The following is a 576,716-nucleotide window of genomic DNA, read 5'->3' as shown; positions in this document are numbered from 1 at the left end:
TCAGGTATTACCCAGCAGGAATAGCCATCACTGGGGTGCCTGTTCAAAGGAAATCCAGACTCCATCTACACAAATTCCATTTAACTTGGACATCTAACATCTAACTGTGCATTATTGCTGGTAAAGCCTTCATCAGAACTCCAAGTGCCTACATGTCCCCCATAGCCTAGGTGGAATAGTCAGAGAGGTATCTGCACTGCACATTTAAATATAGCTTACATGGAGAGTGGCAGAAATCTGTGAAACATCAGATCATTTCACAGCAGCACAGACAGTCCATGAGCATTTCCTTGGTCTCCTGGAGACTGCTTTACCATAATTGCATAGCTTTCATTTTGAGATAGCCACAATCTAGAAGTGCAGTTGTGAAATGTTTCTGTGAAATAGATTTTAACTAAATAAAAGCTATGATGACTTTTCTGCACTTAATTTTTTTTTTGTCTGCATACTGAAATGCAAGGATATAAGAAATAAAAATTGGGATATTGATAAAATAAATCCAAAATGTTGGATTTATTTAATTATCAAAAACCTAGTAGTAGGAAAAGTGTTTTACCTTCTGAAAAGTATAGTTTCTAAAGAAAACTAACAGGTTCATAAAGTCTACCAGAATTGAAGAATCTTCAAGTTTTTTCTTAACTTATTGGAACTTCAGAGGGGAGCATTACAGCTGTATCAGTACAGCACAGTGCCCAGCCTAATTAGTCCCAGCAGCTGCTTCTATAATATTAAGCTGAGAAGAGTAAAGGAACAATACTGAGCACATGTACCCAGCTGTGCAGCACGCAGTCCCTTGTATGGTTTTGGCATGGGGCCAGCTAGCTTCTTTCAGATAAACCCCAAAACATATACAAGGTTCTGCATACGTGAGTGTATGGGAACTGTTGAGTCACAGCCTGAAACACTGATTGAGCACCTGGGGAAAGGATCCAGTCAGCCCTGGGAACAAAGATGAAGGCAATTCAGCTGCATGACCAGAAGTGGTGAAGCCTGGCCGCACCTCTCCTAGACCCCATTTAAGGGCTGAATGCTAATGGGGAAGATTCTCTCTTTGCAGATCCCTCTTCTATGGAGCCTTTCCTGCAAACCTAGATCTTTGGATAGAGGTGAGCATTCCTTCCCTGTTTGCTTCTTTTCCCATTTTCACTGGGATGATGTTTCTAACAGTGAGGGAATATTCTTAACAAGCATTTTGTCATGTTAATGTGTTCTGGTAAATAGGAGAGTCTAGCTGTACAGCTGCTGTGTATTATTTAGCCCACAAGCTAGATAATGGGAAAGAAAACAGTCCAGAACCATCATAGAAATAGATAGTGAGTCTCTGCTATGGCTGTATTGCCTTTAAGGGCCAAACCAGTATCTCTTTCCCATGCAATATGGTTCTGCTTCTCCACTCCTTCAGGTTTGTTTTCTTTAGTCTACACTGTACTATCTAGACCTAGGATGAGTTGTCTAAATTCTTTCTGGCTATTCATCTCTCTCTGTCTGTTTCAGTTTCTTATGCACAAACTGTACACTATAGCCACTCTATGCTCCCACTCTTACTTTTAACTATCGAGTTATTATCTCAGTTTTTTGAGTGAAACTTATCTGCTAAAAAGATGTAGTTAATTATGTGCCAATCTGATACCTTTTAGAAGCTAGCAGCATGCAGGATGAAATGGGGTCCCTTAGTTCCTTAAGGAAAGCACAGGCAAGTATTTGTATTGTTTTTTTCATAAATTTATTAAGCTGAAAATTACTGTAAGCTTGTATGTGTCCTCACTGCTCCAAGGGGAAGATTACTCCAGAACTTTGCTCTGCGACCATCAGAACATTCTGATGCAAAGTGAGAATTTCACTAGTCTGTTTGCTCATGTGCTACTGGTATTTGTTATGTTAGCTTGTATAGTTCCCTGTTTCCCATTTGGTATTTACTGACTGCTGTAGTTTTAAAGTCAAGCTCTGTGAGGCCTTACACTTTGTTGCTTAAAGACACTGAACTGTACATTTACTCAGTCTGTGTGTGAATAAATTCCATTGGTTGTTGATTTATTATTTTCTAATTATATTTATTCATATTTATCATCAGTTTGTTCCACTATAGGCTTGCGCTGGGTCTGCTCTTCAGCTTGCTTTTCTGCTTCATGAGCTACATCCCTACATCCTTGAGCTGTGTGTAAATGCGGAATGGAAGTGTCTGAAGGCTCAAGATGGATAGTGCAGGAAGCTGCATAGTATATGAGGTAAAAGGAATCATAGTATTAGCAAAGCGTGATCTCTTATCATCTGATGTCAGAATAACAGAAATGAGATTACTGCTGGTTTGAAAGTGTAGAAAGGAGTGGATCTGGAATGCAAAAGCAGATATGAGACCTGGGATGCAAGATAAAAATTGCATTGATTATGCTTCAATTATTTTCCCAGTAGTTGTTTACAATTATTGTAACATTCTTTTAGATTTTAAGCATTTGTGTTGCTTCATATGTTTTTCATTTCTAAATTGTAGCTTAATTTCCAACAAACAGATTTCTGTTTCTCTACTAAATAATGCATGGCAGAACTAGCTGAACATTTGCCTTCATTCCCCAACAAATCTGAGAATACTACCATCTGGTCTTTTCTAATGGGGGAAAAAAAAACCAAACAGATAACTTTGCATTTAGGGTTCATTAAATGTTCCATTATTTTTTCATAAGAAAATTACCAAGAGTTCTTATCATCCTACTTTTGGAAATAGTGTACCATATGCAGAATAAGGCGTAACATTTTCCTTTTTCCTGTTTGCTGCTCCACAAGCAATTTTAGAAATACATATTTTGTAATGTAGTTCTCTTCAGTAATGACATTTCCATGTTATCCAGTGAAAGCCTAGGATAACCTCTTTTCTTTAATAACAGATTTAACCAAGTAAAAAAATATGATAGCAAATATAGAAGAAAACAGCTCCTCACAGTAAATTACTCCTCTACCCCTTATTTTTAGCAGTTTATTAGAATGGAATAAAGAAAGCAGACCCCTGTAAATAAAGTTACCACAAATAGAAATATCTATAGAGTACAATGCAGTGTTTCATAGATATAAGAGAAAGGTACCAACTCTTTTGCTGTAGTAGTGGGGGTACTATGGTTACCCGTATTGGAAATACATAGCATTTCATTCCCAGGCACATAAGTTAGGTCCTTGGGATGAGAAAAACAAACAAATCAGGCAGGAGAGAAGAACCTGCACCAAAATTTATACTCTGCATGTAATAAGAACGTTAGCGCACGTCGTGTGCTTGAGAATTAGGCTTTGCCCATGCTGAGTACAAGAACACAGAGCACACACATTTTATTGCTTTGCACAGACCAAGAAGGCTGCTTTCTGTATCTGATTTGCCATCCCTATATTTTGTCATGCAGATCTGTCTGCAGTCATGGATATCACCTGGGCTCCAAAAACTTTTCCAAGGGAAACTAGGCAGAGTGATGCAGTTAACTCCCATGCTGAGTATGACTACATGTACTGTGCACAGCATCAGGAAATTAGAGAAAGAATAATTCTTTGTCTGGGATAAAAGAGCATAGAAGGAACAACTAAATCATCATGTAGCAGAAGAAAATGCTAGTAAAATACATTCTGGTTAGTTATCATCTACCTAGCTGGCTGTCCAGTTGGTACTGCTAATAGCTAAAGGATAAACCATGACAGATATTTTCCCTGTTGCATGTGTTCTGCCTTTCTAAATGGCTTTTTCATGGTCAGTTTAAAAAAAAAAAAAAAAAAAAAAAAGGCATTTAGGGTATACTAACAAGGATTGAGGTGCACAACTGTCACAGGCTTTATTTGCTAGCCAAAACGACAGTGAAGTATGCTGCTTTAGTCAAAAGAGATGTTGCTTTAATTAGAAATTGGTGCCATGCTAAGTCAATGAAAATATAACTACACTTGATGTTGCATAAGAGTGGCTATCTGCATTTTCTTGTTTGGCATGTAGGCAGAACGTGCTTGTGATTTTAATGTGAATTCCTCTTTCTCCATCAAGGCTTGGTCTGGGCAGACTGTACTATAGCATGACCTAGTATTCAGAAAATAAGTTGTTGGAAGAGAATTCTAGGGATAAAACTGAACTATTGATATTGGTATTGAAATTGTCTATTTTAGCATATGGTTATGAGAATTCTCCAGAATATTGCCACAAAGCAAATAGGGACTTCAGTGATGCAGGTGGGGAAGATTTTTGAGTATTTAGAAGATCTGCAACTTAAACATTTTTTGATTTGACAAAGAGGTGAAAATAAGTGACAGTTGGCCATAAATGTATTAAGAAATATTTGGTAATAACTACATGGTAACTTATACTGCTTTTCATCTGTAGATCTCAAAGTTTGCAAAAGAAGGTCATGACAACATCAAAGATATTTGGAGATTATTCAAATGTCATCGAATGCAAGATTTGTCACCTTTATGTTCTACAAAGTGACTTCTGAAGTACTGTAGAGGATTGCACGTATGAGAATTGCCTTGTGAATAAAATAATACAGCAGACAAAGAACCCTCACAAAAATATTGCAAATAGTTTATGTAAAGTTGTTACTTACAGACTTTATGTAGGTTTTTTTTATATGGCATAGAATTCTTGATTAAATATTGTTACTTTCTAAGACATTAAACTCTTGAAATATAAATTAAAATAGTCTTTCCCCATGTTGGACACACTTGGTTCCAGCTGACTTCAATGACCCCACCTTAGGGCATGGCTGGGCCTTGTAGCCAAGATGGAAGCGCCTTCGGAAAAATGCACTTAAGAAAGGGTAAAAATGCTTCACAGACAGGGAAGAAGGGAAGAGAAAGTGAGAAACAGCAAGCAACAAGGTCATAGAAGAAGGGAGAAAATATTGTTTTAATATTTTTAATTGTTTCTAATACCCTAATCTTGTCAATAAATTTTGTCCAAATTCAGACAGTTTTATCCACAATAGTAACTTGTAAACTCTCCATGTCTTCTCTTAAACTATGTGAGTTTAATGCTATTTTGTCCCCACTGTTCTGCTGATAATAAGAAGTGGGTGAGCAGCTGGGTGGGCTAAGCTATTGTTAGTGTCAGTGTTTCTAGATACCAAGTAGGGTAAGGAGAAGTTAACTTCACCTGAGATTATGTATTATGTAATAGATGTAAAGCCTGACTTTACACAGTCTTCCCATACAGTCAAAAAAAAAAAAGACAGAAAATCAACCCTGCAGCTGCTCTTATTGCTCTGTTGAACAGACCAGATCAGGCTTACATGCACTTAAGTATGGAATGCAGGCAACATTCCACCTATAGCTTTGTTTTAGTCTGCACAACTTATCTTGTCCAAGAGGATTTGGCACATGTTCTGGTCTTGAGTCATTCCAGCTGGTGCATCTGCCCCAGATGAAGACATAAATCCTAACAGATAAATTGTGTTAGAGTTGGAGACCATATGCTTCTAATCTCTGTGCTACAAGGGAGGACTTGGTGAACTGAATTAGGGTCCTGGGTCTGGGGAAATTTGTCCAGAGTCCAGAGCAGACTCTTTTAGAATCTTAGCTCAGATTTTCTGGGGATTTGCCGAGCTGAGAGTGTTTCTGTCAAAGCAGTTCCTACAGCTTTAGTGAATGACATTCATACAAAAAGGGAGTGAAATGGTTTCACATCCTCTGAAGTACTAAAGTATCTTCCAGACATTCAGGCTGCTTGTCATTTTTTTTTCCCTGCAGTATATACCTACAACTGCAAAAAAAAAAATAAATCTTTTTCAACAGAAGTCTGCACAGAAACAAAGTGCAGAATTGTAAGGCCTCAATGTAACAAAAAGTATTTGACAGTAATAAAGACTCAAGAGTAAATAGAATTGTTAGCAATAGATTAATTTATTTAGCATATATTTATATTAATTTATTTATAATTGAGCTTTCTATTCAGCAACTTTCAGCAATCTTTCTTATCACTTGCAAATGTGCTTGACAGTTAGTTAACTACAATTTTACTACAGTGAAAACCCAACTGGTTCATGGACCAAGACATGTACTTTTTCAATTATAGCTGTTATGCAAGTTATTTTCTACTAACTTATTCTGATGATAGGTGAAATAAGATCTATAAACATTCTGTATCAGAATAGCATACAAAAAATGGGGCATTTTTGTAAGGGACTAAAGGCTAATTCAAACCTGACGACTGAGAGATGCTGCCAGTTAGTATTTAACACAGGGATTTCTGGATTATTTCCTTTTTTTTTTTTTTTTTTATGCTTGTCAAGTCATTTCTTCCTATGCAAAGCATTCCAGCACACATATGCTCTAATTCAGAAGGACAAAACCAGTTTGCATACTAGAGTGGTTCTTGCCCTGTGTACCTTTAATTTTTTTAGTGCAAGCCTTCTAATGCTGCTTTTCTAAAAGCCAGACTCACCATTTTTTTTCCTCCCCTACCATGCACATTGTAGAATAAAATGGAAAGTTGAAGTAGCCTCAGATGGAGCTGCACTTCACTTCCCTTGGTCAGCTCATGTAAGTCACTTTATTGCGTGAGGCAAGATACTCTCATTGAAAACCAATCTCCTCATTCTGATTCTCTGTGAAATCTCAGCGTGATTTTGTTTGTTAATTTAGTTGCATTAGCTGTTCTGCTGGGTGCTTCCCAAACATGAAAAAATATTCTGTAGTCTGTTCCATGAAGTTCTGTAATCAGTTCTTGCTATGCGGGACATGAAGGATGCTCCAGTCTTTGCTGAATGTATGGAGAACTGAGTTTACTTTATAAAGATTACATCAAAAGGCAGCTGAAATTCAAACCCTATATTAGGGGAAGTGGGTATTACCCTTAGTACTTGGTTTCTAAAATCTTCATGTTAGTATCTCAGTCTTTCATATGCACACAGCAGTTTGTCTGCTGTTGATTTGTATACAGCTGAAGTTGTAGGTCTTCAAACATTGGTGTTTATTGCTTTTTTTTTAGGTTTTCTTTTTAAATCTTATATTAAAGGACAAGCATTGAATTAAAACGTATCTCAAACTTAAGGCAGCAAGTCCTAAGTTTGTGAGGTCAGAGGATTTCTGGAAAACAAGTCATGTTATTTTCCTGAATGTTCTTTGTTTTGGAATTCTTAGAATATCATACCTTTGATAGTATTTAGACAGAGATATATTGCATAAATATTTTTTTGTTTTGATTATATTCAGTAGCACAAGAAAGTCAGTAATGCTGAACTAGTATTGAAATTATAAGCAAAGAAAATCTCAGGTTATTGAACTATTTGATTTATAGTTTAGTAGTACAGAACATCATACCTATACAGCAGTTGCCATGGGAAAAATATGAATATTGATATAAAAATTGAGTTATTCATTAGTTTGTCTACTATACAATAGTGTTAATCATATAATGGAACTTTTAGATGAAATACTACTGTGCAAAATAGAGGAAAAACTAAGAAAGACCAGAAAAGATTATTTTTCATTGACTTTCTCTGCTGATACTTGGACATCCATACAATTCCTAACTTGGCCAGTCAAATCCACTGAAGTAATAGAAACCTTTACATTGGACTCAGTTATTTTTTGGCTCATGGTAAGTCATTAGCCTGGACTGTGCCCATTGTGTGTACGCAACTGGACAAAATGCAGATTTTTTTATGCCAAACTTTTGCTAAGATTTAAGTGTATACTTCACTGCTTTCCTAACAAAGAAGGTCTTGCTGTTAGTGATTTTTCTCTGACAAATCCTATGACCCTTTGGTATTATCTGTCTTTGATAGTTTTAATGTTTAGGGGTTGGTTGGTTGGAAATCTCAATTTTGAGTCTTACAGAGAAAACTGCTGTAACATCTAACTCCTTATGTACTAAGATGATTTCTATGTGCTCCTTACTAATACAATTCTCCTCTGGTCTGTTTTTCAGATTAATTTGCATTCTTTGACTTTATATGTTGCCTGGTACTATTTGTATTTAATATTTACTAGCTTGATATGAATTTGCAGACAGCTGAAATCTGCTTTTGATTGTTTCCCTGTAGAAAATGCCTTCAGGGCTTTTTCCAACTTCTGTTGCATTACTAGGTATTTCAAACCTTGTGGCACTTGCAAAGTGTTTGTTTTTCACAGCTGTCATAATATGCATTTGGTTCCTGGTACTCAGTTTCTTCCACTAATCTTTTGACTAAAAAGTATCTTTTTTCTAATTTTGCCTATCTCAAATTTCTAAATGTTAACCCTCTGCTTTATGTTCTTTAACCAATTTTCCTAATCAGCTAGAACAGTCAGGTAACTATAAGACCATTACTCTGTGTATGTGTCCAGCCCTCACAGCACCACTAGCCCTGACTATCCCTGGTACACCAGGGCTCATTCCATACTGCTTTTGACCCAGAGCCTCATGTCAGCTCTGAGGTCACCAACAGGGTTGGTGTGCAGCTTCCCACAGCCTTCCCCTACCCAGCCATGGGCCCTACCAAGCCAGATCCACATGCAAGCCCAAGACCTAGCCTGACTTGGCCTGTTCTCATCCCTATTGGAATGCCTGGGGCTGCCCCAGTGCCCCCAGCTGCCTTGCTCCTTGTAGGGCAGTGGGATGAGGCCTGGTGCTGTGACAGCCATGGGAGACCCCTCTCCACATCTTGAGACCTGTGTTGCACCCTGAGGGACTGCTCATTCTCTTCAAAGCAGCTTAAATCTTTGCTGAGGCAATAACCAAATCTACAACGCTGTCTCAGAATCTTACAGAAGAGAGGTCTGCAAGATTTTAGGATCTGAATTTTAAATCTAATTGTTAGCTCCCAACACCTTCAAAGAGTAAAATAAATGACATGTACTTGACCTATTTATAACTGTGTGTCAGTATGTCATCCCTGATCTTTAGTTATCTGTCTGGAATTAGTACCAGAACTCTCACATTTCTTAGTTCCTTCCCAACTAATAAAAAGCAAACTATCAGCCATCTTGTGACGAGTGCTTGTTTTGTGACATAAAACATAATTTTGGATTAAGGGGTTGCTGAGCTGAACAGGGAGTACTGACTCAAACTATAGTGCTGCAGAGATTAGAAGCTGTTAGATGTCCATATCAACAAAAAGATTCAAAATACTAAAGGAAACAAATACTCGTCTTTCAGAGAGAAAGAAAAAAAAATTACTAAAAAAAATATTCAGCAGAAGATGTATGTGTCTTGCTCTCTGTTTTCACGTAGTGTTCCTGTAACTAACAGGACTGAACAGGGCAGAAGCCTCCTTGGGAGGTAGGGTTGCTCTTTCCTTTCACAGCTTCTCAAGGACAGAAGGTCACAAGCAATCAAAGAGGCATAGCAGGGAGGTAGGGATTTGCACTTAATACAGACACTGACAAATTACTAGAAAGGGATGGAAATGTTTCAGGTAGAGGGGATCAGAGAAGATTGTGAAGATTTTGCTGCACTTTGGAAGACCTTGGAGTTAGTCAGGTGAAGTCAACTCTGCAAGTAGACATCCACAAGAGAAGGATGCATTAACCAAAAGGCAGCATGGTATAAAATCACAAAGTATTCAGATTTTAACTGATACAATTCCTTTGAGTATTTTTTTTTTTACATAATAGTGAAGCATGGTTGTTTTTATTATTAAAAAAACAAAACAAAAGATCTCACAAAAAACAAAACTGGAACAACAGCAACAAAAACCACCAAGTTGTCTTTTCTGAATATAAAAGCCACTCAAATTTTCCAGAATATCAAGAAACAGGCCCTGCTGAGCTGCCTCAAACCTACGGACAGAGACAGGGACAGCTGAAGTCATTCAGGGACATCCTGGAGTGCTGAGCTGAGGATAGTGTTCAACCTGACAAAAGCCAAGTCAGCTCTTTCAGGAGGACCCACAGACATTTGGTCTGCATATCAGTGGAAGAATGTCAATGATTATCATTCTCTTGAAAGACAGGAAGAGAGCTGTGCAGGCACTGAAACAAACCGAAGAAAGGTGGGCAATATGGTAACCTTAAACTGAATTTTATAACACTTAACAAGATCAAATGGCTGACTAACATAAGAATCACAAAATCATAGAATTGTAGGGTTGTAAGGGAACTCTAGGGATCATGGAGGCCAACCCCCTTTTAAAGCAGGTTCCCTACAGAAGGTTGCACAGACAAGAATCTGGATGGGTCTTGAATATCTCAGGAAGCTCTGCAACCACTCTAAGAAACCTGTTCCAGTGGTCTGTCACTCTAACAGGAAAGTTCTTCCTTGCATTAGTATGGAACTTCACATGTTCCAGTTTCTGCCTGTTGCACCTTGTTCTATTGTTGCACACCATCGAAAAGAGTCCACCCCCATCAACTTGATTCCTGCACTTGAGACATGTACAAACAGTTACGAGATCCCCTCTTAGCCTTATCTTCTCCAAACTGAGGAATTCTATGTCTCTCAGCTTTTCCTTCTACAGAAGATAGTCCAGGCTCCTAATCATCTTTGTGGACTCTTTCTAGAAGATTTTTGAACTGAGGAGCCCACAGCTGGACACAATATTCCAGATGTGGCATCACCCAGGACATGAGTTTGAAAGCCATGTTATTAATTGCAATTACCTCCTTAAAAGTGTCTTGTAAAATATATTGTCATAAATTATTTCCTCTTGCTATTTTCCCAAGAGAATATAGAACCAAGCCATAAAGACTAGTTGAGAATGCCTGTATTAAGCATCTACCAAATTAATTTTATAGTACACTATCCCTGTGGTTGAAAGAGATCACTGGAGAATGTGTAGTCCAACACTCCCTGCTCAGGTTTGGCTACAGTAGAGTATATTCCATTGGATCAGATCTAGCCAACATGTGTTCATGAAGGGCAGGTCCCACTTGACCAACCAATATAAAATAACCACAATATAAAATTAAAACAAAGGTAAAAAGAAAAACAATAACACAACACCAACTTATCTTTTTTGAATATAAAATCATTCTGGTCTTCTACGATATCACTGCAATAAACAGAACCTGTGTATTTTAGAATTATTTTTGAAGTGAAAAGAATTAGCATAATTAAGCAATTATAGAATCATAGACTCGCAAGGTTGAAAAGGACGTACAAGATCATCTAGTCCAGCTGTTCTCCCATCACCGTTGCTACCACGAGCCACTAAACTGTATCTCATAGATATAGCCCCTTGAACACTGCCAGGGACGGCGACACCACCACCTCCCTGGGCAGCCATTCCAGTGCCTGACCACTCTCTGAGAGAAAAAGTTGTTCCTAATATCTAATCTAAATCTCCTGTGGTACAACTTGCGGCCATTTCCTCAGGTCCTGTTTGTTGCCTGGGAGAAGAGGCCAAATCCCTCCTTATCGCAACCTCCTTTCAGGAAGTTGTAGAGTAATTTAATAATACTAATAATTAATTTATCTTTGGTATTATTTTGTCTGCAGAGGAAACATCTTGTTTTTATTGAAAAAAAATTGTTGCATTTTATATGCTAGATTATTTCAGTTTACAGTATAAAATATTGCTTCAGGTGGACTCAGTAGGTTTTTGTAGGCTATTGCAACTTAAAATTAGTTCTTAAAGACCTAATAACACTTATTACTTTAATTAAACCTAATAAGATTAGGCTATTTCAGTGAAATTTTATTTTAAGTATATTAGTTGTTTATCCACAGCTGACAAAGATAAACGAGTTCTGCTCAGGGCGCTGTTTCAACTGCATTGATCCACACTAAAAAGACTAATATAAGTTATACCAGAGTATGCTGTGGGCTGAAACCTGGAAGTAAATATAAGATTAGAAGGTTAGCTAAGAACTTTAACAATTTCTATAGACTTTTCTTTTGAAGTTGTGAGCAACGTGAACAAATACTAATGATTCTTTGCTTACATCGTAACAAAGGTTATATTTTTCTCCAGTAAATGTGATTCTGTAACACACATGATTCACATGCTAAAATGTCAGTAGCCAGTTGAGATGGAGAGGTAACAAGCAAAAAGTATAAATTAATTTTGCTTCCTTACGTCTGGCAGGAGCAAGGAGAAACATTAGGAATAATTGATAGTGATGGGATGAGAGAGATAAAAAGAGATGGACTGGGAAATATTTAATGACTCTTTGTGGTATTACATCTGTCACACTTTTTGTGCTACATTAAAGTTTCATTATTTTCATATTTCTTGTGTTCATATTTTCCCATCCCCTTCTTTCTGCTAAATTTACCAAGTAATGCAATGTAGATAATAAGAGCTATTGCTGCAAATGTCATTGAATCTGTTACTGGAACTGAACAAAGTACCTCAGCCATGCATTCCTTTTCATAATACATTTTCAATTAGTGGCTCTAGAATTCCATACAATACAGAATTTTTTTTTCTTAATAATGATGTACAACGCAGTGCACTCTTAAAAGAAATGGGAAGCCGTTCACTATGCAACTATTAATAACCTGAATCAATTTCATTTGTCCAAAGAAAAGGATTGCATAAGTCTGTTTGCTGAAGTTTATTTCTCTAAGGGCTTGTCTTCTACAGACTTTTAAAACAAATGGGTTAACATTGCTCAATTGAGAGATAACAAATTTATGTAACTGGTGGGATTTATTTTTCCCTTGTTTCAGGCTTCTATCTTTCACTTCTATTTTTTTTACTGTTTACACCCTACACATGCAGCTCAATGTTTTAATCATTCCGAAGAACATAACCTCTCTTCTAAGACTCTTTAAAACTTATGTGTTCCTGGATTTGCAAGATACTCTTCTCCTCTGATTCTTCAGTCAATCCAGATAGTTCAGCACCAGTGCCAAAAGCCCATTTGTATCTCCACGACCCTAAAATTGTGGGGAATTTTGGGCCTCTCACAAGAGACATGTTCCCACCAGTCAACGTTATGAGTAATTCACCTGTGAACCATAGCTAGCTGGATCTTGCCCCAAACCACTCCAGCGACAGCAGTAAGTACCTCTTCTGTATGTTTGAGCGTACAAGTGTATTCAGGATATTGCAATCTGTGAGGCCTATGCTTGATGAGATTAGTTGAGCTAAGTTTCCTTCAAACACCTTTATCCATTTTACCAATGTCATTTACCTGCACTTCAGCAAGGCTTTTGACATGGTCCCCTACCACATCCTTATCTCCAAATTGGCAGGATGTGGTTTTGATGGGTGGACCACTCGATGGATAAGAAACTGGTTGAAAGGCCGCAGACAGAGGATGGTCATCAATGGCTCTATGTCCAGGTGGAGGCTGGTAAGGAGTGGTGTCCCCCAGGGGTCTGTCTTGGGACTGGTGCTCTTTAACATCTTTATCAATGACATCAATGACGGCATTGAGTGCACTCTCAGCAAGTTTGTTGACAACACCAAGCTGAGTGGTGCGGTCGACACGGTTGAAGGAAGGGATGCCATTCAGAGGGACCTCGACAGGTGAGAAAGGTGTGCCCAGGTGAACCTGGTGAGGTTCAACACAGCAAAGTGCAAAGTTTTGCACTTGAGCCAGAGGAATCCCACACATGCACACAGACTGGAAGGGGCGGTCCTCGAGAGCAGCCCTGCAGAGAAGGACCTGGGGGTCTTGAGAGATGAAAAGTTTAACATGAGCCAGCAGTGTGCCCTTGTGGCTTGGAAAGCAAATGATATCCTGGGCTCCATCAAAAGAGGGGTGGCCAGCAGGGACAGGGAGGAGATTGCCCCCTCTACTCTGCTCTTGTGAGGCCCCATCTGGAGTACTGTGTCCAGGTCTGGAGTCCCCAGTACAAGAAAGACTGGGAGCTGTTGAAGAGGGCCTGAGGAGAGACATGAAGATGATCAGGAGACTGGAGCACCTCCCCTACAAAGACAGGCTGAGGGAGCTGGGCTTGTTCAGCCTGGAGAAAAGAGGTGGGGTGACCTCATTGCAGCCTTTCAATACCTAAAGGTATTGAAAACAAACAGGAGAGGAATCAACTCTTTGAAAGGGTTGACAACTGCAGGACAAGGTGAAATGATTTGAAGTTGAGGAAAGGAAGATTTAGATTGGATGTGAGGAGGCAGTTCTTTAGAGAGAGTGGTGAGGTGCTGGAACAGGCTGCCCAGAGAGGCTGTGGATGCCCCGTCCCTGGAGGTGTTCAAGACCAGACTGGATGGGGCCCTGTGCAGCCTGGTCATGTATTAAATGTGGAGGTTGGTGGCCCTGCATGTGGCAGGGGGGTTGGAGCTTCATGATCCTTGAGGTCCCTTCCAACCCTGCTATTCTGTGATTCTGTGATTCTGTGATTCTGTGATTCTGTGATCCTCTACCTGGCCAAAGGAAGGACAGGGTATCCTCATTGTAAGGAGATGATTTTACAGAACTGACTAAAGAGTTGTTTATTAGGTGATCTTGAAGTGTGGAGTGGCTCAGAGCTTTCTTTGACGATTTCTTCGTTCTTCAGTTGCTCCTTGATCTGTCATCTCTGTCTTTGGCTTGTGCTGTTGGCTTGATAGTTGGATTTTCATGTCACTTTTCCATTTCTTCCCTTCTTGGAGTAATCTTCAAAATTTCCCTCACCCTTTGCAGTGAGTTTTCAACTCTTTTGAGCTTGAACTTCAAGTGTTCTAGTATTTCTGAGAAGTGTTGCAATCTCAAATGCAGTTTTTGCTCTTCTTATCAGCATAACATGCATTTTCATACATTCTCGGATGGGATTTTGTTGACCAGTGAAATTTCAAGTTCTGATACTGGATGTGTCATTCTTTTTCTAGTCCTGTAAAAATTATGGCTATCCACAGTCCTTACACAGATCTTTAAAAACTTCTGGCTTTTAAAGCAGTATAACTGCTTTAGTAGCGATGGATCTTATTTTTAATTCTGCAGCTTGAAACAAGTCTGTGTTTATTAACCTTTAAGGATTACTAAAACATATGCAGATTTTTGCCAGAAGATGTCATTGTGAAGAATTTATAGAACTTGGTCTGTGGGGTACATCTGTGCTCATTAGCATTTCTCAATATGTTACATTTCACTGTTATCTATGCTATCCACGTGCTTTCAGTTTTAATGATAGGCAGACATTCATAAAAAAAATTATGCTTCATTTCAGACAGCACATGCCAAGATTTGTGGCATCTTGGTTCTGCTGGTAGCATTCTCTTTTGAAATTATGCTTGTTTTCCTAAGATTTTAAAATTTCTGATGAAAAAGTCTACACTTTCTAATAACATTTCTCTTAACATCTTCTAATTGTGGCAGGATTTTTGAGACCCTAATGGGCTTCTATTTATTATTGGAGTTATTGGTTAGATTTCAATCTGTGAAAGGAAAAACTTATTTATTGCATAAATAACACTGTATATATATTATATATTCATCAGGACTTGTAGTGAAACTGGAACGCATATTAAGTAAGTGCAGTTAATAAATGGAACAGTACACTTCACTGCCAACAGGATCTAAAATAATGGTCAGAATTCTTCTCTCAGCTGAGATAAATTGAAGGCAGAATGAGATAATAGCATTGGAGGCAGAAATCCAGATTGGTACTCCCAGATAATGCTTTTTCCTCCTCATCTTCTTCTTCCCCCCTGCCCCCAGACAAAGCAAAAAGAAGAAAGGCTCTTTTCTTGTTGATAATTATGAAGTATGACTCTTTCAGTGATCAGCTGAGACAGCTTGCTATTATCTCAAATATTTAATCTGGAGATGCTCTGAAATGTGAAAATACATCCTACATGTAAGTGCCTTTTTGACAGAGAAGAGAAAGCAGCACCCAGAACTCATGAAAACTGTACTAGTCATGTTCAGCCATAGAAGCCGTACAGTTACTGACACATATTCAGGTCATAGCGTTTTTTACAATTGGAATAGCTCAGTTGGTGGGGACTTATAAAGATCATCAAGTCAACTGCTTGACCAATTTAGGACTAACCAAAAGTTAGTGAGAGCATTATCCAAAAGCCTACTGAATCAGAACAAAAAGAGGGAAAAACATTCTCTTTTGCATAATAGTTAACATTTTTTATTTCAATGTAAGTGAAGTACATTCAAGTTTTAAAAATGTCCAAATTTGGACAATAATATTTTGTAGTTTTCATAGATAAAGAAGTGCTTCTGCACTGTTATTCACAGACGTGTCTGTTGACGTGCTTATTTTGTTTGGGGATTATGATTTCTAAATGGTGGGGTGGTTTTTTGAAAATAAGAGAACAAATCAAGTGTTGCCATTGTAATTTACAGTAGGCCTGGCTATAGAAACTCTTCTGTTCATAAGAGAGATGTGTAGCAAACCTGTCTTTAGAAATCCATCTTTTCTCTTGGCATTTGAATATTCTACTATTTTATTTTTCTGTTGATGCTTGCCATATGCGTTCACCTGTTCTGCGAGACAGATGCTGAGGATGGTGGATGCAGAGAAAGACTTCTGTAGCAAAGGTGATTCTACAGACTGGATATAGAGCTTTGTGCCTGCACAGCAGATGGAGGCACTGATTCCTTACAGTCACAAACTGGTATATAATGTATAAAAGTTTTTCATATTAATTTTTTTTTTTTTTTTTACCCCTGAAGATTAACCTTCTTTATTTTTCTTATTCTTGTCTCCACAGTTCATCTCAGGTCAGACTGAAAATTCAAAACTTCTCTACACAGACCGAAGAGCTCCCCCAGAGTAATTTCATTTCTCTCAGAAATCATTTTTAGTTAGCCTATTTTAAACTACTACAGATGGAAATAAAATGGATCTGAAGAAGAGGCATTCATTAGCAAGTAAGTATTCAAATATTAGAAAAGTCTGTCTGATTCGCAAAGCAGAAATGGCACTTAGTATCAAAGTTTCCTTCCAGACAAAATCACCAAAGGCTGCAGTGAAGTCTAAGCCTGCTGGTTGCAAAATTGGAAATTGGTTTCCTGGGGCTCTCTGTAAACTCTTCATTACTTTACTCAATCATGGTTCATTAGCAAGTTAACAGACAGAAGACCAGCACACATTGGGATATGTTCAGAGCCAGCTCTTCCATCTCCTTGAACATCACTTAAAACTTGAATGTCACAGCAAATTAGATATTGTGTCAAACTGCATCTTCTAGTCAGCTGTGGTACGGACAGTGCACAGATCATAGCCACTTAACCTCTTGATTTTGTCAGGTGCTTTTTATCATGCATTTGAAAGAGTATCACATGGTTTTTAACTCAAAGTGACTCTGATGGGACAAACAAAAGATTTCAAAAGGCACATGAGAAAGGAACAAGTTAAAAACCAAGTTAATGTTTTCATGTAAAATGGATTTAATGTCTTTTATTAACTGAAACCTAATTTGCTAGAAGAAAACATGTATGGATGACATAATTGCAGTTAAATGGAAAGCTAGAAAAAGTTGTTAGGCTTCTGGGAAACGTTCACATTTTAGCTACAATATAATTTTGAATTACAGCTGAGTGCCAATTAACTAGAACCCTACCTGAATGCCTGAGTCTCTGTTTCCTATTAACTACAGTTGTGTTTTTCTGTTGTGTTTCTCTATAGTTTAACCTGAGTTTCTAGAAAAATATTTGCTTTCATTAGTTGAAGTCACTGAAATTAACTGTATAAAAGCTGTTGGAGAATTAAAATGCTTCTGTGCAGCCGTTACTTGAATAATCTTTTCAAGTTATAATTTTTGTGAGCTGTCATGGAATTGGGAAAAGAAATGCAAAATGGGTACAAATTGAAGAAAACTGCTGGAAATTGCCTACAGAGTTTATAATCTCTTTAATACAATCCATTTATAGTTTGCAGGGTTTGTGGGAACAACTAGCAACACTTGATTTTGTCCCATTGCAACAGGTGCAGATAATTTCAGCAGCCTGTATTCAAGCTTTCTAATGATGATGCCCTGACTCATGATTCAAATCATTTGCTAACTAGAGGTGCCAGATCCTAATTCCCTGTAGTAAAGGGAAGACAGTCCTTGCAATGCCCAAAATAGGAAGAACAGTAGCTATAAGCACCTAATGGGAATGCTGTGACTACTTGATGTTGACTCAACAGGAAGACTTAATAGCATCATTACTCATTGCTTTTCTGAATGTCAGTGTTTTTGCATCTCATTTGCTGCATTAGGTCATGTCAGTATGGTTACAAAGCTGAATTTTTATTTGTTTCTTAGCTAGCAGTTATGACAAATGGTTGACGTACTCCTGGCAAGGACCAATTACTTCTAGTGTCTCTCTGTGAGTGAGTTCAGCTTTCTTTTTCTGGAGCTACCCAATGGAGCGCTGCTTTTTGCTTTCAGGTAGTACAGTTCAGTGGACTAATGGGCTTATGTCTGGGAGTTACGTTGGCTCTGTCTGTGTAATAATAGATGGTGTACTTCTAGGAGACTGAGCTTTGGGTTAGAGTCTGAATGGGTGCTATGATACACTGTAAAATTGTGATCTTTCAGTCATTTGTATGGAGTCCTGACCAGGACATGCTATAGTTCCCTTTGAAACTTGGAGCTTGGATCCTCCTATTCTAAGAATTAGAGCAGAGGACAGTTGTGTATTTCTGTATTTCCATTAATCTCTGGGGTGCATGAAGGGATGTTTGAAAGTTGTTATCTTCAGCTGATCCTTGACTCCTGGTAGTAGTGGGCTGGGGGTCAGCCTCTTGTCTTGTGTAACTGGTGATAGAACTAGAGAGAATGGCTTCAAGCTGCGCCAAGGGAGATTTAGGCTGGACATTAGGAAATATTACTTTTCTGAAAGAGTGGTCAGGCACTGGGAATGGGCTGCCTGGGGAGGTGGTGGAGTCACTGGCCCTGGAGGTGTTCAAAGAACGTTTGCATTTTGTGTTGAGGGACATGATTTAGTGAGAGCTATTGGTGATAAGTGGATGGTTGGACTGGATGATCTTGAAGGTCTTTTCCAACGTTGGTGATTCTGTGATTCTTTCTTGCCTTTTCTTTGGCAGATCCTACTACTATCACATTTAGTGAACATATCGTGGTTCTATTGCCAATGGCAATATGCCACTATTTTATATACCACTTCCACATGACTATTACTTATCACACAGATTTGTTAAAATATGGCAAACTGCAGTTCAGAAAATACATTATGTACCTGTTGCCTAAGGGAAAAACAAAACATTCTCATGCCGTCATCTGTGTGATTTTCACATAATGAATTTGTTGGTGCACACACATGCTCATCTCTTTATGGGGTTCTGACATCTGTTTGAAGGATTATTACCCAATTTACTCTGAAGACAATTGACAAGCTGAGGGTTGGCCTTTTGTTATAAATATTAAGAAAATAATCACTAATGTATTGTCAAGGCTTCAGTTCCTCGCAAATCTGACACAAGGAAGTTTCAAATATTGTAATACGTGTAAATTAAAGATAAGTTAAAATAAAACATGATGGAGAGATGTATTAATACAGCATTGCATGGGAATCAGGTGCATAGTGACCCAGCTGAACACTTGAATATCTTTCCTCTCCCATTGCCAGGTCTGATAGCTATTAGCATACTTTCATGAATATACACCTTAACAACACATGTTATCAGATAACCCATATAAACTCAGGAAAAGAGATAAGTGGGTGAGGGCCATATCAGATAGTGGAGAGTCAGATTGTAGGGAGTTCCCTGGCAGAGATGCAGTAGTCAAGAAAGATGTTACAGGAACTAATGGGACAAATGGTAGAGGGGGATGGAATACACATCTTAGGGCTGAATTTAAAAGTTTATACTATCTAATCTATAATATATAATGTATGTGCTATGTGCTGGGAAATCTCCTCTTACATAAGTTCACTGATTAATTTTCAGTTCAGGTCTGTATTTTGATTAGTACTTTATTCCCTAATGTAATTTCTGAGCAATATTTTGGAAAATGCTTGATTTAAGAATTATGAATATGCATGCATAAATAAGAATTTACATATGGAGTTCTGAAAATCATAGCTTTGTTCCTTCTCCATTGAAATTTGATTTTCTGACTATTGCACTGCTTTTGCTAGTCTTGCATTACAGTAGAATGAAAGAGGTATTTTTTCTTTACTGTGAATTAACCTCAATTAGACAAAAACTCATATGGCAAGATATCTACACTGAGTTCATTTTAGTATTGGATTAAGCTTAGAAATCCTATATAGGTCTCTCCTAAATTACTGTATAAGCATTTATTAGGTTCCTGACAAAAAATTCATTTCGAACTATATACATAGATATTAGACAGAAATCCAACAACTTCTCAGCTCTCAGGAGTATGGAATACAGTAACTCGAGAAGACTATGTGTCTCATCATTAAGGTGATGCTACATCAGTCTCATTAAGAGGTTTTATTTTGGACTGTATTTATTCTAGCTGCCTTGACTAGATGTACTTATGAATGTGGTTTTAAATTGCCCAAAGCATGAATACCAGCTTGGACTATTATGTTTTCCACCTTCAGGAGGCAATTAAGTACATTTGTTGTGCACCTAGAGCAGAAGCTTCCAAAGCAAATGTTGTCTGTGAGCATCAAGTGAACCTATTAATGCATTAAGTGTGGGTAGTGAGTGGTAAATGAATGCTTCAATTCAGATTCTACTATTGCTTGCGGCCTTTACAGTACAGTAAGCTCTGATAGACATGGATTGCTCTCTTATTTTCTGTATCATTTTCAATGTTTTGAAAAATTCTGTGTCATAAAAACTAGCCAGAAATTTTCCTGAATCCATGGTTTTCTACCTGAGCATCTCCTAGCATTAACAGTACTAGGAGATTCTAGAATCATTGCTTGTAGAAAACAAGATAATAACTAGAAGTTTCAGCCTGCATGTCCATTATTAGTGTGAAACTGAGAAAAATTACAGTTGGCATAGACTCTTGGATAAGCATTAAGCTGAGGATAAATTTGCATAAGATGTTAGAGATCCTTTAGCTCTTAAAATAAAATCCCATATGCTCTGACCCCTTGTCCTTGTGGCCAATGTTCTGTAATTTAGCTAACACAAACACAAATTAATCCATGTTACTAAAAGTGTTGTTGGATGTAGAGGAGACATCAGCTGATGAGTGATTACTGTCACTGCACTATGGGTATGTGGTGTAATTTATTCCTCTGGGAAGCACTCCTGCAATAAAACATAAAAATATTAAAGCCTGCTTGAGTAAGTGTTGTCCTGGCACAGAGCAATGATTCTCCATACTGGTCACTTTCCCCATTGTAGCAGTAGCCTCAGCTTGGTAACAGACAAATTGTTTGCTGAATCTGAAAGAACTTATTTATATTATGAAGTCTTAGATCTCAAGACCAGGTTTTAGAATTCAGTATTAGCACAAATGGTCAATAATTTCTGAGCTTTTTATTTCATAATTCACTAGCTTATGTCTTGAACAAATGAACAATTAAAGTCCTAATGGAAAATTCCATTTCCATCCCTGTATTACTTAAAGCAATCAGTTACCCTGCAGCTCGTTGCTTTTGCAAATGAAGGTGCCAAGCATGAAAACAGGTGATAAAATAAAAATAAATCTTCTGCTGTATTAGAGAAAATACGGTGAACTTGTAGCTGAAATTTGATATACGGAATGTGAAAAGAAGAGTAGCCCAAAGAGGAACACTCGCATAGTGCTGCTCACAAAGTAACGTTCTCTGCTATGTAGTTCAATTTCTGTTAGAGACCAACCCAGAAGGAGATCAAAAGCACACTATGGAAAAGAAAAAAAAAAAAAAAAAAAAAAAGTCTCCTTAAACATATTCTGTATCTTAGCAGAAATTATCTTAATTTACAAACCAAGATTGAATGTTACAATGATAGCTCCTCTCTTGAGAACTGCTTAATGTTTACATTTACAGAAGTATTTACAGCCATAACTATCACCAAAGCAACATAATGGAGATCCTTTAGAATAAAAGTTATTCTAAGTTCACTTCCGAGTAGGTTCTTGATGGCTGTTATAACAGGATTAATCAAGTGCTGTGGTTTATCATATCTCAGAGTGAGGCTACTCAGAAGGCTGCTGAGTTTTTTGGTTGCATTGTATGTACACGTGGTCAGATGATTTCCTCTGCTGTGCCAGGAGATCAGCAAGAGCATGGTGAAGGTGAATGGCAAGGGTGACAGCTTTTTTGTAGTGGGAAATCTCACTTTAGTGAATGACATTTCCTTTGGCCTGAAGTTCAGTCCTTCAATTTAGTTTTGAAAGTAAATAGTCCTTCAGTATCATCTACTGTAGCTGAAACATTAAATAGAAAATAGTAGTTGATATTTATGTTACTATATAACAGCTCACATCTTAGACAAAACTGTATAGTTTTCATCTTATAATAACCAATTTGTCCTTTTGAGAATAATTTAAATATTAATTTACTGCAAATGCCATTATAGCAGGCAAATAGTTTCTGCTCATTTTTAACAGTTGACTTTTTAACTGCTGTCTACTTTTTGTTAATTTGAGGAGCAAATTTTGAAGGGATTATAGAAAAATTCTGTACTCATGCTGAAGACACTTTGTTATTAGATGAAAGGAAATGTGGCATAAATACAAACTAAAAAAAAAGGAGAAGGCTAGAAATCCCTTTGCTTGAAAAAGAGCATTTGTATGTGAAAAAAGTATGCAACCAAGCTTTGAAGTATATTATGTAACTGGAACTTATGTCTTATGTAACGTTACTTCATGAAGTTAAACACATAGCTGCCACAGTGGAAGTTTCTTATGTATTACTCCTCTGTGATGCTCTGTTTCCTGAGAGAATCTGTAAGGCAAATCTGTTCTAAAGAGATGTTAAACCAGCAGCTCTGTTTACATAAGCATCTGCTGGGTCTGTTCATGCTGCAGACTGCTTCCAGGACGACTTGTTGTTGTGCGTTGAAAACACACCGTATTCCCTGATACTTGACGGATAGGAATAAATCATCGTCTCTCTTGAGTCACATGTTCTGTACAAAGACTTGGAATTTGTATTTGATGTATAATAACATTGTGTAAAATACTCATAAAAAAATCTAAAATAGTTATAAATTAGCAGATTTTAGCTATCAGGACAAGTCTGCTCACTCAGCTGAAAGGTCTGGCAAATTTAGTACTTTCCTGAATTCAGGCAAAACAGGACATATGTTAATAAGGCTCAAGCAGGTTTGATCACAAGCCTCAAAGCAAATCATATGAAATGCTGTCCCACGTAAAATAAAATGATTCCTTACTTTTAGTGTACGCTTGTACATCTTGATTTTTCTGAATGCATGTGTTCAGATTTTAAGTAGTAAAAGTTCACAGACACAGTCAGGTCATTGAATAATTTAATTTTTAAGGGAAGGGAAAAAAATATTGTTCTTATGGAGGAAATGCAAATGTAATTGTATAAAGCATTTTTAAATAAATTAGGATCTTATCGTAAGTGTCCTTGGCATTGCTCTATACAGACTGCCATATGAAAATAATGTATGTAAGCTTTACTGCTGGAAGATAATACCATACGAAAGTTTACTGGATTCTTTGGTTTTGTGATTGATCTTCTATAAGCTGTAATGCAGTGGTACACTGAGAGAAGTCACAACCAACGCTGCATAATAAAAAGGTGTGGAAACAGGAATGCTAATGAACTAAATATCTGAGACAGCAATCTGAAGTTCTTCTGAAGGAATCTGAAGAAAGAATTATGGATCATTGTAGATATCTGTGGCTAGGTATTTTGTAGCTCAGTTCTTCAGCATGCTTTACGTGAGAACAGCAGATGAAAACTGATGATGTGCAGCTTGTAAAAGTCCTGAGAACTTCTTTCTGTATCACCACTGGTTCAAATGTTAGTCTCTATGGAATTGCATCACAGACTGATGTGAACTATTGAGCATATGCTCATGAAAGTGTGTAAGTACTGGATTCAATAGGATACTATTTTTAATTGCTAGCCATAGATTGATATTCCTGTGAAAGGACCCCAGTGTGTCTGTGGAAGACATAGACGTTTATTCTGTTGTTCTACCTTAGGACAGAACCCTTGCTAAAGTTGGGAATGTAGTGCTATATTTATGAAATCTTTGCCATTGCTCTTGTTATTTGCAATCTGCCTTTGCCCAAAGTAATAGCAAAAGTTAAGAGAGAACAGTAAATAAAATTGGACTAGTTATATTTGTATCCCAAGCCGGTGAGTAATGAAAGATGAAATAACATCCCCTGGAGCTTTTCTCTGTTTATCATAGGACAAAATATATGACAAATCTCAAGATGTTGCTTTTGAAACTACCCATAGCAGTCTTTAAGTTCTGTTACTCTGTAGATCTCAGAGATAGCATAACATCCTGATCTGTAGTCTCTATAGTGATATTTGGTAAAATAGTGCATGGGAACTGATGAGTCATGACCTGAAACACTGGTTGAACAACTGAACGAAGAGACCCAGTCTGCCCCAGGAGAACAGGTGAAGGCAATTCACCTGTGTGAGTGAAAGGTGTGGTGCCTGGCTGCACCTCTCTTGAGCTTCATTTAAGGCTGACTGCCACTGGGCAGGGATTTCTTGCTGGAGATCTCTCCTCTGTGGAGTTTTTCTGTAAGCCTAGATCCTCAGAGATAGGTGAGTATTCTTCTTTTTGTGATGTTTTCTTACTGTGCTGGATCTGCTGCCATTACAACTACCTTCTGAAATCTATAAGCTTTCTGTTGAACAGGATATGGAAGACCTTACTGTGCTTTCACCTAGGAAGTGTCAATGCTATATTTTTTTTCCCCCAATATTCTATGGGATCTAAGTTTTCTGTTAAAGAGAATGTTTGTAAAATAACACCTAAGAAATATTAGTGATTAACTATGGTATTTTTATGAATTTAAGTTGAAATTATAAAAACTATTTGCTACTAATTGTTTTTAAAATGAAACTGTGTTTTGTGTCTGAAAACATAAAATGTGATTGAAATATTTTGACATGAATATCATTTATTTCCTTTAGACTACTCCCATAATGAATATTAACGCAATTTATATTAATGTCATTGTTTGTCCACAGAGAGTAAAGTAAAAGATGCATTTGAATGTGCAGAAAAGTCACCTTCTTCACATCACAGACAGTACAAATTGCAGAAAATATTTCACTGATTTAACTACTGCTAATTAATGTGTCTTGATATAAACAAAACCTAGGATGTTTTCAGAGTCTGAAGTCTCATTAAATAGAATGCATATCGTATTCAGATTTGAGGTAATTGGGAGGAAGTTGGTCTTCAGCAGGAGTGACAGCCATTCATAAAAGAACAATTATGGAATAAATCTGGCATGATTTTATAGGTATGAGTGGAAATAATCAGACTTACTGCAAAGAAAGCGTAGGTGCTTGCTAAAAATCATTATACTGAACAACTATGTGTGAGACTGACAAGAAAATACTCTTTTCTTTCTGTGGTGGACTTGCAGAAGATTCTAATCTGGCAGCACTTTGAGTCAAAACTCACTGAAGTAACAAAGGATTGCAGACTCAATTACTACTCTTCGAGAAGCCTCTTCCCAAATTTAAAATACTTCCCCACATGATCATCGCATACAGTTTTTCTTTATACCAATCATAATCAAACCTTGGTCTACCCCCAACTCTTTGCTATGTGTAGTCTGAGTAAAGTTATCTTTAATGAGAGATAAAATTAAAATCCAACCAAAAGAACGAAGGCTGTACAATCTTCTTCTAAAAATACAGTCCTGTGCTCTTAAGTTGAAAAGTGGAAAAGTATTGGTCAATTCCTACTTTAGGTATTTTTAGCAGTGGAGGCGAGAAAGTAGAGTAAAACCACCACCTGATCAAGTTTTAGCAGATAATAACAATAGTTGTTTTATCATAATTAGTGCCTACAAAAGAGTGGCTTGATAATCAAAGAAAACTAAACTGGAGTTGAAGGCACTTTAAATGTCATTTTTCTACAACTAAGTAGTATCAGCAAACATTCTCTAACTAGACATAGAATCAAGTCTCAAATTAAGTTTTGGGTAGAGATAGGAACGTATTGAAGTCCTACACCATGCACAAAGACTGAAGTTACAGATGGGTGAGGTACTGTTGCCAGTGGAATAAAGAGTGACTCTTCAGCAGGCGAATTTGACAATAAATCTATTATACTTTATTATACTTGTATATACTTATATAAAATTACACTTGATGTACCTATATGCTTGACTCTGTTATACTTGACATGTCTCAGAGAGAAAGACTGAAAGGGACTTTCTGCTTTTGACAGAGGGAAGCATAGAGCGGTCAGTAATTCAAACTCATTCTTCAGTCGTGGCAAGGCAATAAATGCCAGTGTGGATGGCTTGAAACCAGGGCAAGTGGGTGCAAAGAACTAGGAGAAATGATATCAGTTTTCTATACCCGATCCTATTAGTCATGGGGGTATTTATATTTTAGATATGGTTTCATGTTTAGCATTATTTAAATGGGGGGGGGGGGGGGGAGGGAAGTGTTCTCTGCAGTTTTGTGGGACTGTCTCTTTCTCAGTAAGAATGCTTCAAGAGTGCTTTCACTAGTGGGTCAGTGTTGTTCAGATGAGATTTGATTAGAACTTTTGCCTTGGAGGGATCAGGAAATTAGTTGCTTTTTTCTTAACCAAAATTACAGGACAAACTGGGCTCTGTGGAAGCTGTCTGGTATCCAGAAATGAGAAAGAAGCCAGAGAGATGGAAGAAGGATGAGAATAGTTCTTTACTTCAGCCCAAGAATTGATGATTCTTAGGGGATGAATTTATGATAAGGGAGACAAAATTTTTTTTTTTTTAAAAAACCTTACAGGTAGGCTTTGATTGTGGTAGATTAATTTATGTTAATTCACACCAACTAGGCGGTAACCAGAATCTGTGCAGCACAGAGAAAAATCACATAGGAGAAACACAAGGGGGTCTTTCTGGGAGAGGGTTAGAAGAAATGTGGATTGGGGAGGAGAGCTGCAAGAAAAAAAACTCCAAACAATGCGGCCAAGTGAAAAGAGTAACTTTTAGGCAAAGCAAACAGGATAGATCTGAGGAGAAAAGAAGAACGCAAGGTGGATGAGAGTGGTGAAGGGGGAAAATTTTGATTTATAACAGATTTATAACAGATACCTCCAAGATAGAGTTTATAAGATATACGGTATCTATAAATAAGAAAAATGAAAAGAATAGAGGTACGTTTGTGTAGACAGATGTAGCTTAATGCATGGCCTTAGTGATATCTCAGGAATTGTTGCTCGACACAATACTTAAAACAGCAATGTGTTTTTATAACCCAGAGTATCTTTTCAGGTCAGAGTCTGTTTTAAGTGCAGTTCCATAAATAAATGTCAAGGTTACTTCTTTAAAAGAAAAAAAAAAAAAGTGAGAATCCACAGCACATCTGTGTTCTCTTTTTGAACGAAAAAGAAAACTAGAAATGTTCACAAAACATAGCATTACATTGGAACATTTGTTTGGTTCTTTTTAATACTGGCCAGCAGTTCCTCTTAAAGGAAACTAATGTGCATACGTATTTTTTTCTGCATTTTGGCTAAAAGCTAGTTGTTATTTAAGTATCTGAGCTATTCCCTACAATATGGTAGAAAACGTGCTGCTTTAAAGGACAGATGGACTTGACGATCTGCTAGGATTTTCTCCTTGCCAGCTAAAATAATCCACTGAAAAATATTTTTACAAATATTTTTATGGCAATTTCAGTTAATGAATGACAATGATTTTAGGTTTAATGTTAGAAAGTCACAGACTGAGATGAAATTTCTACTAGGTTTCTTGTGGTGGTGGTGTGTTTTAATTTCTCTGGAGCTGCATCAGATACATGCTTTTCTGCTGCTTTCAAATTGCCAACTGCTGATGTGTTTTTATTTATTTTTTTTTTTTTTTGAGTATCTGCTCGCAGGATTCTGCCCACTCTAATGTAAACGTAAGAATTATTTATGATATTTTAAACATTAATAGCTTTCTGAAGTTATTATTTCAATTTGAGAGCATGTTCTGCATTTCCTGGAATCCACTTTTATGTGAGCTGTTTTATCTCTGTAGGAATTTGCCTGTAAAATAGTTGAAAGAAATATAAAAGTATGAATAAGTTTTATTTTCATTAACAAAAGATGAAACAGCATCTTCAGGGGAACTGGATGCCCCCAGGGTTTGCTAAATGATACAGTGCCTGAATTAAGCTGTTAGAGATGAGAAGCTGTTACTGCTTAGCAATCTGAAGCGATGATGTTGATGTGCTACTTCAAGATGTGGTGTATCTGTCTGGCAGAGAGTAGGGCTAATGTAATCTGGAGTAGGGTGAGCTGGGTGTCAGACATCAAGAAATTTACAAGAGACTCTCTGCAGTTTGGCAGTAGACAGCTGAAGCAGTACAGAGGTTGCTCCACCGTAGATCCACAGTATGTGGGGTTGCTGTGGCTCCTGTGCCCTCAGCTAGTGGCTCAGCCAGTAGCAAGGCTGAGTGCATGTTCCTGATAGTTGTGCACAGGTACCACATACAGACATCCACACAGGTCAGCACAGAGAGAAAATAGCACTTCATCAGCATGCATGTAAACAGAGCTCCTGTGCAAAAATAATGTAGATTGCCTGATCCTGTCCTCCTCCTTCATCTGGGAGGACAGAAGTCTGCTAGTGGAATATATACGCGTGTGTACGTTTACATATAAACACCTCTCCTGTTTTTTATCTTAGCCACTTGATCTATTTGGCAGCTTCAGATCTCTGGTGCCCAGTGACTGTCCCATAGTCAGATGAATGCCCCTAGTAAGAAAGTAGGAAAGATTGCAGTGAATGGGTGCAGAGTTTGAGCAGACAAGCACATAGACTAGTAACCTGTTTATATTCAACTAACTCTTTTAATTCCCTTTTCCTTCTCATTTGACTTAAATCCTTCCCTGTCTCCTTTTTTGGCTGCTTTTCATAGGCATCTCAGAGTTAGTTTTATACAATCTGCAAAGTTTTCTCTTATCTATACTAGATTCCCCTTCATTCCACCAGAAGTCACGTGTCCCATTAGGAAACAATCCCATGGTGTTCCTAGGAGAAAGACTTTTCTGGGAGAAGATCCCACCAGACTTCTCTCAGTGAGTTTCCTACCTAGGGTTAATCCCTCTCTGACAGCTGCAGGTACAGCTGACCCAGTGCGCCTCAGTTTGCACCGCTCAAGTAACTAGCTTTCACTGCTTGTTCTTTGCCAGGCCATTGCATTTTAGTGGGTATGCTTTAATAATGTAACCTACCAGTGACCAGAAGTTTTGTGCTCATCATCTATCCAGTTCACATCTCTTCTGTTCATACACAACTACTGTAGCAGTGATTTCATTTAACTGGGGAAACCCCAAAATAAAATCTGCACTAAAATAATTACCACAAAGCAGTAATACCATGACTGCATTATAAAGCCTGTGTGAGCTCACTTTTCAGGCTCATTCAAGCTCAGTGTAGAGATATCTCTGTTGCAGTTTAGACTTTGTCTATACAGAAAGTTCAAAAGCATGAATTTTACCAGGAGCATTTCCATTTAGATATGGTCATATGAATATTTTTTTTGGATAATACAAGTACAGCTAGACAAGCATGAGAAGAAGGAGTTGAAAACTCTCAAACATTCACCGCACATAATTTCCTTGCACTGTGAAGTACACAGGCATCTACATTTCCCATTGTCATGGTTTTATGATTTTTGGTCATCAGTATTCCACACCATAACATCATGTAATGCACTGGGGGTGGGGTTTGATATCTGCCGAATGTTCGTCCGACGGAGAAGAACTGCATTTCCCCAGGAGGCTTTGCGGTCAGCAAGGGGATATAACTCCATGCAAGGTCACCTGATCCTTCTTCTTCGCCTGCGCTTCGCTGCCTGCGCTTCGCTATCTGCGCTTCGCTGCCTGCGCTTCGCCATCTGCACTTTGCCGTCTGTACTTCAGTCACTCAACTGGACTGCACTTCTCACCCCAGCATTGTGGTGAGGTCTATACAATTCAAACAGATTCTCTCTCTCTCTCTCATTGTATTTTACTAATACTATATTTAGTAAAATCATTTGTTCCACCTCAGATTAGTGCTGTTGTTTTCAAGTATTTTGGGGTCCCCTGCTTCCCCTTTCCCAGAGGCGCGGATCCGCAGATCCCTCCGCCCTGCTGGTCACGGAACTGGGCCGGACCAGCCCATAAACCGTTGACATTTTTGGTGGAGAATGCGGGCAACAGTTGCTTTCTAGCTGTTTAGACTCTCTGCTCTCGGAGAGTTCCGTTGGGAAAGCTTATCTGTTTTACCACTACTCTCTGAAAACGTGACCTTGAGAACTCCAGGCGGACTGCCAGTATCGTAGGATATTTGTAAACTCTGAGCTTTACTATCTTGCCTCTGTAAAAAAAGAAAAAAAAAAAAAAAAAAAAAAAAATGCTTTCTGTAGTGAAACTGACTCTTAAAGGGCTGCACGCTGCTGCCTCTTCTTTCCTAATGCTCAAAACATACTGGGCATTAATTAAGCTGGCCACCTTGCTCTATGGAGCAATCGGCATATACAATCAATTGAAAACATGGGTGGAAATATGGACCTGGCACGTTCGTACAATGTGGCTTACAATTCCGGAGACAGCTGTCAATTTTACAGGACTGGGATTTTTTAAGGTTTCCAGTCTCACCTTTCAGCCTGTAATGCAGTTTTTGAATGAACACCTAGTCGCATTACTAATCTCCCTGAATGTATTGCTCATCATTTCGCTCAGTATTAGTATTTATTATATTTTGAGCATGTCCTCCCCAAAACCAGAGAATACTGAGTGGCAGGGAGTGTGGAGAGGTCTGGGAAAGACTTTAGACAGATGGAAATCTTCAGTCTCATGGAACTTTACTCCAGAACACCTGAAAGACCCCGAGAGTCTAAACAGCTATTTAAGGCAGGAATGTTGCGGCTTGGGCAGTTCTGAGGAGGCACATATGATTTGGGGCCTGGCTAATGCTTATCGGGCCTTATTCAATACTATCCTGGAGAGAGAGAGAGCTTCTGAAATTGAAAGGGAGAGTCTCAGGGAAAAAGTTCAAAATGAGCGAGAGAGTCTCCTGCTCCAGAGGAAAAACCTCCGATCTGAGAGAGATGCCCTCCGAATTGAGAGAGACTCCCTGCAATCCAAGCTCGACAATCTTCAATCTCAACAACACACCCTCCAATCTGAGCTAGATACTGTCATAATCGAACGAAACAAGCTCCAAGCTGAACTGGAGGATGAGAGCATTGGAACTGACCAACCTGATCAACCACAGGAGGCACCACAATCGATGTCAGTTGCCCCTGTAAGAGGACGGAAAACAAAGCGAATCTCGACTCAGTTAGAAGAGAAAAAAGAGGAGGAAAGAGGTCCAGAGGAGTGGCTCCGAGGGCCAAGAGAAGCACCTCTGAGTCCAGGGGAGGGGCCCTCAGTAAGACCACGGTCACCAACACCTACAAGGGCAAGAAGTCCTGGAAGAGCAAGAGGTGAGCAAGATATTGTTACCTTTGTTGATCGATCTCTGAAAATGAATGAAATTCGAAGTCTGAGAAAAGACTTCTCACGCCACCCAAATGAGCCTATTGCTACTTGGTTACTTCGATGCTGGGACAATGGGGCCAACAGTGTGTGGCTAGATAGTAGAGAAGCTCGCCAACTGGGTGGCATTGCTAGGGACTCAGCCATTGACAGAGGTATTAGTACATGCCAGAACCAGGCCTTCACCCTCTGGAAGCGGATGTTGTTAGCTGTAAAAGAAAGATACCCCTTCAAAGACGATCTGATGCCTGAGAAGAAGAAATGGGCTGATATGGAAGAAGGCATCCGTTATTTGAGAGAATGTGCTGTGGTGGAAACACTACATAGCCCCGATTTCATTCCTGATGAGCCAGACCAAGAGCATGATCCCGAGAGAGCCAGGTGTACACCAAACATGTGGCGTACATTCACAAAGACTGCACCAGAAAGGTACGCCAGTACATTTGCAGCTATGTATGGCAGAGGGGAAAGAAGACCCCTTATAAATGAGTTGCTTAATAAACTTCAAGACTTTGAGTTACATTTAAGCCCTCTACGAGCTTGTGTTTCAGCCATTGAAAAAGTAGCTGAAAAGCTGGACAGAATGGAGAACAAACAAGAAGATATAATAGGTAAACTATCAATCGTGCCTGATGCCGATGAATACATGGTGGTAACAGATACATCCAATGAGGAACAGAATTCCCAAAACAGCCTACTTGAGGGGCTAATCAACTTGATTTCCTCCCAGTCAGTGTCATCCAACGTCTCAGCTATCAAAAGAAGACGTCCTCCTGCTCGAACAAGTGACAACAGTAAGACCACGTCACGTTTTGCCTTGTGGCATTACCTACGCAACCATGGAGAAGATATGAAGAAGTGGCATAAGCAACCTACTCCAGCACTTCAAGCACGGGTAAAAGAATTACAAGACAAATCAACCACCAAGGTGAACTTCTCCAGAAAGGTGATTGCTCCAGTTGCTGCAGACAACGGAGGTAACAAATAGAGGGGCCCTGCCCCCAGCCAGGGGGGGGAAAGGGATAATAGAGTTTATTGGACTGTGTGGATTAGATGGCCTGGCACATCAGAATCACTAAAATATAGGGCCCTGGTGGATACTGGTGCACAGTGCACTCTAATGCCCTCGAGTCACCAAGGGACAGAATCAATTTATATTCATGGGGTGACAGGAGGTTCCCAAGAACTGACTATGTTGGAGGCCGAAATCAGCCTCACTGGTAGAGACTGGCAAAAGCACCCTATTGTGACTGGCCCAGAGGCTCCATGTATACTTGGTATTGATTACCTCAGAAGGGGATATTTTAAGGATCCCAAAGGGTATCAATGGGCCTTTGGAATAGCTGCTGTAGACACAGGTGTTAAGCAGTTATCTGTTTTGCCTGGCCTATCAGAAGATCCATCTGTTGTGGGGTTGCTACAAGTGGAAGAGCAACAGGTACCGATAGCTACAAAAACGGTGCACAGACGGCAGTATCGCACCAACAGGGATTCCTTGCTCCCCATTCAGAAGTTAATTCATCAATTAGAGAATCAGGGAGTGATCAGCAAAACTCACTCGCCTTTTAACAGCCCCATATGGCCAGTGCGTAAAGCCAGTGGAGAATGGAGGCTGACGGTGGACTACCGTGGCCTGAATGAAGTTACACCCTCATTGAGTGCTGCTGTGCCGGATATGTTAGAACTCCAATACGAACTGGAGTCAAAAGCAGCTAAGTGGTATGCCACCATCGACATTGCTAACGCCTTTTTCTCCATTCCTTTGGCCAAAGAATGTAGGCCACAGTTTGCTTTCACATGGAGGGGCATTCAGTATACCTGGAACCGTTTGCCCCAGGGGTGGAAACATAGTCCAACCATTTGCCATGGGTTGATCCAAGCTGCACTGGAACAGGGAGGTGCTCCTGAGCACTTACAGTACATTGATGACATCATTGTGTGGGGCAACACAGCAAAGGAAGTTTTTGAGAAAGGAGAGCAAATAATCCAGATCCTTCTCCGTGCTGGTTTTGCTATTAAGCGAAGCAAAGTGAAAGGACCTGCCCAGGAGATTCAGTTCCTAGGCATAAAGTGGCAAGATGGCCGTCGTCACATCCCGACAGATGTGATCAACAAAATCACTGCCATGTCTCCCCCCACTAATAAGAAAGAGACACAATCGTTTCTGGGTGTAGTGGGTTTTTGGAGAATGCATGTTCCAAACTACAGCCTCATTGTAAGCCCACTTTATCAGGTGACACGGAAGAAGAATGATTTTGTGTGGGGTCCTGAGCAGCAGCAGGCTTTTGAGCAGATTAAACAAGAGATAGCCCGTGCTGTGGCCCTGGGGCCAGTACGGATGGAACAGGATGTGAAGAACATCCTCTACACTGCTGCTGGAGAGAAAGGCCCCACTTGGAGTTTGTGGCAAAGAGCCTTAGGAGAGACCCGAGGCCGACCCTTGGGATTCTGGAGTCGAGCCTACAGGGGGTCGGAGGAGGGCTACACTCCAACTGAAAAGGAGATCTTAGCTGCGTATGAAGGGGTTCGGGCTGCTTCCGAAGTAGTCGGTACTGAAACACAGCTCCTTCTGGCACCTCGACTGCCAGTGCTGAACTGGATGTTCAAGGGAAAGGTTCCTTCCACCCATCATGCTACTGATGCCACTTGGAGTAAGTGGGTTGCACTGATTACACAACGAGCACGGATGGGGAACCTCAGCCGTCCAGGAATCCTAGAAGTCATCATGGACTGGCCTGAAGGTAAAAAGTTTGGAACACCACCAGCAGAAGATGTATCTCGTGCTAAAGAAGCCCCACCATACAATGAATTACCAGAGAATGAAAAGAAATATGCCCTGTTCACAGATGGATCGTGTCGTATTGTGGGAAAGCATCGCAGATGGAAATCTGCTGTGTGGAGCCCCACACGACAAGTTGCAGAGGCCACCGAAGGGAAAGGAGAATCAAGCCAATTTGCAGAGGTAAAGGCTGTCCAACTGGCCTTAGATGTCGCTGAACGGGAGAGGTGGCCAATGCTCTATCTCTACACTGATTCATGGATGGTAGCAAATGCCTTATGGGGGTGGTTACAGCAGTGGGAGCAAAATAATTGGCAAAGAAAGGGCAAGCCTATTTGGGCTGCTGACCTATGGAAAGATATTGCTACCCGAACAAAAAATATGGTTATAAAGGTGCGTCATGTAGATGCTCATGTGCCCAAGAGTAGAGCTACAGAAGATCAGCGAAATAACCATCAGGTAGACCAAGCTGCCAGAATTGAGGTGGCTCAAATAGACCTGGACTGGCAGAACAAGGGTGAGTTATTTTTAGCTCGGTGGGCCCATGAGACCTCAGGTCATCAAGGGAGAGACGCAACATACAAATGGGCCAGAGACCGAGGGGTGGACTTAACTATGGATGCCATTGTACAAATCATTCATGACTGTGATACATGCGCCACAATTAAACAAGCTAAGAGGATGAAACCTCTCTGGGAGGAAGGGCGATGGCAAAAGTACAAATATGGGGAGGCATGGCAGGTTGATTATATCACTTTGCCACGATCTCGCAATGGTAAGCATTATGTGCTCACCATGGTGGAGGCAACAACCGGGTGGCTCGAAACATATGCAGTACCCCATGCTACCGCCCGAAACACCATATTAGGTCTGGAGAGGCAAATCCTGTGGCGACATGGCACCCCGGAAAGAATTGAGTCAGATAATGGGACTCATTTTAAAAATTCACTTGTGGATACTTGGGCCAGAGAACATGGCATCGAGTGGATTTATCATATCCCCTATCATGCACCAGCCTCTGGTAAGATCGAACGCTACAACGGGTTGTTAAAAACCATGTTGAAAGCAATGGGTGGCGGAACATTTAAACACTGGGAGAAGCATTTGGCAGAAGCCACCTGGCTGGTTAACACCAGAGGATCAATCAGTCGAGATGGTCCTACCCAATCCAGCTCCCTACATATTGTAGAGGGAGATAAGGTCCCTGTAGTACATGTAAAGAACATGTTAGGAAAAGCAGTTTGGGTTTTTCCTGCTTCTGGGAAGGGCAAACCTCTTCGCGGAACTGTCTTTGCCCAGGGACCTGGGTCCACCTGGTGGGTGATGCAGAAAAACGGGGATGTTCAGTGTGTACCACAAGGGAATTTGATGTTGGGGGAGTGCAGTCTGTAATCCCATGTGTTAAGCATGATGTAGTGATGTAGAATAAGGGGTGGAATGTCATGGTTTTATGATTTTTGGTCATCAGTATTCCACACCATAACATCATGTAATGCACTGGGGGTGGGGTTTGATATCTGCCGAATGTTCGTCCGACGGAGAAGAACTGCATTTCCCCAGGAGGCTTTGCGGTCAGCAAGGGGATATAACTCCATGCAAGGTCACCTGATCCTTCTTCTTCGCCTGCGCTTCGCTGTCTGCGCTTCGCTATCTGCGCTTCGCTGCCTGCGCTTCGCCATCTGCACTTTGCCGTCTGTACTTCAGTCACTCAACTGGACTGCACTTCTCACCCCAGCATTGTGGTGAGGTCTATACAATTCAAACAGATTCTCTCTCTCTCTCTCATTGTATTTTACTAATACTATATTTAGTAAAATCATTTGTTCCACCTCAGATTAGTGCTGTTGTTTTCAAGTATTTTGGGGTCCCCTGCTTCCCCTTTCCCAGAGGCGCGGATCCGCAGATCCCTCCGCCCTGCTGGTCACGGAACTGGGCCGGACCAGCCCATAAACCGTTGACACCCATCTTTCACAGAACTGTAATCCTGATAATCTGCCGAAAAACCCTCTTCAAACACAGAACAGAATCTTGCTAAAGTGTTGTGAAGCAATATTCTAGAAAGCTGAAATAGGGGGAAAAAAATTTATAAACACGAGCCTATTATTTAGAATAGAGTAGAAGAGTAGAATAGTATCTCATATTCAGCACAGTGCCTGCAGGTCTAGTTTCACAACCAACATAACTGAATTATGTTTCAAATATTAGAAATCCCTATTCTTTCAATGCCATTTCTACTCATAATTCTTGCTCGCATTGTAAAATATACTTGGCTTGTTTCTTGTTTGGATATTCTAGATTTTAATTCTCAGAAGCATAGTAAAATCTTTTTGGATTTACATTAGTGTTTCACAGAAATGTAAGGAGAATTCTAGTAAGTAATAAACTTGAACTGGCAGCTTGATTTGAGCAATATGTTGTGTATTATGCTATCAGTCTGTCAACCTATATATTCTTTGTTTCACTGTAAAATGGATGTCACCTCAGTAAATTGGATTAAGGCAGCATATGATTGATAAGAAAGGAATCAACTGTTTAGTTGTTAGTTGTCTTTCATGTTTTAGACAAAAAATACTGAAATAATGTATACTAACCAGGCCCAATTGGTTATTCTTCAGCAAACAATTTACCAGATAATTTCCTTTCACAACTTTCTTTCCTTTCATGTAAAACAATTTTAGTACATCTATAAAGGTTAAGGTGAACCAATAAAAAAATGACAAAAGAAAGGCCTTTAAATGAAAAGCATGTTGCTCCTACACTTGATTCAGACTGAAGTATCAAAATTTCTTCTGTTTGGTTTGGAGGCTTTAATGCTCCTGTGTTTGTGTGAATTTTACTTCAACTACCTAGGCACTGATTTAATAAAAATACTGTAAATTATAGGAACAAAATCAAATGTTTCTCCTGTTGACTTACACATACAATAATAACATTTTCACATTATATTTCAGCTGGGTGTTAGGGCATATGATATACGCCTACTGACATGGATTTGCAAAATCTCACTTGTTTTGCAGACATACTTAATCAAATAAATGCCTTTGTTTTCATTTTTTCCAGTGTACAAGCTGAATTTATTTAGCTTTCACAAGAACGAGACACTAATGCTATCAAACTGTGGGCTATTTTAGTTTACTATTCCTCAAAGAGTTATATTGGATTTCGCCCATTAAATTTGCAAGAGTGAGATTGAATTATGAGTGAATATGATTGCTACGTGTAAAGGATATCATAGAACTCTTCATAGCTTTTAAATCAATTGGATTAATTGGAATAAGTGAAGTAATTGCATCTTCCTTCTCAGCTTGTTCTAGCTCCTATTTGTTTTCCATTTCCTTACCTGTTTTCTCAATCTCTGTTTTACTGATCATTGCTTTCTAGTCCTCACTCTCTTTTATTTGCCTCCTTTTACTTTTTTTATTCCATAATTTTCTCGTTCTCATTATTCTGTTGTTGCTTGTTGGCTTTTTCTCCCTTTTTATTTCTCCGCATGAGTTGATTATGTTGATTATGATTACTAACAGCGTAGTGTTTTTGTTTTGGTTTCTTTGTTTAAGAAAGATGGCAGTCAAAGTGGAAAGAGATTCTCTAGGGACCCTGATGTGGGTCTAAAGCAGTGGCTACAAAAGCATGCAGTTTCATTGATTTATCTCATCCATTTTGGATAGCTTTTCTGACTTCCCAGATTAGTAGACACTTTGTTTTCTGAGTATGATGAGGAGAACTCCATCTATCTCTCAATATCTAGGTAACAACCTGGGCGCAGTATTGGGGCACAAAGACACTCTGTGCTGCCAGTCTTGCTATGAGAACATACATTTAAGCCAGCAGTGCTGTCAGTTACTTACTGTACTATGAATTCAGTGGAAAAAGTATGTTTTGTGCACCAGAGTATACTTAAGTGAAGACTTCTGTAAAGGTAACTTGAGATGTTGTTATGGAAGAAAGTGCCATCATCTGTTCGTAATACTTACCTACATCTTTTACTCATTCTGATAAAAGAACACAATCCCTCTTAGTTGTACTTAAGATGTGTCTGTGGAGACTCTCTCCCAGAGGGAAAAAGCTGGAAAGGATATAGATGACCATGCATGTGTTTGAAGGTTCATTATAGACGTTCATATGCAATTGTCACTCATCTGGGACATTCAGCCAATCAAAACAGGAGAAATATGTTGATTTGTGCTCAAACTACTAATTTAACTTCCTTTTCTTTGCTAGAGACTTGAGCCATCTTGAATAGGCTCATTGTTTCCTTGACTGAAACTCGTTATACCTTGAGATGTGTTTGGAAGATCTATTCCTTCAGTTCAAGGAGTGTGACCAGATTAGGATTTATTTATTTTTGTCAGGATTTAAGGTACCTTTATAGCCCTCTTACATATTTTCATTTTCCAATTGCTTTTTAAAGCTGATGGGTTGTGTTTAAGGCTAAAACTTACCTGGGCATTTATACTCACTTTGTGCATGAGATAGCTCTGTATGAAAAACTATAATGTTTACCATCCCCATGATTACTTAGTAGTAAAGTTTGTGTGATTCTGTATTGCATTGCAGGGAAGAATGAAAAAACAGAGACTGATTATTTTGTGTATGTAGGTGTCTATGCATCTTCGTGCAACAGATCAGTGCCTCTGACTATTTCTATTATAAGATCTTGCTTTCATTTTCTTTTCTTTCCTGAATTTCAGCTATTTAGCCTGAATTTTGCCAGGTATGGACTTCCCAATTCAAAATTTTTCTCTTCTAGAAAAACTTACTACATCATTTAAATCAACATATTTAATTTTGCATTGAGGAAGACTAGGTTCACACATTTTGGAACAAGCATATGACCTGGGGAGACATGGTGTTTAAACTCTCGTAGAATTAATATGTAGTCTTGGTTTATGGAATAGGTTCCTTACCTTTGTTCCTTACCAAGGGCTCCTGAAGTGGGTAAATGGAACAGCTGCTTCTGAAATAATCAGTGAACAGAATTCTCTCTCCTGGAAACACTGAAGATAATAGGTGAAATTTGTGTTGATCCTTTCTTCTATTTACTTGTTCTTGTCATCAATACAAAGCTTGCTGTGCAGGCAGTTCCAAGAACATTTGTCATGGATGAAATCTTAAAAGATGTTTTAGAAGATGCCACTTTCAGCAGTAGTAGAAAATTTCATTACAAGTCAAAATTGAGCTGCTCTAGATAAGTCGATTTTTTGCTATAGCAGGGTAGATTTCCCACTACTACAGAAAATAACATAATTAAAAAAGGATTTTTTTAAAGGTTAGTTAAGATAAACCACTGTAAGTCTCCTAAAGGCCATTGAAATTATTATTATTATTATTTTTTTAACTTCAACCTGAAAAAATTATTTGATAAGAATCGAGTAAAAAGATGCTTAGGCTCACTAGATGATAAACATAAAGCAGTCCTGAAAGTGAACAGGATTACTGCAGGTTTGGTAAATATAAGCCTTTGACAAATGAAACATATCTACAAAGTAGCTGTCTTGGTATTGTGTATAAAGGAATAAATTGATCTAAGAAATGAACTTCAGCAGGGAGGTTGGACAAGATAACCTCCAGAGGTCCCTTCCAACCACAGCCATTCTCTGATTCTGTGGTATAGAAGCAGATTTGAATTAGCAGTGCTGCTGTATGCACTGAAGAATTAAGAATAAAGGAGTGGTTTTTCATCCATATATTGATGTGAGGTAAACTGCAAGAAGAAAAATGGTTTCTAAACTTCTGAATCTGTGCAGTGGAAAGTTGTTTTCCAGTTTAAGTCTTCTCTATGCTAATTCCAGGTTGGAAAACTGAAATTACGGAAGAAACATCTGTTGAGACTGTTGGTTGTCAGACCAATAAGCCAAGGACTACTTTTTTTCATGTGAAAGAATTCTAGAAGGAAACTAAACCACTTTTCTTGTTTGTTTATGTTTTCCAGCTTTAATTAAAACAATTATTTATATGAGTTGCTGATATTTCCCTCACATCTGTTTTGAAGACTTTTTTTGTGTATTTGAGCTGTCTCACTGGAGTTTGTTCAGCATCCTTATCCTTACCAAGGAAGAAACTGGCGGTATAATCTTAATAATGTTTGTTTCAGTCTTACATTATTGTGACATCTCTATACATGAGCTTTTTAAAGAAAGCAGAGAAGTTGAAAATAGCTTTCAGTGAGCTACATTGCTTTGATAAGCAAGTAGCAAGCAAACTCATTAAAAGGAAGCTATCCATACAAGCAGAGAGCTCTAATTGCCTCTGCAGAATAAACACTGCAGTCTAGCATAGCATTTACATTGCTTCCAATACCTGAGCTATCTCATTTAAAATGAGGTCAAGTTATTCTAACATTATGTTGCAACCTAGAGTGAAAACATATGTCTTTATCTATATCAAAATGTAACGCACATTTTGCTGTCTGGGCAACTTTTTCACAATGAATATCTCTCTGGGCTTTCTGAGACTTAAGCTGCTGAATAGCTTTTCTGCTACCCCTGCAGTTTCAGCTCTTTCACAGATAATATTGTTGAACATCAGTAAATTTTCTAGGCAGGTTCCAACTACTTGTTGCATCATGTCATCAAGTTTTGGTGGGATGTCTTATGCCATTTTTTAAATGACCATACTGTATAGCATGTCATTCCTCTAAAGTCTTATTTAAATAATATGTGTACAAATTGATAACATTAGTCATGCCAGGGCCCATGAATTAGTTTATAGGTTCTGACACATCCCTCACTCTAATCACTAATTCTTATCTTTCCATCCTCTTTCCAGTCTCTTTATAATTCAAACACTGTTGAATCAACAACAGTTTGTCAACTCAGTATCTCCAGTCTCTAGAGATCCTAGATTGATATATTCTCCACAGTACAGTAAATTTAATATATTTTTTCTCTGCTGCTTTCTCTGTGATGTCTACAGCATCATTATGCAATTCCTTAGAATTTACCCAAGAATTTTATGATGTCTGCTCCTTTGTAGTTGCTGTAGAAGTTATGAGACTGTTTCTGGGTCATTATGTATTTATTTAATATTTCCAGTTAAACAAAATCCCATGTAGCCCTAGTCTATCCAATCCTCACAACTTTCAGTGGGTAGAATGACCTTCTTGCAGTATAGAAAGCAATCAGTCTGCTAAGCCTTTGTCATTCAGACAGGAAAAAAAATCCAAGCCATAATGCAACTGATATTTTTCATTATAACAAGAAGATATTCTGCTGGGTAGTAGGTTTTTCATAACATTTATGGCAGCACAATTTATTTTTATTTGGCAAGCCGGACTCTGGGGGACTGTCATAGGACTTATATGGTTCTGCTAAGAAATAAGTGATTCAAAAAGCTTCCATTTTTAAAGTAATGAAGGTGCAAGACTAAAACAAGCAAATTAATTTTAGAACTACAGAGCCTGCAGCACAAGGACAAAGGTGGTGGTGGACAGGCGTACAGAAAAGATGTGTAAAGAACTGCTGCAGACTTAGCAGTTCCCTGTACTTCAGTGGACTTTGGAATGGTAAGACTGGCAGAGCACATAGGTATATTTATTCTCATCTTTCTTGTGCATAGTTTAAGGTCCTAGTATTTTGCAGGGGAAAAGAATGGCCAGGTATTTTCGTTGTTGCTTACTGCTTGGACCAAACACAGTCAGTCTGGGGTCTGAACATGCACTGCTGGAGCAAGTCCCTGGCAATGAAGGTGTGATGGATAATTAGGGAAGCATGTTCTCCACAGCAGAGGAGCAAACTTCCCTGTGCTGTGAAGTATACCCTTAGAGATGTGGTTGTCTTGGGAAGTCACTGGGATCAGACCATTGTGGTTGCTTGTCCAGAACTCATTATTGTTTGCTGTTACTTTGGAAAATGCCAAAATGTACCTGAAAGCAATGCTGCAGGGAAAAGCTCATCCTGCAGAAGTCCAGTAAGCAGTAGGGAAATTCTGTATTTTGATTTGTCTCACCCAGAAGATTGATGTTTTTCCTTTCTGAGAGTAGCCTTGTTTTAATTTGCCATTTGATGTTTAACACAACCTAGCTTTAAAACAGGAAGTTGGGTTGACAGGCCTGTAATAAGGGCTGCGAAATGCTGAAATAGAAGACTATGTAATATGGAACATATCAGTGTGTGAGCTGAATATATTTATTATTTTTACTACTTTGCTAATGGGATGTAGAACTATGGAAAGCTGAAGGACAGACATTGTTTTAACGACAAACAAAAGAAACCAAAGTCAAATTTTCTACGTGTTACTGTCTTTGCTATTTTTTGAGGATGTGTGATACTGTGATTTTAAGCAGGTGGTTTTACTTTCATGGCTTAAATAAACAAAATGTTATTGGAGACTAATGATCAGTGTGCAGGGAAGAAATTTTGAATAAGGTAACTACTGAAGTAAATTACAGAAAAATGAAAATGTATTACAAATTTAAAACAGAGAAGGATAATTGGTGGCCTAGATCTTGGCATGCTAGGCCTTTGCATGCAAGGGAGATGTATCTGTCCAAAATATTCAAGAGGACAAGCAAAACATCAGCTACACAGATGTGTGTAGGCATAGAAAAGGAAAGATGAGGACATTTCAGTGTTGTAGAGCCAGACCAAGTCCTTTACAATTTATTGAGCTGGATGCAGTGTCCTGTGTGGCCTTTTGAACATTTGGCATCCATCTGGGAATGGATGTTGCTCCACAACCTGAAGAAGATGGACATATCTGTTTGCAAAAATAGATTAAGACCCTGTAAATGCTGCTAATTTTGAGTAGCTATTAATATATGATTTATTATTTAGATATGAGTTGCAGAAGTTCAAGGTTTTAATGTTAAATTGTAAGTATTATAACTTTTAGGGTGTCTCAGTAAATACTTTCCATGATTGAATTATAAAAGGTTTTTGTCCAAGTTTTGAAATGCTTATTGAAATCAACTGATTAAAAACATATAATATCTGTATCTAGAGAAAAATATATCACCAGGGTGCCTACAGTCTAAGACAGTTAATAGTGTTCATCATTGATCCTTTTTTTTTTTTTTTCATTAGAAAAATAAAACAATGAAAAGCCATTTCATGCATAAAGTTTTTTTTTTTTTAAATGACAAAACTAATCTACTGCTACTGCTTTCTGTAGACTGTTCAACTGAAATTCCAGCTATGAGCGAAATGAATGTGTACTTGAGAAAGTTTTCTGTTTAAAAAATGAATAATGACCATGTGAGCTTGGCCTACACTGGAACTTGTCAGCAAAGATGAGCTAGGCTTTAGACCATTTTGCTTTTAAAGAATGCTTATGAATGTTGTTAGTTATTCCATACGTTGAATTCAGTGACTGAACGTATCCATTTTCATAGCGATAAATGGATGTCATTTCATAATTACTTTATGGAAAAGAACCCCCACAAACTGGTTCAGAAGGCAGAGATCTACTTGTGCTGACTCTACATCAGAAAATATGAACATGAGAGCAGTTTCCATGCATTCTCATACTCAGATCTTCTCTGCTAGATTTTTTTCTACGTTTATTATTGGCATTCCCTTTTCATGCATCTTTAATGTTAATCTTTATTTTTAATAACTTTTTAAAGGACAGAATACAAAATCAGAGTTGTTTTGAATAGACAAGGAAGGTGAATGTGTATTAATTCCTTCTGCTTGAATGCATTGGCCATCTGTTGTCTGGTATGAATTGATTCTGTCTAGTGGAGAATTCAAACTATGGTGTAACTACAGCAAATTTTCAAGTCTGCAACCCTAGTAATTCTGATCCATATTTTAGAGAAATTCTCAAGGCAAATAATCATAGGAGAAAAAAATAGAAGTAGAATTCAGATAAAACATGAATGAAATTATATACTGTATTTAAAGTCCTTTATTGTTTTTACATTTGTTTGTACTACATTTGAAAATGAACTTGATCTTGTGCACAAATTTCTCATTCGTAGAGCAGGAAGTGCTTTTCCAATGATGTTAACTATGGGCCGTATGCCAAAGATCCTTGATGAAGTGAGCCAGAAGGACATTCTCTATGGCTGCCTCTTGAAAGCAATGTAAATGCAGACTGACTAACGGACTGTTTTTCAGAAATGCAGATCCTGTTTGTAGCCTGCTTGTAGGTGCCTGAGGTACCGCTCTCAATTAAGAAACAACATTCAAGAATCCAGGTCTACCAGTAGTGTTTCTACTACTCTCTGTATGATCTCTCTGAAAGTGTCTGCTTGTATATACTCAAGCAGACAGGTGACAACTTATTTTCGGGTCAGATGCTGTGTATTTGTATCAGTTTGAACCTCCTCTGTGAGACGGATATATGAATTCTCTTAATTCTGCTAGACTTTCAGGTCACTCTACAGGACAGAATTTTCTTTCCCCCTATTGAGTTTTGTTTTTCTTTGTATCTAGAATTCAGATTTGAACTCGGCTTTCTTAAGCATCTTCAGCCCCAGTTAAATACAGACATGCTGTAGTACGTTAATGGAAGGACACAATTAACTGCATAGAACTGTGGACTGGGAAAGTCTAGTTAGACTGTGTCTTTTGTGGAACATGAGTAGAAGGCATAATTTTGAGTCTTTTTGAACCTGGACTCTATGAAATCAACACTGCCTTTTATCACTCACTTTAAAGAAAATGAGGTTGCTGATTTCATGTGTTCTCTTCCTCTCAGTGCAGTAATTACGTCCCAAAGTAACTGGGATTATTAGAAGCTTTGTAATATTAAATATTATCATTGCTTTGATTAATGGTTAGTTTTGCCAGGGAGGAGGTCTATTCATTAGGTTAATTTCTATGCATAGTTTTGTTTTTACCTTGTTATACAAATAATTACTATTAGCTAACCTCTTTATTCTTTCTGGGGAATGTTCTGAAGCCTATAGTCTCTGCTACTTTGTGTTAAAGCATCTATTAACTGCAAAGATTTCAAATCTGATATCTGATTTCTTTAATTGTCACTGTAATTGATTTTACCTTTGACTTGGCATAGTGATTACTTTGTAATTTTTTGATGATTAATGACTGTCCTCTGGTTATCCTACTTGGCCACACCAAGCATAAGCTCGGGTGACTGGTTTGCTTTGACTCTGACTTGTCCTAAAATACATCAAAAACTATTTAGTTCAAATTTATCACATTAAAAAAAAAAAATCAGACTCAGCATGTTGATAGCATCTTCAGCAGCTAGGTGACTGCATTCTGCTTTCTTAAACTTTTATTTTTTTAAGAAAGTTGTCTGGAAATTAACTTCATGTGCTTCTAGGGTGTCCCATGTCATTAATTTTGCCATAGCTTTTGGTAAGATTGAAACAAAAATTTTACTGACAAGCCACAGGCAAAATTTATACCCTTTTGAAACTTATACTGAATGCTGCTTGTTTTTTCCAGATGTCAAAGTTGTTGGTGTAAGACCTGAAGCAAATCTTGAGACTGAATTGAGATCTAGCTCAATATTACTGAGAATTATTTTGTTGGTTTTTAGGTCACTACTGTAAGTAGAGAGGTGGACTTGTACGGGAGTACTAAGGTTGCACGTGATGAATGTGCTCCTAGGTGTTTCAGGAGACTTGCTATCAGACTCTGATATTCTGGGTTTTGTACTGATATTTTTGAGCCATGAGTATAACATTTATGGTGTTGAAAAGTGGATGTTGCTGTTTTTTGTTTTCGAAATCGCTGCAATGGCCTAATAGAAGAATTAAAATTTCCTCTGTGTTTGGAAGAAGCTTGTGTTTGTCACCAGCTGCCCTGATTTCAATATTTTCTTTTCCTCCACTCCTCATTTCAGTTTGAAAAAAATGATGTGCATCCTACTTCACACCTTCAGTTGTAAGCTTAGATCATGTTGATAAATTTCAATGCTAACTCTTTAATGACAGCTATTAAAAAAAAAAAAAAAAGCTGATTCCTCTCAGACACAGATCATAACTGTAGTGCACAATTCTGGAACAGTTAGTAGAAGCTATGCTCAAGTCAGTTGAGATCTTTATCTGTTTATTGAGGTAGGAGGGGAAAGATATGCCGATGTCCCTGTGAAGGGATTCCAGGGTTTTACCACTTTGACGTGCAGTTGGGTTTAACGTTTTGCAACTTGGTTTGCCAAGATCTTTCTCTTCTGTCTTCCTTCCTTCTGAATTCACTGCTAATGAAGGCAAGTATGGTGCAGGTGCATGTGGATTTACCTGGAAGGAATCCCAGTTGTTTTGTTAAACTGGCAGCAAAATACACAGTGAAGCCTTACAAATAGAATCCATCAGAGAGCTTTGCAGAAACAAGGAACCACAGTTAAAAAACAGTGTCTGTTTAAAACACCTGCTTGATTTATACCAGCAGCAACCCAAAGGCAATGTCTAAAACACTGACTACATACTAATTAGAACACTGATAGATTTTTATTTCTAAATTATTTTGAAAAATTAAACAATTCCACTGCAGAAATATTTGCATTTTTCCTCAAGAAATATCCTGAGTTCAGTTATGAGAACTGTAATATGTAACAATCAAGATCACTGAAACCTTTGCAGCTGATTCTTAGATGTCCAATATAAGCCTGGTGTAAAGTCTTCCCATAGCAGCCCGTAATTCAACTGCAGGTGTGGCTTCTGAGCACAGGCATGCAAACATAAAATATATCCCTTCTATCCCTTCACAGTTTCTTCACAGCTTGACATGAAGCTGTTTTCATACAAAACAGTCACAGCAGAGATGAAGTTCTCTGGGGCTGCCTTTTGGGCTAAGGAGCATCAAGGAGCACCTTCGTCTGCCTCCATCACAAAATATAACTTGTGCTTTTCATTGCATTTAATTGGAAGATCTGGTCTGTAATTGGTGGGACAGGGAGAAAAGGATGCAACCTTACAGACATTTGCAATCATATATAGGCAACTGGACCTAGTTTTGTGTTTGGTTACTCCAAATTACACGAGTAATTCCAACAAAGCAATTGAAATATGTTAATATAAAATCTCTGCAAATGGTGACTCATCCTATGGCTTACATTTAGAAAGCTAGTATACCAAATTCCTCATAAAACAAGAAAATCAGCACCTCTCAAGATCTGGAAATTTTTTTTAACCCATGTTCTAACAGTATTGAACTTTGTAATGCCAAATGCAATATCTGCAAAAGTGGTAAATTTCAAAACTGTAAGAGAAAGTGAAGGGACATTTCATTTTGAAATGATGTAGAATATGACCTTCAAGCCTTCATAATTTCAGAAAAATGCAAAACTAACTAATTAGACTTAAAAATGACAGATAAGGGTTAATTATAATTCCTTTTGACTAGACAAAATGAAGTTTATAAATAAATGCTTTAGAGTGGTGAAAAAGCTTTGGTACTGCTAGAAGCAGGATTGGCAATTTCTGATTTAAAAAAGTATTTTCTGCTGTGCCTACCCACCCAGAAATTATCCGTTATACCTTCAAAAAAGTTGGTGCAGTTTAAGTCCAAGACTATGCTCTAACAAACACTGTAATGAGAAAAATTAATCTTCCTAACTTTTCATTTCTCAGTTAAAAATTTGTAGGAATATGTGTGTCTATGTCGTTGTTATTAAATCTAAGTTAATATAGTCAAATTCCAAGTCTGAGATGCCTACTTTTCACAGAACATTATTTTCAAAAGATAATTCCTTAAAAACTATTAGGTTAATCTACACCTCTGAAGATAGCTGAGCAATCATTTTCTAAGCCTATTCTCTGTGAATAAGGAGTCTCTTGACTTTATCACGTAGAAGGATCTTGTGTCCCGAAATGTACTTGTTAAATTCAGATTACTGCACTTTCAGTTTGAATCAAGCAAAAATGCAAACTCTAAAAAAAGGTGATCCGAAAAGAAAGAAAACTTTATAAGCTGTTACATTTATGGAGGCATATGAAATGCATAGAAAAGCAGTAAATTTAAATTATATGGTCCTTTAATTTTACCGTTTTGTAAAATATTCTGGGGCAAGCAATATTCTCAAAATATTAGACTTCTTTGTCAAGTCAGCAATTTTTTTTTCTCCTTTCTTGGCTTACCACCATGAAATCCTGCGATGAGAATACTTGTCTATGCTTTTCATTAACAAAACAGAGGTTTGTTAAATAGCAGACCATAAAATTAGCTGTGTGTGGTATGCCGTTTGTTTTTAACTTGTGTTAATAAGTGTTCATTTTCTGAAAAATGTATCAACAGTTAGTATCCACAATATACAACGTTTGAATACATCTCTACTTGTGAAATAGATGCAGGAGTGACGACCTAATTAGCAGGCTAACTTGAGCCTTAAAGGAAAGATTGAAGGATATATTCTTCAGAAGACTGCATGGCTTCTTCTGTATTCTAAGAAAGATGAATAGGAAAATCTGCTTGATAGTGATAAACAGAGATACCATCTCTGCTTGAAAAAGCACAGCTGAGTTGACAGGATGTGGTTGCAGAAACTGCAGCTATAGTCTCTGGGGGGAAAAAAAAAATAATAAATCTGTCACCTACCTGATAGGAATCTGTTATTTAGCTTTTTCAGGTATGAAGTACTAAAACTGTAAAGAAATATAAGCCCATATTCCTCCTCCAGTGTGTCGTGACAAAGAGCAGAAGGAAGGAAAACCTGAATGAGGAAGTACAGTATAACTCAACTATGCACATAGATTACAATTATTTAAAAATTCTGTAGCAACATAAACCCATCAACTCATAACCTGTTACTGTCATTTCTGATGAAGTTTTCTGTTACATACAAACTAATTTCAAAGATATCACCTTAGATTTCTGTATATTTTTTAGTATTCTCCTTGTTCCTATTAGACTTTCCTGCTTGGCCCTTGCAGGAAAGCATTTCCCTTTATGTTCACATTTCTTTCCTTTCTTCTTCCTTTCGTCCAAATCTGTGTATGTGACATACTATTTCCAACTTCTAATTTATTCCCATGGCACCAAGTTTTTGTGTAGAAAAGCCCTCTCTGGAAACCCCTGAGGCTGATACTCACTTGTAGCATGCAGAGCTCACTAACTATACCTACACTGTCAAACAGTTTACTTAACCATTAACCTTTTCCTTAGCCGTTTTGTGATTGTCACATTTTCCAACAGAGAGCTCTTCTCTGATCAAAAGTCCCCAGGGCATGAACCACTCACACTCAGTTGTACACTGTGGGAACTCCATTTTGGTGACCTGGAAAATTTACGTTAAAAGACTTGAAATTCTTTCAAATTTAAAAACACACACAAAAAAGCGATTATTAAAAAATTGGGAAAGGAGACATAACTGATGTGCTTCTTAAAGAGAGTCTGTACAAGTTAGCCTTTGGTGGGGATCATTTGTTGAGGAAGTGCCTATATCTGTCTACAGTCAGCATGAACTATTGGAGCCGTGAGGTAGAAAGTTTTCTTCATATCATTATCATCCTATTTTCATGCTATGCTTGTTACTCACTAATTACTATGTTCTCCATATTTTGCCATATAGCTTTGTCTATAGTATCTACAGTTATGCTATAATGAAGTACAGTACCTAGTTAGAATTAACTAAATTCCTCTACGTATGCAAAATTTTGGAAAAAAGTGAATGTTAAATAGTAAGCTTTAATCAAATGTCCTTTGGACTAATCCATTTGGTTTTCTTTTTCAATTAAATAATTCATTTTGCCATTACTTTGAAAGAAGTAAAGGGAAAATGAGAACCAACCAAACAAAAACAAAGCACAACCACACCAACTCCCAAAAACATTCGAAGATAGAAATAAATTTATGCATATTATCATATTTTACCTGTGAAAGCAAAATGTTTTGTATCTTAGGGACATTTCTACAATAAACTCAAGAATGTTTTATGGATAGAAGCTCATCTGAAATATACAAAAATATGTAATGCTGATGATTTTTCACTAAGAGTGGAAGGAAAGCTCCTAATTTTTCATACAGAATAAATATTCTAGTGTTTTCATACAGGGAATTGCAAGAGTTTTATGCTGTAAGTCACACAAAAAAAAGACAAAAAGGAAGAAGTTTAAGATGAGTGAGCAAAATGAGATCCCCATGACAGAACAAATAACAGAGCAATTCTTCTGAAAATTGCAGGAAATGGACAGAAAGGAATGCAATACTGGGAGAGTGATGAGCTAGATATGAATGGAATGGAAAGAACCCATGAGCCATCTTAACTACCAACAGAGAAACCTTAAATGAGAACTGCAGTTGGATGGGTCCTGCAAAATGCAGCAAATTGTACACAGTGGAAAAGACTTACACCTGGTCTGAGTTATTATGTAAAATTGTTATATAACCTGCATGTCTAAATATAGAAAGCATGTCAGGTTCAAAAAAAGCCCTCCCCTGAGACAGCACTCAGGGGAGTAATGTGTGTTCTGTGTTCACACTTTTCCACCCAGATACCCCAACAGCTAGTGCTGGAGAAGGGCTTCTGGGATAGCTGAGGCGTTAGACAACAATAAGCCCCTTGTTCATTCAAGTGTTGTAATTTATGGAAATGCAGATTGTGAAGTTATCATTTGTTGGAACAGGTACTTACCTCTCCACAGGGAAAAGGGTATGCAGCTATAAAGCCCCTCTACATCAGTGTAACTGCACTGAGACTGAGGATATGGCAATAGTGTTTTTAAAATACCACTGGAAGTTTATTCTGTTAGCAGTCTGGTTTTAGACCTGCACACTAAATCGTTTCTGAAAGCAGTAAATTAAACAGGAAATGTTACTTGTGATGTGTCACGAATAACCACTTTCACAGGTCCCTAATCCCACCCACCTCAATTCCTCCTCTTGCATGTCAATTAAATCACCTGTACTCTCCCCACAGGCACTATTTATCACCTTTGATGGGCATCTACAATCACTAGAGAAGCAGTAGAGAGCACTTAACAACAAAAATGATAATGAGTGGTTTTTTGAGACTAACAAAAGCCAAGACTGTGCAATTTACTCCAGTCTTGTACTTTTCTTGGCTTTTGATGTCTATAAGCCACAGTATACCTACCTTTAATCTCTACACATGTAGCTTTAGCAGCACTTAGAGGAACATAAATTGAAAGGGGAGAAGTGCAGTACAGGGGGAAAAAAAAAAAAAAAAAAAAAAAAAAAAAGATATCTGGTTTACAGGCTCTCAGAAGCCTAGGACTGCTAAACAGGTTGTTTTACGTGGTGCGTGGCGCAGTGAGTCCATTATGGGGAAATTCAAGATAAGAGTTACAATGCGGGTGGTAGCTTGTTTTTCCAGTGTGGTGAAGTGGTTCTGCCAAGCATTGAGCAGTGAGCAACATCACCTTCTCTTAGTGCCTCTGTCAGCTTAGCATACAACATTACTGTAACAGTGAGCAGGCAGGCCACAAGTACACTGAGTTGAATACAGCTTCGACATAAATGCTGTCCTTCAGCAGCAGGTTGCTGTTAGCCCTCTGCTTGCGTTGCAGATGATTTTTTAACAGCACTGATACAACCTCTGCAGTAACAGCCAACACGTATCAAGTGCTACATCAAAGTGGACTAGAATTCTTGTCCTTTAAAACTGCTAGTGTTCCACAATTTGCCATGCAATGATTTGTTAAGACCCCACACAAGGGAATACGTAGAATGGGTTGGGTTGGAAGGGACCCTTAAAATCATCTAGTTCCAACTCCCCCTGCAGGAATGGCTCCCTCTAGACCAGGTTGCTCGAAGTCCAGACTGGCCTTGAATGCTTCCAGGGAGGAGGCATACACAGCCTCATGGGCAATCTGCTCCAGTGTCTCACCACCCTCATGGTAAAGATTTCTTCCTAAGATCTAGCCTAAATCTACTCTCTTCCAGTTTAAAGCCATTTCCTCTTGCACTGTTACTACCTGCCATTATGAAAAGTTCCTCCTTAGCCTTTTGGGAGGCCCCCTTCAAGTACTAGGAGGCCACTATAAGCTCCCCTGGTTTAGTTTTGCCAGGTACGTCTGTCCTCCTGCTTAGAGGTAGTTTTGTTCTGAGTAGTGCTGAAGGATAGTATGCCTGTGATGGTGTGCCTGTACAGGTTTCAGCAACGTCCTGAGTGAGAAAATTGTGTGCAGTGGCACAGCATGTGTGTTTCTATCTCAGATAGCACCTATCTAATTGCCCTAAACTTTATTAGTAAATGCAATCCTTTGTAGAAATAGTAAAACTGTTTGTAATACCAGTGGCTTCTGATTTTCCCCAAGCATCTCTCCACCAGAGCTGGGATGATGAAACTTAGTTACTGGAGAAGTAATTTGCCATTTGTCTAAACTCTGACTACTTGCAGCCATGTGCCTAATGCAGGTAGGAAAGAAACAACCTCTTCCTGATGTCATAATTTCTGGGGAATTCTGGTTCTATGATTTCGTGACCATTTCCAGTCACTTAAGTGGCTGTTCTGATATAGTTGGAAAACTACACGTGTGGTGTTATAGGTTTGGGGATGAGTGGCTGGAGGAGTGTGAAGAAGAGAAGGACCTGGGGGTGTTGATTGATGCTTGGCTGAACATGAGCCGACAGTGTGCCCAGGTGGCCAAGAGGGCCAACGGCACCCTGGCCTGCATTAGAAATAGCATGGCCAGCAGGAGCAGGGAGGTGATCATCCCTCTGTACTCAGCACTGGTGAGGCCGCACCTTGAGTACTGTGTTCAATTTTGGGCCCCTCACTACAGGAAAGATGTTGAGGTCCTGGACTGTGTCCAGAGAAGGGCAACGAATCTGGTGAGGGGTCTGGAGCACAAGTCTTATGAGGAGCGGCTGAGGGAGCTGGGATTGTTCAGTCTGGAGAAGAGGAGGCTTAGGGGAGACCTCATTGCACTCTACAACTTCCTGAAGGGAGGTTGTGGCGAGGAGGGATTTGGCTTCTTCTCCCAGGCAACGAGCAGGCCGCAAGTTGTATCAGAGGAGGTTTAGGTTGGACATAAGGAAGAACTATTTCTGTCAGAGAGTGGTCAGGCACTGGAATGGCTGCCCAGAGAGGTGGTGGAGTCGCCATCCCTGGCAGTGTTCAAGAGGCGTCTGGACGACGTGCTGCGTGATGTGTTTTAGTGCTTGTGGTGGCAATGGTGATGAGGAGTTGGTTGGACTGGATGATCTTATAGGCTGTTTCCAACCTTCTGATTCTATGATTCAACCACAGGGAAATCTTTTTTTAAAAAAATATGTTAACGTTTGCTGTGTTTCAGTGTTGTCTTCCACCCTTTGTTCTGTTCAGTGGTGATGAAATCATTCTGCATTCTAAAGCTGAAATTTGTTGAAAGAATATTCAGCGCAAAGGCGTTACAGGGTTTTATTGCAAAGTAGTTGATTTTCAAATAACTATTTTTTTTTTTGTTTAATCCTATTTTATGTTTTAGGAGGAAGACATTGATGAAATTAGGAAATTATTGGAGGGCATCTTCAAATCATATTTATGAGTAGTTTGCCCTTCATAAACAACCTTATGGAGCGTGTTAGTTTGCAATGATACAAAGGCTTCAGGGAATTACTTCTCTGTAGAATAGTTTTGATTGCATTATTATGCTGTCAACAATATAAGCTTGAATGCCAAACTTGCTATTTTTATGATTTTGAGTGGGTGTATCAATGTATATAACTTATTGCAACTGAACTGTCAGTCACTGGTCCTCTGTTAAAAAGCTTTCCTTTAATGGATGGCTCTGATAATATTAACTTAGGGGATAAGAAACGTTTGTTTGTTTCTCCAGCTCCTCTCCGATGCTTAGAAAGATTTAGTGGTGTTAATGTTTCTTGTTGGGCAAGGACAAGTAGGAAATATCACTTAAAGGATGTAAATTATGTTCATTGCAGTATGGAAGCGATAGTGCAGCCTCAAAGAGATTCAAGTGACGCCTTTTCTTCAAACAGTATGTATTTGATTGCTTAATAACTAAGTTACAAGACATGTCTAATAGCTAAGCTATTAGTAAGACTCTAAAATGGTCAAAAATCCTTAGCATGAGGTCTTAAACTTTCAAATTAGGTTAAAAAAAACCTCTTTGTGACTGCCTTAAATTACTTAAGCCAAATCTTCCAAGGTACTAACATCTTGACGGGTGTATCTTGTAGAATTCCACTGAGGCACAAATCTCAGTAGCTGTTCAAACTCCTGATTTCCAAATATTCATGGGGAATAGCATCCATATTTTAGAAAATAATGTAATCCATTATAGCCCATTATATTTTACTACAGAGGCAGTGTCTAGCTCACTCATGGTTTGAAAAAGAAGGGCATAAGACTTTGTTGTGTTCTGCCTCTGCTGCTTTTCTAAGCAATAAATATTCCCAAAGCTGGTTTCATTCTTGTTGACTTACACGGATGGCTGAGCAGATGAAAGACAGACTGAGGGTAATCAGGTTTAATTTTTGAATCTGCTGCTGGCTGGACTTCCACTTTCCTTATAGAGAATTATTTCTGGAATAAATATACACATATAACTGTATGTGTTAATTAACTATTGTGATATTCTGCCAATTGAGGTACCACAATGCTCATGAGTGATAACAACTACTCAGGAATGACTGTTATCTTCCCTTGGCATTACTGGATTGTGTGGTTGTGCATTTTTGACATGAATTCATTTCTGCAGAAGAAGTGGGCAGTTCTGGGATCCTTCTGCTCCTCACCATAAAGCTCACAGCTCTTCCTCTCTTTCCCAGGGGCTTCTGGGCTACTCTAAGTTATTGGCAGCAGGGAGGAGTTACTACAGTCTATGCATCACCATGGAAACTGGTGAGGATAGTATGAAACTGAATTATATTTTCTTCACTGTCTTGACTGTTGAGGCAGTGCAGAAATGTCCCTTGGCAAACCTTTAAGTCAGAGTGCTGGGAGACCCCTGTGCATAATTTGACGTCTTCCTCCTACTGCTTGGAGCTCTCATTCTGGCAGGAGATCTGTGTTTGTGATTGAGCAGGATTCTCCTTCCAGATCAAGTTTCTGTATAGAGATAAAGCTGATGATTACATCCAGTGGAAACATGTAAGACAGATTGCTCTTCCAAGAGTAACTCAAGTGAGACTTTTTAAGCTGAATTGTATTCAAATGCTGGCAAGTAGAAGTTATAGGGAAAACTATGATTTTTTAAAATATATTTAATTTCTTCAGAAGGTGTGACACGAGCAATCATGCTGTGGGACATTGAAAGAGCTACAAAATTAAATTGCACTGTAATATTCACCCTCTGTTCTAACTGTTTATCAAGTTGTCCAATAGCCAAGTCTCTCTATATCATTTCTCACTGTTGTTGATTCATGAACATTGAAAATTTACTATGGAAATTAGTAAAAAGTCTAATTTTTTCTATATTCTTAGCCTCAGAATTTGAAAATTAACATGAATTTGTGATACAAAGAAATCAGTCATGAATGCCCATGTTCATAATTCACTCAATTCTACTTGAAGATACTTTTTGTAATATTACTTTGTATTAATTCGTATGGGAGCAAGAGGAAAAACAGTGAAAACAGGAAGTACTTGCTTCTTTATATATGTTGTATCTGTTAAACTCTAATAGAATTTTTGCCTTTGAAGCTGTACTTAGTGGATGCATTTAGCAGAAAGCTAAAGGACTTCAAAATACATAGATCAAACACTATAGAAGTACACTTTTCTCCTCAGCAAGTTAGGTCCTCCAAAATATATTTCAAATGGATGTAAGAATGCTGGGAAAATCACACCGATTTTATTTCCTATTCTACTAAATTGTGAGTGTTGTATTAACTGATTTTTACTGTATTAACAGTATTGAACTGTTAAGATAGAGAATTTAGACTTGAAATTAGATCTAGACTTAATTTTCTAGTTCTTAATTTTTTTATTTTGAGAATATACTCCCTCATTCATACACAATATTATAGAACCATAGGATCATAGGATAATTCAGACATGGAGAGACCTTGGGAGGCTTCTAGACCAACTTTCTACTCAAAGCAGGGCCAGATGTAGTTGAAACCAGGTTTCTCAGGAATTTATACAATTAGTTCTAGAAGACCTCCAAGAACAGGGACTGTAAAGCAGACTGGGCAACCTGCTTCACTGCTGAGCTGTCCTCATGTGGAAAACAATTCTTCTCATAGCTAGTCTGAACTTTTTCAACTTGTTCCTGCTGTCCCTTATCCTCCTGCCATGCACCATTGCTAGCGGCCTGGCTCCACCTCCTCCTTTGGGGTGCCCCCAGTGGTGTCATCTTCTCATCTGCAGGTGTGATTAGAGCAGTCTACTTCTTAACTCAGTGATCACCACCATATGAACACAGGCGCTGAACAAGTTTTTTTGCTCACATAGTCATCAGACCATGGTTGGTTACTGTCTCGCTCCAATTTATAGGAGGTAGAGGAGGTTCTTTTAGTATCTGTATACCTGGCATGAGATTAAGAAACAACGGTTCAGATGTTGGTCTGACCAGTTTATTACAAATCTTAATTAGGGAAATGGGGAAGGGGAGGACGGATGCTATTATGAATTAGGGTAATGGAGAAGGGAAGGAGGGCGATAGAAAAGACAGGAAAGAAAAAGCAAGGAGTCTTTGTAGGCAGCAAGAGAGAGATAGTCACCACCATGGATCCAGTGTAGTTCAGTCATTAGTCTTCATTAGTGGGGGGTTGTCGGGCATTGTTCTGTTGATGACGGCAACAGTGACCATGGCAATGATGGCCCCTTTTCAATGCTTTCAACGTGGTTGGGTCAGCTGTCTCTGGAGTGACAGCTCAAATCCAAAGTGGTTGAGTCAGCTCTCCTTGGAGTGGCAGCTGCTGGCTCTGGGATCTCAGCAGAAACTCCTTTGTTCCCATCTTCTGGGCATTGCCAGTAGATAAGAGGGAGCGGGGATGCCCATCTGCATCCTGTTTTTCACAGGACACAATGGTATCATTCTCCAGTTTTCCCATACCTAGCTGGAGCTGTTTAGACACAGGCCAGATCTGCCAGTAAACACTCCTGAGCACTCTCTTCCGAAGTCAAGCAGCTCTGGAGGAAGGGGCTTTTAAATGTTCCCAAAGTGATGTCGATTGTCACATGGTAGCACCCCTCACTTGCCTCCTCAACAAATCAATCTGAGTCTTATCATAAGAAATACCTCAGGAAGCAAGCTTTGAGCCAAAAAAAACAAAGAAAGATTCTCACAGTTACATGAGGCATTATGGGTGGCAGAGTTAAATCCTTGCTGAAATTGACACAAAAGTAAAGAGAAGTTGTACAAAGTATTAGTGGTCTGATCAAATTCCAGACTTTGAGTCCCTTAAACTGAAGTTTGTTTTCCTTAGAAGAAGGATAGGTTGTGCCATCACTGCAGAAGCAGTTTATTGCAATGAGTTTTGCTTTTCCTATTGATTGTATTGTATTCACATTCCTGATATTTTTGGATCATCATCTCCATGAGCGATCATGTTGTTCTTTATCAAGCCTCATTCCTGAATCATCAATGTTTTTCAGTCTTCTATGGTATACTTGAGTTTTCACCACAAATGCAACTCACTGGATGTCAGTGTGTACCAGCTACCACTTTCACAGGAGAAGGTTTAGTGTATTACATTTAAAAATAGAATTTGTGTTGTCTAGAACAGCACATGATTTTGCTACTTTCCACGCTGCTTTTCTAAATGCTAAATTACACTGCAAGTAGTTCATGAATGCCTTCATAAAGTCAGTGAAAGTAATGAATACTTTAAACCCTATTCTCATTTTAGTCCTTGGTCAACTAAATGTGAATGCATCTAAACAGTGCCAGATCTGAAACTGTACTTTCCAGCTTTCTTTCTAACTAGTCTGAATCTGTTAGAAGTTTCATTCTTCATCTTTTTTTTTTTTGTCTCCAGAAACTGACAAAGATTTATATCTGTCGTCCTTTCCTGAATTAGGTAGGTAGCCTTATAGGTTGATACGCTGCTCTGTTTTGCCAGTCACCTCTGCACAAAAGCTTAAAATATTGTACTTCTGACACTTGCTCACACTTGTCCTTCTAGCTATTTACAGCTCAGCAGTTATGCTCTCTGCACCATCAGCTCTCCTCTTCTGAACTAAATCACTGTTCCTTCTGTCACCTTTTTCTGCTGGCAGTGTAGTGCTCACATTCCTTCTGGCTTGAAAGCAGCCCCATCCTTCCATAGAGTCTGGACTGCTTGGATCAGCATAGTCAGCAGGGATCAGCACTTTGTCGAAATGTTCTTTCTTCCTTCCATTCTGCTGGCTTTTCTTTGGCATTTGTTGTTCCTATGCAGTTAGCTTTTTTTTTTTTTTTCCCTGAAAGACCGTACCCTTGCCTTGACTGTTTCTAAAATTTATCTTTATGAATCCCTTTTTTCCTTCCTTTCCTCCTCCCCTTTACTGTTTTCTCTCTCTTTCTTTTTTTTGTCCCAGTTTGTTTGTTTCATTATCTGTCCTATTTTTATCTTCCATGAAGTGACTGAATCTTTACCATATTCTATGATTCTATGATTCTATGATATTGTTTCCTCAAATATTTCTTCTTATTTCTGGAGTGGTTTCTGTAAAGATGATGCAAATCATCATCTGTGTGCCCCTCTTACTGGACTGTTCTCAAGCTATTTGTCAGAATCAGATTAACCTCTTGTTACATTCATATTTTTATTGAATTTTAATCTGAAAGTAGTGTTTTTCCATATGTAACACACAATCTTACAGCAATATTAACTAATGCTGTTGGCACTGATATCTGTTAACACCTCTGCCACTGGCAGGGCCTTGCCTGGGTTTTGGTTAGCTCATCTGGTGAATTTTTCAAGATGACCAATAATCTCACAGCAGTTTCTTAAGTTTACCAGCTATTATTTCCATGACTGGCTGTAATGTTCACATTTTCACACTTAGGCAGGCAATTAGACAATTTCCAGGTTTTGGACACAGTCTTGAATCTTAAGTTTCTTTGATGATGATTTTCACATCTAAATAGGCGTTGGAGTAATCTGATTGAAATTCCTTGCAGTGATGCCTTGTGGAGGAGAGGGCATACCCTAGATAGAGCTAATGCAAGCAGCCTGCAAACAGAGAATGTTTCTGTGTACACCAGTCTTTTAGAAAATGAGATGGAATTATATGCTATCAGACAGGATGAAATGTTATTTTGTGATGAAATGCAGCACAGGCAATGTTAATAATTAGGAGTGAATGGAACAAAATTGGCCCTTTTAATGAATCCATTTATGTTCCCATAAAGAGTCAGTCTTCTGATTTTTTTTTTATTTTTTTTATTTTTTTTAATGCCAGGGAGAACAGAAAGGAATATGTTCAATATGCTTCAAGTGGGATACTGTAAAATAATGAAATAACACTGTTGTTGATAGGAACCAGGGCTACGGGGGCTTTCCCATTTGCAGACTGCATGTGATGAGACTTGATCATCTTCAAGAAAATGGGAAAATAGAGAACTGAAACAGCATTTGCTTTCTTTCATCAGGTGTGGACGTTTGAAGTCTCAGTCTCACTCATTATCAAGCCATTCTTTATATCCACAAGAGACGTGCTGTGATCAGAGAGGGCTTTTAGAAATATCCTTCTCACTTAAGTTGTCTTGACTTCTTGCCAGCTGTCACTGTCTCCCTGTCCAGTTCCATAAAGGATTTCTTGCTATTTCCTGACATCTCATGCTCCTTATAGCTTACTGTAATCTATAAGAAGACAAATTTGTTCTAAGGACAAGGAGATGTTGAAAGCCAGCTGTGTCTGCCGTGTTTCCTCTTTTTATCCCTTAAACTGGATAAATGACCTTAATGTTTACGTTCTGTCTACAGAGCAACTCTTCCCCACGTACTACTGTTTCAGCATCTAAGACAGTTTTTGAAATAAAGTCAGTATTCACTGATAGCATTATTGTCTGTATTCAACACCAATAGAGAATTTCAGCTGAAATATTGCCTTTTTTTGGTACATTCAATATTTCTGTGGCCAGTGAAAGAAGGATTTGAAGTATGTGAAGCCTTTCACTGGAAGAATCCTGTTTTCAAAGACTGATAAATATAATAACTGAACATGATCTCTCAGTCATGAATGCAAATAGTGTCACTGAGATGAGTAAATTACAGTTAATATTTGTGCATAAAATTTATATGAAAACAATAGTTAATATGCATAAAGTAACTTTCACCAGTGAATATGTTCAAAAATAAAAATGTACAAAAAGTTCTTTAACATAGAAACATTTCCATATTGAATAATTCATTTTCACTTAAAACCAGAATGACATCTTTAAATACCAGCAAGGCAGTCTGGTAAGTGAATCTGCAGTCTTTTACCTTCAAGCTACTTTGTGGGTTTTATTTATTTTTAAAATCTGGTCAACTATTTACTGCATAGGTTTTTCTAGAAACATCCAGAAGGTCTGAAATACTTCAAGTTAAACTGCTGATAGGAACATCTGCATTTTGAGGAATAGTTTACTTTTCCCACACTGGCTTCTCTGTTGCAAGATAGATTTACACTAGCTTTATTATTTGCATGTGTTCTGCTTCTATGAATCTTTTATGTTTTCATTCACTGCTGTATTAAGTTTCTGTGTTGATAACTAGAAATCATTCTTGGTGATGCTTCATCATATCTGTGTGTATTTTCCTCTTTGCAAATATATTTTCCTTCTTCCCTCTTTTTTTTTTTTTTTTTTTTTTTTTCCCTTTCTTTTCATTCCTTCTGTTTTTGCAAGATCCTAACTTGCAGCTCAAATTATATAGTATTGCAAGTATTTTGCTTTGAAATACTGCTTTTAAATAATCATCATATCCGAATGCACCTACAGCATTTTTTTCCATGGTCAAGTGTAAGACAGTTAAGGTTTTGGGGTGCAGTAGTGATGATCCTCATAAAAGGAGAGCAGTCAGTTTAAACTCAATACTAAAAAATTATTAGAACAACTTATTAAACAATCAATTTGAAAGCACTTGGAGAATAATAAGGTGATAAGAGACAGCTAATATGGATTTGCTAGGAGCAAATAATGACAAACCAGCCTAATTTCCTTCTTTGACAGAATAACTGGCTTGGAGGACAAAAGGAGAATCAGAAGATATGACAGTTCTTGACTTGAGTAAGGCTTTTGATTATATCCCCTATGACACTCTCAGGGAAATCTGAAGAAATTACAGATGATGAAATTACAGTAATGTTGTTGAACAAGTGGCTGAAAAACTGTATTAATATAGTAGTTAACAGTTGCTGCCTGTCAAACTCTAAGGTTTTATCAAATACGATATAATAAATTTCTAGTCTGAGTTCATTTTAAGTCAATATTTTTGCTAATATTAGGGTATTGGAATAAAGAGAAACCATTTATTTTCAGCATCTTGAAGGGTCTTACAAATACATTTGAATGTATGATTAGAAATTAACTAGTTTTCATGGTATGAATGTTATGTTCTCCTCCTCTCCATCTTCCTCTGACGTTCTCTGTTACTCAGCATTTGTGGTAATGGATATTGAAAAGGAAGTTGTTCATCTAATGCTATTTTCAGCTTTCATATTCCTCAAGAAATAAGGGTCACTAGTTATGTATATTTGAACCTATTTCAGCCTTTATTTAGAAGCACATCTGGAACAATCTTCCCTTTGCCATTGCTTTGCTTTTGCTTTATATTAAACTGGGAGTCAAATTGAATTCAGAAAGATGAAATACAATTGCCAAAATACAATGTGGGCTTACAAATTAAGTAAATAAACTGGGAAGATTCTGCTAACAACGAGGTTGGGGTTCTTTGTCACAATAAATCAGAAAGTGAAAACTAGACAAAAAACATGATACTTTCCCAAATGGCATTCATATAATATTCCACAGTATGCTAATAGAAGCATCATCTGCAGGGAAGAAAATTCTGTTTCAGCAGTGACAGGCATGCTGAGTAAATAATTTGCAATGTATAGTATTCAATTAGTAAAATAGAAATCCTTTATGAATTATATTAGAAATAAATCCGTCACTGTTATTGTTTCACATACACTGGCATCCAGTCACATTGTGGTCTCACATAATGTTCTGTGCTGATCACATACATCACATTTTGAGAAAAGTGTATGCAAGTTGGAAAGAGTTGAGAGAACAGCTAAATTACATATATAATAATAATATAAAAATACATGTTAAAAACTTTCAAGGAAGGGAAAATATTGGGTTTGATTAGGCTAGTACAAAAAAAGACTTTGTGTGGAAGATATATATGATCATGGGTAAAATATTCATTATAAAAAGACTGCATATTTGGTCTTCGCATCTGCTGAGATGGGGAACAAGAAGTCATTGGGTTTAATTTGCATTAAAGAGAATTTCCATTGGCAACTTTTCTCAAATAAGCTCTCTAATCTTTTACAAAATGTAGAAAAGTTGAGAAATAAAAGGCTATATAGATTTAAGTGCACACACAGCACTGTGCTGTGTGACTGCAGCTACAGTTTCTATACTGGTTTTTTACGCAGTCTCTGAGCCTCTTTTGTTCACTCTTCACTGGTGTCTGCAGGTAATTTTAACAAATATGCAAACTGTTACCATTTCTGATGTATTCTCTCTTGTATTTCCATTCCAAAAAGAAAAAGAAAGATCATTAGAAAGATTTTTGGTGTTCACTGGAATGTTGGTAATACAAGGAGAGATGCACTAAGTGTTTTATTTATATTCATAAAATTTGTGATGAGTATAAGGTGTTTAATACCATTTCTTTTCTACATTAGAAGATATAAATGATCCAAAGATATAAATGATCCTAATAGATAAAATATTTTAAATTAGAAACCATTTGTAGATAGGTGAAATAGGGAAAAGGGAGAAGGAAAAGACTGGAAGAGAATGTTTTTTGTGATGAAAAAAACCAAACGCATATCATATTGACTTTATTTGGCAACAGAGCTTTTCTCATTCATTTCAGTATTGTTATTCACAGGTGATTAAAGGTCTTGAAAACGTTTGAAAAATTAAGATTCTTATGAGAGGTGATTAGCCTGGTAATAATGTTTATTGTATAGCTTGGATGAAAATAGATAAATCATGAGTTCATATGGTTTGACAAAACTGATGAACACATTTTAATGCTGTTGTCCTTGTTTACACTAGGGTCTCATGCTACTTTAATGAGAATGGCAAAATTAAACCACTGTAATTTCCTAAATTAGATTAGGTATTTATAGTTCTTCTTTTGTTTCCTGTTCTGCCTTTTAATGCTCATGCTAGAGAAGTATATATGAAGCTATTACAGTAATGACAGAGAGAGAGAGATAGGGAGAGAGAGGAATTATAAGCACTCTGAAAGCATTTATGAACTGAGCTTTTAAAGAGCAAAATTAGTTTAAACTCATAGAATATGTGCACACTGCTAAGTGTCAGCTGCTCTGTAGTAACTGCATGCACATATTCAGCCACCAGCTAATGGGTAGCAACTCAAGCCATGTTAGCTTACTTTAGCTGTTCACATTTGCTGTGGGTGATGTAACAGTTACCACTGACTACTGAACATGCAATTAGTCGCACAGCACGGGCTGCATGGGGCTTCCACATGGATTTGATGTGTATGACCATTAGTTCTCCAGCATAATTTTCAGAACAGAGAAGTGTTCTTTCCTTGGTCTTTATCTGTAGCTCTTGGAGTTAACAGGCGCTATACCAGAGGCATGCATTACTCATTTTGGAAACAAAAAAAATAAATGCATGATAGTAGGATTTCTTGCTCTTCAAATACCAGAAACAGATATTCAGAACTGCTTGGTTAATACATTACAGTTCAGTTCTGAGAGGAGCAATGATTAAACAAAAGTATTCAAAAAGCGTCTATAGTAACAGTCTAGTTCTTTTTTTTTTTTTCTCTTTTTAGATCTCTCTGAAGATTTTTAGTATTTTTTGTTTGTTTGTTTTGTGCCAAAGTATGCAATCATTGCTCAACATGACCTGTTAAAACTATACTCAGATGTTCACTTATGTATTTATTATGGAATTATGTAGGAATTATGATTAAACTTTGGTCAAATCCTTTTAATGAAAAAATTTCTTAAATGATTTCCCATAACTGTTCAATCTCTTTCACAGAGGAAATATAAAGTTTTTTGAGCGTTTTACAGGTCAAACTCTTGTTTTGCATTTATATTGGGCAGCTACACTCCTACCTGACTGAAGGAAGGTAGTTTGAAGTCAGTGTATAAATGCTTTATTTTGCAGGTAGGTGCATGTGAAATAATGATGCATAAAATGTCCTGATGTAGCTATCATTCATCAAAAGCATGCAGTATTATAATGCTACCACTGCTCTGTGGAACAGAAATCTATTTAGGTGGTATCTACTAGAAGGGATTTGTATGAACTCTGAGAATTTACTTTTTTCTCTCTCTGGCAATGTAATTACAAGTTTGAAAGACACGGAATTATCTTGTAAAACTTTTTTCTAGTGGAACAAGAAAAGACATCTGAGAACCTGTGAGCTGCACTATAACTACACAGTGTAATTATTGTCTCCTGTCATCAGTAAGTCTAGTGTTAGAGTATAAATGGCTACTGGGAGATGCTGCCTTTGTCCAAAGGACAAAGGATTTCCTGAGCTCTGTAACCTAATGAATTCCAGGAGTGGTTAATGTTGTGAGCGCTGCTGCTTGGTAAGTGTCCTGAGGGACAGAGAAGATATACTTCATCTGAAGAAAAAGAGTCATAAACACAAAGACAGGTTGAAAGAACTTCAATGAGGATGAAAATTACTGTAGTCTATAATAACAAGAGGGGGAAAGGTCATAATGCTGCTAAAGAAATGTATGGCATAACAGAGCATGGTAACAACCTGATCAAGCTCAATAGCTGACCAGTATAAAACAAAGAAATGACTTAACTGGGAGTAACTGTCCTAGGAGAATGAGAAATAACTAATAATACCCATGTACAAGTAAAAGAGAATACCTAGTCAATTTGGCTGCCTACAAAATTGGTCAAATGTCTTGAGAGTAGTAAAAGAAAAGGTCAGTTCTCTTCTTATGTGATAATATTAGAGAGCCACTGCACTCCTATGATTTGTGCTAACTTCAAAGCAGGAAGCTAAAGGTCCTGCACACAACATTGTTCACTGCAGACTCACCGTGAACATGTCGAGATGGCAGGTACTGGAATTTGTTTTTCAGATCAAAGAAAACCCTTCAATGGACAAGTGAGTGCTTGGCATGCTTGAGATGATCAGTTGCCACCCAGTCCAGTCCCCTTGTCCCTCCTCTTGTAATGACTCTGAGGGATACTCATAATGAAAATCAAAAAGAGCTGGTTACTCTGCTGCTCAACCTCAACAATGTAATTGGACAGGAAAATAGGAATTTGTAGCTAAGTTTGTGCAAACAGACATTTTTAGATACTGAGAAATGTCATACAGTATTTCATAAATATCACAGGTGATAATTATGGAAATCATCCTGACTTGATTTTTGAAAGTTATTTCTGTGGTATTGTCAGGAGTTAACAGTGTCAGGGAGCACTTTTGATCTGCTTTAAGCAAGAGTCTAGTTAAGATTAGAATCATTTATTTTTACTTTACACTAACTCCTCTACTTAGAAAGCTTCTAGTTTTCAGAAAGTCACTTTCATGATCCTTAACTTCTGCCCATCTATGTGATTGCCTAACTGTCTACTTATCTTAACAATTAAGTTGATAGACACATTTTTGGTGTAAATATATATATATATATATTTTTATAGATGTTTTCCAAAGTTACCATTTCCCTGTTTCAACTTTCTGGGGATCTGCAGGATGTGTGTGCTCCTTTTATCTGTTACGGCAGTCCTTCTCCAGAGCATGAACTTCTGTACAGCAATAACATTGCTATGTGCCTAAGCCAAAATAGACATAAACAGAAGAGATTTTTGTAACCCTACAAGCTAATCTACTGTTTTTGTAATATTTTACTTGCTTACTTGCGTGCCAAATTTGACAACCCTAGCTTCACACTGTGTGGAGTTCCTGGGGCTGACTGCCCAAGTGGTTGCAGGTTCCATATAACACCCAGAGGCTTTGGTGGATCCAGGAGCAGAAACTGGGAAAGAGAGAAGAAATGCTCCGAAAGTCATAAGACTAGTAACGCATCTGTCCTGGACAGTCTTCAGCTTACAGAGTTTTAATGTTTACATTTATATATGCTTATATAGTATACAAAACATATGTATACATTTTATACTGTATCAAAGTACATACTGTAGACATTTGCAAGTCACAGTTTTCCTTACAGTACACATACAGTATGGTGGCAACTATGAGTGACTATTATGTGTCTGGGGTCATGGTTGTGAAGAGTTAAGTACTGAAGACATGGGTGTCTGTTAGCTTTATTAACACCCTTGCTGCTGAAATGAATAGACTGCAGGAGAAAGTCCTGCTTTACAGGACCTTGGTTATTACATAGCATGGTAAAATAAGTTTTATGTAGAAAACTGCAGTTGTGAGCAAATTGTAAGCTCATATTCAGAAAATTTTAATAGCTACTAATGATTTCCTCTGATTTCACAGAAAATGATATTGATATGTTCATATAGGAAAGGTTTTTCCTTATCATTCCAGCTATACAGTGTTTAAAGGAGAATCATATAAGATCTCCTTGATGATTATGATGCCAGTGTGTGGTACATTACCTGTTTCTTCATAGTCAAGTCAAGACTAAATAAACGAAATGACAAAAGGTTTTGGTTGTACTGATATTTTAACTGCTTATCTGAAAATAATAGACTTCAGTACAGACATACTCAAAGCTAAGCTCTGTCTAAAGCAAGTGGTTAGAGAACACTTAGATTATTTACCCATTCATCCATAAAACAAGAGTTCTTACAGACATAGATTATTATGAAAAAGTGTGATTTATAATAGGTTACTTAGAAATGCAGTGCATTGCGTAGCTATTCCTTGAACCTTGTCTGTTAACTATTTAACTGCATCAACCAGTTTGATATACTATATCCCTTGGTATGTATTTATCTACTGTCTGACTAATTCCATGTTCTATGCCTGTGGGTACACTCATCATTCTCTGACCAATTCTTTGCCTTATAGGTTTCAGAAATCAATGTTCTGAACACCATTATAATCCTCCTACTCAAGACAAAATTATTTTCAGGAAATCTTTCAAACATCAAGGTATAACTCAAGTTAGATGGGAAGTAGGGAAGGATGAGCTGAGAGAGGATTAGTTCCACACCAAATATCTGCAAGAACAGGCTGAAAAACAAAAACAAATTATAGTAGGCAAAATCACAACACACTACACACATAAATAAAACAACAGACATATTCTGAAGTAATACATCAGGGAATTTAGTTGAGCTCACAGTCTATAGATACGTTTTTCCAATTACTTGTCAGTCTTTTTACTAAGAGATTATTCTGACCTTTATTTTTTCGTTCGATCATTTATACCACAGAGATTTTCAAAACCACAGCATCTTAAGTGGTGGTGTTGATTTCATTTTGTTTGCATTGTAGATATACTGGGAATAAACAGAAGGAAGAAAGGGAAAAGAATAGTTTGGAAGCATTCTGGGAAGGAGCAATGAGCTGCAGATTAGATTTTTTTTATTGGAACTTCTACTATTTAACAGCTTTATTTGAGTATCAGGTAGGGTCTCTGGATGACAAATGTATTACTTCTTAGTTAAATTTCCATATCTATCCTGTGTAACTAGTTTATAGATGTCTGTTTGGACTCATCTCTCAGTCATTTCTCAGGACTTTTTCTGCATTTGGATATACTGGCTTACCTAGGAGATTCTGTCCATTCCTAGGGGATTTCTCTAATCTGTCCCGTCTAGATCATTTGTCCTTGTGTTGCAACAGAGCCTGGTGTGAGATGAATAATTCAACCCTCATTCTCACCCTAGCCCCAAGGAAAAAATGAAACCATAATCTTTCTGAAAGTTGCAGCAAGCATCTTCAGCAGTAGTCTTCCTCCCACTGTTACTTCTGAGGTTTGGAACCTCTTTCCAGATGCTCAGACCACTGCCAACATGTGCTGTTGTATCTCTCACATATTCCAAGAACGTGCACAGCATGAGAACCCAGTTTATTTTAATGCCACCCTTTTAGTGCATGCTGGTCTTACACCAGTCTATTTTAACATTATTATTTTTTTTTTTTTGGTGACAAGTAGGTCACACAGACACTTCCTAACTGGTATGTCTATATCTCTCCAGCTGGTAGTTTGTGAAGATACATGTTCGTGAAGTTTAACACCTACTTGGTTCTCTTTCATTTCATTTCATTTCCATTTAAATTTCTATAAAAATTTCAATGTTTTTATGCATCTGGGGGGCTTGCTGTCTGACTGGGTGCTCTAAGTTGGTCGATCATTGAAATTATGAGAACCATAGCTGGGGAATGAGGATCCTGTGCATTAGCTAATCTCTATTGGTTATCTACTGGACAGCAGAATTTGACTGTACTGACAAGATTTATTAAAATATTGGTGATATGTGTTTTTTTTTTTTTTTTTTTTGATGTAAATACATGACAGCAACTTGAAAATTGTTCTCTACTTATTATTTTTTTTCTCTTGTGCTTTCTCACATTTAAAACACGGTTATTTATTATTTGCGCATATTTGTATTTCTCTCTCCTAAACTCCTTCTTAAAAAAGCAGACTTCTGTCATATGAGGAGGTGGCTGGCTTCTGTCTAGGTAAGACCCCAGGTCCCCAGAAGTCTATCTATTCAATTATTTAACCTTGATAAAGACAAAAGGTTGATATAGTTAAGGTTAATGATCCAATTATTTGAGAATACCAGCAATCAAAGCACTCTATTCTAGTTAACTATGTACATTCATTAAAGTCATCCCAGTCTTTTCTTTTAATATGGTTCTTTTCAATAAGCCATTATCAATAGGAGACCTAATTGTTCAAGAATGAAAGTATCTCTCAGCACCTAAAAAATATGAAATGTGAATTAGTTTAGACTAAGTATTCTTTTTTTCTTCCAATTACTTTGTGTCAGCTAAGTAATTATGATCCCTTCAAGCAGATGGTTCCTCAAGCAGAGGAAAAAAAATAGACAGTAAAAGAGGAACACACTCAATTTCTCCGTAAAATTGGCTTTGTGAATGACTTTTCATCTCATGTCAGTCTGGCTGCTATTGACATCTCACAGCTCTCCCTTCATTCTGTCTCTCTCATATTCTTAGGTCTAAGCACTCCCTCCTACCTCTTCACAGATTGCAGATTATGTGCATGCTAATTGTACAGTTAGTGAATGTGAAATGGTCAGACAGATCTTCTTTCTGGGCTATGATGTGGACCAAAGAAGAAATGGCAAGAAGGCCTCTGTTTTTCACTTGGCTGCTTATTATGGGACTTTTAGGAACATCATGTGAAATTTCTATTTCTCTGTCACGTTCACTTGGAATTGGCTTCATGTTTAGAAATAAATGAGAAATTGACAAAATGATGTGTCTAAAAATATGTATATGAATATGGGATTATATATAAATGTGATTGTGTAAGCATCCCATTAGAAGAAATGCCACGGATGAAGTCTTTATGTTGCTGTAGAGCAAACGTAACCTAGAAAGGTTACATTTCCCCTTAATACAAACTGTATCTATCATGTTTCAGGTGTAAATAGATGGCAGGGCTCTATGTCTTTACACGCTTCCAGAGTCTCTGCATGAAGCACCTCTGTAAAGTCTAAAATGAGAAATAACTAACAGCAGAGATAATTGAACAGAAAATAATGAGTAAAAAGAGAGAGAATTTTCAAGGAGATGAGCTTTGTCGTGGCATACAAAGCACATCAGAGGACTCAGGAAGAAATGTGATGGCTGAGCCTGTGTTTTATACTCACGTATAAAGTGAATGAATTCTTGGACAGTGAGAAAATCCATTTTTCTGCAGAAGCACATCTCAGACTTGCTGCAAGCTAAAGAATATCAGTACAGAGGCAGGTGTCAATTTTTCAAACTCAAGTTTATTCTAGTCTTACAAATTCATCACAAAACAAAACATGAAGTGCAGGAAAAAGTGAAGTCTATAGGAGCTTGCCCTCAGTGAAATGGAAAATGCAAATCAGTTGTAAAGTTTTAAATTCTGTTAAATGTCAATAGTTATATTAGTATTTTTTTTACAAGCCACAAAATTTTAGTTCATTCTGTAAAGGTTACTAGTTTTTGCTATCCCAGATTTTTTTAAAAATGAAAGTGACCCCATGAATGTATTTTGAACTTCTAAATTGTGCAAGTATTAGTCTCTAGTGATTCAAGCCACAAATGGAATAGCTAAAATAAAAATTCCTATTTATCCCATGTTTGTTTACTTCACAGAAATGAAAATACCAGGCTAGACAAATTCAAAGGGACTTTTGTACAAATAGCTTTATTGATTGCCAAAAACAAATAAACTGGAGAGCAGAATTCCCTCCACCAAATGACAAATGTGTTATAAATCACAAAGACATTCTTCAGCTTGAAAGACTGCATTGTACCTCCTAGAGAATATAAGAGAACATTTTCTGGACTATTTTTTCCAATAGTATACTATTTAGCAACAAGAAGATTCTCATCCATAATGTTTTTAAAACAAACTTAAAAATTCCTTTATTGTGATTTCAATAATATCTTTTCTTCTTTCCCCCTGATTAGAATTATTATTGTTTCATGAAGATTACTGCGTCACTGTCTTACAGCTTTGTTGCTATTAGTTTAAAATATTCATTATGTTAGTTTTTGCTTCAGAAATTTTTAAGTGTTATCATACCATTACACTGAAAAATGCTACATTCTAATTATATACTAATGACAAATGTATTGGCAGAAAGACTTTGTAGAAAATATGAAACCAGAATGAAATTGAAAACAGAATGAGAATTCTTAAATATAAATATTACACACCACCAACTTTTAAAATAGATTTAAAAAAAATAAAACAACTTTGCTTACTATAGCAGATTCAAATGACCCCAGTCACTGGACTGCCTGCAGAGAACAGCTATTTTGTTCTGTCTCTGCTGGAACCATTTCTAGTCTTCTAATGCTTTAAAATGCAATATTATGCAAGATTTCTCACAGCTGATGTCGAGATGACTTTTCAAAAGCAGATGTAAGAGAAGTAAAGAATCTCACTGCAGTGTTCTTGCCTTGCTGTGCTTACTATCTTATTGTTTTTCATAGACAAAAAAAAAGGGGTCTTAAGAACGAGTCAGCTGGTCATTCTTTTTGCTTTCTAACAGTCTTTGAGAGACATACACATGAACGTGGGAATGCCTTTGCTGACTTTAAATTTTTACGCTCTATGTCTGATCATACGAATCTCAGCTGCCTGTGTAGCTATACTTACCATGTATTGAAATTAAACTTTTCACTTCTTTGCTCAAATATCTATTTCTCCAAATGTCAAATAGATTTACTTCACAAATTCAAGCCTGATGCATTTCTTCATGAGTCTAAAGTACATGTTTTTATTTAATTCAGCATCTTCTGAGAAACTGTCTTTTCAAAGTATGTCCCAGTCTCACAACCAAAAATTGAAGTATGTGCATTGAAGGAATGATTCACCATTTTATGCGTGCTTTCAATAAGATAGGATGTGGATTTCCACTTGCATGTCAAGATCTAAACATTATACTTTATACATAAAATTAATAAGAGATTGCTTATGAGCGAAGTGGGAATAAGTAGAAATTTAATTGAATTTGGAGCCGTTGACTGGCAAGGTAAACAGATATCTTTCCTAAAATGACAGAAAAGTTAATTTGCTATTTCCTATGTACATTTCTTATGTGCCGTTCTTGTTTCCAGATATTTTCCATCTCTCCGCCCTTAACTGTAGACTTGTCTTGATTCCCAGGCCTAGAATCCCAGAACAAAGAAAGAGAAGTCCTGCAATTACTTGAACTTTCTTCAATCTATGATCTGAATTGTTCTCCATAACTAGGAATACTATTTCCCCCCATTGCAGAGCACCCTGAAATGTTTGAGAAATTTATGTATATGGCAGGAGTATGTGGTAAAGAAGAGGATTTACTTTTACATTACATTTATTTACTTCCATTCTAATATGTGAGTCATTCATGAGTTCACTGCCTACAATGGAGTGAGAGCATCACTTGTTCTTATGCTTGGTTAGGGTGAATGGAATAGCCCAAATTGTGAGAATGTTATTTTTCTCGTCCTACAAGACAGATCAAGCAGTTACTACTAACGTAAGATATCTGTCACAGTTCAGCAGCTCACTTTTTAGCAGAAAACATCAAGGCTTCCACTACATTTGTCAATATTTTTTCCTTCCCGGTTAGTGAAGACATAGCCAAATTTAAATTTACGTTTGAGTCATTTTCAATATGAATTAATTTCTCTTAGAAGCAGGCATTGGTTTTCCAGCTATGTTGATATCATCTGAAATTTCATTTATGACCCAGTAAAAAGAGGGAAACATATATAAAGATAACTCCTGTGTAGAAATGACTTTTAAATTCTGATGAACTTCTGAATTTCTTACTCAGCTACGCAAGCTGTGCAGAATTACAAGTTGACCTTGTTATGGACTATTTACTGTCATTCTGTTTATGAAGAACTTTTGAGACTGAGTGAGGATTTTACTTTTCTGTAGAAGTAGAAAATTGCAGAAGTTTCCTACCAGCAACTTTCCAGTCACATCACATACGGACAGGTTGCAAAGAAGCAAGGTAGTGTTCTCTCTGCCTGTTAGTGGTTGCTAAAAACACATATGTGAGATGGCTTTATACAGCTCTATTTACACAGCAGTAAAATCTTTACAGCAGATATTACATTCTTCAAGGTCAAGCACTATCCCCTTAAAAACTAGGTCAGAAGTTAGACTTGCCTGCCTAGATATTAAGTGCAATTTTAGATGCCCTGGGAGATTAGGATGTGTCTGCTTTAAAAAAAAAGACAACAGTTTCTTGTAGACCTTGATTTCTGTCTTTAAATCCCATGCCATTCTCATGGATACTCCATGCACATGTTGCCTCGAGTCACTATTACACAAGATGCATACATAAAAAATCACTGTAGGAAGAAAGAAAAACACAAGGAATTATATCCCTTGATGTACCTATGAATACATCTATAAACTGTGCTCACTTTTTTCCCCTCATATCCTGACCTTTCTCAGTCCCCCGATCTGTATTTTTTTATAGTAGTGCAGAGCTTTATGAAGAGTGTTTTTGTGGCACTGTAGATAATGTTGAGCTTGACTACACCAGCACAGAAGAAACATCAAGTTACTAAAACAGAATTCAGTTTTCTGTCTTACTTGTTTTCCGTCATTTCCTCACATATTTCACTCTTTGCACACTTTCTTTTGTGTCATTGTTACAGAAGTCTCTCTGTCTCTGGGAGGAGACAGTCCTACCTTTCTATTCTTTTAGCTCTGAGCTATGTATATGCTTATCTGCATCATATTAAATATTTTTTTCTGCATATTATTCGATTAGCTTTGCTTTTATTTTGTCTTATATTTTCTTCCCCTTTATACCTATCCTTTTCATTTAATTTCTTTACTTTAGCATAGTGTGTCATCCAACCTTTATTTCTCCTTTCTGCAGCCTAGTTTTTTCCTTAGCACATTGTACTATTTTCCCTCATCCTCCTTTTCTCCCCCCGAGGATTTTTATGTTGTCCTTTGTCTGCCTTTTTCTGTCACATTATCCTGATTCTGCTCTTCTTTTTCTCTAGAGTGTCATTTTGGTATAAAAGAAATTGTACTGCGTGTTATTTATTCTCTACATTTTTGGGTGAATGGACCTGCCTGTATGAATAGACACATTTACACGTAGTATCTTTCAATTACTTCCAAATTGACACTATAATTTCAAGAGTACACTATATATATAGTTGTTGAATTCTCCTATGGTTAATGTAGTATAAACATTTCACCCTTATTTATTCACGATCAGTCATAAAGAGAAGGTTTGAATTTACTATCTTTAATGCAGTAAAATTATATTCTCAACTGATTCTTTTTATTTTCCACCTGATAATTCATATTAGGCTAACTGGCTTAAAACACCTTACTCTGTTTTCTCCCTTTCCGTCCTCTTGCCTTCTGTCTTTCACTTGTCATACTGAAATTATCAAGATAATTGCTATATACCTGAGATTTCTTTTACTACCTTTATCCTCAGATGAAGTTTAGTTTGATTTTTATGGTTGAGATTATTTTAAAGCATTTAAATGCTCCTCGTGGTTTATAAACTATTTCCTTCATGTTCTAGGTTCATTAGTATAATACTATTTCATTGGGTATATCAGGTGTGACAAAGATTTTGTGGTCACTGTTACAAGAATCAACCACCACAGGAGAGGTTTTGATAGCACATCACTCTTGCACAATGTTGGTAAGAGGCATTATACTTTGTTTCCTTGAACGATCTTCACCTGATGATTTGAGAAGGTTTGAAGTATGCTTTAGGTAAATTTGAGATCTTCAGGGCTCCTTTTACACAGGACTGTAACAACCAGAAAGATCAACACAATGGAAAGGTGATACAAATAGTGTAATGACAAAGGGACTAATGCAATAGAAAGGCATAACTAAGGAAAGGAAAAAAGGACTGCTCAGCTGTCTCTGAAGATCTAGGCTCACAGGGGAAAACTCCACAAAGGAGAGATCTCCAGAAAGAGATCCTTTCACAGTGGCAGTCAGCCCTTAAATGAAGTCTTAAATTGCTTTCACCTGTGCTCCCAGGACCGACCGGGTCCTTTCCCCAGGTGCTCAATCAGTGGTTCAGGCTGTGACTCAACAATTACCATCCAGGGACATTTGCCAGTTAATCTGTTCTTCTGTAGCATCAGAGACTTTTTTTTTTTGCCACTTTTGCCATCACACTTAGTTACAAGACCTGTGTCAGGAACTGCCACAGATATTCTATTTGTAGCTAGTTTAAGGCATTAGATAACCATGTATCTCAAAAATATATAGTTGTTATACATAACTAAATTCTGTACATCGCCCAAAGATACTTAGTTATTTAATGACTTAGATACACATATATTTCAGAGAGGCCTACATATGAATTTGTATATATTTAAATCATAAATATGTATCTGCATGTCAGAATTGTGTATCTCTGAGGGAACTGATTCGTGTATGCATCTATTTGTAGGTGGGCTACTACATTGTCAAGTTCTTAAAAATCAGCATCACAATGGAGTTAACCTTGCAATTCATTTATTTGGTACTCCAACCATGTAGATATTGCTTGGGAAGACATCTTTTAAAACATATTTTAAAAAGCATATAGTCATGGTCCACTCATGTAACAGCATTTCTTCACTTTGTCAAAGAGGTGCTAAACCACTTTGACTCCCTGATCACTTCATTATTTGAAGTCTAATATCCTGGTATGAAATCTATTTAATCTACTCTTCCAATGGATATAGTGAAAGGTTATTTCAAGATTATGAAGTTTGAGTCTAAGTCTACCAAAGAAGAAACGTTATGCATTGCTTAGGGTTTTAAATCAAGCCATTTTCCTCTACGAATTTCTTAGACTGAAAGAAACTGTATTATCTCACTTTCTTTAGGATATAGTGTTGACTTTTGAGAAATCAACTTCTATTTGTTTATTTATCTACCAGCAATTTTCAACTGAGCACACAAGCCAGTAAGTTGACAGCTTATACACAAATTGGAATAAATTAAAAATAAATGCATGATTTTTGTCACTGGGAATATTTGCAAAAACTATTTTGCAATGATGAAGCAGCAGCATCTTGTCATTTCTTCTGTTAGGAGTAAGCCTTGGTGATAATGATACCTGATGTTGAATACAAACAGCATTTTTTCAAGCAGCTGCATTCTAGATTTTTTTTTTTTTTTTTAATTAGAAATTTAATGGTAAGGAGAACAAAGTAGATATTCCATTGAAAACAAGTTAAAAGCAAGCCAGTAATCTCTGACAAAACTGTTTTACAAGTTACATATTTTTAAAATTCTGCTCCTTCTTTGAGCAGTTTATATTCATTTTCAGTAAATACTATTTTGAACAGGAGTCCTTGACCAGATGACTTCCAGAAGTCCTTTCCAAACTCATCCATGCTGCAAATCTTTTACTAAGACTTTGTGCTAGCTTACAGTTTGCAGTAGCCTCAGGTGAGTGTCGTAATGTACTTGTTTTCAAATGCCTTGCAAGCCTTGTGGCACATCACATTACCAGACATTCTAAATAGCTGAATTTTTGATCGAGCAGCTGTTATTTTCTTTTGTTCACTTGAATGTGATCTTACTACAGTTTTGTGGAAATGTGTATCTGTTCTTTGAAGCCTGACATTCAAAATCATGTTATTTCATTTAATGTAAGGTCTTGCATTTAAATTTGGAAAAATTTTCAGAGTTGAAATATTTGCATTCAAGTTACCTCCTTTGTATTACAATCACTATGAAATACATTCCTTTGTGCAGAAATGAGACTGCATTCAGTGTGAAGCAACATGGAAGAATATTAAATGAAAAGATGAAAACAGGAAGCCATTCAATCTAGTTTTGTTTATTTCATCTTCTTACTTCTGGTACTTTGGGAGAAATGGAAAGGAACTCATTAAAGAGACTTACAGGCTCTTAGAAATCTGGATTATCAAATCAGATGTGTTACCTTAACAGGTATAGTTCAAAGACTCACACAGCAAGGGCAAGCATACTGCATGAGCCTATTAATATATTTCAGTTCCTTTGTGGGTTGCCGATCTTCTTGCATACTTGTTTATGTGTGCATTTCTTTTCTGTCCTTTCATGTTACTTTAGACTGATAATATCTTCCTGATTCTCATTTCAAACTTATGCAAATATTTTTCTTTTTTAAAGATATGATATGTAGCCAGAGGAGCAGCTATGGCTACATAAAATACATTACAGATTTAATCATAAAGATTTTAGCCTTTATGCACAATAAATGCTGAACAAAATATTACTATTTACTGTACCCCCCCCCCCCCAAAAAAAAAAAACCCAAAAAAAACCAAAAGAATCAGTTTGTGAGCACATATGATAGCCAATATTTGTCCATCTTATTTACAGTGCAATTAACCCTTATGCCAACATTTACAGGACAAAACACATAATCCCATGGTTGCACAAGGTTTTGAGGCCTCTATAAGACAGGTTTTTTGTGAATTGAAAGAGACTGACATTGGTACAGCAAAGTACAGATGTCATAGTGAGCTTATAACTGTGTTGTGGTTTAACCCAGCAACAGCTCAGCACCACATATCTGTTTGCTCACTTCTCCTGAAGAGGGATGAGGAAGGTACTTAGAGACAAAATAGATCTCATGGGTTGAGATAAAAATCTATTTACTAAGACAGACACTAAGAACAGAAATATATGATAGCTGTATAGATATATACTCACCACATGCTCATCAAAGCCTGGCTAACTATGCAATGATCCAGCAGGTGACAGCCAACACCTAGACAGTCCCCAAGCAGCAGCTGGTCCTGTTCACTCTCCACAGCTTTATGGCCTTCCATATGATATCAGGTGATACAGAATAATCCCATGCCTAATCCCAGAGGTCCTGATTTGACTTTACCCCTTTCTGCTGCACCGTCATGGAAGCCCAGCTTTCCCCTGCTGAGTAGCCTGGTCCTGGGTACACTTCCATCACTTAGTAACAACCAAAAAATTGATGTGCTATTAATGTCATCTCAGCTGAAGCCAAGACAGACTAATATCTTCACCTGAACTATTACAAAGAAACCTTTATAAGATCTTTATAGTGGGTAATTCATTACATCATAGGACAAAGGCAACAAAGCCCATGAAGAGCTAAAAGAAAAATAAGTTGAATGCTACATTTAACTAAAATAAATAAATAAATAACCAAAGAACTACAAATTCATCGCATCAATTTTTTTTTTTATTCAAGGTAGACCAGAAATAATTTAAACATTTCATTGACTAAATTTCCATTTGGTTAAAAGAGGAATCAAGGATTAAGATATGAGCTCACTAAATCAAAACATTTAGGAGGGTGAATTTCTTGTACAGGTACAGCAGCACCAGGGAGAACTGAAAGACCATAATCTTAAAGCTACCTGGAGAAACAATGATTTGTGTTTTTTTTTTTTTTTTTCCCCCCCTTCTTTGTTTCCTCATTTTACAAATTCCCACTTTAATCATCAAGCCAAATATATCTTGAGCCTTTTTTCTTATAGTGTGATGTTCTCTTTACATGAATGCACTAAATTCATGTTTTTCTCCTGCATGTATTATATGACTCTGTATTGTTTTTTTAATGAGGTTGACAATAATAACTGGGAATACATAAAAGTCTGATGATAATCTATTGAGATAAACACTGCAGAAGGACCGGGAAATAGCAGTCAATGCAGATTTTAAGGAAATTTTAGGGCTATGAACTGACAACATCTATCTAGCTTCCCCTTCCTCAAACTATATTCTTTGACAAGAGAAGAGATGAATAATGATAATAATGACCATTTTTTTTTTCCTTCATTTTTATAATTGTGATTTCAAGGTCCTTTTCAAAGAAGGAAAAAAACAACCTTGCTGCTCTATGCAGGCTCCCAAAATGACATTCGTGTTCAATCTTTGGTTTTTTTTTTTTGTTTTTTTTTTTTCCCCCTTTCTTATGACTGAAGTGGGGAGATCACCATCTCCATTTTAGTACATTTGCTACATTAGTACAATTGTTGTACTGCTCTTCAAAAATAAAGACACCTCACTGTAATTGTTTCATGTTTCATCAGCTCTGCTTTCCTAGTTAAAGGGTATTCTGCTTCCTCAAAAGTGTTTTTTGAGGCAAAATTGTAGACTTGTTACCAGCAACTATTTGTGTTTTCCTTTAAAAAAAAGCATTGGGAAAGGAATGATTTTTTGCCCGATACCACTTCCTGTTTTCATGAGCTAATACACTAAAATAAGTCATCTGTATTGCTTATACCAGTCTCACATGAGACTCTCATAATGGCATCTACTTAGCTCCAACTGTAATTTTAATGCTGTTATTTAGTTCAGTTGTTAGACAACAGACTTCAGTAGCTATTAGATAGAGAGGAAAATCATGTCCAAACATAGACTGATAGGTCTGGAAAGATTCAGAGCCAATTTTCCACAGTTCCCAGCACCCAACAGACAGATCAGCTCATGCTGAGACTAAACTCCAGTACATTGTTCTTTGACAGTATTTCCTGTTTTATTTTTACAGAATGTATGCAACTGAAGAATGCCCTTGACTGCATAAGAAAGTGTTTAATTTAAACTATTGGAGCTTCATCAAATTCTTTACTCAGTACACGAGCTCCTAAGTAGGTTCCAAAAAGGATAAAAAGGAAACTTGAGTATTAGAAAAGAAACTTCTGTCATTTGTTTTACGCAATTGTTTTGTACTATGGGACAAGATAGAAGCAGGCTGATAGAGAAGATAATAATTGAAGTAACTTTTTCACATATCTTACATTTAAATAATGTAAAGTAGTTTTGTAAGTTACATCAACAGAGCTCTGTAAATCCATAGTTTTTCCCTGCAATTGGTATGAAGTTTGACGTGGTAATACACTTCATCTGCAGATGAAAAGTAATTCCAAAAAAAAAAATCATGTGTCTTTTTCAATGAGAAGACCAGTTTTAAGTCAAAGCTTCTTTTCTCCAAATCTCTGTAATTGCAAGCAGTTCCCTTACCAACAACTGGAAATGATTTTCTATTCAATGGAAGTAGAGGTTATGTTTTTCAACTAGTATTTAATTTATTTATCTAATTGCTTTGTTATAAACAAGATACAAGAGCTTTTGCTGCCCAGAACTCCTAACAATTACTATTTTACATTAAATAGAAGTTTTGGAAGGAAATAATGCATCTGCAGATAGTGCCGAATTGCATGAAATTAATTACTACATGTGCAAATTCTCAGTAATTAATCCCTTTGAGACCTCTGAAATCCATTGTGAGCTGAATTACATGCTTTTTAGTCTTTCCTTTTCTACCTGAAAATTGCTGTATTATTTTTTTTTAAGCCAAATTAAAAGGTGACAAGGAAAATACATTAAGAGCATCCAAGAAAATGTATTAGATTTTCTTCATCATGATTACTGTATAGAGAAGTCAAGAACTTACTGATCATGTGCTACTGCAATGACCAATCACTTTTAAGTTTTTCCTTCTAGGAAGCAATTGTCTGTTATTGATGTGCTGAACACTCAAACTTGTCAGGATCAGCATTCTGTTCCTATACAGGTTTTAAGATAATAAACACAAATTTACACACTTCAGTACTTGTAACAAACATGAAAAGTCTTTTCTGTCATAATAGGGACAAGTCTTGTAATTTCTGTAAGGTGTTCAGGCATAGCTGCTCAACTGATGAGTTTAGGATATGAAGCTACCTGAAGTTCAGGTCTTGCATTTGGGTAAGCTAGAAAGAACAAGGATGTTTACAGAGCATATACATGCTAGATTTGATGCTAAAGACAGGAGTCCTTAGACTGTGAATCCTGACAATACACAGATAAAAGCCAGTTAGTTAAGTGGCCAAATCAGAAATGGACCTTACACATATACAGAGAAGACTATGGAAATATATAGCTTTAGAGGAAATTTGGGGGTTTAAAAGGGATTTTTAAGGATGAAAGTCTTGGAAGGAGATGCCTAACCTCTCACCTACTGTAGTAAGGGAGCTATAGATGACATGCAGAAATTCCAACAGTAAAGGACTTAGCACAGGAAGAGCAGCCATCTGTATTTCTTTTTACATGACAAGGTTTTGGCAATATGGACTACAGGACTGGTCTCTGTGAGCAGAGACCAACAACTTCCCACACTCGTTCTTGAATAACTGCAGCCTATAGGAAGCCCACATGGGTTCAGATGGGGAAGCTGCAGACAGCATCCCATGGGAGGGATGCCATGTAGAGCAAGGGGCAGAGAGTGACCATGAAGGAGCAGCAGAGATGAAGAATTGTGGAATGACTGCAGCCCCCATTCCCTGTTGCTCTGTACTACTGGAGGAGGTGATACAGTAGAGAATGTACACATGCGTGCACGCATGGGGGGAGGGGGAAATTAATTTTACCTTATTGCTGCTGTGGTCTGTTATCACAATAGGCAACAAGCTACATTAATCTCCCTGCACTTTTCTGCCCTTGACAGTAACTTGTGAGCAATCTCCCTACCCTTATCTCAACTCTTGAGCTTTTTCTCATTGTTTTTCCCCCCCCCACCTGTTCCTTTGAGTAGGGTGAATGAGAAAGGAGTTATAGTGGAGTTTAGCTGCCCATTAGAGTGAAATCACCACAGCACCAAAAAGAAAAAGGGAAAAAAGTTTGAAGATTCCACAAGTTACATCTGCCTGTTAGTCAGAGTGGTCTGGAAGGAGTAACTATAAAGTCAATAAAAGGTATGGCTTTGTAAAGCCTCTGAAGTTAATGTTGCTCTAGTGTTTCCAATTGGCTATTTAGTCTGAGTTCAGTATCATGAATGACAACCTTCAGTGCATGTCAGACATAGCTACATGGGATCAGGCCAAGTCAGCATGGGCTTATGAAACGCAAGTCCCGCTTGATCAACCCAGTCTTCTATGATTGAGTAGCCCTCGCGGTGGATGAGGAAAAGGCTGTTGATGGCCACCTAGACTTCAACAAAACATTTGACACTGTCTTCCACAGTAGTGCTACGGCTTGGGTAGGTATGCCCTACAGCTGAATAGCTGTAATAGAACGATGATGGCAGGATGACAAAGTCTCTTGCTACAGCAAATGAGAACAAGCCCAAACACAAAAACCACAGACACAGAAATGAAGGAAAAACTGCTTACCTTTGAAAGGCCTCAGATAAGCAAGGATCTCCAGCAAGAGATACCCTCAGTTCTACACTTCCAACCCTTAAATGAGGTCTGGGAAGGGGTGGATCCTGGCTCCACCCCTTCCAGTCACTCAGGTGCATTGCTTGCACATGGGCTCCCCTGGGTTGGTCCTGCCTTCCCACCAGGTGCTCAATCATTGTCTCAGGCCATGACTCAGCATTCCCACTACAGTGGCTGGACCCAGAAAGTGGGGTGAATAGAGTTAAATTCAGCTGGCAACAAGTCATGAATGGTGTTCCTAGGGATTGAAATTGGGGCCTGTCTTGTTCAATATTGGTATTGAATACCTGGATGAGGGGACTGAGTGCATTAAGTTTGCAGATGACACCAAATTGGGAGTAAGTTTCAATCTCCTTGCGGGTTGGAAAGTCCTACAGAGGGATCTGGATGGGCCGTATCATTGGGCTGAGGCCAATGGGATGAAGTTCACAAGACCAAGTGCTAAGTCCTGCACTTTGGCCACAACAACCCCAGGCAAATCTACAGACTTGGAGCAGAGTGACTGGAAGACTGTGTGGATGAAATGGATCTGGGGGAGTTGATTGATGGTTGGATGAATGTAAGCTAGCAGTGTGCCAGGTGACCAAGCCAACAGCATTCCTGGCTTATATCAGAGATAACATTGCCAGCAGGAGCAGGGAGGTGATTCTGTGATTCATATTAGCTTTTTGCTCTTGCTCTCAAGCAAGGTCTATGCAGCTAAAATAATTTGTCTACATCATATGTAGTAGCTGAAATAATTCACCATAAGATGATTTGAGTGCAACATCATAGGTTCTACAGTCTATCAAGAAGATATACACTAATGTGCATACTTTTTGGCACTAGTTTGAACCTTTAGACTTACAATTTTTTTTTCCTCTGACTGAAATAGAAGACTTCCATGGACTCTATTTTTTAAAAGCAACAGTGTAGAAGAACCCTATTTCAAAGTGAACAATAACATCTTCAGCACATTTGTTATGTTATTGTTTGTTGTATTATTTAATCAGGGAAGTTGCTGTAAATCAGAACATTTTAGATTAATATATGGCTAAAGAATAGATGGTCTTATTGAAAAAACAATAAGCTAAACAATTATCTTTATCAGCTTGAATTGAATTTTAGCTCTCATCTCAGCCTTTATTCCCTTCTAAATTTTAGGAAAAAAACAAATGGGAAGGGTGGAGGGATGGGCTAAGTTCCAAAGTGGCAGTTCTGATAAAATATGTAAGAAATAGATCTACACTTCACTCAAGAACCTGAACAAAAAATGAATAAAACTGTCTTTTTCCAAAGTCAGTAATATGAAGGTGATGCCTTAAGTCCAGCTGTCCCTTAGAAGACTGAAGGTGGAAAGAAACCTAGAGAAGAGAACAGCATTTTCTCTGCTTCAGGCAGGAAAGGATACATGACTCACTGGCCTTTCCACTTTTTGCAGAATGAGGGTTTGTGGTTCTGCAACCTTTCAGTCCAGATAACAACTGGATAAATGCCTAGGAAAGCATGATCTGCTTTCTAAATCATAAGACAGGCTAGTTCATGAACTAGACCAGTCAGAAACAGAAAGCATTTTTTCCTGCTAAAACCCCTGTATGGTTCTTGCAGTAACAGACGTTATATTGTTTCAAGTTTGGGATTTTTCTCTGTATATCACCTATAAATCATACTGAAGTTTTATTGCTATCATGAAACGAGCAAATTATCACCCTATTTCTAGTATTTCAGTAACTGACACAAAATACATTTTGAATACGTGGACTTCACAAAGTCTTTTGGCACTAAATTTAAAATGACTCAGAACGTCATAAGGAATGTGTTCTTAACACAAAGCAAGTGCTTTAACAGTTATGTATATTGGTGGTTATATCATGAAAGACACCTATGAATTACTGATACCCTATGGGCTCCTTAGCTGTGACTCCCAGACAACTCTCTGGTGTTCATTCTACACTCGTTAAGAAATTGTAATAGAGCAAGCATGTTACCCCAAATAGCTTTATGGTTACTGAATCCCTTTTGGAACTTCAGGATAGGGGTTGGCTTGTATCTACCTGACTTGGTGCTCCAGAGAGATGCGATGTGACGGTTCCAGTTTCATAGAATCATAGGATATTAGGAGTTGGAAGGGACCTACAAGAATCTTTGAGTCCAACTCCTGGCTACACACAGAGCCACCCAAAATTCAAATCCTCAGTCAGAAAGCACTGTCCAAATGGAACTCTGGCAGCTTGGGGTTGTGTCCACTGCTATGGGCAGCCTGTTCCAGTGTCTCTGGTGAAGAACCTTCTCCTAATACTCAACATGTCCTTTCCCTGACAGCCCCATGCCATTCCCTCGGGCCCTGTCACTGTCACACAGAGCAGAGCTCAGTGCTGCCCCTCTGCTCCCTGTGAGGAACTGCAGCTGCCATGAGGCCTCCCCTCAGCTCCTCTGCTCTGAACAAACTAAGGAACCTCAGTCACTGCTCATATGTCTTGCCCTCCAGACTCTTCAACATTTTTGTAACCCTCTTTTGGACACTTTGATAGTTTTATGCCCTTATACCATGGCACCCAAACAGGCACCCAGTGCAGAGCAGAGGAGGATGACTACAGACCTCTTCCCGCTCCCATGGCATTGCTGGACCTGATGCACACTAGGGTGCGCTTGGCACTTTGGGTTTCCAGGGCATGCCGCTGGCTCATGTTCAATTTTCCATCAAATAGGACTCCCTAATCCCTTTCTGCAGAGCTGTCCTCTAGTCTCTCGTCTCTCTGTCTGTACTTAAAACCAGGGTGCACCATCTCACATGTAGAATCAAGCTCTTACTCTTGTTAAGCTTCATGAGGTTGGTGATTGTCAGCCCTCTGATTTCTCATTCTCTTTCTGCAAGGCTTCTCTACTCTCAGTCAACAGATTTCCATAATTTAATGTAATCTGCAAACATAGAATGTCTCAAACTTTGCTGAAGGATGCCATAAACTGTGTAACTCAGGACTATTCTGATAGCACAGTATACAAAGTAGACCCTGTTTGAGTTTAGTTGAATCTGTCCACAGTATGGACATAAACATCTATTGCACACAGGCTGCATTTGCTAGTGATGATGAAGATCATGCTGGAACTAAGATTGTGATGTTAGCTTCTTAATTGCTTTATATATTATCCTTAATAATTAATTGCCTATATATATTATCCCTAAACACATGTGCTTAAGCAATGCTTTTGTAAAAATTTTTAAAAAGTAATTTTACAAGCTGATATACTTTCAGATTTTTTTTCCCCAAGTATTTAGTGATTTAAATAACAATTGTTTGCATGCTTGTTTTAATTAAAATGCCAAAATAGACACTGCAGTACAGATAATTTTACAATTGGAAAAATTCCATTTCCAATTGTTCAGAACTAAAAATGACATAAATTTAAAATAAGCTCTTATTTATTTATTTATTTATTTATTTATTTATTTATTTATTTAAATCTTCCTTCCTTAGTCTTCTTGTTTACAGTCTGGGCAAATCATCTAAGTGTCTTATGTTTTTCTTTTCTCATTGAGAAAATACGGATAATTGTACTTATCTGGATGACTTATTTATTTTAATTAAAGTGTATTTATTATCATTGAAAAACTATTTTGAGTTCCATGGATGGAAACTATAATATAAGTGCAGTGCTTTATGTTTTATCTAACTAGTCTATTTTATCAGAATTAAAAAGATGCAAGAGAGAGAGATGGATGGATGCATGTTTGTATAAAAGCTATTCCAGCCTTCTGGGAGCAAGTTAACTTTTTTTTTCCCTGAGAGGACTGATCTGTTCAGAGATTAGATAATGACACATTATACCAGCAAGGTGTTTTAAAGGAGAACCTTGACTAAAAATAAAGATGCTCTGTGGCCAGCCTGAAACCATCAGCATGACATGTGAAAGGCCATGATAAAATGAGAATTAAAAATAATTGCACTTAAAAAAGGAGGGTGTGACTTCAATGAATCATATTTTGCTCAGTTATACTGATAGAAAGCCAGAAGAGCTCTATTTTAAACAAAAATATTTAGGATAATAGGACTTTCAGCTTCATTAAAAAGTTCATTTCCTAGAAGACGTTTGTGGTTTTACACCTCAAAAACTTGAAAACAGAATCTAAGCGAGATACAGAATCTCTTGAACACTCTGAATTCTCTCCATATAGAGATAGAGATAGCAAGAAGATAGCTACAGCTGCTTCCCCCCCACCCCTTTTAAAAATTCAGGATGGGAATTATGGGATCCCCTTACAAGACATGACAAACAAACACATAATTGTAAGGAGAACTGAGATATAGTGGGGCAGCTCATGGTTGAAGATCTGTGACAGACAGCTTCAATCTCTTCAGAGGAGATGGATAAGGAATATTAAGGCTAGGGAGAGGGAAGTGTTTTCTTCACAATATAGCAACTCAGATCTAGGGAGCTCTTGCACAGGTTACACAAGAACTTGTGGATAGGAGCTTGTGGGTCTGGATCAGAGTAAAGTCCAGAAGTTAGCAGTGAGGTTGGATTACATGGTGGGAGACCCTGTGACTTGGATGGATAAGAGAAAAAGCCTTTTTTAAAGAACTCTAGGAAGTTTCTTAAATACTAAAGGACAGGGCCACCATTCAGGGGGATCCAAACAGTCTGGAGCAGTGGTCTGACAGGGACATCAGATAATTAAACAAAACCAGAAAAGACTGCACGTGCTACAGGCTGGAGATGCATGAAAAGCTCTGCAGAAAAGGACTGAGAGCTGTTAGTTGGAAGTGCACCGCTCATGAACCTGCCACGTGTCCTCACAGAAAAGATGGCCAACAATGTTATGGGCTGTATTAAGAGAACCGTGGCCAGTAGTCAGAGGGAATGGATTATCCTCCTCCATTCTTTGGTGACTTTCAAGACTGAACAAGATAAAACCCTGAGCAAACTGATGTTCTTTCTTGAATGGCCTTGCTTTGAGCAGAACTTTGAACTGGAAACCTGCTTGGATTCTTTCATATCCTAGGAATCTATGATTCTCATAGAGAACTATTAGTGAGAATGACGATTTTTGAAGATTTGGATAATTTCATTTAATCTCTGTATTTTTTTTTCTATTGTGCCTGTCACTCTGAAAAGCTTTAGAGTGACTTGAACTAGGGTCATGCAGACATTATCTCCAGTGATTCAAATGCCTAATTTCCACTGCTTTCCAAGGATCTCAGGCACTTGGATATATATGAAGAATTTGGGCTAAGAATCCTCCTTTTCTTTTTCCCCCTATATATGCAGTCCATTCCTTTACTGCTTTTTCTTCCGCAGGCAAAGCAATAAAATAATTTGTGAGGAATAATAGTTTTCTTCTTGTTATAAATATTAACAGGAGTAACTTAAAATATACCTGCCACCTCATGGGAGACTAATGAAAAGAAGAGCAACAGGAAAACTGTAAGACAGCCCTGCAATGGCAGAGTTTACTTTCTAGCTATTGCTGCACAATTACACAAGATACATTTTATTAAGAGCCTGGCAAGTACTCTGGCAAGCTCAAAGAACATCATAAATGAAATGAAAGAAAATGTATTTTGTGTCCTGCAAGCAGCTTGGGAACTTACACTTTAAAAATATTGCTTAAATCTTTGTTTCTTGTTATTATCCATGGATTAAATATGATTAAAAATTGTGGAGAAGGGCATGGAGAAAATGGCATAGAAGGGTTTAAACATGGCTACATTTTTCTAGAAGACAGTATAAAGCTCCATATTAGAATGCAGATAAATGGCATGACTGAACATGAAGATGAATACTGACAGGTGCAGGAGGAGGATTTTGTTTTTCTCCTTTGGGCAGGATGCAATAGAAGAGATTTATCTAGAAGAATTTTAAGAGGGGGTCTGAAGGACACATTCTGTCTTAATACTACAATATGGCCCTGAGGAAAAAAAAACAAAAACAAAACTAAAAGCATGGTGATTATACTGACTGAAAGGGCTGTAACTTATATTTTTCTCTGGAAGCTTATTCTTGCATTTAGAGACTTACAGCATTCTTGATAAAAGCAGCAGAATGCATCAAATAAATCAAAATGAATCAACTACTAACTTTTGCTTCTAATTGCCTTGTTGTGAACATGCAGGTCAAAAAGGTTAATTAACATTGCTGCTCCCCTACTTTAGTAAAATGACATAGGTGTAGAAATTTTTGTTCACTGCATGCAGTATGATCAGGCACTGCTAAGCTCCATTCAGACAGTGAATTAACTTGCTCCTTGGCATATCTGAGAACAGAGCTCTAGCTTGTTTAACTTGCCTTGAATGACGGAGGACAGAAAGATGGACAAGATAAGGCAAATCTTAGTGTCTTGAAGTATGCAGCATTCTACAAAACTGGAATCCAAGGATGAATCTGGAACATTTCACTCAGACAAAAAATAACTCCCACATCTGTAACTATCAATCTGTAGATCTTCAAAGTCATGCATTCATTTCCTGAGCTAACAGCTAATTGCATGAAGGAAGGAGTTTTCCCACACTCTTAGTGAGAAGTATAGGGATTCCCACAAGAAAATACCTTTAAAAAGTTTGTATTTGCTGTGAGGGACATTTGTCCCTGTGAAAGACAAAACTGTTTTTGTTTCAACGCTTGCTTTGTGAGGCCTTTCTGGTGAGAAGACTCTGACAACTGCAAATTATCTAGGGCGATGAGTGGTGGGTGTCACTGTGCCACAGTACCTCTGCTCATGATTGTAAACATAGCAGAAGTAGGACAAGCAGTCTTTTTTCAAGAGGCTGGCTTGCAGGAGCTGACCACTGCAAAAAGCGATAGTGCTTGAGCATGGAAACGAAAGCACCACCCCCTGCTGGCATATCTGTTGGGCCAGCTATGTCACACTTACAGAGAGAAAAGAAGGAAAAAACCCAGAGAAGTGGAGGATAAAAGGCCCTCACTAAACTAAGGATTTTGGAGAAGAACTCCCAAAGAAACATTTGATGAAGAATTCCTTGAGGGGAAAACCTTTTTTGGAAGAAGCCCCTCCCTTCCCCCCAGGCACAAAGCTTCCTGGCTTCCTCCCATCCCCCGCGGTGAACAGACAAGTTCCTGAGAACAAGGACCTGCTATGAGCCTCGCTGGACCCACGGTTGTGACCATCTCTCTTGCTTTCTGTGAAGACTCCTTTCTTTTTATTTCCTCTTTTCTATCGCCCACCTCCCCTTCCCCATATCCCTAAGCAACTAGGATTTGTAATAAATTGGTTGGGCTAACATTTGACCCATTCTGTCTTAATCTCGCCATCAGGTATACATATATTAAAAGAATCTCTTTTTCCTTCTATAAATTGGAGAGAGACAGTCCCCCTTCTAGACTGTATGTTCTGTCAGCACTTACTATTACACAGAAACGAAAAAAAATTGAAGGACAGTGATGTGACAAATAGCTGCTTTTAGCAGAGAACGGCTTGAATGCTGTGCCACAGTGTAAAGAAAATAAATATATGAGTGACTTTACTAAAGGACTTCAGTGTGACTTTATGTAAAAATACTGGCACCTGGTATCACATTTTCAATAAGAATTTTTATCTCAGCTAATGTTTCTTTATTTCAGATTGTCTAAAGTTTTTCTGAAGTTTAAACAGAAGTATTTTGCTCTGAAATATTTTAGAATAAAAACTGGTACAGATAATCAGTATCAGCAGAATATTTCTCAAGATTTATGTTTAGAAATGACCTTTGCATTCCAGAAGTATTGCTCTGAAACATTCCTGGTTTTTATTTTACAAAGCAGCTATGTTATAGTAGCAGAATCACAGAAGCATAGAGTTTGAAGGGATCCACGAGCACCATCCAAATATCAAACCCTAAGGCTCAGTGCTGCCCAAACACTCCTTGAACTCCAGCAGCTTGAGGCCATGAGAGCCCTGGGGAGCCTGTTCCTGTTTGAGGCCACCCTCCCTTTGAAAAAACAGTGTTCTTGCTGTAGCATGGATTTTAAAAAAAAAAAAGGCTACCTTTCTGTATGCCCTTAACAATTCTTCCTCAAATGTGTGTGTGGCCTTAGCAATTCTTCCACAATATATGTGAATTAAGGGCTCATTCTTGCGAAGAGGGAAAATAGAAATTCTCAGAGGGGTAAAAGTTTTACAGAGATGAAAGTTCACAATTACCATACATCTTTCATATGCTTCCTTGCCTTCTTTAGTATTGTAATTTTCTGGTCTGAGAAATGAAAACATGAAAACATGTTTTTCTCATTCTCATTGTCTTATACAGATGTTATTCAGTAGATAATGTATTCACATGGATAAATTTCAGGTCTACTCAAAGAGATAACTTTATTTTTTAATATTGCTACTTGAAGACAGATCTGGTGATACTTTGTACACTACAGAAATCATACATTTACCACTGAGGCGCAAGTTGCATGTTTGCTTCCATGTTTTTCACAGATGAAGCAAGTATTCAGCCTACCTACACTTTAAGTGAATTTGTTTACAAATCAACTTTTATGCTGGTATTTGATACTACTGATCTGCAGTGCTATGCATTGCATATACTGGAGTGCTTATGAAAATGTACTGGCTTAAACCATAGATATGTAAACACATGAAGGAGCAACAAGGACGTTTTGAGTTCAGATTAAGTTCATAGTCTTTTTTCTACATTAAATTATGAACAAGCCTCTATATCACTGGCACTGACTGAAAGCTTAAAATGAAGAAAGGGGTCATAGTACTGTATGGACAACTGTAGTATTCAGAGACCATATGCAAACTGTCACTTGGACAGATGCATTCCTCTGGTCTGTTATAATGATAATATAATTGAGATTGTAAAGATCCCACATTTAGTTCCCAGTTGACTTTCCAAATTTCTACAGTGTGACTAAGAAATACATATAGAGTAGCTTCTTCTGATTCTGTATTTACAGTTATTAGAACTTTTTCTTAAAACTGGGAACATTCTCTCTCTGATGTTTTCACTCATTCGGCTGGCTATCGCCATGACTGAAAGCAACGTAGGCTGAATGTCATTTGCTCCTGAGCTTAACCAGTGAAACCCTTATGAAAAGCCAAGTCTGTGCCTCATCTAGTTATCTGAACTATAACATGAAGTAAGATCAATGCAGAAGTAAAAGAAAATAAAAAAATGTCTGTGAAGTCTGTATCTCTAGAGTTATTGATGTGCCTGAGGTTTGAGGACTCCTACATAACATTTGGATTTTCTTTACTTCGTTCCTTTCTTTCCCCAGGAGTCAATATCAACACAGTCACTTCAACTTCCAAATGTATTTTTGAAGGACCATAGTCAGGAGTGAAAACTGGTACCAACCTTTCTAAATGTGGGATACAATAGAAGAAGTTAACAGTTGAATTTCACTGTGTAACTACTACATCCAACATCTCAACTACTACTGTCTAATTCATTTCTATTTGGAAATAGCATTCCCAATATGCTTTTCCATGTCTTCATAGGCCCATCTATCACAACTGAAAATTGCTTCTGAGAGGAATTCCCTCTTAAATGCCAGAAGATGTAGATTTTTAAGACAAAATGACAGGAACTGATCAAATAAATAATTAAGCCTATCATAATAATTTTCCAAATCTGGGGAAATACATGCGTGTCTTAAAGCTGCCTTTTTTCCCAACTATTCCTTTTTTTTTTTTTTTTTTTTTTCTTTGTTAATGAAGTGGAATACTTTCCCAGAAATCCTTGCTTCTCCTGAGTTTATTACTGTACTGACAACTGAAAACAAAATAATTTTTGGTTTCTTTCTCTGTTGTATTGTATTAGATGCATCTTGACCAAAAGAAAAAAAAGAAAATAATTGCTTTCCTTTCAGAATAAAATCATCTGTTTACTTTCAGAAGAAAATAATGTGTCCATTTCCTTCCAATTCCAGTTTTTCATTTTGTTCTGCTTTTTTTTGGAGTATATGATATGTTCTGAGAAAAACTGACTTAGCCTCAATCTAGAGGTAAATTCATCTTAACAAAGGCCACATGTGCAATGTAATAATAACTTTTTTTAACATTGTGGAATGTATGTAATAATCTTTGAAAAGATCACTATTTCAATTGTTGTTTATCCTGGGAGAAAGTTGGGGGAAATGGAAAAGCAGGTTGTACTGACGGAGTATTCTTAAAACCAGTTGGAATAGAAGATGAGACTAAAAGGAACAAATATTCTTAAATAATTTTGGGGGAGGTGAGAGCTTAATAGGCAAAGCAAAAAACTTTGCATGCAAAAAGAACATACTAAAGAATTTGTTCACTGTTTTCCATAGATGGGCAGACGTACAGCCATTTCCAGGAAAGCAGGGCTCATCAGAGGTAACAATTACTTGGGAAGAAAAAAGCCATCATTCCAAATGTGTGTTTCTCCTCTCCCTCTTTTTTTCTCCCAGAATAACATCATATGGTATGGAATTTCCCTTTGGCCAGCTAGGTCGGCTGTCCTGGTTCTGCTCCTTATGCATTCTCAGCTCCCAGCTGGCAAGGCAGTGTGAGAAGCTAAAATATCTATGACACTGTGAAAACACTGCTCAACAACAAAACATCAGTGTGTTATCATGATTATTTGGTCACAGAACCAGAACACAGTGCAATGTAAGAGACTATGAAAAAAATTAACACTGTCCCATCCAAGACCTATTTTTACAGTTGTGAACACCTTTTTGGTCTTTCATTAGGCAAGATTTGCCTTTCAAAAGTGATCACCTGTATCATTAGAGTCTTAGACTCGATGGATGTGATGAAAGCCTCAAATCCTCAAAATTCAAGCTTCAAATCTTTACAACAGCATATTTGAAAAATAATAGAATCGCAGAAGCACAGAATCACAGAATGGCTTAGGTGGGAAGGGAACATAAATTTCCAGCCTGCCCAGGATACCATTCAACCTGGCCTTGAACACCTCCAGGAATGGGGCAAGCACAGCTTCTCTGGGTCACAGAGAAGGGACTGTTTCATTGTCACACCACCTTCTAAGGAAAGAATTTCCTTTTCATATCTAACATAAATTGACCCTCTTTAAGTTTAAAATCATTCCCTTTTTATTATCACAATTAGATTCATAAAAGTCAGTCTCCCTCCTGTTTATAAGCTTCCCTAAAGTACTGGAAGGCTACAGTGAACCCGGAACCCAACAGAAGAAGTCCAACTCCCTCAACCTCTCTTCACAGAAGAGGGGCTCCCACCCTTTGATCATCTTCACAGCCCTCCTTTGGATCTGCTGCAACAATTGCTTTGTTGTACAATCAAACTATTCATCAGCACAATTGATACCTTGGAATGATAATTACACACTAGATTTACAGATATAGTAAAAGGAATCTTTGGTTGGATCTTGTGCCAGTGATAATTTCTCTAATTATTTTCAAGGTGAGAGCACTGTTTTCTATAAATGATTTTACCAATTTCCAGCTGAGAACCTAATACTTTTTTTTTTCTCATCTGTCTTTAACCGAAGAAAATACACCATGCATATTTTTATTTTGTTCCCTTATCTTAAAGTCTGATTCTGAAATGATGATCAAGTGGTATATCATCTGTTAAGCATCAAATATTAATCTTGCCTGAATTTTTGTAATATAGTTGTTTCAATTACGCTTCTGGGTATTTAGTGCGTACCATCTGTCTGGAAGAACAATCACATATAAAGCAATGAGCTTTTTTTTTTTTTTTTTTTTCCTGCTTCATCCTATGAAATAATTGGATGATACTGCAGTTTTAAAAAATAAGACAACTAGATACACATAATAAATCCTTTTTTACCCCCCAAAAAGGTACAGTAATGAAATAGAGGACTCATTTTAAAGAGAACTTAACATTTGCTACATGTTCTTAGAAAAAAAAGCATTCACTCTCATTCAGTAATTTAAATAGTTTACATGGGTATATTTTTTCTTATGTACTTGAGATGCTGTGGACTCATTTCAAATTATTTGAGGCAGATTATGAGCTCCTTCTTATATACTCTAGTTTCAGCTATTTGCATTCTGAAGCTAGAAGATGAATATATTCAAGTGGTACAATCATCTAGTTGATGATGTACAGTAAAGGTGACGCTACGGGATTTTTCTCCACATATTTTGTTACAGTGTCGCATAAATGGCCTTGTTTTAAATCAGAACCATTGATTTTCTTAAAAAAAAATAGAAGATTGTGTTCTGTAAATCTTGCATTAGTCTTGTAACTTGATGATGATTTTGCTAAGCACACAAAATGTTAAGGATCGTGAGTCCTCTTGCTAAATCATAGACAAAGAAAAAAAAAGGTGGAAAAAATGAGCCCGTTTTAGAATTCTTGTTCCATGACAACGTAACATCTTATTTATTAATAAGAAAGCATTTAGATGAATGGTACAGTCTGAAGCCAGTGAAATGTTTGAAACACAGAGATAGTTTACAGATATAAAAAATTATCCTTGCTCAGTAGGAACAAACTCTCAGCCATTCCTTAAGTGAGGGATTTGGATGCAGAAAGAACAAAGAGTCTCTGGACAGAAAGACAAAATATATAAATTAAATGGGGTACAAATGGAGTACATTGTGGGTAAAGTAATTAATATGAATGATCTTGGAAGTGAGCTTCTTATAAACAGTATATTTCAGTGAGTTGAAAAAATACTTTTCAATGACTCAAACAGAGAAATGTAGTTAATATTAATCTGATTAAAATGCTTTTAAAGAGCTCTTAAATATACATGTATTACTTCACAGATATCCCATCACTTTTACTGTAAAAAAAAAAAAAAAAAAAAAAAAAAGCAAGCTTGGAAAATACTTAGGAGCTCAGGTACAAGAAGGCTGCGGGGTGACCTCATTGCAGCCTTTCAGTACATAAAGGGAGCCTACAAACAGGAGGGGAATCAACTCTTTGAAAGGGTAGATAATGGCAGGACAAGGGGAAATGGTTTTAAGTTGAGGGAGGGAAGATTTAGGTTGGATGTCAGGGGGAAGTTCTTCATAGAGAGAGTGGTGAGGTGCTGGAACAGGCTGCCCACAGAGGTTGTGGATGCCCTGTCCCTGGAGGTGTTCAAGGCCAGATTGGATGGGGCCCTGGGCAGCCTGGTCCAGTGTTAAATGGAGAGGTTGGTGGCCCTGCATGAGGCAGGGGGGTTGGAGATTCATGATGCTTGAGGTCCCTTCCAACCCTGGCCATTCTGTGATTCTGTGATACCTTTTTCAGTGGAATTTTTAAGAGGTGCAAAAATATGATCTGTTAGCTCCTTTGTTTAGAAAGGCAACATTGGCTGTTTTTTGTCTTTGATAATACAGTTACTCTGATGTTAATTCACTTTTAATAGACATAATCTATAATATATATATATGCATATACAGACACATACATATTATGATAATTAGACTTCTGTTGTTCCTCTTCAAACTTTCTTTAGTTATCTAATGACCTCTTCAGCTCTTTCCAATGCTCATGGAAATCTCATCATTATCAGAATTCTTCATGAGAATACCCCTAGAATCTGTTGGAAAAAATGTTGTCCACTAGAAATCAAAAGAAACTGGAGAGTGGTCATTTTAAATCTACTGCCACTTTCCTGTAACGTCTCTTGTGACCATACAAGATTTTTTTCTGATTATTTTCAATCTACCATGCATGCTGTTAGCTTGCAAAAAGTTCGTAATTTCAAAATAAAAAGAGGTTAGCAGGAGACCAAAAGATCTCACAGGTTAAATCCAAACTTCCATTTACATGCTGATCCACACGCTGCTTTGCAGAAGAGCTTTCTTTGGCTGCTGCAGTGTGAGCACTCTGTCTGCCTTCTAGGACACTTTGCCTTTTTGAGTATGCAGGCAACATTTTCCTGTTCTTCAGAAGAATGAAGTAAAACTGATTAGATTTGTTCTCAGTCTGGGAGCAGGAAATTAACTTTGAAAATGATTTAAATGTCTTGCCTGGGGAGGGACTTTTGCCACTCTGAGTTCAATAGTTCAATTTGACAGAACTCTGCACCAGATTTCTAATGCATAATAGTTAGGTGTAAGGGATGGAAATCAGGTGGAATTTATAGATTATATTAGGTGAATTCATATATTGAGGTTGCTGCATGTTGTTCTGCTGTTATCAGGAAAACCTGGTCTGATGGGAAAGTATGGAAAATGGTTATGCCTACTTTAGGAGCTGTATAGAAGATATGAAAAGCAAGAAATAGATGGAAACCTGATTTTTCCAGGCGTGTCTTAGAGATTTTCATTTTAGACTAGTTATAGTCTGGTCCTACAGACTGAAGGCCTTAATTATGTCCAAAGAGATTATTTTCTGGCTTAGTTCCATCTGAATGAAATCCAAGACTAAGAGGCAGTAAGTGAGAACAATTAGGCTGTTTAGTCCCTAACTGAGATATGTCATGGCTGCAGGCAGACCTGACATAGACTTACCCTAACGCACTTCTTACCTAAAGCTGATACTTTAAGGATACAGCCTGGAGTTCTTGAAGTTCCTGTTCATAGATTCATGGAATCACCATGATTGGAAAAGAACTCATCCAGTCCAATCACCCACCTACCACCAAAAATTTCCAACTAAACCGTGTCCCTAAGCACAACATCTTTGAACACCTCAAGGGATGGTGTCTCCAACAACCCAATGGCACCCCATTCCAGTGCCTGACCACTCTTTCAGAGAATAAATTTTTCCTAATGTCCAACCTGTTGTAGTTCCAGGAAAAAACCGAGTCAACATGGAAAGGGAAGGAAAACACTTTGTTGCAGTGCTTGTACTGAAGATGATCAGAAATCGGAAATACAAACTGCAGGATATTTTAAATTAATTACATTTATTCTAAGAGTATTCTGAAGTGGGGAAAAGTGAAAGACCACCACAGTACAAGAATTTCACAACTTTTTTCAGTCGGATTATCACTAGATATCCTCTATATCCCTTTCCAAATGTTTCTATATAGGCTGATAGTCTAGCATCCAGATTTACTTCATTTGAGTTTGGACACAGAAATTTTGAGTTTATTCATCCTTATTACCTACGTTCCCAGGCAACGTGTCAGCTTCAAAAAACAGGAAGTATCCAAACAAAAAGAAAACATCCAAGGAAAGCAAAAGTATAATGGGAAAAGAAAACAAATCTCTTCTAAATTATATTTAATTAGCAGAAAATAGATAAAATGCCAGTGGATACTGTGCAAGAACAGGTAACCTGTCATGGGAATTTGTATGTATATCTGTATTTGAGTGTATGACAATGTCCTCCTTTCTATCAGCTGTTAATGTGAAGATGTTATCTAGAATAACATGTTGTCATTTTTTCTGGGCTTGGTCAGGAAGATAACAATCTCTGATAGTTTTGATCAATGAACAAGATAGTTCATCTTTCCACATCCCAAAATTCACTGCAGTTTCATAGAAATGAATAATTTTCTTTTTTTTCTTTTTCCTTTCAAAACATTGTCTTCTAAAATACAAATATATGGAAATTTGAAGATGTGATTATGAATGTATCCTGAGGTGAAGAAAACATATGCTCCATTTGAAGTTTTCTGTGTGCAGTCTCCAGAGGGGAATGAGATGTGAAAAAACACATTTCCTCAATATTCCTTCTTTAAGTGGAGATGGCTTCATACATGTTTGAGCTGCCACTCTTTGACTTCTAATTCTCCAGGCATGTTGTAGAGAATAGATGTCTAACAATGAGTGGAATTTGACCAGACTCATAATGTCTGAGGCTAATGTCCTTTTTTAGAATAGTCATGTCCCATGATGGACGTAGCTGTGAGTGCCAGAATATAGAAAGCAACAAATAATTTCTTGATTCTCTCATCACTGAAATCATCATTGCATTTAACATTTATTTCATTTAATTCTGCAGTCCCTTACAGTCAGATTGGGGCGTAGCAGTTTGGATCAAGTGCCAGTGACTTATTTACAAACTAATCTAAGACCATATTGTTTTATGTATCAAAACTAACAGAGCAGTTGAAGTGAGAAAGGTGAGAGGCCAAGCTAAACAGCAGCAGCAACAAGCCAAATCCTGTTATGATAAAGCCCTGTGAAATTCAAATAGGACAGTTGAATGCACTGCTTTCTACTAACAACAGATGCAAGAGAAATAACAGGAGATGAATTTTATAACTGGGGTAGCTATAGCAGAAGTGTGAGAGGTAAAAGGGAGAAGGCAGTGTCAGAGAGGTGTTCTGTAATTATGGGGAAGAGGATGGTGGCAGGGAAGAGCCTTTATTCACATATTAGACTCGACTTATGAGGATCCCACACAAGAGCAGGTTGAGATTCCCTGAAAGAAACATGAACCAACAACAAATGGCATAATAAGGTAGCTTATTTACCATGGCAGAATACGAAGAGGAATCTAGTTAGCAAGTAGATATTGCCTCTTGGATGCTGACACCCCACTTTTAAGAGGCATCTGAAGTGCTGCGGATGGATTTCCCCGTGGCACTGGACAGATGTTGCCCATTGACATAAGTTCATTCTGGTAAATGGAGTGGGTGAAAATGTTCTAATATTTATTCTTATTTCTCAGTATTCAAAACTAATTTACTTGTCAGTAAATGTAATCAATTTTCCCCAAGTCAAGTCTGTTTTTCAGGTGACAGTAACTGCTAAATGATGTCCCTTCCTCCTGTGAAGGGTGAAGTGGGGACTGAAGAAATGAATGGATGGGAAAATCACTGAAGGAAAGGTAACTGGGACCCACACTGCACATCTCTGCCAGGGGTCCTAGATACTAGTCATTATCTTCTCCCCTGGTTGGAGGTCCCAGATACAAGGGACACAGTATGCCACCCTATCAGTGCCCAGAAGAGCAAATCAGTGGCTTATTCCTGACCTGGAGATTCTGAGGATGAAGGGCACAGCAAACCTCTCACCTCATCAATGCCTGAAGATGCAAAAATTTTCTCGTATCTGGTCACTGGGGCATGGCAGGAATGTGTCATGGTTTCACAAGGGCTGTGAGCTGGAGACAGCTCTATCTCTGTTGCCTAATAAAGCCCAGGATGAATAGTCTAGATATAGACTAGATCATATTACCTGAAATTAGATTAGACGAACCCAATGTGCACTCAGTTCAATATACTTATTTGCAGTTTCATTCCATTGACTTGCTAGCACCTGATGGAAAAAGGGTAAGAGATAAAATTGGAGTTAAAGTCTAAAAAACCAACCCCATCTGAAATGTCTAAGCTTTGGAAGGAAAGTTGTTTTCTTACATAATAACTTAGCTTCAAGGCAGGGGAAAAGATCAGTTAGTCATAATGAAACTGCTTGTGAAGCTGCACAGTCATGTAGCTTGTACTGAGACAACTACTCTGTTACCATTTCCAGAGCAATTTGATTTGAAATAAAGTATTTATTTCCAAAACTGCCCTTTGACACAGCTAATACTGTGATACCACAGATCTGGCACCTAGAATTTTACTTTTTTAATACAATTACTTTGCTCATCATAATTCTCATAATCTAACCAGTAACATTTATTTAGTTGATTTCTGATTAAAGAGATCTGCCTTGTATTCTCACTGTGCTTTTATCAAGGGACAACCAAGAGAGAAGCAAGGCTAATGCTGACACACTGTGTCAGCAGTTCCCCTATATTCAGCTTGTTCCCCTATATTCAGCACTCGTCAGGCCGCACCTCGAGTACTGTGTCCAGTTTTGGGCCCCTCACTGCAAGAAAGATATTGAGGCCCTGGAGCGTGTTCAAAGAAGGGCAACGAAGCTGGTGAGGGGTCTGGAGCACAGGCCATATGAGGAGAGGCTGAAGGAGCTGGGAATGTTCAGCCTGGAGAAGAGGAGGCTCAGGGGAGACCTTATTGCTCTCTATAACTTCCTGAAGGGAGGTTGTAGTGAGCTGGGGGTCAGCCTCTTCTCTCGTGTCATTAGTGATAGGACCAGGGGGAATGGTTTCAAGCTACGCCAGGGGAAATTCAGGCTGGACATGAGGAAGTATTACTTTTCAGAAAGGGTGGTCAGGCACTGGAATGGACTGCCCAGGGAGGTGGTGGAATCACCGACCCTGGGGGTGTTCAAGGAAAGACTGGATGTTGCGTTGAGGGACATGGTTTAGTAGGAGCTATTGGGAATAGGTGAACGGTTGGACTGGGTGATCTTTTAGGTCTTTTCCAACCTTAGTGATTCTATGATTCTATGATTCTATGATTCACTTGGGATGTGACTTTACAAATCAGACCAAAATGCATAAAAGACAAGGGTAGCAATTGGGGGAAGGTCTGAGTCTGTCCAGAGTCACAAAAGCAATGAATTGTTTTTAGAGTACCTCTGCACTGCTGTGAAATCACTGGGCCAGGGACTGACAGACCAAGGGAGGTTGAAATGGGGTCTGAACTGAAATGCAGCACCCTGTGTGCTATGCTCATATCGACTCTTTGGAGTGGATTCATCAACAAGCATTGATAAATGTCAATATATATATTTTTTTCCCCAAATGGAGGAATTCAATCACTTTTCATATATGCACTTCCAATTAAGACACCACATTGTCAGACTGTCCCACTGCTGCCATCTGGCACAAAGCAACAGGATGAAACAGAACATTGTTGGGAAGGTTCAGCCTCTGCAGCCGTACACAAACAACCACTCTGATGCTGTGGATCAAAATAAAATAGGAGGCATTACTTTTGGAGCAGATCTTGTATTTTATACAGTACCTTAGAGGGATGTAGTACTCTCAGTGTTTGTTCTCTGAATGTTTCTAGGTGCAAAAGTGCTTACATTTTCTTACTGTCAATGGAGAAGAGCCAATGCCAAACACTGAAAATGAACTTTATTGAGATTTGAAGAAATCTTCATAGAGCTGTATTTAGAAGCACTTCTCTTGACATTAAATTGCGTGATAATCCTAATAAGATTTATATAACTATGTGGTCAATAATGTAATAAATTGTGAAATGGGGTTTAATGCTAAGTACTGCTTCTAAAATTTAGCTAGTCCAGTTAACAAGTTATCAAATACTATGTGCACTGTGAAATAGGAGCTTAATGTGAATTCATCTTTGGTGCAGAACTCTTTGATAAAGCTGTTCTGGTGCCCAACTTGGAAAATCATCGTTCTATGACAGAAATGGCAGTGATATAACCAGATAGGTTCATCACTTTCCCATCATATTCCTACACCTGAGGCTTTAGACTAAGTCAAAGGGGGGACTGAGCAATGAGCAAGCTAAAGTTCTGTGTCAGTATTTAGAAAGGAACGCTTTATCTGAAATCAGTCTTTTAAATCCATAAATGTTCCAACTTGCTTTCCTACAAAAGCTATACAGCAGAAATCGCTATTTGAAGAGGTAATTTCTCGTTTAATTCAGCAATCCCTTATCCCTTTGTCTCACTGGGTCTTCTGTGGATTGTTCTGTCTCTGTATCACTTATTAATTTTCAGTATGCTTATACTTATTTTGCAAATCTACAATAAAGTATACTTTGTTATATACAAATCCCACAACTTTGCATTTTCCAGCTTTGAGCAATGCTTATGATATGGACAAAGGCACTTCACAGAACTTTCTGGGTTATATTGCAGCAAAGACACTTTTACCATCAATAGGGATGAGACTGTAAGTTACACTCTTTCATGTTTAAAAATTTAATATCCGAGCAAAGATGCAGAAGTATACAAGGTATAAAGGCAGAAAGCATATATATTGTGATGTTTCCTTTCAGAGGAGACATGGAGAATAATAAAACTCTGCTGTTCCTATTAGAAGGGAGGAAAGATGGATGATTTTATTCCCTCCTGTATATATGGGATACACTTACAGTGCTATTGCACAGCTAGAAGATTTTCTTTGTACTTAGAGGATAAAAATGCCCAGGCAGGATTTTGTTCTGAAGAAGGAACTTTAACAAAATATACAGACTGGAAGAAGGGGGATGTATTAAAGTCAACATAAGGGAATAAACTAATTATGTCTGACTGGGTCTTGAATATTTATAATGCTGCCAGTAGCAGCTCCCTTTGGGCCACTTGTTTACAAAGCCTGTTGAATTTATATGCCCTGACAGGACACACAGCTCTGAAAGCAGCTATGTGCAGAAAATCAGATATGGCTGGAATATTTTCAGACAGAAAGACTTCAGCCACTAGAGCTGTGTCTTTCTCAAAAGAGATGACTTCGGGGTACCTTTCCAGCTCAATATGTTTAGGACAGACAACAAAAAAGCAAGGTGCAGGAAGCTGAAAAATGCGTCCCAATGTTTAGACAGAAATGTTGACCTTTCCTCTCCAGATTATGCCAGGGTTTGTTCTGGAGCCAATTTCTGTAAGCAAGACACTAATCCTGACAGTCTGTCAGACTCCCTCTCACATGACCATCACTTCTTCTGTTCACTGGAACACGATGCAGAAAGAAGAATTTTGCTTTTGTGGGCCATTTCAGAAGTAGGGTTTACATCAGTCATAATGATGGAAATGGACAGAAATGAGACTGCCTCAGTGTTGGATCAAGCATCACAGGTCTGTGACTAGGACTTATGAATGACTATTCATCAGCTAGCAAGTGATAACTTTTTCTTATGCCACTGCTATCTATAAAGGAAATTGCAAAAAAATCTTCCTGCGTGACCTCTTAAAAGCTGGGAAATCAAGCAGGAAAAATATTAAAATTGCCCTTGAAAAAATGGAACTTTGAGAAACATGGTTATAGCACAGTAGCACAACAGATTCAACTGATAGGAGATTATTCGGCCAGAAAGTACTATCAACCATGGTTTGCAAAAGATCAGCCAGGCCAAATGCTAAGCAGGGAGGGAGTTGTATGGTCTGAAAGGGAGATAGTAGCACTTGCATATAATTTCACTAACAGCCTGTAGTTGGTCTAAGCTTCTTGCAAAAGGAATAATATTCTGAAGAACTGGCCTAATGAAAGAGTGGAGGTCCTTGCAAATTTAGGTAGTCAACTCAAGATGTGCAGAGGCAGGCAGATACAGTAACTGGTAGTAGGCGCAGAGAGACAGTAAAAGAGCAGCTGTCTTAGAGCAAAGTGAGAGTGATGAGGAGAGTGATGAGGGGGCATAGGGGACAATCAGCCTTGTGGTTTGCTTTTAGGGTGCTGAGATATCAGGCCACTGCCAATCACATACATATAGAACCCCAGAGCTGCATAGGTGACAGAATCAGGGACTGACTTCTGCACAGGATGTGTTTTTACTACTCTTTTACAAGCACACACCATGTTTACATACCATTTTTATACATATGCCCTTGAAAATGTTAAGATTTTTTCATAACAGCCTCCAGAGAAAGTGCTATGTCAGTCAGGACTTCCACAGTTTTGCTGTCAATTGCAGAAAGCCCTCCAGCAGAAGAAAACAGAACTCTGTCCTTTGCTGGACTAAAAAGTGGACAGTCATAAAATTTTATACTAATTTTATTTTTATGAAGTTTAAAAAGAGGACAAAATTGCAAAATTTGTCATAAACAAATCTTTGATTCATTCTAGATGTAGCATTCAAGTTCTAGTTAATGGAAGAAGGTTCATGAAAGTTATTTATAAAGAAGGAAATAATTCATCATTCATAGTGTTAAAAGGTCTGCTTATTCCTTTTCTGATTCATCAAGATAGTGCAATAAACAAGGCCACTTCAATAGCCTAAGACTCAGGTCCACCTAAACTTAGAGCACCAAAGACTCATATGAACAGTGGAGAAAAAAAATCCAAACCAAAAAAAGAATAGTCATTTTAAAAAGTGATTTTTGACAGACCAGAATAGGTACCCAACACAGATACGGCCTGAAGAAATTGGTGTTTGCATTTTTTCCTTTACATCTTATTTATGTTACATCACTTTTAAATTCTACAAAGTGCAGAATGTAAATTGGTTTATGTCAATACAAATTTAGGCCAAAATAGAGAATCATGCTGGATGAGGAAATGATCCCAAACCTCCTTGTTTTATGCTTATGCTGACAATTGAACATCTCCATTGGACTGCTGCAAGACTGAGGATGAATCTGGGTGATCATATAAGTTAACTAATTAGAAATAATCACATAGATAGTTCAGTACATTTCTGGCTTTTACATTCTTTGTAGGATCCAGATGCAAAGGAGAGGTGAAAAAGCAGAGTCAGTCATTATTTACAGTATTTATTTGGGGAGGTACAAGGGGTAAAAAAAAAAAAAAGCACATCTGAATGTGAGAAGCAGAAGCAGCAAACACAACTATCTCAGTTACCTGCACAGTACAATGTGCCAACAGAAAAAGACCTCACTGCATTTTGCTGCAAGTAGGAGATTAGCATTTTTCCCCTCGCTGTGTGGGGAATCCCAGTCATACAGAAGCTAGTGTTTGTTCCCCCAAAATATGCTTTCTTGGTACAGAACAGTGTGCTATAAATCACTTAAGGTAGAAGGCATTTCAGATGATAATGAGTCGACGGTATCTAGTTTAGAGGCAGATGCTTAAGTGGGCTGGGTGGTTACCATCTGAATCCTCAGCTCTGTGTGCAGAAGCAAGATCCCAATTTGCAATATTAGTAGAAGCCCCAACTAATGTACAAGAATACAGCCCACAGATTCATTCAAGAAGGTCAGGCATTTGCACATTTGCAAGAGAAAACTGGTATCATTTTCTTATTCTGGTTGTTTTGTCAGCCTTATTCTCCAAAATTTCCAGTCTGTCACCTCTGCATGAAAGTCACAAGGGTACTTATTTATTCCAGCCATGCATTTCAAATAATACTGCATCTTGGCTGCTGGCATTAAAACAAGAAATTTGTTATTCTACTCAAGATCTGTCCCTTCCCGAAGAGAAGAATGACATTATATTTCTCCAGCTACTCCAGCAGCAGAAATCAGGCAGTACACGTGGAACCGTTAGGCTTTCTGAAATGTGTTGACTGTAGTTGCATTCTGGATTATATTTCACAAACTACATAAGCAAACTCCTGTATGCTCTTTAGAGAAAAGAAGGCAGAGAATCGCTTGCTCCTGAACCATAAAGCATGAATGCAGTACTTATTTTCTCTCTTATTCTGCATCCTGGGGTAAAAGGAAGCTCTTCCATTCATTGTTGAATTGTGCAAGATATTTGTTTACTTCAGTAGATGAAAAGGTGGTATTTCAAAAGCCTGTACTCACACAGTCCATTTTCTTAGAGTTTCAGATGCTGGAAGAATATGCTTTATTTTGAAAGATAAAGCAAATCTTTTGGTTTCTGCTTAGCTATTTATCACTTATATTCAACCTCTTGTTAGAATTCCTTGAACCAATTAAGTGTTTATAACTAAGTTTAAAACTGCTTTTCAGAGTCTTAGTATAGCAGAGAAATGTCACAGCAATGACTACTAATACATTAGTACTTGAATTTTACTATGGGATCAGCATTTTAAATATGCATTTTCTTTCATCTTCTTCCACTATGTCAGTATTAATATCCAGCTTATTTTCTAGGGAGTATTATATAACCAACTGAAATAAGACTTGCACTAAGTTAATTGCCAATCTAAATGCAATACACTTAAAAATCCATTTCAATGTTTTCATATGGAAAAAATAAGAGAGGCTTGGTACAGCTGTGATGAAACTAATTTTCTTCATAGCAACTCATGTTCTGTGTTTTAGATTCACTGAACAGTGTTCGCACAGTCTCAAGGACTCACCTGTTTTTCACCCCAAGAAGGGGACCTGGGTTGGGCAAGAGGTTGCCAAGGGACATAGCCAAGACAGTATACCCAAAGTGACTAAGGGATATTCCATACATTATAACATCGTACTCAGCAACAAAATTGAGGAGGAAAGAAGGTGGAAAGGTGAACATTTGCAGCAATGCTGTTTGCCTTCCCAAATAAGCAGTCACATGTGATGAACCCTGCATTCCTGGAAATGGCCTGCTGATAGCAAACAGTGAATTTCTTGTTTTGCTTTGCTTGTAACTACCGCTTTTTCTTTATCTAGTAAACCATCTTTATCTCAAACTACAAGTTTTCTTGCTTACACTCTTCCAATTCTCTTCTCATCCCATTGTGCTAAGCTGCTTACCAGTATCAACCTACAGCTCTTAGAAATGCCAGACATTTTTAAAAATGTAAAGCTTCATTTATAAATTTTGAAGAACCTCCATAAATGTAGACACAAAGTATCTGTCTGAGAGACTGAACTGCAGAATTGTCATATACTTTATTTCACTTAACAACTTAGGATATAACGACACCCAGATACATAAGGAGGATGAAATTATCTGTGTAACGAACACAAGAAACTGTGGCAATGTTTCAAAGTCAAGTGTATCATACTTTGTAAATCTACCATACTTTTAAAAAAAGCTATGCTTTTGTCTTTTGCATTTTCACCTCAGTGTGTTCTTATTATATCATAGAGCACTTGAATACTCACATGATTGGAGTTTAAGACAATTATGAAGACAATCAGAGAGTAGATGCCTTCTGCCCAATGAGGTAAAGTCAGATGCTTACCAAATTAGCTTTAATTAAAAGCAAAGCAGAACACGTACAGCACACTAATTTATAGCTGGAACCCCAAGCTTCTCACAGATGCTCATAAGAAAGACACTTCTTTCTTCATTCCCATGTTTTCAGCATGTGAAATATCATCAAATGAACATGTCAGAGAACAAGAGGTGAGTTATCACTTGGTATCATACAGGAGCTGCAGCTAGTAAATAACTTCATTCTCTCCTGAGAGTTATAGTATCTACTCAGACACATGGTTAGATTGGTTGTCATAGCCCTAAACATCCCCTCCTCATCAGTATGCCGCGTTGCTAACATTGCCTGGATTGACTTTTGTTTAGCTGTTTAAACATCAAGTTTAGGTACACTGCATTCTTTCCATTCAGTTGCATGCAGTCCCATACTAGGAAAAGTCTTATGGCGAATCATGGGGAAATCAGAGGAGGAGATCTCAAAAACACTCTTGCCTTTTCAGTTTGAATGTCAAGATGTTTCAGTAGAAATTCCTAAAGTATGAATGTGCTATTATTTTCCCAAAGGCCTGCACTGCTTTGACAGTCGAGGCTATAACTGAGCTGTGAGGGATTTTTCTGTTGGTAATATTTGAGAACTTTTTAAAATGTTTTTGACCCTTGTGCACCTCCTTCTATGACAGTGTAAATATACACTCAAATGGTAACAAGAACACAAGATAAGCATCTGGTAAGAATATTTATGTATTTTCTGTCTAATCAAGCTTTGCTGGTTCAAAGCAATTGACCAGAAAAGATGCAGGTCCATAAGACTGACCAATTAGTTCAGCCCAAAAGTGTGCCTCTGATAGTAGCAGATGCATAGGAGCACCCAAAAAATTACAGGCACAGAAGGAGTTTTCCATTAGTTCATTGCTTATGACAAAGTGAAGAATACATCTGTACCCTCAAAAGAGGTCTGTTTGATGAGATCAAGGTAAAGGATCTTTCTGATGTTTACATCTAAATTCTGATCACTGGACCAGGAGCACATACAGGAGTGAATAGCAGAGATTCTCCTCACTACCAGAGCTATGGTTCAGCACAGCAACACTTACCCAAACATAAAGCATTTGCTGCTCTTCTCATCTACGGATGGCAGTCAGAATCAAGTGAAATTAATAATTGGAATGCTTCACTATTATTCTACTGATATTAAAGAAGGTACTGAATTTTCAAGGCTAGAGCTGTGATAGAAAATCCTATGTACAGATCTCTTACTTGTTCTTCAGAAACTAACTGAATTACACATCTTCTAGGACCCTTCTTCAGGGTTTTATTCAGTGTGTACTGTTGGCATCAAAGTGGCTTTAATATAGAGAAAAGCTTTAAAGATTTTTCTGCCTTTTTAAAAAAACAAACAAACAAAAAAAAAAAACAAAACTGAAACAGAATCCAGCAGTTCTTTGTGAGGATAATTACATAGAGCAGGTCTGTCTGAACTGTATTTCAGAGAAATAAAATACTCCTTAGATAACATTTTGTCTACAGTTTCGGGCACTTTTAGTTTCTCTAAGTAAAATGCTTTAATCAGAAATAGGAGTATGTAAAGTAAGCACTTAACAGCTCCAAATTTTAATACATAAAAATAAATTGCTTTGTTTAAGATCACCAGCCAATCTAAGCATTACCTGAAGAAGTAGCCTTAGTGACCTTCCCTCCCCCCCCCTTCTCTCTCTCTTTTTTTTTTTTTTTTTTTTTTTACTGAGCATTCTAATAAAATTTCACTGATCCATGGAAAATAGAACTTTAAAGGAGCAGAGAAGCCACTGATGCCATCATTAGTCACTTTTTTTTGCTTGGAGTAAAAACTAAGATGAAACAAAATTGCGTCTTTTTATTATATCCATGTTATCAGAATATCACTTAGCTACAGTGATAAAGAAGAGGCCAGTAGAAGACAGTTGCTCAAAACAAAACATACATTTTTTTCCTTAAAAGCAGAAGTATTTAAGTAATGTCATCAAACCACTGCTAACAATACTGCTTTTTACATAGAAAAAATATAAATGAATACTAAACAAAAAACACTGCCACGATATGGAGTTTCATAAATTAAAGGAAAAAAAAATTTTCTTTATTTTTCTCTTTTGGTATGGCCTGTGATATTTGATGTCCTGGTATGCTTACTAAGACCATGAAATTGAGATTTAATGAAAATTATGTTCATAGGAATGGAAGAAAACGCCTTTTTTTTTTTTTCCCCCCCCCCCCCCAGGGAGAGACAGACAATTTAATTTTATTTTTCTTCTTGTGACATGTAGTAAAAGCCTTCTCAATTGTGGTAAAATACTCTGCTTGTTATTCTGGACATCCAAATGATTAAAAGATAGAAATACAAGAAATTTTACCCTTGAAAGCAATTTATGCAGCAAGATCAAAATGATACTGTATCTGTCTCCACCCTTCTGCTGACTTGCCATAGTCCACTGATTAAAAACTGCTACAGTTTTAAATGTAATTTGAAAATACTGCTAGGGTCACTCTAAATGATGAAGATAATGAATGATGCTGAAACGCTCCCTCTGGTAATTCAAACTAGATTGGGCCTTTTGTGTTGGTCTTGGTGATTGAGATTGAATTTTGACTTGCAGCTTCTGCAGACAATTCTCCCATTTACCACAGTATTTCTATACAAAAATTTAATTGGTGTGTGCTGATGTTAATAAGACTCCGTAATGCGAACAGTGGTTTAGATACAATATGAAGTGGAAAGAGCAACCAGAAAGTGTCTGATTTTTTCTGTATCATATCTACTGTATCCTTCTCTGTCCTTGTTATACTACCTGAGAACAGTGCTGGGTAATGCAAGGCTAGTATTTTCCAGCCAATGCACAGAGACATTCCATTGGTAAACTGTGGAGGGCTCTGGTTGTGTGACAGTGCTCAGCCCCTTTTATGGGGGCTGGAAATAACTGTTAACAGTACTCATAAAATTTACTTACTGTTGTGCTGAGCTATATACAAAATCTACGTGAGTGATTATTTTTGTCCATGATATTTTTAAAAGAAGGTATTTTTAAGCAAATACGACCACCTCATTAGATAGTCGTATCTCCTGAAGCAGCAGACTTAGTTAAATAAAACTGAGTTTAGTGCCATGTTCTCAATCACCAGGAATAACATTCCTATTTCAGTTTTTGTGATAATTGCAGTTCAGGACAGAGGATCTAGAAGTACTGATTCATGTGTTCACCAACTTCTTCCACACCCAGCACAGAGTGCACAACTAGAATATCAGAAATGGGACAAAGTTTAAACTGAAAAACAGAAAACTTGAGCACTAAAAATGTGAGAGTTGGGCAGCTTATTACTTCTTAATAAACAAGCCATAAAAAAAAACAAAAACAAAAACAAAACTAGAAGAGGGAATGTAATATATGAAAAATTCTCTGAGGGACACTAACTCAAATTTTTAAAGTTTTAAATGAAAGACTTATTATTGTTAACCTACAGTATTTATAAAATTTATACACACAGTAAGGAACTTGGAATAATCTAGAAGTGTCATATGGAGACACTTCTAGATTATGGAAGCAGCTGGACTCTAATTGTGTTCTTCTCTCACCTCCTTTTTATTTGCCATTATAGAAATAGGGCTAAGCACACTTGAGTGAGCTTGGGCTATTGCCACTCTTAGTGGCAAACCTACACTTCTCCCCATGACAGATTGCTTTCCTCAGCATCTTCTGTTTTGCTAATAGGAGAGTACAGAGACCCACTCCTCTGCTGCGTTCCTCACTTTGGACATCATCCTGTGCTGCCTGCTGAACAACCAGAAGCCAGAGCCACTAATCCCCCTGCTAGCTAGTGTCCAGGTAAGTGGCAATAAAGAAAATAGGTTTCATTGCAGAGAAAAAAAATTATCTGTGTTACAGCTTGATGATGGAACAAACCAGGAGATATATGAGGATGGGGACTCAAAGTTCAGGTCTTCAGTGACAAGACACTAAGAAAAAAAACCACAGCAAGAGATTGCTGATGCTAGTCTTTCTTGTGAACCGAACTACTTTCTATTTATTGGTAGAAATTGCAATATCTTAGACTAGGTGAGCTAAGAAAGCATTCACAAAATCATTTTTTCCTAGCTAAATCTTCTGGTACTTGAAATAGCAAAAGGGCAGGTATAGCTTATCTCACAAAGCTGCTACATCTTAGGCAGGCAGCAAAGAAATATGAGGAGATTTAAAGTAACTAACAGGAATTCAACTGCTAGGGACTAGATTATAATAGGCACATCAAGCATGTTCTTTGTTGCCTAATTCAATGCCTGAGGAGTAGATACAAATAGAGATGCAAGGTAACTTCTTCAGCACTCTGCATGGCTCAAGCCATTGTACATGTTGTGAGACCAGTGTGGGATATAATCCTAGAATCCCATTAAGGGCTGGTGGCTGACCTGATGACAAGGACACTCACACCTTCCTAGCTACCTTTGGTCATAGACCTCTATGACCTGTGGAAAAAAGCTGTCTCTTCATGTACTCATACAGTCCTGTCAATCAGAGTTTGAGCATGACAATCATTAGATTTGATTCTCAGCCATCACCTGCCCACTCATATTTTTGTCCTATTACAGATGCTGGCTCATAGGCTGTCCACTGGCAGTGTGCTGATCAAGGCCCATGCGTTGGGAGTGTCATTATTGCATGCTCACAATGTGGGACAAAAATGCTGTGAGCTGCACTTGCAGTCAATGGGAAAGTTGGGGGAAGGAAGAAATCCTTCTAGCAAGCCTATCTATTTGTGCTGCAGCCTAAAGGGACAGGTAGTCTTCCAGCAGAAGATATGTGCATTCATTGTCCTGCTATACAAATGGATGCAGTACTCTTTTCTACGCTTGAGAAGAAAAAAATTTTACTGGCTTTCATGATGTACATGTAAATACTCACACCACAGATTTTGGCTGTGCCAAGAGCCTCGATTCCCTGGAATCCTAAACACACACACAAACCCAGAGACTTATGAGTCATAAAAAGAATAAACTGGCCCAGGATGTGGCCTGGAGCACTACCTTGTAACCATCTGTTATGTTAAATGGTTGGTGTGATCCCTGGGCCCGGACAATTGCCATCCTGCTAACCACGTCCCCTACCATAGTGACTACCTCAGCAACATCTCCATGGGCAAAGTCCTTTGTGTTAGATTAGTGGTTAAGAGTAGTCCTGAAAGGAAGCTGCAGATAGTCAAAGGAGCTTTCAGCAAGTAGATTACCTTGGCTCATTCATTTCTATATGGATAATTTGTCCTTATACTCCTAATGACAGCACAGTACCTTGCTATATTCTTTTCTTTGCAAGAATGCTATATTTAGAAATTAAATGTGCAGCTCAAACTGAAAGCCCACACTGCCATAGTCTAATTTCAGGAGAAGGATTTAGCCTTTGTGCTTCTACATCCTCCTGTCTTTTTCAGTTCTACCTAACGAGAATGCTTTCGTAGCTAAAGGCAGGAAGAAATCAGTCACGTATGCAGATCTCCCCTTTGCATGCCTTCTCGCTCTTTGTCCTGCACTCTTTCCTTTAATTGAGCTAGAGAGAAAACATTTAGCAATCTCTCCCCCTCTTCCCTCTCATTAGGCAAATGATGACATATTCTTTTTCCAGAGTGCCTTTAGAAGCATACCATAGCAGCCACTGCTCATTATCAGCACTGGGGAAAGAAAAAGCTTGTAACTTGATATTGAATTTATGTAGATGCATGTAAATGAGAAGACAGTTCCTTGAAATCAGATGTAATACAGTAGTGAAAAATCAATGGTGAAAGACCAGAATCCAGCTCAGCAATTGTTTTGAGCTTCTGTAACTGTGCATGCAATCTTATACCTCTATCATTTCTAAGGGAAGTAAACCTCAGGACAATGATACGAGCAGATTCAGTCAGGCACATTACATTAATTTTGAATATCATAAGATATATTTCACCTAACTTTGAGGGTCTATTTTCAGATTTGTTTATCTCACTTTTGCCTACTATAGTGCAAAGGAAAGCACAACAATCACAGAGAAGCAAAGCCCTTGGCTGTGCTTACTCAAATACAACAGTGATCAGCACAGGAACAAAAGAAGGAATCTGCTTACCTTCAGAAGATCTCACATAGGGATCTCCAGCGAAATCCCCTGGCCTCCATTGTCAACTCTTGAATGAGGTTTGGGAAGAGGTGGATCCTGACTCTACTCCTTCTGTTCACTCAGTTGCATTGCATGCACCTGAGCTCCCCTGGGTTGGCCCTGCCTTCCCTCCAGGTGCTCAATCACTAGTTCATGCTGTGACTTAGCATTTCTGCTACATTTACTGACATTTCCTTATGCAACAAATTCTTTTCCATACATGTGAAACTGCAATAGTTCTTTAAAAAAAAAATTCCTGATCTTTCTACTTTTTTCTATCATTCTTTTTTCCTTTGTTTCTTCTTTCCTTCCTTTCTTTCCTTCTTTCTCTTTTTCCCTGTCATCCTTCTCTGAAAAATTGTGCTAATGAGCTCTAATAATCTCTATATACTTTAGTTACTGCTATTAAATACAATCAAACTTATCACACATTTTTTACTTCTTTTTATTACCACAACAATGTTCTCAAATCTTACAGTCACATTATTGACCTACATTGCATTTCTCTAGAGCTAAAAAAAGAGATAATTAACCCACAAATAATATAGGTTTCTGTATACCAAAGAAAAATTAGTTTTAAGCACTAATTTGAACAATCCAGGCTGAGAGGAATAAAAACCTTAATATTCAACAGAGTGAATGGAAAGATGGCTAAATGCAAAAAGGATGCATGCAATAGTAACTGCCTACAATTCAAATGCACTGTAAAGAAAGCAGTGTTCCTATAAAAGTGAAGCCTGAGTTTTAATGTGTCTACTGACTTCCATCAAACCTGTTAAAATTCTTCACTGCATTCTTTAATTAGCAACACCTAACTATACCTGAGACTGAGACAAACATTGTGACCCTCATATGAAAGAATAAACTGAGGCATGGAGGACTAAAGTGGCCAGTAGAAGTCCACCAACCCACAGTTCCATCTAAAATAAACTAAAATAGATAAAACCCTGAGTGAAATGGAGCCCCGAGTGGATAATATGTGACTGCAGCAGCCACAGTCTTTGGTTCCATCTGCTTTGGTCCTGTTTCCTCACAAGCATAAGTCCCCGGTCTCTTACGTTGGCCAAATTTGGAGGGCAGGTTTCAGTGCCCACTATGTATGGGGGCATCACTTCAAGGTGTACGCCATGGCAGTGTGCATGCACATAGAATTTACAGGCAAATATAATCAGGACCTGAAGTATGTGCAAAACTCAGGATGATACCAGAGAAGGAAGAGCTGAGCCCAGTATCCCTCACCAGCAGAGCTTGCAAGACAGCCTCTATGCTGATTCAATCACTGGCCTCTCTGCTGAGGTTGTCATCAAAGGTGCCAATTAGTGCCATTTCTAATGATGATTTTTGTGATGTCAACACCTGTCCACTATGAACTGGACTATGAGCACAGTCACATTTCCCATCAGATGCAGAATAGCTGTCAGGTGGTAGCAAGGCTGAATGATATATTAACTTCTGTGCACATTAGTAAATCAGACAGGCTGTATTGTCTCTAAAATGCCTTTCATGTCAAATTATTTTCTCTCTTTAATAATGCAACTGACTTTGTTCCCTTGATTTTGATGTGTTTTCTAGCTTATAGATGATTTATTCATATAATATCAAGTAGCACTGTGTGACAAAATAAACTTAAATGCAAGTATAACCAGATTTTAAGCCAAGCTGTGTAATAATAAGCCCATCTGACTTCCTGCACAATTCCAGCTTGATGGACAGAGTCATGTACAAAGGAGTGTTTGCAATAGACGTGCAGATTTTGAATGTGGGTACATTTGAATACAGTGTATCGCTATGGAGCACAAAAGGATGCAGACGTAAAACAGGGATGTATGCATATATGTGCAGTGATCCAGACCTGAAGACCATCAAACATGGAGGAATTAGTGATCCACATAGCAATTTCCCTCTGCAGAGGCAGATCTGCACTATATTCCACACTGAGAACAACCTTCAAGTCTGTGCTATGGGTGGTGCATACGCTCTTTGCAGGACAGACCTCACCAGATAACAAAGCAGCCTATGGGCAGCTCCCACTTGGTACTGTCAATTGCATCACCTGCTTGTCCTTGCCTTTATGTGAAATAGCAGTTACAAATTCCCACACACATATCTTTTTAGTTTGACAGTAGAAATGGTAAGCAGAATTATTTTCTTTTAGAAAAGCCCTCGAAGTACTCAAAAGACTAGAATACTGGGTAATTTTTCTATGCAGAAGTTCTACACAGGATGCTGTGCCCTACTTGGAGGCCCATCATGAAGTTCCCAGTATCCAAAGGAACAAACGGCTACATGTAATGCACTCATTTTCTGTACAGTATCAGCTGCAGTAAATTGTATTTTAACTAATACTTCATGATACTTTTCTTAGAGGGATTACAATAAACCAGCTCCTCCTGGTGCAAAGCCATCTGTGTGGGAATGTGTGTGCTGCACATGGTCAGCTGTGTTTTGACTTCTCTCTTTTAGGATCTTACTTCAATATGAAACATTTTCCATCAGCTGAATTATTATTTTCAATCTGCCATTAATTTAAGGAATATCCCTTGCTTTGAGATGTGACTCATGGTTTCACAGGTCCAACATTTTACATTCAGATTTTATTCTTAACGTCCTTCCTTCATTAGTGAAAGATTTCACAGCAATGCCCAATCATAATCTGATTTATTGAAGGTAAATGAGGGAAGTAGGTACCTCTTGAAAGTTCACTGCAAACTGGTATATTGGTTCACAAGGTACAGCTGATTATTTTGGTAATTTTTCAAAACAGAATTACTGTGATCACCTACTGGAAAAAATCTATTTCATGAAATAACTAAATAAAGCTGCCTAATGTATTCGAGGTAGTTCCCACGTTAAATAGTATGTGACATGGTAACAGCATTTTGCATAATCAGGAGAAAACTGAAAAAAAGTGTAAGAAATGCCACTGGCTTCTACAGATATTTGGTACTCTCTCTCTAAGAACTGTTGGAGTTGTTTGTGCCATTACATGCTGAGACTCCCCTCAGTACCCTGGGTTCTCTACTCAGTCATTCTATAACTGATTTTTTAAAATTGGGTAACAACAGCATGTATTTTATTTCTTAATAGCAGAATTATATATGGCCCAATTTCTTTGTAATTCACGTGGTAAAAATCCATGGATCTGAACTGTGAATAATAATTCACTGAAAAACAGTTTTGCTTATTGTTTTCTGGAGGCTTCATAATCTGTTCATATTTCTGGTTTGGAAGCAAAAAAGAGCTACTTGTCATTTTAGTTTCAGGAGCTATTAACTAAATCACAATGAACTCTTTATAAACTTTAAATGTTATTCAGTGGATTTCTTCTAGACACATGGAAAACATTCATTTCATAAATGCCTATGAAAATTAGCACCCTTTAGGGATCTTCTTTTCTGTAGTTTTGCAAAACTTCTGAAGTTTTGAAACTGGTCGCACATTACCAATGCATTCAAAAAGCTATTCTGCATTTCAGTTGCAAAACAAGGGACGTATCTACAGTTTCCAGTGGAAAATAAGACCACCTAAGAAAACAAAAACAAAAAACATTTTTTTTCACTCAAGGCTTGGAAAACATATTTGGGCCATGTTCATCTTCTCTCACTTGCCCGGAGCAGAATGGGTTTTCTCAGCAAGGTACTGCACGTGAAGTACCACGGAGATATTTTTTCAGATATATTCTCTAGATGGTGAAGAAAAAAGAGGTTCCATATGATTTCTACTTATGAGTTCTTCTTCAAAGCCATGTATATCTACTTCAGCCAGCTATACTTGAAGATGTCTACCTTTTGGAATCATATAATTTGTTTTTCTTTAATAATCATGAATGCTTTTATTATATAACTTGTTATGCCCTTATGTAACAGCAGATTTCTCATGTCTCATGTGGAATGAATACAAGTGCATGTCATAATAATAAAGGTGCATGTTGTATATCCATGTTTTGATTTTTAAGCACAGCATTTTTTCGACTGTAATAATAAGATTTAACACGAGGGCCAATTTAACAAGATTTAAGACAACAAATTGTGACAGTTCCATATCTTAATTGAATTGCTAACAATCAATGGGATATAGTGCAAATTCCTTTGCCTTCAAACAGTTCCACATTGTCAGGGACTCGCCAGAGCAGAATACATACAATGCATTGTGTGTTGGAATTAATTCTTTGTGTTATGCAGTCTTTCAAAAGGAAGCTGAAAAATTTACATTTTAAGCCGTTTTGATGCAGAGCATTATCTGTTGCAGTTCAATGCTCTACTTCTTGAAATTAGATGCATTACATACCTTCTGTTAGCAACTATTCCTATTTTTAAATCTAGAAAATATTGATGGAAACTGGGTCATGTAATTAGGAAAACGTATGGTAAAAGTCTTCTGCTCCACGTGGATATACCTGAAAAAAATAACATATATTTTGTCTCTTTAATTAGCTTAGATGTTTGAAATCTAGGCAAGATCCCCAGCCTGAACATTAAAGCAGGATGAGATTTATTCTATACAATTTCATCATCTTGTTACAATCTTTGTCAAAAGACAGAAAGAGGGAACCTTGTGCCATTTTCAGTTCTTGTTTAATATCTTCTTCACAGGAAAATGCTGTCAGGATATTAAACTCATCTGTTCTTTTGGATAATAAGGATGTAATGTACCATTTTGACCTTTCCAAATGCTGTATTTCAAATTGCTGCTCATTAGATTTTTTTTTCTTGATTAAAGGTCTGCTAACCTGTAGAAACAGAATAGAAAAAAAACCTGTCAAGACACAGCGTATCAAGCACGATCAAGACAGAACCACAAATTTTTATAGCTTAAAGGCTATAGCAGACGTTTACACTTTTTATTGATGTACTCAGTCATAACACAGAAGCTAAAATCATGTTTATTTAATTTTTCCTCATGACAATTCAGAGTCTTGAGCTGAACAGTCTCTATTTGGTTCAAGGCTTAATTATTATGATGAAATACTCTACTTTGGGAAGCTGTGGAAAAGTTTCAGAGTATGAGAACTGTAATTAAATGATAATAAATATAATAAATATGAGTAGGACAAAGGTTCTTCTTGGTTGATTTATAAATTCTTAAATTTAAAAATTGATATTAATTGTAATATTGTACGCTATTTTCAAGTCTAATCTCCTGCATGGCATGGCCACAATTTCACTTTCAGCCGCTCTAGCTTCAGTAAGAGATGTAGTATATTATAGCTTTCAGAAGGATAAAAATTGCTCCAACTGTTAAAAACTCTCATTGTTAACTTTTGTTGTTGCGGGGAGGGGATGGAAATGACAGATAGAATGGAATTCTTGACTCCAGCTAGTTATACTTTCCTTCTTCCTAAATTAGATAGCTCTTAATTGTCAGAAATACCTGCCTGTAGGTACGTGCAGCCTTCTCAGTCTACAGAGTCAATAGCTAGAGCTTCTCTTGTGTCTTGCTCTTGATGTATTTTCACTAACTTTTTTGTTTGTTTCAGAACTCTTTTTACATCCATCTTTCTTATTTTTAACATCCTTTTCAACATGACATATTGACACATGACTTTCCAGTAAAGTCATAAAAATATGAACAAACAGTTCTTCCTCAATTCCTGGTGACTGTTTAAGTCTCCCAAGGGTTACATTTATCTTCAAATAGCATCCCACTCCTCAGCTTATTGTCTACAGTGACACTGTGTCCTTCTCAAAATTACAGCTTTTCTGGCTAATTCAGGAGAAAATCAGACTAAAAGTAAAGGAAACTATTAATTAAAATAAAAATATATTTTTTAAAAAATACAGTAAAATGACATAATCTGTCCTTCTGCATGCCATTTAAGAAAAAGTCAGTGTACTGCTCATTTACATTCACAGTTTGGTTTTGCTATGTGTAAGGAATTTTATTACTGGGATTTCCAGCTGGGACTTTAAGACAGACTGGTTTCCTCTTTGTTTTCAACAGCCTATGAGCATAACAGTGAAGTGGTTTTTGCCTATTATTAACCTCTGACCTGGAGAACCTCCCAGCTTGGGACTGGTGTTGCAGAATTAAACACACACTCAGCGATAAAATTACTGTTAACGATGCCCTGGAGAGAGAATACCTCAACCTTGGTGTTGATGTTATGATTGTCTCCTAAGGGACTGTGCTGTCTATTAGAGCAATTTGTTAACTGTTGTTTACTCTATTGTGTCTCTATAGATCAGTAAGCATTGTAAAATCACTAGGAAATAATCTTTGTCTTAGCACTTGCCAAACCAAAATGTGCAGCAGCAGAACTGCACTGATGGAACACAGGAAACAGTCTAGTCTGGGCAGTGAAAGACACAGTTAATCTCTTTTAGGTGGTTTGTATCACACCCACAAGTATTAAGAGATGAACATTGGGATGCTGTGACAGGTAACAATTCACTTGGCTCTCTGTAGGAAAACAGATTAGTATCACTAAGAAGAGCAATAGCTTAAAGTTCTGAGTATAATACACTATCTTAGACACATTTTTTTTTTACCTGAGACTGAACATTAGTATTAATGAAAACCATATTTCCCTAGAAAAGAAACAGATCTCCAAGGAACAGTTTTAGCTGCAGGTTATGCCAATTGGTTTGCGATATAATGCTGAGTCTGGGGAGAAGGCAAGTCATCAATCAGGAAGAGGTTACAGTGAAACTAGATACTGTATTTACTATTTTTCTGACTTTCAATCGCTATATGCAGCTCAGTACCTAAAGGAAAGAGCAAAGCCGAAGCAAATAATTCACTTTTCAAAAATCTAGTATTCATGTATGTCCACAAGTAGGTACCCAGACCTGCACGTGAAATCGCATTTATGACTGAAACATGAACTTGCAATCTTTTCTAGTTTCTATATATTTGAAATAGCAGTAATGCACAGCATTATACAATATCCTGTTCTGTCATGTGGATGCCTTCCAAAAAAAAAAATACATTTGTGTAGTGTTTTTAATTGGAGGAACTAGAGACTGTAGCTACGAACTAATTACTGTTTCATTACAGTAATCAGTAAGTATGCAAAACGTAAGAAGTGCCTGTCCTTTCCAAATCCCAAGAGATTCTGAGATTACAGATTCTGTGAATCTATAAATTTATTCAAGGAAAAATGCACTGGACATGGCTACTTTGACCTCTACATGAGTAATCCAAATCTGTTTGAAGATAATAAATGTTTTGTTTGGAGGTATTATAAAATCAGCTATCCATAAAATTGAGCCATATGGCTCTTCTAAGAATGAGATTGCTGTCACCTACTCTACTTTAAAAGTGCTTCATGGAAAACTACGTAAATACATCCTACAGATGGCAGGGCTGGGAACCTTTTTTTTTTTCTTTCGCTAAACATCAAGCCTACATAAACTTCAGTATCACTGATTTTATGTTTTGTTTTTGAGGGATGGATAAAAGTGGGCTTGGAGAATAAAAAATGCACAAATACCAAAATGAGAGTAAAATCTAATTAAATAAACAGTTGAGGTATCATCATCGTACAATCATAGAATGGTATGGGTTGGAAGGGACCTTCAAGATCCAACCAGTTCCTAGTTCCAACCCCCCTGCTTCCAGAGATGGGGCATCCACAACCTGCTGAGCAACCTGTTCCGGTGTCTCACTACCCTTACAGTATCTTCCTGGTATCTAGTCTAAATCTACCCTCTTCCAGCTTAAAGCCATTTCCTCTTGTTCTGTTGCTACACGCCATTCTAAAATGCCCCTCCCCAGATGTCCTGTAGGCCCCCTTCAGGTGCTGAAAGGCCATTACAAGGTCCCCCTGGACTCTTCTCCAGGCTGAAGAGACCCAGCTCTCTTCCCCCTACTCATAGGACAGGTGGTCCAGCCCTCTAATAATCTTTGTGGCCCTCCTCTAGACCTGCTCCAACAGGTTCCAACAGTCCCATGTTCTTGTGTTGGGACATTCACTCCAGGTGGGATCTCACAAGTGTAGAGTGTAGAGGAGCAGAATGACCTTTGTCAACACACTGGCCATACCTGTCTTGATGCAACCCAGGATACAGTTGACACTCTGGGCTGCAAGCGCAGCCTCTTCATGTTGAGTCTTTCATCAACTGACACCCCCAAATCCTTCTTCTCAGGGCTGCTCTCAAAACATTCTTTGCCCAACCTGTAATTACGCTTGGGATTGCCTTGACCCAGCTGCAGGGCCTTGCACTTGGCTTTTCTGAACTTCATGAGGTTGGCATGGGTCCACCTCTCAAGCCTATCCAGGTCCTTCTGCATCGCATCCCTTTCTTCTAGCATGCTAACCGCACCACTCAGCTTGGTGTCATCTGCAAACTTGCTGAGGGTGCATTCAATCCCACTTTCCATGTCGCCTACGATGATATTAAACAACACCAGTCCCAGCACTGATCTCTGAGGAACACCACTCTCCATTTGGACACTGAGCCACTGACCGCAACTGGATGTGCAACCACTGAGTGCGAACATCCAGCCAGCTCCTTATCCAGCAAGTGGTCCACATAGCAAATCCATTTTTCTCCAATTTGGCAACCAGGATGTCATGTGGGACAGTGTCAAACACTTTGCACAAGTCCAGGTAGATGATGTCAGTTGCTGTTCCTTTATCCACTGACACTGTAACTGTATCATAAAAGGCCACCAAGTCTCTCAGGCATTACTTGTCCTCAGTGAACCTATATTGGTTACCACCAATCACCTTATCTTTATTTTCCATGTGCCTTAGTAGCCTTCAGGAGGATCTGCTCTGTGATCTTGCCAGGCACAGATCTGAGACTGTCTGGCCTGTAGTTCTCTGGATCTTCTTTTTTTTCCTTCTTGAAAATGGGGGTTATGTTTCCCTTTTTCCAGTCAGTGGGAATTTCACCAAACTGTTTCTTGACAGAAATAGCAGGTGACATTTAACTTTTCAGGGGATCCTGGCTTTTACTTAGTAAAATACAATTTAAGTAGGAAACTCAGATTTCTGTCAGGCCCCTGAAGAAAGGACAGAGATTTTACGTGACAGGAGATAAAAAAATATGACGGTGTACATGAAATATTTTTACATGCTTCCAAATATTTTACCAGTAAGCCAAACTTTAGAAAATTAATTTAAATTTATGGATGGATTTCTTCTTTTTCTTGTTTTCCTTATTTTTTTCTTCCTATCATTTCTTCTGAGCTATGTACGTATCATTGTAGCAATCAGCTTCCCTGATAACTAGATAGACTGGATTACCCAGGAGGAATTTTCCATACTAATTTTTGCTCTTTAAAACTAGATTTCAAAACTGATTCTCTAAATATTACTTTAGGCTTATCTCCAAATTCAGTTTTGTTAAGACATTAAATCCTTATGTTTACATTTATTTCATTCCAATTTCCTTTACTTCCTGTAGGCAACATAACAGTTACTGACTTTAAAAACCAATCCAAACAAAACAAAAACACGTCATTTAATTCCTGTAGAATCTTTCTTCCATTGCAGTAGATGTCAAAGTGGCGTGCAGGTGCACCACGTGGATATGGAGAGAAGAATTGCATAGTGATGATGAAGTACACTTGGCAACTTAAAATAAAGATGATTAATTTGAATTCCCAGTCCCATGAGACTTTATTAGTCAGAAGCAAAAATATAAACAACAAACAACATTTTTCAACATCTTTATCAACGACAAAGACAATGGCATTGAGTGTACCCTCAGCATGTTTGCAGATGACACCAAGCTGAGCGGTGCAGTCGATACATTGGAGGGAAGGGAAACCATCCAGAGGAAACTGGACAGGCTGGATAAATGGGCCCACATGAACCTTACAAGGTTCAACAAGGCCAAGTGCAAGGTGTTGCACTTGGGCCAGGGCAATCCCAGGTATTTATACAAACTGGGGGAAGCAGCCCTGTGGAGAAGGACCTGGGGGTCCTGGTAGATGAGAAGCTGGACATGAGTCAGCAGTGTGCGCTTGGCATTGCAGCCAGAAGGCTAACTGTGTTCTGGGCTGCATTAAAAAAGTGGTGGCCAGCAGGGAAATGGAGGTGATTGTGCCCCTCTACTTAGCTCTTGTGAGGCCCCATCTGGCCTGGGGTCCAGTACAAGAAAGACGCAGAGCTCTTGGTCCAGAGGAGGACCACTAAGATGACCAGAGGGCTGGAGCACCTCTCCTAGGAAGAAAGATTGAGGGAACGGGACATGTTTAGCTTGGAGAAGAGAAGACTGCGGGGAGACCTCATTGCGGCTTTCCAATATTTGAAGGAAGCGTATAAACAGGAGGAGGAGTGGATGTTTACATGGGTTGATAGTATAGGACAAGGGCAATGGTTTTAAACTAAGACAGGAGAGGTTTAGGTTAGATATTAGGAGGAAGTTTTTCACACAGAGGTGGTGACACACTAGAACAGGTTGCCCAAGAAGGTTGTGGATGCCCCATCCCTGGAGGCATTCAGGGCCAGGCTGGATGTGGCTCTGGGCAGCCTGGTCTGATGGTTGGCAGCCATGCCCATGGAAGGGGGGTTGAAACAAGATGATCATTGTGGTCCTTTTCAACCCAGACCATTTTATGATTCTATGAAAATAGGTGAAAAACCTTGAACAGATCCTACTAATGGTGCCTGTGATTGCACATATTCTGTGTTTTGAAAAATTAGTAAGAGATCTCTATTCTGTGCTTAAGGTACAAATGTTATTCTTCTACAGAAAGTAATCCAAGGTATAGGACGTTCTTTGCAAATATTATTGGTGGTAGAAAGCATTTTTCAGATATGAAATCAAAAGTTTTTTTTTTTTTTTTTTAGCTGATGTTTATGTTTTGCTTGCAGATTGTGTACAGATTTATGGACATGCAGATACCTGTAGCCTGCAGAGCAATAGTTGCAGCTCTTACATCCTTTTCATGGATATAATTAAAGAGGATCAGTTCTTAATTTTTGAGTCTTTCTTCAAGTGAACAAGTAACTGACTATGACAAAATCTGGAAGGATATGAATTATTTAGCAGAAGAATAATAAAATCATGGATCAAATGTACTGCTGCACAAACTGTAAATCCAAATGCCCTGTACCATGTCAAATCTAGAGTCAAGGCTGCAGCCATAGTAAAATATGATTTTTTATTGTTTACTAAGACCTTTTTGGTACGAATAAGCTTGCAGAAAAACTAGATTTCCCTTGAATGATTTCAATATACAGATTATTTCACATTATGAACGTTAAAAGTTGTAACTACTGGAAATAGCTTATTCTCCTGATAGAGGTACAGAATTGATCTCCAACAGATGAAATCTACACAGCATGTTATTTAACATGGCATGAGCCTTTATGTCTGCGTTACAGTGATGTCTGCTGAAATTATATTGTATTCTGAAAAGAGAAATAGGTGCATGTTGACACGAGGATTCAGAGCTTGTTTTTTATACTGACTAGAATATTGGATTTCTTAAGGCAGGGTAGAGATGAAAACAAGGCCTACATATTTTCATAGACAAAAGTTAATGACTTTGACAACTTTTAAGTAAATCAAAATCTAGACAGATCTATAGTTCAACACCTCACCTACCCTGGCTAAACATACAGATGGGGTGATGAGACATTGGATAGCAGCCCCACTGAAGGGCATTTGAGGATCTTGGTCAACAACAAGTTGATCATGAGTCTACAGTATGCTCAGGCAGCCAGTATGGCTAACTATATCCTGGGGTGCATCAAACATAGCACTGCCAGCTGGGCAAGGAAAGGGATTGTACCACTCTACCCCCCACTGGTGTGGCTTCATTCGAGTACAACTTTGGGTGCCACTGTACAAAAAGGATATAAAACTATTAGAGAATGTTCAAAGGAGGACTACAAAGATGCTGAAGGATTAGAAATGGAAAAATGTACGAGGAGCAGCTGAGGTCCTTTGGTTTCTTCAGCCCAGGGTAGAGGAGAATGAAGGGAGGCCTCATCACAACCCACAGCTCCTCATGACGGAAGAAGAGGGGCAGTGCTGATCTCCTGTCTCTGGTAACCAACAACAGAAAAGGTGGGAATGGCATGGAGCTGCATCAAGAGAGGTCCAAGTTGAATACCAAGAAAAGATTCTTTACCCAAGGGTGGTTGGGCACCGAAATGGGCTGCCCAGGGCAGTAGACATGCTCCTGAGCTAGCTGGAGTACAAGGAGTGCTTGGTCAACACTCTTAGTCATATGATCTTATTTTTGGGTGGTCTGTGTGGAGCCAGGAGCTGGACTCAATGATCCTTGTGGGTCCCTTCCACCTCAGGATGCTCTATGATTCTATCCTTTGCACTTTATTAAACAACGCATTTGAAAAATTTCCTTTCTTCTTACAGTGTAAAATAAAAACCAGTGTCATTAAAAATTGCAGAAACATGGAAATAAGACAATATAAGAAGTTTGTTAAAAAGATTAAAATTTCAAGTAGGAGTAACTACTCATTTTAATTTTCATTATTTTGTTGCATTTTTGAAGTATCAGTCCTCCAAATGTGGACGGCCAGTCTCCTTTGAAACTCACTTAGAATTAGAATGACAATGAGAATAGCCAACGTATTTGTGGAATCAAATCAATCAATCAATCAAATAAATAAACTGCATGAACTCTGAGTAGGTTTGATGAATATGCTGTGAGAGCTAGGGAGAACTCCAGTGTAAAAGTGACTGTTTAACTACCTTCTTGCTGAAGGCAATCCCAGGGACCACATCAGGCTTCAAAGTGTTTGTGATTTAGGGAGGTCACTGCCAAATATAGTTTGTAGTTGCCAATCTATTACTTTTAGGATCAGAATGTGCAGGAAGGCTGACCTGGAGCACTTGGTTGCTTGTCCTGCTGTGGGGCTGAAGGAAAGCCATTCCAGAACACCTTGTATGAGGCTAGGAACAGTGGCTGGAGCTGGTCTTGTCAAGAAGTCCCCAATAAAGACTTGATTATGGGTTCACCTTCTGGGATCCATAAGGTCTGAAAAACAGCACAAAACAGAAGGAAAGATAACCTCCTTTGCCCTAGGTAATTAGCACCACCAGCTGCAGTCTAACACACCTCTACAGTTTCTGTATTGAATCCCCCCAAAACAAAACAAAACCAACCAAATCAAATATCACAATCCTGTCCAAAAAATAAACTGTGCTGGTGAAAGATTTCAAACTTTTTTCCTTCAGCATCAGAGTTTAAGCAATTTGCTCGTAATCACAGCTTTAGTTTGCACAGTGGATTATTCTGTAAGATCATAATCTGATTATTCTGTCTGCAGTCTCTATTCCTTACCTATGCACTTCAGATATGAAAGGCAGCAGTTTCAGGCACGTGCTAAAAACCCAAAGATTATTGAGCATTTAGTCTCTGATGCAGTAGAATGCTAAAACTTTATGTATGTAAAAATAAAAAAGATTTCAATAATAGTACACATATGCTTAAGTTTCATATCTTCTCAACTTTTTCCTGTACCAGAGCAAACTACTTCTTTAAAGAGATAAAATATCTTTTTATTTTCATGATTCTTCAGTGTCAAATCTTAGATGCTTCATACTGCATCATATATAATACTGAATCGAAGGCTTGATTTTAAAACTCATGTAAGTCATTGAGCCTCAGCGAAGGTGTGGATTAGCCTGAATTTTATCACCTCTGCCCTTTGTAGTTTCTACAGCAAATAGCCATGCTGATTTTCTAGTGCAGGATAAAACATGTCAGTCATGCATACAACACTGAAAATGAAAAAATATGCATTCAGAAGTCAACAACAAAAAATGAGGCTTTCCATTTTTTGTTAATCCAAACATTTGTGTTTCTGACTTAGGGATTATGGCTCAGCAGGTGCCAATTGTTTATATTTCAGAAAACATGTGTGTATGTAGGGTTCATCCTGAGGTGAGTCTGCCCAATCTTTACCACTATTTGGAGGTGATGGCTACTTTAATAGAATTAGTAAAAATAATGGAGATTTTTACTGTTACACAGACTATACCCCAGAGAACACCGTTGAAATGACTTGAAGTAGTCCTTCTAATAAACTATTTTCTGTAATATTCCATTTTGCACAGTATATTTTTAGACAGATTTGATGTCCTTTATTCCTACAATTTGACCCACTGAGTTGAACAGAATTTGTCATTACTTTAATAAGGTATATTTGTTATTTTTTATTTTTTTAATTAATCTGACACTTCAAACTTTCTTACAGGTGGAGTTCTATGTAGTTATTCAGAGTATGGGAAGAGGCAGGAGCATCTTGGAAACCATAAATAATAACTGATAAATGCTGATAATTTAATGACATCTTTTATAGCTTATGGAAAGTGTCAGCCCTTTGTAGTTTTCAGTAAAAGGACTAAATGAGTTCTTACATTCTTTTTCAGGGTTTTTACTTTTGTTGCATTTAATTTTCCTCTGCTTGGATCACTATCATTCAAATCTTTTAGACTTTATGTCTAAATACATTCCTGTTTACTCTTGTGTCCTCTTGTGTACTCTTGTGATAAATTAGTTTTTTTTTGTCCTTTTTCCAGGTTCTCAGAGAGAATTAGCTGTGCAAACATCTATCTATATGATAGAAATACCTTTTGCTGATAGGACAGCCATATGCCAAATTCTGCCAATGTATGTGAACCTCTGAAACATATGCATCATTGTCTTTTAATTGAATTGTCTGCCACAGTGTTGTAGTATTAGAGTTCATTCTGCCATTGAACTGGCAGATACTGAGATGAGCTGAACGTTTGTCTACAGATACAATAACTGGTTTTCATTAAAAAATATGTTTTTCAGTATGTGAAAAATATTGTATCTTTAAAAACAAATGGCACAAAGAGGTTAAAGCAGAGGAGAAAGAGACCTGAAGCATGTGAACAGTAGATATAGATAACACTTTTCTATCTAATTCAGAATACTTTTTCTATTGTCATGATACAAAGTATTTGAAGAGGCTGCAAATGTCTCCCAGTCCTTGTATCCCATTCTGTGATGCTGTGCGGAGGCAGACTTTCTGATTTTTGTAGACAAACAGTACAGTATCTAAGAAGCTACAAATTAAACAACTGCTCATTATGAGAAATCTTGCTCTCTGTACTACTCAAAAATCTCTCTGGACAAAGATCGCCTGTGAGAGGATAAGAAGCTGATGAGGTTCTGATAATGAGCCAGAGGAATTGTTAAGGCATATTAGAAGATTAATATTGCAACACCTTGGTACACATATCAAGATTGAGGTTAAATACACTTTAATTAAAATATTAGAATATGGTTGAAAGTGAAAAGTGAAAACAGGAAGAACACAAAAGCATAAATACGATAGATTTGAAAAGACAGTTAAGAAATTTCAGAGACACTGTTAAAGCAGGTACTTCAGAAGTCCGGGCACTGATATGCATTTCTTGCCCCTGTATTTATTGTATTAATGGAAAATGCCTAAAAGCAGTTGTGGCCATCCCAATAGAAACAGCTGCTCAATGCATAACAGATGTCCAAGAAACAGCAAATAGCTGAATGTGAAATATAATTAGGATATTAGGTTATTTTATAGCCCAAAGGTGTGCCAGAATCTGAACTGAATGTTCTTAAAAAATTCTATCGTCTAAAATGGAAGCTAGTGTCAGTGCCCCCTATTGATGATAATATTCCTATTCATTAATTTGGAAATCAGGAAAATCAGAAATGTTAGGAGATAGACAATCACTTTTTTTTTTTTTTTTTTTTTTTTTTTTAAATGAATTTGAAAAAAATCCCAAAGCCAAATTATTAGCAAGTACTGAGCTAAAACTGTTCTCACATATATCATAAAGATGTGTTTATGGGCAATAGGAACAGCCATATTTCTGGTGAAAGCACATCTTGTCTCCCCACCCACTAAACCCCACTTTCTTATGGAGGAACCCTGTTGCTAAGCTCTCTTTTGCACATTTAACATAAAAACATTTTAAAGCAATAAGACATTTTAAAATAATAATAATAAAATAACATATATCCTCAGAGTAAAAGTTATTCATCAAATTCCTGAGGCTGGGGAGGAACTTTCTATGTTGACACTGTTATTCCTCACAGGTACCTTATCACTTCAGAGCCAAGGTTGCAAATGTCTGATGTTCCTAAGTCTTCATACAGACCAAGTTCTGGCATTGGTTATCCAAAAGGTCACCACTTTGTGGGTATGTCTCTCCACATGGGAGAGGTTCTCTGTTTATGAATATAATTGTTTATTTCAACAAATCCATTATTACTAGAAGAGAACATGAAGTGATTGTGCACTTGTAACACATGCAGCATTTAAAACTCCATTGGCTTTAGACTTTAACCCCTGTAAGAGTATGGTTGTCATCTGGGTTATTTACATAAACATTACTAATTTACTGCCTTTTTTAATACTCCAGAAAATGATGCCTATCTTACTAGGCCCTATCTGACCACTGCTTAAAATGAAACAAACAAATAAAAAAGCTAGTTTTAGCTTGGAGGCTTTAAATTCTTGTAAGCACAGTGTTCAAGCTATACAGAGTGCAGCTTGTTGCCCTGGCAAGAAGGCTTCCTGTGTTAACATTTGCCTTTCTGCAAAGATCAAGGCACAAGAGTTTGCAGGAGTGGCTCCAACTCATCATTTTAAGTCTGCACTGTTCTCCGCTTTTGTAGCAAGTGATATTTCTAAATCAATTATGTGTAGTTTCTTTGTAGCCACTGTTAAGATCCAGACTACATCCTTGCCCTATTTTCAGTTGATCATTGTTGGCATCATAGGAGAATCATAACTTCAAATTTTTTGAAGGAAAACCATCTACTATCTTCTACACTTTTGTGTTTCCATCTTCCATCTTGATATTCCTGACCTTCTAACAGACTTTCTTAGTACAGTTATCTCAGGGATAATAAAACAATCTACTTGTACTCAGGAATCCCTGTACTAACTGAAGTCTTTCAAGTTCTAATTATTTTTTGAGAGTCTTTTACTTACAATCTATGTTCAAAAGTATTTTCTTAAAATGACAAGTGTAGAAGTACATTAAGTAAAAATACTAAAGGACATTCAGAACATGTAAATACATCTGTGGGGATGTACAACGACTGCCCTGAAAGTAATGCCTCCTACTTTATCATGTTGGGCAGTGACATCAGAGGTGGATGGTGGTGGTATGGCAGTTGAGGTTGAACCTTCCCACCAATTTTGCATTACATTTTGCTGCTCTGTGACAGATGGCAGCAGAGGGGAAGAGTATGAAGACTCTGAAGAAGGTTGTGAACGCATAAGGGAAAAGCATTTCTGGCCTGCAAGAGTATCAATATTAGTGGTAAAGCAAAAACCAAAAAATATACTACTTGATCTCCAGGCAGTGGCTGCCAGACTGGCAATTAGAAATTTATCTTTCTGCCTCGAAGAGGAATACAAACAATTCAACATCGTCAAGGGAGAAAAACTTGACAATGAAGATGCATAAAAAAAATTTAAAAATGAAGTCACATTTCAAATAATGTTGTAATTTGAAATATAACTTTTACTGTTACTTTCCAAGGCAGAGCTCAAAGAGAATCACTCCGTGTCTTCCTCAGTACCTTTTATCTTAGGCTAGCCTCATATACTCAAGTGCAAAATTACTATAATAGCAAAAGACAGGTGGTTCTTTTGATTTCCTCTGCTATTTTGAACAATAGTGACCTGCAATACCTGAATAAAAGCCACTGGTTTAGTGATTCACTAGAAAGCTTTAGAAACATCTGTTTGCTTCTACAGGAATGATAACTTCATAGAGATGCGAAATTCAGTGATCACTTCAGATGTTAAGAACAAACAAAGGCACCTCTGATGAAGCTCGTACCTATTAAAAAAAGCTACAGTAGTTAGCAATAGCATTAAACACACTATACAGAGACATGAAACATACAGCCATAGTTAGTGACTTGTGATCTCTCTTCTCCTCCTCCTCATCCATATCTCTTTATTCCTCTACATAATTCAGGTATATTCTTTTCTTCTACCAGTGCATAATCTTGTCTATGTATCTAGTCTTTTCCTTACAAGCTCAGATAATATTGACATTTTTTTTTTTTTAAGCAGCAACAAAATATATTATACATGCATGGATCAAATGAAAAGTATTATACAGAAAAGTTATGCCTGCTAATTAAAGATAAATCCGATTTATTCTCTACATCTTTGTTTCAAGCACCTCAAAAGAAGAAGTGATGCTGAAGCCATATTACACTTTTAGGATGCTGACTTCATTGGATATACTGATCTTCAACATCTGCATCAGTGGTCTGACACTGCAAAGCAAAAAATGTGCTGTTCTTTCATCACTTGCAGTACATTTCAAGGTGTCTAATAGTCATGGCAGTATATCACTGAACAAATATGAATCTCTTAGATTTATGTCGTATTTCAAGCAATGAAAATAATTTTCTAAAATGTTTCTTGTACTAAAAAGATTTTAAATTCATTATCTTGATTAGAAGACAGATACCAAATTTATTGAATAAATAACATATACACTGATATTCAATAAAAAAGTTTCATATCTCAAAGGAAGAAATTAAACCTCTTTTTTGTGAACACAGACTTTTTAAAAGACAACCACTTTATTAAATCATATCATTGCTTACTGGAAAAATTGCAAACCAATATTAACATGTTCAAAACCTAAGATTAAAACTGGCTTTCCTTTAGCTGATGAAACTCTATGAATACAGATAGGCATTTAGAAGATAAAGTTTTCTGTCTTCCAGATCCTGAGATTTGTAAAACAACCTGTAACTGAAGGAAACCAGAACACAGAGGTCAGTTACATCTATGCATCTCCAAACAAGTAAATGAAACTTGCAAAAATAGTTAGCAGAGCTGACAAATATGTGGTGTTAATCAAATACCATTGTGCTAGATTTTGCTACTCTTCCTTCAACTGGGACAAATTCTCAGATTATTCAAATTTTTATCAGTATCTTGGCACTAGTGAAACAAAACACTGATCTTAAATCTACGTGAATTTATCTGGATGGTATTGCCATCTACTAGATATCAAACTATTCTGTCAATGTCTTCTGATCCTAATATTACTTGGTGTGAGGAATTATCATAATTGAAGCATTAGGATTTGTGTTATGACCTTGGGTCATCTGTTAAAAGTAGAATTTTTCTACATATCTTCTTGTTTCCTCTGTCAAGAGGATACAAATTTTGGAACCTGCAATTGATGTTCGCTTGGAGAAGAGAAGGCTTCAGGGAGACCTCATTGTGGCCTTCCAATACATGTTGTCAACATATAAACAAGAGAGGGAATGGCTGCTTATGAGGGGGGAAAGTGGCAGGACAAGGGGGAATGGTTTTAAACTAAAACAGGGGAGGTCTAGGTTAGATATTAGGAGGAAGTTTCTCACACAGAGGGTGGTGACGCACTGGAACAGGTTGCCCAAGGAGGTTGTGGATGCCCCATCCGTAGAGGCATTCAAGGCCAGGCTGGATGTGGCTCTGGGCAGCCTGGTCTGGTGGTTGGCGACCCTGCACATAGCAAGGGTTTGAAACTACATGATCACTGTGGTCCTTCATAACCCAGGCCATTCTATGATTCTGTGTGATTCACTCAGAATCAAATCCCTGTAAAAGGATGGAAGAGAAGAAGACAGTATACTGTCTTCATACTTTTCTGCTGGTTCTTTCAAATTGCTTGCTACACTACTGGAAAATGTTTCAGCTCTATAGGAACTCAAGATGTGTGGTTCCATGGCAAGCATCTTGCATACAGTGAATCCTTGCATTTATATTTTGGAAATAAATTCAAAAGGATCTGTATTGAATTTGAAAGTTTGGTAAGAGTCACAGAGGAAGGAGGGACGAATAAGGCTATATGCCCATTGCCAGTTCAAGCAGTGTGTAACTGTGCAAGGCATTCTAAAAGCAGAAACAATACCAAAAACTACATGCAGAGTCTCTCACCTTGGGGCTTATTTAAATGCATATATATCACAGAAATCCCTAGTTAGAAAGAGTAAGTCACCAATTTCCCTGCTGAACTATGGTGTCTCTCCAGAGATTCTTATTCAATTATTAATGCATCTGCTGCTAATTTCATCATGCAGAGTGTGAATTTGCCTTTCCACATTGAGTTCTAAGGGAATTTTGTAAGAAATATAGAACTTGTCAGCACATGAGAGTCAACACATTACTGCTGTGCTGCAGCCATTTATAACAAAACTAAAATGAGCACTCACTTGTTTGGCATTAATTTAATGTCCCACTTAGCTCCTATCATACGTAAATAGCTGCTTCATCCATTTAAGCATTTCTGTTCGTGCACATAATGAAGTACTCTGTACCTGTCAAGTAAGCAGAATGCATTACTGAAATAAGAAATGGATGAAGACATTTAATGTTATTAATATTACGATTCTATAGGGGCAGCAGCATACTTTTTTCTGGCCACAGGTATCCCACTGTGAAGTTCACCTTTTATCCCATGCTACAGAGAGCACATGAAGACGTGACATGCATACACATTATTGTGCCAAAAATATTTTTGAAAGAAATATCAGTTCAACCCCTGACACAGTTTACAACAGCTGTAGTTGTCAAACATGCTCAAAACAAAATAAATTAGCTAGCCAGCCTCTTGGTATTTAAACGTTCTTTATGTTCTCTATTTTAGGAAAACAAAGTTTAATTTTAAATGGCATTCTGGCTATGATCAGCCTCTCTTGAAGAAATTTTTTATGAGAATGAATGGAAATAATGACTACTATTAGTCACTGTCATTACCACAAAACATTAAAAACTACAATATTTATAACAGGCTATGACATGACAATTAAAATACAACTTTCTATCACTTGCATATGATTCAGCCACAGCTGGTTGCTATTTTCTAAAGTTAAAATGATAGAAGTCTGGTAATGGTTTATTTAATAGCATGTTCATCATCAGATCTAATTGTTTTCCACCACAGGGTATGAAGCTTTATGTCCTCTATCAACCCAAAACAAACAGCCATGCTGCTTAATGGTTGTTCAATTAATGTTTATGGTGCTACTTTTATAACCTGAGTTACAAGACAAATAAACTCCAAGTAGCAATTTAAAAACCTTGGAAACTTAATGGGACTTCCACTGATATCAGACATTACTAAAATACCAACAGAATCCCCCATTTGAGGGTGTGAAATAAAAGACATTAGTCAGCATTAGAGAATTCATCCAGGACAATGGTATAACTGCCAAAAGAGACTTTCATGTAGGAAAAGACAGTTGTGTGACTTCAGGTTAGCTGCCTTGCAATTGCTACTCATGCTGGGTTAAAGCAGAAAAGACCTGTTCATCTCAAGTCATGTAAAGGTCAGACTCCATTGCTCAAACTGCAAAGTTATTCCCCCGAGAGTGATTTACCCTCAGTAACCTAGATGCTCTCCACCTACTCATAATTCTTTCTATTTAGCAGAACTCACGCTGATTAAAAGGAAAGAAGAGTTCAAAGACAGGTTTCTCTGTTACTGTCTTACTGCATATTAATTTGTGCCTCTCCCTTTTGCACACTGCCTGTAGAGAGCAATGTAAAACCACTATAAATGTTTTCACTGGAGAGCTGCCATTGTTCTAATTTACAAAAGCCAATGATTTCTGATTTCTGCTGTTAATTGAATATAGAAATAATATATTCATTCAGAACTTCCCATTTTAATTCAGCCTACCTGACCTCTGGCTTTAATGATGTATTGCATGCCTGTACATCCCTGAAACCTCGACAATTAATCACTGATACTCACTCTCTCAAAGTAGCCAGACAGTTAGACAGGAAAGAATCAATCCTGATGGGTGGTGGGAGTTTCTTTTCAGAGCCTATATATTTTTTCACACCATAAACCCTACTTTGTTGATGCAAAAATATTTCAATAGAACTACTGTTACCCAGCCTCTCCTCCCACCCTTCCAGTATTTCTAGTATACCAAAATGAGGGCTATCAATGGGCAAAAATGCTCTGTGAAGTCTAAAGTCTGTCAAGCCTTTTAGGCAAATTCTCTCCAAGACTGCAGGTGAGGTGAGAAATGACAAACTTATCACCTAACAGGCTGATGTTTAAAGCTGACTGCTTTTGATTATGAAGCAATGAGCCTTTCATTTTGGAGTTCATTTTGTGTTTCATAAGTATCTCTTCACTGAAATTATGCTGTTGAACGGATTTCAATTTGATTAGTTTAATGCTATGGTTTTATTATTTGTAGTGAATACAGGCCTCTCATGGTGTTACTGAACGGTTAGAAATATTCACAAAGAATCACACAGAATCACACAGAATTGTAGGGGTCGGAAGGGACCTCCAGAGATCATCGTGTCCAACCCCCCAAGGGTTGTCTGTCACCCAGGATGGTGACAGAGCTACTTTTATTTTTCACGTGCTACTATTTTACTTTTTCCTTAATCCAATAACAACATATTTGAATTAGGCTGCCTGTGTTTCTGTTAGACTTGTGCAATTGGTCCATATGTACTCAGACTGCACTTCCTCTCTGGTCCAGAGGGAAGAATAAGATGAAAGCGTTTCTGCCTACTGAAGGACAAAATGCTGAATCCTCAGCGTGTAAATTGATCTCAAGGCCAGAAGGGAAGCCAGTGTGAAAGCAACAGTTGATGGAAAACTCCTGAATTAAACCTACAGACTTTATGATTGTAATTCTCAACAGCTAGTGCTGTGGAAGAGCACAGCCACCACAGCCACATGCATAAAACACTGAATTGCTCTTTCAATGTCATACAACTTCATTAAATATAATTCAAATGTCCTGGGAAGCTTGATACACATATCTCCTTTTAGTAATATATCCTTTTACATAATTACGTTACTTCCGGTGATGTGCAGTGTGGACCTCAGTGATAAAAACCTGTTTCATGTTAGAAGAACACAACTTGTTGTGTGGTCATCCTAGACATAGTAAAGGAGAATGTATTTAACCTCATTCTAATGTTGAGTGGAGTCAGGTAGACAGGTCAAGAGATGTTAAAAGTCATAGTCAACTTTGACAGTAAGGAGAGTTCAAGGCACAACCTACAGGCTAAATTAAATCCTAACTAAGCATTTATTAACACTGTATCAGTGTTACAAGGAGTGATCACCCACTTGATTTTACTTGCTATGGAGTGGTTACAAAGGTAGCTGCAGAACTCACTAGTAAGATCTACTGTTAAACAGCAATTTGATATATTTATTATTAATATGGTCCACCATGTCTTAAATCTATTAGCTTCAAGCTGAACATTCTCCACATTTCATTCTGTCTACTTTCAGAAAAATGCATGCAGTTATACAATTCATCCTCTTATTTGCTTACCTTTTTCCATACCTTTTTCCACAGATCATCACTATACTGCACGAGAAGAGCAACATATCCCCAGTTATTTAAGGATGCTGTTAGAAAAATAAACTAGGCTCCCTTAGCTACACTTCAAGCTATTAGTGGAATATTAATCTAATACATATATCTTCAGTATTTCTCTGACCTTTATTAACATCAGCTGTCTGTAATACTAATTTCCACAATATCTATACAAAGATCCAAGAGGCTCAAGAGGTGTTCTGCATGAGGATATTGTGATATTTGTGTCACAGTGATGACACCTGCTTTTTGACATCCTGAAGTTGAGGCTAGCGAAAGCTGTAGGCTACTGAGCACTTCTGAAAACAAAGATTGGTCTTCAATGCTGAAAGGGAGATGGGAGTTTTTAATCTATAAAAAATTGTTGAGGGTAATCAACAGGATTTACTTCTCACTAAAAAAAATCCCATTTATTTAATAAACACCTCTAGAACAAAGTTACCAAAAGAAAAAAGTGGCAAAGTTCATAGAAGTTAAAATAAAAGTTTTGGGAAATTCCACAAGCCAATTTTCATTAATTGAATGCTGAGAGTGGGAAGCTTGAAGTGAAGGTCTTGAACAATCCTTTCTATCACAATAAAGCTATTGTGCATGAAGCTGTGCTCTTCTACACTTCTTGCTCCAGTAGCACTCGGCATGGAACAGGCTTACCCAAACTCTAACTCAGGATCCAAGGACAAGCATGTATGTCAGATCTTGTGTACACAACTTAATTAAAGAAATACAGTTAATATGATATAAGTAATCTGCAGCTTATAATGTAATTATCTCCCATATCTGAAATTTAAAAATTCTTTTCCTTGTAAATTTAACTATAAGAATTGGGATCAATTTACCCCCAGTTCAGTTATCCAAAAACCAGTCACTTAATCTAAGATAGTAATCTGGTCTCCTTTTCTAAACAGTGGTGTGCATTTTATTACATTTGTTTTTGACACATCTTTAAAGGTGGGCTAAATCATCCTTTATACCCAAATGTCTTTCCTGCATTGAATATAAAAGAAATCTCAAGGAGAAATTTAGATACAATGCACAACTCTGAGGCAGTTGGTTTTTAGAATCAACTCTAAGACTGTTGTTGACTGCAACTGTTGTTGCAGTTTACTATATTTTTTTAATATAATACTTACATGCTGTTTTAAGGAAAATGCATTAAAAATGACAAGGAAAATAAAAAAAAAGTCCCAAGGAACCAATGATAATTTTTCTTTTTTTTTTTTCCTATTACATTTTATTATGTATAGTAGTGTTTATCAACAATTCCTCATGATGACAGAATATTGTACAAAAATTCACCCCTGGATTGGTAAAAAAAGGTTTATATTGATTGGGTTTTTGCATCAATTCCTGTAACAAAGTATAAATTTTCATGGATTTTTTTGGTATCGATAATTACTATACCCATTGACTCATAATCCAACCATCAAAAGGTGAAATCCCAATGAAAATACAGAAAGAAATACCTACATTTATGGATCCACTTTACAAAAATCAAGGCTCACTATTCCTTGCTTCTGTTCACATTAATATTGAACAAAATAGAAACAACACAAAAGATAGGAATGAAAACACACTTGGCAAAGTAAAAATTGCTTACGTAAGTTACAAGATATGAGTAAAGTTACAAGGGCTAGACCAGATTTTGAACTAACTGTGAAAATTGGAACAAAAAATAGGAGGATACAAGAACAAAAAAATAAGACATAATTCTTCATTTATACTTGACTCATACCATGTGTCTGAAAAATGAATGTAACATTGGGAATGATGCTCATAATTACAAAATGAGTTTTGATTGAATAAAAAATATTTGAAATAAGTCGTATCCATCTGCAGACATTTTAGGGTCAAAAAGTCCTTAGAAATTGTGAAAACCTTCCAGGCCTTTTATTTACTCAGCTCCTCAATGTCTACTTTGCTCTGCATAACAAACAGAACCAGGCACACTGCTCACTGCACAGGCCTCTGGTGTCCCTGCAAGAAAATACCTCACTGAGATTGTTACAAGAAGGAATGTGGAAATTGTGTTCAGACCTTGTCTGAAAAATGTGCTTTAGTGGTGTAAAAAGGCTATAAAATGGAAAACAACATGGCATAATGGAAAGGGGAATAGAAGAAATTGAGAATGTCAGAAAACATGAAGAAAGAAATGGAGGCAGATGAACCTTGATGTTTTATGAATTCACCAATTAAAATAAAATTAACTGTGTTAATAATAAGTATTAAAGATGGAAGATTTAGGAAATGTTAGATGCATTTTTTAAGAAAAGTTATACTAGGTTCTTTGGATATGTACATGAGGACATGAGACTCCTTCCTATATTTTTCCACACAAGACCTAACTTGCAGAATCTGAGGCTGAAACAAATATTTTTATCTGTCTTCAACTTTAATAATATGGTGTAAGATTATTTGCTTTCCTACAGGTTTTCATTGTTCATCATTTGTAGTAAGAATGTTACAGTAACTGAACCTTATTAGGATTGAAAATGTATGTTCAAAACAGTTCATGAAGTTACCAAAATTTTTCAAGATAAACAAACGGAGAACAGAACAAACAAAAAAACCCCCACCTCACTAACATCCCATAATCAGCAAAATATTTTTAATGTTACCATCTGAGTGAGTTAAGTTACACCAAGAAGAGAGGATTTCTCAGAATACTTGACATTTTTTAAAGCTTCTTCTGTGTTCACTATATCACACAAATATATTTTGATTATTTTTGATTATTTTTATGTTATTTCTGTGAGAAAGATGATTGATTTTCTTTACCACAGAATGACAGCACATATGACAGATATCATATGCATCATATGCTTCTGTACATGAGCTCTCTTTCAATAGCACAGCTAGGTGAACAAGTTTAAAATAATCCTTTTATTTCAAACTGAATTACCTCAGTTTCAAGCTAAACTATCTCACTTCTAATATAGACTAAAGACAAATTGAGAAATACCACAGCTCACCTGATAGGCTGGAAGATTGCTGTGAGTCTAAATGCCAACAAATGCTGGAGAGGGTGATAGTGGTGGGTTCATAATTGATAATGCAGGGCTTTGGGAGACTCCCAATCTGAGGCTCAGTGTTTCAAATCCCACTGATTTATTTCAAGTGATGCTGAACACATTCAGTTCCTTGAGCACCATTCAAAAGGTACAGTACTTCCCTAAGAGCTCCAAAACTCTGAAAATAAAGACTGAGTTAGCCACATACTCAGTGAAGAACAAAGAATTTATCATATTAATATTAATCTTAAACTACTTACGTAGATTCACACAACATCTCTGTAATAAGAGGTTAGTCTGGATGATGGACAGCTCTAGAAAGACATGGCCTTACAAATTCTGCAAGCTACGAGATGGATTTTTGATACAGTCTCACACCACATCTAAATCATAGACATATAGGTTTGAGGGGTGGACTATTTGGTGGATAAGAAATTGGTCGGAAGGTTGTAGTCAGAGGGATGTGGTGAATGGCTCTATGTCCAGACAGAGGCCAGTAACAAGTGTTATCCCTCTTGGGTCCATCTTGGGACCAGTACTCTTTAACACCGTCATCAGTTACATAATGGGATTGAGTGCATCATCAGTCACCCTCATGACACTCTATTGAGTGGCACAACTGATAGGACAAAAGGAAAGGATGCCACCAAAGAGAACTGGACAAACATGAAAAGTAGGCCCATGTGAGCCAAGTCATGTTCAACAAGGCCAAGTGCAAGTTGCTGCATTTGGGTTGAGGAAATCCCAGATGTGTATATGGGAAAGGACTTGGGGGGGTTCTGATAGATGAAAAATACAGCATGAGATGGCAGTAAGTACTTGCAGCCTGGAAGGCCAACAATATCCTGATCTGCATCAAAAGAGTGGTGACCAGCAGGGAAAGGGAGGTGACTTTCCCCTGGTCCTCTGTCCTTGTGAGGTCCCATTTGGAGTACTGTGTTCAGGCCTGGAGCTCCCCACACAAGAAAGATGCAGAGCTGTTGGTCTGCATGTTGGTCTGCTGTTGGTCAAGAGGAGAGCCACTAGTACTATCAGAAGGCCGGAGAACCTCTCCTATGAAGATAGGTTGAAGGAACTGGGTTTGTTCAGCCTGGAAAGGAAAAAGCTCTGGGGAGACATCATTGAGGCCTTCCAGTGTTTAGAGGGAGCTTATAAACAGGAGCAAAATCTACTTTTTAGATAGGTAGAGAGTGATTGGACAAAGGGAAATGGTTATAAGTCAAAGCTGGGAAGATTTAGATTAGATGTTGGCGGAACTTCTTCATAGAAAGGGTGGTGAGGTGTTGGAACAGGCTGCCCAAAGAGGTTGTGGATGCCCCATCCCTGGAGATGTTTAAGGCCATACTGGATAGAGCCCTGGTCAAGCTGATATAGGGCGTGTGGCAGGGGAGTTGGAACTAGGTGATCACTGAGGTTCCTTTCAACCCAAGCCATTCTGTGTAATCTATAATAAAGCAATAACAGAAATTAATTTGCTATACAGTTCTGACACATTTCCTGTGCCCTGAAAGAATCATAAGTAGAATGGAAGAGCATTGATCATCTCCTTAGGGTGACTAAATTAATAAATGTGCACAATAGAGCAAAAATGAGGACAAGGAATAAAATAAATGCTGGCATTAGTTTTCAATGTATGTGATGTTATTGCATGGAAATAGTATGGTATAATTCCCTCTCACCTTTCTCATATAACTTCTTTTTACAACACAACAAATTTGTGAAATGCTACCTTCAACACTTTTTCTCCATGTTAACACCAACACTGTCTTTATGCAGCTATTGCAGAGCATTAATCATATTAATACATATCTTGAGTAAATTAATTAGGGGAGAATTGAGTTATATAAAAAAGTCTTGGTTTGCGTTTAACTTCTTGATAAGATTAACATACTCAGATCCATGAGAAACCAGCTAAAACCAGTTCCTAATAAAATCGGTGGATCAAGAGATAATTTGAATATTTAGGTGGAATAAGGCAGTATTTTTTAGATACATTAGTCTCTTCAACCACCCAATGGAGAAAATAAGGTACATGTAAAGATTGTTAGGTACTCTGATTTCTTTTCTGTAAGCAAAGATCATACCACTGAATATACTGGTACCCTAGGTGCCTATAATGGCCAAAGCTAGGTACTTGAAGCTAGTTGATGATTCTGCCTCATAGCTCCCTAGCTACCACACTAAAGTAACTTCTCATAAGAACAAAATGAATTCCAATCAGTGGGTTTGGGTAACAGAGTTATTTTAGTACATCTTGTAGGAAATTGAAAGCTGAGTTGGCAAAAGGTAACTTTTTGGATGTCTCATGATTTTCCCCCAGACAATTTTCATAAAGGCTACAAAAGCAATTTTTGGGACTCTATATTCCCTACCAAAATTAAATTCATGTTACTAATTGCAGGAACACACAACTTGGAAATTGTGTAAAACCTTCAATTAACTTTTCTATAATGGCAGGTATTAAGTAGGTAAAACCATCAGGTCAGCAAAATAAATAAAGTAAGCCACTCTGAAGTCATGTAAATACGAACTAAGGGACAGCAAAATCTCCTCTTTTTTTTTTATATATACATTTGGTGTACATTTTGTATACGTTTGGTGTAGTTTTCATCATGGATTAGGTTTTCTTTTTTTTCCCCGCTTGATTTTGTGTGTAAGAAAGCTCACTGAAAGAACAGCTATTTACTATTTCTTCTAGCCTCGTTATTCAATATGCTGTTCCCTTCTTTATGTGCTTAACTTTATTCCAGTCCTTCATCTTGAGTCAAATGGATGCATTACACATTTAAAGTTGTACATTTTGGACTCTGCGTGTAAACAGGGAGAGCTGTGAATGAGAGAGTCATCTAAATGAGTCTTTATGAAGAACCTGATATGAAAATGATGGCATATATAAAATATATAAATACATTTTGTAAATCATTAATTATATTCCTACAGTTTTGCTTCTTTTTGTTGTTGTTGTTGACTCTGTATTACTAAGATCTCTTACCTTGATCAAACTAGTTAAGAAAACTTTCAAAATAGACAAAAATACCTAATTAGCTCAAAATTATCCATAAAGTGGTCTATAATAGAACTGCTACTATTTGTAGAATTGCCTGCACTATAAAGTTTAATAATTTTAAGGGTCCATTCCTGTTGTGTTTAATGCTATATAGTGAAGGCATTGGATAGTATCCAGAGACTCAATTCCTTGTCGGTTTTATGATACATCTCTCTTGTTCATCAAACATAAAACATCAATAATTCACCATGGCAAGAGGTAATGCAGATATAGCAAAGTACAGCTATAATGGACAAAAGAGGATACTAAGAAGCTTGTTCAATTTAAGTCTGGCATGTTTATATGTGTACAGCATCACACACTAGACTAGCTGTTTCATACCATTGCCTAGAAAAACTAACTGGGATTCCAGTGATGATGGTGGTATTTCTCCACCAAGATTAGAGAGTTCAGGTCTCAAAACAGATGTCAGCTCAGAATACATCCTGTGTTTCACTTCCTGGTACATCTTCTACCCTCATCTGCTGTTTTGCCAATTACATTTTATTATAATTTATATCTTTGAGCTGCTGAGTGACTGAAACCAAATCATTCAGCTTCACTTTTTATCTAACTCTCCATTATCAAGGCAGAGGTTGAAATCATTGCTTACTTTAACGAGTATTTTAAGTTCTTCCCAGCGGTTTCTTTCAGTTCTGTAGGTGCAATTCAATCTCTATAAGAGCTATGCAGTATTGTTGGTGTTACAATCATAGATAGCCACATTCCTTTCTTTCACCTGAGCACCAGAGTCCCTTAAGAACATGGTTCACAAGGCTCTATAATCCAATGCAGTCTGTTTTGGCTTATGTCTGCAAAGAAGCTCAGCAACACTACAATTAAAGACCATGTAATGAAAAGCCTTGTGCCTCCTTCAGAAAGCTATTTGTCAGTTCTTACTCTATGAAAATAAAGTGGTAGCTGCCATAGACAGACAAGCTTAGCTTCAAATTTGAGATATGGAATCAATGACAACCCCATATAAATATCTTTAAGTATTTTTCTTGTGCATGATAAAAATAGTGCTGGTGCAAAAAAAGTTAATCTTGCTGGTGGTATTGTAACACTTCCATTCTTCTTGTGCAGCATTTTTAGCCTGGACTATATATAGAGGGCTCCTCTAACGCTGCATCTACCTGCATGGGAGTGAAAGGGGCATTCGGGACAAGTGTCTCTGACAGAGAACTGCAAACACCATTTCACAGTGTCAGCTACAATTACAAGCAGGAAAACAAAGGGGGCAAAGGTCTACCAGGTCATAGGCTTGTCAGCACTGTGGAAAAGTGCAATATCTTGAATTGCTCTTCCTGAGACAACGCTATTTCACACCACCTACTAACTAAGGCAGTGGTTGGAATAACATGATTCAGTCTTTAAATATCTCTCTTCATTTGAAAATAATTAAATGATAAAAAAATTTACTACGGATCATATTAAGAAGTTCATATTGGTATCAGCATGGATTTTTTGTGAATGAAACCTGAATAAGATCAGCGGGATTGAATTCTCTGTCATAAAGCTACTTTGCTTAACTGAAGTCTATCCTAATAGAGCATTCTTCCCATGTGTTCGTATTTCTGAATCATAAAATCTAATATATATATATATATATACTAAGAACTTGCAAAACATTCAAAATACCATACAGAATAAAGGAAAAAAAAGCCAACTGGTTTAAATGCTGTGATGATATTAAACTGAAGTTATATTAACAGAAAATATGACATTTCATTTGAATGAGATTGTCCTTAATTATCTTTTCAGCTCTGTTCTGAGAAGAAGAGGGTGGAAAAGAAGGAGAAAAGGAAAAAGAAGCTGTTTGTGAAAGACTTTTCAACTGAATTTTTCAAATGGTTCTACAGGTCTGTTATAAGTTCACGAAGAAATAAAATGAGTTACTAGCTAAGCAATGAATATGGAGTAATGAGTGAATATAGAAAATCAGTGTCTTTGGTTGGCAAGAGACATTAAAGATCACCTACTTGCAACAAATGCAAAAAAACCCAAAACAACAAAAACCCCAAAGATGCAAATTATGTGGACTTGTGTTTTATTTACTCTGCAAAGGGAAAGAAAAGAAACCCAAAATGGCATAAACAAGCAGCTCAGCACTTCATCGCTCACAAGCTCTGAGTTGGTGGTAGCATTGTGGAGGTCCTATAATGCAAGATTGTATAGCAAAGTTACTAAGTGAGTTAAGTCATGTCATCCAGTTAATGCATCCAGTATGACAAGAACAGTGCTAGACACGATATGAGCAGGTATTCTCATACATTATAATAACACTGTATGAAACGTAAGAAGAAACAATAGCTCAACTAAATTGAAACTATACAGAAGCAATAAGGAGAAATAAAAAACATCTTCAAAATTAATTCAACTCTTATTAGACCACTAAAGCATTTTCATTATCCTATTTTAACATTCATGTAAATGTTGCTAAAAGATACCAGAAAGTTTTCACCATTTCTATACAGTATCTTGAAAACTTCTTTGGGAACACACAGGATTTACAGTCAACTACACAATCCATTTCTTTCTTTTTTCCTTTTGATGTGTGAATATGTGTCCTATATTGATACAGCACTGGTGTGATCTTCCTCTTACAAAACTTTTTTCTGATACATAGGCCTGAAGCTTGAAAAATGCTTTCTCAAGAAATCTTGTTATTCTATGGTAAAATATCATAAACTTCAAAGATAAATCAATTGCTTTAGAAAAGAAAGCATTTATATATTTCAGTGAGTATTAAAGAGAGCGTCTTACTATGTTTTATATAAGCAAAAAACTCAACAACACAAAACCAACCAACAAAAAACCTGTCGAAACAAACAAACTTTGAAAGCAATACACTTTTAGCAGAAATTAAGAAATCAGCTTTTATTATGCAAAAGTTACTGGAGATTGCTTCCTACTGAGAAAGAAAACTTTATTCCAGATTTGCATTATTGAGATTCATACTAATTTTAAAATGTTCTACTGAGTTATAGAATAAATGGCATAATCAACCAGAGATCATGAAATCTCAGAAAATGTTTCTTGTAATTGTACTGGGAACCAAAGTCCAACTTTAGATTCCATTGCTTTTGAAAAAATATACAGCATACAGCAAGACTTCAATAGAAGATATGAGCACATTCTTGAGCGAAACTCATCATTTGTCTAACAACCACATAGATCAGAAAATCTATTGGGGGAATCATTTCCTTAATGTCTCCAAATGAATGTTAGCATCTTATCTACAGAAACAAAGAAAAAACTCAGAAAAAATTTAAAAAGGCTTAATGGTTTTAAAGGGCATTCAGTCAGGTCTCAATGAGCAATACTAATGACTGGAAAAATGTAATTATCTAACAACAGAGTGGCAGATGTTGATTGCCTTTGAAACAGTAATTAGTCTGAGAAAGTTACCTGTGTACCTTTTCTATCTTCATAGGACAACACAATAAGATGGGTAACATGAGATATCCTTTGTTTAACCGGGAGCTAATTAGAACTATCTGCATGGAGGTCACAAAATGCATCTATATTTTTAGTAGAACAGAAAACTTCAGAATACAGAAGTCTTATTTTTCTGTTCAGCATTCAAATATTGCTCTGTTTTTGCTGTGATTATTAGTTTACGTCTTTTTTGTACTTTGGTTAGTATACTGACAACAGAGGATTACTTGAAATAAATATTAATATAGTCTTCATTCTTTAGAAACATCTAATTTTAGACAGGTGCTGTAATTTTGGTAAACAACTTTTTTTGTTAAAAAAATTGTGATTGTGATGTGATAAATTGTGATAATTTTTTTTCCTACCTTGATAAAATGCATCTACAGATGAACTATACCATTGTGAATCCTAAGTGTTCTTTGTCATACAAGATGGAGCTATTCTAAGGTAAGACCTATATGATCTTTTCCTAAAACAACTTAATCTTCTTCCATTCTGAGGTCATTAACTGAAGTTCAATAGGATTACAAAAATTCAGGTTATATTTTTGAAGAAAATAAGTTTTTTTTTTTTTCCTCACAAAAGAAAGGAAATGTACTGAATAGGTTGTACAGATAACAATGATGTCCAGTGTTGGACCTTATTTAGTCCTTCTGCAAGTCAATACAATACAATATGAAAAGCTTTTTAAGATTTCTCTTCCATATTCTTCCTTCTCATGATATTCTCGTGATAAAATGTCAAGTCTTTTTACACAGTGCACTCATGCATGTTCATTACATTAATTTTAACAGTAAGCTGGTTCCTTTAGTAAATTCCTGAAGCTCATCTCAGTCCCTGCTACAACCAGGATCCCTAGTTGCAGGAAGATACAGACTCCTCAAGCCTGCAGTTCTTGCTGACCAGGTTTTTATATCTATTCCTTTGGAGCTATCACTGCCACTGTGATTAGTTTTACTCATATACTTTCACTGACAGTGTTACTCAGTTTTGGAAATAAATACAAGTTCAAGTACAATGGACTAGTTATTGCTGCACTGTAGACTGAATGAAGCACGTGCAGTACGGAATATGGCCACAATACCATTATTCTGAACGGAGGCTGAGGACCTCAGGGAGCTAGAATAATACTGTCTATATTTTCTGAGGTGAGGTCACATACGTAATACTTAAAAAAGGTTATTCATTTATTCATAAAAAGTTTAAAGATTTTTCAATAATGCAAGATGAGCTTCATGGTAAAAAAATAACAGAACAGATCCATGGTCCAACTTTATTTTCTAATAAAGGTTGCTACTCTAGAACATCAAAGTCTTTTGGTTAGAATGGCTCTTGAATATATGCAACAAGTCCACAAGACAAAGCAGTCCAGGAGTGCGAATTTCCTAATCTGTTACTTTACCAGGAGCCTGTCCCTTCTGGTGCATCTCTGTGGAATCAACTCCAGCGAGTGAAAATGCTCTTACTCACTCAGTGTTTCTTCTGACTCTTCCTCTATATAGCCTTGAAAATTGCTTTCCCTCTCTGGCAAGTGAAGCTGTGCCAGCATGACATAAGTGACACATACTATCACTATGCCATTCACTCCACTATCTGATCATCATTTCAGCACTGCAGACTGTCAACTATATGATGAGACTCCAGAAATCAAGAGTTTTAAAACTGGCACATGGATTCTATTCATTACAATTTTTGCAATGCGCACGCCATGCATTCATAACGCAAAAATCAACTTATTTAGGGCAGTAAGAGTTGTTACCATCTATCATTTCTTGAAAGAACTGCATTTAAAAAAACTTGACAAGTCCATTTTAAAAAGAAAACAATTAAATGAATATTTAAAAGGAAAACAATTAAATGAATATTTACCTTGACTGCAAAGAAGCACAATTATGAACAATTTAGTATAATTTTGTAAAATAATATATTTTACTGTTTTAAGTACCGAGAATTATAATGCATTCATTTATTATACAGATCAAACAGTACCACAGATGGGATCAACTTGTACAAAAAAATCACTTTTTTTTTAAAACATGGTTTTGATATTGAATGCTAATTTTTCTTCCTATTACATAGAAAACAATTTGCTATCTGAAACCATATTGGTGGGTGATTAGTGTCTTGGAATTAACTGTATCACAAATAAACTTCTTTGTCTTTTGATGTCTGTAAGTTTTCAGGACTCAGAATTATGGCTGACTTGGTGGAGCTTTTTATGTAAGACCTATACATGACTTAATTATTCTAATCAGAATCCCTTCTTACTCTGTCACAAATTAAGAAGAAGATTGACTTTTCATTAAGACAACATCATTGATTAGCTTTAAAACTTCTCCCAAAACTGATGTGAAATACACCTTGCAGTTAGCACAGAACAGCACATGTAGTCATGGATAATTTTTCACTCTAGTTTCCTGAAAGTCAATAGAACAAATATTTGCATAAGCAGCTGCTTTCACTGACTTATCTCCATTTTTTTTCTTATTAATCTTGTACAAGAATATTTTACAATGCATCATTTTACTCACATATTCTGCAATTTTTTCAATCTTCATAAATAATAGCTGTAAAAGTGGACTTTTGAGACAGTATTGCTAAAAGACAATGCCCTGGTATAAAACAGTCTGTACCGTAGTCCACCCCCAAGGAGCTTTCACTAGTTACCCTCACACAAAAACTCGGTGCACAAGTGTGAAATTCATTTTATGCATTTATTCCTGGATCTCAGGTATGGCAGCTCAGAGTTTTGTGCAATCACACATTTTAGTAAGGCATATGAGCTTTTCCTGAAATACAGCAAAACCTGTGGCATATAATAATCTATTATTTGTTATATCAGTATGAAATTGCGCGTACAATAGATGAATGTATTTTTCCTATCTATAGATATAACATACAGTGACTGAAGCACGTTTGTATAACTCTATGAAAGGCGGGTAGGTGGAAGCATTTTACTGTAGTGGCACACTCAAACTGAAACAACCGTAGCATGCAGTCACATCACCTTGGCCTGTAAAGCGGCTGTACTACGTAAATCAAACTTGTCAAGGTCTTGAGGCAGCCCACTGGAGAGGAAAATCTGTCTTGCTAGACAATGCAACCTGTGCTGATAAGTAACCACTGAATACACTTGATAGCTGAAAATGTTACATCAGCCAGACCCCAAACACAGACAAAGATGCCAGGGTGATACACGTGTTTGGTTTGTGTATTTAGTGAACACCATCTGCTTTTTTTATTAACTCTTATCTAGCTTAACAATCATGTCAGACTAAGAAAATTTGAGCATTTTGTGTTGTGATTTGGTGGACACTTCTGGGTGAAGTCAGCTTAGATGAATTCATATCCAAGCTGACTTTTTTTGTGTTTCTAACACAATTTGTCTCAACAATTTGTCTAACACATTTGTTCTCAACTGAAAATCTTACAAAAAATCTGAAGTTTGTGTGTGACACGGTTATAATAGAAACAAACACTTTAATCATTAGGTATTTGTATCAATGAAATACAGTGAATTTTGCCTTGATTCATGTCCTTGCAGTGTAAGGCTATTATGGTATCTGCCATTCTGAAGTGTAACAAAGAAATAATTACTAAGCAAAAGAAGAAATATATCTACAGCTATTTCTGTCACAGAAAGTATTTGGAGAAACAAGCAAGACAGTACTACATTTTTCTACATCTGTGACTAATTTGTTACCAAAATCTAAATACATTTTTATAGACATGATTTCTTGTTTTTAGCAGGAGCAGCTGTACCATGTTAATATTCACAATCAAAACATCTGAGTACAAGACTTCTATTTGACTGAAAGATATTTTACCTTACAGAAGCAAATGCTTTGATTACCATTATACTGTTGTGCTGTTACGTGAGGAAACGCTGCTGGAAATTATTATTTGTTGTAAAACTTGAACTGAACATGTTTCCATGTGTTAGTACAGAGAAATGCACAGATAAAACATGAAATAGGAAAAAACCCTGAGATGTGGAAGAGCTTACCTGAGCACTTCTCAGCAGATTGGCTGCTTAGCTGTCCAGAGCCCTGAAACAGTGAGACAGAATAAACTCAATGTAACCATCACATAGCCTACTGCATTCACTTTAACACATCAGGTTCAAATGACAGAACATATGCTTAGTAAACTATCCAAAAAGAGTTAGCATGCAACTCCAGCTGCAAGAGACTTTGTTCACAAACTACTTTATTCTCATCAAAAAAGTAAACCAATCACATTGACAAAAAGCCACTGTAAACAAAAAGACTATTTAAAGGATTAACAGTTTTGGCATCCCTACCATCAAGTCATCTGTTGTTTTTGTTTGTTTGTTTTGTTTTCATCAAAATTTAGGTTATATATTTGTTGTTAGCAAGAGTTGCATTACTATTATTGCTAATTTTAGTTCTGTTTATTACCTTGAGGGTTATATATTGCAGAATAATTTTGTTGTCACTAGTTAATGTTAATTAGATATTTTAATAGCCTATATACCTATTTGTTATCTTTTGGTAGGTTTACTTTTTTAACTATCAGTAACTTAATAACTGAGAATATTTAACATTACTGTTGCATACTCAAAATTACAGAGTTACTATTAGTGTTACCTGTTTAACGTTTAGTCATCCTTTGAGTCCTGCGACATATTTCCTTAATAATCATCAGCCATCAAGTCTGATAGTCTCAAAAGAAATATCAGCCCTCTAACTGCCTTCAAGGGCGGTGATATTTAGCACTGAAAATTACAAATAAAGTTTTTGAAGTTGAATACCAACAACTGGGCAGTGACACTGATGATTTGTTTATCAAGACAAATTGATATATACTACAAAAATGCAATCAACGCACTCTTCCGAGTGAAAACAAATATGTGAATCTATGCAATGCTTACATGTTGAATGGGATATTTAATGTGCGGGGAAACTCAAAGGTTGAAGAACTAGCATTTAGACAGTCTAACAGTGGTAAGTGGTAATCTTACCTCTTTAAACTCCATTACATTCTCACGAGAGACATGCTAATACAAACAAGTCAATCAGAGTTTGTGTTTAGCAAGATCAAGCTTAGAGGATAGTTTAAAATCCATTTATTGTTCTAAAGCATTTTTTTCCATTAACATGTTATACATTAGTGGATACTAACCATGATTCATGTAACAGTTTAGTTTGTTAACTTTTAAATTATTTAACAACCAGAAGTTATTAATACAACTTTTAAAGTCTTACACAAAAAAATCTTAAAACAAGCTTGGGTTCATTTTTGTAATTTTTATATAAAAAACATTTTAGGCATCTCTTGAAAAAGAAATAAAGCAGGCATTTAAAGCTAGAAAACAAGTAATTCCAAATTTAGTTTGTTACAAAAGGTTTCAGCTTTATTGACAAATTATGGCAAACATATTTGACAAAATTATGGTTTCCTATTTAGAGAAGCTTACACATGGAACTTTATGTGATTTTTTTTTTTTTAACAAATACAGGTTAAAACACTGAACAAATTCAGTTAGCTACATACATACAGTAGCTGCTTGTTTTCAACCCCATTAAAACAGCATTTAAAATTAAATTTACAAACTTAATATCGAACATCTTAATCTAAACTAACATATATTAAAAAGACAGGTTAAAACATCTTATCTACAACTTGATTATTGTATGGCTCAAATGAAAAAAGGAAAAGAAAAAAAGAATCATATTACAGTCTTTCAGCAACCCTAAACAAAAACTCAGCCTTAGCTAGTATGTAGAGAGACTCAAGATCTGTAACAGGTTCATGCTTTTAAAGTTACACACAGCAATGAATACAACCAACAGAACATTATCTTTGAATGGTTTATAGACAATGTTTGCCAAAGGTTTTTTCTTTCTGCTTTTTTTTTTTTTTTTAAGTCCGTGTTATAAAATAATACTAATGCCAATGTCACTCCAATGTTATAGGAAATACAAGCAGTACATAGGATAATAATGATCAGTAATCCCTAGGATAGAAAAGAAATTGACTATTACTTGTCTTGTTGCTGTTTATGCGGAGACCACAGGCTATTAATTGTCTTTGAGTTGAGGTCACAGATGAGGAGGACCTTCAATATCTACCATAGGGGTGTTCCCTGTAAGCACCTCGAGCTGACCTTGGAGGAGGTGCCTTTAGGCTGGAACGGGTTGTGGCCCATTCTTCTTGTGCTAAAAACAGAAAAGAAAAAACATGTTGTGTAAATATCTAAACCTGAAAGAACAAAGTGTTGTCACTACTAATGGCTGTCAAAATTCTCAAGAGTTTTGTCTGAAAGATTTAAAAAAATAAGACAACAATTGCCATCCATTTCTTTATTCTTCAAAAAACAACAACAAAGAAAACAACAACAACAACAAAAAACCCTACAGAAAATTTAACTGCTAACTTCTCAACACAGGCCCTGTGGATGTCTCAGGATGAAAAACCTCATCTTTACTCTCAGCAGAGAATGAATATCTAGTGTGGTGGCAGTAAAGACAGCTCAGAAAAACGTCACTGCACTAGTCTGCCAGCTCAAAATTTGAGTCTGTAGCATATAAACTGAAGTATCCATGTGAAAGACATTTAATGCAACTGGTACGTTGATAAAATGAAGACTGAAATAATAAAAAATAACTGAAATACATTTAATTTTTACTTCCATTTGAAACCGCGAGAAAGAAGAAAACAGTGGAAGAAAAATAATATATAGGAAGGGAGCTACAACATTACGAAAATGAGTATTTGCACTATACTTTTTGCATTTCATTATCATTAGCATACTTTTTCTTCTACTTTGCAGAAATGAAATGTGCCCCAAAAGAATAAATTAAAATCCTTAAAACATGTTCAGTTTGTGCAAAGTTTCTACAAATCTTTTTTTTTTTTTTTTTTCTTTCTCCACTTTCCACAGACCAAGCCTTCCAAAAGAACAAATAGGAAGCTACCTACAGCTCTGGTATAGCAGTTTAACCTCAAACTTGAACTATTTTCTCAAACAATTGCACCTAACCTTGACCATCTCATCAAACAATTTCTGTTTTTGCCTTCCACTGACTTCAACAGATCATACAGTCAGTGACTGAAGTAAAAAATCACAGGAATAACAGTGCATCATCTCTACTATATAGAGAGAGCATAGCATACCATTTCCGTTACAACTGATGCACAAAATCACCAGGCAGCTTCAGAATCTCCACATATTCCCCAAAAGTTATGTGATAATCTGTCCATGCTTTTGCAATAAAATACAGAAGCTGTCCAGAAATTAGTGAGGAAGATATTAATTACTGTCAATGTAGTATTATTAGTATGTTTGTATCACAAATTTGTGCACAAGATTGATGACTATAAAATATTCAAGTAAGAGCTGAGTCTTCAGATGCCAAGGCAAAAAGAACAGTTTTTAAACTGTGTAAGAAGCAGAGACTGGAAACAAAAGCTCTGAATGATTGAAAGGTGACTTGAAGCCAGTGGCAAAGGGATACCTGATGTACCTGGAGAGAAAATCCAACACTAAATATTATTATTACCATTTTCTATGGTATTAAATTCCTTCTGCTTTTAAGACGGATTGGGCTTTCACTTGTCAAGTTACTGTCAGAAAGATGATGGATCTCATACCTGTATTTTTGATTATATTGAATGTTTTATGTCACTCAAAATGCTAAAGAATTTTGTTTTTTTTTTGTTTTTTTTTTGTTTTTTTAAATAGAGTGACCTAAACAAGAAAAGAGAGTTTTCTATAAAAAATAGGATACATTGGCCACCACATCATAATATTTAAAATCAAAACTGTAATAGTCATACATTTCAAAGGAAGCTAACTACATTGCCTTAAATTTAGACTGTGTTTTGATTAATGGGACAATAGTCTTAGATAAAGTATAATAAGGAACTTTAAAGTTATCTTCATAAGAAATGTCAAAGATTTTATTTTACTAAACTTCCTTTTAAAGAAGCCAAGTTTTCATAAAAATACTATTTTGAGAAGAAGAGTACAGCAAATGTTTCACATTTTGATTACTTTTGGTTTAATTGGTATATGTAAATTACTGAAGTTCTTCAATAGTCTGTCTTTAAACAGCTTATTCATATTGTTTAATTATGAAAAACATAAAATGACAGGACTCCCCTCTGAAGTCCCATACATAGAGGACTTTGTTTCTCTGTTGTATCTTGATGAGCATGTCTACTGGAAACAAAATCAAATTCCAAATACACAACAGCAGTATTATTGCATAGTACAAACACAGAAAAAATAATATTTAAGCATCTTCACTTTGTTTGGATTTTTTTTTTCTTATGTAATTGCCCAGTTTCTAAATATTTTTTCCCAGGAATATAATGAAATACAACTGCTGCTCTGAAAGTAATGCCTCATATTATATTGTGTTGGCCCATGATGACAGAGGCAGATGGTGATGGTATGGCAGAAGAGGTTGAGCCTCACCACCAATATTCCATTACATTTGTCGCTGTGTGATAGATGGCAGCAGAGAGGCAGTCTGACAGGATGGCATCTGACATGGAAGTGGGTATGAAGCCTAGGTGTGCCACTGAATTCCTCCACATGAAAAAAAAATGACATTCATTACATTCATCGATGCTTTTTGAACATTTTTGCAGACCAAAGAGTGGATATGAGCACAATGAAGCATTCAGTGGTGCATTTCAGCAGTGGTGACACTTACAGTGGGTCACTTCTGCTGGTGCAGATTTTTTGTGAGCTCAGCATGCAGGCTTTTTTTCATTGCTGACGAAAACGAACAGCAAATGGTGATGAATGTATTGAAAATAAGTGTTTTGCAGCTGAGAATTTTCTCATCAAATAGTCCTATTGCACTCTTTGTATCAATCGTACTTTACATGGAAATAGATAGGAGGCATTATTTTTGGAGCAACTTATTAGCTGTGCCTAGAGAATAGAGTGCTGGTGTTATACTAAAATTTTACTATTCTCCTAACCTTCACAATATAATACTTTCTACTGCCATTCATAAGACACTTTTAGTCCTATTACAGGAAGGATGCAAGCAAATAAATTTGAAAAAGCGTGCTATTAACAGGAACTTTGTGGCACAGAAATCTTATTCAACAGAGATACAATCATATGCTGTCCACCCACATGGGGTACTCATTATAAAGTCACAATTTCTTTCTCTGACACAGCATACAGCCCTCATAGTTAAAGAAGGAAGAGTTCTTGCCGTGAGTGAGAAACTGAATTCTCTCTTATAGTACTGCACAGGTAGAAGAGTACAAAGATACTGATGTTCTCAGTATAGAGAAGTTCCAGCAGAATGTTTGCAATGCGTTGTATTTAAAGAGGCTACACTATTAACATAAAGATAGTAACAATTCCACTCGATTTCAGGGCAAAGTAAAATAGTTTGCTTCAAATCAGCACTGATAGTTTATTAGTGTTTCCCCTTGCCCATGAAACTGAGAGAGAATGTTTGGTTACAGGTGATTCAAAAATGATATCTGTGTTGAGATTTGGTCAGTGATTGCATCAGAGCAAATAGTCGACTGCTTATTGTAAAGAAAATCACATTCACTTGAAAAAGTCAGATGCCATGGTTTGGTATGGAATAATAAAAACTTCACTAAACATGTTACTCTGGTAATCACAAGTTGTTCTGATCAAAGAATCATAGAATTGCTTAGGCTGGAAAAGGCCTTCAAGATCATCAAATTCAACTACAACCTAATCATACTACCTCAACTCCAACAAACCTCCGCTAAATCATGTCCCTGAGCACCACATCCAAATGGCTTTTAAACACATCCAGGGGTGGTGACTCAACCACCTCCCTGGGGAGCCTATTCCAGTGCTTAACAACCCTTTCTGTAATGAAGTTTTTCCTGATTTCCAACCTAAATTTACCCTTGTGCAACTTGAGGCCATTTCCCCTCGTCCTGTCACCTGTCACCAGTGAGAAGAGACCAAACCCGCTCTCGCTGTAAGCAACTTTCAGATATTGGAAGAGAGCAATAAGGCCTCCTTTCGTCCTCCTATTCCCCAGACTAAACAGCCCCAGTTCCTTCAGTCTCTCCTCGTAGGGCATATTCTCCAAGCCCTTTACAAGCCTTGTTGTCCTGCTTTGGATCTGCTCCAGCACCACAGTGTCCTTTCTGTACTGAAAGGATGCATTAGAAGAAAGACACTAGTGACTGGAGATTGCCAATGAAGAAGCATCATTTATTTTTCCAAAATGATCATAAAGTAGAAACTTATTTTTACTGTGTAGGATTTTGTTTGGGACAGATTACTTTTTCAAGTGGATGCAGAGTGAATTTTGAGTGTAAGCAATCAGTACGGCCAGTAGGTTATGGATCAGATCCAGCTGCACATGCGCTTGTGATATCAGTACAATGCAAACATGATAAACTGTGAACAGGCTTAAATGCAAGTGGAGAGGACATCTATTTTCATCTTTTTATCTTGGTATGCTTCTCTGGGTAAAGGTGTTACTGGCCCACTAACTTCCTACTCTCCAATTCTTCACAAAAATCACATTTCCCAGAGGCAATGGGTAAATTTGCATCTCTGATCACATCACTTTGGTCAAAGAGGACTTAAAGTTTTGTGGAACAGGTTTCTCTCATGTTTTGGTTTAGGATAGTCAACCATTAGTAACACACAAGATATTCTTCCACTGTAAATGAAGTATTTAATTACCTCCTTCTTGTTCAAATTCTACTTTTAAAAAAGGGATAAAAATATTGTTAATGCTAAGAAAGAAAATTTATTTCTCCTGGCTATCCAACTCTGAAGTTTAAAAGTTGCCAGTGCATATTTAAAAAAATTTAAAATAAAGCTTAAAGACTTTTAAGACTTTGATAATTCTCCCTGAATAATACATGAAATTAATCACACATTTACATACATCATATATTCATTTTCATTTAGCAGGATAAACAACGGTATCCCCCTAAGAAAACCTGTTATTTTCTTACATAATCAGAGTATCTCATCTTGCTCCAGACCTACAGCCATAACAGATGTCCTATATTCCAAGACTCCAGGAATGAGCAGAAGTAACAGAAAAAACAGAAAAAAGTTTGGCTGAATTGAAGCTTTTAATGTAATATGTCTGCAATTTTTTAACAGGCATGCTTTTATTGCAGGTATAGCTGTGTTTTTTTGTTTTTTTTTTTTTTTTTTTTTTCTCTAATCAATCACTGCTGACTTTTGTGACCAGTAAGAAAATAATTAGCTGACTCTGGACTGAATGTTTTAAACAAGTATTAATGATAGCTTTTGAAAAAAAAAAAAATAAAGGAAGGAAAAAAAGGAAGGAAAAATAGGAAGGAAAAAAAAGGAAGGCTATGAAAACAGAAAAATGGAAATATGAAACATAAATAGACTTTAGATTCTGTAAGCTATTTCTTCTCTACAAGATACCTTCTCTGTATCTACATTTCATTATCTCCCTGCTCTGGGGTCTGAAAAGGAAGCTTGCATGGTGGAGAGGGGATATAATATCATCTGCAGATTTAAGGATGGAAGTGTACGGAACAAGAAGCACTTCTGCTGTATATTTTTGGTGCATTCAATTTATTTTCTTTTTCTTTGAAATGCTCAGAATATTTTCTTGTTGAATATGGGGGAGAGGTTTATGGTCACACAAAACTGAAGTTTACTGGGGAAAGCTACTGCCTGGAGGGCTGAAGAAGTGGCAGCCAATATGATTTAGTTCCAAATCCTCAGATCTTTCATTCCTACAGGGAATGACTTTCCATACAGTAAATTTAAAAATCCTGCCTCCGCAGTATGTTTCATTACACCCTTTAAAGATGGCATTTTGCTGTAGATGTGCTGCAGGTTCAATTACCCTTTCCTGAAGTGTCACTGAATTTCCTGAGAGGCCTTGGGGAGAAGTAAGGTTTAGATAAAAAAACAAGCACCTTTATTTATATAAATGAAAATGACTGAAGTAGAAAAATACTCACTAACTTTACAACACAAAGACAAAACAAATCTTTGCTCCCTTAGAGTTTCCTCCCCTACCTTTCAACTAAAGCACCCTCATATAAAGGAGAAATGTACAGTCTTTCTGCCAATGTTCATATATTAAAAAAACCTTAATATCACCCACTGGAAAAAAGCTGTTTTTTCTTGACTAATAGTGTTCTTGGAGAAAATTGTTACTGTGGCTGTTTGAGTTTTTGATACAGAGCTGGGATAGAAACTCTAATTTGTGATCCAAGTCCCTCATGTTCTTTATTCCAGCATTCCTATTTCCATCTTAAACAAGGAAAGATGATGGTCACAACTTATTTACATCTATTTGGTAACACTATCATCAAAATATGAAAAGAAGGTTGATGTATAATATCTCTTAACATTCTTGCATGATAGACTCTACTGCATTAACAGGTGAATTTATCATCAGTACATAAATAGAAGGTTTTGGATTAGAGCCTTCAACTGGGAAAAAACTGGTCTCTGCCACTCATGCAGTAAAGGATTATGTATTTATTTTGCGTGCACGAAGATAATATGGAACAACACCATATAGTTTCTGAACCACATGATCCCAGTGAACAACAAAATACAGCCATTTTGGTACTTAAACTGGGTTATGAGTGCTTTTTTCTTATAAAGACATACAATCAGAAATCCAAATGCTATTCCTCTGATATGCAAAAATTGCTCTTTCATATCTCAATTCCAGTATGCCATGGTAACCTTCATTCCTTCAGTATCCTGAAAAATGTGGTTTACTGAGAATGGAATGCTCTAACTTCAGGAGTGCCTGCAAGGATTAAAGCTATATAGCTGTTCACCTCAGCAGTCACACGCATATTTGGAAAGTTCTTTATCGTTCTACACAGGAAATCAGAAAGCTCCTTCAGCCAGTTTGGTTCATAATGCTTGAAAATGAGCTTCTACTTGTTTTATTTTATTGCACGCAAGATAGGCTAGCACTAGTTCCTGATTCCTAACCATGCTCATCTCCTAGACCATAGTTCTCTGACTGCTGTCTACATACTGCTTTAAATACTAACTGCATTTTCATATACAATGTAAATGAACACTTAATGTGCAGCAGAACCAGACTGAATGCCAAGATTTGTTTCTTGGTACAATACCTTTTTTTTTCAGGAGGTAGTTTTGCATTTGACATTTAGGAAGAAAATAATAGAAAATTACTTAAGTCTTTTATCAGGAGAATACATTGCACCTAGCCTTGTGGGTGTTAAATATGCATAATGATGACAGAGCATTTGTACAAGAGTAACAGTGTAGTCCTAAATGGCACAGCCAACGAAATTAGTTCAATACTTGCCATAGGTACCTGGCAATTTTCAGCCAGAAGTTATCAGTGAGACAGTGCTATTTTATGCACATTACTGTCACAATCAAGATCCTCTGCCATGGGAAACACTGTAGATTGTGCAGGTGACATGAAAAGACTGAAGTGCTAACTGTGACCATATTCAGTGTAACACAGTTTTTAAAAAATGTTGCAGTCCTACTGACACACGACTTGATCATCTAGCCCTCCATTTAAAGTTATCACTTAAATTCCTGGCCTCATATCTTTTCTCTTCTGACCCGTTCTTTTCTTATACTTCATGGGAGTATATTCTTGATTCTGCAGGAGTCATTTATTTGTATGAATGCTACTTTACGTTTTCCGCCCAGTTTTTTTTTTTTTTTTTTTTTTTTTTTTTCCTTCTTCTTCCTTCCCAACAGATAAGTTGTTTCGAAGCCTCAAGAATTACTGAATCATTGCAAAATTATGTGATATCAACCTGGAACCTCTATTACAAAGCTTGCAATGAACATGCAGAAATAGCATTTTATTTTAATACTTGACAAGTTCTGCAGACCAGGTTAAGATAACAGTTTGATATGCACAGAAGATGAAGGATATCACTTTTCAGGAATCTACACTGCCTACTTTTTCAATAGAAAATAATTTTAAACTATTTTCAGATTATTTTAAGAAAAATGAACTAATCTTCTACATATTGAAGATTTCAGTGAAAAAAAAATTGATGGAAGTGCTAGATTTCCTTAACAAGCATTAAAATTACATCAAGATGACATTGCTGTTGAATCCTGAACAAGATTTCTTCAGTATGCACTTCTGAAAGTTAGTGTTCACAAAGACTCCCTGGAGAGTCCATGGAACAGGAATGGTCCTGCCAAAAAGTGAACCCAAGTCTCATGGCCTCCTTTGGAGTGTATTTGTTTTACTGTAGCTGAAACATGAGATTACCAGAACATGAGAGATCATAGCCACTTCTTTGAAAGGAACAAGTTTCTACTCAACAGCATACATTTAGAGGTGATTCCAGCTCCAGCCTCCTGATCTAGGATGTTGATTCCAGAGATGTCACAATCTCCTTTAGGAGAGAGTACTAGTCAGGAGGGTGAGAGGGTAAATTTGCATAGCGCTCTCTATTATTTAGCAGATAAATCAATCCACTATTTACCCTGTAGGAAAAAAAAAAGTCTTAAAAATCTGGGTATGGTGTATAAAAAAATGGAATAAATCAGGAGAGCAGATCCTGGGGAACGCAAATATAGAAACACATGTGGTCAAGAAAAAAAGGTTCAAGATACGTCCCAAAGCAAACAATTTGCTGGCAGGAGCAGTGAAGTCTGGTCTTTCTTTGAGAGACTGCACCAAAATGGAAAGTAAAGAGAACGTGAACATATCTGATCTAAATAAAGTGACGTGTCAATGAAATAGAAACCGACAGTTTGAATGAAAAGAAGGTAACAGCTGTAGATTGGGAGCAAGAAAGGTAATCAGGAGAATTGCTACTGAGCATGTGAATTGTCACAACCAAGAGGTGAAGGCACACCGCAGAGAAACCATAATGTTTTAACACTGATACCTTTTTCTGTTCATTTGCTAGCAAAGAAAACCTTTGGAATCTGACCTCTCCATCCCCTCAGTCATGTCAAGCCTGCTTTCTGTACTTTTGCTCAGGAGGGCTCCTCTAATCATCTCTCTTTTTCTGCTGTCACTGCTACTATTAGTGGTCAACCTGGCCCCAAAAACATAGCAAACATGAATCAAAAAGATGAGTAAAGGGCACTAAGCATTTTTTGCCCTTACTCACAGCAACAGAAGGGTGAAAGTGTAAAGACATATTTAAAATGCCAGTTTACAATAATTAAAATTTCAAAGAAAGACACATAGAGCAAGCTATGAGAAGTGAAACTAGAGAACAGACCTAGAAAGCATGTCAGGGAACAGAGAAAACGCACTTCATTTTATTAGTAATCAAAACCAAATCCAAGCAGGTAGCTTAATTACTGAGGTTCAAGGTCTAGGTTTTCCAAGAATTTTTTGTTACCATCACAAAATGTCTTCTCTCAGATATTTTCTTCATTAAGAACTGAAAGTTATGGGTGTCATGATGGAAACATGAGAGTATATAGCTAAAGAACTTGGGTGTGCTTGGACATGAGGATTACTTTGGGTATGATGATAAATGTCATCATAGTCAATTAATTTTTCGGTGTCCACTTTTACAGGAAGTGTGAAGTCATGGGCACAGTCCTTTAATTGCACTGAGCTTTCAGTTTGCTATATGCTCCCTATGAATCAAGATTTCAGACTCATAAGTAGGAAACATCACAGGTAATCAGCACCTCTGGTTTATGATTGAAATATTCTAGCACTGCTTTTTAAAGTCAAGTGGACTCTTGGTTCCTGTGTTCCTTGAGTTATACACTAGTAGTTTCATCATCTATTATGACATCATTGATACGTTAGCTGAAACTCTTTACAAATTATCGTATGCCAAATTGCTATTAGACTCAGTTACCCAGATCATTTAATCACAGTTAAACTTCAATCTAAATTAGGTTTTATTTTCCTTACTGCATAGCCAGAGTGAAAAAAAATCCAATTTTAAGTTGTGAAATTCCTTCAATTCTGAGGTCGTTGAATGGTTTGATTACGACAGAAATACACCTGAAGTTCTTCCAATCTTACTGTTCTACCTGTGCAGTGTTGATAGAGCACATTAAAATTCACAGCAGTCCACGTACTACAAAATTCTGCCCTGAACAGTCACTGTCATCATATGTTTTACTGTCTTCTAGTTAAAGACTCCAATAAAGCACATATTTAGAGAACTCCTCTTCTGTTAGTATCCTGTGCCCTTATCAGGAAACTTGACATCACTGAATAAAACTTTAACAGACGCAAAGAACGCAATAATGCAAATAATAAAGAATGCACATGCTTTAAAATTAAAAATATATTAAAAGCATCTGATTTGCCTATGAATAAGTTATTTCCTGATAACTTTAACATTTATATTCATTGCTTATTTCCTGTAACTACAAAGACCTAATCTACGTAACTTATTTAACATCTGAATACTGCCCATACTTTCATGGCACAATTTTATTAATCTGTGGTCAATTATTTTATCTGTTTCCTGCCACCTGTCCCAAAAAGAGCTACTCTGCTTAGATAGTTAAGATGCATATAACAGCAATTAGGATAACGCTTTAATTTGATTTGCCATATAGCTTTCAATGTTATTAGAAACACAGACATTGCTTTTAATTCAAAACAAAACAGTTTCTTTTCCCGTAAGAGGAAAATTTCTCCTTATTATCTTTACAAGGTCACTGTACTGCATACATTTGGGAAAAGAATACTACGCTAGAGTACACTGCAGTGTACATGAAATTCAGGAATTGCAATTTCTAGCTCTTCTCCTTGTTTGCTCAGTGACCTTAGATAATTTTTTTGTATCATATGTATATTTTGTATGGTATGGTTTCCTCACTGTTGAAATGAGACAGGAATATCTACCTCCCTGGGGTGTTCTGCGATGTAATTAATAGCCTGAATGGTAAGAGGAAAGTACTTTAGATGTACTTAGCAGAACATCCAATGGAAATGAGATAGTTATCTTTGAAATGAGACCATTGAAAACATGAGAGAACTTCCTTGGATAATTCAAGTTGTGCTGACTTTCTACTAAACCTCAGAACTTCCTCTTCCCTGAAAGGATGGTTGGAGGCAGAGTACTAAGCAATATTTGGAAACTTTGCTCTACTCAGACTGACGCTCACTACTACTGACAAAGCCAGAATTTAACCTTGTTTATCCATTCAGAAACGACAGTGGGCCTATTCTCATATTCTGATTGGACAATATATTCTATTTTAGAAAAAAACCCACAAGATCAGGCTTTGCATTTTTTTTTTTTTTTAAATGACAGCATATACGAAGTTATTCCTAGTATTTTATCTCCTTTTACCTATGTGAAAAGACTGCAGCATACACAGAACTTTTAAAGCTTGCTGTCTACGTATTTACAGTTTCAAGCAAAGAATAACTAGAGTGGCTAGCTTTCAAATCAAAAATTGTACCTTCACTATTTGAAATCATGGAATGGCTTGCTGGAAGTGAGCTCAAGGATCATTAAATTCCAACCCCCACTTACACTATGCTAAGTATCACCTGTTTTAATACAACTAAACACTAGTCTACATATGTAGTACTAATGGCTCAAAAACTTGAAATGCCAGGAAACTCTCTGGTTTAATGCTCTATTTTGCAGACTTGGCTTAGATGTTCTAAAGACCTGCTGTTACTGTGTTTGACTCTCTTCCCTTCAGATAGGCTAGCAAACTGTATCACATGGATCCTCCAAATTTACCATGTACTGTGACTCATCCCGAATTAAACTGGTCATGAAGAAACCATGCGACTGCACTGGAGTAGATGCAATGACTACTGTGGCATAAATAACATCAGCATAATGAGCAGCAGTGTTTAGAGGATGATTTCTTAAAAGGCTTCATTCACATTTCATTCATTCCCAGGATTATATAGATGATAATCACTCCACATATACCAGGATAACACAATTTTCTGCATAGGTTCTCCAGATCTGCTGCTTCCATGATGAAAGTGGAATTATTGCAAGAAATACTACGTCTGATGGTTTTACATTATTTACTCATTCTGACATATAGAAATTATTTATAATTCAGAAGTAATTAACCAACATTGCTATAAATTAGGAGCATTCCTTTCTCGTGTTAGATGCACTTTTTTTTTGTTTGCAGTATAGCAGCAGAATTATTCAAGTCCAAAAATTTTAAAGTATGCAGCCAGTTGAAAGAATGTGACAGATTTAAATGCAGAACATTCTGAAGAATTATAACTTAATTAAAACAGTGATTTGACAAGACCGAATTAACTTCAGTCTCATCCCTACAATAGCCATCACTGCTGAATTTAAAATGTGCTTGTTTTATTGCAGACTTTCAAAATCCCATTCTTATGAAAACAATAAATCTCATCTGAGGAAATAGATACTATCTAGGAGACAGCTAAGGTTATTCCTCCAGTAAGAGAATTGATAGAAATTTGCAGGAAATTGAGGAAGTTTTTTTTGACAGTTCCTTCTGTCCCACTGAGTAGGAACTGAGGTACACAGGACCCTTGATACCCTAATTAGAATAGGAATGACTGAAACAGAAGATCAACAGAAGGCAATTTATATGGCATATATTCTGCTTGCATTCAGTGGAAGTCTTCAGTGACTCCCATTTTCAGTGGAAGAAAAGTGAAAATATGTACCAGAAGACTCAAGAGCACTTCAGAGTTCCCAGAGCTGGTTCATCCCAGAGATATGCTCACCTGTATAATGAACAGGGGAGATTAGATGCCTACATTCCTACATTGATCTGGACAGCTTGGGGGAGACTGGTATTCACACGCATGCAAATAAGAGTGATTTGCAGAGAGAAACTGCTGATGTTCACGCTGCACGTCTTGGAGAGACTCTTCCCATTTCAAACTGTCTCTAGTTTGTACTGGAATCTATGCCCACAGACAGTGTGAAAACAGCTTTTAGTTCACTTTCAAACTAAACATCTTTTACTTTGAACTCACTCATGATGGGAAGAGAAATATATGAAGATAATTGGCAAATCTGCTTGGAAAGCAGACCCTGTGTTAGTGTAGTGGCCAACAACAAGCTCTAACATGCTTTCTGGTTGCACTGTTGAGGCTCAGCAGGAAAACTCTACCACACCAAGATAATCTGACATCTGCTGCCTCTTGGCATTTCAGCTGCTGTTCAGCATCAAGGACTTATAAAAGAAAAAAAGAATAATATGATCTTACAGTTACATAGAGCTCAGCACAATCTCTAGGCCTAAAGCAGACTAAAATGGTAGGCTTTGGAGGCTAGACCACTTTTTTTTAGAGAGAATCACAAAAATCAGGTTCAGAAAAGAAGCAAGCAAGCGGTCTTGTTCTAAAACTTACCTTTGACATACCTACTCAAGGCTAAGATACTTCAAGATCTAGACAGAATATAAGTTTCCTTTGGTAAATTACCAATGATAGCACATATCAGATACCCAACATAAAAGCTCAAATTGTTTAAGTGAACAATAGCAAAGCTTTATCAGTTAGTGTTAACAAAGACCTTGCTTGTGATCACAAGCTACATAAAGCCAAACACTGTCATGAGAAGAATCAGACATTTGCTTCTTAATTTTATGTATCAGTTTCTACTTTATAGGAGATCTTGATTTCCAATGCTTGAAGGCTTAAATGTGGATATGCAAAATAAACAAATAAATAAATTAAAATTAAGAAACCCTTACCATCCTAATCTTAATGGACGTTAGGACTGTTGGTCCTAAGAAGCGCAACTGCTTCTAACAACTATTTTTTGTGATAGCAGGCAAAGTATCACTGCGGAACACCAATAATTATATGCAGGAAAAAAGCAGTCTCACGCAACTGGTGATGCGGGGGTGGAGGGAGGCATCTCTAGTTTGTAGAACACTCCTTCCCAGAAACCAGCAACCATCCAGGACATGCTCTCCCTTTGGAGGGCTGGCCCTTAAATGAGCTTAGGGAGGGGTGGACCCTAGGTCCACGTGGGTAAAAACTGCTTGCACCTGTTCTTCCTGGGTCAGCTACTCTCTTCAGCAAGTGCTCAATCATCAGTTCTGGCTCTGACATAACAATTCCCTTACAAGGAGCAAGGACCTACAATATTAATGTTATTATCAGAAATCAGGATAGAATTTGGATGTCATGGCGAATAAATTTCTTATCTTCACCTACAGAGCAATTGCTAAGAAGTGGCTTTTCAAAATTCACAAAATCCTTTTTCTGCATATACTGCAGAGCATCTAAATCTGCTTTTTTTGTCGCTTCCACGAAGTAAACAATCTAGGGTACGTTTCTTACAAGGATGGTAGTTAATTGAGCTTCTCTATGAAATGACCATGCTTAATTTCATAACTGGGTGTTATTCTTTATGTCTCATATAGTAACATGTCTTCAACTAACCTATTTTTCTATCAGAATTTCTGAAGTTTGAACCCTGCATATACTCTTCCCAAAATTTTATAACTACATAAATTAATTACTAGGTAATACACTCCTCAGAAATAAGAAACTCACAAAATTAACAAGTAAGATCATCAAAAATTAGTGGAACATCAATGTATTTTTAAAATTATTATCCCTATAAATCCGTACAAAGAATTTGTTTATAAAGTACTGTTTGTGTAGAGCATTACTTAGTAAACTAATTGTTATCACAACTGCTAAACTCTCACTGAATGACTGGCAGAGAATTATTTGTGAAATAGTCAGTTAAATCATTGTGGCAGCATTATAAAACTTAAATGGTTGGTATCTTATGTTAAAAGGAATTACACTGAACAGTTAAGCTCTCCAATTTTAATTAAAGATGGAATTATCCTAAAATTGAATACCAGTTGTTTATAAGTAAGTACTTAATGTTAAATTGAAATACAATATCCACTACAAAATGTAATTAGAGAAAATGAACACTTTAAAAAAAAATAAAAGAGAAAAAATCCTGAATAAATGACAGTAAATAAAAATGATCCAAATATAATTTTTTTTCCCAATTCCTTTACTGTATCCAGAATACCTTTGTCAGCTATCATTAAAAGAATCAGAATGTAAGGGTTATCCTAATATTGCTGAATCCTGTGGGACGTTTTACCACCCTGAAAATTGTAAAGGATACAAAATCATGTCCATGAAATGAACAGTTTCTCAAATGCAAAAATATCTCATTTTATTTTTTGTCAATGAAATATTTTTCAATTCTAGACCAAAATGACCATTCTGATTTATTTTTTTATTTATTTAGAATAAATCTAATTTGCACTTAAACTGAAAAATCAGAATGTTTTGGGTGGGGTCTTTTCCTTGATTTTTTTTTTTTTTTTAATCAGGCATCAGAATGAATTGTGAGAAAGGAATCCTGATGGTAAAGACACAGTAAAGTAACTGCATGAGAGGATCTCTACTATGTATTTTTATTCATAGAACGTACCTATTTCAGGGAGAATAGCAGGATTTTACTCAACTACCTCAGAAACGTCTTTGCTATTGTCCTGGGAGATTTTCTGGTTGAATTTGGAGGAGATCTAATTCTCAGGAACCACTATATCAGAAACTGAACAAGGAGTTCAAGGCAATTAACTCAAGGTGTGGATTGTACAGTGGGAAATAGTATGTCTTGCCTACCCTCAGACCAGTAACTTAGGCCCTTTCATTCTTGTTACACTCAGAAAGCTGAAATTTGAGAATGACATGACTTGCAGATGGGCTCTGCTCTGAAACACTAGTGTGATGTTTTCATCTTTGTACAGACATCCCATAAATCCATAAATCTGAACAACTTCTGAGAAAACCTACAATGCAGACAATCAGACTTCACCAACTTTCTAAAAGGAGCTCAGAGGAGACCATGACAAAAAATCACAACAAAATAAAACCAAGAAAAACAACACCTAATATTCCTCAGGAACCCAGATAGAAAGAAAAGTTACAGTAGACAGCTTGCACAGGAGTACCACTGTGCTTTATAACACTTAACAAAATACAGAGTAAAAAAAGATCTGCAAATGAACTGGGATGAAAGAAAGACTGATGATTTCTGTGGGATGCTGATACGTGAAAGGGTGGTTGATTTTATACAGTCTGATGGATATAGAAGCCTCACAATGAATTGCAACACAAATCCTGAAACAGAACTAGAGAACTGAGACGTACTAGGGAGTTAGGGTAATAAAAGAAAGCTATATAAGGCTGAGAAGAGGGGACACCAGAATGCTTATTTGTTGAGTAGGAGACAGTGGTAAGAAAAACATACAGAGAGAACACCAGAATTTGTTCGGAGAGAACAAGCAGCAGAAAGAACCTTCAGAATTCAAAAAATGAGAAAGTTAAGTGTAAATTCTGTAGCTGCATATATTTTGGATTACCTCCTCAGATAAAGAGTTGTAACTCTAGGTTGCAGAAAGTTCACATTCAGGTTTCCACAGCACGAGTTAACAAATTCATTAATTAATCATTAAAGTGATGCAGCAGAAGCACAAATACTCACATGTAAATCTGTTTCTGATTTTATAAAGTAGAAAAACTGCAATTTGAAATATTATTCTGCTTTTACTATGTTTACTGTAGATTACTGGTAAAACTATTCCAGAATGTTGTATCTGAACGCCAGCTCAGAATGCAGTTTACACAAAAGTGTACATTCACAGTTATCAACTATGTAATTTGAAACAAATCTAGCAAAGTAAAGCCAGACATTTTGAGTTTGTTTCAGCTGTATAATGGAAAAAAAACAAAACAAAACAAAAAAACTCCATTCAGAGCATAATTTTAGTCATGATCTGACTTCTTGAACACTTTGTAAGCCTTAGCTAATTAGTTCTCACTAAACACCTGCTGGGAAAACAAGTGATATTCTTCTAGTTTTGCAAATGAGGGATTGGAGGAAGAATGACATTACTTTAAATGGCTTGCCCAAACATACAGAGAATTAGTGTGGAGAAGCCTAGTTAAAAATCTAACAGTGGGAAATTCCTACTTCTGAGCTCAGATTGGGCTTTTCTGCACTGCCCAAAACCTTAGCAATGCATCTAGGAGGGGGGATGATGTACAGGGAATCCAGAAAAGGCTGGAAAGACATTTCACTGTAAGTACTAGAGTATATATAAGTTGCTAATAAAACAAAGGGTAACTGAAGCACAAATGTACGGATAAGTTATTATTATTATTACTTGTTTAGCACTGGAAATGTGCTTGACTGCACACTGTGTAATGCAAATCTATTACAAATACTGATTATACAAAAAAAAAGAGCTATTTCTGATTATGCATTGCAATCATTTTGACAGTATCTCAGGAATGTCTTATGATTGCTGTACAAGTACAAAGGAAACTGCGACTTTATATTATGGTGAAATTTATTCCACAGCTGCACGAATAAAATTATTTTTTCAAGCAGCAAACCTTATGTAACCTCTTAATGTAATGTCTACTTGCAGTGCCATTTCTAGCATCTCTCATTTTCATAATGCTTTGGAAGTCACTATGTAAACTTACAGTACTTTATTAGTAACGGTAAATCAAGCATGATAGTTACGTTGAATGCTCCAGGGTCAGTCTCTAAGATGACAACAGTCAGCAGTGCTCTCTTATTTCAGTGAAAATGCCACACAATTCACTGTGTCATCTGATGTTAAAAGATGCTGAAATCAATTTGATTGTAAAAGGCGGAATAGATTATTGTTAATCATCAAAACACACCATTAATGTAAGAAAACTGATCTAGAAAACGGGCACATTGGAGTGATATTATCTTTTTGTGTCATGCCTTCTGTCCCTTTGGAAAAGGCATATGGCAGTTCAGACAGTCTTAGTAGGTAGAGGTGTGAAGACCACAATGCTCCCTCTGTCACTGCTGCCTCATGCAGCCCAAGGATACGACCCCGCCTCTTGGTGCAGGGAGGGCTAACATGGGGGTACAGAACCCTCTCTTTCCCCTTTGAGAATGTCTACATTTCAAAATCTTGCAAAAATTGCTGGTTGAAGTGATGCACGTGACAGTAGTAGGTACACAGGATTACTGGCACATCAAGCAGACGGAAACCTACCACTGAAATATATTCAGGCACTGAGCAGAAACTGCACTGTTGCTGTTTAAGCTGATCTATGACTGCGATTAATTTGCTTTGTAATTTTGATCAAAAGAAATCTGTCCAATTTTCTGGTCCTACTTCAGTAAGTCAAACCTCACTTTAATATCACACAAATCCATTTAGATTTGGCCTTCGTAGAAGTAGAGAGAGAAAGAAAAGTATGTGGAAGAAATTTCTGAGTTGCCAGTGACAGATTTTTCTTTGGATTTCACACTTTTGCTAAGGACAGAAGAGACCTTACCGTAGCTGTCATAAGCCTCTTCACTTGTTCCGTGACCGTAGTCATAATATTCAGGCACACTGTAACAGATACAGACAGTCACGTTACTATTGTCATGGGTAACCAAACCCAAACAGAGTGTAGAAAATGAAAAGTATTTTAATACATGATAGCCCTGCTACTTTCAGGAATAATAACAACTTTAAAAAATGCAAAGAGAAAGGTATTAGTGACAGTAATGGCTATAACAGATGACAACACATTTCTTATCTGTTAAGCAGAAAACATAATTGTCTCTAAATATGTAAATCTAGGAGATATGACAAACAGTGTCAGAAATTCTATTTGCAAAAATAAGGTCTGAAAAATGTCTACCCACTTTACTTTTTGCAACTGTTATACTGCCAGAAAAGATGTAAATCTCATTTACCTGTTATTCCAAACATATATGCAGTATCAAATTCAGCATAGTTTGTTTTTTTCCCCAAAACAGACTCAAAATCAATCAGACTCAAAGTAGCTTGACTGTTATTATAATTTATTCTTTGCATTTGGTATTTGGTACCTGCCACCAAATTCATGAACAGAATACATCTGTTTTTGGCTACTGGGCAGACCACAAAAGGAATCAGTCTCTAACCAGAAAACCTGCAATGTTCATGATATGATATTGTATTTTTTGTTTCTGCAGGGAGCCAAACAGAAATATAGTGCACTTACATAAATATCTCAGACACAATATCTCCCTTGCCCCGTTGGCCACCCCTTTTCTGATGGAACCCAGGACACCATTGGCCTTCCATGCTGCAAGTGCACATTGCTGCTCATGTTAAGTTTTTCATTAACCAGTATCCCTAAGTCCTTCTCACCAGGGCTACTCTGAAGCAGTTCTTCATTCTGTTTATATACATATCTGGGATTACCTCAACCCAAGTCCAAAACCTTGCAAAGGAAGAATACATCTTTTATTTCTTGAACACACCTAGCATTCTGTAGCATTTTTTGCAATCATTCTAGTAGCAAGTTAGATAAAATGTACAGGACAACCAAGTGTGAACCAGCACTAGTGGTATCAGAGATAAATCTCATCATATGCACAGAACTCATAGTATTAGGTCTAAGAAAATGCTTGAAATTTTCAGAATAGACAGATGACATACCACCTAGCTCTGGTAGAAAGCAGCATAAAAAATCTCATGTAATACAACTTAAGCAATGGAATTTTGGAATGCTGTAGGCTTTTCTATGTAGAGAAGGGTGTTGGAATAGCAAACAGCGTTACTGGAGAAGAAACCCAGAACACTCATCTTCTGTTAGTAGATATTAATATTTCTTCCTGATATATTTTACAAAACAAAGTGACTGCATCGAAAGGTCGGCTCTCAAATGAATGCATTTTGGATCCAGTCCTGCAACAGCAGACCTGTTTTCATTGGTCACTGAGTAGGGCCTACAGTGTTTACCATCACCATAACATCCAGCAAAAAGTTACACGTGCAAGAGTAGGTAAAATTTCTTTGTTACATTATGGTTTTTGTATTTTTTTTATTTTTTATTTTTATTTTTTAATTAAAGAATACTGAATCATACAAACAAGAAGAATGTTAGATAAAATCCCACACAGTGATCATTTGGAACTTAAATATACTAAATACAAACCATTAAAGTAAGAAACAAGCTGTACTGAAACTGTAGAAAGGAAGTGACTGGAGTGATCTATTGTGTACTGCATTTTTGATGTTTATGAACACAATCCTTAACGTATTTATGAAAACACATAACTCATAGCACAATGTCTAAGTTCCACAACTTTATGTCCTTGCATAATACTTTCCATGGAATGAAGCTAAAATGGTGTGTCAAATTCCTTGCTAACTCATATTAAGATAGTTTTGAACAATAAATGAGACAAATCTATTCCTTAGTAAGAAATATCTGATTTCAAGTCACATTTTGTGAGCCAGACTCCTTATTCATTAGTCTGCTTTATTTTAAAGCTTTCTGAATATTAACTATAATCTATTACATGCATTTATTTGTAAACATTTTCCCCTGTATTTTTTTATTAAAAATGAACAATGAATGTTTATAAAAAGTAGATGATAGAATGTGCTTCTCCATATGTAAGGTTTTTTTCTTGATTATTAACATACAGATAAACATAATCATTTACATTATGCTCAGTTATGGAAGGAAACAATCAGCAAATGAATTCAGCATAAATAAACTTGTTTATATAATTTTAACATTCTCAGACTGTTCCTGGAAACTGTGATCATCGTGAATTCTAGAAACCTCAGGTTCTCTTGGCAGTGCTAATTAGAAACAAGACATCATTATCTGTCATTAGCATTCATTACTTTCAAGCAACATGAAGCGTAATTTACTTAAGTACAAGCACCCACCTGAAAGTCAGATGCAATAGATTTTATAAACCAAAAACAATCAACTCATAACAACTTCACAGATTTTATTCCTAAAGTTTTAAAGCATTGCACTGTACTTTAACACTGGAACTCTGAAACGTGGACCACTTGATATGTCAAGACAGGCTTTAGTAACCTTCTGTATGTACCAATTATTGAAGTGTTGATAAAATGAGACAAAGAAACTCTTTCACTTCCTCAGATAAATGCATGAGGTCTTGGTCTCTTACTGTTTATTACCCCCCTCTGTCTCTATATCATTTCTGTTAAGCAAACTGCAGTGTTTACAACATTAAATTCTGATAACTGCTACAATTAGATTCTTACTTCCTATGCTAACAGGATCCTATCTAAAACTATTGTGTTTTTTTTTTTTTTTTTTCATATGAGATTGCAATTGCAATGCTTATCCCTCATACACAAGAGAGGCAGTCAGCAGGACTTACTACACAGTTGCCCATGGAAAAAGAATTGTTTACACAAAGCAGTACGCTACTTCTTGGAAGACAGGTGAGAAAGAATTCATATGAACTGCAATATTTGCAACTTTTTAAAAACAGTATTTCATAATATTTTGTAGCAGAAAAGTGTGGATAAGTAAGTCATGTTTCTAGGGATCCGGGACTTGTCAAGTTTGAAACAGAAACTAATCCACCTTTTATTTGTCACAACTACACAGACACATGAGGATTTCTGTTCAAACAGAATCACAGAATAAAGGTTAGAAAGACCACTAAGATCATCTAGTTCAGCTATCAATCCATCACCACCATGCCCACCAACCACGTCTCTCAGTGCTGCACCTACATGGTTCTTGAACATCTGTAGGGACAGTCACTCCACCACTTTCCTGAGCAGCCTGTTCCTTTACTACCCTTCCTAAGAAGAAATATAACATCCAACCTGAACCTCCCTGAGTACAACTGTAAGTCATTACCTCGCATCCTATCACTATTACTTGGGAGAAGAGGCTGACTCCCACCTGACTATAATCTCCTTTCAGAGAGTTGTAGAGACCAAAGAAGTCTTCCCTGAGCATGCCTTTTTCCAGACTAAACAATCCCAGTTCCCTCAGTTACTCTTCCTAAGACTTGTGCTCTAGACCCTTCACAGCTTTGTTGTCATTCTTTGAACATGCTTCCAAGCTTCCAGGTCTTTCTTGTAGTCAGGAAATGCAGTACTGAAAGTGTGGCCTCATCAGTGCTGAGTACAGACCGGGTCACCTCCCTGGTCCTGCTGACTGCACTATGTCTGATAAAAGCCAGAATGCCGTTGGCTATCTTGGTCATCTGGGCATGCTGCTGGTTCATGATCAGCTGTCAAGTAATGCCCCAAGATCCTTTTTCTCTGTGCAGCTTTCTGGCCACACTGCTCCAACCCCTGATGCACAGAGTTGTTGTGACCAAAGTGAAGGACCTGCCACTTGGTCGTGTTAAAACTCACACAATAGGCCTCAGACAATTAATTCAGCCTATCCAGACCCCTCTATAGGGCCTTCCTACCCTCAGGCAGATTGACACATCCTTCCAACATGGTGCCATCTGCAAACTTACTGAGGGTGCACTCAATCTCTGTGTCCAGATCATCAATAGAGATATAAAAGAGGGCCAACCCTAATACTGATAGGTGAGGAACACCACTAGTGACCAGTCACCAGGTAGATTTAACTCCGTTCACCACCACACTCTGGGCCCAGTCCTCCAGGCAGATTTTACCCAGTACAAAGTACACCTATCCAAGCCTTGGGCTGCCAGCTTCTGCAGAATACTGTGGGAAACACAGTCAAAAGCTTTACTAACATCTAGGTAGATTACATCCATGGACTTTCCCTTGTCTAGGGTCTAGGTGGGTCAGCAGGTCATAGAAAGAGATGAAGATGGTCAAACATTCCTCCCACATGCCTTAGTATAGCTTTCAGGAGGATCTGTTCCATGATCTTCCCCAGCACAGAGGTGACATGGACAGGTGAGTAGTTCCCAGTTCCCATTCATCCTTTTCACCCTTCTTAAAAATGGATTTGATGTTGCTTTTTTTTTCCAGTCACCAGTTACTGCTGAGTACTTCCAAACGTAACATAAAACATCCGTAGACACACTATCTGCAAAGGGAATTATATGGAATTTTAGGAATCTTATCCAGTTTTAGAGGAAAAACTTTACTTTAGAGCAACTAAATTTCCATTTTGCTCATTGAATCAAGTAAATGAGAAGTGGCATTTGAAAACAGTTTCTGATGATAAATGCCGTAAGTGGATTGCTGTGAAGATACATAAAATGTCATATTCTAGGCTTCTTGGCTTGATTTATTTCAAGAAGTTGGAAATAAAATACAGGGAGATCTTTATTTATGAACAGGTGGATATAATCACAAAGCCAAAATGAAATATGACAAAGTATAAATACTTTACATTCCGCTTAAAAACTAAGAGAACACAAGTAGTAAAAAAAATAATAAAGAATATCACATTTTACAAAGAACCAATGTAACAACTCTACCTTATTGCCATTTGAATTATATTTATGAATCTCTACACTGTATAGGAATACTTTGATAGACAGGGAGAAATGATTAAATATCCAAACAAGATTTATGCATGTAATGCTGAATAAATTATTCACAGTCCTGCCTAAACATTGCTTTTAAAATAAGGACAAAAATGTCTGTATTAGCTGTGGATATTTTTCTCCAGTACTAGTCTGAAGGAACTTTTTACAATGTTGGTTGTCAAAAAAAGTGCAACTGATTGATTGAATACATTTATATGATCACTGATTTAAGCATTTATTAAAAATTATTCTATCTTCAAAGAAGATAATTGACATCTCTCCACATTTTTCTTCTGACAACTACCATAACACAAAGCTGACAACTAAAACTCCTCAGTAAGACATTAGAAAATGGAAAATGCAAATATCACTGTGAATTTCTCAAGCAGCTGTAAGCTTTTGTCTTAAGACTTTTCCATATTTACTTCAATTACTTTGATAGTCAACGAAACAGCCAAAGATCTTACTTTTATCCTGAACCTGTTGATTTTCCATAGTTTGATGGAAATCCTTCAAGAGCATTATAGCTGGGGATTCCATTGGGGGGAACATAGATATTTGGAAACTACAGGCACAGAACACTGAACTACACTGCATCTGCAAGGGATAGGTACAGAAACAACAGTGACATTGGAAAGAGATGACCAATCTGGAGGCTACTGCTATCCATCCCTCACATTCAGAGCAGAAGGTTTAAGACGTTCACCCCTGAAAAACCTTGGGAGATTTATTTACTCTTACATGCCTACACAAGTCAGAGAGAAGACTCTCAAAACAGGTTTTGTGGTGTGTTTTGTACTAACTATTGTGGCATTGTGATAAGGAGTCAGCTGCAACGTTTGGCTACAAGTAGCTCCTTAGGTAGTTTATACCTCACACCAGTAGGCCAGATCCTTCATAGTGACAAAATTAATATCTCTTCATTCTTGTGATACATTTGCATCTTACATTTTTCTCCCCTAACAAATCTTGCATCTTTGCAACAAAAGTAAGGAAACAGTTTAATGCAGAAAGTTCGTCCAGTGCTGCACTGGACTGCATTAAGAGATGTACCATAGTCTTTGGTTTATGTACATTTGTATATCTTGATGAAAATGCTCCTGTGAAAATTTAAGATCTGATATCCTTATTATTAAGATATCCTGAAGGAGTTATAGAATCATAGAATTTTTTGAGTTGGAAGGGACATTTGAAGGTCATCTAATCCAACTCCCTTGCAATGAACAGGAACACCTACAGCTAGACCAGGTTGCTCAGATTCCTGACAGACTGACTTTGCATGTCTCCAAAGATGGCGCTTCCATCACCTCTCTGGGCAACCTGTTCCAGTGCCTCATCACATTTACCGAAAAAAGCTTTTTCCTTATATCCAGTCTAAATCTCCCCTCTTCTAGTTTGAAAATATTTCCCCATGTCCTGTCACAACAGACCCTGCTAAAGCATCTGTCCCCTTCCATTTTGTAGCCCCCTTTTTAAATTGAAAGGCCATTATCAGGCCTTTATATTACTTACTACAATTAAATACAGGATGCAAAACACATGCAAGTCAGTATCCTATGAATAAATTCTTTATGCATTTAGTGTTTGAAACATCAGATTTACCTTAATTGTCCATAAAAGTATTTCTATCAGTGGAACAAGCCAAGCAAATCAACCTGGAGTTTGAAAATTGGGTACTTTTCTTATAGTTAACAAAACATCTTCCTGATCCAATTAGATTAGCCTGTGTTTTTATCTTGAAATCTAGAGATGACCTCAGAATGTCACCTAGATCACTTCATCTGCCTCTAAGCAGACAAATTTATTTATATAATTTACTGAAATTTGTCTAATCTGGTTTTAACAGGTACACTGAGGGATATTCCCAAGAACTGTTTTACTATTATTTTTTCTCCCTAATGTTTATCCTGAATTGTTACTATATTTTTTGCTGAATCAAAAACTAGCTGAGAGCTTGATAGGATCCATGAAATAACTTGTGTGCCAAGCATAATTATGTATGGCTGGTTTCAGAATTACACTTGTCTGAAAGTGTTATTTGCCTGCAGCACAGGACTTGTGAAGAAGAGATCTTTGGAATTAGATATACATATGAAGCCTTGATATCTTGTGGTCAAGCAACAGTAAACAGGATGATTTAGAGCTCAGGTCAATACACTCTGCAGATGTAAATAATTCCTGAAGATTTAGCTGGATAAAATATTCTTTGCTTTACTTCCTAAATCATTTTGCAGCATGATGAGCTCTGACTCTGACTCTGAGCATGTCTCAGGGTGAAATGACTGCATCTTAAGTCACATAAGTGACAAGGGCTGAACTGTGGTCCATGTTATATATCTGCCTATCAGATCAAGGAATATCAGATCCCTACTAGCAACCCACAGTGCAGAAAACTATAAATATAAGCTGTATAGTAGATTGCATAAATTTAATAATAGAACCAAGAATAGCCAGGAAAATAAAGTTTATTTTCAAAGTCAATAACTTGTGGTATATTCAGCCATGGAGGCTGAAGGCGCTCTTGAAATTTTCAGTAAGTCCATGTCATTACAAGAATGAGAATCAGAATTGCAGAGCCTGCTACAGGTTAAATTGGTAGGTAATTGCTATGAATATACAGTCACTGAGATGCTGCTTTATTGGTATGTTGATTGCAACTATCTGACATAGCTAAACAGACTTGGCAGGATCTATGTCCTAAAACATTTTTTTTCATTATATTTTTGTTATTAGCATTGAGAAACAGAAGTCCACATGACAACGCTGTTATAGGGATCAACCACAGATAACTGTATCTTTTGAATTAGATAAAATTCAGTTAAATGAAAGCTACGCTTGCAAATCTGAAATTACATGATGCATACTTTTCCTTTCTTCTTCTTCAATCCTTTAGGATAAATTTGTATTGGAATTTATCTAACAATGTGTATAAGACTCCAGATCAAGTAAAAAAAAAATAGAACTGATTTCAGACATAATAACAACATTTTAAGACTTAAGTCTGTAATATCATAAACTTCAGAAACGGCATTTCTACATCATTTTCTTTTTTTTCCTTTTTGCTTAGCATCTGAGTTTGCATTGTGCAGTTGACAGGCTAAAACCAAGTCATAGCCCCAGAATGATCTGTATGCCAGCATGGAACACGTGTCTAGAGGATTGCTGCCTATATTATCATATTAACAGTAAATATTTTGCCAAGAATTGTTTCAATGCCTTAAAACTGGGGTGCTATCATCAGTGAGGCTGGGTCCAGGAAGGTAAGAGAAGCGCCCCTTATATATGTCATCCTGCAGCATACAACACAGATGAAGATAAGTTATGAAAAATCCCATGTAACATTGGGGTTGGTTTGTAAGTCAGCAATGGTTTGCACTGTTTCCATCTGTCTTTCAACACTGAATTACTTATTCTACTTACGTTACAGGTTTTCTGATTTTATTTATTTATTTTTTTTTTGCTTAGGATGGAAGTCATAGACACTTCTTTCTTTATAAAGTACTCACACAGCAACTCATTTTACACCAGAACTATAATTTTGAACAAAAACCAGGCAGAACAAAAATCAGAAAAGCAAGCCAACCAGCCAGACCAGGAAGCCTTAGCCAATATCCAAACTACTTGGTCACTAAAAAAGAAATGACTGTCTGATGTCTAAGTGTTCAAGCCAGACTATGTGGAAAAGGGAAATTATATCAAATCCAAACTTTAAGCTTCAGAGGACAACTGTTAATTCCTTTCTTTTCCCTTACAGGCACCACTGTTTACACTTCATATAATGGACAGATTATGTACATGTTAAATAAAACATTAAATAAAATATACCCTTTTTGGTTCATCTTCTGACTGGCCAGTCAGTTCCAGACTTCCTCTCTATCTCTTTTAGCTGTGAGACACGGTACGTATGAAACAAAACTGATGATGCTAATAGAGACACAAAGGTCACTGGAGATGTGTTATCAGAAGGTGGGTCCGATTCACGAGCAAGTGATTCACTTCTGCAAAATCATTCTGGTCTTGGCTGAGGAATTTGGCCACAATTTGCACACAGAACAGTCTGATGCCCTATCAGACTTTAACCAAAAAGTTAGATCTTGAAGATCTCACAAAACATTTGTTCCTTTTTTCCTGGTGATCTATTGTTCTCAACCTGTGGATCATGGACAGTGGTGTTGGCTCAACAGACTTGTAAGTTCCTGTTTAGAAAATAAAAAATGCACTGTATTTTGAAAATTGACAGAATACTCTTAACATCTTCTGTGCTACAGTTGACTTGGAAAGTAATACTTTTCCCATTTTGGATTTATCATTTTAAGTTTTCTTTTATGAGTTTGCCTTTAGCCCTATAAAAATTGTATTTCTCTCTTTCAATCAATTTTTCTGTGAGAATGGAAAAGGACTGTAGCCATTGTATGTTCTAACATGTTTGAAGATAAGAAATCATTGAAGATATCAGTGTGCTATGCTGCTACTAAGAATGAAAAGGTGAGGAAGCAGCATATCTTTAGAAGCCTGCAGAATAACATTTATCTTAGCAATGAATACTGGGCAGGTGATGGTCAAAGTCAAGCCATCCCATTGGAGACAACTGAGTCTAGCTAAAACCTGTTCAGTAAGAGTACATACCAGAACTCTGTTGGACAGACAGAATGTACTCTTTACAAGTTTCCAAGTATCAAGCAAGAGGAAGGGCAAATTCAGTTGGATATTATCCAGTTGCTAAGGCGCTGTTATTTGAGAACAGCAAGCTAATTCTTTCCCTTACCTATAATCTGCTCCTCACTATTGACACAGGTTAACAGGCAAAACAGGGACGGTCATCATACTCAGAGATTTTACATCTGATTAGTATGTCTAAGTTTCATACTTCTAACTAAAATTGTTATACTAGAAGTTCAGAAGCTTGGTATATATGGGCAGGTCTTATCACTGAAATCCATCTCAAACTGAATGGAAAGGAAGGGAAAGAGATGTTCTAATGCTAACCAACTCAAACTGCTATAAAAACGTTCCCTATGGAAAGTTTATTAAAGCTGATGTCCTCTCCCACCCACCGAAATGATTGTTTCCATGTTCATTTGGTGTCAGATAACACTTTCATTCCAATTGCCTTTAAGTCTGTATCTTTGCATCAATATAAATACAGTTTTAAAAGTAGCAAGGCTTCTAAATGTTCTTGCTAAAACTCTAGTCTTTTATGGAATTTTAAATAATAATTATAGACACATTTGGGAAGCCATTATGGGACAGGAAGATGAGGAGGAAAAAAAGGTGGCTTTAGATATACAGTGTCTGTTAGTTAAAACGAGACACTCCTCATGCAATGTATGCCATAGAAATAACTGTATTTCTTATGATCTGTATTTCTTTTCAAGGGACAGGTGATACCATAGCTATGATCCTACTTTTTTCTTCAAGTTGCTTTTGTGTCCATTTCAATGGTCTCTTGAAGTATGTTTTAGCTCACTCAGCCATACAGACTTATTGTAGGTTTCACTCCAGTCTGATATCAACATTCTATCATGGTCTCTTTCACAATGACCTCATACCCCTATTATCAGTCTAAAAATCAGAGAACTGTTATGGAGGACAGAATTCTCTGTCTGGAAGAGTGGCAGCAGTAGAGTTCATTAGAGAAGAGCCTATACAAGATTTATTGCTGGGCCTGCAACTTTATCTCTGACATTCAGTACAGATCACCAGGTAAGTATACAAAAGAACACTGTTTATGCCGACTTGCATATAGATGGTCTGGGTGCTGAGTGTTTTTGGTGCTCCTGCTACATGATTCTATCTAATAGCACAGTGGTGTATGCCGACGTCATGATCATTTTCTCTGCTTTTGGCAAAACCTAGTTTATAAAAAGTCTAAATCATGCCTCTTGAGCAATGAAGGACCGAGGGCCCTCAGAAGAAGTATATGTGTGGGCAGATAGTCTCTGGTGAGAAAATATGAACTAGACATAAGGCACAGGTTACGGTCATGGCAGTAGCAGGCTATCCAAACAGTATTTTCACACAGTGCATTGAGAGCATAGGGGAAAAAGTTACCATTCACTCTGCTCTAAATCACCCAGAATTCAGTGTTCATTTCTTCTCAGTGATACATTCTTTAGTTTGAAGTGTCAACGAGAGTAAGGTTTGGTCAATGCGCTTGGTGAGGCTGATAGTCAGAGCAGAGTTTGGACCTACTCTAAGTATTTCCATATTGATTCCTTAATGAGCCATAAAAAACAAGTGGAAACTCTGTCCTTAACAGGAGCAGGAATCTTGGAGTTCTGCATTAATACACTGACTTCAATTATTTTTTGTGTCATGCTTCGAAATTTCAATCAATCCCTGCAGAGGGCAGTAATGATTTTTTTTTTTTCTCTGAGCACAGATTTTCTACAAGATTTACTTTTTTCCCCAGTAAATCACACAGTGGATGAGATGAATAAGCACTCTGAAGTGGTACAAATTATCTTTCTTGTTAGGTGCATGCGTGATATGTGTTGCTCCTATAATCAGATTTATTAAAGACATGATCAAAGATCGGAGGAAAACTTTTTTGGTATTTAAAGCAAAATAAATATTTTTGACCCATTATTCATGCATACAGTTATATTGCACTATTTCAGCTCATTATGGAGGTATTTCCGTGAGGTTGGATGAATGACCAATGAGGTACAGAAATCTATACTGTGTACCCAATGGTCCATTTGTTCTTCACATCTTTGAAATCTGAGCAGTGTGTTAATCCCCAAGTGACATCAAAAGACTTCATAAGGCCTTCAGTGACACTCAACATGGATGACTATGACTGTGTATCCTGCCGTGTATTACAAAAGGAAATTTTTTATTTGACCTTTTGTAGTAGAGTAGGTATCTTTGTTGTAGCTCACATTAATAGTGAACATACCTGACTATTTAACATAATGGCTGTTTAATTTGCCAAATTATTTGACTCTGTAAAACTTCTGTTTTGAGTCAAATTATCACAATAAGTTCTATTTCCTTTGACAATACACTATCACAGCAAAAGGCTGAATTCTTTTGAAAAAATTAAAGTACATCTGACAACAAGAATATCTACCTACTCAATGACATGACAGGTGCAGCTAGTAACGCATGATTACTTAAAAGTATGTTGTCAAAGTACCATTGAAGGTGTTCACATTCAGGTGTGACAAGTCCTTTTAAATATGTTCACTGGTTGTAAAAATACTTACAAAGTTTTTTCTGCCATCTCAAATGCCACTCACTACAGCAGTTTTAGAGCAGAACTTAATTCTTACGGGTATTTTCACCAGCAAAATGTTCAATAAAATCATGCCCCTCCCCCCCCCCCCCCCCCCAAAAAAAAAAAAAAAAAGGGTAGAACTCTATATAATAATGACTTTCTCATCCAGTGAGTTGCAAATGAACTCAAAATACATATATTTTTCTTTCAGAACTTCATTCGCCTTTCCACAATCTAACACGCATTCTTAATGACTAATAAGTGCATTTTCTGAATAATTGATTGAAACACTATTTTATCCCTCACCCTAAGCATGGAAAGAATGTCATTCACATTTGATAAACACAGTCCAACTCTGCGTGTGGTGTGTGTGCACATAAAGAGTGATCACATTTATTGCCTCTTTTTAGTGATATAAATCATAAGTGTTATGAACATGATTCTTCCATTACCTCACAGGGTAGGGACATAAAACAGGACTTCTAACCTTTGCTGCCTTTATCAGTTCTGAAAGCTGCTAAGAAAGTTAATGGCTGAAAGCAGATAGCTTTAGCATTACTTCAGGCACATGATTCCATTCCATAGTTTACCTTGACATACTTTTTTAAACAATTTCTTTCTTGCTTTGCTAAAAATTTTGTAAAAACATTAAATATGAGATGCTCTTGACAACTTTGCACTACTAAAAATAAAATAAAATTCATCAACGAAAACAGAATGACATCAGGTAGTAAAACAGTGTAGTCACTTGCCTTTTTAAAACAAAAAAAATACTCTTGCAACATTTGCAACATTTAAAAAAGTCAAACTGTCTGTATTTCTACTTCATCTGAATTATTCTGCTTATTAACTCTGAACAGTATTATTACTATTTGATAGTTACTCACAGTACTGTGAGCTACTGAAGAATTTAATGTGGAAAAATAAAGCAGGATATTTACATAAAAACCCAAGAGAAAAGACGTGTCTTTATTTGAAAAATTAATGAAAAAAGTACAAATGCTTACCTTTGTGTTTGGGTGGCATAACTGTTATCATATGTCTCATAGCTTGGATCATCATATTCACCCCCATATCCATCATCATATCCCTAAGGGAAAAACAAAACACCAAACCTTAGAAGAGTGTTAAATCAACGAATATTATCAAGCTGTAAGAGTAACCTGTATCAGCATATACATGCTATATTTGTCTAGTATTATGTAGAACATGCAGCTTCCTGACAGGAATTGTGAATTGTGAAGAACAACTTACACGGTGCAAGCATAAAGAAACCAATTACTCATCTAAGAATGAAGTTTATTCATTGACAAACTGTAGTGTATTGTCCAAACCACAGTGCTTCAGCAGGATCTATTTAGCTCGCTGATGAATGATAATGAAAACAATCATTTTCCAGCAATTGGTTATATAAATGGTTGCATAAATACGTATAGGAGAAATGAACAAATGGCAGGACAAATATACTGACCGTATGATATAATAACAGAGTAAAAAGGAGATATTCTAGGGATGATTTTTTATTTGCTTGAGACTACATTCATTCAACATTGGAACAACAGAGTAGTCAAGAAATAATATATGGAAACACTTTTTCTATACAAATTTTGGGAGCTGACACTTTTTGTTAACTAGAAAATTTTCCCATTTTGTAAAGTGCGAAAGGAATTAGGAGGCTTAAAAATCTACAACTAAATGCTAATATTTATAGCAGAAGACAATTAGGATTTTTTTTAAACAAACTATCCAAAGTTTAGTTAGGGACAGCAGGAGGTAGCTGTGAAATAACAGAAGCCCACTAAATATCCACTCCAGCTTACTATCATAACCACAAAAGTACAATGTCAGTTTGATACTTCATTCATTCTGCTAATTAAGGGGAGCTTATAAACTGGAGGGAGACCAAGTTTTCACATGCCTAAATAGTGACAGGACAAAGGGGAATGGCTTTTAACTAAAAGAGAGGAGATTTAGTTTAGATGTTATGAGGAAATGCTTTACTCAGAGGGTTGTGAGGCACAGGTTGTACAGAAGCTGTGGATGCTCCATCTCTGGAGGCAATCAAGGCCAGGTTTTGAAGGGGCCCTGGATAGCCTGATGTAGTGGATGCCATCTCTGCCCAGTGCAGAGATGGCTGCTGGAGTGGAGCTGAAACTAGTTTGACTTTAATGTCCCTTCCAACCCATGACATTCTATGACTCTACAAGTGAGCTGCACTAGAACATCCATTACAGAAAACGGGACAGCACTTCAGATGGTAATTCCACCTCTAAGACATTCACATCAGCTTGCAGAAAGGAAACATTCTCCTGGTTTGATGTGGAGCATGGCCCAAGCATGGCTGAAGAAGGAAAAGGTCATGCAAGACCAGAGAATGGGATGAGGTACAGGTCTGGTAGACATCTTCTAGTCGGTAACGAGAACTGTCCCTAGCCATGCAGGCTGGATAAGACTGTAATTATGCCTTGGTCACTGCACTTGCTTTGCCTTTGCCTAACAACCTGTGACCTAGTGCTCATGTCAAGATGTCAAGGGCCTGAGCTACGACTGGAAGTTGTCAATGAAAAGAGAAAGTACTGCTTTTGGCAGAAACATGGAGGCCATAAATCACGTGATGATTATTATATACACAATCCATCATGTTTTTGGGAACTGAAAATGAGGTCTTAAGGAACCAATAGAAGTTTCTCTGCTTATCTGCAGCCATGTGTTTTTCATACTCACGCTTATCTTAGTTTGCATACCTTCTAACTGTTTGCCTCCACCTTGCTTACCATGCCAATTCACACATAAAAGGGCTAAAAGCTAGGATGCTGGAAGACAGCTTTGGGAGCTCCTCTCAGCTGGCCTGAGAACCACCAGCTGTGGTTCACCAACAGTGATGCACACTTTGATGACACAGGTCATGTAACCTTTCCTACTCCTATATACTTTCCCCAGAATACGTAGCCTTACCCAATCTAATTTACCCTTACCTACTCTTATCTACCTCCCCCTCCCTCCACTCCCAAATACTGATTACTCATAGGCTAATACACTCTTGCTTAGAATACATGTGATAACAGATCATATGTACAACAGTTTGCTCAAAATTCATTTAATGAGTTGTTTGGGAGCACCTGAACTGTATCAGTGAAATGCACTATGTTCACTGTCTTCTTGCTGGGTGAAACAAACCAGGAAATGGAGTGAGACAGTAGAGAGATTGGGGAATAACCTCTTCCAAACTCTGAAGTCCATACAAGCCTTATTATCTTCTATTGCAGTGGAAGTGCATCATTTTTTTTGGCCTTCATTAGCATAAATTAATACCACAGCCATATAGTCAGACACATACTCCTGCACGCTACAGTGGTATATTGAATACTACGTGATTTAATATACAGGATTAAATATGTATGATTAAATATACAGCTTTTGAGGACAGGCTGAGAGCAATAATGAACCATCCAAAACAGATGTTAGTCACATCGACTAGTGTACTTCTGAATAGAATCCAGCCACTGTAAAGATGAGAATGATGCAAGTCTGTATACAAAGTGGAATAACAGCTAGAGGAATGACATTTCAGCATGCTTACCCAAGATATAAGAGAAAAGGAAAGGCAAGAAATTAGCTCTCTGAGTGCCTTGATGCCTGAGGAGGATCAACTTTTAGCACCAGCAGGGCAGAGAACTATTGTAACAGATTTTAACAGCCTCCTGAAGGGCTCAGTAGGTCAATATAGTGCAAATGTTACAAGTGAAATGGCTGAAAAACAAGGAAATTGTAAAAAGCATGTTTCTCTGATAAAGTATTTTCCAGATAACATTCTATTATTTGTGTAATTCTGTAAGACAATTATCTTGTAATACTATTGGTGAACTATTTATTAGCATTTGTTTCAGTTTAATGTGCTGCATCACCCAGAAACCCTTGTTCTAAGGTAGCCTTAGGCATCTAGAACCAAGATGCAGAACACCTTTTTTTACATCCCTAAAGTGCCTCAAACTAGCTGAGCATTTTTCTTCTGTTTAACCTTCAACTTCCAAGCACTTTAAGCTTTAATGTTTGAAAGTATTTCTTTCATACACAGTTTGAGAAACGAGACACCCAGGTTCCATCTTTCAGCAACTAGGATTTGCTCTAGTCTTACAGCAGAACATCTTGAAAAGGAGGAAAATGAACAGAAACATATGTATAATCATAAAATAGATTTGCTTGAGTTGGAAGGGACCCTTAAAGCTCATCTAGTCCCACTCCCCTGCAATGAACGTGGACATCTGCAGCTAGATCAGGTTGCTGAGAGCCCCATCCAACCTGATCTTAAATACTTCCTAGGATGGGGCATACTCCACCTCACTGGGCATCCTGTAACAGGACTTCACTACCCTTCTTCTTCCTTATATCCAGTCTAAATCTTGCCTCTTTTAGCTTGAAACCACTTCCCCTTGTGCTATCACAACAGACCTTGCTAAAGAGTCAGTCTCCTTTGTTAAAGCCCCCCTTTAGATACTGAAAGGCCACTATCAGGTCTTCCCAGAGCCTTCTCTTTACTAGGCTGAACAACCCCAAGCTCTCAGCCTGTCCTCGCAGGGGAGACATCCCACCCCTTGGATCACTTTTGTGGCCCTCCTCTGGATGCACTCCGCCAGGTCCTTGTCTCTCCTGTACTGAGGGCTCCACATCTGGACACAGTACTCCAGATGAGGTCTCATCAGTACAGAGTAGAGAGAAAGGATCTACTCCCTCTATCTGCTTGTCACTGTTCTTTTGATGCAGCCCAGAATACAGTTGGCCTTCTGGGCTGTGAGGGAATATTGCTGGCTCATATCCAGTTTGCCATCCACGAGTGCTTTTCTGCAAGGCTGTGTTCAATCCTTTCATCTCCCAGCTTGTATTGTTAGTGAGGGTTTCCACAACCTATGCGAAAATCTTACATGTGGCTTTGTTGAACCTCATGAGGCGGACCAGGGCCCACAGTTCAAGCCTAAAGCCCTCTGGATGACATCCTGTCCCTTAGGCATTTTGACTGCACCATGCAGCTTGGTGTCATCCACAAACTTGCTGAGGGTGCATTTGATCCCACTGTCATTGTAATTGATGAAAATATTAAGAAACATTGGTTGCAACACCGAATGGCACTTAGACATCAATCTCCATCTGGACACTGAGCCACTGACCACCACTCTCTAGATACGATCTCACAACCAGTTCCTTGTCCAATAAACAGTCCACCCAACAAATCCATATATTTCCAATTTGGAAGGAACGATATTATGGGGAACTATGTCAAAGACCTTACTGAATTTCAAACAGATGATGTCAGTGGCTCTTCCCTTGTCCATTGATGTAGTTACACCATCACTAGGTTGGTTATGTAAGAATTTACCTTGTTGGAACTGCAGTGGGGCTAACGATATTTACTAACACCAATGGATTTGAGGATTTTCATGTGGTTCAGAACTAAAAAAGTAATGTAAAAAAGTGAAAGTGTTGAAGAAAATTAAAACATTTTCAATCCAAGAAAAGACTAATCATTAATTAAGAATATTTAAGTATTTGCCATCACTTCCCAACAAAGTAATGACAAGAAAAACTCTTAGAAGGTTCAGAATAATACATTAAATCAGCATTGGGAACACTCACTTCAGGAGTAAATATGCAGTTTTATAATACAGAAGATGATAGTCAGGGGGAAAAAAAAGGATGTGCTAGAGAAAAAAGGAACACAAGTGGAAACAGGCTTATATTCTGCTACCTTAGGAGCAGCTAAGTATCAATCTGACTCAACATCCAAGATATATTTGGGAAAGACTTTTTTAAAAATTCAGGTTTACTCAAATCTCCAAGCTTCAGATGCTGATACAGATATTAAAAACACAAATAAAGAATAACAAGACAACAAAAACAATGCTTTCTCTTTAAATCTGAGTTTTCTATTAAATATTAAAACCCTATGTTAAACAATAACAGCTCACACTCAAATACATTGTTTAAATCACTTCTTCTCTGAAAAGCCTTACAAATAGGATTTTCACAACATGCTCTGAAAAATCGTAGTTTTCATCTCTCAGAAACAGAATCACAGAATGCCCAGAGTTGGAAGGGACCTCAAGGATCATGAATCTCCAACCCCCTGCCACATGGAGGGCCACCAACCTCCACATTTAATACTAGACCAGAAACCAAGAAGAAAAGCAAGTCACATATTTATAATGAAAACTGCCTCACTCACAATATTTTAAATTCAGTCACCTTGGAAATATATGATAAAATACACTGCACGAAAACTAACAGATTTTATTTTTCTAGAAGAGAAACCAAACTCTGTTTTTTATGAAATATACCTCAGTTAGAAAAAAAACAGTAAGTCAAAGTAAATATGTGAACATGGGAAAAAAATCCGCAAACCAGAGAGACAAGACAGCCATTTTCATTAGCTGCAGCCCCAAAAAGTAATAATGGACACAAACATTAATACTCTACTTCATAAATGGTAAATATATAAAAATTCACTTCCAATTGCAACTCCGTGTAAAATAAGTGGCTACTCAGTAAATGGCCCTCAAGTAGTTAACACTCTTTCCTCCTACTTGCTTCCATAAATCTATAAACATTTCTTCTCTCCCTTTTTTTTTTTTTTTTTTTGTGGCTGGGCCATGACATAATTCTTTCACATATCCATACCACCTTACCTCAGATGTCTATAAGGTAGCCATCTGCCTTCTAGGCAGTGGTTGATTCCCTTTATAATCCAAGGGGAGAAATAAAACATTTTTAGAGGATAATTCATGCTTTTGATATCTACTTCAGAACAAGTTGATTAGCTCTTTAAACATGAACCAACAAAAACAAAGCTCTATATTATGAATTTCATAAATGAAATACAGGAACAACAGACTACAGTGCCCAGGGTAAATCTGCTGTCCAGCAGCAAAGAGCTGACCTCAAGATTTTAGGCTTCTTGTTGAAATCAGTTTTATTTAGCATATACCACTAATAGGAAATGTCTTTATAACTGGATGGTGGAATATATATATATGGATTTATCATTGATATTTTAGTATAATCACAGTCACAGAGATTCGGCGAATTCAAAGCAATGAACTTAGATGAGCTGTTCATAGGTGAGCTATTCATATCCCCATACTTCAATAGTTTAAATAAACCTGATGTTGAACAATTTTGGCAATTAAAGCAATCAAACCAAACAAGTTTACTGCCTGTAAATTCTAGAACTGATTCTATTTCAGGTGGAAATAGGACAGTGACCACGAAAGCAAAAAAACAACTGTGGTGCCAAAGCAACTAGAGTAAAACAGAATCCCAGACGTCTCAGTAAATTGCTGTATATGCTCCAAAATGTAGGTTTCATTTCAAAAAAAATTTTTGTACTTTTCCAAATAAATACAAAATAAGTGAATATTATTTTAAATATTTTTGTATATTAAAAAAATCAGAATTTAATGAAAAAATAAATCTAATAAAAACATCACTTCTCTGCTTCCTTCTGTATTTACCATAGCATATAGTATAGTTTGCTGCTGCAATTACTACACCATCACTTTCATCAGGCTAATACTATTGCTTCTTCAAATCCATTTGTTAACTCTGATGTGCTCATGGAGTCACATTAAAACTTCTCACTAATATATAAAAGCTGTGTATAACCTGCTGCCACTAACCACAGTTTAGCTTATTGCACTTTCCCCATCCCGTCTCTTTTTCTTCCACAAACACTAAAACCTTTCCCTCTCCCATTTTAGTTGTGGCTTTTTTCCCCCCATACTGATCTCCTTATTGAATAGAATTCTAACCTCAGAATCTATCCTTTACCCAGTTCCCGTAGCAGACAAATAGTTCATAAAAACACCCTTTCTTCCAATTTCAATAAAATTACTTATTTTAGTATAAAGCAGCAAGTGGAGGTGAAAAATAATCAGAAGTATTTTCTTTGTGTTGTTGTGGCAAGTTGCATTTTCACACTTGTCTGAGATTGAGATCCCTGAAGGAAGGATTTTTTAATTGTTACTTTTATTGATAACCTGTACTGCTTTACATAGTACTTCAGTGACAATAAATTACATAGCAAGATGCATTGTTGACAATATATCACATAAATGACACTTAAATGAAAGATTTATTTTACCTGTGAAGTGAAATGAATGTAGGAGAAAGCTGTCTCCAGCTGCCAAGGAAGGATGGGCTGTACTAAACCGTGGTTGGCTTTCATTTCTTAATCATATCTAACACTTCCGCTTGCAAAACTTCACGTAAATGAAATAATGAACCAACAGATGCTGATGCTTCCTTACAGGAGTTGTATAATAAGACTGAATTGATATAAAATCTGTCCATGGAGCAGGAGGGTTTCTTGTTTAGTAGAGAAAAGCACCTATTGAAGACAGACAACTCTTCTACTTGAGCTGAGCAAACAATTGACAGCTTAACACGTTTCATAATCATTTAAGATGCTAGCCACAGTGCCTTAAAAGAGCACTGGTTCAATCTTAAATCAGCTTTCTAATAATGCAGCAAATGACATTTCCAGCCCTTAAAAACCAGACCACAGGATTTTCACTCTCAGAGTTGCAAATATGCAAGTATTTGAGAAACTAGCTCAGAACAGAAATGCTATGGTAGGTGCTTTACAAGACCCTGAATTAAATTTAATTTTAAATCAAATTTCACTCCAATGTATTATTGATGCTGGAAGTAGGCAGATTAAATATAACTTGGCCAAATGCAAGATAATGCGTACTAGTAAATATATCCTCTATCAACTGCTGATGTCTGAATTTACAGAATTCCCCCAGGAAAAGACTTTCTCGGAGTCACCATGATTAACAACTAGGAAATCTCCTCCTTTTTGGTGCAGCATTGAAACAAACAATAAAGGTAAACAAAAATATATTTCTTATATTTCCTGTTTGAAGAAAATAAATAGATTAACTCCATAGTATTTGTTTTGATTCATATATATAACCAATAAGAATTCCATGAATTAGTAATACATAACAATAAAACATCTTCACCCAGGGACAGTTCAAGTCATCCAGACCCGTTAATAACACTTAATATGTGAAAGTGTTGTATTGCATAAAGTATCAGAGAAGTTATTTTCATCTTAAAAGAAGTTTTTTTTTTTCTTATCCCCTAAAAGAGGACAAAACAGTAGTTGGGAGATGTAACCGTGACATTCTTATTTGGCACTGTTTTGAGGGATAGGGCTAAATATGATTTCATCAGTTCCACAATACCTGCCATGAACTTGCAACCTGAATAGTGTGTCTCATCAATCTGTACATTTCAAACTTTTTTTAAAGTAAACTTACATTTTAAAGGGGTGACACAGTGAAAATTATTTAAAGAAATATAGGCAGATTTAAGAAGTTTCAAAAAATAATCTAGTAAAAGCAAAACAATACATCAAGTTGATATCATTTCAAAAAAGAGGAACTCCATATATTTCTGCTTATGACAGTGATTAAACTATCAAGTACTGCTTGCAATGCTTGCAGCAATGTCTGCAGCGCTGCTAATCACATTTGAATGAAAGCATTCCTGGAAATTATTCTTGTTCTTGTGTACTGTACAGGATTAAAGAAGAAGGTGAATGTTAACTCACTGAATGTTAACTGTCATATTTCATCTTGCAACAGAGATTGTCAGTGAATGACTAGGAAACATTTTAGCATGCTGTGTAGAACACAAGGATTAGGGGTACTGTAGAATTCTCTTTGTGATTTTAAAAGATATGTAGGAAGAATGAACTTCACTAGAACAATCTCATACAGAAATTATTGCAGATAGGTCAAGTTAATTAAAGACAAGTGTAGAATGTGATGGGATTTCTCATTTGTGAATATAAAAATGAGCACAACAGTAAAATGTTTTTAATATTTATTGAGGTACTTAGAGGTAGTCTTTAAATTGTTACACTCTCAAGTTTTAGCAGACAATTAGAGAAACCAGGGATGAAAAAGAACAGATCCATTAGGAGCTCCTGTAAAATATGACTGCTCCTTTCAGTACATTTTCTAGTGTTTTCTCTAATCAAATTCCAAGTATTGTCAACAGTAGGGATTCCACCATTTCTCCTGGGAGACTGCCTGACAACCTAATAGTCCTGACACCAGGATCATCTCTGCAAACTGTATCCCATACTACTAAGTATTTCTTACTGTGAAAGTGAGATGCATTCTCCTAGATCAGTATTCTCCTACATCTGTGTTTACATTCTTCCAGTTTGTATTAAAAATAATTTATACATAATGATTCAAAGTCAAATGCAGTTTTGACACAGACAACACAACAGATAATACAGCAACAAGCCAGAGACTCCAAACCATCATCAAGACCTTACAGATCCCTATCTCCATACATCCCTTCCATTTTCCTGGGTGCAGCAAACAAAGGAAGAGGTAAGCAGTCATCTTAGTCTGTACTGCAGGAACAGTGAAAAACACTGCATGTAGCCACCAAAAGTGAAAGTCTTCTAACAGGAGTGGTTGCTGGGATGAGTGGAATAATGGGATAGATGACTTGCCTGAATTAAACCCTCAAAATCCAAAGACAGACCTCATAGCAAGGCACTCAACTTATTCAGCAAGACCCTGTGATTTATAACAGTCCAAATTTGCTGAATTTTTAAAGGTGATCAACGCAATGCAGATATGAATTGCAGTAAAAAAAAAACACCTGTATTAAACAGAGAAGCAAGATTCTATAATTACTTCTAGCACATTTCTGGATTCTGACTGTCATGCAGCAATAAGGGATGCATCAAGATCCCAGACTTTAGCTAGATACAAGGATGAAAAAACAGTAAGAATGGTTTCACTTATTGTATGCTACACTCTTCCCACCACACAGCTCTAGTTGCATTGGTTTAGTTTAGTCCTACCCTGCTAATTATGGTTGGTGGTTAAAGGGTGAAGATTTTCACTGAGAGGGTGGTGAGGTGCTTGAACAGGAGGCCCAGAGAGGCTGTGTATGTCCCATCCCTGGAAGTGTTTAAGGCCAAGTTGGGTGAGGCCCTGGGCAATGTGATGTAGTACTTGGTCTAGAGTCTCGTAACCCTGCCTGTGGCAGGGGGGTTGGAACCTGATGATCCTTGAGTTCCTTCCAACCCACGCCATCCTGTGAAAACCTCAGAAAATTGACTGGATATTAGAGACATAAAAGATACATTAACTAGGAAAAGTACTGAAAACACTATGCTAAAACTTACCTCTATGCTAATTTTTCTAATGGTCTCCAAACAGTAAAAAGGAAGAAAGCATAACAGAAGTCAAGAAAGGGTTACAGTACTTTTCATTCTGAGGCTACTCATCCATAAAACAAAAATGCAAAAGTTTAAAAAAAAAAAAAAAAAAAGCTCTGCATTCTAGAAACATCTTTGTAAGAAGCAGGTTCTTTTACCACACCTTGTAGATCAATATGATATAAAATATATATGCATAAATAACTGTTAATATATAGGCACTTATCTTGCTGCAATAACTGCAAGTAACTGCAATGCTTCAATCCCTTTCACTCAACTACATTATGAGTATACAAGATTTTGAGGCTGCTGCTAATGACAGTACTCTCTAAAATGGATGGAAAGCAGAAAGTCATATTCACTGTAACTGAACTCTCTGGTGAGATATGATTTCCATTTCCTCTTTTTAACAACTACATTAGATAAATAGTGTTAAATGTTCAGCATGACTACATTCTAAAAGAAAGTAACATGTGAAGATATTATTCTCTGGCCACAGACGTGGAAGTACAATATGGATTGCAGTGATCTTCTATTTACTGGGGTACTTGAAATCTTGTGTTGTTCACTGTGTTTTGAATGAATGCATTTTGATGTCTTTCCCTTGAAATTCTTGCTAAGTGCAGCACCCTATCAACTCCTCACATGGCATTAAAAATAACTGATTTTTTTCCCTCACCAGTTCAATTTTTAAAGCATGGGTGGCAAGTCAGATTGCATTTATCTTTTAGGTAGAAGAACCCATCTAATCCAAGGAAGCACACATAGTTGAGCAGAAATATACGCAGTCAGTTTCTGTGTGGACTGTTTCCGTTGTCTTTCTAGCTAACTGGAAGAAAAATCAATAATTTTTTTTTTTTTAAGCAGAGGAATTATTAGCAGAGATTTTTATTATGAGAAATACAGATTACAGTATATCTTCAGCAAATTTACTTCAGGAAGAGTAAATATGACTAATGGAAAAAAATAGTTTGCTAACTATTGTTTCTTTTTAAGTATAATTCCAGAACTTCACACGCTCTACCTTATTATGTTTGCAACCTGATAATACATTGCCCTGCAGGAAATCAAATTTGATTTGCAGATCTTTACTCTAAAATGAAGCAAAGGTAAAGAAAGTTTTTAAATTGAATTCTCTGAAATTCATTTCAGATCTTAGGCAGCAAGCTCAACAAGCCAAAGTTTTGGAAGTGCAGGAAGATGGAATATTGATGGCTAAATAACAAATCCGAAGCGTTCATAGTAGGAATATGTTTAAATACAAAAAGAGGAGCACATTCTTGCTCCGCTTTTTTCTTGCGCATGGATACATTCTTCTATTATCAGTTCAGAGAAGTTAGACAACAATTAGACTACGTTTGAATATTTAAACAGTTATCAGGTTATTCTCATCATACAAACTATAATGGAAGAGTTGAATATATCTTTATTCCTTAAAATCTAATTTATTATTATTATTTTTTTTTAAATAGATATATCACTCTTCTTTCCTCCATTATCTAGTCAACTAGTAGACCACTATTCCACAGGAGAAGTACTATCTCCTTATTGGCACATTTTTGTTTTGTTAATGCACTGGTGAAAATAAAGACTTTGATTTAGCTGTGATTTTAATGGTCACTGAGTCAGGAATTCACATTAGAAAGTCTCAATGATTCCCAAAGGTGGTATCAGCACTTTAAATGGTGTACTATTATAATATTCAGTGAAAGAGGGCTTTTGTTTGTCATACCCAGGACTAGGAAGTATTTTGCAATGTAGACAGTTACATAAAACATCAAAACATTAAAGAGAAGAAAATCATTTTCTTTAATTAACTCCTACATCTCAAGTTAAATAAGCTGTTCTAGTAGTTTATACAGTGCAGTGCAAAATGCTGAGAACACGGAGGGGAAAAATATACACTAAAATACACTTGTTGACTGCTCACCTAGGGGGATACAGACTGAAAGGAAGATGATTCTTGCAGTCATTGACACAAAAGAGACTTCAAGGCTAGGCAACTCTATTTTCAATACTCACGTCAGGCTCACAAAAATATTTGACACCTATGTGTCCCACCATGCTGAGTCCAAGAACTCTATTTGCAGGATGTTGGATAGAAAAGTAAATAATAGCTGGAAGTTCTGTCCTAAAATGAAGCTGTTATTTCCACAAAATCTCACTCAATGCATCTAAGATGCAAAAGAGGATAACTTAACAATTTTACAACTTAACAACGTATACAACTAGAAATAGGAAGCTCCCCTCCCAGTCACTATATTTGTATATAATAGCCAACCAAGAGGAAAGATCTCAATTTTGTGTACTGCATATTAATTTGAATATTTAGCATTAATATCAAATGGGAACTACATAATTGGGGCCAATGATATTCACTCACATGGTAAAATGTTTGGAGATTTGTGAGTAAGAAGTGCTAGGAAAATTCTGAGTGTCTCTCTGGGAAGTCTAAAACCTGATTCAGAATCACAAAACGTAATGAGAACTTTTATAGGACTAAATTGCAGATTGACAATACCTAGCTATTAGTATTCAAACAAACATTAAGAACTGCATCACTGGTAATCAAGAGTCAGCTTTCAGGTTGCGGGTATTCTTGCCGATTGAAGAAATTGGATACTGGGCTACAGCTTGATACATCCTCACTAGGTAAAGAGGAAGGGAAGGGAGGGGCAGCGGCTGCTCCCAACTCCTCATGTACTTGGAGGACTTGGAGAACCTAAGATGCTTTAATATTGAAAGAAATGAACAGCTAAACAACTGTTTACTAAGTGATGACTAATTAGTATCCAGTAAGTACAAGTTACTCACATCCAGGAATGTTTTGAGCCAGTTTGCATGCCCCAAGAATATCTAATATAATTAATCTGCACACAAAACACAGCTGATACTATTTATTTCTTTCCAAAAGAGCACAATACTGCAACACCAGTTAAATGTGAGATCTGGTTCAATAACTGTTTTAGCCTGAAGATACACTTCTAATGAGAATGGCAATTTCACCAAGCAGGCTTTAAGCAATATGTGATATTGGTACTCTTATCTAGTAGATTTATTCCAAGTTTAAAAACGAATTCATGAAAGAGAGAGTAAAGGAAAACAAGAGCATAAAACTTTCTTCTAAGAACAGAGAAAGAAGTTTTAGGTCACAATTCACGGACCAAGAAATTTTCTGAGCATTTTTTAAGAAAGGCATAAGCACCTCTTCATCCCTTAATTTTCCATCTCCAGAAGAAGATTCAGGACTGTAAATACTTAATACTTAATACTTAGCTGTAAAAATCCAACATGCTATATAACGTTTCTATAACATTGCAAACAGGATATCAACTTTACATAGAACAATTGTGAAAACAACAATCTTTAAAATTATTGATTTCTACTTTCAAATTGCCTTCAAATCTAAAAGTAATTGTTGATGTTTAAGTATATATGCAATATCTTCATAAAAGCCAAGCTTGTTTTATACATTTTTCAAATTGTTTTTCAGAATACTGATGTGACACAAAAGCAACACTTCACGTGTTAGACTAGATGATCAAGAAATCCTTATGATTCTGTGATATTTTGCTTTTTCTTTCCCTTGAAATGAGAAAGCAAAAAACACTGCATATTTCTATTCCTTGCATTTATTTACCTGCTTTTCAAGAAACTGGCCTTGATCACAGAACCGACAGCTAGAAGAGGACAAAAATATTTCTTCCTGTATGACTAATTTGTCTCCTGGATTGTTCAGACCATTTGTTAAAAATGTCATTGATATTTTTGTCTGTATATTTTTATAAGTTTATAATGTATGAGCAAAAAAATTGTCATTGAAGTATGCATAATTCCCACTTAGAAAAACTGAGAAAACTCTCATGAACTTCAGCATCACCAAAATCAAGAAAACAAATAAATGGGATTAAAAATAATCTGGTAAACTTAATTGTAGGTATTAAATCAGAAGCAGAAAAAAAGCGTGATGTGTTTTTTACTAAAATAATAAAATACAATTAATAATATAAACACATTTTTTAATGTACAAAGATGTAAACTTTCAAGCAAATCTGAGATACAACTGATCATCATATCCCTACTACAGATATTAAAAAAAACACAATTTAAAGGTGCTAAAGTAATTAATACACTCAAAATCAAAGTAGAGATCTGTGTTAGAGCAATGAATAAAGCTCAGCTTTGGATCACATCAATGCTTCCCTAAATGGTACAAGTCAGTTCTTGCTTAGATCTGCATTAACAGCAAGTTAGATATTGATGCTATCAGAAGGGATGTTTTATAAGCATTTTATGAATATATTCTTAAAAACTGTTTCACCAACTCACACTTAAAAAGATTCATGCTTAGAAATGTATGGCCAACCATAAAAGGCTCCTATCAACTTAAAATATGCAACCTATTTTTTGCAAAATGATCACACAGAAATACATTTCTATCTCAATGGGCTTGTGGGCGTGGTTTTGTTCATTATCTACTTTCATATGACATTATATCATAACAGATGATGAATTTTAAAGCTTATTCTTTAGCCTTCAAATCACGTTAAGCCAACTTGGTTGGTATTGTACTATTTTGCTTTTTCAGGGCATTTCCTCATCTGTTTCCACTGACTCATAAAAAGTGTAGGCTGCCCTCAAGATCTTCATTTAACATCCTCTGATTACATGTTATAAACAAGCACATTTAGTATATATGTAGAAATGGTTGTGTTTCTTCCCAAATTATTTAATCCAGAAGGAATGATAGTGAAAAATTCTTTGCCAATACTGTATTTATCTTCACATTTTATCGATATGGTAACTTTTAATTTAGCCTCACCTCACAAAATGTTAATTCTCTTCCATGACTGGATGACGAGAATCAAGATTAAAATTTTAATATTTCCAATTTTCATTAAAATATTAGTTTTTTGAATTTCATTTGTTCTTTAGGCTTTTGGTATTTTAAAACACCATTTATTTTAAAACAACTCTTTTTGTATTTTCAATTCATTTGCTTCTTAGAAAAGTTATCAAGAGAGTTTACAGGAATATCCATTCCTATACCTATATAGGTATATCCATTCATTCCTGATGGATGCTGACAAAAATGTAAACAAGCAGCACAAAAAAAATCTACAGAGGATACAACAAAAAAAACTGGAGCTTCCCAGAAAGTTGAAATGAATACATGATTATTTTTAGATTTAGGCAATATGTATTATTATAACAGAATTCTTAATTTCAAATTTTCCTTTCAGAAATATGAAATTTATCCCCTAAATTAAGAGCATTTTTTGAAAATGTGGCACAGATGGCCTTTAAGTGCTACTAGACACGTACACATCAAAGTTAGAACAACCTTCACAGAAATTTCCTAAAATATTTGCCAAAATTAATTTACTACCTGTGCTTACTAATATTCACAAATCAAATTATTCCTGTCAAGCTGAAAGGCACCATGACCATTTTGTTTTTCAATCTTGACATAACACAGTGAATTAGATTTAAAACATCATAGACTGCTTGGATAATACAGGCTAGACACTGAATATACTACAGAAAAATATTCCCTAATTAATATAATAGGTGCAATAGTCAAGAAAAGAAATTGAAGGTCATTAATTGTTTAGTTGCCAGATATATTAATGAGACAAAATACATTCATGGAGTCATAGAATCCTTAGAGTTGGAAGAGACCTTTAAAAGACACATGGAAGGGGACACTTAGGTCCCCTGGAAACACTGTTTTTCAAGTGACACTGTGTGGAGTACGTATACATCTGAGAGAACTGTGGCCATGAAAACTCACTCTAGGGCAGAAAAATCCCTGGAAACACACAGGGGCAGCTCCTGGACAGCACATGCTAAGGCAAAGTTATCATAAGAAGGAAGGATCGGCAGGGGAAAACAAGTTAGGGGTAAAAAAAAAAAAAAAAAAAAAAAAAAAAAAAACACAGAAGGAAACCACTAGTCACCTGGCCATCTCACCACAGGAATCAGGAAGGACTGAGAATATTAACACCTTGACAATAGTCAGAACTACATAAAGTAGGAAGAGAGGTGTTGGGCTGAAGTTGAGCCTGGAGAGGGGGAAGCAAAGATATTGCCCTAAGCATATGTTTAACTTGTTTGTGTCTTGTTTATCACTGTAGTGAGTAATTTAAAATTTAATTAGCTACTAATCGCAAAATTTGAAGTTCTGCAAGTGGAAAGAGCTTGTTTTTTAAAAAAATTTGTTTCTTCTCTACTCCATCTACTTTGCAGTGGTTCAAAAACGGAGGACTGAAGTTTTACTTTAATGAGAGTAGGATTAATACTCAGGTTATTATATATAAATGTGTTTACTCTGTCTTCTGCTTGAAGTAAAATAAATGTTGTAGCATGCACAATATAAAATAAGTTGCTTTCTTGCATGTATTTGCTACTGTAGTTTACCGAAATGTAGTAAAGGTAATAAAGTATGTCAGTTGTGATTAGGCCATTTAATTAATCACTGTGCAACATAAAACTGTCTGTCCACCCTACACAAGACCATATATCATGGACCACACCAAAGCTCCATGTTGCCTAGTATGTTATGGCAAGTATTTAGGGGAAAGTTTAAAATAGTATAGACAGCTAGACAGATACACTGCCTATAAGAAAGGAGTGACGATCTCTCAGATGTAGCCCAAGCAATGCTGGGATTTCCTGTCAGTAGAAGAAAATGTCCACCACAGTGGACATACCTTTCCAGTTATAATATTTTTTGGATCTTGTTTTTTTAACTCTTTTTTTTTTTTTTTTTTTTTTTGCCTCTGTACCATTCTGTGACAGATTCCAAATGTTATTCCCCATGCAAAACAGTGCTTTTTAAATTATTTTAAATTATAGAATCATAGAATCACAGAATAATTGAGTTTGGAAAGAGCACTAGGACCTTCTAGCTCATACATAAACTCATCACCAACAAACCACTAAACCATGACCCTCGGTGCCACATCCACACACTTCCTGAACACCTCCAGGGATGGTGACTCTACCACCACCCTGGGCCAACGCCCCACTACTCTTTCTGAGAAGAAATTTTTCCTGGTTGAAATTGGAGCTATACCATTTGAGACATGTGCAAAGTATGGAACATGTGTATCTGGCTCTCAGACACTATGATGGCTTATTACCTTTAAGAGTTTTTTTTTTTTCTTGGTGAAGAACATAATCACAGCCTTCTCAGAAATTTCAGTAAACTTTAATCCTATTTACTTTTTCACGATCTCATTCAAATAGTTTTAATATTTTTGAAAACACAATCACTATTCAGCCTATTTCTCTCTGACCTCCTCAAAACATGAACAACTTTACTCATCTTTTATATAAGCAGATGGATGTCCCTTTATACCTATTTATCCAATTATATTTTTATCCAATTATATATTTATACCTATTATATCCAATTATATTATATATTATGAAAATACTTTGGAGAAATGACTTATAACCACAATCATGAAATGCACTGTTGAACAATTCCTGCTTTTAACCAACCTTTTGGTCATACATGAAGTTGAAATATAAAATAATACTTCAACTTCCATTTTTGAAGAATTGTTAGTTATATTTGTATGCAGTTCATTTTCACACATGTTGTATGTCCCTACTCCCCAGCGTGGATCACAAGAATACCTTAGAACACAGTATCTGTGCATGATTGAATACTGTGTATCTATAGCATCAAAAATATCCCTGTTTTTTTTTTTTTTTTCCTTTCAGTAACTGCATCTTACACATTTTATGGAAATATAATGTCCTTTTGTTCTCACAGACAGCATGAGATCTAATTTAGTTAAATCATCTTGCATAACAAAACAAGACAATTTCACATGAAACTTTAATATAACTTTCTTCCTTGTTCTAAAATGCTATGCCTGTGAGCTGCAAGGAAATTCTAAATACAGAACTTTTTTCTCTAGCTAAGGTAAATTGATTAGTTCCTCAATTTAACTGAAGGTGTATTTGTTCTTAAGTGATGTGCTGGAAACAGCTTATGAAGGAGCTGTAAAAGAATCCCAATAAACAACTTCCCTCCTCACCCAAACCTCAGATGGAATAGCAAAACTGTACCTGGGGGGAGTAACAGGCCTGCTAGCCCCTGACAGATATGCTCATTACCTTAGCATGGGAGGAAGCAGGCAGGTTGCTGATTCAGTTTCAGTTCTGCATTTTCCCCTACAGTTGACTCGATGGAAGCTAAGATACCAGCAGTCCTATCTAAGGAAAACTGCAGCACAGCTAAACACAGCATTGCCTCAAGTCATTCAACTGCTAATGACTCAGGTTTTTTTTGTAGAACGTCTTTTGGAGAAGCTTCAGTTTCATACAGAGGTTAAAAAAACAAACAAAAAAAAAAAAAAAAAACTACAGCAGATTTAAATGCAAAAATGTGGCTGCAGATCACAATTCTTGAAACACAGAGATTGCAAGTTTTGAAGAGCGGCTCAATAAAAACTCAATAAACTTCCTTCAGGAATGAGAAATATTCTCTAGCAAAACGCAGGCAGCATAGGCAAGTTTCCATGGGCATAGCATGCAGTTATTCAATTTGGACAATAATTGCTTGTCATAGCCATTAGAACCATAACTGACTGCTGCTGATAACACATAAGAAGAAGATAAGAAAGCAGTTAACATAGAAAAGATGAATCTAGCAGCAAAATCTAAATCGTAAAGCTTTCAATTCTTAGCTGAGCATAGCAATGAACTAGCAGAGACCCAATGGCTCAGTCTTCAGAAGACAGGTGATCTTGCTGCCTAGAAAAATTCAGGTAAGTTCCAGGCAAAGCTTTGAAGACTGAACTTGCAGAGTATCTGGAAAGGAACCTGGATTGCATCTAGCTGTTTTACAACAGAACTAGTCTGACACACAAAAAGTGTTGTCCTACAAATTCAAGATGATTTCCTTTTTCAGTGAGAACGATTTAGAGAAAGTTTCATCTGTTTGATTAGAAAATAGCATAGTGCTATTTTTTCTTCACCAATTCACATCTGTGGTTCATGGCTAACTTACTCTTTCAAGCACATTAATTGTCTGATAATCTCATCTTAAGTCCTGCTTTATTTCAAAAGGTAGAAGTACATGGTGGTGCAAGGGAAATTGGTTCTTTTTCGGGATTCTACATTTCTCTATGCTTCCTTTGGCTTCTTAGCAGCACATTACTGATGTGTTAATGCTAAAATAACACCAAATGTTAAGTTGCAGGAAAACAACCCATTAGTATCTTTGCTATTGATCAAAGTCCCCTTTAGCATTTATAACAGATGCTTGTTCTCTCTTTTTTAAATATAAACTAAAGATTGTTGCCCCCTTGCTTCATGACGTCAATATTTTCTCCAATTCCACAGATGAATCATAATAAAAAAACCTAACCCAAATAAACACAGTAGGAAAACAAGCAATATAAAGATGCATAATCAACAAATATACAGATGCTACAATTACAAAACATACAAAGGAGTTTGGCTAAGCAGGTTACTACATTAAAAAAATAAGAATAAAAAAAAAAAAAAATATGGAGTGCTTACCCTTACCCTAGGATTGCTGTAAAACTCCAAAGCAGGGACCTCCAGAAAAAGATTCTTTCCTACTAGTAGTCAGCTCCTAAATGGGTCTAGCAGAGGTGGAGCCAGGCTCCACCCCTGCCAGCAACACAGGTGAACTGCCTTCACCTGTGCTCCCAGGGCTGACTCATTGCTCGCCTCAGGTGATCTATCAGAGGTTCAGGCCGTGATTCAGCAGTTCCCATACAAAAGGCAACAAAATTAAGCACCTTAAAACAGCAGTAGTAAGAAAACTGTATCTTTTTTGGCTGAGTGTCCTTGGTCAAATAACTTTTTAACTGCAAAAGAAGCCAAACTAAGCTTTGCATTGAGGTTGATTGTTGCACGGCTTCAGGATCTGAATTGGCCTTATAATATGTACGTGTTGTCAATGTCAAAATGTCAGTTTCCAGGTAGGAATAGATCTTGTTTCATGTGCCTGGGTTGTAGTTAAGCTTCTCAGTCTGTAGAAAAGATACCAGAGCAAAATACGAAGATATTAAGCAAGAGGGAACTGGCAAAATCAGAACTATTAACGTTCTCAGGTTTTAGGTCCATCAATCTTGCTACCTCCTATCCTCTCTGGAGATGTAAAGTAATTAGTTGAATCTGCTCCTGTCCTTCTGGCAGGCTACTTAATACAGACACGTGCACATTTGTGTGATGACATTACTCATCTGTTTCAGCTCTAGCAAACGTTTTAAACAAAGTGGTACAATTCTAATAGGAAACAAATAGATCAAAAATAGATCTGAAACGTTGGAGGGAAAGATGCGATTTCAAACCTTTCCTCCAAATGAGGCATTGTTTTGAATCTATAGTTCTCACATTGAAGTAGATATTTTCTTTCTGATTATAAAGAAGGAAGAGCTAAAAGCAGCATTTTGAGGACCTAATAATATGGTTACATGGTTACACTACTGTGGACTGTTGTGCTATACCCAGAGTTATTCCTGTTTTATCCCTAATATTTTAAATTCTGACTTCCCCTTCTGATAATTCTTTTCTTTCACATCGGTTATTTTTTTTTAATTTTTACAAAGCTCCTGTATCATCAGGTACACTTTTGACCAGTTTTATTAGGACTGTGCTTTGGGGCCAAATTTCTCAAGCATTTCTAGCTTCCAATTAATTTTAACTTTGGTACAGTTAAAAATTTATATCAAAGAGGGTAAAATTAGGTCCTTAGGAGCATGAAGACAGTTAAAACTTTACTGTAACACAAGCCAGATTGGAGCTGCACAGAAATTGCTGCAAGTATATTTTGCAAGATTAAGTACGTTTCTTATTAGCGTAACACATTTAGTATACTGCATGACTATGCTTCATCAGTGCCACATATCCATGAAATGGCATCAAATCAACACAGCAGTATCTTACATATAAAAAAAATCCCAAACTTATTTTCATGTAGTTTTATTTTTTGTTTGTTTTATTTTCCCTTCCAAACGGGAGAAAACTATGCAGTTTATGCAGATATTCAACGTTCTCTCAGTATTGCGGAACTCAGACTGATATCAACGGGAGCTCCATGGAGTCAGCAGGAGCTCAACAGCAGAGTCAAGATTTCTTGTGACTGATTTTAAAGTCTTCAAGCACCAATAATACATTATGTAAAGGAGAAGTAAGGAAGAGTGCATGAATGTGGTGTTTGTGAATAGAGAAACGTGTCTGTTGAGTTCCACATTGTAGGTACATAAACAGCCAGGCTTTTAATTAATTACAAACATTTCACTGCATATTTAATGCATTCAAGAATAATAAATTTTACAAATCAGCTTAAATTAAAATATAAGATGCCACCAGCTTCCACTCCACCACCACAGGGAGACCTGGGAACTCCACCTGAGACAAAGCCCCTGATGTGTGAGGAAGAGTTGTACAAGGAAGTGGAGGAACTGTGCTCTGTGGTCCATCACCACAACTTTGGTATGTTCATGCTGTTCTCTCCACGCTGACTGGCTCTCCTCCTGTTCAAACTGCTGATCTGCCTTTGTTAACTGAGTAAAATTGCAGGCAGTGTCAATTACTCCGGTAGGGCATTTGCACAGTAAGTTCACAGTGTAGCTTACATCAGTGCAGTTCTTGTGTGCCATATGTTCATCACTGACTACAATGAACTGATCCAACTGCATGGGAGAAGTTCAGTAATGAAGTCCACATCTGGCATAAGAAACTACATGTGGAGGAAATGAAAAATATATTTGTATTTACTACACAGGACCTTCAACTATCCACTGCAGTTTATGTTGAAAGTCAAATAATTTCTACGTGACTTGATTAAAGGAACCTTTCTTGACAAATGTATTAAATTTTACAAAAAACAAATTAAATTCCAATTAAGTATCTACCTAAATAATGCTCGGGCTTGGTATAATTTCTATTGAGGTAGTACTTAGCTCAGTGGGCGGCCTATTCAAAGAAGATTTGGACTCCAGTAACAAATTTTCTCCTTATTTTTGTTTGTAAAAAAGAAATAATGATTTAATAGCTGACATACAACCTCCAATTAGTTTTTGCTTGTATATGGTTGTGTTTGTTAAGGATCAATATTCACATAGCTAGCAAACTTCCCACTTCCACTAATCTGGTCACTGCTTTGATCTCAAAAATATACAATTTGTTTCTCATCAAGAACACTACACCAATAACTATCACCATTTGTTCATTTTAAGATATTTAGTTTCTATGAACTGATCATGCTTGAGCTGACTTTTTTAAAGTCGAGTTTATGGCTGCAAAAAATATACTTAATGTGTATATGCTAAAGACAATAGCACACCTAGTGTTAAATATTAAGTGTGAGGGAAGGTAGTAATGGCAGGACTACTTTTCCAAAAGAAAAGAAAACCAACAAAAAAAGTCAAATGTGATCTTTAAGTTATGTATTCCTGACAGTCAACAACTATTGTAAGAAGAGTAGATTTAGAACAAGAGATAAGAACGATAAAACCGCCTCTGCTGCCTGTTGACAATTTCTGCCCAAAGAACATCTTATTTCACTGAGAATTAGAAGAATGTAGTGCCAGATACTGAGGAAAGTGGAGCAGAAATCAGTCAATTCATAAGCTTTTCCTAAAAATAACTAAAAGAATTCTAAACAGTTCTGCAGATTTGTAAACTTGAGCTTACTTGAGTGAATGATTATAAAAAATTGCAGAGGGATTATAGATCTGAATTTCACACTTTCTCTTGTTCTATATCCATAACTGCATGGATATATGAACAAATAAAATTTGTGTACACTTTTACCAACAATTCTATCACAAAACCCATATTGGTATGCCAACATGCAGGAAGCATCTAAAGAAATGCGTTATATTTTGTTTTGTTTTTCATTTTGTTTTCATAAAGCTGTACTTCATGTACAGCATGATTTTTTTTTATCAACTTGACTTAATTTTATTACTATGTTAACCTTTATTTCAACCACATCACATTGTTAGTTTAATAACATGAGATTTTTAGTTTATATTTACAATCCAGGAAAAAATCAACAAAAAACCTAGATTAGGAGTCATGAGTATTGACTCATGAAATGAAATGACTTCTTTCACGCTGAGTATGACAAAGATTAGATACAAATGGAAACTGACGATGAGCAAGGCCTTTGACATGATCTTCCACCACATCCTTATCTCTAAATCGGAAAGATATGGATTTAAAAGACAGACTATTTGGTGGATAAGGAATAGGTTGGAAGGTCACAGCCAGAGGGTTGTGGTTAATGACTCTATGTCCAGATGTAGACCAGTGATGAGCGGTGTCCACCAGGGACGCATGTTGGAAACAGTACTCTTTAACAACTTTATCAGTGACACAGATGATGAGATTGAGTGTACCCTCAGCAAGTTTGCTGAGGACACCAAGCTGTGTGCTACAGTTGATACAGCAGAAGGAAGGAATGCCATCCAGAGGGACCTTGATAAACTTGAAAGATGGACCATTGTGAACCTAATGAGGTTCAACAAAGCGAAATGCAAGCTTTGCATTTGGGTTGAGGTAATTCCAGATACATATACAAACTGGGAGAACAACTCCTTGAGAGTAGCCTGTGGCAGGGGGTTGGAACTTGATAATCCTTGATGTCTCTCTCCAAACCAAGCCATTCTATATTTCTATGACCATAGCTTCTATAGATATTTTTAAACTCACAACTATTACTTGCTCGAGATCTCTGCCAAAATTGTGAATTACAAATATAAACAGCACAAACTGCTTTATGTTCAATCATTTAATTGTCTTCTTTTGTCTTCTCAGTACAGTTAATATACTTAATCAAGAGAGGGTAGTTAAACAGTTTGTGATTTATATAGCTGACTGGTAAGGAGCAAAGATATTTAATCAATTGCAGTAGATAGTGGTGCCTTTTTTACTGATTTAGGCAAATTGGATGCACAGGCTAATTTCCTCATTAACTGATTCAGCCCAGTCTAAGGCTCATGAGAGAAGATTCTGAACTAAATACCTCTTAAACATGCAAATTAATTTTTGTGAAGCTACTGACATTTAAATGTTTTTATACTTCGGAATTTGTCACACTGTATCACTGCTTTGTTGAATTAAGGCAGAGCAAAAAAGAAACAATATTTAAAATATGCAGAATATTATTTTGTCAAATATTTAATTAAAATTATACATACTCCTCTATCAGACCAGTGTATTCAAGCAACTTATGCAAATGATGTACTGGTTTATTCAGCCAACTCTGAGAGAAAAATATGATTTAATCCACTGTCCACGTAGTGACTATTTTAAAGATTATTTTAAAAAAAGGCTGTGATATGCAAAGCTGGGAAACAGATTATCAGAATGCTGTTCCAGTGCAGATCATCTACAAGATTTTCACAATATAGTTAAGGAACATTTAGATTAATTAGGGCTGTTGTGTATATGTCAACATATGTGATTATTTATTCATTTATTTATTTATAATGCCCACTTTCAGGTGTACTATTCAGTGTATCATTACATATCAGGAAGAATAACCCTGTACTGACACGGCAGTTGTCTAGAGTACAAACATTGCAGAAAATAGATTGAGTAAGAACAGTGCCATGCAGTATCAAGTAAGAACACAGGAAAAGGACCAAAAAAAAAAAAAGAAAGAAAGAAAGAAAGAAAATAAGGCAGTGCTAACATTCTTAACATTCTTAGAAGCCTACCAGAAGAGACGGCAACAAAGTCCTCTTATTAGGGTACCCTAGCATTACACCTCCAGAGCTACTATAGAACATTCTAAGCAAAAGCTCATTCCCAAACACAAAATAAAGTATGGAAAAGGAAGAGAAAATGTCAATTTTTTAATGTGTATGTAGTATGATTTTTCCTTTGTTTGGATTGTTGAATGATAGAATCCAATTGCTAAGCATATCCAGGAACTTGATTTGACTCCAGCACTGCTTTCATCTGCTGGAAGAAAAACTCTCTAACAGTCACACTATAATGCTCTTTCAAATACAATTTCTGTTCTGAAATTTCTTTGTTTATTACATATAAATGTGGAAGACTTATAAATACAAAGGCTTTGGCAACACCTACACTTCAGCAGTCAATCTATTCCTACTGGGCACATAAGCCCAAAGCATTGGCATGAGTTAGTCCATGTCACAATTATGGCAGTCTTCAGTGTCTGTTATCCATCAGCATCCCCTCAGGTGGATGTGACTCATTTCTTTGGGCTGTGCAGTGGGAAATACAGCCAACTAGAATAATGTCATGGATTTGGGGAGAAGGTCTGTCAGATAATATGCCTCTAGATATCTTACTTCGAAGGTTCCAAGAGTTACTTCTCTTGTGGATTTGATGGTTTGGTAAGCATCACTGTAACTTTCCTTTACAAATCTTTTAGAATTGCTATTTCTATTTCTGCCATATACATATTTTTTTAAGTTATGAAAACTTTAAAAAAAAATAAAAAAATCTGAGTTGATTTTCCTAGGCAAAGCAGAGATCTGAACTATCAGAGGAAATTCCAAGCTACTACATACCCAGATCCAGATGCCTTGCAGCCTCCTTATTTAAATTATCTTGCCAAGTCCAACTTTTTAAGAAAGTAAGAGAATCACAGAATCACAGAATCACAGAATTGTAGGGGTTGGAAGTGACCTCCATAGATCATCGAGTCCAACCCCCCTGCCAGAGCTAGAACCATAAATCTCTTTCCAATACAGCTAGGAGATGCTTCAGACACTAGAACTTCCATAGTGGTAAAACAGATTTTCTCATTGCTTTTAAAGCTGCCTTCTCTGACAAAGAGCCTGAGTACAGCTGATAGTGTTGACGATCCACGGCTTACACGTGCATCAAGCTTTAGAAACTCTTTTAATCAGGCAAAGATAGATAGTTCATATAGTTTGAATTTTGGTTAGTCTGGTGTAGAGATGGGGGTTAGACTTTATAGTCCTTCAGGGTCCCTTCTAATTCAGGATATTCTATAGTTCTATATAAAGAAATGGGCATCTCATTGTTTTTCTTGAAGATTTTTAAAAAATGTCATCTGTGGTTACATTAATTGACTGAGAAATCTTTCCAGTACTTGAAGGGAGCTTCTAAGTAGGAGCAGGACTGACCTTTTACATGGTCTCATAATGACTGGACAAGGAGGAATGGCTTTAAATTAAAAGAAGGGAAACTGAGGTTAGATGTTAGGAAGAAGGTATTGGGTGTTGAGGCACTGCAACAGTGTACAAAGACATTGCAGCTGCTAAATAAATCACACAGCCTGATATCGGATATTCTTGACAAAATGGTATGTCATAAAATCAGCAGAAACATCTGAGACAAACCTCGCACAATAATCTTTGTCTTGATATCATCAGATAATGAATTATGATGCATTTATAACAGTTTTTTTTGTGCATATTCTTAATTGCAATTTGTACTCAGTACTCAGCACTTGTAAAATTTGAAGTATGGCTTCACTTTTCTGTTTTGGGTTTTATAAGCATCTTTGAGTTGAAATACTTTTGTGATTCATTTCACTTGAGTAATTTCTCAAGGAGCATTTATTATATGTGAGTTATAGCAACTAGGCATTTATGACACCTGCATACGACTCAGTTCTTGAAAGTACAGCTTTGTCTTTGTTATATACCAAGAAAACTGTATGAATTTTCAGTATCACTTCCTCTAAATGTTCCTTCCATTATAATTTACCCACAGTACAAGAGGAATATTTAGATTTCTACAACAAATAGCTTGATAATGGTAAAATAACGATAGAACTAAGCTAATTTTATAAAATGGAAGTTGCATCCTTTGCAACATTATGAGCTGTTTTTTTTTTTTTTTAATAATTTCATTACCATTTTTTACTTGATCCTTTACTACATTCTTTAATCTACTTTATGGAAGTGAAGATTGTAGCTGGAATCTGGGAAAGTGAAAAAAGAAAACTACAGATTAGACTAAACAGCAAGTTATGTAGCAGTGGTTGTAAAAAATACTACTATTTTATATTTGTGGCACTAACAAATCAAGGCCCAAAAATATCTGCAAAATGTTTTGCAGTCGTATTGTGTAGACAACAGCAGGACAGACAAGATAAAACAATAGAAAATTTTTTCATGCTTGTCACAGTTTGCGTTGTGCTGCTTTTCATTAAACGTAGCACCAATTGAGGAAGAGCTATTTTAGCATTCAGAACTGTTAATGAGATGTACCACCACAATTAATTTTCTGACCAAGCGAATATTCTGAAATTTCCTTACCCTAATAAAAATATCTTTTCCATTTAAGAGAATTTAGCAGACAAAATTTCAATTGTTATCAAATGTTAAAATTTTTCCTTAAATATCTATTGTAGTCTAATATAAAAATGGCCTTTGAAGTCTAATTCTTCTTTAGAAAAACCTGATCACCAGTAGGATCCAAAACTTATGTTTTACTGATATTATACCAATGCATTTTGATAAGACTTTTGATCATCTCAAACACAATCAATGTCAATTTCAAGTGTTGGATAGATAAAGCATCAGTTTCTAAGTATTTCTTCCAACCTACAAATGCTAGATGCCGTTCTGCTTTCTTTTACTGAACATAAACTTACTGAATTTCTTACTGAAATGTTGAAGTATTTCAAGAAAAAATAATGGGGAACAGTGCAAAAATTAAAAAAAATATCACGGGAAATTGAACACACTTACATGGAACAAAAGCAAATACCAATTGCTCCTAAAGAAAAAAAGAAACAACAACACAGTAAGTCCTCTGTTTTATTATCTTCATAGGAATTCAAAAACAATTTTAAATACCTGCCAACTCTCCTTGCTTCCTGAATTGCAATTTTGCTGTTAGAAGCATCGCATTACAGAACTCCAACAGAAAGTAGGCCATGAAAATAGGAAATGATTTGTTTGTGATACATTGCTAGGTAACAAGGTGCTTGGGAGGAATCTTTTATCTGTAGTAAGGGACTCAGCACAATGCTTGTTCCATTTTATGAATACAGAAAGTACTTTGAGTCTGCAAAGAAGTACTGTAATCCTTTTAGATGAATGGTGAACATAGCATGAAATAAATAAAATGGATTAAACTACTTTTAATACGTTTAGCTTCAGATTTGTTTACTTTTCTCATGCAGCTTAACTTCCTCTTTTAAATAGAAAAAGCAGCTAGAGTCAATTAACAGATATTAGCAATAATTTGTAAATAAAAGAAACCAATTCAAGTTGTGATTTTGTACACAGGACACTGAAATCTCACCTGCTAACCTTTACATGGATTTACAACTCAGTGGTGCATAATAAGTACAGCTTCCACTTAATGAAGCCAGATCTTTATATTTTTAACACTCATTTGGAAAACCAATTAAGTCTGACTCTATTGAACAACTTGAACAGGAAATAAATCAGGTGTTAAAACATTGGTGAAGAGCCAGACTTTCTGCAATTAGAGTACTGATGTGCCCAAGGCTGTCTATGTGGTGTGCAGCGTTATGGACTGACAACTTCAACTGTCCAAAGCAATTAGGATTTTGTATGTTCCACCTGTTACATGTGTTAGCATCCGGCAGAACCCCTATATCATGTTTATCCTTCAAATTTAGGAATGAGTTATTTATGATTTGAAAGAAGTGTAACATCCGTTCTTCAGTCTTGAAAACGAAAATAGTTCTTTTTTCAAATTACTTCCAACAGGATTATTCTGCAGGTGACGTACAGTCTGTTAGGAGAGAGACAGCATAAATTTCCCAGACAATATTAACAGGTTCAGCGATCACATACAGTGCTTTCAGAGAAATTGGAATTTATTACAGAAAGTCTTACAATATATTTGCTATGAATTTCTTTGCTGTTCCATATTGATTGCATGTAAAAATGAAAACACTTCTTTCCGTTTCAGGAATCAAAATCAGTCATAGCAATTAGTATATCAGCAGATGTTTTGTATTACCTCTAGATTCTCACATTCTGGTCCTTTCCTGCCTAAAAAAATAATAATCTGGAAATAAAGTAGAACTATTCTTATCACGAATATCTGTTCCTTTGGAAACTTGCTGGTGAACACTTGGCTGGTAGTTCCTTTATCACCTCAACAGACCAATGCTTCAAATCATGGCATGTCATTCCTATGAAGTAGTGTTTGTTATAGTAAACCATCATATTAATTTCTCTGTTAACTTAGCCTATTTTGAACCCATTCAGAAATCTGGAATGAGCTTTGGGTATTACTTGCTCTCTGAACATTCAAAATCTCTTCTTTCTGACAGTTGCTTTCCAAAATGCACAAATTCTCTGCAAGTAAAGAAACAAAAAGTTCAGTGCAATCATTTTGCTAACATTACCACCGACACAAATAAAACAGATTATTTCATAGACTTTTTGTATTCATACTTGCTTAATACTTGACTTTTAAGTTCTGTTGCGGTGTTATGTTCTTATAATAAGGGACCTCTAAGGGATTTTTTTGCTTTCTTTTTTTCCCTTTATTCTTGAACTGATGACCAATTCGAAATAATAATATGGATTGCATGTTTTAATTTATCAAAAGCATGTATTTTAAAAGCATGTATTTTAAAACCATGTCTCATTTTTACACTTCAGCACAGTATCTGTTAAGAGACAGTTAAAACAATTAAAAGCTGTTCACTGTCATTTAGAGTTTCATCTCTAGAATCATACCTTGAATAAGTGCCTACATACTTCCAAGAAATAAGTGAAAATGCAACCTATTTGGTATGGCCTTAGACTTATTTCAAGCAGCAATCATTACACTTAAAATATTTTTCTTAAGACTTCAATCATGATATCATTAACTAAGGTCTCTATACTGAAAGATATGTAGGGTTTTCTATGCTTAGGTTTTAAACTTTCATTCTTGGTTACTGAAACCCACAGATTTTAGTTTCGTGTATGTGACTGAAGTGCTTTGTTTAAGAGCATTGCTGCTGCCAGTCAACTGCAAAAAATCTGCATTTTCACAGATAATTTGACCTGTGTAAGACCTGTGTTGCCCTTTGGTAGAGTTGCTAGGGAAACATGTCCGACAAAACATGGTATCTATTAATCTAAAAGATAGATTCAGAAATGCTGGAAAAATCATACTGACAAGAACAATTATTAAGAATCACTATCAAAATAGTAAGATGCACTACAAGCCATGGGGCTTTATCCTTGGTCCAGTGTTATTCAGTATTTAATACTTGGGTAAATTTATAAAATATACAGATGTATAAATGATTGCAGGATGGGACGGGAATGCAAATATGTTGGAAATACAAATTTGTAACTTGAAAGGCATCTTGATATATTGGACAGAATCACAGAATCACAGAATTGTAGGGGTTGGAAGGGTCCTCCAGAGATCATCGAGTCCAACCCCCCTGCCAAAGCAGGTTCCCTACAGCAGATCGCACAGGTAGGCATCCAGGCAGGTCTTGAACATCTCCAGAGAAGGAGACTCCACCACCTCCCTGGGCAGCCTGTTCCAGTGCTCCGTCACCTCACTGTAAAGAAGTTCTTGCACACATTTGTGAAGAACTTCCTATGCTGCAGTTTCTGGCCGTTTCCCCTTGTCCTGTCTCCAGACACTGCAAAAAAGAGTCCAGCCTCGCCACTCTGCCCCCACACCTTAGATATTTATAGACCTGGATCAGGTCCCCTCTCAGTCTTCTTTTCTCACTAATAATGTTTAAAATACTTTCTAAAACATACCTGTCCACTTCAGATTTCTGTAATAATGTCTGCTTAAATAACAGGCCACATGAATTAGTCGGTATTTTAACCAGTTCAGAATTCATTTCTCTTGGTACTTATTTATCACTTAATATTGTTACTGTAGGATATTTTACATATTATTCACTGCTGTGAATTTATTTAAAGATGAACTGCCATTTCAAAATGTTAGATATGGAGAACACCACCACAAATATTATGACTCAGAGGAAGAAAAAGAGAGAAAAGAGAAAGAAAAAAACTAATGAAAAGCACACTGTCTTGGAACACAAAAGATGCTATATAAAATGCTATGCTCTTAGACACAAAGATGAGATATTTCCAATTAATATAAAAGTACAGAGAGACAAGGAAAGGATTCAGGAAAAGGATCACACTGTTGAAGATGCTGGACTATAAGTCCATAGGATTAGCACAGAAAATTCAATTTTGTCTTGTTCAATATAGTTGAATGAATTAAAACCATGTACCAAAAAACTATCTATGAAGTCCAATGTAAAAAATGATTGATTCCTAAAATTAGGAGAAACTTACGAATTCATGTATTACACCAGATTTTGCATCTATCCTCAGTGTATGTGAAATGACTGGAACTTTGCATCATTTTCACGATTAAATATTTCTGGTGAAATGGAAGAACTGCAAAAACATACAACAAAATTCCCCTTTTGGTCTTCTCCAAAAAATGTAGGTACATGAAAAATTACAACAGAAGAGTGGAAAAGATATATAAATCTCTTTTGAAGCAATTTCAGTACTTTTAGATAGTGATGAGATTTTGCAAAAAAGTCTGTAACATACCAATCAGAAAGGCAGCAAATAAAGGAAGTATCAGTAGAAAAGAATGAACGAAGAAATTATATAGTCAGTATTTACTTTTATTCTTTAAAACTTCAGGTTTTTGTTTGAGCTATGCAGGAAAGATTAAACCTTGTAATATATAGTGCAGTATAAATTAGAGCATGACCTTCTTCCTACCCAAGAGAATGGAATTAAAAGGAACAACTTCTTGTCTTTTATATGAAACTAGATGCATGTAAGTTGAAGAACAGACAGTATTTCTTTTCTGTGAGGACTACTGGGAAACAAGTTGACGTATCAAGGTAAATAAACGAAGCATCACCACTTATTGGTACTTTAAAGAGCTAATCAGACACAGCACTTGAACTACTGAAGTAGACTGTAATATTGTCTGAAAGGTAATGTCTACGGCAAACGACTAAAAAAACCCAATAATGGTAGTCTTTTTATTTCTACAGTATGCAACCTTATCTCCTGCAAATACGTGGAGAGAATCAGCTTCTGGACAATAGCAAGTGTTTTAAGGGGTAAGGCTGGACTGGGGGAGCCATAGAACCTGCTGTCACATCAGCTCCTTGAGATCTGGGATGCAGAAGCAATATGTGTCTCTAGGTAGAAGGGCCTCTAAGGGCTTACTCTCTGTCAAGAATAGATCTGATCACAAGAGCATGCTCACAAGTCAGTTACCCTAAGCCATCTTAATGTATGCAGGGAGCTCCTGCCTACAAAAAAAAAAAGAAAGAAGGTCATCCATAAGTATGTTCATCAAAAGCACAAAGGATGTATTCACAGGGATTTTTCCAAAACTCCCACTGAAATCCTCAGTGATGTGTAACTCAAAATAAACAGGCATATCAGATATTGGCTGTGAGGTTTACATCAGAAATGAAACTATGTCATAAGCTTATGCCAATGAGGATTTCTAAAAATGTATCACCTTCTCCTTACCACAGCCTATGAAATATGCTTAGAATTACTGTTCACATTTGATAATTATATTTAATTAACAAATTATTGATAGATCTATTTCTCAAGGTTACAGCAGCACTACCGTTAACACTGCTGACACAATATTCTGTAAAATTGCCTTTGATGACCTATGACCTGTTACGAAATCGTTTTGCATTGATTTATTTTAAAGATTTCTGAATATTCAGTCTTTATATTTCCAATGGATATTTTAGAATCTAAATTAACTGCTTTTCAAAAACAATAAATTACTGTTTTCAGTAACAACAAAAATATTAAATTATTTGTGTTTTATAAGATGTGATCTCTTTGGAAAATGCAGTCAGGAGTTTTAGGCTGAAGTAATATAAATAATGCACCATAACAACTTGCCTAACAATATTTACAACTTCTCTGTCTTAGTTATGAGTGATCTGTACAATATGTCAGGACTATCAACTAAGAATAGGAAAAAAGTGGAAATAAATTGACATTAAACATCAAAATCATGAACAACCTGGAAAAAAGCTCTGATTATATTTGTTCATTTCATTAGTACTGCTATCACATACTGAAATGCATTTGAACAAATGAAAGCCTTCCCAGACTACTCAAAAGAAGGCGTCAGATGGTAGGAATTGTCTTACAGAATACAGGGAAAGTGAGGTTAAGAGGACTGTGTCTGATCCCAAGAAAACTACTTAAGGTATGGTTAACTGTAGTTTTAACTGTAGTTAAAAACACATTAGTCAGAATTGCTGTAGTTAATCCGTGTTGCCTGAGAAACAGCATAAAGGTAAAAACAAAAACAAAATTTTCTGGAAGGAAAATTTAAAAAAATCTCAAAAGGTAATGAAAATAAAGAGCTGTTAGGAAGGAGTTTCATTAAAAATATAAATGTTCTCCAGAACAGAAAAATTCTGTTTATGCTGACTGGCAATTTCCATGAGGATGCATGTGCCAGGTATTTCCTATGTCAGTGTAATACTTAGTTTATCTGAAGGACAGAAGTCATTTATGCAACTGAAGAGCCACAGCTTTCCTCTGTAATTGTTTTAATGAACAAGATTAATGTTGAATTATAATGAGCAACCAGAAAAACTGCCTTAACATCTTGACTTCACAAAATAGTCTCTAATCACAAATTAAAAAAAACAAACTGCTACTAAAAAAAAAAGTTATCAAGATAAGTGGAATATGGACAGTAGTGTTAATTATGAAATTTGTGTGATGAAGAGAAATTCTACTACAAAATACACTAGGCAGTTTATATTTGGCATGTATCCCTACAACTGCAAAGTCATGAAAATCATTACCATAGCCACCAGAGTTTAAGGGAGTATAGGTGCTGTTACAAGCAGTAATGACTGCTTCTATAGGACCAGCCAGGGAAAAGCTATTTAATATTTCACATGCAAATGTGAAATTTTAAAATCTTCTTTAAGCCTTTGAAATTAATTCTGATCAATGAAATGACACCAACACAGGTAGAGATGTCTAGAAAATCTGAAAAAACTTTTACTTGATGTTTACTTTACGTTTACTTGATTGCAAATTGCTAAACTGAGATAATTTACTTCTGGGTGTTAATATCTTGCTGTCAGCTTCTTGGTAATTTTATGAGTTAGCTAACTTTCAATCACTGTTGTTTATCTACACTGCTTAAAGACACTGGATGAAAATAAACAAATTTACAGCTTGAATGAGAAACTGTCCAGTAATGAATAAAACATTTTTAGCTCTGCATATCCTAAACCTTATGATTAACCTTTGTCTTGGGACAAAAGTATTACTCAAATGCAAACAAGACCTTTTTTATTATTTAGTAATATAAACTCACAAAGACATTTGTAGGAAGGCTCCTAATTATGTCTACTATCCATACAAAAACGTCTCCTATCATCATTCACTGTTGAAGATAATTTCATGAGTTATAGTCAGAATAGAAAACCACTAGCCAGAAAACTATTTCCAGCTACACATAAATGTATCCAATGATTAAATACATAAAAACTCAGCATATTTATTGAATAACTATCATATTAATATGTATATAAACAAATGAACAGTATAAGTTTCCAAATGGCTTGTGTTGGAAGGGACCTTAAAATCATCTAGATCATTCCAATTATAATAAATGGCACAATACCAGGGAAAGGAGAAAGAAAATTACACTCAAGGAAAAATATAATTCCCTTTGATTTTCATGGCAGTTTTCTTGCATGGCAACTGTGGAGCAAGGCTGCAGTATGGATAATTCAGAGCCTGCACACAGCTATGGAAAGCTTATGTACTATTCTTAATTACGAGAGACTTCGGAGACCTACAGGATATTTCACAAATTGGCTTTTGTATGATATATGTTAGGGTCAACTGGATATTTCCTTAAAAATGGAAATTAAGTAAGATTAAATCCTATTACATAAACCTTGCTTGCTTTGTAATGCCTTATTAAGAAGGGCGTAAATAGGATTTATGCTAATCCACAGTTTTATACCATTAATCCTATTTTACAGTGCATTTATTTCTGATTTTTTTTCTATGAAATAGTACAGTCCTTTAAACGTTTTCTGAGTTCACTAGGCATTCGTGTAATAAAATGGCAAGGATGACTGCTTGGATTAAACATCTTACCCAATTTACACAACCACAATTTGCATGGTCATTACCTGTCACTAGAATGAGTGATGAGCATTTGACAAAGACATGACAATTTGTTAGCACTGCCTGATAGCCTGAGTGACACTTTTATATTACATACAGCCTTTGTTCTGGACTCGTTTCAAAGCTTTAGTTTCTGATTAAATTCGTAGACAGGCAGTTGCTGCAGCTTCTTAAATGTTCTTTTCAAATAGCTTTGATAATGTCGTGTCATTCATATATTCTGGCACATTCTTTCTACATATTATATGCTCTATTCTTTAACTCTTACCCCTTGATTCACAAGTTATTGTCACTAATACCAGTGCACATCAATGAAAGGGCTGTTTATTTGCACAGCACATGGTTACTAATATAAGATGCAATCCAGACACAAATTAAACTACACCCTAGCATGTACTCTTCTAACATTATAGTTAAGTATTCTTATAAAGGTAGCTATTACTGAAACAAAAACTACTGCGTGGGCAAGTGCAAGACCAGACATTTTGGCTTGAAATTGCACCTATATTCTAAAAATCCCCTGATGCAACACAGCATGCCTTCACCTCAAAAAATTGTTCAGCAGTGGCATACATCCTGGAGTTTGCCCTTCTTCAAGGAATAGTAACATAGGTACTGTGAACACATATAATACACTCACTTTCTCCAAGATGCCAAGGTGACTTACGGGGTGGCTGTGGTAGGATAGTCCAGCCAAGATTGGCAATGTGCTCCGGAGTCTTCAAGTTGGTATGGGGCATGGAGTTATTGTGTTGCAAGAGTAAGGTTGTCTCCCTCTTCTCTCATTTAGTTTAATTACTGGCAACATCTGATGGCATATCTCCCAGGCCTCTACTACATCACACTATACATTATCTCAGTTAACAGATTTTGGGTTGTACTTTATTCAAATTTTAAAATATGAGCAATTTCTCCTTTAACCATAAAGTGCCTTATAAATAAAGTTAAAATTGGTCACAGTTTAACAGTTCTTTGGCCTCAGATTTCCAACAAAAGATGGTTTATACTTAAAAAAAAAAAAACAAAAACAAACAACCCCCCCCCCCCCAAGAATATCTATGACCTAAAATAACTCTATCTACTTTCATGTGTCAATTAATACATTGCCAAGACAATTCTGCTTAAAAATCTCTGTTTTTCTGAGGGAAATCTTATATTATGCTGTAGTACATAAGCATTCCCCTTCCTGAGAAGTAGGTCAGCCAACTGATAAAAGCATAAGAGAATGGTATTTTCTTGCATGTATAATAACACATAGTCAATAAAATCAGGCAGTGATTGTGAAGATCACAGAATCATAGAATCATAGAATGGCCTGGGTTGAAAAGGACCACAGTGACCATCTAGTCTCAATCCCCTTGCCATAGGTGGGGTCGCCAACCACCAGACCAGGCTGCCCAGAGCCACATCCAGCCTGGCCTTGAATGCCTCCAGGGATGGGGCATCCACGGCCTCCTTGGGCAACCTGTTCCAGTGCGTCACCACCCTCTGAGTGAAAAACTTCCTCCTAATATCTAACCTAAATTTCCTCTCTCTTGGTTCAAAACCATTCCCCCTTGTCCTGTCACTATCAACCCATGTAAACAGCCATTCTCCCTCCTGTTTATATTCTCACTTCAAGTACTGGAAGGTCACAATGAGGTCTCCCTAGACCCTTCTCTTCTCCAAGATAGGTTCTGGTTATTTGTTTTTAACTGGTATCCAAGGAACTGCATCTAGACGAGTGTTATGAAAAACATTAGGCAGTATAAGACTGTTTTCACCTCTGAAAAAGACTCAATTTATGCAAATGTCCCAAACAACATCAACTCTTTTTTGTTGTGAAAAAACAGTGCCTTCACTGGAATTACCCCACATTCACAAAAATGTGAGAATAGTCTCCAGATGTTAACTGCATTTGAAAAGAATCCCCTATCATTGTTCTACCTTATCATGTTCAGTAAAAGTCAATATAACTACAAGCAGTGAGAACAAGTAAGCAAGAATCACTACAACTGATTGGCTTCATGTATTTATGAATTGTTACAGAAGTAATATCTGGAAAGCAAGCCTGCTGCAGTGAAATGTCAAAAGGCAGCAATTTCTCTGTTAATGAGAAAATATACTACCTATGAGATCACAAAGATTTCTTTGGAAAAAAAAACCAAAAAAACCAAAACAAACAAACAAACAAAAAACAAAGCAAAACAGAGAAAGAAAATAACCTTAGTGATTAGATTAAAACCAAAATCTAACACTATCTTGCTTAGGGGAATTTAAACATCACAGCAGTACAACGTGCCATTGGGTTTCAGTGCTCCATTTGCAGTACCTGTGCATTTACATTCCCACCTGCTTTCTCCATGGATGACTAACATGTCACATCCTGGCTCCCTTCACTGGGGCTGAATTACCTAAATTTAGGGTTATGAACACTAAAATGGAGAATTGTCATAGAGAATGACCCTTGAGTCCTGGAAAGGTATGAGATTTAAAATGAGCCCCCTGTTTTAGCCTACTGATTTTCATATTGTATTCAAAAGTGCCTAGACTGAATTTCACAGAGCTAGTCGTACCTCCCTAAGGCATTTAAAAAATATCAGTAATTTTCTACTATAACAGAAATTAGAAATAATCTATGGTAGAAAAACCAATCTTTAACATTTAGCCAAAGAAACACCATTTTGTGTATGTGGACTTGGTCTTACTTGAATGAGCTGACCAGATATTCTCTTTCATACTCACCCCACACAGAGATAAGATATGTAAATTTCTTAAGACCCTCAATTACTGTGATTGTTGTACTGTGAACCAATAGGCAAAAAAATAGGAAAAAAATGTCTTGAGTTGTGCTGTAACAAACCCACAAAGCGTCTCAGCTCCAGAATTTTTCTGGGAAGATATTAAATAGGAAAAAAACCACAAATTTTAGTTACATGCTTCCACAACATGAAAAATTAAATATAGTCAACTCACATTGAATATAATGTAAGTCAGAAGCAAAAACAATAAAGAGAAGCTAATTACAAGAAGAGAAGAAATTGAAGAATCATTGTGCAGGGTTCAGGAACCCCTTGTGCACTGCAAGTAGAAGTTTGGTCTGTATGAGCTCATGGGCTCAAAATGTTATTGCTTTGTTACTTTTATATTGTTACTCTATTTTATGCAAAATAGCAATAAACCAATTTCCAATTTATGTTTTGAAAGTTCAGGGGTCTTACCTAGCGTTACTGTCTCTTCACTCATGATTGTTGGCATGGAGACATCACTGTATGATATTATTTGGTTATTTAGTTATGTATTTTTCTAGTTTTCTAGGTTAGCACTTTTAGAAAGGGCTGGAAATGCTATCTTATGCTTTAGTGTCTCACTGCAGATACAACTTCTCAGTTACAGCATGAATCATTTACAATTGCCAGCACAGAATTGCAGGCTTACTATCATAGCATTTATTAAAAAACATGTTCATTCGGAGCAGTAATGCTCTGCTACCAGGGCACAACCCTTCATAGCATCCCTCTAACAGTTTTTTTTATGAAGATAGAACTTAATTTTTCCAGAAGCTTCAAAGTGCAATGCATGAGTACCTTTCCTCATTTGTTTTTCATCATGTATCACTACCCAAAGGCAATCATTAGCTAATTTGCTGATTTATGGTTGTAGTTTATGAGCTTTAAACAATGCTAAGCCATTATGGTTCTATTCTTAGTGCTATGAGAGGAAAATAACTGTCCTTTTACTCCAAGCTGTATAAAAATGTCCCTCAATCTACATGCTCCTAGCTTTTCTGACATCTAAAACTGTTGCTAAAATGCCTTCCTTGCTAGAATTAACCCTACGCAGCCTTTAGCATGCTACTTCCTCTTAAACTGCTGAGAATCCTTAGTTTGCCATTGATCACAGTGCAAGGATACAATATACCTTGTCTACAAAACTCATTCTTGCAAAAGCTTCAGTACACACGTGCAGGTATCAGTAGAGCAAAACAGAATAATTCCATTCTGTTCATATATAATTTGTGAACAAAAATTTACAGTTGGCATCCCACAACACTGATACATGGCTTTGAGTCATGAAACTCAACTCATAGGCAGCAGTTAGATTTCTCAGTAATGTGTACCCATCTGAACAACAGATATTGTGATAAAGCCAAATGTGAGGCCTTGTGTTTAGGAAATGCCAGCTGGAAGACTTCAGCTTGTGTCCTGAATGCCCATGAAAATAATTTTCGAGTCACTATGGATATCCAGCAGAGTTTGAACTTTCTCAGTGTGGCACTGTGGCTACAGGAGTTAATGAGATTGCAGAAGAGGTATGGAAGTAAGAGCACTGAGACGAATTAGGGTGGCGATACTACATCGGTCACTGGCATTACTGAGACTGTTCCTAGACTTGCATGCTCAGTTCCAACCTCCCCTGCCACAGGCAGAGCTGCCAGCTGCTAGATCGAGTACTAGATCAAATTGCCCAGGGCCCCATCCAACCTGGCCTTAAACACCTCCAGAGATGGGGCACAACCTCTCTGGGCAAGCTGTTCCAGCTCCACGCAACTCTCTCAGTCTAAGAGGAAAGGCTTCTTAAAAATAAATATTTAAAAGTGGCTTAATAAGATAGGCAGACTTTCAGATATTTTCCTGTGATACAAAAAAGTGGAATAATCAATCAGCTTTTTTCAATTTTTTTTTCAACACTGTGAAGGTTGTTGGTGTGATTTGAAAGTATCTGTTGTTGCTTGTTTTTCCAATGTTCTTCAATATCTAAATTCAATTTCAGACTCTTTAGTAGGGAAAGCAGCTTTCAGAAACTTACTAGATTTAATGGCATTTTTTATTTATGCATTTAAACACAGTAGTATGACTATCATCTGGACAACTTCAGTTTCTGCTAGTGACCTATAAACACAAAAATAAAAAAGAAGTCTACAGGATAAAACAAAGCTAGCTTAGTAAGAGCCAAGATACGATAAGGACTGCTAACATCTTTCTCCTTTCTAAACTATTCTAGTAGCTGTGGTCACACAAAAAGCCTCAGGCAATTGAGGAAAAATAAAAAGCCCACTAGTGAAATGCTCTGAACTATTTCCAGTTTTCTTCAGTTTTTCTTCAGTTCATGTATGTGCAATTTAGCCTGTGAGCATCATTTATTTCTCCCACTAGCATCTCCCTGCTTTTCAGTTATTTACACCAGCCAGCAGTAGAAGAAGAAAATGACATTAGAGAAATATAGGTGTGCATCTATCTGCTGTTCTACTGAGCTTCATTTTGACACCTACTTGCAATAGTAAAGATTTTTTTATCAGAATTTGCAAATCGTATGTGACTGCATGTAAAATTCATGTTCTTTGAGACGTTAGATTATTCTGCATGTGAGTTATCTGAAGCCCATGACAATGTTGAAACAGAATTGCTCTTTTCCAGGATGAGCAAGCCCAGTTCCTTCAGTCTAAATTCACAGGAGAGCCCTTGGATCATCTTTGTGGCTCTCCTTTGGATTCTCCCCAAAAGCTCCACATTTGTTTATTTTCATATATAGATTTTTTTTTTTTAAATTTTTATTTATTTATTTATTTATTAATGCAGTTGATGTGCAATTGGGGAAAAACAATTTGTGGAATAACTTCAAATTTTATATTTTAGATAAAGACAATTCTAACGGAATAATCAGATGGTGAATTTAGAATCAGTGTTATATCACGACACCTAGTTTCCCTTACTAACAATTTTGAGTATAATTCAGACTGTCAGGACAACAGAAGGCTTTTGTTTAATTTAGATCTGAGACTTATAAACATTCAGGGGATAGTAAGAGTTCTTCATTTTCCTTCTTGATTTGTCTTTAATTAAAAGCCAAAGCACAATTTATAGTACAAGAAAAAATATTTGTTGGACTTTAATGAGCAAATTTCTTGAAGTTGCACTTTTTTAAAAGCTACTTCCTAAAAGACTTTTAAAAAACTTAAGTCATGTACGTAAGTTGAATTTATTGGTTTGAAGATATTTGCAACTTCTTGTCTCTTTCCTATCAACATTTCAACTAATCATCTTTACAAAATGAATTCCTTAAGGACTGGACCTTGTCGCATATCAACGGCAGTGTACTCTTGCTCTTCTCACCCTCAATGACTGGTCCATATGTTGTCTGAAAGAATGTCAAAGACTTTGCTTTAATGCATGTTTGTAGTGATTTCTAAAACTTGATTCCATAGAAATAATGCACAATAATAACACTAATTCTATGCTTTTGGATAGGTAGTCAAGAGAATGCAATATGAAAGGTCTACTTGTTGGGGTTTTTTTTAAGCTCTTCTTCTTCTCACTGTAAGCTCCTTTTATAAAAGAGCTATCTGTAGAATCTCTTAGTCTGCTGAGCAAATGCTTTCCAGCAAGAAAAATGTGCTTTTTAATACCACATTCACTATGACAGTGATGACATACTACCTCCAAACTACAACTTGCAGACACAAGCCAAGGATTCGGAAGAAACTTTTGTGTCTTGTGTTCCACGTAGATCAAAGATACCAGATGCCAGATAAGCTGAATGAGGCACCATCTATAATAGGGAGTAAAAGCTTCTGTATGAAAACAGACAGAGTGAAAAGGCAGTTGTGTTAGGGCATACAGTAATGTAACAATGTTAGAACAATACTGAAGTTTCTGTCTCATTTACAGGAAGAAATGGCTTTTTAATAAAGTCAGCAATATCAAAAATAAATCCAAGCCAAGCAGATCAAGAGGATCATCCTCCAGATAATAGCATGTTGCATGAATCAGGAATGTTAATTGGAGATAATTGGATCAAAGACTACCTTTACATTTTTGCTGTTAGAAATCCATGCTGCAGGAAATCCTCTATGGTAGCAGTAACCCTGCAGTGAGAACATGCCAAATGTGTTATCTGTCAGTTTCTGTTTTGTCTTTTCAAAAAATTAATTACAGGTACAAAATTTATCCATGTTATTTAGCCCCAAAAGAAAATCTGTGCACTTAATATAAACATATTTCTAAAATAGTCATTATGTTAACAACTTTAAGTGCAGAGTATGTGACTCACGGGTGTAGGTGTGTAGACGCAACTAGAATATAATCATAGAATCATAGAAAGATTGGAAAAGATCTCTAAGACCATATAGCCCAACTGTCCACCTACCACCAATATTAACCACTAAACCATGTCCCTAAGGGCCACAGTTACATGTTTCTTGAACATCATCAGGGATGGTGACTCAACCACCCACCTGGGCAGTCCATTCCAATGCTTGATCATTCTTTAGAAGAAAATTTACCTAATATTCAACCTGAATCTTACCCTGGTGCAACTGAAAGCCATTGCTTCTCACGCTATAGCTAGATACGTGGGAGAAGAGGCTGACCCCCACCTTGCAACGATCTCCTATCAGGGAGCTGTTGAGAGTAATAAGGTCTCCCCTGAGCTTTCTCTTCTTCAGATTAAACAACTGCAGTTTCCTCAGCCACACCTCGTAAGACTTGTATTCCATACCCCTCACCAACTTTGTAGCCTTTATCTGGACATGCTCTAGGGCTTCAATGCCTTTCTTGCAGTGAAGGGTACAAAACTGAACACAGTACTCAAGATGTGGCCTCACCAGAGCTAAGTACAAAGGGATAATTACCTCCTTGCTCCTGCTGGCAACACTATCTCTTATAAAAGCCAGGACTGGCCTTCTTAGCCACCTGTGCACACTGCTGGCTCACATTTAGCCAAACATCAACCAACACTTCCAGGTCCATTTCTTCAACACGGTCTTCCAGCTACTGTGCCCCATGCCTGTAGCACTGCCTGGGGCTGTGACCAAAGTGCAGGATGCAGCACTTGGTCTTGCTGAACTTCCACTGGCTTCAGCCCAGTGATACAACCCATCCAGATTCCTCTGTAGGGCCTTCCTACCCTCAGGCAGATTGACGCTTCCTCATAACTTGGTGTCATCTGCACGCTTACTGAGGCTGCACTCAATTCCCTCATCTAGATCATCGGTAAAGATATTAAATAGAACAAGCCCCATTACCGACCCTGGGGAACACCACTCATGACTGGCTGCCAGCTGGATTTAATTTCATTCATCACTATTCTCTGGGTTCAGCCCTCCAGTCAGTTCTTTACTCATCAAAGACTGTACTTGTCCAGCATGGGCTGCCAGCTTCTCCAGGAGACTACCATTAAAGACAGTATCAAAGGCTTTGCCTTTGTCTAGGTAGACTATGTCAACTGCCTTTCCCTCATCCACCAGATGAATCATCCAGTCATAGAAGATGAGGTTAGTCAAGCAGGACCTGATTTTTGTGAACCTATGCCAGCTGAGACCAATCTCCCAGCTGTCCTGCACATGCTGTATGATCTCACTCAAAGTGATCTGTTCTATAATTGTCCCTGGCACTGAGGTCAGGCTGACAGACCTGTAGTTCCCCAAATCCTTCTTACAACCCTTCGTGGAAATGGGAGTCATACTGGCAAGCCTCCACTGTTCTGGGATGTCTCTGGTTGAACATAAATGCTGATAGATGATGGGAAGTGGCATCTCTTGGCAACTCTGCCAACTCCCTCAGCAACTCTGGGTGGATCCCATCTCATTCCATGGACTTGTGGCAGTCCAGGTGGAGTAGTAGGTCTCTAACTTTTTCCATCTCAATTGTGGTGTTTCATTCTGCTCCTCATCTTAGACTTACAGGTTAGGAGGTAGAGTACCCCAAGGATAATTGGTCTGACTATTAACAGATGTAAAGAAAGCATTGAGAACATCAGCCTTTTCTTTATCCTCAGTGGTCACGTCTCACTCCACATCCAGTAAAGGACGGAGTTTCTCTTCAGACCTTCTCTTACCATTAATATATTTGTAAAAAGTGTTTAAATGTTTTTGTTCTCTTTTATTGCAGTGTCCAGGTTGAATTCAAGCTTTTTTTCTGTGCTTTTAATTTTCTCCCTGCATATCCTAGCAACTTCTTTGTACTGAGTTGCTTATCCTTTTCTTCACAGACTCTCTCTTCCTACTGGAGTCTCAGAAGATCCCTGTTCATCAGTGGTGGTCTTCTTTCCCACCAGCTCGTCTTACAGCACAAGGAGTCAGCCTGCTCTAAGACAGGTCCTGATTCCACATCTCCCACCAGTCCTCTGTGAACAGCAGGTGTAGCAGGGCACTTCCCCTGGTAGGGTCTCTTATCAGCTGCCTCAGGAAGTTATCTTTCATGCACTCTAGAAATCTCCTGGACTGCTTCTTCTGTGCTGTACTGTTTTTCCAGAATACATCAGGGGCTTTGAAGCCCCCTGATGAAAACAAGGGCTGGTGATCATGCAACTTCTGCCAGCTGCTCAAAGAATGCCTCATCCATCTCTTCATCCTGGTTTGGTGGTTTATAACAGAACCCCACCAGGATGTCAGCCCTGTTGGCCTTCCCCCTGATCCTTACCCATAGAGACTCAATCTTATAATTCCCACCTCAAAAATACTGAAATACCCTCTAACATACTGAGCCAAGTCACCATCCTCCTTCTTTACTTATTCCTTCTGAAGAGCTTACAGAATGGCAACTTTTCCTCTCTGAAACAGAAATTCACAGACATGAGGAGGCTTTATGCACGCTCCCTATCTGCTGAAACACTGACTCCCAGTCAGGCCAATAGATTTTTTTTTTCACCTTGGCAGACCTAACCCATGTGATGAGTGAAGGCTGGACAACCCACTGACAAGGCCAGGCTGATATGGTTTGAATGAGTGAGAATACACAGAATCTTTCAGTATTTACTGAAAGTATGTGACAGAAAAGCAACGACAAGTGCTCTGAGCTTTTACACAAGAATTCATAACCATGAACATCATTTTCTGCTGAAGAAACTTAGTCTTTTTCAAATCAACAAGCTTGGTGGACAACACAGGGGATCATCTGACAGCCTGGTTCACAACAAAGCTGAAAGAACAGCCAGACAAAAACCATCTACCATCATATCTATGAAGAGTAAATACAGTAGCACCACTGCAGTCTAGTTCCAGGAGTCTTTAAAGCAGTTGCATGGTTACTTGCAGAAAACTGGGTGGAATCAAAGTAGCACTATCTGGAATTGAGACAGTTACATTAGCAGTTAGCTTTCCAGTTGTGACTGAGTAAAGGAAGAGAACTGCATGTACAAAACTATACCTGTCTCACATTCCACAGAATTGTACAATAACCTGAGTTGGAAGGGACCACAAGGTTCATAGAGCCCAGCTCCTCACTCCACACAGGAACACCCACAAATCAAACCCTATGTTTGAGCATTGTCCAAACGCTCCTCGAACTCTGCAGTTAAGATGCTACCTGGGAAGCCTGTTCCATGCCCACCACCCTCTGGTGAAGAACCTTTTCCTGATATACATACAACCTGACCCTACTCTGACACAGCTCCTTGCTGCTCCCCTGAGTCCTGCTGCTGTCACCAGAGAACAGAGCTCAGTGCTGCCCCTCTGCTCCTTGCTAGGAGCTGAGGCCACCATGAGGCTTCCCCCCAGTCTAAACTGAACTTTCTACAAGGAGTTAAAGCTTTGCAGCATCTAGCACCAGCACACAACTAATGTCATGACTTTCATGCAGGGCTTGATATTGCTGCTGTAAATCAAAAGGTAAAGCTTGTTCCATTCCTGAGACAGAAACTCCTCAGGGATCAGCCATAGATTACACAGTGAGCTCCAACATGAAGCCATTGCAAACTTCCTCTCCTGCTCTATTACTGCAAAGAAAACTCACTGGTTTCTTGAAACATACCTAAGTTGTTTATCTATTAATTCAGATAAATTTAGTTTAAGTGGTGCTCATCTTTCAATGAGAAAAAGAAAGGACTCATGTATAAAAGAATCATCTCTTATATAAAATGCTCCTATAACGGCCTCAGTCACCATGCTGATGATATAAAGGATTTGCATTCTTCTACTGCAAACTATTACCATACATGGGAGCAATTTGAAGAATTACATACGTTTTTGTTTCACACTTGTACACTAGCTTAACTACTTTGGAATTTTGACAAACCATATAAAATCATAGCACTCAACAGCTGAAGGCAGTTAGAACTCTTTGATTCTCCATGTTTGAATTAAAAATACTGTGAATATTTTGATTAACTCACTAAATCACCTAGTTGCCATTTCACATTTCTTTTCTAAATTGCTTACGGACCTTTGACACTTCCTGTCTCTGTATTTTGAAATAGATCCAATACATTACTTTGGACTACATTAGTACTTATAATATCTTACAATATCTATCATCCACATTATAGTTTAATAGGATTGTTAGCCTTATACCTAAAGCATGACATTTTAAGTCACATCATCATTTCATTATTGAGCTAAGAAAAGGTTTTGAAATGACCATCATTGCAAGGCTGACTCAGTTATCTCTAAGGGCTGACTTTATATTTTATAGCTGTGAGAACTGACAGATTGTTATGTCATGAAATTCATGCAGGGCACGTTATTGCAGCCGTAAATCACAAGGTCAACTCATACAGTGGCCAGCAGTCTTTGGAATAATCCCTACATTCATGTTGTGTTCAATAAACCTCTCAGTAGAAAGATTATGTATGATGCTTTTTTTTTTTTTTTTTCTTCAGGACTGGTAAAGAATAGCTTCTGTGTCTTTGACTCTTTCAAGCTGCTTACTAAAATTTAAACAAGAGTTTTTGTTGGACATTTGTTTTTATTTGTCTCTCCTCAAGGACTATATAAGACAAGCAACTCTAATTCAAAGAGTCAATTTGTTTTTTTCACATTTTGTTTTAGGAGCATTTAAATCAAAACTACTAATCTAAAATCTTAGAAGTACTATATCAAATAAAATGAATCAAGCCATTACAGCTGAACGGTACTAATATTTAGGCAACCTATTACATTTCCCAGTTTGTCTGACAGATGCTTTCTGCCTGCTAACTGGGTCACTTCAAAAATCATTAGAAAAAGCAGGTTTCATCACTGTGAAAATTCCTTTCCTGGTTAGCACACACAGAAATGTTATTTTAAAATTCAGTTTCCTCTGCAGACTTGTCCTGTGCACAGCAAAAGATAACTGCATACACTCAAATTCTCCCTTGCTCTCTAGTTACCTACTAGCATAATAATTGCAAAACTTAAAAGGTTGTCTTAATTTCTTACTTAGTTTCTTGTTCACAGAATCAGAGAATCATCTAGGTTGAAAAATACCTCCAACAGCAGAAAGTCCATCTATCAGCATGAACTGTTGAGTCCCATCACTAAACCAAATCCCTTAGTGCCACCTCCATATGTCTCTAACACCTTCAGCGATGAGGACTTCACCACTTCCCTGAGTTGCCTGTTCCAATTTTTTACCACTCCCTTTATGAAGAAATTCTCTTAATATCCAATCTAAACTTTCTCTAGTGCTTCCCTGGTGCTTCTCACTTGTCAGCTGAGTAAAGAAATCAGCAAGCAACTTTCCAGCCACTCTTTCTCAAGCCTGTATTGCTGCATGGGTTAGCCATGACCCAAGTGCAGGGCTCAGCACTAAGCCTTGTAGACTGCTATGTCAGTGGACTTGGCCCACTGACCCAGCCAATCCAAAACCGTCTGCAAAGCCAAAAACAGATTAACTGCCCTGACTAACTTGGTATCATCTGCAAATTTACTAAGGGTGCACACAATTCCCTTTATCTAGATTACTGATAAAATTGTTAAACAAACAGAACAAATAGTTATAAAACTCCAGTCTAAAACTTCAGTAAATAAATAAGGAATAGGTTAATAATGCTTCGAACTTAGAAGCAAAATATATCCTTGGATTTTCCATTTTCTTTTTCTAAAAAGGTCAGAAAATTATAGGACAGTCTAAGAAGACAGACTCCAAAGATGAAAATTATAGTGTAGAATAAGCCAGTTCTTTCAGCAGAACAGAAGTGTTCTTTACAGAACAATTTATTATGTCAGAATGCATGATTTTGAGTGTACGAACACCTGTTTTATGAAGAAAGGCTGAGAAAGTTGGGGTTATTTAGCTTAGTAATCCCTAACTATATGAATTTTGATCAAGTATGGATAAGTCTGTATTTTCACATAAGAACTGTATACTTAGTTCTTCAATTCTTTTTTTCCAATACAAAAAAAAAAAAAAAAGAAAAAAAAAGAAAAGACTGTGTATTCTGTCTACATGTAGATTTAGGTCCTGAAAGAAAGCAGATATTTTAGAAGTCTTTTCTTTCAAAATTGAGTCTCATCTCAACCATTCAATCAGGAGCTATTTGCCTTCTTGGCACATTGTTGTCTGCTCTCCTCATAGGGATGTGATAGACTCTTAGGTAAGATTTTTTTAACAGTTAGAATCACCAGGTTTTTTTCCCATAAGTTTTGTACAAAATGAATGAATGACATCTAAGGAAAAATAACATCTATAATTTAGAATTTAAATCCTATTTTCATAAGTAAATCATGGGCTTGAAATACTTCTTTGATTGAAAACATCAATCATAATTTTCAGGATCCTACATAAGCAAAGAAATCACTGTAATTAATGGCATCCAAGATGGATTTACTTTCTTCTATGATGTAAAGGAAAATTTAGGTAGGTTCCTTTAGCTGTTCCCAGTTTTTCCTCAGTCTTTAGGGACTTAAAACATTCATTCCTAATGCACTCTAGACAAGTAGATACCCCAATACAACTATACATTCTGAAGGAGGAAAACAATCTAATTCCCTTTCATATTCCACTTTGCATGGAAGTAGAAATAGTACACACAGCAATCATTGATTCAGTCCCATAGTTACTCACTGTAGCTGAAAATGGTGTAGTAGCCTTGCTTGTAAGTAATTATGCTCAAGTACTACACAAAGTGATAGACATGCAAACACAAGACAAATCAGTTGAATCAGAGAGATTTCTCATTCCTTAGAAAATAAACAAGTGAAACATGAGTGAAATGGATATAAAGTAAACAAATGAAACATGAGTGAAATGAAGAAAAAAGAATGAAAAAATATACATTTGGCTCTTGTTGCTCTCTGTGCTTTATTTATCACATATAAGTTAAGTCTGCTGGTTGTTCCAAAATGGCTACTTATAATATATCCTTCAACAGAAATCTGCTAGAAGATTTCTGAGAGATAATTGATTTTTTTTGGTTTATTCGTTTAGTGAGTTTGCATGAAGGGTACACTTGAAAAAAGTGAAAGGACAGTTCAAGGAAAGTGAAAAATGACAGATGCTTGTGGCTTCTAACTCATCTGATAGATGCACTCAGAGTTAACATCAGCGTTTCAGTGCTTCTCTGCTTCTTATTTTTCCTTCTTTTTTTTCTGTCAGCTAGTGTCTACACTGAAGTTTAACCAAATTTATCTTGCAATGAAATATGGGGTCCCCCCTATTTCTCTTCTGTAGCCTGATCTGTACAATCTTGACTTTTTTTGTTTATAATCATTTTCTTTCATCAGAACTGCATATTTTAGTATTTTATTTTTATCCAGATTGCACAGACTAGAATAAAATCATTACCAGTTAAGTGAAGACTTCTTCTTACAGAAATTTTCCACATGATACTAATGTATACTTAAGATACTAAGTTTTAAGATACTAAGTTCCTAACATATTTTTAAGATAGTAAGAAATGTTTATCTATGTAATTTAACTTATCAGATGTAGTATTGTGGATGATTTCAGATGTTACACTCCATGCATTTTTATATGATATCAACAAAGCAACAGCAGCTAGTCCAAGAGTTATTAGACAACTATGAATAATGGCACTTGCAATGATTGTAACAGCTATTAAAATGCAAGCAAACATAATTTCATTGGGAAAAAAAGCAGGTCTGTTTGGAGAAAGAACATTTTTCATCTCTAGCCATACACTTTATGGTCCCAGAACCACTATAACGTATCCCTCTCCTAGTGATTTCTACACTCCCTAAGAGCCCTTCAAATCAAACTTAAGGTCTTGTGTTTCATAACAAGGCCAATTTTCTCATTTTGTTGTTCTTCAGAAAGATACAATAATTCTGCATCTTCAATAAAGTATAACAGATCCAGTAGTTTTAAAAATGAAAGTATTTGGGAATGATATTGACATGTTTATTGACAGAGGTATTCAAATGAATGCTCCAATCACTTTAATATCACCTTTTCCAAAGAAATTAAAAATGGGAAAAAATATAAGTAAATTGTACTCTATTCAGCTCATATGACTGTATAAGTGAAATTACTCATTTAAATTCATGCTTGTATCTTTTTTCTACAACTTTTCAGAGTCCCAGGATATGTTCATCACTCTGTTCAGATTATTATTTTAAGGTCTAACCATTTTACGTGACCTTATGGAAGCAGAGATAACCAATTTATTTTTGTTTAGTTTCATTTAATTATTCCTGCTTCAAATATATGATGCCAGATTATACATACTAATGAGCATAATGGGGAGATGGGTAAGAATTTATCATTCATTATTTTTTCCAAAACAATAATTGGTGAATGTTAAACACTCTTTTTTTCTGGCTGATCTGCATCAGCTTTTCAGATTCTTGCCACACAAGTTTCTAAAGACAAACCCACAATTTTTATCCTGTGGTTAGGCTGCACCAGACTGGGCTAAGGAAAGCGCAGAAGGAGAGTTCTTGACTTGCACCTGAACATTGACCCAAGGAAGACAGATGAAAAAAAATTTCTACATTACAGCTTTAAAGAGAGAGAGCAAATCAAATCAATATGTTTTACAAAAAATGCATAATTAGAAAACACATGATTTAAAAAGTGTATTTATCTGATCTTTCAGACTGGTTCCTTACTCTGTCACTCATGCACAGAATCACAGAATCACAGAATCACAGAACTGTAGGGGTTGGAAGGGACCTCCTGAGATCATCGAGTCCAACCCCCCTGCCAAAGCAGGTTCCCTACACCAGGTCGCACAGGTAGGCATCCAGGCAGGTCTTGAACATCTCCAGAGAAGGAGACTCCACCACCTCCCTGGGCAGCCTGTTCCAGTGCTCCGTCACCCTCACTGTAAAGAAGTTCTTGCGCATGTTTGTGCGGAACTTCCTATGCTCCAGTTTCCAGCCGTTTCCCCTTGTCCTGTCTCCACTCACCACTGAAAAGAGTCCGGCCTCGCCATTCTGCCCCCCACACCTTAGATATTTATAGACCTGGATCAGGTCCCCTCTCAGTCTCCTTTTCTCAAGGCTGAACAGACCCAGTTCACTCAGCCTTTCCTCATAGGGGAGATGCTCCAGGCCCTTCACCATCTTCGTGGCCCTCCGCTGGACTCTTTCCAAGAGATCCCTGTCTTTTTTGTACTGGGGAGCCCAGAACTGGACGCAGTACTCCAGATGAGGTCTTACCAGGGCAGAGTAGAGGGGGAGGATCACCTCCTTTGACCTGCTGGCCACGCTCTTTTTAATGCGCCCCAGTAAGCCATTGGCCTTTTTGGCCACAAGGGCACACTGCTGGCTCATGGCCAACCTGTCATCCACCAGGACACCCAGGTCCCTTTCCGCAGAGCTCCCCTCCAGCAGGTCATCCCCCAACCTGTACTGGTGCATGGAATTATTCCTCCCCAGATGCAAGACTCTACACTTGCTTTTGTTAAACCTCATCCGGTTTTTTTCTGCCCAGCTCTCCAGCCTATCCAGGTCTTGCTGAATGGCAACACAGCCTTCAGGCGTGTCAGCCAATCCTCCCAACTTCGTATCATTGGCAAACTTGCTGAGGGTGGCCATTATCCCCTCATCAAGGTCATTGACGAAGATGTTGAACAAGACCGGACCCAGCACAGACCCCTGAGGAACACCGCTAGTTACAGGCCTCCAACCGGACTCTGCACCACCAACAACGACCCTCTGTGCTCTGCCAGTCAGCCAGTTCTCACCTCACTGTCCACTCATCTATCCCACACTTCCTCAGCTTTGTTATAAGGACGTCATGGGGGACAGTATCAAATGCCTTGCTGAAATCAAGGTAGACTACATCCACTGCTCTCCCCCTATCCACCCAGCCAGAGACAACATCATAGAAGGCTACCAGGTTGGTCAAGCACGACCTCCCCCTTGTGAATCCGTGCTGACTACTCCTGATAACCTCCTCTTCTTCCAGTTGTCTGGAGATGACATCCAGTACAAGCTGTTCCATCACCTTTCCAGGGACAGAGGTGAGGCTGACTGGCACACTGTAGGCTACCACACAAAGTCATTATAGACAGATGTGTTGGAAGAATTGTACCATATTTTTTCTGTGCTGTAGCTATAGACATCACGTATGCATGAGTATCAGAATGTAAGCATGCATCTCTATATTCAAACAACAATTTACTGGAAATACTAAGGCAGTTGCAGAGTTATAAACCCTTCTCCCTCCAATGTTACTACATAATGGGACATTCACATTGTGCCCAAGGGAAAGAAATTGCTGACATGTACCTGCAAATGGCCTGTATTCATGGCACAGCTTGAGCCAGCCTTGTCTATACCAACATACACATGGCATATACAAATCTATGTCCATACGTGTGAAATTCTAAGGTACACATTTGATCCTTCCTTAAATACTTGAAAAGAACAGGCATACTGCTGAATAGTTTATGGATCCCAAAACAAGGGATAATTCATCTAGCACAACTAATTTATTTCTATCTGTAACTGAAATTCAGAGTTGCAAATACACCAAATATATTGAGGGAAAAAATGTTATAGGGATATTAGACTACTTTTAAGGCCTTTTATTACACCAATAGAAATCCTTCTTTCCAATTATTCTGAGTAAGCATTAAGTATGCAGATAGAAGCAAGTGGCGAAAAGGTCTATCAGGCAGAGAATGAAACAGAACTGTGCTCTGGAATGTTTGTTTTTGATTCTAAGTGTGGCTGCTAAAAAGCTATTACTGCAGTTTCACACAGATGTATTCTTTTGCAAGATGACAATATCATGGATGAGCTGAAAAGAAGAAAGCAGATGAACTGTGATGAAAGCTTCTTGAAACCATGAGTACTTTTAAAAAGTGCTCTTAAAAGTGCAGGAGAACTAGAATAACTTTTGAAACAACCTATACAAGATTCCACATAATATGGCTCCTAAGCTGTGCAGCTCATGTTTTAGCTACAAGTGAAAGTTTCTGATAAAAAAATATAAAAGCAAAATGGTAGTACGGTTAGCTACATGTGAAATCTACTGATATACAGAGCAGTTTGTTTAGGTACTGTACTGAAGAGTCATTAGTTACTAACATGTGTTTACTACAAAGGCTATGCTGGTATACATGAGAAAGACTGGTATGCTAGAGGCAAAGTTGGTGTGATAATGTTAAGTGTCATAGCATTTTGTCACCTAATGCCTTTCCCAAAACCAGAGCTACAGGCTGCTATAATTGTCTGGCACATCTGAGGTTTCTGTGCTTACCAGTCTGCAAGAAATAGCAGCATGCAGTGAGATTTTCTCATTACCACAGAATTTATGTGCGTGCTTGCCTCCTCAGGAACTCACCAGTTATGATGAACCTTGCAGTCTGAAATTATTTAGTCTGTGGTGGACTAAATTTGGGTAAGATATGCTGCGAAAAAAACCCTGGCCTTCTGTTGTTACTGAACTCACACAATAACTGAACTCTCAACAACTCTTATTAAATTGGATTTGTCCCAATTCTTTAATAGCAATCCTCTTCACTTGTATAAATTTGCACGAAATACAAGCTTATAACTTACCTTTGCAACCTGTCATAAAAAGAAAAACATGAGCAGAGATGTAGTCACACAAACAAATTTAGCCAGAAAATGCTTACAGTTTCATTTTGTACCTACCAAGACTGCTCTCTATCAGACAAATAGTCAAACGATGAACGGGGACATAGACAAATGATGGTAGACAAGTACTTCTGGCTACTGGCTCCTGAACAATCTCACTGTTTAATGATCAAATGGTGCACTGCACCAAACAGAAAAATTCTGTATCTATGGAGAATACTCCATATATTTTTAATGTAGGATCTTATGAATATAACAGCATACATTATGAATATTTAAGGCCCATATGAAAGCTGGATGATCGGTTGAGAGATGCCCTTCACTTAGATCTCCTTACAACAAATATAAATATTTATTAGGCTATAGTTGTATTAACATCATGTATAACACTAAAACACGTACAGCTGCATCAGCATTTTCTTCTATAATCTGTCTAACATGGAAAACAGTTTTGAACTGAAAACTTGATAAAGAGAGAAATATTTTTGCAAAGTAAGGAGAGCATGGAGAGGACAATACAAGAGTTTATCCTTCACAAAATAAAATATCTTTCTGGAGCATTTATAAGTAGATATAAAAGTTCATTGTATTTTATAAGTAAAGTTTAGTCCACTGCATAAATATTAGTTTTAGAATCAAATCACATCAAGACAGTCACTAGTAGAAGTCCACTTTACAGCACATTACAAATTTTGTGGCAGTTCTGAGTGCAAAAGCAGTATTCACATTTACAAAACCACTTGTTTCATATTATAAGACTTATTTCTTTAGACTATCAACTAAAAAAATATGAACCAAACTACACTTTACACATGTAACTGAAAAGCTCTAGAATTCCAGGTTCCATCAGACACTGATGGTTTAAGGCTGACTGTGATTTTTGTTCTTAAGTGAAAAAGTTGCTGCTATTTTAATTCTGTAATTAAGTTGCTGGAAGTTTTCACAATAGATATTGTTATATTATCAATGGACTAAATTCCCCAAACTCTGAATAACTAATAGAGAAATCCACTGTTTGTTCAAGAGATGACGATTCACAGAACTATTCTAAAGCCCAGCAGTGTCTTTCAGATAATATAGACATTATCCTGTTTATTGCTATTATAGTAAAAATAAAATTTGATTTTTCAAGTCACAGCAGATATAAGTTGAATATAGCTTAGCTCTTTTTCTAAGTGCCTTGGGCATATGTGGGTAATCAATCATATTTAATCAATATGTTGCTCAGCCATGTAGATTCCTGTGTCTATAATTCCAGCTTTATTCAAATGATCTTTAGCCCCAGTACATTTCTCATTGATTCTTTTTCATATGGAAGGGGCACACAAATCAATAAGTGGCACATCTTAAAAGTCACAAATACCAATTAAAAAAAAATTGCCTTTGAATATCATTCCATCCAATGTATAGACTGTTTCAAGATTTAGAACAACTCTCTTTAGTTGTCCCACTCGCATTCTCACTGAGAACATCCTGCTGGGATTATAGAAATTGACTTTCAAAGTAGCAGAATCAAGTACCAGTTGCTCATTTTAACATATTCACTGAAGGACTAATACAGGTACAAACATGTCATGAAGAAGAAGTGCAGGTCTTTACGTACAGTTTCAATTTACATTCAGAGTAGCAGATAGAATAGATTAAAAATCCCTGAGAATTTCAGTTTAAAATGTTAACCAGAGACTTCACATGCATAATTTTGGGAATTGTAGTCACATGTAAATGCCAATTATTTTTTAAAAAATGTGTAAATGTGACAAAACGTCTAGGTTGGCACTGAGTAAACATAAGCATAATTGTTTCAGTTTGTTTGAAAACTATTGAAAAATGTAAATAACCATTGGGCTTAGAATGAACAGCTGAGTGTGACATTTGCTTTCATTTTAAATAGCTTGAAATGAGAAGAAGAACAGCATGACATTAAAAGCACAATCTATCTTATTGTGTTGCTCTTTTTCAGTGACTTTGTTTGAGTGCAGCTCTTCATTCATTCCAGAAGATTACCAAAAGCTGTGTTTGGCTGGTTTGATCAATAAAGTGAGAGGCAAAAGAATATTTTTATCTAAAATTGCCCTTTATCTGGCTCTCCCACACCTAGAAGCTTCGCCAGCTTCTCAGTGTCTTGACAAGCTGGTGCATTTCTTATAAACAAATTATATATATTTATTTGTCAATACAAGAGCCTTATCTAGGTATTCATATTAAGATGAGTGCCTCTCTGTGCAGGACATTGTAGAAAATCTTGCCTATTTGATACAATACAAATTGTACAGAAATACAATATTTTACCTTGTTTGTTAGAAGTATGACGTGTTAATTTTGTGATTCAGTTGGGTGAAGCAGTTTTCATAAATGCATAGTAAAATTAATTTATATTACTATAAATATTAATGCTGTCTTGAACTGCAAGCTACTCTGTTTTCCTTTGAACCATACTCTAGCTGTTGTGTAAGTAATATTTGAAATTGGTGTGTATTTTAGTCTTTATTCTAGTTTACAATTCTTCACATCTGGCACAAGGGATTGAGTAGTAGGCCGCTTCTAGATTTCCACTGGAAGGATCTTCTTACTGAGAGATCAAAGAATGATTATTTTAAACAATATATTTTAATTTGAACATCAGCTAAGTATTTGAAATAGCCCAAATGCAAGTTAAACCTCTTAAGAAGGCCTACCATAGCTCTTAAAAATACAAAGAAAACCTCCACTGTTTTTCATTATAGCTCTTTAAGATTAAGAAGACTGAAGCTCCAGAGACAAATGACTTCCAAAGCATGACCAGAAAGTACACGCACTTTTGACTTATATTTATATAAAATAAAATATATAGTCTGAAATAATCAGTGTCTTTATTGCCTCAGTAGGACATTCCTTCCAGTAGAAGGTCTGCTCATGCACTGTCACACTACTGCGTAAATCATGAATATCAGTCTTGTCTATTATTCTTTCGCTGTCTCAAAATATGCCTACAAGAGCTTAACCTTTAAAATTGCTTACCACTGTTGAGAAAAGATTCCAGAAGCCTTCCCTCAATTTGTAATGATGATAACTGTTAATTTTCCTGACTACAAACTTCAAGTATATGAAAAAACACATGTTCAACCAACAAATCTTAACCACTGTAATGAAAAAATGGCACAAAATCAATATTTCCATTGGCCTTGTCAATAAAGGTCGTAATGAAGGGTTGAAACAATGTCTGCACCCATTTTTATTTACCATCTCCTATCTTGGTGTACTGATACAGAACCAGCATAAAATTTGGCTTGATATCAGATCTCTAACAAACAAAAGTAATGCTTCAAATCACAATTATATAAGATGTAAGTTAAAAAGAAGCAATTAAAATGCAATTCCAGTACCATTCTCTCTACTCAAAATGTCCCTGCCTAATGCAATGTAGAATATGAACCTAATTTAAAAACTTAATTTGATAAATTCCAAACAAATATTTTTTTTCACTAAAACCTGCTGGCATGGCTGGCATATCATTCACTTTTGTGTCTTCAGCATCCTTTGAGAAAAACAACAACTTGGTGGCAAATCAGTATTCCTATAATGTTCCAGACTGAGTCATTGCTGTCAACAACTAGCGGTGGCATGCGTTACTATATTTGGAAAGTAAAATTAAGCAGTAACTCAAATTAATTGGTGTACTTAATGTATGAAAGTATTCCAAGTATGATCCATAATACATTTTAATTGGGAATCACTCTGTGTGATTTCCTGTGAAAACAAAGAGTCCATGGTTTAGAAGGCTGTTATTTCTTTATTTTTAATGAAGCTTCGAGTCCTTTTCAGAGATATTTTCAGTATGGCAATGCTTCAGAAATAGTTTCTTTCGAGGAAAGTTCATAATGACCAATTCAAGCCTCTGCTCTTAACTATACTCAAGTGAACATCTCCTTAAAAAGAGCACATTGTACAAATCAGCTGCACTGAAGTAAGGTCAGTCACCTTTGCAGAGTACTCCTAGTCACCAGGTTACAAACCCAAGACAAACCCCCTGATCACAAATACTGCGTAGCTAATTCATCAAGAGCTCCATTCAAATTCAAACATGACAAACTGCTTTTAAGACATGTAAGGCAAGCAGCAACCATTATTTTCCTCTGCATTTTCTCTCTAATATCTGTATCTCTGCTTCCTGTAGGTGCTCTTCAGAAGTTCCTCACAGTCACTGTTCAAGCTACATCCAAGAAAAGCTGTGTGTCTCTTTCAAAAGCAAGGAAACAAAAGGGTGTGAGATGTGTCACTCCTCCTTTATGGAAGAGCTGCACAAGTGGACACATTCCTATCGAGCCCTCCTCTTTTCTGAACATTTTGCAAAACTATTTTCCCCTTGGTTGGGCTTTACATTCAAAATGTTGAGTACAAATACATTCATCGCAGCAACAAGACTTCATTTTTCTTTAGAAACCTTCAGTCATTTTGGTTTATGGACCCTCCAAAGGCCAATACCGGAATACAAAAATACAAAGGAGTGATCCAAACTTTTAAATGCTTATCCAAAGTATTTAAACAGTTAAATGTTGCAACATGGAAAAGTCAACAGAATCTCTGATTAATACAACTGAGAATATATACATATATATATATGTATGTATATATATATATACATTTTTTTTTTCCAGGAAAAACTGTTGAGACATTAAAAAAATCTGCTGCATCCATCCTATTATATTTCTTGAATTCACTTTGAACTTAGCATCAAAATGAGTATATTTTATTAGAGCAAAGAAAAAAAAAATGCAGTTACACAAAATCAGTGACACTGTATTCATGTGCACTGCTAATCAAACCAAAGGTGCTTGCATATCCTATGCAAAATTTGCAGTGGAGTACTGTTCTCAGAAATGAAAGTCATAAACATATAACGAAATGGTAATATCCTTGAGTTATTTGTAAGTTGCCTACAAGCAGAAAATGAGACAGAGTAAATTGGATAAATTATTCATTGTAAATTAGTTTTTCATCTCTGGGATTTATTGTGAAAGAACAACAATTACACATGACATTTGTTGCTGGTCAACAAATAAATTCACTTGGTTTTAGCATCAAGACAGATAAATAGTTCAATTGCTATTTAGAAAGAAAAATGGTGTTTATTACTACATTCAAAATTAAAAATATTTTTCCCTAAAATATTATTAACAAATTCACACTGAACTCTTCCTTCCACCTGTACACCAACAGTTTTAAATATTGTCTCAGTTCACAAGATAACAGAATGTATTTGGATTATGTTCATTAGTCTCTCCAAATTGGTAAGAGAGATTTTCATTGCAAACTGTTGGATGACGGCAAATCTGGGAAAGCCCGTATATTCTCAGCTGTGAAATACAGATGTTGAAAGGATGTAGGAGACTGAAGGATCTCCAAAACATATGATTTTGCTCTACAAGAAAAATGTTTACAGTTACTTAAATAGGTAAAATAAAAGCACAAATGTGTTTGGTTTCATTGCAGTACTCTATTATAAATTAAAATCACTTTCGTGTGTATACACTGTGTTTCTGAGAGCAAAAGCAGTGTAGGACTGCCTGAATATTTTCCTGATCTTCTGTAATCCAGCTGCCTCAATTTCTTCTTTCTTTACATTTGCCAAACAGGAAATGGCTAATAAATGTTTCCTAAAATCTGTTTAATATCTTAGGACATTTACCAGTAGTGTAGATGAAAAGAAGATTTGCTTCATTTATAATTTTAATCTTAAATTACAAAAACCCTGTTTTGAAATTGTCACTCGTGGATTAGGAAAAGAACTCTGCACAGGGCAGGAAGATTTCAGATATTATGCAAAAAACAGATATACTATATCTATCTATCTATATTATCCATAAATGAGGGATATACTTTTTTTTAATACTATTTTTTCTTTTTTCTTTTTTTTTTTTTCAAGCAGGGCTTTATACTCATTTAAAAATAGAAACTGTGTTGAGGTAAATAATAGTAAGGACTTAATTTCCCTCCTCTTTTTTTGCAGCTGTTGTTCAGTTTTGGCTTTTGGCATTGACAGAAAGTGTGCCCCTGATTTGAAATGGCCGTGATCTAACCTCTACTCTTCAAATATAGACGGTTGAGTAAAGCTTTTCCAGAAGGCCTCTAATTAAATAAAACTGAATCTTCTCAACAAAATTCTATCTTCTCAATGGTTCTCCCAGTGATAGAATTAAAGTGTGGATGGGTTGTTCATCTTTCTTACCTTTGGATTTGTTACAGCTCAGAAAAGTCAGATTTTATATATGACGGAATTTTTTCTTCTACTTGAATATCTGTTGTTATGGTGATAGTTCCAGGAGGGAACATTAACGAGGATGACTTGAAAGCTTTGATGTTTACAGCATGATTACTTGTAACACCTCATAAGAAAAGGTGACAGCTACTACTACTCCTTGCTAAATATGCATAATTGTATCAGTTTAAATGAAAAATACCTGTATTTCTATTTGTTAGGCATCTGTAACACAACTATGAATACAAGTGAAAAATCCATATATACTTATGTAATAAGAATTCAGAAGAATGAAGAAATCTTATTTTCTCAGAAGGGATATTATTTGTTATTCCTAAGAACTTCACCTACAATAAACAGTATTTTTCAACTACAGCAGTCTTCAGACTACATTTATAGCCTGAGTTGCTCTTTTGCGATATTCTGAGAGCTAACTAGCACAATCTTCTCATATCCAAAACTAAGCTGTGAAAAGCTCTGTGAACTCACATCACCCGAACCATAATTCTGCTGCCACATTATATCACCTAGACTGTGATTCACCAGCAGGAGGTACGCAGTAGAGACAAAGAGCTTATTTGACTAGATTCTTCAGCCTTAGAGGTGCTGGTAGCTCAGCACAGCAGTTTGGCTCACATCTGTTAATGGTGCATGCAATTACTTACATATCCTTCATATGCCTCATGTGCAGGTGGTGGGGGTGGTCTGTAGCCTGGTACTGCTGGGGCCCCCCTTGCTCGAGGTGTGGGAACACCTCTTGCTACAGGTGGGACGGGGAGAGCTCCACGAGTCACTGGTGCTCCTCTGGGTGCTTGGGCACCTCGTCCAGGGAGGGGCGGAGGAATCGCACCCCCACGGCCCCTGTGGGAGCAGAAAGAAGTGAATGCACTGGGGTGTATGTTAAGGGAGGACAGGCAAATGCTACCCCACTATAAAGGCTCTTGTATTTTTACTGCTATTTAAAGTGTTGTGCTACTATGGGTTTTGGCAGCTATGATGTCAAGCTCTTTTAGGCAGTATCTCATGCAGAACTTCTGTTATGGAAAGACATTATTTCTAAGCTACTCAGTGCTTTTTACATCTGATCCTTCTTCTTCACTTGTACTACTGAAATCCTGGAGCATTGTGATTCAATTTGCAGAGTTACTCTGAAGTAGTTCCAAAACAAGAAAAAAATGAAGATTTTTTTTCCATTGCTTCCAAAATACAAAAGCAGTCATCACTGTCAGTTTCATGCTTATTGGTGGATGGGAGAATTTGTCTGGCAGAAGATGATGCTGGATAGCAGAAAAGAGCAAGGCAAAGCAGGGAGTATAAAAGGAGAATAAGAACTTTCACTCCTGTTCAATTTAGTTCAGCACAAGGAAAGGATAGCGTAAGATTTGGCCTTCCCCAGTTTACAGAGAGAGCAGTGCATATAGACAAGCAGAGAAAGGTTTAGTTTAACATTCTGCTCCTTATTTACGCTATATCCAAAACACTGGTATGTCAGAAGCAGCAGCTGATCTTGGTTAAAAAGAGGTTCTGGTATCCAGATTTGCCAAACTAGAAGGAGGATATATCAGAGAAACAATCTATGATTTTCCTTTCAGTATATAATTTTATATATAAAAATAGTGTTGTAGCTGAGGATTTGCTCTACCGAACAGTTCTACAGTTCTATTATATTCTTTCTACTGTAGTAGCTTCCATGGAAATAAATAGGAGGCATTACTTTTAGAGTAACTTATTTAACTTAGATATTCCAGGTCCTTTTTTTTTTTTCTTTTTTTTTTTTCCCTTACTCCTTTTTTAACATTCTGCGATTTCTTACTGTTAAGTAAGGAAAGTATCCAACATCCTAGTTTCTGTCCTATTGCTCCAGTCAGTAGTGTTCAACAAGAATGGAAGCCAGCACTCCACTGATTATACTTACACTAATTTAAAACTGCCTGTTACAATGATGTTGTGAACATCACAATCAAGTCCCTCACAGATCTTAGTAGCAAGGAAATCTAACTTCTGAGCCTCAGAACACTTCCATTAGAAGATGGTCATGAATGTCTAGTGTATAATGTCTTGGGCACGTGTAAGATACCACAGATTAAAAAAAAAAAAATGTCAAGAACAGAGGGAAAACACTTTCCAGGAAGGAAAAAGGGGCACAAGATCAGCCAGTTCAATTACCAAAGAGCAACTTCTTTGTGAGCACAATCAAGGAAGCTCTGTATTGCATTCCCTCTAAAAGTGTTTTTCTTAGCACCACTTGCCAAGCCTATGAGTAGCCTGATAACTTAAATACCTGAGGCAACAAATTTTTAAGGGTTTACATTCAAAAATGAGCCATAAGGATTACAGGAAGATTATATACTGTCTTCATGAACATGCAGAGGTATCTGTTGACAATACACACACACACATACACAAAAAAATACTTGCAGGAATTCAGGAAACATTCATATACCAAAAGTTTTAGAAGATATCAGTGAAATTCATAAAGAAATGATAACATATACAACACATAGAATACAATTTAATATTTAGACTATAGCCTAGTATTATTCATATACTATGCCAAAAATAAGTAATGAGTTGGCAAATAAGCAGCTATCCAGACTATGTAGCCCTCTCTGTCTACAGCACAGAATGCCATTTTATTGACCTATGATTTTATGACACCAACTATTCTGCTTCTGCATCAGCATTACAATGTTTTCTCCCAGACATATCCTTCCACTAGCTTCATAATCTGTTCTGATTTGCAGTCTGTTACTTGCAACCCTCCCCTTATGACCTGTAAATTACAGATTCGAGAGCCTGGAACAATGTAGATAGCACAGATTCTCAGAAGAAAAACAGTCAGTTCGATTTACTGACTGTGATGTCTACAATTATTATTTTTAACTGCTTATTTTTTGCCATTGTTTACACTTTCTCATTCAACTATTCACATAATAGATTAGCTACTACACCTTGAAGGAGCTGCAGGTGGCACACGGATCCCTCTTCCTCGAATACCCCGTCCACGTGCTGAATCCTCGGAACCATTCAAATATGACAGCTCTCTCAGTTGCTCCTGACGAATTTCATCATTATAATCCTGAAATGCAAAAGATGAAACTTACTGAAATGTTGTATTTTGGCTGAGCTGCCAAACAACTTAAAACAGAAATTAAATTGCACAGATGCTGTTTGGATGAATTGCCTTGCATAAATTACCTGTAGGCTGCAATATTATTTTTGTTATTCATATTGTATTCATATCAAGTGATATGAAATTGATGTATTTGTGGACTGGATAAGTATCAATAATATATGGTCAGACAAATTTATGTGTATACTTAAGATGGCTAAAAACAAGATGCACACACAAAATTTAAAACAAAAGGCACACAAGGTGTAAACATGAAGTCTATCTGTAAACAAAATGCAAACAGACTTTCACATACAGAAGGTACAAATCTGAAACAGCATGAAATAAGAACAAAAAAAAACCATTTTATAAATACTTGGTATATTTTTCTGGCAGAGAGCATTGTCTACTTTTATGTACTCCAAGCACATATTTCGCATAACACTGCACTCTGGCATAGAAAATTGTTCACTGCATGCTTTTGATTGGGTGGTTTCACAAAAACATACCAATGATTATAGCATTATGAAATTAAACTCTACAGTCATATCATTTACTGAATTTTATCATCATTGATTGCTGCCTTCAGTTATTCTGTGTATCTATTAAAGAACTTTAGAAAGGAGCTCTCTTTAGGAGCAACAAGGCAATGTTTACTGTATAAAATTGTTCAATTATATATAGAATAGGCCCATTTTAAGTCTGCAGGGTATCTACAGCACTGCAAGTTTCTGCTAGCTCTATCAACAGAACATTGGATGATTGTTCTTTTCTTACTGATTCAAAACATATAATATTGGGTAATTTAAACTGATTTTACAGCCTTTGTCTTAGTCAGAATTCCCTTTTTCGTTAGTTTCTTTTGCTTTCAGCTGAACACGGTAATAAGGGCTCACTGCAGTAGCCATCTCTCTGTCAGGAGAACTCTGCAATAGTTAACTAGCGTTTCTGAACAGAAAGTATTGATTTTCAGCCCTTCAAATTCTACATCCTTCAACAGGAAACTGTCATGGACTAACATTCAAGAATCAAAAAATGCTGCAGTACCTGCTTCTTCTCCAATGGACAACTGTCTAGGTTTAGTTACAAGTAACACTTCTTTCTAGTCAAGTTAGACCAAACGAATTATGAGACAGGACTTGGATTTCACCAGTTTCTAATCCTTACCAAATTTCTGAAGTCAGCTTTCTTTGCCATCAAAATGGGCTTAAGAAATTTGCAGATAATACTAACAGTAAATAGCTGACTCACTGAAAATGATAGAATCATGGAATCATGGAATATCCTTAGCTATGTGAGGGGACTCACACAGATCTTTCGGTCCAACCCCTGGCTCCACACACAGCCATCCAAAATTCAAACCCTATGTCTGAGAGTGTTGTCCAAACGCTCCTTGACCTCTGGCAGCTCAGGGTTTTGCTCACTGCCCTGGTCAGCATGTTCCATGCGCACCACCCTCTGGTGAAGAACTTTTTCCTAACAGCCAACCTGACCCTCCCCTGATGCAGCTCCATGCCATTCCCTTGGGTCCTGCTGTTATCACCAGAGAGATCAGCACTGCTCCTCTACTCCCCTATGAGGAGCTACAGGTGGCCACAAGGGCTCCCCTCAGCCTCTTCTGCTCTGAACAAACTAAATGACTGAACAAACTAGACCTCAACCACTCCTCCTAGAACTTCTCCTCTTAGACACTTCCAGCTCTTCACAGCCATCCTTTAGACACTCTAATAGTTTTATTTCCTTCTGATACTGTAGTGCCAAAATCTACACACAGTACTCGATGTGAGGCCACACAAGCTCAGAGTAGAGCAGGATAATTCCATCCCTTCATCAATAAATAATTACAGAACTGCAATTTTGAGTGAATTTAAGAAGCTAGAAGGACCAACAGAAACTTCTTGAAGGTCAACAAGAAGTGGCGCAGAGTTCTACACATTTGTAACAATGACCAGGCCCATACAGTTTTAGAGGCTGGGAAATAACAGATCGAGTTAAAGCACTGTTGGAAGAAAGTTATTGCAAACCTTGAATAGGCTATACAGATTCAAGATTCAACTAGACAGAGACATAACTGCCTTGATTTTCTGTTTACTGTTGGCAGTAGAAATGCTTGAAGAGAAATACTGAAGAAGACCTTCAATTGACCCTTCCGATAGACATTTCCATGACCCTCTGAAGTTCTCATCTGTATCCACAGTATTGTTTTTAGATTCCCTTGTTCAAAAGGAGCCATTGTTGGAAGAGATGACTTTTGGTAAATGTGATCTGTGAAACAAAACAACTAAAGCTAGAAAACAAAATCCAACTCTTGCGTGGAGTATTGGAGAGGCTGGTGACCTGAGGGAGGTTTGAGTGATGAGGGAGAAACAGGAGAGGAAGTTTTCAAACAGTTTTTCCACTATTTTTTGTTTGATCTCAGGAATACATCCTGAAGAGATCCCAATAAAGAGCTAAGCCTCTTTTTTTTCTAAATTACTGAATCAGAAGCCTGGGCAATCTGTTTAAAGATATGATGCTGACCTTTTTGTGCTCTTAGAGAGTGTAGGCCTGGTGATAATTTTACTTCTACATTTCTAAATTTTTAGGGAGTGCAGCTGGAATAAAGTCTAATAATGCAATTCAGAAGAGTACCATATTTATACAAAACAACATGTGACATTTGCAGCAGAGTCATAATTATAAGTAAATCCCCAATTTGCTAGTAAACCAGATGATAGCTTTCAGTTCACAGCAATCGCCAAAACTTTTTGCACATTTTTTCTGTCATTTTAACATGGTAATGAGACAAAGACATCTTTATAAATAAATGTGTTCTGTAAAACACAAAGGGAAAGAAACAGATAGAATCAATCAAATCACATTTACAGCAATAAATAAATGTACAATTTCCTGTGACTGGCTTAATGTCATCTGCTATTCATTCATACTGGCTTTGCAAGGATTATAATTTCAACCTTGCTGATTGAGTTTGCCCTTCAGATTCCACAGCAGTGCTTAGAGTGAATTTCATTAATAATGCAAGTAAATTTTGTTAGAAAAAAGATGTGGGGAAAAAAAAAATAAAAAAGAAAAAAAAAAGAAAAAAATGCCTGCAAAGAACACAAATTAAAACTGTCTATGTTGCTGCTTTAATCTCTTTCCTTTGGAACATTGTTGTATAAATGAACTTGTAATAGAAACTGCCTCAAAGCCACAGTTCCTTGCTCAGATGTTAATATCATTAAAAATCTTAGCAATGACTGAAAGGAAAATCCAAATTAAATTTGTAAATACAGCAGGATCTGCAAAATTGCACAACTCCATTACACAATTCTCCTTGCTTTCCAGCTGTATTCCCTCTTAAATATGAACAAAGTATTTTGAAACAGCAAGAAAAAGACAAAGGTATATGGAGAACTGTAATTAGAATGTTGGGAAAAGTATACTGAAAGAGAAAGATTTCCATTAAATATGTAACTACGTAGATCATTTATGCTGCATGCCCTTTAAAAGGCATAATAAAAGCCACGATTACTAAATCTGAAATCTGAAATTTTCAAAAGACATTCTCACTTCAACACATTAATTAAACAGAAACAGATTTAATCTTTCATAACTACTACAGACAGAGTATCCTGCTGAATATTTAACTTTGGCTAAGTGCACAAGAGCCTAGCACTTGAGCAAAATTACGCTGATGATATTTTGTAGATATCTAGTCCCAAGTGAGAGTAGATGCGGCAAGACATGCCTGTACTAAACAAAGTATAATTAAGCAGCTATACACTATAGTAGTTTATTGTTGCAGAAAAAATACTCTTCATATTAAGCTCATGAGAAATGTACTGTATTCACAATTTTCATTTAATTTAGAAATCTTATAGCTGAAATTAACATATAATTAACAAATGCATTTTGCTCTGGTTTATATCTTAGTGGCATTATTGTCTATATACAGGTTCATTCAGTGATGTATGTACATCACAGCAGTCAAGGTTTGCAAACAATCACTATGGGTGAGCTAACCACTCACACCCATGTCTATTTACATAAATATTTATCCCGACTTTTTAGATACACCAAGGATTTACAATCTTAGCAAAGCCACTAGAAACCCAGAGCCATCAAATCACAATGTTTATCTAAGTGGCCCAAACCAAAGTACATATTTAGATAAAACATTTAGTATTCTAGGCTACATGAAGACATTTATCCCAAACTACCACAACAATGCTTATAATGGTTAATTAAGTCAGTTGCCTTGGCTGTGTTAGGAACAAAAGAAAGCTGTCAGCATCAAAATCAGACTAGAGACAGCTCATCCAGGAGCTGTTCTAGCATGGAAGTACAGCAAAGATGGAAAGCATGTAAGCTAGGAAATGTAAAAAACACTTCTGTAAAAAATAGAAACGTATCATGCAAGCTGCATAACCTGATCTGAATTAAAAAGAACATGCAGTGACAAGGAAGAAGAGTTTATAAAGAAATCAAAGGGTAAGACACAGACAGAGGCAATGGATTATATAGGAATACATATCTGTCATTATCATAACAAAGGCTCGTAGAAGTCGAGGATAAATCAATCTCTTAAGGGCTGTGATCTCCTGCCCTGATGTGTTTTGCAAGCTTAAGTTCTTTCCATGTGTATGAATGATTTGCACTGTTAATAAATATCATTATTCTTATCTGTGACAGATGAGTTTCATTCTACCTAGTTAAGGGGAAAGTAATTTAGGTTAAATGCAAACTACCTTAAGAATGCAGATTTATGCATGTCAAACCAAAAATGATAATCAGAATGCTTCACACTGACAATGTTGAAGTATGATTGGGTCTCACTTGGTCTTTTATACAGACGATGCTTTACAGCATACTTGCATTCCTTGTACAATTTACCTAGCTATGTATCATGTGAAGAGCAAACTACCCTCTACACACTCTTGATAAAACTAGAACAGAATAACAAGGTAACTTAAATTTACAGACTAGCAACTACCTATTAGTATGGATTTAAGGCATCAAACTTTCCATGATTTCAACAGAGTGAAGTTCCAAAAAATAAATGCTTTACTTGTGCTTACTATCTATATAATGCTATATACAATGCTATCTATAAAATGCTTCTCAAAGACCCCAAGGCATTAATACCTCAAATTTACAGCTGGCTTATGTAGAGAAGTTAAAAATGATACCTGTGACAGACTCTGTTTTCAAAAGAGTCAGTTATTACTGTAAAGTGACCCTCACCTCTTAAAAGTAAACATGGATAGTCAAGATGAGAAATATGGTCCAAAGGTTCTAAAATCTCAGTTTGTATTGCCTACAAACTGAACTATTACTAAGCTTGCTTTTCTCTCTCAGGCTTATAATACTCTCTGAAACTACTGCCAACAGAAAAAATCATATTCACATTCACATTAATTCCCCATTCTGGGTTCTTTTCCTGCACTCGGCGTAGCAGGTAGCAGGTAGGCAGAAGGAGATGGATTTGAACTCGCCTGGCACTTCTGCATCCTGCTCAGCTCCCAGCATCACTAAAAGAGCTTTAGAGCCCATATATGTGCACAGATTCATTGAAGCTAGCCTATCTCCCATAAATCTTGATGTAGCTATCGGGGCTATCTTCAGGCAGCCTAAGTAACAATTAGCTTGAAATTTCTATTGAGTAACTGTTTCAAGAAAACCTATAGCCAGCCAGTAGGGTACAGAAAATCCAGAGAATCAATTAGAGTAAAATGATGTGAATATAGCCCTTTTATTTTTTAATTTTTGGATAGCCACAAATTAATTTTGGACACTAGTAGAGATCTTGTCCTCAAGCTCTCCTGTACATGTGGGGAAGCATCAAGCCTGTGAAAACAGTCAGTGGTGAGGAACTCCCTGTAGTCACTGCTGCTTTGTGTTCTCTGTGGACCAGTGACAGTGAGCTGTGTTAAGATTCAGCTTCAAAGCGTGGTGAAAAACACTAACCTGGACTCATGGAGTGAGGATTTGCAGTTTGTTACTAAAGAGGCCAAGAACCCAGAAATTCTCACTTCTTAGCTGAGTGCTTTAATATCAGTGTGCTACAAAAAACGTAATTAGCACTGGCTGTTCACTATCAGAAGAGCTTGGTGAACTAAATCCAGGGCTGACATAGGTATTTTATCATTTCCTTATATTCAAAGATTTAATTCTAAGGTTCAATTGCATTCAAAACGTAAATATACTGAACGTTTTCCTATGCGTATCTACAGCCAATCCCTGTCTACTTAAGAAGCTAAGAAAATTATGTTAGGTAGATTGGACAGCCCTCTCAATCACCTAAAATTAAGGCGAGCCAGTGTCTCAGCTGGGCATGTAAATTAGGTGGATGGAAAGGCATCCTCAAATTTCATTCTTTAATAAAGAATCTTTTAATAATAAAAATTCAAAGTTCGCTGTAAAGCATAAGATTAACCTATAGCAGGCACCATACCTGATCAAGTAATTCCTGCAAGGTTCATTGGAATGATGGAAGCAGACTTTAGCCCATCCTGTGTAGGTTCTGATGGGTATGACATATGCTTTCAACAGTACATGGACGTGTTAAAACCGACAGCTGTTTTCATGTTTCTAGATAAGGCTTGTGCTCTCTGAACCCGTTTCTAATGTATATGCATGGTTTCCTGGTTACCTACAGCCAAAGCCATCTGTTAAGATGGCGTTTTGCCCATCTGCAGATTGATCTGATTATTTCACTAGAGCATAGGTGCCAGGTAATGAAAGGTTTAGATGGACAGCCTGCAGTGCACCACAAGTGATAATGCTTCTGCCACAAGTCCTCTTCTGCGATGCCAATACTGCACTAACGCCACATACCTCTTTGCATTTGCCCATATATATTGGCACTTGCATAAGGCCATTTTGTGTGCATGCAGCTCTCTGGCTGACAGTAACTTCCCAAAATGCATAAAAAAATAAGTATAATCCATCTGAGTCCAAGGAAGAAATGTGATTTTCTCTAAGCAATCAGCAACTAAGCCAGATCCATAGCTATAAACATTATGTCCTTTCACTTGTCACATATGCAAAAAAAAAAAGATTGTCTTTACCTGCTTCTGAAAAATAAACCTTAGTTGTGTGGGTCATCCTTAGAGACCAAAACAGATAAAACAGACCATATATTTCTCTCAGCAACATTCTGAATGTGTGCAGCCAATATGAGTTTCAGCTTATAAATGCCTATGGGCAGAATTCAAGCAGACATAAGCTAGAGCCACGTACACTTGCCTTTGAGGTTAGTTGACAGCTGGGGGATTTGTCAGCTTGCCACAGAGAACACTAACCCAAGTGTGGATGTCATTTTTCTCTTTGAGCATGCACAATTAAGTCTGCCTGGCAACATCATCATGGGGCACTGCGCTCTACAAGCAGTGTGGGAGGGAGAGGGGAGGACATCTTACTCCTCAGCATTGAAGAGAAGCTGCCAATACCCAGTGTACAGTGTACAGTGTGCATAGACAACTGCAGTGAAACTTTGATCCAGACATTTTAACCTTTGCTAGAACAGAGCAAAATAAGCAGCATGCAGTTGTGTATTCAATGTATTGTGTTTGGGCTTTTTTTTTTTTTTTTTCTTCTCCAAATGAAAGAGGGCCTGGAACAGAAGATTATTCCAGTTTATGTGGAATTAGTGTTAGCCACAAAGATGTTGAGTGCATGCTGTTTGAATAATTTTCAGAAATCTGTATTAAATTCCAGATGGTTGCCCCAATTTGTTCCACTCTTCTTGCTCTTAGGCCCCCAGACCAATGGTTTAATTCAAATTAGAGCAATGATGACACAGAAGTCAGTTGGCTAACAGCTACCTACCCATGAATTTAATTTTGAGTGAATCCTGGCTGCAAGAGACTTGTGCTTACTTACAGCTGTCATACAAAATGGATATAAAAAGGAATTGATAATATAATGAGAGGCCATACAGCAGACTGTGGGGAGAGTGGTGTAGCCATCTACCACTAAAGAAGTCTTTGAAAAGACTTTGCACTGGATGTTTGTAACACATCCTAAGAAGGAAGGACATGATATAAGTGATTTTCCTCTGGGAAAAACTATTTGCTTAGAATCATAGAATCATAGAATCACTAAGGTTGGAAAAGACCTAGAAGATCACCCAGTCCAACCGTTCACCTATTCCCAATAGCTCCTACTAAACCATGTCCCTCAACGCAACATCCAGTCTTTCCTTGAACACCCCCAGGGTCGGTGATTCCACCACCTCCCTGGGCAGTCCATTCCAGTGCCTGACCACCCTTTCTGAAAAGTAATACTTCCTCATGTCCAGCCTGAATTTCCCCTGGCGTAGCTTGAAACCATTCCCCCTGGTCCTATCACTAATGACACGAGAGAAGAGGCCGACCCCCAGCTCACTACAACCTCCCTTCAGGAAGTTATAGAGAGCAATAAGGTCTCCCCTGAGCCTCCTCTTCTCCAGGCTGAACATTCCCAGCTCCTTCAGCCTCTCCTCATATGGCCTGTGTTCCAGACCCCTCACCAGCTTCGTTGCCCTTCTTTGAACACGCTCCAGGGCCTCAATATCTTTCTTGCAGTGAGGGGCCCAAAACTGGACACAGTACTCGAGGTGCGGCCTGACGAGTGCTGAATATAGGGGAACAATCACCTCTCTGCTCCTGCTTGCAACACTGTTTCTGATGCAAGCCAGGATGCCATTGGCCTTCTTGGCCACCTGGGCACACTGTCGGCTCATGTTCAGCCGAGCATCAATCAATACCCCCAGGTCCGTTTCCTCTACGCAGTCCTCCAGCCACACCGCCCCAAGCCTGTAGCGTCGCCTGGGGTTGTTGTGGCCGAAGTGCAGGACCCGGCATTTGGCCTTGTTGAAACTCATCCCATTGGCTCCAGCCCAGCTCTCCAGCCTGTCCAGATCCCTCTGTAGGGCGTCGCTACCCCCAGGCAGATCCACGCTTCCAGCCAATTTGGTGTCATCTGCGAATTTACTGAGGGTGCACTCAATGCCCTCATCGAGGTCATCTATAAAGATATTGAAGAGGACAGGCCCCAGCACCGACCCCTGCGGAACACCACTCATGACCGGTCGCCAGCTGGATTTGACTCCATTCACCACCACTCTCTGCGCCCGGCCCTCCAGCCAGCTCCTTACCCAGCCAAGAGTGTACCCATCCAAGCCTCTGACTGCCAGCTTCTGCAGGAGAATGCTGTGGGAGACAGTGTCAAAGGCTTTGCTGAAGTCTAGGTAGACCACATCAACAGCCTTTCCTTCATCCACCAGATGGGTCACTAGATCATAGAAGGAGATCAGGTTGGTCAAACAGGACCTGCCCTTCATGAACCCATGCTGGCTAGGCCTGATCCCCCGGTCACCCTGCACATGCCGCATGATCTCCCTCAAGACGATCTGCTCCATACTTCTTCAAAGAAAGCAGAAGAGTAAGACTATCAGTGTTTTTTTTTTTCTCCATTTTTTTGCTGTGAAGTTTTACTTTGACTTCTAACATTACTAATTATTCTTGAGACTGGAGAAATGATCTGCTGTAAGACTACATTATGGTAAATCAAATTTGCAAGCTACATATAGCACCTATTCAACTTTTTTTAAAACTATGTCAGGTGGGAGCCATGTTGCATCCTGCTAACCCACTTCCATAGGTTTACAGCCCACTTGAGCAAAAAAAGAACAGCAAAAGCAGTCAACAAAATTCAGACTCAATTGCTCCCATTTAGTGTGCCAGTCTCATACAGTCCTGCTACAGCTATGCTTTCTTGCTCCCATGTGGCACGGTAAACAAAGAGAAATGAAGGATGAGAAATCTGGCCAAGAAAATATCTTACAGCTGTTTGTTGAGCATCCTTTCTGTAACAGCTTCTGAAACATTTTAGAACTTAAAAATATCCCATTAGGTGATAACCTGTATGATCACACATAGTACAATGGGATTGAGCTTGATAAATGACAAATTAGTTTTTAAAGCAGAAGTAGTATTTCTTTGATTTACTGCAGTACATAACTAAGAAAACATGAGCTGTCCTTAGAGAAGGAGTGACTTGGCAAGGACTAGGTATAGTGCAAATACAAAGTAGAAATGTTCCCAACAACACTGCAAATATATACCGAGATCTAACTTCTGTCTGATTCAAAGGCAGGAGATAGGGAATATCTTAAATTCAGTCACCAGAAGACCAACTGCTATATCCTGAAAGCAAGAGCTATGCAGTGACACCATGCCTTGAAGAGTTGTGAGGATGGTACATGACCTGAGTATTCTGTCCTTCATTTTTTTGCAAAATAAGGATTTGGTAAAAAGGATGAAGACTTTCCATTGACAGTCCTAGGTGCATTCACAGAAAGTCCTTTCAGCAAACTTGAGCCACCATCAGGGTTTGTTTTTTTCAGAGACAGCCATGCCTCAAGTGTTCTCCTCAGTCAGGTCAAGAAAGAAAACACAGTAACTGTTTTTCTCATGTACCCCTTCTACACAAAAATAAGACTAACCCAAACTTAACAGTCTAGCACATCTTTCCCAGAGCCAAAGCTTTTTTGTATGCTATGGAAAAATATAAAACACAACATGCTGAGAAGATGATGTGTAAGAGTGCGGTAAAAATACAAAAGCAATTTTCACTGCTGGAATCAAACATACTTTAAATCTGCTTGGTTTGATCTGCTATAATCTAAATTATCTCCCATACTGAGAGATTTATGGATAACCAATGTAATGATACAGAGGAAAGCCAATAGAGAACAAGCAGATATAAGCCCCTTCCTACACTTGGCTCTCCTCACCTCAGGAGGAAAAATGCTGTCAGCTGTGCTTGCTCCTGAGCAGGTTAGGTGGTGGGGCCCCTTCCTACACACCCTTGGCACGACATGGCAGCACCTGCCTTCTGCCACAGGCACCGCACAGTTTTGCAACACCTCACTCTTCCAAACACTAGGCCTTTCTTTCCAGACATTCACCTCTGATTATCTCTAATATTTCCACAAAAATTTTCTATATGCCACAATGGCTTCTTGGGTTTAAATTCTGCCAACGTGAGAAAAAGATTGTGAAAAGTAGCTGCTACTGAATTTCAGGTTCACTGTCTGAACTGTCACAGAAAATAAAAATAAAATAACTGAAGACTCAATTTCCTGAAGCTTACGTCACATTGCAAGTGAGAAAGAGAGCAAATATAGTAGTTAATAAGCAAAAAAATAAATATTCAAAGGAATGGGAAGAAATGCATAAAATCATACTGGGGGTAGGGTGGGAAATGCAAGCTGAATAAATTAGGAAATAATAATTTTTCAGATATGCAAGTTTAAAAAAGCTGTTTTACTAAATCCACTGGACAGGTATGCAATGTTGTTAGCTTTATCTTTTCAGAAAAAGACTGGAGATGTAAGAAAAGATAACCAAGGAAAGTACAGACAATAAAAAGAGAGAGAAAAATAAAAAAAGGCTTTTGCAAAGTATCAAGTACAGTGATATTAATGATTCCCCAGTGTCTCCATTCTCTTTTAAAACTACACGGCATATGAAAGATTTGGAGTGAAGTGTGTAAGCCTGAGTAAGTGCTGTAATTAAGTTATTACAAATAATATTCAGAACTGTAACCAGATGTGTGTGACAATACTGCCAGAGTTTCAAGCTCAAGAATTTAATATGCAACATTATAAAAATATATGTCAATAATTGTGATTATTTACTTTGAATACCTTTGATTTTTTTTATGGCATAAAACCCTGTAAATAAGATTATTCACCAGGAGATATGGTACATATATATATAATGTCTACTTTTCTGCTCTGCAGCATGCATTAAAGAGGGTTCCAGGCATTTTAACAAAATCAGTACTACTATTTTTGGATATATATGTATTTAAAATAGAATATCAGCTAATACTTGCTTACTACCAAATAGAAAAAAGATTTGCTTCTCAAAATCTTTCATTCCTTCGTGGCTGATGAGATTTTGTATTTGGTCTTGAACAAGTAAATTGATAACTCACCTAAGGACTAAAGAGCCTGCGTTGAACACCACAGTCCTGATAAGGTCACAAACTTTCCAGTCGTTCTTGCTCACCAACAGAAAACATCAATTGTTTTTATTTCCACCTGTGCTTGGCTACACCTCAAGACTGGTGTGTATTTATGACTTTCTCTTAGTCACCACATCCTTAGAGCCAGGTAGGCATAAAAGTCAAAACCTTGATTACAGTTCTCTGTACAAGATTCTAGATATCTGTAAATGAACATGTAATATTATTATACAGTTAGAGGCATCAGATACCAGCTACCCAGTGCCTCACAGGCTCTCAGTCCCTGATGACCTTAAATCCTACCCTTGATTTTGGTCAAGAATCATGACCAGCATTTGAAGTCAGCTTTCCACTCTTGGCTAAAAAGTTCGTGGACTTCAACGCTTTTTCTGGAGGAAAAGCTGAGGCAGGCAGCAGGAAGTTGGTGAATTACTTCAAAGCTGAGACACGAAGATTTTATTTATATAACTAAAACATCATACACCTCTGTGCACAGCTAAAAATAATAGCTAGTGCTAATAAGACTCAGCTGTCAACACAAAAGCATAAGCTCAATTATGCACTGACTGTGGTTCTTCACCTGCTTTCTATTCCTCTAGCTAGTCTGAGCTACCTTAATACCATCAAAATAAATAGCAATCACTTTACATTGTATGTTTTTTAACTAAAAAAAATATACAGATTTACAGCATAGTTGGAACTGAATAGAAGTGACTGTGAATGTATTTGGTCCGAGCTGTTACTTAACCATAATTCATTATTGATTTTGGAAGCATGGAAATTTGTGCTAGACATTCGTCTGTTTTTTTTTGTTTGTTTGTTTGTTTGTTTCCATTCAGTTCAAATAAAATGCCCTTAATTTAGTTTGATGTAATCAACATGAAAATTTAGGACAACTACTTACCTTATACTTAAATATAATCATTTATCCCATTATAGAAAATGTGAGTAGACACTAAAAATTAACAGGTTCTTCATTGTTTTTCTGACAGACAAGAGTGCTATAAATGGAATTAACTGAGATTAATTTATTTCTTTTTCTCATAATTTAAGTGATCAATTATTTTAACTGAAATGTATTTAATTAAAACTTAAATATATTTAATTTAATTAAACTGTCATTGCTTGCCATTAATTTTAATGCCAAATCTGGGTAGGTACTGAATATCAATATCTCATTACATGTTAAATTCAGTGTAACAAGCCAAGGCAAACACATAGGAGTTCATCACACCTCAAGGTGTAGAGTAATCTCAGCTTCTGTTGGCTGCCACTAAACCTACTTAGCAGCAAAGGTAGATTATTTTATTGAATTTAAGCCTTCCAGCTCTAGGGGTTATGAGATTAATTTCTCTGTTACAGCTCTCTTCCAGGTGGAGACAGGCCCAATTAACCTGTGCGGGTACTGACGTTTGCCTCCTGCATGGGCTATGTGTACTGTTTAAAAGTCTCACTGTTCTTCTGGAGTACAAAAACCTCCTATAAATAACTTTGGTTGAAATTTTTTGACTCAACCTGAAATTATGTAGTCTAGTCTTTCCTATCATGATCCTGGAGCTTTATTGAGGCATTCTGAAAATTATCATATAATGTTGCTGTGCTTAAAAAAATGATTTTTCATCACTCAACTTGGTGATTTCAGGGTGCACAAACTGGAAAATTTTAATGGCTGTCAACTCCAGGAGGCCCAGTCACCATTAGCATTTGTTTTTCTGCACGCTATGAAGCTGTCTCTTCTTGCCGGTACTCTTTCCTTCGAGACTATGTTTCCTTGCCTCTTTGAAGGAAAAGCTGGTAATGAACTGCCCCAAAATGCTATCTGGATAACCACTATCACCGTGCATATACCAACTGTGTGACTGTGAAAAAAGATCACTGTTATTTTTTAAATATTTATAGAATCACAGAATCCTAGAATCATAGAACCCTTAAGAGTTGGAAGGGACCTTGGATGCAAGGTCAAATTTGGCAAGCTGTCTCCCAAGATTCCTCAATCTGAGGAATCTCAAAAGCAAGTTTATCTCAATCCCACATGTCCTTCTGTACAATAGAAAAACAGAACAAAACCTACAGGGGTTTATTTACTTTCAAGTGGTTCTATCTTTCATTTAGAGAGTGAGGACTCTGCTGTAATAAACTGTTATCCTTGAATGTCATTTGTGCTCTTGAGTAAATAGTAACTTCAGAGTGGTAAGGACTATCACCTGCATCCTTATGAAAAAGATTTTGAAGAAAGAGTAGGCTGAAAAAATCCAATAGAAGAATCTTCTTTAAACATAACTCATAAACAAGTTAGTTTTCCCTTCTTTTTGAGACTATTCCACAATTTCAGTACCGCTACACCTCCAAACTTATATAATAGAAGCAGGGTCCTACAAGTGTGGCATTTCTGCAACTACTGGGGATGTTAACAGGTCTTCACAGCCTTTATTTACCTCTTTTAATGGGAAGTTTCACCTCATTAATTTATTTAATTTGGGTCTGGGTTAGATTGGCATAGTTTAAATGTTTTAGAGACTATTTGTAAAAACATCAGTTCTTGTTAAACATTAGACATAAGCCAAAACATTGTGGAACTCAAGATACAGCACAGAAGACTAACCAGTAGCTTTCTGAACATTGCCAGTTGCATTGCACACACCAGGAGCAGTTAAAATTTCTTCAGGTTTTCTCCAATGGAAAAAGAAACGACTTTCCTTTAATTATCACCAACTTAAAATATCTGTAATGAAGGAACAGTCTATAGAATGCAATGTGCCACCAACTCAGCTTTATACAGACAACATAATATTTGAAAATGTTGCTGCTTATTCTCTTTGTTATTTAAGCTAAAACATCTGAGGGGAGCTGAAGGGCTGGTTAAAGATTCAAGCACAACTTCTTAGAATCTCTCTTCTGTATTCCATTGGATCTCTTTGCTTTTGGTAATAATTTATGTGAAAGCTTCCAGTATAAAAATCCTTAGAATCACAGAATCATAGAATCACAAGGTTGGAAACGACCTACAAGATCATCTAGTCCAACCATCTCCTCATCACCAGTGCCACCACTAGCACTAGAAGAATTAAGACTACTCCAGTAGTGCACAAGGAATACTCACTTTCATTCTTTCCTTTTTTTCAATATTCTCATCTTACTGAATGCCCTGGCTCTTTGCAAGAGGTTACAGTCTCAGAGACCTTCCACAGGGAACTAAGAATCTTTTCTGATTCAAATCCCCCCAGATTTTTATGCCTAAGATTTCCTAAATTTGCTACATTTTAAAAGAGGTGCTCATTCCTTTTTCTCACTTCATTACATTCAATTGTTACTTAAAAAATTTTGTTTACTGTTTGTGGAAAAGCACTTGTTTCTTTCTAACTAACTCCCGCTAATTATCTAATTATTTAATTTATTATTTGATCTAACCCATAAAGTAAGACAGTTCCATAACTAAAACAGACCATACTGACACAAACTTTTCACATCATACTCCTTCCTGATATTCAGAAGACCTCTGCACCATCTGTCTATCCATACTTCTGCATTTCCCAGCTCTTGATATGTCCCAGAAACAGGGAGAGAACAGCTCACCCACATGTGAGGCTAGGGCAATACTGAGAGTAGCATTTAATTGCATTCCGTAATGTGAATAGGTGCTTTTCTATAGTATGAATAGGTGTCTGAACTGTTTTCAGTAATCCCAGACCATGAAGACCAGAGGAAATGTCTGGAACAAGTCAGTCAGTGGAGAAGAACCAGGTTAAAGGACATGAACTGTATACTCTGGATATGTACATAAGTATGTGGATACTCTTTACTTCAATTTTAGCAAAGCCTTTGACATGGTCTCCCATAACATTACGTATAAGCTAACACACAAGGTTAGATTAGGGGACAGTAAAGTGGTCTAAAAACTGTCCAAATAACCAAGACTGGAGTGCTGTGATTGGTGGCACAAACTCCAGCATCAGCCCAGTCACTACTGGTGTCCTCAAGGGGTGAGCAAGAAGAAATCTTATGCTAGAAATTATTTAGCAGCTTAAAGATTTTGGTTATTTTTTTTTTTTATTTCCTACTAGTAAATCCCACAAAACTCAGCATCTGAATAACTCATTTCTTATGCCCAATTAAATACTCACAGAATGTGGGCTGAAGTCAATCTGAAACAGGATCTGTTCAACTGTCATCACACTCTACTGCAAATGTAAATCAATTCTTATTCATAGCATTTCACCTACCTCCTTTGAAATGTAATTTAATTTTCATAGTACTTCTGTTTCTTTTAGGTCTGAGATTTTCCTGCCATGCAAGTTTCAGATCATCATGGTAGAACATGCCCAGCTATGAGTAGGTTTACATCCACCCTGTATTTTCTTAATACAGGCCATGTTTTCAAACCACACAGTTGTGCAGCCTCAAATGACTGGAAATATAACAATCTGCACAAGGAAAATTGTAAATCCACAGATGTGTGTAATTGTGTCTTTCTGTGTTTGTACCTGTCTCGTATGAACAAACGCAGATTTTGCAAGGAACTAGTGTTCACTGCTTTGAAAATTCATCATGTATTTTTCAACATGCTATGCATAAGCTAACAAGTATCAAGCCCAACAGATTTATTTTGAAACCTAAACTACATCAATAACAGGATCTTCTAAGTTTATTCTCCTCTCCTCTCCTCTCCTCTCCTCTCCTCTCCTCTCCTCTCCTCTCCTCTCCTCTCCTCTCCTCTCCTCTCCTCTCCTCTCCTCTCCTCTCCTCTCCTCTCCTCTCCTCTCCTCTCCTCTCCTCTCCTCTCCTCTCCTCTCCTCTCCTCTCCTCTCCTCTCCTCTCCTCTCCTCTCCTCTCCTCTCCTCTTTTTTTCCAGCTCAAAGGATCATTTCAAAATGCAGAAATGCTGTTGATGACTACCATTACTAGCACAATGATTTTTCCCAACAATTTTTGAAAGTGATATTTGGTATACGCCACTGATAAAGAAACATTTGCACAGGCAGACGTCTGCCTACAGCAAAAGAAAAGATTTTGATGAAACATTTTTTTCCCTTTTTATTTCATACTGCTTTTAATTATATTGCAAAAGCATACTTTAATATTTCTTTCCCATAGCATGCAATATATGAGAAAGACTAGATGAATGTACAAGTTTAATGAATGCATTTACATCTAGAGATCAGTCAACAAACATACACTGAAGTGCAGAATTATGTAATTTGTTTCTTCTGAATAAAATAGTTGGATTTTGTTTTTTAATTCCTCAATTAATTCTATTGCAATTTAAAATATTTCTACTCCCACATTTAATATAAAAGTGTTAAGTGATCCTTTGTACTGCCAAATATTTTGTATTTTTCTTAATATGGAACAGAGCTGTTTTATAGCAAATACTGGCTACCATCCTGTTTAACATGAAAGCTTTGGGCTGTAAAGGTACACAAAGAAATACACACTATGTTTCCTATACAGAATTCAAAAAAAATAGCTTGCTTCTTAAGTATAAAATCAATGAGCAGAGCCTGAATGTTAGCATAACTAGGACAAATGTTTTTGGTAAATCCAGTGATAAAATCTGATTTTCACAGTAACCGATGAGAAATGTTCGATTTTTTTTTTTTTGTTCCTGTAAGGACAAAGGGTTTGTGTGTCTTTCAACACTGAAATCTGATAAAATAGTTTAACTATTTGCAACTATCTCCTTCTGTGGTTACTGTTTAGCTCCCTGTTAGCTATTGGCAGTGAGTGTTGACAAGGAAAATACAGTGTATAGCTCTGGTAGAAGCTGTGGCAGCATTGCCACAAGTGATATTGCAAGCTGCCTTCTGAAACAGATGTTGGATAATTAATTTCCTGCATTAAGATAGCAGAGCACTGCAACACTCACTTAAAGTTAATATGCCAGATGTTTAAGTTAGGGAAAGATGTTCCTCCTTTAAAGACCCTGATGTGATTAAACAGGTTTTCAGAGAAGAATATATATATCACCTTACATTATCAGTCCTAATTTTAACACAAGTACCAAGCCTGATAAAAAAATACTGCTTATATATATTTCACATTAATCTGGCTCAGACCAAGAAGAAGTAACAAACCAGCTCCTACTTTGAGTATCTGCAGTTTCAGACAATCTGTATTCATTTATTTTTACTTAGAAGTCATGAATTGTGCAAGATGAAGGAGCCTTTGGTGGTCCCAAGAGCACTGGGTTTACTTTGCTAGATTTTGGTAATGGAGAGGCTGAAGGAGTGGCCTGTGTGAGCAGACCCAGCACTGCCCCATGTCAGGTCAGAGCCAGCTCCAGCTTCTCCCAAAGAGACCTGCTGCTGTCAGAGCTGAGCTGTGAGCAACACTGGGTGTGCTCTGGGAGCACAGATTTAATGGAGGAAAAAACTGCTGCACAGCAGCAGATGAGAGAGAGGAATGAGAAATATGAGAGTAGCAGCCCTGCAGGCACTAAGATCAGTGAAGGAGGTGCTCAAGATGCAGAGCAGAAGCTCCCTACAGCCCAGGAGATCCTGCAGTGGATCACGCTGTCCCCCTGCAGCACACAGGCACCGCATGAAGCAGATTTTCACATGCAGCCATGGAGGAGCACAAGGTGCAGCAGAGGATGAGGCCTGAAGGCTGCATACCCCTGCAGGAGCAGCCTGGCAGACACCACAGGCATTGGAGCAGTGTTGAGAGAGCTGTAGCCTGGGGGAAGCCCACATAGGATCAGCTGGGGAAGGAAAGCATCCTGTGGAAGGGACCCCACATGGAGCAGAGAATGTCCAGAGCATCCACGAGGGAGTGCCATAGATCAGTATTACAGACTGACTGCAGCCCCCACTCTGCTGCACCGCTCAGGGGGAGGAGCAGAGGAGGGTAAATGTGGGGAAGATGGCTGTAGTTTGCTTTTAGTTCTCACTACTCTAGTCTGTAGGTATTAGGCAACATGCTACATTATTATCCCACGTACTGTGTCTGTTTTGCCTGTGACAGCAAAGGGTGTGTCCTTGTATCAACTTGTGAGCTATTTTTCATCCTATTTTCTCCTTCTCTACTTCAGAGAATGGAGCTTGAGAGCAGCATAGTGGTGCTGAGCAGCCCCTCACTGTGAAACCACCACACCAAGCTACATTAGCTTTCAATTCTATGTAACCTCTTGGGAAGCAGGACTGACAGATGAAAACTGTGAAATCAGACTTTTGCATATCAACAACTTTGAGCTGTAACTATCCTTTTGTCTATTAAGGTTACAATTTCAACTACAGTTACAACTGTTGTGTATGTATATATTTTTGAGGGTTAGAATACAATACTCCTTTGAATATCTGGATACATTACAAAGAATACGTATGTATAAATATATATTGGATGGTACTGAGCAATCTGTTGGCAATACCTAATGATATGAAATTATTCAAATGTATCCAGAGTCGATTACTAGCACACAGCAGCTCCACATAGTCTGACACAGAATCAGCTAATGAATTTTTCACATCACACATTTTTTTTGTCCAGGTACACAGTTTCATTCTAAGCACAATATACATCTGAGGATTTATCAAGGTTATAGAGCAAAAGGAAATCTCCAACACATTAAAGGAAAATCTCATTGCAATGGATTCTTTCCGCCTGGATCACATAACTCAGATTTTTCTTTCATAATCAGGCTAGGAACATGGATTTTTATGCATGTGAACCTTTCCATAATAGACTGGTTTATTTTTTACTTTTTTCATTTCATAAAATAAAAGATTAAGTAGTACAAGATGGAGAAAATTGCAAATATTTTAAAATATATCAAATTTAATAGTACGTATTATCAGATCAGTATTTCTTATCAGATCAATTCACCTCTTTCAGTGTCATTCATGCCTGAATATAATGAAATGATAACGATGCTTTATGCTATTACAATGCAGTGATTTATGTCTGTTTAGGCCTTTAGACAATAAAGTGGTAAAAAAAAAGAATTTTTCTTCATTGTTTTAGCATTTTCTACCTCTGGTTAAGTACTCATTTTGCTGTTGTACTGATTGACGCCAGTTTAGCATGGGGGCATTTCCTATGAGTTATGTTTGACAGAAGTATTAAATATTAAATTTCTTCCCTTTAGGCTTTAATTGCACAGCTATCTCACAGCTGGAAACATCAAACACAAGGAATGCATATTTAGGTGTGTGTATATATATACAGATACAGTCATTTGCATCTATGTATAGAGATGCATATAGAAAAATACTCTTATGTACTGAAAGACTTCCAGATGATTTTTGCACTGCAAATGTGCACTTTGATAGAACTTATCTTCTCATGGTAAATGAGAAGCAATTTTCTGTTACCTGCTTGTCTTAAGAGCAAATTCTAATTGCTTCACGGTTACAAAGCACTTTGTTTAGTTCTCTGCAGGTAATACTATATTTCCCTCAGCAAGTACGACAAGAGTTTTTGCAACCATATAATTCATTCAGCCATCATTTATTAGAAGGTCAACATCAGACAGCCACCACTCTAGATAATTCTAACAGAACTGGCAAAAAAAAGTGTAAATCATTGCGTTTTACGATCAATACATCTTAAAACACTACTTCAATCGTTTGTTGCGTTTATACACATATGTATTTATATATGTGTCAAAGGACCTGTACCATACTCACATTCTTCTTTGTGAGTTTTCTTTTAGTCTTTTCTTTGTTACATTTTTCTGAGTATTTTCAACCTACATTAAACTACTTGCCCTGTTCTGCCTCTGGAAAGAGTTAATGCTTCAGTGTATGCTCTCACTGTGCACACTTGATGTATAACCCTAAATTCATCCCTGACCAGGTAATAAATGCATTAATGAACTTCAAAACTAAGAAAGAAACATCCTTGGGATGCTTCTCCTTCATCCAAACAATTCTTTGATCCTTCCTGTGACTTTTTTTTTTAAACATTACTTTCAGTTTTGCAGGTATTAGAAATCTCACTAAACATGTATGCACCTGAAAAATGAACTAAGCAATGCATAGACTGCGCTGTCTGTGCAACATCTGTCTCAGCCTGAAAGTGTATATTACAATTTTCTGCATAAAAGAATGCATGTAAAATATGAGATTGTATGAATGGCTTTGAGATAAGCACAGAGCTGTAAATTCAAAACATTCTTATAATTGTGCTATGGACTTTAGTGAGGGCTGAAAGCTGTTTGTATCTTTTTACCATTTTTGGGCTACTCAGCAGAGTGTATGGTTGAGGAAAGCCTATGAGCATCTTCTTTCTCTGACCATTGTTTCCAAGAGAAACAAACTTCTGAACATCTATTTATCTTCTTCTTTCCATTTCTCAGCATGAAACTGAAGAGTAGCACATACTCTGCATATGGCAGTCATGGCAAAAGTAATCAAAAAGATCAGCCAGAGAGAGCAACATTTCAACTAAAGTACAGGATCGCCTGTGACTGTGTTCCCCATTGGCTTCCTTCATGGAAACCATAGGAAGCTATTGTGATTATCATGCACACTTGGTTTGTGACTTCTCATTTTCATAGAGCCATAAAATCATTAAGGTTGGAAAAGACCTCTAAGGACATCTAGTCCAACCATCAAACCACTACCACCATGCCCACTAAACCATGCCCCTAAATAATTCTTGAACACCTCTAGGGATGGTGACTCCACCATTTCCCTGGGCAGCCTGTTTCAATGTACACACTACATATATTATAACAAGTGAAGAACTGGCTGGTGGGTCAGGCTGAAAAGGTTTTTTCCTGCTTTCCTTTTGTATAGCAAAAATTAGTAGTTTATTGAACAACAATATAGGAGAAGTATCAGCTATACGGGATGCTAGCTGTCTAACATAACTACACTGCTCATTCATCCAAATATGTCAACTCTACCAGCTTCACAAAAAAGGTACTTGAAGGCTTTTAAAGACAAAAATGCTAAAATTCAAAGAGAGCATAAATTACTGCACATTTTCATGTGATGGATAAGATTTCAAAGAATTAATTGTTTTAGGAAGATTGCTACAAAAGGTGGCATGTTATAGAACAAAAGATTGTTGTTGATAAAACAGATTTGCAAAACATTAATGACCCAGTGTTTTATAACATTCTTTCTTTGCTTACTTAACCATTGAAGAAGCTCACTCAGCTAAGTCCAGACAAAAACATACTGTTTTTTTGTTTGTTTGTTTTAATTTTTACTCTGAAGGATGTTAGATGTTAAAAAAGGCAAGCAAGAAGCTCCTTCCTCTTTATGTATTCTACAGGAAGGGAACACCTTGTGCTACTCGTCAGGAAAATATTTCTATTCAATACCATGGTAAAGGCTGAAGATCAGCTTTCATTACAAATGACATTTATTTCATAACCTAAGAGAAAAATCTCAGTAACATAAAATCAGGAAAAAGAGACATCTGACTTCAGTGACTTCTTCCAGCAAAAAAAAAAAAAAAATATCAAACTGAATGCCTATAACATAAGTTTGAAGAATAGCCCATCAAAACTTATTAAACTTTCTTTCAGTAACTAAGTCAGGCTGTGTCAGTTCCAGTAATCATTGTCTGTAACATCAAAGAAATTCTGAAGTCATGACTTCTATTGGAAATGAAAATGTAACATTTCTAGGCTTTTCCTCCTGTAAAGACACTGCTCGCAGGGTAATCTGATTGCTGCAGAAGCACGTCAGTGGAGAACAATGTGTCATTTGAGGATTTCTGTTCCACTGCCATCAAAAGGTTTTTCCAGAAATCCAGTTAAGAAAATCCAGAGGAAAAAAGAACAATGTGTTTTCCTTTATCCCTATCTTCTGTTTTCTTTGTAGGTAACCCTGAAATTGTTGCCTTTCTGGAACATGGGTTTCTTCTCTAAGTGAAGTTCTCTGGGATTGAGGCTGGAAAAACTCCAATGTCTTTGTCCTAGACAGCCAAAATACGTTCAACATAATCATAATCAGGTCAGGAAAAGCTTGCACTTACATGAGCAAAGGATGGATTTTTTCCTGGTGCTTCTGGAGATTATTCAGTGGGTAAAGAAAGAGAATAGAATGGTGGGGATTATCTGGAGGGATGGAGAAAATTTATGGAAATGAGAAAGAGGATTGATGAGGGGAAGGAGGATTCCAGGGTGATCTGCTCCTCCCTGTATTTCCAACACATGCAATAACCTGCACTGACAGCTTATTTGTTCTGATTTTCAAAATTATCCAGGGATTATGTGTGTGAAACCATGGACGTGTATTTACAAATGCCAACGAAACACCTTGCAATGCCTTTTAGGACACCTGCTCCAATCTCTTTGTCCAACATATTTTGTGGTAAAGGCTCCTGACAGCTAACACAAGGCTGTAGAAGCAGTGTATGTGTTCAGGTTATATCCCTTAAATATGAACACAGCATTAGAAGATAGATGTTGTAGTTACATGCCATCACGAAGAGTTGAATCACACATAGACTAAGACATTAAAAAAAAAAAAATTCTCCTTTCCATTTAAAATGTTTTTGCTAATTGATTAACTTGAATCATAACCAAAACAATAACTAACAATATTATTTAATGAGTTGCTTCATTGTGTGCATGAATAGCTTCTGCTTGAAGTCAAACATATTACATTTAATATATCTTTATTTGAATTATTCTATTTAATTAATATTTATTTGAAAGATAGCTCCTGCAGTTAATGACAAACCCGCTCATCTTCAAGAAGCCAGGCTGCTTTCCAGAATTTGTTAAATGCTGCCCTCACCTATCTTTTTTTCAAAACAAGAAAACCTACAAGTCTATTTTACAGTGAAAAAAATGTGCTGCTACAGCTGTTGATCTCTGACATCCAGGGATTCTTTTCCTGCTTCCCCACCTTTCCACTGACACCAATGCCCTTGATCTGACATCTTAAGCAGAAAGCTAGCTTTTAAACACTCAGGAAAACTTCATAAAGATTCAGTGTTCTTTCAGAGCTCTGTAGAAGGTATCACTTTTTCCAATACTGAGAGACCTGGGCATGATGCAACAAAGAAATGACGTTCTGCTATTACTTGTGAAGTTGCATGTGCCAGAATCCTCCAACTACTTAGGGGACAGAAGTACAGTTTGAAAGGTTTTTTTTTTATTTTTAATCGAAGTATCCGACAATACAGAAGTACAGGTAGAAGTTTGACTCCTAAAAACTGCAATAAAATTAGGTAAGCAATATCTTGGAGTTCTCATCCAGAAAACCACCACTACAGACATTCAAGGCATTGCTAGCAATACCATTGCTACCAATAGAAGCAAGCATGCTTCTACACCAGGAGAAGAAGCAGCAGGGCCCAATATGGCAGGCCACAAGTATGGCAAAAGGCTGGGAACATACGCAAAGCTGAGCCAACATATGGTGAAGTTAAGGCTGAAAGTGAGCACCACAAGCCTTCAAGCAAAAAAGCCATATAGCAGAACAGAGGAGACACTCATGACTTCAATTCTGATAGCTCATCCTCTGTAATCGCACAACTGCATTGAGACAGTAGTGTAAGAGGCCTTGGCAAATATTTGGCTGAGACAGTTGCACAGAGCAGGGGGTAAATGAGAGCTCTCACTGAGCTGCCATGTATCCCTATAAGACCACACAAGAAGTGTGTGTGGCCTGGATCTCAGTTAAGTTACCTTGGCATTTGTAGCAGTCTGTAGTGAATCTATATAACAAAGATATTTAGAATTCACAAAAATGGTAAATAATAGTGAAATCTAGACATTTGCTTAAAGGTTCAAAGTAAGGGCAAGAACTTAAACTCTGTACTAATGAAAAACCCAAACAACTTAAAATATGAGATGAGGAACAGTATACGTACATATTTACATTGAATGTTGCTTATGATCTTCTGAACAGAAGAAAAAGCAGAGAAGGAAGAAACAGATGGTGTGAAAAACACCACGAGTGAATAAACAAGACATAAGGAACAAAGTTGTCACAAAATCTAAAATTGTCAAAAATGTACCAACCATAGCAAAGACTCTGGCAGACATGGACTCCGTAGGTACCTCACACTGCCCCTGGGCATATTACTGAGATACATGCTTTGTCATGACGTCCTTGTGTCGCAAGGGCTCCAGCAACACCTGCTAGGCTATCTGCACTCTCCCCAGCTGCTCTTTGGCACTCTCATCATCTTGATGGTTTGCCCTGAAGACTGAGTTTTGCAAGGGCAGAGGCGAAATTTATTATACAGGAACAACACACTCCCCTTCTTTCCACAGTCCCACTTCACTGTGTGACACTCTTTGCTTCTCCTTTCTCAGTCCCAACTTTTCCTTCTGGTCCATTTCTACCCTTTTGGAACTTTAAACACCATTCTGCTTTCACTTTTGCTATTTCAATCCCATCTGTTTTCCAATCTTGCCTACATAATCACTCTCATGCCTTCTTCCAATAGAACTCAGTTGAAAACCAGAAGAGTTTGTTAAAGGAAAGAATTAAACACATTTTCCTCCTTATAGCAACAACTAGAGTCATATCTGACATCCCTGACGTCCTGCTTTCTGTTAAATCTTATAATCTAGAACAGGGGCACCACACAAACGTCTACTGAATGGAAAAAGACATTTAGACCTTTTAGCACGAACCAGCTGTCATATTCATAAGCAAGGAAAAGCAAAAGGAAATGCAACAGAAGTATTAAATTAATAAATTCTCTAAAGGCTCTTTTTCCTAAAGCTTGCTTTGCTGCCTTTATGGCTGTAAAGAGGAAAGAGACCTGGAGGTATTGGTTGATGCTTGGCTCAACATGAGCTGACAGTCTGCCCAGGTGGCCAAGAGGGCCAACGGCATTCGGGCCTGCATTAGAAATAGTGTGGCCAGCAGGAGCAGGGAGGTAATTGTCCTCCTATATTCAGCACTGGTGAGGCCACACCATGAGTACTGTGTTCAGTTTTGGGCCACAAATTACAAGAAAGACATTGAGACCCTGGAATGTGTCCAGAGAAGGGCAACAAAACTGGTGAGGGTTCTGGAGCACAAGTCTTATGAGGAGAGGCTGAGGGAGCTGGGATTGTTTAGTCTGGAGGAGGCTCAGGGGAGACCTCATTGCACTCTGCAACCTCCTAAAAGGAGGTTGTAATAAGGAGGGGCCTCTTCTCCCAGGCAACAAACAGGACCTTAAGAAATGGCCACAAGTTGCACCAGGGGAGATTCAGATTAGACATAAGGAAGAACTCTCAGAGTGATCAGGCACTTGCCCAGGGAGGTGGTGGAGTTGCCATCCCTGGTGGCAACCCCTGGTGTTCAAGAGGCATCTGGATGAGGAGCTACAAGGTATGGTTTAGTAGCTTGGGGTAGCAGAGGTGACGAGAGGAAGGTTGGACTAGATGATTTTGTAGGTCCCTTCCAACCTTGTGATTCTATGATCCTTTGATTCACAAAAATCATCAATTTCTCTTCATTCATTCATACAGCACACCGTAATAAGTGCAGTTCCTGCCCAGTACTTCCTTGTTTTCTATACAATTGTCCTTCTTTTTCCCCCCCACAACACTGGATAAAAGACATGTCAGTATTCAACATGTAGCTGAGTCCATGTCCTTGGGCAACAGACATTTTAAGTCTCTTATATTTAATATAGCCATCTGCCTGTCATTTCTCATAGTTCTCACTCTTCTCTGTTTAAGTGGGTCATTTGTATCATCTTTACTATTTATCATGCTTGTTTGATGATTTAGTGTATGCATGCACTGTGTTTCTTAGCAATGAATCTTTGCTTAAACTTCAGAACAGAAGGTTATTATAATCTACATTTCTGTACCTGTATTGCATCATATTGCTAAGTGATGTACACTGCAAGGGGGTTGAAACTAGATGATCATTGTGGCCCTTTTCAATCAAGGCCATTCTATAATTTCCTGAGGCATTGCTTATTTTAGCATCTTGTACACAAATACTCTGGTCCACAGTGATCCCTGTCCTTGTTATTGAATCTTAATTATGTAAAGCTGACAAATCTTTACCTTGAAATCATACAAAAATATTCATTTGACTACTTTTTTTTTTTTGACACCATACTCTACTACATTTGCTGTCACAGATTCACAATTTGAGAAAGCTCTGCTGTAGATCTGTTAAGCCCCAGTGTAGCAGAACTCACTAGTTAACAAGACTTTGTTATTCAAATTTGTTGCAACTTCTTCAAAAATCAGTTGAGGTCAACAGATCATATTATCCACTTAAAAAGCTTTTTATATTTCAAGCTTTTACAGCTAATTTATCATATTCCCCTATGAAATAGACAGAGTAATTAAGTATGATTATGCTTATTTTCTGAAATAGGAACAATGCTGCATCAATGTTAAATGTCTTCCATAAGGTTAGAAAGTGAGTTGACAGCAGGAACCCTTTCCTAATACTTAAATGAAGATCCACAGGGATCTCGGAGCCTGCCTACAAGTTCATGGGAAACTGACTTGATTTTCCTTCATGAGGGATATATTTAGTCACCAGGACTAAAAGATTTAAAACAATATCACCATTAGCATCCCTTTAACATCAGAAATTTTGCTAGCCCTACTGGATCATCAAATACCGTCACCCCTCTCAACTACCTGTCCCACTTGTTCCCAAAGAAGAAACCAACATAAACTATACACTAAAAATTTTATCCTCCATCCTCCATGCAGGCAAAATGCAGAAGATGAAGCTGAAACACAAATACAAATAATTGCACAGAAGACATTATTTAATTTCTACTGATTCCACATTATGCCTTTTTTTTTTTTTGCTTTTTAAATTATACTTTAAATACTAAAAGGCTGAAAACAGGTAGAGGAATCCACTCACAAAAAAAAAAAAAAAAAAAAAACAACAACACAATTTAAGCACCAGCCTCCTGCTTTGAACATTCGGTGAAATATATCATTAGCATAACTGCAGAAAAGCCGGAGGAGTTATCATAAATGTGAATAACAGTGTAAAGGGCAGGTACATTATTTACAAACTAATTTCCCCTGGCACTGAAAAGATAATCATAAAGGCCTCTTTTTTTCTTTCAGTCACTACTGTAAAGTAAAGATAGTTCACAATGCACATAAAATTTCATGTGGATACAATAAAAAAATAGTAAGGACTCCTGCTTATTCTTTTAGACTTTTACTTCTTGTTTTTAATACCTAAGTTGTAATGATAGAAAACAACTTGTGTTTCCAGATTCAAGCTTCATAGGTAATACCTGTGGTTCACACACAGCTAAATTCTGGAAAACTGTTGCCCGATTTGCACATTACACATCAGTAACATATACTGCAAAGAAACACATAGCAAACTGTCTTTTTCAAGATAGGAAAAAATATATGTAATGTTTTAGTATAAAATGCAGACACAACAAATAACTTTTCACGAAGTGGCCATCCTCTTTTTTTGTTTGTTTTTAAGCAAAGTTACTGGTTACTCATTTGTTACATGAGTGAACAATTAGGAAAAAAACATTAAGACATTTGAATGTAAATTTGTTCTGTCAGACATTGACAGTGATTCCAAAGGGGGAGAGGTGATGCAGTTACAAAGCTGACACGCAGTTACAAAGCTAACGCTCATATGAGGATCTTCATGCTCACTACTGTATCCTAGAAAAAAAGGTGACAGCTACATCTCTGTAAGTTATGCTAAATGACAAAACATAATCAGGTCTGAAAGCACTGTTAGTCACACTTCCAAAAATATATCAATTTCTATACAAAGCCACACCAGTCGGAGTCCAAAGAAGCCAAGACACAAGCAATCTAAGCTTACCAGTCTAAAACTTGTCCTTCCCTAGACAGTCAATCTAGAGATGAGATCTTTAACATAGATGTATATGTATCAGATAAATATTTTGCTTTCAAAGGTAGTAACAGGGTTGCAGAGAGGAGTTTCCAGTAGCAATTTCTACAATTTTTTTAGCTGGTAGAGGAGAACTCCTCAGGCTTCCACTCTTCTTCTGGCAGAAAAGATGACCTGAGTTTGTCTGATGAAAGAGCATTCAGAACTGGCTCCACCTGTTTTCATACTGTTATGTTGTAGAAAAGATTGTCAAAGTTGGTGTTTCTTTAAGGTCTAAGATGTAAAAATCTTTCTCTCTCTGTTGAGACTCTATTCATTATTTTTCTCTTCAGTCTCTGATATTGAAATGTCATCCATACTATGTTTTCTCATATAAAAACCTTTGTTTGCTAAGGCACAGTAACTAAGAAGTTCCTAGCTTTTTGTAGTATCTGTTCCTTTTTTTATAACTAAGGAATCTCTCTCTGAGGCATATAACACCTTCCAGAGGTAAATTCTTATTTCAGAGGTATTCGTGAAGATAATATGTTGCTGTATGTAATTACATAGAACAGTCATGGATTTTCAGAAACTACTGGGGTCAATATGCTTTTAAGACTGCCCTATAAATGAAGGCTTCCTTTCTTCTTCCTTTTCTTTTTTCTCTGCCAGAGTTAGAATGAAATAGAAATATGTGTAAAGGTATTTAGGATTCTATGCATAATAAGTACATAGGCAAGACAGACAATGGGTGTGAAAGAGTATCTCATGATACCTCTCTTCTGAGAAGTGTACAGTGAGATGTTGTTCCCCTATTAAAAATCATAAGTATTACAAAAAAAAGATAATTATAGCTTTTCCCTATGATTATTATTAGTATGTCTTCTAAACTTATATTTCTCTAAAGATTTATCTGCAACATAGAACCATTTCACACAGACTTCTCACCAAGCAAGTGTCATACAGTATCGAGATAACACACTGATAACCAAGTTTGCCAATAATGCTAACAATTAGTAATTTAGGTCACTGTTCTATGATAATTTACTTTTTTTTTTTTTCCATAGAACAATGAAACAAATTTATGGATAGAGCAACCACAGGTTGAACAGGTCTGATGTTGGTTAATAAAAATCTCAAAATAATTAGAAGAATATTCTCTGTGCCAGTTTCTTTTTGGCACTAACTTGCAGAAAAAAATATGCTGTGTAATTTGTGCCAAGCTGGGTAGCTTTGTACACTAATTCCAAAATGACGTATGGAGTTCATGACAACCATCTGCTGGATCTCTCCCCAACCATACCCAAATAAAATTATAATGTTGATCAAAACAGTTCTCTTGTATAAACTGGAGAATTTAATAGGAGGTTTTTAAAATCTACAATTGCATACAACGTCTGCATTCTCTCCATAAAATGTAGATAATAAAGCATGAACTTTCTGCCTGTAAGAAACATTTCTTTCATTACTTATCATTTCTCAATGCTGAAATCAACAGGCAAAATGATTTAGGTTAAAGTAGAGTTAATTCTAAATTTGTAATTACACTCCCGATTTTCTTCTCTTGTCTTGAAGGCAACAAAACGTTCACTATTCTTCCTTTTCCAGAACTGACTTATGTTGGCGAGAAGGCCAACAGATCTAGGCTTAAAAGTCTTGAGCTGTGCACTGAATTCCTGATGGCTGTTTACCCTCATTTCAGTGTCCTGAGTACCTATGCTGTTTAGTATATGTCACACACGCAAAGTACACAATTATAGCATTGGATGTTTTGTGATGTCACTTTTTTTTTAACCCATTAAAAGTAGCAAGAGAAAACAACAGATCTGACATATTCCCAGTTGCAGCTTTTCCTCTCAGAACCTGAGATATGCTGTTTAGTGGAGTTCAGAGCCACGTTTTATAGTTTCTTAGGATTGCATGCTTATCAGCAACCTATACATCAGGGATGAGTGGAGTATGGAGGAAAGACAACACAACAAAAACACTGTTTTTTCTGTTGCACTAATACAACTTGCAGATTAGACTTCATTATCACTTAAGCTGATGAGTACTATCATTATGTTTTTACTTCCATACTGAAGTAGCAACAATAACTGAGATCGAATTCTTTGCTTTACAGGTTAAAATTTATTAAAATAACTATATAATAATTATTAAAATAATAATAAGAGTATTCCCAGGATTTTTTATTTAGATTCAACAGTGACCTCAGAATTGAATGACTGCCCTGCCATCACTACATAATTCACAGCCCTGCTAGAGCTTATTTTTTCTATTCTCATTCAGGCAATATTTCCAGTTTCTCTAAAGGTTGAAATCTGGCAAGTAGAATAATGAAGTACCCATCTGTGTTTTTAGATTGCTGTACAACACATCATAGCTTCTCTACAAACAGCTGGGAGTGAAGTTCTCCAAATATGACAAGTTTATAGAGCATAAGCACTATCTAATATTAGTCATACTAAACTGAGAAAAAGAGATAATTTGTTTTAATTTTCTATAAATACTTTAGTAACTATGGATACGTTCAATGATTTAGAATTTATTTAAAAATTACCAGAGAATGAACAGCAAAGAACAGTTACTTACTGGCACAAAGAACTGCATACCACTACAGTCCATTGTTATAATTACTTGATTTAGCTTCCCCCAAAGGATTTTATAGATGCCAGTAATGTAAATAGCTAACAAATATGGGGACTTCTGTATGTTCTCAGAAGTTTTAAATGGTAGGTGTAAGAATTTTGTGGCAGTCCACAATTGTTTTGATAATTATTAAAGTATATTCAATATAGTACAATATTTAATCAAAAAAGCAAAACTAGACTTTAATGTATTCTTAAAAAAAAAAAATGTAGACAAAATCTCTCTATTAACTAATTTTAACTTCTCCAAACTTTTTTTTTTTTTTTTTTTGGTTACAACTGAGACACAGGAAAAGAATTAGCCCATATTCCTATGCATATATTTCTATGATAGGCTAAAAATTGATGTTTTAGTTTAATTTTGATATGTTCTCAGTGTAAAATGAGTGGCTTTTTTGTTAGGAACTCTTTTCAGCCTCTGTGTAGATTTAAAGACACATAGCATACTGAAAAAACACTGCTTGTGGAAACGTTGTTTTATCTGCTACACAAGTTAGAAATGCACCAATAATGAGAAAAGGAAGCGTTGGGTAGACAGACCAGTTAAGTTGGGCAAGTCAGCTATGCCAGCTTTTATTCTTAGTGGTTTCAGTTTCCAAACTAAGATTCCCAGAGCTTGACCTAGGTAATGCAGCAATCAGAACTGAAACCAAAGTTAATGAGACACATACCACAATTAACAGTCTTCTCAAAACACTTAATAGTGAATTCTTGGTCAATGATATTACCAGAGCACCTCAGTATAAGTGCTCCACAGGAGTGAAAATACTGACCTTAAAATCCCAAAGAAAGCTTTAGGTATCATGGAAAATGTTTCCTGCACGCTAAGTCAATTCCTGGTTCACACATCTCAAAGTGTATGTAAATAAAGTTACGTGCAAGATGTATAATTCTGGAGGTTAAAGGATATAATAGAGAGAAGTAAAGAAGTGCTTCCTGATGTTTACAACCTCTTGTATTCCAGTCTGCATCCAATGCCTCTTGTCTTGGCACTGGGAACATAAGATGCGGGGGGGGGGGTTTAAGACTGAGGTTTATAAAACCATGAAATGCTCTGACAATTAACTGAACAAGGAAACATACATCTCCCTGCTGCCTTGCAAAAGACAAAACAACTACAAAAAAAGCATGTATCAGAGGGCAGTTCATTTAATAGAGTAGAATGGAATAGAAAAGAGTAGAGTGAAGTCAAGTAGAGAAGAACAGAGCAGTTCAGTTTGAAGGGACTTCCAAAGATATCAACTCCAACTGCTTGACCATTTCAGAACTAACCAGAAGTTAGAGCATTAAGGCTTTGTCCATACATCTCAACTGCCAAGCACGGGGTATGAACTGCCTCACCAGGTAGCCTGTTTCCATATTTGACTACTGTCATGGTAAGTAAGTGTTTCCTGATGTCCAGTCTGAACCTCTCTGGTACAGTTTTGTGTCATTCTTACACACACAGTATTCAAGGGGAGGCTGCACCAATATTAAATATAGCATGAGCATCACCTCTTTTGACCTGTTGGCTGTGCTGCAGTGAAGGAAAATATTTTACACCACAGGCACACAACACTTCTAGAACTTCTTTCCACAGGAACACGTGGAGACAGATATTACTGGTAGATTACAGTGGGTTTTAATCAATTGATGTAATATGAAGTTATTTAGGATAACTCTACTAAACTCCTGTCATAATTCTAATAACAATTCAAAGCAGTACTGCTTGTAGCTGAAACTAGCAGTATTTTCTTTTAACTTAAATATAATTGTTACTTAAATGCAATGACTGTCCCAAAAGCTAGAGTTCAGAAGAATAAATAATTGCTCTAACTTTGATCTTTTCATATACTGTTTTTAATTGCTCTTTTATAAAGTACAGACTTTTTTTTTTTAAATATAAGACCAAGTATTGACAGGGGAATATAAAACACAATACACTCTTCTACCTTTAAATCCCATAAAGAGATAGTTATATTTGTTTTCATGATGAGTGTTTTCTTATAGACAGTTTCTACCAGGCTTTCTTTTTAGTGTGCTGGAACTCTTCTTTAACACTTTCAGTAATTTCCATTCTAACTATTCCATTCTTATACTTCAAGTAGCTTTTCTACTACTTCCCATGAATTTTTACTATTAGTATAGGACTTGGCAGCTGCAATACTCAGAAGAGCGAACTTGGAACACTGGTGTACACTAACAACTTATAGAGCAGTTAAAGGAGAGAGGAAAAAAAAAAGAAAAAAAATGCAATGTACCACATTTATATACCTCCCTTGTTCTAGCAACAGTTAAGATTGCTGTGGATCTGAACAGAAAGACCATAATCAGAATTTTATTTTTTTTTTAGCAACATTTTGTTCAGAGCTAAAAGAAACAAATCTTTTTTAAAGTACTCTGCATGGTTTTCTTGCAGTCACTATATCCACAAGGATATGGATACCCGAGTAATCATAGCTATCATTTGGTATTCACATCTTTAATCCTTGTCATCAATATAACTACAAAACATATCCAGTCAACAAAAAAATCCTATTTTGCTTCATGCATAAAAATAATCGAGCAAAGTAAGTATCTGTTGAATGTCAATTCCTCACTTCTGAGAACGATACTAAAGGCACAATATCAGATAGCAATACTTTTTTCTACCTGCATTATGCATAACCAAGAATTTCTAAGAAAACAAACAAGAACTAACAAACCAATCAACCACAGGAACAACTTAAAAAACCCACTAGTAAAAAAATGCCACAAGGGCTGCAGAGCTGAACAAGAAGAAACTTGGCCGAACTCAAACACAAGAAGGACGCATATAGAGGGTGGAACCACAAACAGTAAGCTGGAAGGAATACCGAGACATTGTCTGAGCATCCATAAATAGAGCAAGAAAAGTCAAATCCAAATTGAATTGAATCTGGCCAGGGTTTTCAGGGACAACAAGTACAAAAAGAAAACTAGGGAAAAAACCGGATGAGGTTTAACAAAAGCAAGTGTAGGGTCTTGCATCTGGGGAGGAATAATTCCATGCACCAGTACAGGTTGGGGGATGACCTGCTGGAGGGGAGCTCTGCAGAGAGGGACCTGGGTATCCTGGTGGATGACAGGTTGGCCATGAGCCAGCAGTGTGCCCTTATAGCCAAAAAGGCCAATGGCTTACTGGGGTGCATTAAAAAGAGCGTGTCCAGCAGGTCGAGGGAGGTGATCCTCCCCCTCTACTCTGCCCTGGTGAGGCCTCATCTGGAGTACTGTGTCCAGTTCTGGGCTCCCCAGTACAAAAAAGACAGGGACCTCTTGGAAAAAGTCCAGTGGAGGGCCACGAAGATGGTGAAGGGCCTGGAGCATCTCTCCTATGAGGAAAGGCTGAGTGAACTGGGTCTGTTCAGCCTTGAGAAAAGGAGACTGAGAGGGGACCTGATCCAGGTCTATAAATATCTAAGGTGTGGGGGGCAGAATGGCGAGGATGGACTCTTTTCAGTGGTGAGTGGAGACAGGACAAGGGGAAACGGCCAGAAACTGCAGCATAGGAAGTTCCGCACAAACATGCGCAAGAACTTCTTTACAGTGAGGGTGACAGAGCACTGGAACAGGCTGCCCAGGGAGGTGGTGGAGTCTCCTTCTCTGGAGATGTTCAAGACCTGCCTGGATGCCTACCTGTGCGACCTTGAGAGCAGCTCGGCAGAGAAGGACCTGGGGGTCCTGATGGACGAGAGACTCAACATGAGCCAGCAGTGCGCTCTGGCAGCTCGAAAGGCAAATGGGATCCTGGGCTCCATCAGGAGAGGGGTGGTCAGCAGGGACAGGGAAGTGATTGTCCCTCTCTACTCGGCTCTTGTGAGGCCCCATCTGGAGTACTGTGTCCAGGTGTGGAGCCCTCAGTACAAGAAAGACATGGAGATTTTGGAAAGGGTCCAGAGGAGGGCGACTAAGATGATCAGGGGGCTAGAGCACCTCCCCTATGAGGACAGGCTGAGGGAGTTGGGCTTGTTCAGCCTGGAGAAGAGAAGGCTGCGGGGCGACCTCATTGCAGCCTATCAATACCTGAAGGGAACCTACACCCAGGAGGGGAGTAAACTCTTCATAAGGGCTGACAATAGCAGGACTAGGGGAAATGGATCCAAGTTGAAGGAGGGAAGATTTAGGTTGGATGTTAGGGGGAAGTTCTTTACGAGGAGAGTGGTTAGGCCCTGGAACGGGCTGCCCAGGGAGGTTGTGGATGCCCCGTCCTTGGACGTGTTCAAGGCCAGGTTGGACGGGGTCCTGGGCAACCTGATCTAAATGTGTATGTTTGGTGGCCCTGCTAGGCAGGGGGGTTGGAACTACATGATCCTTGAGGTCCCTTCCAACCCGGGTGATTCTGTGATTCTGTGACCTGCTGTAGGGAACCTGCTTTGGCAGAGGGTTGGACTCGATCTCTGGAGGTCCCTTCCAACCCCTACAATTCTGTGATCCTGTGGTTCTGTGAAAAGTGCTGGACGAGACAGGGGACCTAGTTACAAAGAACAGAAAATGCTGAGGTACTGAATGCTTTCCTTGACTCAGTAGGAGCTTCACGTATTTCAAATGTAGGAATCAACAACTAATTTCAACTTTGTTCATGGTTACTGCAGTATCATAGCTCGTCTCTATCCAAAATAGATAGTCCTCTAAAATCCAAATGAATCAGTAGCTATTCTCTGGACAGCAATGTATTTTCCCTCTACAATTCTTCTTTGTTTTTATTAACTAGTCAAAATAATGTTTTCTTTTAAATATAAATATGTTAATATAATGTTATTCAGAAATCTTAAAGGTAGTAGGAATAACAAATGTTGACATAAAGGATATGTTTGCTTTCCACAATAATGAATACCTAAGATTCTGTTATTTGTGTTTGGTGTTGCTTTTTTTTTTTTTTTTCCTCCACCTAACACATCTAATATACTTGCAGTCTTTAATCCTTAATCAAAGTGTGCTGACTTCCAAAGAAGTTAAATATTTAGGCAGATTTCATAAGCTGTGAAACCTCCAGAACAAACATGAATGAAAATATTTCATCTTAGCATGGAGAGAGGGACAAGAATGCAGTTCAGCTGTTTTCAAATTACATGACAGTGCTGGATGAGCACTCTAGAGAATTATTATTATTATTTTTTTTTAATATTACCTTACTCACTACATCCCAAGTGAGTCTGATAGAAAAGTCACAGCATAAGAGACAGAAAATGAAAATTTCATTCTGACAGATAAATTTTTCACTTGGGAAACATTTTTAAGCTTTTTCATTCCCAGCTGGCTGGAGAGAATTACAAGTTATCAGAAGCCTCTTATGATACCATCTATTGTTAATGTTTTTAATATCTCCCACAGTAAAAACTGTGAAAGCAATGAAGCCAATGACATTTTCTTTCCTCTTTCACTATTGCTTTTATCTGATGAAAACATAAATAGAGATACCTACGCCACCCAGAAAAGATAAAGCAGGCTTTTATCTTTTTTTGCGTGCCTCTTTACTTCCTGATAGTTTTGGTTATCATTTTTGCACAATAACATCTCTTTGCTGTATGTTGTATTTTTAGCATCTAGGAGTGCTAGGTATTCTGCTCCTGTTAGTGTGGGGTTTAATTCTTGTATACATACAGAACTCCTCATACTAGCTTGACTCATCCTGATCATGGTCAGATTGTCATAAAAGAAGATTCTAAAAACAATTCATTTAAAAAATGGAACAATTTGAGTTACTGAGAGTAGAAAAGTTCCTCCAGAAATATAGGTGAGCTCAGTTCTGCCAGCCAACCCCTGATATCCATTATAATCAAGCAAGAGGGAAAGTCATCAATGGTTTATATGCTAGGTCCAGGAACTATTTGGAAACCTGGTTTTTGTGTCAAAAGTGAACAACATAGGGGATTACAGACACTACAAAAACCCATGTATATCTGAAAAGCTCCATTTAGGTGTACTTATGTGCTGGCAGAATGAGGTCACACCTCTGCCAAATCAGCACACTGTGATCACCTGTTCAGAATTTAAGCACCTTGTAGTGACAAGTTTGTTCGATTTGGAGCTCAAGTTGAGCTAGACAGGGAGTGTAATGGTGGTCAGTCAGGACATTAGATTATTTTGGCAGTATGTGCCAGAAGTGAAGGAAAATTCAGACAAATCATTCAGATGTTACACCAAGGCACAGGAAACATCTGGGTGCAAAATTGTATTCAACTCTTTTACTCCTCAATTAAAAGAAAGCCATAGAGGAATTCCACTCTACAGAATATTAAACTCTCTTTCTCAAAAGGTTTCTGTACAGTCATGATCTGAGATGCTTGGATGAAAATCATCACATTAAAATTTAGTAGACTCATGTATACACAATGATAAAGGCAATATACTGTACACAATATAATAATCTAAGCATATAAATGAAATACTGTAGGTTCTTCATTTTGTCATGCATGTCAAATGACAACACATTCTATCATCTTATTTATGTGAGGTGAAGTATAAATCATACATTACTAGTAGGCATTTCAGTTTCATATTTACTAACAGGTCACAAGCATGGGGAAACCAAGACATCATCTACCAACAAACTAAAGTGCGTGTTGAAGCAAAGAGCATGACTATGGACTGAACACATTCTAAGTGCATTTCAAGCAGTAGAAGACCACACTTTTTAGACACGTTCTATGCCTAATTAAGTGACCAAAGATATAAAAAATTTGGCCTCCTAGCTCACATGATTCTGCAAAGACCTTATACGATCAAGAAGTAATTACAGTTTTTACCAACTAAACTAACCTTATGGCTGCATCACATTAGAATGAAATATTCAGGTAGAAACTCAAAATACAAATACCTTTGTTGCCTTTGTTTGCAGATAACACTTTCTTGGCAATTCCTGCTTTTTTTACTGATGCCAGAGGTTCAATTGACGTTGAGTCTATAATTGCTAAAACAAAAACCCAAGTTTGGCCATTCTTTTTCTGAGAATGTTACACATGAACCAAAACAGTGGAAAATGATTTAAGCAACAAAAGTGCTCTTTTATTAATGTGGCTGTATTAATACACTTCACTTAATCAGGACACAGACAATTAGGAAATCTGGTTAATTGGGACATTTCCTAGGGAGCTGAATTAAACCAAATGAGTTTTGACTGGCAAGGGACAATGGTTAATTGGGATGATAATTCCACTTAATTGGTATGCCTGCAGGCAGCTAAGTGATCTGTGAGGCTCAAAGGCTAATAACAACCTTTCTTTCCTCAAAAGACCTCTCCAGATCCAAAACCAGTAAAAATAATGGTTTCAGTGCCACCATGTACATATTATTAAGCATTGGTCACAAGTTTCCCCTCTTTAAGAGCTCATCATCATCACCAGACTTTTAAAAAACGTGACAGTGCAAAATTTTCCAAATTTTTCAAATATTTAATTTCAAAGTAAGGACACAAATTACCAAGTTTTTCCATAGTGGTGGAATATTACCCATTTTTTTTTTCTCAACCATCTTTAATACTGGAAAAATATAAAAAAAATTAAAAAAATTTTAAGAGTTACTCCAAGTACAAATTGCATTTCCCATTAACAGTCATTTTGCCTTAAGGTAAAAAAAACCAACCATCTTCATCCACATGCGTAGGTCAATCAAACATTTTTTTCCTCAAGCTGAGGAAGTCTAAGCCCTGTCTTGCTTTGCTCCCCCTTGGCATGCTGCTGACACAAATCTATCTTTGACTTCTATCTGAAACTTCACCACAAAAGTCCTAAGGTAGTATTCCCACATCCTTGGCCCCAGGATCTCTAATTTACCACTTTCCTCAGACAAACAGGGAATATTTCTTTAGACCCCTCCAAGCCATCAGATAACCCCATTTACAGTTATCTCCTGTATTATAAGCATGTCAGTTCCTTAACTGAGGTCATGAAAATCCAATGGATAGAACACCTCTCCTACAGAACAGGCTGAGAGAGCTGGAGCTGTTCAGCCTGGAAAAGAGCAGGCTCTAAGATGATCTGGGAGCACTGTCTAAAGAGGAGATATAAGAAAAAAAGGAACAGAATCCTTAGCGGGGTCTACTGGACAGGACAAAGGGAAATGATTTCAAACTAAAAAGGAGAGTGTTAAACTAGATGTAAGGGTTTTTATTTATTTATTTTAACATAGTAAGGATGGCGAGGCATTGGAAAAGGTTACCTAGAGAGGTAGTGGATGCCTGTAGCAACCGGAAAGATCAGTACAGTGGAAAAGGTGCTACAACAGAAAAACTAGCACAATGGAGAAGGGGCTATAAACAAAAGGAAGAAGATTGCTCACCTGTATCAGAAGATTCTAGGTTTGCAAGAGAAAGCTTCATCAACAAGAGATCTTCAGAAAGAGATCCTTCCCCAGTGGCAGTTAGCCTTTAAATGAAGTCTAAGAGAGGTGCAGCCAGGCTCCACCCCTTCCAGTCACATAGGTGAACTGCCTTCACCTGTGCTCCCATAGCTGACCAGGTCCTTTCCCTGGTGATCAATCGGTGGTTCAGGCCATGACTACAGATCCCATACAATGCCCCATCCTTGGAGATGTCCATGGTCAGGCTGGACAGGGACCTGAACAACCTGGTCCAACTGTGATGTCTCTGTTCATTTCAGGGGAGCTGGACTAGATGGCCTTTAAAAATCCTTTCCAACTCAAATGATTCTATGATTCTGTGACTATTTGGCTCTTAAGGCAGCATGAGAAATTAATACTGCATGATGGTATCTGGAAAGCTAAAATGCACAAATGTTGGTTTTGAAAAAATAATGTTTAATTTCATTTTTTTTTTTCCTAATGGTACCATTTTGAGGGTTTTCTTGATCAATAAACCAGTTTTCACATAGCTGGTAGACAATATTTTTGATGTCTGTACTCTTCCAGATTGAAATTTTCCAATAGACATATATACACACAGATACACACAGGTGCACTAAGTAGGTAAAAAAATTTGGACAATTCTGCAATGGTCAGTCATTTTCTAGAACACATTTCCTAAGTTTATTTGGTACGTGCAGTCCTACAACTTGAGCTATGGGTTAGGATGTCACTGCATGCCTCTTCCAGTTCAAAGTATAAGCCCTTTGAAAAAAGAACTGTACAGACTAGTACAGGGAAAAAAATGGTGTGGGGGGAATGGAATAGAGTTTATACTTCCTTTCCTATAATGTACCCTATTTTTTTTCCCACAGACCTTTTCTGGAAGGTTAGTGTAGAAGCCTGCTCCTAAATCCAGAACATTACTTTAATGAACATGAAATGTCATTAACAGCACTCAGAAATCTCCTGAGGATATAATCTCCAAATCATACTTTTCAACTGAAAGAGAGATTGTTCCGTTGTTCATTAATTTATATTTATGGCCTTAGAATATATAAATTTAACTAGCAATTTTACAAGAGGGGAATATACCTAAGTAAACCCTATTAAAGTAATGATGCAAAAAAAGTGCTTTTGATTAACATCAATGCTTTATGGCAATGTCAGGCTCAATCTTTTCTAACTTAACCTTGAAGAAAATAAATTGCTTCTCTGATTTTAATTCAATTAGTAATTTTTCACTAAAAGTTAGCCATGAAATATGAAAAGACTTGCAGAGGATCTTGTCTTGATCAGTAGATCTGTTGTTAGTACTGCTGACTTCTACTTTGAGTGCAACTCATTATAAGCATGAAGAAATTGTCAAAATAGATCCCTGATTTTGCCATATTTTAAGTATACGTGGAGAGATAAAATAACCTTTATCTCTTGCTGTTCCAAAATACAGTGAGAATGTAGTCACTATCCAAATAATCTCTTCAATAAAAAAAAAAAAAAAAACAAAAACAACAGATGGCTGTGGAGAACCAGTGTAAGAGTAAGTATACACAAAAAAGAATAGAGAAAACAAATTAAATTCTGATAACACTTTGTAGTCAATCCTGGGAACACCCTGCAGTTAAGCCTGGGAATATAATGGAACAGATCCTCCTAGAAGACATGTTGAGACAGCGTGTCTTCATCAAGGGAAGGTCATGCCTGACCAATCTGGTGGCTGTCTATGATGGAGTGACAACATCAGTGGACAAAGGGAAAGCAACTGATGTCATCTACCTGGATTTCCAAAAGGCCTTTGACATGGTCCCCCAACATATACTTACGGATTTGAAAGATGGGCTATTCAGTGAATAAGGAATTGGTTGCTAAGTAGGACTTTGGGGTCCTGGTTGATGAAAAACTTAAAACGAGCCAGCAGTGTGTGCTTGCAGCCTGGAAGGTCAATCCTGGGTTCCGTTGGAAGAAGGGTGGCCAGCAGGATGAGGGAGCTGACTGCCCACTTCTGCTTTGCTCTTGTGAGGCCTCAGCTGGAGTACTGCCTCCTGGTCTGTGGTCCCCAACACAGTAAACATGTGGAACTTTTGCAGAGGGTCCAGAGGAGGACCATGAAGATAGTAAAAAAGCTGAAGCATCTCTCCTGTGAAGATAGGCCAAAGGAATTGGGCCTATCTTTCAGCCTGGAAAAGAGAAGGCTATGGGGACACCCCACTGCAGCCTTTCAATATTTAAAGGAAGTTAATGAACATCAGGGAAATCAACTTTTTACACAAGTAGATAGTGACTGGACATGGGGGAATGGTTTTAAATTTAAGGAAGGGAAGATTTAGATTGGATGTTGGGTAAGTTTTTCTTTACTGAGTGGTGAGATCTCTGGAACAGGTTGCCCTGAGAGGTTGTGGATGCCCCATGGATATGTTTAAGGCCAGGCTGGATGAGGTCCTGGGCAATCTGATCTAGTACTTGATCTAGCGTCTGTCAATACTGCCTACGGCAGTAGAGTTGGAAGCTGATGATCCTTGTGGTCTCTTTCCAATCCAAGCCATTCTATAATTCAATCTGTCATTCCCAGGATGTAAACATTTCCAAATGAGAGTCTGAAGAGACTGACAAGGAATATGAACTCCCAAGTTCTTTACTGACCTGACGAAAGAGGTCTGTCTCTCATTCTCCAAACCAAGGTAAGCTGCAATGTTATTAAGGGCTTGTTATCATATTATTTTTCTTAATTACATACCTTAGAGTATTGCAGCAGACCTAATTTCAAAGAAGGATTCTGCAGCAACTCTATTCTGCTGTGTTCTCCTTTCTTCTGGCAAGTATGAGCAGAGTCTGCCTTGCCTTGCACATCTCTGAAAATAAAGCCACAGGCTCTGCTCCTTTTTGCCAGGACTGCACATAGATTGAACTTCTGTTTAAGCGTCATCAGATAAAATGCAGAAACTGCATTGGTAAGGCTGTTCTACCTCTACGTTAGAAATTCTTAAGGCATGTGCCATTTTTGCCAGGTTACAGCATCATTATTTTCAGATCATGTTTTCTTAGCCACCTCTGGTCTTGCACTCAGGACTACAGGTGTTGTGTACTTTGAAAAAGACAGAAGAGCAATAGCATAAAATGTGAAACTTCCATGCAGAATGGTGGCTATAACTGGTCACTAAAACCTGATAGCTCCCTAAAATCTGCCTTTTCATTCATAACCTTTACATTAGATCAAAACACATAAATTGTCTGTTTTTTCTCAATTGCTTCATCTGTGAAAATTCTTGATCATTTCCCCAAGTTCTTAAAACAACTGCTTACCTACCAGATTCACAGTTATTTTTTCCTGGAATGGATTTTGGCACTGAACATTTACTTGGTGATTATATCCTTAAATTATGTTTCTGTTATTACCAACCTGGTATAATTACAATGATGATTTTTAAGGACATACTTGTATGTACTTAATCCCATATATATACGCCCAGACTGTCAACAGAAGTACTCTGAAGTGGGTAACTGATTATGAGCTAAGTTGGAGTAATTAGTGCATCTGTAATGGCTAAGTCTGCACACACTCCACAGTTTTGTCCTGGAATATAAAATAGTTGCATCAGCTCAGATCAGCTCATGGGACTTTGTGTTATTTTCTAGGAGACTTCACATCTGTGTGCAGTTCTGTATATAAATGTGTGTTCATAAGACTAGCACCATTCTTCAATAAAATATTATTTTTCAGTAGATAACCACTCTTGGCCAATAATGAGCAGATCCTCATCCAAATTTCTTATTACCATTTAAAAGTTGATGTTAATTTTTCAAAGTTCTCAGATTATGAGATGAGTTACTGCAAAAGAAATTAGTTAATAGCATTGTGGTGAATAAACTTCAGGTTTGTTTTCTAGCTTCTAGCTTTGTGCACACAACAACCTCTTTTCTCCTCAGATTAAACTTTATTGAACACTAAATTCCAATCTCATTTTTCATGAAATAATCTGACTTCACTACATAATTTTATTTAGAACAAAACTGATCTGATTCCATTTAATACTGATGTCCGTGAAAAGAAAGCTGCTATTTTGTGGATTTTTCTCCAATTTGTCTGATATTTTACACCAATTATTGGCCAATTATTTCTCAGCCAGCATTTATCAAAAGGCCATGTCATAGTGCTTTCCTTCACACAAGACCTTTACAAACACTGTGATATTTTAAGATGTTTTATTTTTTATGGCAAAAATTTAAATGTGAAATTGCATCGTATTTGATCTGTCAATCTAAATGAAATGTAATCTATTATTATTCTGTTACAAGCATGCATGTGCTGTAATAATTCATCAAAATTTCTCTTTGAGAGAAAGAACACGCAATGCTTGATATATTAATGGTAATGTGTAATTTTTATGTGGAGTTTACCAGTTGTCACACTCTCACATGAAATGCTTTCATCATAATGAAAATGGCAAATATAAAATGGATATAAACAATTATGGTTTGTTCAAAAATTTATAAATTCATTTTTTCCTAACTAGAAGAATTATAAATCTTTATGCTACACTTGATTTAAAAGCTAATTCTCTTTCAAAATTAAACAATCTATAACACTTGTGTTTTTCGTAGTTGTTACAACCATAGATCACATCTTGCTGCTGTTACTCATTTTTTTTTTCAAGATGATTTGATTTAATTTAATTTTCTTCACTTCCGTTTACTTTCCTGTCCTTCTCTTATCTTACTATTTTTGCTTTCTCCATTGTTCTACATCTCAAACATGTCTCATCTCTCTATATAGATCTGACTTTTCAGAGTCCTTCCTTCTTTTACTACTGTGTCTCTTATATTATTTTACCTAACTACTTTCTATTATTTTTCTGTAACTAATTTCAGGATTATATACTGCTGAATGCACAAATTCAAAATATTTTTTTACTTCATTCCATATAATTATTTCCAGTCCTCAAATGTCTACTCTACTTAGCACTGATTGGAAATATTTCTTTTTATTTTTTTTCTCTATTTTCCCTCACGTTTGTCTGCCTGGGTAGGGTATTTTATATCAGTGCTATCTTCCTAACTATATGCAAGGACTCAACATACTCAGCGCTCTCACTCTATTACAATTCCATCCTTACTTCCTTCTACTTTTATGCATAATGCAATGTTGTACCTAACTTCCATAGTTTGTCTTTTTAGTCACTTATTACATTGGTAGAGTCCAAATGTGAATCAGAGCTCCCAGAAAACCCGAAGTTGCAAGGTTCAGATAAACATGGGTACAGACTTAAGCTGCCAAATAAAGATTAAACTAGGCAAAATTCAGATTAAGAGTAGCAAATTTCTCCCAGATTTAATGCAAAAATCACCTACTTTAATCAAAGCAGTCTTAGATGCCAGTCACATTTCCTTGCTTGTCATTACTACCTGCCCTATCAGGTAGTAAACTTTAAAAGTAATGCTCCCAGACTTGAAAGCAAAATAATTGTTTTTGTGTAATTTTTCACAATTTAGTAGTCAAATAAGAATTTATGCAAATAATTTATTCACTATATTGTGGTCATTGCTCTTTGCTGGCTGTGCAGAGCCTGCAGCTGATTCTTATGTTACTCCCTGCAGTTAAAGCAACTAGTATCAGAAAATATACACACTGAGACACAAAAAAAATCATAGCTTTCACTTTGCATTGTTTTCCTACAAATAAAGGCAAAACCAGTCCCAATTACAGTCCTTTGATTCTTTACTTTTTCTGTCCATTGTTTATCCATTATTAATGTCTGTTCAATATTTTTATTATCTAATTTGCTTAGTTCACTTCTTTCACATCTTTTTCTTTCTCTTCACTGTCTTCTCAAACCTAGCAGTGCGCCGTGGCAGCCAAGAAGGCAAACTGCATTTTAGCGCACAGCAGAAATCAGGATTTCTGATCGTAGAAATAATTGAGCTATGGTCAATGACTGATTAACTAAACTAAAGCAAATAGCTACTTAAACATACTGCAATACATTCACATTCTGTGAGGGACAGAGAGGGGAAAAACACATTTTCATATAGGTATGCAGGTATGCAATAGCATATCTGGAACTTACAACATTTTATGATGTTAATCACTGCACTACATTGAAAATGCCATAGTGAAGCAGACTGTCCAGATTCCCACTGCACAAAATAATTTTTAGAGCTTTATACAACCTCTGTTTTAACTGTACTTGTACATGGTTTGATATGCAAGCTTCTACCTTGGAAGCAACTCCTCTTTACAGACTGACAAAAACCTATTAACTGTTTTTCCAAGAAAGATATTCAGAGAAGTGTAGACCAGCCAATACTGAAGGTACAATCTGTCTTTCTGTGTATTTACAGGCAGAAATCTCAATTAAAATCAGGACAAAATCCTTGTTCATTTTAACACTGGTTCCTGATTTCCAGCCAACCAATTTAAGGATAATGACTGGGTACAGATAACGCCCATCACGTTACTTAGCACCATGTTACACATGCAAATGTCTTTTTATATTGAGGAGATTTTCTTAGTCCTTCTGAGATAATTCTCTTGCTTGAATCTGTTACATCTAATGTTATTCCACACCTCTTGATTGCTTTCTCCCATCTGTTTTAACTTGATGGCCCAAACATGTTTTTCATCCAAGGAAACCCGACAGACCATTTATGATTAGATTTTATGACAGGCATTTATGACTAGATTAAGTCAACTTTGAAATACTGTCTTTAGAACAAAGCACTATTTAATCTATTTCTCAAAAGCACCAGACATGTAAAGGAAATAATGAAAACAATGACTAAATTCTTGCCAATAAGACTTTCATTTTGTTTGTTTAAGTCACTGGTGGATTCCTCTTGTAGTCAATCGACAATGGGCAAATCCACAGAGAGAGTCACCTCCTGGTAAAATCCTTGATGAGTTTCAAGCTTGCTTTGGTGTGTGCGTAGTTAATCTGGAGGTGTGTAGTTTAAGGAGTTGTTTACAAAATGACTAAACTTGGCTGGGAAGCAGGATATAAGATGCATCCTAGTTCTCAGTGTGTGTTTTACTTATTAGTGTAAACAGGCTATTGGCCATTGGATTCACTTTGAGGCATGGACACAGGAATTAATCTATTTAGTATTGGTTCTGAGTATTGCAACACCTGTACCCCTCTGAAGATCTCACCCAGGGGAATTTGCTTCATTGAGAGAGGAATATGCTGAAGCCTAATATTAAGAAGCAGATCTCCATCTTCAAGATCAGATACAGAAACCATGCTTGACAATCTGAAATATCAAATCCATTAAAAAATTGCTACCGTCAGACCTATTTAGAAAAGTTTTCTTATTAACAAGGCATTTTTAGCCTCATCACTTACACTGTATACAAATGATGGATTTTTACAAGAATGTCAGATGTCACTAAATTAAAGGCCTAACATAATTTTATCACTGAACTTTCTCAATGATTATGAAAAAGCAGATTTTGTTGACAAATTTATTTTTATAAAGCCATACACATATAAAACCAAAGGTTAAATACCTTTTAATTTTTTTATTGTTTGCAATTTTTCCCAATAATTCTGTGAAAGACTAGTGTCAGGTTGGTCACCACATAATTATTTGGATCATTCTGCTACTGCAAGATTTTTTTTCAGTTTTTTTTTCAACTGCTTGCCTTTCTAATCCAATTAACTTTTGACTCATTGGTCTATTCCAGCTGTATCTGATAGATATCTAGTAGTCCTAAAGCAGAGAGTCCTGTCCAGTTTCATGGAAGTGCTCATCCAGAAAAGTGAGAAACTGTCCATGCCTTTACTAAAGAACAAACAACAATATAAGATTAGGGCTTAACCAAAAAATGTACAAATGAATGAAGCTGGTAGTGTCTGAAACACACACAAGTTTCAGAGAACATATTATCTGACCCCAAAAATTTCAATGGGAGAAACAAAGCCTTCAGAAATCAGCCTTCATTAGTTCTGGTGCACGTAGCAGATCAGCACTCTATGATCTTTTCCCTAGTATCCTTCTTTTGTTGTTGTTGTTTTTTCCTGAAAGGGCTCTCTTAAAAATAGCATTGTGCTAGAAAACTGCATAGTATTACATAATTCCTGTAAAATGCAAATATATCATTCAACATTTTTTCCATCTATGAAAGGGTTATTTGTGGAAAAAATCTGCCTTTTCTGAATCATTAATGTTAATTATGTAGTTACCACCTCTAGAGACTGAAGTTATCTATTTTTTAGGATCGTTCTTACTTCTGAAATTACTTGAATTTATACATACTATCACTGCATTATTCACCAGACATATCTTTCACAACTCCGAATTCAATTAAGCATGCAGTTTTTACTTTACCAGTTTTAATTAATCTGTCTTCTGCAAGTTTTCCTAATATTTGTATGGTATTTAAAAGATCTTGCCTTCACTTCATCGCTGTGGCTGAACTGAAAAACTCATTAAACGGAAGTTATTGTTTTTCTGCGGACTCTCCACAACCAATGACTTTTTCTATAAGAACAGGATATTTAAACTTTTCTTTTAAAATCTCTCATCCTAAGACATTTTGTCATATTTTTCTCTTGCACTTAAGACACTTCCAATGCTCTAAAACATCAGGAATACACCTATAGGTTAATGTATCATTATCCTTCATACTATTTACTACATATGATTTAGCATGAACATGAGACACCATTTTAAAATGAACCTCCACAGATGGTTATCAGCAATCGCTGGAGTTGTCAAAAGGCAGGAGAGATCACCACACTGCTTAATGATTTCTTAATTGATTATGAGAGGAAGAGTATTAGGAATAGCTGGGCTGTTTTATTTTATTTTATTTTATTTTATTTTATTTTATTTTATTTTTTTCTGAGTGGAAGAGTGTACTGGGGTGTTTCAAAATAATCTGTTTTGCTCATCATATCCATAAATTATCTAAAAAAAACCATAGTGAACTGACAGCATTTAGTTCAAAGTTATTCAGGGCAATAAAATCTAAAGGTTACTGCAAACATTCGATGAAAGATCTCATTATATTGAATGAAAACGACAGAAAAAATGAGTATTTATAAATGCAAAGTAATGCATTTTATGACAAAATAATGATCACAAAGTTAATACTGATAGGCATTATAACACCAAAAATATAAAGCTTTAAATTAGTTACTATTATTCAAGATGACACAGATTTTTTACAAATGGCATTCTGAGAACATCAGATCAGTGGAAGGAAGAAGAATAGCAGACAGTAATGACATAAACCTTGATACTGAAATGAAAAATATCACAAGATCCACATCAGAAGCATGTTGCTTCTTCACTAGTGAAATGAAGCTATTGCATGCCTTCCTGGCCATCCCATCCCTACAAGAAAGAAGGAATGGGCTAAAGAATATTCTGAAAGGAGTGCAAAGGATTGTCAGAGGTTTGCTGCAGGGATGATATGAAGTACATTGCAGCTTCAGTGATGAAAAGGTCAGGGGCACAGAAAAGAAACAAATCCAGAGGAATATAAATGAGATGAATAGTGTAAGACTGTTGCTTTTAACTCCATGAAGAGGGCACTCATAAAGTATTAAGGTTGTCTTAAATATACAAGAGAAAGTGGTCTTTCATTTACTTATTTATTTTACGCAGAATGCACAATTAGACAGCCAAACTCATTGCCACATCATTTCTTATGAAGCCATAAACTTAACTAAGGTTCAAAAAACGAACTGACAAGCTCAAAGAGTAGCAAACAAATCTACCACAGGGCAGAAAGCAAGTGGATGTAAACGCAGCTTTGCAAAGATTTATTTTTTGACTGCTGAGAGCTGGAAATACAAAACAGGGGAAAGATTACTCTGTATTTGTGCTTTTTCTTTTATGCTTTCCCAAGCAACCACAACTAGGCATCATCAGAATTGGCTATGCTGACCTTTTCTATATATATATATAAAAAAGGCTTTAAAATGTCACCAAAACCATCGTCCTCCACCTTCCACTAAAGGAAGAAAAATAATAACAATAATAATGAAAACACAGCGCAAAATCACAAAATGGATCCAACAAAAAAAAATTAACAGATTTCATAGGTAGCATTTGCAGTATGCTTCTTCAATTTATATTAAAGTAGGAAAAGAAATTAATTATATGTGTCTACCTCCACAAAATAAATAAATCTCAAAGATCCCAGTATTTTACTGAAAAAGTTAAGTGGAGGTAAAGCAGCGTGGTATACGAAATAAACCACTTCCTTGAAAGAGTCTAAATAAAGAATTCCTATCTTCTTGCTTCCAGTAGCGTGTCCTCAGTATTTTCCTTTTCTTCCCTCTTATTGAAGGTTAAAAAATGAGACTAGTATACACGTCGGCAACACCCAATGCTGTCTCTCACCTCATTTTTTGTCACCATTACAAAGTTATTCCTTGCATGAAAAGACAAGTATTTTAGATACATTTTTCATGCCTACTTTTATATAGAACTATGTAATTTTATTTACAGGCCAAGAAAATGCAGACTCATCAATGAGACCAAATATCTGATCTTTATTGCTACTGATGAGATTGGCCAAACTTATGCCCCCACCCAATTCTAAAATTGAATGCTAGATTGGTCTGTGGTGCTGGGGGTTGCTCTGAGGCGAGTTTAATTTGTGATACCAAGCCAAAGTACTTTCTGAGTGTTACAGTCCTAGCTTCTTCTGTTGAGAAAATGGGAGTAGTGTGGGATTCAAAACTCTTTGCATGACTTTTATTTTACTAAGATCCAATCCATAGCTTTTGGTCTGTCACTGGTGAAGAACCAGCACCCTAACTTCAGTAAGGAAAAAGACATTCCCATACAATTACTTAAGAGTACAGACTTCACCATGTGCATCATAAAAAATGTCTTTAAACTACATGTATTTCTCAGTAAAATGCTCAGATTAATTGTTGGTTTGAAAGCCCCAGTCGGGTTAATGCTTCCAGTTAATCTGGAAGGCAAAGAAGAGAGCTAGCTCCAGCAGCGCGAATGTGACTTTTAAGTTGATTCCCCTGTGTATCAGAGCAAGACCACCTAGGGATTGCTTTCACAGACTAAACATGTCTCCAGCATATCAAAAAAGGCTTTAATCCACTTAGGAGCAACAACTCTTGAAGCAGATATGAGGTGGTAAAGTCAATGAATTGCCTGAAGCAGCTGTGGAGCTTAGCCTCAGCTAAAAGGGGTCTGCTGGTCAGGTAGGCCAACAGACATCCCACTTTTAGAGCTGTTTGTGCAGGAGGCACTTGTTCTTTCAGATATGTGAGGAATTGCACACTCTTTGTTTTGCTCACCATTTCACAGCAGAAATAATATCAGCAGTCTACATTGTGCATCACTGAGCGCATAAAAACTGAGCTGAGAGAGAATGGAGTTTGATTTTCAGTTAAAAATGCCATCTGTGTAAGTTTAGTGTATGTCTCTCTCCTTAAACCTTCACTTTGAGGAGCAGCTTTATGTTTATTCTTATCAAAATTAAAATAAGTGATGTAAATTATGCAGTTTCAGTGCTGCTTCAGTGCTGCTCAGTGTGCTGCCAGAGCAACTTGTACTATGTTCAGAAAAACTCCACTGTCTGTAAAAAGTCAACTGCTACTGCCCACAGGTCTTTATACCTCTCTTGAGTACACCTATATCTGAACACAGTTATAATGATTCAATTTGGTATGGGCAATTTTTAGTAAAGAAAAATGTTAAGAGGTAAAGGGCTACACAACATTTTAACTTCAACAGAATGTCTGAAAATTTATTTCCTTGGTTAGCAAAACTTTTGTATAAAATTGGTAAGAAATGTCTCACAGTGGGAAAACAGAGCTCCCAGCACAGCTGAGACAGCTGCTCAAATGACTTCCTTATCATAGTTCTAAATAATTGCTGTAGTTTATATGCAAGTACATTTGTAGAATGTGCAAGTATAAATTATTTATTTTTAAGACTACAAAAGATGTCTATTTTTTGGATTGGAACTGTGCCACTGTTCACTACCATAGTTACAGAAATATCTGAGGTAGGACAAAAAGCCTGGAAATAAAAAGCAATAATATAGCTTATTTAGAAACAAAAGTAAGATTATAAAACCACAGAGTGTGAAATAGTATGTAAATAGAGATTTCATACTGTACTGCAGCACAGAAGGAATTCAGATGACTAGTAAAAATGAGCAAAATAAATGTCTCATATTTCTGTATACTTGTTATAAAAGCCAAACCATTGTATTATTACTATATGTTGTATATACAGCAATATAGTTAGCACAACATGGCACAGCAGACAATCAGCAATTTTGGACTGTAGTACCTAGGAGTTCCTGTATATACACAGGAAATATATTCTAGATGTAAAACATTTTCTTTCAAAGCATTAGAAAAAGATATGCCTTCAAGGGATTAAAGTACTTCAATATTTAATTTTTCCCACTGAAACAAACTGGTATCAGAGTCTATTTTCAAATGCCCTCAGTTCTCATTCTTTTTGTACCAATTGATATGAATAACTTTAGTGGAAAATTAGTAACCTTTGTTTCACCGAAAGGCCCTTTTTTTTCCATAACTTTTCACCTCTAGTTAGGAAGACTAAAGAGCTGATGCTGAAAGCTGTATCAGTGAGAATGCTTATTTTTCTTAAATTACTGGTACGGAAATTATTGTAATCAATGGTAGCAAGTAAGACTGGATGCGAGACTGGATGTGGCTCTGGGCAGCATGGTCTAGTGGCTGGCGACCCTGCACATAGCAGGGGGGCTGAAACCCAGGCCATTCTATGAGTCTATGTTCTATAAGTTAATTATTCAGTAAGAGATTTAAGCTTCTACAAGGAAGCTTGGAATTCCCAATGATAATATACAATCCTGCACTCACCTGCTCTCTAAAGGCAGAAAGAATGTCCTTTATTAAAGCATCAGAGAAACACAGAGCTCTGCTTCTGCGGGTGCTGAGAACTGCCTCCCTGAGCAGCTCAGCATTTGTGTGTCCTCAGAGACTAGCCAGCACGCAGGGAGCAGACTGTAGCTCACCATGAACCCTGTGATGGGTCTGATATGATAAACACACCCAGAAAATGCCAAAATGTACAGACAGTTGATCACAAGAAATCATCCATCAACTGAAATGCATTAAAAGACCACATGTTTATTCCCAGCCCTTGAGCACTGCCAAGGTGCATCAATTTAAAGCGGGTATAATAAGCTAGGAAAATGCATGAAGCCAAATAAATTGAACAGTAGCTCTTAAGAGATAATTGGTTAAATTTCTGATCATCTGACCACACATTTGTAAACAATCTTTTTGAAGTAGTCATGGCACACCAGCTGCAAACTATCCTCTACATAATAGCTCACTATCACAGAGCACTCATCTGTGAAATGAATGATCAATATCAGCTTCCGTCCTTGTCTCAAGGGATGCTAACTGTGGCAAATAGAAATGTACTGCTTACAGGGGTAGAAATGATTGTCAGAAAAAAATTTGCACCTCATGAAGCACAGAAATCTTAAAGATTCTAAGGATCATACAGCTCTTTAATATATGGAAATATTAATTTGTTGAATATATATATATATTTGTTCTATATTAGTGTATAAAAGCAGAATGATATATCTAATACAAATTATGCAGTATTTCATTGCTCATTAGTGATGACGAAATTTTTAACAGCATTTACTAAAATCAGCAGAGCACAAAAATCTTCTAGGCTACTCCTCCATAATTGGCTTTTTAAACATTTCTCTTTTTTAATTTGCTGTCTCTGGATCCCATTCTGAAGGAATGGGACACAATATCAGTGGGTCCTTACTCCAGACCTACATGTCATGGAGTTTGGGCTCAGAAGTTGTTGATTGTCAAACACTAAAGGATTCTATTATATCTGTGGCCACAGAGGTGAATATGCAAAGTACATCTGTCTGCGGGGTAAGTTTACAGAATGGTTGAAGTTGGAAACCTCTGGAGGTCATCTCAAGCAAAGGCACCTAGAAAAGCTTGCCCAGGACTGTGTCTAGATGAAAGTTAATTTTACTGCTACGAATAACAAAAGATCAGTATCTTGGGAAAAATAATATCAGATACTAAAATTTAAATGCAAAAGAAATGCATACAATTCCTTGTGATAGGAAATATTTTTACTCCATTTTGGTAAAGAAGGGATTAAACTATTCTGTAACAAAAAGATGAAGCATCCAGTGACTGCAACTCCAGTAATCTGTAAGCATGGTGCATCAGCTGGGTTAAAAACGTGGTTTACTAACAAGCTAAGACATCAGAGTGGCCTTGTTAATTATGAGAGCCATTTCTTCACTTAGACCTCTTGCACTTCTAGTATTCACAAAAAGCACACAGAGTTGCAGAGAAGAAACCTGTCTCAGAATGACTAAGGTTGGAAGGAACCGCTAGAAGTCATCTGGATCAACGTCACTTATCTAATCTGGGGTACAGAGAAAATGACTGCAGTCAGAGGGTAACCCCAGCTCTTTGTATACCTGAAACCTGGAAATGCCTGAGAGCTCAGCTCTGAGGTTCCCACCATGTCTGAGAGCTCTAAACCCAGCTTCTACCCCAGCTGTTCCAGGGCCACCCTTTCCACTGTGGCCGTCAGCCACAGTGCCTTCCTGCCTTCCACTCCCTGAAACTCTCTGGTGAAGGTTATTTCACTGGTGGAGAAACCTAGGAATGTTTCTTACTCTATTTGCAAATACAACAAAACACAAAATGATCAAGATATTAGCATTTAAAGTCTTAAAATTCTGCTATTCTCAAAGCCATAACTTCTGGAACCATGAACTTTGTAAGGAATTAAATTGTTGTGAGAACGATAATAAAAAAATATAGTCCCTACTGTTTGTACTGTCCACATATTTAATGCTGGCTAACACAATTTATATTATAATCAGCATAAATGTGATTTTTACCCTAAAACATAGATTTTAAGAAGCATTTTGTGGTCTTCCTTTTTAACATGTTGCAAAAAACTGAATAAATAGATGAATAAATAATAATTAAAAAATATATATACATTTCACAGAGGAGTTAAGTTTCAAAACTCCTATCCCCTTTGCTCTTTTGACATATCGAACAACAGAGTACAATCTCTAGTTGACATTAGTAAGGTCTCCTCACATCCCCAGAAGCCAACATTCTGCATAAAAGACAAAAGATCCAGCAAAGTCAGTTTCAAAATTAATCTTATTCACCAGGTAGCAAAGCCCTGAGTGTGGCTCCCACGCAGACTGCAAGCCATTTGTGAAATGAAAGCAGCAGACAGTAAATGAAGCAGCTCGGCTTTAGCAGCTTGTCAGTCACTGAACAACTGAAGGCTGCAGACATCCTGGGTTAAATCACACATTTAAATGCCACTTGGAGGGATCCCAAAACACCACCTGAGGCTGAGCTGCTTCTGACTTAGAAATGTATTCACATTTGGAAGAACCAGTATAAACTGGCAACTGTTTTCTACCTCCAAATTTGAGGTGAAACCTTAAAAATAAAAATTTCAATGCTGTTTTTTGGCAAGATCAAAAACTAATTAATCCAAACGAAACTGAAGGCATTTGTTCATTATAACCTTGCATAAGTTAAGGAAATGTTTATTCTCTTTTTTCTTTCTTCTGCCCTATTCCACAACTGTTTGTTTTTTTTCTGTTATGACTGCCATGTACTTGCTTTAAAATTCATTCCCATTCCAACTTACAGATATGGTATGAAAATGTCCTTTCATCTTACTGACACAAACAATCAATGTAATTTCTAAGGGTGATACTTCACTTAAGTTTAACAAAATTCATAAGCAATGTGAAAACTCATTTAAATAGTTTATAACATCCTTGATTTGGTATAAATAAAACTGTTAGGTTGTACTGCTTCCAGTCCTGTAATGCAATTCTGATATTCACTGCTGCAATAAATTAGGCCTTATAAACAACAATACATCATAAAACAAATTCAAGAGATGTTGTAAATAGGGAACAAAATGGAAATTATCTCATGCAAGCTTTTTCAGTGTAAACCCCTTGACGCATGCTGTAACCAGCCAGTTAATAATTGCTTTGTAAATTCTTGTAAATCTGAAATGAAGCAGAGGGGATAAAGCCAACAAACAAATCATAAAGTATAATTGTTACTTGTTTGGAGTGATTATTGCCACTGCCAGCCAGGTTCCAAGTCTCATAACAAAGAATTTGTTGGGTTTTTTTATTTCCTCCGTTTCAGCTGTTTTACTGGTGATGGAGAATACATACAATCCTTATCAATAAATAATGTGTCACACAAAAGATACGCTTGGTCAGTTTCTGAATATTTTAAATATTTTAATATTTTAAGCAGTAATACACCGTAAATTTTAATACTTCTCTCTTTGGAGTACTCTCTCCCCCTTCTTCACTCAGAATGGATTTTCTCAGGCTGGACAGAATATGTGATAGATGATAAAAATCAAGAGCACACAGAAATGGAGACTATGACTGTAATACTATAATGCAGTGGCTCCTTTTCAGAACGAAGAAGACATATGAAGCTATCTTTTTAAAAAGAAACCATTTATAAAAACAAAGCTTGGCGAGATCATGAACTGGAAATAGGTTTATCCAAAGGACAAATGCTGGCAGTCTTTATCATCAGCACTGCTGCCATTTTTAGCTAAAATATTCCAGATTTTTTTAGGAATCTCACCATTAATTTGATGCTGAAATACAATTCCATGCTATGTTGTCAGCATTATAACAATGATCTTATTTTGTACTGCAGGTTCAACAGCTTCAGAAATCATCAATTTCTTCTCTCTTGTCTCATGGTTTTCTCCCATATAAGAACATATAGAATAGTATTTTATGATCTGTGTTTGGTTTATTGTTTGTTTGTTTGTTTTTTAATCAGGAAATATAAAATGGGATAGAATAGGAGAATCTGTAAGATAAAGTCAACTGTTTTAAAAGAGGTTCTTTGCTGTCCCTCACTTGGTGCCAATAAATCATGCTATTTAAAACAAATATTAATCTTATTTGTAATGATTTAAGTTACTTATCTTGTACTCCTACAAATGTATAATTGCTTTAAAAATTTTAAAGTTTAAAATGCTGTACTTAAGTATAGCAGATGTATTTTATTTTCTTCACATCCGGAACCTCCAGTGAGAACCAAATAAAACATTTAATTTCTGCCATGCAAATAGATGTATGCCTCATCTGAATACCTCTGATCTTGGCATCATATCATATATAAAAACACATTAATCGAATCCTGTTATTATTAAGAGATATGAACGTTTATTGCAATTCATTTCTACAAAAAGAAATAAGCTCCTATTTCATTTTCTTAACAAATGCAAGTTCTGAACATGCTTAAAGCACTTAGCAGTCTCAGTATAGACTGCAGACAATAACTCAATATACTGTGCAAAAGTATTATATATATAATATGTACTTAATATATATATATATATAACATATAAATATTTACGTAGTACTTAATACTTAGTATGTATATATTTAAAGTCTACAACAATTTTAAGTACAAAATTATCACATACTACTGTATAAATGTAGAGAAAATCCATTTCAGGGAGCTTGAAGAAAAATCAGCCAGTAAATATTTCAGAAAATGATGCATTTAGTTTAAATAATATTGAAAAGGTACTAAAGAAGTGGCTTTAGTGACTGCTTGAGCACTTCCCTAGCTGATGGAGGATTGCTAAATTGTGATCTGAGTCAAGACTAACTGTCTGAACAGAAAAATCAGTGTAAAATCTGAGGAATGTTTTGCTCATTGTTTTCTCCAGACAAAAATCATTGATTACTTTAGATAAGTCGTTACCTTATGACATATCCAAATGTTTTTATAGATGTAAACATTCAAAAATCTTGAAAATTTACTTGCATGCTAATGATTAATGACTGTAACCAGAAAAAAACAGTCCACTCTCTCCTCAAAAACCAAAAAAATAGGACAAATTAACATTAAAACAATAAGAAAAGACATTATAGGGTCAACTATGACAATTAGTGGCCTGTTTAGCATCTCCTTTAGCTGAATCTTCGACAGACCGTTTAATTTTTTTCTAGAGCTGAAGGCATTTAAAGAAGGCACAAATTTAATGTAGTGAAACCGTGAACAGTCACAGAAGAATGCTGTAAGACACTTACAGGAACGAGGAATTTTTTTATTTCTTCCAAGGCATGACTCATACGAGAATATGCTTCCCCAGGTGGAGCAAACACTTCAATTAATACATGAAGCTCATCACTCAAGTGCGCATATTTAGCTTCTCCACTTTTCCTCAGTTCTTCCTCCTATGAAAAAGAGTGGTTTCTTTAGAACTGGGAATCCACTGATTTTGCATTGGTTTAGCTTTTACAGAGAACACGACGAAAAAACATAATGCAAACAGACTTTTAGTACAATCCATTTAAAGATTTAAAAATCATTTTTGAGTGCTTGAATGGTAAAACCAGTGTAATTATCAATTTAATCAGCACAGTGAAAAAAAGCTAAATACTCTAAAACTGAGTAATGAAAAATTAACTCCATAAATGCGAAAGATGATACCTGTAGACTGTACATATTAGTATTGCTAAATTAAAGACTGCTCTGGCTTTATCTGAGACATGAGGTCTGAGTTTCTGTTCCAGTTCTGATATTTGGTAACTATGCAGTCCTGTGTACAATGGTTAAGATGATGGTTCATCTCAATTAGGTTTATTTTGACAGTCTTTGGTCTCAGTTTTCTATCAATTAAATGAGGGTAAGAATCCAAATTTATGTCAGAGCAATATTGTGAAACATCACCCCACTGTTTTATACAAGGCTTTGAGATAGCAAATGTAAACTGTTATGCACATTAATAGTAGCTACCCTACAAAAAGCAAAGTGTAAAATAGTGATCAAGTTAATGTAATTGTCTGTGACAACAGAATGAAAAATTTATCATTACTATACAAAATAGCAATAAGAAATGCTGAAAATCTGATGAGTTTAAACCTCAGTCTTCAAAAATACTGTAAGAACTGTAACTTTGAAGAAAGTACATTTGCATATTTTCATTTTATAGATGGAAAACCTAATCAGAGAAAACAAGTAAATTAATTTGCTTAAGATTGGGTTAGAAGTTACATCTTCTTAGTATATACTCAGATTATTCTTTTGCAGCATGAAGATATCTAAGACATAAAAACTAAAAACGACAGCTGATACGTTATTTATTAACAAAGTCAACAAACTTCATTAAAATATAAATCACAGCTATTATTTTTCAAACATAGGCAAAAATAATATTTATGTGATTATTTTCACATCAGTAACATGATTTTATAATCCACACTTCTCTCACAGGAAGATATGCATATGCTTGCACGGTTGAAACGACAGTAATGACATTCTTCTCTTCACCGTAAAATCAGGGATTCTGAAAAGGCATCATTTTATAACCTTCCTAGGTTCAATGTATGCTTTCCGTTACAGCTCAGCAGGTATTTCTGCAGGTGTTAGAGACAGCAAAATCACACACACACACACAGAACTGTAGGGGTTGGAAGGGACCTCCAGGGATCATCGAGTCCAACCCCCCTGCCAAAGCAGGTTCCCTACAGCAGGTCGCACAGGTAGGCATCCAGGCAGGTCTTGAACAACTCCAGAGAAGGAGACTCCACCACCTCCCTGGGCAGCCTGTTCCAGTGCTCCTTCACCCTCACTGTAAAGAAGTTCTTGCACACATTTGTGTGGAACTTCCTATGCTGCAGTTTCCGGTCGTTTCCCCTTGTCCTGTCTCCACTCACCACTGAAAAGAGTCCAACCTCGCCATTCTGCCCCCACACCTTAGATATTTATAGACCTATAGATATTTATAGACAGCATTTCTGCCTGAATATATCTAATGATGCTTTTTTCATGGAACTCATAAATAATGGATTTTCACTTCGTACCTCTTCCTGCAAGTGTGATATGTCAGAAAATATTTCTTTTACTGCAAGTGTGTGTTGTTAAAGGAGAGAAGCTCCTTCAGGAAAAATATCAAAGAGTAAGAACTCATAGTCTATGTAAGCACTGTATGAAGATTTGCTTCCCTGACCCAGTGAGGATGACTAAGCATGTGAGTTGCTCCAAAAGTAATGTAGCAGCTTAAACCTGCTCATGTAGAAGTGAACCAAACCGTGATAAGATCAACACATGCTGAAAATGTGATGGAACCACTGTAGAGAACTATCCTGAAAAAAAACAAAATACAGTTAAGATAGTAAGTGTTATTAGGCACTGAATGTTATAAAAAAAAAACTTCGGATCAAATCAGTTTTGGTATATAATAAGAATAAAATTAATAGATTTCCTGGGCTTCTGGATCAGTGTTGGCAATCTCTTCTAATACTGACCTTCATGTTAATAATATGCACCTTCTTTACTATCAGGTTATTATCTTTAATTATGCCCTGGTTCAGTGCAGCCCCCTCCAGAAACCATTATCCACCAGATCCTAACATCATTCTCTCCCTCTGTGCACCAACTCCCTTCATATCTCAAAGTAATATATAGCATTATATTCCATGTCCCAAAACAGCTACTGTCACAAGCTGTGCTTCAGACTTTCTTTGTCCTCACATGTTTTGGTCAGACACACCACCCTTAACCTGACGTATGTTTTCATAACTCACTGCCTCATGTAAGATAACAGATATTTTGAAACATCTGTGGTATTTCCTAAGTTAGAATCATAGAATCATAGAACCCTTAGAGTTGGAAGGGATCATCTAGTCCAACCCCCCCGCAATGACACCACAGCTAGATCACGTTGCCCAGGGCCTGATCCAGCCTCACCCTGAATGTCTCCAGGGATGGAGTATTAACATCTGTTACATGTTATCTGCAACCTGTGCCAGTGTCTCACCACCTTCACTGTGAAAGACTTTTACCAACCTAAATCTACCCTCTTTGATCTTGCAGCCATTTCCCCTTAAAGTTAACTTGAGGGAAATTAAGAAGTTCCCCTAAGTTATCTTAAGTTCCAGTTGACCAAAGCAGGGAAAATGAATTATAAAACTCCTCAGCAGAAATTAGACGAATACTGACCTCTGCAAAGGCAAAGCAGTAGCAATATAAAGGCCAAGAAAAATGATCAATTATCTCTTGATGAGAAAACAGCCTTACAATTTTAGAAGTATATGTTCTGACCCTGAGAGAGAATTTGTTTCTGACTGGAAGATGGACGAGTACACTTAATTAAAACAACTGGAAGGAACAACTAGAATTTGTACAGTAAACAAAATTATGTGATCCAGATTGACAAATGAAAAGTAAGCTGATAAAACCAAAATGCCAGAATATTCAAGAATAAAAGGAAGAAAAACAAAACAAAACAAAACTGAAGCAGGAACTTAGGAAAACACATAGATAAACTGTACAAATACAAGTGGATCTTATAGTGTAACAAATATAGCCATAAAAAGAAACAAAGTGCATTTGAAGAACAAAAGAGAATTTGAAAAAGAGAGAAAAGAGAATTTGAAAAAGAGAAATTGAAGAGAATTGCACTGTATTTCCTATCTGACAAGAACTTGCAAATGAAAGCACAGAGCAGAAAACAGACAAAGCTGAAAATCACAGCACTGTTGCTGGAGAAGAGCTGTTCAGAAGATCAATGGACAATGCTGCAGAAGAAAATTAATGAGCATGAAGTTTCACAAAATGCAAACCAATTATTTTTAATCTGGACATAAATGCAGAACCTAAGATGTCTGTAATGCTGATGCTAGCAACAGTAATAACTGAGCTCTAGAGAAAGGAGTAAATCAGAACAGATATAATGCGTTTTGGAGTTCAAAATCATTCAGATCCTAGGTCCTAAAGAGAAGAATGCAGAGAAAAATACTGAGGAAAAATCGGAGAATAGAAAGGAATTTGAGAATAGGGAAAGGATTCAGCAGGGTATAAAGTGAAGCTAAATGCTCAGCCATCCCTTAAGTATCATTTTTAGAGAAGTAATTTTCAGTCCAGGTCAAAGAATAAAGACAATGGATATAGTCAGGACATGAGAGTTTGCACAGCAGAGCTAAGAGAGTAGGTGTACTCCTGTCACATTACAGAATCTGCAGGCACAAACACCCTGTAAGTAAATACAGGTGTATAAAAAAGAACACTGCTTATAATAGAGGAATTTTTGAACATATATGCAGAGATTTGTGCACATTGTGTTACTTCCCAATATATTTCTTAATGAAATAAAACATCTCAATGATAAAGAGGTGCTAACTTGTATGTAGATTATATTGGTTTTAGTTAGTTGATGGGGAAATCATAGATAGATCAGTAGAATGGGACAACAAAATGTCCACCGAATCACTATGGGAAAAGCTAGAACATCTGAACAAAAATTGTTCGAAATCTGTGCAAAGGAAATAAACTTGTAGAAGAGAAGTTAACACATTTAAGTGGTGTGCGACAAAAAGGAGATCACAAGTAGTCGCTATCATGACCGACAAGATATAATCTACACAAAGAATGTGCCAGAAAGCTGATAGTGGCAAGAGAGTTCACAAACCTACAGATACCCCTATGCTTGCACAGAACTAATCGAGATGAAATAACTATAAAACTAAATTAGATAAAGATGCTCAATGAATGCAACCAACGTATTTGAACAAAAAGTTTGAAAAGCCCATGCAGGAAATCAAGAGATCCGATAGAAATGCACAACTGCCATATTTAAAGATGCTTCCTTCGAAGATCATTTTTATCTTAATAGTTCTGATCACAACTAGGGACCATTGTATTCAGGATGGATTCCGATTCCAGAGGAAGTCTTGCTTTTAATGAGAGTACAAAATGTCATGTTTTTATTTATGCAAGGCTAATTACCAATTTGTTGCATGCAAGCTATAAAGTACATTCAACTTCCACTACACTGTGAGCAAAAAAATATCTTATTTGCAATCTTTTTTTTTTCTTCATCATAGTGGAGTGGTAAAAGTCTAATCAAAGAATTGTTAGTACTCTAGTTCCATACTAATTCTTGCAGTTTAAAGTACGTGCAGGAAAAACGATGAATACACAAACTTTCTATTGCCTACTCTGTTCCCTGGTGTAATGTTCCCCTATCCACTGCTCTTAGGTCCAAAGGCAGAGATATGGGTAGATGGTACGGGGCATTAATGTGAAAAGAGAGGGCATAGATTTGTTAACACTGTTTGGAAGAAAATATTCTCTTTTCCTTTGCTATCATTCTCACTTTCCTGAGATCACTTATCTAGTTTTATAGCATTTTTCTAGCTTTATTTATTTTATTGTTAAGAAATTATTTTTTATAAATTTTAATCCTATTTTTAGAGACAGAGAGTGTGAACAGTTACCTTAAATTGATACAAATGTTATGGACAGTAGAAAGTTTGTCGTATGGTTTAGCTAATTCAGCAAGCTGTTAAATTATCAAACATGCTGAAAATTTGATTATATGTATTTATGTTAAGAATTCAGAGGGTTCTGTATGCTGACAAAAATAGTAGAATTTTAAAATACCTAATTATCCAGCAAACAATCATCTTGATCTCCATGAATTATACTCCACAATTTCAAATCCCTGTGTAATCAAAACGCATTGTTTTTTTCAAATATACAAACAGGATAATTAAATGAAATAGCTCTATCCTTTTTTTTTTTTTCCTCTGTCATTTATGATAATTTCAACTGGCTCTATTGGACTGAATTTTTTAAAAAGTGGAATATATAGATTAAATATTCATATCTTAAGATTTGCAAAATACATTCTGTCTTTAAGTATAGGGACATATGTGAAAAGAAATGCTTTGAAGTTCTTAGGGAATTCATTTGCAGTGCATTGTATTATTAGATTATCAAGCTGAAATACAAGTCAACTCCAACTGTACAATAGCTCAGTGCTTTATAAAGAGCTTTTTTTTGGTTACATGAAGGAAATAATTGTAAGAGTATTTTTACCATAGAGAAAGTTTGGTAAGGAAAAATCAGTGCCTAATCTATTTTATGTAGAACCATAGTGAAAAACTTTTACTGTATTTCCTAGGAGCAAATAATCAGGGCTCTAGCATGTGCATGTGCTTACCTCTGTCTATACAAGAAACTGAAGTTTCAGTTTGGGAATTCATTTATTCATGTATTTCGAATCAATTTAATGATGAAAGAGCTAAGTACACACTTATAGGTAACTACCTGCTTAATCATCCATCTAATGAAGGATGTTCCTTAAATACAAGCACGCAGAACAAATCCACTGAAGCACATAGGCAGTAGTTTGGTGGTACTGATGATGTCTACATGCATAGATATAGCAAACCTTTCCTGATCTTACTGCATAAAACCTGCTCACTTAGCTCACAGCTATAAAGAACTTGAAAGCCCAGGATTTAAACATAATTTTGATCCTAAACCCTGGATTGTGGCCATCTGAATTCCCCCCCCATCAGTTGTATTCCAGCCTATAGAAGCCAGTGTTTACAACACTTAGATGCAGAAATTTCTGACCAGCCACACCTCATTAGAGTGATGGAAATCTCATACTTATTTCATGCTCAAGCTTCTTTTGGATTCAAAAACTAGTGAGGGACTATGTAAGATAGATGCCTGAATACACTCTAACAAAAAAAAAAAAAAAAAGTGGAACTGGCTGCCTTAATGAGACAGCAGTTGGACTGCTCATCAAGTTAGGAGATAGTTGTCCATTGTAGGAAAGTAACTAGAGGAATGCCACAAGAACCACTCTGGGACATATGCTCTTAATCAATACATAAGTGATCTAGAATATGAGTTGAACAGTAATGAAAGTTGTGTAGTGCTTTCTAGAGTGCTCTGTGCACCCTATTAGGGACTCTAGATACATAATTTCTAGAGGCTAATCTTGGAGATGTCAGAGTTCTCCAGAAACAATGGTTCAGTGTCGAATAGCAATTAACAAGATATCCCTTCTAGGAGGAAAATAAATTAAACAGCACAGGATTATGACAGTGTTATTCTGTCTCATTTGGAAATGTGATTGCATCTAGCTAGGTGTGGTGTGTTGTATACCTAAAGAATGAAAGCATTTGCAAATCTAAGCTGTTTTATCCTATGTATAATTGCTTGCCACGCACTAGGTGAATCTTTTTTTTTATTAAAGAACACTTATAACATAGATGCGTGCACTTAAGGCAGTGTCAAATATAGAATTCATTTCTAATAACGTTTCTCACAATGCTGCACATTTTGTTTAAAAGATGCTATAACTAATTAGTATTCAAATGAGCTCAATGTAGTATTACAAGTGCTTCATCTAGAAAGTAATGTAACACTTCAGTGGCTCTGATTGCTCATTATAATCATAGCTGAGAGAGTGCACAGGAGATCTATTTACAGCTGCTTCCAGTTGCAAATCCAGGGATCATGACTGTTGCAAGGCATGCAGAGAAGTACAGCAGCCTTTGTTTCTCTGGTCCTGCTGTCTTTGCCTGCAGCTTTTTTTTTTTGAAGGATAATGTTGAGAGCACCCCTCAGAAATGCAGCTGGGAAGCTTGTGCAAGTAGCAATGATCCTCTTTAACTCTTCTATGTTTTTTTCTAGGGAATGTCCACTGTTGACCAGGTTTCCACATTAACACTTTACACTCTGAAATGCAATGGTAATGTGATGCAGAGAAGATCCCTCCCTAAACACTTGAAAAGAGCTTTGCATCTGGGCAACCTGATCCAGCTGTGGTGTCACTGTTCATTGCATGGCAGTTGGACTAAATGGCCCTCACAGGTTCCTTCCAAATCAGGATTTTATGATTCTATGGTCTCTAGGAATCCCTGTTTTTACTGAGTATATTGAAACTGACTTTTGTTTTTTGTTTTTTTTTTTTAAATGAATGAAATGCCAGCTTTCTGATGTGTATATACATAAAGGTGAGGCTTTTCACTTTCTTAGGGGTGCTTTTTTAAGAATGAAATTCAGAGGTACTTTTGTTGGCACACAGTAGCTATTTTCACTTGATTGCTATAGTAGCCGAGGCAGGAGAACAGGGAGGGTTTTGAACCCAACAGTTTAAATACCTGTCTGATAAGCTGCATTATAAAGTGCATTTTCATGCAATTTGACTGATGATCATTATTTATGAAAGCCTTGATAAACCACAGTTTTGAAAATGAAGATAAGCAAGAGTATTTGAGGATCCTACCACTAAATAAAGAGAAAACTTTTTTCTATTTCTCCTTTATTATCATGCAATGATGCTGAAAGCACATCAGTGGAGGTCACCCACACTGGTGGAGGGAGCCAGACCTCTGAAAAATGATGGAGGAAAAGAAATTTCATAAATAATGGCCAAACATTGAGTCTAATAGCAATAACGCAGATTGAAATGGTTAAATATCTGAATTTGCTCCAAAAACATACAAAGTATTTCAAATAACAGAAAAATGAAAACACCTGAACAATCAAACAGTAGGTTGAACTTTTTTTCACAAGCACTATTTCTGATTTGGAATTTTAATGTCATGCAAATGAGACATTTCATGTCACATGTCATAGTTGCACACAAATTTGCAAGTTTCACCTGCTTTTTCTTTCCCAGTATGATTAGGTTTTGCATAATGACAAAGGAAACAAACATATTTTCAGTGGTAAAATTAATTTTTCCTCTACTATTCAGAAAATCTAACTACTCACGTGACATTAATTTAGACAAATAAACTTCAGTGACAGTGCAAGTACTTGGATTTCTCACAAAGGTGTCACAAGGAGTTAATAGATGAATCTGTTATAGTAATATTACATATATCGTGATTTTATGTCTGACAGTAGCTGAACTTAAGTAAAATTGCTTGCAAATAGATTCTCAGTCATCTTGGCTATGATGGTGATTCTTCTCTGCAAAGATGGAAGAACACATTTTCTAATTTTCTCATAATGGAAAATTGTACAGATATTAGTCCAATATAAGCTGCAAACGAGTCTAAGACTAAAAACTCTGATTTTTAATGAGTAGTGATTATAGCAGTTCTAATACTAATTCATTAGCTGGTTCCTTTTCATGAAATGTGCAAAGTACTGAGATGATGGAAAATTCAGATAACATTCAACTCCTTGGCGAAGCAGCCTGAACCTGACCTTAACTTTGAACCATGAGAGAGTGACTTAAGAACGTACTACTCCTAAAGAAGTCAAACTTACCTCTGACAAGTTTGTTATTTTAATATAACTTGAACAAGGGTCAGGATGATGGTAATATTTGAGTGAGGTCACAGCCTGTGACTCCAACAAGAACTCCAGTAATCTTCATTGCAAAATTTAGAATATTTGACCTGATTACGTCAAGTCAGAGCCAGCTCCAGCTGCTCCAAAATGGACCCACTGCTGCCAGAGCTGAGCAACACCAGGTGTGAATCTGGGAGACCAGATTTAAGGTGGGGAAAAACTGCTGCACAACGGCAGCTGGGAGAAAGGAAGGAGAAATGGGAGAGAAGCAGCCACCAAGGTCATTGCAGAAGGAGGGCAGGAGATGTCCCAGGCATGAAGAAGAAGCTCCCTGAAGCCCAGGAGAAGCCCACAGTCCAGAAGGCTGCATCCCTGCAGCCCATGGGCACCACATGGAGCAGATCTTCCTGTATAGCCACAGAGAAGCCCATGGTGCAGCAGTGGATGAGGCCTGAAGCCCGCAGCCCATGGATACCCCCGCAGGAGCAGCCTAGGTTGGAGGTGCAGCCTGAGGAGAATGGCACATGGTGAGCAGGAGGGCTGGGGGAGCTGGGGGTTGTGGGGACAGTGCTGGAACAGTGCTGGAAGGTACAGAGCCACGTACTGTGAGTGCTGCAGTCTGGGGGAAGACCATCTGGGATCAGCTGGAGAAGGACAGCATCCTGTGGAAGAGACCCAGTGTGGAGCAGGGGCAGAGCATGACCATGGAGGAGTGGCAGAGATGAAGTGTTATGGACTGTTTTTAGTTTGCTTTTGGTTCTTACTGCTCCAAACTTATTATCACTATGGTGAGTCTGTTTCGCTTGTGATGGTAATTGGTGAGTGATCTCTCTGTTCTTATCTCAACCCAATATAACCTTATGGTATTCTCTCCCTGGTGTTGTTCTGAGGTTGGGAAATGAGAGAGCGGTGTGGTGGTGCTGAATGGCCCATCAGAGTGAAAACACAAAAGTTAAGAAGATCAAGATCCTTCACTGGAAGGGAAAGTGACCCTTTGGCAATTTACAGAAAAATCTAAGTATCTTGACTTTCATCTGTCTTTTCAAAAATTGTCCCAATAACAAGAGGAAACCACACTAAGCAGAAAGTCTGCAGTGACCTGCAAAAACTATAATAAAAGCTGTGTGAGCTTAATTTCTCTGAAATGCCATTTCACGACTATGCATTTGTTCTGTTCACGTTACATTTGCCAGCTGCAAAATACTGTCCGATATATCAGTTTTTATATTGAAAGACTGAGAAAAGATTAGAAAGAAGCCTGTTGGGTGACAAGGATTTTCCTCTGGGAAATCCCACACTGTGAACATTACACCATTCCTTAGATTTACAAAGAAAACACCAGATGTGCATTCATTTAAAAGGAGCTTATCCATAGCTGAAGTGGCCACTGGTACTAAACTGGCCTGGCCAGTGTGCCAGAGAAAACATCCTACAACACCCCTCCTAAATACTCACAGAGCACTGTCCCTGCTACCCTCTCCAAAATACTCCCCATCTCCCATAAGCACTCTGACTGGGTCCAAATCCATCACACCCATCAAACAAACATAAAATTGTAACAGCAAAAATAATTGTAAAATTCTGTTTAAAGCCGATCACTGTACTCCAGAAAAGGTTAAGTACCAGCAATCTTCAAAGAGTCAGCTAATTTTACTGCACTAAACATTAATATTCATTTTGTACTTAGTTTTTATCAGTCAGATCATCCTTGGCAATTTAAAGTACTCCTCCAAACCCTTCTGTGCTTTCAGATTTATGCTAGAAGATATAACCTTGTGCACAGCCTTTGAGTGTCACAAAATTTTCATTATATGGTAACCACATTTCAGATAATGATAAAATATGCAGATTACATTAATCAATTATAGTCAATTCTGCTTAATGTCACCATCAGTTTACTGCAAAATTTCTTTCTATTAAAAGCATTTTCCCAGGAAACACTGTAACCTGCCTCTGGCTGAAAATGAAGCATTGCATTTGATTTCCAGTTCTTTAGTGCTTTAGCACCTGTGGTCTCCCTTGTTGCTCATTTTCAATATCAGTACAAATGAATGTAAAATAAAATTGAACAGCAGCCCTGTTTACGACAGATTTTTTCCATAGCTCTGAGACAAAAGATGAGATTGTTTTTATTGTTGTATGAGCATCCTAAAATGTTCTGACTGATATTAAATGCTGAAAAAGCCACAGTTCTTTTCCTTTCTTCCTTTCTCTTCTAAATTGGCAAGCAGTTAAAATAAAATATAAATCCTAAATTGAGAATGTGTGCACCGTTGGAGCTTTGGCTCCTAGTGAACTTTTTGTTTGTTTGTTTGGTTGGTTGGTTGTTGTTGTTGGTGGTGGTGGTTCTGTTGGAGGGGGAGCCTCCTTTTTTACAGTTTGTGCCCATTGCCTCTAGTCCTGTCTCAGGGTTGCACAATGAAATACAATGGGTAGGTTAAGCTTAAGTGGTTTTATCTGGACACCTGGGAGGAATATAGGAACATTGCCAGGGCATGCAGGAATGCAACATGGAAGGCTGAGGCCCACTTGGAATTAAATCCGGTGAGAGAGGTCAAGGATCTAGCAGAAGTGATTGCCAAGTCACTCTCTGTCATCAAGGAGATGGAGGTCAAGGACAATTGGAGAGGTGCCTGAGGACAAAAGGAAAGCCAGTGTCATTCCAGTCTTTAAAAAGGGCAAGAAGGAGGAGCCAGAAAATTACAAGCCAGTCAGCCTCACTTCCATCCCTAGGAATACGATGGAGCAGCTTATTCTGCATGTCATATCCAAGGAAGTGGAAGAAAAGGAGGTTATCAGAAGTAGTCAGCATGGATTCACCAAGGAGAAATTATCCTTGACCAATCTAATAGCCCTCTATGATGTCACGACCAGCTGGGAAGATGAAGGGACAGCAATGGATGTTGTGTACCTTGACTTTATGCAAGGTTTTGGACACTGTCTCCCATAAGTTTCTTGTAAGTAAGATTAGGAATTTTGAGACAAATGACTGGACAACAGTGAGATGGATTGAAAACTGTCTGGCTGGCAGAGCTCAGGCAGCTGTGATCAGTGACACAGAGTTGAGTTAAGTTGGAGATCTGTAGCTAGCAGGGCTTCCTAGTGGTCAGTATTGGGGCTGGTCTTATTCAACATCTTAATGAATGATTTGGAGGAAGGGATAGAATGTACTCTCAGTGAATCTCTGATGATACAAACCTGGGAGGAGTGGCTGACATACCAGAAAGCTGTGCTGCCATTCAGCAAGGCCTTAGCATTCTGGAGAACTGGGTGGGGAGTACTCTTAAGAGATTCAATAAGGGCAAGTGTAGAGTCCCACACCAGGAAAGGAATAAAAACATACATCAGTAGAGGTTAGACTTGCTGGAAAGAAGTTCTGCAGTAAAGGACTTAAATGTCCTAGTGGACAACATGTTGGCCATAAGCCAGCAGTGTGCCCTTGTAGCCAAGAAGGCCAATAGCACCTTGGGGTGCATTAAAAAGAGTGTGGCTAGCAGGTCAAGGGAGCTGATCGTTCCCCTCTACTCTGCCGTGATGAGGCCACATCTGGAATATTCTGACCAGTTCTGGGGTCCCCTGTTCAAGAAAGACAGGGAACTTCTAGAGAGAGAACAGTGGAGAGCTACAAAGATTATCAGAGGCTTGGAGTATCTCCCTTATTAGGAAAGGCTGAGAAACCTGGGTCTGTTCAGTCTGGAGGTGAGAAGACTGAGGGAGAATCTAATAAATATGTAATTGGTGGGTGTCAAGTGGATGGGGCCAGGATCTTTTTGGTGGTGTCCAAAAATAGGACAAGGCACAAACTGGAACACAGGAAGTTCCACACAAACATGAAGAAAAACATCTTTACATTAAGGGTGATAGAGCATTAAGGAACAGGCTGCTCAGAGAGGCTGTGGACTTCTTTGGAGATATTCAAAACCCACCTGAACTCTTTCCTGCGTAACCTACTCTAGGGAACCTGCTTTAGCAGTGGGGTTGAATTAGATGATATCCAGAGGTCCTTTCCAGTGCCCATGATTCTGTGATTTTTGAACATTCAGGATGTGGTGGATAAAGTACGAATCATTAATCTTAAATTTAAAGGATTTTCCTTTGTTTTATAACATCCTTCAAAACAAAATAAAACCAAACCAATCAACCAAAACAACAACTAAAAAACTAACCAAAAACAAACAAACAAAAAAACAGGCAAATATATGCCAGAAATACTGTTCAAAAACCCTGAAACAATTAAGACTACTTACTTGCTGGACAGACCGCAAAGGTTCAGTGCAGAAACAACTTCCAAGTTTAAATAAATCATCACATTTGACAGTAGAAGAGCCCGTGACATCTGACTAGTTTTGTAATCTATCCATGCAAAATTCTTTGAGCCACCACCTGCTGTTTCTATCAGTTTCTGAATCTAAACACAGCATGCACACAGAGTTTTAATTCAGACTTAGTCATCTGCACTGGAAAATCAAAATACTCTGGTTCTGGATTTGAAAACCCACATCCTTTTAGTAGTCAATGCTATTTTTGTCAACAATGGAATTCAAATATATCAATGAAACGTTTGGGCACAGTAGTCTCCTTAACTTTTCCAATGAATTCATTACAATGCTCATCTAAATGCTATGTTTTTCTCTTGCTTTTTTTTCCAATAGATTCATTGGTATTTTATTTTTCTTATTTCCATTCATTTCCTTCTAACCTGATCGGGCAAAAATATTAAAACAACATAAACTTTGGAGAACCTTTTATCTGTTTCTCAACTGTATGCATAAAGAGCTGACTTGAAAACAGAATCTTTTTTTTCCCTACTCATAGAAATTCAGCTTTTATTTTCAAAAGAAAAAGAGATGGAGATTTTGGGCTCCATGGAAAGTTTGCATTTAAAAGTATGCAGTAATGAAGGCAGAAAATCACAGCTGTTTAAATGTTCTTCTCTCTTTTGGTACAGTCTACTCAGTCTTGTGTAAGCTACCTGAAAGCCTGTTTGATTAGTATCTTCCATTAAACTATAAGATCTTTGTTGTTGATTTTCTGCTACCAGTGGATTGGCAAAAGGATGTGACTGTGTTCTGGGTAATAGTGGTTCTATCATTTGATACAAGAATTAACTTAGTTCTTAGTTCTATTCTAGTTTCTGGCAAGTTGAAAAACTGCAAGCTATTAAGCACAACTATCAGGTTGTGCAATGTTGTTCTATTAACATTTGGCTCTTTACCATGCAAATAGATTGATGTCCACACAAGTATTCCATCAGAACCCTATGGTGGTCTTGGAGAGTTAGCTAGAGATCAAAACATTAACTGACATACGAGACACTGAGCCATCAGTAGATATTGCCAGTAAAACTTAGTAGAACAGCTAAAAGAGATATCAAAAAAATTTATTCTGTGCTGGAGAAAACTTTTGTCTATGCCTACTGGACCTGATTGGCACACTCAATGTCAATTACATTAAGTGAAAAGAGCATGTTTGGAGCTTCTTTAAAAGAAAGCTTGGTTTTCTGAACCAGAAAATGGCCTGTTTGCTATTTCCTACCATGTTCTGTTAAATAGTATGTACTACATTATTTATGAACACACTTCCTCTAGAAGAAACAGAGAGGTCTTTCATTATCTAACAAAGCAGCACCAGTAACAAGGCCTAAAATTACTTGGAGAGCGCTTCTCATTGCTGACAGCATGATGCTAGACAAGTTTAAGAAGTAGCTATGAAATATCCATATAAAGTCACAGTACCACTTCAAAACCTTGATTCCCTTATTACTTTAGAAAGCTTAAGACACTTTTTAGAATGATCTTCTATTTGAATAAGCTTTTCCACCCTTCGTACGTCCTGTCACGGACGTAGATTGATCTAGTCAACTCCCGTGACAGTAGTCTAGCATAGTTACACTGAATATGATGTCATGGATTTTCATAAGTTATAACTATGTTTGATAGCTAAACTTTGTGCTTTTGTGCTTTGCACTTGCCTTTGTGCTTTCCATCTGAAAAAATTATGTTTTAAGCTCTAGTATCATAAAAGTTGTTTTGACTTGAAAATGGAAGATGAAAGACAAAGACACACTGAGCTGTGTCATGTGCTCAAGATCCTAAAGAGCAGTTCAGGCTGCACTCTCATGCATTGGCTGGCTTCTGAAAGCAGCTGAAAACTGTAAGAATAAGCACATACCTCTTTGCAGAGTGACCAGAACCCACAACTCATCCTTCCAGGAATGACTTTTTCACTTGGCTAAGGAGGATATGTGTACATCAGCTGCATACACCAAGGAGTTGTGTGTTGAGATAGATGTATTGGCTTAGGCTTAGCACAGTGCTAACGTGCTTTCCACTTAGAGTTTGTTTCCACTGAGTGGAACTGCATGCTTCTTGGGGAAAAAAAAAATCTCCACATCCATTATCAATCTTCTTGTGTCTGTTCCATTCCAAAAGTATTGCATCCCTTCTTTCAAAGTGACCCAAAATAAGAAACAAAACAAAACAAAACCCTCACTTTTCTAAGGGACATGTCCTTCTAGTTTATGGCTAAAAGTCTCTTCTAAAAATACACAACTATTAATTCACCCACCACAGTTAAATTGCAGCCAAGCATCCCCAAAGGCCACTGCTCTTTTCATTCAGTGGGTACTTATTCCATCAAAGATAATGCAGTATCTAAAGCTCAAGCAGACAGAAATATTAGTTGTGAAATCCCACATCAGGTATGACTTCAGACATTTCAGTGTGCCCACTTTTTCATCTGGCTTTATGCACAGTACCAGGTCCTTTACTAAGACTGGAAAAACACATTACAGATTAGGTTACGTTAATTCTCCTTTGGAGGCTTGTGCTGTTTTTTCCATTAACTGCAGACAAATCTTATGCTCCTGAATTAAGTTCCCTCAATCACTCTGCTGTGACTGGATGACTAGTTTTCGAAAAATAAAGCAGGATATGTTCCTTAGAGCATGCACTCTGGAAATAGACTTATACTGTCACTACCAATTTAATCCGTCTGGGGGAACAGAGTGAGATTAAGGAGTGAGCAGAAAGTGGCTCCATTAGAGCCATTCAGGCAACTGGCAATGTCTACTCTGTGGCCGTGAATTGGCTATGAATTAGTAAAAACATTAGAAATTGCAAATGATATGTGTTACATTTCAGGCTCTACCACAGCTTGAATTATTTTCATTTTGAATATACTAGTTGGGCTGAATTTTAATTAAATGAAAAAGATCTGTAAGCCAAAAAGATCTAAATACAGAGGCAACAGAGAGAAATCACAAAGCCCAGAAGCAAAATGTGTTACATCCTCTGCATTATTCACAGTTACATTCACTGCAGGTTTGGGATCAAACTGCTTAATGTATTAATGCTCTGCTAGCAATCCTTGAAAACATTTGTACACACTATCATAGCACTAAAAGGACTTATGCAATGCTTTACAAAGCTTACATAGATAAGGTGAGTACACTACTTTTCTTACTCAAATCCCTATGTTCCATTTCATAGGTACTGCATCTCTTAAAACATATCTACAAAGCAAACACAACACTGAAGTAAGTGGCACTGGAAAATATAAATGTCAATACTCAGGACTGGAAAAGATACATATTTTACTACATAAATTGATGCATAAACATATAACTTAGAAATACCGGAACTCTCACAAACATATCTTATTAAATGTATTAAAATCTTTTTGAGATTATTCTTAGTTCCTGAATATCTGTCATTTTGTTCTGTGTAAACTGTACCATATTAACAAGAAAAGCAACACTTTTATTTGGAAAATTTCTTGAATTTTTCCTGGGATACACGCTCAGCTTTTTCCTTCTATCCTTCTATCCTCACATGTTGTATGCGAGTAAGTGTGGTTTGTATAATCTAGCTTCATGTTTCTAAACAAATAATAAATGAAAAGAGTTGCTCAATGGACTCTTTGCTGTGAAATTTGTTTGTTGTGAAGTGAGATTTATTAAATAAAAAATTATTTCTTGAAAGCTTCTACTGCAGCCAATGGATGAATTTAGGATTCAAGCTGGACTAGGTACAAAGAAAAATGACTGGGATGCTCAGAAATATTTGGAATCTATTTTAGGAGAGTAAACTAAAATAGCTTGGGCTTTGTTGCACAGCCAAAGCCAAAACTTAGTGGGCACATATGTTCTGTCTTAAAAAACAAAAAACAAAACAAAACAAAAAAAACCCCAAACTTTGAGAAAGGGAAATAAAATTCATGGACTAAATTTCTGTTAGACAGTATTTTGTCTGGAGACAGATTTCAGATGGCAGTAATGCTAGCAAAACTCTTACAATGTGCTTAATTAGGTCATTAAAATAGATTGGTGATATGATTGCAGAGCACAAGCAGCAAGTTCCCTTCTACAGCAGAGAAGTGCAGTCTTCTGAGGAAGAGTTATGCTCAGTCTCAGCTTCCATCCTTCTCTGGATTAGCACTTCTTTAAGCATTAAACAGAAACTGAAGCTTCAGTGATTTTCTGGAATATTCACATATTCCGTTGCCTACCAAGACAGATAGAAAGAAAGTATATGTACTTTCAGGCTAATGTATGAAATAGCTACTGTATTATTTTTTTAAGAAGCAGGGCATTCCTACAGTGCTTGTAATTGTAGATTGATTATTATTATTGACACGTGAACTGCTTAAATAAGAAATGCTTTTGTTTAGGAAAATAAATAAATATCAGATAGATTAACTTGTTCTGGATTTTCCCAAAATATTTCCTCATGTATTATTACTTTGTCATGTATGGTTATTTCCTCATGTATTATTACTTTGTCCAAAATACATGAAATATATATGTACTCTGCTGAGATTGTTTTTACCATCTGATTTCTCATCAGCTCAATGGAAAGAGCAAAGAAGCAAAATGAATTACATTACAGCAATCATATTAAGACATACAAAGGTGGAGTTAAAATGGAGAATGAGAAACTAATAGGATCTTGTGCTTGATACTTGTCATTATTGAAATTGATGTTAATATTAGAAGTAAACTGTGCATTACTGAAACATTCAAACATTATTGAAATTAATGTTAATATCAGATGTAACCATGTGCTGCACGAAGGCGTACATACTAGAGGTACAGACATTTAACAATTTGCTTTTTGTTCAGTGCAGGACTTGGGCTTGGGCTTCCTTGGTCTGCTTTCAAGCCTCCCATAACAGAATTCCTCCTGTCCAGCATGCTCAGTTCCAAGACAGAGCACTGTGGTTCAGTTTGTCAGCCTGTGCCAGTGATCAGAGGCATGCAGTGATCTCAGACATGCCACAATGACAAAACCACTGTATATGTGCTGTACAGATCGTTCTCACTTCTGACTCCAAATGAATCTGTAAAGTGGATGCACTCTCCCTAACCAAACATAAAGTGGACTTAATAGGCATTTTAACAGCTTATGCACTTGCTCGTGAGTGCTTTGCTGAATTGCAATTCTGCACCAATTATTTTGCTACCTAATTTCTCAAATGTCCATCGCATTTTCTATGTTTCTAGTTCAGCAAAGCTGGCAGTTTTCTGGCATTAGAAAATCTTTCTTTTAATTAGATGATTACAGTAATTACTACATTATTCAGATGAATTCTAATACTCTAATTTTATGTTGCACTCTAGTATGTATGAAATAAATTTGAGTTAAGCTACGACAAGCCTACTTCTGTAACCTGCAAACTTACTCAAGGCCATTGCCCTTCACCACTGTATAGAGCAAGAAAACTTGGCAGGAATAAGGTTGCATGGTATGAAGGTTAACAAAAAGCGTTGATTTTATTTGCTCAATTCAGGAGCAGCAAGCTTATCTTTAGTCTTGTTAGTCATTATCTATTTCCAACATGAAACAAAACCACATAAAATGCCCTAATTTTCATGTGGATTATATCAGGACATCACAATATTATGCTGTTCTATATGCCATGAGTTACATTTTATAATATTTTTTTTCATTATATTTTTCCATACATAAAGATATCCACTGTTAGAAAATAAATAATGAAAATAGAAAACAGAATATGGTTTGCACAATACTATCTTGTTCGTTTAGAGGAGTAAAAGAGTTACATATACAGACGTATCACACATTTCATCTTAGCTTCTGGAATTGAATCCATCTTAGCTTAAGGAATGATTTTTAAAAAAGTCTACTTATAGGGTACAAAACCGGACTTAAAATATAGAGTTTGTTTGGAAAAAGAAATAATGCAGAGAAATGTAATTTTGCTACATGTTTTAATTAAACTTGCTCCAATCAGTAGGACTAAAATTTAGGCACTGGCACCCAGCACTTGAATTAGCAGAAACTCAAGTGCCTCTAACTTTCATTTTGATTTCCATGAAGAGATGGCCAATCAGAAAAACAGCTGCAGTGTCAAAACACTGAATTTGAACGGAGTACACATTCTCTTGCTTTAGTTTTGCTGATTTAACCGCTATTAAGTATCAAAATAATTCTGTACTCATAGTCAGTTGCATATGCATGAAAGGTCATTTATAATACTATTCTGCTTTATGTTTTTAAAAACATATTCCAAGACATGGATGCATTTAATTTTCCACATTTACTTAAATGTTCTAATGAAATTTATACCAAACAAAATAAACTCCACCATTTTCCAGACTTGAAGGATAAGGTGCAGACAGAGTATCGTAGCAGAAGGAACAAGAGTACTGTCAGCTCAGCTGTGCCACAGACTTCTTTTGTGGATCTGCACTAGTCATTTAGCATTAGGTGATGGATTTAGTCAACCTGAACACAGAATACACTATAAGCTGCTTCAGTTCAAGAACGGCCTCAAAAAGCACTTTGTCTCAGAGGCAGCTTCTGAGATCCAATTTCCTTCATTATTTTCCATCCTAGGAAGGAAATACTTTGATGCAATTCTCCAGCAACATCAAACCAGGACACCACCGGTTTCAACTGAACTGAGCATCACTGCAGGGAATGCTCCCTTGCTGTGGAAGGGGATGCTGCCAGGGTGGGAGCACATGCTCTGGGGCAAGGACACCCCTCTGCTGCATGGTTAATTAAGGATGAGTCAGTGAATCTGTTAATAGTACCTTTTTCCCCATTGTCTTTTATCATTTTTCCTGTCACAAAAGGATAATACTATGTGGTGTGGAAGGAAAATGAGGGGTACCGAAGTCAATTTTAAAACTGTGTGTTTGTGAAGGAAATTTTAAGTGTTTAATTAATATCAAAGCTAAATATTTTCCTTACAATTGTCATTTTAAGGTTTCATTCTTTGGGAATACTCTATATACAATATATAATATATAATATATAATATATAATATATAATATATAATATATAATATATAATATATAATATATAATATATAATATATAATATATATATGATATATAATACTATCTCTAACTGGTTCTGTAATGCTAGCAAGAACTCATACACAAAAAAGAATACCTCATTGAAACATAAATTGGATCCAAAGTTTTCACATTTGTAGTACCAGAAGGAGATGTATTTGGCCTTTTATATTTCACAGTTTTTAACAAAGGGTTTTTTCAATTGGAACAGAGGAGCAATAATTCTATAATGCGCTATTAAACCAGTAAACTGCAAAATATCCAAGGATATATTACATTTTTATAGAGAACGACACTTTTAAGAAATATCTTTGCACTACCTCGGAGTTCTAGTGTTGAGCTCATTTTCAGCAACAACAAAGAAGAGTCAATAGGGCACTATTACTGAAACCTCAGCAAAAATCATCCTAACCAAAACACATTTTTAATAGCAAGGGAAAAAGCAGGGAAGGGGGAAAAAAGTAGGATAAGATTTTGAACTAGAACATTTAATGCGGTCATTAATTACATTGAGAAGCAAACAACCTAGTGGGAAAAGCATTAATATCTTCTTTTAATTTTGAACATTAACGCTGCTTTCACTTAGAGGCAATACTAATATAAATGACAATTTACTCCATAAGCCACATTAACACTGTTTAAGAGGCCTTAAGCCAGCATCATACTAGATGCCTGGAATAAATAATAAGATCTCAGCACTGCAGTACATCTTGGTATCATGTACTAAAAATATATTATCATGCATCACTATAAGCCTCCAGTATACACCAGCAATATAACCTGAGCAACAAAAACAACATCTCTCTCTGCTGAAAATAATTTAGAAAAAACTGTGAGAGAAAACCAGCAACTTGAATAGGAACCTTATTTATCCTTTTGTATTCTTATAAGCTCTGAGCTCTCATTTTGATTAAATTCATAGGGTTCTGCATTAAGAATGGCCTTGTTAGCATAGTCCCATTAATATGTTGGACTCTAAGTGACCAAAGATACACTTGAAGTCCATAGGACAACTTGTATTTATGAAATTATGAAATAAAATCATCTCTAGAAAAAGAAACAAGTACAACACTACTACATTAATTCAGCAATCCCTTAGTAATGAAAAATAAAGAATAAAAAAAATACAGGTCAAAGGATTCACCATATGCCACAAATTTAACCCCACCTGCTTTAATCTTTTTTCCTGCAACATTCTGTCAGTTGGATTACATTTTCTGAAATATCAATAGTTTTTGGTGTTTGGTATAAAAATTCATCACATTGGAAGAAAGCATGAAGGTGAGGATAACGTGTGGAAGATTAATAGAGATGACAAGCTACCATCCTTAAGGAAAAGAAAACTGTTGTTGCACAGTCTATTTTTTGTTAAAAGGTAATGGGAAAATTTTCTGCTTATGTGTAGAGAAATGAAACACAGGCACTTTTCAACAAGCACATACTGCCTAAGAAAATTTCATGTAGCACATAAAGCTTACACACTTCATCTTTAAATAACACTAAATGAATCAGAGCATCTGTCCTGGGTGAGAACAGTCTTCATCTCAGAAGAGCTTTCATGTCTGGTTAGGGATGGCTTGAGAACTGTCTGTGGGGCTCAAACTAGCAAGAATAGTCAGTAGCAGACAAGCAGGCAAGCATGGGGAAATACAGATTGACCAAGAGCCACTGGTAGATAGCATGTTTCAACACAGAGTCATTTTGTACATGGCAAAGCACGAAGAGGGAGAACAATACTGACTGCTTTCCAACAAGCAAAGATGATTCGTTAGGTTATGTATGTACTAAGTTTATACGTGCTTTTTTCTTTTAAGAAATGTCTCCTACAAAATATTTTAATAACAGACGTGTACATGGATTGTTTAGGAAGATCTGTATTTGATAATGAAAACAAGAAAGCTTCTACATAACAATGTAGAGGCTGTATACTACTGGGTATGGCGTGGGTAAGAGAGCCTTTTTTTTTTCCAGAGATTATTAGGAGAGAAGGTAACTACCGACACTTTATTTGAAAGATAAAAGTAGTTCATAGAATTGCTGAATACCACCAAGCCTCTGCATTGAAAATCAATGAAACACAGTCATCCTAAATATGTTGGTTATCGATCCTCTAACAGTTAATTATGCATTGAATTATCAATTCTCTTCAGCCTTGTCTTCTGGACCTGTAGGGTTAACTCCCATTTTGCACAGGACTATGATACTAGCACATACCACTGAACCTGCCATCTCCAGCTGGCAGGGAAGGCATCTGACCCTTGCAAGACAGCACCCGCTACAAGGATGCAGGAGCACAGGATCGGCCATGACCCTCTTAAATAATCCTGCGTATTTCCCTACACCTTCATCAAGCAATATTGCCCCCTAGGGAGAAAAAATAAAAGGGACAGTTACTAAAATAAGTATCAGTGTTACCACAGTATTATCTACAAGCACTTATCCATAGTCTTCAAAACCACTTCAAAGATGACTTCTGCCCCTCATTTTCCATCCTTATCTGAATGCAATTGAATTGTGCCTCAGGCAACACAGGCGAAGAAAAGTGCTACTGAAAGAAAGTCAGGAAAGTCCCATGTGTTTAGTGCAGCCAATGTGTCTCACAGTGTAGTCACTGGATGTCTTCAGCTCTCCCACAAGAAATGAATGTGAAAGGAAGCAGATAGCTCTAGTTCAATTCCTATCCTGTTTTCTCCATTTATTTATTTATTTTAGCTTAGATATCAGAGAATATGTGTACAGTGGAATTGAGCTTTTTGATCAGAACTCCAAGATGATGGCCACACAGTTTGGTAACAGCTCATGGACAACCTGGTGAAGTGCAAACCTGGCTAGTTTAAATCCAGGTCTAGTCTGCCTTTGATACAACGCCATTCCGGCAAAACTGCATATATGCACAAAAAGGAAAGTTTCCATGTCACAGCATGATGGGTGAACCTACTGACTGAAGCCTCTGCTAGCTGAGACTTCATTTCATAATTATATTTTCCAGAGAAAAAATATCACTTTTTTAATTTTTGTTCAGAAGTTTTTCATCCATTTGAGAAGTGAGTCAGTCCATACTTGAAGGACTTCTGAAATTAATATTCTGTTTTTCCTTACAGGCAAAAACCAATTACTTTCTAAGCACTTAGGAAAGTCTGATATGTTAACTGCTGAGAAGGTCATAGCAATTTAAATACTTAAAGGCTACAAAAACTCTCCTTAAATGGATAACCTTTCTTAAGTGGTTTCTTAAATTGCCTGAGAGTTATCTGATCACAAAGCACAAGAAAAAAATGAAACAAAAGACCAAGCTGCACAAGTGATAAAGTAATGTAATCTCACTTGCAGCTCTTTTATATTATATTCCTGGAATCACTGGCTGGTCAAAGAAAAATCCTGGCCAGACATCCACAGGGCCCAATATCTTTCAGTTTTCTGGGAGCACTCCAAAGAAAAGGAAAATATTACTAGCATTGTCCAAACTCAAATAAAAGCCAAACTGGATATTGCCACTCATAGCAGATTGCATGCACAAATATTTTAACATGGCAACAACAGCACAGGTTTTTGGTTTGAATAGTCTCTGATTTATGGAAGTCATATAGAGCTCTGTAAATAATTTGCAATGAGTATGTAATTTATTGAAATTTGACCCTTGCTTTTTCCTCCCAAAATACTGCACAGCAGATGTTTAGATGTCTTTCACATGAAATCAGTCAGAGGGTTGAATTTGTTTGTTCTTTAATGACCACAACATCATTTGAGTTGAAGTGGATGAGCATTTTAGGCACAGGGAATCAGCAACAACAAAATTGCAGAATTATTTCTGGTTGTGATTCCGATTTTTTTTTTCTTCAAAACATGATTATTTGAGTAGCAAAGAAGCTACTAGAAAATCAGTAAGTATCATAAGAATAAGAAATAAATATCATAAGAATCATAAGAATGATAATTCATTCAGTGCCTGTACTCTCATTTCATTGTTTAAATTTAATACCCAGTCTGTCTTTACCCAGCATTCTGCGTTCTCTCCTGGTTCTCTAAATCCATATGCTGAGGGAGACCTCACAGCCCTGAGTTCCCTTTGACCCTGCTGGCATGCCAGTGCCCTTCTACAAATGAGGTGAACTTGGTCCATAAGCATCAATTTTACTTTTTAAGTAAGCATTATTTTTAAGCTACAATTACTCACTTTAACATGTTTAATCTTTACTATTTACATAGAGTCATAGAATTGTTTGAGTTAGAAGGGACCCTTAAAGACTACCTAGTCTAACTCCTCTGCAATGGACAGGGACACCCACAGTTAGATCAGGTTGCTCAGAGCACCATCCAGCCTGATCTTAAATGTCTCCAGGACTGGGTTTTTACTACCCCTCTGGACAACCTGTTCCAGTGCTTTACCCTTATCATAAAACACTTTTTTTTTTCTTATATGTAACTGAAATTCCCTTTCTTTTAGTTTGAAACCATTTCCCCTTGTCCTATCACAGCAGACCATGCTAAAGAGTCTGTCCCCTTCTTTCTTACAGCCCCCCCCCCCCCCCCTTAGGTACTGACAGACTGCTATCAGGTCTCCCTGAAGCCTTTTCTTCTCCAGGCTGAACAGCCCCAGCTCTCTCAGCTGGCCTCGTAGGAGAGGAGTTCCAACCACTGGATCATTTTTGTGGCCCTCCCCTGGACACACCCCAGTACAAATGCTGGATAACATGGCATGAAACTTGGCTTCAGACAAAAAATACATCTCCGCATATAGCAACAAACATTAACATTTCTTTCCCCTCCTTCAGATAAGAAGGAATGTTAAAAATCAGCAAGGAAGGGCTACTACTCAGTTGAATGTTTTGCTTTACTGGAAAAAAAAAAAAAAAAAAAGGTAACAAAAGTGTATCTGTGTCCAGACTGGAAACTTAGTATATGTTTGAGGAAAAGAGTTTTCAAACTAAAGAAAAACGTTTAATTCACATGAGCAGCTTATCAGCCACGCTCCCATACCAAGAAATAGCACGATTTTGCTGACCGTAATGCTGCAGGGTATTCTCTAATGGATTTTCCCCATTATTCCATTTAGACAAAAATAAACAAATTAAACATTTGACAAGGACTTAGAAGTTTCCTTCTTGTTAGAAAAGAAGTTAAGAAGAAGAAGAATTAACTTGTGTGGAATTGGCCTGCAGGACCAAAGCAAAGCAAAACACAGACAAAAATTCAGTTCTTACCTCTTCCTAAGAGACTGCCCTAAATCTTGTTGGTTTGCCACAATTTGCATTAACCTAACTTTAACCATACGCACAGGGGTGGGTTTCAGCAATAGATACCCACTGAGGGAAAAGAGGCACAGAGCCCATGTATGCCACATCTCTCAACAAGCTGAAGAGCTAAGCAGTGGGAAAGGCAAAGGCCAGCAGACAAGACTTCAGACAGGGCTTTAATATGCATTTGTAGATTTGTTTTGTCAGATGGTGCCTTATCTCTATCATTGCTACTTATTTATTTATTTTTACAATTAAGTGATGTTATCCATTGGTGACTCAACACTACAGGAGGTCTTTATTTATTTATTTATTAATGTATGCTCTCCATTGAACCAAGTCAAAAACATCACTGTGCCTATATTAATCAACTTATTTATTTTTTCTATGGCTAAATCTGATGGTCACGACTGTCCTCCTTCTCCTTTCAAAAGCCAATCTTTAGATAAAAATGATGTTATTAAGAAGCTGGTTATTTTTTTATTTTCAGGAACACTTTATTCCAGCGTTTACTCACAAATTGAAAAGATAATTATATGCTGTTCTGCTGAGTGTTATATACTATAATGCTGTCTTTTAATCTTTTAAAAAATGCCAATTTGTATTTTAGTGTTCTTTTTATGTTGTACTGCACACAATACTCAGCACTGTCATTTTTACAAAAGGTCTTTCTTATCTGTGTCAAAACTAAATTGAAATTCAGTATTTAAAGGCTGTTAACCTGAACCAATAGTCTGCCAGAAACATGTTGATAAAGTGCTTCAAAAGAACATTCCAATCACTTTTGAAATGAAATTCATATTAACAAGATTATGAAATGACAGATAAAAATAGCCTACTGACACAATTAGAAACATCAGACACTAAGTACATATTTTTTCTAGTGGTGATACTGCAGCTTGTCATAAATGCAGTCCAACCAAATACCTTTACAAGATTTCAGTATAATTATGAGTAACTTGAAAACTATTTAAGAGGACAGAGGAGTGGGAAAAATTCTGGAAATTGTAATAATCTAAGTATATGAATCATGAAAACTATACTACTAATTTTTTCAAGCAGAAAAGTTGAGTTTCAACAGAGTTTCCACGAGTAACTATCTGTGCAATAATATCATAATACAAATCCCTGACATCTAAGATTTTCTTCTACCCAAATCTTGTTCAAAGCTGCCAAAGCCATTGGACCATATTTAGACTTTATTTTATACCTATGCATTATGAAATGTGGCACTGCTTTCAAACTCAAGCTTCTCTTAAGTCTTTGAAGATTAAGGAGATGAACGCTTTAAGCCCTTATATAGGCATAAACATTCAGGTTGATGTTGCAAGCCTAGATATCACTGTGTTGATCAAATTTAGTCTGCACTCATATATTTAATTATGCCCTGCAGTGATGTCATATAACCACTGTCAGCACAAACAAGTAGCTCGAGCTCATTCCTACCAAAATCTGATGCCACGTATCTAACTGTAGAAGTCTGGGCTGTAACTACTCTCAGAGCGGTTCACCTGTGGAGACATTAGTGGGAATAATGGAGCCAAGTGAAATTTCCCCTACTTTCACGCTTGAACTTCCTGAAACTTCAGAAACACATGTTCTGTAACTGTTCATGCAGAATTCAGTGTCCCCAGGTCAAGCCCATACTGGGGACTGTGCAGGTACAGAAAGAATAAGCATACAAACAGTTAAAAGTTGGAGAAGTCCTGATTTAAAAGTATGACCTCCCTGAGCTGAGAATAGAATAAATAGGACAGTAATAATAACTTTATTTAATCCACACAAATATCTACAAGCAGCTCCAACTGATGTCTACAGGACTGCAAACACCAAAGGCATCCAAACAAAATAGAAAAAAATAAACAATATAAAAGTGTCCCTTTATGTAAAGTCTCAACATTTTTGTTTTTATACCTTGAGATGCCAAAGGCTGACAGGATAATTTCTGACATTCCAGATCACTCAGATGCACTCCTACCAGTCCCGAAGCACATTCACCTTCTTAACAATACTCAATTGTGGCCTATCCAACATATAATGAATTAGTTTTCTATATTTAGAATTAAAATTAGAGCATATATCACAAATTGCTCACAGAAATAAAGGAGCAAACTATCACAAACATATCATGATACATGGAAGAAGTCCCATTTTTTCACGCTACATAATAGTTGAGCCTTAAAATGGTGCTTCCTTCAACTTTTTTTCATCCAACAGAAAACGAAATAAGGAAATCAAACTCACGATTGGTATGAACTGTAAGAATTTTGTTGCAGCTCCTACCTAAACATCGTCTTTCTTAGATTTTCTTTTTGTTACCAGGTATCTCTTCCAATATTTGCCCACAATATTCCTGTACTGTCAGTGCAGTATGTGTAATCTATTTCAAAGACACAAAAGATTATTTTTTTTTCTAATGACGTTACTTGTTACACAATGCAACAAGAATTTGCACCAACAGTTAAGCAAAATTTAATCAGGCATGCTTCATGGAAAAGCATAACATATGTTTCTATGCTAGCAAATTAAGGGTCATTTGATCTTCTATTTTGTGGTGTAAGGTAATAACTTACGCATAATATGAAGGAATTCTCTTCTCATGCATATTATAGATATTTTTTTTTTGTTACCTAGGAGTATTATTTGCCCCTGTTTCTCTACTTATCATTTTCTAAAAAACTGAATACTATTTCCAGAGCCTGGAAATAACGCTAGATGAGGTAATATTTCAGTGCACTATGACAATGCCAGATTTTAATGCTGCGCGACATACCACAAGTAGTATAAAACAAAATATGAAAATTTGACCTTTTTGCTATAAACTCAAGAAGGTTTTTTAGTTGAGCCATGAAGATGATCAGTTTGGAAACAAAAGTCCATACAACAAATAACCTGGTGTATGATCTATCGCAAGTCCTTTCTCACTGAAGCCCAAGTGAACAAAAGGTACTAACTTTACATAGAATAGCTTATTGATTCATTTTTAAGTAACATATGTAAAAGTGTTTTATTTATTTGTGATTTCAGGCTATCCTATTCATGAATAAATTTCCAAGTAAAATTTGAGATAAATTTCTGCGTATGTTTTAGACCAAAATTCCATATAACCCTGATCATGAATAACACTGTATCACTATACTTGAAGTACTGTGTATGAGCTCCCATTTATGTGTGAACAGTTTAAATCTGTTTGTGAATCTAACTTATATTCTAGCGCTTCTTAATACTGATATACTTCAATGTAATGAATGTAAAGATTTTCATTTTATCATGAATGCATCCCATATACATCAATAAATAATAACACATACTGCACATCTGGTAGTCTAAACAGGAAAGTCATAAATGATAAATCCTGGAGAAAGAAAATTGGCAGTTGCTCTATGTGAGTCTCGTTTAAAATAAAATAAAAAAACATATTAAAAACCAACACAGAATTTATACATTCATTATCTAAATTATTGCAATTCGATGTGGAAGATGGAATAGCAATATATCACAGAAATGTTTTATAAGTAAGACTCCAGTGGTATTTTATGAGTGTTATTCTGATGAATATGTATGTTCACACCATCAAAAACATCAACAGTCACTGCATATTTGAACAGCGTATGGATGGGTTTTGGGATACCACAAATTCCTCAGAGTATATCTCATGTCATAACATATATATATATTATGTATATATATGTTAAGCGACCTTGTAGGAAGCATTTAGCTGATAGAAGTTTCTACACCCAGTATGATTAAAAAATTTGTAAAAGATAGGTCTGGGTGTTAAAGAATAATTTTAATTTCACTTCTACATGAAAAGTTTATATTACCTGCTATTTTCTTCAACATCTCAGAGAACAGCTTTGCTATTCTTGAGTATTTATATGCATAATGTACTCTGAACATGCACTCTTATGTCCTTCATTAACTATGGGGTGCACCCTCTATGGGGCACTCAAATCAGCTGTGATCTGCAAAACTCTTCTTCCAGAATATATTTTCCCTGCAACTCAGAGAACAATTTAAGTAACAAAGAACAGCTAGTCTGGATGTGGGGATACTTGTTTTCATATTCTTTTTAAAGAAAAATAATTTATTTTCAAACTATTCAGGATTAAATATTTCATACATCAATTTATATAAATGCAAAACATTATTTTTGGACTTACATATGGACCTATGAATCAAATCACTTAACTGTTAGAGACTCAATATAAGAATTAACCTATAGTGGAAGGGAGTTATATGAGTGCTTAATTATGTTTTCAATTAAGAAAAGAAGGTTTACTGGCAATTCCCTGTATCTCCCTACTCTCTAAACTGATCTCTGGAAAAGGATTAACACCATAATAAAAAGAAAATATCCTTTTACTTTTCACAGAATCACAGAATGGCCAGGGCTGGAAGGGACCTCAAGGATCATGAATCTCCAACCCCCCTGCCACATGCAGGGCCACCAATCTCCACATTTAATACTAGACCAGGCTGCCCAGGGCCCCATCCAATCTGGCCTTGAACATCTCCAGGGACGGGGCATCCACAACCTCTCTGGACAGCCTGTTCCAGCACCTCACCACTCGCTCTGTAAAGAATTTCTCCCTGACATCCAACCTAAATCTTCTCTCCCTCAGTTTAAAATCATTTCCCCTTGTCCTGCTGTTATCTACTCTTTCAAAGAGTTGATTCTCCAGGCTGAACAAGCCCAACTCCCTCAGCCTGTCTTTGCAGGGGAGGTGCTCCAGACCCCTGATCATCTTCGTGGCTCTCCTCTGGACCCTCTCCAACAGCTCCCTGTCTCTCTTGTACTGGGGGCTCCAGACCTGGACACAGTACTCCAGATGGGGCCTCACAAGAGCAGAGTGGAGGAAGACAATCACCCTGTCCCTGATGGCCCCTCTTTTCCACTCATGCCAAATAAAAAGCATCTGCTAACAGCTTTCTTAAATGTAACAGCAGATGAAATAGTGCCTGTAGGTGGACAAAAGAAAGAAAAAAAAAAAAAGCAAAAAAAAAAAAAAAGCAGAGCTTTTTATTTGTTTTCCTACCTCAGAAATCATTCTTAAATGAAAACTTTGAAGTTTATAGATATCTGCTGAATCATTAACCTGCCTGAGCAACAAAGAATGCTTATCAAGCAGCCATTTACTCTCACAGCAAGGGCCTGGGAGCATAGGAAGGGGAGAATTGCCAGTAGGCTCCTGAATTCAGCAATGCACTGACACTTCCCTAGGCTAAAAAAAAATACATGTTCTTAAGTCTCACAAATCATGTCTCCCCAGGGTTACTTCTAAAGATGTTACTTCTTGGACAGTGTGAAAAGCAAAAGATGATGATCTGAGTAATGTCTTGTGTGTGCATTTTAACCACCAACCAGTAACCATCCCACCTTCTACCAAATTTTTCAGAAAGCAATTTATTTATTTATTTATTGTTCAGATGGTAAAATTATTTTGATTTAAACCAATGCACTAACTTACTAAATAGGTAAATATCATACCATACATAGATTTTGGCAAACAACCCAAAAGGCTTGAGCACACCCATAGATCTCCTTAGCAGATGGATGTATTCTGCAGGGAATTCTACATTCCACTCCTCCTTTGAACTTGGAAAATTTTGAATACAGTGCAATAACATGAAGTCTTTGTAAAGAGATTTGTAAATATCAATGAACTATTTACTCTGTAGGCACTACTAGAGTATTATGATTCTCTTCTGTGGGAAAAGTACTAAGCCTCCAGGAAAGAAAGTCAGTCTCCAAGAGCTAGTGAATTATGTGAACTGAATGTAAAATGTGGATTCCTCCCAACTCCAAATGCCTGGTCCTTATTGGATTCAATTCATCTTCAATAAAAATAACAGAAATAAGGGGGAGAAAAGCCCCTCTGTAATACAGTTTGCAATCTCAATATCATACTTACTGTTTTCATTGCTAATGACTGTTCAGAGCTGCACATGTACCTTACTTTATTTGACAAAACAGAAATGTATCTCAGGCTCCTCTGTTCTTCAAAAGGATTTGTTGTCAGAATATGTAAAAGTGATATTTGTATTTTTTAGGAATAACAAGAGTTTATTGTTTTTTCTTTAGTAATATATGACTGCTAGTTAAATTTAGGTTTTCCAATTTCCTTGAACTATTATTGAGAAGCCTGAAATTACTGCAGATTACAAAAAAGATATAGCAAAATGAAATTAGAGCTAAAACGTTATGTTGATGCTGGATAGATAAACAAAGAAGGAATACTCAAGAGTACAACAGGAATCAATCAGAAAAATGATCAAGAGAGTAATCGATGTCTCTGAATATTAATCCTTGATGGAGATGTTACAAACAAAATAATATCTAGATTAGTTATCAAAATTCTACTCACCGTATTCTCCTATTAAGTTTATCATGGAACTGAATTTCAGAGGACTCCAAAGAGCTGTTGCTCCAAGTCTGTTTTTTTTATTTCATTATTCTATTTAATTGTGTGCACTGTAATTTAATTTAGTGTAATGCTGCCTCTATTGTGGCAAAGCAAAATTCCTCATAATAGTAACCCATTAAAATATATTAAAAGTATTTATCACGGTCCTCAAGAGTACGGATAACATTATGCACGGAAAACTGGGATTGAACATAATTGCTGCCAATAATTCAAAGTAGTTCTTTTGCATTTATCTATACATAAAACAGAAAGAACAGTAATTATATTAAAAAAAAAAAAAAAATCAAACCTTGTCTTTATGAAGCCTCAGGCAGATAAATACAATACTTTGGAATACAAATGCCTGCTCTGAAAAAGTATGGATCAGGAAAAAACATCAGCATGAGTAGACCTACAGTCCCCTAAATTGCTATAAGTCACTGAGTTAATTTACTTATCATAGAATCATAGAATCATAGAATGGCTTACGTAGAAAAGGACTTCAAAGATCATCTAGTTTCAACCTTGCCATGGGCAGGTTCACCAACCACTAGAACAGAATTTAGAAGAGAACCAATAGATCTGAAGCATTATCGTAAGACTTTGGTCCTTGGAAGCATTCTAATTTATAAGAAAGTGTTCCACCAGGGAGGTGGTGGAGTCACCGTCCCTGGCAGTGTTCAAGACGCGTCTGGATGACGTGCTGCGTGATATGGTTTAGTACTAGTGGTGGCAATGGTGATGAGGAGACGGTTGGACTGGATGATCTTATAGGTCGTTTCCAACCTTGTGATTCTTGTGATTCTTGTGATTCACCATTTTGAAAACAGTAATTAAGTGTTTCAAAAATCCTGTCAGAGTTCTAATTGTTGTAACATTAGATGTGAGGAAGGAGATGAAGACTTAATACCACCACTATGCTGCAGAACTTGGATATTTCAGCATCTCTTCAAAGGCTGATGTAACTCTCAATGAGAACAATGTACTTTTCTTAACTCTCAGACTTACAGTCTGCAGTTTTTTAACACAAGGTTAAATTGCCCATTTTGAAAATGGCATCACTAATTTCATGGAAGTATCATAGCATTCCATGAATCAAGTTAGCAGGAAGTGTTTAAATTGATATAGCTGGTTGAATCTCTACAGTCATTCTAACATGTTACTCTTTAGACTCCTCAGTCTCAAAATGAAAGGATTTTAAGCTTGTATTTGATTTTTTTTTTCTCACTCAGCAAAATACTAAAAATGGTTTACTGCCACCAGCTTTAATAGTAGAGGACAAGCACCTCTGGGACACTGAGAGTGTTAGTGGAGATAATACTGATTTTAAGAGTCAAAAGAGATAAATAAAGCAATTTTTAATCTAAACGACAAAAATTTTGAGACCTATTGAGTGCCTCAATTTTCTGATTTTTTTAGTCTACCTTTGGGTATAACCAACATATGCACTTTACTTTTTCATCAGTAATCAATGCATATGAAAGCTAAGTTTATATCATAATCTCTATTTTTTTGTGTGCCATTTTTTTCAATTTAAAATCAAAACCTGCATTTTAATTTTCCTTATATGCAGAAGCATAAGTCTTTGCTATACTTCCACATCATTTCATTAAAAACAAACAAACAAAAAACCACCAAAACTGAGCACTTCAGGAAGTTCAGAAGCTCAGTTCAGTTTCCTCTAATAAACACATAAACTTGTGCAAATTGTTTGGTATTTTAAACTTTTTTTAAGAAATCAGAGACAAATAAATTATAGATTGAATGAGCTGGTTTCCAAAATTTAGTGCCTAAAATTTGTAACCCACAATTTGTCTCTTGGAGACAAAAAGGCTATAAAGTTTTGCATTTATCCATTCAACAGTGAAAAATGAGGAAATGAACATTTTTCATGTAAATGCCCCTTCCATGTAAGTTTGAGTGAACTCATTCTGTAAATATGTGTAAGCTTCAGTAGAGAAAAAGCCAAAATTAGGACTGTTGAGAAGGTGTCATATGAAAGCTTTCTAAGGACCAGTAAGCTTTGGAAATGGCTGATGCTGGTGGACCTGTCAGAACTGTCTGAGAGTACCAAAAGGCTGGTGAGAACCAGCACACACTGGCATCTGCAAGGTATAAATCTGCTTATATCCAAGATAGCTGCTATATACAGACAAAGGTTATGGGATTCTATATGCATCTTATAAACTAAAGGAATGTCTGAGCAACTTTCTGAACACCTATGTATTTGCTAGTATGACCTTTTACTTTCTGAATAGATAACTAGATTTGGCCTCCAAAACTTTGCTTTAACCAAGTAATTGTGAGCAAGTGTGCAAATCAAATGTGAGACTGAATAAGCGATGTGCTGTTAGACTAGCTGCCTACTATTAGTAAAATCAGCATAAAGAATAAAAGGTGTTTCAAAGAAAATTGTTTGTACTGGAGAGGTGGAGAGATTTTGGAAAGGAAAAACGTGCAGCAGCAGAAGCTGTGTGCTGCTGTTACTCCTGCTCATATCATGAATGCATGCCAAAGGCCTAATCCTGCTTTTGGTCATAAACCCACTTGTGAGGTATAACGGCTGTAAGCTCTAAGGTATCATGGCTGTAGAGATAACTATTCAAAGTCAATAATACTATTACATACAGCAAAGGAAAATCTAGCAGAAAAAGATTAATTGGGTGAGCACCAATTAGTGATTTAAAACTAGTTATTGATGCTTCTGGATGTGAGCCATTTTTCTAAATCCAATGTCACACATTGTTCTGTATTTCCCTTGGAGATTTTGTAGTAAAAGATGATAAAGGAGCAATTCAATGAAACAGAAAGATCCTACCTAATAACAAACATTTCAGGGATTTTGCATAAAGTCTAGACCAGAACTCAAAGCAGGCTGGAAGCAAGCCTGCAGTTTCTGTTTTAAGGAACCAAAGCAGATATTTTAAAGAAATACTCAATTTTTTTTATCTCCAACTATACTGTGGAGTATGCTATATACTATGCTGAAATCTCAAGATGACACACAGGGCTGAACTACCACAGCCATTAACTAGAGTGAATTACCACATTGGTATGAGTGGAATGCCACCAGCATAAAACCTTGTGCAAAAGACAAGGTGATATTTTTTTTTTCTTAAACTTTCTAGGGTCCTTCAAAATTATTCTTGCTCAAAATAGGGCCACTTTCATTTGGAATGAAATATGACACAAGTAACTATACTGCGAAAACGTAAATGATCATTACAGACACTGTGTTCATGGGAGACTTGATCTAACGAAAATATATATTGCAGTTCAGACCCCAAAGTTATTGGGCGCTATATAAGAAACATTACATATGTGAAGTTAACCCTGTAAGATATTTAAACCCATATTTAAAGACTGCAGGACTGCAGGCAGGACACTGCACTGAACAGACCCAGGATCCACTGCCAATTCTCCCATATCTACAAGATCTTTTAAAAGTTATTATACAGCTGTTAAAAACCTTAATAAAGATGATATACTTCTCGTTGAACCCAAATAGGTTCTCTGTGAGCTCAGTTCTCAGTTCTTTGCAGTTGCCAACAGGGTCTTAACACCTAAATTTTTGAAAAAGAGAAGCTCATGCAAGAAATCCTGTATAACAGGACAAACTGCTGTCCAGTGGTACCAGAGCCTCCTTGGAAGACACTTAATTCACAGAGAGGAAGACAGTTGCAGTGCATTAAGTCTTCCGTAATTCAACTTTTTTGCTTTATTAACTATTGTAAGTAACAACTGAAACTTGAAGAAGAAAGTCAAATGTTCATTCAGTAGTAGGCAAACACTGAGTCACGGAAGAACAGTTGATGTGAGTTTTCAAAGCTGCAAGTTTGTTCTCCAATTCTGTATGATTTATAGTAAAGAAACAGGAATCTAGTAAAAAGGGCTAAGTTGCACACGTGATTTCTGAGCCATAAATGGCTGCTGGTGGGCATCTGGGGATGCAGGCATGGGCAGAAACTCAAAACTAGCTTTTGGTTCATGTTACAAGCAGCACTAAAGCTTTAAACTGAAGTGGCAGGTTTGAAAAAATAGTGCAACCCCTTGGACTATGCTTTCTCCCGAGAAAAGTTCTTATTTGTATCTGTTTTCAGGTACCTTGCACAAGAAACAGAAGTATTTAAGAAGATGCTACATTTTTTCCTGCTTCTTTTAAAGAAATTCTATGCTCTTTCTGTTACAGCATATTTTAAAAATCTATTTCATCTCACAGCATACATTTTTATGTTTGTTTGTTTTTTTTTTTAACTTTTTTATGGCATAGAGGAAAGCATTCACTGTATGGCTGAAAAGGAGCCAATGTGCATCAAAGTATGAAATAAATAAATTCATTCCACTTGTAATGAGATTTCTCTTCAGTTTAGTTTGATTACCTTTACTATTGTGTCCAATGCTATTTGGAAAAAAGAGACAAAGACAGGGAAAAGAATCAAAAGCCAAGCAATTTTACCTGTTCTGAAGAATATCTTTGCATATTTACAATACAGTAATACTACAGTAACGACAAACTGTAATGGCATTGTATCAGTTATCAAGGTGATGAGAGTTGATCCTGTCCAAAGATCACACTGGAAACTGGCTATGCTCTTACAATGGGCACAACTCTCAACGACCAAGACTATGCTCATCACGTTAAACAATAATATACCTGTGATTTAGAAATAAATTGAGTTATTCCACTAACAAGTATTTCAAGGTTTAGCTACAGTCAACATTGAAAGTACAAATCAAAGGAAGAAGAAGCAAAAGTTCAGCATCATCTTTTATTGTGCCTAGAGGTGATGTGGCATCTTGTGATGTTTTTTCTGCCAGAACTCTGTAGTATCATTCCTCTTGGGTTGTGTCTGTTATAGAAAAATAGACTTCTGCTGAGCCAGTGGCACTAGCTTAAGCACAAAGATTTAGGGTCTCACATTAGCCACAGCAATCTAGAAGAATCACTGCAGTTTTCATTATATCTGCAGCAATGTTCTGCAAAACTGCTGCAGCTATTTTGGGGCATCTCTTCAGAAATTTCTAACACAACTTTCTGAGAGATGTATATAAGCTTGGTGGAGTTGCAGATATTATTCATGTTAATTAACCTGCATTGCCTTTTCAAACTAACTCGCCCTTTTCATGCACTGTAGACACAGTGCATGAGCAAAGGACTCAAGTCACCCTCATCAATAGTGTAAAGCTTGGAAAGGAAACAGCCCCAGTTCTTTAACCTCTGAAATGTACACACAGATTTCTTTTTTAAGAATAAGGAAATTCTGAAAATGAAATAAATCTCCTTTAATAAAAGGTTTCCAAAATTAGAAAGTGTACCTCCACAAACTGGTGTATCACTTCTTTTTGAGCACTAAGTAAGGATTTTGGGTGTAAATTTATTTAATCTTTTCCATCAAGAATATTACTGACACTCAGCTTCTGTTGCTCTGATGCAGCTGAGCAGCCAGCTTACCAGAGGAGAAAAGCCTGCATGTGGGCAGTCTGCCTGGGAGCTGGTTCCGCCTTTGGCATACCATGGAGAGTCTTAAGGATGTTCTAGTTTACAGGGAGAAATTACACAGATTTTTTCTGAAAATTCTTTCAGAAGGAAAAATCAGTAAACAAACAAACAAAAAAGCCGTGTAAATGAGGCTAGCTTGTTTCATGGCAAGAAAACTGTTTTAATCAGAGTAAGTTTCATTTTCCATAGAATGACAGAATCGTAGAATTGCTCAGGTTGGAAAAGACCTTTAAGATCACCAAGTCCAACTGCAACCTAACCATACTACCCTAACAACCCTCCACTAAATCATGTCCCTGAGCACCACATCCAAATGTGTTTCTAGACATATCCAGGGATGGTGATTCAACCACCTCCCTGGGGAGCCTATTCCAGTGCTTAACAATGCTGTGTAAAGAAGCTTTCCCTAAACCTTCCCTGGCGCAACTTGAGGCCATTTCCCCTTGTCCTGTCACCTGTCACCAGTGAGAAGACACCAACCCCACTCTTCCTGCTATCACCTTCCAGGTATTTGAAGAGAGCAATAAGGTCTCCTCTCAGAGTCCTTTTCCCCACACTAAACAGCCCCAGTTCCTTCAGTCTCTCCTCGTAGGGCATATTCTCCAAGCCTTTCACAAGCCTTGTTGCCCTTCTTTGGACCTGCTTCAGCACCTCAATGTCCTTTCTGTATTATGTATGTATGTATGTGACACAGCAATTTAGGCCATTATTTATGCCCACAGTTAAATGTATTTTCTGTAAGATTTACCAGGTTCTCAACCAAAAATATCCTCTCTTAAATGCTAATTGCTATTATTATCCAGCCCATGGACGTTCTCAGTGTCTTTTCCTAGGAACCAGCAACAATGATGTATCCAGATCAGATAATTCCTGTCTGTCACTGTAATTGCAAGAGGTTAATTTTCTTTTCAGTCAGTGATGTGTAAATTGGATTCAGATAACAGTTGCTTATGAGGCCTTCTCTATAGAAGTTGCTTCCACCACTACCATATTTAACAGTTTTACTACAGAAGTTCACATTTTACACCTTTCTCAAATGAATGACGTTCAATGAAGTTCACATTTAACTTCATATGGCTTTTTAGTCCTAAATACTGTATGAAGAGGAGAAAAGAATAACAACTGAGTTTTGTTTCTGATGACATACTCATGAAGTGAATACAATAACTGCCATGATGGCACTGTTTGTTACAATAAGATTTAAAGAGCGTGATAAGAAGAGTTGACCAATCTCAAAATCAGAGGACTTCATCTATTTATGTGCTTAAACCTCTTTATCTAGTAACAAGCGCTTCACACTTCTCTGTCTGGGCAATTGCTGCCTTTGGCAATAATGATCTGAGTGGGTGGCTGAGAATGGAGCTGGCAGACACAGTACAGATGCAAATTACTGTACTTAGCAGCACTCACATTCATTTGTCCAGGCAGTCATTTTCTATAATTCCAGAAGTAAGCCAGAAGTCATAAAATATTGTACTTGTCACTAACTAAAAATAAAATATGTTATGTAATCAGCATTTATTATCATAAAATATAGTGTTAAATAGATAATTGAAGTGTCAATATGCCCAATGTCATAAAGAAATCGCTGAAAAAAATGAAATACACTCTGTGTGCCTAGTTTGTCTTTTTGTGTTTTATTTTTAATATTGCCATTGGAGATCTCCTAATGCAAGTGTGACTGTTGATATTCATTACCAAGGCCAAATAATAACAACCATAAAGATGGTAAAATCCTGATTAGCTTTTCCTTCACTCTAGCAAGTTATTTCTTTCATTATTTTAGCTACTGAGATGAATTACAAACGTGACAGAAAGGAAAACCAAACAATGCACAGCATTACTAAAGGCTATCTACAGTTCACGGAAATTAACAGTCATTATTTCTGTGTTGACTGCAATGTTGCTGCTCCATAGCATATAAAGTAAGAGTCACAATACAATACGAACTTGCATATGTATTAAACTTCTTGATTGTACAAATAATTACTTGACGTGCAATACCCAGGCCACGATTTCAAATGCAGATTTTTTTCCTTTATCTACAGTGCATTTTTAAACATACATAAGTAAAATTTCACTTAATAATCTTTTTTTAAAACTATGCCCTGAATAAATATTCAACCTTTTAGAAAAGTGGCGTCCAAATAAACAATAAGAACAAGCCTAAAGAAACAAAGGAGAAAATCTATTTGTGTACATTGACATCACAGCAGCAATCTCAACAAGCTAAACTTTCTCAAGAGAAATAAGCTTTTCTCAGAACAAATTAACTTTATTTAAATAACAGCGGCAGTAACAGTAACTGTGGTCTTATATGATTATATGAGAAGACAGCAATTAAAGTAACGAGCTTTTGGAATCAGAATCTAGCTTAATTCTATTGAGTCATTAGTAAGAAAATTGCTAAGGCACAAATGTATCAACACTAACTGCAATCAGAATCCAGACAGTACCTTAGCTTTATCCCTCATGGAGCCTTTTCCCAGGATAGACATTTTTGCACCTGTTTCTTCTTGTAACCTCTTCAAGGAGTTCCCTCTTGGTCCAAGCAATTTCCCAACAAAATTGAACTAGAAAGTAAATAAGAAAACTATTTTAAAACAAGGAGCATTTAAAAAAAAAAAAAAAAATCACAAATCTTTATAAATGAGTTGCTTTAAGAGAAAAGTTTATTCTTATTTTTAAACAATACTACTACTTAATTCTAGGATTAATTCATATAAGTGTAAAGAATGGCGCTGTTTTCTCATGTACTTTGGAAAGGAACTATAAGCACTCATAGTTTATCTGAAACCCAGGATATTCATCTTTAGGAGAAAAATGGACAGCAGCTGCTTAGGTTTAGCAAAGTGCTAAACAAGATCTTGGCTTATTAGATGACATAGGTGAAACTAAGAAAATGAATATGTTCTTTCCTGCAATAGTCAGCTTTATTGGCAGAATAATGTATTTTGCAAAGCTAGAGCTTTTGATAGGTTTCTAAGAATTGATCTTAGAAACCTATCGATTTTAAAGTAAGTGTCGTTTCATGTATCGGTTTCAAATATCTGTTTTGCCAGTAACTGAACAAGTCACACAAACAGATCACTCCAGATAACCAGGCTCTTGTCTGAGGATTTGCAGAGCACTGGAATTTGTCTGATATGCTGCAAATACTTTTAAACAGTGTACAGTTCCTATGGCACATACATTGTTGTATTTTTTTTTCTGCACGAAGAAGAGAGATGTCTACTTGAAAATTCTTTGACAGAACACTAATTAAATAAGGCGTTAATGCTATGTCATCATAAAGTACCAAAGCATGGAAGCTATCAGGTGCTCTGCAATCGACAGTTTATTCAACTTAGTATGCGTTATGCTTTCCAAAATCTTTTTGGATATGACATGATGTCTTTGGAAATTGATGGAGAACTCTGGTCTGTCTTTCAATAAAGACTAAGCTCACCTGAGAATAAAGGTGTGCAATTGTATCTGCATGACAATAAGAATAGCAATCAAGGACACGCTGGTGTCAAAACTTAAGGAAGATCACAAATGATAGAACCACAGAATCATTTAAGTTGTAAAAGACCTTCATGACCACTGAATCCAACCATCAACCTGACCTACACAGTCCCATCACTAAACCAGTGATATGTCCACACATCTCTTAGATACCTCCAGGGATGAGGAATGCAGCGCATCCCTGGGCAGCTCACTGCAATGCTTGACCACACTCTCCATGAAGAAATTCTTCCTCATGTCCAATCTAGACCTCCCCTGGTACTCAGTGTGTGGGCGTTTTCTCATATCCTATCACTTGTCACTTACGTAAAGAAACTGACACCCTCCTTGCTGCAACTGTTGTAACTTCCTTCAAATATTGGTTAAACCATCGAAGAAAAAAGTATGTAATCTCAGGAAAAAATAAACACGTAAGACAAAATCAACTTCCACCTAAATTAACATCACCAATTTCAGTTAGATAAAATGCCTAGGGGGAAATAGCAAGTGGTACAGCTGTGGAGAAAAAGAACAAGCTTCGACGCTCAAAATAACATTTTTCAGGCTTGTGTGCTTGCAATTTGTTCCAACTTTCTCTATTGATTTAATAAAAGTCAGCAACTCTTTCAATAAATCCCATCCCTTTAAATCATCATGGTATCAGCAATACTAAGTCTGTACTAAAACTGTAGCTATGTATCTTCCAGGGCCAACTTTGCCTGAAAGAAGTTGCTCTCTTCAGATGGATTATTAAATTTCATATGCAAATAAGCCTAACGATGAGGAAGGAGTGGCAAAGATTGAATTTCAACTTTAATTTGAAACTACATACTAACCCTAGGACTCAATCTATAAAAGTAAGATTTCAAAAATGAAATCTCATGCGCGTGCAGGCTCATTAGAGAAGATTGAGCAAACAGCTGAGCTTTCTCTTCTCTGCAGGAAATACATGTGCAGGAAGGCGGTTAAAAGATGAAATCTTTTGTGCCACTTACACTTTACTAATCGGAGTAGAATCCGAGAGAATTTATGCTGCATTCCATTACTGTCTCTAGATATTAGGAAAAACATGCCTTTCAAAAGCTGAAAGTCTACGGCTGCCTAAGTTTGGGGTACAAGAGGTCCAGTCAAAGCTCAACAACATTTGCTCCGTGAACAGAATAAAACTATTAAAATAGAGCTTATGAAGATTTATGTTGAACATTTATACCAAGTACTTTATAAACTACCTAATAATTACCTTGAAATATTGCTGCAAAGGAGCAGTATGGCCAGCATAAACTACATACAAAGTGGATTTTAATCACTTCACCGGAAATAAGTGGCTGGGGATTTTAATTCTATTGATTATGTAGCAGACAGACATTCACACTTCATCCACCTTCTACTCTGAAAAAAATATATCAGGAAGCATTCCATTACTTGCAACTGAAAAAATGAATTGCTGTTAGTTTGGTTGTGTCTGAAGTTGCAGAAAAGCTAGTGAACAGTATCAGAAATTCTACCACTGTCCTCAGTCTTCCCAGCATCATTAAGTTCTAGGGACACCAGCTATCCTTAGCATTAATCTGTAATCGTAAATCTGAAAACCCCTTCCAGTAAGACGTGCTACACATCAGCATTCTTTGTTTGCTTCGTGTTAAGCCCTGGAGAAGAGAATCCCTAAAACTAACAGCGTGTTGTCAAGCTGGAGCACAGCACAGGCAGTCTGTCTTCCAGTGTCAGCACTTATGCTGACATATCATGCACAGCATTTTTGAAATGCCAGATATTAATTATAACCTGTGCTGTTAAAAAACGTGTACATTAGTTCTTAAAATATATCCCATAGCATACAAACAATCTTGCGACAGTCTAAAGTGTACTATAGTATCTTTAGTTCACATATATTTTCACTGTCATACTTGAACTTATCCTCTCCAATTTGGACATGGGTTGTTTTTGATGTGACTTACCACATCAGCAAAATTGTTACAGAATTGAAAATAAACATGCAGACAAGCATTTATATTAACTTCTTGTGGTTTGGTTCTACATGTGATTTAACTCACAGCTACTTCTCTGAACTTAGAAGCTTCTTTCTTTGCTAAATGTGACTTTTGTAGATGTTTTTAAATCTTTCTTTTAAGGACAACAGATACAAGCACTGGTTGACTCTCTGATTGAACTGTGGGGCTTACCATTGGGATTCAGTGACCACAGGACTGGTTGTGAGGGTTGTGGCACCTACAGGGCCCGTCAGAAGAGTTAGAATAACCTCAGGGTCTGCCAAAAATGTCAGAACAACCTCAGGGCTCTTTGCAGGAACAACCACTGGGCCTGTAACAGCAGCCGGAGTGACTGTAGGGTTCACTGCAAGGGTTGGCAGAGCAACCACAGGAGCTGGAGTAACCACAGGATTTGTCATAGAAGTTGGAGCAGCCACAAGGCTCGCTGCATTGTCATCAGATCCAGAGGTATTCTCCTCTCCTTGAGGATGCTGAGTGTTGAACAGAGCTTGGTGGTCATAGGCCAGGTCCCAGCACATTCCTGTGCTTTGTGTTAGGATTGTCAGGGTGACAGCATACCTTTTCCAAATATTGTACTGTTTTTTTAGGATTCTGCAGGTGTTCATAAGTGATGTTCCAAGCCAGTAGGGTTGCCCACTGTTCTAAGCATCTGTTCATACTATGAACTACCCCTCCTAGGGGAAAACCTCTGGGTGATCAGCTTAAACAATTATTTAGTCTTAAACATAACCTGAAACACAGTCATAACACACAGCAATAGGAGCATGCTGGTTTGAATATCCCACAGATTTTCAGAATTCTCAAGAGCTATTGTAGCTAGCTCTTGAGCTCTATGGAAAGAGGAGAAGGTGAAAGGGAGGCTGAGGAACTCTATTTCATCCATAGCTGGGCTCCGTAAGCAGACAAAGCAAAGAGTGAAATTTCTAATACTAGCAATTGTATGGGTTCCAAAATTCAAAGTCAAGGCCACACAGCATAGGAAAACAAAAATATTAATCCAACCCCCAGAGGTGAAAAACAAGTCAGCAGAGAAAACAAGCAGCAGACGAGGTGCTAAACAATATAATTCCAAGTGAAAAATCTCAAAGAGCTCCATAAACAGACAAGAAATTAACACTGTGACAAGCAGTCATCAAACTACCACAGTATCCTGTATTAATGTGGTCCGATCAGATCTGCTGTCATCTCAACCCTTCAAGCCCCACACTGGATGCCAAGATGACTGCTGTGGTTTAACCCAGCAGATGGCTGAGCTTTAGTCCTTTACTCACTCCCTCCCCTCTATAGTGGGATGGGAGAAAGAATCAGAAAAAAACACAAAGTAGAACTCGTGTGCTGAGATAAAACTATTTACTAAGATAGAAAAAAGGAAAAGGATAAAAGTGATTATGTCTATGTCAGTCTGTCTATAGATATGAATGTATATAACAACTAATATACAAGCAATTGTATATCACCACCCCCAGCTAATGCCCTTGATCAGCAGAAGAAAAAGAGATGAAGTCCCACCCCTTCAAAAATCCTTCCTTGTGATGTCAGGTGGGATGGAATATCCTTTAGGCCAATTTAAGTCAGCTGTCCTCATCCTGTTCCCTCCCAGCTCCTTGGGCCCTTCCCAACAAGTGGCCCCGGCTCTCTACAACACTGCTTGGCTACAACTAGAAGCACTGGTGTATCGTAAACATAGTTTTCTCATAGAACCAAAACATGGCATTGTACCAAATACTCTGAAGAATACAATTCCATCCCAGCTGAAACTAAAACATATCTATTTTATATGATGTGGTGAATTCAAGGAGAAGTTTCTTTAGTATATGGCATATTAAAGCAAATTGTCCAGGACGTGAAACACAGTGGGTGTCTGAACTTTCAAGTAGGCATCCAAGGTAAATAGACACAGCTCCATTACTGCATTTGTGTTGTATAAAAACGGTGAAAAGAAAGTGAATTTGTACTGTAAAAAGCCTGTAGCTAATATTAGCATACTTGTTTCTTCACCGTTTTCCTGAACTAGGTATGAGATGCATATGCATACTATATCACAGAATCACAGAATCACAGAATCACAGAATCACCCGGGTTGGAAGGGACCTCAAGGATCATGTAGTTCCAACCCCCCTGCCTAGCAGGGCCACCAAACATACACATTTAGATCAGGTTGCCCAGGACCCCGTCCAACCTGGCCTTGAACACGTCCAAGGACGGGGCATCCACAACCTCCCTGGGCAGCCCGTTCCAGGGCCTAACCACTCTCCTCGTAAAGAACTTCCCCCTAACATCCAACCTAAATCTTCCCTCCTTCAACTTGGATCCATTTCCCCTAGTCCTGCTATTGTCAGCCCTTATGAAGAGTTTACTCCCCTCCTGGGTGTAGGTTCCCTTCAGGTATTGATAGGCTGCAATGAGGTCGCCCCGCAGCCTTCTCTTCTCCAGGCTGAACAAGCCCAACTCCCTCAGCCTGTCCTCATAGGGGAGGTGCTCTAGCCCCCTGATCATCTTAGTCGCCCTCCTCTGGACCCTTTCCAAAATCTCCATGTCTTTCTTGTACTGAGGGCTCCACACCTGGACACAGTACTCCAGATGGGGCCTCACAAGAGCCGAGTAGAGAGGGACAATCACTTCCCTGTCCCTGCTGACCACCCCTCTCCTGATGGAGCCCAGGATCCCATTTGCCTTTCGAGCTGCCAGAGCGCACTGCTGGCTCATGTTGAGTCTCTCGTCCATCAGGACCCCCAGGTCCTTCTCTGCCGAGCTGCTCTCAAGGACCACTCCTTCCAGCTTGTACGGGTGCCTGGGGTTCTTCCGGCCCAAATGCAAAACCTTGCACTTTGCCGTGTTGAACCTCATTAGGTTCACCCGAGCCCAGCTTTCCAGCCTGTCGAGGTCCCTCTGAATGGCATCCCTTCCTTCCACCGTATCAACCGCACCACTCAGCTTGGTGTCGTCAGCAAACTTGCTGAGGGTGCACTCAATTCCCTCATCGATGTCATTGATAAAGATGTTAAAGAGCACCGGTCCCAAGACAGACCCTTGGGGGACACCACTTGTTACCGGCCTCCACCTGGACATAGAGCCATTGACCATCACCCTCTGTCTGCGGCCTTTCAACCAATTGCTTATCCATCGGGTCGTCCACCCATCAAATCCACTTCCCTCCAATTTGGAGATGAGGATGTGGTGGGGGACCATGTCAAAGGCCTTGCTCAGGTCCAGGAAAATGACATCGGTCGCCTTCCCTTCGTCCACCAATGCCGTCACTCCATCATAGAAGGCCACAAGATTAGTTAGGCATGACCTTCCTTTGGTGAAGCCGTGCTGGCTGTCTCGGATCACATGCTCATTCTTTATGTGATCGAGCATGTTGTCCAGGAGGATCTGTTCCATGATTTTCCCAGGCACGGAGGTGAGACTCACCGGCCTGTAGTTCCCCGGGTCCTCCCTGCTCCCCTTCTTGTATATGGGAGTGACGTGACCCTTCCTCCAGTCGTCCGGGACCTCACCTGACAGCCACGACTTCTCAAATATGATGGAGAGCGGCTCGGCAACCACCTCAGCCAGCTCCTTCAGGACCCTGGGATGCACGCCATCCGGCCCCATAGACTTATATTCATTCAGTCTAAGGACTATAGTGAGCTAATAATGATAAAATACTAATACCTTCATATAGAAACTAGAAAATAAGTAACAATAATAGCAACAAGGCTTGAAGCCCTAGGTTTATGACAGATTCAGTAAAAACACATGGATTTTATTTTTCTTTTCTTTCTGTAGAAACAAGGGAATCTAACCAAACTTTTTTTTTAATTATCATTTTTATTCATTTATTATTATTATTTTTCAGTTATTTAGTTATTTTTAGTTATTTAGGAGACTAGCCAGCAGACTGAGAACCATCCAAGTAAGTTGCCCATGCCTTGCCCTGGCAGGGGTCTTGCCTTTGGTTCCTTGCACCGGAGCAGTCTCATTGACTTGGCAGCCACAAATACGGCTTGAGGAGCTACGCAAATAGCAGCTGTGACTTTCAGGACTACCTCATATTTTAATGCTCAAAAAAGCAATCAAACATTTAATCCTTTGGTTGTATACACAGGACTCTGTCAATAAGGGATAAGCATGGTTTTGAATAACCTAACCAATATCTAATGCTCAGTTTGCTTGTGAAAATCATGTTCAGAGCACTGCTTGTACAAGCCAAGGAATACTGTGAACATCCCTTGAAGTTGAGTCACAGGATCTGAGGTCTGGTGGAGTCTTCCAAAAGCATGAGGTACCATGGGCTGAGAAGAATCGCCCCTGCTGGAGTCACCATCATCGCAAGGATACTGAAAGTCAAGCACACTAAAACCATACCTACCTCCTCCCTACCTCTCTTCTGCACATGGTAACAAGAAAGCTGGTAATCAAATTGAGTGAACCATCATATAATTTGTTGTTATGTTATTATGTAAAGCTCTCAATAGCAGTTTTTTCAAAATTAAAAATCTGCGTTATTAGGTAAGATTTTGAGCACCTCAGGACAGCACAGATATAGGTATAACAAGTCTAATGTTACATTTACAGCATTACTATTTGAGCCTCAAATTTAATACAAGTGAAAAAAAATGAATGTTCACATTTAGAAGAACAATTGTTTGATGAAGCCCAAATACATCCCTACTAGAACACTATTTTATACATACCATTTAGATTGGAATTTACAAGCAGAAATGAGGAAAAAGTGTACCTGAGTGACTGCTTTTATTCTACACAGAATAAGAGTACAGAAAAGAAGCAAAGCCTAGATAAATAAGGAATGGTCAGACAAATGCTTCCCCTGTAAGATAAAGCAATACAAAACCCTGAACTGAGAGACTTCATATATATTTTTTTTAACCCTAGGAAATAGTGAAGTAGAAATAGTAATGACTTGAGCAACGCAAAATAGGTTTATTTCTTAGTATGCTTGATTCAACATTTGTTATCAGCTCATTTGTGGGGGGACAAAAAGCCTTTCCATATTCAGAATCACTTATTCTGACAAAAAAAAAATTAACTATTCAGGAAATAAATAAATAAATAAATAAATGAAAAGTTCCTATCTAAATTCAGTGCTGTGCTAAAGAAAAAGGGGAGGAGATAAAGGTATTATTAATTCCCGAGTGAAGGCTTACTGATTAAGACCTGCTTATAAACTAGGTTTATTCTTGTCCTATTCTAGGACTTCGGCTATTTCAGTCATTTTAGAATAGCATTTATTAAAGTGTACCTCACCTTTTGATATGCAGAAGGGACTTCCCTCTACATAAAGGCAGCACTAGAAGATTATGAAGGTAAATTTTGTTTCTCTCAACACCTTGTAAGTACATAAAGCTCAGCAGATTGTTCAGTGGACAAGTTTCTCTCATTCTTTATATGGTTGCTTACCTCAATACCCATTCAAAATCTAGTATTTTAGCTTTTCCAAAATGCAGCTAGCGCTCCCAATGAGAATGCAATATTACTTTTTATTCAAGCTCTGTAGTGTTTGCTGTCTCTGGAGGTGTGCTTACAAGAAACCTGTTTGGTAGGGTCAAATTGCAGGATTCTATTTTAGCCAGGAATGTCAGGAGACAGAAAGCAGCAGCAGCAGAAGAAAATGAGCATATTCCTTGATAGAGGCCCTGGAGACCTACTCTGAAGGAGATGTACTAATGCCTTCTCAGACTACTACACTACTTCAGTACAGAGGTCCCAGAGCCAAAGGAGAAGGTGCCCTCTTCTCAATAGTGCTTTGCACCTGATCTGTTTGTGTTGGCTTTGAGCAGACAGCTGATACTTGCTCACAGGGAGAAAGATGAACACAATATGAAATGCTCAAAGGAAAAACACAGCTTCTTGAAAACTCAGGGCCAAATTCATTTCTGATTTAAATCAACAGAATTGCCTCAAGAATAAATTAAATCCAAATAACAAAGCTAGACTCATTAAAGCTACCATGTCTAATGGATTTACCAAAAAAAATAAGCATTTTCATTATACATTTTTTTATCTTGAAAAGTGTTGAGAGTTCATATTTATAGTGTGTTTGAAGAAGATGGTGTAATATTTGCCTGGTGTAAAATTTGCCTATTTATGAGCTCAAAGTAAGCATCTAAGCCTACACTGAAAATGTATTTTTGGCATAGTTCCACAAAACAGATGGTCAGCAACTCTAGACAAACACCTTCCAGATACAAGTCCATACTGAGATAACAAAAATATTCCCTCACTCTTCATTGTAAGCAATTTTCAGTCAGAATTTGGTAACAAGTTCTGTCGTTAAATGAAGGAACTTAAAAGGGCCTTAGAATTAAAATAAATTATGTTTTAAAAAAAAACGTAGTTTGGTATTTGATGTGTCTTTATTCTGCAAAATGTGGTGGCTTTCCTAGCCAGAAAATCTGAATAGATACTTCTCTAATACATGAATTAGCAGTATGATCTATTATAATCCAGTAATTTGTCAGACACCCAAACATTTCATTATGTGTAAGTCTGTTTTTAACTTTGACAGGAGGTAGTTGAGAAGAAGCCAAGAAATCAATTAAAGTTCCGGATCTTTACTAATCTGCAATTAACAAGTTTAAGGAGTTTATGACTCAGTGCTACATGTCTCAGTGCAGCCACTTTTTATTATTTTAATTGCAGAGATCCCCAGAATTATACTAGGCACTGCACGGACACAGAAAGACCCTAAAGAGCTGTGAAGTATGCTAAATATGTATATACATATAAATCCAAAATAGATCTTGCTATATGTATTTAGCTACTACTGCTTATTTGGATGGTTAAGGTGCAACTGCAGAAATTACTGCCATTAAAGTCATTGGGTCTGGTTACAAAAGTGACACCTTCACTTGGTATTACTCAAGTGCAGCAAGATCAGGTTCTACTGACAAGACAGCACAGTTGCCTGCTTTTTCACCTCAATAATGTAAAAGATGTAATATTATATTTTATCTTTGGTTATTGCCTTCTGGCCCTATTTTGGCTGTATTTCAATAATGAAATACACTACAGATATTTCCTGATGCTGGTTTTCCAGCAAGAGCACTGGAGGAAGCTGAGGGCAGGCAGTGATGGATCTTATAGACACATGTTCATAAAGAGCCCATATGGACTGTTCTTTAGAGGAAAGCTGTTCAAAAAGAGTGGTATTTTTAGAAAAGGCAGAGTATGCTGAGTTAATAACGATTTTGCCCATTGCTTCAAAGCAAAGTCAGAAAATGCACTGAACAGTCATATTCTATTAAGGGCAAGGGGCATCTATGGAACAGAAAACCTCCCTTTTTACATTCATCTCATGTCTAGCACAGTCAATTTTTAATATTTAGAAATAAGTAAAATACAAAGTAAGATTGACTCATTTAAAGTATGTTATCTAAAATGGTATTCCTATGAATTGTAGCAATTCAGGCTGCAGAAGTTCACCACCAAGTTTTTTTCAAAACGCAGTTTGTTTGTACTGAGCATATGCACAGGTATGGAGCTAGGTACTAAGAACACAACACTTAAAAAGCTAACCAACATTTGGCTAAATGGACTTATTACTCCCACAAATGCACAATTTACCGGTCACAATAATAAACACCATCTGCTCTTTGCTAACTGACAGCAACCTACCAACCTTTTTCTAACGTACAAAACTTGGAACTTAAAAGGAAGAACTAATGGATCTGCATTGCAGTGGATTTTCAAGTGTATCAAGTGTATCATCTCTTACTGAGATGCCTGAATTCATATTAGCTGAAAGATTTCTCTTTGCCAGATGCTATATTTGCAAAGTTAGGTTCTAAGTCAACAAGAATCAGGATAACTTAGATTTGAATCTTCAACTAAAAAACTTATGTATCTTTCATATACATGTTAGGGATACTGACAAGTAAAAATGCAGTGTGAAACTCAAATTTATTTTCAGACAATGAAAATTAAACAACAGCTGATTTGGACCCAATGTGTTAATGAACTAATTAAGCATACATGCATGTAAACATTTAATTTTGTAGAAAGCACTGTATAAAATCATAAATGGTTTATGTTAATCTAATTAAAAACTGTATTAGTCAACTGTATTTTGCCTTTCATTGTTAAAGTAATTATACTTACAACAGCATTTGTGTATCAATTTATATATACCAAGCACTATGCAAATATTCATTTTATTCTCAAGTCATGTTTATAATCAAAGCAAAGCATAACTTTAAATTGATTGACATAAGCAAACTCACATACCACAACATAAATTAAATCAGTCTGGGAAAGCACTCAAAAACATCTTACCAAATTCTGGTTCCTTTTTTTTTTTTCTTTTTTTTTTTCCCCTCTACATTTTCTATGAAGTTGCATGCTCATCTAATTGATTGTTCTTTATTGCGAAGGACAAACGCATGAAAGTACAATCTTTCTTCCTCAGAAGAAAAAGGGGTGGCCAGCAGGGAGAGGAAGGTGATTGTCCCCCTCTACTTGGCTCTTGTAAGGCCCCATCTGGAGTACTGCCCAGGAACTTGGCTTGTTTGGCTTGGAGAAGAGAAGGCTCCAGGGAGACCTCATTGTGGCCTTCATCATCACCTTGAAGGGCGCGTATAAACTGGAGGGGGAATGGATGTTTACAAGGGTGGACAGTGACAGGACAAGGGGGAATGGTTTTAAACTAAGATGGAAGATTTAGGTTAGCTATTAGGAGGAAATTTTTCACACAAAGGGTGGTGACGCACTGGAACAGGTTGCCCAAGGAGGTTGTGGATGCCCCATCCCTGGAGGCATTCAAGGCCAGGCTGGATGTGGCTCTGGGCAGCCTGGTCTGGTGCTTGGCGACCCTGCACATAGCAGGGGGGTTGAAACTCGATGATCACTTGGTCCTTTCCAACCCAGGCAACTCTATTATTCTATTCTATTATATATATATTATTTTAATGTTATAAATATTATATAAAATACTAATATATATATACGTATATATAGTAAACCCTCTGTAATTTGATATAAATGTACCTGATTTGCTAATTGTGAAGAATCCCACATGCAAATAACATTAATTCTTCCATTCTCTGTATTTGTTAATGTTTGTAATTTTCTTGATAGCACATATTACTCACTAATTGCTGTTTGGAATACCTATTCACTCTCATCACAAACCTAAAAGTTACTGAGGCTTTAGGACATTAGAGTGTCAAAAGAATGTAAAACACTGAGAATGAATTGTTATGCTTTCCTGATGGTATGCCTTCACAATCGACATAAATGTTTAGATTTTTTTAAAGAAAGACAGAAAAAAAATGCTTTCATTACAACACTTTAAAAGAAAAACAAGACATACTGCATGTGAAAAATAAGCTGTAAAGAGTGAAACTGGAGAGCTTGAGAGACTTTGAATAAGACAGGAAGGAAGTCTTGTCATTGCAATACAGCAACTCCGCAATTAAGAAAACCGTGTCTGGGAAACTCTTACCTGGTAAAATGCTAAATGATCCACTCTTTTAACCACCAACTTTTTTCTTCTCCCTGCAATTTAGACTAAGATCTTATTCTCACTTTAAATACTATTATAGAAGTAACACCGAATTTTCCTCTAACATGATATTAATAGTCTGATAATGATTAGAAAAGGTAATGGTTTCAAACAAAGAAGTGAGAGTTAAGTATATTAGGATGAAATTCTTCTCAGAGAATGGTGAGGCACCAGAACAGATTGCCCAGACAAGCTGTGGATGCTCCACCTCTGGAAGCATTGAAGGCCAGGTTGGATGGGACTCTGACAGCCTGATCTGGTGGGTAATACCCAGCCCATGGCAGAGTGATGAAACTAGATGATCTTTAAGGTCTCTTTCAACTCAAGTCATTTTATGATTCCATGATCTGTTCAGAATCCAAGAACATACTGGGGACAGTAATTTACAGTCTTTGTAAATCACAGAAATAGACGAATGCTGGAGAGAGTATCTGGAGGCCAAAATTAGGTAGTTTGAAAGCTGAAACTGGGACATGCACAGAAGTATTCTATACAATATTTTCATCACACCATGTGCAGAAGCAGAGAGAAAGGGATGCAGAAAAGAAAAGCTGCAATAATTGTTTGAAATAATGGTGTTAGGAGGAGGACTTAATATTCACCTGGGATGGACAACACCTGTAGGATAGAAAGAGGCTAGATGAAAGGAAGATATCTCATTTGAAGTATGAAGTATCTATCTATTGGCTTTTAAAATCAATAATAACACTTAAGAGCTTTTAATCTAAAAAGTGGAACAATGTTAGTGGCTTAAAAGTGTGGATCATTATCCATTATATACCTGTGAGGGAAGGAACTGAAGGAACTCTACGTTCTCAAATATGAGATAAGACGTAAGAATGAAAATGAAAGAATAAGCAGGAAAGCAGCCAGAAAAAGCTGCTCTAAAATATCATCCAAATAACAAGCACGGAAAAAAAAAAAAAAAAAGAAAAAAAAAAGCCCTCCTATATATGCATGCCACGCAAATAATAGATTTAATAAACAAGGTGAAGACAGGAATCTGCAGTTAAAAGGGATGACGGAAAGAACAAAAGATAAAAGAACACTGAGACACCTGGATATCTTTACTTAAGGAAGTAAAATCTGGTTAAAATGTTCTGATTAATAATTCAAGCACATAAATTGAGAGACTGAGAAAAAAATTATAGGAGAATGTAAGTATTAAATCTGAACTACCTGACTAGTGTTGTGAAACTCTGCAATTTGCCTAAAAATAAATGTGATCACACATGTGGGACATTGGAATAATTCAATTACCATCATGGAACAGCCTGCAAGTGCAGAAAATATGATAAAGCTGTTAAATAGCAGGACTGAAAGATTATCAGAATCAGGAAAAGTATCCTTTCAAAATCTGAGGTTGTATCCATATAAGAAAAACAGAAATGACCATAAACTCTATCAGCCTTAAAATACTAAGAAAAACAAACAAAACAAAATGGTAATAGAAATAGTTTGAGGAACAACTTGGAGAAAGCACAACAGAAATAAATATTTCTTACTCAGAAATCAGAAAGAGAGCTTGTCAGGCTAACAGCTGTTCAGGCTACAAAAGGAGTCTTCAAGAAAGATGAAGTGAGCACAAAAATAAAATGTGTTTTATCCATCTGGGTTCATAATGGAGGAAATTGTGACAGGTGGCTTGGGAAGAAGGTAGTGCAAAAAATTTCCTAAGAATTTCCAATTCAGTTGCTAATAAAAGAGAATAAAGAATAACATTAGTGCACGGGTGGTATTAGAGATCTATAAAGTAGCATAATGCTATTTTTTGTTCTTTTCCTTACTCTTTCCTGTATGATTTGTAACACAGTATGTACAACTTGTCTTCTTCACTGCTGCTGAGCGCTGAGCTGTTATTCTCTGTGACGCCATTCCTGAGGAATCAGCACATAATTTTATTTCCTAAAGTGAGGTGACTTTTTTTTTCCATTTACTTTACACTACTTTACATTGAATTTTATCTGTCTTTTTAACAGTAAATGTTACCACACCATCTTGAAGAATATGCATAATTAGGGCAGCCTTGTTTCAGATAAGGCATAATACAAATGGGCAAGTTGGGGGAAAAAAATGATATTCCTGTACACTTACAAAACAGGAGTCACTGAGTGAGTCCTAAACAAATAGTCTTCCCTTTAGAATACACAACTGAGCACTATGAAAGATCCCTGAAATCACAAGGAACATGACTTGATCTCTCGAACTTCTTCCAGATTGAAAACAGGACATCAAAAGATCCAAGAGGCATCTCAGAACTAACAAAGGAAAATCATATTCTTCATTTAAATAAATGATTGTTCCTAAGTTGAATTGCATTTATGTACAGCTGCGCATTTCTTTCCATTTCTATTCTATGCAGAGAGAATACAATAGATTCCATACATTTCTTCAGACAGCAACATAAATAATTATGCTGCAGTCCTTATTCTGTTTACCTGCTTGTTCATGAAAGACTATTCTTGATGAATACCATAAAAATTCAATGTAATTAATACAGAAGTAACTGTCACAGAACTATTGCTTAAGATTCACATTTTTAAATAGCCTTCACAGTCACATCAGTCTGCTTTTGGTGGAAGGAGAGTGAAGAATGGGACTCTCCCTGTTTTCTTTAAATACACAGTGATGCATTTGGTGGTTTGAAGTATACCCTGAAGAATTTTTTTTAAAGTAACTACTCATTTATTCTAAATATTTTCTGTTTATAGCCTTAGAACAAAGAATGAAGAATTAAACAGCAATAAAAATATTTCTGATACGTAGCCTTTTCAAGCTATGCTAAGTAAACTTTCTTATTTTACGTTGCCATTGAAAAGCATCACATTTGTTCATGTGACAACAGAACTCACCGTGACAAACTGTGTGTCTTAATGTAGAAATTACAATTTATCTGTAAACTAGATACCTTGAATTTGTTTTATCACTGTATGCCTTTCTGGCAATTATAAGCTGTAGGCCTAAGTTTGCTCGCTAACTCTTTAATAACTAGTTTTGAAAAATAGTTACAATGTGATGAAAAACTCATTATTACTAATATAAAAGCAATCAAATGCTTTTATATAAAATTAGAGGCTACAGAGAAAACAAGCACAATACCAAAAAAAAGCAATTGATTCAGAGACATTCACAGTATAAGCACATCTTAAGGAAAAATGACAAAATATCCTTTTAATATCATAATTGCTCTTAATATGCATCATCTAGATCTATGGTACACTTTGGAGAAAAATATGTCATTACAGAAAATTAATGAAACATTTAATGTACTCAATTTCTCCCTATTTTAATGTAAATAGCTTTACAGTGCTCTGATGTAAACTGCTAAATGACAGCTTTCAGAGCCAATCAGTATCTGTTGTTTTACACTAAAGGTATTTTTTATGTCATTGGCAGTAGACTTGTATGTATACAAATCAGTCTGTGCATCTTAAATGAAATCCATAAAAAAATCTTTTACTGTAATCTCTCATTTCTCCTCATTTCACCATCCTCACTGACCTGAAAGGTGAAGGTAATCAATGTGCCTGCATCTCAGAGAAAAATTTAGTACAGTATATCTGAAAGGAAATACTGCAAATCAAGCACTGAGCAGAAAGAATAATTTATTAAGAGCTATAGAAATCTTTGCATTTTATGGAGAATGGTTTCTTATAACTGGCATTTCTTTGTACTTCTGGAAAATGCAAGTCAGAAAGGTATTAAGAACACACTGTTATGCCCACCCTTTTAAACAGTTTATCTTTTAGCTTTTTGTCTTTTCCTATATTAGTAATTCTAACACACTGAGCTCATTAGTATGAATTCTTACTTGGTTACAGTGACTGTGCACAGCTAATCAGATTAGCCTCCTTTCAGTTCCAACTGCAATTTCAATACCATTACCCCATTTAAAAAAAAAAAAAAAAAAATTAAATACTAAAATTATTAAAATAGAACACTGCATGTAGGACAAACTGCAGGAATAAAGACTGTTCTAGCCTTGCCGAAGTATCAGTTCATGTTTAATTTTCTTAATTCCACTTTAGTATAACAAAGTTAGTTCAGATAGATGTATACAATGAATCTAAAATCTGTCAAAAGTTAGTGAGCTACATTACACTGAGGAGCAGTGACCCAAAGGAAATTGTAAAAGAATTACAAAGTGGAGAATTTCAACAACAAGCCATACAAAATTTACACTGTAGAGAATAACATATGCAACCCAGGATTGCTTCCCGTGTTTCAAATATCTGTGTTAATGAGTCTGGCTCATTTGATTCAAAATAATCACAATGGAATACTGTGATTTGGATAACATGTCTGCAAAGATTCGCAAAAGCCACACTTACATTTCTCTGCACTGGAGCAATCGCACAGAGCACCACTGATGATTTCACAGTCAAGTAAGCTCTTGTTTCTGCCTTGGCTTGACTTGAAATTGGTCTTTATAACCACCAGGCAGATGACAATGCACAGCGTACATCCACGCAGATATAGAGTGATGACAGAGAAACTCTACAGTGTAACTGGGAATCTATACACCTGCCCAGGTGAGGCTCTGGATCAATCCATGAGCATTCACCCACTCCATCACTTCTCAGCCTGTGGGAATTCGATTGGGCCAAGGATTACTTCCTTGATGCATTTTTTATGAAGTCATCTGGCTTACAGAGGATAAAAGATTTAATGTTGTGAAGGTGGCTGCAGAGACTGACAGGCATTGGCACTGCTTTATTTGCTACTGTAGATGGATTTGCACACACTCTGGTTGTGTTCAGAACTTCAAAGTAAAATGTACTTATTTTCTCTACTGTATTAAAGTTTCATCTTGATTAAATTGATGTTTAAAGACTCTTTAAACTCTGAAATGTTAGCATTAAAATAGAAAGTGCTATATACAAAGCAATTCAGTGTTTTAAATATTGTTCATAAATATTAACCTCTTTTTTTGTAGAGCTGAGACATGATTATCGATTACTATTATACCCATACAATGAAGAAAGCATGAACTCATTTCTTATCCTAAAGCACTTTTTAAAAACTGTAAGATAAAAAGCACAACAATTCCAATTAATGTAAATGAAGTATTTCGAATGAAAGGGAACAAAAGACTTCATCCACTCTATACATCTAATTCAACCACAATGTTACTTTGAGATGTAGAAACCCCACGTAAACCAACTTGGAGCAGATAAACAAACCTAAGGAATTTTGTCAAAACTTGTTAATAAAGGGTGCAATATGGTATAAAGTATGTCTTAATAAAATACAACTTAAGAATGGGCATTAAGTGAAATGAAAAATATGTAATTTAGTTAAAAACAAAACAAAACAAAAAAAAAACAGCACCAAAAACATACACACAAAATAACTGAATAAAGGGGAAGACCAACAACTTCAGGCATCAAATAAATGTTAATGTATGTATTTTGTGGAAAATACGAAGTAACATTTCAGTATCTGAATGATGTAGGATAGAAACACACATTTAAACTTTTTTTAAACTATTTTTAATTAAAGCAAATAAAAATAGAACTGATTTATACAGTATATTGCATTTAATTTTCACAAGATTCCCATATCAGACATGTTCCTTTCATGCCAGAAAGTATGAAGCTTCTGTTTTTTGTTGTTGTTGTTTTGTTTTTACATATGGAATGCTGAACACACTATCTTTCTGACAGAGAAATTAAAGCTATCCTATCTCTTTTTAGGAGAGATAATTATTTAGCAGTAATTGGTGAGAAATTAACTGGACTCTTTTGAAAACAAAATACCACTTTTTCACTGTAGCTAAATGGGAATTATTTTTTCAGCCAGATGGTGAAGATTTTGGAAAGTTATGCTGTGTAACAGAAAATATTTGGAAAAATTAATTATAGCAACCACTACTGCAATTTAGTCAATTTTTTTAATATATAGTTTATATTCAATGTAGTAACCTCAATTTTAAAGCATCAAATATTTTGTGTAAATAACAAATACTTCTGTCTTCAATGAAACAACATAATTACTCAGAAGCAGAAACTTCAACATAAGGCAAACACAATGTAAAGTTATCAAACATTGTTAATGCAATTTTCAGGAAGGATGATTTATTTTCAGTAAACAGCCTTAATGAGAAAGCCTAAATAACTGAAGTTATGTTATGTTAAGCTTAATAAACATGCCATATCTCCTTCAAAAATGCATATGCTACTAAGAACTTGGTTATGTGCATTCCTCTCCTTAAAAAGCATGACTTTTATTATCCAGCACATGATCATATGTCTTTATTTATTTTTTTTTCTGATCCATGTCTCATGACGTTTGGATAAAAAATGTCAAATTGGAAGTAGGAATGGAATTTTGGAGTCATACCTATCAGTAAGACATTTGGAAGGAGTAACATAAAAAAATGCTTCAAAAGCCAAAGCATCCACAAATTTTATACCTGAACATTTAGAATTGTTTGGGTTGGAAAGGAACTTTAAAAAATCATTTAGTTTTAAATTCCCTGTCATGGGCAAGGATGCCTTCCACCAGACCGAGCTGCCCAAAGTCCCATCCAATCTGGCTTTGATCACTTCTGGGAATGTGGCTTCCACAGCTTCTCTGGGCAGCCTTTTTCAGTGCCTCTCCATCCTCATAGGACTTAATTCCTTCTTTGTTTCTAATCTAAGTCTATCTGGTTCTAGTTTAAAACAACTATATCCTAACCTATCACTGCGCTCTCTGATAGAAAGCCTGTCACCATCTTTGTTAAAATCCCCTTTTAAGTATTGAAAAGACACAATAATGTCTCCTCAGAGCTTTCTTTTTTCAGGCTGAATAAGCCCAGCTCCCTCAGCTTTTCTCCATAAAAGAGACACTCCAGTCCTCTGATCTGGCCCTCCTCTGGACCCACTCTAACTGGTCCTGGTCTCTCTTGCATTGAGCTGAATTCAGTACTTCAGGTGGGGCCTCATGAAAGCAAAGCAGAGGTAGAGAATCAGCTCCCTCAATCTTGTTTTTACAGAGACCGGGATATGATGTGCTTTCTTGGCTGCAAGCACACACTGCCCACTTATGTACAATTTTCCATCCACTAACTTCTGCAAGTCCTTCTTTGTGTGACTGTTTTTTATCCATTCAATCTCCAGTCAGTCCGGCTGTCTCAAATCACTTCCATCTTCAATATGCCTTAACACAGACTTTAACATCTTCCTGGCATAGAGGCAAGGCTGACATGTACTCCAAGGCCAACAGGTTCTCCGGGTCTTCAATTCTACCCTTCTTAGAAATGGTAGTTAGGTTTCTCTTCTTCCAGTCATTGAGAACTTCACCTGACAGCCGTGACTTTTCCAATATAATGGAGAGTAACTTGGAAACTGCATCAGCCAATTCTTTCAGGACCCTTGGGATTCAGCTCATTGAATCCCACAGACATATGAATGTTAAGGTTCCTCAAGTGGTCTCAAAAACTCTTATGAAAAGAACTTGCCTATGTTCTCTGATTGGAATCTCCTTCCTGCCTCCACCTTCCACAAAACATGCAAGACTTTGGTTGTCAGATTCAGCTAAAATCATTATCTGGCTCTAGTCCTCGCCACATTCCTGTGTCTCAGAACTGTTTCTTACTGTTAGCTTTATTCAGAAGATGCCAAAATAAACAGATTCCTGAGGAAACTAATTTAAGGACAGCTTGAGGGGAAAATTGCCAACATTGACATTTTTTGACCTTTTTCTATTCTTTGACTTTGGAGACAATGAAGGTCCAAATCTCTGCCCATCATCACAAAATTCCAGGCGATCTGGAACAAAATTGATGTAACTTTCAGGGGAAAGAAATAGCTTCATTGAAAAACAACTTTTTAATGAAGAAAATTGTTTTTGTGGGAGAAAAAAATAAAAGGCTGTTTTAAGAGAAAGTAGCAAAGAGTTAGCTATGCATGTTCAGATTAATTTCAGATAGTTAAGCAAAAGTACTAAGTTATTTCAGTCAGATCATTTCCTCAAAACTGCTATTTGAAATAATAGAGTGAAGAGTGAAATGAAGATTAAAATGCAGGGTAGAGAAAGGGTCAATAATTTTGGGAATAACTGAACTAGTCAAGTCCCAAAAGAGAAGTTTGGATAGCTTAGGCTACCACCTCTTTTTACAATTAAAAAAAAAAAGTATCACTTTTCCAGCAATGTATTTAACGCCCTCAAACTCAGTAAAGTAAAAAGGTGCTGCAGAAGCTTGGTGTTTCATAACACTAGGTCCTTCCTTTGGAAGTTGTCCAGCAAAGCTGCTCTTGCCATCCAATAATGTCATTTCATTAAACCTTTCTTTCTTCATCTTCAGCAGCTTTTTGAGAAATTTTGGAAAGCATGTTAAGTAGAAAGCAGATAATATAGAGGCAAATAATTTGTGCAAGAATTCCTCTTCTGTAATGCCAGTGCTTATGTTACTACAGCATTGCAAAACAAAGTTCCATCCTGTAAACACACATAAAGTAGACATTCCACTATGCATGGAAATTAAAATGAATTCATATTAAACAAAGAACTTTCACAGGAGATCCTGAAAACAGGAGTACTTCTGCAATAATACACTAAGACCCTTTTTGAAAAACCTGCTTACTGTCTATGCATTCTTCTTGACAATATTTTACCATCTTGTTCAGCCCATCACTACACTTACACATGTTCTATCTCTGCACTCCAGCTGGATTATAATTATTCAGTTCTCAGGAGTAAAATGGTGTTTCAGACTCACTCAGCACTACCTGGCTCATTCTGCACCTCCTTTCCACTGCATCTGAGAAACTGTCACTGGAGAAATCCCTTCTATGTTAGAAAGTGACTGGGAGGATAGGAAAGCACAGCGAAGAAACCTCTGCCTATCCTCCAGCAATGCCTGAGTCTGGAGATTTGGTGGTGTATTCAGTGCCCTTCAGAAGCAGCATTGCAAAAATAATACTAGAAATCCCAAGGAATGGGAGCCTCTCCTACAGGCTTATTACGAGGCTGACAGGAATATTATGATTGCTTCTTATTTGAATAATCACTAATCCTGCTATCATAAGGATGCTGCTGAATCAAGATATAAGTGGTGCAATCTTTTGATGCTGTATTATTTCTTACAGAGAGTTCAACTCTCTCTTCTTCAATATTCTTCAACAGTTAACTAAGGTTCAATAACTGAACAACTGTTGGCAGTATTAGTAATAGCTTTCAGATTTCTGAATAACTTTAAGAGAAGTATAATTGACCTATCCACTGACTAGGGACAAAAAAGTTCTCATTAGTCTGGGAATGATTCAAGGTACATAAACCCTGAGATTCTTCGCTGTATTATCTCTCTGTCTTTAACTTTTGAGAAATCATTGTTAAGACCAAATCTAGTTTTCCACTCTAAACTGATGTGCTACAAAACCATTCTGCATACTTCCATGTCTTTAAAGAGGACCAAATGTATCGTTTATAACATTCTTAAAATGACGATACAGGAATATATATATTTTACAATATACTATCATATATATAGTGTATAGATAAAAATATATACACTATATTTAACATTATGTGTAACACATAACGTACATAATTGTTTTCTTACAGTCGGCTTCCAGTGTTCCGTTGCCCTTTATACGTTAATTAACTCTTTAACAAGAACATCTACAGTGTTGTTGTTTTTTTTCTTTAAGATAAAGATAATCCCCAGCTACAAGGAATCATTTTTCACAATCTAATTTCCATATTTATCTATCCTAAGTGTAAAGGATTTTACAGCAGTAACCCTGCTGATTTACTATTACTCCATCAATGTGTTTTAGTGGTACCTGATTGGATTTATACATGCATATGAGCTGTGTTGTTCATACTCAGCAACAGATATAACAGTAGTAAATGACTAACAACTAACAGCAGTGCTGCAAGGGCTTGCAGGGATATTTCAACTTGAAGTGAAAAAAAAAAAAAAGGGCAGATAGTTGGTAATAATTACAAATATTATTACTACCACTACTCTCAATAATACTACTATTAAATATTTGATCTTAACAGTATTGAACTTTATTACCAATGTAGCCTCAAGAGAGATACTTCACAACTGATTTGGTAAGAGATTCTGCAGAAGTTGTAAATGTTCATACAAATGTATAATCTGTTCCCCAGCTGTTAAGAAGCACACACATCAAGTGGCTCCTAGTGCTCTAAGAAACAAGTCTTCTACTGTGAATATTAGTTTCTCCCTTGCTTTTAACACTAAATTTTCTCAATGAAGTTGAATACACTAAAAACTCAATTGTGCTGTCTTGTACATTAACTATGAATATTTTCACAGTGTTGCTCATATATGAGCATATATGAGAATATTCAGAGTGATCTCACAGCATGAAGACATATCTCTGTTAAAAGTAAAGAGTAGGGTAGATCCTATTCAAATAACTATGACAAAGGGGAGAGGTGGAAAGAGGTTCTTCCAATGTATGACTCCATCAGCTTAGGGATGCCCTAGATGAAAAGCACTTAAAAATACCGAATGAGCATAAAGAACCAGCAGGCAAATCTGGAGCAAAGCAAAATTTATCAAACCTCATCTATCAGCGATCAAAGTGAAGCTAAGACTTCAGATCTTCATTTAAAACGTCATCTTCTTTTCAGGAGAGATTTCAATTATAGGATAAGTTAATTACACTAATACACAGATACATGACACTGAGAGTTTTGGTAATACTCTTTCTCTAAAAAATTCAACCATTCCTAACTTAGCTAACTCAAAATTCTTCTCCAAGAACAATAATATATAAACTTTGCAACAGAACCACATGAGTTATTATTACTAATAATAATTAGTAATTATTCAGAGAAGATGTCTGTTTTCCACTAAACTTTGTATCTTTATGATACCAGTAATTTTCTACTCATATCCAAAAGGAAGAGATACGGGTAATTTTAAAGTCAGACTATGTATGATACCTAAGAAGTTCAGCATCATCTTCTATTGCTCAAACATGCCCATATCCCAACATCCTCAATTCAAAAAGAACTGAAAAGCTAAAAACTGGGAGAAAACATTAATCTTTAAAAAAAAAAATCAATGAATGCCAGAGCTTTCCTTAATATGGGTTTCGTAGCTCTTTACCTATTTCATCAAGTAGCACCCAGTCAAACTTCAATTCTCTATTGCATATTACATCTTACACATTCACGAAGAATAAATTAAAGATCTGAAGTTCTAAACAAACCAACCCTGTTAAAAAAAGCTTGTAGTACGTGTGGCAGAAAATGCAGTAAAAACACATTTTGAAGACTTCATAATATTGATTAATGACTGTGATCATGCTATTGCAATGTGACACAAAACACAAAGAAATAAGTTTAGATATTCTCTGTAAACTTTGTAATCAGATCTGAAGAAAGGCTGAGTCAAAGTGGTATCTGCCACAGTTCACTGACTGCTTATCTCTCAGCAAAAATAAAAGTTGTCTGAATATATCAACCTTTCTTCCGATTGGCCTATGTACAGATCTTAATATGTAGTTAATTGATTTCATACTCCCATTCAAAAATAAGACACCTCTTCCAAAAAACATTGGCAAGAAAACTCAAGAGTAATGACTTCACATATAACACTTTTTCAAAAAATACTTATTGCAACTCAGTTGCTAGACTATTTCCCCTTAATTTATCTTAATGTATTAGGTGTAGTTACCTATTGTCTGAGATTAACTAAATGTCCCAGTTTGAAGAAAGTTTATAAGAAAATAGACATGTTATCAAGAAATATAGAGAATAATTTAGGAGGACTAATTTTCCACTTTCAAATAAAGAATTATTTTGCATGTATATACTTTACATCTCTTTTATTTTTGTAAAATCTACTGTATAGTACCTGTACCAAGTATCATAACAAATCTAAAAAAACTCTCCTCAATTCTGTATTGTCTGTTTGATAGAAAAAGGTAACATTCCAATCATTATGTCTTAATCAGTGACTTATGCAGCATAGGGAGAGGAAATAAAGCAAAAACAAACAAAACAAAACAACAACAAAAAAAAAAAAAAAAAAAAAAAAAACAAAAAAAAACAACCATCAACCACCCATTGAGTAATTTTAAAATAATACATCTGGGCACTATTTAAGAAATATGAGTATTTTACAACAGTGTTCTTGCATATTGTTTTCTTACACAGCACATAATACTAAATTTCCCACCTTCAATAAGGAAATATATGAGTGCTTTTAAGCTACATTTAACTTCACTCATAAGTGAAAAACTCCAATTTCCTGATTTCATTTACAGTTTAGATTTTTGTTAGGACAGCATCTACTACCTAGAGTGTCTGAAAATATTAATTACAGTATGCAATATTCCTCACCTTTTTAACAGAATTATAGCATGGTTGAGCTTGAAAGGGACAACTGGATGTCAGCTGGTATAATTCCCAGATGAAGCAGGGACAGTCAGACATCCTTGGCCAGAATTGAGTTCAGATAGCTTTGAATACCTCTGAGAATGAAGAATTCTCTTCAACTCCATTCAGTTTAATAGGCTATTCTGTTTATTGTCTAACCTCCCATCATTACTCTCAATTATGTAGAATATTTTTATTGTAAGGTACAACTTACAAAAAAAAAATCCTGTATAATTGCTAACTAAATTGGTCCTGCAGACAGAGTCAATTAGGATTACCTTCAATTTTTGTTTAGACTGAGATTGAATGTACTGCAGCCCGTAGATAAAAAAACACTGTGCATATAGACTTGCAAATTAAAAACAGAACTGTGAAGTACTTATCACGCATTTCACCACACCAAAGTATAACTATACAAAATGTAACTTGATATGCTGCAATTAATATAGTTTGATTTGTGAGGCATGGAGAATAAATTAAATTGCCTACTCTGTGCAATAGACTGTTGCAATAACATTTTGACTTCTTGCCCATTATATTTATTTAATAACAGTTTAGATATTCACTTTCTCATAGACGTTTTTAATGTATAACTAATTAAGCACTCAACATTTGCAAATGTATGCAACAAAACAAAGCAGTTAGCACCTCTCCAAGCAATAGCGATGTCAAGGTTTTGAAAGACTGGAATATGCTCTGTTATTTTTTATTCATTATGGTAATCAACAAACAGAAAGAATGTAGTCAGGCGATTTTTCTTTTAAATGCTGCTGTGTTTTTGTTTTTTTTTAAACAAAAGTTTGATTCTTCCACCATAACTCTTACTATTATCAAATTAGTGAAAAAGCAGTAGGAGCGATTGACAGCTACTCATACGTATTCTTAGAATTATTCACCAACTGTGCAATAATTCCCATATTAGTAATTAGAATTGTTTATATTTACAAAACAACCATTCTACGAAAATCTTTTCAAAATGATTTTGTTAAATAAAATATTCTGATAAGTTTCTAAACTTCCTCTAAAATCATACACTGCTTCTATTAACTAAAACATATTTTAGTCATTTTCTTTTTCCCAGAGATCTTATTTTTTCATTATGTTTACTTCAATTTATGAAAAGTTTAGGAACATTCATAAAGTCTAAGTGGCAAAACTACAATGAATGAAATAAGTAATTGAATAGTGACTCTATAGTGCACTTTGAGGATGCTAGAATACCATGTTAGGGATGAAGCTGGAGAAATGTCTGGAAGGATAAAAAGCCAGATGATCAAGAGTGCAAGATAGTTTCTTCCTGTCATTTAGAAATAAAGAACTGTATAAAAAGTTGTGACTTTTGAGCTACCCCAACACTTAGAAATTAGTGAGGAAATTCCCTGTCACCATTCCCTCAGGTCCTGTCACTGTCGTCTGGAGCTGCAGCCACCATGAGGCCTCCCTTTAGCCTCATCATGGGCTGAATAAACCAAGGGATTTCAGCCACTCCTCATATGCCTTGCCCTCCAGACCTTTCATCATCTTTGTAGTCTTCTTTTGGACACTCTCTAATAGCTTTATGTTCTTCTTATATTGTGGCACCCCCAAATCTGCACCCAGTGTTCATGGTGAGACCATACAATGCAGAGAAAAGTGGGACAGTCCCTCACTTTGCCTGTGGCACTCTTGGGCACAGGCAGCCTTCGGGCTGCCAGGGCACATACTGGCTCAGATTCAACTCGCCGTCAACCAGAACCCCAGATCTTTTCATGGGGCTGCTCTCCAGCCCTGTCCGCCCCCTGCCAAGGTGCAGAATTCAGTACTCACTTTTGTTAAACTTCATGTGCCCTGCCCTCCAATTTGTCATGATCTCTTTGCAAGGCTTCTCTACCCTTGAGGGAGACAACAGCATCTCCCAGGTTAGTATTGCCTGCAGACTCACACACTGTACTTTCAAGTCCTGTATCTAAGTCATGAAAGCGTTAACGAGAATTGGCCCAGAACTAGAGCCAGCCTGATGTCATTCCATTTAATGTAAGCCTTTTGAGTTTGATCTGTCAGCCAATTGCTCACCCACTGCATTATATTTTTGTCTATCTGTATGGAAGCCATTTTGTCCAGAAGGATACTATAAGAAATAATAATAATTTATAAAATATAAAGCTTTGCTGAAATCCAAAAAGATTAAATAAACTCAGTACAGACTACAATACATACATGATCTGCTTAACTCCTTTTATAATTTATGTTTTCCAAATACATGTTTTCTTTTCCTCCTATCTGTTGCCACAGTTGACAGCATATATAAAGACTGATCACTGAACTTTTTTTTATGAAGTCCTGACAGATACTTTATTTCTTTTTCAGAAAATGATAGAATAATAAGTTTGGTTCAGAATGCTGAACTGTAACTGTTTCTTATTCAAAAACAATGTGAACACACAGTGAGGTGGATGAGGCTTTTTATGAATGCACATAAAATGCATTTCAGAAAAATGAGCACCTGAAATACAGAATAGTTGTGAGAAACATAAAAAATGATCATTATTTTCAAAATCAGACAAAATTATTATTAAGATAAACAGAAGAAATGAAACACTGAGTATTAATTGGAAGATTTAAGCAGAGGGAGAGCCCTGTGAAGCATGCTTTATACATTTGTATTGCCCTTTGTTTACTTTCATATGCTAATCTTTATGACGTTCACAGAAATTATCTTTACATGAAACAACCTGACAGACTAGCAAGGGGCTGGTAGTCATCAGAATCACATACTGTATTTTTCTGAACATAAACAACATGTTTTAAAAATGCTCATTAAGTTTTAATGCTACTAGGAATCTGAGATGAGTAAAAAGAGGAGAAATCTGTAGTGAAGAAAAAAGCCACTACTCTCCATCAGTCTATTGTATTAAACATAAAGGGTATAATTCTGATAGGCAAAACCTTTCATCACATTGCCATTAGGGTGATGCTCAAAAAAAGTGTTGATTGCATACCTCTGCACTAGCAGTATCACTGTACTCCCTCATGGAGTATATGAGGATTGTTGATAAGAGGAAAATGGTTTTCATATTCTGGAAAACAAATTACTGATGTGACAGGTCACTACAATCTGCAGTAGGAATAGTTTAATACTACTGGAAATTCTAAAGAGAAGCTAACAGAGTTGTGGTGAGAAAGCCTCTGCTACTTTGCAAATTAATAATTCAATAACTTACAAGAAACTACAAGAAATACTTTACAATATATGAATATATTGTATTACCCTGATTTTTTTGTGTGTGTGACTAAACATACAGCAAAAATTACAAAGTGTAATATATAAAGCTTGCCAGTTCCGTACTATTTATTTCTATTCTGAAACAATCCATTAAGTAATGTCATAGATTCTCTTAGGTAAGTTAGAGTAAAAGAATGTGGACATGGGCTTAAAGTATGATATATTTACAAACAAGCTGTCTATAGATTTCAGTAAATCACTACAAAACAATTGAGCTCTTTTCTAGACATTAAAAAGTAAGAGAAAGACAAATCACTTGAATGGGTAAAAATCAATAAGCAAAGCATTTGTTTTGGTCATTCTTATGTTCTAGCTGGAATAGACAAATATCTCATTTTCACTGTATTGACACATGAAGGAAAATCTAACTTTTGTTCTAGAAGAGAGGTTATGATGTAAGTAAAGGCTATTGGAAAAAACAAACAAACAAAAAAAAAAAAAAGAAAGCATTATGTCCCTTTATGGTAAAGATTTCTTTCTTTGTTTTCACTTTGTAATTCAGATACTACCCATGATATATTTTTTTAATAACAGATTTAGCAAAGCAGAATCCACTTTTAAGACGGAGTCCTCTTTTTCATGACAACCTATAGAGCATGCAGTTACAAATTGTATCAAATATATTGCAAAACCCCACAGTTAACAGCCTTTAAATAAAAGATGTACATTAAAAATGATGTAACATTTTTGAAAAGGTCATTAGCAATCGTTTTGAAGTTTTGACTGGTAAATGATAAAATATGTTAAAATGTTAGGTAAGAGGTACTTTATTAATAAAAGTGAAATCTGTGAGTTGTTGAGACTTTAAAGTCTTCTGTATAAACATCAGTGTCTTAGCAGATAGCAAATATTAGGATTTGTTTTTTGTTCAAGGCTTCTAACATCAGCAGCCTCTAAATGCCTGGACATCTTAGAAAGCCCAGCAGGATACTGAAATCTCCACTGCTTAAAGTACATTAACAACACAAGATTTGAAAGGAAACAAAAATGGCCATCCCAGTTGCTGAGACACTACCTCAGCCTAATTAGTTAGATTTGATGTCTGTACCCACAGTGCCCTCCAGCATATATATTAACACAAAAGTATAGTCCTACACAGAAACTCAAATGTGAGGCTCTTATTCTACCTTGATTATGCTGAACATCAACCTCTAAAGCAACGTAAAGTAGTCTTGCACACTTCTGCCAAATTTTGCCACATACAAATGCACTATTACTGAAGAACCATTAGCAGGTATCAGGTAATGAATAGGTGTGACTAGGGAACCTTGATTATGGGAAACAACGAGAAGGTGGGACTGAGTTGTCCAAGTACAGATACTTAAAACTGGGAAAGCCAACTGACCTTGGGTTGCCTTGTTAGAAAGGTGGGGATCTTCGCTGTAGAAGATCTTTATCGAGTTTGTTTTTCTGATCTGCAAAATTGCCTGGAGCAACTATCATATCAGATGTCTATGGAAAAAAAACCCAGTTCCACTAAGGTCTTTACTCTTTGAAATAACTGGTGATACTGAAAGAATGCCAGTGCTATTTCACATTGTCAACAGAGATAGATTATTCCAGTTCTTTGATCCGATGTAGAATAATAATGTGAGAAACGTTTTCAATGGTAACAATCCTAAGAAAACACAGTGTCAGTAGAATTTGGGATAGAATTTAACCTAATAGCAATATATTTGCTTTTCTGGTTCTTAGACACATAAAGGTACAATGAAAAATGAGGGAACATAGTATGGTTTCAGCATAATACCTTTTTTTCCCCTTCAGTTTCAAATTTACTTTTCAATACAACAAGTCTAATTCCATTTAAAAACACTGTTCTACACACAGATGAAAAAGTAAAAATGTTATGTTTTGCTGATCATGTTGTTAATGAAAATTTTCAGGAACTTGCAAAATAAGTTGTTTTTGGAAAATTATTTGTACTGAGAAAAAATGTTAATCTTTGCACATTGGTAGTATCAATCAGTTTAAATACAGTGACTCTTTCTTATAATGTGAATTGCATTCAAGTTTAAGTATTGTCAAATACTTTTACATTAAGGTACATTGATTTTACATTAAATCAAACTCTGGTAGGATTCTGTACTGAATTCTACTACATAGTTTTACTCTCCTGCCAGATTGATAAGTTGTCTTCTGAGAACTGAAATATTCATGAAAAGTTATACTTGAATTTGCATTTAGTAGGAAAAAAAAAAGTGTTTCAAATCACTGCAAGTCAGAAACAAAGTCAATCAACCAACCAAGAAAAGGACACTTTGATTCAGTTCAGTTGAAATATTCTTCAAGGTCAGCTCAAATTCATGTGAAGATCAACCTTGTAACTGATCATTATCCGATCAGATGAATAACCTCACATATCCTGAGCACCAACAGCACAAAAAAAAAGACTCAAAATAAAAATACTACTTGAATCCTTTCCATTTTAAAATGTCTTACTAAAAGGGTGACTTAATTGCTGTGCTAATTTCTCTGCTTTTTCTTTCCATATCCTGGGAAAGTTTCAGATACTAAAGTTTCAGATTTTTAATGCATGGTCTTTCCAATTATGAACATGTAAGGATCACCTCTGCTACTTTACAAGCGATCTGCTTTCTGCAATTTTCTCTCTATCAGCTACACTTGTTTACCTATAGAGTTAACAGCAGGTAGCAAAAAATTGACAGGATGAAGAATGCATTCGCTAACAGGGAATTTACATACCACTAGCTCATGCATCATCACAGCTTACACAGGCCTTAATGACTCTTCTGAACTGACAAGATGAGGATGCTCCAACTCTGTGGGACTAATCAGAACCAGTAAAATGCTTCACTGACCAAAATTGGACTGAAAGTTGTATAAGTGGTTATCTTGCCTAAAAAACAAATGGGGATAGTGGGGGGTTCATTTGGTTTCTCTCAATTACAATATCCACTGAAACAGAAAACTGTGCAGAAAGGTAATGAAGGCATGAGGAATTCAAATGGAACAACAGAAGAACAATCTCAGTGGAAAAGTTTACACAGATGGGCTAAATATTTAGTAGACCTGTCCTGCATTTGAATTCATTCTCCTGTACCCACAAGGAATCATTATACAGAAGGATAATTTCTACAAAATGACAGAATGTGACAGACTACGTGTCAACAAATCTTCCTAGGTTTAAAAATAAACAAAGCTACTTTTATAATATGCGTTGAGCATATCACATGCACCTTCAAATCTCAAAATGAAAATATAATGCATTTGATGTAATTAAGAAGAGAATAACAATAAGTCAATCTATAAGAGGTTTCTAGAAACATACAAAAAAGGAGATAGAAATTGCAAGGTTAGTAATTGTTCTGTAGATTAGTCTGCGTGGGAGAAAGTGTATTATTTTAGCAGGCTTAGAAAGCAGGAACCACAAGCTGTGTGACCATGAAACTGCTCAGAGAATGAGGAAGTCATGGCAATGGCTTCTCTCTACCAAGTATAATATCCACTATGGTCCATTTTTTGCTCTGCTTAGAAAGACAGGAACCTTTTAATCTAAAAATCCTTATGGAGCACTGAGCCAGAAACATAATTTTGGCTGACCTCAGTTTCAGCGTGTACGTAGACTACACCCACCCAAGTACATCCTGAGGAGACATCTATGCAAACTGCAGGTACAGTTCAGAAGTGGCATATGGCCCCTTATTATCTCCACAAATATGCTGCTACTGCAACAATAAGTCTTTAAAAGTCATTGCAACCCTGCTTGAGATCTTGGATCTATTGATTGCTTATAAGTCCGTAGGGTTCGATTGAATGAAGTATGCTCTTGTGCCAATCTCCAACCCACAAATTACTTCCTATTAAAGCAATATAATGATTACTTTTCCCAGAACTGTAACAAACTGATGAGGAATAAATCATGTTGAAATCTTATGCACAAATTCAAAGGCTTTTTTTTTTCCTCCATTCACTCTGAAGTTAGAAGAAAAAGTTTGTTTTTACTTCTTTTTTTTTTAAAAAAAAAAAACAAAAAAAAAAAACAAAAAAAAAAAACAACTTGAGAGAGCATAGCTTATCCAAACCACATTTTAAAATCACTATGGACTTAAAGGGAAAAGAATATGAAGAAAAACAAGAAAAAAAAATCCAGACAAATTAAACATGGAAAACTGGGTAGAATGGACAGCACCCCCCAGTCTGACCCTTGTCATGAGTTTTGGTTATAGATTTCCTCTTCTGTCCTTTTGTATTAAACGTCTCCTTCTGATAATACAGTTTTATTCACACTTTCCTAACAAACTGGTCTAGTGAGGTTGCAGAAAAATAGATATTAAATTATCTGCTAGACTATGAGGGCTATACTGCAGTGACAACATAGAAATGTGATGCTTCCCTTGGCTATATGCATAAATCACTGGGACAATAAGTGTACAGAAGACATAAAAAACTTCTCTTTCACATGAAAAGATAAAGCAATAGTATTCCATTTTGCAATATAAAAACAATTTTGTAAAAATTTAAGACTAGCCATTCATTAGTGTCACGTACAAACACAGGCTCATTGCACATATTGTGCTATCTACATTAAATAAAACTAAAGGTAAAATCAAAACAAAGAAACAATAAATGTCTGCTATATTATAGTAACCAACCCCACCTGCACAATACATACTTTGCTTTTTTGATTCTTTTGAATTGATGCACATTTAGCAATAAAACAGCATTCATGTTATACGAATAAATAGAGCAACCACTTACAAAACTAAGCAAGTTAATATCTTCTTGAATATTTATGTAGATACAACTGTTCTCTTATGTAAGTATATCACTTGCATTTTAAAATGCTTTTGATAGTTCATTTCTGAAAGAATTTTTTACTAAGAAACCTGAAAACATATTTCATTAATTATCTGCAGTTACGTGCATACAAATTTTTTCCATCGCAATTCACAGAATCATTACAGCTGGAAAAGGACTCTAAGATCATCCAGTCCAACTCTCCACCTATCATCAATATTTCCCACCAAACCACATCCAAATGTTCCTTGAACCCCTCCAGGAACGGTGATTCCACCACCTCTCTGAGCATTCCAGCATCTGTCCACTCTCCTGGTAAAAAAGTAGTTCCTAATGTCCAACCTGAATCTCTCTAGGACAACTTGAAGCCATTCCCTCTAGTCCTATCCGTAGTTACATGATAGAAGAGGCCAACTCCCACCTCACCACAACCTCCCTTCCAGTAGTTATAGAAAGCAATAAGGTCTCTCCTGAGCCTCCTCCAGACTCAACAATCCCAGCTCCCCCCACCACTCCTCATAAGCCTTGTGCTCCAATTTAATTAAATTCCCATGATTTAAGTGAATAAATGTCAGTACTTCCATGAATTTAGGAAGTTAGCATTGCTGAAAGCAGCCTGTTAGCACTGACTTATGTAGCACACATTCAGTGCCTGTATGTAACACCAGTGCTTGGAGGACATAATCATCAGGACTTGCCACATGCCTGAATGGAAGAATTACCATATTTTAGCAGGTAATCTGACACAGCAGGAGTAGGTCAAGGAGAAAGTAGGATCTGAGGGGAATCCCAGGGGTGAGCTGCACATGATTCTAACCTAATGGTCTTCACAGATTCTGTAATTGGGGCTAATATGTGATCCTATGTATTGTCTCAGTATAGAAACGTTAGAAACACTAGAAATCTTCGTAAGAGCTCTACTTACTAGATAATTCTAGTTTCTTTTTAAAAATGAAGATGAATTTTGAAGAGAATCGTTTGAAACAAAATGACATTCTGATAGTAAATACTTAACTTCCTAATTTATTCAGTTCAGTTTGCATGAGAGTGGGAGGCAGACTTTTGAATAATTCAGTGGTGACAAACGTCTGTGTGAAGAAAAAGATGAGGAATGTGAGGAAATGGCAAGGAGGAAAAAAAGAAATCTCTCAATTCTAAGAAAAGGAATCTCTCAAAGGTGTGAGAATGGCAAACTCAATGACATACTGTAAGAGGTCACTAAAGGGCTGTATGATTAGTGCTACTGAAAATTAGAATATAGTTCCCTAGCAGAGGATACATAAAATACAATAATGATACAACACTGGAGCTGAGCTGGGAAAAAAAGATTTCTATTGTTTGACTATCAGTATACGCACACCTATGTCCATCACTAAAGAAATTCTTTTTTATGTAATTTACTATGTGTAGCTACTACATGAAAGAACTCACTTGCAGAACCTCTAGTGTTAGCCTCTACTGATAAGGACATTCAAAATACTCTTTTCTACTTTCTGTTACAGTGCATTTTCATTACAATTAAAAACATTTTTTTAAATTGTGTATTCTTTTAAATTTCCACAGAAAGGGAAAGCATACTTGAAAGAAGGTGCTCAGACCATACACAGAAACACTACATATATAGTCAGGAAATAGATTTGAATACGACAGACAAACAAAAAAAGAGTTAGGCATTATACAGAGATAAGCCGTTTCTATCTGAACCTGATGGGAAGACAAAGGCATGTAATGTGCAACCTACAAAAAAATGAACAAAACAAATACACATCATTACAGCTCTATAATGAATACAGAAAGCATAAAAGAAACATCTGCAACATAGCCTGGTTTCTGTAAATCTTTACAGTCAAAAAGAAGCCAAGAGGAAAGCAGTACCCTTGCTATGATTGGGATTGCATCTGCACTTGAATTTGCACTTTTCATGCAAGGCACGTCTTTAAAAAGGTGTATTTTGCAAGTGCAATCTCCTCCACATAGATATAAACAGGCAACTTGCAGATTTGCAAATGTATCTGAGGAAGCAGGACATTAACTTCTTGAAATCAATAGCACACTATATATAGATCACTTTAGACACCTACAAATGCAGAAGACATAGCTATAGCCACCTAACAACCCGAAAAAGCAGTCACAATCTGTAGCAGCTGCTTTCCAACAGGAGCATCAGCAAACAGTAGGCTGAGCTGCACTAAGCAGGACCACAGAACTATCTGCAGCGTTAGAGAGACTTGCAGTGGTTAACTCTCAGCTCCTCTGTTCCGTAGAGAATGACTGTTGCTTTAGTTTGTATGTCCTGCAACACAATACAGATGATTAAAAGTAATTAATTATGTTTTTCTCATCATATATAATTTATAATTTCAGCTCCAATTGAACTCCAGCTCATGGTCTCAAAAATTGTTCTCATAATTAATTTCTTACTAGACAAAGAAATTGCACGTGCAGTAGTCAGTGGCAGGTGAAGATGCATGGCTGCTCCCAGAGGGTTGCAGAGATGCAACTACCTGATGTATGCTAAAGAACTGCTGCTTCCTCTTCATGTGAAAATTCATGTAAGTCAGATGCTTACAGCTGGCTCCACATAAAGACAACAAAAAAACTTGCTAGAGAAAAACGCGGTTCTGGATTTACCTAACAGATGAGGGGAAAATGCAGGAGGAACTTCTGTAGCCACACTGAACTGAGAAGGACCATGGTGATCATAGAGCGTGACAGCAAGCATAATGTAGGGCAACCCAAAAGATTTCTGTTTCTACCATACACCGAAGAAATACAAAACAGTCCCCAGCACAGCACAGTAGACCTCAGTCTTAGCAGGAAGGACCATGAAGCCACAGTATGCTCCAGAGACAGCAGAAAACAGAAGATCTCAAAAAAGATAACCTGTATGAAGATTTTAAATGCATCTAAAATGACTATGAAGATGATATTGCCAGCACTGCTGGATCTCATTTTAGTTCTCCATTTTGCAGTGGAACTGTTTTCAGCTCTAAAGGCCACCCTGCTGTACACAGTGATGACTTCTGACTTACAGTGTATAGTGATATTAAATTGGGGTTTTTATAACACATAAGGTATGCTTATAGTTAGCTTTAAGTAATTAAAAGGGAAAAGAGCATATACTTCTGATTACTTACATATCATCCATAAATTGTAAATCTTGTCTATTTTTATGGAATGTAGCTTTACAGAATATCCTGTCACACATCAAAGAAAAAAATTCACTACAGTGCTTCAATGCTTTTAAGAGTTTAAGAAAAACAACAACAAAAAAGGGAATAGAATTGAAAAATAAATACTGCTCCAAAAGTAATGCCTTTTATTTATTTCCATGGAAACTGCAACAGATGTAGAGAGCATAATAACGTGCTTTAATAGAACAAATTCTCATCTACAAAATACTATTTTTCAATATGGTCACCATCCATTATCACCCACCATGAACAAGTGCCTTCATGCCATGCTTGTAAAAATCTGAACCAGCAAAAGTGACCTGCTGTCACTGATGCCACTGCTGAAACACACCACCACCACCTCACTGTGCTCACATCTACTGTTTGGACTCTTCATAAATGTTCAGCAAATGTCAATGAATGTCAATGAGTGACATTTTTTCCTCACGGAGGAATTCAGTTCCACACCTTTGCTTCATGCGCACTTCCATGCCAGATGACATTTTTCAGACAGTCCCTCTGCTGCCATCTGTCACACAGCAACAAAACGTAATGGAATATTTGCATGAATGTTTAATCTCTACTGCCGTATCACCAACATCCACTTCTAATGTCATAGGCCAACATAATAAAATAGGGGGCGTTACTTTCAGAGCAACTTCTGTATCATTGTTCTGTTTGCAGAATGCTTTAGAGAGGAAACCTTGAAAAAAGAGAGAAAGGTTTAAAAATGAGCCTAAATCCAAGCTCTTTACGACCTAAGGATGTATTTCACAGATTTCTTAACACATAACTCCCCATTTAAACATTCTTTGTTCCTTTAAACTTAGTCAAGTGTCTAGCCTGTGATCCTCTGACTCTGGATAGGCTGAATAGCATAGAAAGATAAGATTCTAGAATTTCAGTTAATGTTTTAAGATTGCTTCCAATACTTACAGGAAAGCAACACCCACTAGTAAAATTTGTTGAATGAAATTTCAATGCAACTTCAGAGGAAAGAAGTGGAAGCAGAGGTACAAAGAACAGGAGAAGAAATTGCCTAACGCTTCTTCCATTGTTTAAACAATGCCAAGCAAGATCTAAAGGCATAGGTAACACGATCAGGAATCCCCAATAACTGTGTATACATTTGTACACAATAAGTCTGGATGGAGAGAACAAACTAGGCTTTCTAACCCACTGCTTTCAGTAAAAAAGATATTAACATTATTAAAAATCAACTGAATTAAAAAAAAAAAAATCATTTGCCTATCAGAATAGTAGTCTGGCAGCAACGAACTTCTGCTTGCTTCAAGAGGCACAAAAGTAAGCTCATAGTTGAAAGTATTGACCCAGAAGTACAGATACTGCATTCTCCATTCTAACATCATGTATAGTCAAATGTTTGTATTTCAATAAATACCCTTAGTTTTGTCCTACCCCATGCTCTGGCTATAAACATAGTCTGTTGATTCAAGGGAGTTATTTACTCCCTTCTACTCCCTAATCACCTTATTTAGGTGATTTTGAGCAACTGATAATCTGTACTACTAATGATTACTTGAAAATGATATTTCTGTTTACTTGCTGCACAGAGTTCATATGCTTTTTGTTCTATAGACTGCATGGGTTATATTGCACATCAAGTATATATAGTTACCTTAAATTGTTTCCGGACAGTGGAATTAATTACTTGTTACTCACTTTTGAATTACGAAATAACATTCACGACTTGCCGACACTGTCATTTGTAAAGTGTTAATATAAAGCTAGGGAAAAGCATTACAGCTTCTCTACAAGTGATATCTCTCTCTCTCTCTCTCTCTCTCTCTCTCTCTCATATATATATATACATATATATTTAACTTTCTTATTTGTGCTGTGTAATTACTATGTATTTCCTCAAAACATTAACAAGACAACTCACTCTTACAAGAATGATAAGTACAATGTATGCAACTCTATCACCCCATGATTAATAGAGTCTTTTCAATTCATGAAGTTGAATGTCAGACCGAGCTGAAAAATGTGCATCATCTTCCATGTATTTATTCCAAAGACTACTGAAACCACTCTACACTGCTACAAATGGATATAATAACAACCACATTTCACTGTTTTCCGAATTAACAAAAGATATATGTCAAATGATGACCTTAAACTTCCTGTGTTGGAAATTTCATTTAAAACTTGATAAATATACTGGATGCCAGAATAACAGAGTAATAACAATTCACATGTAATCTACTACATCTTCTAACCACACTCTGAAAAAAAGAAATCCTAGAAGTTTACAAATAACCATTGGCTTTCTGTATTCTGGGGAGAAAAACTGCACAATAGCTTTTCTCCTTGTTCACCTGTTTTATCCTCTCTCTAGAATGAGAAACTAACTTTTCATTTAAGACCACCACACTCTACTTAGTCATGCTGCAAAGTTAATTAAGAATTGTTGGCAGTGCTATCACTGCTGTTTCTCTGCAAGTTCCAGTGAATGTTCCTTCTTTTACGTGGGAAAACCATTCAGGATGTGTCAGTGAGTAGTATCCCACCAAAACAAAGTGTCTCATTCTCCCTAGAAGATACATGACAGAGTAATAACGCACATTAGAGAAAAAGTTTAATTGAAAATTGCCTGAAGACCAAAAGAGACAGTTAATACTACAGTATCTCCCGAGTTCTACACTTGCTGTTTTTCATTATAAGCCATCGTGCTGGCTGATAAACCTCCAACTTTATCTTAGCTTGTTTCTTGAGTAACTAGCAGACTCCAGAGACCAAGTAGTGTTAAAATGAATAAAAGTAAAGTTGTACATTATCAAATTAGATCCTGTATTTTTTCACCATTCAAACCCTGAAAGAATATTTGATATTTCTGACATATCTGTAAAATATAGGTACATAACTGACTGAAATAGACTGGATTTTCTTAGTTTAAAAAGTATGACAGAGACAATTGTTGAGAAAATGAAAAAGGTATGCTGATGGAAGAAAAAATCAATTTTCATTTACTTATTCATGCTAGAGATTGTATTTTTCAACAGATTTCAAGTTATTCAAGGTACAAGAATAAAGGCCTTGCTACTACAGCTATTTTTTTCCAAGCTGAAATTAACTACTGAAGAGAAGATGTTGATGATAAACTCAAACAGTAACTTAATGTGCATGACTTCGGGAAAGCAGATTACGCAGATATTTATCAAACACAGCAGAATCTACAGTAATTATTATTATTATTATTTTTTACTTTCCTTTATGTAAGTGAATGACTTAAAAAAAGAAGAAAAAAAAAAAAGATAAAAACCTATATTTGTTAATCCTATCAGTAGTCCCACTGTCTTCAGTAAAACTAACTAGAGGATCATAGAATCATAGAATGGCCTGGGTTGAAAAGCAGCACAATGATCATTCAGTTCCAACCCCCCTGCTACGTGCAGGGTCTCCTGTCACTAGACCAGGCTGCCCAGAGCCACATCCAGCCTGGCCTTGAATGCCTCCAGGGATGGGGCATCCACAACTTCCTTGAGCATCCTGTTCCAGTGCGTTATCACCCTATGAGTGAAAAACTTCCTCCTAGTATCTAACCTAAACCTCCCCCATCTTAGTTTAAAACCATTCCCCCTTGTCCTGTCACTATCCACCTTTGTAAACAGCTATTCCCCCTCCTGTTGATATGCTTCCTTCAAATACTGAAATCCTAAAATCCTAACATTGGCTTTACACTTTTAATCTCGAGCTGCCATACCAATACATAAGAACTAATTATTTTAATGTCACTTCAGAATTCAATGTTTTTTCAGAGATCTCATTTTGTCAAAGTAAGAAGTAAACTTTGCTATGATAAACTTCTCATAATTTACTTGCCTCTGCATTGTATGACATAAATGTAGTCTTTGTTTACAAATAGATGCCTACAGGGTTACTATTTCTTATACTAACATTATACATTACAAATCTGACATGGTAAATGAAACAGAAGTTTTTGAATGCTAGATATCCAAATATCGGTAAAAATACAAATAGTTCAGATGTAATCAATACGTGTAAAAAACAGAAGTGCAGTGATGAATGTAGTACATCTGATTATGGTCAGCTGGCAAAAAGAATCTCTGATTTAGTGGAAAACACTTCCTTTGTTGCTCAGAGTACCTCAAAGCTGACTAGTCTATACAGTCTATGCATCTATTTTGTATAACCTTTTTGCTCACAGCAGCATTACACTGATAGCACTTAACCTAGCACATTTAAAAACAACAGCAACAAAAACCTACCTGAAACTGCAATATCTAACTCACTACTATGTGAGAAGTGAAGACTAAAAGAGTATTCCTCCTACATGAAGTTAATAGCAACTAACAGAACAAACTGAGCCCGGAGAACCGTTGGTGCCACAACACAGTAATCTGAATTACAGAAGATCTCTAAAATGCTCTCAGTTTATTCAAGCCTGGTTTTAGCAGTTGTGATATGGTTAATCCACGATTGTTAAACACCTGAACTAAGTTCTTCTACACTCCATCACTTTATCCCTGTCATCCTACATGAAGAAAGTACCTTCTCTAAGCAAAACTGTGCTTTATTTCCTCCCTGTCACAAGACAAATATAGGCCTTCCTAAAGATAAGATAGGGAGCTGATGACAATCCAGCTTTCCAGGGGTAACACCATTTGATTCTACAATAAAAACTAGGGAGCATATATCCTTCAGAAAAAAGAACCTATCCTACTGTAAAACCATATAGATTGGTGTGATTAGAGTTCTTCTCACGAAGATGTTAGTATAATTTATGCAGCATTTATATATAGTCTCTACAAAATGCATTCTGCAAATCATACCTGCTTTAAGTAACATGTATTTGGTTTTCAGTATCTTTTATCATATTGTAAGAAAGGCAATTTAATTAAAAGCAACAGTATTATATTCTTTTGTAGTTTTATAAAATATAGGTATTCTTTATAATGTGTGTAAGTATCATTACTTTCCATTTATAAAAGAAAAAGAAAACAGAATAGGGAGGGACAGCAATGTGGGAAAGAAAAGAAAAAGCACATTAAAAGAGTATTGCAATTTTCTGAGAATATTTACTGTAATTACTGTACACAATTTCGTTTAAAATTACTGGAATATATTTTTTATTTTACTGTATAACAGAAAGCAGCATTTTAAGAAAAAATGAAATGTTTTCCTACTGACGTGACTTTCCGTAATTGCTACATTGAAAGTCAGTCATCTGCCTGTGATAAATATAGCTTCCCTGAAATTTGCGGTAGTCCCTGAGTGTGCTCTCTGCTATTTGTGAAGAATCATAGAACGGCCCAAATTCGAAGGGACCTCAAGGATCATGAAGCTCCAACCCCCCTGCCACATGCAGGGCCACCAACCTCCATATCTAATATAAGACCAGGCTGCCCAGGACCCCATCCAATCTGGCCTGGAACATCTCCAGGGACAGGGCATCCACAACCTCTCTGGGCAGCCTGTTCCAGCACCTCACCACTCTCTCTGTAAAGAACTTCCCCCTGACATCCAACCTAAATCTTCCCTCCCTCAACTTAAAACTATTTCCCCTTGCCCTGCTGTTATCTACCCTTTCAAAGAGTTGACCTTCCTGTTTATAGGCTTCCTTTACATACTGTAAGGCTGCAAAGAGGTCACCTTGCAGCCTCCTCTGAAGTGATGTGGAGCGTATTCTAAGTCATGTGGCCACTTTGTCCCTTCAGCTGGCATGAAGTAAAAACTGGCAGACTTTAAGAACAGCCACTCTTCCAAAAGAAGTAAATCAATTACTTCAATTACATGTTGATTAAGACGTGTATAGTTTATGGCAGAAAAAATATTGCTTCAAGTCAAAATAGATTGCTTAGTTGGTTCATGGCAAAGCATCAAATATTTAAATTCCAGCTGATGACACTATCCAACAGAACAGCCTGAGATACAGGATCCATTTCAGTGGCTGTCTTGTGAGGGAAGATGGTATGAAAACACGAGTATTAATAACCCCATCTGGACCTCTGCAACTGAATATAAGTTTCTGATCTTTCTTGGAACATTTGCATAATTTGTTCTCCACTTGTGCCCATTTTCCAAATACACAGAATGGTATTTCGGAGATTTTTTGTGTTGTACAAAAATACTGAAAAAAAAAGGTGAATCTATGATGTATTGCCTTAAGAACACGTGCAAACACCAGGGAACAAAGCCTTTGCTCTCAAGGTATAAGAAGTGACAAGCAAACAGAGCTAGCACCTTCAAAAGAATATCTCTATAAAAACAACTGATTCAGAAAGCCTTTTCCAGTGGCTTCCAATGCTTTTGATCCACTTCTATAATTGGCTGATACTTTCAAGAGTAGAGAAATTACCTTTTCCTCAGATTGTTTAATTTCATCCAACCTTAGAGCTGAAATTGTCTGCTTTCTAGCCAAAAAAGACAAGCTGGTGCTTTTAGGAAATCTTTTTACACGTGAACGTTCAGGATGAAATGAATTGCCCTGCCTATTTGAGTCTTTCTTCATTAGGTAAGCTTCCAGCCTCACAAGGATGTAGTAGCATTTTAACCCAGCTCATCTACAATAAATACAAATGCTCTGGATTTACTGAGCAAAAGATACTTCCCTCTAATCCCTCTATGTACATATATCTATGTATATGTATATAGAGTTTGTAGATACGTGATTTTTGGGGGGATGGAGGGGACATAACTGAGATGGGATCACTTCAAGCAGTGAATTAAAGCCCTGCTCTCCTCAGAAATATTTCCAGGACCTCATCCCCCACAGTAATTGATAGATGTGGATACCATTCCCACAATATAAGAAAATAAGGAAACATTTTCCATCTGTTAAATATTTAGAAATTTAGCTGTTGATACCAAGAGGGAGTCAAACCCTCTCTTTTATGAGTGTAAATCCATGCATCCCTCAGATCACAGATAAAAATCTTTGTAGATCAGGAAACTGAATGCACTGTCCGCAGCAGTCAAGAGTTAGCTTATCCCTCTTATTACAGGATGGAATGTTTTACACAGGAACATGAGGAATGTTAATGCTGTTTGTGCACATCAAAAGGCTTTCCAGTAAGATCTTGCATTTAATACAATCCTTCCCAAAACTGCACCCCTCAAGCAGAGCTTTGGCTTCTTGGCACAAATGAGCCTTTAACATCTGATGCAAACAATAGCTCAAGTCAGGGATGACATTACATCCCTGCTCCACATTTTTTGTGCCTTCTGGCTTTCATTTACTCAAATCTTAATTGTTTACAATTATTTGCAATGTCATTGTGTTTGTGGAATAAAATCAAATTATTTTATGAACCACCATTCATTTCTTACACTCGCCCTGTCCATCTTTCCTCCTCTCCCTTTTTTTCCCTCTCCGACTGGACTGCAGGATCTTATTCCAGTGGAAATCTGACAAGCATGAAAGGGAAATGCATTTGCAGAAATTCTTATAGTTTCCAAAAAGCTTAAATGATCAATCACTTTACTCAGTGATAAATTCAAAGTCAGACTGTTATCACAGAAATGACTTCTGAATCTTGTTCCCCAGAACATAATATCTTTCTCTGTGGTACCAGTTAATTCATCTCTTATTATCTTATTTGCATCTGAAAACTTGTAAGTATAGATACCTTATGTTATTAGTATTCATTTTCTTGTCTGAATGAACAAGCATTTTGAGATTACAATACTCTTGATACATCAAAAGTACAAATAAAAAAACTCGTATTTTATTTAAATATGGACTTGTTACACTTGTTACTTTGCTACACTAAATATGTGCTATGAAAAGTGATTTGTTGGACTGTTTTCTCTTGCCAGTTGTTACAGACAAGTAACCAAATCTCTTCAACTACTCATACAATAAGCTCTTTTTATACTGGAATCTCTTTCATTAGTTCACACCTCCCTACGTTGAATGCTGCTTTTTGATAGTGGGAGAAACAAGCAACTTACATTCTTGATTTCCTTGGAGCATATGCCAGGTATCTGTATAGAGTGACATTTTTTAATAACATTTTCCTGGACAGAATAAAGAGTGCCTCTAAGAATGCAACAACTTTGGCACTTTTGGCCATACCTAAACTACCTCTAATTTCATTTTGTATTTAATGCCAACAATAAAGGTACAAAAGCACTGAAGTTGACTTGAGCTACTCTGCCTAATCAGAAATCTGCATCTGCAGTTGTTTAATTAATCAGTCCTTACTGAACTGTAATCTATTGCAGCTAGATTATTTTTGTTGGCTTTGTGTTTGCAATTACTTTGTGTTGGCTGCAAACGGGAAAGTTGATTGCCCCGTCATCATTCCTTTCCCAACTTAGATACTCCTTATTTGGACCACAAAGAAAATCTTGGCACTTTCACTCGAGCATAGATTGATGTCAACTTGCTTACTAGGCAGACAAATCCTGCACTGTAAAGCGCAGATGCACACCTATCTGTGCCCCTGCAGGCAAACCCTGAAGGCAAAACAGACAAATGAGTCAATGAAATTGAACTGTGAGGCTGATCCTAAGCACAACTACCAAAACATGTCTTTTCACGGAGACAAGGCGTGGTACAGTGACTAATACCCAAGACAAAAACAAAAACACCTCCAAAACCATGGAAATATCCTCTTCTACTAAGGGCATAATTACTGGAGGATTTGTAGAGATTTCCCTGCATCCTATTCTTCACATAGATCCATGCGATAACACATTTTTTGTTCCCATTGCTTTACAGACTATTTCAAGAAGAAAAAAAAAAGGGGGTGGGGAGGAGGGAGGGAGTGAAGACAAAGACATTATCTGAAAAATAGAAAGCACTGTTTTCCACTTTTTTCCCCATCATCTATTCCTAGTGATAATAGGATATTATCACTAATGATATTACAAACAAAATGCTGTTAAGTGCTCTAAAAGTCATCTTGTCTTTTTCTGCTAGTATGATTTCTGCAATCTCAAAAAAAATGACAAATATAGCTATGCCTGAAAGAAATAAATCATCTATTGTTGCAGAGGCTGAAAGAATACTAAAACATGATCCATACCAGCTCTAAGCTAATTATAGTGACACTACTCATGCCTTCAGAATTCTGTTAGCGTCAGCACTTACTTAATGAACCCCCTAATTTCAGGGGTTTATAACTATGCCCTACATAACTTAGCTGCTTTAATGGGAATGTGCAACACAGCAGTCAATAGCTCCAGTATTGACATTTTCTAGAAAGTGGCTTCAATTTTACTTTGAAATTTTCTAACTCTTCTGTTACATGGTATAAGCTCCAAGCAACTTGTGATGAAATTAAACATTTTACACAGTAATGGTCTATGATGCAGAAATACAAGGCTCATAAAATATTTGATATTCTTGCATTTAAAAGTGAAATTTAAAAATTTTGCAAACTTTGAAGATATATGTTGCTGTATTTACAAATCATCTTCAATATCCTCATATCCAGACACGAAGTTAAGGACTTCTATGAAAGAATTAAGGCTTCTACAAAAAAAAAAAAAATCCATTAATATGATTAATAAAAGACTTTTATGAACACTGGATATGAAACAAAGCTTTGAAAAAATAGTCATATGTCAGTTTCATATGTCAACACGTTCATCTAGAAAAAATCTGATATGCTTTCTGGTGGAAATCGGCAGATTCACACTTCAGTCAATTATTTTAAGCATCAGAGAAAATTCACTGAAAGTATTTGAGAATGCAGACTCTCAAGTCTGAAAACTAGCAAAGCAAAACACACTGCCTCGCATCATGTTGGGATAGGACATAAAACATCATAGAATTATACTAGATCCACTTTTGCCCTGCATTAAAACTAGGAGACTAGAGTAAATAGTACGTGAGTAATTGAGCTAGTTTTACAGCTTATTTCTGTTAATAATTTTATTTCTTCCAAAGTGCATTCCCAATCAAAAAATCAACAGTTAAAAGAAAGGTGATAAGGAGCAACCCTAAAGGGTTTCTTTCCTTTACCCAATCTGAAGCAATATAAGCAATACATTAGGAAAAAAAAAAAAAAAGAAAAAGAGATGGAATAGGTGCCTTGCCAGAAAAAGCAGTAAACTTCTCCTCTTTCAGAAACAAGAGCTTTTTGGGCTATCTGGTACTGACAACTTGGTTTCCCAATAAACAAGGGAGGAATAGCTCATTCAAAACTAAATTCTGTTAAATTCTAATAAACAGGTTCATTATCATTACTGAATGATACTCTATATCTTGTAACATTTTTCTTTTGATGTTTCATTAAGCATTGTTCTAGTCTAACAATTTTCCCAATTTTCCTTAGTTAAAAATAAATGGCTGAAGACGACTAATTTCTCTATTGATGAGTTGACATAAACAATAAACATTTTATCTCATCAGACACTAGGTGGTCTATAAACTTGGAAACCAGTTATTAGCGAGCAAATGGTGTGTAATCATGCTCTATATGCTACACAGCACCATACTATTTCATACAGAAATAGTATTTATTAGTGATAGTATTTGCCTTGGCATTGCCGATTCGTTGCAATAGGAAACGTTGCATTTGTTGATAATAAGGTTATAAGCTCAGTGGAGGTAGGTGGAAGCATCTTTGCTATATGCCTCACCTATTCTAAATACAAGCTGTTGGAACCCCTCCTTTAGAAAACAGAAACAAAACAAAACCTAGCACTGTTAATTGCAGAATTTATTGGGAAAAAAAAATAATAATAATAGTAAGGCAGAAAGGTAAGCTTTGCCTTAGTGTAGCATTTTCCTTTCCCAGTTCCAAGCCATAGAAACACAATAGTTCCTGAATAACACTGTGGTTCTTTCTACTCCTTCCATTCTATGAGTGGAATGGAAAGAATCTCATATAAAATTTCATCCTATAGTCTCCTATCTTATCAAAATTACAAGACTAACATTCGTTTTTTTCCTGTGCACTGTGCAAGTGACAAAGCAGTGAAACATGCTGCCCAGAAAGGCTGTGGAGTCTCCTCCTCTAAAAGCTGTCTGGATGTGGCCCTGGGCACTCAGTTCTTGGTTGGGTCAGACAGACCCAGAAGTCCCTGAAAATCTCAGCCATTCTCTGGTGATTTGACATCAGTTTCTCCAAATCTTTTACTCTATTTAATAGCTGATAGTAATGGAATAAAAGAACATGAGAAAGACTTCCTGTTCCACTAAACAGAATGCGTGACTTTAAGTGCTAACTAGAAAGCATATTTACAACTTAACTTACATAACTTAAAACTGAATTCAAGTATCAACCTTAAAGATGGAAACAGTTCTGACTCATAGAGAAGAAAGAATCTTATTATTTCTAATCTATAAGAGCTATTCAAAATAAAGGCATGTATTTATGTATGTGCAAACAGACTCTCATTTTACTTAACAACATAACATCAAATTCAAAGCATTATTTCTAACAGTTCAATGTAGTAAAGACTGAAGACTACTTTACAGAACATTGTGGGGTCTAAAAACATTGCCATGGACAAATACTCCTAAATCTTGGCACCATAAAGCATGCAGAAAAAATTTCTTTAATACACATCACACCATGGCAGCATCAACATCAGTAATTTGATCCACAGTGTCCACATTATTCCATTTCCAAGGAATGCTTAACTTTAATATACATAATTTACTGTAAATAAATGAAAATAAGGCAAATGTGTTCACAAGAGACAGGGGAAAACTACTTCAAAAAAAAAAAAAAAAGATAATGTATATAAAAAGAACCAGTTTATCATAAAGTATTTTCTATTACTCTACAAATTTAAGATATTTAATGTTAAAAGTACTCATGGAACTGGTAACTCGTCCTCTTAAAAGCTAGACAAAAAAAAAAGGAAATGACAAGGCCATCCATAACTGAATACAGTAGGTGATCATTTTGACCAATTCACATTATTAGCTTAGTTCTGGCCCTAGAAAGATCAATAGTATTTTGATACATCTTGTCCTAAATCATAGCTTGCCTTGTCCTTCTCCCAGAGCACAGGCCCAATCTATAAAATGAATGTAAAAACAACTTTACTAGATCTGATTCATTGCATTTAAAGATAATACTTAATTTTTGCTGCTTGCTTTTTTTGTCCTTAGACAGCAACAAAGATTGAAAGTGAGAAAATAAAATTCCATTTCCTGTAACAGATCACCAACAGATCTGCTGAACTGCCCTCAATTTCCAAAAGCTGAATCCACTGAAAACACTGAATTTGCACATACAATACTGAAGAGAGATGTCAGTCCAAAAATATCAATTAATATAAATAGCAGGAATAGCACAGGAAGAAACAAACAACAGTGCTCTAGTTGCAAACAAAGTCCCAAATATTCTTACTTGTTAGTGAGGCACATCTGTTCATAAAATCAGTAAGGCACAGTCTGCATATCATTAATGTGAACTTATCCTCATGATTATAACTGTCTCTTAACACAGTCTGAATTCCTGCCAACACTCAAACTTAATTTATGCAAGAGGTGTCAGGAATCATATTTATTTTTAAGAAGGTTTTGATAAACAAGGGTTTTGATAGTTTAGCAGTCTACAGAACCTCTGCTCCTACTGGTGAGTAAGCTACAGATTGTTCGTATTCTATCCATAAGGATTGATTCATGGAAAAAATGGAGAAGACCGCAGTAAAGAATATTGTGAAGGGACCTCACTGGGTTTTTTCAGTACTTAAGAGGTGATTATAAGAAAGCTAGGGAGAGGCTTTACTGGGGAGTGTAGCAATAGAACTTTTTCGCAGTGACAGAACATTTGGTTTTAAACTAGAAGAGGGTAGACTTATATTAGATGATAGGAGGAAACTCTTTACTCAGAGGCTGGAATTGGTTGCTCAGAGAAGCTATGGATGCCCCATCCCTGGAGGTGTTCAAGGCCACGCTGGAGGAGTCCCTGGGCAGACTGATCTGGTGAGTGGCAGCCCTGCCCATGGAAGGTGGTTGGAATTAGATGAGGTTTAAGGTCCCTTCCTAAGCCATTCTATGATTATATGATTGGATGTAAGAAAACAGTAAAACCTAGAGACTGAATATGTTTGGATATAAAAAAAAAAAAAAGGAAATGAATCCTGTTAATAATTAACAATCACGTTATCAAAGAGGAAAAAAAAGTTCTTAAGTATTTAATATTGGAAAAATTACAAACAAGTTGCACAAAAATGTTACTGCCACTTTAACTGTTGCTAAAAGTTTATTTAGCCACAGATGGTTAACTGAAACAAAGAGAGGTAAAACTCTGTCACATTGTCTGGAATAGCAAGGAACAATTTTATTAAGCAATTTCTAAGGAGATCCATACTGAGCAAATTTTTTTCTCCTTGACAGAGGTTAGCTAATGTAGTGGGGGCTGACATCAACATTAATGTTCTGAAAACAAGTCACTAGCAAAAACAGGAACCTATTTAAGTCAAGCTATTTTGTGTACTCTGAAGAAATTTGCAAGACAGACAGAGGTCCTGGAAATACTAAAGCAGTGCTCATCCCTGACAGAAAAATAAAAACAGATGGATGAAAGCTCACAAATAAGCGAGACAGAAAGGAAAACTGTGTACATGACATTTTATCCATGCATTTTACTGAAAGTACTCTTCCAAATTTTTCAAATGCCTTTTATAATTATATGCATGACAGAAGATTCTTATTTTGATTTTTGAGTACAGTCAAATACTGAAAAATTGTACTGAATAATAGAGTTACATCACTCAAAAGAAAGCTTTGGTGCTGTGGATTGAGTTTTGAGAGATTCTACTGCGAGATACTGAGAAAAATAAAAATGAAGATACTGTTTACTCTTCTTCTCTGCTCAAGTCTTCACAATATATTTCACTTTTCATAATTATTTCATAATTAACTGGATAGCTCATACAGAAATTATTTGAAGCAAACACTTTGTTTACAAGAAGCTAAACTCTTTGTTTGGTGATAAATTGTAATTTTCTAAAATATTTTCTGTATAACAAGTGAATCCAGAAATCAAACACGTAATGAAGGCATCAAATACTACTAAATTCCAGACTAAGTACATAACATAAGCATTTTTTTTCCTCTCTGTTACTCTTTATGCTGTATGAATCAAAGGTTATGGATGACTATTACACTAAATATTAAAATCAAAATGAATATGAAAATTAAAATTAAGGCCAATTTTTTTTTTTTTTTTAAAGGAACTTGAATCTTCTCCCACATCCCATCAATATAAAGTGATAAGAATAAAGTGATATTCTATTGTAAACCTGCCTGTTTATTTCATCATGAGCTGGCAGAGCTTTGAACACATAGGGTGAAAGCATATTTAGTTAAACAACTATTCATAGCACCAACTTAAGTGAATCACACTTCATCTAAACTAATAACTTTCTGCCTTGAATTATTCAGGTTTCTCTTCAAAGAATTCATTTGAAAAAATTAGCAAGCATGACTTACTTAGTTTAGAATCAATCTAAATTCTAGCATCCTTTTACATACATATATAGGCTTTTCTTGTTTTACATAGGTAAAAAATGCAGGTAAAAGTTAAATATTTCCTTTCTGTAGTTAGTTAGTCACTTAGTTCCATTTATTTTTATTAAAAATACAGATCCCCTTACACACCAACAAGGCCCTCATTTCATTGCAACAATAAAAACAGAGTTTGAAGCCCTGGCTGCTCACTGAACTTCCAGCCCAGGTACCATTCTCCAAATTTTTGTAATTTTCTTGACCATCCATCGGTCACATCACTATTTCTTCCTGAACAAGAAGCAAAACATACAAATCTATATTTATATTTGCTTTATGCAGATTTATTACTGTGCTTACTGTTTTTTTTTTTTTAATTATCCCTTTGTCCACACTTTCAGTAAAAATAATGAACAAAGGGAGCCATCAGCTAGACACTGAAATTCAGCTGAGCTGAAGCCAACCGCAAAAGGAGCAATATTTCTCCAAAAATCAACATCACTTTAAATTAACTCACACTGGCCAAGCTTCCAAACAAAAACTTCCATACTACGTGCCACACAAAACTAAGGTTTTAAACATGGTATTAAATTATTAAACTGTAGGAATAAACAAATTTGCAGATCAAGTTGTACAAGCTCCTTAAATATGTTTTCCATAAAGTAACTGGATTACATTCATAAGAACAGAAAACCATATGACTGGTAGCTAAATAACAAAAATCTGTATCAAGGAATTGCTGAGCGTGATCAGAAATATTTAGGTGTACTAAGCTTCTTCAGTCATATGCCATTTGAAACCACACACTTGGGTGAATTTAACTTAGGAGAACAATAAATGACCAGACCAAATAGATAACTGATCTAAACAGAGAAAAATACATATTTTAAAATACTGGTAGACAACTGAAAATAATGGTAGACAACTGAATTATCCTGAGTTCTTTTTTTTTCTCTTTGCTTAATCATTTTTATCACAAAATAGTCTACAGTTTGTTTCATACTTAAAAATAATTCACAAATTCATGCCAAGAGAAAAATGACAGATCATGATTTCTCAAAAGCCTTTGTAGACAGAAATAAAATAAACAAATTACATCAAAATCATTGGAAAATTAGCATTTGTTTAGCAGAAGATGTCTATATAGGTAACTACTTGCCAGAGAATCTAGCTCAGACTGGCTCCCCATGCTCACTCTTAGCCATTCTTTTAATGTAGTAATGAACCGTTTGGGTTTTTTTTGTTGCTGTTTGTTTTGCTTTGTCTTTAAGTTCAGTCACTTCACCTTCTTCTTTCTTATCTCCTATTATATATTTATTTTCCTCGCCATTTTCCCATGTAATTAAACATACTGCACATACAGTAATTCAATTTGTGAATTGAACTTTGTCTTATCTTCCAGACTGTTTGCTCCTTTCCATCTCAGTCATGACTATCTCCTTTTCCACTTTCTCCTCATTAATGAGTCTTTCTCCTACTGATACTATGACTACAGTTCCTCTTTACTCTTTATGCCAAACAGCAACATCAGAACTTTTGTTGCTATATATGAAATAACATTGAAAGAATGAAAAGAAAGTAAATTATTTCAATCTGGGGGGAGAGGAATATTCACAGAACTGCCACTGCTAGAAGTCTCTAAATTAATCCAGTTTTTTTGTTTCTTTGGGTTTTTTTTTGAGGGGGATGGTTGTACATTTTTAATGTAGTATTGATACACAATAAAACACAGTCATTAATCAATTAGAATAATGACTGATTAATCAGATACAGAGGAAAATTCAGAGTTCAGCTCAGACTTCTTTTCATCCCAAGAAATTTCTGTTATTCTTATTTAGACAGTCTCTTGCTTGTAATTTTAATCTGATCTACACAGCATATAAAGGGGAAGGACATTTAAAATACAGATGAAAAAGAAATGCTTCAAGTTACTGAGTAGCATTTAACTTCATTTAATGAATTATATCCTTGACAGAATTGCAAAATGACTGGCCAAATGTTGATGGCTGCTTTACAGCCGTTACATGGACAAGACTTGCATTAATATATTCTGTCATTCAAATTATTTACAATCCCTTCAGGATCTCTGAAAACAAACAAAATAATCCCATTAACTTCTGCTAAATTTATTAGAACGAGGAAAATTACAAAACCAGCTTTCTAATCCTGCAAATAGCAACTTCATCCAAGATCTGATTTGAATGCTATATAAGAAAGTTTTTAGTGGAGAGATCCACTCTTAAGTGTAATCTATATTCAAGATACTGTACTTCATTGTGCAAATCACCTTTTGATTCTGTTTTAATATCACAGAGATCAAAATACTTTACAAGATTTCAGCTGAACAAAGACGTTTAATTTCAAGGGTAGTGTCATGTGACATGTTACGTACCACATAAACAGTTTACATTTGATAAAGAAGAAATGTGACCAGTACAAATCATTCTAGGAACTTTCATAAGATAGCTAAAACAAAGAATAAAGAATCTGGAATTAAACTAAATTTGCCATTTTTATTAAGATTAGCTTAACTTTCTTCTCCAAAAACATTCACCCTAAAGAAGGACACCAGCAGTCTTTCAAGACCGTAAGGGGTTTGATTCTGTTAATTTTTTCCTCAAAGTGATAGTTAAGCCTCCAGAATGAAGTCATCAGAAGCTGGGAAGCTCAGCTGAAGATAGCCAATTTCTCAGACAGACCATTGCCAGATAACTGGGCTGCTGCCTCTGTGAAGGGAAGAGGCTTAATTACCCTGCTAAGAGGCTGCGGCTTGCAGTTTGCAACTCTGCATCATGGAAACCATTCTAAGAAAAAACAACCTATATAGGCTTATGTTCCTTCATATTGAACCGTAGTGGTTTTATGAGTTAATGAGTGCACCCCGGAACACCTCTGTTGTAATTTTTTCTTCATAAGATCATAGGATTTCAACAGTGACTTCCATGATAATAACGAAGGTATAAATTATATTTGTTTAGATGCTTTAACGCAAAGCCCTTATAGGAAAGGGAGACTCTAATCCCAAGGTGTTGGCTTGCAAATAAAAAAGCTGTACATCAAATTTCTAAATTGTGGCTTCTATTTTTCAGCAACAAGATCATCTGATTTTTCTTTCTTTCCTTTAAGAAATAACTCACTCTTTTTCCACATTTGATTTACTGGATGTATGACATAGAAGTGATTAATGGTAAATTTTTTATGAACAACCCTGCACAAGCTTTATATTGAACAGTTAAAAAAAAAAGTTGAAAGATGGAGAAGTCAGTAATAAATATTCTTCTGAGCATTTTTGTTGGTCTGTATTAGATGGAATGCTTATATAAAAAACTGAATGACAGTATGAGACAGAAAAAATAGAAAGATACTATACTCCTGTTTCTGAAATAATTTTGAGGTTATTAAAAATATCTGCTGCATTGAGGAGCGTGTAAAAAGGAAAATAAGAAAGACATATCTTTAACAGATCTGGTAACTTAAGAGATAACCCTGTTGCTAATAACAGGCTTTGATTCTATTTTTCGGTTGTCTGCAACAGCAATTTCACAAATCAAACTGTAGACACTTGAATAGAGACAATTTTATAATACCTATTCTGCAATTTCAAGAGTGGTTTAAGTACTAAAAGCCTTCTGTGTTCAATTTAATTCTCTCTTAAACCTTAAAATGCTGCCTCTGCTTCTAAAGCTGTCACAAAAGGGATCTATCCCCACTGCAATGTAACAGACAGCATCCTAAACCTCCAGACCAAGGACTCCTTGAGCAATTTGCATTGTTTCATGTGTAGCCATAGTAAAAACAAATGTTGTTAAAGGAATGATATTGTTCCTAAAAAGACTAAAGAGGTTGTAAATAATTTGAAACAACTTTTCTTTCTAACTGGTCAGATTTTTTTATTATTTTTTTTCAAAATTTGTACACTCTTAGACAATTCCTCCAGATTAACACATCAAGCACTGTCCAGCAAAGCTCATCAACGAAGAATAAATTAATAATTTAAACTGATGTTCTTTCAAATATAAGCACCTCTCAGACTGAACTATTTGTAAAGCAAAAGTATGATTAGCTGCTCTTATACCATGCTTTGCTAAATATATAAAATTAATGTCTTTTTTCACCCAATTTTTACTGTTTGTGGATGTTTATAAAGCAATCTCCAGCAACCACTAAGTACTAATTTTGACTGTCCTTATGTTTACAACTCATCAAGAAAGGACAAGACACTAGACTACAGCAATCAGCAGCTTGATACAAATTTCAAATCTAATCCTTGAAGGATGGCAGGAAACCTGCAATTCTAAGAATTATTCCATTCTGAACATAAAACTTTGCTAGAAAATCAACTACAGAAACTTTCAAAGAGTGCATTTTGCATTACTGAAAGATTTTCATTTCCACTGCACTGTTGTGGGTTTTTTTTGTTTAACAGCTCAAAACTTGAGGAAATACTTTATATATTTTAATACTTATTAATATAACAAGTTAATTAAAGTAAATTTAGTTTAACGTAATAATATTCAGGGAATATATTGGATAGATTATTACAGTTGTCTTTTAAGTAGTTTGTTTTTCTTTCTGCTATCTTCATAAAATAATTATTACATTATCGTTACAGCACTATTATATTCTTATTAAGAACTTCAGGTCACCTATCACATTTATACAAAATACTACAAATCCAGGCAAAGTACATCAAGCTAAGCAGCAAGAAAGTAATTCCCTAAAGCACTGCATGCATTTCTAAGATCTTTACAATTTAGATGATTGCATTATCTCAGTTTTTTATTCACTAGTCAGGAGATAAATGACAGCTAGAATGACTGAATATTTTTTTTTTTTTAAACAACTTTCATTTTATTTGATAGACTTTTTACCCATAGTAATTTATTCCTATCACTGATGAAAATATAAAGCAAAAGCCTGAAAGTACAATCATGGCTAATGTTGAGCCAAAGAAAGAAAAAAACACTGTAGAGATAAATGGAGACGTCTACCATTTCAGTTTGAATGCCATTACAACAAGTGATTAGGTAAAATAAAAAGCTGTATTAATAAAACTATGTTTTCTTCATGCACACATATTTTCTTGTAAAGATATGAAATGATTTACATACATACATTAAATTAATGTAAAAATTAAATTAACATTTTAGACTTACTGAACGCTGTTTTTTTATTATTGTTAGAATATTTATTATTAGAATATTTTTTCCTGAACTGGTTCTATCTTTTCTAAAACTACAGTATCTTGTCATTATCAAAAAAAAAGGCTTCCATGAGAAAACAATTCAGTGTTTTTCCTTAGGACCACCTCCAAAAACCAAAGTAAAAAAAAAAAAAAAAAAAAATTCAAATTTCATAGCTTTTCTGAGAAATCCTCAGACAGAACTTAGATCATTCAATATCTTATAACAGATACATTCAGACAGAAACATTATTTCTAATTATTCAAATATTTTGAAGCCTGCACAATCAGAGACAATAAAAAATCATCAAATGCACAGCTTTTTCACTAATCTATTGAGAAAGATTTTATAAGTGTTAGACTATATTTACAGTACCTTTGGGTATTGTTTGACAGGGATCAGAACTCTCTCTGACAACTTTATGTTCTTGTTGCTGATAACATCAAGGTATTTCTTTTCCTCATCTTCCTTCTTTCCTTCAGAACCCTGAAATTTTTCAATTTCTGAAAACAATAGAAAAAGAAAGCAATCAGTGACATTTGTCATTCTCAGAAACTTTAAACTTCTACATCATAATATAGATTTTGCACTCACATGACATGCACTATTAATTTTGAAAAAACCTGGACTATCACCAGTGTTGAGAGGCATAGGTGGTAGCTCACAGTTTGTACTATGATTCATTCTTTTCCAGCTGAAATTGACTCCAAATGATCACAGTAGGAACAGTAAAAGATGAAGCTTATGATTCAAGCAATCAATGTTTTAAAGAGGATCACATCATCACAGCTTGATGATATTTTGTAAATGTAACGTGCCAGAATTAGTCAAAGCTTTAAAGGCTAAACTTAAGGGTTGAACAACTAAGTTGCTCAAAGTAAATTAAGAAATAACTCCTGTACAAAACAATTTTTCACTGAAGGACTGCAAAAGTAATAATTATACATGATAATAACGATAATGTGTAGAACATTTGATAGGATTTACAAAAGCAGCTCCAAAATATACTCAGATTAGATAGTTTTGAGTGCTTTCACACAAACTTTTTAGTTTTTGAAGCCCTTTAAGCTTCAAAAAGGAGAAGAACATCAATCAAATTTACTACCCTGCAAAGAATATTGAATGTGGTATTGTAGTTCTCTATAGTATGGGTGTTATATAAAAAACTGCATTTGCAGCAGCGTCGTTATTGACAAGAAGGAAATTGCAATGCTTACAATGAGTTAATTAAATGACTTAAAGGGACAGCTGTGAGTCTGAGAAACATGCATTTTCATGGCCAACAGAGCAGGCACAGGAATTAGAAACACACTGACAGCAGTGTGTAACACACGTAAAAGCTTATTTTATTTAACATCACAAGAAGTAGTTAAAACAACGTAAATTCCAATGATTCACAAAGATTGTTATTCCTTTCAAGTAAGACTGGTGGGAAAAGGAGCTTTCGCAGAAGACAGTGTGATAAAATAATTACTGGACCAAGACAAAACATATTAATTTTCTCTATTTAACTAAAGTTGTTCTCTATTCTGTATACTCCTTGTCATTCCATGACTAAGACCATGATAGACGGTATAGGATTCTATCGTGAAAAAATGAGGACCAGGATCATGTGCTTACTCCAGGTGGAGGTTTCATCACTTATAAATAGTGATTTGCCATCCAGCTGTGAAACTTCTGGTCACATATAACACACATTGGAAAAAGATAACACATCTTTACACTTCAGAACTTCAAGTTTATTTTCATAAATTCAAGCAATTTCTGTTTACCAAAATACATGATTAGTATAGGATTTTGAGAGCAATAACAAATGAAGATCCAGAAGCATCAGCATTCTCCAGCAAGAATAAAAGCAAGGAACCCAACAGAACGTTTTCAAGAACGCTCATCCTAGGCAGAAACAGAAAAAGCAGCATTCTTTGAAAAGAACGTTCACGTATTTTCCACCCACTTTTGCTCCGAGCTAACTGAATTAAGCAGGGTGACAGATAACTATTCAATTACCTCCTACAGTATCTGTCAATCCCCCAGCATGCTTCATTCTCCTCTTTCATCTCTAACAGTTCTGTCGCACTTTCTTCTGTATAATACACATGTATCTTATCTCTCTTAATTGAAAGAGAACGTGAATATCACAGCTATGCAAAACAGCTCACAACTAGAAAAGTGTCAGAGACTAAAGGCATTTCTAACAGCTTTTAGAGATATTTTTTTTATTCCCATGAAAATTGATCTTCCGTTCTCTCCATATCTCGAGCTGCAAAATTCTGGAAGAGGTGTCACCCTGTTCTGTTTTTGAAGGAAATAACTTTTTTTTTTCTCCTTTTTCTCACTGATTTGGCATAAACTAGAATAGCTGACTGAGTCATTCTTACTTTTTCAAAACTACTTGCTTTAATCTTCAGAGCGCCAATAAAAAAACGTTGATTATAGTTCACTCCAACATGCTTGACACCTATTGCAAAACTTTCATGATGAATATAGTTTTTCCATTAAAATTAGGCTGCTCACAGTAAAAACATTCTTTTGCTACACTTAGAGTCATGTCAAAACTCATCAAAAAATAATGTGCTTCTTGTCAGCCTGTCCAACCTACCAAAAAATGAAATCTACACATCCCTTTCTCTGCTGTCAACATTTGCCACCCACTGAAAGGATTTCTGAAAGCCTACCTTGCATCTTACCTATGGGGATTCCTCTATTTGCAGCAGTAGCATTATTTCAGTAAAGAAGCATGATCTGTTCTTACAAGGTCTTGCCTTTTAAAAAATGATCTGTCTCCATTAATGGGAGTGATTCCATAACAAGAATTTCACCAGCCTCTTGTCTGCATACAGTAATACACAGAGCAGCATTACATAACACTCTGAGAAGTACACATTTTCATCATTTGCTTCTAGTTTGGTGAATGGAACAATGTTTGTACTGAAAGAATATGCCAGTAAAAAACAGCAAGTCCAAAATCACTGACATCTTCATCTTTAAAAGAGTTTGTCTTAATAAAAATCACACACTTGGAACCTCTAATGCCTACAATATTGTTAAAATTGCACAACATCCCAAAGTATTTTTAAAATAGTAAATACTGAAAATACAGATGAAGGCTACCTAAGCTGTTTCAGTTGTAATTGAAAGCAGAGCTACTGGGTTTTTGGGGAGAAAAAAAAAACATATGATTTAACAATACAATTGAACAAATTACAGTGAAGTTAATCTGTAAGAATAGAAAATCCTAAGAGATTTCCTGTTGCTAAAAGGAAATCTAAATTCCCAAAAGACAGGCTAATTAAAAGTAAATAGTTTTGTGGCTAGCAAAAAAGGGGAAGGGTTATCAAGACAGCACAACCAGCCAGAGCCTCTGAAAATTACCCATTGGCTCACTCCATTCACCCAGAACTACATGCACCTGTTGGCAACATTCCTCCACTGTAGTTACACATATTCATTCACTGGCACAGCTTGTAGGAATGACTCAGCAAAATCCTACAAGCGTAATAGCACTTACATATCTGTCAAATTTGCTTGAACTTGCCCAAAATATTTAAATGTTATTGCAGTCAAAGACAGAATGGACAAGATAGCATAAATCCTATATCCTTAAGAAGTTTCTTAATAAAAGGTAGTGATATAGAGAAGTTAAGCATCTATAGACAATCCAAACTGATTAAATCCAAAGATAATTATCATGAAACCAAAGGAGGAGAAAGTAAAACTGCGCAGAGACTGAGTAGAATTGAACTTAAGATTTCCTACCCATCTCTTTCTATAGACAATTGATTTTTACTGCCTGGTTAACAGTTTGAGAGCTCTCAGCAACTTGCAGAGATATGAAAAGGTATCTCTAGATTATTGTATCAGTAGAAATACAAGTATTAACTCTATCTACCCATTGATCCATAGCTAGATCAGGATAAATTAGAAAAGCTGTAAGGAGAATATTAATAGTGTTAAATAACTAGAAAATTTTACAGGTAGAAATATCAGATACTGATAACTATCTGAACACTTTCTGCTCAGGCACACAGATTTCTAGGGAGAAAATTAATTCTGACTGCCAAATAGTTCTAGCTTGATTGCCAACTAATTCCTCATTACACTATTCCATGTAATTCTAGATACAGATCAACTGTAATCACTAAAAAAAAATAGTATTTACGATGAAATTTAGCACTACATACAAAGTTAAACTGATGGAGTCTTTGTCTCACCAGTAAAAACAGTAACAAACAACAATCACTCAAGATCAGCAGCAGCGTATGCAGCATAAACAAATGATCAAGGATGCATGTTCAGCGTAGTGACCTACTGAAATATAGTATCTCATGAAATTAGTCACAGCAATGCCCGTTAAAAGACAGTAATTTCTTCATTGCTTTTTAGAGAATATTCTTAGTACAAGGACTACACTGACAAAAAAAAAAGGAAGCCACTCTTTTTGAAATAGTGAAATTTTGAAGACCATTCAATGTGTATATTAAGTATATTTGAAATCAAATATATCTTCGTAGAGTTAGCTTGCATAGGCTAGGATGAAGGTTTGACTGTTCACTGTTGTATTGCTAGAACGACTGAACTCAGTATAGTTCTCCTTACCTCTTACCTTCAGAGCAGCTAAGGTAGTATAATGAATGTGCTATCAGGTAGATGAAAGACCAACCTGAAAGTTGTAGAGGTATTTTTTCTTGAATTGCAATTTTCTTCAATCTGAAACTACTCATAGAAATAGGAAATACAGAGAAGAAAGATTTACTCAGACCAGAGCACAAAAGAAAGCAAAAACCACCAAATATCAAGAGCATGTTATTTCTGAACACATCCTTAAGTGTCCTTGAATTTAACATTTTAGAAAACTCAATTTCTCTGGTATTTCAGAAACAGAAAGCAGTTATTTGTCAACAAAGACTTTTGTAGCTTCTACTGTGTTAAAGCCCATTCAACAATGCACTTGCACATGCTCAAGTGCTCTCCTGGATTAATCTAAAGAGAAAACATCAATGCTGTGTTACATACTGTACGGTGCAGAGCAGATAAGCATAGGGTGAAAGATTAATTGATTGGCAAAGTCACCAGCAAGTCCCTCAGTGAGATATTTATTACTTATATCTTCCTATCTGAAAGCCGATGTTATTCTGGAGGTACTCTATGTAGCTGGAAGTATTCTGTCTCTTCACAGTTGCCACAAAGGAGGAAAGCCTTTCTTTTTCTTCCTCAGTCCTAGAACTTACTAGCGATAAAACATGTCCTATTCTGTTTTCAGAGCAAGATAGAGAATTGAACAGCAAGCTATAGAGTATATAGAGTAAGAATGACATCCGAAAGTACACTGTATTGAAAATTATGAATAAATGCAACTTACTGAAGTAAAGAACTGGTAAAAAATCTCATTGTGGCTCAGACTTCTCACCAACCGCTCTTGCTTTTCCAGTCAGCAGTGACAATAATGAGCTAATAACCTATGATCACATAGTTATTTAAGTATGTGAAAGGAGTCTACATACCTTTGAACAGCAGTTTCCATTTAGGATGTGACCACAGATCTTGAGCTCAGAAAGTTAACTGTATTTGAAACAGTGACAAGAAAACTTCAAAAGAGCCAAATAACTGATGAATTACTGAGAGATGGAAGATATTCTGGATGTCTCAGAATAATACTGTAGCTTCCTATCATGTTTACGTCGGAAAATACAAAGCAATGTCTTGAATACCATACAGTATCAAACAATCATATATTAAATATATACTTATAACTGGGTAAGAAAAATGAAAGAGGGAAAACGAAAATTCAGTGTTTACATGTGTTTATATGATCATATATACCTAGCTATCTGCAGTGATACACTCTCTTAAACATCCATCCTTTTATCACAATCTAGTTACATTTACAAGAAAGCTTCACTCTGGCACTTACTGGCCCTACATAGGCCACAGATAAGTTCAAGGCTGCAGTGTTTTTTTGGTTTTGTTTTTTTTTTTTTTTTGGGGGGGGGGGGGGGTTGTGTTTTTTTTGTTGGTGGTGGTGGTGTTTTCTGTGGCAAAGATTAATTTTTAAGATATTCAGAGAGGTTTGCGAGATGTTTCCAGAATTCTGTAATTCTTCCAAAAATTCATATTATCTGCTATTACAAAGGCAGATTACTAACCTGTTTCTACTAGACATTATAATTGATGTGTCCTTTCTCTTGCTGTAGATTTTAATTTACCTTATAGAATCATAGAATGGTTTGGGTTGGAAGGGACCTTTAAGATCATCTATTTCCAACCCCCTGCTATAGGCAGGGACACCTCTCCCTAGACCAGATTGCTCAAAGCCCCATCCAGGCTGGCCTTGAATGCTTCCAGGGAGGGGACATTCACATCCTCTCAGGGCAACCTGTTCCAGTGTTTCACCACCCTCACAGTAGAGAATTTATTCCTAATATCTAGTCTGAATCTACCTGCCTCCAGTTTAAGACCACTTCCCTTTGTCCTGTTGCTACCAGCTCTTCTGAAAAGTTCCTCTCCAAGTTCCTTATATCAGACTGAAAACAATTATAAATAATATTTTTGCATTAAAAACATTGGAGATCTTGGTGTTGCTCTGAGCCTTTACTCTCAGGACTGTACAAACAGATCCTTGCTCCAGGGAATCAATAAATGTACACTAAGGTTATTTCAGGCTGAGAGACTTGGGGGTGTTCAGCTTGGAGAAGAGAAGGCTTTGGAGAGACCTGAGAGCAGTCTTTCAGTATCTACAGGGAGGCAACAAGAAAGAAGGGGACAGACTCTTTAGCAGGGTCTGCGGTGATAGGACAAGGTGAAATACCCAGTCCTTGGAGACATTCAAAGTCAGGCCGGACAAGGTCTGAGCAACCTGATCTTTCTTTAGGTGTCCCTGTCCATTGCAGAGGAGTTGGATGAGATGCCCTTTAGAGATCCCTTCCAATTCTATGATTCTACCATCTAACATCCAGTACTGTTTTATTATCAACAAAAGCTAAAATATATGGTCAGGTCAGCTACATAAACTCATATGTTTATTAATATGCTGTGAAAAATCGAGGAATAATTTAGTAACTTTAACATTAAATAATATATATAAGGTCCTATCTCTGTGTTGTTCTGTGGAATTTTCACAGAACTTGACAGAATACACTCACAACCACACCATGTTTGTTAGATTTTCCTCACCTATACTGCATTTCAAGCCATCTCCCTAAGTATCAACTGATGAAATACCTATTTGCAGATATGGTCAGGGGGACAATAATTGGTAAAGAGGTGCCAACATTTGGGCCACTGCACTGGCCCTGTTCAGTTTAATGAAATAGCCACAATGTTTTTAAAACTAGTCCAGTTATCACCTACAAACAGAAACAAATGCTATTTGTAGCAGGCATAGGGTTAGTAGCTATGCACTAGTTTTAGATAAGTGACACTGAGTGTTCTTGGCTGCCATTTGTCAACATGGTAATGGCACTTAGAACTGAGGCAAGATTTGAGACATTCTTCTGATTCAATCTAATCTGTTCAACAAAAATGAAGAAATCTAAGTCTTGCCTGGAAATAGAATTTTCTATGGCAACTGCAGAAAACAAAATAGCAAGCAAGAGAGCTTTTTTTCTTAGAAAAGCAAACATGTTAGCACCAGGTAATGTGATTTCGTTACACCAGGCTATTTGACATGGGAAATTAAAACTCATCCTAGAGCAGTATTACAACCTCACATAGCAGTAAACAAGATGCATACTTTTCATAGGCTTGTCACCTTGCCTTAAGAATACTTGTTTTCTTTGTATAGGCCAAAGCAATAAATTAAAACATGCAACGTTGAGGAGACTTGCATCACTTTCTGAAAATATCCTTCAATCTCTCCAACTACGTTTATAGGAATCAATTTTAAAAGGCAAAGAAACCCTATTTGAACCTGCCTGCATCCCACTTCATCACTGCTAAACATGAAAGGCTATTATCTTGTCAGAGAGGAAGAAAGGGGCCCAAAACAATGCTTTCAAATAATATTAGTAGAATGTGTGCACTTGACGCACATCCAAAAAATTCAGTGATGGGAATCCTCTCTTCTTTTTTCTCAACTTAGTTCTTTGCTTCTTACTTAATTAAAGAAACTTTAAATGTTAAGATACATGTCAGCTGCTGTAATAACCAGATAGTATAGATTCAGATGCCAAGAATACACACATCACAGATAAACTCATTAAAACAGAACAGTTAGGTGAAACAAAATCCAGAAGAAGCAAGAACAGTGACAAGATGTGACTCACACTCTGAGCAACCTGAGAAGTCCACACTGGCAGTGAAATCTGCTTCTAAGGAAATTTCATGACTGCTTACTTTCTAAACATTTTTTGAATCTTTGTTGATACTGAGCTCTTATACAAGTGGATACCCATGGATGAGACCTAGGAGTTGCAATTCGACCTCCAGCAGGCTTAAAGTACCCATCCTGGTACACAGTGACTGGTGATCATTCTTCAACCTGCCAAAAATCCATGGATGCATTTCAGGTTCTCAACACCACTTTTAAATGCTAAAGTTGTATCAGCAGCACATAACAAAACCAAATATATTTTCATCTCCCAAGTATGACTTTCCACAGTGACAACTTCAAGTCCAAATATTTTCAAGGCAAATCATAGGATGCAGCATTTCTAAAAGAGGGCATAAAATTCCATGCCATACACCATGCTGATTCAATTTACTCCCCAAGAACTATACAAATTCCACTGTAGCATGAGCATGGAAATAACAGGCTTCTGCAATGTGGCAGGTACAGTTTTCCCAAAGTCTGTTATGACTCTTTCCCAAGTGTCTGATCTTTGGCATTGCTTTTTTCTTGTTATCATTACCAAACCATACAGTAAAAAGAAAGAACTAATGAATTTCTGTTTCCTCTGTATTTGTTACCAGTATATTTCTCCCTCCATAATATCCTTTTCTGCTCTATGCATGCTTTATATTCCAGATTCCTCTTACGTCTCTCATCTGCCTAGGTGGAAAGGAGTCAGAAAACGTTTTGGTTGACTTGAAGGGTAGCATAAGCAGTTGTTTTCTATCTGTCAGAATGGGTACTGTGTGAAAAGCAGAATAACTTCCTCAGTTTTTTTCACCAATTGGAACACCGTTTCATTTTGCTATCCAGAAGCTAGTCATATAAATCTAACAATATGCTCTGCTTTTCTTTTGAAGCAATTCTTCCCTCTAGAAAAAGTCTCTGGCAGGTAAGCCTTTAATAGTGAATGTGAATACAAGAACAACTGCCATGCTTAGACTTGTCAAGCTAATGAAAAATGCTCATTATACTTGTATGTCTGTTAACATCCTTCTCTTCCTTCCTCTCTCTTCCACTCTGTAAGTCATCTTGGTGAATTATCTCACTATTACTGTTCATTATCAGTTATTCAAATTAGTTCTACTGAGAGCTTTTTTTCTTTCCCCTGCACACAGGTTAAACAGCAGCAAGTTCTTTAAGACTGGCCAGATTTGAAAACCATCCTGCTTCATGGCAAGCATCCTAATTAACTGTGCCCAGACAACATGACTCATACTACTATAGCTTTCATATAATGAAATACCTAATAAAAAGGGAATACAATTCACAATGAAAATGTTGGAAAAAAATGCTCATTTTGCTGTATATTATGTTTAAAACCTTTCATCTAGCTACATGTCTGTCATTGATGATCCCAGCAGCTAACAAAAAGAAACAGCTGTCAATTTCCTCCTGCTTCGAAGAATGCATAGGGTACAGTAAAAAAAACTCAGGCAAACACATATTGATTCAAGCATGCTGAAGAGTTTGTCAGCTGCCTTGAACAGCACAGGAAAGAGCCTCTTGAGTTCAGAAAATGCCAAGGGCACATTCGTGAAGAAGAAAACGTCCAGGGGAACACCGTGTTGCAAGACAATCTGTTCTGCTGCAAAACATTTCAGCTTGGGCTCAGCCCAACACAAGAACTGCAATTCAACGTGCAGCCACTGAGAAATTCAATATTTTTGTGAAAATGTTCATTTTTGCAATAAATTGTAGCCTTTTCATAAAAAACTACTCCAGTAGGGCTAAGTAGATAGAGTGTATTTTCAAAATGCTGATGAAAATCACACAGCCTTCCCTTTGTTAGAGTCTGGATGCCACAAGTGACAGCTGGCAGCACTGACAGATGCATCATTTCAATTTTATGGCGAAATGAAAAAAGATCTGGTTTCAATCAGAAAGCATCCAGCAGAGAAAGAGAACTGCTGATAATCACGAGAAGCATGTGTGTTCTTGCAGGTCCAGCTTCATGGCTGCCCATCTGGGTGATTCAGAATATTAATACTCATTTTAGAAGTACTTAGAAGGATGATATAAGGATGAAATATAAGGATGAAATATGGGGCTGTTAGTGCATCTGCAGCAACAGAAAGTGTGAAAAATTTAAAAGAAAAATAACAAAGTTGGATTTTATTTTTTTTAAGAGTCATAGGATACATAAGAGAAATATTTTCATTATGATTTCCTAGTTTTCAGAGTCTTTCTTGGATGAAAAGTTTTTTGTGTCAATTATATTAGAGTTATATTAGGTTCAATTTTAGGAAGTAAAATGAAGCATTTTGACAGCTAAGAAAATACTGTAAAAGAGATTATATTAGACAGTCTGTGGACACATGTTTTTCACTGTAAGAAGTTTCTCAAAAAGGAGAAATCCAGAAGAAAGCTAGAAGACTGGGCAAGGATTATCAGAATTTGGAAAGAGAGATGTCAGAGATGGTTGAGACATTAAAGAAAGTAAGAAGCAGATAAAAAAGAGATGGCGGAATCAACAAAAGAGAGAAGAAAGGAGAAAGTTCACATCATACTTTATCAGTCTTCTGCTTGAATTCGGTAAGTTATTGGGAAGGACATAAGAAATCAAGGGAATAAATCCAAAGACTATGCCTGAAGTGGAGAGCAAGCACAGATATTAAATAGAAAGGAAAAAGAATTGTTTCTGAATGAGAGCTGAAAGACAACGTGCAAAAAGCAGACCTACTTTGAACTCAATATTTAATATTAATGTTATTTTTATATGTTTACACGTAAATTTATATATGCATGTCACTCCAAATGTAATGCCTATTTATTTCCATGGGAATTACAACAGATACAAAGAGAAGAACAACACTACTTATTAGAACAAATTCTCAGCTACTAAGTACTACTTTTCAACACAGTCACCACCATTACCTATGCATTTTTCAGAGATCAACAAAAGCCTGCATGCTGCCCTCATCAAAATCTGCTCCAGTGGAAGTTACCCACTGTCGCTATTGCCACTGCTGAAATGCACCACCTATTGCCACACTGCACTCACATCCACAGTTTGGTCTCCATGAACTTGCAGCAAACACTGACAAATGTCAACGGGTGCAATTTTTTCTGTGTGGAGGAACTCAATGACACACCTCTGCTTCATAGGCACTTGTGTGTCAGACGCCATTTTGTCAGACTGTCCTCCTGCTGCCGCTTATCACACAGCAACAAAACGTAATGGAATACTGGTGGGAAGGTTCAATCTCCTTGCCATACCACCAACACTGTGGGCCAACATAATAAAATACTTTCAGAGCAGCCTTCATATGTGTTCACATACACCTATATAAAAATTATTTCCAGGTATATTTTTTGCTTTCATGGATCATAACCAGGTACAATTCAGTAATTTAGAGGAGAGAAATAGTTCTGAAGGACACAATCTGATTAGTTACTGCAAAGAAGTAATGCTTAATAAAGGAAAGTGTAGTAAACCAACAAAATGAATGTATGAAGATCATCTCCTGCAAGGAAACTCCCAAGGATAAAACCAAACAGAAACAATCAATTATGTCAGATAATATTCTTCATATAACTGGAGTCCAAGTGTGCACTACACGCTAAATGTCACTGTGGTATTTCCTAGAAAGTCCAATGCACCAAGTAAGGTTAAGACAAAGCACTAGACTGGCTCAGTAATTCAAATAATAGCAATGTTCTCCTTCAAAATATTAGTACAGCTGAAATTATGCAAACAGACATGAAAGTAATTCTCTATTGAATCAATTTCACCTTTTGAATAAAGTTATTTCATATTTGGGTCCACATATCTAGCTACCAGCAGTTCAGAACAGTGCAGGAAAAAAATATGAATTAGTTTTCAACTCACTGATGTTCTTTGAATTACACACACCGAAAAGCAAGAATTCAGATTTTCAAATATCATATAAATAACATGTTATTCTTTCTGAGGTGCTTCCTAGCTTTCCAGCTTAGAAATTGATGCTGCTAACATTAACCTCCTCGTCTGCATTAATCCACACATTCCAGAAGACGTGTGCTGCAACAGCCAACATCTTTACCAATTAAAACTGCAGTGCACAAATTAAAGGCTAGGATATTGTTAAAATACAAAGACAGACTTAAATGTGCACAAGAAAAATGCTATAATTATTCACGTAGTTAACTGAAACCCTTGGAACAATATAACCTATCATAACTAAGCAGTTGTCTGGCCATCTGCCAAAAGGAAATGGAAAATATGCAGATTTAGCTTCATGATGTACTTTGGGTTTTCTCTATTTTTCTATATTAATGTTCTCATCCTCATACTGTATGGAAAACAATTCATAAAGACAAATTCTAAAGATTTTAAAATAAATGTTTCACAAGAAATTAGGCTGTTTTTATTAAAGATGAGTTGTCAGAGAAAGCTACATGTAGAAGTCAGTAGAAGCACTTAGCTGACACAACCAAATCATAAGTAGTGCAGAATGAAGTAAACAGAAGACATCATGGAAGTATAGCAGACTTGTACTTGCGTGACAGCAGTTCTAACAACTGTATGCCAAAGGCATAAACATAAAACCTGCTGCAAAAGCCTTAAGTTTAAAATAAATATAAAAGCAGATTAGCACTAACATGTACATCCTGGAACTACCATGTTTCTGTTACATGATTCCCATCACTGTGCCATTTGTAGGATGAAAGGGCTCTCTGGAGATGAGATTTCATTAAATATACTCAGATCAAGAAATATTCTTTTCAAGTACAATTAGTAAAACAGTAGAGATAAGCCTAGGAAATGAAAGACCTGTTTTCAGTGAACACTAATATTTACCCTCTTCCTGTTATGCAAAATTCCAACCAAACAGTGGTATTTAAGCAATCAACACCAACTACATTCTTCAATAATACAGTTTAAAGAAAGGAAAGCACTATTCTCCATCTTTATACTGTTCTCACAGAAAGAACTTGAGAGGCAACAAACCTTGCACAAATTAAAAATATTTTTCTTCTACAATTGCTCTCTGCTCACAAACAGCTCTCCACATAAAACTGAAATCCTTCTTTTTTAACATTAGCATTTAACTCTTGCATGGCAGAAGGAAAGTCTTGTAGACAGCTGTTTATTTCCTGAACACCAAGTTCTATCCAGTGATAAATGGACATCTGGATCCTGAATACACTTGTTACATGATGCAGAATGTATCTATGCAATGATCAAAATTATATAATCTATTTTTTGTTTCTATTCATTGGAAAAAACACACAAGATGTTTCACTGATCAGAACTTTGTTTATGATGGCATTAAACACTAACCTTAAGCCTAAACTCAACTGAGTGAAATGGGCATTGGCACGTAAGAGCCACACTTCTGAAAGAAAATAAGTACCTAATACGGTAAGCATCTAATTCAACTATATGAATTTTGGGTTCAGAAAATATAACATGAAGTATAGTACAAAGTTTAATAAACCTCTGAAAAGGTTTCATTATTCTCAAGACAATGAATCCCAAAGGACAAAGCTGTTCACTTTTTTTAAGATTATATGTTTGAGTACAGACAAAAATCTAGTCTCCATTACAATAACCACTGTATGAAAATCCCCCTCTAAAAAGATCAGACAAAACCCACTCCTGATAACTTCCCAGCAAGTTATTAAATGAAACATGGAAGGAGAACAAAAACCAAGATGTTGATGGGGGGAATGGGAATTTGCAGTTACAGAAAACAATCTCTTTTGTGTACTGTGGGAAATCTTAGCTTTCCACCCACCTACACACTGTCACATTGCAGTGCTCAGTGACAGTGAAGGGCTGGTGGTGACAGCTGAGGAAGGATTTGCAGAAGGGTGAGGTAATGGCATTGTGACTTTAGAAGGAATTTCATCCCACCTTTAAGGGGCTACATAAGCAATGCAAACATTACACGATCAAACAAAATGAGATCATTAGCAACGTGAAAATGTGACTAGGAAATCTTTTCTTAAAAGAGATTTTTCCCTTAGGCACTTCCATGATCCTGGACCCTATTCAAAGAAGCATTAAGAACAAAAATCTATACTGCAAGGCACATCCTTGAAAAAGGGTCTACTGCATAACGTTCTTAGAACTTAAAAATTAAATATATCTAATACACCAAATAATACATAGATAATTAACATTATAGGAAACACGAGTATTAACATGAAAGGCCATCACATAAGAAAGCATGAAAACAGCTCCTCGAGAATCTGATGAGGGTAATAAAGCTTGGCAGGCAGATCTTAGTGGGGAGATGACATCTCAATAGTGAATGATGAATGGCTGCTTGGGATAGCAGATCAGAGGATATGCTCAAGAGAACCAAAGACAGAAATGGATATCCTGTTTGATATAAAAAGAAGGGTCACTGGTGAAACTTAAAGAAAGAACAACAGTCACTAAAAAAGGCTATTTCAGAAGTGTTGTGAAGGAATACAAATACAACATTCAGAGAACTATGTGGAAGAAAAGTGTCTCTACAGGAGAAAATAAGCTGGATGGACAGATTAGAAAGACTAATCCTACATTGCTCACCTGCATCCAAGGCAGGAAAAGAAAAGTGAACCAGCATTTTCTTAGAACTCCTGGACATGGGTAGTGCCCCAAATGGTCTTATATATATTGTAGAAGTGAAGGCAGTTGGACATTCTCTAGTCAAGACTGGAGATCAAACATCCTTAGCAACTGATAAATATTAATATACCACCACATTATGCAATGACAACAAAACCTATTCTTAATTTTAGAAAGTTTCTCTCATTTATGAATTAAGTCATAGAAACAGATGGTTAGAAGCCAAGCTTTTTCATAACAGAATGTTAATAGCCATGTTCTATTAAATAAAGTCACTAGTTTTATTTCTAGCTCAGCCATATTTTTTCATGCTTATATCCTTCTTCCCGATAGCAGATAAATATGTTGTATACTTACTAAGAGCAGGCAAGAACATTGAAGGAATAATCCTAATATAAATGTAACTCTAAATCCTTACTGATAATTATTACATTTGTCAAACTATTTTATAGAACATAAGGTATCACAGGTACAGCATAAGTGAGATTCTGAGGTGAATTATATCTTCATTCCTTGTGCTGCTACAACATAGTTATTGCTTTTAAAATTTTTGAACAGTGACAGTAGAAAGTCAAAAAGAATGGAAGTTTGGCTTCCTAAATAAAAATAAGTATCATTCAGTAAATCATACAGTATTCTGAAATACTTCTACTAAAAAATCAAATCTTTCTCCTAGAGTCACCTTAAACAACACTTGTAACTTTACATAACAATTGTTGGGCAATGTAAATAAACTAAGACGTTCACTGTGCACAAGTTAACAAAGAACTAAGGAAGGAAAGGTGAGTAGTATACGCTCAGGTTAAATTAATGTTGAATTCAAGATTCAACTGGAAAATAAATTCCTAGGGTCATGATCCTTTTTGCTGTTGTTTAAAGCAAGGTATTTATAATAATTGTGTTAGGGTCATAATTCTAAATACACAAGTTGAGGAAGCACAAATAAACATTTTAATAGTCCAATCTAATGATTAGCTAGGCAAGATGCATAAATAAATTACAAAAAAAAATGTAAACATAGTTGCTGTTAATTAAATAGTCAATGTTATGAATTCTGCACATATGTTTCTTATAGCCCAGAATTGATTAAGTCATGAGTAATGCAAAAAGAAAAAGATCTCACAGCAGATATTGGTTCCTTATTCAAACAGAAGTAGAAGATTCTGTAATGAATGACAGGAGGCACAAGAGCTGAGCACAGCACGATGGCAGTCACAGCGCAGTGAAGCCAACATGATCACAGCAAAAACCAGTCCAGTTACACAGAAGTACCTTCAGCACCTTGGTTGTCTGTCTTTTGAGTATGCTTTTAAAACATTTCCATCCTATGCCCTCAGTGAATGGTAGATCTTGAACACTATTCTTTTTCCAGCCTCTCAGTTATCAGCCTTGTTCTTATGGAATTGTTCTTGTTTCAGTCCTACCTGAGCAGTACCTCAGCATTACCGAGTAATGTGCCACATTCTCCCTGATGGTCCAAAGATCTCAATCTCATTATCAGACTCTAGTTCAAATACTGTAGACTCTGTTTGCTCTCTGTCACCACTCTCAAAACACAGCACTTTGAACTGCTCCACAAAAATTGCTTCAATTGTAGTAAGGAAGATGACCTCTGATTTTATGCCCTGCTGAACACTGCAAAAAGTGAAGCATTTGGACTCTCTGAAGAGTATAATGTACCATTAAAGGCCGATATCCTGCAGTCATTTGGATACTGTAACATACATCTTTGAGAGATCCTAAGAAAAATCAGAATTTTTTAAAGGTACTCCAAGCATTACGTGTTTTCCTTAAAGCATACTATTATACTGATACAGATAAATAGCAATGTCTGAAGGAAAAGATAGTACAGAAAGTTAGACTGTAAAGTGCAAGGACATCTCAAATGGAGTAAAGATGTCAAGATCCTACATATGAGGCTTAGAATAATAAACCTGTTATGTGATAACTACAGTATTTTATTAGTTTACTTCAAAAATTCACAGTACACAGAAATGAATTTGTTGCAGACATTCACTGTCCATGTAAACTACAATTTGTCTTTACAAAAAAAGCTGATAGAGATAATTCAAGAACAAAATATATCTAGATTTTCAAATATCAGTGCATCTCCATAGACCCACAGTCCACGTGGTAGACAGAAACTCAATGTAATTATCATACTTCTGGTACTACGGCAATTTACAGCTCACATCTTAACACAGTCATAAGTAATGCCACAATATATCAGGAATTAGAAAGACAAGTAACTATAGATCACACCATCTCATCCTCTGTGTGCTGACACATTGGGAATAGGGAACTGGAGGAAGAGGAAATTGTAGCAGCACTGTCTGGCAGCAACTGGGCAGAGAAAATCTGTAGTGAGTCCTAGAACCTGGTTTCTCTGAGTGTCAGTCATCTCAGCAAAGGCATGAGGGTAAATAATCTTATTTCAAAAGCATATGTCTACACAAAATACCACGTTATCATATACACTTTCTTCTTATCTGTCTGAACTCTACTGTGGAAGAAAAGCCATTTTTAGTATACTTTCTATTGAATAAAATCACAGAACAATAGATTTTAGAGATTAGAAGGGACCTCCGGAGATCAACTGGTCCAACCTAAGTCCAAAGCTGGTTTTCAACAGTAGATCACACAGAAAAGCATCCAAATGGGTTTTAAGATCTCCAGAGAAGGATACCTCACAGTCTCTCTGCGCTGCTCTGTCAACAATAAAAAGTAACAGTACTATTAAAAAAATATAAGGAACATATGTTGAGCCAGCAAGTTAAAGTCCACTACATTTGTATATATACAGATGAATATATGAATGCATAATACTAGATATTAATAAAGTATGCATCTGCAATCCATAGCTCCAATCACTTAAACTTCTTAGAATCAGACAGCGAGTTCAATCAGTATTTTTTAGCTTACGCATGTTTTATTCTTTTCCAATGATAGTAGCTCTACGTTTTGTTGAAAAGATATTTGCTTATGTTTATCACAATAAAGTTAAAATAAATTGCAACACTATTTTTATGTACTACTCCTCAGCCACTAATCTCTCTTGATTGCATTCTGATGAACTCCTTGTAGTATGATGTTATAAATATTTCTTACCAGCATGTCATTTTTCATAACGAGTATTCTGAAGTATATGAATATATTCTAAAATATTTTGACTGTTCAATGTGACCCAATGCCAAAACACAGCATTAAGGTTCTGATTCTAAAACTTAAACATGTTCATAATTCCCTGGAAATTTATAAACTTGATCATCTCAGGTTTATACATGATTATACAAATCACTGAGAAATATAGAAAAGTCATCTTACTGACTCCAAATCATTTATTCAGAGTTTATCAGCAAATCCCTACACGTACTCCTTATATATTCAGTGAAAATTGTCTTTATTTATTGAAGCATATCATTCACTGTACCAAGAGCTCTGAAGAAATACACAAGCAAAAAAAATACAGGATCTTTATGTAAATTAGCAGAATAATTTGTGATAACATTGTGAATTAAACACAAGTATATGCCAGAATGAAAATAAGAAAGATATCAAAACACAATGACAGGAATTTAGGAAAACACTAGGACTTTTCGCTACCTTACAGATAATGAACATGTTAGGAATTAGGTCATCAATAAACATTAGTCTTCAAGTAGGCTTAGAGGAACACTTCTAAAGACAGTCTTAGATACAATCCCTTCAGTCCAAATTACGAAAAAGAAGTAGCAAGGTTCACCATCTTTTAATGGCATCATGAAACATTGATACAACTAACAAATAATACATCTGTCATCTCAAATATGTATCGTATGTTTATGCATATCATGATCACACTGGATATAGCCACAAACCACTCTCTGTGTGAACCATGAGGCAAATAAGCAGCAGAAGCAGACGAAGACAGCAAGAAAGTACAGATGGAGAGTTGCTAGGGAGGCTGGTAAAGAGAGAGCCCTGGAACCAAAGTACAAAGAGCTCCATAATCTTAAAAGACCTGACTCCAGATGCCATTTCTACCCACCACAACTCTTCCAACAGCAGTGAATACTTTCTGGGGGCTCCTCTCACATTCCTACTCAGTTTCTTCCTCCATTCTAATTCATATAGGCTCCCATTTTTCACTCTTCAGCTTACCAGCTGCTGAAAAAACATGCCACGTGAAAAATCATGAATGCATACAGGAATAGTGGAAAACATAACTGATATTTCACTGGTTCTAATTAAGAAGTTGTCCCACTTTCCCAGGCTCATTTACTCTCTGTGCAATCATAGTAGTGCCACTGAACAGTATGTAATAGTTGCTAATCATTCCTGAAAAATATGTACATAATTTTTGAAATAAATTAAAACAAATAAATTATAGAAAAATACATTTATAAATTTTCAGAAAGTTTTGTTCCAAGATAGTCTAGGATCGGGTAATTCTTACATGGCTTCTCCTAGCTAAAAGCAGAATTAATGAGGGAACAGGTGCTTGGCCTTCGATTTTGAGCATATATTAGCCGTCTGGTTATCACCTAATTTTTTTAATTTATTTATTGAGCTTAACTCCTCCTTAGTCTTCACTCGTGTGTTCTCTTTCCCAAAAATAAATAATACTATACAAGAAAAAGCAAAGCATAAAGTATAATCCATTACCAAAAATTAGGTTGAAATTGATTAAAAATAACCCTGAGTAAACTCAGTATAAGGGAGAAAATTCCCTCTCCCTGACACTAATTCCTGGTGAAGGACAGGAATGCTGACAACTCACTAAATGCAGGATGAAGAAAAGCTCTTGACCCAGGACTATGGGTGACTAGAAGGGTGAGAAATTAAAATAAGATAGCAGCTGATACATGCAGCTACTGATTTCATTGTATTACTAATGAGCACCAACACAAACTGCAGTATTACAATTGTTACAACTGGAATAAAAATAAGTGGTTATTGTATTTTGATTAGACTGTTAAAGCATTAATTAAACCAGCAATAGATTCTAATGCTTGGATCCTCCTCCACGATGTATTCATTTTACTCATATGAAATTGTGTAAATAAGATCTCTGCCATTCCTTCGGGAGGAGAACAGAAAGAAAAGCATTAAAACATGCTGGAACAGAGCATGGAGGAAAAAAAATTCTAAGTAGCTTGTTTTCAGATGTTTGAAAGAGCATGGCAGTGTTACACCAGTAAAACAGTGTGGCAAAGTTTAAGATTAGAGAAAAACTAAACACTCTGAAGCAGTGCACATAAAGGGATTGCCAAATTATGGGAGCAGAGTCAGCTCTTACTGTGGGTACAGTCCACATCCAAAACTTCATAACCTTAATGAAATACTTTGAGTGTTAACTTCCTCTTTCATGTGGCACAAATCACACACAAGCAACAACACTAGCACCACAACACAGCTGGAGTACCTACAGCACCCAGCACCCACAAAACAGCTCTTCCTGCTGTTACCCTCACCAGTTCCACCATTGCAACAATATGCACATCACAGATCCAAGATGAAGAATAAAACAGTAGATAGGCACAAAATCATTGACAAGGTAACAAGTCATTTTCTATTTTCCAGTTTACAGCAATTAAATATTCTCATTTTATTATAACCATCTAGATGAGTAACCCATGCTGTTCTTGTTTTGCACACTTTCCCTGTTGCATTACCCTCCACTACACCACTCCCTGTTGAGATTCTCAGCAGCCAAAAATCATTCCAATTTCAATGAGAAACAGCACTGGATTGATTTCTTTATCTGAGAAGCCAAATCTTCACAGATGTTGTCAAGTTCATTTTTATATATAACACACTAGAATTTCCACATACTGCAATTAATTGGAAATTCATTTAAAATTGCATGAAGCATATGAGAGAAGGATCGCATATATCACAAAGTACCAATTCATTTTATGGATGTGAAATCCTCCCAAGAGTGTCTCTAATCCACATAACTTTTTTTTTTACTGATGACTGCAATCAGACTCTTTCATCAGCAGATATTCAAGCAAAAGGACACATGCCTCACTATCTTTTTCATAAGTTCACAATCTGAGAATATGATGCACACCCATTATCCCAACAAAAGCTGGAAAAATTGAATGGTACATGCCCTGTGTTTGCAGTCAATTTACTGGACAGCTTTCCAAGCTGCACAGAGAGGGCTGAGCATTCAGGAACCAAAAATGCACAGCTGAGAATAAATAGAGTGAGGTAGTGACAGTAGCTTAAACAACAGAGACAGCATCTGAGAAAAGCTACACTGGAAAATAAATATACGTATTTAAAAAAAAAAAAAAAGTGACAGTATCAAGGGCAACAGGTTGTGCAGTCTCCATCACCATGCATTTTAAAGATGAGGCTGGACAAAGGAATCTTATTGTAGCATGACAGATGCAGTCTGGAGCACGACTTTCCAAAGTATCCTATTCTCCTGTAATAAGATGCACTTTTAGTATTTTATGCAGCTGAAATTTTTATTTATCCAAACTTTGCATAGTGTTTGCTGTAATATATTGCATGTACTGTTACTTTATCTTTAATAAATACATTCATAACATGCACACTTGAAAAATCTGAACTTGAAACATTAATGCATCTGAAGATTAAAAAGTCAAATTCTCCAAAGTAAAAGAACACAGAACTTTGTGGAAGCTTGGAACATCTAATTTAGGAATTTGTTGGACAATAAAATAGTATCCCTAAGTATTCATCACTTAGAGAGACAAAGCAACTTTTAACAGCTTAATAAGCTGAAGTAATAGCATATCCCAAACTTTCTGAAGCAACATAATGAATCAGGGAATTGTCTTTTTCACAGCTGCAGCTCTGTTGTTTCTATTCCAGAAGTTCTGCACACATACATGCCACAAAGTAAATTATTTTCAGTGCTTATTTTGTGGCTATGTAAATATTCCGGAAGCTTCTTAATATATTTTTATCAAAATCAAAACCACAGTAACAAAATAAAAGAACATTTTCCTAAGAAAAATATTAAAACATAATGAATCTAGTACTACCCCTCCGTAAGGAGTAGCAAAAGTAACAGAGGAATAAAGGTAAGAAAATATATTCTTTTTTCCACTACACACAATCAAAATTTAATTAAAAACGGTCACAAAAGTTTAATAAAGGCAAATGTATTTAAGCACAAATTACTAACAGCAATATAGTTATGGAAGCTTCCCGTTTTCCCTGAATTCCAAAGTAATATTTATTTTTTCTTTATTTTCTGTTTCATTGCTTTAAACTTAATCAGACGAAGTGTAATAACTATGCATCAATGCATGTTAAAAAGAATTATGAAGTACCTTGGTTAAATGTCTGAGGCTCCAACAATACTATTACCAAAGCTAGAACAGCTCTGCCCTTGGCTCTGCAGACATTAGCAGCATTACTTATTACAGCACTATTACGAATGCAAAAGTAGCACAAATCAGTGCCTAGAAGTCAACATTTCTCAAGCTGTCCACCCCGGAGAAAGCAGTAGCTTTTACACTCTGAATACATTACAACACTCATTAACTACTTACTGAATAAAAGTCAAAGACCTATACACTTCAAAACTGGGAATGAAATACGGGCATGGATTAACTATTTGCTGAAGGCTGGGTGGGTAAAAGAAAGTAATGCAGTAAAAGCAATTGCTGTTCTTCTATTTCAACAGCTCAATAATTACAGCATTCACATAAGATGGAATTGTGGAAAAAGGATCTTGTTTAATTCTGGCTGCCTTGCTTTGTCTGACTTTTGAGTAAGTAGCTCTGACAGTGGATGTCTTAGAATAGGTATCTAAGTTTCCTGTGCAGTCAGTGCAAAGAAGCAGATGGGATGGGAACACATCTCACACACAAGTGAAATCTGACTAGGACCTGAGGGAATGGCACAGAGCTGCACCTGGGGGCAGGGGAGGCGAGAAGGTTGGGATTAAGAAAAGGTTCTGCACCAGAGGGTGGCTGGGCACTGGAACAGATTGCCTAGGGCAGAGGTCACAGCCCTAAACTGCCAGAGTTCAAGAAGTGTATGGACAGTGCTTATAGTTTGGTTTTTGAGTAGTCCTGCGTGGAGCCAGGAGTTGTACACAACAATCCTCGTGGGTTTCTTCCAACTCAGGATATCCTGTGACTGTTAAAATCCTCACTTTCTGATCACATGCTGCTTAGACCAAATGGGAACGCAACATACTGAATTTCTCAGCCTGCTCCTGTCTTTCCAGGGAACTACTATCAACTATGTGCATTCCCATGCCAGACAATTCTGGAGTATGAAGACAGCAGTGGTAACTACATTTTTTACAGTATTAGCATATTAGTGGAAGAGTTTGAAGTTAGCCCTGCTCAAAAAAGCCTGTATCCAATATCACCTTGAGATACTCTCAGAAACCAAATCTAGTCTGTGACAGCTGCTAGGCTACTGTACAAAAAGAAGGCACCTTCATCCCTGCCATAACTGATGGCTAGTGGCAGCTATAAACTTGATGAGATCAAAACCTTGCACTTAGTGTGTAGTGGTTATCCACATAATGTTGGCCTATACTGTGCTGTATGCAGGATACAGGCAGCCATTTCCCTCAGGCAGGCTATTCTGTGCATTTATGGATGTGCAATAATATTGGCAAAAGGCCTTGCAACTTAGCAGGGAAGTGCCCTGTGCTACAGCTAGGCAGAGCAAGGACAGGAGGTGAACTAAGTTGCCATTTGTGTCTCAGGACGTTTTTAAGCATCCATCTTCATTCATAGATTAACTTCCTCTTCTGTCTGAAGGCATATAAATGTATACGTACTAATTCTGAGAAGAGTGCTTTCACCACCAGGCTATTTTGGAAAATGACTTCCGTTGAAGACACTGCATCATATTTCAGAATTTCACATTAAATGAAATAAGGGAAGTACTACCCTTTATAATTCAGTCAATGGCATATGGATTGCTTATGACAACTATACAAAGAATATGATACAAAATGCCTTTCAGAGAAAGGGCAAAGTGGTGAATTTTCTCTAAGACTCTTGAAAATTAATTGCATTTTTTACTTCAATTTTTATTTTTTTTAATTGAAAACAAACTAGATAAAGCAAGAAGTGCATAAATTACAGTTAAAATGTAGGTGAAGAAAGGTCTAGAGAGCTTTCATGGCTGGTGCTTCATAGTCATGACATCATAGTGAAAGTGCTATCCTCCCTAACAAATTAAGATTCCATTTATTTCTGAAATCTTGGTACTTCAAATACTTGTCATTGAGCATCGGAACAAAAGTCTGCCTTTCCTGGTAAGAAGGAGAGTTTTTGTCTTAGTACAAATATATACAGTATGGACAAATTCGTAGTTTTAATAGATGTAGTTGTGTGTATACATATCTGCCAGCAATAGGGAAGCTGAAAAATCCCCCAAATGACAGATGTGCTATTTTTTATACGTTCTCAGAGGTGGGAAGCTTAAGTTCACTACAGCTAGAGCACAGGATGCAATTTCTACAAACACCATGAAGTCAATCAAGTAAAGAGCATTTTACTTTGAAAGTGTTCTGACTCACAGTTTACCACATCAGATGCCAAATAATTCCAAAATCTACTCTTTTTTTTTTTTTTTTTTTTTTTTTTTTTTTTTTTTTTACTATCTGTTTGTTTTATTTAAAATTTCCAAGGAACGTATAATAGCATTTCAATCTTGTATTACCCTTGTATAACTAACACACATGTTTTGGTGTCTCATTAAAAAAAGGACTTACTTACATTGACACAAAAAGGCCCTGGCATAACTGGTCAGTGGTACAGTAGAAGTACTAGAGGCCAAACAACTTGCCTTAATATATGTATATTTATACACACACACACTCATTTTTTTATATATATAAGAGTAACAGTCAAAATCCAAGCTATAAGCAGGCCTTAATGATGGATTCTGTTAGCATAATGGAAATAATATCAGAATGATCACTTCTCTCAGCCAATGACAAAATTTGTCATAGAATGTATTTTATCCTTCTGCAGTATGACAATTTACAATTCCTTTCCACACTCTGCGTTGGCACTGGCATTTAGAAAGAATAGAAATAATTCTTGGTTAAAAATTGTTATAGGGTTGATTTCTTAATCTATAAACTTAAAATGACTGTCAAAAGACCGATAGTTATTAATTGGCCTCTCTATTAATTATCTACAATATGTTAAAACTAGATTGCTCTGTATAGATTGAAGTACAAAAATACTACAAATATTTCTGCATTAAAAATACTTAATTTCTTGGGTAATAGAAAAATTGTAGAGCTCACCTCCTCAAACTGGAGCGAGACAACTAGCTTCTGCATCAGGTAATCAAGAACTGCAAAATTAATTAAATGGATGGTTCACTCCATACAGCATTTTTGGTAACCCCTCATCACAGGAACAACTAATTGCCAGATTCCCTATGGTTACAGACCACTTGCAGCCTACAGAGCATTACACTGCTAGAGTAAGTTTTGTAACAGTTGCCACAGGTCGATGTGTGAAAAACAGCACCTGTTGAATTCTTACACCAAACAGACTCACTGTTCCAATTCATGAACTTAAGCATGTACACAGCTTCAACAAATTGACGTCTGTATTTCCTGTTCAACAAATTAAAGAAGGTTTTTTTTTGTTGTTAATTCATAAAGTCTTTCCAAATTGCATTCCACAGCGAAGAATAAGCATTGCAATATATACCCAAGAACATTTAAAAGTTTTGAAAGCTAATAGAATCAGTGTGATTTAGAGGTTAAGTACAAGAGATGCTGAAAGCTTTCTGAATGAGTGGTAGTAGATACATAATTAATGAGATGCATATTGTAGACAGGTAGATGATGGTGATTAACAGTTAAAAACTATTGACATACGCATCCTCAAAAACAAAGCCTACAGGAATCAGATGGCTGTGATTAAGGACATATGAAAAGAAAAACAAATTGCCCTAATGCACTTTAATGTCTCTTTCATTTCCTATTTGAAATGAAAATAAAAAGTAAGAATAAAAGCCTGACAGTTTAGTTCCTCTTCTTGCTGAAGACATCGAGACTCCACAATCTTATATCTATAAGCCATAGTCCTATGGAAATATAAAAGCCTCATAACCTTCTAGCAGAACTACTGGTCCCAGAATGTAACTTCTTTCAATGCGTAACTTAAAATCAATCAGAAAGAGATTACACCAGAGAGAAAAACCTCAGTTTTTGCAAATGTTACATAATTCTGCTCATCTTATGCTATGTCTAGCTCTGGTAACTGACTTAAGATTTGATGTTCTTAGTACAATAAATGTACTGGTAATAACAGCACTGTTTCTCTATGTAGGTCGTAAGAGAACAGCAAAGCGAATCACATCAGTGTGCTTCCAGTTTATTGTTTAAGGAACAATCTTTGTTCCCTGTAAAACCTGTAATGATTACTCTAATTCCTTTAACTGAGCTATTAATTCTTAAGGGTCTGTGAGTAAGCCACTAATATTCCTCCCAAAACAGTAACTCTTATGAAGTAGAAGACAGACATGTAATTGCTCTTATCTTAGCTCAGTTCCCTCTCATTCTTTCTCATAAAACTCTGAAAAATTACATCTTTCTTGTGATTGATCTTTACAGCGATAAGTGTGCACAGGGTAATTTGTCCTGGAGTTTAATACCTGCATTTTCTTTGCATTGAAAAAACAAATTAGCTCTGAGGCATTTCCTCTTGGCATTAATAGGGTTTAAGAGATTTAAATAATACAAAGGACTCTTAAGTAACATTCTGAAATTAAATATGAGAACAACTTCAGTCTATCAAGTATTAAGAATTCTGAAGAAAATATACAGCATATTTATGGGTGCTGGGAAACACTGAATTGCATACATTGAACAACAGTTCAACGCATCTGCATTTAACTGTCCTCAGCAGTATGTACAATCTGCTTTTAATGAAGTATAATTTAGCAAAGGTGGATACTGATAATTTTGACCCAAAACCTCAATGATTCATGACTTTCTATTTTAGAAAAAAAATAAAGCCCTCATGAGTGCTTTCCCTTATGAATTGGATTCAAAGGTTTTCATCCAAAAATCCTAGGTTCATCCAAAAATAAGATAATAGAATCATAAAGTAATTTTATTTCTGTCATGACATTCACCCATTATTTTATTTATTAAGGTACATTAAATTTATATTGTCTTATATGCTGAAAGAATTCAGTGACATGCTTCTGTAAAGACCGCCTGTGTTCATTACTTTGGCTTTTTGATGGCAATATGGAAGTTTACTAGAACATCAGTAGGGAATGCAGAAGTCAAGAGCTGAGAAGAATCCCCTGTATTCCGAGTTAAAAGCCTGCCTCAAAGTATTCTGAAAGTGGTCTATTTTTGACATCAAACACAAACATTTCCATAATCTGATCTAAATTAAAATACTAGTTTTGTGACTCTCATCTTAGCCTTGTAATAACAGAGTGGCAGTAAAGCATAGCTAGTTTTCACGTATCTCTCCTTTCCAGTATTTCTGTGGATTTCAGAGTTTATGAAAGTGAAGGTCTAAAAGCAGTAAGAATATAAGCACAACGCTATGAATTTTGGAAAGGACTCATTGTTGCCCAAATAGGAATGAAACCTAATTTAAACTCCTTAACTGTTTTGCCTGCAGAATTAAAAATCTGAATTTAATCTCTGTTCTTTTTTCTAATTAAAAAAATAATTGGATCAAGCTATGAATTTCAATAAGGCTTACCCATAGCTACTTTAATTTCATGAAAAAACTTAATACTAGGCTATCAGCATTCCTTATTAAGGTTCTAAAATAAGACATAAAAATTCAGCAGGCCTGTATGTTTAAAATTTTGCAAGAAGAAAGCTTTTAAAGATACAGACCTTAATAGAAAATTAAAAGCAGGGGTATTCAGTACCTGTAAGTTAATAAACTAGTGATATAGAATGGTTTGGTTTGAAAGATACCTCTATGGATCCACTAATTCAGAAACAAACAGTCAAGGTTCAGGATGCTGTCTACTACATTACATTTGCACATGGGTTCAGCCATTAGCACCATAGCATCCTGCCACAAATCTTCCCTACTTATTCGCCAGTAAGAACTTTCAAATATTTCCCAAATAACCATATATATTGTGATATTTCCAACAAACATTATTATTCCATGAAGCTGTCATTTTTCACAATGATCAGTCTGGCTAAAAATTCCAAGATTTAAACTAGGGATGTTATGCTTCATGATAAATTTCAGAGGATTCACTCTTTTCTCCCTATAGTCATGATTACCTTCATACAGGAAGAAAACAATGGAAAAAAGGATGAACGTGTTGCTTAAGATTATTTTGAAGGTGAACACGTACCTTTAAAACAGACTGAAGAATGATGAAGAGGATTTTTAAAAAGATTTTTTCTTCTGCTATCATTTGAACTGCCAACTTAACTACTTCCAATGCAAGAATGCTTTAAAGAGGAAAGGAATCTGTAGCAGATTGTAGATGTAGCAATTGGACAGATAATACAATGGGAAAGGTATTACAACAAAGGTGTGATGACAAAAGGAGTGGCATAATAGAGAGGTGCTATAAGGGAAGGGAAGAAGATTACTCACCTGTATCAGAAGATTCTAGGTTCACAGGGGAAAGCTTCACCAAGGAGGGATCTCCAGGAAAAGATCCTTTCCCAGTGGCAGTCAGCCTTAAATGGAGTCTAAGAGAGGTGCAGCCAGGTGCTCAATTAGCGGTTCAGACTGTGACTCAACAGTTACCATACAGTGTCATTCACCATTTTTTGGTCATGTTTATACTGGTAACAAGTATAGTATGACAGTTTTGCTCTATTTAAAGAGCTGCTGTATAACTAAATTTGATTAAGCATAACGTATTACTATACTTAGTATTTGAAGTATTTCTAAATTTACTGGCTGCAGAATTGAGTCCAAAGAGTGGTCAATGGCTCAGTGTCTGGATGAAGATTGGTGACAAGTGTTGTCTCTCAGGGGTTGGTGCTGCAGCTGATATGTTTTAATATCTTCATCAATGACACTGACAGTGGGATTGAGTGCATCCTCAGCAAATTTGCTGATAACATCAAGCTGTGGAGTGTGATCAACACATCAAGAACATGGGATGCCATACAGAGGGACCCAGACAGGCCTGAGGAGTGGGCCAAGGGGAAGCTCATGAGGTTCAACAAATCCAACGCAAGGTGTTGCACCCAGGCCAAGACAGCCCACACTACCAATACAAGCTGGAGGGTGAAAGGATTGAACACAGCATTGTTGAAAAAGACCTAGGGGTACTGGTGGATGGGAAGCTGGACATCAGCCAGCAATGTGCCCTCACAGCCCAGAAAGCCAACTGTATATCCTGGGCTGCATCAAAAGTAGCGTGGCCAGAAGTTGAGAGAGATGATCCTAACCCTCCACTCTTGTGGGTGAGCCTTCACCTGGAGTACTGCGTCCAGATGTGGAGTCCTCAGTACAGAAGAGACATGGGCCTGTTGGCATCCAGAGAAGTGAGATAAAAATGATCCACAGAAAGGAACACCTTTCCTATGAGGACAGGCTGAAAGACCTGCAGCTGGTGCTGAGTCCTGCGATGACTTTAACGTAATAATTTTTTAAGAATCTCTTAGCATGACACACTCTGTTGAAAACTGCTCACATATGTTATGCCTGTACATTTCAACAGGCCTAAAAAGATTGAAGAAAAAGCATTTATTTCAATACATAAGTTTACTGAATTTTCTGATCCCATGCATGATCTCCTGAGTTGTTATACTGGAGACCCTTCGTTCCTTTAAATTCATACCAACCTTTCTGGCACAAACACTACTAAAAAAATACAATGTGAGCAGCATTGTAACTTGTGCATACAGCCCATATCAAAGTGAACAGTCTGAAGCTTTAGATCTCCAATAAAACATTAGCATCTTAAAGCATGCACGAACTTCACAGTTTGTGGATCAACCCTTTAATGTGCAAACACTGAGATGAACCCTGTGTTTTCAAGTTAGGAAAGCCAAACAAAAGGGTGCACCTCCTTCAATTTTTATTTATTTTTTTTGCTTGCTTATTCTGCAGCATCTGTAACAACAACCAGTACATGTTTTCAATCTTTACTTTTGATTTCTGCAATAAGGAATAAAACTTCAATATTTCATGAAGAGGACTAAATTGGAAGCACTAAGATTATTTTTTTTTTTTTTGCATACCATACTATTCAAAACTCTTCTTTAACACCCAGTTTCTCTGTTATCTACTCCTACACAAAAGTGACCTTAGCTCACACCTAGTTATAAATAATATTTATGGAGAACACTGAGACTGTCAGTAGCATTTTTTCTTTAGGAAGCATAAAAGAGACTTCTGAAAACCATAATTTTTTCTCCATTATTCTTGAAAACCATGCAGAATAAGGTTCAGATGTTTCCTGCCTAAAGAAATCTAACAAAATTAAAACAGAATGTGTGTAAGGAAGGAGAGAGGGGATTAAAATGGGAAACTGGGAGAGAAGCTGTATGTGCTGTTTTATGTCTTCATCCGAACTGCAGCAGCTCTGAATCATCTATTAAATAATGTAGAATAGCTGACTTTTTAGAATAGGGAGCATCAGGCATGGCAGCTTAAGGAAACAAGGTGGAAAGAATGAACAAAAAGGACTCTAGAGCAAGAGTAAGCAAAAAGTCATGACTGTAGCATAAAAGCTATTTTGTGGAAAATGGGAAAGGAAAGAGTGTTATGAAGGATGTAGCCTCAGTGTGAAACTGTACAAAATGAAAGCAGGAATAAATACAGAGAAATGGGATTTGACATTATTAACCTCTTAACCTATGCTACTAAATACAATAAAGGCCAACAAGCTCTCTCCAGTCTCGAGATCATCTGTCACACAACTCACATCTGTTCAGCTGGACTCTTCTAACCATGGAAAATAAGTACACTGAGTAGCTCCTAGCTTTTGCTAGCCTCTGAACCATTCCGGGCCTTGTTTGGGAAAATTCCAGTTGGACTGTGTCAAAACAGCCTCAGAAAGAATACTAAAAATAGGCAAAATCCCCAGTTCCTCTGCTTCATTCACCACTGTAGATATACAGTCTTTATAGGTATGGCAGAAAGAACAGACAGAGGATCAAGAGAGTATGCACACAACTTCCTTTGCAAGATTTCCACATTCCAAATAGGCTCCCTAGCAGATACACATTCCAATTTACTTTAAGTGAGGAAGTTTCAGATCCTTCTTTCCCAGTATTTAGACTCATTCCTGTGTCAGCGCATCAGACAAACGTGATGCACTGTTGGGTGGTTATTATCATTAAGGTCTACAGACAATCCCACAAAATTCACAGCAATGCACTCGATCTACATGAATTCTTACATCTAAGACCTATGTAAATGTACAGGTCTATGGAAATAAACATCAATGTTTCCTTGGAGTAGCTATGTAAGATTTTTGGATAACAAAATGACCAGGATCATTTCACAACCTACAAATGATAAGTCAACTTCAGGAGCATTCCAGCATCGAACCATTCCCAGTGAAAAGCTGAACCAAACAGTTTACAGGTTCTTTTCAAATCTGCAAATTAGCTTCCACTGCTCTGATCTTGCTTAGTCATTTGCATCTGAGAAAAGCAATAATAAAACACTCTTTTCCTGATTTAACAGGATTTTTTCCATCAATATTACTCAGATTTAAAAGAATATATGAAGCACTCTTCAGTGGAAAGTAATCTTTATTTTTTGCTAGGTATGTGGTACTTAACAGAAAATGAAAGTCATACCTCAGCTTGTGATTAAATGCCCTGTGGAGTTAATTAGTTTCAGGGGATGACTAAAGTGCATAATTATTTTAGAGATTTATAAGTTTTTAATGCACTCCTTAATTTCACAACTGTCTGCCTTTTTTTTCTGGAAAAGGAAAATAGATATAGTTGATTTATTTACCTTGATACTTCACTAAAACATGTCTTTAACCTTTCTGAAAAATAAGTTACAATTATTTTCGCATAAGTCATTGCAAGTCAGTCGTCATGGTAAAGGGTACCTTGTACTTCAGTAGTTCTTCAAAATAAATGCACCATTGCTCCTGATAAAATTAATGTATTATTATCTCAACCTTAACAAGGAAAGTTATTCTGACCGTTAGCACTTAGTTGCATGAACACAGTTGGTCCTTTTGTACTTCATCCTGCAGTAAGCATCCACAGCAAATGCTGGCCTCCTATTCTGAAAGTCATTAAGCTCACTACCCAAATGTAGGAAAGGCTGATTGTAGTGCACACTCTCAAAAAAATGCATTTATAATTTGGAACTTCATACCATTCTGAACAGCTGTTCCTAATCACATCAAACATATAAGAAACTTTTGCCAGTGTGCAGCTCAGTGCCACATGAGAATCAGCAATGTTTGCTAAATCCACTCCTATCACTTTCAGAAACAGACCCCTGTGACTGTTTTCAGCGTAACCAGGTTTTAAGCCACACTGAAGTTATGCTCCTTACTCTGTCACTACTCATTTTCTTCACAGCCCGCTGCAAAGAATCTTATCAAAGGCTTTGCAAAAATCCTAGAACATTCTGTCTGACAGGTAACCTTTACAATACTTGGCTTAATTTTTTTTCCCCTTAAAAAAGATCTCCAGCAGGATGAAAAAAAGACCCACAGTTTTCCTTAGAGAAACTCTGATACTTTCACCCTATCATATTACACAAACATATCCTGCCTTTAATTAGTCCTCGGGTTCACCAGATATTCTGACAGAACACCCTGGTCTGTCACTCAGCCTCCTGCCTACTTCCCATTCCTAGGTATCATACCAGCGATGCTACAGTCTTCTAGCACAATTACTGGTTAAGAAATACAGCATGTCATAACAATTCTCCATTTTCAAGAACTGTTTTTTTTCAGAGTATTTAACATTTGCATAATGCTCTAAACCATATATGACGCTTCACAGATACCAAACAACAGACACAGTGAAATTCATAATCTAGTTTATAAATACATTTAGAGGAACATAGAATTGAATTAGAGCTGGAAAATTTGATATGGGTGTTTCTATGGATAGAAATATTATTCAATCAAATGTTTTATGAAATAAATTTGATTCTCACTTTAAGGTATCAAAAAAACTGGAAGTAAAATAATTACAGTATGTAACTATATTAGAAAGCTGCATGTATATGTAGTTATACAGCCAATTTCATCTGCCATAATGTGAGACTGATGACTACTTTCTGAAATATTACAGAATTCTTTAAAACAACATATATATTTGCATATACACCAATAACTGATCTTAAACTGTTGTGTTGCTGCAAATGAAACCACCCCTCCAACAAAATATATTCAAAGCCAGTTGTTCACCATACATTCATGGAAGTTTTCAATGGTGTAATGTGAGCATCAGATTTGAAACCAGGATTGATTACTTGTTAGAAAACAAAGCTCATGATCAAACTTTATTTCATTTAAGTACTTGATGTGTTGAGGTATACAAAGTTTGAAGGAACAATCCTACAATTTTTTTTTCCCCCTCCTTTCATTCCTGGCATTTCTCTCTTTGACTTGAAAGAAAATGGTCCAGGAAAAGGCAAAATGCATCCAAAGATCCTAACAGCTTACAGAATACTGTCCACCTTCAGCAGCTGCTCTTCAAAATGTTACCTGGAAGGAAATGAGCAGAAGCAGCATAGAAGAGAAATAATCAGCTGGCATTTTCACCTCCAAGCAAATGAAATATGTGTGTCACTACTGGGGAAGGATTATTTAGGAGCCAAAACTACAGTACGGCATGGACACACCAGGATGTTACTGATCATTTGAATCTAGTTCTGCATTTTTTGCTGGTGACTGGCTGTTGAACAATAACACAGCAGACTATAACATCTGCTATACTGTCTTTAGACAGAAGTGATTTGCTTTTTATGAGTCTTTGGCCAAAAACTGTTTGCCTGTTGTTTTTTCCCTAAATACATTTTTATGTGTATATACACACATTTTGGTATTCCCACATTATTTCCAGAGACAACAGGGGGCAAAATTAGGTGGAAAAAAAATCACATGCTTTAGAAAAAAAAATCAGTAAACATAACAAAACATCAACAGTTGACCACATGGAAAATGCACACTGACATCCCAGTTCAGTGTTCAAAACACTGTAATCACAGGTTGAAAGGGATCTCAAGGATCATCAATCTCCAACCCCCTCCACCGCTGGCAGGGCCACCAAGCTCCCTATTTAATACTAGACCTGGCCTTAAACACCTCTAGGGACGGGGCATCCACAACCTCACTGGGCAGCCTGTTCCAGCACCTCACCACTCTCTCTGTAAAGAACCTCCCCCACCATCCAACCTGAATCTTCCCTCCTTCAACTTAAAAACCATTTCCCCTTGTCCTGCTGTTATCTACCCTTTCAAAGAGTTGATTCCCCTCTTTTTTGTAGGCTCCCTTTAGGCACTTAAAGGCTGCAATTAGGCTGCAACCTTCTTTCTCTGGACTTTCTCCAACAGCTCTCTGTCTTTGCTGTATTGGGGGCTCCAGACCTGGAACTGGAATGACTGCGTAAGTTACTAAAGCTGTCTTAGTTTCAATTGAGACTAAGCAGTTTTTCTTGAAAGTGTCTAGTATGATGCTGCGCTTTGGTTCTAGGAGAAAAACAATGCTGATAACACACTGATGTTTCTAGTTGTTGTTAAGCAGTGTTGTACAGAGCCAAGGCCATTCCAGTTTGTTAGCACCTACTGAAGGGGTGGGGGGAGGAAAACAAAGAAGCTAGGAGGGGACAGAATCAGGACAGATGACTAAACTTGGCCAAAGGGATAATCCACACTATATGACATAATGCAGAAGAAGAGTTTGAAAAAGGAGGGAGTTCATCAGTGGGTTGCTACTCCTTGGGGACTAGATGGGCATCAGTCAGTGGGCAGTGACCAATTGCTCTGCATCACTTGCTGTATACATTCATGTATGTATATATATGTGAAAACAATTTCCTTTTTTCTATCTTAGTAAATAGTTTTATCTCAACCAATGAGTACTACATTTTATTTTATTCTCTCCCCCATCCCATTGGGAAGTAATAGGGAGTTGAGTGAATGATTGTGAAGTGCTTAGTCACCTACTGGGTTAAATTACAACAAGCTTTCTTTATTAGAGTTAGAAACAGGAAAGATACACAGAAAGATCACCCCTTTGGGGTGGGGAAGAGGGAGATAGGATGAAAGTGTTTCATCTAACTAGGTCAATTCTGTTGTATTAATTTTTATGGCTCTTCACTATTAATGCTGCTAACTGTATTCAGTAATTTTATTACTGATTTTTTTGTAGGTCACGATAAGCACCACAAGCCAACTATTACCAATGTTTGCATTTACCTATGAGCTTATTTTTATGCAAACTCTAATCTCAGAGCTACACAGATGTGTATTTGCTAAGTGATGACTGTCCTCAAGCTTTCTGACTGCTTCAATTTCTTTACATCTTTGCAACTCATCAAATCTGAACTCCTTATGGAATTCTCATTTACCGAATTAAAGTAGAAAACATTTCTCTCAAACGGATACGTGACTCAGTTTCTCAGTCCTTGAAGACTGTAAATAATTGTTTCCATTTCAGTTCAGAGCACAAATAACCACAAGACATCCACAAGAAAATATGCCTTTAACAGCAAAGTAGGTGTATTAGGGTGGGATAAAACACCACCTAAATATTTCCTCTTCTACATTAGTCTAATATTATCATTTCCTTAATCAGCTGTTTAGATTTAGACCTTAAGAATAATAAAAACCTAAAGGAATTTACAAGTATACATTTGGCCATATAAAAGGTAACTAGATTTACTGTAGTTCCAGAAACTGTGCTATCCTTTTCTTTTCTTAATTGTTGGCAAGAACATAAAACAAATTATCCTCTTAGAATAAGCTGAAGCATAAACAAACCCTATTAACCACATTTCTCAATAGCAACAGGGAGAGATAAATTTAATAGATGATATATCAAGATACCCAGAGCAAATGAGCTATTTCATTTCTTGTTAAAAAAAAAAAAAAGTTGCTTTGATTTGATGGTAATCTTCCTGTGTTCATCTAAAAAGAAAGATCTAGGAACAGATTTGGGTATGAGCAGGCTAAAAACTACCTAATGAATAAGGTGTTTTCAGATTAGCTAAACCACATGACATTTATACTAAACATACCTAAGTAAAAAATGGCACAAAGCTCAAGCAAACAATCCCGACTGAAGTTGCACATGCTTATGTAGATAAGGCAGTTATGCCTCCCCGTGTACCAAGAACCATGCATCAGTTATATCAAGATATTATAATTCACAGAACCACAGAATTGTAGAGGTTGGAAGGGACCTCCAGAGATCATCAAGTCCAACCCCCCTGCCAAAGCAGGTTCCCTACACCATTCAGCTGAGCATCTTCACTGACTGGATGTCACGGCCAACAGCTCTATGTCCAAGTGAAGATTGGTAATGAGTGGTGTTCTTCAGGGACTGGTGCTCCAACCAGTGCTATTTAACATCTCTGTTGGCAACATCGACAGTGGGATCATGTATACCCTCAGCATGTTTGCAGATGACAGCAAGATGAGTTGTGCAATTGACATGCTAGAGCCCAGAGAAGTTGTGGAGCATCCTTCAATAGAGATGTTCAAGACTTGCCTGGGTGCCTACCTATTGTAGAGTACCTGCTTTAGTAGAGGATTGGACTCAACCTCTTGAGGTCCCTTCCAACCCCTGCAATTCTGTGATGCCATCCAGAGAACCCAGACAGGCTTGAGAGGTGGCCCCATGCCTACCTTATGAAGTTTAATAAAGCCAATGCAAGGTCCTGCAACTGGGTCAGGGTAATCCCAAGCACACAGGCTAGGTGGAGGATGGTTTGAGAGCAGCCCTCAGAAGAAGGATGTAGAGGTGCTGGTTGATGAAAGACTCAACATGAACTGTCAGCATGCACTTCTGGCCCAGAAAACCAATTGTATCCTTCGCTGTATCAAGAAAAGCATGACCAGCAGGTGGAAGGAGGTGATTCTGTCCCTCTACTCTGCTCTTGTGAGAACCAATCTGGAGTACTGCATCCAATTCTGGGGCCCTAACACAAGAAGGGCATTGAGCTGTTGAAGCAGGCCCAGAGGAGGGCCACAAAGACGATCAGAGAGCTGGAGCACCTCCCCTAGAAGGACTGGCTGAGAGAGCTGGGGCTCTTCAGCCTAAAAAAGAGAAAGCTCTGGGGAGATGTAATAGCAGCCTTCCAGTATCTGAAAGGGGCCTACAGGAAAGCTGGGGAGGGACTTGTTAGAAGAGTATGTAGCAACAGGACGAGGTGGAATGGTTTTAAACTGGAAGAGAGTAGATTTAGACTAGGTATCAGGAAGAAATTCCTTACTGTGAGGACAGTGAGACACTGCAACAGGTTGCTCAGAGAAGTTGTGGATGACCCACCCTGGAGGCATTCAACATCAGGCTGGATGTGGCTTCGGTCAACCTGGTAGCGGGAGATGTCCATGCCTATAGCAGGGGGAAGCTAGATAGTCTTAAAGGCCCCTTCCAACCCAAATCATTCTATGATGCTATCATCTTCCTCATCAGTTCCTCAGCTGTCAGCAGTGTCTCAGCGAGTGGTGCCAATTAGACTGCAACTGCTTCATGACTGCTTGTAACAACTGAAAAGATGAAGAGAGACAAAAAAACAGTGGAAGACATTTTGCCAATTAGATTTAAATTGAAATTACATGCACACAAGATATTTGGATAGATTTGAAAAAAATGTCGCAGTATAAGGAAGTTTGTTTCACCCTGTAAAGTCTTATTTTTCCCCTTAATCCTCTACAATTTCATCTCTAAATCATAACTTCCCACTACCCTGATGGACATCGAAGTGACCTGATGCAGACTCATCAAACTGAAGATCAAAGCTTTACTACTTACAGCTTGTAAAGCATAAGAGAGATGAGTGAGTTACTCAAAAAAAAAAAAAAAAATTAATTATCTCTTTGACCACTATGAACATGAGCTTGTAGTAGTATCCTTTAAAAGCTCAGGTTAAGGAGTCCATATTTATTGGTGTCATTGAGATAATTGCATTTGATTTTCTTTGCTGACTACAAGAACTTCCAGTAGCAATTTTATGATCTGACCTAAATGTATAAACGATTAGCAAAACGTGACTCGGCAAGTGGCAGTTCAAACACTGCCTGCAGCCCATCATGCCCTAAAAGACATTATGCATTTCTTAAATAAAGCTCCAGAAATGAAACGCTGGCCTCCTTCCTGCAACAAAGAACTCTAGCATAAGGTAGTCAAGATATTGGCAAGAGGAAAAAAAAAAAAAAAAAAAAAATACTTAATCATGAAGGCTCTTAGGCCAAACAGGAACAGGCACACAGCTGGTAAATATGATCACCACCAAAGATTAACGCGACTGCAAGCTGCTTTACTTTTCACATAAAGCCATTTTTCAAGCTTTTGCAGTAGGTTAGCATTTAACCTTACCAAATCTAGAGAAAGAGTTCCAATGTCAAATGATTAGAATTCAACACCACTGACCTCACTGTAAGCAACAACAAAAAAAAAATTATACGCTGGAGGAGAGTGAAGAGCCTACAGAGGAGGCACCCACAACATGGAGTCAGAAAACTGGTATACTATACCAGTATACCATATACTATAGCACTTCTGCAGCTATGTGAGCTGCAGGTATTCAGTGCTATGGTCCTTGGTGAAACTTGCACCATTCCTTTTCAGTATCTATTCATAAATATTAGTAAGAAAATTTTAACCTCTATGTGTTAGAGGCAACCTTACAGCCATAGTACACTCTCATCCAACGCGTAATGAGCACCTTCTTTCTAATGCATGATATATGTCAAAGTAAGACCAGATAAACGACATGTAAGCATAAAATTATTAGTTTTCTTTTGACAACAACAAAAGATCTACCTTCATTTGATAACAGAACATTTATATTATGCTAGCATTAGTTGCCTCCAGACAACACAGCAGGCAAGCAGAAAGCATAAGACACTGCCAATGCCACTGAAAAAATTATGAAGAAAAGGTTAAGAAAAATACAACTTAGGAAGTCAAGCACTGACAAAATAAAGCACTCCAGAGGAGGCTGCTAACTGGATCTAAACTAGTAGACTGAAACAGACTAGTATTAAAATATACAAAATCCAAAGAAAAACATCACAGTAAAAGGAGAAACTACAAAAAAATATTAACAAAAAATTAAATGCTTAGCATGGAAGCAGTCCTTTAACTATTAGACAAAGATTAACTATTAGACAAGCAATTCACACAGCACAAGTTGTGTCAAATTAAGTATGTGAAGACTCCTACCATTCTACTTGTCATACTAATCTTCCTAACTCCATTAACCACACAGAAAAAGATCATAAACAAGGAAAAAAACAGTCTATTCACTTATCTTGTCAAGATCTGCACATGTTCTCTACATTCCTCATAGTTAATGAAATCACATTTTGAAACCATGTCAGGGTAGCATTCAGTTCAAGATTAAAGCACTTAATAAAGGTCCACATACTTGGTCCAATGCCATTTAACATTCTCCACTCGAATGATGGGATGAGCAGACTGTCCCCTCAGCAAGTTTGCAACACCACCACTTAGTACTTGTCATTGCATTCTGTACTATACAACCTAGATTTTTCCCTATTTTACATTTTTTACAGTTCTGGATGGAAACTGTTGTCAAACAGTCAGGAGTATCCCAAGACTGAGTGAAAGCAATGTTGACTATTGTCACATTTTCCATTCTTATATGCATGCTCCACACCAGATGTTTAAAGGTATTCTTGCCATGATCACACTTCTACCTTAAGCATCAACAGCAAGTTTTCTTACATGACAGTTTTAGAAAAAAATTCATTACCTAATGTGACAGCAAAAATTCTGCAGAGGCAGGAAAAGCCTTTCTTCAAATTGTACCGCATAGCAGCAGAACCCTACCTTGACAGAAAAATACACATGGAAGTCTGGAGCTAGCTAGAAGACTAAGATTCCCAGCTGGGTCCTCAGTAAATCTCTGAAATGCCCTTTCCCACCAAAAGAGCAAGTAGCAGTAACAAGATAAGAGCGTCAGGAATAGGTGCTATAAAACAAGTACCTGACAAATCAGTTAATAAAAAAAAAATCTTCTGTTATGGAGAGGGCTGGAATATTAAGGTGTGATTAACAGCCAGTAAGGTAACATATAATAATGTGACACCAGCTGTAGCTAAATCATTTCACTTATCACTGAGAGGATTTAATGGCAGCAATGTAACATTTTTCAAGAAAAGTATATTTCTGGCTTTTGTTAAGCAGCAAAAAAACCATGTCAGATGTACATTTGTGTGTCATACTCCTGCATATCACTGTCAACATTTTCTCAGCATGGTAAGATGAATTTTTAGAACTTCTGTTAGTGTTAAAAATACTTTTTCCCCTTGTAGTTTCCATCCTGTAACAATAAAAATACACGGCTTAAAAACTTCCCTGCTTCTCTGACCTCAGTGAAACCCTACCTTTATTCTTAGGCTTTGCAGTGGACTTCTGATCTTCTGTAGCCTTTTTTGTGACTGCAGGAAAAAAAAAAAAAAAAAAAAAAAAAAGCTGTTTGAGATTCATTCCTCTTCTGTTCCTCAGGCTTCCTCACATATCCTCAACACCTCCCCTTATGTGGTTCATTTTACTTATGTGCTTTATTTTCACTCTTTACATGCTTGTACTCTTAAGCTAGCTTCTCTTCCAACTACAAAGGCTGCTCCAAAAGTAATGTCCCCTATTTTATGATGTTGGCTCACAACTTCAGAAGTGAATACAGATTGGCGTTATGACAGTAGAGGCTGAATCTTCCCACCAATATTCCATTACATTTTGTTGCTGTCTGAGATGGAAGCATTTATGAAGCAAAAGCACATCACTGAATTCCTCTATACAGAAGAAAATGGCACCCACTGACATCCACTGACACTTGCTGAACATGTATGGAGATCAAACAGTGGATGGTAGGTGATACATTTCAGCAGTGGCAACAGCAGGTAACATCTGCTGGTACAGATTTTGACAAGAATGGCATGTAGGCTCTTGTCCTTAGCTAATGGCAATGACTATGTTGAAAAAATAGTGTTTTATCACAGAGAAACTATCAATTGTGTTATGATGCTATTCGTTGTACTTCCCATGGAAATAAATAGGAAGTATTACTTTCAGAGCAACCAACATATTTCAAGCTTCATCTTCTACCTCGTCTCCTACTCCTATTATATAAAATCTTTATTGTTCTAAACTATAATAGATGTTCAACAATAATTCAGCCTATTGCATTTCTGCATCTTCCATTAACATTAGGAATTTGGCTGTGTTTTTTTTTTTTTTTAATATCACTTTTTCACAGTATTAAATTCACATGGACTTGCTCTTTAGAGCATTTATTCACCAAGCATTGGTGTCTTAAAGGCTTTTTTCCCCTACTCAAAAAAAATTTGTTTCTTCAAAGCAAAACTGGTATTATCCAATGCATGTTCTCTTTTCCTCCTGCTTTTGCCATCCTGCTAATCCATTATCAGCCTTCATTGCTAAATAAAATTAAAATTCAATAATTTGAATAGAAGTCTCTATTTAACTTGGAAAACCAAGATGTAAAGAAGTACATTTCATAAGAATTCAGGCTGTTACTCTCAACTTATTTTTATGAGGTTGAGAATTCAGTATATCATACCCAAAAATATATGCAAGACAAGTGACAATATATTAAGATGTGTTGTACAACATAACGTATTTGACAGTTGTTAAAAATCAAAATACAATGTGTGGGAGAACAAAAGGTGAAATAAAGTCAGAAGGTGGGCAGAAATATCTTGCTTTTTAAGAAACAATGAAACACACAGAAGAACGTGACTGTTCCAAGGGACAGGTTAAGAACTGACTGAATAATGACTGGATTGCATTATTTTACATGAGAAAGAATGGTGTGGTCCAGACCCTACTGTGAGGGCAGGAGGGCCTTCCTCTTTAGACCAGAATGTACTGAATATGGGTTGTTAAGATCGCAGAGATTATCACAAACTTCTGAAGATATTGAAAGAGAACAGTGAACCATCACAAAGATGCTGGCTTCACTACTTAATTAATAACAAGAGTTACCAAAGAAAAGAGACCTATTACAGACAACATCAGAAAGCTTCTTTAAAACCATACTGAGGAAAGAGGTTACACCAAGGTTACAGCAGATTGCACCAAGCTCAAACCGTGAAGAAGAGATTATGAATAGAGGGACATTTTTGAAGGGCATCTCCATAACAGATTCCAAACCTTGCTGAAGGTGCCCACAGGCCATTTATATCTGTGTTGCAGTGGTCAGTTCACTGTCAAATAGTAAGTGATAATAAACATTTATACGTACCATCACCTTAAGTTTACATAGCACTTCACATAATGCGTACTAGAGCTCATAATGTAAGTTAGACAAGAACGCTATAACACATGACAGCATTTCAGGTACAGGGAAGTGCAAAGATTAGAAAAAGAACAGTAAAGAAAATCATATAGATACAGTATATCCAGATACATATGACAAAAAGATTGCTTGTAAAATGAAGGCTTAAACAAAAAGAGTAGTTGAGAAATTGAGAACAATAAATGGAAGGGTCCTATGTTGGGGAAAAAAAAAGGATGAGAACAATGTATGGGGAACAACAGGAAACTAGAAGTACCTTAAAAGAACATCAGTATAAACTTGTAACTAAAAGTAGGAAGGAACCACCTGACAGTCTAATGTGTATTGGCAAGCCACCCTTTCAAGAGCACCAAGACTCAAATACGTTCCATTGACAGGAGACTGGTTCATCTTTTCCTTAAGGCATCTTGAATCATGACTCACACAAGCAAAGCGGTACCCAAGAAAGTGATTAATAGGGATGGGATATTCAACCATTTCAAATGAAGCAGCAGCAACAATTGGATAGATTATATACGTCAGCCTCTGACGAATTTACTGCTTGGGAGCAAAACCTGAAATATTTCTTCTCAGCTTTTCTCAAGACAACAACGCTGCATCATCTCTCAGCCTGTTTGTGCTATTTATGTATAGCATCTATAAGGTTCATTTTGCACTTCCACAGAGCTAGAAGTAATCAACTCAGGTAGAAAATACAACTTCTGTTCGGGCACAAGAAAAAGTCTTAAAAATTAGCTTCAAACTCAAGTGCTGAATTATTAGTAAACATTTTCTAATTGGTTCACTTGTGCAGTCATAAAACATACAAGACATCCCTTTGGATCCCAAATGGATATTAAAGGCTCCACTTTCTCCTCTGAAGTCATCAGATTTTTTCTTTAAAAAAAAAAAAAAAAAAAAAAAAAAACCACAGTATTTTTGTGATAGCTCTAAGGTAAGCAGGGATCCAAAAATAAACCTATGAAACAAGATTACTAATTCCAGACATTTAAAAATCACTGAACAGATATTAACAAGCGCCAGATAATTATTTTTAATTATTTTTAAAGGTCTGCAATAAATTGTTCTTACAAAATGACACTGGTTTTCTTTCAGAATAACTTTAAGGGTTGGATCTTTATCTCGGTAGTGCTGTGACATGCCTCAGGACTAAACATTTTTCTCAGTCCACTCACCTCAGGCTGTAGAACTTCAAAATCGTGAGATGAGGGAAATTTCAGAACTCAGAGGTCACAGGCTTATAATGACATTTGCACTACCCAGCATTTAAACGAAGGACTAAATTCCAGAGGGCCATTTGTCAGCCAGATCAAAGAGTAGCTCATGGAATACCACAGGCCAAGAGACTGTTTTACTTTATTCATTTTTTTTTCCAAGGAGAGAAATAGATGGAAAGCTGTTACCCAGACTGAAAGCTTCTAGGACAAGCAACATGGAAATTTTTACTGCAGAGTGTGATTGAAATTCTGTTTCCCAGCACTGAATTAATTAAAAAAATGACACTGGAAAAAAAGTTCAAAAATTTACCGCTTGGCAAGCGATCAGCTCTAAGACACTTTCATTACAGTCTTTCAGATTCTCAAGTCATCTTAGTATCAGTGGGAGCTCGCTGCCCAAACTGCAGCTGCAAGCAGAGGCAATATAATACAGATGCTGTCAGCAGTCCCACAGTTAACCAAGCCTGCCTTTTACTAAACAGTGTTTTATTTAACAAAAATCTGTAAGAAAGAAAACAATCCTGTAATTTTCACATTTAAGGAAAAAACTTCATTATTTAATATTATTTTGCTAGATATCAGAAAGGCTTTACTGTATTAAAAAAAGTTAAGCTCTTATCCTCTGCCTCTCAACCTGTTGGCAGGGACTCCAGAAACTTCCTGTGAATAGAATCAGGAGTCAAGAATGTATTTTTGGAGATCACTCTGTCACTTTCAATTGAGTAACACATAGGAAAAATATACCCCAAATACCTTAACTTCTTTTCATTCATGCTATTCTCCACTGAAATTCCATTCCTGTCATAGCTGTTTTAGACAGCCCATGCCTCTCTGCTTTTCTACTACATTTCAGAATGGAGTTTTGCTCAAAAGCAATGGGTAACAGGAAAATTCTTTACCTTGTTTTCTTCAAAGAAAAGGAAATTAAGGGGGACTCAGGAGATGCACAAGCAGTTCCCATCCTCATCACAGATTTCCTCTACAACCCTGTGCAAGAAATTTAATCTCTCCATACCTCAGCTATCCATCTCCGAAATACCAGTTCTTTTTTCTCTTTTACTTGTCAGAAAAAAAAATGTCTGACATCTATATAGATGCAGAGGTAAGCACAGAAGCGTATCAGTATTTAGGAAATGCTAGTGTATGCATACCAGTCACATAACATAACCCAGGAGGATTTGGGCTTTTGTCACATTTTTTGCCAAACTAAGGACTACCCCTATAATTTCTGGAAACTATTTTATATATATATATAAAATATATATATATATATATATATACACACACACACACACATACTTGGTCTACTATTGAATGTGGAGGTTGGTGGCTCTGCATGTGGCAGGGGGCTTGGAAATTCATGATCCTTGAGATCCCTTCCAACCCTGGCCATTCTGTGATTCTGTAAAACTTGTAAAGAACTAAATAAAAATTAGCACCATTTAACTTCAATCCAAATTTAACATATTTTGTATTGAATATGTAAATATTTCTCAGCTTTACTGTTGTACAAATTGATCCAAAATAAATTAATCAATAATTTGAGATGCCCAAGTAAAAATTTGTAATTTGTTTTAATTGATACAGAATTTAAAAACATTTAAACTGAAATACCTCAGTAGAAATTTTGTAAAGAAATCTAATATAGAAAGGTTTTTTTTTTTTATTTCTAACATTTGAGGAATGGGTGGAAAGACTTCACGTTAGCTGTAATCAAAATTCATTCAACATAACCTGTCTCAGTTGATATGAATATACTTTCTATAATATATTCACATTTACACTTGAGTAACAAAAACTCAAAGAAAGACTGCAACATGCAAGTATGGCTCAGCCTGTTTTCCCTGAGAAACACTACTACAGACCAGGAAATCAGCACGAAGTGAAAATTCACCCTTTTCACTCCATATAATTTTTCTTTTAAAATCAAAGTACTCCAATGTATAAATGGAAACAGATCAAACATTGGAAAATTCAAGTAGAAAATTAACTTCGGAAAAACAGAAATTCTACCATACAGCGTAATGTTTTTAGAAAACAGTCCTTTTAAATTCTATCCCCCAGTGTGATGGTGATCTGAACCAAATTCCCTCAAAGAGTTGTTAGCTATGAGAAGTGCTACCCATAATAGCAACTTAGCATATATTAGCCATTTCACTCCAGAGTCCTGATTCAGTTTAGCAGTTTTTATCTTCAAGCACAAAATCTATGCATTCAGCTACTACGTTCACTTACAAACTTCTTACCAAGTAAAGAAGTTCACCAGTCAATCAGATTTCCTTCCCAGGAAGTTTGGTGGTATCTTTTTGACACATCTCAGGTTGCTCCTACTAGTTTTAGGAGAAAGCTTCAGGCTTTCTTACTTATATCATTCTGTTCTGGGCTAAGTAACATCTGAACTTATTTTTATTTAACAATTATCTTAAATATTTTATTATTATTATTATATATTATATATTATTATTACATATTTTATTCCAACACTCCTAGACTTCGCTAGAACTCAGTATTTCCCAGTGTATGCAATGAATATAAAAAAAAGTTTTGAAGGACAGGAATCCTGAAATTGCCAAAAAACCAACAGTGAGTGGGAAGAGCAGCAATATATTCCAACAGGTAGACTAGCCAAAGCAATCAGAGGAAGCAGTACTGGAGTCACACACATGCCTCAAACAAGATATAAGCTGTGCTTATCCACAAATGTCAATGCTATCAACAAGAAAACGTCTTACCTGAAATTTCTGCTAGTCCACAAATTTAAAAATACAAGGTATTTCAAATAAGTGTTTTCTTTCACCAGGCAAGTCAGTAAAACAGAAAAACTCACCACTTCAAAGCATTCTCATAGAATTGTCAGTCATGACCTCTTTAACCCACTGCTTTGTACAATTTTTATATTACTAGTGTGAAGCAGTTTTATCATCTCAAAACAGTTCCATTTGAAGTTATTAATAACCAGCAGTTTTTAAAACACAGGAAAATTTGTTTCTTACATCACTGCAAAGGTCACTGCTCTCTACTCAGCTAGAGACCCCAATTGAACACTTCTTCCAATATAATCACTCAATATGATCATATTCTTATAGAAATAAATCTTTTCAGAGAATTAGCATTGTTATACTGAATTATATGCTCCATATTGGGGTATGCACAAAGGCCTACAGGTATTAATAATTAAATAACAAGTGAAGAATTTTCCTCAAGACAATGCACTTCTCCAACATTACATTAAGTAAATATATTTTAATAGGAAAAGAATACACCCTGGAATGATTTATGTTCTTCTACGGATGAGTATATATAAATGGTACGCTGACACTAACTATAAATTCTATAACCTTTTAAGGGGGAAAGTAAAGTTGTCACAAGATTATCATAATCATGGAGCAGATCCTCCTGGAAGCTACATTTAGGCACATGCAAGACAAGGAGGCACTCAGAGATGGGCAGCACAGCTTCACTAAGCGATACTTCAAGACAACTGAAAATGTTACAAGGAAAAGCTCAGCTGCTGGTTAGTATAAAATTAGGAACATCACTGTGAAATATTGCTGTGTTTACTTACTGCATAATATAATTATATATGGCAGAGTCACCAACAGCGTCTTTAAACACAGGAAACGCAACACTATCAAAATGATAATTGTTCACAGAAGCTTTTCAGAAAGACTTGAACCTTATTATAATTTCTTAAATGGATAAGGATTTGAAAATGCTTATCAGCAGCTACTTTTATCTATCCATTTCAATTGATTAAAACTTAATTGAAAGCTTCCAGAAGCCCTTGCTGAAGTTCAAAGGTTGGAGATTTCTAGCTTTCATCAGTTTTACTCAGCTAAAGTAGCTGAACAATTTATTCCTATTAAATCAGAATTTAGTTCTTCATCGATTTTAGTTTTTCATTGATTTTCTTCTCTATACCACTACTCCCTTTTCTCATACCCTTCTGATCATCCATTGCTTTTCTCTCCTTTTTCTACCCTTCCCTCATTTTGTTTCTTTCCCACCTACTTTCATAAACCTTCCATTCCCTTTTCAACCCCCCCATTCATAAGCCTTTAAAAGCCATGAGAAAGGAAAGATGCTCAAGAAGCAGCCAAAAGTAAATTAAGTCAAAACTAATACCAACAACGCAGCACTTCTTAGTGTTTATATGGTTGTAGAATCAAATCAAGCTCATGCTCAGTGTTTAAATCAAGAACGTCCATTTCCGCTTCCTAATAAGATCTCCTTCTATCCACCCCAAGCTGCACATAGCTTACATCACCCTTATAATAAAAGCATTATCTCAATCTTGGTAGCAACATAAAAGCTCAGTTCCCTTGCACCTGACATATCATTTCAGATTACACATAGACTGCGTGGAATAAAAAGCATTTTAGCGCAGATAGTTTGCATGTATAAACCACAATAAAACCTGGCAACTCTTTTGGATAATAAACAGTGACCAAACTGCTTTCTGACATTGCCTGCTTAACTGGGGATCACTTTCCTTTTCCACTGCTCACTAAAACACTCTTCAGAACATTTTGCAATCCACTCTATTGGTTCCTATACTATCTGCAGGAAGCAAAAAGCAAACCACCTACCCCAATAAGAGCAGCAGCACAACATTTGAAAGAGCCCAAACTAAGCTACAGGACATACCACAATGGCTTATTTGCAGAGACAGAACAATCTTGCCATTAAATAGCAGTGTGAAGGAACAGAAAAGTGTACAAATAATACCAAAATTGAGAACAGCAGATTACTTTCCATTGATGAATTTGATTGTAAAAAATAGAAATGTAGAATGCATACACTGCTCATATATTTAACCTGATCTACTACACATAAGAAGTTCTTTCAGATTTTCAAATGATGCTGGAAATAAAGCCTACTACGTTACGTACAGACATCAGCGAGATCATCGAAAGCGTAGAACTATTGAGAGCTCTACAGTCCCTTGCACACAATCATTCATCCAAAATTAACTCTCAGTTTTCCTGACGAACAACTATCTGAGCACAGCAAGAGAGTAAGGGCCCTTGCATTTCTCCTTTAGATTCTCAGTTCTTAAAGTACTCTCCAAATGTCAACACAGAAGCCAGTAAGTCACTTAAGGGTTTGATGCTGCTTATTTCAGTACAGGTATGGAATAACCTGTTTTACAAGTAAACTGTGAAGTCACAGATCCCTCTTCACAGTTGTATCAAATCACAGAGTCCCAAAAATTTCTGGGAGAAAAAAAAAAATCAAGTCTCTTTCCCAGCTACAAAGTTAACTCTCTGACCATGGAGAATTTATGGCACAATTCCCAGACAGCACGAAGAACTGCTTACCGTAATCTCAAAGAGAAAATGTCAGAAATTGCTGTTAGAAATACCAGAGACATGAGCATTCAAACATTCAGAAATATGGAGTATAAAAAATGTATTCTGCAAGAGTTAAGAAGAAAACTAAGTCTCATAACATCAAAAAGCCATTTTTGAAACATACACAGAGTATGGACTGATTCACAGAAAATTCTTTTAACTTCAAGCACTCAAAAAAGCTTTGGAAAACACGTATATTTGAAATCCTGAGAACATTAAGAAAAGGGTTGTTGTCAAAGGGGCGTGGTTTTGTGTTTCTCCCCCTCCCCCCCCATGTTCAAGCTTCCCTAGGGAACTATTTTATCCTCTCATTCCCAGTACTGCTCTTTGGAAGTTAACCAGTTACGATCCACTGCCTGAGCCCTACTTTTGTTCTTGCTGAAGATATTCCTGCCCACACCAATTTGCAAACCTAAACTGTTTCTGCAAACAGTGGCAGGAATATTTTTCTTCCAAGTGCAAAGCTGAGATGAAAACTCCAGATTATAAAGTAGATATTTTGCATACTAGTGTAAGAAAATTACTTTGTCCAATAGCCACAACCTTCAGATCACAAAGTACTTTATAGATCAAAACCTTCACAAGATTTACATCTTTAGGTGTAACCTTTAGTCTCAGTTTCTCATTCTGTTGATGCACACTGGAGCAGGTGCAGAGAAATTCAAAGGCAGCAGTGACCAACCCTATGACTTTTAGGTTTTTCAGATCATGCTAACCCAAGAAGAACAAACTGAAATGCTCACTACCAGCAACACACTTGACATTTTTAAAGAGAGCATCTGCTGCATTATATGCAGTCATGTGAGTATCAAAACATTTTTGTCCTCTTATTTAAATACTGATAATCCATCTTGTATGTTAGCATTATTATGAGTATTTCTTGATAAACCTTCAGTACTCAAACTAAACAGCAAATCCATTTTAGCAGAAAAACTTGGAAATAAAGGACAGTCATAAATTACGCTTAGAAGTTTTGTGTGCTTTTGCGTTGTTGTTTGTTTTATCTGCTGAAAGCCTTAGATAATTTTTCTTCATAATCTTTATTAACTCCACTATGGAAGAGTTTTTAAGATATAGAATTCTGCTGGAACTGAGCACAGCTAACTAAAATATTACAAGATTTACAGAAGACTGTAACACCAGGTTTTTGGTTTTGTTTTTTTTTGTTGTTGTTGTTGTTTTTGTTTTTTGCCAGAAAATTAAAAAAAAAAAAAAACATTTCATTTGAGAAGTAGTAATTCTTATACAGGTCTTGTACAATTGTATAAGACTTATACAAGTCTTATACAATTCTTATACAGCTATTTTCATTCAGAAGCCTTAAGGATTAGTCTGAAAATCAGCATTAGTTTTCAACTTCCAAAGGGAAGTTTTAAAAGACATTCATTGAAGATATATGGCAGAAGGAAAAAAAAAAAAAAAAAAAAAAAAAAATCAAACTCCATCTACTACACACCTCAGAGCTTTACTCTGCATTAAGGTATTTCAGTTGTCTGATCCGCCCCCATAGCTTTTACTTGCTTATATGGCCAAAGATCATTACGTTTAAACCACTTTAAAAGCTGTCCAGCTCCACGCTTATTCTGACATCACAGAAACACAGAATGCTTGGGTTGGAAGGGACCCCAAAGATCAGCAAGCTCCAGCCCCTCCTGCCACAAGCAGAGCCACCGATCTCCAGATCTGGTACTAGACCAAGGTGCCCAAGGCCCCATTCAACCTGGTTTTGAACACCTCCAGAGATAGGGCATCTGGGCAGCCTGTTCCAGCACCTCACCACTCTCATAGTAAAGAACTTTCCCCTGACATCCAAACAATCTAAACCTTCCCTCCATGGGCTTAAAATCATTCCCCCTTGTCCTATCAGTATCTACCCAAGTAAAAACATGAAGCACTAAGCCTTACCCTCTTGTGTAACACCCATCCAAGGATGGAAAAATGCAATAGGAACAAAAGATGAACATACTTTCACACTTTTCAGGCAAGATCAGCATACAAACCTGCCTATTTTCTGACATGCATGCTCTCTATTAATGCCTCAAAACCTTTTTCTCAACACTGCTTAAACATATATACTGAGTTCAGCTGTGAGGACATTTATTTTTTTTTTTCTTCACATTCAGTAGCTTGTTGAAGAAAAGACTGAATTGAAAAAGTTACAAAATGTTTGTTTTTTAAAAAGGCACACTTACACTGAACTGAAATGCATGACAACTTCAGTGACCCACAGGTCAGGAAAACATCTCTTTATTGAGGCTGTGTCTCTAGCTCAAGGTCCAGCTGCTGCATGCAAGTAGGCATGATGTGCTCCTATTTTATTAAATATGAGATAGAACTACACAACAGCTGCAATATCTATGCATTCTGAAACAAGACCCAACACCTCAATTTTTGAAAATCTTCTCAGACATCACGAAGGAACTAGTTCAACTACTTTCACAGCATTTCTCAGTGGGCTAGATAAATGTATTAATTTTCTCATACATGTGTTGACCTTTCTTAGGAGTTTTATGCACTTGTCACTGTTGATATGCTACATTTTGTGGACAGGCTAACTGCCACACCAGATCTGGTTACCAGTCCATACTGCCTGCACAATATTGAAACAAGAAAAGCATGCATCCAGTGCATCAGGACAGGGCACGCCTGACTTGGCCAGATGGTTTCTTTCTCAAAAGGTGCTGGGATCTGAGGCTGTTTTGGCATGCGGAGCCCAACCATGCCACCTCCTGGTTATGGATGGCCACTCTATTCCACACATTAGACAGGTATATCAAATGCTTGGTAAGTTAACTGTTAACTTCTTTTTTTATTCAGCTACCCAGCTATTCCACCTTTCTTAGCATTACCAGCTGCTAATATAATTAATTTCTAAGCTTTAAATAGCATCTATTTTAAGGCACAAAGGAAGAAAAATGGACAATACAGCAGGTGCCTCTGAGGAGATATAAATAAGGAAATAAGTTTGCTAAAAGAATTCTCACAGCAAATAAAGCCACTCTTCTACAAGCAAAACATTCATACTGCCAAAAAAAAGCAACGTAGGACGTAGAGCTGATGAGGATATTGCTATCCAGATAAGCCTCAGCAAATGCATTTGACCTTCTCTAAAACAGCTGGTACTACGTTCTGCTACTCACACTGAACTGTGCCTTAAGCAGCTGTGCTGATTTAAATAGTGCCATTTCAAGGGAGAAGCACTCCTTTTCACACAAGGACAGCAGAATCTAGCCTTTAGTTATTGCATTTGTATTGTTCCTTCTATGGAAAAGAATTTACTGTGTTTCAAAGGACGTGTTTTCTAAGATCATAGATCAAATGGTTCTAACTGCTTCAGATCTCTGAAAGGAAGAGATTTTTTTTATTTTTTTTTTTTAAATTACATCTCCACCCCCCATCCACCCCTTAAGAAAGCCCAGATTTTGTGACTAACAACTGCAGGTCAATAAAAACATGGAGAGGTTACTTTATTATACTCAGCCTAACATTTTATGTTATTTTGTTCTCCCCAAATCCAGCTATCCCCTGCTATTCAGATGTAAGACATTCCACAAGGAAAAAGCACTTAAGATTATGAAGACACACCAGGCAGTCATATCACAGTAAAATAACTATTCATGTTTTCAAAAAAGAAAACAACACTGCAAGACTGGAACACCTTCATTTCTGAAGTCAGCAGTACATTCTGGTGATGGAGTATCCTTTTTCATTATTCCATACATATTAGCTGCATCAGTCAACATATCACATAAGGACTGCAAGATAGCCTGCTAATGGCAACAGAAAGATTCCCATTAACTTCAGTCTGCTTTGAATCAAATCTGTGATACCTAGCACATTGCTGCTTTATAGAAATAAGTAGCTGGCATTCATCTGTGGTTTGCACTGATATTATCCTTTTTTATTGAATAAGATCCAAATGATAGCTGTATAAGCTTCTATAAGCTAAGTATAAGCTTCTAATGAAACTCACATTCCTAAAATACAAACTCTAAACATTTCTAAGCGCATTTCCCAAATCAACCTTCCAGCTATTCACACTATTTCAAAGGACAGCAAAGTAAATGATGATTAATACAAACTATTATGTGAACACAGATTTCTTCTCACCTAATGACATCAGAAAAAAATAAAATAAACAGAAAATTGCCTGCTCACAGATTAATATTAATGTATGAGTTTACATTAGCATTTTACATTAGCCTTGTTTTAATCCAAAGACTTGTTTAGACAGTAAACCAATAAATTTGTAAATATTTTTTCACAAGTAGTTTGCTATGGAAAGCTGAATAAAAAGTATCAGAGGGCTGACTTCAGAAGGTCAAAGGTTTCATCAACAGCATGTCACATCTTGGATGCCAGATATCAGCTTCATTTCCTACACTGCAAAGACAAGTTAGCTCACATGAAGTGTCCTTACTCCTGCCCCTAGGTTTTTAACAGGAATGTGCAGTTATGAATAAAATCTGCCCTCCTACATAAAAAGCAAATGCATCTCCAGGAGTCCAAAACATTCAAAGTTCAACATAAGCCAAAAATATTAGTTGAACATAAGACAAAATGAGTTTCCATTACATCAGCAGTTTTCAAACCAGCTAGAACAATTTTTGCAGGCTAAATAAAAGGCAGTACTAATGTCAGTTGAGTATTAGGGCTAAGTAATGATATACCTTTTGAATAGTTATGCTTGTCCTACAAAGAGCTTTATGACACTGAGCTCTATGAATTTAATTGACATGACTAGAGGATTAACAAATTTATGCTACGCCACATTTTATTATCTAGGGACTTAAGATTAAAGTTAAAGGCTTGACTCTTTGCCTTCAGAATGCCAACTGTAAACCTGAGGTCAGTTGTACTGTCACCACACAGAGAAATTAGCTACCTCATTACCCAAGTAATGCTGATATTTCCATAGGGAGAGACACTCTTACTTCGGCCAGCTCTTTCCAATAAGGCTTTTTCCTTTATGTCTGCATTACAAAGCAGAGCTGGCTTTAATATTATGCAAGATATTTCAAAGCCAGAAATACAAGAGTAGGACTTCTTTATCCCAAGGCACACATAGACAATTAAACAGATACTTTGTCTTATTAAAGAAATAAAAATACAAAACAGAAGCCTTTAACTACCACGAAGTCACTCTGTAGGATCTAGATTTCTCTGGTACCCATATCTTCACAGCTCAAGTCATACACTTGCTTTACATACGTAATAGTAATAATAATAATCAAACACATGCAAAAATAATATTTATCAGTCACTTGCTAGGGACTACAAGAGGACACAGCACCAGAACAGCAAGTATCTAAATTCTGGCTGGAGACTGAGATTGTACTATAACAATTTCTGCACAAAAGGTATTACTGAAAATACCCTGTCAAAGTACCCTGTACTCTGACATCTCTCATCTGGACAAATATTACCTGATCCAATGTAGGGAACCATCTCATTACCAGAAGCAGCACAATCTCACCTAAGAAAATAACCATCTGTAACCAGTTTACAATAACATACTTAAAACTACCCATGAAACAAGTGTGATTCTTCCATCTCTTTCAGGCAGGAACATACAACAACCTGCTTCACAAAACTGTACAGATAATACAGAAAAACCCACTAGAGATTTACCTATTCTTTAGATTTGCATCTAACAGTTCCCATTAAAAGATGTCTTTCAGTTTTACTGCTGGCTAGATTATTCTATCAATATAAACGCTCAATGCCTTTTGCAAAAGTTCAAATAAACTAATGCAAACTGAGGTAAATGATCACCATCCATTCACACTTCACAAGTTCTCCTAATAAAAAACTTATAAATGGCTTTTCCATTTCTAATGATGAAGTAATCAAACAGGAGCTATTTCCTATATAAAAAAGGTAATGACCCAGGGGCGAATAAAGTATCTTCTCATTAAGGCATTAACTTAGTCATTAAGAAACTGGGGTCATTTTCATCCACCATGGGCTGCCTCCGATTTTTAGACAAGTTGTGTTTATAACTTCACAATCTTTATGTTAGGAGAACCAATATCCCTTCTCATGGTTCTTTATATTGTCTGATAGGTACATAAATTTACTGCCACAGAAAACATTTTTTCGTGTGCTTTATCATACATATACAATGAAGGCTCTAGTAAATGTCTAAAATAAACATCTGTACACCCTTCATGGGTTACGAGTAAACATCCACTGACTCACATACGCACCCAACAAAAGTCTACCAGCATGATACAGACTTACATATTAACAATGCCTGTAATTTATTTTTAAATTAAGCATAGCAAAACACAAAACAAAGCAAACAAAATAATACAGGGAAAGAAAGAGTTGGCTCTTTACAAAGAAAACCAGTGTCATATGTTGAAATCATACTTCTGGAATGCCTGTGTGCCCTTCAGTGGCTTTACACAACAGCAGGCAGCCTCCCTATCTAGATTCTAACAGCTGACACGAAAAGTCACGGCACTTTCGAGTCAAAGCAAAAGTTAGAGGCTCTCAACTCTGAAAGCCAAAGCTACACTTGCATATTTTACACAAAATCTAATGACAATCAGAACAGCTTAGAATATCACAAAAGCAACGCTTGGCTGTGATTGCAATGTATGCAGCTACTTGTGTATTGGTTCTCAAAGAACAGAAATCCAGAGTCATCAGATCATTGCCAACATATCCTAGAAATAAAGCATTACAGAGGTGGTTGTACCAGTTTTCTTCTGGCATCTGAAACAAATTCTGCCAGTTCTACACATTTCCCTCCTATTTATAACCCAGCAGCATCCAGTGCCTTCATTCTCGGTTCTTCAACTACTTACACACTTACTTCAGTGAAACTGTTTGAATGACAGTCTCCAAAACAAATCTCTAGAAAGCTTGACAGATGGTGTTACGAAGGGTAAAGCCAGGTATCTGGTGTGAATCTGACATTAGCATTCTCTACAGTTTCCACAGACAACTCACCTTCATCTTATAAAAATTCACATATACTTAGGCCTCGCTATATAAAGAGGGGAAAAAAGAAAACTAATCATTTACTCAATCTCAGTTGTCCTACATACATTTTCCACCTAGATCTGACTCCTAAAAATACCCACTGTTTTTTTTTTTGGTTGGTTGGTTGGGTTTTTTTTGTTTTGTTTTGTTTTTTGTTGTTGTTTTGTTTGTTTGTTTTTTGTTTTTGTTTTTTGTTTTTTAAGTTTACCCTGCGCACTTTCAGCAATGCTTTGTGCCTTTCCTGCCTCTCATGCAGACACTCAGCAGATAACTCCCCCCTCTGGGAAAAGATCAAACTGCAAGGTGCGAGAAATGCACCCCTATGAGAAATACAAATACATTCTATTTTTGTTAGAAAGAACAACCTCATAACAAGCAGTGCAGCTGCCTCTTCTGCAGTGAGATAGCTATAACAGAAATGTATAGAATGTGTCTTTATTCACCCTGAATTTCCAACTGACCAAGCAGGAGCGCTATGACAAAACCTGGACTCAGTACATTTGCTCCCAATCAATAAAGCAGGTATTTAAGGAAGACAATATAAAGGGCTGCTGACATAGGGAAAGATGCTTACTGCTAACATAATGAGTTTTAAATAGTTATGATTGCCCCTAAGACATAATAGAACTTCAGAAATTATTCACTTCCCTGAGTAAGGGCAATTTGAACTGGCAACTTCCTCACAGGCCCATCCATACACTTTTTTGCCTTGGTCTCACTTACCAACTCCATAGCTTGCCCTGATTCATGCTTCAATCTTCACTACTTTTTTTCTAAATGTAATGGAAGTTTTTACAGTGAGTGTCACACACCTCACAGGAAACTGGGAAGTGTTGCAAGCACCTTAGGGGATGACACTTCTATGCATGCTGAAGTGCTGCACCACAGGGCCGACAGTCAGTAACCACATAAATTATAAATCACAAACTTTCTGAAGATCCTCCAAACCAGTTTGACTAAAGTGAAGAGCACAGAATTCAGAATTAAGCATAATGCAAAACGTTACAGGTAGCATATTCCGGATCTCTACAGAAACCAAAGTGGAAATCATTGTGTCCTGGATGGAACAGTGTCATGAAACCAATAATTCATAAGCAGCCAATGCCCACCACAGAGAAGCAGAGTGAAACAGCGCTCTGCTAGCGCTGTAACACCATTACAGTACGCACCTTACTGCTTGAGTACAAGAGGCGAGCTGCAATGAGTTACAGGAGATCCGAGCGTTCCTGTACGGCGCGCACAGCCCCGCGAGGTGGCCCCGAACGACGCTGTGCGGGGCTGTGGCGCACGGTCCGAGCGCTGCGCCGGCGACCTGCGCGCACCACGCGCACCCCGGCACCCACGGCCACGCGCGGCCCCCGCGCCGGCTCCGAGCCGGCGGCTGCCGGGCAAGGTGCCTGGGAACGAGGAGAGAGACGCACGGTGGCGGGCGGGAACGGAGCCTTACCGTCGGCCAGAAGGCGCATGGCGTGCACAAAGGAGGGATCCAGGCTGTCCTTCTCGGCCATCAGCTCGGGCAGGTACTTCTCCTGCTCCATCGCCTCGGGGCCGCGCCGCCTGGGCAAGCCGGGGCGGGCTGCGCGGCCGCCGGCTGCCTCCTTAGCGCCCGCCCCGCCCGGCGCCCCACGGCTCGCAGCTGTCGCCCGGCCCGGCCTCCCCTGCCCGGGGGGCGCTCCCCGCCCCGGCACCGCCTCCGCCGTCCCCCGGCCGCGCAGGGGGGCGGGGGCTGGGGAGTGCGCGGCTCCCTCCGCGCCTGGCACCGCCGTACGTCCCGGCCCCCTCCTGCCAGTGAGCGGCCCGCTCCCTCCGGCCGTCTTAACAAGGGAGGCGGGGCGAAGCGGGACGGCCCCGCGCTGCTCCCATTGGTGGAAAAGCCCCTCGGGCGGGGCCAGCTCCGGAGTTTAGCGCCGCTATTGGCTAGTGAGCAGCGAGAGGCGCCGGGCGGTGGGCGCGAGGCTGAGGGGCGAGAGAGAGGGGCTGCGTGTGCGTGCGCCTGTGTGCAGCGGAGAGCGTGCGTGCAGGTGTGCGCTGCGCGTGCCCGTGTGTCTCGCAATGTGGCTGTGCGCACACCTGCGGCTCCGTGGGGCCCCCGTGCTTGTGCACGCGTGCTCGCGCTGTGTTGCCGTCTCTCCGTCGTTGTGGGAGCGTGTGCTCGCGGCCGTGCCTGCGCTGGTCTGTCAGAGGCCGGGAGTGTGCGGCCGCGTGGGAGGGGCTGTGGCTGGATGCACTTGTTGTGACTCTGTCCGTGTCCGTGTGTCTCGCCTCACTTTCGTGTCATTTATAGCGGCTAGTGAGCGCTGTCCGCAGTAGTGAAGATGAGGGGCGAGCGCTGTCCGCGGTGCTGAGCGCACATGGCAGGCGCTGCCCTTCATCCAGAAGGCGCGGGCGGGACGAGAGGGGCTCGCTGGCTGAGCTCCGTTTCGGCAGCATGGGGCTGCGAGATTGCATCTTTCCTGAGGGTGTGATCGGAGAATCTGCAATCAGGCACGGCTGTTTAAGCAGTGCACTGAAAATGTCTGCCTGTGGCTGCTGTGAATAGCTGGGGAGTGCTCAGTAGGTGTCTGGCGGTCCAGAGAGGAAGGAACTATCTCTGATGAGGAATTCCATGCTGCACCTTCAGGAGTAGCTCTCTGCATCTCCAACAGTGCAGAATTAAAGCAGTCATGCAGCTAAAACGTCTATATTTCTAGTTAAGAAGAAAAAAGAGAGAGAGTTTAGTATACATTGACTACTGGTAACAGCGAATTTAGTACAGTTTTTTAATTTTGAGAGTAAACAAAAGATGCTTAACTGATATTTAACTTCATTTATGGGACCTCTAGGACACTCTAATGAAGAACACTATGTGTTATGCTCAATATGCATGTGAGATTATTTCCTAATTCTTACTATTCAGACAACTATCTGTTTATTCAAATGGAATAAATAACTGGTGTATGATGTCTCTTGTATTATGCACTGTTGTTTTTTTTCTTTTTTTTTGCTCTAGTTGTTTGTGTGTTTATGTGTGTGTTGTTTTGAAATCTATATTTTTTATTTTCTTTTTTCTTTTTTCCCTTTTTTTTTTTCATGATGAAGAAATGAAGAAAAGTAAAAATATGACAAACAGTCTATGAGGATTTTGAAGACACTGTGCCACTACTGCATAGAAATGAGCTCTGTCATGATTTCAAAATCCAGAGATAAATGCAGACAAATTTTACTGAATTTTCTCTCCAAGTGCAGTACAGTTGAGTGGCTACATGTGTTTACAAAAATATGTAGAGAATGTCAGTGACTGAAATATACTATTCTATCATATTTTCAGGGGAAAAACAAAAACAAAAACCTGACAACTGAATTCTCTGCTGAGGAACAGAAGTGGGAAATCTTTTATTTCAGAAAATTTGCCCAAACACTTCAGAATCAAGGAAGAGTGATAACAGAATTTAATGATTTAATTGACAGTTAGTTTTTCTGCAAATTGCATGTGAGAAAGGCATGTCATCCTTAAAGCTAAACAAACAAATAAACAAAACCAACAACAAATATAAAACAAATACAAGCACAGGACTATATATATATATATATATATATATATATATATATATATAAAATTATTTTTTTAATTAATAATTTACCCTGATCCAATTTACTGTATGAATAGGTCTTTATTTCTGGTTAACAGCTGAGTGAGAAATAGCATACTGTTTGCAACACAGTTTCGAACTTTTTTAGTTGAGCACACTTCAAAGCATATATCTGCAGTTCTGTTCATCAGAATATTTCAAGCTGGTGTTATTCAGTTTAGAAAGAGAGAAGACAAGTGATAGGTGCATTGTATTTAAACATGTTCAAGACTAATCTAAGCCATCATGATTCAGAAGCCATACTGGTCTAGTAACCATTGGAATATACCACAGGATGATATAGGATCACAGAAAATGAGTCAGGGGTCTTTCCATCGGTTGGAAGAATAGTGTTATCTTAGTTTAATTGTATTAAACCTCCTTACATTGTTGAAAGCCTTGATTTAAATACCTTTATGTTTATTAAGCTACGTTCATCTAACTACTACTTTTGTCCTATGTAAAAGGAGTAGAGGGCAGGTTTGCATGCACATTCTATGGTCAGGTATAGAGAGGCAATTTTTCTTTAAGTTCAATTTTCATAAGATTGAATTGAAAGTTAAATTGACTTTCAGTGATACTTAGGCTGCACAACCATTGAGATACTTTTGTGAATTTTGCCTGAGACCTTGTTAGAAATAAAAATAAAATGTTATTAAAATCTGTCAGACAGGAAATATAGACCTCTAATGACATCAAGCATTACTTCATTGCTAGTTGGAGATCAATTTTTTCATAACTACTAAAACTCAAAGACATATTTTACAACTTTTTAGTTTGAAGTGTCAAGCCAAATTAAAGTTTATCTGTACTTTATTTTATTACTAAGTGTGATAATGAAGTGATCAGAGCATACCAGATTATAGCTCATTTGAAGATAGAACAGGTAAGTCACTGTATAAATGATTATGTATTCTTACCAATGCCAACTAAGTATACCTGTTGTGTATTATCTAGTCAAAGGCAGTGGAAGCAAACAATTGTGGGAATAATTCTGAATTTTCTAAATGCTTATTTTAAAAATTATGAAGTCTGCTGAGAATATGCTGTAGACAGACTGGCCGCTGTGAGCTTATTGATAATAAGTTATGCATCTAAAGCATCATATTGAAATCACTGTAATATCTTAAATAAATGCATTTATGTTTGTATGTGTGAGTATATATAGGACCTTATGCACCAAAGATTAGATTTATCAAGAGTTTTCCATTTTAGAAATTCCATTAGCTCTCAAATTTGTTGTGTTTCACCTGCTCTAGCCTGGGCAAAGGGTTATCAGCTTCCTGAAATGATGCGAGATTGGGATAAAAAACAAAGGTAGCTTCCCCTAACTATTTTAACTGTACTTTTCTCTTAAAGTGGAATTATAATTGATGATATAAGGAATAACGAATCAACAATACATAGGCAAGATGGAGGGAATGTCTCCACCTCCTGATAATACCTTCGTATGTGATGTTTCCAAAAGTAGGTGTACATCAACAAGAACACAATTCACGATAGATCACTTTTAGACTAGCCTCATCCACAGAAAAAGGATTATGGACTAATGCAGGTGATTAAATTCAGTGGAAAAATCATTATTTCACAGAATCACAGAATTGTAGGGGTTGGAAGGGACCTCCAGAGATCATCGAGTCCAACCCCCTGCCAAAGCAGGTTCCCTACAGCAGGTCGCACAGGTAGGCATCCAGGCAGGTCTTGAACATCTCCAGAGAAGGAGACTCCACAATCTCCCTGGGCAGCCTGTTCCAGTGCTCCGTCACCCTCACTGTAAAGAAGTTCTTGTGCAACTAGTAGAGTTTGGATGTTTCCATTTATACATCTGAGTAAATGCTTATTTTCTTAGAGACAAACTATACAAATTGGTCTTTATTCTGTTTAAATCATATAAATAAACTTCAGTTAAAAATATACCATTAGTTATTTCCTTCCAAAACATCAAATAATTTCACATATTTGATGAATCTTGTACTCCAGCAGAATTCAGAGTGAATTCCAGGTGTACAATCAATGATGACTTGTGATATAACTTGGTTTATGATAGTCATATGACAAGCTTTGAGATCATCAAGACACATGTTGAAAAAATATATATATGTGTGTTAATGTTCTATTTCATATTTAGTGTTCTTGATATGTAGTAAAGATAAAGTAACTGAAAAATTGAACCAGGGTAAATGTGATGACTGGAAGCATAACCACATTGAAAATCTCTTTTGTCACTAATTTGGAATGCTCTTAAGTAAAATAATAAGCTATTAAACAGCATTTGAAGACAGGGGAAAAAAAAACCTTAAATGAACTGTAATCAACGTGTCTTATATTTTGCTTACTCATGCTTGAAGCTTTGTCCTTGATGTTCTTTTTGACCTTTATTACTGTTTATCCTTTGCAGATAGATCAAGTGCTTTGATCAAATTTCTTTCCATGATTATAGCACTGTTTCCGTCAGTTTCTTTTCACCTTACTGAAATCAATATGTAATAGATATCTGAATTTCACTTTCATCTTTATCTCCAAGATTTAGAACTGCTCATAGAACCACAGAATCATAGAATCACTCAGGTTGGAACAGACCTTAAAGATCATCGAGAGCTCCTTTTAATACAAAACTTCATGACATACAAATTATCAATGAAATGGGATTTAAAAAAAAAAAGAAAATTCTTCACTAAACAACTTTCAAGTAATTTATTAAGATTAATAGTTCATAAGGAAATCAGATAACCATAACAGTGGTCAAAAATCATGGAAGTTTTGTTCAAAATAAGGACAGAGATGGAGAAAGGTTTGAAACTATACAGCATATTTACTAATCTACATGTAAGTGTATTACTTGTAATTATAAAAATACATCACTGTTTATTATAGACTGATTTAAAAATATGCTATTTGCTAAAGATATGTTTGGAAAAAGCTAATGTCCAGAACCTTGAAAGTAAGGAGCAGCAGCAGACACACTTCAGTGTTCTTTACTATCAGACTGTCCACCAGTACTGCCTTCACACACTCAAGTTTTAGGTCTAGTTTTTTGTTGTCTGTGTTGCTCTCTAAAGCTGAAGGTTGAAAAGTATTTCTCTGCCAAAGAAAATGAAGTAGACTTTATTCTTCTGAGGGCAGTCTTATTTAGACACTGTGGGAGCTTAAATATTACTCAAAAGAAAATGTTACTTCAAAAGCCTGTTTCAGATTGGTCATTTGATTTGTTGTCTATTTCAAAGTAATTCAGAAAATTTTCCATTCTATCGATCATCTTCCTTTTTCAGTTATATGCCATTCAATTTTGCATCAGATGACTGGGGTCGTAACTCTATCTTGAGTAGTGACTGTTTTAAGAAATAGTTCCGTGTCTCTGCAGAATTACAAAGTCCTGCTTGGCTTTACTTATTTATTTTTTTAAATAAATGAAATAGCTAGACTTCTTATGTATAGACTTTACAGTCTGTCTTCTGCTAAATGCCAGCCTTCTTCTGAACAGAACTGCATTTTGCCCTCCTGTATAAATCTATATTCAGAGAATATGGAGCGCTGTGTGTAGTTGAAGTAAAGGAACTGCTGAATGCATACATGCAATACACCTTTGCATCCTTATATTTTTCCAGTTCATTTCTGATTATCCTTTTCTCCCATAAACAGTAGTTTCTCTGTATAAGTAGAAGACATATTAAATAGGATGAGAGGCATAAGAAAGGAAAATGCAAGATTCTTAAGGAATGAAATACTTAGATAAGTATACAATAATAAGCTTTAAGCTGTACTACATAACGTACTTCCCTGGTGGATGACAGGTTGGTCATGAGCCAGCAGTGTGCCCTCATGGCCAAGAAGACCAATGGTATGCTGAGGTGCATTAAAAAGTGCATGGATAGCAGGCCAAGGGAGGTGATCCTCCTCCTCTATTCCTGGTGAGGAAACTTCTAGAGTATTCTCTCCTCTTCTGGGCTCCTCAGTCCAAGAAGGACAGGGAACTACTGGAAAGAGTCCAGTGGAGGGCCACAAAGATGATTAGGAGCTTGGAGCATCTGCTGTATGAGGTGAGGTTGAGAGATTTGGAACTCTTCAGGCTGGAGAAGAAAAGATTGAGATAAGGTCTCACCAATGCTTATAAATAACTAGTGGGTCAAAGTTAGGTGAATGGGGTCAGACACTTTTCAACAGTGTGCAGCAGTAGAAAAAGAGGCAATGGGCTCAGACTTGAACACAGGAAAATATCCTCACTTTGAGGCTTACCAAGCATTGTAACAAGAGCTGGCATGTGTGAGTTGTTTGTTACAAATACATATGAACCTTCTACCTATACCAGTGTTCTACTTTGTGCTTCTGCTTGCTAAAGACTGCTGAGAAATTGTAGGTTCAGCTTTGTGAGGGACAATTCCAGGGTTTGAAAGGAAGCAGTGTAGAAGCGAAAAGCATATCTTACCTAAAATCTCTTCATACATACTAGAGAAAAGGAAAATAAGTAAGAGACTAACAAACGATAGTTGTCAACCTATCTTTGTGGACAATTCCTTGAATATTTGACAGTTTTTCCCTACAGTTCTATGTCTTTTTTTAGCCTTAAGAAGAATAAATTTTATCATTTAAGAGGTAGCTGGTCTATCTGTGTTATTTCCAGATACTATTATTTTAGTGAGCTACTGCATGTAATTAATGTGTAGTTACAAGAAAATGAGTATCTAATTGCACCAAAGTAATTTATTGCAATAAATTCAATTTAACAACAAAAAATTGAAAAGAACTGAAGAATTGTCTGGTATGTCATGAGTCAAAAAAGATTAATACAGTTTGATAGTTAAAAATATTCAATGAAAAATAGTATAATAAAAAAAATGTTCAGTAGCATACACCTTAAAATTGCACTCAGATAATAAAACAGTTCGCTCTTCACAGATATTCTAGAAACATTCAGCTCCAGGTTATGTACAGTAAAGTTTAAAATATAAGTACTGTTTTAATGGTTCAGCTCTACCTCGGGTTCCATTATCTTAATTTTTTCAATCAGTTGCTCAGTAACACTGTGTGTGCTAACCAAGGCATGTATACCCAAGGCCCCTCATGCTCCTTGTTAAAGCTGTCATTGATAGATAATTGGTGATCTTGAAGCACAGCAAAAATGCTGTCCTGGGTTTGTCCTAAATATATTTTTCTTTATCCATCTACTGTGTGTTGCGGACCCTACTTATTCTTATAATATTTACTGCACTTAATTCTTACTAATTGTCTAAGAACTCTTCATCCTCCAGTGCAGAGAGAGCTAGCAGTGAGAGCCAGTCTTATGACTTGCCAGCCTTGCATATATTTGAGAAGGGGAAAACTAAGTATACATATGCTACCAGTGAAAGATAGTTTGAGAGCCCTCAATTTCTGAAAGTAAGTTGTGGTTCCACAAGTGTTAGTAACATCAGTATGTATGTATTTGTCACTTAACAGGTTACACTGCAAACCTGCTAGTGCAGCAATTTGACAGCTGACAGTACTGCCCATGCTGCAGTATAGTTCAGAATGGCCAATTTCTGCACAAGCACAGGTTCTTTGAACTGAAGATTTTCATCCCACATAGCCAGGGCTAGCCCCTGACATAGCTCTGTGAAAGTCTGTTTCCTCATTGAAATTCTGGAGTCATGGTTGATCACACATTCAAGATGATAAGAGCCTACCCTGCAGAGTGGAACTGCTTCACTCAGAAGTATTACTGTTAGATCCTGTCAGAGAGCTGGTATTAACATGTCCTAAGATCCTAGTCAAGACAAAAGCAGGCTTTTTCTATTGGTGTAGATGAACTAAAACACAGGAGAAAAATATGCATCAGTCACTAAAACACACTCAAGTAGATTAGCTTGTAGGTAAAAACAATTTTTTTAATTTAATCTTTATGTACTGAGATTTTTTTAAGTGCCTAAATTCTACAGCAAAACAGTGTCTAAACTGTCTGCAAGAGATATTGCCAAAGCATCAGCTCTTTATGTTAATGAGTAAAGAGATGAATCATTTAAAAAGAAAATGGCTTTAAGCATATAAGGGGAGAAGCAAAGTCTGAGCTGGTTTCTCATGAAAAACAAACAAATAAAAAGAACTTCTACTAGCTAAAAAAATGCATCTTTGAGACAATCAAATTTATTTTCCTAACATTTAGCATATTTCCTTCAGGATGAATTGAACATATCTTTTCTTCTGGCCTATGCATATTGGTTTCCTGAGAGCATATCTTGTTTTCAACCCTTATATAGATTCAGGGTGCAGCTGGGGCAGATTATTGGACCTACACACCTACAACACATTCCCATGTGCTATGATTCTTATATACACATATATGATATATATAGAGAATAAAGTAAAAGTGAGAAAATTTATTCATTTCTAATTGTTTAATCTATAAATTGTAGTCATAAGATTTTCACATATAGTTGCAGGGGCAGTGGCCTTTATTTTCAACATCTAAACATGTCATCTCAGAATGCTGCTTCTCTATTTTCTATGGAAAACATCCTCAGAACACTGGAAAATTTATCTTGTCTTTGTAGTAAATTTTAGTGATACCTAATACTGTAATAAAATACAAGTCTATCAGAGTAGTCTGAGCAGTGTCATTTGCTCTAACTCACTGTAAAATGTATGCTTGTGATTAGACCTATGAGAATTTTAAAAAAAAGGAGTACTGAAATGTATAGACTTACTAATCAATTTACAATATATGACAAATTAAGATCACTGCAGAATTTCACAAATGTCTACAAAAATAACTAAAAGTGTATAAGCAAAAATGAGCTCCCTTTGTGGCTTGCTTTCATTCAGTGGCATTCAGCTATGAAAAAGCCATTAAACAAAACACTAATTAGTAGTCAGTTCAAAACTGTTTCAGAAAGTAATCCCTTAGCTTCCAGTATTTTTTGACACTGACATAATTTCAGGTAAGTGCCTGGAACTGCACAAACCTAGTTGCTGCTTTAGAGTAGAAGCCAGACATGAGAAACACAGGCTTTTAATGTATTATGTGAGGGATAAAACAGCTGAGAATGACATACACAAAGATGAGTAATTGGAGTGAAAATTTACTGCAAGTTGCTTTTTTCTCATTATTAAAACAGATTTAGGTAACTAATTTTCAGATACTACCTTAGGGTAGATGATTCCCAACTTCTGGGGTCTAAATTCAGTAAAGCTTCTTCAAGTTGTTTGTGATGCATATTTACAGCCCAGATCTGTTTTGGTAAATTACAATTCAGGTAGCTTTAGGAAAAGCCAAGGTCAACAATGATTCAGCCTCAGGCTATTTCACAAACATATTTGCTTAATCTGGGAAATTTGGCACACTTTCTTTTTATGAGTAAGTGCCACAAAGATAGATTTTAACTTACGAATCAACAACAAAAAACAATGCAAATGGATCTGGGAGCTCAAGGACAAATTATTCCGTAGTTATACTCTCGTAGTTCACTGATGTTTTTTCATTCTCTGCTACTTTTTCTTTTAGAGATTTAACACGTAAGAGTTTCCAGCAATACTGATCCTATGTCCACCTAAGTATTTTACACCTGGATTTACACTAATGAAAATACAGAGAGTGTCCTTTACATCAGTAATCTTAAAGCCCATATTACCTTAATAGCACATTTTTTTTTAATTTACATTTTTCTTTCTTTTAGTCAGCCTTTAATAATATTCTTCTAACATTACATTCTGAAGCCTGACTAATCCTTGAAAGCTTCACTACGAAATATCACAGACAAGAACAATAGCCCACATTGCTTTCAGATACTCAGATTTACTTGAAAACATACAAGATTAAAGCTTTTACCTTACCTGGTTAATTTCATACAAGCACTCACTAATTCACTGCCTGCTTTATTTTTGTTCACTGGGTCTCCACTTTCTTTCTCATCAAGGAGACCACAGCTGGTCTAGGAAGCTCAGGCAGGAAGTTGCGCCAGTCTGTGTTGTGCTGCTACTGATACCTCTTCACCTCCTTTTTTCCTGCACTCCTTTATCTTTCTGTGACCACTTCTTTTTATGAATCCTTATTCTTCAGCACAGCTCTTGTTTCTGGAACTTCAAGCCTCCATTTTTCCCAGTCTAAATAGTCCACATGCAGAAGTATAATGCATGACCTGGCCCTTAACTGATATTTCTGTGTTGTATCTCTTTAGTTATCACAATTTGGGATCTGCCACTTCTGCCTAGTTCATGTGTTACAAGTATTTACATCCAGCCTGTACTATTAGTTGCAGCAAACAGATAGCAGGTAGTAATAATTAAAAGTTCAGTTTTGGACATTGACACACACATTCCATTATTTGCTGCCTGTTCATGTTCACATTTTGAACTGTCTTCACCTACTATGAAATAAAATGCTTACAGCCACTTCAAAAATACAATGTAGTAGTTAATATGCTGAAAATTTCTTTATAAAGTGACAGTGTACTTCTGTATTTTAACAACATTTGTTTTTAATTGCTTTGGAGAAATATCAGAAAGATTTCTAATTGTTCTAATGTGATTGTACAGCATCACATTACTCCTTTTATTATTAGTAATTCTATCAAAAAATACACAGAAATAAAGCAAAATTATGTACTCTTATAACTCCAAGATGGCCCAATATATTGTATAGAAGTAAAAGTTTCTTGTTTTATCATAAATACACCTACATTATGCTTAGGTTACCTAAGAAACATTTTTTCATTATGAAACATTACTGGAGCCTTTTTCTTGGGCAGCTTGTACATCTACATTACATGTTAGAACTCTGACTGGAGACAAGTTCTGGTGCCAGGAAAATACCAATGGCTGATGCCAGGAAATTATCTTCAGTTTTGCCTGGATAATAAGCTACAAAGAATTACTGCTTTCCTATTGGGATTTCCATTATTGCTTTTTGACTGGCAGTGTACCAAAGGCACATATTACATAAGCAGGGAACCCTGCTCCTCTTGCAGACATATCAACACGTGCTTCAGTGTGAGGTTATGATGGTTTCACACTGATGGGCAGCTCAGCACCACCACACTGCTCTCATTCCCCCCTTCTCAGAAGGACAGGGGAAGAAAATAGAAAAAAATCTTGTGGATTGAGATATGGAGACCACTCACCAGCTATTGCCACATGCTCTGAATAGGGAAATAAATGTAGTTTATTGCCTTTTATCAACAGACTAGATTACAGAGAACTAAAAGCAATTAAAAAACAACTTTCCCACATCCAGCTTTTCCACTTTCTCCCTGAATGGGGCAAGGGAACAAGGAATACAGGCTACAGTCAGTTCTTAACACTTTCTGTCTGCTTCTCCTCCGAGGTTACTCTCTGACCCTTCTCCATGTGGGGTCCCTCCCACAGGATGCTGTCCTTTCTCAACTGATCCCACATGAGCTTACTACAGGCTTCAGCTCCAACATGGATCCATAGTATGGTGCTCATCCTTCAGGAACTGCTCCAGCACAGATCCCCACTGATAGCAGCTCCCCCAGCTCTCCTGCCCTCCTGCACTGATCACAGTGCAGAAGGGCCACACTGGAGAAAAGGAGGATCAGGGGAGACCTTATTTCTCTCTACAACTATCTGAAAGAGTGTTGTGGCAAGGTGGGGGTCAGCCTCTTCTCTCAAGAAAGTAGGAATAGCACTAGAGGGAATGTGCTCAAGTTGCTCCAGCAGAGGTTCAGGTTGGATATTAGGAAACATTTCTTCTTCAGAAGAGTGGTCATATGCTGGAATGATCTGCACAGGGAGGTGGTGGAGTCACTGTCCCTGGAGGTGTTCAAGAAATATTCAGATGTTGTACTGAGGGATATGGTTTAGTGGGAAAATATTGGTGGTAAGTGGACAATTGGACTGGATGATCTTCTTGGAGGTCTTTTCCAACCTTGGTGATTCTATGATTTTCCGGTCTCTATTTTCTCTCTCCCAGCTTCTATGGTGCAGCAATTTTCCCTCTCTTTAATTTGCTCTCTCAGACCACATCCACTGTCGCTCATGGCTCAGCTCTGGCTAGAGTGGGTCTACTTTTGGAGCAGCTGGAGCTGGGTCTGACCTTACATGATGTAGTTGCTGGGTTCTGCTCACATATGCCATGTCTGCAGCCTTTACCTTTACCTTTAAAAAACCTTGCGTGTAAATGCAATACATAATTATTAGGAACAAGATTTGAACCCTCTGCTTCCCAGGGCAACATCTTTGTCATGAGAAAGAGAGATATGGGTGCAATTATAGATATCTGGAAGGGTTATCTCAATCTCTTCTCTCCCAAGGTGTAGAAGAGACATGATTGAGGTACAGACAAGTAAATGCAGGAAAACATGAATTACAACTCAGTACACTGTACAACTAATGTGAGTGAACATGGATCTTTCCCAATGTGTTTTTAGTTTCCACTGGATTTTCCCAAGATGAATTTCAAACTGTATTTACGATTCTTTATTATTGCTCAAAGAGAATACAGTATCTGTTTATGTCAGCTCCTATCACAGAGGTATTTATTTTTCCAGAACACATTTCTAGTCAGTGATCTATACCATACGGCAATCTTCTCTTCTTTGTGAGCACAGCTAATCCTATTTCTTCAGTAGTAGTGTCTGAGGTCAGTTGTAAGTGTCGATCTGAATTGATGCATACGAAAGAGAGGGTGTTATTACACTTGCACATATCAAAATCTACCATGGTTACTAATTCTTAGTTAAGTCAGTGTGGGCTGATAAAATCTTACGTAGTCACTTCCTCATTCAAAATTTGTGAAATATGTGTGGATTTAGTTTGGAAAAGACATATCTCACAAATTTCGTAATGCTGCTGTTTTTCTCTATAGCGTTCAATTGAACGAGCTGTATTAAGACCAAAGCCAGAAGTGATTAGCGGTAACAAGCCTGGCAGGAAATAAAACATCTGGCCCAGAGGGGAAAAGAACAGTGGCCTCTCCTTGACCTGTATTGAACTAGTCCCACTGAGGTCATGTTTGGGAGCTTTTATTATGCAAACTGTTTGCATATATTTGTATCAAATATGTGGTGACCTGAAATAACTTCTGTATTTTAGTTTGTGTGTCCTATAATTTTTTAATTGAAAGATATGTACGCTTACTTCATCCTGACCTTTTGCAAGTTACCTGTTGAAAAATGAGACGACATAGTTGAGCTGGTATTGTAGCACTCCACTGATTTGTATTTTAAAATAAATCTATTACAGAGATCTCAATTATTTCCAGTACTTTGTTCCCACTTTTTTTTTTTTTTTTTTTTGTAGTGAGAAGCTACATTAAATGGCCACTGCAGTCTGAAACGGCATTCATTTCATCTCATTTCTTATTTTTTAAAAGGTTGTAAATGTACAATGAGCAGTTTTTAAGAACCAGTTTGTAGGCACTGCTTTGAAGATCGGGTGAAATACTTTGATTCTAAACACAAGAAAATGTAATAATTTTACGTATTTACTTCTTCACAGAGTCCAGTAATTGTGGATGGGTAAAGCATGATTTCAAAAAATGAACCCATTTTGGCTTAAGATATCTAGTGACAGGGAAGTCACCACTTTGGTTAATATTGTGAAAACTTAAATTTCATTTTACTATGGTCTATTATCAATATCATACATTTTATGAACTAAAAAAAAATATCTAGGTATGCAAAAACATAACAAACAACAGTTGGTATGTATCCTCCTAATTCAAGCTGAACATTTTATACCAACTAATGGGCAAATCTGAAATAGTACAAATAGGGTACATCTCAAGCTATACTGAGAAGATTATGTCATGCTGTGCTGCACCGTGTTTGACTAAAGCCAGTTCTTCAGAGAAGGAATTAAGTTAAGAAGAAAAATTGAAAATAAGTGGTGTGATTTATTAAATTAGAAGATAACAAAAGAAAAGTATTTCATCATTTTGACTGGGACAACTAAAAAGAAGTGATGGGCATTTGCATTATTTGTGTTGTAATTGCCTTATATGACTTAAGTGTCTCCTACTCTGAAATGTTTAAATTATAAAGTACTTTAATACTCCCTTACATGCAAATGAATACATGGGGCATTGTTAGAAGCAAAGGGCTGGCTGGACTGTGGGTGAGACAGGAAAAATAGTGTCTAAAAATGACCATGTTAAAACTGCCCTTGGGGGAAATATTTTGAACTTGATCTAAACATCATGAAGACTGATATAAAAAGAACACCAAATCATCAGCATTGTCAGTAAAATGCATGCTCAGTAACACTGTAATTTCACACTCAAATATTCAAATTCCAATAAACATTTGGTGTAGTTCAGTGACCTACCTCAATTATGTGCTTACTAAGAAAGGGACAAAAAAGAGATATTAACTATAAAATAGACATAACTTGTTTGTATGATTGGAAAAGTGTTACGAGGTCACAGGAGCTTACATGGAGATTGTAAGCCACAGAAAACAGAAAAATTTGTCTTCTGAAAGACAAATACTGCTCTAAAACTGAACAATTACATCCTGTAACTATGAAATTTACAAGGGCTACTCCAAAGATAATGTCTTCTATTTTATTATGTTGGCCCAGGATATCAGAGGTGAATGTTGGTGGTATGGCAGTCGTTGTTGAACCTTTCTACCAATATTCCATTACATTTTGTTGCTGTGAGACAGATGGCAACTGAGGGGCAGTCTGAAAAAATGATACCTGGCATGAAAGGATACTTGAAGCAAAGGTGTGAAACTGAATTCCTCCATGTGGAAAAAAATGGAACCCACTGACATTCATTGATGCTTGTTGAACACTTATAAAGACCAAATATTGGATGTGAACACAGTGAGGTGGTGGGTAGTGTGTTTCAACAGTGGTGAGAGTGATATGAAGGACAAGCCATGTTACAGACAGCCATGCAGATTTTTAAATGAACAGCATGCAGGCTCTTGTTAATTGCTGACAAAAATGCATAGCTAATGGTGGTGACTATGTTGAAAAATAGTGTTTTGTAGATGAGAATTTGCTCTATCAAATAGTGTTATTGTGCTCTCTGTTGTAGTTTCCATGGAAATAAATAGGAAACATTACTTTCAGAGTGACCTACAGATTTCGGCTTGACTTTCATTGTTAAGTGTGAAAATGGTACTGCAACACATTACCCATCAATGATTGATTCCATGCATTTAATTCTGAACCATTTTCTTTTCATTCTGTGTTTTGATGAGTCATTGTTTTCATGAAAGTCTCAGCCAAAAAATTTTAAGCATTCTCACCTAAAAGGCAAATTGCTCACAAAGCAGTGAAACAACACAGCTCTTACTATCTGTAATGATACTGAGGATAATGAAAGCCTCAGAGGAATGTAGCCTGCGAGAAATAGATGAGATAGATCCATTTTAATAGGTGTGCTATGCTTTTCACCTTACAAAATCATGTTAAAAATCTCCAGTTTGTAATTCTAATAGAATACTGTCCTTGTTACAACTATGGTTTGTATTGAATGTATTTGATTATTAATATTTTTTATTTAATTGTTGTTTAACAAATGTACTTTTTCTTTAAATGTTCATCACTTATAAATAAATAGTAATGTTGCAGCACATGAACAGCTTGTGCACACACACACACACACACAGATTTTGTTTGCTCAGGTTTTTTAAGAAAAGCTTCCCCTCTTCACAAATACCTCATCCAATATCTGAATGGTTTTTATCTCTTTGGCATTGTAACTGATGTTTTCTGCATGTGTAAGGTGAGCTGTGCCCTTCATGAACGTTCAGATCCAGCATCTTATAGACAGGGTAGAAAATCTAACATTTTGAAATGGTCAGAAAAGACATAAAAACTGGAACCAGTTTACATCATAGATCTTGCATGATCATGATGAAGCAGGGCTGGTGTCTCCCCAGGCTCGGTGCTGGAAGAGGAGAAGGCTCTCCAGGGCTGTTTGATCCTTGTACCAGTGCATGATCCACTGTCCCAGCCAGTAGCAGGCCAGTCTCAAATGCAGCCATCTCCCTGGGGACAAAGTTGGATTGAGGCAGGGACAAGATAGGGACAAGCCTGCAAGTGGACCCAAAAAGGCTGTGCTGCAAGGAGCTGGAGACCATGCCTGCTGCAGCCTTGCTGGGGCAGGGGCTGATGGCCTGGGGCTGAAATGGGGCTGTGGATGAGGAACAGGTTGGAGAAGTGCTGGGGTCTGGTCGGGGATACTCAGGGATAGTAATGTCCTCAGGGATCCCAGGGTTCAGCTATAGAAGAAGTAATTCATAGCTGTGGTATTTATTCATGAAAATTCTTACTGCTTCCTTGTTGGGATTACATAAGCCTCACAGGTAACTTTTGCTGAGGTTTAAGCCAGCTGTTTCCAGAAATGAAATACATATTGATCTAAAGAGCAGTGAAAACACTCTCATTTGTTTGACTTGGCAGAGACTGATTGCTTATGATCAGTATAAATGTCCTGAGTCACTGCTTACGTATTCTGAATATTGTCTCAGTCTGCTAAAAAACGCCTGTTACTAACAAAACTATTTTATGACAAGGTAAATATTGCATTTGGAATTCTACAGCATACTGCAAGGCAGCTGTGTGCACTATTGGATTGTGGCAAAGCTTTGGGGCAAAGTAGCAAGCTCTCTCCCAGCCAGTCATGGATCAGCCGTCAGCACAGGTTGGAGACAAGTCCTAAGTGCTGGTTAGCATGAGCTCAGTAGTGGAATTGTAAATGTTCAGCAGTGTGAGCATGGGCTGATTGATGCCAGCTGGCCTTCATACCAAAGAATTGAGCCTAGGATTGTTTGTTATACTGTTAGAGATGAAGTAATAGTATGCAGCTATGTAGCTAAAAGGCTATGCAACATATTAACCTCCCTCGCTCTCAGATATTTCCTTCCTATGGATTCCTATAAATTCTCTTGTTTTCTTCCTATAAGTACAATCCATTAAATATATATTTTTTAACTTCCTAGCACTAAAGAAGTTAAAATTAGGCAACATTAAGATAAAAAATTTGTCTCAAGTTCAAATTACTGCATCTAACACTTTGTCTATTTGAGGCAAAAGAGGTAGGCTCTTCTGTATAATTAAGTGCTGCTAAGCTTAGTAAGAAGTGAAGAATTATTAAAATTAGCATACATTAGTTTTAGTTATGTTTTTATTTTGAGAAAATATTTATCTGCACACACAAGGTCATTGATTCCCAAATAGTCTAGGACCCCATAGGTTGCTTAATGTTAGAATTTGTAAATTGTTTCTTTAATCTGGCTTGAATATGCACTTACACAACATACCAGAGGAAAAAGACAGATCTATTTTCCTTAAAAAAGTGTTGTAAGTAGTTGTGCACACAGCTTGACTTTTCTCTCTTCAGGTTGTTTAAATCAGCGCTAAATTGGTTTTATTAATTAAGGTACAGTGTGAAAAATCTTAATTAATCAGTTGAACTTAATTAGGAATGACACGTAGAGTACTGATATACATTTCTCCATGCAAGTTGCTTTCAGATGAAGTACATTGAACAATAATCACAAATGCGTATGAATGGAATAATGACATCAGGAATCTGTATACCATATCTGTATACCATATCTGTATACCATACCTTGATAGTTTCTTATTTAAATTATGTTAACAACAGACACAATAAAATATTTTGTAGTTGTCTGATGAAAAATTTTAACTCTAAGCACGAATTATGGAAAGGAATACTGCAGAATTGTCTGTCAAGGCTGAAGTCTCTTCACAATTTGTATAAGAATGAACACAAATCAATAGTTCTGTTGCATCCACTGAGTAACCAAGATGGATGAGAACATGGTGACAGTCTGTCTGGGCAACACAAGACAAATGGAAAGCTGGTCTTCAGTCAGTAATGGTATACATATTAAGATGTTTTCCTTTCTGGAGTTAATCAAATACATTGCCTTATTGAGTTTGGTAATGTTATACATGTTTTTGACAAACTGTTTCAATGTGCTGCTGGATTTTCTGTCACTATTATTTCATTCAAAACATGGCAGGTACTAATTTTTCTATTATTGTAAATTGTTGAGTCATCTGCTTCTAAATATCTGCTTTTCTTCAGGAAGAAAATCTAGTACTAGTACTAGATTCTAGAATCTAGTACACTAGTACTAAAATTGAATTGTTTTATAGTGCCTATTCCAATTCAGAAAATGTGAGCATATTCAAGAATATTGTAAGAAAGGAGATATTTTTAGTTTTAGAATTGCTGCAATGAAATGGAGTAAGAACTGAGTCTTTTAACGTGCAGTGCTATGGAGGAAATTCTGAAGTTTTGAGAGCGCAGACTGTCCCTTTTTAAACACTATGAGATTCAGCTAGGCATCTTAGTTACATAGGAGTAATCAACTGGACAGACAAAAGCTGAGGAGACAATTTTGCTTTCTTCAGAACATTTCTGGGAGCCACTAAATTGAAGCTGATATTTTCCCAGTATAGGTGAAGAGAAGGTAAGTAGTAGGATGGACAGAGGGCTGGCTGTGTCTTTGCTCTAGCGATTGCAATTGGTAAGCATCTGCCAAGTCTTTATTTCAACACAGAAACTTTCACATCTTACATTCTTCCTCCATAGCACTGATGAGGAAGAGTAACTGAGCAGTTTGGTGGGCATTTGGCTTTTCGCCAAGGCTAACCCTCCAGAAGAACAAGCAAACTTTCTCTAATGAGAAGGTAAAAGCAGTGGAAATACACTCAGTGATGTTTTGGCAAACTTGTTGCAGATCTTTAAACAAAGGTTAGAAAAGCATCTGTCAGAATTAATTAGCTACAGTTAATCCTTTCTCACAGGAGGATAAACTAAACAACATCCCACAACTCTTTGTTGCTTTGCTATGATTTGGTAGGAATTGTATGTAATTTTTCAATGACTTTTTATTTTCCTTTTTTTTTATTTTGACCAAGGAAAACATTATTTTATACATAGAGCCATGGCTCACTTTAGAAAAGAAAGCAGGACTCAACAGCAGCAATTCCATGAACTGTAATGAAGGTTAAATTCAAATCAGTGGCACTAAAGTACAGCATACAAGTATGCAGAAACACTATCATACTGCATTCATTGTTTTGTCTTGTAAATCAAACTGAAATAAAGCAAAGCCTTAAACCCTTAAAATAACATAGTTTCAAGAAATATCCCACTACACTGCAATTTTATCATTCTTGTGTAGTTTAAGAAAGTTAAACTCAAAAACAGGACTACCAGAATACTGGAAAGAATGGAGAAACCATCTGAAGAAAAATGGCCAAAAATCTTAACATGTTCTATTTAACACAACAGCTGAAAAAGCTGACTAAGCTGATCATTCTTAATAAATAACACATCTGGTTGAACTTAAGAGTAAAAAATGAGACATTAAAAGTAAAATACGGCATTAGTCCAGGAACTAGAAAACAGTAACTCAAGAAAAGAATATTAATGACACATTAATTCATCTGGGTTGGAAATGAGAAGAAAAGTTATAATCATTCGAGAACTAGTAATATACGAAGATCTCATTCTAGCACTGAAGAGAAACTGTGGCCTATGTCTGTAAGACTTGATTTCACTTTATGTAGGTATATTCAGGATAAATTACACTCAAAAAATGAATAGAATCATCAAATCACTTAGGTTGGAGAAGACTTTAAAAATCAAGTCCAACCACAACCTAACCATACTACCCAAACTCTAACAACCCTCTGCTAAATCATGTCCCTGAGCACCACATCCAAATGGTTTTTAAACACATCCAGGATTGGTGACTGAATGACCTCCCTAGGGAGCCTATTCCAGTGCTTAACAACCCTTTCTGTAAAGAAGCTTTTCTTGATATCCAACCTAAACTTACCCTGGTGCAACTCGAGGCCATTTCCCCTCATCCAGTCACCTATCACGAGTGAGAAGAGACCAACCCCACTCTCACTGTAAGCACCTTTCAGATATTGGAAGAGAGCAATAAGGTCTCCCCTTAGCCTCTTTTCCCCAGACTAAACACCCCCAGTTCCTTCAGTCTCTCCTCATAGGGCATATTCTCCAAGCCCTTCACAAGCCTTGTTGCCCTTCTTTGGACCTACTCCAGCACCTCCATGTCCTTTCTGTACTGATGTGCCCCAAACTGAACACAGTACTCAAGGTGAGGCCTCACCAATGCTGAGTACAGGGGCAGGATTACTTCCCTAGTTCTGCTCACCACACCACTCCTGATACATGCCAAGATGCCACTGGCCTTCTTGGCCACCTGGGTACACTGCTGGCTCATATTCAGCTGACCGTCCATCAGTACATCAAGGTCTCTTTCCATCAGGCAGCTTTCCAGCCACTCCACCCCAAGCCTGTAGGGTTGCCTGGGGTTGTTGTGACCAAAATGCAGGACCCGACACTTGGCCCTACTGAAACTCATACAATTAACCTTGGCCATCAATCCAGTCTATCCAGGTCCCTCTGTAGTGCCCTTCTCGCCCCAGGCAAATCAACACTCCATCCCAACTTGGTATTGTCTGCAAACTTACTGCGGGTGCACTCAATCCCCTCATCAAGATCGTTAATAAAGATGTTAAATAGAAGCAGCCCTAGTACCAAGCCCTGGGGGACACTGCTCGAGACTGGCTGCCAACTGGATTTAACTCATGGGCTACAACTCTTCGGGCCCAGCCATCCAGCCAGTGTTTCATCCAGCAGAGCGTGTGGCCATCCAGACCATGGGCAGCCAACTTCTCCACGAGAATGCTGTGGGGGACAGTGTCAAAGGCCTTACTGAAGTCCAGGTAAATCACATCAACAGCCTTATCTTCATCCACTAAGCAGGTCATCTTGTTATAGAATAAAATCAGGTTTGTCAGACAGGATCTACTATTTGTAAACCCATGCATTCAAAGCATTCATCTCCACAGTGCTAGTCAGACATATTGCAATTCACATTTTTAAAACAAGTATGTAAAACTGGAAATTTGATATGCAAGATACATAGAGGCAGAAGTTCTATTTCGTAGACTATGGTGGCACTGAATCTGTTTTCTTGTCTATTGAGACATTATGATCTGGTGCAAAACAGAAGCATTGTCCATTAAGAACATGAAATGTATCCACTGCATTTCTTCCAATTATTCTTTCATTTAAATATTTGCAAAGATGGACATTCTCCTGCACGAAAAAGACATAAATCATCAATTGTGGTTTAAATGGAGAACAGAACTGTAGAATATATATATATTTATAAAACAAGTAGAACTTTAAGCAAAACACTTTACGACGATTATTTTCTAACAGCACTCTGCTTTATTTTTTGTTTTGTCCCTTTTTCATCACTGACCAGAAGAAGATGTAAAATACAGTAGTGAAGTAAAAATAATGCAGTAACATTAGTTGAAATAAATCTCAAAAACAATAAGATTTATTTTAAAATGAAAAAGACTATACCCACTTGAGCACACAAGTAGATCTCAGATTCTAGCACGGATGTCTTTCAGATGTAAGTAATTGTGGCTTGTTTGACACTTGACTAGTTCCAGAGGAACTATATCAGCTCATCAGCTGGAGAAAAGTAATCTAAATTTGCTAAATTCAAATTCTGCACATTTATTTGTACAGTTTAATAGAATTATTATCTTTCCAGGTTAGTATATTTTCCAGTACAGCTGCTGAAATGAAAATGTTCTTATACATTTCATTCTAACTACATAGTCAGGCTTTAGAAAATCATATTCAAGACACTTCTTAAATTCACAAGGCAAAAATTTCCTTTACTTCAGAATAATTATGTTGCTATTATTGCTGACTCCGTTAACTGTATCAGAAATGGTTGTGATGTTATTTGACTAGCACATTTCAATGCTGTCCCTTAGAACAGCTCTTTTTTACATACCATGATCCTTGCTGAACTGTATATCGCAATGCAGGGCTAAAGAAATACTAAGTGCAGAACTGTCAGCATGTTTGAATTTGTTACATGGATGCCATAGTCATTAAGTCATAAAGGTGCTAACTCTGAATTGCACCTGTGCCACATATACTGTTTCCATGTGCATTTCCCAGGCAAATATCCAAGCTTTCTCATCTGTTATAAAGACGGGGACATTCCTGGTTAAGACAAGAAGCCTAACTCACATAGGCTTTGCCTTTAAATCGGATAGTTTGAGAAGATAGTAAATAAGAAACAAAGCACATGAATTTGCATTGCAGTAGCACTCCTTAACTGCTACAACTAAAAAGTTTTTGTGAGACAGCTGAGAAATGTAGTGTAACTTTAGCCAAATACTTGTGATCTACAGTTATAGGGGGAAACAAAAGAAAAAAAAAAGGTTAAAAAAAATGAAGAATTTGCTTGGAACATGTGCACAGTAGTTTAAGCAAGAGTGCTTGATAAACAAATCTGTACGTGTCCTGATAGAATGAGGCTCTTCCAGAAATGAATTAACACTTGATATGCCACATCAATAACACGGTACTCCTTAAAACAGAAAGCTTCCTTGACATTGAGGTAGATCTAACACTTTTTTTTGGAGCATAACACTGCTACTTCTACCATGAGAAAAAGCTAAGATTAAAAACTGATGAAAAAAGAGGAGCGTTGATATTACTAGATGTTTACTAATGGTCAGCAATCATGAAGGCTTTCATTAAACCCTTTAGAATATTGCAGGAATACACTTTTGTTCCACAAGTCTCTAAAAGTCAACCGATGCCAGCATATCAGACAGTGAATTCTGCCAGGCCAAAAAACAGAATTCACTATAGCAAGTTTCTGCCAACCAAAGTGCCTGGTTTTGCTGGGATAGAGTTACTTTCCTTCATTGTAGGTCAGCTGCTGAGGTTGGGATTTAGGATGAAAACGATGTTGATAAGGCAGAAATGTTCTAGTAGTTGCTGAGCAGTGCTGACACAGAGCCAAGGACTTTTCTGCTTCTCGTGCTGCCCTGCCAGTGAGGAGACTGGGATGCACAAGGATCTAGGAGGGTAACTCCATGACAGCTGACTGAGACTGGCCAAAGGAATACTTACTTATTTTGCATGTTCAGCAGTAAAATCTGGGGGAAAAGAAGAGGTGGGGGGATGCTTGTAGTGATGGCATTTGTCTTCACTAAAAATATGTGCAATGAGCCCTGCTCTCCTGGATATGGCTGAATGTCTGTCTGCCAATGGGAAACCATGAGTTAATTCCTTGTTTTCTTTGCTTGCATGTGCAGCTTTTGCTTGACCTGTTAAACACTATTTATCTTTCCCCCATCCCACTTGAGGAGAGTGAGTGAGTGCGTGAGTGAGTGAGTGAGTGAGTGTTACTGAACAATCACAACAGAGCCTTTCTATTTCAGTAAGGAATGTGGCAATGATCTGTGTAATGTGAAACATGCTGTGTCCAGTGCATCATGGATTTACATGTAATGACATGGAATTCAGCAGATGCCTGAGTCAACAGCATCCAAAAAACATCCAAAGGCATTTAAGATAGGTCAGATAAATTACTTTTTATTGCATACTTGTTCAGCTCTTTAAAAGAAATCTTAGGACCTTACATCTTTATATCAATCAAGAGAAGATAAAGAGCTGTTTATAATGGTATGCTTACAAAGTGAACACATACTTTATTTCTAATACGTGTTAAAAGTCTATTCTAAACAGATACTCTAAGAGCTCTAACACATAAATGTATTCATCTCCAGATGAGAGGCATTACCATTAAGATTATAGCTATTTTTACTGTTTTACCAATGCAGTTTAGCAAAGGTTACCATTCATAAACAAAAATATGTATGTTGTATCATGTGGTAGCTTAAATGTTTCACCCTTGATTTACTGATGATTTTCCTTATGAAGAAAAATAATGATCAGCATTGTCTTAGCAATAAAGGTCAAGACCCACAGTGCGTATCTAACTGCACTGCCCTTAAAGATTGATTAATGTACATTAAGGTCAGAAGGAGTCAGTATGACTGCTATCATTTTAAAGTTCTTCTGAAAGTTAGAACTAAGTGCTTGTGTTTGTATGTTATATATTTCCACCCAAGAGATTTCAAGTAGCCTATTCATTTATGATTTACAGAATTCTTAATCCAAACTGTGGTAAAACAGTTTCTCATTTTTAAAGAGATCTTTATCTATGTCTTCAGAAGACCTACCTGTGCCATTAAGGGCAACATATGTGTTACAATTTTTTCAGTATCCCATACAGACATGGATGTAGACAAGGATGCCTTTTTGGAAGCCTCAAAAGACATTCCAAGGTAGTCTTTCAATAAAAGTCACGTATGTCTCATCAGCTTAGCTGGAGTGGAAATAATACTGCTCCCAGTTTCATGGGATGATGTGTACGGTCATTTGAGAAATCTCCATTGTGTTATTCCCTGTCATTTTCCTTTTATCTACCGTTCAAATCAATTTCTTATTTACTTTCTTTTTGTACTTATTATTTTTTCTTATTATCCTGATTATTCTTTTTAAAATGAAATTGAAAAACAGTAGAAAGTAAATGTAGTCTCTGGTTATTATAACTGCTAACACATATTTTACAGTCTTCAGATGGGCTTGCCATGACTTATCTTTACTACTTTAAAGTTTAAGGATCCTCATCCAACATAACAATTCTCAAGGTTAATCATTATGAAGTGAATCTAAGAAGGGGACTTTTAAGTATCATTAAAATGAAAGTTTCTTTCATAAGTACGGAATGCCTGCTGAATTAATTTCATATCTGTCTCAGGTTTTGAACACACACTGAATTGAAAGACACCTGTGAGTTCTGCTTCTATGTAGCTCAGCACCCAAACCCATTTAGCATTCCGAAAACAGATCTGCTCCGCTTATGTTTTCTCAGAGAATGCCTAATACAATTCACAGGAGAAGATTTTGTGCTTTATAGCAACATTCAAATTTTTAAAATGTAATCATTTAGTGGCTATCACACATCTAAATGGGAGTCAGCCTTACCAGAGCAACTTATCTCTGCTACTTCTAAGCAATATGCCTTAAACTAGGCTATGAACTGTTTTGTTGCAAAGGAAATTGTTCATTCCTACTGAAATTTGGCTATGATGTAGGAAGGAATTCAAGAGTCACAAGAGAGAGAGAAGGTGAAAGAGTTTGACCTAACTCTGTTAACAAAAGTCCATGCCAGAGAGAAGATCCTAGATCACATCTTTTCTTAAGCAAGTTATAAGTACAAAAGTACAACTAGAAACAGAGATCAGAGATTTTCCAAGTAATGTCTCTATTACATCATAAACAGATGTTCTCTGTGTCTGTTCTTACACTAGCCACTAAAGAACAAATTTCACAGGGTTACACTATTTGGGAATGTAGTTTTCCTGTATTTCACATAAGATACCAGCACTGCTATTCCATGCTCTCAATTCCCCATAAGAGATCAGAGGCTGACAGTAAAATGCAGTAAGACACTATATTTCTTCATGTCAAAAAGTTGAGCAAACATGCATCCAAAATCAGAATTAATATACTGAGCTGGGAAATGAGTTCACCTACACATGGAGTGGGAGTAAATAGACAACAGCATCTGAAAAAAGCATTGAGTAGCTCCTAGAAATAAAAATGTCCTAAAAACTTAATCTTAGAATCATAATCTTACCCTTTCACCGCAGAAGAGCATTTCCAGATTGAGAAGCTAAGAAATTAGGCAAGAAAGTCAGAGCTGTTTCCTAATTCTATTCAGAGCATGCCTACCAAACACCTTGCAGGCATCAAGTTTCAGAGTTTATGAATATCAGATGGCCTTAGAAAGGCTTTCTCAAAAGGAAAACTTTCACTCTTTGTGAAAACAGAACAGATTTTAAATGTTCAAGAAACTTTAAGAGAATTATAAGTATTATAGGCATTTACATATTATTTTGAGTTTTACCACAGGTACATAAATGGTAGGTAGGTTCTAAAGCAGATTTAACTTTATGTCTGGTTTATAACTGACAGCTTCTATAGAAGATAAAATAAAATCTAACCTCAGCACCCCAATGACATAGAAGGTATAAATGAATACATGATTATTAACCATATTCTTCACTAGAATTCATTGACATTTAGATGTCTACAGTGTTTAGATCCTATTCTGGATATGAAAGAATGACATCAATGATTCAGTGAATTTACTGATAGGAAAAAAGCTTTTGAATCAGAGAGTTGGAGTTGCTGACTGTGCTGTCAATTAAACTGTCAATTTGTATTATTAAAAAAAAAAAAAAAAAGAATTTTACTTTCTTTCATACTTTCCAATATTATTTCATGCTTACAAATGGTAGACACTGAAATAGCTGTTAATGTACTCCAAAGTGAAACAATGAATGGTGGGGAAGCTATTACGTGTAACATTAACATTCTGGACAGAGCATAACAGCTAGTTTGTTTATTCACTTGCACTTCTGCTATATGTAATCTTGACTCCTCATCTTTATAGTTATATTTTGCAAAAGAAATCTAATTCAGATACTTCCCCCAAACGATCTTGAAATTACTGTGTAAAGAGTCTTACACTGAATATATCACAGAATCACGCAGAATATCATCTTGCTGGCAGTTGGAAGCTTGAGACAGTAGTCTTCCAAACATATCAAATATACACTAAAGAAATCTAAGTGATATTTTGTTGTTATCCACAGAAAAACCAAACATAGAGGAACTTCTTCATGATTTTATTATGTAGAAAATGTCTACAGTGCTCGTAAGTACTGGTCACTTAATTTTACATAAAATTTACATTTACAGAACATTATGTTCTGATGCATTCCATCTAGGTTTTTTTTTTTTTTTTCAAAAGATTATATGCAGCCGCTTTATACAAAAAAATGAACATTTATATATTAACATGTTTTTGACTGTTGCAGATCAATGTGAATATACTACTGTATTCAAATAGGAATATAGATAGCAGTCATATTATGCTCCCAGATAGGTCACAAAATGAGGATTAATCTGTTCTTGCGAGATTAACTTCACACACTGAACTGCCTGTTTTGAATCAGTGTATGAATCAAAGATTTACCATTTTCTCCCAAGTGTTTTGTATAATGCCTGAAACCTCATCACAGAAAACTCTTGGTATTAGTTATTAACAGAACAGAAAAGGAAAAGAAAATCTATTATTTCAATATTAATACTCTTATTCTTAGTGCTGAAATCAATTTATATAAATATATTTTTAGGATTTCTCTAAAAATAAATTTAACACTATATTGAATACTTTTGGTAGACCTTTGGGCAAAGGTGACATTTTAACCCCTTTAAAATAAACCATCCATGTCAAACTCTTCATACATTGAGATTTTGAGACACAACTGCAAGTAAATTCAATATTCAACTGAAGTCAGTGGCAAAACTCTCATTGTCAGGATTTCATTCTTTGTTCTTCAGTGTCTGGGCTACTCTTAGTCACATAAAGTGGGAAAGGACTAGAAGTGGAAACCTATTTTCAACAACATTTCATCAATACTGCAATTTTCAGGTTTTTTTCAGTTCTAATATGAGAAACATAACGAGGAGTTCAGCTTAAAATTAGATGTTCCATCCTCTAGTCTCTGGAGCTTCAAAACATTCCTGTTAGTCCTCTGTATGATTAATTACTCCAAAATGCCTTTCTGATTCACTGTGAAATTTGATTCAATGATCAGCAGTGATGAAGAATCTAGAAGATAATGATATCAATTTATCTAGATTGCCTAAGCAGGGCCAGCTAGAACAAGTTGATGATGAATACTGCATAAACATGGAAATTTCCAGCAAATGGAATCCATGAAAACTATATCATGGATGTTCAACAGATATCTCTCTGATTAGAAGAAAAAGACAAAGAGTAGAAAGAATCCTGGCCAACCTGAGGTCAATATGGAGGATGGATGAGGTCATACATAGAGATACAATCTCCATAAATACAAACACACAAACCTATAAATAATATGTCAGTTTTAGCAATATAACACCTATATGTGTAATTGTACTCTTTGCAAACTGTGGGATGTTGCCTGTGGGCTGCTGTTACTATAGCATTATAGATAAAAAGATCAGAAACATGTCAGTATGAAAGACAGCCACTGCCCTAAAGAGATTCAGCCTTTTGGATATCAGTGATGAAAAATATCCATCTCAAAAAAAAAAAAAAGGTTCTGGTAAACAAAGCAGCAAACTTGTGTAAGAGTTGCTCAGGTAAAACAGAAGAAAGGAAGATAAAGATCCTAAACTTTTAGAGAGTAAAGATAGACCTAGAAATTATTGTATTGTGGATAACATCACAGTTACTATTTTATTTTTTCAAACATTATTTTTATCAAATGCCATAATCCCCTAATCATTCATCCTACAAAATGCTACCTTACACCTATAATTTGTAGAAAACTAAATAGTTTTTCTCCAGAAATAATCCTTGTAAGGTGACCTTGATAATAATAGAACCAGAATAGAAAAAAAGGAAAGAACTGCAGCTGTAGCTTATCAATCCATTTTTAAATGTTATCTCACTGAAAGATTTTTTGCTTTGTTTTTTTTTTTTTCTTTGAATTCTCTATATTTTGTGAACATTTTCCTGATATTTATAGTTGAATGTAGAGCCCTCCAAATTGTTTTGCCAAAAAAAAAAAAAAGAGTTGTTATTTTTCCTTTGATTCAGGTTGAGATGCTACTGAATCTATACTTCATACAAGTATCCAACCATAGCTATTTTTACTGAAAATTTAAAACTGTGTTGTTTTTTTTTTGTTGTTGTTTTGTTTTTTTAATAATAATAAAGACAGTCCACAGTCTTATTTTATTTTTCCTGTCTGTGGTCTAAGTATTTTCTTAGGCTAGTGTCAGTTATTTAAAAATCAAAACCAATGGAGCTTTGGAGTTTTACAAGACACATTACTTTGATATTACTCACTTGAACTGTAACTGGAAGCTAAATCTGACCACTGGAAATGCTTGGTTCAAAAGGATGTATAATTAACCCTAACTCTTTAAATAATATTATGTTATGTTTTGATAGTAAAACCTCAACAGGAACAACTTCTGTTCTTATTGGAACCAACAGACAGAAACCATAAATAATTGCTACATGCCCTACTGATAATTCCAATTAACTAGCATGTTGCATCAGGGATTCAGAGGTCTGAACTACAAAGAAAATATACAAAGTTGAATATACCAAAGAGAGAACTCCAAAGCTATGTCCTTTCCAGCATTAGAAAGGTTAGAAATGTTCAAAGGCCATTGTATTAGACTACTTTATATTTTTTTATGAGTGCTCAATAGAAGCAGTAGATAGACCCTGTCAAACATGCATTTCAAGAAAGAACAGCCATACTGACTTCAAAGGTGAATACAATGGTACTCCAGCATAGTGCATCCTGGCTAAGATGTGAAAGTGTAAGTAAAATTTCATCTAGAACTATAGCTTAAGGTCCACATATTATCTAAACTGTGAAGAACATCTCAAAAAGAGAGAAAAAGTGTGAATAGAAAACAAGAAATGGCAGTATGCTGAAAGATATGTTACACTTTTATACACATTCTTTACCTTTTGCTTTGCAAGAAAAGTGAAATGTAGTCAATCAAGACGTCAGTCTATCAGCTCAGTGGCAAGGAAACCTGGTTCTGTTTTCCAGCCCTAATTTTGAACTAACAAGAAATTAACTTTGGTTGTATCTACACTGCAGAAGATATGGTTATATATATGAGTATATCTATTCTAACCCGAAATATGCTAGCCCTCTCATGTATTGGCCCTCTTGGCCACCTGGGCACACTTTGGCTGAATGGTAAGCTGAGCATCAACCAACACCCCCAGGTCCCTTTCCTCTTTGCAGTCATCCAGCCACTCATCCCCAAGCCTGTAGCGCTGCATGGGGTTGTTGTGGCCAAAGCACAGTACCCTTCCCTTCCCTTCCCTTCCCTTCCCTTCCCTTCCCTTCCCTTCCCTTCCCTTCCCTTCCCTTCCCTTCCCTTCCCTTCCCTTCCCTTCCCTTCCCTTCCCTTCCCTTCCCTTCCCTTCCCTTCCCTTCCCTTCCCTTCCCTTCCCTTCCCTTTTTTCATTAGTAAATGAGCATGAAGCAAATTCATTCAGACAGAAGTGTGCTAGACTTTCAACAGCATGAATCAAATCTGAGATTTTTTTAGAATTTATTTTGATGAAGATACATGGAATGTAAACACACCTGGCAAAAGAAAAGAACAAGTCAGGAAAAGTAGTAAACTAAAAGAGAATGACAGAGAAACTAAGGAGAATACATAATTGAAAAGATGTCAAAACCAAGAGCTCTCAGGTCACTAAACGAAAGGACATAGGAGGAACCATTCATGCATAGCAGCAGACAGGTTCAGCCAGAGTCTAGTAGCTAGAAAGAAGGAAATAACATAGTGTATGTGATGAGAAAAGTGACTTTCTTACAAGATGCTTGAGAAAAGTTTTTGTTTGCATAAATGTTAGGGATGTTTTGTGGGTTTTACTTGTGCAAAATATATCCTGGGATATTTAGGGAAGGGAAAAAGGCCCATCCAGAGGAAGAAAGGTTCAGATCAAAGTATATTGGGAAGGAACAAGCTTGAGATAATAGGATGGAGGGGATAAAAAGTACTTACAGTTTTCCAGGCCTACACTTGCATCCTGTTTATCTTTTTAATCTCTGTTCCCAACTGTTCTCCTGCCTGTGTGTGCTCCCCTTTACTTGTGTCCATGTGTACATATGTGCATGACTCAATCTCAGACACAAAGCTGGACTGTTTGATCTGTTGTGGGCCAGTGGGGTCTGTGTGTCTGCGTCCACAGGGGAACCTGGCTTCTGGGAGGATCTGTGGACAGAACACAACAGTAGCTGTATCTACTGACTAGGATGCAAGAAGTCACTGCATCTTGGTGTTGACTGACTGGCCCCAAAAGTGAGGGAAAGAGAAATCCTTGGATTGTGAAGTTCATTGGACTCAACTTTGCTTAGCAGTTTGTCTAACACTGACAAAATTATCAGAAATACTAAAAACAGAGAAAAAGTACTTTCCCTTGTTGAAAACAGCATTACAGAAAATATTTTCTATTTTTTTAACAACAATTAATGGATTACTTAGTGCAATTTGAAAATTCTCTAAGGATTGCTCCTACTCGAAGTACAGAAGCCTCCATTGGAACTTTATTATTTTTAATTAAAAATTGAGGAAAATATTATAGCAAGACAAAACGATGTAATTAGCAAAACAAAACAATAAACAAACAAAAAGCCACCACCACTACAACAAAACTATCGCAGCATCTGAAAAGGTGTCTTCTTTTTGATTAATCAAGGCATTTTTAAATCTACTGTTTCTGTAGATGCTATGCCTCTCATTCTATATAAATTAATATTGTCGAAGTTAATTGTCAAGACAAATGCTTATCAAATGCTGCTCATAGCCAACACAAAAGTCATCAGACTAAGCGAACATTTCAGAAAGCAAAGCTGCTTATTTCATATGCTTTTAGTACTTTAAGCTCAATATCAGTGGCTAAAAACTCTAACACAGTTTTGAATTTCTCTCATATTATCAAAATCTATGATCATGCAGACTTCTCCTGAAATTTTCTGTCCTTGTATTTGGCACAGAAATGAATGAGGGAGTTAAAATAGCCCTAAGCCATTTTATAGTCTACTATATTCACAGTGTAGGCGTTGGGAAAACATAACTTATCAACATCCCCACTTCCATGCTTCTTCTCAGAGACATTTCCAGAGGCAAATTTCCTGACAGAGCAGTACTTTAAAAGTCTAAATTTTAACATAGAAATTGTAAAGATGGAGTAATGTCATGTCAAAATAGTACCACAGTGATAGCTATCAGAAAGGCAATAACTAAATTCACTCTTACGGAAAAAAGTTCGCTGGGGACAAAACATCAGATTCCACAGTCAATATGACTAAAGTTACTAACTGCCCTGTCCTAGAACCTTACTTCCTTTTTTTTTTTTTTTCATTCAAAATCATGAAAATATAAAGAGGCTGGAGTTCAACAGGTCACTCCTAACACTGTCATTGGCTTCATACCTTACTATGCTTCTCGAAAAAAACAGCAGACTTCTGGATTCCGCTTTTTGAACAACATTCAAATGATTCATTTTATGTTTTCAGCTACAAGACAGTGCTCAAAACCTTGGAGTCGTCAGCTTGAATAAAAAACTGCCCAAAGTCTGCAGGTCAGTGAAAAATACTCTTAGTCAGAAGTGTAAAAACTCTTGTTTTTTTCAATCTCTCCTTTACTTGGGAAATCAGTGGATTTTGCTAATGGTAGCTGCCCTGTTACTCTGGTCACAGGTACAGAATCTTGTGGTTCATTGAATGCAGTTCTTTCAAAGAATCCTCCTCCATATATATGCAAATGTAGCATACATCAGCAACTCCCTTGCTGCCTTTTACTGCTCAGATGTCCTCTGAAGATCCACCCCTACTTGATGTTATTTTTCCAGCAAATAACCAGTTAAAACCTTCAGTGATTAAAGGTAGTAAACTACAGAATCATCAGGCAAGTAGTCACTCACTACTACAGCACTATTTGAGTGTATTTCATTTTGTGGTAGATTTGTTTCCATCATAGTGACTTCTCCAGGCCAGGACACATGGGTAGATACATATTAAGGTTGCTAGGAAAACAAAACAAAACAAAAAGGGAATATTTATGCCATGATCATATCAGTCTTCAGTAAAAAGTGTTGCCCGCACCCAGTCAAGTCACAGTCATTTGGTGTGCCTCCACTCTTTGGCTTTTAAACAATAATAATAATATCCATTCCCTTCTCAACTGTCCTTTCTACTTGTACAGTAGGCATGAGGATACTTGTACATTCCAGGGATGAGAGCTACTTTTTCTGCATGTCTCAAAATCCCCCATCGGGATGGGGTTAAGATTGGGTTTGATTGGGATCTCTCCAATGTGTTACAATATAAATAGTAAATAAAAATCTCTAAAGCAGACCTTGGTAAGCAAATAAGTTATCTGATGTTTTTAGACTACAGCTACTTCCTCTCTCTTCTTAGTTTTCCTATATTGGTTTATCAATATTATTAGGATTTTTAACTTCAAAAATTTGGATTTATATTTAATTTTATGTGTTTGAGACACATCAACAGAACTACTGTGCATTCAAGTGATTAAGTAAAGGCTGACATTCTTGTCATGTACTGAAGGGATACAGTAATGGAGTGAAGAGTGTGAGAGGCATAGGTTCATGCATTTTGGGAAAAATCTTTCACCTCATGTTATTGTCTGTAATGAAGGTGCTTAGTAGGGCAGTTTAAAACTGAACTATCTGTAAAGATTAATGTATGAAATAGAATAGGTATTCACAGGCATTTAAAATTTTATAAACCAATATTTATTTGGACAAAAATTCAGAAAGGCAACACCATAAGATCAACAAATTACTCCCAAGCCAGTAATGGGCTTTCAAGCATCTAAATAATTTCCAGCTACTAGATATCAGAGAACGATTTATCTGGCAGCTAATTCTGACCTGTTGTGCTTTTTTTTAATCTCCTCACTGGTATTTTTCCTGAGCATATTTGGCCACCCTTCACTGCATTAGCACATTAGAGACGTGTGTGTGACAATGGAATTACAGGGCTAGAGGACATAATCATCCCTGCTCTGGAGCGGTCTCAGGAACAACACACTGATCTCGTTCTCTCTGGGGTATGCTCTGCAATGCTTTTAGAGAGGCTTTGGGATGCCTTGCTGCCGTATGTGGTTGTTCTCCCTCCAGGCACCTGTCTGCCTTCCTTTGTTCCCCCAGCATCTTCCAGTGAGTCTCCTGAGCTGGCAGCAGGGGCATCCAGATGCTTTCCTGACTGCTGGAGGCACTGTCTGTGGGAGAAGAGTCACGTCTCCCAGTGAGATGATGAAAAGGAATCCTCCGGTGACACTAGAGAATTTCTCAGATGTCCAGCAATAAGAGAAGGCAGAGGATTTCTTTGTCAGCTCCTCTGTGAGGGTGACTCAGTATTACCTTGGAATAAATGATGTGGTGCAGCCATTTCTAGAGGCAGTAGCTGAAACCGCTTGTTTCTGTTTGCTTCATTTAGCAGACTTTATAAAAAATATTCTACTCCAGAACAAAGGAATGCTTAACGTATTTCCACAGCAAAGGAAAATATTTCAGCTATTTATTTGGTATTCTTTTTTTTCCCATTGAGTTCCTGGAACTGCAAAGCAGTTATCCATGAGTTTAAGATTAAAACTTATATGCAATATTAAATGCTTTGATGAAGAAGGTCCTGGCTCTCTTCTTTCCCATGAAGCCTTGGTCAAACTGGCATTTATATGTAAGCAATTTCTAAGCTTTTTATAACTTTAATCTCTTCACTGTGAAAAGAGTTTCACACATATGATCTACTTAAGGTCTATTGCACTGATTTCTGAAATAAAATATAAATTCTGATTCAATGACTTGGAGCCTCCCCTTTTTTAGTGATGCAACAACATGAAATAATAGAATAATTAAATTTGGCTATGTGTAAGAGGTTGGCATGCTTTTCTGATCCTCAACACAACTCCATATTGTTTTCCAGCTCAGTCTGCATCCAAGCACATTACAATTTGCTTTCTGTGAAAATGAAGCCCAGAAACATGCTGGAGAAGAAAAGAGCAATGTAGATTAGCTTTGTATCAGATCTGGTATATGAGAGGTTTTAGGACCACTGGCTTTAAATGCCAGTCTGGTGAGTCTTGCCCATGTGCTGTCAGGGCCAGATTCCTATCAGTATGCAGAATGATTTGTTTAAGGCTGGCATGGATTTCTGTAAGCACCCTGCTGCAGCCATTCCTTCATGGCACTTTTTCACAAGTGGAAGTCAGAAAGATTAGGAAGACCAAAACTAAGCTGCATTCAGTCTCATCTTCATGAATTTTAAACAAGAAATTGATGACAGAGAGAGCTTTAAACCGGCTATAGGTTACATTTGTGCATTCAAAAACATTTTTAATGTAATTTTAAAATTCGGACTGTGAAATAAATTTCTTCATGGTTTTTTTCCATCACGTTTCACAGGAAAACACAACTCTAAAGCACAATGAGACATTAGCAAGAATTTTAACAATGTTTTAAGAGCACAAGCTGCTAAAACTAGGCCTTTTATAAGAAGATCAACTGTATTTCTGTCACCTCAAAAAAAAAAGATTGTGGTTTTGTTAATTTGGCTTTAAGTTTTCTTATGTGTGTCAGTAGTTTTAAACAAGTGGGGATAGTTCCATAAGATTTCCCTCGATTTCAGTGGGCCTATTATGAAGAAAGTGTTTAGAGAATTAAACACCTCTTCTCTAAAAAAGCTGGATCTGCTGTTCACGAAATGGGAACAAAATTGATTCCTCATTAAAAAATTACATAATATAAAACACTACAATGTCAGATTTTCACAATTCTAGATGCAAGAAGAGATTACAGTAATTGGAGAATAATTTTCATATTCAGATATACTAATTTTGTTTATAAAAACTTGCTTTTCCTTCTTTTTTCAGATTTTTGATACAAATATACTTTAACCTATTTTTAATTCTTTCTGAACATTTTTTTTTAAAGATTACCTTTTCTCATCACTTGTATTAACACCTGCATCTGCTTAATTGTAACTAAATGTCCCATTTAGTCTATTCTTTACTGTCTGTCCCTGTTTAGTATGTTCTGATTCATGATTTGATGTATTTGCCTTATTTACTATTTGTCATTAAAAATGTATTACTTATTTACCTGTTTGTCACAAAAATCTCATCTTTCCTACTACAGAAGGGCATATGTGCAGAAAAAACAGAACGCACTTCTTTCTATTTCTACTTGCACTTACCTAGTACGTACCTGTGAAAACTGAGATCTCTCCCATACTATGTAGTTGTCAACAGACTCAGCAGATATTGTCAACAGACTCAGCGGATATTCTATGATCTGTATCACAAATAAATTTAATGGGCTACACTATGGGGCCCTTGCCTTTTCCAGAGCTTCTAAAACTTCCAGGTAAACTTGATATTATTGTAATAATGAACTGTCATAGCTCTGGTGCAATTTCTAGATCACAAATCTCCGAAAACTATTAATAAAACACTTAAAACCATACTTTTCTTTGAGGCTTCTTTTTTTGCTAATTATTTAATTTTATATCCTGGAATGACTTTCCAACCAATGTGTGCACTCCTACAAGCTGAGGTACATAAACTTCAGACATGATGACAAGTTCTCCAGTGTGAATATAAACTTTCATTTCCTTACCACTTTACTGTGCTTTTTGGGTCTCATGATATTTTGCCAGAAAATATAGCAAGCTATTTTCTCACAGATACACTTTTTATCACTGCTTGTATTGGCTTTGTTGTGTTTCTTTTTTTCACACTAGGGACAGGTTAGCATCCATTACCACATCATTCTTAGCCCTATGCAAACACTGAAAAAAAGACATGATTCTTGCTGTAAAGATCAGAGTTCAATTCAAGCATAAGAAATCGTGTACAGAGGCAGAGAGGGAAATAAGGAAAATAAGGATCTCCAGAACTTTATGCAGTAGTAGAGGTACCTAGCATTGTGAAAATCCTGTCAGCACTGTGCCAAAAAGAGAAGCTTAACAACCATTTAAAGAGCAGCAAAGTTTCCTTGTAGGCAATGCCAGGGAGTTCATTTGAAACTCTGAGGAATGAGGAAGGAATATATCTTGGAAGAAAATTATTTGAAAAATGAGATGGGCGAGAGACTCAGGGACAGAACTGACATATTCATGGTGAATTTGAAATGATAGATAGGATAAGAGAGATCCGGTAAGACCCTGAAAATGAAAAAGCCTATTATGTTTAACATTATAAAGCAAAAAGAATGAATGAGGCAGTACGCAGTAAGAGGTGAAGCAGTAAAAAGGAGGAGTAACAATAGCCTTTACATCGCTGTTCTAAATAGATATGAAAAAGACTTCTTGGGCTTTTGGCAAATCAGTGAGACCTGAGATTTCCTAGAGGTTTTGCTTAATGTCTAACCTTTTTAGGCTTTTTCAATGTAATATACACTGGGAAATTGAAAGGGATTTTTTTTTTTTTTTTAGTAATGGTCTTCATATTACAAACCCAGACCTACAGAGAACAAAAAGTGAAGATGAAAGAGAAATATAGGGAGAACAGAGGAAAACCTGTTTTACCCATACTTGTACCTGACTAAATATCTTGCTTTAGAAACAAGTTAATTAAAATTTTGGCACATGGTGAGATGTTTGAAATAAAACCAATATTAAGAAATATTCACATATAGATTCCAACTGAATTGGAATGCTAAAAAACACAACTGTGGTCCTATATTTTTGCCTGCAGTTAGTATTCTAGGTATTCTCAGTGTGCATTTCTGGATCCTTGGCTTCTATTCCTTGTCTTTCTGATAACATTGAAAGCTTAGATAAAAACAAAGTTTTAAATAATGATCTTACCCTGTGTTGATCTTACCCTGTGAAGATCTCTAGAGGTCTAGTCCTAGTTTTTCACCCCACTGCCTTTTCACACTTCTATATTAGCTATTATAAAACTGAACTATATTAGCTATTAAATAAAAGTAGAATAGAGACCAAAACTGACTCTGATTCTAGCAATATAGGTAAGGTAAACACATCACCTTGAGCAGAAGCTTTGCACAAACATGGGGAAAGCCTCATTGATGGAAAATTGTGTGATTGATGATGATTTGAACCCTGATAATCTTGCAGGTCAAACTGACACTTAAAGTTGTAGCTGAGCAAAGCTATACCTTGTGGTTTTCTGATATTTTCTGTTAGAAATACATTTTTTCAAGAATTACTGAAGATCAGACTTCAACAATTATCAGGAGAAAAACAAAAAAAGGGAAATGGAGTCATTGGCGCCAGTGTAGACATTTAAAAGCTTAAAGCCTCTACTGTAGTTGAATGTTCTTCTTAAAAACTGTCATTCTGTGATAGTCTGACAGTGCATTCTGCTAAGTGGATTTCTTAGCATGCCTAAGACAGAAACATTTGATAGCAGACATTTCAGGGTACCACACTGCAGAGTATGAGCTAATGTGGCAACCAGGGTGCTGGGCTTTTCTTAGCTCTTTCCCTTTGACAGATTCCATGCACTATGGCTGTTATGCCAGATAAACTGTTTTTGACATTACAGGTGTTTGCATGGCCATACAGAGTTCCCTGCATTTTTGCTCTCGCTTTAGGACATAGAGGATTTTTATTTCTCTATCTCCTGCCTCACCAAGTCACTGGTGATTACATTCTGCATTTAAATATGAAACTACTTAAAATCCAAATCTTCTGAATGATAAATGAACAGTGTGACATCAGTCAATGAGCTGGCACACGTTAGAATGAAAGAAAAATTTGGCATGCTGGTTATACTTCCTGAGCCAACCAGTTCTCATAGGTTTCCATGGATTAATTCCACACTGGTAATTAGGTAAATCCTTATTAATCCATGTGATTGAGATAGCCTGAAATCTGTGGATTTTCAGAAATTTCCATAGTTGGTCTTTGAGTTTACCATAGAGGATCAGTATAAAAGTGGAAGAAGAAGATTGTGAGATTGATAAAATACTTAGCAATATGATTAGAAATTCCTGGCACATAATGGCATTTAAAAGACATATTAAACATCAAACACTTTAAAACCATGTCCTTCATTAACTCTACAGCAGAGTTTGACACTGCCAATTTAGGACAGAGAGTTTGAAATGGGGAGGAATTTAATACCAGCTAAAGGAGGAAAGCAAAAGAAGCATTGCTCTTCACCACTTATCACTGAAATGCTTTTTTCCCCTTCCTTGCACTCTCTTTTTTCCCCTCGTGATCAGAAAGAGCGAGCATGTGTGTGTGTTAAATCATTCTGGTTTCAGTTTTCTTTGGCTGTTCTTTTCCTCTGTCCATTTCACTGGTCGTCATAGCTACAGTGACCACAGTCCTCCTCACCTTTCAGGATCTTACAAGCATTTTTTTAAGCTTTCTCTTATAAAGGTGCTTTGCAAAGCCAGCTTGCCCAGTTCTTTAGCTGTTATCGTGTTGCTCAATCTGTTCGTCCCAGCATTCCCCCTCTCTTCAGTGTTGTGTCCTAACAGACACAGGGCAGGCTGGAAGTGCTGTTTTCATCTTTGTCCCAGTATCAGTTTCTGACAAGACTTGCCTACTTTAATCTTCCTTATCTTAATGTTCAAGTCATATTTTGGCCCTCTATTTATACAGCTTTAAAGTGATATTTTTATAGCCCTTTTAGACTGAGTTAAACCAGTTCAACTCAGAACTGAAGTATCTCAAACTGCTTTATTTTAACTGCAGCCCCATCCCATGACTTATGGCTCTGAGTGAGAAATTCTGGCTGTACTAGACAGAACCAAGGTCAACCTCCAAAACAGAAATATGAGATTGCACTTGGCTTCTCCTCAGCATTTAAGATGATCTAACAGAGATTCTTGTATCAGCTTTGCTGTTCAAGGTACTATTCCTACAGCTAATGCTGTAATGGGACTAATGCATGGCAGTGAAGCCACAGCACTTTTAAGGCAGAAATTAGTGGCTCTCAGTGGATGCAGGGCTTATTTCAGGGAATAAGTAAATCTCTTCAGGAACAGAAAAATATTATTTCTTGATGAAATTGCTCTTTTTGATGGAGTTGGCAAAAACTTTGAACAAAGACTGAGGTCTTTATGTTGATTTTTTACGTTGGTACTCAAGTTTCAGAAGCTATCTGTACCTGTTGTTGCTATTTTTTCAGAAGTGAACATTAAACCTGATGGATGACTAATTGTCACACGGGCGCATAGGTTATATTGTTAATGTTACACAGAGCATAAACAGAAAAAAATATTGTTTGCTTAGTATCCTTTAAAAGTCAGTGGCATTTGTCCTCCGAACCATTACACAGTCATAGTAAACAGTCCTACACTTCTTTTCTATACATTCAAAAATCTCCAATCTGAGCTTTCTTATACACACAGGAACGTTAGTATATTTCAAACATACAGTAAGCAAAAAAACCCTATTTTTCAAGAAAACATACATGTTAAAAATATATCTGATTTACTGATAGCAGTACACAACAGCAGTTTCAATGGATACCTGCAGCACTCTAGTGGCCATTCTTCATAAACGCAACATTGCAAGCTGGAAATTATTTTGGACTGTAGAGATTTTAAGTGAAAATAAGTAGCAACAAAAATTAAATGACTACAGAGCTAGATATGAAAGTTCTGGAAACGAGCAATAACATACTGTGTGCACACTAATTAAATTTATTCAAGCAAACCTGTTTTAATTTAACAGCATTCTTGCTCTGCATTACAAATATAATGAAAGTAGTTTGGAGCAGAATGCAATATAGTTCATGGTCATTTTATCTTTTGATGTACTAGCTCACCAGTTCAAGACAACTTAATTACTGGGAGCTTTACATAACTCACTTTCCCTTCGTTTCACTGACTCTAGGAAGTGAATAATAGACAATACAGGAGAGGAGTGTATGCAGTCTGTATCCAGTTCTTTCAAAAAAAGGAAGATAGGAAGATATTTTTTCTCCTGCAATGCTTTTTTCTGTCACTTTGAGATCTCTATTTTCAATGCCTAAAGTAACAGGTTGTATATCTTTTTTTTTTTTTTTTTTTTTTCTTTTTTTGTAAGAGTAATATAAAAATTAATATATCTCTCAGTGAGAAAAAAATATTTTAACTTGTTTTATTTTAACATTCAGCTTGTTTTACTTCATTATTCAACTCATTTGCTTAATTAGCATCCAGAAACTGCAAAACACAGAAACATGCATGTTTCTATATATGGAACCATAACTGTAACAGTTACAGTAAATAGTAAATTATTTCGGTATGAATATTCATAATATTCATAGATTTTCTTTCACAGGAATGTCTTAGTATCAAGTATAATGATTAGTACTTGCATGTTATTTCAACTTTCATCACATTAATGTGTGTTTTATCAGCTGGAACTTGACCAGGAAGAAGAAAAATACACATAGATATTTCATTTATAGGGTTATTTTTTCAAGGAAAGCTATACATAAAATTGCACCAGCAATTTTGTGCTAAAAGAGGCATTTAAACTTCAAAATGCTGGATATGAAGAGAAGAATATTAATCAATTAAAATAAGAAGTCAAGACAAAAATGTTAAGAAATGATGAAATCCAGATAGTGGAGTTGGGTCACTACGGTCTGCTCTGACCAGAAATGGGTCTTGAACAAGAAGATAAAAGTGGGACATGTAATACTGATATATTCTCCTATAGGAAATGCAGAGATAATGGCTGCTACATAACCAAATTCTTGTAAAACACTGTTTGAATACTGCTATGGTGATACGTAATGAAACAACTACTATGATGTGCATTTGCTTCCAGGAGCAGTAAGAATAACTACTTTACTATACATAAAACCACGGGAAAATGCAGCCACCACATTGTAGAAGAGAAAAATCACAGATCTGAGGATTTCCACTATCTCACTATTTTGGATGTGAATCGGAGGGATCTTCACTTCTTTGTAGGACCTTTGCTGACACTTCCCAATGTTACTCACTATCTCTTTCATTCAGCTGCATTCTTTCAGTTTGTAAGACTACACAGAGGACAGCACTTTAGTAACTAGAGAGAAATTAAAAAAAATCCATTCACTTGCACTGAAATTTTAAGCACCCAAGAACAATGTCCAGCTCAAAGGAGCTTTCATGGTAGTCAGGAATGAGGCACAGTATCTTAAAGTACACAGAAAAAGGTTCTGTTTGTCTAATTGAAGGCACTCTGGAGACATTCAACTCTTCCTCCTCTTCCTCACTAAGTATTTGGAGAACTTAAGTTGTGGTTCCATATGCACTTTATTGAGCAGTACACTGGCTTTGTTGTTAATTATTTATCCCCGTCACAATGTCACCACAGGAGATGCAGTAACACAGCCACGTGTAAGACTGAGATGTAAGCTGAGGCAGGGAAAATATTTAAACAGGATGAACGTGTTCAACCCCACCAGCAGTTAAAAGGGCAGATGAGAAAACCTTAGGGCAGTATTGTCAACAATGACAAACAAAATCAATACATAGCTTTTAGCTACAGTTAAATAAGGACTGAGATTTTAAATAGCTGAAAGATAATTAGTCATGACACGGCCCCAGATAAAATCAGGAATCTATATAAAAGGCATTCATAATAATATCATTTTCCAGTTTACCATGGCTGCGAACCACATGTTGGATACAAGAGGAAATTACCCAAGCTGTGAGTTTCTGTTCAAGTTTTATAACAGCAGGTGCAAATCATAAGCCTCTGGGGAATATCCAAAACAAAAAAGATGTAGTTCCAAGGTTGGGCCAGGAGCTCAGGCTTTCATGGGAAGGGTATTGAGAGCACTGATGATCAAATGGGCTGGCTACAGCTCTCTGTGTCCCGCTGAAGAGCTGTCTGAGGAAATCTGACAGCAGAGCAATGAGTTCCTTTTCTTTGGTGAAGCCTAAAACAAGTGTTTTCAGAAAACTGGTGGAGCTCAAATATTGTCACAGTTTCTGATTGCTCATATGTATAATTAAACAATATCACCTAATTTCTTTCACCTCTGATGCTTCATTTTGGCCAAAAATTATCTGCAACATCATACCCTGATCTAATGATGAGTAAAAGCAAAGATGGTTAATTTCTCACTTGACAGAATTAAAATGGATCTGTTTGGGACAACATGATCCATACTGCATGTGACAAATTAATCTTATTTTCACTGCTGCTTTTGTAGAACAGTATTGACAGCACATGGTCTGTCACCAATTGCAATCACAGAGATCCACATCAGAACAGCCTGAGGACAAGAGACAGAGGCAGGACTACTGCATTTAGCCAAGAGTATGAACAGAAAGTACAAGTGGAAAGTAGGACAGTAGGGGTAAGAAGGAGTTCATTTTAACTATGGTTCTTCTAATCATCACAGGAATTTTATTTCTATTCGTCATTATAGCATATAAAGTGATATCACATATCATTATAAAGTCTGTTGAATGGTTAGTAGAAAGAAAACCTAAACAATTGCCAATTGTCAGGGTTTAAATAATTTTCTAGAGTATTAAAATTGGAGTTTGAAATCTATACTGGTGAATATCAGCAAATACTGTGTGGCTCTGATGGACTTATGCCTGTTTATATTAACTGAAGAATAGTATTTTCAAGAGAATGTCTTTATTCATTTCAAATTTTTCCATCAGTTTGGATGTCTAAGAATAATAATGTTATTTGAAAAATAAACTGTTAATAAAGTTCTACAACACAGTGCATCTCTGTTAGTCAATAGAGGTGCGATGAGAAGAATGTATAATTTACGTGTGATCAACAGGGAGAGATACTGCATGTGAATGTGCTACTGCTTATTTGTAAGCAAGATTATACTGTGCTAATGTAATTTAAAACGTCTGTGACAGGAGGGGATTTATCTTAATGACTCCAGAGATTCTCTCCAGTTTGAATTCCTAAATTCAGCTATAGGTGCAACACTGGTGTTCAAATTTGTGTGCAGATTTAAAAGCACATTTGCTTCTCCTTTCCTTTTCTCTCTCTCTCCTACAAACTGCAGACAATATTAAATACACCATAATCAGGGCTTGAAAAATAATCACACATTACGAAAAAGGCATCTTCCATTCTGCAAATGTCATTACCTCTGTAAAGGCCAGCCTATCATTTCCAAACATGATTTTAGCCTTCCAGTCATGAGGATAATTATCTAAACAAGAACTAAGAGAGAAGAAAACCGCCCTCCTGAGAGCTCTGACAACACTCTGCTCCCATCCCCAGGGATTGCTTGGTGGTGCACGTTCTTGCTGCTGTACCTCTGATCCCTCTGGTCAGCCCAAGATGTTTCACCCATATCCATTTTCTCACAATCCTCTCTTTCCAAAGCAAAGGAAGAGCACAGAGGATATCACAGCTGCATAGGCCCACCTAGTAGTTTTTGTTGCATATCACTCTACTTAAAAAAAAAAATCTTTGAGATCAGTAACAACAACAAAGATTCCTCCATTTAAAATGACATATAAGATGTAGAAGGAGGAAAAAATGAAACTTAAAAAAAAAAGAAAAGATCTGTTGTGTAATGGTCTGTCATTTTGTTGAAGAAAGACAGGACCTACGAAGGCAAACCCATTTCAGCATGAATAAGTTATATTCTATTTACATGTTCTTGTTATTTGCCTTTGAAAAATCCCTGAGGTATAAACTTTCCCTGTAGAGGCAGGAAATGCAATGCTAGCTATATATATATACACTAATGTTTCATCCTCCTCTGGTAGGAAAAACGTGGTGCTGATATGTGCTTTGTCTCTTTGTTACATCTTGTCTCATCCATTTTTGTGCTCCTCACACAGGAGTTAGCTATAATTTCTATGAATGGAAAAGAAGATATATTAATCACCTTGTACTAGAATTCAGCCCTATCCAACAAATGTAAATCTCATGTCGCACTAATTCACCTACACAGATTCAGATAGTCACTGCCAAAGTACAGTCTTAATATCAAGGTTTTATTTACTCCAAATTACGAGGATTTCTTTCATGTATGAATCTGTAAGGTTTCTAGAGACCTTTAACTTTCCATTCCTACTCCCAATTCATGTGACATGAGCCACACAGCTTACCCAGTATGTTATCTTAGTTCATTTCCTTATCTGCTGCATGCAGAAGGTATCAATGACCACAGCAGGTGAAAAGATAAATTATCCCCTCCCTTCCTGCCGTAAAATCCATGCTCTGTGTATTCTCCAACAGAGATTAATGGAATTACCAAAGGCATGGAAGAAGCAGTGACCCTTTCTTGACAGGGGAACTTGGACACAACTACACCAAGAGATTCTCTGATCTTGATATTTATTTTCAGAGTAACACCTCAACACGTCAAAACACTGTATTTCTGATTCTGTGGTAGAAGAAAGCAATACAAATGGTCATTTATCTTTTTTTTTTTTCTCTTTTAATTTAAGACTTTAATCTATAAACAGGAGATCTGAATTTGAGAGAATAATTTTAGTCTAAAGTTCAAGTACCTGCCCAGCAGAACCACAATAGATTCACAACAGCCATTTCACAGACTTTGTTTCCCACATTGCCACAAAATCTAAAGACAGGATGTTGACCAACACTTTATGAAAACCAAAATATATGAGATATGAGATATGAAATTTGACTGGTAGTCCATTGCTTAGAAGTTTCTTTTGTTGTGTTTTAACATATGATGGAAATGTTAAATAGCTTTGAGGGAAAAAAAATGGAACATGACTGCATCCATCCTTCTAACACCTTCCTCACTTTGAGTTTGGTATCTACTGTAGAACTTTTTACTGCTTCATGAAACATTTCAGCAATCATGTTAATGAAAGTACTTTAACAGAAATTAATTAAGATTTTGAAAGACTTGCTTAAATGTTCTGTTTGTTGCTAACGTTGACATAAAACTTCCTATATTAAATATTTGTCTTCTTTACCAAAGTGGAGTAGAAAAATAAGAGGATATTTTCTTATAATAATGAAGAGATTAATATTATTAATGAAAAAAAACAAAGCTTTTTTTTTTCTTTTGTAAAATGCTCATTAGTAATAAAATAAACAATTATAATTAAGTATCAGGTAAGATTTCTTGGGGTACTTGTGCCATGGTGTTTCAGATTAATTTAATTTAATGTAAAGGTGATGAGCATAGATGTCCTAACTCACTTTAATGGAAGAAAATAAGCACTTTTAACATGAAATTAATTTAATAATTAAATGTTTGAATGTTGTATTACAGGGTAAGGCATTGGAGGTTTTCAAGACATGGAGATTTTCAAGAAATCATGGAGGTTTTCAAGAAATATGTAGATGTGGCACTGAGGGACCAGGCTTAGTGGGCATAATGGGGATGGGTTGATGGATGGACTAGATGATCCTAGGGGACTTTTCCAAACCTAATTCTATGATTCTATGACAAAAATATTTGATAGGACATTATATGGTAATTTGTAGGAGTTCTACTTATTTCATTGTATTATTGACAGATCATTTCCTCTCTTTTAACTTTGAACAACAAGCAGATATACCTGAACTGCAAGTCTTCCTTCTTGTTGGAAGTGATTCATATCTATACACTCAGGGTCTTGAAGTTTCATGCATGTGTGTTTGATTGTATTTGTATCTGATCAATTATTAATATTTACACTGAGAATATCTACATCTGAGACAGTCCCCTTTCCATCCTTAAAATCATCAGAACAAAAGAGTACTTTTTAAGTGTAGTATATCTCATACTGTAATAATTCAGAACAGATCAAGATGGCTAGCATCCTAAAAGTGCTGACTTCTCTCCACGGTTATAATGAAGAGTCAAAGGTGAATGGCTCACGTGCACACATATATAAACCTTGAGGAATAATAAATCCATCCAATGTGAGAGCGGTATTATGATGTGAGTGATATAGATGTAATGTTAACTAGTAGAATATGTTGTATTAAATAAAATATAAGGTACACACCAACAGAAATTGGTCAGAAATAATAGTGTAAATTAAATAGCCTGGGAATTTAAAATGAGGAAATATTTGTGTTTTTATGAAAGATTTTCAAAATCTAATTATATAATTTTAGTATGATAAAGAGCTGTGACTAAGGTAACTACTAGGATTTGGTTTTGATGCAATATTAGTAATGGAGAGTATAAATCAACCGTTATTGCCTTTCAAGTGTACAATATTATCAGCAATATCTTCATGTCCTCCCATCAGCTATTTAAAAGAAAGAACTAAGCTTAAAAATGCATTTGATTAGCTTATCTCTAGCTACATCCAATACCTAGAGGGCCCATAGTCCCAAAGAAAACACATATAAAACAGGTTAATGTATAATAGATTAAATTTTATCCATGTTTTTAAGAAATTATCAGGAAAGCAATATTTTAATCTTCCTTTTATAAGAATGTGTGTTACGTGATTATCTAAATTTTCCTGATAACAACTTTCTTCATGGAAGTTAGATCAAATATGGTGTCTACCACAATCTGCTCTTGCTGTCTTCTTGTTCTGAGTGTGGACATTTGGAGAGACTGGATCATTGCTGAACAACCTTGAGAGTCTTCTCTCTCTGGTGCAAACACATACTTTATAATCTCAGTGTATTTTTTTCTGTTAAATATCATCAATACATTTTTAATATAGACTATATGGATTTGTTCTAAATGAATAAAGTATCTCAAACTCTTTGCCTAGCAGGCAGGCTGAAGAAGGTATCTGATGAAAATTTCTTATGGTGAATGCAGCGTTTCTGGTGGAAAGTGGGGAGACAACACACAGGCCTGAAGGGCTCTTTGTCTCTGTGTCGAAGAGTAGGCAATCTTACCTTTCAGTACTGACTCTTTCAAGTCTAAGTAAATGTATTACTGCAGTCTCTCCTGAAAGCACATATGCTTTCAACTGTATGATATATTTCTAAGACATGTATCCTACCTACCTGATGATAAATGATATATTGTTCCCAAAGACTGTGGCAACATATATTATATTTATAAATCTTATGTAAGGATGAAGGCCAAGAGTTTCAACTGCAGTGCTGCTGGCTTGTGGTATTGTGCATATCCACTGGTAATTCCACAGCTAATCTCTCTGCACAGATGAGACAGAGGTCTAATTTAAGGGAATAAGCATATAACCCCATGTTAAATCTCATTAATGATGATTTAACAGTTTTGACAGTGTATATGTATCTGTGCAACAAGATCAAAATTCTGGCAGCTTGACACCAATGGAGATACTTGCAGTATCCAAAATGCAGACATGATGCACAAAAGGTCACAGGCTGGGTGGGACCTCAGAAGATATCCAGCTCAATTCCTCTTCAAACCAGGGCTAGCTATGGAGTCATAGAATCATTGAATGTCTTGGGTTGTCAGGCCAGGCAGCTCTGGGATTTCTCCAGTTTTTTCTTGAAAACTTCGAGAGATGGAGACTACACGATTTACTCTTTGGACAATTTGCTCCACTGCTGGGCTGTCCTCATTGTAGAAGCTTTTCCTCTGTAAGAATTCATACATTCAAGCAGCAATATCACACAAATGAACTTCGAGATGCACATTATCAGAATGCCTGTTTTATTACTGTTATCTCTGGTCAGCCATTTTAGATTTCAAACATACATTGAGTTGTGTGGAACAGAATAATGTGACAGGCTGTGAATACAGATATTTGGATTGAATCCCACAAGTGAAATACAGGCTCAGACAGGCTTGGCAATACTTAGAAGCCACAGTGTCACAGAGGCATCTGTTTCAGCTGCAATTAAGAAGTTTTGTAACATTCCTAAAGTCTTCTAATCAGCCAATCAATCTAGAGCAATGATCTTCTCTAACAGTTTTGGAAAGCAAACAAATTCAATTTGACATCTGTAAACCTTGGGAATTAGGGAGTTAAAATTCTCCTAGGGAAGACAGCATTTTGGCAGCTTTTGAGAGGATAATTTATTTTTTAACAGTAGTCAAGTTTGCCTACAAAGATACCATTCCTTTCTTTTTCTTTAAGTATCCAAGGAGTTAAACAAACTTTGATGGGTGGAATCAGGCAAACATTTTACTTTTGGATACTTGCAGCAGGTTTCCTCATCTATCTGAAGAGAAGTATATTTCCATTTCTCTCCTTTCCCCTCTTTTACTTAAGAAGAAGAAAGGGCTATTAGAAATTCCGAGAAAGAAGCAAAGCAGAAAGAGAAATAAAATTATACCTCATTGGAATATAGATGTTCCAGCTCTTGAAACCTAAAGAGTGCAGTTTTGCATTACGTGAAATTTCAGACTACAGAATAAATGAGATGCCTTCTCACAGCCACTGCTTTTGAGACTAGTTGAAATTTTTTTGGGATTTAAAAGTCTGTTGTGATGAGCTTTCAGAAGATTCTATTTCTGCTTTATTAAAATGAAGTATTAATCTCTCTCTCTGATGTTATCAGAACTATAAATGGGTGTTGTGGTTTAATCCAGAAGATTGCTAAACAACACAGTTGTTTGCTCCCTCCTATCTTGCCAGTGGATGTGAGAGAATTCAGAAGAAAAAAGTAGAACTTGTGGGATGAGATAAAGCTATTTACTAAGAGAAAAGGAAAAGGGTAATAGTCATGGAAAAAAAGTCAGTTATAAATAGATATATACATATGAATGTATATAGCAAGTGATGCATAAGCAATTGCTTAGTACTACGCAGCTAGCCCCCTGAGCAACAGAAAAGAGAGAGAACTCACAGTTTTCAAAACTCTTTCTGCATGATGTTATATAGTATGGAGTATCCCTTTGGCCAGCTTAAGTCAGCTGTCCTAATCCTGTTCCCTCCCAGCTCCTCTGGCCCTTTGCTGGGATGGCCCTGGTTCTGTACAAGATTGCTTAGCAGAAACTATAAAAATTGGTGTCTTATCAACACTGTTTTTCTCCCAGAACCAAAGCATAACATCATACCAGACATTCTGAAGAAAACAATTCCATCCCAGCTAAAGCCTACTGAATAGTTAAGAGAAACATTAGTGGGTATGATATTTTCTAGTTCAAGATCCTTTTTTGCTAGATCCTTTCAAATCTCTATTGATTATAGTAATCTGATCCAAAAGAACAGAGAGTATCCTACATGAAATGGAACACGTCAAGAGGAGAGACTGAAATAAAATCCTCCTACAACATTCAATAGCCCAGTAATCAGATAATCAATGTAGAATACACTGTGCTGACTACATTAGAGGATTTGAAACTCCGTCACCGCTTCCTAGGACTTTATTTTAAATATTGAGACTTTTCTCTTTATTCACCAACTTGTCACCCTGACCTGTAGGAACCTCTTCACAGACAAAATTATCAACAAGTTATTTTCCAGTTGATGTAATATTATTTAAAAAAAGACCATCAGATCTTAATACTGCCAGGAAATTTCCCTTGACCACCTCCTGAAAAGGTAAACTACCCTCCACAAATCACTGAACTTATTGTTCCTACCTTTAAACTACCTTTTAGAGAAAGAATATTTTACAGAATCACAGAATAGCCAGGGCTGGAAGGGACCTCATGGATCATGAATCTCTAACCCCCCTGCCACATGCAGGGCCACTAACATCCACATTTAATACCAGACCAGGCTGCCCAGGGCCCCATCCAATCTGGCCTTGAACACCTCCAGGGACGGGGCATCCACAACCTCTCTGGGCAGCCTGTTCCAGCACCTCACCACTCTGTAAAGAACTTCCCCTGACATCCAACCTAAATCTTTCCTCCCTCAACTTCCAACCATTTTCTCTTGTCCTGCAGTTATCTATCCTTTCAAAGAGTTGATTCCCCACCTGTTTGTAGGCTCCCCTTAGGTACTGACAGGCTGCAATGAGGTCACCCCACAGACTTCTTTTCTCCAGGCTGAACAAGCCCAGCTCCCTCAATCTGTTTTCATAAGGGAGGTGCTCCAGTCCCCTGATCATCTTTGTGGCTTCCATCTTCCATCTTCTGATGGAGCCCAGGATACCATTTGCTTTCTGAGTTGCAAGAGCACACTGCTGGCTCATGTTAAGCTTTTCATCCATCAAGACCCCCAGGTCCTTCTCCACAGAGCTGCTCTCAAGGACTGCTCCCTCCAGTCTGCCTGGGATTTCTCTAGTCCAGGTGCAAAATCTTGCACTTTGCTGTCTTGAACCTCATTAGGTAGCCTGTTGAGGTCCCTCTCAATGGCATCCCTTCCTTCCACCGTGTAACCACACCACTCAGCTTGGTGTCATAATTTTAATTTAATTATCAGCAAGATATCACTTGATTTTGTTTGCTGAATAGCTACGCGCAGCTCAATAACAAAATATGTTTTTTTAAATATTGATATGACTATATACTTCTTTATTTCTCCTTTCATTTTGTGTTGGGAACATTAAAAGACAGCTCTATTGCACTTGAAATGCAGAATACTACCTTTTCCTTCCCAAATGTCACAAATTACTTATTCCCAAAATAAAATATTTTTTCTTTAATATGCACTGCTCAATGTCATTTGGTCTATCATTCAGGAAATTGGTGGTTTCAGATTATATGATATAAAAGCCTTTATGAAATATAAATTGCATAGAATCACATTAATGCATGTGAAGATCATCACTACATTACTGCACAAACAGCACAGCAATCTGAATAACAGATATAAACAACAAAATAAGTTTCAGGTAATGTTCAGTTTTATTGAATAGAAAAGATTAAATAAATATCTTAGTTTACTTCAAGAGCCTATAAAGCTCAGATTTTGGGGGAAGAAGGAGGGCAGCTGGTAAAAAATGCAAATATCTACTTCTCATAAGCACCTGGCTATTAAATTCCTGATTAGTTTCTGTGAGCTTTTGTGTATCCTACTAGAGTACTGTATCTGTATTGAAGCATCTGAATACCTTTAGAAACCTTGGCTGTACTACTTACATTTATCATAGAATAGAAAAGATAGAAGCATTAAGTCTAAGTTTCTAATTAAAATGTCAGAATGAGATATAACCAACATATCATAAGCTTTTGTATTAAAGAATGCTCCTCTAACCAAACCCTCTTGTGTAAAGTGGTTTAGTTGTATAACTATTTTTTTTTAAATGAGAAACAGATGCTGACTTTTTTTTAATGAATAAACATGGTCAAATTCAACTACCTGCAGCCATTTTATTCTTGATAATGCACAATTTTTTTGAGTGTATAAGGTTTTTTTATGATATGACAGTCTATGATTGTTTGCTTCTCTGCAAACAAAAAAAAAAATTGAGGGCATTAGGAAGACTCCCTTGGTGTAATTCACAGTACCAAAATATATGTTACCTGATATTGGCTAATGGATCTATAGAAATATGAGATACTCATGGAGTGGAGTTACAATATACAATAGAAATGCTTTATATCATCGCTATTGGTTTTTTGCTCCCGCTGAATCAATTTTCCTAACAGCCAACAGCCAGCTTTATGGCACTGTAAAGAGATGATGAAAAGATTAAGTGGCATAAATGTGAATTGAGAGGAAAAAATAATTTATTGTTCTGAGGGTTGTTTTATTTTTTTGTAATAACTAAGTATTACAATATCCCTCATTGAAATATTAAAAATTTTTAGTAATTTCTTCAAATATTTTATGGTAGGTAGTTTCGTTTCAAATTATGAATTGCTTGTGCGGTTTTAAATATTATTGGAATAGATAAATTATGTCAATGAGTTCAAACAAACTCATTCTACAGTATTTTACAAGCATTGTGGCATATTTTTGCAAATATCTTAATATCCGTGGCTTTACTTGATTTCACATCTATCTCATTTTCTAAGTAACGTATGTACAGATGGCTTAGCTTGAATTCTGCATGTTTGTGTACTGGCAACTCATTACATCATCAGGATCAGGATAGAGTCAAATCATACAGCTTTTCCTCACACAAAAGTTCTAATAAACACACAGTAGTAACCAGAGAATTTGGGTGTAATTTGCAACGTGTGGTCATTAACTCTGAAGTTCACTGGACAATTATTATGGTAAAAGCATTTATCTAAAGAAGATTCTCGAAAGATCAACTGGTTTAAATGAGAGTATATTACAGCTACTACCAATGTGTTCCCTTTGCTCTTGAGAAAATGAGAAGTCTGGTGGGTTCTTCAGTCACTGAAGCCTCTGGAAGTAATATCATTGAAAAATATGAATCAGTTTTGCTAAAACTGAGAGCTTGATACTAGAATCATTTGATGTCATATCTGACGTAGGCAAAAATTAGACTATCTGCACACAACTCTGTCTGCTCACAAGATATCAAAACCATACCGCTGACATATTACAGAACATAAAATATTTATGGGATTTCATTGTATTTGTCAATTCCATTCTAGGTAGCTGGCCTGAAGATGCCATCTACACAAATGTCTGATCTATTTTAAATCATAAGATTGAAAAGTTCCCATGCCAGCAATTTCCATCTGTCAAATTTATGTTTATTGGACCATGAAATTTGCCTTACATCTTCAGCCTTCTGCAGATCTTTGCCACACTAAATTGATAGGATTACTACTGACAAGACAAGCCATTTCCACTAAAAAAATAGACAAACTTTAATTAATAACTTAAAATAAAAGAAGGAAATACCTCCCTCCCCCTTGAAAAAAAAAGTTATGAAAAAAATGCCAGTACTAACTGCTATTGTATACAATATGTGTGACATATAAAATTGTATCTTTTTGATGTATACTTGCAAACTCCTGTTCATACAGAGTCTGCTGTGCTCACATGCACAAAGTTTGCACTTACATGATGGGCTGGATCAGAGTCTAGTAACGTACAATTAATACAGAAAACAACATAATTTTCTTCACTGTCCTCTTTTATTGCCTCAGTTTATAATCAGTCTTTAAATGTCCAGCAAAAATACAGAACATTATTCCTCATAAATTCATATCTTTCCCTTGCGAGATAAAAGAGATAGAATTTGCAATCTATATTATACATTAATCAGTTTTTTAAGGATAAAAGACACAACAATAACTTCAATTTCCCTTATATAATGATTTTTTTTTTTTTTTCTAAAGTTACACTCTGGATGAAATAAAATAGTCTGTCTTATCCTTAGCATCCCACGACACAAAAAATTAAAAGGGAGAATGTGGGATATAGAGGGATGGAACTAGAAAATATGAGCTGATTCCATTCTAAATAAATACTAAAAAATTAAATGAATGCAAAAATTTCAAATTGAGAACCTTATTTAAATGTCCTCCAGTGCTTTTTCTCATTCATCTTACATTAACTGAGAGAAAGAGTACAATGGGAGTCTTCTGAATATGCAAATTACCCTGTATTAATAAGCTTCAGCAGCTATATATTCTAGGTTTAACTGTTAGAGCTCAGCTAAGGCAATAAGACCAAATCAGATCTTAGTAATTTACATTTTTATAGTTCTTCCTAAAGCAATCTAGAATTGACTTTTACCACCAAGAGACGACATGAAGTAGTATATAAAAATGTACTTAGTACACTTGGTTTATACTTTGCTTCTAAACATGAGTCTTTCTTTAATTATTTTTAAGAAACACAGAATATTCAATGGTTGGAAAAACAAAATAAAAGAAAACAAAAACTACTGTTCACTTGACAAGAAAGTTTACCAAGAGTTATAATACCGCTGAGAAAAATCCACTGGGAACAAAGTAAGCGAACAACTGACAGAGATGGAAATATGCAATGGATAAAGGAACAAAATCTTCAGAAAATTTTTCATTAAAAATAAATGTAGGATAATTACTATATATATATACAGTATTCTATCACTTTAAGTCAGCTTTTCTAAGGCAGATAGAGGAAGAAGGAAAAAGTACTGTTCTTAACAGGTGGCATGGATTTCCTTCTATTGCAAAGGCTTTTAAAAACAGCCTCTTATGGGGAGCAGGGAACAATATGTATTATTTAAAAAGGCTTCATTACCAAGGCAATTCAATTTCTGTTTAGTGCAGTGATTTCCAAGAGATAAATCTGAGAAGCCTAGACCAGTATGGCAGAACTTGCAGATGAAAAGGTTTATATGTAACTTAAACTGAACACTCAGTTTCATATAACTTTAGTAGGAGTACATTTGTACTAATGAGTCCAAATATGCCGGCAATAAGGCATTCCTATGAATTCACCAAAAACCAAAGGATTCATAGCAGACATAAATGTTATAAGTTAAATTCTATTCCTTCCCATCTAATTGTTCTTTCACGTATGTGGATAGACTATGTAGATTACTATATGTTTGTTTCAAGCACCTGAAAACGTTACTAGATCTACATGAGATTACAGTATGTCAACTCCAGAGTTGGTGTAGGCTTGTGTGATTTAGTGACAAGTGAAAGACAGCTCTAGATTTACCAAAAAAGGAGACAGGCATCGATGTGAGGAAAGACAAAATCCTCAAATTATCTTTTTCAAAAACAGCATTTCCTGTCCATGGCCAGATGTTCTTTAAGGTCCCTTCCAACCCAAGTCATTGCATGATTCTTTGATTTTCTGCAAAAGAAAAAATTACATTGATGTCTTCAAACATACTTTGTTTATATCATAATTTAAAGACTAAGTCATTTTTTGCTCTCAGATAAATCCATGAAAATCTCAGTGAACATTGGATTATAAGATTTGAATCATTAAACAACAGAATTGGAAACATTCTAAGAGTAATCTAGTCATGCTTATCACGAGAAACAATACTGATTTTTATGCTGAAAAGGGACTTACTTCCCTCCCCTTATGTATTTCTTAGGCACAGAAGTCCAGGTTCTTACACCACACTGACAGAGACTCCTCGATCTAATCAGATCATGTTCCTGAGTGGCAGAAATGTGGCCACGATATTCAGCTGGTGAATATCTCAACAGGAAACGTCATACTGTATGTATATGAGTATGGGTGCATGAATAGTACGGAGCAGAGGTTCATAATTCTAGTATAAATTTTAAAAAAGGACACAATAAGTTATTTCTTTTCAGGATAAAGTTAACAAGGTAATGACCTAGTTGTACATTAGAAGATAGAAAAAAAAAAACATTACTTTGCAAAGACCTGTGTACCTTTCTGCTAAGCTTGTTTTGCCACATACCCATCGTTGCAAGCAAGAGGACAGACAGCAAAATCCCCTACTTGCAACTGTTTAGTTCATAAGAGTTCAGTAACTCCTTCACTGAAAATGGCTTTTTTTCTCAAAAAAAGTCTACTTTTTTTTCCAACTTCATCACAGAAATGATAACTGAAATATAAAATTTTAGCAGCATCAGGCTAATCACAATGGAAATCTCAAAACACTCATCATGTCTGCATCTTTGACCATACTTCTATGTCCCATGCTCCATCCTCCATCCGCATTAGTGTGTGTGTGTGCGCGTGTGTGAATGAATGAATGCAGATCAATTCATAAATTTTATGTTCTCTGTAATTTCTTCAAAATCCTGTCTGAGGGCTACTGCTACTGTGGTGTGCTTTCTGCAGCAGTACTTGTGCTCCCATGTGCTGAGGTGCCTAGTGTCAATACAAGTGCCCTCTCCATCCTTAACAAGACTTAGAGTCTATAGGAGTGTAAAGTGAAAAGTCAGCTTAACAATCTCAGTTCTGCCACAGATTCATCATAAACTTAAGTTCTTCAATCTCTGGATCATTCCTACTGCTCTCTTCTTGATTCTCCACAGAAAGATCACATCTCACTTGAAACGCCGTGCCCCAAACCAGACAGGGCTTTCTAGCTATCATCAAAGCAGAGGTTTGTGACAGATAAATTGCAAATGTTTTGATTAGGATATAGCTAATAGCACCTTGCTTCAAACTCATATGCATATTTACAAAAATAATGTGAACAAAAGCACAATTTCTAAACATTCTTCACTATTGTCCCACTTGGATGGTGTCATCAAATAGGATAGCATTTTCCTGAAGAATGTGAACAATTTGACCAATTTGAGAATAAAATGGATATCTGCACATAGCAGAGACTGGAAAATGTGTAGATTGTGATGCAAGTCATGGATATGCAAGTCAGCAGATAGAACATGAAAAGGACCAGGATCTGCAAACATGCAGGATGTCTTGATACATACAAGAAAGTTGGTTGGTGAAATCCCAAACAAGATAAGCAGCAGACATGCTTTTTCTTTTTTTTTTTTTTCCTGGAGGTGGGGTGAGCATCATAACAGTACCTGTCATGAACAAGGAAATTTGCAGAAATAAAGACCCATGTGCTTCACTTTCTAAGCCCCTTGCCAAAGAGCTTTAAAGCCTGGTCACCTTGACCTCAGAGCCTGAAAGAGTCCCGTCATGCTGTGCACTCACTGTTAGGAGAAGATTTAAGTGTTAAGAACTATTTTTAGTATTGATAGAAGTCAGCAGCAATAAAGTAACAGTTCATGTTAAATGTATACTTAATCAATGCAAGTTTTAATTTAAAACTGGCCTGAATTTATCAGACTTCTAAACACGCATGTCAAATCTGAAATTCTCTGATATGTACATCATCTATTTTTATATGCCCATTTACAACACAACTTATCAACACTGAAACCCACATCCTATGAATTGCATAAAATAGGCATGAGGATTGATTATTTTGCAGAAGGACAAAATAAAGTGAAGTTCTTCCTAAGGAACAGCTTAAGAACCTGTAGTTTTCAAACATGGATGTGCTTACTTAAGTAATTCTGTTTGTGTGTAGAGTTCTGAAATCATTTTCCATGAATTGCATTCAGTTCCTTTAAGATAATTTCAGATAATTAAATACAAAGTGCATTTAACAAGATAATTTGGAATTCCACAGCAGACATAGCAATCCCTCAAAAATACTTAAGTCTACAAGTTTTCTAAACATTGAATGTAAATACTTAAGAAGAAATCCTCAAAAAAGGGCAAACTATTTAGATTAATTTGCTCAGGAAAGCGTACAAGGCAAGAGAGAGTTTAAGATGAACGTGTACACTGATATGTTCCAAGTTTAGGTTAACTTTAGAGAAAGTTAATGTTTTTATATTCTAAGCCCAGCATAGTCTGGCTTTACAGACCTATAGGTTTGCAATTTCCCATGCAGTGCAGTTGTATGTGATTCTCAAGCACTCTAAAATTATATCCTAATATATTTTATAGAATCATGGAGTCATAGAATCATTTGAGTTGGAAACAACCTTTATAGGTCATCTGGTACAACTCTCCTGCAATGAACAGGGACATCTGCAGCTAGATCATAGAATCATAGAATCATAGAATCATAGAATCATAGAATCATAGAATCATAGAATCATAGAATCAGGTTGCTTAGAGACCCATTCAGCCTGACCTTGAATGTCACCAAGGATAAGGCATCTCTGGGCAACTTGTTCCAATGCCTCACTACTCTTATTGTAAAAAGCCCCTTATTTCTTACGTCCAATCTAAATCTCTCCTCTTTCTGTTTGAAATCATTTCCCCTTGTCCTATCCCCACAGACCCTGCTAAAGAGTCTGTCTGCGTCTTTCTCATAGTCCCCCTTTAGATACTGAAAGACCTGTATCAGGAGTCCTTGCAGCCATCTCTTCAGGCTTAACAGCCCCAGCTCTGTCAGCCTGTTGCTGTAGGAGAGGTGTTCCATTCCATGGATCATTTTTGTGGCCCTTCTTTGGACAAACTCCAACAAGTCTATGTCTCTTCTGTACTGAGGACTCTGCTTCTGGACACAGCACTCCAAGTGAGGTCTCACTAGTGCAGAGTAGAAGGATCACCCTGGACCTGCTGGCTACACTTCTCTTGGTGGAGTCCAGGATACTGTTTACTTTCTGGGATATGAGGGTACATCGCTGGCTCATATCCAGGTTGCCATCTACCTGTACTCTCAGATCCTTTTCCTTATATCTGCTAGTTCTTCTCTGTTTTAAAAAAAAGAACATAAGATTGTAATCCCTTGTGAAGTTACTCCACCTCTCCTATGAGAAATAAAGCTGAATTGGCCTAAAGGAGCCTCTGTTTTAAAAGTCATGATATTGACCAGAAAGATGAGAGAAGTCATTTCCAGTCACTGCTCCCAAGATTGATTGTTTTTTGGCTTGTTGTTTTTCTGAAAATACTGAAACAAAGAATAACCCACAAAGAAGACATAATGCTTGAACAAATATAAATCCATACCCATTATTCTTTTTTTCTTGTTTTGTCTTTTTTCTTCTTGTTGTTTTGTGCTTTTTTAATTTTTCCTACATAAAATCCACAAGTGAATTGGAATATCTGAGTGAAAGATCTGTCGTGACATTCTTCTAAATTATTAAGCCACAACTAGCTCACACTGGTTCACAAATACCACATGAAAAACAGGTAGAACAAGGAGACTTGGAAATTTTACATTTTGCACCAATTTTTCTATGTTATATATTTACATTATTGAATATTATTTATATATATAGTATACATCATATATTATTAAAGTGTGGGATATACAGAAGATAGAAGAATTCAGATGAGGCAGAAGTCCAACAGTGGAAAGAATATTGCAAAGCTTCTGTCGAAATGATTAGCCTAGTATTGATGTAAATGACCTTCACTGTAAAAGAAACAAGATCTTCCAGACTCAGCTAGAAAACTAACATCTAAAAATTGTAAAGATGTAAGAACACTCATACTTTCCCAACAGAGATGGCTTAGGTAACACATCATTTGTCACACTCTCATAGTTTATGCAAGTGGTGTTCTACAAATCGCTTTTGCCTTTCAGCATAATTTCTGTGAAAGCAAAAACAAATCAGTCTCACTTCCTTCTGAAAGTTCCTTGACAGGAAAGTATCATGAGTTTAGTGCTTATGTCCCAATTAGAGAAATATTTTTTACTTGGTACTTGAAGTGTCAAGCAACGATCTCGTTATTTAATGCAGATACAGTAAGCTATGGAAAGAGATGGTGCATCTGCCACTGTCACCCACCAGCCCCAGTGTCATTATTGTTACTACATAATCATATTCTTTTCCAGAATAACTACTACAATGGGAGCAGAGCTCCAAAATGCAATATGCTGTCATAGATGTGGTTTTCACATCATCAGTTAACATTGTTGCTTTATTAAATCTTAGTCTCAGAAGTGCATGGCTTACTTTTCAGCCCCATGGTGTCAACAAATGTAATGGAAAAAAGGGGAATATATCTGAAAGCTCAGTATCAATTTAGCCTGAAGGATGGCAAGAATTTTGGAATTATTTGTTCTCTGAAAAGTAACAATGGTTGCAAAATTTTAGATGGGTTGAAAAAAAGACAATAGACTTTCAAGGTACATTTATTCTTCTATATGTAATCATATTCTCAGTTAAAAAGTGAGAAAAGATTTAAGGAATCCTATCATATATGAAAAAGAAAAAAATTTGAATCTTCTCAGTACTGCACTTCTTTATTTCTAATGCAAGAATGTTTAATGACTTCTATACTCATTTCCCCATCAAAACAATGACTGAATAAAAACCCATGCATTTTAAACTTGACATACCTTTGAAAATTTCTTTTGAAAACATACTATGTTTGATTGATTTCTAAAAATCTTAAGGGACATAAACAATATCCATTGTGACAAGAAAGATAATTATCTCATGCATTTCCATTAGACACATTTTAGTTAACCACTAAATGCACTTTAAAGTGTTCTCAAATGAATGAAAATCTAAATCAAAATATCACATACTAAGACAACACACCAGATATTTTGCAAAGTCTTTTATTTTGGTGAAAATTAAAAATTAGACATTTATCTATAGCATTTGGTGGCTTAAACACCAAAATCTGCTCTGAATCATTAAGTAATAGTTACAAGAAGTATGTAACTCCCTTTAATTTCACTGAGATACTGTTCACAAAATAAGAGACCTCCAATTATTCTAAGTCTAAAAAATGCCCATTTCTCTAGGTTCAGCTTTCTTATTTTTTCAAGTAATATCTACATTTTAAATGCCAATAAATATATGATACTAATGATAAGAAGAGCTCATTTATTCAACCATTCAACAAGCAGATGTATTTGCGCACATAGAAAAAAATAGTTTTATTTCAAAGCATTATATATATATAGCTTATATATATAGTTTAATCACAATTTACAGTTCCTACAAGAAAAATATGAACAATATCAGGTTATTGTGACACTTTAGCATCCTTGAATTTCATCAGTTTCATATGTTGCACTGTGTTTCAATTTGCTTAAGTTGTTAAATGTTACAAACTACAAATAACATACAGTTGTGAGACTTTAACCATGCAGAACTTAATTTTTGGATGAATTTTTTACATTTAAAAGTAGATTTAAGAGGGACAAAACACACATTAAAAATAAATAAATAAATAAATGGCCTTTACAGAGTCCGAATGAGTGCATTAGAATAAAACATATGATATATATTAGAAAAATGTAGAAGATCATTTAACATAACAACTAATTTTCACATCCCATGTGAGCTAGTATCTTAAATCTGGTGATAACATTCTTTGCAACATTAGCTCATAAATTGCATCACAAAATTAAATGTGTTGGGGAAAGTATGCCATATTGTACAGTCTATAAAGTTTACTTAATAATTATCAGTATTTTTATTTGATTCTATCACTGTGGGCATTTTATTTAAAATAAATAAAGTTATATGGATGTATTTTCTGGCCTATCTTCCATCATCATTGCTTCCTATGTAAGTTAGTTGCACACTATTTAGTGAACCCTTAGAAAGATTTACTTTCCTGTCCTGAATAAATTTATGCCTATTACACAGAACTTGTGTGCCAGAATTTCAAAGTTGATAGCAATTTCTTCATGTTAGTGGAAGCTTTCTGCTGAATGCAATATAATCTGCCAAAGTTCAACACTCTTTGCTTCATTTTCCACCAAGAAAATTTCCTCAGTTCAATAATCAGAGAGCTGACTGCAATGTTATCACTCATTTCAGTGCTACACATTGCTAATGCATTCACCTTGGTCAGAAATTTGTTCAGAAAAAAGAAATGGAGTGTTAGAGGAGTCCTTGTTGTGAAGAAAAAACTCAGTTATGATGCAGATGATACAACGCTTTTGAATTTATAAAACCATTAGAAATAAAATATCTTTTATATCTCATGCTTCTGGCATCAAATATTTTCTCAAAGTTCAGTTAATGATTTCAGTCACTTTTGCCTGTCGGCATTTAGCAAAAATTAAATATCCATGAGAGTAGGATGACAAGCCTTGTATCCCAACTAAAACAATGAAACTGAATTATTCAGTTGCAGCAAAAAGTAATAAACAGACCAAGTGCTGATGTAGAGAGCCAAGCTGAAGCAAAGCATAGACTGCTACCAATAAACACAGTGTATGTGTCCCATGTATGGAATACAGAGCAGAACTATGACATTCTATTTTCCAGTCTGTGACCATCTTCTTTAAGCATCTTGAGATTAAAATATATGTTGAGATCTACCACTATCTGCTCCCACAAATGGCTGATCTTTAAAATATATGTTTTTCTTAAAAAAGGAAAAAGAAATGTCTCATAAGTCGGTTTGAAATGCTAGCAGTTGACTGATTTTATTATTTTTTTCTAATGCATAGTTGCTATGGTGATTTGCTGCTTGCTGCAAGTTGGTACTTCCAATGCTGGCTATATTCTTACGTCTTACCTGTCAAGGGGGTGCCAAACCAGCATGTTTGGTGTGATACTTGGCTATTTTTTAGTGTGAATCACAACTCTCACATAATGCAATGATGGCAATGTTTTTGCAATATGTCTTCCCCTCTCACTCAGTAATGACTGTAATTACACTGAAATTTTGTGCTCCAGAATGAAGGGGCTACAACCTGCCCAAATCTCTGCGAATGTATGGGTACTGTTCTCTTTTTATCTCAAGCACATTTAAAAAAAAATAATTTATGTTCTCCATGTCACAAAAAAGTTACTAGAGACAGAACTAGTAAGCATTTGGGAGTATACTAAGGCAAAAATCTGCAGTTAGTAACCCAGAGAAAGGGATTTGATTTGCAGAACTGATTCTATAATTATCAGATCTACATTCTAAAGCTCTGAAGTCAAGAAGGAGTTAATAAAAATAAATGCTTCTTCACTTGTCAAATTTGAAACATTTTGTATTGGTAGAGACCTCAGTAATACAAACCAAAATGGAAGGCCGTTTCAGGACACTGTATTAAACTTATTCAACTCAGAATCCATATTATCTTATCCAGCACTATTTGGTAGCCTACAATGACAAAATATTTTAGAGGAAATGGTGAATATTTAACACAATGAAAGTGAGTTGGTTTGCAGAAAACCTTCTTAGCAGTTTTTAAATACAATAAAATGTTATGGTTTAAATGAAAAAAATATATATTAATTCATTAAGTATTCATCATTTACCATAGACACAGGATGTAGATGAAAGCAGAATTTCAACGTGACATTTTTATATAAGGGAGGATGGACAGAAGTGAGTTTTCTATGCCTTTATTTTGTTTCCTTTGAAATGCTAAGGCTGAACTGCTACCTGTGAAATCTGGAAGTTGTCCTTTCAGCAGCTGCTTCATCTCTGGTCTGACTGAAACTATTCACTAACATTCTTTGGATGTCAACTTGCAGTGAAAAGCAAGAGAAAAAAAAAAAAAACAGAAGTAAAAGGATTTGCTTACAAGCAGGAAGGAAACAAAATGACATTCCATAATACTCCCTTTCTTTCCCTCACACCTTCCCTCCCTGTTTTCTCCATTCCCTTTCTTCTTTTTTCAAATAACATGTAGTAATGTGGTTTCTCAATATGCAATTTAAGTTTCTTGGACTGCCTCTTCAGGTTCTGTGATAGAAGACTAAGAAAGAAAATCCGCAAGTACAGTTTCAAGAGGTATGCAAACAGGATAATCTGTTCATCTTAATCAAAGAGGCTAGATACTCTAGGCTGAGTAAGACAGAGAAGACAGGAATACGCAGTCACAGACCTCCAGGCATATTCCAGAGAGTAATTTTGGTTGTAGGAAAAGTCTTCACATAATGAGGACAGAAAGACTGGAAAAGACAAACTGAAAAAATACCACAGAAAACCAGGTCAGAAATATTCAGAACATTTGTGCCCTGTAGCATCCTGCCATCCCACAGTTGCCCAGGAGAACAGATCTGCAATATTTACTACAGTTTTGATGTACCAGTCTCAGGAACTCATTTCACAGGCAGGAAGCATAATTAAAAGTAATACGAAATACAAAAGATGCACTTGAAAAACTGTTTTTATGAAATTAAGGAGTGTGGTTTTTCATGCATAATTTGAGCTAGCTGAATGAAAATGTGAAGTATGAGTTGTTTTTATCAGGAGAAGAATTAATCAAGATTTTATCTGTGCAGCCACCAGACCAAATTTTTAAAACCTCACTGAGCTGCTCATCTTCTCTGTTACTTAAAAAGAGCCAACAGTCAAGCTGTGAACAGTATCTATTTAAAACATTCTGATTAATAAGGTAAGAAACCTTTCTTGTCAAAAGCTGTTGTTCTTCAACTGAGTAAAGGGATTTTGCCCTTTTCATGAAGGATTACTGTTTTAATGAGAGATTAATGAGGGGCGCCCATTGTCCTTCAAAGAAATAAACTAACAGAAATTGATATTTAGCATTTAATAAATTGCAATTATGCAACTATTTATGACATTTTTTCACAGCCATTAAAAGGTATTTCAGTACAAGTCAGAGACCATATTTACCAGTTTCATCTGCAGCAGGTAATACAATGCACACAGAAGCCGATGGTTTTAAATTCCAGTGTCACAGAACATTTAGAACGGCAGGTTGAGATAGGGATCTGTAAAATCAAAATAATTTTGTGAAGACCACATTTTTCTTCCTTGATGTAGTAATTAGACAAGATTACTTTTGAAGTTTAGGTTTAGAAGAAAATGAAGACAGACTATAAAACTGTACAGTAAAAGTCCTCATTGGTATTGGCTGAATGAAAAAAAAAAAAAAGCCAATAATTTGTTGTTTTTGGCCATTCTGCTTTGCTGATAAGATTAGCAAATGAATTGGTAAATAGATCTCTGTGAAATAAAAATGTATGAACTTGCAATAGTGCTGTATTGGTTTGTTTCTTCACTATTTTTAATTACGGGATTTCTTTTTAAGCTTCTATTGGTCTTTATACAGAGCTTCTGTTAGATTTTTTTGTTGTTGCTGTATATTTTGTTTTCATTTTTGCTTGTTTTCTTCTCTTTGTATAAGAGATTGATCAAAATTGTAAGGTGTATTTCAAAAGCAGGGGAAGAGATTTTATGCACACACCTACTTTAGAGAGCAAACCATAGACAGACCCAAAATCTTCATGTGGGTTGCATATTCATTTAACATATCAGAGCACCAATGCACAGGAAGGAATCAGAAATATCAAAAGGTCAGCAAGGTGTCAATATCTACCCAATCCTTTTCTGGATCTAAGAAGAGCAGGTCTAGTGATTTTGACAAATTTACATTGAGAATGAACTTCTCAATAGCCTCATCTCAGAGAACTTCTTTATACTGTTATAAACCTGTACATAAGATTAAGCACTTTCAAATCAAAGAAATGCATTCTAGTAGAAAATAGAAAGCTGCAGTTTTTCCCATCTTCCTCATGGTCTCTTGTTATTTACTATTTTTTCCTAACTCTTAGTGCAAAAAATGAAGATAGAAAGGACAAGGTGAGTGCAAAAAATGAAGATAGAAAGGACAAGGTAAGGAAAAACGTCCAGCAGACCTTTCACAAATGGAGAGAGAACAGGAAAGAGAAGTAGCACTCATATTTTGGGGAACGTGGCTTACTATCATCAGTCATAATTAGCCTCTTTGATAAGAAGTTCATATATACTTTCATATTTGTTACCTTTCAGAGATTACAGGTAAGGAAATACCAAGGAAGCAAAGCCATTGCAAGTCAAATATAGGAAAGGAATTTTAAAAAAAAAAAATCCTTCAAAAACAGATCACAACACAATCATAAGGAAAAGTAGTGCCTTCTTTGTTTGTTTGTTTTATCAACATCTTCATCATTCTAACTCCATAAGCTACAAACGAAAAGCCAGACATCTGTAGAGTCTTTGAGATCAACAAATGGCAGATAAAACAAAGCTATTAGCCCTCATAACTTTTTGTTTTGTTTTGTTTTGTTTTGTTTTCCCAGTTTCTGCAAACGCATTGAAAGTATGAGGCTTTTTCGGCAAGTCTTAAAGGACATCCCTAAGTCCTACGAGGACTAAGAGCCAACCAATTGCCTGATCAGTTCTTTATAGCACATAGTAGCATATTTTCCTCTGGGAAATACATGGGAAAAATACATTTCCTCATGTTTGATATTACAATTTACAATCAGTTGGAGTTTTGCCATCCTATAAGATGTAACAGCTATATCCTAAGCAGTCTTTCTGTAGTCACAATAGAATATGCAGTTTTCTATTACTGAGTTAATTTACTGGCTTAAATACGTCCAAATAGGTCTTTATAGGTCCAAAGGTAAATGGAGAACATCTATTGAGAAAGGCCAGAAATCTACTCAGAAAACTGAATGTAGATTATAAGATTCTTTATTCAGATACAGAATAGAATTCAGTGCTTCCAGAAAAGTCTTCGTGATGGAAGGACAGCAAACAGTGTGAGTGAGAAGAAACTGCTAAGCACAGGATGTATCTAGTTGTGACCTTCATGAGAGTTTGTGAGTCAAGCTATATTTCCTATAGTCTGAGTACATACAGGCAGCTGAGCCTGTTATCCAAAGATAGTTAGCCAATCAAGGACTTCTGGTGGACATCTGGTCCAGTATGGACAACCATTTCTGGCAGCTTGTGAAGATCTCCAATGAAGGATAACAATACTTTGCTGTGCAGCCTGTGCCAGTGCTCCATTACCCACAAAGTGAAAAACTGTTTCTTTGTGTTCAGATGGGACTTCTTGTTGTTTCGTTTGTTTTCATTGTCTCTTGAATAGCATGTATTACAAATACATCAACAAAAAAAGCAAACCACATTTAGTTATATATCATATCGCTAAATCATATAGGATTGACATCTCTAATGATGCAGGGAGAATCTTTTATACCAATATGTCAATGTTAGAAAAAGTCATAAAAGCCTACATTCTTCCCAGTTTTTCCATACAGTAGGGTTAAGTATTTTTAATATCCCTAATTAAATATCACTAAAATATGTGTGCTCATTATTAGTACTCTTCAAGTACAGAAACTAAAACTGAAGAAGTTTAAACAAATATGAGTAGAAAAGGGATTAGAACGAAAACCCTATTTGCAGAAGTAGCTAATGCAGCAGCTTCCTGGTGATTAATACTATCCATGAGACATGTCATACAGAGAATAACAAGAAGATTTTCCTCTCAGCAAGAAATTTACACATGAAAACAATTATGATTGCTATCTGTATTCATCTATGACTGGTATTGGACAACTTAAAGCTCAGCCATTCCAAACTTCTCTTCCTCACAGATTTGGGATGGCTGGGATGTATTCAGAATGAATACCAAATCTTTGTTTTAGCATTTAATATATATTCTACTTTTCTTCAAATCTTTCATCACAGAAGAGGGGGAGAAAGGAAGAAAATAGTAAAAGAATTAGGAGACTGATTATCATAAAGTACTACGAGCCTCCTCAATGACTCACAGTTTCTGAATGTATCCCCATTTGAGTAGATTAACTACTGAAATTAAATCGAATGAGAAACTCAATGCTATACCACAGAGGATAGTAGTTTTTAATTTTTCTTCATGTCATTCTTTTATACATCTTTGTACCAAAAATAGGCATGTTTTGTTTTCCAGTTCATGAGAATTTTCATAAGGCTGGCATTATACAAAGAAACAAAACACTAACTGTAGCAACTCTTTCCTGATGGGATGTTGTGACCTACCCTGCAAATAATCTCCAATACTAAAATTTCTGAAAGAGTTAGACTGCAGTTTAAACTCAGGCTTCAGTGATTGAATCTAGGAGCTAAAAAAAAAAAAAAAAAAGAAAAAGAAAAAAGATAAAGTATCACTAGTATTATTTACAATTGTGTTACATCCATTGTAGATTATTCTCTAGCATGTTGGGGGTATATAATACCCGGTTTCTAATATTAAGAATACAAGACCCCCAATCAAAGTAATTAGGAACATTAAAGCCTTTCTTTATGAATAAATAACTGCTGTATTTGTAAAAGCACACATACTGGACATCTATTTCCTTTAGTTTAAAGCACAGCAAAAAAAAATGAGTATAGTTACTGACTTAAACATATCACTTACAACTACCAAGTGCACTTCAATATCATTACAAGTCACATCAAAATGCTCTTTCAAGCACTATATTTCTCCCTCTAGCATAACATCTCACTTGTCAGTACATCTCAGGAAATGTTTTTATTTAAAATGTAACAAGTTCCTGCAATGACCTAAATCAAATAAACTGTGTGTTACTGAAGTGACCTTTCAACAAAGCCAGAAAGTGAAAAACACAAGCTAAAGTCAGCATCTTCCTGTTATGCACAGGAAGTTAATGTTAAAAAGGTGTCAAAGAACTCATCTAAACACTTTTTGACCATGGTGCAACTGAAAAATCAACAGATGAAGGCATTGATGAGGAGGAAAATTACTCTCTATGCAGTCTCTTGAAGACTTGGAAGGACTGCTTCAGTGTAATCTGAAGAATTTATATTCCAGATCTTGTTGTAGCTGCAGCTGGGCAAAAGAAAATGGAATATCAGAAAAGGGGATTTCTTTGTCATGTGACTAATTATATGCACAAGTGTTTGTTTTCAGTCAATTCTGTTTTATGCATTTTTATTTTCTTCCAACACAGTTCTACAAACTAGCAAAGGTTATTTAATAAGATCCATATGTTCAAAGTTTAGGGCATGTCTGAATGAACAGCCCCAGGGTCTCTGCTTATGGTGCTGGACAAGACAATTTCCAGAAATCCCATCCAACCTCAGCCTTCCACCAAGCTATCTGCAGTCTCTTGTCTGTACAAGTATTTCTTCAGACAAGTGCAAGGTTATTTTGTCAAGTGTCTTCTTCCGCATACTCTTCTTCCAGCTATTCACACTCAAATATCAAATTGCTTTCCATCTATACTTTCAGATAAAGAAAATCCCACTGTGATTCTGCCTTTTTGCCTTTTTCCAGTTGCTTGTCTACATGACAAATTGTCCCAACTCTCTCTCTTTCTCCCTTTCATACCAATACTCAAGCTCTTCAAAATCCCTTTCTCTTCTCAGAGTAATATTCCAAATATTGTCAGAAATGCAAAAATTTCAATTTGTAGACTTTAGTTCTCTAGCACTATAAGCAATTCTCACTTGTTAAGAAAGGCAGGATGGCCACTTTCACTTTTGACAATTTATTTTAAAACTAAATTTATTTATTTAAAAATAAAATAAAAGAAACAGACTAGTTATTTTTCTTCACTTCCCCCTCCCCACCCTCCCTTTTTAGCTCTGATTACATTTCTATTTTCATTTAATTATTTTTAGCCAATTTGATGTCTTTTTATGTCTCGCTACACTCCTGATATCAGGGCAGATGCTATTAGTAGCAGGAGATGTGAATGGAGTTAAATCAGCCAAAATGTAAGATTTCCACTGCCCTTTATTGTCTTATTGCACCTAAGATACACATCTGCTGTAGAAAATATTTTACAGTGAGTGAAGTATGTGGCTGCTAGGCACCGTGTTGGAGCAAATCCAGATTCTGAAGATCGAAGACAGAGCTGAAGAAACACAGGCAATAGACAGAGCTCAGAAGCTGTCTGAAAAGTTGAGAGTAAGTGAAATGTTTGACAGACGGAGCATATGCTTTACACATTGGAATTTTTGTTTGATCACAAAAGATAAGGAGCATTCAAGGTAAAGAACTTCAGAAGTAATTTAATTTAGGAAAATATATCTCTTTCTACTGAAGCTGATAACTCTTACTGTGGGTTTACAACTAAACATGTAACATATTCTGTGGGATCAGTGCCATAGGACTTCCATAAGAATTTTGTCCCAGCCATCATTCAGCACAGATCACTATTAATTCAATCTCTAACTGGGCTCAAAACACTGTGGGCACGAGCCATAGCTACCAGGTTGCAGTAATAAGTGTCCTGGAGTTTAAGCCACTCAACATCTCTTTGCCAGTTCTACCTGTTGACAAAGATTTTTTTTGTGTTAAAAACGTTATTAGCAGGAGAAGAGGATTTCAGGACAACAAATCATTGCAAGGTCTTTCAAATCAATTGGACAACAAGAATCTTGGTCATTATCCACTTCAGACTAAGAGTATCAGGACTCTTTGCAGCCTAATGAGTCCAAGCTTTCAAACAGATTGCCTTTGCAACTTTCTAATTAGAGATTATGTTGTCATAGTTTTATCATCAAGACAGAAACAATTCCCAAGTGCCTAGACCTGTCTGTATCATGACCAGAAATATGTCAGCTTGTCCAGAATGGCTGGCTCAGCACCTATCTCAGACCTAAACTCCATCAGGATCAGGAAACTTTAGTTCTTCAGTAAATACTGAATGAGAGACTTAATGCACCGTTTGAATCAACAAAATGCAGATTGTGACTTTCCCTCCTTTATATGGTCATCTGAGAGAGGAACTGGACCCTAGATTCTGCGTTGTTTGAACTTATATGATCAAGGGGTGATCATGTGAACTACATACCAGAGTTCCTAGACAGCTCTAAAGCAGCAGGATTTTTGTGGAGTTCCTTCTAACTCTTACAAAAAACTTGAATACCAAAGAGAAGAATGACAGCCTTGCAGATGGAGACTGTCACCTAACTTCAGAAAAAGTCCTGAGTTTTAGACTTTGATACCTGGTTTATTCCAGTGCTATACACTCCACATCCTAAAGCTGTTCAAAGTGCAAAAAACATTAAATCAGTCTGAGTCATACAGGAGCTATTTTTGCTCTCTGGATACCCACAGATTTTGAAAGAAAGGCCTTGAAGAGAAGATTAAGATCCTGAGTGGAAAAAATTACCTTCTCAGAGCATTTTTTTAAAGCTCTGAAAATCTAGAAAAAGGAAAGAAAAGGAAAGATTTAAGACACTTTTCCTCTACGTATTCAGCTGGAAATTATGGCAAGCTAAGGCTATGTTTAGCTCTAGTGCAACCTCTAAATCTGTAAAAATGCTTTCTTCAGGAAATACTATTCAAGACATTCTCCTGTATTTTAAAAGGAGCGTATCCACTCAAGGCTATGGCTGACAAGTTGCACAAATGTGTCTTAAAAAGAGCATTCCAGACAATAGCTGTGCCTATGAAATGAGCTGATCAAGAACCGTGTTAAGACTCTTACAGCAGTAAGAGAGCAAGTCATTCCCGAACTAGCCTTAACCTATATTCTGTTTGTAGCTTAACTACTGAGTCCACCTTGAATTCTCTCCAGAGCTCAAATCCCAGCTTTCATTTAGTACAGTTAACCAGATACACTTGCTGAAGGAAGTCTAAAAATTTGCTTGCAGCCTTAAAAAAATAAAGAAAAAATCCTGTCTAGCTAGAAAGATCAATGAAAACTTCTCAGTTTCTTGGTGTGAGCTGATTTACTTTCCACTTTATTTCAAGCAGTGTCAAATATTGCACAGTACTGATGTTCAAAATAAAAATTAAGGAAAACTCAGCACCCCTTGAATGGTCAAATATCCCTGTAGGCAGACGAGTTTGTTCATTATAGGAATGCTTCTGTATAGTTAGTGTGTAGATTAATTTGCATTTAAGCAATTTATTACAAATTCATTAGTTATTTTAAATGCATTCTTAGATGTTTATTGCATTCTACCTATGGACTAGAAAATTAAATCAATATTGAAGAAAAGGTGGAGGAGTTAATAAAGGAATCATCTATGTTTATGCATTGACCTAATTTTAAAATTAAATAATTAGACAAGAATGTCAACAGAAATAAGGAATAGACTTGTTCTTCTAAATAAGATGATAAGTTTTTAACAATACTCCTATCACTTCTATAGGAACTGTGGGAAGCTGTGAGAAAGGCAGAACTGACAAGACCTGATCATTTTCCTGTGAGGACTCTCGTTCTCCCCAAGATATACACCCATAAATCTTGGTCCAGTCTAGATCTATCTTCTAAATTACAGGAGTTCTATTCTTCCTTTCATAAAATTTGCACAGCTACTTAGCCAAAATACTAGGAAGGATCACCCTATGTAATAGTAGCAAATTATTCAAGACCTGTTGCAACTCATCTTAAACCTCCTTTAGAAGGCCACTTGTTGACCCTCACTCTACACTAAATGATTTTCTTTCTTAGGTATCAATACCACTGATATGGCATAGGTGCCATTCTATATTTTTCCATCATCTCCAGTCAAATATTATAGTATCAATTCCCCTACTTCTCCCCTCCCCCCCCCCCCCCCCCCCCCCAAAAAAAAAAAATCTAGGAAAGACTTACATGTGTTTTTAATCTTTCTGTTCTTGGATATCAGTAGTTTCTATACGCACAATGTTTAAAAGCAAAGCATATATTGATACCTTTGATAAATGAAAGATTAAGTAATTCTTATCAAATTACTGAATTGCCATTACGGGAAACTAACAAATTCTTTAATTTATGTACTTCAACTTTTCTTATTACTATTCTCCAAACTTATTTCAGGTTACAAAATTTCGAAGTTCAAACTAAACTCAGTTTAAACTGAAGGAAGATAACCAACTTTGATTTCAACATAACTGAAGGAAAAATTCTCACAAAGACAACAATACTAGCTCAGATATATATATTTTTTACCCATTGTACTAAGTTACCTGTAACTTGATAACATCTGATACACTACAAATGCAGTACCCAGCAGAACAGTGGTTTGGAACATTAGCATGCCAAGGAGTTGAGCACTTTGTCTTCTCTCCCATTCACCACCTTGTATTAAGAGATTTATTTTGCCCCTTTTTCTGTCCTTTACAAAATCATGACTTTAGAGTAAGTTATGATCTTGAAAAAACACAGTTAGTTATGGATTGCTGCTTAACTTGTCAAAACAACTCAAGGCAAATGAAGCTTAACCACGGTGAAATATTGGTCTGCTTCATCACAGTACAAGCCTATATATAACCACAGATGAAACTGAAAAATGATAATTGAATGCCAGAGCTTTGGGCTATTATACAGTGATCAGAGTCTGGGTCTCCAGCACAGACTTGAATAGCTTTAGTAGGACATGACCTTGATTAACACCTTGTCAAGATATTCAGTACCTTTCAGCTGTCATTGGAAGAACCCTGTTCTTTACATGACTTGGGAGAATGGATGTGAACACTAATTTCTGAGTCTGAAACTAAAGTGTAAGTAAGTGGGACCAAAAGAAATCTGTCACCTAACACAGACCTATTGTTTTAGAAGCAGTTCAGTTTTTCTGTGACTATTTTTTTTTTTTTTTTGCTGCACTCTGTTGGGTCCACAAACCAGATGTTTTTCTACCTGCAATTATACATATTTGGAGTATTTTTAGACTATAAATTCCACAGGATTTGGTTATAGCCTAATTTCACAAAATAACTCATTGATAAGTTTGTACACATCCTCCAGATACATATGATTATAGGTAGAAAAATATCTGTTTAGTGAATCCAGCAGAGCTCCATCAAAAAATATTCACCACCAAATATGCGGAAGGAGGCTGCCATCCTCTGAAGTTGTATAAAAGCAAAACATTATTTTCTTCCTCATACAGGGCCAACAGTAGACACCAGAGACTTAGCCAACTGTTTTCTACACCAAAGCAAGGAAATTTATAACAAGAAGAGAAAATGTTAATGAACTGTTATTTACTTTTTCCTCTGTTGATTCTTGCAATAATTGATTTTAATAATTCTCTGAAACAACAGTGCAGCAATCTATAACAGAAATATAATCAGTGCAAAGAGCAGCTCTGAGCAGTTTTGAGTTAAAATTGTCATGGGTTGTGCTCATCCACAGAACATCAACAATATAGACTCTGATGATGCCCCTAGGCACTGAATATCCAATGTGTAATTCCTATTATTCCAGTAGCGCCAATATTTTAAACAAGATTGGGATTATGCCTAGACTGCTATCTCTTATCAGTCAGAGGTGCATCTTCCATGTGAACATGCATGTATGAAGGCTGATCTGAAAGTAATGCCTCCCAAATTGTCATGTTGTCCCACAGCAGGGACAGATGTTGGGGGTATGGCAGAGGAGATCTAACCTTCCCACCAGAGCTCCTTTATATTCTGTTGCAGTGCAACAGATGGCAGCAGACAAAATGGAATGTGACATGGAAGTGAAGGTGTGTAGTCAAACTCCTTCATGTGGAAAGAAATGGGCATGCACTGATATTCATTGACATCTGCTGAACATTTATGGAGAAGAAAAGTGAATGTGGGCATTGGCAAGCAGTGGGCACTGCATTTCAGCAGTGCTATGAAAGAAAAGCCACATTCCAGATGGGCATGCAGATTTTTTTTTTCAAGTGCATATGAACTTTTGCTCATTGCTCTTGAAAATGCACAGCTAGCAGTGATGACTACTTTGAAAAAATACTGTTTAGTAACTGAGAATTTGCTCAGTCAAATAGTATTATAGTGTTCTTCGTACTGGTTGTAGTTGGCACAGAAATATGCAGGAGACATGTGGAGTGTCCTTCATTTTTAATAGCTCAGAAGACTAAGCAATGTGAACATCTCTCCAAGGACATTACCTGTGTAGTAGGCCATGGGAAAAAGCCATCCAATGCTGCATGAATGCACAATTCCCAGCCTCTGAAAGGAATACAGGATTTTCTTGCTACCTATAATCTTCTTTTCATTATCTTATTAAAACAGGTATTTTAATATGTAATTTGTTTTCTTTGTCTTCCTTATTGATATCCAGAAATAAACCTGTGACATGTCTACCTCTCACATTCCCTTCTCATTTCCTCACATGGCAGGGAAGTCCATCTCTGCTTCTACTTTGTGCACAGTATCTTTTTGATTGAACTCCATCTGAAGCTCCTTGCTTACCCATTCTGGCCTTTTGCCATACCTGCTCAAACAGGAGAATTCTTTATTCTTGTGCTTTGAGGATATTGTCCTTCAAGATCAAAGTTTTCCTGGTCCCTTTATATGTGCAAAACAACTTCCCATGACATCCCAATAAAATCATGCTGCACAAGGGCTCACAGACTTCTAATGCCTCTTGTTTGTTTCCCATGCTGCAGATATTTGGTTGCAGGAATCTGAGCTAGATCCTCAGTTACAACCTTTTCAAAGGTGAAGTGCAAGTGCCTCTGTAAGAATAGCGATCCCCAGACATTTCCCCACCTTCCCTCCCTCCCTCCACCTTTCAGGTTTCCATAACTGTTCTCCAAAAATCCCAGTTCAAAGCCTTCCTCACTAGGTTTGCAGACAATTGCAGAGATACTCTTTTGCTGCCTTTGAAATTTATTTGACAACAGTTTCATTATCCAGAGAGTCCTGTTATCCTACAAGCCAAAGTCTTGTCTACAGTGACAATTAAGCATCAGGACATTAACTTTAATGATGGAACTACTATTGGTCCTCATAAGTAAGGTAAATTGGAGTACCAAGTAAGCCCTCTTGCCCACAGTCCTCACTTCTCCACAGTCCTGATGTTAACCAGATGCCTATGCAGTCAACTAACAAGTAGTCTTAACTCAAGAGTTAGATAAGCTCTTGGCAGTCTCAAAGGACCCTAGATTTGAGTCTCAGAGAGCAGCAAACCACATAAAACATCAGTATCTCTTTCTAAGGGAGAAGCCTGCAACACTCAACTTTTCCTTCTGGTGTGGATACAATATTTATCAGAGTCTAATGCCTATTCTAATAGTTCCCTCTCTTTTATTCCCAGGTGTCTCGCTCCAATTTATAGGAGGGAAAGGAGGTTCTTTTATTATCTATATACCCGGCGTGAGATTAAGAAGCAACGGTTCAAATGTTGGTCCGACCAGTTTATTACAAATCTTAATCAGGGAAATGGGGAAGGGGAGGACGGACACTGTTATGAATTAGGGTAATGGGGAAGGGAAGGAGGGCGATAGAAAAGATAGAAGAGAAGAAGCAAGGAGTCTTTATAGGCAGCAAGAGGGAGATAGTCACCACCATGGATCCAGCGTGGTCCGTAGTTCAGTCTTTGATCTTCAGTAGCGGTGGGTCGTCAGGCAGAGTTGTTCTGTTGACAACGACGACGAGAAGCACGACGACAAGCTGATGGCCCCTTTTCAATAGTTTCAGAGTGGTCGAGTCAGCTGTCTTTGGAGTGATAGCTCAAATCCAAAGTGGTTGAGTCAGCTCTCCTTTGAGTGACAGCTTCTGGCTCTGGGATCTCAGCAGAAACTCCTTTGTTCCCATCTTCCGGGCCTTGCCAGCAGATAAGAGGGAGCAGGGATGCCCATCTGCATCCTGTTTCTCACAGAACACGATGGTATCGTTCCCCAATTTTCCCACAACTAGCTGGAGCTGTTTAGTCACAGGCCAGATCTTCCACCAGTGAACACTCCTGAGCACTCTCATCCGCTCTTCTACAGAGCAAGCAGTTCTGGAGGAAGGGGCTTTCAAATGTTCCCAAAGCGATATCGATTGTCACACAGTTAGCACCCATTAGTTGCCTCCTCAACAAATCATTCAGAGTCTTATCACAAGAAATACCTCAGGAAGCAAGCTTTGAGCCAAAAAACAAAGAAGGATTCTCACACCAGGATAGTATTTTTATTTTTGTCTGCAGACAGAAAAACAGTCTTCTGTGGGTTGCTGTACACAAGACCTCCCCAGCATCCCCCCTTGGAAGTCTCCATTTACTTGTTTGAAGAAAACTTGCAGCTGCATTTCCTTCTTTGTATCACACAGTTTGAGACCTTGTTGCTGCAGGTTCTTCCAGACAACACAGTCAGCTTACCTTTTCTACAGATATTTTCACCTGGTGACTCATCCAGAGCACATCCTCACAGATGAGACTGTTATCTTCCCCTCCTCTAAGAAGTTAATGCAGCTGAAAATCCACCTGAAGCACCTCTATACCAATGCATGCAACATGGGAAACAAACAGGAGTAATTGTGCAGTTGGAAAACTATGAACTTATTGCTATCAAGGAAATAGAGTGAGATGATTTCCATAACTGGAATACCATGAATGAGGGCTAAGAAATTTTTTAAAAAGGATGGGCAAGGTAGGATGAATGAGAGAAATCCCCTGTTAATAGGTTAGACTTTAAAGAGCTGCCCCAATCACAAAACAGTCATGAACAAGTTCAGAGCTTGTGGGTTAAAATTAGAAACAGGACTAATAAAGGGCATCTGGTGGTTGGATGTCTACTACAGGTCAGCCAATCAAGGGGGGCCTGTTGACAAGGCCTTCTTTCTTCAGCTGTAAGAGGCATCATGCTCACAGGCTCTTGTTCTAATGAGGGATTTCAACCACCTGGATATCTGCAGGAAAACAACACTGGCATCTGCACGCAGTCCATGAAATCCTGAAGTCCATTGATGACAACTGTTCACATATTGGACAGACTCAGAGGTGAAGCACCTGTGTCAACGGTTTACATAACATCATGTTTACTACATGTTATGATGTGGAATACCAATATCCAAAAATCATAAAACCATGACAACCTGGTGCTTACTAATGCAAAAGAGATTATAAAAGAATTTAAGGCAACCTGGGATGTAATGACCATGCTTCAGCTGAGTTTGTGATCCTGAGGAACACAGGCCTGGTGAAGAATGGAATCAGGACACTGCACTTTAGGAGAGCAAACTTCAGGCTGTTTAAGGCATTGCTGGATGAGATCCCCTGGGATATTGTCCTTAGGGACAAAGAAACAGAGCAGAGCTGGCAGAACCTTAAGGATGCCTTCCTGAGAATGCAAGATCTCTTCTTTCCCAAAACAAGAAATCAGACAGATGAGGCAGGAAATCAGCATGGCTAAGCAAGGATCTGCTGGTCAGGCTGAGAAAAAAGAAAGGGATAATCAGTGAAAGAGGGGACAGGTGGCCTAGGAAGAATATCAGGATGCTGTTCAGATGTGTGGAGATGGAGTTGGGAAAGCCAAGGTGCAAGTGGAATTGAATGATATGAGGGATATGAAGAAAGGATTCTTTAGATACACTGAGCAGAAGAGACAAGCAAAGGAAGAGAATACCCTCTTTGAATAATGAAAAGAGGAGCTAGCTTCCTCAGACATGGAGAAGGCCAAGGTATTTAAAGAGATTTTTGTCTCAGGCTTCACAGCTAGTCAGGTTTCTCACATATCTCACATCATCAAACTTCTAAGCAGGAGCTGGGGGGAAAAAAATCTCTCCCAGTGTAAGAGTGGAGCAAGTCTGATACCATCTCATGAAGCTGAATACATACAAGTCTATGGTACCAGATGACATGCATCCTGGAGTTCAGTATGAACTGGGTGACCCCGTTGTCAAGTAACTCTCCATCATATTTGAGAAATTATGGCTGTCAGGCAAAATCCCCAATGGCTGAAAAAAAGGGAAACATCGCTCCAATATTCAAGAACAGAAGAATGGAAGACCCAGGAAACTACAAGCTGGTAAGCCTCATGCCTGCACCTGGGAGGATCACAGAGAAGATCATCTGGAAGAGATGTTAAGGCACTCGCAATTTGTGAAAGTGATCCATGACAGCCAGAACAGCTTCACCAAGGGCAGGTCATGCCTGACCAGTCTCATGGCTTTCTATGATGACATCTATGGAAAAAGGAAGGGCAACAGTCATTATCTACCTGGATTTGTATAAGGCCTTCGACATGGTCCCATATCATCCTTACCCCTAAATTGGAGAGAGATGGACTTGATGTCTGGATTATTAGATCATTAAAGAACTGGTTGGACGGGTGTAGCCAAAGGGTGTTTATTGATAGCTCTATGTTCAGGTAGATGCCAGTCAAGAGTTACAACCCTCAGGGATTTGTCTTGGGACTGGTGCTCTTCAACAACTTTACCAATAACATAGACAGTGGCATCAAGTCTAATCTCAGCAAGTTTTCTGATTACATTAAGGTGGGAGGTGCAGCTGACACAATAGGAAAGACACCATCCATAGAGGCCCTGAACACACTCAAGAATTGGGCACATGAGCCTCTGATGAGGTTTAAACAAGGCCAAGCACAAGCTGCTGCACTTGAGTCAGGGCAGTCCCAGATACAATCAGACACAATCCCAGACTGAGAGAAGCCATGAAGGACCTTGGGGATCAGGTGGAGAAAAAACTGTAATGTACTCTTGCAGCCCAGAAGGCCAACAATATCCTGGACTGCATCACAAGAGGGGTGGCCAGAAGGGAGAGAAAGGTGATTATCATAGAATGGCTTGGGTTGGAAGAGACCTCAGGGATCAAGCTCCAAAATCCTACTGCAGGCAGGACCACCAACCTGCACATTCAGTACTAGACCAGGCTGCCCCAGGCCACATACAACCTGGCCTTGAACACCTCCAGGGACAGGGCATCCACAACCACTCTAGACAGCCTATTCCAGCACTTAATCTCTCTGATAGTAAATTATCATAGTAATCATCCCTCTCTACTCTGCCCTCCTGAGGCTCCATCTGAAGTACTGCCTTCAGGCCTGACACTCCCAGCACAATGAGGATGCAGAAATGTTGGAGTGGGTCTAGAGAAGTGCCACAAAGATGATCAGAGGGCTGGAGAACAACTCCTATGAGGAAAAGTTGAGTGAGGGAGTGTGGCTTGTTTAGCTTGGAAAAGATAAGGCCCCATGGAGACCTAATTACAGTCTTCTAATACTTGAAGGAATAGAACAGATAGAACTTGAAGGAATAGAACCTATGTTTTACACAGTCTGATAGTGACAGAACAAAGGGGAATGGCTTTAAACTAGAAGAGGGAAGATTTGGGTTGGATGCTAGGAAGAAGTGTTTTACTCAGACAGCAGTAGTTAATGCCTTAGCAGTGACATCTGGGGAAAATCTACCATCTGAAGCACTGGAACAGGCTGTCCAGAGACATTGTTGATGCCCCATCCCTGGAGGTCTTCAAAGCCAGGTTGGATGAGATCCAAGGCAGGCAGATCTGGTGGTTGGCAACCCTATCATGCCATGGTAGGTGGAATAAAACTAGATGATCTTTAAGATCTCTTTGTACCTAAGCCATTCTATGAACTCCAGAGCTGAGTAACATTGGTGTTCAGTATGCCATTATCAACAATCAGCTGAAGACAGTAAGCCCTTCCTAAACTGGAAACAGCTAACAGAAGTTGTCCATTACAGAAAGCAGATGCAAAAGCCTCCAGAAACTCATCAGTAGCATCAGATCATTAGAAATCTTCCCAGAAGATGTAATTTCCAGAAGACACCTCCAATGTTCATGTCTGGCAACCCCTGTGACAGCTCCTAATTAGTTTTCTGGAATCTTAACCACCAAACGATTTGCTTAACCACAAGAAGGAGGAAATTAAAGTTGACATTGATGATGCTGGAAAATTCTTTCATGTTCTCATAGTAATTACTTCACTACCTATGATAGGCCTAGAGAAAAGTATCACAGCTCAGTGATAAGCAAACCACAATTGCTTTGGGAAACTTTCATTTTTTTCCTCATTCATTTTATCACAGCCACGATTTCTCTGAAGTAGAGAAAGGCAGGGATTAGAATGAATTTGACATTTTATGATCAATTAAATATTGACAGAAAACCACCAGAAAGTTTTCTGAAGTGCCTTCCAGAAACAGGTGTCACAGAACATAAATGCAGTCACTGCACATATAACTACTTTTAATGGCATTTAGTTAATGCATTAGCAGTGACATCTGGGGAAAATCTACCATCTTACATTGACTGGATCAAACATCTCAAAATCATTAGGCAAATACATGCATATAAAGGTGCAACTGTATCCAGTGGTAAATTATTGCAGGCAGACATGGTTATTCGAAATGTTTAAAGCATTTTTAAAGCCAAGAATATTTGAACGCACTCAGTGATAGACCAAAAAGAATGACTTTGTGCTACAACAAGCCTTGATGCATAACAGCAGAGGCCGAAGCCATGATCTACTTTGGCATGACATTATGCTGAACTAAACATGTCTGCTGAGAAGCAAGGCTTCCTCTGTTGAGTCACCATTCTCTATTAAAACATCTAAACAGTGTTTGGAATAACACTTGCTCCACACAGTCAGTTCAGATTATGAGAAAAGCAAGCTAGATTGTCTGAAACTAGCTATGCAAACAGACCATAAGCAGTTTATGTCAGACTGAAGTTTTGTGGAACTGCAATTGTGGAAAATGGATTTGATGGACTGCAAGTACCCCCATGGATCACTACTTGTATTACTATCACACACTATGAAAAGGAGAGAACACTCTGCAGAGTTTGTTGATTCCTTCAGTAGTGTTTTAATATTGCAAAACAAGATAACTGCTCTTGAACTGTAATTTCATGCTACTGAACTGTATGCAGCACCTGAAGGGTAAAAAAACCAAAACATACAGTTTAAATATTCAGTCCTAAATTCTTAATATATCAAGTTAAGATTCTCTAAAATACAGGGAGTTAGAAATCCAGAATATTTTATTTACCCACTGAGGCAGAGAGAACCTCTACTACTTGAAGGTACAAAACTTTTTGTAGTGGACCCAAATAAGCATTTGAAGATTGTGCCATTAGAGCTCATTAGTAAATGGCACAAGGAAGGCACTGTTGTCATTTCCCCAGCTTTTAACAAATTATAGTCATATGGTTTCAGTAATGCATCCCACAGTTGTGACCCTATCATAACCCTTGCTGGGAGAATAATGACTTCAGAATTTTTTAAAAGCTTCTGCCATCATACTATCTAGTTATAGGACAAAGAAGTTACATATTCTAGCACTGCAAAACCTGAATTCTGGTTTGTGTATGCTATATTGTTGTCTAATTCACATTCCCTGCATGGATGAAAGCACTTGGCCTTGAGTCTCTGACCTACCAGTCTACCTACAAGAGCACACAGAACAGCAATACAAGCCCTGGAGCACTGTATTGCTGTAGTACATGATTAGGCAGAAGTAAAATGATGTCTCCTGATCTATTTTTTAAGCTTTTTTTTTTTTTTTTGAAAGACTATGGAAACATTTTAATGCTAGGGGTAAAATATTACCTTTTCCATAGAACCTTTGGAATAATACAGTTTCTACTGAGTCAATTTCCTCAATTTCCTGCCTTTCAGATCTCTGGACACAACAATAATATTTCAAGGGCAAAGTATACAAAAAAATATTAAAAACAGAATGGTATATGATGGTGGTGTAACTAGATGGCATCAACATCCTAGCAAGAATCAGTGACAAAAAAGCAAGACTCAACACTGATCGTGTCAAAGCCACTTGTGAAGCACTATATTTACTGCCAGTTTAGGAAGGACTTGGAGTCCATTCTAGAATTCTAAGAAAAGGAATTCCGTGAATATGTTTCAGGTGCTATAAAGATATCTCAGCATAGATTTAGACTCATTAAAGACATAATTCTTCCTGAAGTCAACTTACCAGTTATTTGTGCATGATGTATATCAAAACAAAAAGTATGTTTATAAAGAATTAACCTTTTATTTTTTTCATTGATTGTAGAAATCTATACAGCTAAGAATCTAGGGGAAATATAAAAGACCACCTTCATTTTGTCTACTCTCATTAAGGATGGAAAAGCTATAGTCTAGATAACAAGACAAATCAGTACCTGCAAAAAAAATCCAAAAGATCTAGAGCAAAGGAGATTTTCTTTTCCTATACAGCTATTTCTGGCCAGACTACAGTGGATTTTTTTTTAAATAAAAGTTACTTCTGAGACATCTTTACACTACCATGTAATCTCAAGGATACAGAAAACACGAGCCATAGTGAGGACAGTCAAGAAGTTCCTATGCTTCCTCATTCACATTGAGCAGGTTATCCCCAACATGGAAACTTGATCAATTAAAATGTATAAGAAAATGTAGAAAATTCCTCTTCTTACTTCTGTTCAGTTTTCAAAGGAATAGGAAGACTATCTCTATTCATGTAAAAAAGTCTGTATTATTGCAAATACTAAGATGCAATACTAATCATGAAATTAAGATACTGTAACAGATTTACCACACAAGAATTTCGTACCATTTGTATCTACAGTTAAATTTCACTTCAGCAAATGGTTGTTCAACATCACTAAATACAAAATAAAGTGAGAAGTTAGGTTATTCCTCTTACCAGTGGAGACTGATGCTGTAAAAGAAGAAAAAGACTCAATAGCTAGAAGAGTGCATCTACATCACTAATTTAAATCAACTTTTTTACATAGGTTGATAGTGACAGGACAATGGGGAATTATTTTAAAATAAAAGTTTAAGCTTAGAGATTAGATGTCAAGGGAAATTTTCGCCACTAAGAGAATAGTGAGAACCTGGCACAGGCTGCCCGGAGAGGTTGTGGGTGTCCCATCCCCAAAAGTGTTCAAGGCCACACTGGATGGAGCACTGGGCAGACTGATTTAGTGGTTGGCAACCCGCTCATAGTAGGGGGAGAACAAGTGATCATTGAGGTTCCTTCCAACTCAAGCCATTCTATGATTTTAAGGTATTTCACTTACTTGAAGAATTTTCTCTTACCCTACAGAATTCTTAAGCCTGCGAAGGGTTAGAATAAGCGATAGATTATGTTTGGCAGCAAAGGTGTAAAGAAGACCCATAATCATGTATAACAGCAGATTTTAGTTTGTTTGTTGTTTTCATATATTTACGTTTTTTATAAATATAAAATGAAGATGTCTAGTCAAGTCAATTTCGTGGTAGCAAATGCAGCACTTCATTTTTGTATTAATGATCTTATACCAGCAATTGAAATGTCTCAATTTTCTGACCTGTGTTTGGCAGTTTACTGCTGTACTGCAATCTGTCACAGAGCAATATATTTGCCTACAGAGAACAAGTGATAGCATAGCAAAACATGGCGCACTGCAATATTCTCTAAAGGTAAGCACAATCACTAGAACAATAATGGTGATATTAGATCATTAACTGAATGTGTAAATGAGGAAAACACAAGATCACTGATACAGAACACAACAATCACATTTTATTTATTTTTAAAACTTTGCTATGAAAAATCATTTTTCACATAAAAAGACTATATACCATCCTATTGCTAAGTATGATTTCAGTAAAGCAGAGAAAGGGTTTTTATATCTGAGCTAAAGACAGTTACCTCAAATCCCTTGGCTTTTACTACTGTTAAGAGCTTCTGAAATTAAGTTTCCAGTAGATTTTCCTTCTGAGCAAGGCAGGAAGACACTAAAGGCTAACATACCAAACACGCTTAAAAATGTTACATTATCATTATGTTGAAAGAACAGCGTCAACAAGAAAGTTAACAGGTTACTGGCGCAAGTAATTCTGCTCTTGTAGCTAGATCTCTATTAATGAAAGAACTAATTATGCCAGTGTTTATTCCCACACTTGAATGAATCTGCATGTGTGCTGTGGCCACATGTAGAAGAGCGTTAAACCACACTCTCAAATCCCACTAGGAACAACTGAAACTAGAGCTGTATTACTCTTACTTCCTTATCCTGTACACTTCACCAGCTTGAAGATGAGCAGTATGCTGCTCTTAAAGGGCAACAGAAAGATACTGCCTACTAAGTACATTGTGTGAGTGGCTCACATCCTCCTATATATTTTGCTTCTTACATTCTAACTCAAATTTAAAAACATCCCAGAAATTTTAAACTGTACAGCTTAGTGCTCTTTAACAAAAGTATTCCACTCACAAAGCAGAGAAACTTCTTCTGATAGGTACTCAGCAACAACAGGCAAAGTATTTGCAGGTAGGCTAACACACACAAGCACACACAGAGAACTCACACAGCTGAGGAAGTAGCTCTACAAACATCCAAGTCTTCTTCACAGGAATCAGCTCAAATCCAAGAGGGACTCTCCTTCCTGTGGCTAGCCCTTATATGAGCCCAGGGTGGCTCCACCCTGGGTCCACCCCTTCTAGTCATGTGGAGAACACAGGTGCAAACAATTTCCCTGAGCTCCCTCGGCCAGCAGCACCCCTTCCTCAGGTGCTCAATCACCAGTTCAAGCCATGACCTAACAGTTCCTCTACAACAATGTGCTAGCAGTGTGCCTAGCTGGCCAAGAAGGCCAATGGCATCCTGGCTTGTATCAGGAATGGTGTAGTGAATAAGACTAGGGAAGTCACCCTGCCCCTGTACTCAGCATTGGTGAGGCCTCACCTCAAGTACTGTGTTCAGTTTGGGGCACCTCAGTACAGAAAGGACACTGAGGTGCTGGAGCAGGTCCAAGGAAGGGCAACAAGTCTTGTGAAGGGCTTGGAAAATATGCCCTATGAGGAGAGACTGAAGAAATTGGGGCAGTTCCTGAGGAAAAGGAGGCTGAGGGGAGACCTTATTGCTCTCCCAATATCTGAAAGTTGCTTACAGTGAGAAGTTCCTTCCCTACTTATGTGTAAAGCAAAAAGTTCATCAGTGGAGAATGGTTAACGGTCAAGTAAGGCGTGCTGTGAACAAATAGGCATGAGCAAACCAGAGTGGTCCAGACTCAGCAGCCTGGGAACGGACCTTCTAGCAGAAAGTTATATTGGAATTTGGTCATGACATTTTATGCATGAATACAATTGCTAGTCAATGAACCCTCTACTCTTTACCATTCAGCTAGTGCCAAGATCATTCCCCTGGGAAAAGAACAATGAAATACTTCCACGTAGCTGAATAGCAAAGTAAGTGGAGTTGGAATCCCATTCTCCTTGTTCCTTCATGAGTTCAGTGACCACAAGGTAAGTTACTGTGCAAAACACTTTCTTCCAATATTTCCCTCCTTCTTGAGACTTTTCTGCCCCTGTACCAAAATGTAATTGATTTCCATTGCCTTTGGGGAGAAGGCAATATTTGACTGTCTGTCATCTGAATCACTCTCAAAGGATGTTTTATTGCATGGAAAATCTAGCTCAAGAATTTTTTCCCTCTCACTGTAGCAAGAAATCCAGATCTGATTTTTAACCTTTACTGTGCCAAAAGATACCTCTCATCAACCCACAATGTGTAATCTTCAGAATATTGATGAGAGTGAGAACCAAGGTAGGTTTTTCCACCAATATAAACATATTTTGTAAATATAGTCTCACTTACATTTTGATAATGCTGATTGAATTTAGTATAGCCACATAAAGAAGACATAGGTCAAGTTTGTCTTTTCTGCCTTAGGCTATGAGTACAACAGCAGCAGGAAAGTTACTAGCCAAGGTACTGCCATTTTACTGGCAAAGACACATTGTTTGCCAGTAGATCTTGCGTTTCCAGTTTGGGAGATGCATTCTGAAGAGTAGTGAATGCATCAGATTCTGATTTGACAATAAGATCAGTCCAGTTTTGTAATGTATCCATGTGTATGGAAATGATCGGTCTGGTAAAAAATTAATTACTGATGTGAATATTTAATCATCAGACCAGGTATCTGTGACACAGATCTGTAAAAAGAGTGGTACGGATACTGTAAGCAGTTCAGGTAGGATCAAGCTCATCTAATTTGAGCAGTCTTCTCTTCCATCTCTTTTCAATCGATGGAAAGAGAAGGCAGTTAAAAGGAACTATTAATTTAATCAAATTGTTCATCTAGTTTATAATGAGATTTACACACAATAGTAGTTACGGCATTGATAGCCTGGGGCAGCAACCTTATATAGATATGTGTATTAGGTATCTTTCCCATTACAACCTACTTGTACTGCAATTGTTGTGATATGAATGTCGATACTATCATTTACAATTCTTTATTAATACTCTCAGAATGATTCTGTTAATGTCAGTTTTGGTCCAGAGCTCCTAAATGATATGTTGTCTACTTAGTCATTTTTTTTAAATACGACTTTTTGTAAAAAAAAAAAAACAAAAACAAACAAACAAACAAAATAACAAAAACAAAACAAAACAAAACAACAAAAAACCCCAAACCCTCAACAATATATTTTTCAAATCTGAAAAATTTTATCTCAAAAACAGCTTTGAATTTTCTGAGTCTTTTTGTTCCACATAGTTTAAAATCAATTTGACAAACACTTTTTTTGCTGTTTTGAAACTGCATTTTCAGAAAGACAGGTTATTTTGCTTACAAAAACAAAAAATAACACACAAACAAGCTGGCTGTTCTCCCTCAGTCATTTTTTTATTAAAAGTGTTTCTTCAGTTATAACATAACATATGCAACCAGTTACATCACAACATATGAAACAAATGTATTTATAGAAATGTATGTTCCTTACATAATTCCAATAATTTCAAAGCATATGTACAGACATATTTTCTGAGTGTGCACTTATTGCAATTAAAAAGATTTGGTCTTATTTGATTTTGAAATGTTAATGGAAGTTTAATGGTCATTGTTCTTTGTTTCAGCTGGGTTGTTTTGATTTCCGAGGGACGTTTTATTGATTTATTTTTCATATATCAGATGTTTTTATTCCTAGCCCCCAGGCACATTCAGAATAAAAACTTCTTATGGTTTAATTGTGTATTATTAAGACTGATCCATTCATTAAAACAATCAAGTCATAACTGTACCAGTCCTGGTATTTCTTACAGTTTTGATGCTACTTCTAAATAGATCTGCTACTACAAAGGAAATCATTAAGATCAAAGACTGGAGCAATCAGTTTGCATTACATGCAGGGGTATTTAAACAGACAACAGTAGTCACCAGTTCTCCTTTCTCATCAGAGTTAGTAATGTACAAAGGCTCTCCCCACTTGATTTTTAGTCAAATATATCCATGGTAAAAGTAAAGAAAGTCACTGTGTAAATTATTCCTAACTGTATCTTCAGAGAAGCCCCTAAAACAAAGTGGCTGATATTCCAGTATTTCAGTAAGTCTTTCATCTTAGCCAGTCTTTGGTTTATCTCAGCAGATACTGCTACTACTACATCAAGACAAACTGTCAGCTTTTAATGGCTGTCCATCCAAAGTCAAAGGAACACACTGCCTAAGGCCGCTGAAACTAATGAGGGGAATCATTCCATTTTGCAAACTCTGTTCTAAGCTGGCAGGAAATGGCATGCTGTAACTACTACTGTGGCTTTGGACTAAAAATGCAGTTGCATGCTTTCGGTCTAAATGTCAGCTGATGAGAAAATGCTGAGAGAGACACTAAGACTTTCAGGAAGATGCTACATACTCTTGCACAGATGTTTTTTTTTTGTGTGTCTCTCCTGTCCTGATCCTGGCTAAAACTGAAAATCCATTTGAGCCAACAAATTGCAGGCTCCAAACCTCGCTGAGCCTCCACTATGACCATAAATAGGCTCCCAAGGAAGCCTGAATGCACAGTGTGGGTTAGCTGGCTTACCTTGTGACACCTGTAAAAGTATAATGCTTCCTTCTACAAAAAAATGCCATTTTCAAAGCTATTGCCCTAGGAAATGCTGTTTTGAGCTCCATAAATGCCGTTATAAGGCTGTAAATAAATGCATTGTTACTTATTTGTTGATGCTTTTTTCAGTTTTTCTCCTAGAGTTCACAAAAAAAGGGGCAAATTCATAACTGTGACAGATGAAGCAGCCACCCAGAAATGTCATTTATGTGAAGGTACTCGTATTTGCACTCCACTACAATAATAAACATTTGTATCAGTGTGCTTGATTACATGTGTAATAGCTGGAAGATTTTCCAGTTTGGGCACATGATAGCACAGAGCTACAGAACATAGCATGGAGAGCTCCTTGGGGTGATGCATTTGTTTCTAAACAAAATACCTTATTTCAGCTCATTTTGACTTATACAAAGAAATTTACTGAAATGCCCTTGGAAAAGAAGAACAATTTTAGCTTGAATATACAGAAACATTTTTTTTCTGAAAACAGGGAAGAACCTCACAACAGTATTTGTGTTTATTTACATGGAAGAATAGTGAAATACAGAGTATTTCACATCTATATGAGACAGAAATTGAGACTATCAGTGAGGGAGTAAGGTAAAGGATGCAATCAAATGCTCAGTAGTACCTGTGCTTCTCATCAAATGGGAGTCCCTTTTTGGAATTATACTTTTATAAAGCTATGCATAGCAATAAAAGCAGAAGGCTGCTGAAGTTAATAGAGTTAAGAGATAAGGAGCTGCCATTTCAGTTGTGCTGAGAAAATGTGTCTGTAATTTCCTCACCATTTTTCCTTCCTTCAGATGAGCCATTCTGAAAAGCGGCAGCTAGCTCACACTGCTTCAGCAACACAGGAAATTCCTTTTGAATGCTCCTGCTCCCAGTCTGAAAGCACTACAATTATGAGATCTAAAGTGCCAATCTGATATGATCTCTGTTGTATGCTGTTGGAAAAGGATAGTGGATTGTTAACTTTATACCAGCAGACTTCATGCCAGATCAGTTATTGTTTATCCTCCCAGCAGGTCTAAAAGCATAAAGCTGGAATAAATGCCATGACATGTGGTCTGGTCCACTCAGCAGACACATGGTAAAAGGAGATCAGACACGTGCTGCTGGGATCTGGCAATGCATGGATCTGGTAGACTCATGACCTGAGAGGTGGCAGGACTGAACTGCCTGCTGCTGTGTGGAGAGGTCAAGAAAATGATGCTGTGGAAGAAAAACATCCACTTTTGAAGCTTTAACATAAATATGTCTCTAAGTAGTGTGCAGGTTTGTCATTAGTATGACTACTTTATTGGTTCCTCTAGCATGGTGACGTGAATTTATCAGCTTGTCCTTTTGGTATCTTTTCAAAGCCTAGTTCTTAAACATTGTCCCAATGAATTAATATAATTTCTAACATTAACTCTGTTTTTAATTTTCTTCTTGAAATGACTTGCCAGCAATGGCTATATAATAGATTAGTGAAATTGTCATAGGGCAAAGTGACTGTCAAATGCCAAGTTTATAAGTTTCAAAATCAATTTCTGTAACTTTTCCCACCATCATGTATTTAAATGTTTTCAGATATATAAACCCACTTTGATAAAATATGTTGCTTTAGTAATAATTTACATTTTCTGTAATTAAGTATTGTATCAAAAGAGCCACTGTTTTTAAGCTACCAGATGCAATTTTGCATTATTAGCTGTCCTAAAAATATATATGTTTTACTATAGAATAACAGGCAGTACCAGTAACACATCAAGTTACTTCTGAGTTTGCTGAAAATAATAGTTCAGTATTTGCCTACTCGTATACATGAAGAAATATGTTACCTTTTCATTTTAGCAGCATGACAGATTAGAAATCTTTCCCATCCTGAAATGCTAAATAGCAATGTGATTACAGAGAACTTTTTTCTCTTTTCTTTTTATGCTGTGCATCATTTTTTTTCTAATGTCATCAGGCTGCTGTAGTATTTTAAAATGAAATTCCATTCCTACAGCACCCAAATTCAAAAATAAATAAATTCCCAAGGCTCATACCCGCTGTGATTGGGGTGTCAATGACTGTAGACCACAGTGAAATTGGAAAAATAGGAATTATTCCGTTATCAATATGATGACATATTATTGTTTAGATGAACTTGTCTAGAACAATTATGAATTGGCCACAAAACAGTTCTGACTTCCAGCTCTCTCTCCTTCAGGTTGCTTTGCATAGCAGCAGCCTTTGCTTACATGGAAATATCTCCAAATATATATATATATATGTTTTAATATAAAATATAGTGCCATGCTTCATTATACAATTAACTTTCATCTAAGAAGCTTAAAATTTTACCAAACAACTTTTACTAAATATAGTAGCAAAATATGAGATAATACAATTTAGCACAATATAATTGGAGTTGAAGCTAATAAATCAAATAAAACGCAAGTTGCCAAAACTGCAGTTCTCACTCTAATGCTGTAGGCAAGATGGCCAGGGAGCAAAGAGGGCATTCTCATGACTCCCAGTCAGTTTTATCTTTCCCTCCAAAAGGAAAATGGAAACAGAAAAATGAAATCTTCTGGGAGCTGTAGTTTCTTCTTCTCTTCTTAGACCAGGAGACTGGAAATATTGACAGTCCACAGAACTGCAGCATTACCTCTTTAATTCCCAATGCATGATGTTGTGAAGTGGAATACTGATAAAAACCATAAAACTATGACAGAGGTCCATTCAAGACCTGCAATTTTGTTATTGTTTTATCTGTCCTCCAACAAAACTTAAATTATTGACAAATCTGGTAGTCAAGTGACAAGGAACAGAATCAGAATATACTATACAGGTTCTCTGAACCACAAACTGATTGTAATCTGCATATAATACTGCTGAAATGAATTGCTTATGCAGAACAAAGGCAGTACATGGGTTTTAATAAACTGCTGAAAATAGATTGAGATTGTGAAATACCACTGTTCTCAAACTCCTAAAAAGGTTAAAATATATTGCTTTGAGAGATACAGTGGACATTTTTGTATTTGTTTTTTGGCAGTGCCTATTTTTGTACCATGATTGATTACTGATCTTCTAGATAAATTGACAGATTTTATAGAAGTTTTAAAAACAAAAAATTACAATCATCTTACATTTCAGAGGAAATTTGATCACTTACATAATTTAATATACAGCCTTGTCTTACTCTATAATTCTGATTTTTGTTTGCTGGCTTTGAAGAGTATCAGTCAGCATGATACTAAAATGGATCCCTGAATTACTGCTTGAGTATTGAGAATATTCTTTCTTTGAAAGACAGCTCAAAGTATCACCCCAATCTGAAAATCTTTCAGCACATTAACATTTTAGATTTGATGATACCTAGTATGGATTAACTGTAGTTTATTAGATAGCCATTAATGAAGAATTGTATCAGTATTCTGCACTTGATGACACCATCCTCAAATGAAACCTGCAGGAAATGAATCTCTGAGAAATAAACACCAGTTCTGGGATTACTAGATTCTGTGAATTACAACCTCTAAGTACTTGTTTGCAAATCTGCTTTACCTGTGCTAATTGCCTTCATGGAAAAAGAGCTATAGTTCTATGACAATTAAATGAATTGTTGAATTCCTAATGAGATAACTGAAAGCAGTTTTGCATTAATACAGACCCTTTCTGGACCCGGAACAGCAGTTGAACCTACTCTTCCAAAAATCTAGTTAGTGATAGTATGAATTGCTCCTAATTTACACAAGAAGAATTGCAACAAGAGACCATGGTACTCATAGCCCTGGCTGTCCAGGGATGTATTTCCAAGTTACAAACTGCAGAAGAGAATAAGCAATTTCACTCGGAGTTAGATCAAGAATTTTTACCATGCACCTTCTGCTTTAATTCTTAGAATTTTTTTTTCTATAGCCAAAATGTGGCTCAGGGAAGAAATCAAAACCACAGAAAATACAGAATGCTGATATTCAGATATGAGCCATTTTTAATGGTGACTTTGGGTACAGAAACTATAAAAGACCTTTAATCACATTACTGCTCCCATACATTACATTTGAAAGAACAAGCTAAGACAGGTTCAAAATATAGAACCTTCCCCTCTCTTTTCATGCTTCAGTGCTTACTCTGAGAAACCTGTAAGGAGTTCTCAATTTTTATCTATTTACTTATTGTCTTTGTTGGAGCTGAAATTCTTTTTTGCTTCTTTTTTAGAAAGAAACAGAAGTGAAAATTCTGAGCTAGCAACAAATACGGTATTTGCTGCCCTGAGCTTTCCTTTTCCTTGTTCTCAAGCACTGTTTTCTGATACAGAAAACAAAATCAGTTAAAACACTGCACTTTCAGTGATATTTCTCTGTTCTTACTTCAGTTTTCCTTAATTTCTGCAGTCACTGAAGCCATTAGCTATATTTTCTTCTGATCATTATACTTTGAAAACTGTTTCATTTTTTTCCTGAAAGTATTTGTGAAATATTTTTAGCAGTAAATTTTTTATCTGACATGATTTCCAACTCACCTGTGTTTGCTTTTTTTTTATGAGTAGTGGGCGATGCAGATGTTAGAGTTTAATTGTAAGTGTTTTTTCTAAGTTGCTTTCTTAATACTTGTTATTTTGGGGACTCTTATAATCTCATCTGTTTATGAAATTATTTCCTTAAAAAATTTTAAATTTTGTTCAGTGGCATGCAACAAATGCTGCTCAATAATCACAAATTAATTCTTGCTTTTGACAGCATAGCTGAACAAAATTTCTTCGAAGGAAGTGGTTAAGCATTGGAAAAGCCTGCCCAGGGAAGCGGTAGAATCACCAGACCTGGAGATTTTCAGGGAACATGTAGATGTGGCACTTAGGGACATAAATAGTGGGCATGGTGGTGATTCGTTTATGGTTGGAGTAAGTGATTTTAAAGGTTTTTTCCAACCTTAATAATCCTATGATCTTACTGAAAACTTTAGCTAGCTATCTACAGTCTTTATGGCCTTAAGTTGCACGAGGGTAAGTTTAGGTTGGATATCAGGAAAAACTTCTTTACAGAAAGAGTTGTTAAGCACTAGAATAGGCTCCGAAGCAAGGTGGTAGAATTAACATCCCTGGATTTGTTTAGAAAACAGTTTGGATGTTGTGTTCAGGGACATGATTTAGCAGAAGGTTATTAGAGTTAGGGTAGTATGGTTAGGTTGTGGTTGGAATCAATGATCTTTAAGGTCTTTTCCAACCTGAGTGATTCTATGATTTCTATGAATCACATAGATTTTAAATGTCCTTCATAGATCCTAAATGATCGAAGAATAAAATCTGGTTTTCAAAATCCTTTAATTTAATCCTTTAGGAGCTGATGATTTTTAAGTGTAGTCCATGCTTTTACCTAAAAATTACCAGAGATTTTCACTGTATAATATAATAAAAAATGTACATCTGATCTTGTAACCCCCAGTACACATTTCTTCATCATATTTCTATAGGTCATAAGAAGGATGTGATCATGTGTAGTTCTTTCATATGACTGATTTTTAAAATCTTTACATAGTTAGCAAATAACATATAAATAATTTTATTTATCTAACAGTATTACATTAAATAATTAAAGAAGGCAATAACAGTAAGTTTGAGTGGATGGTGCTCAATGAGCATCAAGAAAGAAAGAAATTATATTTCAGCGAAGATCTTAACTGAAAGCAGTGTCAATATTTGCATTTATAAAAGATAAATTCAGCTAGAAAATTTCATTAAGACTTTTTTTTTCAATACTTCTTGTGTTTAGTGGGAACAACTCTTCTGTTCACCTCAGATATCAAATAATCTTTCTTGCACTAGAAAAGTGTTCAAAACAATGCAGTTTAATGAGATGTGTGGCCATTCTTAACCTATGTGGAATATTTCTATCCAGGTTTTGTTATAGAAAGGGATTTTTCAATCAAATTTCAGGCCTGCATTCTGTTAAAATGCTCAACTGTAACATTTGAACATTAGAGTTGCATCTCTAGAGAAGAAATACAGTATAGTGTCTCTAAATGATAAAAAGCTGAATGTTCTAATATTTTAATGTACTAATAAGTCTCACAACTTTTAAATTTCTTTAAAATTGGAGTAAAACATTAAAGGCTCAAAGAGAAATGCTGTGTAGAGAAACTTGTTAGAGAATGAGCCCTGGAGTGCTACCTTTCTGATTAAAATAACACTCAGTAGGGAAGCTGCTTTGAATTCCTTAGGCTGAAGGAATAAATGCCAAGGATAAGATAAATTCTTGCTAAACGAAAGTACAGCAAGTGTAGGAGTTAAAGATCAGCATAATAAACACAAAAACTTAGGGAGGATCATGAAGAAAAAGATTTGAAGTGTGGAAGATAAAGGGAATAAAAAATGAATATCACATTAATACAATCAAACCAAACTACAGAGTAAGCATGGATTTGCCACAAAAATTAGAAGCATTTCTGAGGGGGGAAAAAAAAGGACAAGGAAAGAACTTAAGTATAATTTTAAAAATCAGTGAGATAAAATCACAAGCAATGGATAGAAATGATCAAAGAACCAAAAGTCCATGTCAGGAAAGCAGTCATTACACATGACTCATTAAAACTGAAAAAAAGATACAGCAAAGGCTTATATCTGAGAAATAAAAGAGTATGAATAAAATGTCTGTGGATAGCAGAAAAAAAAATTACTTCTATCAATGTTTGTCCCCCATAGATAACTTCCATTTCTATATGATGACCAAGTATGTGGGCTGACGTAGGTGGAAAAAGAGCTCCTGCTTCCTTTGCACAACTACTGGGTAAACTGAAACAAAAGAAATGCCTCTTTTATTATGTTGGTCCACAACATCAGAGCTGGATGTTGATGGTATGGCAGAAGCAGTTGAACTTTTCCACCAGTATTCCATTACATGTTGTTGTAATGCAACACATGGTAGCAGAAGGGCACCCTTGACAAAATGGCTTCTGACACAGAAGTGAGAATGAGGCAAAGGTGTGTCATGGGATTTCTCCATGCAGATAAACTTACATCCACTGACATTCACTGACACTTGCTGAATGTTTATGGAGACCAAACAGTGGATGCGAGCACAGTGAAGTTGTGGGTAGCGTGTTTCACCCAATGGCAACAGCAATATGAAAAACAAGCCAAGTTCCACACAGCCCTGCAGATTTTTACAAGTGTAGCATGGAGGCTCTTTTTCATCACTGGTGAAAATGCATAGCCAAAAGTGATGGCTATGTTGAAAATTACTGCTTTGTAGCTAAGAATTTCTGCTATCAGATAGTGTCATTGTGCTCTTTGTACCTGTGTAGTTTTCACAGGAATAAACAGGAGGCATTAATTTCAGAGCAACTTAAATTGTTAAGAACTCACAAGTTTCTGTCCACTATAAATGTCTGATAACACTGAGTATCCTGCACTAAAACTGTTAGCTTTGTATTGACTGTACGTTTTCTATAATGCTCCTGTTGGCTCTTTGAATGGACTGACAATACAAAATAAACTATCAGAATAGCAGCTTTATTGGCTTGGTTTGTCACTTGATAATAGACATCTATTGCATAACATTGTTTGTTCTTATTTTATGTCTTTTTTGCGCAAGATTGTTAAAACCACCATTGCCCTGAATTGTATCATCCCTGCTTCCTACCATCTACCTGCTCTTAGGAAGAGAAAATAGAAAACTTTCCCTATTTTTTTCTGTGAAGTTGCTCTACTTGATTCTGCAGTGGAAAAAGGTATGAATCACTTGTCCCAGAGTACACTGACAGATATTTTGTGAAATTGTTTAACATCTTCTGCATTGCTTCAAATGCACCAACACTGCACTTTGGGTATTGTCACTGATTTATCTGTGTTATTTGAGAAAATACAGAGATGTAAATCCTTCAGTCAGCACAAGTCAAATATTTGCCTCAAAGAACATAACAGAGTTTCTTGCTGAAAATGAATACATGTATGTGCCCTAAAACATAAGGAAAATGAAGCTTTTGTATGTGAAACTCTGCTAACCTTATCTCATGAAAAAAAATTCTTAGAAGCAGTGGCATGAGCCTTCCTTTTTACATCAGTTGAGATTAATTCTTAGAGCTGCTATGGTGTACTGCTAGGCAGGCAGAATAAAAGCGTTTCTTTCTCTTCCCCTAGTTTCTGATTTTTTTCCTCTATTTTCTAAGAACTGAACACTGCTTTCAGTTAGGAACAATAAAATAAGTCTTTACAGTTTTGTTTGTTTGTTTGTTTCAAGTAGATGTGCAAAGGAAGCAGAAGCTCTTTTTCATTCACCAAGGCTTTTCACACTTTTCTTAGATAGACCCCATCTTTCCTTTGTTCTGTAGTTTGCTTTCATTGCCAGCTGTGATACTCAGTTTTACTCTTCTTGAAAGCATCATCTAAGAAAGTTTTAACTCACAAATCTCTTTCAACCACTCCGACTTGTGCAAGTGTATGTTCTTTTCTCCACCTGTTTTTTTTCCCCAGGTATTAATAAAGCTGTGGCCTAAACTATTTTCCTTTTGTCTGGACCTTTACTACAAATGTTTCTGTTCCACTGCTTCATCCTGCCTCAAATGTTGGGCTGGACTACAGAAAAATGACTCTTCCTCTTCCTCCTGCAGAAAAGGCTGCAGAAATCCAGCCCTCTTTTGATAGGACATCTGCATACCCAAACTCTTAAGAACCTGGAAAAGACATTCTCTTGTCTGCCCCACAAAAAAGATTATTGCTTATTATATTATTTTATTTATTTATATATTATAATATATTATAATATATATTATATTATTATATATATTTGCCCCTGCAAAAGAGATTATTGCTGGAGTTAATATGCTTTTTCTCCCCTTCTGAAAATGAGCCCAGCTCATCTTCTGGCAAACTTCCGAAGCTCAGTAAAGCTCCCCTGAGGCCAATTTAAAGTTTACTGAAGTAGATGAAATTCTGGTGCCTAGTAGAGAAATAAATATAAAATAAGTATATGAGAAGCTAAACAAATGATAACAAGCACGAAAAAGTTTTCTAGAGTAAACAGGATTGTCACACATAAAAACAGAAGAATAGACCTGAAGAAGCAAAGGGATTCAAGGCAAAATCAGAGCTCTGAGCTCTAACAAAACTGACTGAGAAGCACTTGGAATTTGGTAGTGAAAGAAAAGAGGTGTGAGATTAGTTGCAAAATAAGAATATATATAAGGAATTAAGTTTAAAATGTCAACAAATAAAGAAAATGTAATGCTTGGCACTAAAGAATGCAGACTGAGATAATGTCTTGTTTTCTCTTGCTAACTTTCAAAAAACTCTAAAAACAAGCATGTAGAATAGTGAAACAGGATTTACATTTCCAGAGTCATGCATATGACTCTGTAATAATTTTTCTGTAATAATTCCATGCACCAGTACAGGTTGGGGGATGAGCTGCTGGAGAGGAGCTCTGCGGAGAGGGACCTGGGTGTCCTGGTGGACGACAGGTTGGCCATGAGCCAGCAGTGTGCCCTTGTAGCCAAAAAGGCCAATGGCTTACTGGGGTGCATTAAAAAGAGTGTGGCCAGCAGGTCGAGGGAGGTGATCCTCCCCCTCTACTCTGCCCTAGTAAGGCCTCATCTGGAGTACTGCGTCCAGTTCTGGGCTCCCCAGTACAAAAAAGACAGGGATCTCTTGGAGAGAGTCCAGTGGAGGGCTACAAAGATGGTGAAGGGCCTGGAGCATCTCTCCTATGAGGAAAGGCTGAGTGAACTGGGTCTGTTCAGCCTTGAGAAGAGAAGACTGAGAGGGGACCTGATCCAGGTCTATAAATATCTAAGGTGTGGGGGGCAGAATGGCGAGGATGGACTCTTTTCAGTGGTGAGTGGAGACAGGACAAGGGGAAATGGCTGGAAACTGCAGCATAGGAAGTTCCGCACAAACATGCGCAAGAACTTCTTTACAGTGAGGGTGACGGAGCACTGGAACAGGCTGCCCAGGGAGGTGGTGGAGTCTCCTTCTCTGGAGATGTTCAAGACCTGCCTGGATGCCTACCTGTGCTACCTGGTGTAGGGAACCTGCTTTGGCAGGGGGTTGGACTCGATGATCTCTGGAGGTCCCTTCCAACCCCTACAATTCTGTGATTCTGTGATTCTGAATATAACTTAAGAGTATGCATAAATGAAATTCAAATCAGTGTTCATGTTGAAAAGTAAGTAGCCCTTCCTTTTATTTCTATTGTAAACTGAATTTATGAATTATAACTGAGGAATGTAAAACTCAAGACTTGCTTTCTCTCACACACACTTTGTGAAATGGATGCATATATGTCTTTCTGCACTAATTATCTACACAAACTGAAAGTGATTATCTCTGTTATTTAACGTTAAGATGGTCTAGAAGACCTACAGTAGACTGATGTTTTCAAAGTTACTTCAGAGCATCTGCTGAAATAGCTGAAGAAAAGCCTGCCTGCAGGATACTGTCTAATCCTCAGGCTCAAATCAAAAGGAAGTTTTAAAGGACAGCTCTACCCTTAACCAACAGATTTTATATTCATTGTGAGATTTGGCACGTGGGCTAACTGAGCAAGCAGAAAAATGCCACTTATTATTTATTCACATCATAAAGACAGCAAAGATTCAAAGAATAACGGTGCAGGATTTTGATCTTAGGCACCTCTCACAGAGATTTCCTTGCCACGTTAAGTCCACAGTTATATTCTGCTAAACCATTGCTGCCCATCAGTCAGTTATTTTTAGCTTTGACACACAATATTTGTTTTTGAGGGGATCTTCTCAAGATGAATCCTGTTTCTCAAGATACCCAAAGTCAGGCATATTTTTGAATACTCAGGTATTGATCTGGCCTTAAAAGTCATTACCACAACTATAAACATGTATGTGAATGATGTTCTGGACAACACTACTGTGGTCAGTACCAAAATCAATCCTCAAATAAAGACCAAGAAAACAGTGGAATATTTTATTAAAAGTGCTTGTGAAGACATCATGTAAAAATAACAAGTGAAAATCTACTTAAGCTAAAATCAGCATTAAAATTCTCTTCAACATCCCATCTACTTATTTCTATACATATCCCATCATAACAGTCTTTCGAATTTTGTATACTTATGTATATCAGTATATTTTTCTCAAATATATTTTAAATACTCAATATCTATACTTGTTTCAGAATTCAAATATATACAATGAAACTAGAAAGCCAGGGGAAGTAAAATGTTTAAAATGCTTAGAAAATGTGTCCTTGGACACACAATGTAAAGTCAAAGCAAGCAGAGAAATTTCAGGCTACCTATGATATTTTCAAACAAGGTATTTTATATACCCCATTACGTACTTGGCTAACTCTGAAATCTGTAAGAAACTAGAGGGCTGTAATTGCCTCTGTGTCACAGACCTGAGGGTGTAGCGAGGCCAGTAGGTAGTTCTCACTCCATCTATAGAAAAAAAGCTTCTTCTTTTCCTTTTGATAAAGCCAGCTAACAGTGCTGACTGTTGTGTGAGGCCACTGGAAACCACCTGCCCATCCTTTCATAATCCTTTGATATTCATGTTTCTTGAGAAAGAAATAGAAAAGAAATCTCAGCATACTGTGTAATGCAAGAGCTGCAATTTGCTGGAGCCTTTAATGGCCCTTCTAAGTACTCAGTGTGCATTCAAACAGGGGCAGGCAGATCTCTATGGCTTTGAAGATGGGGCCTCCCATGCTGCAATGTATGAATGCAGCATAATTGTGAATAAACGCCTGTGTATTGCATCCATACAGAGTTCTTAAATGCATATGATAATAAAATCTACTTCTTTTTTTCCACATTTCCACTTTTGCCAGTACAGTTTTCTCTGAATTAAAACCTTTTGGTACAGGCATGTATTGAATGGAGTAAATGTAAGGCATCCTGAGCAGGACTTCCATTACTTCTCATAATTCAAAAGAACATAAAGTCAGTTCCTCACACAAGTTAAGCCAGGAAGACCTGTGTCTCTTTAAAAGGAATGACGTGCAGAAATTGCAGAACTCAAGGACACAAATTGTAGGTAGTTTATTCCTTGCTTTCAAAAAATTAAAAACAAGATACTTCTACTTTTCACAAGGAAAGATGCAACAGGAAAAGAATCTTATATCCACTTTGCACATGTTTGAATTGTACCATACATTTGCAGAATTCTGAAAAATCATTTTGCCTACTGAAAGTGAAAGGCATCATTCTGAATCTGCTAGTGTTGGTTTTCCAAAGTCCCATTCTGGAAATAGTAGTAAGCAGTTTTAATAAGCTTTGCTTTACTCCAGCCAATTCAGTCACACTGTGAACAGAGCACAACAGTCAGCTGAGGAATGGCAATAATTCGTTTCCTCTACAGGAGACCAGAACAAACTGCTCAGTGCCAACAAGGTAACAGCTCACAGAAGGACACCTTCCAAAGGAGGACAGCTGAACCTAGATTCCTTCCCATTTAAATTACTCATAGCTGATGCATGGTGTGAAATGTGTTTTAAACTGCAAATTTCACTGCCGTCTAAAGAACATATTGCTGTGTTTCTGGTTTTGGTTTTTTGTTTTTTGGTTTTTTTTGCCTGTTTTGCTATACATTTAGTTAGTTGCTAAATAAGCATTTATTTTCCAATGGAATTTTGCTTCTGTTTTTAAATGATTGAAAAGTATATAGCTGTAAAAGACACAAAACAGCACATCAGTGTGATATTCCATGGGCAGATGGCATGCTTGCCTGACCTTGTTTATCACTGGACCACATCCTGTGACAAGGTTTTTGTAATGACTGCAGCAGTCTCAGGCTTTCCATCTATCATTCCTCCCATCTTCTTCAGAAAACATAACTGTAAGACATTTCTAATTGTAGACTTAGTAACATCGTACTTAATTTTGCTGGAGATTTTTAAGATACAAAATATTTCAAATGGTGCATTTTATATGTGTTTGGAGTTTATTGTGCTGAAGATTTCAAGCCAAGTATATTTGTAGCATCAAAGCAAGTATAAATACATCCATTTTATATAGTAAAAACAAATTTCAAAGGACTATTTAACCATTTGTGACATATTTTTTTTTACAAACTTCCCCCTCAAATGAATAGGATATGATTTGTTACAAGCAGTATTTTTTTCTGTACAAAGATTTTCAGTTCAATCCATATTTATATTAATGCTTCTATCATTCTTGTCTCATACTTTGATAAACCTTTCTTAGGTTTAGTCTTTTAGACTCCTTTCAAAATCCTACCAAGTAAATAGGAGTAATAACGTAGGGAAGAAGAACACTTATTCTTCTTTCTATCTGAACTTCGTCTATAGTTTGGCTACTCCAGATGCTGCCCTTTAAGAGGAGGAACAGTTAAAGCTCAAAAGCTGGCACATCTTTGCATGTAGTAAGGTCAGCAGAAATTCCACCAGACTATATTCTTTGTTTTGGCAGTGCTTTGTACGCAAATATGGCTTCAGTTGGAGTTTACACATCTGTACTTCAAAAACACAGTGCCATTTTCATCCAAGTTAGTCCACTGAAGTTCTCAATTTTTAAGCTTTGTATCAATCCATAGCACTTTACTTTGGATTCGGAGTATTAAACCATATCCCTAGCAACTGTACTACATGAAGACTCACTCATAAGCTTTCAGGAATAATGTATAGAGTATATCTGGTTGATAAGGAATGGGTCACAAAAAAAAGATGACCCTAACACAGGCTACTATATGTATATATTTTTTTTTGTCAGAAATATTTCATACCTAGTTTTTGCGCCAAACTCACATAATAATATTATAAATGTAATTCATTCAGAGACTTCTGAATTAACTCTATAGGGTGTCACTTTTTCTCCATGGTATCAGCCTTCTGAGCTCCATCATGCAGATTGTAATATCTTCAGTGAGTAGGCTTCTGGCTTTCAGTAGCCTAGGAAATCCTGCAGCCTCAAGCCTCTTCTTTAATTTTGTGGCGCCTGGCACATTGTAATTGTTTTTATTTGTACTATAAGAGTGTCCTGGCCTCCAACAGAGGCTTCCTACACCTTCACTGCCTCCAGAGGGGTTTCACAGCCTTGGCCTGTGTTAGTTCCTGAAGTGCATCAGAGTTATCTGGGAGAATGTTAGATGAAGCCATGGCATAGATTCTTACAGTTCAACACTATATGATTGAGTCTCAGTACTCATGCCCATTTGTACTGTTCTATTAAAAATATAGATGTGTTCTCAGAGGCTTACTGTTGATGCACCATGAGATTTCTTCTTCTTCTTTTTTCTTTTTTTTTCTTTTCTTTTTTTTTTTTTTTTCCTGAGAATGTTTTAACTCTACATACATGGAATTTTGTTTTTAACAAGTGTCATTAGCTTTGGTCTGAACAATAAGCTTCCTATAGTACGATCCCCTGCCCAACTGAGGAAATTATTTCATCTGACTTATGAATGCTTTTTTCAATATATTGTAGTATATGGAGAGAAAAGTAATCTTTGAATGCTTCATCTTTGGTACTTATTTAGGTCCATAGCCTCCAAGTTGCCCATTAAGAAACCCCTTGTCTATACTATCTTGCTATATATTATGGTGATATAATTTAATTCAGAATTTAACCAAAATATTTGTTCTATATTTCAAGGAAGTTCAGCAGTACAGATAATAATGATAAAAACCAACCCAGTCTGAGCTAGCTCTCTAGAGAAGTAAAAGGAATGATGCATGTGCTGAAGAAAAGAAAAATTCTGCACATATGAGAAGGCAAGGCAGAGTGTTGCACAAGCAGAACTTCTCACTTTTATCTGCCAAACTGAGATACGACTTGTTACTATTTGTTTATGTAACCCCACTTCTATTTTGCTAGCTTTGTTCTTCCTATCCTAGTATTCTGATTTCATTTGTACTTTGCTCAAGGCTGAAATTTTCTGTGCTCGTTATCTGTCTCAAAATGCAAAGTTTTATGAGAAATGATTTATTCAAAATCATTTTATTTTCCAGACTGAGATAAGGAAAATACTTTATATTCCCCTATTAACACATTATTCAGCAAAAATCATACTTAAGAAGCTATAATTCTCCAGATTTTTTTATTTTTTTTAATTTTTTTTAACAGAAACTTGGATTTTGCCATGATATGTTTTATTCTTTCAGTGGAAATCGCCCTCATATGGCCTAATTATTTGCCTTTGTTAAGAGTCGCATTCCCCACATGCTTCACAGAGGCTTGATTTAAAAAGGCTGTTAAATTATCTGATAGTTGCCCAGAGATGTTGCAGAGTTTACCACCTTTGAAACAAGCAGAAGTCCTTCCTAGACAGAGCTGGTGGAAGCAGTGTCAGACTTTAAGGCCTCCCTTTACAGGTGTGTTCTGGGGTGCCTGAGAGAATTAGTCATGTTGGCTATGGTAACTGTGTCTTGTTTTCACACCCAAATAAGCAGCTAAAGGATTTCTAGTGGCCCTGCTGCAGTTGTATGAAAAAAGTCCAGCATGGAATCTACAAACAAAACACTGTGGAGGAATCAGCCTACCTCTCCTCCCAGTACACTACTGCAATTACTCTTTTTCTTGCAGGGCAAAGTAAAGATATTGTTTGTTTCTGTCATTTTGAATTACACAGTAATTTGTATTTAGAACTATGTCAAAAATAATCTCCAAAGGAAAGAAATGCAAGGAACCACCATCTTGGCTGTAAGGCCCAGCCATGCCCTGAGCTGGGGTCATCTGGAATTGGCTGTGCATAGCACAAGGTAGCCCTGGTCCCACCTTGCAGAGGGCCCTGCAGCTCCTCTACCAGAATCTTGTTGCAAACCCAGTAGAAATCTCAATGAAAAACATTTTAATTGTAAGAAGCCTAAGAAATAATACTTCGCATGTTTACATTTACTGTTTTTAAGGAGGCTTCCAGATTATTCATTCCACAAAATGTGTCTTTTGTACTAGATTAATTTGGTATTTTTCTAATAATTTGGTATTATTCAAATAAGATGACACTGATGGCCTTACTACACATTTCCAGTACTTATTAGAGCTCCAAGGCCTAATAAAACTATGGACTCTCCTATGAACTGTAGCCTCTATCACAGGCAAACAGATCATTTTTATTACAATTCGTTTATTGTCATTTTATTCCATCAAAGCCTTTGGAAAGGATTACCCTTTTCCACTGACTGTCCCATGAGCAAAAATTTTAGTCACATAAATATGAGTCCTGTTAACAGCCCTTCTGGCTAGAGCTGAACTTGCTTGAAAATGATTTCCTTTTGTATGTACTTCTAATACATTTTTTTGGCTTAACAATAATAAAAAATCAGAAGTGTGTAACTAAAGTAGCACAGAAGAGGAGCAAGGTGGTTTTCTAGACTCAACTTTGTACTGCTCTCTCCAGAAGACTTTGGTTTTGGGATGCGATCCCACATAGACTGCCAAACACTAACGCTGAAGAAGGTCATTTTCACCTCTTTGGGGCTTAGGAGAAGCAATGCATTTACTGAAGCAGATTTGATCTTTGCCGTGTGCATGAATCCTTTGTTTCCTGGCTCAAAGCTTGCTTCCTGAGATATTTCTTGTGGTAAGACTGACTTGTCTAGGAGATGAGTAATGGGTGTTGCCATGTGGCAATCAACATCACTGCGTGGGCAATTTTATATTAGAAAGTATTTCTTTGGAGCTGTTTGCCTTCAGAAGAGAGTGCTCAGGACTTTTACTGGCACAAGATCTAGCCTGTGAATAACACCAGCTTGCTATGGGAGACGGGGATGATACCATTGTATCCTGTGAAGGCAAGGTACAAGTGGACGCCTCCCTGCTCCCTTTTATCTGCTGGCGAGGCCTGGAAGATGGGAACAAAAGAAGTTCCTGCTGAGATCCAAAAGCCAGAAGATGTCACTCCAAAAAGAGCTGACTCAACCACTTTGGACTTATAAATAAGTTTGTACTACCATTGGAAATTTGTCACCATCATCACCATGGTCATCATTGTTGTCAACAGAACAACAATGCCCAATGACCCACCACTACTGAAGATCAATGACTGAACTACAAACCACACTGGATCCACGGTGGTGACTATCTTCCTCTTTCTTCCTATAAAGACTCCTTGCTTCTTTCCTATCTTTTCTATCACCCTTCTTCCCTTCCCCATCACCCTAATTCATAATAGTCTCCATCGTCCCCCTTCTCATCTTCCTGATTAAGATTTGTAATAAACTGGTCAGATCAACATTTGAACCGTTATTTCTTAATCTCACACCGGGTACACACATATCATGGACCTGCTGCTCACAAACGCTGAGGAGATCATCAAAGGTGTCAAAGTTGGAGGCTGCCTGGGCTCCAGCGACCACGCCTTGGTTGAGTTTGTGATCTCAAGCGATGTGGGCCTGGCAAAGAGCAGGATCAGGACGCTGAACTTTAGAAGAGCAGACTTCAAGCTACTCAATGGATTGCTGGCCAAGATCCCCTGGCGCGCCGCCCTCAAAGACAAAGATGTTGAGGAGAGCTGGCTGCTCTTCAAGGATGCCCTCCTGGAAGCACAAGAGGTCTCCATTCCTCTGAATAAGAAAGTGGGCAGGCGAGGTAGGAAACCGGCATGGCTCAGCAAGGACCTGCTGAGAGAACTGAGGGCGAAGAAAGGGGTGTACAAGCTCTGGAAACAAGGCTGTGTCACCTGGGAAGAGTACAGGGATGCTGTCCGGACTTGCAGACGTGGGATCAGGGAAGCCAAGGCGCAGGCAGAACTGAACTTGGCAAGGGATGTGAAAAACAATAAGAAAACCTTCTACAGGTACATTGGCCAGAAGAGACAGGCCAAAACGGGTGTACCTACTTTGGTAAATTTAAAAGGAGAACTGGCTTCAACAGATGAAGAAAAAGCTGAGGTGCTGAATGAATTCTTCACCTCGGTCTTCACTGGTGGCCAGGATTCTAGTCTTTTTCACGTCCCTGAGCCCTGCATCCCCAAACCTCTATGTGGGGACCAAGGAGGTAAATCCCTCCCCACTGTAAGGGCAGAGCAAGTCCGACAGTGCCTCCTTAGACTGAATGAATATAAGTCTATGGGGCCGGATGGCGTGCATCCCAGGGTCCTGAAGGAGCTGGCTGAGGTGGTTGCCGAGCCGCTCTCCATCATATTTGAGAAGTCGTGGCTGTCAGGTGAGGTCCCGGACGACTGGAGGAAGGGTCACGTCACTCCCATATACAAGAAGGGGAGCAGGGAGGACCCGGGGAACTACAGGCCGGTGAGTCTCACCTCCGTGCCTGGGAAAATCATGGAACAGATCCTCCTGGACAACATGCTCGATCACATAAAGAATGAGCATGTGATCCGAGACAGCCAGCACGGCTTCACCAAAGGAAGGTCATGCCTAACTAATCTTGTGGCCTTCTATGATGGAGTGACGGCATTGGTGGACGAAGGGAAGGCGACCGATGTCATTTTCCTGGACCTGAGCAAGGCCTTTGACATGGTCCCCCACCACATCCTCATCTCCAAATTGGAGGGAAGTGGATTTGATGGGTGGACGACCCGATGGATAAGCAATTGGTTGAAAGGCCGCAGACAGAGGGTGATGGTCAATGGCTCTATGTCCAGGTGGAGGCCGGTAACAAGTGGTGTCCCCCAAGGGTCTGTCTTGGGACCGGTGCTCTTTAACATCTTTATCAATGACATCGATGAGGGAATTGAGTGCACCCTCAGCAAGTTTGCTGACGACACCAAGCTGAGTGGTGCGGTTGATACGGTGGAAGGAAGGGATGCCATTCAGAGGGACCTCGACAGGCTGGAAAGCTGGGCTCGGGTGAACCTAATGAGGTTCAACACGGCAAAGTGCAAGGTTTTGCATTTGGGCCGGAAGAACCCCAGGCACCCGTACAAGCTGGGAGGAGTGGTCCTTGAGAGCAGCTCGGCAGAGAAGGACCTGGGGGTCCTGATGGACGAGAGACTCAACATGAGCCAGCAGTGCGCTCTGGCAGCTCGAAAGGCAAATGGGATCCTGGGCTCCATCAGGAGAGGGGTGGTCAGCAGGGACAGGGAAGTGATTGTCCCTCTCTACTCGGCTCTTGTGAGGCCCCATCTGGAGTACTGTGTCCAGGTGTGGAGCCCTCAGTACAAGAAAGACATGGAGATTTTGGAAAGGGTCCAGAGGAGGGCGACTAAGATGATCAGGGGGCTAGAGCACCTCCCCTATGAGGACAGGCTGAGGGAGTTGGGCTTGTTCAGCCTGGAGAAGAGAAGGCTGCGGGGCGACCTCATTGCAGCCTATCAATACCTGAAGGGAACCTACACCCAGGAGGGGAGTAAACTCTTCATAAGGGCTGACAATAGCAGGACTAGGGGAAATGGATCCAAGTTGAAGGAGGGAAGATTTAGGTTGGATGTTAGGGGGAAGTTCTTTACGAGGAGAGTGGTTAGGCCCTGGAACGGGCTGCCCAGGGAGGTTGTGGATGCCCCGTCCTTGGACGTGTTCAAGGCCAGGTTGGACGGGGTCCTGGGCAACCTGATCTAAATGTGTATGTTTGGTGGCCCTGCTAGGCAGGGGGGTTGGAACTACATGATCCTTGAGGTCCCTTCCAACCCGGGTGATTCTGTGATTCTGTGATTCTGTGATTCTGTGATATCAAAGAACCTCCTCTCCCTCCTATAAATTGGAGCAAGACACAGTGTCAACAGTTTTCTTAAAACTTCTGAAATTTTCAGCAGTAGATCACTAGTCATACTGCTAATCTGCCTGTCTTACTTCAGTCCATTACAGCAGTAACTTCTAATTCTAAGTAACTTCTCTAAGTAACTTCTAATGGCTGTTCAGTTAAACACAATTGTTTAGGAACATATAGGGATCGTGAGTTTACAAAATAGATAATCTGTGAACTATTCTAGCCTGTGCAAATAATCTGAGGGATACCTGCAATTGGAAAAGCTGGATGCCAGTGACATAGGTGATCCCCTTTCTGTCTATGGAAAAAAAAAGTAGGCAACAGAGTGGGAGTGGAGTCACTTTATCATATATCCCAACTTCCCACTGAGCTTGTCCAAAACCAGGTAAAAAGGTATCATTTTCTTTCTTTTCTGTTGTGTCTTGTTACCTAATTATTTGTGATTAGTTGGTGAGAATGCTGCTGTTTTCATGTGTTCATAGAAGTTCCGTCATGCAAAGAGATTAGGTACTCTTACATTGAATAAGCCTGCTGCACTATGTAAGTAGTCAACACAAACCATGAATGTGATGATGAATCTCTTAAGACTTATATTTAAAAAAAAAAAAAATCCACAAAACTCTCAAAAAGTTCCTTTTAGTTGTCTCTGTTCTAACTGAGCATTTACTAGGCTTCAAGTTTTGTGCATGCATGTACTGTTAGGACAATATACTAAGGGGACCCCTGGAATTCAGATTCAGATTTTCAGGATTGCTGCTTTCTGTTAGCAGAGTTCCTTCCAATTTACTCTGCCTTGTGAAAGTTTTATGAACAACATCAGATGGCATTCTATCTTTCATTTGAAAGTGGTATATATTTCCAGGCTATAGATATGTTTTCTAGCATAGTGAAGCAAATCTTCACACAGCAGTAAATCAGTATCTTTTTGCAGTTTGCAATTCCAATTCGCGTGATGTGTACTCTCAGTAAAATAAAAAATATAGCGAAGAAGCTCAAGAAAGCTTTTAAATAGTATTCGCATGACTTGATAAATTGTGTTACCACAGCAACACTATGTGTTGCAACAAAATACATCCTTATAGCACTCTCATCACTAGTCTCAGGTACACATAAGCATACTACAGATTTCAAAACTTGAGATCCAGATGTTGGGAATTTTTGAGAAAAAAAAAAAAAAAGATGTAGACTTGCTGGATTTCTCATATTGCCAACTCCCTCTGAAGGAATTATGAAATTCACTTAAATGATGAAAAAGTAAGAGCAATCTATGAATTCTCTACATATTTATTTATTTATTTTGGTGTATTCCTGTTTTCACTGGAATAATATCCTAATCTTGCACAGAGAAAATTCTGTTATTAAGAAACACTATATTGTGAATATATTCTTTTGCTATCATTCTCTTATGTCTTGTTCTTTTTTTTTTTTTCTGTAGAATCTATTAGCTAAGTAAAACTGTTATTAATGTCAACAAACCAGTGATTCAGAAACACAAAAGATATTAGAATTAATGAAAATACAGGTCTGCTGCTGACAAGAGAGGCTCAGCTGTTTTTTCACCACTTGGGCATAAAGGTAGTCCAGACATGATGATAGTTCCCTAATTCCTATGAACTTTTCTGATATTGGCAAACTGAATAGTGTTGAAATGCTTTAAAATGCTTGAGAGGAACATTAAAACAGTTTTCTTTTTACTCAACCTTTTGGAAAGGAATAAGGGTGGACCAAATCATATAAATTCAGGCTCTTAACCAGTATTTTGTTGTCCACCAGTATATTTAACATACTCTAACAGGGTAAATGAACAAGCTCATAATGAAATTAGAGGCCAGTTATAAAATAAAGGCATGAAAGTAAAAAAATGTAATTTTAGATCCAAATATGATTGACATCAGGTATATTCTAATCCCAGTTGTGATTTAAGCATTACTGTTAGTTCATCTTTGTTTTCTTGAGGGTTTGATTATATGAAAAATATAAATAAAATATTTTCTAAACTTCTGGGGATGCTTTGTCATTTAACATCTAAAGATTTTTTGACGTTCATTTTTTATGCTAGTTTTATCTTTCTACTTAAAAGGTTTATTGAATTACAGTACCTTTTTCTTTCCAGAGAACGTGATTTGCATTTATCGTTCTTTAAAATAAATATCATTAAAAATCACCTGCATTTTAGAGTCACTGCCATCCTTCTCATGAAGACTACAGAGGACACTGATGACTGATGTGGCATTTGAAGTTGCTTATTTTAAGCCATTTTTCAAACTAACTTCCCCAGCCACCTCTTCTCTAATTCAAAGGTTCAAGCTGCCACAGCCTCGTAATTCTAATTGTGACTGACAGGCAAAGTAATTACTGGAAGAAACCAGAGATTCACTGGAGAAGATGCAGAAAATTAGCTCTGTGGATTTTCCTCACGAACCCCTCAGAGCTGCTGCTACATCCTATGTTCTCCTGCATCATTGAACAAGAAAGAAAGAAAAAAATCAGCTAAAATGAGCAAGAAACTGTAACATAGGATGATAACAGATGTGTTTTTGCAGTTTTCACTGTTTACATGACTATAAAAATGATACATATCTAAGATGCTGCAAATGACCTGGATTTCATGTAGCTACGAGGTGTGATATTTTGTCTTTAAAACTTTAGAAGTGCCTCTAAAAGCACCAGAAGTGTAGTGCCAGTTTCAGAAAGAGCGCTGTTATGTATACGGTGTGCAGCTAAGCATATCCTTGTATAACAATAATGGAGCTGAAATGTGGAAATATTGTCTTTTTCACAACATTTCGTTTAAGTATGGTTTTTCTGTTTTTCCATGGTGAAATTTAGTTGAAATACAAACAATGGGGTCATGCAAATTCCCTTTTATTCTCTTTAAGACTCCTTGAGATGGCAACTGCTTCACTTACCACAAGATTGTTGTCCTGTGAAAGGCAATTGTGTATAAAAAACTTCATCCCTGTTACAACTTTCATCTGTCTCCCATGTTTCAGTGTAATAGATTAGCAAAGAGCTTAGTTTTGCATTCTGAACCACTGTTCATCTATGTAGGCAATAAAATATTCCCACAGAAAAGCAATTTTTTTTTATTTTTTATTTTTTTTACAGTTGACTTCAGTTGTAACACTACAACAGAATTGCATATTGCATTTTTTTTTTCCCCAAAGCATTTAGTAGACTAAATTCCAGGATAATGTAAAATCAGTATTAAGGAAAAAATGACATATGCATTTTAATAACAAAATAAGTAATATTAATGCAAATACTGCTTTTCTAACATTGTCTGTACCTAGCCCACAGACTGTCTGCAATCCTCATTCTCCTTCTCTTCTTCCCTACTATTTCTTTTCTTCAGATTTCCCGATTCAGTTTTATATCTTCTTTGTGTTCAAACCTCCATCTGGTTAGATCTTTTAGAAATCTTTTCTTCTGAAGATTCAACAAATCTGAAAACCATCAAGGAGCTGAAGAGATTCACACTGGACCATATGAATAGTAATCAAATGAAAGTCAAAGAAAAAAAGACCCTTTTTGAGGGCATCTCTTTTTTGTCATCTAGGATTCTATCTCTGAAAATAACATCCTGTTTTTCTATTTCTCCTAAATTTCTTCTCTTCTTGAAGTTACTCTCCCTTTCTTTCCACTTGTCCTTGCTATTCACAATTGAATCCCTTTTCTGGAAACTATTATTTACTCACTTTGTTTTACTTTTTTTTTTTTTTTTTTTTTTTTTTTTTAAGACTATGACATTTCTGGCTGGAAAGCACTAAAATGTGAATTCAGTGATCTAATATCTTATATGATACATTATAGAGTGTTTTATTTGTTTATTTCAAATCTTGGAGAAAATGAACCTGTTATAAAAATATTATTTTTTATATTTTTATTGAGTAGTTCCTTTCTGCCCTTATTTAAGGTGAAACCTTAATTTATATGTACATTTTGTAGGAAATTGGCATTAATTAAAGTACAATAAGATTTGGAAGTAAGTTTTTCAGTGGGTTATGGTTCAGTGCCTCAGAAGTATAATGACATGTGAGTAAGTACTGAAGTGCTTAAAATACACAATGACTTTTTAAGACCATGTGCTCCAAATGTCTCAAAAACATTTGTATAGAATTTGCACTTCCTACTCTATTGAATGCCTTTGTTAGAAATGTGCAATGTAGGAATTGATCCCACCAGGATAAATGATTTCCACCAAATCAAATAATGGACTGACATCAACTAAAATCAGAATTTTCTCCACTTACTGCTTTGTCAAAGTACTCTTTTTATCACTTGGATAAATGTGCGGGTAGGAAAGTTGTCAGTAGCAAAGTGGGGTGGGGGTTAACAACTGAGATGATGTAAAATATCATCTGGAATATGATCTTCTGATGAAAAGAATCAGTGGCTATCAATATCACAGAATCACAGAATCACAGAATTGTAGGGGTTGGAAGGGACCTCCAGAGATCATCGAGTCCAACCCCCCTGCCAATGCAGGTTCCCTACACCAGGTCGCACAGGTAGGCATATTATAATATATAATATAATATAATATAATTGCTTGTACTTGAAATCACCTTGAAATCATTGCATACAGTCTGAGGGCTAGGTACAGACAATGTTAGAAAAGCAGTATTTGCGTTATTACTTATTTATCAGTTAGATAATTTCTTCAAGTCAATCACTTTCTTGTTTTACTCTTCCATTCTACTGTTTTTTATTTTTCTGCTTTAATCTTCAGCAAGTGGGGTTATTCTTGAGGTTATTTTTCCAGAGATGCATGACTTGACATTTTCATTTCTTGAACTTCATGAGATTTCTACTGTCCCATTTTTTGACAAGATCCCTCTAAATGGCAGAGCATACATCTTGTGTATCAACTACTCCTCCTAGTTCTGTGTCACCAACTTCTCATCACGCAGGTCACTAAGCGTTAAGCAATACTGACCTCATCATCAACCCCTCGAGTATTCCACTAGTGAGTAGCCTCTGGTTGGACTTCGTGTCTTCAACTGTGATCACAAACTTTTTAGGCCTGGAAGTTCAGTCAGTTATCAATCCACCTGTCAACTTACCTAGCCCGTATTTCTGAGTTTGCCTACTTTTTAAAACAGTTAGTTACATGGTCATGTAAAATGCTGCCATCAGGTTTTTCAGATTTCAAAGTTTAAATAATGTTTGGAAAACAGATTACACCAAATTTCTAAGATGGTAAGCTTCCTCCAAATTTGAGCATGTTCACTCACTTAATAGATAATTCATGTTACATATACAGAAGGCCTTCAACTATGATGTATACAGAAGTGGCAACAAAGGTAGATCCAGGCAGGACACACTGGTCTGAGATATAGGCTGAGAAAAAATCTCTTCGACCTTAAGAAATTTAGCTGAAAAGAGCTATGAAGTGATCATGTGATCTGAGAGAGTGATCCAAAAGCCAATACATAGATTTGAAGCAGTTCCTCACAATGTCAAACATAAGTAGAAAGCCAGAATCAAACCTCCTGACACTTAAAGATATGTATTAAATTTAAAAACAAATGAAAGGAATCAATCAGCTAAACAGCATCAATTTCTGTAAAGGCATCTACATTTATTAATTTTCTGAAGGTTCTCACTACTCAAAAATGTAATGTCTGTCATTCAGTAGGAACAATCCAATGACCTTGGATCTATAATGAAACACAAACATATTTTCCCGACTGACTTTCTTTTTTAATATCTGGCTTCAACCCTCACTAGTTTACAAATAAAGCCAGTTCTCTGTGCCCCATGTGATGCTCTGACCTGTTGATTAGCTGGCTGCATAGGAGTATCATGCTTTATAAAACCAATACATACTAGCACATTGTTTTCTTTGGGCTTAGTTTCACAATTTTTACCCAGTTTTAAGCTGTGTTATGCCCTCACAAACAAATTTCAGTAGAAATTTAGAACTTCAGTTTCAAATGCTGTCAAACATTTTGAAAGCAAATAGTGAACCTGTCAGTTAAGCTTGCTGTGAAATTCTTTGTACTACCAGAAATGTACCTGAGCATTTGAATAATCTTTGTGACTGAAGTATTCAATAGTTAGAAAAATTGCCACAAATTCAGATAATTACAAATTGAAAAGATTTCTAAAAACAATTGCCTTTGATAACTAAGCTTTTCATTATAAGTACAGGAAAATTTTCCAAAATGCTGTGGATACACAGTAAGTGTAGGCACAAAGAAGTCACAGTCTGACAGACCACCTTTCTTTGTAGAAAGGAAAATAAGAATTATTCTGTTTTCTCATTGAGAATGTGGGGGTTTAGTCTGTACCAGGGATTAAAGTGCCCGAAGAATTAAAACGTACAACGCAGGTCTCATGTGAGCTAAATGAAAATAATATACCAGAAGAATCAGTGATGTGTTTGATTAAGTTGGTTGCATCAAGGACACACTTCACATTTGTTTAAACTACAAGGTAACCCCACTCTATCCATGAAAATTCTTTTGGTAGTGTGAAAGCCTGTTCTGCAGAAAATAGGATGCATGGTAAATTTGTAAGTTGTTAATTCATTTAGTGAACTACCTGGCTGGTGGTAGCCAAAGGTGGCTCATGTGTATAGGATGTAGGAAGAGGAGATTATCTTATAGCATGCCAGGAAATAAACAAAATTTGGTAATCACTAAGTGGAAATAATAAGTAGAAGAACACTGGCAGTAAAATGTCAATTTTCTAAATGTGTGCATTTTTGTCAATACATACTCTCGGAAAAAAAACAACTTCCACGTAATATGTCAGTTAACAAATATTGTTTCTGTGGTTAGTTTAAATCCAGCAAGGGCTTATCATGAGCACCTACAGGAAGATTAAAGGAAATAGTAGTCAGTTACAAAAGTAAGTCTGGACAGATAAAGAAGGAAGGCAATGCAGTCCAAGAAGGCAAACTTCAAAATCTTTGCTCAGCTGCCATCCAAATTTATAAGTGCTTTATTTCTCATTGTCAAATATTTAAAGATGTTAAATGATTTGCTGTTTCTTTTAGGACTGTTCCCAGTCTATTAGCCAATGACTATTTCATAGTTTGGAGCAGAGACAAAGACTGTGACATGATGATCTGTTTGCCTACTTAGTCATTTAATCTCTTCTCTCTTCAGTGCATCTACATTCCCCAGTTGCTTATCTTACTGGAGTGTATGGTTAAGCAAATTTAAGCTGCATAACAGAAGCTGGGAGAGAGGAGTGAGAAAGTGGGAAAAAAAAGCCCTGCAGCCACAAAGGTCAGAGCAGAAGGAGGGAAAGATATGCTCCAGGCTCAGAGCAGAAGCATGGGCCCAGGAGAGGCCCAGGGTGGAGCAGGCTGTCCCCCTGCAGCCCATGGGCACTGAGCAGAACATATCTCCATGTGCAGCCCATGGAGGAGACCATATCTGATCTCCACCTGGCTCACAGCATTTTTTCATATTTTTCATTTCAAGGCAAAATTAAAAGTGATCTAGGACTGTTTCCGTAATAAGGAATTTTAAGAAGAAATTTAGAAAGGTGTCGCTGGTTACCTTTAGCTGATACTTCAGAACGGAAGATGCAACACTGCAACTGTCTAGGTTGGTTACAGTTGCAATCAATTTTCTTTTGATCTGCATGTCATAAAGGGACAATTACAGTCTTTTGGATTAGCCTGCTAGGATTGTAAGAAATCTTAGATTGCAATGACATTATTGCTAGATTTATTTAGTGGATAAAGGTTTCTTTAGACCTGACCCCTGAGAAAATATTAGACTGTGTAGAAATACCCAGTGTCCCCTAGTCAGCATATTCAGTTTTGTTGACTAGATATAGGTGCTGGTGCATATTGCTTCCAATTTTCAGCAGTTTCTTGATCCATGGGTTAGCACTTCTTGATTTATCTTAAAGCAGCAATGCTCTCCATGATAGAGTATAGCATAGAATGTGTGTAGTATAGTATATAGTAAATAGATATCATCAGTCCAAGTTTTGATGCACATGTCTAAGCTTATCTGAAATACATGAGGACAAGAATACATGCTGTGAGGTCTGGCACACAACAGGGAGAGAACTGCTACAACATTCAGCTGACACTGCTAACAATAAAGCTGTGTTAGCACAAGTCTTGTGTTGATAAACTCTAGTAATAAATCTTATGAGGAGTTTGATTAAGTGAAAGAAAAGCATAAACAAAGTAAAGGATGTTGTGTCAGTGCCAGGACCTAAAGATTTCAGGCATTACCAATTTCTTCTGCTGGCTTTCTGCAGTTATTTCTAGAACTCTCCACTTAATTCTGCAGCATTTGAGACCTTTAAATAAAGTTAAAACTTAACCCAGACCTCTTAAACTCAAGCTGAATTTAATTTTCAGGAACGCAGCTATTTTTAGGAATAACGCATAGTTGTAAAAGGAGAAAAAGCATCTGTAGGGTAGATTTGGGGCAGAATTTTTTAAATAATTGTGGGCCATGGCACAAGAGAAGATAGATATAGGACTGCTTTTGTTCATATTAGGAGCTTAGGGACTCCAGCTTCTTGAGACTGCCTTCTACTCTTCTGATTTTCAGAGGTTATTTCCACTTGAGTTGCCCATTTAATAGTTCACCTTCTCAAGCATTTTCTATCACAACATTTCTACTCAAAGTTAGCCATATTGAAGTAATGTAATAATACACAATTGGCTATTACTATTATTTAACTTTCTGTGGAAGTTTCCATTCTGTTCTCTCCCCTCTTCTCGTCTCCTGAAAAAGGCTGTGAAGTTCTCCTGAACTGCTTTTTGCGTAGAAAACGTTTTTATCTTCTACTATTCAGGCTTTTCATTTTCCAAAAAAACTGAAAGTATATTCTACTTTCTAAATGTTTGCAAGTAAATTTTCCTGCAGAGACAGAGGGTTTGGCAGGAAAATTCTAAAGCTTCAGATTATTTAATAATCACAAAGAGAGAATTATACTATAAATTCTTTTCTCAAGTTGTGTTAGCTGCTTGAAAAATTGAGAAGTGAACAGAAAGTACTAACTTTGGGGTTAGATGAGAATTTTTTAATTCCTGAAATAAAGGACAAAACAAGGGGATGACAACATCGATCAGAAAACACAGCCACTGTGCATAAACCACTGCTGTCCCTGAGTCAAGACAATGGAGATTTAACATTTTTTTCTCAGTTAAATTTCATTTGAAAGTTTAAGGGTTTATGACATCTGCTTCTTTTTCCCCCAAGCTCATTTGCAAGTATGTCTAAACAAATCATAGTCACCTCTTCAGATTACAGCTAGTTGTTTACAGATTGCAGAAATGTGAGGAGGAAACTGGGTAACTTTCAGGGGGTGCTGATTGACATACAGTTGAGCATGAGCCAGTAGTGTGCCCAGGTGGACAAGAAAGCCAAAGGCATCCTGGCTTGTATCAGAAATAGTGTTGCCAGCAGGAGCAGGTAGGCGGTCACCCCCTGTACTCAGCTCTGATGAGGCTACGTCTCAAGTACTTTGTTCAGTTTTGGGACCCTCACTGCAAGAAAGACATTGAGGCCATGGAGCCCTTTTAGAGAAGGGCAATTAGTCTGGTGAGGGATCTGGGGTACAAGTCTTACGGGGAGCAGCTGAAGGAGCTGGGATTATTTAGTCTGGAGAGGCTCAGGGAAGACCTTACTGTGCTCTACAACTACATGAAAGGAGGTTTGTGGCAAGGTGGCATTGGCCTCTTTTTCTGCTGAATGTTTAGATGTTGTTCTAGAAGACGTGGTTTAGTGGGTAAATATTAGAGGTAGGTGGATGGTTGGACTGGATGACCTTGGAGGTCTTTTCCAACTTTGGTAAGTCCGTGATTCTATGATTCAATGTTGTCTTCATGTCATAGTGTGGAAGAAATTACACTTCTAGCCAAAATTCCACTATTGCTTAGTTATCACACAATGCAATGTGAAGGACAGTGTCATGGTTTTGTGATTTTTGGTTTTCTGTATTCCACACCATAACATCATGTAGTGTATTGGGAGTTCAAGTGTTAATGCTCCAGTTCCAGGTACCTATCCCTCTAAGACACAGAAGTCATGGGATCTGGCCCCTCCTCTCTCTTGCTCACTCTTGTTGCTTTGCAGGGGTGTGTGAGAGAGTTCTTCCTAGCTGTCCCAAGCTTTCAGGTTTGCTCAGACTCAGAAACTCTCTCTCTCTCTCTCTCTCTCTCCTATTTTATTGGATTTATTAGTCTCAGTTGCAATTAGATTGTATTATATTGCTTTATCTTGCAGAAGAAGAAGGATAAAAATGGGACCTACAATCATGAGGTTGAGATTTTCTGGCAACAGACTCCTCATGGAGAAGAGGCTTCTGCCATGAGAAGCCTCACTACCTGCCTCTCTCCCTCCTGGACTTGCTCTGCGCTCTACCACGATGCTGAAGAACAAAGGTGTCTGCCATCAGATTCCTCACTACAGAATTCCTGCATGCTGATGAACTCTCCTGGGCCTGCTACCTGAATCCTGCTGCTTCCTCCCAGATTGGCTCTGCGACTGCCTCCTGCTACCTGCTTGCTGCCCAAGGCCGGCCACGCTGCTGCTTTCCCCCCCAGCTGCTTGGACCTTCAAACGCCGTGCAACAGGACCACTGCTGGATCCTGGTGGTGACTCTCCCCGCTTTACGCAATTCCTGCTTCTTTCCTATCTTTCCTATCGCCCTCCTTCCCTTCCCCATCTCCCTGATTAGGATTTATAATAAACTGGTTGCACCAACATTTGAACCGTTGTTTCTTAATCTCAAACTGGGTATAATGTTTTCAGTCCCGATTTTGTCCCTCCGTCCTTGCACTGCTACTTTGTATAATCCTTAATTGTGTTACATACACATGTTGCATAACCAACTTTATTTATTCTGTATGAATGATATTTGCACTGTTACTTCCACAATAATTAGTATTTAAACTATAGCATGCAGTAGTTAGGGGAATTTTCTAGCTATCTTTTGTTTGATACTTTTGTGTTAACTCTCAGTTATGTGTCTTTCAATCTCTTTGTAATGAGTAGATGAAATCCTAAATTATATATATTTAGTATAACAGAATAGAGATAGATGAATTCTAGGTTCTAAACAATATTTTTCTTTAATCCAGTGACTTAAATAAATTTTAAAAACCCACAAAATACTAAGCCATGTTTTTAGGTGAACTCCAGGATGGGAAGAACTGTAGAAAAGTCTAAGAAGATCTCTTTTCTTTTTACAGAACAGCACATTCTGAGACAGTCATAATGATTTATTTGATGAAAATGATGCATTTTTGTAAAGATCAGGAATAGCTATATACGTTTTTAAAATATTCTAAGTTGTCTGCTTGCAAAAGAATGGTGATAAGAATGTTCTGTTTCTTAGGGGAAGAAAAAATATAATGCAGTTATTAAAAGTAAGAAAAGAGACTCTAAATAAAGCAAGAAGGTCATATTTAATAACAGACTTAATGGAACATAAAACACCAAGAGCAAAGGCTCAATGGTTATGAGAGCAAAATGAATATATTGGCATAAGTTTTACTCCAGTATTAGATTTAGTGTGATGGATTTTAAGGAAACATAAAAAGTCAAGAATAAAATTAGAAATCTGAAACTGATAATCAGGGCTACATTCTACTCTTAAGCTTAAATGCACAACTCAGATGTAGAATCATAGAATGGTTTAGGTTGTATGATCAACTAGTTCTAACCCCCTTAATGGGCAGCAATACCTTCCACTAGATCTGGTTTCTCAGAGCCCCATCCAACCTGGCCTTGAATATCTCCAGGGATGGAAATGCAAGGCTTTCCTGGGCAATATATTCCAATGCCTCAGGGCTCTCTGACTAAAGAATTTCTTCCTAGTATCTCTTCTAAACCTACCCTTTTAAGTTTAAAGCCACTACACTTTGTCCTACAAACTCCATACAGGCGAACAAATTTAAAAAAAACCCTTATTTGTTTGTATGGAAGATATTCCTCATATCACAGCATAGAAAAATGGTGAAGAATGCAAGAAAAGGGGAAAAATGTATAGGTCCTCTCCTCTCCATCATTTCAGCATTAAAGAATAAGTTTAAATGAACCAGAGAGTTTCACATGTACAAATTTGAGACAATTCTTTAGACTTGAATTCAAGGTCATCCCTAAACTTAAAGTACTAAGTTCAGTGGGTGCATTTGGGAGGGAGAATACTGTAGCTTTTTGGAATTGCAATTTCCAAAATGAAACACAGTTCAATTTCTGGCTTTTTTTCACACTAGCACAGAAGCTTTGTTGATTTTATTGTTGCTATTTTTTTTTAAGGAAATACACAAATTATTGAAGAACAAGTGAAAATATCCTTTGATTAAATTATATACCATCACTTTTCTGGATATTGTCACAAATAGTGAATGGTCTGTAGTTACATTACTTTCCACACAATAGCAGTGTATCAAACTTCACAGGAACAGCAGCACGACAAGAACAACTGTAAGTCAGAAAAAGAAATCACTGAAAAGAGGATGCTGGAAAACAGGTGATAATGCTAACAATACTAACAATACTAAATACTAAAATATTAACAATAACAGCTGTTTGGACAATAAGAGCATATTACTGAACATACTATTGTCTTATGAATTTCCAAATACTTAACACTCCCAGAGTTCTGTTAACTTGGAAAGGTCCGTGTTTTGGAAGAGGGGGAACTGTAAAGTTGACCTCTATGAGAAGAGCCCAGCAGTTCCTTTATGTCAGATCAGAGCCATTTTAAAAGAACTAAAGAGAAATTTGACCT

The 576,716-nt window shown here is 36.8% G+C and overlaps 1 protein-coding gene across 1 annotated transcript; it reads right to left on the bottom strand.

Annotated features, from left to right (window-relative positions):
• Positions 1-151,141: 151,141 nt before the first annotated feature.
• On the bottom strand, positions 151,142-456,666 carry KHDRBS2 (KH RNA binding domain containing, signal transduction associated 2; the record flags this gene model as incomplete). Its single annotated transcript, XM_079532881.1, has 9 exons — positions 151,142-151,239; positions 169,297-169,355; positions 182,477-182,559; positions 243,454-243,649; positions 245,740-245,867; positions 303,653-303,799; positions 343,599-343,715; positions 399,649-399,776; positions 456,576-456,666. 9 exons carry the CDS (start codon positions 456,664-456,666, stop codon positions 151,142-151,144), a joined length of 1,047 nt encoding a protein of 348 aa, XP_079389007.1.
• Between the last annotated feature and the right edge of the window lie 120,050 nt (positions 456,667-576,716).

The sequence above is a fragment of the Tetrao urogallus genome (genome assembly GCF_951394365.1).
Source record: "Tetrao urogallus genome assembly, chromosome: 2".
In the NCBI taxonomy this organism is placed as follows: domain Eukaryota; kingdom Metazoa; phylum Chordata; class Aves; order Galliformes; family Phasianidae; genus Tetrao; species Tetrao urogallus.
This window is presented reverse-complemented; position numbering and strand designations above follow the sequence as displayed.